The sequence below is a fragment of the Battus philenor genome, unplaced genomic scaffold (assembly GCF_028537555.1).
Source record: "Battus philenor isolate CCGP_79_NKW_IND1 unplaced genomic scaffold, ilBatPhil1.0.hap1 SCAF_11, whole genome shotgun sequence".
Taxonomy (NCBI): domain Eukaryota; kingdom Metazoa; phylum Arthropoda; class Insecta; order Lepidoptera; family Papilionidae; genus Battus; species Battus philenor.
The window spans coordinates 4,595,708-5,060,068 of NW_027181673.1; the positions used below are offsets into that span (position 1 = coordinate 4,595,708).

The following is a 464,361-nucleotide window of genomic DNA, read 5'->3' on the forward strand; positions in this document are numbered from 1 at the left end:
CATCACGTAGTTGTATACGACGTTTTTGGTGATCTTCCACAAGTGCCGCAGCTATTTTCTTCAAGAAAATCCGTGTATATGTCATAGTCTTCCCAGTATTCGCTTTTTATATGACAAATGCGTTGATGCAGATATGTTTATACTCCAGGTAAATGTAAAATAATATTTTGTGCTCGGGTCCTTACTGCGTTCGAAGGTGGTACTTTACACCATTTCACTTTCGGGCCATTTCTCTGAGTATGTCGAGATAAAAAATTATTATCTTCCGTTGATACAGGGATGTCTTGGATATGTTCAGACTCCTCAATTTCGCTTTCTGAATTATGAGCACTATCAATGACAGCATCGTTTAAAGTTTCGTCTTGCGAATCTGAACCAGCGATATCTTTCTCTTCATCAAGCACTTCATCCAGCCATTGCAATACTTGTTTGTCGTTAGGCATTTAAATTCAAAAAAAAGAAAAAGCATAGAAAAAAGCTCAAAAATACATAAAGAAATCATACCGTATCAAAATACACACATACAAATATAAATAGTAAACAATATACTAATATGAACACAAAAAAAATCACAAAAGTAAAAACTTACCTTCGCCAAAAAATGGAACGTAACTGGGCGCATGGGGTCAGCTCTCTAAAGGACAGCGATGTGTGTGCAAGAGTTAATGTTCTAGATGCGACTAATTTGCGTACCCCGAGGGGAGTGTGGAAGCTAGAAAGAGCGTTAGTACGCTCTGAAGACCGTAAGCCAATATTTTTTGAATTTCAAGTGGCCTTGACCCCATGCGCCTAATTAAGGGTTAACTGAAAAAAATTATTATGTTTTAAGATTATACAATAACATGTATTGTTTGCGCAAAATCGCTTTTACACAAAACCTTATAATATGTGACGGAGGTAAATGAGGAACATCAGACTAAAGAAGGCGAGGAACATCCTCCTAGTCATTTCTTTCCCGTATCCATAATTCTACTCGAGGGTAGGTTGTCGAATTGAACACAATTTTTCGCGGGTCACTTGCGTCCGAAAATCGCTTATAATGCTGATGAATGACAGTTAAAAGATTGCGGAGATAACAGAGCCAATCACGTCTCTTCTTAAGCGGCTCCAATAGATTTGGTTCTATTAGATAGTGCGCGTACGTGTGCGTGCGTGTGCGTGCGCGTGTGCGTGCGCGTGTGTGTGCGCGTGTGCGTGCGCGTGTACGCGTGTGCGCGTGTGAGCGTGTGCGCGTGTGCGCATGTGTTTTAATATTACAGCGAATAAATCTTGTGTAAAGAAAGATCGTGACCAACGATTTTTCAATTAATTTTTTTTTTTTCCAACACGAAGACTGGCATCACAAGACTTAACCCGACGTCTAAATCTCCGGCAGCAGATAAACTCTCCGGTACCCTTTTGTATTGTAATCTTTATTCTTTAGTAATTTCATTTTAAATTGATTAATAAATTTTAATTTATAAATGAATTCATTATTGTAATCGTGTACTTATTTATGATATTACGTACTTATGTTTTTAATTTCAGTATTAGCCTAAAACTTGTAGTTGTACGGTTTCGTAAGTCACCGCCGCAACAGAGCTCCGTGCCAAAGCGCAAAGTTTCCAATTTCATGTGGTTACGATTAATCTGGCGGTATTCACTCCGGTGAGCTCAACCGCGGAAAACCGTATACAAATGGAAGAATATTTCTTAGCCAAAAAGTAGTTGGGTTACGCAAGCTCGTTTTGTATTATTAACTTAAGTTATTAACTTTATGATGATATTAACTGGTGACTTGTAGTACGAGAAGTTCTTGGGAATATTCTTTTTTTTATTGGAATATATTGACAAAAATTTGTCAACTCAGGCAATATAGAGTGCTTCTGTCGCTGAAGTGATCATAAATGTAACGTTAGAAATGTTCAGTATTAATCGAACGTAATATTAATTTTACATTTATTACACTGAACAACAACCCAAAAATATCTTGTTTGATGATTACATTTTCTAAAGCAGTTTTTCATGCTGATTACAAATCTGAAAACCGTTTTTCTCTATCACGTCAGGTTTTTTAAGATATTAACATAAACATACATTTTTTAATCCCTTATTGTTAAGTTTGAATACTGTATTATTACACAATGGAAACATGTATGCATCGGTACCGGTTGGTTATTTTACTCATCTAAAAGAGACGTACGAAACCATGTCGCTACTTCTTAAAAAAATTTGCTATCGCGATTACAATGGTCAATGCCAAATATCTCAACAACGGTGGGTGATAGAGACTAACGGTTTCTATATTTGTAATCAAACGGTCTTACTTGTCTTAAAACAAGTGTTGGTTTCCAAGATATTTTCCGAAAGTTTTTTTTGTTGATCAGTGTTATCAACTAATAAAATGAACATTTAAAATCAAAAAAAAATCAAAAAAATGTATAACATTTGTTGATAATAAAATTAATATTGCTATCTATAAGTCCTGACTGATGCACAAAGTATGAACTGTCAAACGCGTGATCTTCATAGCCAACTGTCAAATGCACGAAATTTCGGTCTTTATATTTTCGGAAATTTTTTTTCATTAAAGACCTTTTAATAAGTATTAAGAATATTTAAAAAAAAGGAATGAATTTTGTAAAGTCTTTATCGGGTTAAAACAGGCTCAAGAAATTTAATTTTTTATAATAAGATTTATGATTTAGCTATTTAATAATCAATTTGTGAAGATTTTCAAAAGTAACAGTTAAGATTACATCGTAGATGAACTTCACGAGAGATATGAATACATTTAAACCATCATTGATATCGCTGTCTATTTTTGATCACTTAAAGTGATCCCCTGTATACGTACTTATTCAATTTTCAACATTAAATATCTTGAAACTTTTTTTAAGAGAGTTTTATTACGTATATATTATTGCATTTTGTTCTTAACTTTAAACAAATATTTACTATCAATTAGCATTTTCTTTTTTTATACCATTTGCTTTTCTTTTGACTGTTACTTTATAATCAGCTCTTAGCACTAAAGATTTTTTATAAGTAAATAAAATAGTTTTTCTTAAGATATTTTATTTCACGTCGGCGAAATCTCTCCCTGTAGAAAATGCAACTCTTCTATCTAAGACTCATTAAAATTCCCTATCGCGAACATTACTTCTTTTATTGCAACTTTCCTTAGAAAAATATATGAACTTTTAGAAGGAGGACTTATTTTTTGAAATATAATATGTATTGACTATTTTACCAGAGTTTACCTTTGAAATAATATATATTTTTTTAATTATTATGGTATGCGTTTAATATGTGCTTTATTTGTCACGGTATGTGGAGGACAGAACTTCAAGATGCAAGTGATGGGACTTCAACAATAATAATTGTGAAGTCCAATGCCACCGTATAAGTCGTGACCATATATTTAGTAAAGCACCTCAAACTAATTTTCATTTACGTTAATTCCAATTACATAGACACATTTCTTCAAATTTCTCTTTAAAAGTGATCATTGGAGACAAATAGATTAAATATCCACCACCACAACCAACCCGATCTAAGCCTATGTTGATCATGGTATTTACGTTCTCTCTAAAAGAAAGCGATATCTCAGCATAATGAACACTACAAAACTAATACAATGCAAATCAGTACAGTATCAGAGTGGTGATTAAACATAGATAATTATATTCATATCTCTTATTTTCATCCAAAGGTTGTTTGGTAGAGATCGCCTCGAGTAATAAGATCACCCTTATATAAATATTTTGTTCTTTTTAATTATGATGTATGGTGTACAATAAAGTACAAATAAATATATAAAATTTAAATAATAATGGCATTATTCAAAACTATTGCCAGAGTGGATTTTGTGTACATACATATAAGTATATACCATTACCCGACGAATAGATAGATGTATTATCTTTTGTTCTCTTGCTCACAATCGAAAATGCTCTGAAATATTTCAATTCAAAATCAAGTCATTCTCCGAAATATTACTCATTGAAATGTTGACTATTGATCCCTTTAAAATCGCAGTGAGCCAATATTGTTCGTTTGCTTCACCACGCCAATCAAATTCATCCAAATTAAAAAGTCAAACTCACAGTGACCACTTAAAAGCACACTTAGGAAGGCAACAGTTACAATGCATCGAACCGTGTCACCATAAAGTTTATGTATAAATAAATTTTAGTAAAATGTTATATAAATAATCAAGATTACATAAATAAATATTTATATCTATGCACATATACATAAGTCAGTGATGTGGCAATAGAGATTTAATATAGTATATAAAAAGAAAAAGAGCCAAATTGGTAAATGTCATTTCAGCTATTGAGAGAAGTGGTTTCGATAAGACAGTTATACATGATGATTGTAAATGGATGCCTTTAAAGGAGAGAATGTTCACTCATTTGTTAAAATATTTGCGCATAAATACATTTTTTATTAAGAAAAAACTAAACTTGATACTTAATTACGTTAATTAACATCGAATGGGACATACATTCAACTCTATAAAACTTTCACTACCTATTTTCAATCCTAGAAAACCATGAAAAGAAATCTAAAGCAATAAAAACCAATATGAAGCTAATATGAATATTATAGAAATTGCATGAGATGGATTGAAGGCTCGCACCGTCTGCGAATGGAGCTTTGTGTCAACCTCCTAAATTAATTAGAGCACTAATTATTGTTTACCTAAATTCTATGAAAACAAAATAAATAAAATGTGATGAATTTAATACTTTATCTGTAAAAAGAGAAACATATTTCTCGTTCCATAATTATTTAATGAAAATACTTTTCAAATGTACAACTTCTATTTAATTTTTCAATTCTGATTACATTGGAATGGATCGAGCTTTGTAAATACACTTTATTGACATGCGTCATAAAACAAATACAATTTGAGCTTTTAGTATCTATTCGACTATTTACTATCTAAATATTAACTTCAAAGCACGTTAAATATTTCGACCCTGTTTTATTGTGACCCTGTGATATAAACAATAAGATGATAAATAATAGGTGTAGTTCAATATATTGAATCTATTAGATTAATAGCAAACGCATATCGTCCTGCTGCCTATGCTCAGCTTTTAGTTTTTCCTAACATATCTGCTGTAAAATAATTACTACGGAAATATCAGTTTCTGTAAACGGAATAAAAAACGTAACTGTAAATATTTAATCGATTATTAAAAAAATAATAAAAAACATTAGTTCAACTAACATAAGTCTTATCTGGAATTGCATTTGGATGACTGCCAATTTTCCTAGAAAATTACGTAAAAATTGAAAAAGAGTTTTTATAAAATGCATTTTTACACACATCGGCGTTGACTTATTCGTCGTTCGGCCTATAGACCACTGCAAGGCGTATGCCTTCTCTAGAGATATCTATAAGGGGATATACTATAATCGCCACGCTTGGCAAGCGGGTTCGCGATCGCAGTGTGGTATTATGGTACGCAGAGCATGCTACTGCCTATTCTCTGGAAACTTATTTATGAGCTGTGGCAATCCTATATAATTAAAGTATGAAGTGTACATTGTTTAAAATTGTATCCCGGAAATCGAACCCGCAAACTATGATTGAAAGTCGACCATTGAGGTACTGTTCAATAATTAATATTTAGATTTGGTCAAATTTACAAATGATTATGTGTACATAATCGTGGGCAGAATTTTACGTTTATAGATAGTATTTGTAAATACACACTCCATTTTATCGATTTTAGAATTCATAAAAAATTATAATTAAGTGAAAATTGTACTTTGGGCCAGGGAGATTCCTATATTGTTTGTATTCCATAGAGGAATAAAAACAAGCGGCATAGCCAAGCTGATTGAAATGTTGAAGTGGCACTGGGCAAAGACCTAGCGTGCAGAACAGATTGCTGCTAGAACTTTAAGGATCTAGAGCGGTAACCAAAGAGCGGCAAGAGTAGCGTATTTTTAAACTCATAAGCTGGAGAGACGCTTTTGTTAAGGTCGTCGGAACAGTTGCAAACCACTTCGAACTGGTCTTATTGAAAACCTCTAAAGGAAGCCTTTGTCTAGCAATAGAGGACCTACGGATGAAATTACGGTGATGATGATAAACGTATTATAAACGATGATGTATTTACATATATTATAAAAAAATAAGGCAGATTTATGAGGTTTAAAATCAAGACGGATAAATGGACACATTTTTATAACTTCTTTGTTACCTTTACAATTTACTTTCGTTTTCTTAAAATCTTATAAACTGTCTTTGTACTTCAAAAAAAAGTTATCTTAACATAAATTTATGTCTACACTTCAATAATGAGTCGTATTAAAACAACAGACGTCCAAAAGTAATAAAATACAGTCCATTAAAATCTGTGCGCCGCACATCTTCAAAGTTTTATTGCTTCCAATTCAGATAATTGCTTGCATTAATGGTATTTCAACCGCGGCTACTCGGTTAATGTTGTATAATATACAGTAATACTTACTTCATGTCTATAAAAGAATACCACGGCAATAATACATGTAACTTATGTCAGATTTGAAAATATTTGGGAAATCTTAAAGTTGTGATAGTTGTGTGTGTTGTGTGAAGTTATGACTTAAAATATTGAATCCGGTGATCACCGTCTCACCGTCAAGTCGGACACTATTTTGACGTATAAAGTGAACAAATAAATAACTTACTAATTACTACCTTGTACTTCAGATTAAGGACGATTTGGCTAGTCTTTAAAAAAAAAGTAAAAAAAACAAATTTAAATAAATTTACAATTACGAAATAATTAATTCAATAATATCATTTAGCATCAGACTAATATTAATCAAATTACACTCACACAGAAGAGATTTATTGATGGTTTACCTAAACATAATTATAATCGTTTAATTCACACCACAATGACAAACATAATTGCAGATACAAAAAAGTTTTATCACTTAAAAACATACAAATAGATTCTTCGCACTATAATGCAATTTTTACAACTTTTTGTGTTATGAACTCAAATGTAATAAAAAATCATACTCAGTTCTGTATCGCTAAGGTATATTGCCTCGGCAACATTGAGCTCGTGAAACTTTTTGTACAATGCGTTCATCGTATATCCTCGTTAGCCAAGATATAATTTTTAAAAATGTTAGAGTGTGTAACTAAATAAACAATTCAGTCTAGGAAAAACACCCTGTTAAAAACATAACCCGTATATGTCATATACATTTCTACTTTCATTTTATGCATAAAAACCAGTAGAATATTTGTTTCTATCCGTCTTTATTATGCGAAAATAAAAATGTAAATCCACCATCTGCCGCCCATCCACTGTAACGTATATTTTTCATTTATTTTACCCTTATTTAATCATGCAGCCGTGCCGCGTCTTTAAATTTAAATTTTCAAAGAAAATGTTGTATTAACTGATAGTAGCTAAATATAACTTTCATATTGTTGGTATAAATAACTTTATTCTCATAATAAGTACGCTATATTTCAAGTATATAAAGTAAGATATAAAAGTAGTAGTTTTAACTATTGTATAATGTCTTCGTATTGCAATATACCATACCATGACCGTAACAGAACCGTAACAGGATCGTTATAGGAACATCATAGGGACCCACCAGATCAGGTATAAGAATAAACTTTGTTTAAAAATGTAAAAAAACAATGTCTATAGCGCCCCCGTGAAAGGAACGTGCGTTTCATCATTGACCACTGGCGAAGCATATTAGTTAAGGCAAAATATTCTCCTCGGTATATTGTAGCCGTAACGTACATAGAATGCAACGGTGTTGATGTAAGTCCCATTTCAATACTAATAATACATTTTCGACATGGAATAATAGATGTAGAATTAACTTTATCATCATCTTTTCCGACGTAGAATGTCCGCTGCTGCATCGCATGCATGCACACGCATGCATCTAGTGTCTTTATACGACCTTAACCTTTTTGACCCACTTTATTGTGGGGCTTTAGTTCCCCCGTCTTATTTTTGGGACAGTGATGTATTTTATAATGATTTTTTCACAAACTTTCCTATTTTCACCCTCTCTCTCTCTCATCCTTCACAATTCCTCTCCTTCTTCCTTCTTTCAACTTTCATATTTTCTACAACTCTGTGATAATTCATTTACATTACATTTACACATTTCCATACCTCGTCAAATTTCTTAAAATTTACAATTACCTATGTTTATTTTTCTTTCCTCCATTTTTTATTTTGTTATTTTATACAATACTATTATAATTTTCTCATTTTCTACATAACAATTTTTATCAAACTCTTAAATAACTTAATGTATTACAATGTCTTCTGACACGGTTTTATTACACTTAATTATATCACTTATTACCTTGTCGGTGTAAACCTGGACATATATCTAACGTGTGTCTTATTTGGGACGTGCCTATTATTGTCCTATTATGGTCATGGTATGTTACGCTGCTGAGGGCAGACTTCTCAATGAATGTAACTTCCAATTTTAAACTATAGGTTCACCGTTTTGCCGGTGCAACAGGTAAAGGAAAACATCGTTCAACATTATAATATATACATACAATGGCTAATCCGGTAGACGTACAGTGAGCAAGCTCCCAAACTATATAAAAATATAGACCGACGATATAGTCAAGGCGGAAAGTCTCTAAATACAGACAAATCTCGATTTTTGAGGTAGCCTTACGCCTTGCAGTGTGTCTATCGACTGACATGACGGTGATAGCTTAGAGTCAATGTTTTCTAAAGGAGGCTAGTGTTCCAACAGTACAAACATGAAAGAGAAGAAATATAATAATAAAATATATGAATAAATTACTAGAAATAAAAAAGTCCCTGCCCCACACGAGATAGGGGAACGAGAGGTCCCCAACAGCGAGGACCATAAAAAAAACAGTACAAACATTACAACGCTAGTAAAAAAGGTAAGGTTTCTTTATTAAGATTTAAAATTAATTATCTGTATGGTGTGTTACTTACTTGTGATCTATATTGTTCAGTGTAAAACCGGATCAAAATCTCATATAAAATGATTATTTAAAAAGGTTGAACGTTGAAGTATATTGCTGCGTTACATGTGACGTTTATAGTGTACGCCACAGTATATAATGGTTACGTACGATGACGGCAACAGCTGCTTCATATCGCATAAACATCAAAAATTCTACTTCTGAATTATACTGTGTACACTTTTTATTTCGATCTCGTATTTTAAACTTACCATCCAATATATTATTGGTAATAAGTAACATTGCATATAGTGAATTATAAATTTACTCACACTCAATAAGGCCTGAAGTAAGAGATCACGTTTTGTTGCCGTATGTATATAAATATATAGTCAATAATGAACAAATGTTATAAACAAAAATATACTCACACAAACAACGACATTCGAATTCTTGTTGTAAAATCGCGACAATTTTCCGTTCTTGTAATATCGAAGCAGAAGTGCATTTCAGAGAAGAACAGATTGTATTTCGAAAGAAAAGTCAGTAATGTAAGAGCGACACAAGTAGAAGGTCACTTAAGGAGCGAAGTGTAATAATATCAACAAGTAATTAAAAGATATGTATTCTATTTATTAATATCAACTCATTATTATATTAATAATACACAAAGTTCATTTCTATAGTATTATTTTTGAAAAGATGATCTCAATTTATGTTTCGCATAGAATCATTGGTGTTAAATACACGCCCGCAGTGCGCCATGCCAAACCGCTTAGGAAGTATTTTCATGTGGTTACACTTTATCTAGCTTAAACCACTGTAACGACTCAGTATTGTACATTAAGAAAGGACCTCCGTCGCTTTAAAGGCTTGGAAATTGAACAAAAGATTAAGAAATCTACAAATGGAAACTCGAAGCTTATACGCGCTATTTAAATCTCTTTAACTGTTATAATACTTTCTACGAACTTACGATATTATTTTATAAATTAAATTATTTAAATTTTGAATTTTTTTAAGAAAATCTCATGTTTTTTTTACTAGTCATCTTCATCACCACCATCACATTCATCATCATGTTTGCTGATAGACGACCATTTCAATGCACATCCCTCTCCAAAGCAACTACTAAATCGTCGGTCCACCCTTTTTTAAGGATACCCACGCCGCGTCTAAAAGCTCATGGTCTTAACTCGAGAGCTTTTTGGTCTCAACGACGGTTGGCTGGTCGATGTGCCGCCCACAGCTACTTCAGACGGACCAATTCTTCTAGCTATGTCGGTAAATTTAATTCTTCTGCATTTCTTCTCAATTTTGATTAGATCTCGCAGTGAGGCTCCAAGCGTAACCCTTTATATTATTCTCTGAATGGCCTTGAGCCTTTCATAAGGCCCATCATTAATTAAAGTATAAACTAAACGAAATAATAAACATGTAACTTAATATTGCTGTAATGCTTACAGATTATATTTAATCTAACCATTACTTGTGTTTTTGCCGTAAATATGTATTGTATTGTCGTAAATATTTATTTCATCTGCATTAAAAAAAATCTTGTTTCTCCCAGACTTGACTTGTAAAGAATTCCTCCAGGCATTAAGTCTTTGTAACATATTTTTGTAGACAAGAAAGTTTTGAAATAAATAAGTAAATATGACAGGTGAAGTACAGAATTGTATTTTCTGACCTTTTCTTAGATGTTTGTGTCATTTTTTTTAGTAAAAGGTGTACCTGCTTAAGCCATATTCTAGGGAATAAAAAGTTTCTTTAAAAATTCTAAATTACTGACTTAGTGTTCATATTAACGTTGAACAAAAATTTCATTGCTATGAATTGTATATTATCTAAATATTATAAATCCTTTATCTATTTAATTATCTGCATATAATATACAAGGGAGGCCTTCATCCAGTCGTCAACGTTGATGATGATAATGAAGTATGAAAAATAAGTCAAAAGATGTAGAAATGCTATCTACATAAAATGATTAAGTTCGTGGGGGGTTACTTGATCCGGGCAGCGCAGAACCGGTCATCGTGGTGATCTTTGGGTCTATCGGCTATAAAGAAGATGTGATCAGTCCTTATTAGATGTATTTATAGAGATATTATCCTTTAAATGACTTCTTTTTATATAAAAGGTAGACAGATTATTGTATTAAGCTCGTCGGAAAATGCTATACTCAGGTTGCTACAGGCCTTACTGGAAATCTATGGGGGAGGCTCCATCCAGCAATAAACAATAAAACGTCCTGCAGATTATGACGATGATATATAAAAAATAAGTTATGAGATGAAGAAATATTATCTACATTTAAAAAAAATGTTACAATATACCAGGGAAAAACTGTTCCTACTTTACATATGTTACTAAGCTGTTTTAGGCTTTGTACTACCATAATTTATTCGCCTAAATTCCAATAGATATGATATATTAATGTAACAAACGTTAGAATGATAATCTTATTTATTGATTAAATGTGAAATAAGTAAATACTTTTTGATAGATAAATACTAACAGGAGTAGCGTCAGACGGCATATTTGCAGCTCGCGAACTTTCTACCGCGTGAAATTCTTATTCTTAATTATTAATTTATTAGAATTTCACAAGTTTCTACGTAATTATTTTTTAGTTAAGGCTTCTACAGTATAGTAGGAAAATTTATAGAAAGATGAATGAAATCGGTTATTCTCAACTTACGGCTTGGATAAATGAAATAGGCATACATTTTATACATATATACTTTTCTTAAGCAGCAATACAACAAACACAAAAAATATAAAAATTGCGGGAAACAATGTGTAATTTTTTATAGTTTCAAATGAAGTCACGTGAGATAGTACAAGAAAAGTGGTAGTGGATTAATGGTATTATACGGATAAAAGATATTCCTGCCTTAATATTTTTAAAAATTTTGCGGTTAGCGTACGTTATTTATGCAGATTAAGTCAACTACGTTCTACAAAAACGAAGTCTTTTAACACAAGGACAATAGAACTCTGGCCTATTTTTTGAAATACTTTTGTTTTTACCGATTAAAAACGATTCGTTATGTAAACAATTAACCGATTTTAGAATTAATTAATTTTAAATCTATGTTTTTTCGAAAACGTTTTTACGACTTCTGTGAAAACTTTCATAGTGCTCAAAGAGCATTATTTTAGAGATACTGCTAAAAACTAATTTTAACGCGAGCGTAATTAACTTGGCGACACGAGAACCTGTTTACACTAGATTAGGCGAGATTTCAATCATATTAAATGTAACATAATATTTTAAATACCTGACGCTAGCGGCAGAAAATATAAGTAATGTAACATTTACAATTGCAAATTTATTAACTTTAAAACCATAAAAAATTTTACTATTTTACATAAAATATTTTACACACATTAATAATATTTATTAAGACCAAAACACTTTGCACGACGTGTTGGTTTATCAAATTCTGTACTGATAATTAAATAGAAGTCAAAATTTTCTAATAAAGAATCTTCAAAAAACCAAGTGTCATTTACTTGTCAACATTGTTAGACAAGTAAAAAAATGGCAAAACGTAAAGGTTTCTTCTTGCTAGATTTTTCGATTTTATAGAGTTGTGTTATAAATTTGAAGAATTGACAGGCAAACGAAGCATAAGACGTCCACGTCTTCGAAAGTTTCGTTATTGTAATTAGAAAACGTTAAATGAAGGCCGCTTTCAACCGGTGCTATTGGAAATCTACAGCCAAAACGACGATGATTAACTTTCAGGAGACATCTGCTAGTATCATCTTAAATACAGTCAACTGACATAGCTTTCCTGTATTTGAAGCACAGCAACCGCTGCAGAAAGCCCTTTTACGCGGAACACACTGTCCCAGATAGTAGCGAATATAAAAACTTAAATTTACTGTAGTTTGTTATTTGAAGTGAATTTAATTAATATTCTCGTACATTAATTTTTTTAAGTAATACTAACCAAAATTAAAAAAATATATTACTCCAATGACACTGTTCAGTGTGCTATGATTTAAATAATTGATATAGGTTTTACTGCTTCAGCACATAATAAAAAAATTTTGAAGTAGTTACTTCAACCTTTGGAACAAACTACTATAGATATAATATGCTTAGAAGACATTGATACCGTTATTGAATGTATTGTACACAACAAAGCGAAATGCTACGACAAATATCTACAAGTTGAGAATAGATTCTTGTCTTGCAACTTAACGATAATAGTATCATCAATATATGTCTGTGGTAAAAGAAGAATCCTTAAAAGCCTCATGCTAACTTGCTATATAATGAGATCCTAGAAATTGATTGCTAAGATATATTGCTTCATTTCGATTACCACTTTTTTTGATAATCAGCTGTCTCTTCAAAATTTGTACTATTAAAATTTATTGCCTATCGCATTCTAGTAGAAAGAGTAAATAAATAACGTATTTCAAATTAATTTTGTTTATTACATTCCTATTTAAAATTCAATATCTTGTAAATTTGTATCAATAATAAATAATGATTTACAAAAAATCGGAGATAATGGACCCTGTCGATATCAATGATGCCCTGGATGAAGCCACCTCCCACATCTATGGGAGACGCCAGGAGTGAACGTGAATCATCTAGCAAGCAAAAACGCCATATGAGTAAATGATTATCACGCTGAAAAAAATAGATAATCTTGTTTGTACTTCCCAAGACAAGGTAATAAAAGGATTATATCTCCATTTAATACATAATATATGTGTACATAACGTTTTATGTTTAGAATTTCTAAAAACATCTTCTTTTCTTGGTAAATGTCAACGGTTATTTTAGTTTAATTAACAAAAGAATAGTAGTTTTATACAGTTTTTTTTTCCAACGCGTTTAATTTTTTCTCTCCATTAAAATTTTCTCGTACCGTAACGAATAAAAGTAAGCTGAATCGGTTAAGCCGTTTTACGCTTAGCATATAATTTATTTATATCGATTGTCATCTACTTTCCGCAAGAACGAAGTCGTTTAATACAAAATTCGATACAATTCCCGCTTATTTTTTTAAAATAATATTGGTTTAAACCGATAAAAAATCATTAGTAATTTTAAATCTATGTTTTTTTTTTTTGAAACCTACTTCAGAATTGAGTTTTATACTTATTAAATACAAAGAATAATTAACAAATTATTATACCTAATTTTAAATTTTGCCAAGAAAATTTTTTTTACAAAAATTATTTATCTGTATTTTTATGTCATTAAACACATTTCAATGTTAGCAAAACTTTGGCAGATTCTATAAAACTTTAACATTCAGGTATAATTATAAATACTGCCGAAAGTACGGAGTCACGTAGGCCGAGATTGTCGTTGGATATGATAGTGCCTATTTCTAATTATAATAGTTACGTGCTAGTTGCTGTGAATATGACATTTTGGCGCGGTCCGCCTATTTAGCTGAGTCACGTTTATCTAATTTGTATAACAGGCATCGTATAAGTAGAAATTTTAGTAAAGTCCGTAGAAGTTTAAACAGCTAATTGGTATGAGTTGTTAACATTTATGTCTCTCTTTACACTAATTAGAAAATGGGAAAGGTGATCTGGGAGTATTAGAAACCATTGCAAGTTTGTTTTTTAATTGTTTGTTTGTTATTTCATAAAACGAGGTTATTGTGCCGCAAGGTCCTATACTTCCTGGATTAGCTACGCGCCGCTATTCTAATTATTGCAACACGACTACATTCGCCTTTTTCAGTCTCATAGGGAAATTCTTTTTGAGATTCTCTTCCTTTGTGAGCTGTATAGAGCTGGAGAGCCTATTCACTATCATAGAAATGCAAGTAGAATTAGCTCGGTCGCCACCGGAGAGCCTGGAAGTTTGAGCGGCGTATCACCCTGACGACACCGTCAAAGCTTTGTTAAATCGAAGAAGGAGCCTCCGATGAGAAGTTTCTATGTATAATTTAACACACCTTCCACATCGCTCATTATCAATAACACTCTTTGATTTCATTTACCGAAACCGCTGTACCGCGTCTTAGGTATTCGAGCGGTCTGGCGGGGAGGTAAACCGGCTGTTCCATTTTATTAATAATAATAAAACTTTATTTCATTCCAGAAAAATGACTCAAAACTAGATATTGTCAGTTTTACATAATAGTTTTAATAATTTTATACTAAATTTGTATGGACCCCCTCGGGGCAAAAGCCTCCTCCGAAGCTTTCCATTTTTCTTTATCTTTGGCTACTTGGAGCCAGCGTCATCCAATTCATTACTCTGCCTATAATGTCATCCTTCAACTTAAATAAATCTATTAGGGTTCCAACAAGAAATTCCGACCAGTACTTTTTTTATTTTGTGATCACTTTTATAACACTTAAGATTAGTACAGCAAGTAATTTTCAAGCTTTAATATAGCTTAAATTATTTATACTGTTCTAATGTCTGTTTACGAGCTTTTGTTTAATAAAGTTTTGAAATTTATTCCATTCAGTAAAATAAATAACTTTAGTCGCAATAAAAATTCGCTAGATGCACTAGCAATTTATTTGACAACGATGATTTATCAAACTTTGACAATGAACGAAACTGTACAACCATAAATAAAATTATTTATTTTATCAGAAAGCACAAAAATCCTGCTATAGGTCTAAATGAGAAACGATTTAGATTAGGGAAAAATATTTAAAATTCATCGCACGCATTGTATTTCGACCGGTATTTTAAAAAAAGGTCTATTGAACATCAAATATATTTTTGATTCTCCTTCGTATATAATTTTGAATTCGTATCGCGTGAAATATGCTTCTGTCGTAGATTTGTACCGAGAGATTTTATGTAGTACAAAAGATATTTTACATGTGGTTAATATTGGACAATTGCATGCATAAATAATTTTATGAAGATCGTTAAATGTTACTAAAACGTAGTAAATTTCGTGTTGCAAGTCTTAGTGCTTGAAGCAGATACTATTAACACGAATGTTAAATTTCTTATTACGTAATAAAGACATATTACCGATATATTTGTGTCGTTTTATTAATTACCATTTTATAGGTATACGATGTAAATAATTTACAGCAATTTTTTTATTTTTGATCAAAGAATGAACTCATGGTGTTACCCCACTCTCTCGTGTATTTTCCTGTTAATAATTACGGATATTTTTATGTTTTCATTTATTAAAATTTTTCTATTATTTCTTCTTTTCAACCGATAGATGCCCATTGCAAGGCGTAGACCTCTTGGGGTCTCGCACTTCCCGCTCTCTGTATTCCGAACGGTGTTCTTGTTGTTAGCCTTGAGGGGCTCTTACAACTTCGTCGATCTCAGGGCTCGCGGGTCGCGGGACCCGCGAGCTAATAGAAAATTTTCCTGCCTACTGCTTCATACTTTACGCCGCCTCCCGGCGCTTCTGCGCGCTGCGAGAAATTTGCTGTGTTGCTGCTGCTTCTTTTCTCCTTCGATGGTGGTGTTGGAGTCCGCGTCGGCGTCGGTGTTCTTCTTGGATGATGATGTTGTTCTTCTTGCAACTACCTCCTGGTAGTTGCTATTCGGTGCGCCCTCTGGTTTAGGCGTGTCTTGTCACCTTGTGCGTGACTTTCTTGATGGGGGTCGCACTTCCTGCATCCAGCGACTGTGCACGACCTTAATGTTGTCGGTTCGCCTAGGTGGGGGGTGTAACAATACTGGCTACCAGCTTAGGGTCGCCACTCAAGGACCTTTCAGCCATCGGTTGCACAAACGATTTGCACCACGCACTGCCGACGAGCAATTCTTCGAATGACGTCACTGATCTTCGTTCTTCATCAGTACTTCGCGCATTCCGTAGTCCAATGCTGGGCTAGTGGTACACGGCGCCGTGAAGCCCGAAGATTCTCCTGGGCGAGACTTTAGTGCGGAGCGGTACGAAGAAGTATGTCCTCGTGTTCATAATTTTAGCCCAATGGGGTATTAGCACAGTCACTAAAATGTTAACGACGGCACTATTTATTATAGCTAAATTGCTACGCGTACTTCAGCAGTTATAAACAATCGGACGAGTTGATAGTAGATTGATTACGGTCAACGTCTCAATTATGTATAACTTTAACAATTTATTTTTCATTAATTTATTACGGCGTTACAATACTATATTTCATAATTTTAGGTAATTAACTAAGCGTACAAGATTGACGTGTCAAGCTTGATATATATTAACAGCCAGAATTGCTAGATACAAACCTTTAAGAAAATAAAACGAAGAATGTAGTGTAATAACAATAAATAGCGCGATAATATAGCGGATAATTCAGACCGAAAACTGATTTTTATATTCCGTTGACTATTCAGACAATGACGGATTACGATATTATTGTCTGTTGTGCGCACTTTTTTGTTGTTATATATATTGTATGGTATATACATACATTATTATAACTCATTTCATCTTTTTGAGTATTTTTGCTTTATTAATTCGTTTAATTATTAAAAGTTTTTATTGAGTAATTTCAACATTATTAGTAAATAAAACATAAGTAGACACATCTTTACCTTTTTTACATTATATAACTCTTTTATGTCATATCAATCGGCACAACTATTAGATTCCAAATTATTTCTAATCAATGCAAAACTTGTCATTTAATTCTGCATTCGTTATAATTTGAATTTTGACTGTCTATTTATTATGATCTTTTATCGTTCACAGATAATGGAATTTTTATCACCAAAGTAGAATATTAATAAACATCAATTAATAAACAAATATCAAGAACGTGTCGTTTTCATTACGTTCAAATAGAGAATCGCAATTCTGTAAGCTCGTCCCGCATACATACATTGAGGGCTTGCTTTTTTGTACTTCTAGACTTTTTCAAATGAGTCGAAACTGTATGTGGTCAACCCCTGTCTCATCAACTACGTCGCAACTACTAATACGACAAAATTGCTTCTCTTTTTAAAAACAGCTTATTCTTGTAGATCTGGGTGACTTTATTTTTAAACAAAAATATCCTAAATTATAAACATTACAACATACATGTAGTCTATTATCGCCAATATTTTAGGTGACTTATGTTGCATTGCTACTTTTTCCTAGTGAATTATTTTAACGTGAGGTCTTCGTTTGATTTACAAATTTGGGAAACGAAGAAGAACAGTAAAGTTTACTACGTCGTTTTTTTATAAATTACCATCTATCTAAACGTATCCAAAACCAGCTCGAGATATAACAAACAAAAACATGCTGGTACATATATACTGAAACTTTTAATGAATATAATAAGGAAAAACTTTATTCTCGACATTTATTGTTATCATTTCAGCTACAGGATGTCCACAGCTGGACACCTTAGGAATGTCCCTAATGACCCAGAACGACCTTAATAATGTCGGCTTCCCACCTGGGTGATGAACGAGATATCCCACGCTTTGCATACCTCTCCGTGGTTTCCACAACTGAACCATGTGACTCTAGCTGTTATCTTTCTACGCGCTATGTGGCTTAATGATTGTCAAACTTTTCTCCTCATTTTATATGCTTAATACGTATTTAATTTTAGTAATTCGCTATGTAAATTTTTTTTAATATCTTTAGTAAAAGTCCTTTTTAACTACCATACAAACACCATCACCGCAAATAGCTACTTTAAGGCATCAGGTTCCCGACGCTACAGCTACCTGATTTATGTTGAACATTTCAAATCCTTTAGCTAAAATTACCATTATCATTTTAATAAGAAAATAAATAAGATTTCACAATAAATGAATATACGTAAAAGTTTTAATTTATGTGTAATTTCGTTAAGCTGCTATTAATTTCAGTTAAAACATCCCCATAAAATATATTGCTTCGATATTATGGGATTAAATATGTTCAGACGCGGAATTAATTGATTAAGGTCATTATACTTCTTGAAGAAATATTTTTTCATTATAAATTGTTTCGTATTAGTGTGAGTAATGATATATATATTTTTTTATTTTAAATATTTCCCGCTTAATACTTCTTCGTAATACATTTATATGAATGTAATGACACTATCCTATACTTGTTTATTCAAAACCTGCAATACAAAAATCAACTATTATTAATCCATGGTCTTTTAGTCGTAGAATGTCCCTTGCTGAACAACACATATGCATGAAGCATCTAATGCATAAAATTTGTATATGCTTGATTAACACAACAAACATTGTTAAACATCAACTTTACTGTGTGAAAATTTGGGGAGCGAAATTATGTCCGCCATTACGCTAAGGAGTGTAAATAAATAAATAAGAATTTTATTATAATCTTTAAAATTAAATATTAATTTTTCTTACATAAAGTAATATCAATTATTGGTACATTTTGTACACGGGATTATTTTGTCAATCTGTGCCGGGATTGAAATGTAGTATTTTAGATTTATCTAAAGGATACCCGATCTGTACGATACTCTGGAGAATTGATTTAAAGTTGGTTCAGTGCCGGCAATCGGTATTGGCAGTTACTTCAGAACTGAACTATAGGTACAAAAGAAAATAAAGTGAAATAAAGAAATAGATACGTACAATCGTATCGAGAAATTCTGTAAAAGTGACGTGCTGAACCAATTGCTAAGGTCTAGTTTTAATATGTGATATGTAGTGAAATTACAGAACTTAAGTCGTAATCATCATCACCATTTCATCAGTAAGACGCCCACAGCTAGACATAGGCACTAACATTTCCAATAGTATCGGTTGCAATTGAATTCACTGTCTTCCGACGACGTCATGGGTTAATATTCTACGCTACTCTTACCTTGGTCTAAACTCCAGAACCGTAAAGCGTCAGCGGCCATTCGTTCTACAAGCTATATGGTCTACTTTCTGTCGTTTAAACTCGCTGGCCTATTTAGGTATCTTTCATTCATTTATTAATCTCCTCATTCTGATTCAACCTCGTAGAGAAATCCCCAGCTCTTAGCCTTCATTCATTCTTCTTCAGTCTTCTTCCATTGCACGTTGAGTAACTGTGAACTTTTCAGACCCAGAGTGAGTGATTGCGTTTCAGCAAAGTAAATTAGTACTGAACACTCACGAAATGGCATTAGTAACTTGAAAATCTTTCAGGGCTCATAGTAATAGATGCTAGAACATGAAGAATTACAATTTTTATGTTGCATTGTACTGTTATTAATGATAAATCGTTATCATTATTTGAGTGCAATGCTCAGTAAGAAACTCGACTACATCTGCGCTCAGCTGCGAGCCTTAATGCATTCTCTACTGCGTCTTCGCCCAGGTAGTCAATGTAACCAACTATATAACTACAGCGCATATTATATTGCCCATTTAGACCGGCTTCTTAGCAAATGATTCTAAGCATATGTCGCTCCAAAAGAAATTCATTCAATTTTGTTTTAAATATAAATGTTCCAAATTTAAATTTCTCTCTACATTTATTTAATAGCATCATTTAACTACCAGGTGTCATAGAAAAAAATCATTTACGTGTCATTACTTTCAACGCACAACCATTTACTTGACTGTTCTTTGAAAATATTTACATATTAATAAAAGTACATAAAACACTCGTGATATATTTTATACTTTCCGTAGTCCTTTTTAATTTATTTTTACTCTTTGATTGTTTACTCCTGTACATATTTTAATTTATTTTTTTCCTTCTTCCACTAATGTGTGTATTCGGGTACATTGATGATTACACAAACTATTTTTGAACTGTATGCGGTTGCACGACTATATTGCAGATCATAGCTTAGCTGTAATATATAATGCGTCTTGTTGTTTTCAGCCCATTGACTCCTGATGCAGCGCATAGGCTTACCCCAAAGTCGCCACGATGACTTATCTTGCGTTGCTCGCTTTCACAGACTTTCTGCGACTTTAAGTAAGTCGTTTGTCCTCCTAGTTGGAGGCCTATGCTACGTCTACCGACACTGATCTCATACGTATGAATGTTCAACTTATTTTTTTTTTCTAAATTTACTCTACTACGCTCTTAAAGTATTTTAAAATTTAACTGCCTTACTGCTAAATAGTTTGCATGTTTGTCTCACTTACGTCTATCATCACCTTCATGTCAACCGACAGACTCCAATTGCAAGTAATAGGCCTCCTCAAAGGTTGCTATGATTACCGGTCTTTGCATCTTCCCGCATTTTGCGAATTCCCAAGACCTTGGCTTGAGTTTATTATCGGTGCAGCTAGTGTGTACATACCGTCTATATTCAATTATATTTCTAAATATTTTCACAGTCTGCTTTACACAGTACAAACCTTTATTATATGGTGACAGGTATATACGGAGCTGTCCTTAAAATAATACTTATATAAATACTCAGTAAAGTAGTCGAAGTAGTAGCCGACAAGTAACAAGTAACTTAATCTTGTTAAGTATATAAACTTGTACCTTATCAGTGTCTAAATAATATTATAAAAGTTTATTTCTGCAAGTAGAGTTGAACAAAATTTCAAGAGTTTTCTTTGCCTTGCTTTGATTGTTTACAGATAAAGTGTGGCTCAAAGTGAATCGGCGGCGACGCTCGAACGCCTCGAAATCAAATTCCACTATGTGAATCTAGAAAAAATACAAGTAAAGGAATTCTTTTCTTCGATACACGTGTTTCAATTTAAATGCCTGGAACATCTTGATAATAATTATAATATGTTACATTATTAATATCTTGAAAATATTACATAAAACAATACGTTGTACAAAATTACGTCGGTTTAAATATTTAATTTAAAACAATATAAAGTACATTTATGCATATTATCTTACGGAACGCCCACTGAAAGGCATATACCTCCCCCAAAAGATAATCGTAATGACCAGTCTTGCGCAACTTTTACTATGTCCTCGGTCTATCTAGTACCCATACCACTTCTGCGGGTTCATGGTCGCAATTTAAAGAACCTTTCAGCTTCAATGGTCATCAGTTGCACGAGCGATGTGGCCGCTCACTTCCTCTATAGATGAGCAATTCTTCGTTCGACGTCGGTGACCTTGACTCTTCTGCGGAACTTCTCATTTCTGATTAAACCTCACAGTTAAATTCTCTCTCTACTGGTCTCCTGGTAACCTTGTGTTTTTTTATTGGGCCAATCGCAAGCAACTACGTCTCGGATCCGTACGACACACTGGTCAAATACTTTTGTATTTAGGCATTATCGAAGTATAATAAACTTTAATTTATTTCATGTTAATTTGGAGATATAACACGGGTGTGTATTGTAACATCGTACACAGTTGACTACAAAAGATTTACTAATTGTATGAAGCCTAGAGATAGCTAAAAGGATTCGGTATGCTTTAATATTAACATTAACCCTTAATTAGGCGCATTAAGAAAATCACTCAATTAGGCGCATGGGGTCTTAAGTGACCCCAAAAAAACATTGGGAAAGGAGTATCAAAAAGGAATAAAACTTAATGGATTTCTATGGTAATTAATAAATATCTTTAATATACTTAACTTTAAGAAACAAATACTTACTATGACATTAAAAATATTTAAAAAAAACCAAAACCGTAAACCTCTCTTTAAACTAATTTTTTGGGCATAGGGCTCTTAAGAAATAAAGTTTATTCAGTCTCATCAGCGGAATCTTCTGTTCTGCATCCGACGCAGTAAATCCTTGAGTGTTGCTGACAAATAAATTTACGACACTTAAAACATTTTGTTGGCACTTTTTTGTCGTCCTTTCTAGGACATGATGAACAGCGCCCGCGCTTAACTGTCGATTGATAAACCGCCTTGTTCACATTATAAACTTCATGGAGCCGTTTTTTTGTTGTCGCTGGTACAGCACGTAGTTGTATGCGACGTTTTTGGTGATCTTCCACAAGTGCCGCAGCTATTTTCTTCAAGAAAATCCGTCTTGTATATGTCAAAGTCTTCTCAGTATTCGCTTTGTGTATGACAAATGGGTTGATGCCAGATATGTTTATACTCCAGGTAAATGTAAAATAATATTTTGTGCTCGGGTCCTTACTGCGTTCGATGGTGGTACTTTACACCATTTCACTTTCGGGCCAGCCATTGCAATACTTGTTTGTCGTTAGGCATTTCAATTCAAAAAAAAAGAAAAAGCATAGAAAAAAACTCAAAAATACATAAAGAAATCATACCGTATCAAAATACACACATACAAAGGTAAACAGTAAACAATATACTAATATAAACACAAAAAAAATCACAAAAGTAAAAACTTACCTTTGCCAAAAATGGAACGTAACTGGGCGCATGGGGTCAGCTCTCTAAAGGACAGCGATGTGTGGGCAAGAGTTAATGTTCTGGATGCGACTAATTCGCGTACCCCGGGGGGAGTGAGGAAGCTAGAAAGAGCGTTAGTACGCTCTGAAGACTGTAAGCCATATTTTTTTGAATTTCAAGTGGCCCTGACCCCATGCGCCTAATTAAGGGTTAAGAGAGTAGAAAAATAATAAAAAAAAATTTAATGAGCAAAGTAATACGTAAACAGTATAAAATTAAAATGGCTAACATTAATTTCAAATATTTTAGACGCTGTGTTATTTTTGATAACATTCTCTTAACAATGTAGACCTTTTAAATATTTTAAGATATTTAACAAATACCACTCCAACGTCTTTTTTTTATTTTTCAATAAAAATCCCTAGCCTATGTTACGTTTAACATATTTTTTTATGATTTTCTTCAAAGAAACCGTTTACTAATGGAGTAACTAATTTAATATTCTCAGATACAAAGACAAAATAAAACAAACATAAAACATTGTTACTCGAACAAAATAAGGTAAATTAAATAAAGCGACTTGATAGAATATTAATTAATTTATTTCGTTCAAAGAAAAAGACAAGTAGCTCATGAATATTAAATAGACAATACCGATATTAATTTCATTAACATCCTTGTTTAATTTTATATGACTTCAAACAAAGGCGTTTTGTTTTTTAGCTTTTTGACTGACATGTTCTTAGATATAACGAAGTATTTTTGTACTGTTGATATTACAGCTATAAGCTATATATCAATCTATTGTTTTATTTTTTCTCTGAGGCACAATCTAGATCGATCGATGATCTTTGATAAAAAAGAATTTAATCACCAAGTACCAATGTGCAATTGAAGCCCAGCGGTATCGGACAGAGACTCGTAGGTCGCGGATTCGATTCCTAGAAAACACGTTTATATACTTACACTTGCTAACACTTTGTGCATTAATTATATGGTACTGCCACTGCTTACAAACAAATTTTCAGAGTATAGGCAACACCAACCTCTGTGAAACTTAATACCACACTGCTATCGCCATCCCACCTGCCAAGCGTGGCGATTATGGCGATTATGGTATAGTAACCTTTAGGAGAGGCCTACACCTTACAGCGGATGTCACCAAATTGAAACAACGAAGCACTTAGTGTATTACCAGGAACCAAGCGTGAAACTCGGAACCAAATCAGTTTTTTTTACAATGAATGCTCTAAAGTTTCTTTTATTTAATTGCTTATAAACAAGTTTCCAGAGGATGGGTAGCAGCGTCCTCTGCGTAACATAATACCACACTGTGATTGCCAATTCGCCTGCCACGCATGCCGATTATAATACTATAATCGGCACGCGTAGCAGGCGAATTGGCATTTAAATATACATCTGCCATAAATATCGTAAAGGGAGGCTTATGCCTTGCAGTGGGCGTCTATGAGCTGAAAATACTTATAATTTTCTTACTAATACTAAATGAACATTTTTTTAATTTGATCTTAAACTTTTAATTTTTTCTTTTACTTACTAGCATTTTAAGAATTCTATTTTATAGTTATCTTATCAGTTCAGTATTATTTAATGTATATATCGCAAATAGAAAAACTGGCTGAAAGCGAATAGAAAAAGTGTACGGGTTCCGTCGTGTGACAGATTAATCTTCTTAAACACCCTGTATAAGCCGTTTAACGCGGCACCGTTGCTACAATTACGTTATTGTTTTTTATTATACCCGCGTCTCCTATAATCTTTTTTAATTGTTACATTATGTTACATTCCGTATTTAAACCTCTTTTTTATTTATTTAATTACGTAAACACATCTAAACTTTTTGTTAAAAAAATAAGAATGCGCAATTATTTAAAAATTCTTTCTGTATTTACATAAATTGTGAAAGTTTATATGTTTTTTATGTTATTATTTAAATAAAACAGATGCAATATAAATTCATACCTTCCACAATGGAGTATGTTGCAAAACTAAAAAATATTACCTATATTGCGAATTTTCAAGCTTGTAACACTATTAACCACCTATCACCAATAATTCGAGAATCGTTTCGTGTAAAGATATTGATTGTTATATTTGTTCCACCAACAGAAAATGAATTATGAGAAGGGAGCAGTAGCAAAACCTCGATGCGGCCTTGCAAAAGTATACCATGCGATCAATTTATGTAGTAGGAAAGGGAGTCAATAACAGGTTCTGATAAGGAGAACCGAGACGGCTTGTTTTTATTAGTATCTGCTTATCATTCTCTCATTTGCATGTTGGTAATAAATTACTTGTTATCTAAACGAGAAGCCAAGCAACGAGATGCAATGTTTTAACATTTCTTCACAAATTTTTTTTAGAAAATAGAATATTTTTTTTAATATTATCATACAACCAGTAAATGTAGGTCCATAAATTTATGAAAACTGAAGTATAGAGTATTTTTCAGTATATAACTTAGAACACTTATATATAACTAATTGTAGATATCAACGCAAGATAAAAATAAAAGGTACTACGTTATCTACATATATCAAAGATTTAATTTATGTACTTACTCATCACGTTTTCAGTGGAATCATAAGGCTTAGTGACTTGCAATTTTCTACGACTATTGTTTTTACCAGGTAAAAGTGAGTTAAGAACGAATTTAACTTGAACTTTTAATGTACTCTCTACTGGTGCATTTCATGATGTAATCATGTCCTGAAGATACTAAAGCTATATTAAATCTCTTTAAGTATGTTTCGTTGTATTCGTTATATTTTTTTATAACTTAAGGCAAGTTATATATATGGTCATTCGTTGAATATCTACTCTGAAAGCCACAACTTTCGGTTGATTTGATTGGCGGAGGACAACTTGATATAAACAAACACATAAATAGAATGTTAAATACATTGTTACTATTGTTTTAATAAAAAAAGAACTGATGTATGTGACCGAGTAATGAAAACGACACACGTGAATTGCATCGCTATAAAATTCTCGTATAAAATTTCCATGCGATTTTAAATTATCTTTACCCTACTTTCAAAGCATGGTACTTATGCTCTCATTTGTCTAACACGTTGTAAAGCTATATATATTCCTCCGTAAACGTACAATAAAGAAGGTACAAGGTAATTAATCTTAGTACACAATTGGCGCTGTCAGTGAAAGGAAATCAGGAAGTAGCCATAATTTCACTGTTAGTCAGCGCTTTGCGGAAACAACTAAGAACGGAGCACCACTTAGCACTTTAAACTGTAAACGATTTGTGTTTCGAGTCACGCGATGAAATATTATTTCGTTCTCTATTCATTGACCAAACTTTGTTAATAACTAATGACCTGTAATGATACTAACAGCCATTACTAATGCAATCAATTTAAGTGTAGTTTGTACCTAGTTATTAAACGCTTATAATTAATATATTTCTTTTTAACGACATACCTACAAACTAGGTGTAAAGGGTAGAAAAGGGATAAATATACAGCTTACTTATCAGAAAAAGCTTTCAGACTTTTATACCTCTTTCAGATCTCTTTATATAATCATTCTGAAATATTTTACATTATTTTTTTTTCTATGAGAATGCACCAGTTTAATTACATCTTGTAGTATGTACGAGTAGATATAGATATAGATAATAAAAAAATAATTTATTTTATTATTTAGTGATCCGAATTCATAAAAAAGCTTTTTATTATATTACCATAATATTATTTGTCATATTTGAAAACATTTATTTTTAGATAGAGTGCACTGTATAATAATTGACCGCAAATATGCTTACTTTATTATTAAAGCTTTAACAATTGAAACTAAGCATTCTGTATAATAGAGCAATGGTAGTCAAGTGATAAATGATTTTTATTAACAAATGTATATCATGAGTTCAATGCAGAGAAGAAAACATATACAAAACTTACATGTAGTGAAATCCAGTATATTATCGTGGTATCAACCATTCAAAACTAACATTGCATAAGATAAAGCGATGGATAGACGTTAAAACTTAAAGATCGAGTTGTTAAAGTTCGCGGACTTATATTATCTTCGAAGCCATACTACGGACAGCTAATATTCGTCTGCGATTTTTGCGATATTGCGATGTTGCGTTCTATAACATTTATTATTTATTGTTGTGAATACTTGTTCTCTTTTATGTCATTGTTTTAAATTCTGTAGGCAGAGATTTGAACTCTCTAGCAAAATTTAGGGACGTTTTCTTGATAAAATATTACTAGTGGGCGCCCACGTCCTTTCGAATCATTTTTTGAAGAGGTACTTAATGTTCTCAGTAATTGAGTGTCGCTTTGTTTAACCTTAAGTCATTGTAATAATATTTCAGCCGTAAAACATCCTCTGTTGGAAATGGGCCGGCAAAAAGATTTCTGACAGGATCGGTTCGATGCAGGAAATTTGTTATTCCATTCTGTAGATAAAGATCTAGAATCTAGAGTACCCAGCGGCTATCTGTTCTGCGAGCCAGGTGGCTTGCCAATTCAACTTTCCAATTGGGTTATATTGGTCACCTTCCTTTGTCCTCCTACTCCTGATTCAATCTCGTAGGAGAATTGTAGGTATCGACGTTTCCATCGCGCTGAGCAACTGTGACTTTGAGTATACATTAATAAATATTTAATGCTACACAGGCTTGCCTCTCATTTATCGCCTCACGCACCTTACGGAAGTGACACGGCCTCTGGAATTGCAGGCGTGTTGCTTTTAAACATTCATTGCTGGAAACGTTGAATACATCGCACTTTGAATAACAAGTAATGAATGCGCGAAAGCCTCGGTATAAATTTGGAAAGTAATTTTGAATATTGATGGTCAAAATTAGTTTATGTTAAGTTAACTTTTCTATGATATATATTAATGTTTACATAACAGAATATTTAAATGTTATAATTTAAGTACGTAATTTACGAAGCCTAAATTAGCCGATTGTCTCTTTCCAAAGGTCGATGTGCAATATTTATCGCCGGGTATAAAAGTCGTGAATAATTTAATAAGCTATCAAAGAAAACTAACGATATATCTTTAATAATTTTTATATTATTAATTAGCTTCTGTTAAAAATTAGCAAAACTATTATTAAGTTGTTTTCATACTTTATTATTATTGTATTATTAACATTAGAATAATAATACAAAAATGCGATTGAAAGTTTGATCACTTTCTTCGATTTCTTTCAAACAAACTCTGTAGTGTGCTGATTTCATTGGAAAAACTTTTATTATAAAATAAGTTATTCATATTTTACTGGAGGCATAGAACTATTAATATAAATATAACTATATATGTTAATTATATAATACAATATCAATTTACCAGACAGAACTTTAATTCCCAATAAATTTTAAGTATGTACATATATATATGTACATAATAAATAAAATTGGAATGTCTGTAGTAATATTAAAATAACCGCTTCTTACTACGTTATATACGGTATTGATAACAAAATCAAATTTTTTGAAATTTTTGTCTGTCTGTCTGTTTCGACTAGTCTCTGAAATGAATGACGATTTTCAGGTAATATTATTTTAGAAAATAGAAAAAAATATAATTTTCCTTTTAAATTCCACGCGGATGAAGTCGCGTACAGCTAGTACTATAAATTATTAACTAATTAAAATCAAATTGACAACTTATTTATTCTGAAATAATATCCAATTGTAATGCTTAACTATAGATACATAAGAATTATATGTAAGTTTGTCAGAGAAAAACTTAATTATAGAATCGATTTAAAACTAATATTAATTCATTGCTTCAGCTTTTAAAAAAATTGAGTTTTAAATCTAAAATGTGTAAATTTAAAGGTTTTACTACTTGCTTTATTTGCAATTTGATATCTCTTAAAATTTTATCTCTAAAGTGTTTTAGAATAAATTACGTTGCGCTTGTGTCACGTCATGATAAAGCACGTTGGGCTCTTATACAGATTTATGCTTAAACTAACTCGACGTCTGAAAGTAATTTCTTAAAATTTTATTAAAATTTATTGAAAAGTAGTTTGAAACTATATTGGTTCAGTAGAATCTTTCAAATTAACTGTAGTAATGGTAGTTTGTTTTGACGATCTTAAATTCTCACAGCTTCATCATTTAACAATTTATGTTCATTACTTAATATCTATCCAGATTTCGTACATAGACGCGCACTACTTAACCATAGTCCTCCTCTGAAGATATTTACGGGAGATATACCATAATCGCCACGCTTGGTAGACGGGTCGCCGATTGCAGTGTGGTAGTATATAACGCAGAATATGCTGTTGCCTATCCTCTGGAAAATTATTTGCGAGCATTGGCAAATCTATACAATGAATGCACGTAGCGTGAATTATATAAAACTGTATTCTGGGAATCGAACCCCGATTCGTAAAGAATGGCCATATAGCGCCCGAAACAAATGACCCGCTAAGCCTAAGGTTCTGAGGAGACCACAAATCGAAAAGCGCAACGAAGGAAATTAACACTTAAGGTGGACGAATAACCAAGTTTAGGTCGTCGAAAGGCGCTGGATGGAGGCCGCTTCCAACCGGTTTTTTGGAATTAAATCGAGGCCTATGTCAAGCAGTAGACATCTTACGCCTGATATGATGATAATAATAATGGAGCCAAAAAAAATGTTGTTACTTGATGTTTGCGTTGTTGCTTCCTATAATAAAAGTAAACAGAACGGATGTACCGTGTTCTTATATACACGGGTCTGTACATGTGTGACGTCAGAAACTAAACCCGTACGTCAGTGCCACACAAAGTTTTCCGATTGAAAATTTGATCTCGTAAATTACATGGCCGTAACCTTCCCGACATATCCGGCCGAGCGTGAACCGTGTGAAGGACGGCGCGGATCCCTCACGACGAACTGTGTTTTATACGTAGCTTTTTGGACTGCGCGTAATATATTTTCATGTTGTCAGTTTGTTTATCAATAATATATTGTATATATAACTACAACGAGGCTTTTTTTGAGAGCATGCTTATTGTCATTGTATTTACAGTGTGAAATTATTCCTATATACCCTTGCCACTGCGTTTCGAAAAAAAACCTCGGTAAATTATTTTTAATTCTAAACTCTTATAAATAAATTATTACAAATGGCCATATTTTTTTCTTCTTTTTTGTCTTCCTAATGACGAAAATTCGTTTCCGCCTAACATTATGGCTCCTTACTGTCGTAAAGTCACAGTATCATGATATTTTAGACGGTTACTGATCACCGAGTGGGTGATAAATGACTATAAATATTGTAATAAATTATCGATCTAAATTCCGTTCTAACCTAATTTTTTTTCAAATGCATACTTTCCACTAAGAATCAATAACAGTGATCACTTGTGTATATCACAAGAAGAATGCAAAGCAATGCGAATTGATATAAACTAGAATCGTATTGAACTACCCTGCATTCTTTATTTTCCAGCTAAAACGGTTTCAAACGCACCCTGCATTTGAAACCGGTTTTTTTGTGGTCACTTTAACAATGTCTTTAATACAGTAGAAGAGCAATTCATTCGCAATCTTTATTATCATTTAAAAACTATTACATTACAAGATTTTTTAAATGAAATCCTTAAATATTTGATGTAATGTTTAGAGACTGATAAATAATCCAGAAATATTCAAACGGGTTTTTTGTGATCACTTTAACGACTTCTTTAATACCATAGGAGATCAAATCATTCGCAAGTTTTATTATAATTTCAAAAACTTTAATACAATATTAGGTTATTGAAATTCTTTAACTTTTGACATTATATTTAGAGACATTACACTGGCGTGTATTACAATACCGTAGACCTTTGTTTCCCAGTGTGGGGCCCACGCCCCACAGATGGGCAATTTGATTGTTATTGGGGCAATTCGAAAATCGACTCGACACTTGTAACCCCATCGTCTTAATATTGAAATGATGTAAGTTACTAATTATAAAGGCTTCACGAAAAACGTTGGGAAACGCTGCCGTAAACAGTAGACATAAAATGTTTACTAATTTTAAGACACCTAGAAAAAGGTATAAAAATTTATAGCAGCGAAAATATCTTAAGAACAATCCACTAAATAAGATAAAACACTTAAAGAAAATAGAACCTACCCCATATGTACTCTACACTACGAACGTCTATTTTCGGACGCATTTCGTACAGATATACGTAACCGTTGAAACAGCCTTTACGTGATGAATTTAAGCCGATAATTTTCGGTCTCGTGTTGTGGTGAAGCTCCAGTCTTTAGTTGCCTATTTCACATAGATTTACGTAATGGATAGCTCATGCATATTAAGCAAAATTGGAACCATTCCAAAATTGGAATTACTATCAAATTCAGAATTAATATGTCCTATAAAAACACATTGTTAAAAACTTACATAAAAATATCTTACTCAAAAGATATAACAAATCGTGATTGATTTTAAAAAATAATAATTTATTACTAAACATAATACGTGTTGAAATTTGTCATTATATATAAATTATTATTTTCAGCACATGTGTCTCTTTAAAAATACCTTGATATTATTCCGATGGAGATTTAACAGACACAGAGAAGCACATACATAAGATTAAAGTGAAATTTAGATAACATTTTGTATATAATATTTTTCCATAACAATCATCATCTATATCTTTTCATTTCAACAATTGTTTGTGAAAGTTAACTGGTTATCTTCAGAAGATGTTGCCAAAATAACTTAATCCACATCATAATTATCATGCCTCTGAAAGGCGTCGACCTCCCCCAAAGGCTGCCAACTACAGCCGATCTTCCACTGCCTATTTTTTGCGACTTTCCGCGACCTTAACTTACTTCTGACTAGCTGATCTAGACCTTGAGTTGATCTTCTTGATGTCCACTGTTGGACAGGGGCCTTTTCTACCGATTTTCAAAAAGACCGTTTGGAAACAGCGTGTATAAAGTCTGCTGACAACTTCAAAAATGTCGTCTGTTTAACTTGTGACTGGACGTCTTACGCAGTGTTAATAACATTAATTTGTACTTTTTGTAACATTAAATTTTATTTATTGATACATATAAATTTCGAAAAAAAAATGTTTATATTTTATAGTCAAAGCAACACACAAACAGTACAATTTACAATAATTAAAAATATATTAAAAAAGCATAAATTCTTTTACAATTCTAAATAGAATCAAAATTAGTATTAAAACCATTTTTCACGTAATTAACATTAAAACTTCAAAGCAAATTAGTAAGCGTGTACTTAATCTGGCGGTACGTGAGTCTTTTGACAATTTTGTACAGGTGGATACAAAAATGTGTATCAGCCAATTCAACGGGACGTTTCTTTGTTGCACGCGCATAGCATTACGACATTTTAAAATAAGACCAAATAATGCAACGGTTATTTAGTCTCTGCAATGACTTTTATTCTTTGTTTAGTCATACGAAAGTAGATTAAAAAGCAAATGTAATTTTTGGGTATTTTAAAATGTATATACGGCAAAATTTAATTTATGTTAAATATATGTTACTCTGATTGTTTTGTATACTTAACCTTTTTTTGGATGTTATATCTAGGCGTCTAGATTATCGTATCATAGAGGCGTCCAGTTAAATCTAGCCTTGAAATGTCTAGTTCAAGGCAGACACGGCCTTTAGTGATAAAGATAACGATTAAGGTATAATTTGTTAAAACTACTTGTTTTATGCAGTAATAGCCCAGCAGTTGGGAACTGAAACTTACGATCGTAGTCGCAGGTTCGATTACCGGAATTCAATCTTAAATAGTTGACATTTTGTGCATTAATTATACAAGATTTCTACAAGATGGACAGCAGCGTTCTCTGCGTACCATAATATTACACTGCAATCGCCAACCCACCTACTAAACGTGGCGATTATTATACATCTCCTATTGATAACTTTGGGAAACCTTGTGGGCGTCTATGTTCTGAAATAAAGACGATGACGTCTATATCAAATATACAATAAATTTTAAAAAAATATTGGCACTCTATTTAAATTTTGAGCTGATCAAAAAAGCTTAATAATCAACTTTTTTATAACTCAATTTTTGTATATGAAATTTTACTTTTATTTCTTCTTTAGATAGTTAGCCGAGTAAGAAACGAACTTCCTTAAGAGATGCGTTTAATTAACGTAATTTATTACTACGTAATTAAACTGGTAGTTGCACGAAATTAATTGATTTTGAATTACTAAATTCAAAAATTCTTTATTACCATTCTTTTTATTATAAGAAAAGAACTTGCTGGTATAAACTAATTAATCGGAATAATATATTTCAGTCAAAGGTTTGCAAATAATATAAATACTGTTACAAAGAAATACATTACTTTTTTATTATACGTAATATTTATTAATATTACAGTGTATTAGTTTAACACATTAATATAAAACCATTACAACATATAAAGCTTGTTCGAAGTGGTTTCCCTTGGCTGCAATACAGTCATTCAAACGTTGAGGCCTGTTATCAATAGCAGTACGCATTTCTTCATTGCCCGTCGTATGGTTTAGACCAACCCTTACTCTCTAAAATTGACCGTTAATCATATTCCTGTGAATAAAGGTCAAGACTAGATGACGGTCAGTCTTCAACTCTATAAAGTCAGAAACGTTCATTTTCGACCAAGATTTAGTGATTCGATCTTTATCACCCGTCGCCGAATCTTGCTGAGAGGACCATGCTTGATTATTGAACTTGGTATTTTAAACGCGCTTAGCTACCTTCTGAAGAATGATATCTTGATACACTTGTGCCGATGTTTTGACACCTTTTTCACAACAATATGGCACAGTAACTCTTCCATAGCTCACCTGCCACCAAACCATTAATTAAGTCTAATAATGACCATGTTGTAATGAGTGGACTAAGCAGCTTCTTTTTGGTTAGGAGCTTTCAACATAAATACGGTTATTTTGTTTTTAACATATTACTCAATTGAATCAATTTTCTCATCCGTAATTTTTTTTTTTTGTTGTTGTGAAATTTTACCATCCTTTTCTTCTTTAAATTATCAGTTGAGAAATGAACCGTGGGTCTCTTGTAGGCTGCAAATCCTACTCATGTTTTAAAATACGCGCACTTAATTCAAAATCAAATGAAACTTGACAAAAATACTCATTTGATCCCCATATTAATATCTGCCTCTATTTGACTTTAAATACATTAGCTGTAGCCGAAACAGGTTAGCACTTAATTCCAGCTCCGCAGTTTGAATCGCCGTCTAAATCCACTTCCGTGAGTATTTACTGCTACAAGTGTGCTACGTATTGATTAAATTGCTATGTCAATAGCTACGTAGTGTTAATAGAGATACGTAATCAAGGATATCAAACTGTATTAATTTGAATTAAAACTGAAATATAGAGAATAATTATGAATTTTGGATAAAATAACATTTATTGGCTTCACACTTCATTTCAAAAAGCTTCTTCTCAATCGCAACTCCGTTACTGAAAGGTGTGTTCGTCCTTAAAATGCTTTGACGGATTCGATGATTTTTCTTCATCCTACCCTCCGTCTACGTCAGGGCTGTGTTGATAGAGTCCAGTCATTGACTTTACTTGACTTGATCAGATTAGCGTGCAGGTGACGGTGTTTGCTATCGAAACTTTCGATGTCAAAACATATGGGGGCAACAGACTAAATAACATAGAATGTGTTGTAGCGCTATAGAATCCATTAAAACAACGAAAACTCTAGCTATTACGTTTGTCCAAAGTAGCTCAAATGGGAAAACAACCCAGTGATGGGACGCCAGCTACATAGCACAGCTCGCGAATCCAACACCGTAAGGGATATATCCTTGATATTGGACACTTTATTGGGCATCTCTCTTACTCCCCAGGCTGATTTTGGGATAGGGTATTTACATCTTCTTTTTTTTAATAATTCTTTTAACATACTTTTTCATTTCTTTACTCTTCCTTTATATGACACATGTGATCTAACTTTCCTCTTCTTTCATTATATAATTATCCAGCATTCTTCTATATACTAATCTCCTTTCATGCATCGAACCTCTTTCTGCTCCTTTTTCTTCAAATATCGCAGGTTTAGGTAACTATCACATTTTTACACTTTTAGCTATATTTTTAAGCCACACTATTTTGTATTATTATTTCTTATATAGTATTTTATAAGTTGAATACATGTTATCACATTTTATCAGATACAATTTTCAATTTATTTATATTACTGCTACTTTACACTTATATCACCTTATTTTGTTTGTGATTCATATTTTTGATTTTTGGTTTTGACTACTTCGTATTTGTATAATTACTCACCTGAAATCACCGTTTTTATGTATCGGTTTTGTTTCTTTTATTTGTTTCCTTAACAGTTGCCCTGCAGCTGTTGAGACATGCCGACCTGTCTTGATCATCTTTAGTTAATGAGGCGATGCTGTCTTGTCTAATCTTTTTACCCAACCTGCGAGTCAAACCGTAGTCCCCCGAATGCGGATGCGCTAGCTATCAGGTACACCACGGTCTGGTCAACAGCAGGGTCACATGTACACGACGGGCTCTCTCTGAGTTTAAACATATGCTGGTACTAAGTGAATCCCCCGTGACCCGTGAATTCCTACACCACTTTTCATCGGAGGACTCTATGGAGATGCTTGTTCAGAACCGAATGAGTGACTCAAAATCAAGAAATCGTCTAATTTTGCGATGATTTTAGATACAACTGCCTCTGTAGTGCCCCGCACAGGAAATAATGATAAAGAAACTGTAAGATGGTGCGTGCTACGATCTCCATGAGTAAAGCTACTCTAGAATATATGATAATTTATAAAACAATTATTTATATATTTAACGGATAATACAAATAATTATCAGGACGGATAGGAAACTCTTGACAAATGAATCGAACACAGACACCACTCATACACAAGGCATACTTGTTAATATTCCGTCGAGTCACTTGAGCAATTATATTAAGCTAAAGAAAAGGCCCGACGGACTTCTTAATCAATTATTCAAATAATATCTAATTGGTTCGGAATTCGTGATCTGTTTAATAACATTCTTTTACGAATCGAAGCAATTTACGTGAAAAAAATCAACTTGAAAGTCGGTAATAAATTTAAATATCTGTTATAAATTATCTTCATTCACTACCGTGCAACATAACTTTACATGAATATTTCACATGATCCTAAAAAAATTAATAATTTCAGATTACAATTTCCATTATCCTTACCGTTCTGGTTATGGTTGTAAAAGGTTGAAAGGGGTGAATGTAATGTAATATTTATCTCATTAACTTTCAATTAATGTATGGTACATCCTATCCAAAAATTCAACAGTTTTTTAGATACTCAGTTTTTTAGAAATAATTATGGAGTCTAATGATAATATAATAAATAAACATTTCAAAATTTGAAATACTATTCATTAAAATAATTTTTGTTTGCAATTTATCCATGCAGAATTTATATTGCCAGATATTATTGACCCAATTCCAATACAAAAAAAAGTAATATTGTATAAGTATAAGAGGTGTAATTTTTAAAGCTTTTTGCTGTCAAATAAGTCACAATTTTAAAGCTTATCATAATATACCTATAATCAATTTATCTGTATATAATATATAAAGTTAATAAATAAAATTATATAAAAATTTCCAATGTTTTTTGTTAGCTAAATAGAAGCTGCAATATTAATTATTGTTTGTGCCAGTGCTAGACGCTTCCTGAGATTTATTGGAACCACTGGACGTTGGAGGTACAAAAATTCAAGCCAAAGTTCAAGTACTCAAAAATGACATTTGGATTTTTGATTCGCACCGTCGTCCTTCCACAAGCGATGACTGAGACTTCCGAGCAATGTTTACTAAAACTGACCGCTATATTTCTTACTAGATAACACCAAAAAAACTCAAGAAAAAGTGCAACCTTAACCGCAGTACCACACATCATAAAAGCACAGCGAAGTGGAAGCCCTGGAAAAAAGGGTATAAACGCCGCGGCCTCTAGCCATTACCGATAAACTCCCCCCTCCCGACTCGCAGCGAGCATTCGTAAGGTGCGGTACAGCAGTTTCAGTAGCACTATAGTAAGAAGAAAACATGATAAAGGTAGCTAATATTTCTTTATATGGTATGTAATCTTCCTTTAGGTATAATCTACACATATACATTATTAAAAAAAAACCTTATGAAATGTAATATCGGAAACATAATGTTCCAATTATGTTTTCATTGTTACATCCGGTATAGTAGATATTACCGTTTTCATCACCCGACAAGAACATAAACCGTTCTTATTAATCCATTTCGTAAATCTCTAAAATGTTTCATATGAAATCTCATGCATAATAAATTGTACGCGGATCTATCTGTATACGCTTGTTGATCCGGAAGCAAACTCGATTGTTCACTTCGATGCGAGTTTTGTTCCATTACATTTTGGATAGCGTTTCTGATTTTTATTTTAACGGAATATATGTTTGAATAAAAATGATCGAATATGCAATCAGCAATGGTGTTTTTCTAACTTGTTTTACCAGACTAGTAGGGTGTTTACCTGATAAGTGATGCATATGGTTAACAAAAAAAAAATTCTGTTATACCTAAGGTTTTGTAAAGTAATTTTCTGTGCATAATTGTATTAAAGAATAAAGTCTAGGAAAATAATTTACTTAACTACCCTTTTAAGTACAACAAAACAATGGCATGTAAAATATCGATGTTACTCCAAATATTTAAGATCTTTGAGGAAGTAAGGTTACCTAGAAATGTTGTTGGTGATGTCCTGAAGAGATTATGCCTACACTATGTCTTATTCCCATATATTTACATCGTATCATATTAATAATAACAAAACAACGTAATGTAGTATTTAGGGTTTTCGGTGATGGTAATTGAAATATTATATAATAAAAATATTATTTGTTTATTCTATGGTTTATTGGCTACCCTTGTAGTAATTTACTGATAATATAAATAAATAAATAATACGTATTTCACACTAATCATTTCAATATTATAATCAACTAAAAATAATTCCATTATTCAATATTTTATATCATACACTATATTTTCTTTGGAACGTTATATGGACCTTATTGACTCACTCAACGCGACAGTATATGGTTATGCTTGGAAATCAGGGATGATGAATCCTCAGAGTACTTATCTCTGAGGCTTGGCAAGTAGAAATGACAATAGGCAAGCCAAAAAGCGCATAGAATAGATGGCCGCTGGGGCCTAAACATTCTGGAGTGGAGACCAATGACCTTCAAACGCAGCGATTGGTTAACCCCTGTAGATTTTCAAAAGCATCGGTAGGAAAAGGTCTACGTCCAGCGTCTTTCGTCGGATTTCACAATGTCATATATTCAGTAAGAAGAGGACCAATATTTAGCCACCTTCGCACACGCAGTGGTAGTCGTGCAACAAAGTGCACCGCCCGCCAGCCCGCTAATAAATGCGTATGCGGCAAGCAATGAGAATCAACTCGGACTCCGTATTTGGCACTAGTCGGTGTAACATAACTCCTGAAGATGCGCCGTGGAGGGTAAAACACGTGTTGAGTGAATTAACGGTGGCAGTTGTGTAATTCGCACTTTGTTGCACGACTACCACAGCATGTGCGGAGGTGGCTAAATATTGGTCCTTTTCTTACTTAGGATGGATTTCCGCAAAGTACCGCCTGATTCCATTAAATAGTCATATATTCGCTTTGTAGGTAGACGTCTTATGTTGCGCTTGCCGATCCGTGTCAACCTTTTTACCATTTATCCGTAATAATATTTTATCATTATCTTTTTAACTGACATGACATTTTTGCATAACTCCTGAACAATTAAAATTATAATCTATATTCTATGAAACTGAACGGCATTGCTTAGTTTGTTTTTATTATTAGCATAAACAATATACCTGTTTTAGTATTTTGTCATTTAAATAAACCATTACTCCTTTTCAATATAATTTTTACTAATGCTATATTACAATGAGAAAAGTTTTAATCTTTGTGAAGTTTAATCGAAAATCCTACAAACGCTAACTTTAATGCAGAGCTAATATTAACTTTTCAAATAAAAGTTCATTTTCGTGTAATTTAAAGAAACACCGCCTTGTACTGTATCGGTTTGAGGAAATCTTACCTAAAATTAATATTTTATAAGAGTATGCAGACAATATTATAAATATATTAAAGTGAATCCCTTTTACCCTTGAACACACCATAACTTGAAAATAATGTTAAAGACTTAATTCATCTTACTTAGAAAGTTTCCCAATACTCTGTAAAAGGTACTTATGTATATTATTATTAATTTTAAGGATTTGTTTTTGTTGTAACTATCATAAAAAAACAACAACGAAACAAATAAAACAAAACCTAAAAAAGTACAAAACTCACTGAGGTGTTGTTAATTCTTCTGGGTAGGTAGTGCGATACGAAGTATAGGTAACTTTATTTTAAGTTGTTTATTATGAATGATTGCAATGATGTCATGTAATAAAGTTATTTTTACGTGTCTTTGAACCCCTGTGCACCGTACTGTAAAAACGCGCATACGTACAACGCACTTTGGCGGTTTCGTTTGGAATATAACGCAACTAATAAATATATTCCATATATAATCCCGTTTTCCTAACAATAAACTAATTAAAAATTTTTTCATATTACTATTTTGTTTATTTTCATGTTATTAACATCCTATGCGAAGATTGGACAGGTGCCTTTTGAACTTTGGCTAGCAATATGTTTAATTAATAGGCATTTGAGCAGAGGTATCAAGTATAAAAATAGGTACATTTTACCCAGATTCTTAGCGATATTTAAAAATAACATCTAAGACATTGTTTTACATATCTTATTTCACAACTTCTCGTGGCTTATGACAATGTTTCGACCTATTCTACGATCAGACCGACGCTCTTTCCGTTTCGTCACTAAAATATTTTATATAATTCTAAGTTAAAGGTTGAACACATCTATCCGATGAATAAATCACGTTTTGCAAGAAAACATCCGTCTGTAGTATTTCCAAGAAGCTGTCTTTACGGTTGAGATAGACTAAAATGGAATGACGCGCTTTATTGTTGTCTGGAGATCATGCACAGAACAAGAAAACAAGGGAAAGAAAGCCTTTGGCTATTTGTTATGTGAAAGACAACTTTAGTAAATATTTAAAAATTATTTTTACGTGTAAACATGTTGACTGTAAACACTATGAACTTTGAATAATTCAAACTTTAATATAGCAAATACCAAATTATACTTTTGATCAATCATAAAAAGGAAGACAAAATTAAACAATTTTTTTTAACATTTATCAATGTTTTTTCAGCTGGTGCGATCCAGATAAGGATACACATATAAGGCATATAATTTCTATCAGAAATTATGGTTATTTTCACATATACAGTATCAGTTATAAAAGTATCACTCAGCTAATTAATATTATGTTATTCTCGTCTTTTTTTCATTTAAAATAAAATTTAAAAATTCCTTATGATTCTATTAACGAAATCAATAGACGACATTTCGTAAATAAAAGCACACGTAAGAAATAACATATGTGTATCGAATTATTAACTTTCTGCTCCTGAAGTCGACTCCGAGCGTTCGTAACACATAAATCAACTAACATATTTACTTCAACTCAGATATGCGTAAAGGAAATTAATGCGGCATGTAGATAAATCAAGTGGTAATGCCATGCTAATGCATGCGATGATTGTACGGATAACACAATGGCTCCCATGCATATTACGTCATAATTTATACTACAAACAACCTTGTCATGTATTCATTTTATTTTAAGTTGGTGACATTTGAACACTAAACTATGATATTTTCAGCCAAGTTAGGCTACGGAAATCTTTTTTTAAATTGTTCGAATTAAAACAACGATGTTTTTTTTTTCATTTATATATTAGCTCTTTCGCAATGTGTAATGGCGAACATAATGCCTCATAGGTAATCCAGATGTCATATAAAGTTTTTTTCTCAGCCGTATATTTCTAGTCGAGTATATACGAACTTATAAAATAAATTTTTACTCGTATATTAATAATGTATGAAACGTTCTAGACTTGGAATTGGTATATTATACAAACTCTGATATGCTTTGTAAACAATTATCTTATTCCATAGTATTACAATTAGTTTATGTCTAAATCAATAGGTTATTTATTTATTAGAACTATTAACATGGAAAATGTCCATTGTTGGACATAAAGCTTTCCGATAGACTTCTAAGAGAGAACTTCTAGAACTAGAACTAGAACTTCTAGAACCAGTTGGTCGTCTGTCTACCTTGAGCTGGACGTCCTTTACTGCGAATACTGGTCCGTAATTTCCCCCCAGAACCTTATGGCCCCTCAGCATCTCTCTTTTGAGTAAAATACGAGTACATATTAGTTCACACGAAATATAATTGTTACATTTTAAAATAATCTCCAATTATTTAATTATTTTTATATTTATTTACCATTTTTAGAAATTGTGTAATAGCAGACTTAATAATGTATTCTATACCAGTGAACCCAGTAACAGATGGACAAATAAATACTAATCAAGATCTTAAGTTAGGTTGGAATTAAGCTAAATTAATTACAATAAAAATTAATATACGTTAACGAATACTTAAATTTTAAAATCGCAATAAAAAACAAAATAGTTACGTATTTGGTTTCTTATACAAATTCTCAAGAGATCTAACTGTCTCAAAGATTTATCTGCTGATGTCTTATAAAAAAGGTCGTTTATACATTTAGTAAGGTCACATTTAGTTGTTTATATTTAATAAAGAGCTATAAGCTGTTTAGTACTTTTATAGATATCAAAAATAGCAATTTCAGTTTTCTTCAAGAATAGGATAAGTTTTGACAATAATAGCTAACGTCGCTAAACTTTATACATTTTGGAAGAATTACAAAAACTTGCTCAATTTCGCGGTTAACGCTCTGCAGAGACTAATTTGACCAATTACGTACGTACCTACGATCTCTTTGTTATAACGACCAAGTGTTATGCTCGCAGTGTAGGCGTTAATGTTTGCTTTGTACAACAGTGTGGAGAGTGAATAATTAATACTTAAAACGAAACCAAAAAAATATTGCACAGAATACGCCCCAGTTTTTGTTCATTCTGTTCATATATAAAATTCTCGACTTATTTTGATTAATCAAATCGAAAATCGAAAATCATCAAATTATCAAAGTTATTTATGTAACCAAATTGGAAAAAGGTTTAAAAGGGTAGGCGAGAAAATTCAATTGCTGAAAATATTACACACCCTTTCCAAAAATAAAGTTTCAGAAATAATGAATTAAGTAATGATAATAGAGTATGAATAAGCGTTTCCAAAATTGGTAATTCTACATATTAAAATAATTTATTGTTAACTATCTGTCCCTGAAACTTTGAAATGACAGAAGTTACTGACCTGTGGCATTTCAATAGAAAAATAAATTAATGTGACATACTTCATAGTGATTAGTTTGTAGAGCATAGTGGGAAATGAGTGCAAAACCACTAAAAAAAATCTAAGGAAGGAGCAATATATATTCCCTAATAAAGCTTTTCGTCCATAAGCAATCTCTTTAATTACCAATTTTATATTTATTTATTTACGACATTCATCTAAACTAAATCTTTTCTTAATTTTCAATTATTTTACACGATGTTTAAAAAAACGCTTTCACAAAGTTCAATCATAAAAAGTGGTTGACAAGAGTTAAGTCTAGTAGACTGATAGTAATGGTTGTATGGAAGAAATTGATTTTTGCGATAAGACAGTCTTTTGTGCTTCATGTCTCACCTATACACGTAACTTCTTTTTATATTCTGTTGATATTTTATACGGATTAATTGAATTAATAATTTTTTTACAAAAAAATTATTGTTTCAAAAAAAATTCTTTCTTCATCATGTTCTTAAGTTTCTTCATTCTACACTTTATCACGTTGGCCTCTGTCTCCCTAAACTTCATTCTTAATTAACAGATGTCCAATGTACTTGATTCTTGTCTATTTATCTCATATTTCTCAACTATTAATTTTTCTTGTGTTCGCCGCTTGACTTTCAATCTTACCTGTCATAATGAATTTCTAAATCGTGCTGTAAATATCATGCTACTTAATATATAAAATACAAAATCTTCGATTATAACGACCAAGTTTCGACTAATTCTAACACCCAACAATGAACGTACGTCGGAAAATTACTGAAGTAAATTAAATTTGTGTGCTAATCTTGTTAAAAAGATATTAATTCTTAAAATGTGAATTAAACCATTTTACAAATACATAAACGTTTTATAATAAGCTAAAAAAAAGGAAATTGTTACGTAAAAGATTCTTAACATGACTTTCATTTAAGAAAAGGTACACAAAATAAAGGTTATCAAAGACTATAACATGAACGAAGCCGATAATCGTCTCAAGTTATTTAATCCAATGAAACGAGATTCTTAACTGATATCGGCAAAGCTATCATACGGATTCAGCCATCTATAAAGCTGCTACGTGGAAATGAAAGACATCGTTTTTATTTTGGCAGGGGAAAATAATAGTACGTTTATTTCTTATTCCAAATATTTTTGTACTATAAAAAATTTAATCCTATATTCCTGCAGTTTTGTATGTGCAAGTTGATTTGCCCACTTTCGAAGACCTTGAGCGGGCTTTCGAAAAATCTTGTACAGTATTGCATTAACAGTCCTTATATCACACTTTATTTATTTTTATTTGATTGGTAAACAACAAAAAACTTAACACGAGACGAATTATACATGGTGATTGATTATAGATGTAATTTAAAGGGGTGAATAATTCATCTAAAAGCTTTAGAGCTTTGACGCTTATTTCTAATCATCCTGTATATAGTGATCACTCTGATACACGTAATATTATTATAATTTCTGGCATTACAACCAAGAGAGATTATTATCCGACTTTTTAAATTTAAAAAAGGCTTTTTCTTGTTCACGGTTTTTCCTTATTTTTGAAATTGATATTTACATAGACCACATTACTTAACAGCAAATGAGCTATAAACTCACCATGTTAAAGATTTTATACATATTATTATTTAATCTATTTATTTAGCAATAAATCAAACACACTTTCCACAATTTAAAAACTCGCGTAAATAAAAAAAATGCAGCACTGAACGATATATATGCGAAACCGTTAAAGGAACAAATAAAGTACTATGTAACTGCCGCTATAACACACTGACGACACAATTATATGTCAGAGCTTTAACTTATATATTGATCATACAAAGGATTTAAAAAATATATTAGTATAATATTAAAAAAATTTGTAAAAATCTTTATTATTTTTAGTTATTTATCTACCGATAGCAACATCTTTCAAAATGAAGCCTACGAAAGGTGAACTAATGCCTGTTCGTATATAGAACCGGAGCGATACCGCAACTCCGGAACATGTATAAACTTTTAATTTTATACTTAAAGTTTATTTTTCAACAATTGCAATCCGTAATATCTTAAACTTGCGCATCTATATAGGAGATATTACATGCGTCTAGAATGTTACTTAAATTTTTATTATACAATTATATCTAACACATGACACAATAATATACAGTTATATGTAATATCTAAAGCTATACGTCTAAAGATTTAACAAACCATCTCACAATGATACTGTAACGTCCTCCCACAAACTTTGACAGACAACATTGTTATGGCCGTTACAAGACGCTTTCTGCAGGCCGATTCCTACTGGACTTATTAGAAATCTGAGAGGGAAGTCTATGTATAGTGACGCATGGCTTAAATAATGTTGATGATATGGCAAATTCTTTAATTTGAAAAAAGAACAGAAATCAATTTAATTTTTTTTTAAGTAACAAGCAAAGATACTCCGCTCCTTTTCAAAATTTACTTTCGTTTTTATATTTCCAAATGAATATATAACAAATAAAAAGAATGTTCGTTGTTTTCGTAAAACTAATAAAAGTTCTTTCACATTTCGCGAACTTTTTATTTAGACTTTCGAAATACAGTGAGAGAACCGCAGAAAGAGTGAAGCTTTTTAATTCACGCTCAGCATCAAACGTCCATTTTTTTTTTCGTTTCTCGGAAACTAAAACAATTTGTACGTTTTGTGAACAAGTGGAATTAACTAGAGGGATACGGAACAGTTATTTAACAATGTTATTGTAGTGGATTGTGGAGACAAATTGACTTACACTTTAAAACTTTCCTTTCAAATTCAACCATTAAATTAGACTCGAGCTCGATAAATCACACTAATCAAATATGACGGAAGCTTTAATATTATCATCAACTTTGGTCATCATTATTTCAGCTGTAGAACGTACACAGGCCTTCCCCATGCATTTTAATTGTGTCTTTTAAAGACGTTAACAAAGTCGTCTGTCCAATTTGTGTGTGGACGCCCCACGCTGTGCTTGTAGGTCCGTCATCTCCACTTCAGAATCTTAAGGCTCCAGAGGCCATTTCTTCTGCGGACTATCTAGCTTGCCCCCTGTTACTTCCATATTTGCTAATCCATTGAGTCATGTCGTTTACTTTCGTTCGTCTTATTACCGATTCGAACCCGTAGATAATTTAAATATTAAATCAAAAATTGATGACTAAGAACTCTCTTTTTTTAAAAATTCTTAAAAATTTAATTATTTAATTTAATATCACAAAGACTGATGGATATCGCAGATTGTCAGTAAAATTTTTGACTAGTAAATTGAGTTATTTATAGTACTAGTGACCAACATAACTTGAACCCCAGTCTCGGAAGATAATATAATACTAAAAATGACCAACTCGGTTTGATTATATCACAGTGGCGCTCGTGACATTAGTTTGTTAAACAAATTCAATTTATATCAAACCAATATCACTTGGCCTTTAACATTATTTTCAGACGTAATTATATTTTAATAATTCCGTGGCTTATTATTAATAAATATTTTCATTCATCCATCCATCCGTATTAAGATTACTTTTGTAACAATGTAGTAAAAATCGTGTAAGCATTCATTACATTTGAAATAAATAATTAAACACGATTCCATTAAAAACATAGTGTATATACACATAATGTAGAGATGTACGAAAAGAACTGAAACCTTCTGACTCGCAAAACATTTAAAAATAATTAAAAGATATCTCTTTACTAGCAGCCAGGGTACAAAATTTCATTAAATAAATTTTAAAAAAAACTTTACCGTGACGGAGAATTAAGTTTAAATCCCTGGTTTCCGCGAGTACTTTTTTAAGCTTCCCGGAAAGCTCATTTTTAAACATAGAACTAGAGTGTTAATATTGTAAAAGTCGGTAAGTTTCGTTGAACTAATAATTAAAACTTTGTTGTTCAAAGTACATATTTTTTAATTAGTCATAGTTATAAAATCTCAACTTCCGTGTAAATATTCGCTATGAAGTTGATTTTTTTATAATTAAACAAGTTTTAGTAGTAACATCTCTTATATATTTAGGAGCGATTTTATTACTCGGAACTTGTCCAGAGTTTTACTAATAGTTCCGCTTTAACTTTAAGTAATGTACAAACTGGGGCGGTATTAGAGAGTTTAGTATTTACTTACTAAAAAAAAACAAAATTAAATTTTATTAATACGCGCTCATTTCAGCGAACCTTTACTGGAAGAAGTATTGGAAGAATCATATATTTTTAAAGCAGATTATCAAAAGTATTGTTCGAATTTAGAACAGAAATAATAGTAAAATTGACACTAAAAGAGTAACCATCTAATTTATATTTTATTGTCCGGTTTGTGTTTCTTAATAGAATCAACATTCTAAACGTTTTATGAAAACATATTTATATTTACGTTAAATATTTTTCTTGCCTTTTTGAAAGTGTTAAGCAAAGCCTAATTGAAAGAATGACTACTTGTTTCGTGATATCATTGTAAGGTCCAGTATTGCAATTTCTTCATTATTAATTAACAATGACAATAATGACATTTTCTCCGGCTCAGCGTATAGAATATTAGTAAGTTAACAACAATTTTTATGTAACGGCTGCGCAGCGGTAGAGGTCTGAGATTTGCGATCGTATGCCGCAGGTTCGATTCGCTGGGATACAATATATAATACACTCTTTGTGCATTATTTCTATATGATGGGCATTAGCATCCACTGCGTACCATAATACGCCAAGGTCGCCAACTAGCCCGCAAAGCATTTAGATTATGGTATATCCCCATAGATATCTTTGAGTTAGGCCTATGCCTTGCAGTAGATATTTATGCTGAAACGACTACGACGAGTTTTAGAACCCTTTAAATATATCTTAATTTTCAAATTACTTTCACAATTGTACCAAAGGGAAGTATTATACAAAGAATATATATATATATATATATATGTGTGTGTAGAGTACTGATGGTTCGCTGTGTATATATAGTTTATTATTCCTATAATAACAAAAAATATAAAATTATACTTGAGCCTAGAAATTAAAAGTAATTTGTCTGATTACAATGTCACAGAATTGTACAAATCATCCACATGACTTATTGACATTTACGTCAAAATATGCGATACTGTGATAACAAGAAGAGGTAGAGTTAGTAAAAAAAATCGAGAAAACGATTTGAAAAAAAGGCATAACACGAATAGTCTGTATTTAGATATAGACTGCATATAGAACAGAATAGAGACAGGTAACATAGAAAAACAAAACTAACATTTTTACTGCGATAAAACTTACAGTAGTTTGCATCTGTTCTTCAACTGAGATGACACGAAATCAATAAAAAAATAATTTATGTAGGCGTAAAATTTTAAAAAGATACAAGACCAAAAACTTTTGCACAAAGCCTGCAAGGACAAGCAATAAATAATAATTACTTTTAATATGAAGTAAACAGAATTCTGAACGCCTTTTCATTACATTATTTATTATTTGTAAAACTAAAGAAGCATCGAGATCCTTAATTTTATATATTAATCAAGTCCCATAAATTCTAGCACGAATACTGTTCACATCAGCGAATAGAAACCAATTTCTATCCTAAATAAAACAAACCCTTTGAAGCTACACAATAAAGAGAATATTTCCTTTGTTAAAAATAAATTGCAAAGCACTCCTGTCGCCGACTTGCGATCGTTTTATCCCAATTTCGCGGAGCTAGTCTGGACAATCTACTCTCCTAGATAAATGCAACGTTTAAAACGAAGCTTTCGGATATTTTGTGACACTCGCTTTGATAGACTTCAATCACACACGCATCTATTTAATTATTCATTTATACATATTTACCCACATAGACTCGTTTAAAGTGTTCACATGTGTACGTGATAAGCGATTTGATACAAACTTTTTTTATTAATTCTAATTTGTATCGCTAGTGTTTTTTTTTTACAATATTTTTTTATCGCTTTTTCTAAACGCAGACAGTTGGGAGAGGGTTGCCACAATTTGATACAGATCTTTCTTCTCCCGGTTGCGAGGTACGACAGCGTTTTATAATTTTTTACAATTTTTCTTACACAATTTTCTCTTATGGGTAAATACAGCTTAAATTTATACATATTAACAATACAATATGGAAGTTTTACTCAATTATATGTTAGTTGGTACATTATTTTATTTCAAGTCGTTTCGCAAGCACTACAGACCGTTAAATGCCTTGAGATTTAGGACAATGTGCCGGTCCAACTCATCAGAAGATACTGCAGTAGATTTTTTCTTGAGAAGGTCCGGTAAGTTGAACGGAGGTATATATAATATACATAAGGTCACGTGGTTACGTCTTTTGGATTCAAATCGGGAGCAGTGTCTGAGTAAGTGATCAAAAGTCTGTACTGTGGAGTCGTCACATGAGCAAGTCTTATAATCGATTATTTTAAAACGGTGCAGGTACTGCTTGCAGTTCCCGTGCCCGCTTAATAATTGTGTGAGATGAAAAGATGTCTTGATGAGTTTTCGCAGTTTGTTTATGTCAGTGAGTTTCGAAAGAAGTCCTATAGTATGTCGACCCTGAGCCGAGCTTTCGTATCTAGCCTGCCAAATGCGGTTGTGTTCAGCGAGGATTGCGCTCTTCACGATACTCATTGGGGAGTAAACATAAGCCGGCGTAGAGTGCATTGCGGCAGCGCTCTTTGCTGCCAAGTTGGCTGCCTCTTTACCGACGACGCCTGTGTGACTTTTGACCCAGGTAAAGAGTAATTAAGTGAATTTGTATGACGATGGGGTGGGTGTTGCTTCTGTTCTGTAGTGCGGCGATGGCCGATTGTGAGTCCGTGTGAATAATTCTGTATGTGTTCGGGTTTTTTGAACTGGCCCACGAGCAAACTTTCAATATGGCGAGGAGCTCGACTTGAAAGACCAAGCAAAACGAGTAACTAGAATAAGTTTAAACTCCCCTATTAGACATCTTTCAACTAAAAGTTACGATGATTTCAAACTCGTAAAGTTGAAATTTAAACACTAGTATCACGCAAATATAGCAACCTTTTAGTGTTATCACTGTTTGTCCCCAGTACATGTCTCGCTCCGTATGATTTTTTTTTGTAACGGATAGTCAATGTTGCCTTATTCGGGTTTACAAATAACGCGCGTTTGAGATAACAGCACGTCGATAGCGCTTATTATAAACCTCATTTTTGATAGCTCGAGAGCTTCCTCAAAAGCCTGGGCCCGGGGTGCTATTTACTACTTAATTACCGAATTTCGCCAACTTTTCTTTTTCGTTTTCTTGAAATATAAGTAAGAAAAAGTATTATAAAGGGTGGATGGTAATAAATGTAAAAACTTTAAAAGTATGAATATATAACTCATTTGCTGTCTATTAAAATTTGTATATCTTTGTATTAAAATTAATTATTGTTCACTATTTGCAGATTTAACACTGCTCGCATTTATTGAGTTTTCGCATTACAATTGCAAAAAAATTGATGTAACACATTTAGGTGATTATAAACGGGTGTTTACAGCACAGCTTTAAAACTTCTTACCACCTATAACTATAACTAATTACAAAAAATACGTAAACCAAGAATTGAATCCATGATTTACAATCACAGGCAATCCTTAATTTTAAAATAACATGGTAATTAGTTACCGAGAGGAATATTTTCGTAAAAAATTGCTTCATAAAAACGATGAGCTAATCGCTATATTATTTTACTAAGAAAACTTCGCTCATTGTAATAAAAGAAATCAATAATCTTAGAATTAAAGATAGACTTAGATCGATGCGAGGTAAAAGAACTTAAAAGAGCTTAGATAATGTTAATATTATATTAAAAAAAATTACAATAGGAGTAAATAAAACGACGATGAAAGTTAATTTTAAAAATATAAAATTGACCATAAAGATTTATCAATGGCCAAGAAACACATATATACGTCAGGTATCAAGCATACTTTAATAATAACTTACCAAGTACATTCTGTGTGATGACTAACTTAGACACATATAGTGTATTAGCATAATTGACGTTCCTCAAAAGACTCGGTACGCTTAGACCGAAATGGAGCGCAACGATGCATGCCTTCATCATGAATATTTCAAATGCTTATGATAGTGAGTGAATGAAAGACCCAGTAAGCATGTCCTCCGTGTTAATGTTTTGCGGACGATATATTACTCCAATATTTTTCATGGTTTATTTTGACATATTGGCTTTGTAATACAATATCATGTAATATTACATCATTTTAATTAAATTTGCAACTTCATTATTACGGGAATTATTAAAGAGATAGAATCGGGACAGATGATTCAGAGAAAAACAAAAGTAACTGAGATAATTATCGGAATAAGTAAGTAGAAATGGCAGAGAAAGGCCACATAGAGGCAGAATAGCACTTGGCTCTTAAAGATCTAGAATGAAGACCAGGAATTAGGAAATGCAACGTAAGACGACTGCCAAAAATGTAGATTCATGACCTTCTTAAGATCGTCGTTAAGAAACTAGTCTTATTAAAAATCTATGAAAACGCCTATGTCTAGTAGTCATATGATGATATTTATTTCGGGTAATTTTGTATTAACCAAGATTTAAAATTAAAGAAAATATAAACTGTGATAAATATACATATTTAATATAAATACCTTGAGCTGTAATAAAATAATATCCTGTGATTCATTGTAAATAGACCTAGATTGTGATAATTGAGGAAAGAAAAAAAAGCAAATGCAAAAATTTATAATGAATGAGAATATTATATTATGCTATAAATGTTAAAGGAATGGTCGAAGTTCAAAAGATAATGCAATAAAACGAAAACTGAAAAAATCATGGCACCAAATATGATTCCTGTCCGCAATAAGATAAGGATGGAACGAGAGAATTCAATAACGGTGGCCACAAAAACACACCTGTGGGGATCGGCTCAGGCGCAGCTCGGCGGGCGCTGCGCGCGCACGCATCCCCAGTCGGCCAAACGTTCTAGCGTTAAATGCACGTCGCTTGCGTCACGTCTCTAATACTTTCTCGATTGCCATTTCTGTGTATTTAATTGTTTGGCTCGACTAATAAAACTTAAATATCATTTGTGGAGATCTTTAGTTTCATTCCGAGTATGAAAAACATGTAAGGAAACTATCTTCATAAACCCTTACCTAACCAAATATTAGTTGATCCTTTTAATGCTTCTTTTGAAGTTCGTTCCAGAAATGAGCTGATGTTCGCTCTTGGCAGGAATAGAAAGATATTGCTCTCTTAACTCGCGCTTCTGAGAATTAAATAAAACAATTTGCAAAATAATTTTTTAAAATTACCTTTTTTATAAATAAATGATGTTTTCGTAAACCAGAGAGATCGTAATTTAAATTAATTAATTAGTTAGAATAAATCAAAATTATTTTACTTTTTCGTACGATTAATATTTAAAGAATTACGGAAAAGCTTTTTATTTTAATTTTTATATATTTATTAACTGCTGGCTACATTTTCAATGGACTTATTTAAAATGAACCATATGAAAGCCGAGCTAATGCAACATGCTCGGATATAGAACCCGCGCGACATCGCAGCTCGGAACATGCATAACCTTTCAATGTTATATTCAAAGTTTATTTTTCAACACTTGCAATCCGTAAACTTCTTAAACCCAGGCATCTATATACAAGATCTCACACCCGTCTAAGTTTGTTCAGAATGTTACGTAAAGTTTTATTTAAAAATTACCTCTAACATACGATACAGCGACAATTCATATATATCTAAATAAATTAACTGAAATATTATTCCGAGAATATAGAAACAGTTCACGAGACTTATTGGCGGAAATAATGTCATGTCATATATTACTTAATTTCATGTCAAGATTTTTGTTTAAAACTAAAAATAACTTCAGCCGCAGCATTGGACGTAAAACAAGTACTTGGCTTATGAAATATTTCTTTCAGTATTTTGTTCTTTATTTTTATTCTTCCATCTTTCATATTATAATAATATGAAAGATGGAAGAAGCACATTCTGTTCATTCGTCACCACATTTCACACAGTAGTACGTTTTTGTTATTTTAATTTTAATTTTGATTTTCTTCATTTTAATTTTTATTATTAACTTTGGTTTTCTGAGCAATTAAAATTTATTTTCTTATAATAGTACTATATCACAGCTATTGATCACTTTTATTATCAACTAACGGACTTAAGGTTTTGTTCACTTTCATGAGGTCATAAAGATACCACCTCGCAATATTATAAGAATCTATGGCGGCATTTCTGCATCCCCTATCAGAGACGGAATGCTGAAACTCTACCTTCCTTCCCAGCTTGATCTCTATATAAGTACGTATAGCACTGAATAAGGGACAGTAGGTAATTACGTACTTCACTCACAAGGTTGAAAAGACTAACTTGTGAAAGTCGCCGGAAAAGGCTGGATACGGGCTACTTCCTATTGTAAATCTATAGGGAGGCCCTGGTCCAAAAGTAGACGTTCTATGGCTAAAAATCACTAACTGGTGATGTTGATAAAGAAATATTGTACAATATTCACCTGGGCAATCTAAATTAAAAGCCTGCACCTTCTTAAATAAAGAAGTATTAAAGATAAATATTAAAAAAACAGATATTAAAATAGCATAAAACTTCATTAAAAGACAAAAAATTAAATAACGAAAAAATTACTTGAGAACTAAAAATTGTGAAGAGTATTCTATTCAATCATCGTTAACGATGAACTCTGTGAAGTTACGAAGCCGTAATCTAGGATCTAATATTTCCACTAGTAGAACAAAAACCTACTTATAGACCTAAAAAGGTAGCACTGAATCTTCGCCAAGTAAGCAAATCCCAAATTTATTCATGTTTTTTTGTGGTCATGTTAAAAGACGGACACTTTTACAAATTACAGCGCAAGAAGCCTACGTCAGATTACCTTATAGAGCAATTTCGGTTGTAAATAGCGCATGACAACAAACAAAGAGAACTGTCATACAAATGGACGTTCATAAACATGTTGTAAAATAGGTGCTGAATAAAAAAATACTATTTAAAACTAACACTGTACTCCACAACCACAAATAAAATAAACGAAGGCATGAAGAATTATAACAAAAGCGAGACATTCACTATAGATCATTTCTTCAGAATATGGTCATAATTCTGAACTGCGTGATATTTTTAAATTTGGAATATCCAATGTAATAGCCCAAGCCGTGCTGTTGAGCGTAGCAGCAGTAAAAAGGTTAAAGCTTCAGTCTTCAACGCTCTCCCACCTTACTACCGGTAATGCTGTAAATGGCAACACAACCTCATCAATAATGAAGAACCAAACCCGTGCTGTACACGATGAATATATATTCACTATCTAATATATTCACTTCTCCATTTGAATAACCCTTATTCAATAAGAAACAAACCGAGTACGGTGCCAGGGGCCTGCGACTAACATAGCTGGTTTGTGCAGGCCTGTTTGGAATAAACCAACCAGACTGCTCACTCTACCTATCTAAATTTCCATTGTGATGATAACCAAAACCAAAATCTGTGATAACTTGGGAATATAGGTGAAGGATATAAGATGATGTCCAAAATAATGCAAAGAATTAAAATAGTAACACATACCGTGAAGGAAGGTAAATGACGAATAAAAGAAAAAATGAAGAATGAAAGAAGAAATAAAATAAAACAAAAAAATTAAACTCATGGAGGAAGACCCTTTCCGACATGTAGGGGTGATTGAGATTAAATTTAAACAAATTAAAAATAATATATTCTACCGGTGCTAGTTTAGAGACCGTTCAAAAAATTAACTGATACGTTTTCTTGACAGATTTAAATCTTCTAGAAGATTCTAAAGAGGTTTTACTATTAACCTCTCTCTCCTGCCACCACCGCATATTACTTTACTACAAACTAAAAATCCAATTGTAAGTAGAAAAAAGTTATTACAAGACGTAGAGTTATGCCCGGATAATAAAGAAAAATGTTATTTAATATCCGTTATGAATACATTCTCTGTTTAATACTTCGATTATGAAATCTGTTGCTCATTATATTATATTTTTTACCCGGAGTTCATATTGCTGGGAAACTTGTTTTGAATAAAATGCAAAATTCATTTCACAGAAAAATTGATGTAACAATCTAGAAAGATAGAAATGATTAAAAGTTTTAAAACTCGGGATTTATTGGAATCTGTTTTTGTGAAAGACAGTGGACATATCTGTCGCTGATAACACGGTTAGGGATCCGTTTTTAATATCTGAACACGCCTTAAATTTAGAATTTGTTTTTAGTTTCCTGAAGATTTATAATATAACGACTAAAAACCTTTTTACTTCTCTGTGTAACTTACAAAATCACTTCCGAAAATATTATTTAGACATATTTTTGAGTCATTACATATTTATGTCATCAACATTTCAGGCGTAGGAGGTCCAGTGTTGGACATAAGCCTTTCCCATAAATTTCCAAAAGGACCGGTTGGGTTGTCTTGCGACGACCATAAAAAGGTCGTCCTGGCCACCTTGTCTTGACTGTAACGTTATATTTATCTATCCTAGAAAAACATATACAGGGCGTTTAATTAGTTAGTTAATATTCTAATAGTAATGATAATTCTTTTGGTAAAAAATACAATGGACAGTCTTATCACACGAGTCAATTTATTTCAGATAACCATAGTATGGAAACAGTAGAAGCATTGATAACTGGTAGGCGTACGTTTAGACAAAACATACATATATACAAACATATATAGGTTTACCTTATTGCTAAAACGTCTTGTCACTTTCTGAAGTATTGAAAATATTTATAATTAGATCTATGCAAAGTTTTGTGTTTATAACCTAAAATTTTTATAAAATTGAAACGATAAAGACACAGGTATAGTTGTAGTCTGATGGTAAGAGATACGGTTTACTTACAACCGAATGATACTCTAGATCGAGGTCGGCTTCGTTTCGAATAATAATATTATTTATTAGTCAAAAATAATAGAGATACAAGAAATACATGTTAAATAGTGTTCCATTGAAATAGATTAGGTTTTCAGAATAGCATTTTTTTTAAATGGCCAACATTTTTAGGAGCCTCTTCTCGTCCCTGTTATGTTGTTCGGACAGGGACTTTACGTTTTCGAGTATAATAATTCTCTCTCTTTATTTCTTTATTCACAGTTTTCCTTTTTTTATTCTTCGTTCATTTTCTTTACTTTTATCCGCCTTATAATTTTCCACTCCTTTGGTATTCTTATCATCATTTCACCCGTATTCCTCTATTCTATTCCCAGAATATTACAACAGTCTTCATCTTAGTATTATGATCACAATTTTATCATCACGTTTACATATTTCCTATATTTTGGTTTTTACCTTTTAATTTTTAAATAATTTAAAAATTTGTTATTAAATTTAAATCCAGTTCTTATTACATTACTATGATCTTACACCCCTTAACCAATTTTTGTTGATTTCAATAAACTCCTTTGCAGTTGCTCGGCAATATTTCAGAAATGGTAGACGACACTCATCTCGCCTAAGAGGAAGGCGATATTTTCGACCTCTATTTTTCTCCCAATCTTCAGCTACTAGAACGTGTTCTTTTCTGAATCTTCCGTATAAGGACTCGACCTGTATTATAAGTCTCGTGAGAACATAAAAATAGAGAATTGATAAATTTTATGTAATACATGAATCAACTAAGTTGGTGAAATTTTCGATTGATTCATCGTCATTTTAGATGAAGGACGTCAACTGACAACTGCACGGGCCTCCCTTAAAGATTTCCAATACGAGCGGCTAAAATCAGCCTGCATACCGATGAATTTAACAAGGTCATCTACATCTACCTTGCAATGAACGTTTTAGATTGCACTTGGCAGATACATAACATAAATAACAAAAATTACATGTAACTTTATGATCATAGTTGAGTTGTTACATGTATGTGTGATGAGTAGATGAAATATGTATAAATTTTGAAAGTAAAATATTAATATCCGAATAATTATACACCAATACCTCACTTTGCGTTTTTTTTTCGAAGTTGCAGCGCTGCTTGAAATAGTACTATTTTTCACTGTGCGTCGTTAAATTTTCGAGGTTGCGTTGTTTTGAGTTCGTCTTTAATTTTTTTTTTGAAATTTTCTTTCTTTTCTAAAAGATGGCAACACTTTTGTTTCTAATTGCGCCATGTCATCAAAACTCGGGGATTCCCTTTCTAACCAAAAATCAACGTAATTTTCATATAGTTTTATTCTAACTTTGTTTTGCTAATTTTAAAGTTCAGTTTCAATTACGTAGTGTGTTGTGCTTCTTTTTAAAAGAGAATAATAAATTTATAAAAATTTTTACGTGTTATTTATGGTTACAAAAAAGATAAATATTATTCTAATTTATTTATTGGCAGAGTTATATTATATTTTTAAAATTTTACTTTGTTCAATTTTCTTTTTAAGAAGTAGTATTTTCGTGACCCCGGAACCTATCTTAATCTTAATTCAATGAACGAATCTTAATTCACTTTGCGGCGTTTCAATTTGCGTCTTGTTTTTTTGGAACGTAACCACGACCCAAAGTGAGGTATTGATGTATAGCTCAACTGTTTTGTTGTAATATAATGAAATAACGCTGGATGATTATCATGTAACAATGCATGGTGATAATAATCTTATTGAACCGAGGACCAGCCCTCTTGATGTTCACTCCCGGGGGCCCTTTCATCTGGTCACACCATAAAGTTCACAAGCGTTCTCCCTAATATCTTACTGAATTTACAATCTGAACCTATCCGTTTTCCTACCACAAATCTTGTGGTTAATACAAAAAAATGGCGAATTATTAAAGAGTCGCCAGTAGCATAGATTATAAAAATATATTCCAAATGCAATTACTAATACGCTAATATTCTATATAAGTTATAACGTGTGAAATATTTATAGAAATAAATAAACTCGACATATTTGAACATGAAACCTATTAATAACTTCGGGCAAGCTGCGGCTGGAACAATCTCAAACAATTGTAGCGTGAATCTGATGCACGGAGTAACGCTAAGTTTCCCGCATTTCTAACGAGGTTAATTGAAATTGTTTCGCTAACGTCTATGTACAGCGACTGTTTTGGTAAGAAATATTTTAGTATACATTCGATATTAATATTTATATAACAGATTACGTATCTAATCTCTCGTAACATATTACATATGCTAAAAATATATGTTTCTGAATTGTCTAACAAGATCGCACAGTAAATATAAGAGAGCTAACAAACGAGACCTGAGGTTTTGTGAAACAATAGATTTAGTTTGAGATTGATGACGGATTGCTGAGTGCCAATCCCTTTTTTTTGTATTTGTTTTTAATATTTATTTTGTTCACTTAACTTCGTTTCACAGAACACACTTTATAATACGTCGAAAACTCTCTTAGACAAAATTTTGATAGAGAAAAATTATGAGAATTCAATTTATATTCGCATGCATATTTAATTAGTCTGGCTACAAATACTTTTATATTTAAAAATAAATATAACGTTACTTTTAAATTCAGAATCTGTAATTTTTATATGATTGCTTATTGTGTTCTCTACTTCTGCCAGAGCTGCTACTACCCTTTATGAACCTTGGCTTCCTCCACGATCCACCTCCATCTTACTCTACTCTTCGCCGTTCTTCACGAAGATGTTTTACCGATACTTCTGAGATCCTCGTCTACATATTCTAGTCACCACTTTTTGGATCTTTTTTGTTGCGAGGTCCAATTAGAGATAGTATTAACAGCCCTGGTGTTGGTCATTTTTTCCAAGTGGCCTGTCCATGTGAGCCTTTGTGACTTGCAAAACCTGATAATCATTTTGGAATGAATCAAATCGTTCAGCTCGTTCCCCCTATTACACGCTATGCTCTTCTCATGCCAGTCCAAAAATTGTTTTAAATATTTTACCCCCGAGCATTGCTAGTTTCATTACGTCTTTCTGTATCTTCATCCAGGTTTCTCATACAAAGGTCGCAAATAGATAACCGTTTTGTAAATGGCTTAGACTTGGCAGCTTTAATAGCATCTTGCTCACCGTAGAGTTTCATGCGTAGAAATATCTATTTCCAGCGGTTATGTGAGCTTTGATCTCCTCATCGACGATGTTCCGGGAGTTTAAATTTGATCTTAGGTAACGAAATTCATTCACACTCTCGATTTCCTTGGCTCCTATGACGATATTTTGTACTACTATAAGCAGACGGCTACTTGCTAGATGATTGGTTTTAGTAGCATTTATCAAGCAATCCAAGCTTGGCCGACTCGGATTCTAGCGATATTCAGTGATTAATCAGGCTTTGCTTGGATCGGCTAGTTATTGTCTTGCTTGAAAAGTCTTTCACCAAGACTCAATCGGGTTATAAAACACGATCCAACCAAACTTAGAAACGAACTTTCCTTAATCAGAGCTTAAGAGTAGCTGACTCCACTGGATTATCATTTATGGTCAATTTTAGAGAGTAAAGTTTGCTCTAAACGCTATGATAATTTGGAGTAACTAAAACAATCCAAACGATTGGAAGAAATAATGCGTGCTGCTATTAATAACTGGAGTCGATGTTTAAAGGTCTTTAATGCAATAAATGGAGACCACTTAGTACCATAAATATTTTTTTAGTGGCTTTAAATTAACATAGTAATATATGTTACGTACAATCAAAATATTTTGTTTTAATTTGTAACATATATTATGACAAAATTGAGTATAATCTTACCTATGTTTATAAAAATACACGTAAACAGCGATGTTCATAAGGTTAACATAAGAAAAAATAAAAACTTGTTATAACTTTCCTTACGTTCCACAAAATTAACAACTGTTTTCTGGGCAAATGTATATGGTTTTACAAAATACTCTTGTAAGTCATTTATCAAATTAAAAACTTTATTATAACAAAAATTTGGGAATTATAATTGATTTATCTAATAATAACATAAATTCTGATTATAAATGGAATACTTTTAAATACAACTTTGTTGCGTTTATATTTATTTACAACAAAACATATTAGAGCGCCGCGCAAAACGTTGCTACAGCCGTGATAAAAGCAGCGACTTATCTAAATGGAAAACAGATGACAATGTCGCTGTGCAGGATTTCATACGGAATTGCATTTGTGCAACACAAAGAGCGCAATCCGCGTCTGGGCTTCTGCGTAAATAACTGTGCGAATCTATTGTCGTTGTTGTACATATTTTATTAAAGTAAACATTTTTTCTGTTGCTGCACAAGACGAATAAGTTAAATTTCCTGTGTCACTCGTATCTGTTTTCTAGTAAGATTAATTATTTATTTCTTTTTCGGAGTGTTCAATACGGAATTTCCAAAATATATTTATTCGACCGGAACCCCTGTACCGTATATTAGCAATATCCATCTACCTAAAGCACCTATCTAAACCTGCCTAATGAACTAAGTTATAAATTGGAATTAAAATGCGTTGTCGCCATAATGTAAGAGTCAAGGGTAGTTAAAAGATTGATTGAATATTTACGTTTTACCTAAGCAACGGATTGAGAGTAACTAAACTCGTGGGCACCTTCGAATACTTCGTCACGGGTTGTAACATAGATTTTTCACTGGAAATACCTCCGAGCTCTTAAGTAACTTGAACGGACGCTCCACTGGACTGATCAAGGGGTCACGGTAGAGAATTTTGGCCTAGGCTGTTACTCATTACGCGTTTACCTTTGCAATTTAAGAGTGCCTCAGAGGGTAAAAACTTGACCTGTATGGTAGCAGTAGTCTGGCTATCATTACAACTACTTCGGAAAGCTTATTTCGTTAACATAATTAGTGGCAGAGGAAATCCATCATCGTTATAAGTGACTTACGATTAAAGAAATACGGCGGTAACTTGTATAAATTAACAACCTGCGTGGATAGCGTGGTCTTATCTGGCTGCGATTTATATTAATTTTATTCTGGATTATTGTCTTTACATCATTCAGTTGCAGGCTTTCTATTGATCCTATTAAAAATTTATAGTGCAGGCTTATGTCTAGCAGTAGACATCTTATAACACGAAGTCAAGAACATATAAAAATCTCAAGACGTCGTGAAGCTTAAACAGACGTGGGGCTGTAAGAAGAACTTTATTTTCGAAAATAGGGATGATAAGTAAAACTTAAGTAGCAACCAAATTTTCACAACTAAGCTGCTCCTCGTTTATTGTAACACCAATATAAACTCAACAAAGTCGTAATTTTCCCACAAACTATTAAAGCCAGCTTGACCTAAACTAATAATAACATCATTTAAATATTCATATTATAATTACACTTTGGGTGCATTGGACGTCTGAGAGACGTCATTCAAATGTTTTTTTTAGGAGCGAAATCGTTATTTGACGTTTATCTTTTTTTATTAATTCTAATTTGTATCGCTAGTGTTTTTTTGCAATATTTTTTTTTCGGTTTTACTAAACGCAGACAGTTGGGAGAGGGTTGCCGCTATTTGATACGGATCTTTCTTCTCCCAGGTGCGAGGCACGACAGCGTTTTATAATTTACTACAATTTTTCTTACACAATTTTCTCTTATGGGTAAATACAGCTAAAATTTAAACATATTAACAATACAATTTGGAAGTTTTACTCAATGATATATTAGTTGGTACATTATTTTATTTCAAGTCGCTGCTCAAACACTACAGATTGTCGTTATTTGACGTTAGGCACAAATCTGTCCATTACGCTGTATCTCGTATCATTCATAATAAAAGAGTCAATTACAGTATTTCGGTGAACATTATTTGAGATACACCGACCCATTATGTCAAAAACACCACACAGATAATCAAGAACTGGCCATTAAAAATAAATCCATTATAAAGTTTTCTTTATAATTTCTTAGCCAAAGAATTTTTCGGTAATTTAATTAATTTATTTTAATTTAATGTATTGATGTTAGAAATAAAAATATTAACTATTAATCTTTAATAAATTAGATGTTCTTTTTTAATATAAAATGTTCCGTTTAATATAATTTTTTTCCATATGCTGTGTTAATTTTTTATATTCATTTGTTAAATAATTGTTATTAATAGTTTATAAAATAAATATTATTTGTGCTTCTTATGTTTTGTTTAATTATTGTACAATACGACTCCCTACACATATCACTTTCTAAATCACGATCATTTTAACTTCAGACAGCTTTGTAATTGATGCTAATAAAGGTATAAAACAGAAATACATTTGTATTTAGTTTTGTGGGCAACCCCACACATGTCATATAAATTTATGAGTAATAGAAATGACATAGAACGTAGTGCGACAACGACATAATAAGCATCGGTCGAATTAATTGCGTTCTGCGAATATTAATATTATTAACTAGAGCACTCCACAATCTCCGCAGTTTTAAATAGAACTAGAACTATTTTTATTTTAATTATAATTATAATTATAATTACTGTTAATAATTTAAATAATAATGTGGATCACAATTGTGGGAAGCTTCCTGAAATAAAAACAATTTATTTATTAATCCCTAAGCTTCTTATCCGCAGAAATTGTAAATGACTATATGGTAAACATTGATCTTTCATTATAAAAAACATAATTGGGCATTTAATGTACCTTGGATAAATCACAACAATTTTAAATGAACACAACTATGTTTTAGAGGCTATCAAAGTTTAGGTCTTCAGCCTTTTACCATCTCCAATCCGCAGAAACTGTAGATACCAGTAAAGTGAACAATGACCTTTCATCATGAAAACTTAGCATCGTATGCCATACTCTCCTGTGTCTAAGAGGCGAATAATGAATTAGGCTTTCAACGCTCTACCAGTTCTAAACGGTAATTATCAAAAAAGTAAAGAGTGGCCTAGAGATATGTAATAAATATGGGTATTCGATGCTGTTACCTTATAGAAATCCCGACAGTTTAATTTCTCTCAACTATGTTTTAAAACCTAATAAAAGTTTAGTCGTTCTTCAGAAACTTTAAATGCCAATAAGATAAATAGTGACCACTAACCATAAAAAATCTGCTTATTTGGTGCTGTCTAAATCAGAAATCACGGCAATTTAATCTTCTCTTAGCTGTGTTTTAAAGGCTAATAAATAATTAAGTGCTTAACGCTCTACCATCTCTAAATTTTAAGTCTCAATAGAGTAAACAATTAGTCATAAAAAATTACTACGTATTTGAAGCTATCCCTTTCATTCAAGTGAAGATTTTTTTTTAAAAAAAAAAGCTCTCCGACGAGTTCTCGCGTGCACTTGACAAAAGTAACGTGATATGCAGTGCAAGCGCTTCATCTTGCCAACTTGGAACGGTTCCAGTAACAAGTTACTTTGGTTTGCATTCATTTTATGGTCCATATTTAAGTAATGTGGTGCTTTTAGTATACCGTTGAATTCCCGCTGGTCAATTTTGTTTGTTCTATTTCTTGTATTTAAGCAATAATTTGTAAAATCTTTTGAAGACTTTATTAAAAGTTTGTAATAAATCTAGTTAAAATATAAGGTAAAGTCTATTTATTCAATACTAATCAGGTAAATATAAAAGACGGAGAAATAGTTTCATTATTGGTATTTTAAAAAGTGAGATGTTGCCAACATCACAAACATAATTTTGATGACAATCTTTATTTAATTTGATTAACACTGTAATCGTTTCTTCAGAAATCAACGAAATAGCTGTTTAATGTACCGTGGAAAACTTGTTATATTTATCCAACCAACAAGAAACTTCATGTATTCCTCCACATTCAAAAATAAAATTTTCAAAAATACGCTGTTTTACTAACCAGTTTAATTATATAGTATTAGCGATATTATGACTAAAACACTCATTACTTTCTTCATTGCGAAGTAGCTAAGAAATATTATTTGATCCGATATTCATTTTCCATTTTGTGTTTTTATAGAACATTTATGAATAGTGTTTTATATTAGTTTTAAAATAAATACATCATGTTGATGTAAAAATATTAGTTCGATGTAGTCGATAACTAACAGAGCAGCTTCGTAACTTTCAGTTTGTGTAAAAATATCTCCCAGTTTTTTGACGGTTCGTCGGATGACGCTATAAAATTTATATTGAAATGGCACGCCGATGGAGATTCGTGATTCGAAATTTAATTTATTGCGGCTTGCTGCGAATGTCGATATATAAAAACAGACGATAAACAAAATGTAGAATAAAAATAAAAGTTATATGGAACTTCTCATCACTGTGCCCTATTAACTTTCATTCAATCACTTTTTTTATGACTATTAAAAAACCGTTTAAATGTTTAAAATATCAACGATGTTTGATATTTTTTTTATATAATCCACAAAGTGCGTTCACAGCTGATGCTTAATCATTATTATGTTGAAACAAAAGTAACGTACAACCAGTAACATACAACCAATTAAGATCAGGGTTCTAAAAAAATAACGTTTTCCATTTAATTTAAATTAATGAAATCAAACCTGTGTTTGATCAGAGGATGAATAAGACTAGGCTGGGCATCATTCTCAAAGCTCGGCTACGTCTTTATGATGAATGAATGTAATACCCGACCTGGAAGCGCAACATGACTGAAACATAAACAAGCAGTACAGAAGCCAGAACAAAGTCACAGATAACAACCAATAAAAGCTTTTACTAGAATGGAGACCATGGGACCAAAAAAGACAACAAAAAAGGTTACAATTGCTATGGAGAAATGACATCATGCGGGTGGCAAACAACACCTGGACGTTACTTGACCAGGGAAAATGTGTGAGAGAAAAGATGGAGAATAGTTAAAATACGCTGAAAAAGAATAAAAAATTACAGTATTCCGTGCTTTAACAAACGATTTCGTGAACTGTTAAGATTATCCAATAGTTTTAATCTATAACACTGACAAATATTATATTTGTTTTGATATATACTTTAATACTTTTGATTCTCGCTTCTTTCCAGTTACTGTCTAACTTGACATATAATTATACTGTCCATTAATATCGTCATCATTTTTATCTGTTCAGCTGTAGGATGTCCACAGCTGGGCATCCCTCCCATCCTCCTCCCTCCACCTCCAGTTTCCTTAACCGTCCATACAGTCTCCATATTCGAAATGTTGCCCATTGCCCAAAATAAATGAAGCTCACCAATATTTAATACAATAAGATATATTTATAATATTTTTAAAATGTTACCACTAAATATGTACTTTGAATTAAAATATAATAACAATTTTTCAGTCTGTTAACGAAATTTTGTAATGGATTTTATCTTTGCATTATATCATGAATTATAATGAAAACAGAACAAAGTAAATGATGACAGTTGATATAAAATCTTTTTACTAAGAAATTCAATCTATACCGACTTGATTACCGCGAGATAAAGCACGTAAAATAACTTAAAGGCTGCCGTTAGTGTCAGCTTTAACTGTCTGGATTTACAGCTACTCCGAAACAAATCAAAACATAAGCCGAGCAAGCATTGCCTATCTCTAATACTTATCTACGAAAATGATTTTAGTATCGCTTGCAGTAGTACCTCACTTTTTTATTATATAAAATTATATTGTCTACATATATATGTCTGTAAATATTGATTGAAAATCGAAATGAAATCTTACTATTCATATATATATACGTATGTGTGTATAAATATATATTTATATATATATATATATATAAATAATTTGCCTAAAGGTTCTAGCGGCTGTCTGGTCTATATTATAGCTAGTCTAGCTGTCTCGACAAATTTCGTACTGTCAAGTGATCGGATTATAATAGAAAAAAAAATAAAACTTATTGCACACTTAATTAGTTGATTTGATGTTTTATTATTATATTATAACAAGAATAGGTTTTCTTTTTCGTACACTGTAGGACTTCAGTATAAATAGTAACTTTTTATTTTTTTTAAAGAATTTGGGACGCTCTGGGTGGATTTCGTTGTATTGCAGATGCCATTTTCTTCCTACTATTATAGTCTTAATTTATGGTATTCGTAGATTTTAAAGCGAATATAGAAAAAAACTTACGTACATAATAAAAAAAGGAAAATACACTCATGTATATGTGAGTGTAACAAGTGTGAAGGTGAGGGTATTGCGTGTAAATAAAATGAACGATTTTATAATGTTTATTTATGCATTTTTATAACTTAATTTTGTATATATCTTTATATCACATACACATCCCACTATGTCATACGTATGACAGCTAGTAACAGGAGTCTTAATTTGATATGTTTTGTATTATAAAAGTAGAATGTTGTTTTTATTTTTTTTTTCCAAAATTTTATTTATTTATTCTTTCTAGATAAACTTTCATCGACCTTAATGAAAGAACGAAATAAAATGCTACAGAATTGATCGAGAGGGTCCTCGAGTTTTGCGCTTATAAACATATTTTGTCGATTCAATTTTATTTGTAGTTATCTTTTATTAGTCAAACGGAGTGCATGTACACAATATTTGCAGCGTTTTCACACACAATTCAAAACAAACAAAAGCTCTTTAGAAACTAACCGTGCCAAATATTATTGAGATGTCTGCAAAGATAACATTTTGCACGAGAGAGCTTTTAAAGCGTATTGCATTAGCTTTAAGAGTCTCCGAGTGGCATTTGCAAAGACTTGAATTTAAATTAAATTGCTTGCCTAAGCAATTATGTAAAGTAGTTAACTAGTCTTTGAAATAATGAAACGTTAACGACAATTTAAACATTCAGGCCTACGATGAAAATATTATAAGCGAAATCTCTTTAAAAACACGAATTACTGTGGGTAAAATATTTGTACTTTTTACTTGTCTAGACGTGGAATTAAATGTGCTTAAAATAAGTAAATAAATTTAAACAAATAAAGAAAGGAGAGTTTAAATCGACGCATTTATATGTAATTGTATTATAGTTCGCATAATTCATTAAAGGTTACGTTGATGAAATTGTTATTTAATTTTAATAACAAATAAATTAGATATTTCTTTGACGCTCGTATCTTTATGTTATAGCTTTCCCTTACCGTTCATTACGTTAAGACTAAAGTTTCTTGTGAATGAGGTGGTACTAGCCCATGCCGGATTCAGAACAGGAACAGGTCTGTTTACGGATTATTGAATTTACAATATTCTGGTTTTTATTCTATATATTTTAAAAACATTTGTAAGTATTGATGATGATTCAATTATTCTTAGGATTCTAAGTTTTTATTAAGAGTTAATACGAGTATAAAACTAATTTTAGCTTTTAATAATCAAATTAAAGTTTTTTTTTTCAGAAAACCTTTTATTAAAAATAGTTCCTAATTTTTTGTCATAAATATTACCAGTGCTGCGTTAGAAGCTTTCTTGCAAGGAAAGCATACCGAATAGGTTTTGTAATTTTCAGAATTAATAACCTCGTTTGTAATCCATTTAATAATCTAAGTTGAAGGATCTAAATTATCAAAAGTATCGTTTGGTACAAGCTTATATCAAATTAAACTCTTCTTGCATTCATGTTTGATATACAAAAGTGAAATGTTATCAAACCAGTGGGACTTGTTGACAAACAATTCTCAGACATTCTTCTAACGTCTAGATAGCTACTGTATAGCTTAACTTATTTTAAAATAAAATTTACGCTTTCTATAACTAGATATGGAATGAAAATTTAACGATTATGTATTAATAGGAAATTTTTAAACAGTATTATCTGTTAGTTTAGTTTAGTTTAGAAATAATACTAAAGCATTAAAAAGTTAAGAAAAGTGCGGCGTAAGACTTTAACTCATGACTCTCTGAGTTATTCGGATGCAAGAGGCTTCAAACCGGTATCATTGAAAATCAATAGGAGAAGCCTTTGTTCAGCAGTAGACCTCCTACAGCTGATTACTTGTAAGTCAAGAACATGTCTCGGTCTCAAAATGGCGGCCTACAGCTGAAATGATATAATAAATAAATAATGAACTAATGAAATGATGAAATAAATATTCGACGAAGCTTGTTGTACCAATTTCAAATACTTACAGTTTTTGTAAATTTTAAAATTTTTGATTAAGTTATTAGAACCTTGATAAAATAGTACAAGTGAGAATTATAAGTCTGTTACACAATCTGTCTTTATCTTATTTAATGAGCCATTAATGATGTGACGGTTTAAGTTGCGATTCATATCGTAGACGTGCGACCGAGGTCACGTAGAGTTCTGTGAGGTCTATAACGTCGCTGTAACGGGGCTCCAATAGCCTTATAAAACGTTATATCTCCTTATAAAATATGTTGTACTCGTATGACATTCTAAAACTGTGTTACATCAAGTACGTAAGAGTCGATATTGTTACTTTTGTTAATATGGTTATATGTATTAATTGTCTGTTTATTTTGTTTTTTAAATAGAAAACGCATATTCTTCAAGGCAACAAAAATTACAATATATTTATTTAATATGTTTATCTTCGTCTTTTCAGCCAAAAGACGCGCAATGCAAGGCTTAGGTCTCGTCCAGATCGACACGATAACCTTGATCTGCTCGCATATATCGACCTAGTGGGGGGTGTAATTACGTCATGTCTCCCTGCTCGATAACTGCTCGGTCACTCGAGAGCCTTTCGGGGTCAACGGCCGTCAGTTGTATGACTGATGTGCCAAGCTCACTGCCGCATCAGACGAGCAACTCTTCGAGCTACGTCTGTTACTTCAGTTCCTCTGCGGATCTCTTCGTTTCTTATTCGATCTAGCAGCGAAACTCCGAGCATAGCCCTCTCCATTGTTTCCTCGGTGAACTCGAGTTTTCTTATGAAGCCCATAGTAATAATCGGAGGGATCAAATATAATACATTATGTCATATATTAAAATAAATACACATATATTCCTAAACGTACACCTTGCGAAAGCCGCTTCGTACCGATTCTATTGGAATTAGTGGACATTTTGACTGGTAATTATGATGATCTAATAAAACTGCTGAACAAATAATGTGTAACGTTCCAAAAAAAATCTAATTTAATATAATTGTAATTGTATTAAACGTGTGTATATGAAGTTTATTATAATTCAAAAAGAAATAATGATAGATGAATATTTCATTTTTAATAACAGTATATATACAAACAACACCAAACAGCTTACAAATATTGCTCAAAGTGGTCACTACATATAAAATGATTTATATATTGTCTCGTATCGTATTTTAAATGCAATTGATGTGGTTGTGGTAGAGAGGCGTTAATAGCTAGCCGCGTATCTGCACTCGATTTCTCGTCCGACTTGGCCCCGTGTGCCGAGATCGTTACCAAACTTTTACTGTATCACTGTGTTGTTTTTGCATATTGTTTAAAAACGGCATTACAATACAGCAAGAATACCTTAGATTATCGTTTGTGCAGATTTATATTTGTTAAAATCAAATGTAGGAGTACTATACTGTTTGTATAAATTGCACTGTGGTTATTCTTAATTACCGTATTAAAAAAGAAATAATATGATAACTTAAATACTTTTTTTAATTCATGCGATTTTAATTTCGTCTGCAATATGGCGCTTATCGCCCTTTTTGCTTTTTGCTTTCGCACAGAAATGGTATGTAAATAATAAACTCTGTACACACTCTCTTCGCCTTTTTTCAACGCCAAAAATCTTCTTTATATGGTATCATGAATAATTAAAAACGACCCTATCGAAAATATCAAAGCCAAACTCCTTCAATACGACGCCAAGTTGAACAAGTTATAAAAGCCGTATTTAAAGAGCTGGAATTGAAGGTCCTTCAGTTGCCGCCTTATTCTTCCGACATCGATTACACGAATTACCGCCACATCTTCCACTCGATCTTGAATCAGACGAGAAACGTTACGTTCGATCGAGAAAAACCTTAGGAATTGGTTCAACAACTTTTTCTATACAAGACCAAGTTTTTCAAATATAATCAAATTAAATGAACACTAGATCGAAATTCAAAATAACTAAAAATAATGGGCAAATATTCGCACTAAAAATAAATACGTTATTAAAAAAAACTCAAAAACGAATACTGTTAAAATATAAAATTAATATATAATTCTTCATTTACTGCAAATATATATGTTACATACATATGTATGTATGTTTAAGTATATATGTAAATGTATTAATGTACGTTCGTTTGTAAATACGTATGTTTTGTACACGTCAACTTCCCATCATTAGTACTTCTATTTTTTCCATACTATGATTGTTTGTAAGAGATTGCCTTATGTGATAAAACCGCCCTTTGTACTTTTTGGTATATTATTGTGGAACTATTTAAATGTATTCTTCTAATTATATAATTGAAAAATAAACTTTTATAAAAGAATTAGGATCCATTTGAAACATTGGTGAAAAACAGGATTAGCGAATACTTGATTGATATATTTATTAATATAATAATTGCTTCTGTTTAAATAAGTTCGCTACGAAGTTATACCCCAATTGAATAATATCTCGAAGTTATGGGGACACTGTCATTACGGAAATGTAAGGTTGTTAGCCTTGTAATTACCCTATTGTTAGAACACTTCCGTAAGGAGAGGAAGCACGTAAACTGTAATTTATCAAAAGGGCCTAGTTGAAATTGACGTATGTCACATTAATATTTAGTTCCAGGATATTCAAGTTTTTGGTTGAAATTACAGGTCATATATAAGCTCTTCCTCGCATAGTTGTCTCGGATTTGATCCGGCCAACCAATTTTTGTTATTTTACCTTGGAAAGAATTACCATTATTACATACGTCGGTATCATTTTGACCAAAGTTTTTAATAGATTCCGCAAATAGAAAAGTAGCATAAATGATTCCTTAACTTATATTCAAATTTAAAATCTTACGTCATTTTCAGGCCCTATGCTTCTCAAGTTTACAATAAAATATCACAAACCAAATTGTTTTTTTTTGTATAAGAGTTTAAAGAGGTACGTAAAAAATATATTTTAATCAAAGTAGAAAGAGTCCAAGGTTCCCAGCTTAAAGTGATTTATTTTAAACCTTTCGAATTCCCCACAGCGGAATTATATTATTTTTTTATGTTCTACATATATTTTTATTGTTCTATATATATATTCCAATAATATTATTGTTTTATTGGATATCATTTTAAATCCGTGTAAATGTATTTTCTTTGATTCCGAACGCTAGAAGGTGTGAAAAGAAGTGTATCCCATTAGTTCCGACAGCTAGCTTTATGCGCAGATTCTCGTGTTATCTTGGTCCACTTTTATACAATAAAGTCAATCAAAATTTTATTATAAATCCACTTAATAAAAACGATTGCTAAAGAAAAGTAATGGTTTGCCTAAAAATAAATCCTATGACCACCTAAAGAATTTACTGACAACTATTAACTGAACAGGAACTTGTAACTTACATGCTTACGTATCATACAGATAACTCAAATAAATATAATGTTCCGTGTAAATCATAGGTACTTTCTGGTTGAAAAAACAGACTAGACCTAGTTTAGTTATTAATAAACTGGTTACAATGTGTTACAAAATACAAGGGCATACTATGATTACATCGGGTTTTCTTTACTTCATTTTTATTTGTTTATTTGTGATTTATTATTAATTTATTTATTTATGTGTTTATTTATGTATCGATAACTACTCAAACTTTAGGAATTAATATTAAGACTAGAGTTTTAGAGGGCAACTTTTATACAATGTTTATTTTTATTTCAATTTTACCACCACCCTTTGTATAAAAGTTGTATTTGCCTAAATAAATAAACCCATAAATAATATAAATAAATAAATAATCATTAATAAACACGGACATCCGCCCTCGACTTTAGTAATCATAATTAGTTGTTCCAAATTCTGGACGTCATTCTCGGCTATATGGCCCATATATTCCATTTTTCGGAGTGGAAAAATGTTATAAAAGCCAAGTTTTGATTCTGAGAATGCGCAAAAAAGTTTCACTGGTGCAGACTGCATTCTACAACATCTTGTTCGAGCTTTTCAAGGTCCAAGCTTCTGACCCGAAGCTAAATAAAGAGAAGGACAAGGGTCAGTTTTAATATGGTATTTCTTTTCACTGTCTTTTAATATTTTGTAGAGTTACGAAATTGTGTTTTTAGCCATATCTATAAACCACGTTATTTAATTCTTTTGCCAGGTAAATATTCAAAAGTTCACTAGAATTGTGATGATTGCGTTACCTTAGATTTTGATATACAAATTCCTGCATAGTCTCGTTAACTTAGTAATATGGTTAGCTACAACGCTCTCAAAACAGGGTCACACTTAATTGTCTTCTATACAATCAAAATATACAAGTATTAGTTTATTAATCATTCCTGTGAAGATCAAACATGCAAATTCACAATTAGTCACGGAATGGTTGACTTTTGTATATCTATTTAAACATGGATGTTTAATTACTTCATACATGATTTTAAATGCCTATGTTATCGTTGTCGCTTTGGCGATATATAATTATCTTGTTTGACATATTTTTTAAGTTAAATAAATCCATAGTATTTAGATACTTACGTTATATTTTTAAAAATGTCTAATGATGACCCAAAATAATTTCGCTGCGAAGTCGAATCATAAATGAGAAGATACGCAGAAGAATGGAAGTCACGGATATAACTCGAAAAGTTGATAGTCTAAAGTGGCAGTTTCTACCGTGGCGACTACGTGCCGGTATACTAAGTGGACTAATGACATAGTTTACGTAGCGTAGCGTACGGTAGCGGGCACAACACAGGTCATCTTGGCTATCCCGGAGGGACGCCTTTACCTTGAAGTGGACGTCTATCAACTGAAAATAAGAAAAAGATAACAATATTTATTTTACGTTTATAAACATTGTTTGCCGCATACGCATTTGTCAGCGGGTTGGCGGGCGGTGCATTTTATTGCACGACTACCGCTGCATGTGCGGAGGTGGCTGAATATTGGTCCTTTTCTTGCTTAGGATGGACTTCGGCGAGGTAACGCCTGATTGTTTGCCAGATAACAATATCACATGAAAATATTGTAATTTTTGTTGATATACTTTCTAATTAAATTTCCGTCTACTTTGCAACGCCTAACAACAAACATTGAACTGATAGTATATATAGCACAGAAATATTTTTGAAAATATTAAAGATAAAATAAAGACGTATTAACATTTTAACAAAAGTAACAATCTCGACCCTTCGTACTTGACATAACACAGTTTTAGAATGTCATACGACTACAACGTATTTTATGAGAGGACATAATGTTTTAAAACGCTGTTGGAGCCCCGTTACAGCGACGTTATAGACCTCACAGAACTCGTGACGTGACCTCGGTCGCACGTCTACGATATGAATCGCAACTTAAACCGTCACATCATTAACGGCTCATTAAACAAGATAAAGACAGATTGTGTAATCGACTTATAAATCTCACTTTAACTGTTTTATCATAGTTGAGTTAATTTTATTAAAAATAATTTTAAAATTTGTATTTTTAATGGGTACGACGCTCTTCTGCGATTATTTATTTCATTATTAGTTGAGTAATTAATTACTTCATGAGTTCATAGGTCGGTCGCTGTTTTAGAGACATGCTCTTGACTTACGGATGATCAGCTGTAGGATATTCACTGCTAGACAATTGCCTCCCATATAGATTTCCGGATAAAATCGGTTTGAAGCATCCTGTATCTAGAGTGTTCGGACGACTTTATCAAAATTATCTGTATACCGCATGAAGTACAGTCTTATGCTGCTTCTTGCCGGTTCGTGGTCTCCATTACAGAACCGTAAGGCTTTAGCATCAATTATAAACTACCAAAACATAATAACATATACAGATATACATATGTTATCATAAATACATAATCGTTCGATTTTCTTTGCATATTTATTTATAGGTGGTTATAGAAAGCGTAAATTTTATTTTAAAATAAGTTCAGCTATACTGTAGCTCTTTAGTTGTTAGAAGAATGTTCGAGAATTGTTGGTCAACAAGTCCAACTAGTTAGCTAGCATTTCACTTTCGTACGTGGAAGATAAATGCATCAAGAGCCTAATTTAATGTAAGCTAGTACCAAACGATACTTCTGATAATTTAGATATTTCCTTCAAGTTAGATTATTAAATAGGTTACAACCGAGGTTTTTAATTCCGAAAGTTACAAAACTTTTCCGGTATCCTTTCCTTGCAAGAAAGCTTCATTAGCAGCACTAGCAATATTTATGATAAAAACAAGGAACCATTTTTAATTAAATGTTCTCTAAAAATCATTACCGATACTTTCAAATGTTCTTGAAACGAAAAGAATTAAAACAGAAATATCAGAAATTCATCAGTCCGCAAACGGTTATCTTTTCAGCCTGGACTAGCACAACCTCACAGAAATCTTGGGTCTTACCGTAAAGTATGGTAAATACTTTACGGGAAGATCTAAAGGGAAGGTATCAAATACAAAATGCAAGCGACACACAAATAACTAATTTATATGTTACATTAAATAATAGTCTCATCCGCGCAACTTTTTATAGGAACATATATAGGATGAGGTGAAACATTCGGGTCTAGACCAAAAATTCAGCGCCCGCAGAGCCAAAGAAATCGCTCGAAGAAGAGTGGGAAGGTGTCCTCCTAGATCTGATGAGGAACCGTCTTAGATTTGTTATTAAGGCCTGGGGGTGTAACACTAATAATTGATGTAATAATTTTTTAGTTACATTTTGTTTTTATTGAATTTAATTATCCTTTTTTTCAATAATTCAATTTTTGTCACTTTGTGATTTATTTCCGATTAATTTCAAAAATGGTGCATACATTTTTGAGACTATGGTACGCTTACAAAATTTTCATGTATATATATATATATATATATATATATATATATATACCTGTATCTTTAAATCCTTTCAAATATATTATAAAATATATAATATCAATTTTGTAAAGATGAGTCAATTCAGATGCACGAGAGTTTATAATATTACATTTAAAACCGTCAAGTTATGCTCTCCTTTTTATATTTGTGAAAATTTATTTATCTATTTAATACATTTATTTACACGGTTAGACAAGTAAAAAGTAAAAATATTTTACCCATACGAATTCGTTTTTTAAATAAGATTTCCTTATATTTCTTCATATAACTAAATATCTAAATTGTAGTTAACGTTTCATTATTTAAAAGATTAGTTAAATACTTTACATTATTGTTTAGGTAATCAATGTAATTTAAATTGAAATTTTTGCAAATGCCACTCGGAGAATACGTTGCAAATAACGAAGCACCGATGTCACCAGGAACAGTCTGAGAGCGTTGTTATGTTGTTAATTAAACTTAAGAATTTTATACAAAACTGTAATATTAGTATAGCTAACGTCACTTAACTTCTCTTATATTCTGCTTTTATACGTGCTCCTGGTATTATTTTCTCATATCGTCTTAATTATTCTTATGTATGTACTACTTTTCCCACATGTGTATATATATATATATATGTGTGTGTGTGTGTGTGTGTATGTACACGTATACACACGTATATATATACATATATATAGCTATGTATATGTGTTTATAGTAATGTATGTACTTATATGAAGGTTTACTTATAGATATTTGTATTGGTATGTTTGTATATATGAATGTATTTGTATGTACGTATACCCTAAACTGCCCTCTACTTCATGTCTCTCATCTTCATCCAAAGGTTGTCTGGTAGAGATCGCCTCGAGCGATAAGACTGCCTCTTGTACCATACGAATTGTTTCTTTTTTTCTATTTATTGTGTATGTTCACAGAATTTGTGCAAATATTTATGATGTCTTCATTACTGTTTGTTTCCTGTAACCCAATAAAATAATATAAATTGAATGTTAAAAGAGAACGAAAATAATAAATTCACGTTAACTCATATTATAAAATTAATAATATTTTAAATAAAACAAATCTGATTAAAAACAGTCGGCAGCATTATGTACAGATTAAATCGGAAAACATAAATAATTGTAAATCTATTTAAACTTTAGCATTCACCGAACATTACAATAAAGCAGCTAAGTGTAAATTAATAACGATAAAAAAGCTTGGAATAATTTTCTACATAATCAGCAATACTTTCGAACCAAATAATAATTCATTTGAGTTCAGACAGCTATATACATTTATAACACAAAAAATCTTAAAGAATAATAACACGAATAAATAAACAAATTACTGTGAACTATATACCCTTATCTTAGTACAGGTTCTCTTGCAAGTTTCTTCCACTGGACACGATTTTGCACATGATATTTCAAGATAATATATTTCAGGTTATACTAGGCTTTCATTAACTAAGTTGCAGGAGCGTCTGTTCATCATGTGGTCGCCACGATGTCATCGGCAGTGAGAGATTGACTCATGCCACAAGAGCGTCTATCGCAGCATTATTCTCGCCGGTATCTTAAAGTCTGTTTGAAATATATTATTATCGAACAAATATTGACAATACAAACACAAACTTCTTCCTTATACCATGTTAGAAATTAAATCTGCATTGTAATTGCCTAGAATGGTTTCAGTAATCTGACGTATGCAGTACAAAACAATATGCGCTTTTGAACTATAGTGCAGCAATGATAAGAGTTTTTAAATGGACGCTTAGAGTTCCGTGTAAAGAACGACAGATTTTATTGCATTCTTTTGCAACTGCCTTTGAGTTTGACGAGCATCTGCTAAAACAACGCTGTTGTAAAATTTGTCTGTAATATTCCATTCCAGAATTCCTTCCGCTATTTATTTTTAGTTAATGCGTGGTTGGATCGGTTCTACATTGTAGGGAGCATGTATTTATATAAAAAGTAAACTTTTAAAATAATTATTCTTCCCTAAGCTCTCCTTCACGGACCAAGCCATTTTGTTTCACAACTTAACTAACATATAAATCACGTACTTAATCACGTGTCGCAACGAAACCAACAAGTTCTTATAACACTCAACTGATTGCTTTGCTGAGATAATACAAATTCTTGTGTAATTTATGTTAGCTTCGCATAGTTTCAGTTAACTATGATGTATACGCATATATATTTAAAAAAAAACTCATAATTTTATCCTACGTTTACACATAAAAGACACAACTTTTGGCCTGAATACTCATTTTAAACGATAAAAAACACGCAAGTCTCTCATCAATTAAAAATATATCAATACATGAATATGCACAAACACACACGTAAATGCGCGCTCACACGGTCACTAATTATGATAAAAATAGCACACTTAGTTTAATTTCTTTTGTACATGTAGATTTATACAGAATCAAAAGTAACCTTGATTACAAAAGAGCGGAGTCTGGTAATACTGGCAAGTGAAGGATGGTTCCAGCGACTACTTTGTAAACAATAACATTATAATAAAAAATGTTTGATTATTAGTATGCATTCCCTTAATTCCTTAAAATTATGTCGTATATATAAAATAAGAAGTAAGATAAGTTTATTAAGTCGAACTAAACGGTTTGACAGCTCGTTTTTTGGTGAGAGTCGCCAAGTTTTGAAACGGCCTGCCTGGGTCAATTTTTCCTGATAAGTTTATCTCTGGAGTCTTCAAGAGTTGAGTGAACAGGTTTTTTTTTTGAATGGGCGTGTACCATCTTCGTCTTCATCTACACTTTCCATCAGATGAGATGAAAGACAAATGCCTATTCCATTAAAACTGTATTATAAAAGTTTATTTTTAAGATGTCGATTTAAATTCGATAAAATCTTTTAAAACTTGAATAAAATTAAACAGTAAATTTAATTGTTTTACAAAGACATAAATTTACGATCGCTTTATTCTACTGCGATTTTCATAATGGATAAATCATGCAACTTCACTGCCAAATTGGAATAGTTCCAATTCTTTATAAGTCCACTCAGTCGTTTGTCAACTTAACCTTAGAGAATTACTTCTCGTCCAATTTTCTATCAATTTTATATCTTAAAAACTCCGCTGTCTGCTGAACCAAAAGTGTTCTTCATAATTGGTTACTTTATCTTTTTGTTTCATTTTTAGTTGTTTTTTTTTTCCATTTTATTTGCTTTATTTATTACGTTATTAGACTTACTACGTTAACATATACCTTAACTTTATACATTACTAGCTAATCCCGCAAACGCTGTTTTGCAAAAAAAAATTAAAGTTTCTAATTAACAAATAAAAAATAAGGGTTAATCGTAGAGGGGTGAAAATTTAGGGTTGTATGTATTTTGGTATGCTGTATCATAATAAAATAAAAACCAAAAAATTTGTGCAAAAAATAAAAATAAAAAAAATGAACACCGTGACACGAGAATTTTATATATTAGATAATACACCCAATGATTGATTATCTTTGAAGATGTAGATTGGTGTAAAAGCTTTAAAAGTTTTACACCTATTTACAATCGTGCAATATCATGTGAAAAGTGATAACCCTGAAATTAACTGTTCTAATTAATATTTTAAATTAAAATGAGATTGGCCAATAACTTCTAGCAGTACAAATTCAGTAGAGACAAATAATAAACAATATTTAATATTTCTATGTTCAATTCCAATTTTTAAAACGCTTTTCATTACTTACTATATACTTACTTACTTACTATATAATTCCAATTTTAAACTGCTTTTTCTTACTATTTTTTCATTACTCTACATATTTATTCTAATTTTCTCTCTTTTATCGATATTTTTAATTTCAATAGGTAGTAATTACAATTTTGAAACAACTTTTCCTTACTATATTTTCATTTTTATATGTAGCCTGCTCACTGACATAACGATGATAGTAATATTGGCGAATCTAAGGAAGTGAAGTGTTTGGTGAAGATAGCTTAGTATATTATTACCTATCCAAGATATTATATAAAAATTATGCTTCACAAAAAAACCTAAAAGAGAATTCGCGCAAATACGTTTACTAAATTATAAAAATTAATCAAGGAACGAACTTGATATTTTTCGTGTCACAAAACGACGAAATGAGCAAAACATTTTCTTGACGGAAGTGGATTGAGATTTTTGTACAAAATTATACGTACAATCGTCCTTACACTTCTTAATATTGGATATAAAATAATCTTAGTAATATTAACGATGTGTTAATATTAAAACTAGTTGCGTAATAGACATAGCCACGATATCCACAGGACCAAAACAGTTACAAGAATACTGCAAAGACCAGACAGAGGCTTGTAACTAATCTTTTCTAATAAAGACAAAAAAAATTTCGACTCCTGGGATACAATCTTATATAATACACACTTTGTACGTTAATTATAAAAGATCGACCGTATTCACAAACAAGTTTCCAGGGAATAGGTACTAGCGTGATCTGCGTACAATAATACCACACTGCGATCGCCAAAACGCCTGCCAAGGGTGGCGATTATGGTATATCCCCACATTGATATCTCTGGAGGAGGCCTTTGCTTTGCAGTGGGAGTCTTTGAGCTGAAACTACGAAAGAAAATGTTTAGATGTAATAATGTATATCGAAAAAATATTAATAGAATTTTTCTCGTTCGAAAGACGCTCTATACAGGTCGCTTTAAAACTTACTTATTAGAAATCTGAAGAAAAGGCTGAAATTTTGACGATGATGACGCGATTTTATAATGCGATCACACAGATATACATTTATAATGACAAGAAATCTATTTAACAATTAAAACTTGACTTTTAGCTATTTTAGAATTTTTATAAAACAAAAATCTGTTATATATACACGTTAACACAAAGTTTATTATTTTCTTTTAAAAGTAATCAATGAGATTAATAGATAAAATGTGAATTTCATTTTAATTTCTCCAGTATGATTCGTACTGACTTAAAACTATCTTTTATTGTTCATCTTATAATGTCATCGTATAGACGAGAAGTCCTATCAAATATATTAGACACTATGTTCTAAATCATTGTGTTACACATACATATGGCGTAATAACAATGCTGTAAATAAATTTCACATTAACTTTAAACATTTAACGTCGCTAGAACATTGTTGGTAATGCAATTTCACAAGAACTGCAAAGCGCCGCAGAGCCCGTCTTACTTTCATAAAGGAAAATCAGTTTATTTAAGACCGCCGTCACGGCGTGGGTATAATTAGCAAAGTGAAACATATGACTTGTTCGTATTACTTTCCGAGTGTAAAAGAAAACAACATTATATTTATTTACGCAAACTAACCCCACAAACGCGTTAAGAAACATAACACGAGCATTGTAGATTATTTACCAAATTAATAATAATGAATGATGAATGACGAATGATGGCTGATGGATGATGAATGATGAATGGTGGATGATGAATAATGGATGATGAATGATGAATGATGTATGTTGGATGATGGATGGTGGATGATGAATGATGGATGTTGGATGATGGATGGTGGATGATGGATGATGAATGATGGACGTTGGATGATTGATGGTGGATGGTGGATGGTGGATGATGGGTGATGGATGATGGATGATGGGTGATGGGTAATTGATGATGGATGGGTGAATGGGGTTCCTGAAGAAAAAGTTGTCCCGGTCTGTCCATGTTACTTTCCCATGAATCAAGCGCTTCTACCGGTTTCTATTTTTGTCGATATCTTGCATTCGTTGGTCGCGCTGGCATACATGAGATCTACGACTGATATATACCTTCCAAGCCAATAAAGCTAAGGATTACACATTGTCTCTTCGAGTAAGCTTATATTTTAATAGTGGGGACTTTACAATGCTATCTTATAAGTCATTAAGCTGTATAATGGTTCGAGCGTGATGAATGGTTATAATAATAATACTATTAAAATTAGTCCACACATAAAGGACAGACCTTTTAAGTGGACGTCAAAGGAAATTTACGACAAAGGCCTGTGTTTAGTTGTGCATATCCTACGGCTAAAGATGATTAAATTCAGTCTTTAATATACAAAACAATCTATTTTTTTAAAAAAATTACGAATCGTTTCGTACATTACTAATGTAATCGAACGAGAGATTATTTTTCAAATCTGCTTACATATCCATTAATAATAATCGAAATAACGCAACACGTTATGTCATTAAAGAGATTAATTATAATGATCATTTTCAACTGTTTAATTAAAACCGATTAAATAAATAATTATAGCTAGTGGGTGTCTTTTTATAAATGCAGGTAAATGGGCTCAGATAATTTCTGCCAAATATATAATTCTGTTCCGGTTCTAAGAGTGTATTTTAGTTAATGACTTGTAAACCCAATATACGAGTATGTTCTATTTCAAGTCTTAAAGTGACAATGGCAAAGTTATATATCACTGTGACTACATTATTGAATCGCGTACTTATTTACAATTGAGTATTGTAGGATCACGACATAAACACATATTTTGTAAACACCCGACTATTAAAGTAATTATTGAGAATGGACAATTATTATCAAATTTTGTTGAAATCCCTGAGCGTATAGATCTGTCGAAGACTTTACGCTATAGTGTACCAGAATCACATATTCCACAAGGAAGTCGAATGTAAGAAGATTCTCAAAAACAGTTATGTACTTTAAGTTAGTTTTTATAAAAATATGGTGTTACTTAGGCTAATATTAAGATACATATATTGAATAGTTTTTAATATTTTACAATTAATAAACGTTTTAATAAATACAAAAATCGTTCTATCTCTTTTGCTCGGAGACTTGAAGGTACTACTAGAGATCACTGAAGCATTCTCTTAATTTTTGAAGAAATACGTTGATCTATTTAACATAGATTTAGATAGAGCTGTGCTCGGGATTTCTTTCTGGAATGAGAAGTTTCGTAACCCAGCGGAGAGGTAAATAGGTAGGCCGCATAGCTCTCAAAATAGATTTCTGCTAGAGCCTTAAGGCTCTGGAGTAGATACCACGGACCGGTAAGCGCAGCGTTCGAGGTTCACCCACAAAGAGAGACGACTTAGTTAAGGTCATTGTAGGATTCAAACCCCTCCTAACCGGTCTTTCTGGAGAGCTATGATGGAGGCCTATATCTGACAGTGGATGACCTACGGTTGTAATTATAATGATGATAATGAACACTAATAGTACAGAAAACAGACGCGGCGTAAGGTGGCCTTCCACTAGATGGACCGACGATGTAGTAACGCAAACAAGAAATCGCTGGATGTGGGTAGCGCAAAGCCGATCATCTTATAGTGGAAGTCTAAAGGAACGTAAATGTCTAAAGGAACCTTTTTTCTCAGATCATCAATTAAAAATAATTAGCATTCCCTAAGCCACGCTGGGATCTTACAAATTTAGAATATGAACGCATATATCCGGGATATGGGGTTGATGTACGTCGGTGCTCTCGTATTAAATGCGGCAAGTGCGTTAATGTTCCCCTAAAATGAAGAGGTGGGTATTATATTGAATTAATTAACTTCACGAACGAAGTGAGGAGTTAACGCCGAGCGCGACCTACGTTTTATGTACGACAGCGGGAAAGCCTTACGTAACCCCTGCTATTAACAAATTCATTTTTTTAACGTGACATTTTTTTTCTTACGAAGGCCGTAATGACTAAGGTATTACTTAAAGCGTGTCCATATTAAAATGCCTGTGGTACTACATAATTATGTTACTATCGTTAACATTATTTCATCTTATTATAGGCCAGGAACATAGGATTTAAGCGGCCTGCATCCAATGTCCTCATATGACCTTAAAGATAGAAGTCGCTGCGCTTGCCGGTCTTAACTCCAGAAATTTAAGGCCCTAGAGGTCATAACATGGCCAGCTCGCTGACACTTTCACATTCGCCAAGCAATGACGGTAAGTGCTATAGCATTTTTTTAATTATATATAGCGCTATATATCACTAGTTATCTTTTAGATGTTATAACGAAAACTATCTCCTATCAAGTGGCCCTGTGTGAAAACATTAAACCCTTCATGGTTACGCCAAATTAAACGTAACAACATGAAATTAGAAAGTTCGCGCTTTGGCACGGTATACGATGGCGGCATAGTTAGCAACAGCTTAGTTAACCGTAGTGCGGTGTTGTTTAACTTAAACTGAAATAGCGTTTATCAGTGGCTTTAGTTACACAAACATTACAAAACACTGTCACAGTTTGAAGAAAACTTCGATAATGGTTAAAGTGAAAAAAAATGTGTATCAAATTATAAAATTAATTTTTATGAAGATATGTTTTACAAGCAATTTTATGCTCATTTATATTTATAAAATATTCAGGGCATGCAAAAAAATAGCCGCTGGAACCTTAAAGTTCAAGAGTGGAGGCCATGAGCCGGCAAGCGCAATTTAGGACATTCACCCAAAATGTCGACAGACAACCTTGTTAAGGTCATCCAAAGACCCTGGATGCATATGTTCTTTGGATGAAATAATGCATGGAAAGGATAATTAAAACCTACAAGCAGCTAGCAGTTAAATATTGTTAAGCTGGCAATTATTACATGTAAATACATTAAAAATAAATTGACAAAAAATATATATAACAATATAACAAAAATTACATACATAAATAGTTATTTTAGAACTTTTTAAAAATATTTGTTGTATTGGAGTTAGTTCCTGGTTCTTCTTTCCAACTACTCGTATAATAACTTGCGAAGCAGAGTAGAGTCAAAAATATCCTGTTAAAAGATTCCAATGTTGAACGAAGGAGTTTTATCTTAATTTTATTTCAATAATAAACTTTAGTTTACACTGTTTATACTTTGTGTGTGTTTACTTATTATGCTTATTTTGTATTTTTTTTTCCAGTTCATCTCTGCTATTACGTAGATTCATCGTCCACAGACGAATCACTAGATGATCCCTGATAATCAGTATCGTGATGTGTTTTAACGTCTTCGTCATTTCAGCCCATAGACGCCCTAGCAGAAGACGCTTAAGTCCTTTCTCTGAAAACTTGTTTTACAAGCAGTGGCAATTCTATTTATTTATTGGAATAAGTGTGAATTACATAACATTATATTCCAGGAATCGAACCCACGACGTGCAATTGCAAGTCTCAGTTCTCTTCCACTGGGCTAGCACTGCTCATGTTTCATCACAACTTTATGTTAAGTTTGTATTGAGTATTGTAATGTTTATATTGAGATTGTGAAAAATGGACTGTTTTCTTTATTTATTTCTGATTTTAATTAAAATAAATTATTTGGAAATTATTTCGTGTATATTCTCCGTAGATATATGTTCCATATAACGACCCGTGAATTTATAATGGCATTTACGAGTTTCGCGAACGAAATTATTTTAATAAAAACATGTACATCGAAAGATTTGGAATTAAATAACTTAAAATTGAATTGAAATTAAGATTAAGAATTGAAATTAGACTATTCAAAATCAATGAAACGAATATAAATACATAGAGAGATTTTGTAATCGATGGCAAATTTTATCAAGAGATATCTCATTATTCCCATTAATTAAAAATAATTATAATAAACAGTATTAAAACAAATGTAGAGATTGTGATAAATTTAGCGAAGGTTATTCAACTCGATTTTGATTTACGGATGTTGAGTTCATAAATTAATCGTTCGTGTCATCGTCACTACCGGAAGCTGCGAAATATGTCACAGTTGTGAATTTATTACCTGCCAGTTATTTTTAAAGCCAGATATTTGTTAAATAATGATTTTTATTATATACCCGGAAGGATTACTAAAATAAATGTGTAAGCTCTTCTCTACGTCAGCCTTCCTGACAATATTACCGTCTGTTATCAATATAAATTTATAATAAGCATACGACAGCTGATCGACAAGCGCAGCGACGTTCAGGGCGAGGCAGACGGCAGACCTTAGTTCGCTGTAATACGTTTAATACAGACTGCTACTCTAAACAGTTTTATTAAAAATCGATTGAGAAGACCTAAGCCCAGTATTGCACTTTCTACGGATGAAAATATGATGATGAATTACTGATCAGAAACTCTGACGATACCGCTCCCAAGCCTTAATTCAAAAGTAAAGGGCTACATGTAGTATTAAACCTAATACCATGACCACCCAATGAATGTAAAGAAAAACCCAGAGAACGTGACACTAAATTCCTTTAAGTAATTCTATCAGAAAAAATTACCTTGCTTTGTCTCAACTTGATTATTACCACAACTAAGCAATATTGCGCTCAATTTGCATCGAAGTAGACTTTACTCTGGCATTCTCTTCTCCTGAAGGAATACCAGCAAACCTTCGATGTCGTCGGTGATCTTGGGAAGAGACACTGCTGTACATAGGAGTAGTACAAAGCATCAGTTTTGAAAAAAACATGACTACATACAGATGTACGCCTTCTTTATTATTTTCCGAATGAAATCTCTTTCACTAGAAACAACTCCACCAGGAGTACTTATCAGAACATTCTAAAATTACTTAAAGGTATTATTGTGTCAAAATCTTTTACATTTGAACTAAAGATTGTAGTGTTACCTAACGTTGACTTTTAACGAATACAGAAGATCTCAGACTCTCAACTCAGACGATTATCTAAATTATTCAGTGTATATTGTAATAAGTCTCTGACAAAATACACAAGTCATACTATAACGCAGTTAAACTTGAGGCAATGCTTGTGCTATACTGGCCAAATTAGACTGACAATTAAGTACACTGCTGGCTTTCTTTACATCACTAACAACACCCATATCTGCCTCCTAAACAAAAGAATTTTCACATCTAAAAAGGGTTTAAATTAACACGCGTTCCACAAGATACTGGACAGTTCAATCCGCAAGAAAATAAAACTTTACATGAAGTAACTCTCTTTTGTTAGATACCTTTTAGATAGTACGTCTCCAGTGTGTACTCGTATATTTACTGATAAATTAATGTTCACTATTATGAAACAAATCAAATTTATCGTCTTCTGTCTAAAGGTGATGAGCAAATGGTGATAATAGAACATTAAACAACTATTATCAAAACTCATTGTTGTTAATATACTTCTACAGCACATCTAGGGACTGCTGATATTAGTTATTCAGAAAAATTCAAAGCAAATCATACTTTTAACAAAAATCTATCCATCTATTATTACTTGTTTAACAATTCATTTGTTTTTTTATATTTTCTTGCTTTCTGTATCGCACTTATTTTACGTTTATAATATCGTAGCTATTTTAAAACTTTGATCTTTTTTAAATTTATTTGTTTATTGTTTTTATATAACCTTTTTGCAGAAATCCATAAAGGTCTGCTGATACTCCTCACGCGTATCAGTAAGGCTATGTTCTTCTCCTCTGTTCGCTATGGTAACCGAGATATGTATTCAGCTCTTTCCTCGCCAAGTACAGAACAGCCAATGATTAGATGCGCCATGGTTTGGTCCATACCCGGAACACAAATGCACAAGGAACTCGCCCTGAGTTTGAACCTATGCAGGCACTCGGAGAATCCTCCATGCCCTGTAAACATTTGGGTCGTATTTCATCTTATTGATCATATTTCTTATATTTGCGACTCTCATTTATTGAAATTAATATCACAATTGCAAATTAAAGGATGCCTAAAATTACTAAACACTCTCTGAATATTATTAATATTTGCAAATATTGAAGAGAACTTTAAGTTACACATTCAAACAACTTTACGTTGTAACACCTGTTTGTAATTATTTTGAAAGGCGTCTCTCAAAACTTCTTAATTAATTGAGATAATTACGGACCTATTGTGAGCATATACTCTGTCTTGTCAACTCTGAGCGAGCTAATTATTTCATTAAACGAATAAATAACCATTGCTTTACACCCTGAACTGAAATATTCAAATTAAATGTCATTTTTGTTAATGAAGAAGTAAACATCTGTAACGATTAATAATACGCTGTCCCATTTTTCATGTGATGGTATCTCTTTAATTTACAAAATCTGTTTCAGAACTGTCTTCTTTCTCTGTCGCACCTATATAAAATAAGAGATTACTACCCATGCACTGACTCATAACGATATCTCCGGAACCATAAAACCTGGCCACTTGAAATGTGATTGGAATGTTTCTCTCGAAGAACTCAGCTAGGAATTCGTGAAGCAGGAGAAGGACAACTAGTGTGTATGTGTATTTGTTTGTGTTATAAACCCACGAATAATTTCACCGGGTGTGGTATTATTAAACACTACCTCTTTTATTTTCTTTTTTTTCTGTATTCTGTATATGAAGTTCAAGCGTAGTTCAGACCTAAAAACGCTGTTTTTTCCACTTTACAAGATAAGAAGATTTTTCAAAGTGACCAAAATATTCTAAGAAATTTTAAGCAAACAGATGGGATAAGGTCTCTAATACTGTTTATTAAATGTCCGACATCTCTAAGGACATAGTTTCAAAGTTTATTCATTTAACTAAACGAACTATAATGTAATAATGTCATTTTGTATTTATAGCGTTACCAAGGTGGCGTCATCGTCTGAAATAATAACGATAAGGAACTGACTAGAACTGGTCTGCAACCACCAACGTTTTCCAGCTATCTTGACTAGGTCGTCTATCCACCATGTGGTTAGACTTCCTATGCTACACTTGCTGGTCTTTGGTTACCTCTCCAGAGCGTCAAGGCACCAGCAACTGTCTGTTCTACATGTTATGCGAACTTTTGCCACTTCAACCAGCCAATCCGCTAGGCTATATCCATTACATTGGTTCATCTACGGATCTTCTTATTACTATTATTACCCACTACTTAAGCATACTTTGCTTAAATAATTTATTGCGAAGAATTCAACATCCATAACTGTTATATAATAACAGCAATATCAGTATATTTCTACGGCCAGCAGATAACAGTACAACAGGCTATTTTTAAAATTCCATTTGTATCTCTCGCACGAATAAAACCGAATAATATTTTGATTTACGTCACACGTATCCGCGCTTTGATATGTTCAGCCGATAGGAAAACGATTGGAGAAATAATATTTTCGTCGGTACACGCTTTGTTTTCTTCTTTAAAATTTTTATACCTACTATTAAGGTTAAACCTTTCGATTTGAAATCTTTAAGGTAATTTAAAAAAATGTTTATCTAAATAAATTAATAAAACTTGACTGTACAAATCTACGTAACTAAATATTGGTCGTTAGAGTTTTAAGGTTCTGGAGTAGATATGACAGAGCGACAACCGCAGCGTAGAACTTCCACTAACAAGGTAGACAGATGACCTTGTTTTAACAATTGGTTAACGCCGTATATAGAACGCATCTCCGATCTTATTAGAAATTAACGGTGAAAGCCTATATACAGCTGAAACGGTGATGATGATAAATGAACAAGCTCCATAAATGATTGTCGGTAATCGTATTGTCTACAAACATACGTCACCTACACTACTAACTCCATTTTCATGTCAAAATCAAAGTACTTACTTGCTGTAGACCTGTTTACTACTGTTGTCGACTAGCCAAAAAAAGTAGTAAATCTCAAAGAAGTTCAAAATATTAAAGAATAAAGTGATCAATATCGTATCGGTATCGTTGCAACACCAATGAACACATTCCGTCGCTATTTTTTTTAAATAGTATTTAAGTTCTTAATTCAAAAACTGTTCAATCAATTCTGGCCAGTATTTGAAAATTAAATTATTGTATATAATGATATTATTTTGATCATGAGACCATAACGTCACCACCTGGTGAAAATAATCGTTAGTTTACGAGTGTCTAGAACCAGGTGTATAAAAGGTCTGAGATATTCACCAATCGGTACTGAACCTGCGAGTAGATTCCTTCTAGTGTTTTCTATGAAGTCTAAACCTAATAATAATCAAACTAAAGCAATAAGAATTTTCTAGAACAGTGAATTGTTTATGGCATTCTAAATTTAATTTTCGTTAGTATTCAAACAGATCGCACATTGCTCCATCGGGAAGAATTAGGCATAATTATATATCGTAACGTCCATGTACTGATAAATTAACATGCTTTCCATTACACCTTTGAATATTTATATTCAATAAAATACGTTTTGTAATAGCGCATCGTTTAAGATAAAATTAATGGTAGAATATATAAAACGAAACAAAGAAGTGAGAGTACACAAAGATGCTTTGAAAGGAGCCATTCAGAGAGACCGAAAAATTTGGTCCTATCTATTTCAGGGCTGGTCGTCCCGAGTAAATTGTTACAATTTTTCTTTAACACATCTGGAATGTTCTACCGTGGTCTAAATGAAATAAATAATGTGAGTAATTTTTTTTTATCTATATTAACAAGTATATAATTCTTAAACCGTAGTTTGTATACAGATTTTAAATTACGGCTCACGTGTTGGAATGAAACTAATGATTATTTTTTTGAACAGCACTTATAACGAAGGCATTTTCAACGATTGTTCTGGGTTTGTGAAGATATATAATATCATCATCATTGTCATCATTACAGCTGTTAGATATCCTATGCTGAATGTATGCTTCCCCTCAAGATTTCATTGAGGATCGTTTGAAAGCATCCAGCAACCATGGTCTTCCGTCGACTTCAACAATATCGTCCTCGTTTTAGGCCAACACTGCAAAGATATCTACGGGGCGATATATCATAATCGTCACGCTTGGTACGCAAAGGACGCCGTTGCCCTTCCTCTGGAAATTTGTTTCTGAGCAGCGGAAATTCTTTATAATTAAAGTATGTGAACTATACATAAGATTGTGTTCCAAGTCTCGAACCCGCGGCCTCCAATCGCAAGTCTCAATCCTCTACCGTTGGGCTATCACTGCCCACCACTGCTTTAACAATGTAATAGATAAAAAATATAAATAAAAAATTTTAATTTTTAAATAATAATGATATTACACAAATATGTCAGTAAACAGATATATAATATAATAAATATTCCATTGTATTGATAACACGCGCCTATATTAGAAACACAGAATTATCTGGTTAACTTTCTTTACGTACATATAGAGTATTTTGTAACCTATTATTTCATTCAATAGTTATTAGCTAATTTTGGAGACGTTTAAAAATAATGTAGTGTGTCTTGCAAATGAAAATGTATTAAATGGGATTAAAATATAAAAAATAATTTTAAATAAAACAAATTATGAAAAAAGTTTGTCAATGATAATGCAAAGTGAATTTTTTTTTTTAATTACACTCTTTAGGAAAAAATATGTATTAATCTATGTTATACGATAATAAATAATTTCTCTTGGTCACGCCATAACCCGAGAATGATGTTTCCGATTCCATTTAATATTTTTCTAAATCCTTTACTAGTTTTTAGAAGGTTCGTAAAGGGAAAATAATTTATAGAATTGCACAAAACATTGAAAATATTAGAAAATATAATAACTATTGTAAATTTGCGCATTACCTTTACACTTCGTATATTTGAAAGTTCATACGTTTTATATCAATATTTAGATTATTTACAAAATTGATTTATTTGTTTAACATATAACCGAAAATTTTTATTGCTCAACAAGGAATTTATTCCTTTAAATTATTTGTAATATTGGATTATGACAGACATTTGCCAGTACAAAGTTAGTCGAGACAGCTGCAAGACATAGGCATTACTCAATGATGTCTGATAGAGGGATAAACCGTAATCGCCACGCTTAGCAGGCGGGCTGGCGATCACAGTATGTTACGCAGAGGACGCTGCTACTCATCTTTTTTTTTAAATCTTGTTCGTGAACAGTGACCATTCTAGTGTGATAATTATATAAGATTGTGTATATCGGGAATCGAACTTATGATCAAAAGTCTCAGTGATCTATCACAAGGCGACAACTACTGAGAAAGCTAGTATATAATGAAATATGAATTGTATTTGCAAGAACATAAGACAAGACAAGGACGCTGAACAAAAAATCCTCTTTTTAAAATAATGTCAACATTTTTATTTCGAATTGGACCCAACGTCGCGAGATTTATTTTACTACCGGTATTTGCTTGCGTCTTATCTTGTGTACAATGTTATATGTATTACATTTTTGACGTTTGTACTGTAGTCAGTTAACTTTTATGTTTAGTATATCTTATTGTATGCAACAACAACTCGACGGGTAGTTGAGAACGCATTTATTTTATCACCTGGCAACATTCTTATCGAATTAAAAACGTACTTAGTTTGAAAAATTTAAGAAAATAAAATTAAAAGAATTCCTGTCCTACGTGAATATATACTTCTTTATAAAAGTTTACATAATCGGTTAATTAGGAGTTTAAATACTAATTCCAAACCGAAACCCATATTTTGTTTTTACCTATCAGTAAGTAAGATTTCCTCTAATCCAGTTAGTGGAATACAATAATCTTTCAATAGTCGTTTCGTGGACTAATACATTGTTTCGTGGACTGATAACTCGTTTTGTGGACTAATAAGTCGTTAAATGACATTTTTAAAGTTTTCGAGTGTGTGTGATATATGTGATGCACGATCTGTTTAAGTAAACTGGTTATGTACGGGTAGGCAACAGATATTTTCTAACGGATTGACAAGTCGAAGTGACAATGGGCAAGTGGGGGAAGGTCTGAAATAGAGAAGACGCTAGCGCAGCGAAAGATGTCCATCCAAAATTTTTTGCATTTGATGTACTGATGGCTGTGCTTTTAACTGTTGACTTTGTACACCTTCATCGAAATGAGTTCGCAGAAAAGAAATGTCCGCGAAATGAAATAAAAAAAGCTGTTCGTAATTTCATAGTTCACCGAAGACATTCGCACGGCAGTAGACTATCTCCGTGTAGTAATGTATGTGTGTTTGATGTAATCAAGTCGACCAGATAACCCTGGAAGCAAGTTACTACACAAGTAGCCGGTCCTATTGGAATTCTACAGGGAATCCTTATATCCAGCTGTGGACATCCTTCATTGAAGTTATAAATATGAATTGAATTGAATTGATAATATTCAATAACCTTTTTCAACTCTTCTATCTCACTAATTTGATTATTATTCAAATAATGAGTTAGTAAAACCAAAAGAAAGGCTACGTAAATGAAGAAAAAAATTATTTATGGGGTGCCTTCAAAGTTAATAGTTCTTTGCAAAACTTTAACGGGAATCCGTCTCCTTCAATTATAACACTTTCAACTGAATTAATTCAAATCACCTCACAGACCTTAGAAAGTTATGTAACGGACTTTAGAACAAAACTTAATTTGAAAGCAAATTAATAAGAAGTTACTAAATCTCCTTTCATGAAAACCAGATTAGATTTGAGGCCTCTCTTTAAAGGAATATTTTACCTGTAACACCTGATAACATATTTACGCAATAAAACTATAACTTTTTTTATTAATTTTTAAGTAATAAATAACTCGTATTTAGAAGTGATTTCTTTATTGGTATAATGTATTAATAATAAGCAACTATTACTCATATATATAAATTTACTATTTCATACACAGCAAGGTATTGTAATAACACATTGCTACTATTAATTTTGATTGTCAGATTTTTATGAATTTTTGGCAGCAAAAACAAATGCTACATTAAATTTTTGATTTTGTGTTTTGTATGCGAGATGAAAAGTATTATTTAACTAATTTTCTTATATTTTTCCACTACATAAGAACCTTTCTAGTGATATAAAAGAAAAGTCACCCGAATGCCTTGGAATTTAATTTTATTTTATTAATTTTATTTTGACATGAATTAGTTAATCACATTTTTATAAATTTCATATAACCTTGAACAAATTTAAAAGTCAAATTTAAAAGCTTTGCTTGTCATAGCCTTAAATCAAAAATTAATAATCAAATAAATAGTACTAAAACATGTTAAATATCTTATTTAACGTTCCGAACTTAATCCAAAAGCATCATTAACAAAAAATATGGTTAACGACGATTTAAAACCGTGGTCTTTATATTGCTAACGATATGGCATAATTGATTATTGTTTAGAAACAAAATAAATTTATAAGCAGTTACCCAGGGGAACAATTTCAGGTGGCGCAATACTAATAAATTAACAACTTTGTGATAAACTTTCGCTTAAACTCCGTTGATTCTGTAAATTTTTAATTACTACTATTAAAAAATTCTATTTTTTAAAACCTAAACCCTAGGTGTATATTTATCGTTGGTTTATAAAACAATACAAAATTAATTACTTTTTAGTAAGAAGCTATTTTAAACGACTTAAATAGGATTTGAATAGAGTTTATGAAAATGAATCTAAAAAAAAGTGAGCAAGTTTAATTGAATCAATTAACTTAGAAATCTGTAATAACTATATATTTGCAAAATATCTATCGGATACACATAGATAAATATGTCTGATAGACTGAAACTCATTTATATTAGCAGAACCATATAACCATCATCATCTCATTATCGAATGTCCAAAAGACTGGTAGGAAGCAATCTACACCCATCGTCTTCGGTCGATCTATATAAGGTCGTCTGTCAAACTTGTGACATCCTCCACTGCAGTTGGCCGGTCTTGAAACGGCGGTGCACTGCAAAACTTTAAGACTCCAGCGGACATCTCTTTGCCGCGCAATGTGATCACTACTACTTCTTATTTCAAATTATTGCTATGTCGGATGCTTTCGTTCGTTTACGAATCATGCTACGATTTTCATGGCTTGTTGAGCGAATGTGAGTTCACCAACAAGGCCGCAAAGAGTGGTTATAGCTTATACCTTCATCTTAAAGCAAAGATGGTATTTATACATAAACAAAAATTGAAAATTAAATATAAAATTACAAAAAGTATTTTTTTAACAATCTAACTTTTACAATAACAATCGTGATAATATTAAGATATAGAAATGAATAGACGACCTCTAGAGCCCTACTTTCTCTACTTCCTCCCTATATCCGCTTATATTCCTTCCTGGAAATATCGTGTATTATATTAGAAATAGTTTCTAACTCATTGTTATGAACATACAGATATAAGCAATAACAGGTATAGATGTAAGAACTTTAAAGAGGTGAATATATAGCCCATTTGACAGTAAAAAGCTTTAGAGGTTTTATACCTATTTCCAATCATTCTGTATAAAATAAACACTCAGAAATATGTTACATTAATTTTATTTTTTTTTCTATTGCAATGCGACTTGCCAATAACTTCGCAGTATGTAGTCTTCAAGAACTTTTACTAAATAGTAATTAGTGAGTAGCCAGCGCACACCGCGTCTATTGGCTTATGATCTCCCCTCCAAAACATTTCGGCTTCGACGGTTATTCATTGCCCGAACGATGTGCAACGCCTACTGCAATTTTAGACAAACATTTCTTCGAGCTACATCCGTGATCTTTGTTCTTCTGCGGATATTCGATATCAATGCGAAACCGTCAGCATTTTTATAACTCCCATCTTAAAGGCTCCATAGGTCATCACCGACTATTGACACTTGGCAAAATCTTTGACGAAATCTTCATGCATTGCGGTATTTATTTATATTTAAAATTTTATTTAATTTTACAAATATATTTATTTAGCGACAAGATATATTGTTACTAGTAATTAAAGTGTGTTTTTTCTTCATAGATAATGTAAAATTTTAAAGTAAAAAAAATATTACGATCAAACATATATAAATGTAGTCCAAAATGCAAATTTAAATAGGCAAGAGTTAGAATAATACCACAAAAGGAATAAAATAAAATAAATGTAAGATATGAAATCATAATATATGTTATAAAATATCATAGTTAACTATATGTTAATAAATATTGACATTATAAACACGACAATCCTTTTATTCTTATTTGTTGCGAAAAGTTTTACGAAAGGACTAACATGTTATTCGCAATAGGGAATTCTTCCTTCATGTACTTGAATTTTATGCCATGTTAAAAACATGCGGCAGTAATGTAAATAAGCATAGTATATACTTCGAATATATGAGTAAATAAAGATCTCAAAATTATTACGTAAAATATGAAGAAATAATTTTTCTCTAACTTTTACATTTTTAAAAAGAAAGACTCGAATATAAACCGTATTGTCAACAGTGGAATATGTTTAGGGTAAGATATGTGATGCGTGAATTAATTTGCTAGTTACGGAACCAGCTAATTGGGTCGTTATTCGAGTTATAACTTCCATTCCATCTTTAGAATTTAACATGAAGCTAGCAAGTTTGAATTTTTTTTAATTAGTACAAAAATTACTTAATTTAATTTCAGATCTCAGCGGACAGAACTAAAAAGGGTCATGATTCAACCTACAATTTGTTTGCATTTAACTTGACAGATGAGCTTTTACAGCGGACAAGGGTTTTAATTGCAATTTCCAAGTGGACAGTTTGAAAAGAATATATAATTATAAGCATCTGTTTTTGTAATAAATAACTTCATCATCAACACAGCTATAAGATACGGCTTCACGGCTGGACATAGACCTCCCACTTGATTTCCAACAAGACCTGCTGGAATCTGCCTGCATCATGCAGGGCCTTCAGACAACCTTTAAAAGGTCGCCTGTCCACCTTATAAATGAACTGTTGATGTCGTGACTGCGTTTGTTGAACCGTGGTATTCACTCCAGAACCTTTTGTGTTGTGCTATACAGCTTTTTCAATATCACTTTCACTTTTCATTTCAAATCTCCATTCATGATTTATATTATTTATGTATATACCTACATCTAAATATATTACAGGCCAGACATTTATATTCGAGATAACTAACCTAGCTGTCCTTTACTATCCAATGCGTAAATCTAAATTTAATCCAGGTTACCAAATAATTAGAATATGTTATTAAGATAACAACAACATGATATATAGGTAAATCTAATAATTAACGCAAACAATTTGTCAACGTAATCACAACGAACACGTAAATCTCTTGACAGATTAATATATAATACGTCATTGCCTTACAGAGGGCGTCAGCCGCTTAAGGACCACGGTAAGACAGGCCTCTCTCAAAAATCGCCACAATGGCAAGACCATCGCCACATCTATGGCTATGATGCCGGTCTACATAGTGGAGATATACTGTTTTAAAACTTAATAGCTATCCTATACTTCTTATTTCTAATTTAATCTTAATGTTTTTTGTAATAAGATAAAAATTAAATCGCTTGTGCAACCGTTAACTATTGAGGCCGAAAGATTCTCGAGTGGTGAACACTAGCATGTAAACTCGGTGTGAGCAGGCGCGAAGAGTCGCTGGATGCGGACAGTGCTTGCACAATTGCCAGCTGAAAATAAAAAGAAAAAGAATCATTAGAACTGAAAAAATTATTGCTTGTATCTATAATAAAATATTTTATTTCTACAATTATTATTATTATTACTTTTGTTACTATTATAATCTTTATATTTCTATAAATACATGTACAAAAAAATTACTAGAAATTAAATTAAGAATAATATTTGTACTTTTATGAAGATGATCAATCTAGTAATAAATATCATTTGCTACACAAATAATGCGGTAAATTATACAAGCTAATTTCAATATATAAAGTAACAAATGTTGACAATTTAATGTTATGAATGTATATAAATCTTAAAACTAATCATTACAAAATAATTTAATCTTATACGGTATAATGACATTTGAACCATAAATAGAATGTGTACAACAGTCTAAAATAACCACATTAGAGCTGCGAAGCATAGCAAAATTCGCGCTTCACAAAACGAGCGGTTAGCAATATATACACATTAATTAAACCACATTTAATAAAGTAACGGACTCGGAACGCTAAATGTTACTTTGGTAATGGTCTACAAAAATATGTACGAATTCGTTAATCGTTTACAATAAACCCACGACTATTATATTCTTAACAAAATGAAATAGATTCTACTTATTGATGCATTAAAATGAAAAAAAAAATTTATACAAGATGTTGTTGTATACAAGAGTTAGTTACAAAAAAATTGAGATAAGTTGGAATCTAATAAATAATGTAAACTAAATATTTGGTGGGCAGCGCAAAATCAGTCACTTTTGGAGGAGGCCTATACCTTGTAGTATCAGTCAGTCGGCTTATATGATGATGATTATGAATGTTTGTTGGTAGAAATCAAGGAAATAGTTATGATGCATGTACTAGCCAATTGATCTAGCGAGCAGCCGTTAATGACCACTTCAATTGATCTTTCTCCCAAAAAGTCACCAGTACAGGCACAAAACCCAGCAGGATCTCCATAAGAAGGAAATTTGTCCATAATAAGGCTTTTGAACCGAACCCTGTAAATATAAAAATCTGAATGCTTCTGTGCTCATATCGCATACTAAATTGCGTTCGGCACAACACAATCAGATATCACACACCACGCCGCCATCACACGCCCGCTAGCCGCAAACAGCGTGGGCAACCCGAAGTAGGGTCGGTATCCTGCCGATGATTGCCGAGTTTTCCACGCTGCCTTCACAAGCCACACAAACATTACACAAAACACTTACACGTGTAGAGCTGACACCTTCGTGCAAGGTTCATCGCGCACTTGGACTACGACTACCCAGTAACATTAATACAAGATCACGGACTCTTCCGGCCCGTGAACTCAGCTCCGTGGAAGCTGTGGAAGCCCCGGAGCTAATAATGAACAAATAATAAATGAAACTGCTAAGTATTCGCCGTTTCTCTCTATGGGCACCGTAATAAAAATATTACCTATGAATAATCAATTTTCAAGTCAATAAATTTAAAAAATATATTAGTGATCGTAAAATTTAGTAATGCTTTCTAATATGTAAAAAGTATCAATATTAAATCAATAGTATTTAAATTAATAACATTGATACTTGGAAGAACAGTCAATGTAGAATTGACCACGTTAAAATATTGATTTTTAATATAGCTGCCACAAACAGTCTATGGCTGCATTTGCGACGGTCGACGTCGCAAATACAAGCCACACAGGAAATAGATTTTTTTTCATAACGCATTAGGGAACTTATAAAAAAGATGAAGGAAATCTGTTACGTCGTTCTTAATTTAAAACATAAATGAGGGAAATAGAGATTTGTTTATATATTGTACACACATATAATAAAAATAATAACATATTAAAGTTTCTAAAAATCAAATATGATATACAAAACACGATTGGTACTAAAACAACATATAAAAAAAACAATTTGCACGATATATAATTGTAACGAAAATGTTTCTAATTGCCACATCATAAGAAACGACGACGTAAGAATTCATTTTTGTTTAATCTCATTATGAAAAATATTTCTTTATATTTTTCCCTTAGAATGTTCGTAGAGCGCCTCGGGAATATTGTCCTACGTTATCTGCTTATATTTGTAACGTCTGACGTTTTTTTAAATCATTATTTACTTAATTGTGATGAATCACCTTTAGGAGAGAATACCATAACTAGTAAAATAATTATAAAGTTCCAAAAATTTTAAAACGATTTCAAAATATAAAAGAGCATCTGTGAGTAAAAGTTACAACACTTCATTTAACTTTATGTTCTTTTATAAAATATATGGAGTCTCACTGCGTCTCTTTCACCTGGTGGGGAACTACCCATGCCGCGTTTGCCACGTTGTCGCCACTGGAGAAACTTTCGGCCCCAACGGCCATCAATTGCACGAGCAATGTACCCAGCCCGAAACTAAATTTAATTATATCTCTAATAATATCATAATAACAAGATGACAAATGCAACCATTAATAACTAATGAGACAAGGCTATATTTACATATTTTTTCCCAAGCGAACACTAAAGTTTTTGCTTACTAAGATTATCTTAGCGTTATTTTTTCTTGATGAAACTGTTATATGTATGTTTATGATACTTTGTTATTTATTACATAACGTATTTTTTTTAATTTATATATTTTTATTTTGTTATTAGTGCGCATTCACGATGTCGTAAGATGAATAAATGATGAATAAAATTCTTAATAGAACTAAGACTGCTGTTAAGCTTTATTACACGTAAGTGGATATTATTAAGGTAAATCTAATGTGTTTTTTGCATTAATAATCTTTTAAGTACATGTAGATAATTCGCATGCTATAAAAGATATAGTGATAAAACAGCGATTAATATCCTACAAGAGACGACGTTAAAGTATAACAAATTACATAAAATGTCTTGTCTTATAATAAAGGATTGATTTCCGCCACGAAGCAACATTGCATTCATTTTGCGTTGCATCGGCTAAAGTCTAACCAACCAAATTCCTCAGAGAAATGTAAGCAATTCTTTGTTTCCGCTGATCTCGGAGTCTCTCTAGGTGAATCGGAGAGGTTGACCCTGAATGATTCTACACCAGCAGGCCCCGTAGTTCGTTTGCAGCAATCTCCTCCACTCTCAGATATGTCCAGTACAGAAAACTGCAGTCTAATATCTTCTAACAGTAGAAAAACTGCATGATCAAAAAATTAATAATATTTTAATTTTAAGTAATCCGAGTTTTGAAAACGCTATTCTTACTCAGTTATCATGTTATTAGTTATTTATAAAACAATTGTTTTTTTTTTAAAGAGTGTAATGCTACATTAGCTTGACAGTAAATACGTTCACGTTTTTATTTATTTATGCACTTTTTATACATTTTGTATGTATGTGTATTGTATAACGGCGAACTTAATGCCGAAGGCATCTAGGGCGGTGCAGAGATAAATTAATAACAGTCCATGAAACCAGTTAATATCATAAAACACGAAAAATAAAATAAAAAAGTAAAATCAAATTGAAAAGGAAAATAATCACATAAAAATATTTTACAATAATGTCTACCACATTATATAGTTATATATAAATATACCATAATAACAACTTTTAAAAGCTTTTATTCCAATAAACAATATACATTTATAGAAATATCACCGATGGCATTCTCTTAGCAAAAATAAACGTTTTATTTATAAGCATGACTAGGACACAAAAGTGATATCATATATATAATTTCCATTTAATCTTAATGCTGCAGTAGACATTACGGTAGAAATAACAAGGTATACACGTTGCTCTTTAAAAAAGAAACTTCAGTTACTTACCTCTACATTTTAAAAGGATGACACTTGTGTTCGTGGTGCATTGTGAAAGCTCTACATGACACGCACGTCTCGAGATTGTACTGAAGAACGGAACGGTTCAAACTGGAATTACAAAGTTCGTTGACCTTTACATTACGAAACAATCTGTAAATTTGCTTATAGCAAGGCGTCTAACATTTTTACCGTACACTTTATTATAATAAAATAATTGAATAAAATATTTCTTAGTCTGAAATTATATGATTTATGTTTTAATGGTTCTATATGCTGACTCACCTGTTGTGATTTAATTTTTACAGATTATAAGACTTATGAAGTAACTTGAAATAACAAACACGTATAACCATTATCAGACAACGAACTTTTCATGGTTGTTTCAATTATTAATAGGGATATATAACATAATTGTCATGCTTGACAGGTAGGTTGTCAGTGTGATATTATGATACACAGAGGACGCTGCTGCCTATCCTCCATAAACTTACTTGTGAGCAGTGGCAATCCAATGTAATAATGCACAAAGTGTGAATTACGTTAGATTGTTTCCCTAAAAATCGAACCCGCGACCTATGATCGCATCTCTACCGCTGTACTACCACTGCTCACCTTTTTGTAATAAGCTAGTTCAAAAATGGTTTTGTCATTTCAAGATAGTACCTTGCACTCATTTAAGGTTGACTTTATTTGAGTAAGCATGTAACATGATCAGTGTTCGCCACGACTGTTATTTCAGTAGATGCTTGTATATCTCGATAGTTGATAAAAGATCCTATCTTTTTCTTATCGATTTTTTTATTATTAGCTTTCGTCAATTATGTTCCAATTTGATCAAAAATTTCATATACAACACAAGCAAAATTGATTGAATTATAGTTAATTTGAAAATAAATATAGAAATACTTACTACTAGATTTTACAATGCGTTACATATCCATGTTATAATACAAAAAAAATATTTTCTGATTCAATATAATACGTGTTCCTTATAATATAGTGTCGTTAGGGGAACTCAATCAGTGTAATGTGTCAATTAAGTAAAAACTTTTCAATGACTCTTCAGAAAAATAGAAACTACATAAACGTATTCCTAAATAATTTTTCCACTATTTAATTAGGCAATTATCATCACCACTGTTACGGACCACGACCACAACCCACACCAGTGGAGATAGCGATAGCAAGTGTGTGTACGAGGAACCACATCATCGATCGATTCACCAAAATGACCAGATGTCCATCTCTTCCACCAGCAGACTAGTCGCGCGTGGGCCCAGATAGCAGTAGATATAAGAGTGCGCCCTTGAAGGTTCACACTTTTCTCCAAAAACAGAGTAGGTAACAATTAGTCAATACAAAACGCCAGGTGACGCATCTAAAGTTGATTTTTCTTTAATTAAATACCTCGAGGATTTCCAATCCGCGAGCCCTGAGTCTGAAGAAGCTTTAAAAGCCAGAACGGCTAAGAGCATCCAGCACCAATTGAATATAGCCGTCACTTCACATTCACATCGGGACCCCGTCAGACGCGACACACCACTTTCTCATCATACGCGTATTCACGATACCGGCGGCCGCTTCCGCCTTGTTCGTGTTCAAACGAAGGCAGTCAGGAGATGCCCGTGTCGCTCCCGACCTGCAAGAAGTCCTTATTTCGCAAACCTACACTACATTTTTGTCACAACACTATATACCTACGTTAGTACAATATCTCTTTGTGCAAGCGTCTTCATAGTAACTGGGATGTCATCCACCAGACGGACCTCTGTTTCCGTGAGCTCAATTTCCAAGAAGCCGCACAAAGCCAAATGGCTAACACCGAACTATTACACACGTCACAAAGTATATGGTACCTTGTAAAATAGTACAGTTAACTTTTGTATAAATTGTTTTTAATTGTATGTAAACCAGTATTTTTAATCAGTGTTAATAAAGCTGTGAGTTTCTTTGCTGTGGCGTCATGCTCTTTTGGAAGCCAACCCCATGTGTCACACTAGAGTCCACTGAATGTCTCTGTGGAATACGGTCGGAGTGGTATCAATAATTATTTCAGTCATAGGACGACCACAGTTAAACATAGACCTCAGAATTTAATATTGGAATAGTTGAAAGCTGCCTGCATCCAGCGTCTTCAGACGACATAAAAAATTGTTTTATTGCAAAAACTCTATAGAGTATTTTTAATTAAAACCTTCTTTTTATTACAAGCTTCATTTTCATATAGGATTTCTCACTTTCGTTATTATATTAAGAAATGCATTTTGATAATTTTCTGAAATATAACAGTGTAATATAAAACAGCGGTAAGCTTAAAAAAACGAATAAATATAATTTTACTAGTTGTATCCTGCGTGCTTTGCTACGCCGTCAACTAAAATAAATTTGTAGGAAAATATTACATAATATAATATTATAAAAATATTCAATTCATTTCGAATTATTTTATTAAATAAAAAATTAACTTAAAAACTTTCGTGAGCTTATATAAAACAACTTTGCTGAAGATCATTATATGATCAAATGTATAGTTTACGAATCTATAAGAGACATACAGACAAACAGTCATTTTTATGATACTTAATAAGACCAAAAGTTATCGAAATAGCACTTTTGAATGTGAAATCAATGTTAACTAAATAGTTATTACAGATTATATATACAGAAGAAATACACGTATATTTAAAAAAAAAAGAAGTTTTAAATTGTAACACTATAAATCTGCTCTTTAGAAAAAAAATTAACAGTAAATCTAGTTGCAACCTCGCCTACGAGATATCTCCTACATCATTAGCTAATTACCCACGACCTAATTAACGTATATTGTTGTTCCGCCTACGCCTATATATGTTATAATGATTTAGACTCAAGTGGGTTTGTAAATTATGGTAAATTTCGTTATAATAATAGCTCAAGTAATAAATATCCTTTATATGTATATAGATTGAACGGTAATAGATGTAAATACTTTATGTTTGTGTATATATCTCATTTGCTGTCAATTTATATTATATATGGTACAACCAAACCAAAAATCGATAATTTCAGAAATATAAAATAACACTGCATATATGGCAGAGAATGCATATTTTATTTTTCTATTATTTATTAGTAAAAATTGGTGATGCTGTACTCGGTTGATACAACCATTTTATTGTAGGTACATTATACAGAATGATCGGGTATATTCTATCTAAAAATAAATGGTTTCAGAAATAATAAAAACCGTAAAGATAATATAATACGAAAAATCGTTTTCGGATTACTAAAAATGAAAAATAATTATTGTTTAATATCTATACCTGCAGACTTATTACCACCAGAAATTATTGACTGGTCGTATTCCGATAGATAAAATAAATCAATGTAACATATTTCAGAGTGATCACTTTATATAAGGTGGTTGTATAAATATATATATATATATATATATATATATATATATATGTGTGTGTGTGTGTGTGTGTGTGTGTGTGTATATAGAGAGAGAGATAGAGAGAGAGAGTATATATACGGCTACATACGAGTACAACGTACCTATTTCTTTGGAATGAACATAAAATACTGTCCTGTTTCCCATGAACTAGCGTACAAATTCTACCACAAAATCTAATATATAATAAATTGTAGGCGATTTTTAAATGAATGCGGTAGTTGATCCGAAAGTTAACTCGATTCTACGCATCGCTGCAACGTTTGTTCCATTACTTTCAGATACATTTTAACGGATTTTGTATTTAATAAAAAAAAGATGCGGGTGCCACTGTGTCTATCGTATTTGTTATTTGATTTAATTCAAAAAAGGATCTGAATTTTATATTATTAATACAGGTCACTTCACATAAATAAAAGAATCAAATATGAATAAAATAGGCGGTAGTCAGTGAGAACTTTGATAGCCTAGCGGAAGAGGACCGAGACCTAGAATCAAGGTCTATAAATACAGGCAACATTAGACCGGTAATTATGGCGACCTTTACGGGAGGCCTATACCTTGCAATGGGCCTCTATTGACAATAATAAAATGTCACAAAAAAACAACAATCATTTCCTATGAAATCACGTACATCTTTTTAATTTAACATATATTACTTTTATTAACTCTTAAGTAGACATATGTAAAAGTGATTTTTACTTTTGAAATAATTTTGTAATACTGAATTATTTAACAAATATTTGTTTATTGTGGGTTTTAATATATTTATTAAAATGATTTAGCGCCGAAAATATTTTTTTAATTTACCAAATTTATTAATTAAGGCTATCGTTGACATGACGGTGAGATTCTTTTACCAAAGGCTGTCGTGATTACTAGCATTTAAATCTGATGTATTTTTAAATTTATCGACATTTCTTATTCACTTTATTTAGAAATAACTCAAGTTTTTTTTTTCCTTTAAATTAGCTACTAAGATTACTGCATATCCAGAGAGACAATATAAATAAAATAAAACTATCTGCCAGTAAATATTAATATAGTACCTGCCATCTAATTTGGCATTAAAAAAAAAAGAACAGAAACCAATATTTTCGATTTAGTTTTGGATATGCAAAATTTAATTTTTGTCAATTGCTATTTTAAAACTATCTAGCTTCGCAAATCCGAAATCTGCCGATTGCCATAAGTCTTATTTCCGAAGTGCCGAATACAGGATACTGTACATAAGCATTACCGTGTTCCTGTTTAAGAACGAAGTGCTGCCTAATAATTTGTCTTATAATATCACGTAGAATATAATCCCTTTACAGGCGATACCTGTTTGTTTTCAATGGCTCCCGTTTTTGGAACAGTGCCTTTACGTAATCGGGTATATTTTTTTCATTTATTTCTTTATTACAGTTACAGTTTTCCTCTTTCTTTCTTCACAGTATCTTTCCTTCTTTTTCTCTCCTTTAATCCGTCATAAAATCTTCCACTCCCTTGGTATTTTTGTTATCCTTTTACCCATAACCTGTCTACTCCATTTCCAAAACATTACATTTTTATCCTAATATTATAATCACAATTTTGTTCTTGACATTTACTTATTTCCTATTTGGTTTTTACTTTATTATTTTTCTTCTTATTTGACTAGTTAATGGTTTTCCCTAAATTCTGTTCTATTATAACATTACTATGATCTTACACCCATTTACTAATTTTTCTTTCTTTCAATTACCTCCTTTACAATTCCTCTACAATTCTTTATAAAAGGTGGGTGACACTCACGTCATCAAAGAGGAAGCCAAATATTTCGCCGTATAATTATGTACAATGTGTACAATTTGCTCCGCTGTCAGTAAACCTCGAGATGGCTTACGATGAAGAAAGGGAAGAAGCCGAAAACAGTTGACCTGTTGGTTTTTGTCAGAACGGAATAACAAAAATTAAAAAATTGTTAAACGAAAAGAGAAGAGACAAACAAAATAAAAACAGATTGAAAAAATAATAAAGAGTACATAATAATAGAATTATGAACACAGACGAAATGTTGAGCAATAACTTACAGCTTGACGCTATTATTTGATATTAATGGACTTTATAATATTTGCTCAACACTTACCCCGTTGGGGCGCGAGATGATATAAAGATTGTGGCGTGAATTTATAACGTAAATTCGAATTCACCCCAGTGCGTGAAACGTCACATAGCTTGTGAAGGCAACCGATGCAAAGAGTATGCGTCGGTACGTGAAATCTTACATAGCTAGTGAAGGCGATCGAGGCCAGGGTCCTTCTCCCGGGCAATGGATCTAAACTCTTGCTGCTAGAGCGCGGGCACATTAGAATGTCCGTTGTAAAAACAAAGGGCCGCTGAGCCGATAACACGCTTCCAGAATCTTACGCCACTTGAGATGTACCGTACCCTTTCAAATGTTCAAATATTTTTTACTGTATAACAAATTATGCAACATTTCTTCCATTTTTTTGTTAAAATTTTAATTTAGACATAAAGAACGCTAACATACAACGTTTCAAAATATGTTTGGTATATGCCCGCCTATCGTTCGTGAATACATTTCCTTAGTCTCATACGGGAGGAAACATTTCTACACAGGACTATTCTCTACTCCTCGGCAACGTATAGCAAGCTTATCACATTACATTACGTGAAGAAATTAAACATCCATGAGGGACAAGTGACTGTGGGAAAGTTTTGTTAGCCGAAGCACGTAACTGTAACAGTTGTAATTAAAGAACGAGGGGGAAACGTCAATACAAGAAAGCAATTAAGACGATTCCGGAAAACTTTGCTGCATACAAACACAAACAGTTGCTTCGCTGGTTTTGTACGGTTAACTTTTATGACAAAAGTGTCCATATCGCCACATTGATTTAAATATGGCGCATCTTTTACTATCATGTGAACTTACTCTGTAGTCATTTTATAACTTAAATGAAACAATGTTTAAAACAACATTTACTTTTTTTTCGTTCATCTTCTTTCTTCATCTTTTCCGTCGTTATCTTTTAAGGTTTGTGACTACCTAAGTCCTATGACGTCTCTTACAGAGTATAGATGTAAATGTATGAGCTTTGATGGGCCGATTGTAAGTCTCATTTGTTAACAAAAAATCTTTATACTAATTTACAATCAGCCTGTATAAAGCGATCATTCTAAAATAGGTAGGTTTATTTTTCTATTGAAATGCGACAGGCCAATAACAGACAGTACAAAGGGTGCAAGGACATATAGTAAACAATAATTAATTTTAATACCTGGTAATCTAGTAATCTTTTGTACACGTAAACTACCCATTATTAGTACTTTTACATTTTCCATATAGGGTTGTCTGTAAGAGATTGCCTTGTGTGATAAGACCGCCCATTGCACTTTTTTGTATATTATTGTAAAACTCATTAAATGTATCTTAACGTGTATAATAAAGAATATTAAATAAAATAAAAAAAATCTAAATTTTGTAAACGTTTTTCATACTATATTATAAACATTCGTATATATTATGTTTATTTTATTTATTCGCATATATATTTAATTTTTTTGGATACGGTGCACCATACATTAAATGATAGAAAATAAATTGTACGCTCACCCCTTAAAAATTTAAATGACTTCATTCAAACACCTGTTTAAACCTGTTGGAGACCGTATTTTCAACCAATGATTGTTCTAACCCACGACAACTGGGCTACCACGTGTACCTATTCGCGCCACCACGTTCATCTTTCGTATTAAATACAAAAATAAACAAAAAATTACTTCTTGCGCGTCACCGATAATAACATAAATGAGGTATATTTAAGTGTTTTAAAAAAATTTACAATAAATAACAAAAATCGATGAATTGATAAAATCATAATAAATTTTAGTACTTTTCATCGTACGATTTGTGACTAGAATTATTCATAAAACAATGAGCCATATCGATCGGAGTGGTAGTGACGTGAATTGTTCAATCTATAATACATTACAGCTATCAAATAAATCCTCTAAAATTAATGCGATAATTGGATCGCACCAATTGAACCACGAGAATAATTTTACCGTCATCAATGCTTTATCCATAGTTTAGTACTTTAAATGTCCTTATCAATAATGTAATATATCTGGACTTCCCGTGACTCCTAAAGTCTTATGACTATATCCTTTTTATAAGTTGTTTCCGCGTGCCTACTGTACTTCTAGACGTAAACAAATTTCTCATCGTTTCAGACGACCGCTGCAAGGCATCCGGATATCCTTTTACGGGAAGATACCATAAATACCACGCAGCGATCGCAGTATACCACACTGCTATATTATTCAGAGAACGCTGCTACCCATCCTCTAGAAATTTGTTTGTGAGCAGTGGTATTCGTTTATAATTATATCACAAAATGTTAATTATATATAAGATTGTATCACTTGAATCGAAACCGCGACCTTATGATCGCAAATCTCCTCAACACCTGACAAAGAGATGTCCGGTACAGCGAAAACTTTGTGTTGATCTTTTTTATCTCTTCTGATTTTCTCAGTTACATCGAATCCTTCACTACCAGGGTGAATCAAAAAGTTCTTAGAAGTGCATATATATGAAATCTTTTTGAATCAAGTTCGATATTCATAGTAAAGAGTGTCTATCACACTATATTTATGCAGACTGTCACTTGTCAGTTCGTTCGCATGTAATAAATTTTTTTGTGCAACGAGTTGCTAAAAAGTCAAAATTATGGATAAAAGTGAGTTACGTGCGGTAATAAAATATCTCAGTTTGAAAAAAATGTCTACGAAGGAAATTTTTTTGGACATTCAGCAGACATTAGGGGGTGATGCTGTACCCTATTCTACGGTTGCGTACTGGGTGGCTGAATTTAAAAGAGGTAGATCAAGCTGTAAAGATGACCCGCGTTCTGGGCGGCCTTCAACCTCCGTTACAGAAGAAAATGTCAAAAAGGTTGAGAATCTGGTTTTGGAAGACAGAAGAATGACTATAAAACATATAGCTGAGATCCTAAAGATATCTTTTGGTAGCGTTTAATCCATTTTAATTAATTCACTGGGGTTCAAAAAAGTGTCTGCAAGATGGGTGCCACGAATGTTAACCGACGAAAACAAAAAGCGACGTTTGGAAATTTCCAAGCGTAATCTCGAAATGTTCCAGCGTGATTCGGATAATTTTTGCCGTCGTCTTGTCACCATGGATGAAACGTGGGTCCACTATTTTGATCCTGAAACTTAAAGACAAAGCATGTCTTGGAAACGACCATCCTCTCCATCCATTAAGAAATTTCGAGTTGCTCCTACCGCTGGCAAAGTTATGGCCTCTGTGTTCTGGGATAGTTAAGGAATCCTTTTTATTGATTACATGCCAAAAGGCCAGACGATTACTGGACCCTATTATGCAAATTTAATCCCGAAAGTGCGTGAAGCGATTAAAGAAAAACGTCGTGGAAAACTGTCGTTGGGCGTGTTGTTCCTTCAAGATAACGCTCCTGCTCATCGATCGGAAGTTGCGCTCAACGCAATCCGCTGTGCTGGCTTCAATCTCCTTGACCACCCACCATATTCTCCGGACTTAGCCCCAAGTGATTTTCACTTATTTCCAAAATTAAAAGAGGAAATTCGTGGAACAAAATTTCACGATAATGACGCGGTTATAGCTGCCGTAGAGGACATTTTCGAGAGTCAAGAAAATAATTTTTTTTCACAAGGAATAAGGAAGTTAGAAACGCGTTATTCTAAATGCATTGCATTGGAGTGAGATTATGTAGAAAAATAAAATAATATTATATAAATCTTTGCATTTTTTAATATTGATTCCAAGAATTTTTTGATTCACCCTCGTAAACAGGATCGTGTTCTATTTTTGAAAAGTTTGTTGCGCGTTATAATACGCCATCTGATCCGGTCTCTGACAGCGTGTTGCTTTAGCTGCTATAATTTGTCGCAAACCTAGTTGCAACGGCCTCGGTAGGCGTTCATCTACTTTTTCGGATATCAAAAGTTTTTTTTTTAAATTATCAATGTCTTTTCCGGCCATGTTACCGAATAATACGAAATTTCACTTTTTAGTTTAATCTGTTCTTTATTTCGATATATTTTTTATTAAAGTAATTAATAAAAAAATATTAAAAAAAAAAATATTTGAATAAGATTATATGTACATAAAATATATGACGGAATAGAAGACAAGAAAGTTTTTAAAAAGCACATTGTCTGAGCTGCCGATACTACTCCGACTTTCTGACTTAGAGCAACAACTGTATCTACGCCACTAATGCATTTTTATTTATATTCAAATAGTTTAAAAAATATTCGCATAACATCACAATTCATTTTTTAAGTTCAATCGAATTTACAATGCGGTCACGCCATACATATACATATATACATTCGTAATTAACTATCCCTTTCTATCTCGTATGTTAGAATGTAAATTAATATTTGTGCATATATTGATTTTATCATACTCGTATTAAATAAGTTTTTCTTTCCCTGAGAGCACATTTTAGATACGACAGTTAGGTTTGCAATTAAAACACATTGTTTACACTGATTCTACCTCCCTTAAAATATTGCCCCAAAGTTTATCTTTTTTATTGTTATTATATAAAGCTATTAATTCCGAATATGAATAGAAAGTTTAAATTAATCGCTCAGAATTAATTAAATTAATAAACAAATGTCAAAAAGAGAACCAAACTCTGAAAAACAAACAAAGTTTGCCTGTGCCGTGCCGACGCTGTTTTGAAAGATAAAATGGACAATGGCATAAATTATGAGACTCAAAATAAGATATTACATATTTTATTGAAGTAATATTTAACATTATGATAAATACAAGAGAAATATAAGAAATTTTGTCGAGAAATAAAATTTAATTTCAGATTTCAATTCATCTAATCGTTGTTATACCTAAGCAGAAAACATTACCGACTTTAAAGTCCATGGTTTAAAGGTAGTTCACACGAAATCATACAATAAATAAAGCGCGATAAAACCCGTAAGTGTACTTATGTGTGATTCTTGTAACTAGACCCCTAAGGCTCTGGAGTAGAGACAACGGCATAGCAAACTTAGCGTTGTACGTTTACATAGAGAATGAACAAACGACCTTGGTCGTCGAAAGTCGCTGGATATATATATATATATATATATTGTTGTGTGTGTGTGTGTGTGTGTATATGTATATATATATATATAGCATTTATCGTCATTATTATCATCATTTCATATAGGGACCTCCACCACAGGACAGAGTCCTCTTACATGTATTTGTAATAAGATCGGAAGTGACCGGCCTCAATAAGGTTGTTTGTGGCCACAGTTGCCATCTGTTCTGGTTTTAACGTAGAGGGCAGTTAGTTTTTGAACCTTATGAAATACTGAAAAGTCTTTTCACGGTACACATTGTTAGCTCTCTTTATTTATATATATATATATATATATAAAATGTGTTACATAGTCATTCTAGTAAGTCATTTTTAATTGTTACGTTAGCTATAATGGTAATTATGTAGAAATATACTATTAAATTTTCATTTATTTTTCTATATCTTTAAAAATGGTAATGCCTGGAAACAAGTTCACCAACTAACTATTGTAAGGGAAATCTTTCTAGCAAAAGAAGCTAATTATTACGCCCGTGTCCCGTATAAATCAAAGCCTTTTGAAATATACAGCTGAAAGAAAATTACAGTTCCCTCTCTTTGATTAAAGACCAAAAAGTATTTATGGTTTTCAGTTCTCATTTACAAAATGTATACTCAGTTATCATTCTCTGAAAATATGTTAACAAAATAAAAATGCAATTCATGTTCATTATATCCATGTCGATATGTTTTACGTGTGAAAGCTTTCATGAGTTTAATGTATAGTTTATTTGCTGTCAATTAACGAATGAAATAACCTATCCAAAAATCAATAGTTACAGAAATAATAAAAATAGTAATTTATTTATTTATTTAACAGTTTATTGTACACAATAAAAACACTAAAGTAACAATACAAATATAACTGACACAACAGGCACTACTTATTTCTAACCAGAAATTTCTTCCAGTAGGCCTACGGAAGGAGATTCATAAAAAGTAAGGCAGACACAACGTGCACAATAATTAAATTGAAATATTTACAATAGATACGACTTTTGACCATAATTATATACTTAACATGAACATAAATGTATACTTACATATTATAAACTTACATAAATAAGCATAATAAATAATATATATACATAATATAAGCATAAATACATATATAACATATATAACTAAAAATATTATATATACTAGACAACTAGCGATAAATAGTGCTCTTTGACTCGCTTTTTAAATACAGGTAATGATGGACAATCACGTACTTCGTAGGGGAGAGCGTTCCATAATCTTGCAGCATGGACAGTGAAGGAATAGGAAAAGAAATCAGAGTGATGGGCGGGGATGGCCAGTGTCGTCCTTACGTAATGATATACAGTGAGATAAAGCGTTTTTGAAATTCGAGCTGCTTCATATTAAAATTGATTATTGTCTACGAACTGTTCTTGCAGACTTCGTAATACCAGAAGTTATTAGGCAATCGCATTTTAATAGAAAAAAATATATTATTTTAACATATTTCAGAGTGATCACATTATAACCACCGAAAAGCTTTCAACCAACCCTCCTCTTTGTATATATACTAATATTATTAAACTTTTAATGGCATCCTCACACCGAAAGAAAGTTATTTGTGCACAAAATATGTGCAACCTTTGATACCTACCCAGTCTGCCTCCAGCATACTCTAGCTAAAGTTCTAAGTTTAACAAGTCCAAAATAAAAGCCGAAAATCATGATAGAGACCAACATCAATCGAATATCGCTAAAAGACCTGTCATCAGTGAAATTGAGCTTAAAAATCGTGTGCTTTCGGACGTACACTTTTGTATTTCATTCGAGCAAACTTTCAGATCGACAAGAAAGAAACCATTTGTGAATTGACTGGGGATAAAAATAAAAATACAAACAAAAATGTTCTTATTTTATAATATTTATTTTATTATTTGAGTCTAATGACGAATAATTTATTTATTTATTCAATAAATTATTTTTATTATAAACCCATATATTTAAAACTTGAGTGTGATTGAAAAATGGAAGAGTATTGATCATAGCAACTTCAATTTTATCTCTCCAAAGTGCGTTATTTTATCGCAGAGTTTCTTTTGTGTTCAATTTTTAGTCTATTGACTAAGCAAGGCTACTATCAACTACAAATGCAATATATATTTAAATTTCTATTCTCTGCGACGCCATAGTCTTTTTGAGTGTAACATCGAGCACTTTTTATCTGACGCGATCACTTACTTCCGCATTTCCATGAAGTTTTTGAACAGGAGGATATAAAAGTCCAGGAAGAAGAAAAGCGTGCTATATTTTTAAAAAAACTACATCAGTCACTTACGTATAAAAATTTAAACCTACTGATCGTTATAAAGTTATAGAAATCGTCAAATTAATAAAAATAGTTTTATTTAACAAACAAATAAATAAAATGAAGAAGACTCGTACTCTCTTAAAGATAAAAGAATATAAGCATACGTAGAATGTTCATGAAGTCAAAATAAGGGTTAAAATCATAAATAGGGGACGAAGGAAGAGTCAATACCATTTAACAAATAAATATTAATGTAAGATTTATATAGAATGGTTCAGACAGCTATTAGAGACATTACCATTAAAATGTTTAATAAAAATCCTCTTTATATCCAAATCTAAATATAATCTATGGCCATATATAACCATAGATAACCTTTAGGCCTCATAGAATTAAGAAATATATTAAGATTAATCTCTTGCGGCGCAAATATCCAAACATCATGACAAAAAAATCACGAAAACTTTAGTTTTTTGTAAAAAAAAGGCTTAAAATTTTTTAACCAAAAATTTTCATGAACCAGTCAAATGAAGTTGTGAAAATCGGGGATACGAACTTTCTCTAGATGCGAATTTATTTTTTGTTATATTTGTTGAAAACTTTCGTAGAGAATAAAACGATTGAATGAAAAATCTCTGTGAGTCGGTTGAAAACTTTTGATATGCGAATTTTCCACTATTATTTTTTTATTTATGTATTGCATAAGTTTTTGATGTTTTAATGCAATGATTATTTTAGAGCAGATAAACTGTTGGCTGTTTCTTAGACTTCTAAGTAGTAAATCAAACGTGTATTTATCACCGTGTCAATGCATGTATATATAAATATATACACTATACTATGTTATATTATATTATATTATATTATATTATATTATATTATATTATATTATATTATATTATATTATATTATATTATATTATATTATATTATATTATATTATATTATATTATATTGTATTATATTATATTATATTATATTATATTATATTATATTATATTATATTATATTATATTATATTATATTATATTATATTATATTATATTATATTATATTATATTATATTATATTATATTATATTATATTATATTATATTATATTATATTATATACAACGTCTCCATACAAATCCTTGTAATAATGCGTATAAATATAACAGTTTTAGCACAGCTTAATTGATTATTATAGAACTGTTAAAAAATTATTAATAGTAATTTTTATTTAAAATTAACGTTATTTAAAACTGGATTGTAACGTAATATTAAATACGCTACACAAATAAATTCATTCGCCGTCATGCCACATGTAAACCCGTCTAATTAGAATAAAAATTTGTACTCAAATATTCGCTAACGACCAATTAGGTATGAGCAGCAACGTCGCGCGATATTAAAAATCATCTGCTATCGCTTTCAAGCTTCCTTTACGATTATTATAATGTGTGACAGGAATATGTCTTATGATTGATATTCATCGCATTCAATGTGATACATGATCACGTTTTACAAAATTTGTATAATTAATTTATTTGGTTATGAATATAACATATTATTAACGAATATTACAACAAAATAAAGAAACAACAAAAAGTAATGTAACAAAATATCATAAATAATACCTAAAAAAAATATTTAGGGAAAGGAGGCAGTCTTATTGCTCGATGCGATCTTTACCAGACGACCTTTGGATGGAAATGAAAGACATGAAAAAAAAATACAAACTTTACTTATTCATATATATATATATATATATATATATATATATATATATATATATATATATATATATATATATTTATATATGTATATATATATATATATATATATTTATATATGTATATATATATATATATATATATATATACATATATTGTTTAATAGTTATAAGTAACATATGAAATACCATGACCCGTGTGATACCCGGATCCACCTTGAAGGGTAGCACCACTTCTCCACTTCGATCTCTCTGGGATGTAAAAAACGACTAATAGGAATAGTCCTGTTAGTGAAACATTGAAACATTGGTTCTCGGTCGTGTTAGTTTCGTACCGGGATAAAAAAGGGTAATAGTTGATAAGTGATATACTAAACTCTTCCCTCAAGCGACTATCAAGTCAATCGACAACTTCTTCGATAGCACAGCTGCCCAGAAATTCATCACTTAACAATATCCCTAGAAAACCATCCCTATGTACGTGCCACGATTCTTTACAATAGGAATTACGACCCGACGAAGAAGATAGAGTATAAACTGAAGGAAGTAATCATCATCGCCTTTTCATCCGTAGAACGTTCTTTTCAATATTTTTTATTAACAAACCCATCTTTCATTCTCTTCGGTTTCTACTATTTCTTTTCTTCTTTCGGACTTCACGTATTCGCTCATTCTATGACATTCTTATACATAGTTACCATGCATCATCTTCCATTCTTCACCATATTTCATACAATACTACATTTCCATTTTAATTTTATGTGTAATTTTTACATTTTATTTACACATTATTGTTAATAGTATAGTATAGGTAATAACGGTTCGAAACGGGTAGTATTTAACTTCTGCCGATGACCTCGTTAAAATCGTCTATTTACCTTCTCTCCATGGTCTTTTACCTTCGATCTTGTCTGAAATGATAAACTTCTCGTGGTTTCAAAATGCTAAAGAATTCTTTGCAGGCAAATAAATAATCTTATATACTCATAAGTGCAATTAATAATTAAGTAAATTACAATTTATGGTTAATAAATCTCATACCAAAATTTTATTTCGATTTCCAATATCAAGTTTCAATAGTTGAATTTATCTTGTTCATGTAGGTACATACATCAATTAGACTAACAGCAGTGGTTGTAATTAACAGATGAAGAGGCTGCGGTTGTCCTACGTGCGAATTAGCTACTTCTACGTAAATTAGCTAATTTGATTATGCGGAGTTATTGACGCTCACCGTGCACCGCAATTGGTCGACTGAATTCGAATGAATTGCTTTCCAACAGCAGATTAAACTAATTACTGAAACTTGATGTTAGTAAATAACATTAAATAGGATATAATCCATTAGAATTATTAATAAACTTTACATTACATCTTAGTTATACAAGAAATTAAATAAGTTTTATAAACTCTACAAATATAACAGCTAATGGTTCGTTTTCATAATTTTTCTATTTTCAACTCAACGAAACAATCTCCATACTTTCCTAGAAAATTAATTAATTAATGATGCTAAAAATAAAATCACAAATGTATTATAAAACTGGTTCTACTTATACACTGAAAATTCTTCGAAAAGCACGAAGTAACTATAATACTAGTCTTTTATTTTTTTAGTTACTATTATCCTTATTAATTATTACTTCTACCAACTGGTGGTCGTTATTCGACAACCTTTCGACCCCAACAGTCGTTAGCTGTCCGAGCGATGTGCACCGCTCGCGGTCACTTCAGATGAGTAATTCTACGATCTACGGTCGCAACTTTAATTCTTTTCTGAACATCCCATTTCTGAGTTTATTTCGCAGCGAAGCTCCATTGCTCTCTGGGTGACCTAAGCCTTCTTATAAGGCATATTGTAAGTAAACAAGTCCCTAATCTATATGTCATCTCTGGCAACACCACATTAGTCAAAGACCTTTTTTTTTCGGACACTGCGATATTTTAGACGAGATGTTTGTGAGCTTCCCGAATGCTGTTTTATTAGACAATTACATTGCTTGCGTAGTACGATAATATTACTATAATTATTTGAGTTTCAGATTCAGGAACAATAATTTTGAATACTCTATAAAATAAAACGGTAGTCTCAGGTGTCAATTTGCAATATGATTCTCAGTACAAAGTCAATTAAAAAAACTAGTCAACGAAAAACATTACACTGTATATATAATTCCAATACTAATGAAATTAATTAAATGGAATTAAGTAAATTTACTACATTACTTATCAATTTTATAGTAATAATATGCAAACAAAAGTTCAAAGTCGAATAAAAACTACTACCAATTAACAACTAACTGTATGCCTTTTTGCGTTATTAAGAATAAAAAGAATAATAACCCGTATTCTTATGATAAAAAAAACATAAAACATGAAAGATCATCTTTCTTGCAGAACTTTTAAACGACAAAGTCAAATAAAATCAAATTTACAAATCAACAATTTAATGTAATGCATATTATGGTATTTGAGTTAATAAATAACGAGGTACGCGGTTGTTCGGCACATGATCACATCAACAAATTAGATTCAATTAGATCAGTTATAATTACTCCCAACGTTGCTGAGGTTAGGTAATTGTTTCATTATTACAGAATCAAATTGCGTACCTGATTCAGTCAGATGATATAATGTGTACGTTATATCTACGTCTCAGTACGATTAATTGTCCGATAAGGATTCATTCAATTAAATACCAAAACCTCAGAGTTCTGTGAACCGTTTATAATGAATAACAGATGTTTTTTAAAACCGCATTTATCGCATCATTAATGACACTAGTATAAACGCCTTTAAAGACAGAAATTACCGTATTGACATTGTGAGCATTTTTTACCATTAATGACATCTTGTTTATTGACTATTTAGAAGATTCGCTTACAATTGAGTCACTATCAAGCTCTTAATGATTTGTTATGACCTGTCAATTAATTGATTCTTTTATTGCTTTATTAAATAATAAAAGAACTAATATATAGCTACTTCCGCTATGTAGCAGTAGTCGTGCAATAAAGTGCACCGTCCGCCAGCCTGCTGATAAATGAGCATGCGGCAAACAATGCGAATTACAAAACTACCGCCACTAAATCACTCAACACGTATTTCACCCCTCCACGGGGCATCCTCAGGAGCAATTTTACACCGATTAGTGCCAAACACAGAGTGTGCTCAGTCCGTCACCGCTTTCGCCGTCACCGCACCTCCTTCCCCACTACCACTTAAAGTCACGTGACTTTGACTTTATGTGGTAAGTGGTAACGTTTAACTTTAAGTGGTGGTGGTGATATTAGTCCTTTTCTTACTTAGGATGGACTTCCGCAAAATAACGCCTGAATCCATTAGCTTTATTAAATAACTTATCCAAATAACATAGCAATATTACAACCGTACTCTTCATATCATCATAATGGCAGACGCCTACTGCAAAGCATAGACATCGCACCAACATCGCCTCAAGTAGCGATCTGGCGCAGCTCGTATACAGCGACTTCCAGCAACTTTGACTACATGGTCATTCCTCTTAGTGGAAGGCATATCCACGCAGTCTTTACCTGCATTTGATTATCAATCGAGAACCTTCAGCACCATCAACAATACAATAATACAATAATAATACAAAATTACAATTGACATTGAGAACGCATTCGGCGATTTTTTCGAAAAAGATTTATAAGTTAACTAGCTGATCCAGCAAACGTTGTTTTGCAAAAAAATATTTTTAATTTTCAATTTAAAAATAAGGGTTGATCGTAGAGGGGTGAAAATTTAGGGTTGTATGTATTTTTATATGTTGTATCATAAAAAACAAAAAATTTAGTCTAAAAAATAAAAAAAAAATTTTTAGGGTGAACAACCCTTATCACTTAGGGGTATGAAAAATAGATAGTAGCCGACTCTCAGACCTACTAAATACGCATATAAAATTTGGCAAAAATCGGTCAAGCCGTTTCAGAGGAGTTCAAGTTCGAACACCGTGACACGAGAATTTTATATATTAGATAGAAGGATGTCGACTGCTACGAGCAAAGAGAAATGAAGTACTTAGCGATAGGTACTTAATATAAACAACTGTATTTCTTTAGCAACAAGGTAGTTAATTAAGTATAAACTGTTCATTATATTTAAAATAAAATAATCTTAAACGTAAGGTATATTTCAAATTTTAGTTTAAAATTATAGGTTGTTGTTATCTTCTCAATTAATTAGGTAGGCAAATCATTAACAAGTTAATTAAAAATCATTAACAAGGTAATTACATGATTACCTGTCCTTTCACGGACGTATTGTGACTTACCCATTGTCAACCCTGACCACCTCTCAGAGGAAAGGTTTACACCACTATTCAACTTGCCAGTTAAGTGCCAATAAACATTACGGATTTTTGGTTCAAGAATATGGGGATGTCTTAGAATGTTTTATATAGGTATATTGTTGTATTACGCATGCTTCATCTGAATTAACACAAGGTGTTTATAAAGCACAACATGTTATTGTCATATAAAGTTTTGATAATGCACACTGTATGAAACACAAGAAGTGAATATAACACTTTATTTAATTATCACACAAAATGCTAATAAAGCACACTTTATACAATTATATTTTAAACTTTTACATACTCGTATAGTTCATGTAAAGTGTGCATTATTTTAATAAGTATGCATAAACTTCACACATAGTTTTCATTATATTAAAATCTCACACTTTACGTAAATTATCACAAATATTATTAAAATCGCCCACTTTACAATATGAATTATCGCATGAATTATTAATACCGAAAATAAAGTTATAAAATGTGCATTTATAATGGGGAGAAACACTCTCAAGTAACATACTTAAAGAATAAACTAAGCTATATAGCAGCTACTAGTTCTACATAGAAGGCTAAAATGTAATATGGCTTAATAAACAGCTCTATAAGATGGACGCAGTTTTAAATATCGGAAAGATACACAACCGACATTGGGAGTAGAATTATTGAATAGGTCAGACATATTTAATAAATTACATATTACGTGTATTTACTAGTCACTAATTAATAGGCAATGTGATTGAGGTCTATTCGAAACGTCACAAAATGTCACTTTAATGAACGCTAGCATATGATGCGGGATACGGAAATGTTATATGATTTATTTTAATTAGGATTATTCGTTCACGCAAAACCAATTTTAGAGTTGAAAATTGATCAGAACTTTTGATCATTTATTTATGTATTTTATTATATTTCTTATTTAACAAAGGAGCGATTTCTCTGACACACAATGGATTTTTGTAATATCCTTTCACTCTAAAATTACGTTGATTTAAAGTAATCTTATATATTATTTTATAAGTGTAAATGAGGTAGGCAAGATATCATGTTACAGAATTTTATTTATACTTTATTGACAAGCTATCATCAATTGAACACGCTTGTATTATTTACTATGATTTCAGTCTGTAGACGCGCATTGCAAGGCATAAGATCCACCCAAAGATATATATGGGGATATTTTTCGTAATCGCCACGCTTTTCAGGCGTGTTTGCGATCGCAGTGTAGCATTATGTTACCCTGAAAACGTTGCTACTCATCCTCTGGAAACTAGTTTGTGAGCAGTAGTAAATCCATACAATTAATGAACAAAGTGTGAATTATGTATAAGATTGTATCAAAAGAATCAAACCCGCGACCTATGATCGCAGGTCTTATTCCTCAACCGCTGAGCTACCACTGCATAAATTATTAATTATATTACCAGGGAATTTTAAATACAAATTCCGACCAATCACACTTTCAATTCGAAAATATATATTTATTTAGTATTAAGATTTATCTCGGTAAATTATAATTTAACTAGCAAAGTGGGTTAATATACCCTGTAATTCTTAAATAACCTAGGCTAAAACTCCACTGTCTCCATTGATCACAAGTAAGGTAATGCCTTTTCATACTGCGGTAGTTTAATGAGGTGGTCTAGTGCCTCATCGGGTAGAACTGTGTGCCAACACCTGTTACTTTTTAGTCCGTGGATCGCTGTTTCCACGGGCTCAATTTCGATGAAGCTGTACAAAGCCTAGTCCGACTAGCAGCATAACATCAATTACAACAAATAGACCTTTTACTATAAATAGGCGAGTCGAATTAGCGCGACATCTGGGCTAGTATATACAACCTACAGATCACCCAGAATCTGTCGCTAAAGCCTCGGTTGAAAGAGGGCGAGGTATAACGTCGTCCGAGGTCCAGGTCGGTAGATGAGGATTTCTTTCACCTTTAATTTAAAACCGACAAGGTATCTTAGATATTCCTTTTTTTGTTTTAAATCTATAATTAAAGGTATATTATTCATTAAATCATATTATATAAATCCAGAGATTTTAGTTGACCGAAATGTGTGAAACATGGTTTGTTGTCTCTTTTGATATTGTTGAAATAATAATTCATCGATCATTTTTAAATTTAATTTTAAAAGTGCTACTGTATGTGTTTCTGACCGGCTCTTCCCAGCATATAAAAAATAATTGACGATTCAAGAGCGAATGTAAATTTTAATTTAAGTATCGACACGTAAATAAAAATCGTTTTAAATCATTTATGTTTTTGTCGAGATAATATCGAAAATTTTGCGAAAGTTTTAATCAAAATAAATTACACGCGTTATTGGTATAAACGAGTTAAGGTGCGTCGGTCGATTAAAAATTTCATCGTTTAAATAATGTTTAAGCCTGGTTGCGTACCCTTCGAACAAAGTAAATCGCATGAGATCCTTCTAAACAAAGCGAATGTCACGTAAAACATTATTGACATTGCATTATATTAAAAAGAGACTTGTTTTTGGAATATTCATTATCATCACAGCCATTTGAAACGTAAGATATCCACTGTTTGACTTAATTTTCTTTCACAGATTTCCCACGAGACCAGTTGGAAGCATTATCACATCTTCACCTTGTACTTGGACATCTTACCCCGCGGCCACCTGTTCTGTGCGCTTAGTAGGATTCCCACTGCAACTTCAACTTGCCAATCCGCTCACCTATGTCTGTTACTTTCGTTCGTCTTTCATTCACTTCATTTTTGATTTGATCTTGCAGAGAAATCGGAGCATATCATGTTAATGTCTTCTTGAGCGGTCAATCATCACTGGTTACATATATTGGTCAAATTTCATCATCTCCTGTAATAACACAGTTATTTATTGCCGATGTAGTAACAGAAAATTCAATTAAAGATGCAAATCCATCAATTTGAATTAGAGCAATGGTCTAATAGTGGTTACAATCCGTAGCTTACGACCGCAGGACGCAAGTTCGATAATAAAATTATTGCTCTCTAACAGAGAAGAAAAACATAAGGAAACCGTCTTGTTGATATATTTATTTTGTAATTCTCTAAGATATACAATATTTTCAGTTCGATTAGGTAAAAGAAAGTTTTTTAATTAATGTAAAAGTAATCAAAGCTAAATACTTTTATAACAATGATTTGAATACAGCATATGTTTACATTTAACATAAAAAATTGTTGTATTATCTGCGAAAACATTTCTCTACATTTAATGAATATATTGCATAACCAAAACCAAAAAAATGTTTATGTAAATTGACCAAGAGAAGTAAAAGAGAGTCGATATTACAATTCTCCAACATAAGATAACACGGGAACAATTTCAGTTCAAACAAAGTGTAAACAGTATAATCCAACTGGAAGTATTGATACAATTTAAAATCCATTTCTTAGAGAAAGTAGCTGAGTCGGATTTCCTTTCCCGGATATTTCTGTGAAGTGGCACTTTTTAACTCAGCTCCGCTAGAATAAATGACCTAGATTAGTTTCTTTGTTTGTTCAGAGTATTTGTAACCTTTATGTGTGCTTCTGTAGTAATATCATAGTCAATTAAAACGTGTATTTATACACTTAACTTATTTATTACATTAGCTAGAATAATTAGTTCTCTCTTTATTCGTTTATTTTAATTATTTTAGTATGGAATATGTTATTTTGTAATCGTAATACCGTTATCACTAATGTTATTGTATGATTACTACACAATTCCAATTCCACCACAGTTTCACAATATTTTTATGTTCGTCTAAAAAAAAAGTATCTTATATATCACCAATATGCATTGATACGTTCATCTTCAAAAATTAATTTTTACATAATTTGTGTCTGCCACACAATAATTAATTTTCAAAACTTACACAATTTTACAATGCAGTGTCGCAGACATTTAAAAAGTAATGAATATCAATGTTATTGAAATATTTACTTGTACAGTTCACCTACATACCTTGTGTCAAAAAAGGTTAGGCTTAAAAACCTTCTTAAAGAAAACGAAGGATACATAGTTTTAGCTATATTTTTTATGGCTATGTGTATACAGTAATTTTAGAGCTTGAAACCCTCAGTACCTTAAGACATATAAAATAATACTTCTTACTACAATGGATCAAGGTACACAGGTATAGGTATGTATACACTTTAATAATTTTTACTAATATCAAAACCTATTTAGACAAACAAATAGATAAGATCTTTTTCTTTGTAAATACTATATTAATCATATATATTTTTGTCAAATACTCTAAGGATTTTCGTTTATTCTTCCCTTTGTTAATTACCAAGATAACTGAGCAATGCGTTCTTACGCCTCTCGCGAAACAATAGCGCAAGGCAATCGATAGCCAGCGCCATCTATCGGCTTCTACCAAAAATGACAAGCGAGGTATTAAAATAATGCTAGTAATTTATTGTTCTTAACAGTCTTGTCACTTTTCGGCCACGCAATTTAAAAATGTAATACAATGACGTTCTGAACGTTAATAAATAAAATAATCGGATTAATTCTTCAACCGACCAAATATGACGTAACGATAAATATATATGTATATACACGGAATTAAAGCAGTCAAAGAATAAAGAACGACGACAGATAACGATTTTTCTTGAAAGCAAAACAAAATTATTGTTAAAAAAATTTATTATGACATTCTAAAAGCTAAATTATTGTAACTTTTTCGTTATAATTGTATGAACACATCTAATAGGCTAATTTTTTGGACTTGCTAAGTTAGCTGACGTAATTATTTCGAATTTACTCACATATAATATTACATAGAGTCGTTAACGACAAAGAGGAGTGCAATTCTAATTGCAAAATGCTAGTTCCAAATATGTTATCATTATACTATTTATTTGTTAAATAATATAATGATAATATTTGAAACCATTGATTTTTGACAGTGTGCATCATACATTAAATAACATCAAATGAGCTATACTTTCACTACCAAGAAAATAACAAACAAAGCACTGCACTATACCGGCAGTACGTTTCACGTGCTCTTTGTGTAAGTCCGTATCTGAAAATAAATCCTCGTTATATGTTATCATTCACACCCTTTACACCATTAATAAATCACCCTCTTTAAAATTAATAGGCATATTTTGTACATAGTAAATAGAGTTTGTCTATGTACCGTTTATACATCAAAAATTATACAGTATCATAGCCGGTGCAGTACTTTAGATCCACTGGTAGAGAATGCCTAGAAGTTCTGGAGAGTAAAATTATTATAATACAGACATTACAATAATTTTCATTATAACAATATAATTAAACATAATTTACTAACAAAGTGCTCCGACCATTTTGAGGTTTAACTTCTAGAAATAAAATTAACAGTGTTTAATAATATTTGTAAAAATTTTAATATAGCAAAGCAGATTTTGTAAATTAACAACGTTTAATAAACTGCATAATGAATGTGAAATGTTTTGTTGATATACGTAATGATTTAATCTTGATTTTACATTTGACGTATATAAATTGTGCTTTTTGATAGTTACAGAATCATTTTATATTTTTGCATCCATTACTCTTAATTTAAAATGCAGGTAATAATAAATTAGCGGTGAGAGATCTGTCAGATCATGAATGTTTTGTACATTTCGATATGGGCTTGCAATCTGTGAAAATTTTATCTCTATAGTTATTAATCCCAACCTTTATTTTTGTATTAATGTAATAAAGCATACGTTAATCCGATAAGTACGTAATAAATTTGTTTATAGGTATTTTTTAAACAACTTTCTTAGATATGACATAATAAATACTAATTTAAATTTAAACATTATCATCATCATTTCCGCCATAGCATACCTACTACTAGACATAGGTATCTAATAGAACCGGAAATAACCAGATTGTATACAGCCTTCTGACGACCTTAATAGGGTCGCCTGTCCTTATCGTGATAGATGTCCATCGCTGGACTTAACTGTAACTGATCTCTAGTTACACGGACGTGGCCACACTTGAACTATAAGCTCATCCAACGGCCATCTATTCTGCAAGCTTCATGGTCAAATTAAAAAAAAATCGTAAAAACAACTGTCCATCTATAAGAAAATGCATATCATTTCGTAAAATTAAAAACAAAAAACATGAATATTCTCTATAAGCGCTTTCGTGTAGTTCACTTCGAATAGTTCGAGTCGTTTTCTAAGTCCTAACATAATAGACTTAAGGTCGTGCGTCGCCAATCATATCAATCTCTGGTAATATTTCTCTCCAGACTTTTTTGTTTTCTGAAAGTTTTATCAAGCCGTATCGCACGATTGTGTTAACTTTTTACCTTCTTCATTACCGACAAATTTAAGTCTCGCCAGATTTTTTTTAATTGTTCCGTGCAATGTGGTCGAACTACTCGAGAATTCCATGGGATCAAACCGAAATAATGAGGTTTCATATATAAAACGATAGACGCCCACTGCAAGGTAAAAGCTTCCTCCAAAGACACCACGATGACCCATTTTCCGTTGTCCGCATCTAGCAATATTTACTGATCTTAACTATATCATCCCTCCACCAAGCAACCAATTTTCTTCTAAGGATGTCGTACGAGGCGACGGACGGACCAGTTTCCACAGAATGGACAGCAGCCTCCTCTGCGTACCATACCACCACACTGAGATTACCAACCCGCCTGCAAAGCTTGGCGATTATGACATATCTTTCATATATGATATGATTTAAAAACTTGTTTAGATAAAAAATTCTCATACATACATTAATATTTCTAAATATTCACAACACTAATGCACCATACATGCAACTATCGTTTAATATTTCAAATTTAATATACATACATTTAATTTGCAAATACTCCATAATATATGCAGAAGTCTAAAAACAGTTGTGTCTAAAATGAAACGTTTTTAAGACACTTAGAAACGTGGAGCATTCAACGCGCAGTTCTAATTAGCAAACTGTTCCCGAGTCTGTTTACGTTAACCGCTTTGACTAGAAGCACTAAGTGTTAATTAAATTTAGCTTACATTGACACGTAAGCTGGATCACTTAGCAACGCAAATAGAACTGCTAACCTGTCTTTCTCTCGCTGTTAATAAAACATTAATTATTCCCAGTTGCGAACTATTTTTATTAAGTAATTTTCTAGTTCAAACTTAAAGACGAGAAGGATATCGATATGATAGATAGTATAACAGTCTTGCAGTAGTAGCTCAGTGGATGACTGAGACTTGCTGATAGGTCGCAGGTTCGTTTGCCGGGGTACAATCTTTTATAATTCATACTTTGTGCATTAATTATTTAGAATTGCTCTCAAACAAGTTCCAAGAATTTGGGACAGCAGCATACTCTGCGTACCCAAATACCACATTGTCATCGCCAACCCACCTGCCATGCATGACGACCATACTATATCCTCCACAGTGTAGAAATAAAAACGATAAATAAAATTTTGATATCATTATCTCTGTTATAAATAGAATCGGGTTATAAAAGTAAATCGAAATGTCTGTCAAAGTTAGTGACATTGTTGATTATAAAAATAAAATAGTCCTGTTGGCCTGATAATTATTATGATCATTTCCAATAATCAGATTACCAATAACATCGGGAGGAAACTGCATCTAGCATTTACGTCGCACGATCTTAAAAAAAAATAGCATCTTTCGAACTCAGGGGTCACCCTCGTTTGTCTGACCAAGTCGAGTTAATAGCGATACTTTCTATTGCCGCTGCCATAAAAAAAGAGGACAGGATAGCATAGAAACTGCTGACCATCCATTCCGTCAAAACACTTCAAAATTGATTGGAGATGGACACGATTTGCAATAATGAAGAAACGATTAAAAACAATTGAACATTTTATATTAGAATCATTAATTACCCCTCTGATTTTTAAATCTAAAGGATGTCGAAATCAAAATGTTAATATAAGACCATTGTACAAGTTATAACAGCATAAAACAATATTGGTTCATTATCACAATGTGAGGTGATAGATACGTAGATCGATCTTGTGCTAAATATTTTCTGTTTATATGTATCTGTTATATAACTGACTATATCGTCAATCCATCTAGTAAAAGAATGATCAGCAGTTTATATTTGTTTAAGGCCAACCTTAAACTTTAATGTCCTGAGTCTCCAATTATTGTTTCGCAAAAATGAAGATATCAATGTATCACTAACACAATTACCGACGATATAGGTAAGGTAAGGAAGTTGCTACGAGCAGCGCACGACCGGTCACCGTAGCTATCTTTGAGAGAGGTTATGCAATGGGCGTTTATCAGCTGATATAATTATTGTAATAGATAAAAAAGGCACCAAGTATTTCGTGAAACCTACCTAGACTTTAGAAGGAGATCAACAAGATATTACTATACAAGAAGACAATTATACCAAGTTCTAAACTATATGACTACTCACGGCTGTTCAAGATCGGAATAGGCTACTCAAATTCATTTATTTATTAAAAGGATATGCACGACTAGATATAAGCAAAGAGCAATAACAAAAAGTTTTTTTCTACAAAAAATATGTGATAAATTTAAGATGCACCCCTGACTAAATATACACGTAATGGCACAAAAAATACAACAAACCATTTTATAAAGTTAAGGAATTAAAACCTAATTCAATTTGTTTTTAAAGGCACCAGGATTGTGGTTAAAAATATTAATTTATATTCCATCGTCTTTAATAGTTACTTTAGTAATTAATCATCTCGAATTGGGCGGCAGTTATTAAACGCGAGCGGCCTATGGGCGGCTTCTTTTGCGAACATTTTGTTTCATCTCGAATTACACTGTTTACGTACTTAAGGTTAAGAAGCGGCCAGCCAGTGCAAAGGCGGAAGTTATTAAACGCGAGCGGCCCATGGGCGGCTTCTTTTGCGAACATTTTGTTTCATCTCGAATTACACTATTTACGTACTTAAGGTTTAGAAGCGGCCAGCCAGTGCAAAGGCGGAAGTTATTAAACGCGAGCGGCCCATGGGCGGCTTCTTTTGCGAACATTTTGTTTCATTTCGAATTACACTGTTTACGTACTTAAGGTTAAGAAGCGGCCAGCCAGTGCAAAGGCGGAAGTTATTAAACGCGAGCGGCCCATGGGCGGCTTCTTTTGCGAACATTTTGTTTCATCTCGAATTACACTATTTACGTACTTAAGGTTTAGAAGCGGCCAGCCAGTGCAAAGGCGGAAGTTATTAAACGCGAGCGGCCCATGGGCGGCTTCTTTTGCGAACATTTTGTTTCATCTCGAATTACACTATTTACGTACTTAAGGTTTAGAAGCGGCCAGCCAGTGCAAAGGCGGAAGTTATTAAACGCGAGCGGCCAATGAGCGGCTTCTTTTGCGAACATTTTGTTTCATCTTGAATTACACTATTTACGTACTTAAGGTTAAGAAGCGGCCAGCCAGTGCAAAGGCGGAAGTTATTAAACGCGAGCGGCCCATGGGCGGCTTCTTTTGCGAACATTTTGTTTCATCTCGAATTACACTATTTACGTACTTAAGGTTTAGAAGCGGCCAGCCAGTGCAGGGGCGGCAGTTATTAAACGCGAGCGGCCCATGGGCGGCTTCTTTTGCGAACATTTTGTTTCATCTCGAATTACACTATTTACATACTTAAGGTTTAGAAGCGGCCAGCCAGTGCAGGGGCGGCAGTTATTAAACGCGAGCGGCCCATGGGCGGTTTTTTTTGCGAACATTTTGTTTCATGTCGAATAAACCTAATTCACGAATTTATAGTTTAGGAGCGGCCAGACAGCGCAGTGGCGGCAGTTATTAAACGCGAGCTACCTTTGGGCGGTTTCTTTTGCGAACATTTTGTTTTATGTCGAATAAATCTAATTCACGTATTTAAAGTTTAGGAGCGGCCAAACAGCGCGGGGGCGGCAGTTATAAATGCGAGCGGCCCATGGGCGGCTTCTTTTGCGAACATTTTGTTTCATGTAGAATAAGCCTAATTCACTAATTTATAGTTTAAGAGCGGCCAGACAGCGCAGTGGCGGCAGTTATTAAACGCGAGCACCCTTTGGGCGGTTTCTTTTGCGAACATTTTGTTTCATGTCGAATATAACTGATTCAGATATTTAAAAGTTTAGAAGCGGCCAGCCAGTGCAGGGGCGGCAGTTATAAATGCGAGCGGCCCATGGGCGGCTTCTTTTGCGAACATTTTGTTTCATGTAGAATAAGCCTAATTCACTAATTTATAGTTTAAGAGCGGCCAGACAGCGCAGTGGCGGCAGTTATTAAACGCGAGCACCCTTTGGGCGGTTTCTTTTGCGAACACTTTGTTTCATCTCGAATTACACTATTTACGTACTTAAGGTTTAGAAGCGGCCAGCCAGTGCAGGGGCGGCAGTTATTAAACGCGAGCGGCCCATGGGCGGTTTCTTTTGCGAACATTTTGTTTCATGTAGAATAAGCCTAATTCACTAATTTATAGTTTAAGAGCGGCCAGACAGCGCAGTGGCGGCAGTTATTAAACGCGAGCACCCTTTGGGCGGTTTCTTTTGCGAACATTTTGTTTCATGTCGAATATAACTGATTCAGATATTTAAAAGTTTAGAAGCGGCCAGCCAGTGCAGGGGTGGCAGTTATAAATGCGAGCGGCCCATGGGCGGCTTCTTTTGCGAACATTTTGTTTCATCTCGAATTACACTATTTACGTACTTAAGGTTTAGAAGCGGCCAGCCAGTGCAGGGGCGGCAGTTATTAAACGCGAGCGGCCCATGGGCGGTTTCTTTTGCGAACATTTTGTTTCATGTAGAATAAGCCTAATTCACGTATATATAGTTTAGGAGCGGCCAGACAGTGCAGTGGCGGCAGTTAATAAATGCGAGCTACCTTTGGGCGGTTTCTTTTGCGAACATTTTGTTTTATGTCGAATAAATCTAATTCACGTATTTAAAGTTTAGGAGCGGCCAAACAGCGCGGGGGCGGCAGTTATTAAACGCGAGCACCTTACGGGCGGTTTCTTTTGCGAACATTTTGTTTCATGTCGAATAAACCTAACTCACGTATTTAAAGTTTAGGAGCGGCCAGCCAGTGCAGTGGCGGCAGTTACTAAACGCGAGCGGCCCATGGGCGGCTTCTTTTGCGAACATTTTGTTTCATCTCGAATTACACTATTTACGTACTTAAGGTTAAGAAGCGGCCAGCCCGCGCAGTGGCGGCAGTTATTGAACGCGAGCGGCCTATTGGCGCTTTTTTTAACATTTTATTTCTACTGGAAAAATACCTTATTTCGCGAGTTGAACGTTTAGAAGCGGCCAGCCAGTGCAGGGGCGGCAGGCAGTGGGTATATAGGTAGGTAGGGAGGGTTTTTTTTTCGTAGAGGTTTAAAAATACGTTTACGTATCATAGGGCCTTATGGTGGTGCCCCGTATGTCGGACTCGATCTAGACGTCAATGCCGACTATTTACAATCCTCTTTTTTCCGTATCCCTTGTCCTGACGGCATAGCCGCTAGGCAATACTTCGCGGGGGGGGGGGGGAATTAGCCTCAGCTTTCTCTGATAAAGTGATTATTCAGGCCAGCTTCCTCCGCTCCTGCTCTATTTTTCGCATGTCCTTTAGCACGGTCGTAGAGTACGCGCTCTAAGCCGAAGGTGAGAAGAGCATTGTAGCTATCAGAGTTTCAGGATAGATTTCGCATCCTACACCTTCTTCCCAAGATCTACTGGCTTTCGTTAAATCGGGGGCAGACTAAAAAGACGTGCTCTGCTTTTTTAATTATTCCAACACAATTAGGACAGTCAGGGGAATCTTCGTATTTGAACCTATGGAGGTACGCTCGGTAACTGCCGTGGCCGGATATCATCCGAGTGAGGTAGTAGTTCAACTCTTCATGATCCCGGTTCACCCACGTCTCTAGGTTTGGTATTAGCTTACGCGTCCATTTTCCTTTCGTCGACTTATCCCAGGAAGATTGCTACTGTTGCAAGCTTTTCAGTTTTCCCTGGATTCGAAGTTCAGCTGATGTTAGGTCTGATTTGCATTTTTTGCTTCGGTACAGATTCGACCTTTCGTCTGCAAGAAGCGCAACAGGAACCATACCCGCTATCACGCATGCCGCATCTTCTGATACTGTACGAAAGGCGCTAGCTACCCGTAGAGTGCTGACTCTATAAACAGAGGCGATTTTTCGTCGGGACTCCTGTTTGCTCAGTGCGTCGGACCATATGGGCACGCACAAGCTTTCTTCTGGTTTGCTTGGGACCTCCCACATTAGGCATGAGTCGGCAAAGTTTAGCTGTCACCAGATTCGCTTTCGTTGCTGCTGTCTCAGTCTGATCTTTGAAGATTAGCCTATGGTCGATCATTACTTCAAGGTACCGTATAGCTGGTTGAGTTGCAATTTCACAGCTGCCGACATTGAGTGTGATGGTCTCCGCAACTCTCCTGTCGGTAATAAGCACTGCTTTCGTCTTCTGCTCAGCCAGTTCTAGTCCGACTGACTTCATCCACTGGGTGATTATTTGGAAGGATCTTTCAAATGCCCACTTCACTTTCTCCACGTATTTCGCTACTATCACGACTGCTAGATCATCAGCGAATGCGACGAGTTTAGTTTCGCTGGGTAGGTGCTTCTTTAGGAGTCCATCGTACATAATGTTCCACAAAAGTGGCCCTAGTACTGACCCCTGTGGGACGCCTCCAGTGACTTTGTATTCCTCCGTCCGGTTTGCGTAGTGTATATGAGGACCCTATCAGAGAAGTAACTAGCGACCATTTCGCGTAGGTATAGAGGTACATGAGCTAAGTGCATCAATGAGCTATGTGCTTTCATGATAACCTCCCATTTAGCAGAGTTAAAGGCGTTTTAATGTCCAAGCCTCTCTTCCATCTTTTTCCAGACACTGCTAGTTTTGCTATATTGACTACTTGCTTTATAGCATCTAGCGTAGACCAGCTTTTCTGAACCCATACTGTGTTTTGACTAGGAGGATTTCAACTGCTGCTTCGATCCTGCTGTGGATAGTACGTTCTAGTATTTTCCCCGCAGTATCCAGCATACAGAGGGGCCGGTATGACGATGGCTCATCTGGTGGCTTCTTACCTTTAGGGAGAAATACCAGTCTCTGTCGTTTCCACGCGGTAGGAAAGGTGCCTTCCAATAAGCAGCTATTGTAGATTTCCAAGAAGACTCCAGGTGTTGCTACAATAGCTTGCTTAAGAGCTACGTTGGGGATCCCATCCGGTTCCGGAGCTTAGTTGTTTCCAACCGTCATTCGGATCCACAATCCTTAGTTGAAAGGAAGATTTTGGTTGCGTGGGGAACAGAGCACTTACAATTCTTCCTAGTAGAATAGGACAAGTGGGCGTTGTATTTTCATGTCTCAGTTGTTTAACCACATATTCGGCTTACGTGATACCTCCCAGTATATAACACAGTGGTCGCTAGCGGTATAAGTATCCAAGATCTCCCTACTGCTATATCCTCTTGCTAGTGTACTGCTGACGAAAATGAGATCCACAATTGAGCTCGCCTCACCTTTTGTGAATGTGGGTTTATCGCCTGTATTAAGTAAGGGGACGTCCAACAGTGACATCGCTTCCAAAAGCTGGCAACCTCTAGTATTAGTAGCTTTACTACCCCAGTCCACTGCCCAAGCGTTAAAATCTCCAGGTATAGCTACCGGGGAGCACATTCGGGCATCCTCTACTAATTTAGCCAGGAACTTGGCAAACTCTTCGTGTGTTAGGCTAGGTGGTGCATAGCAACTGTAGAAATGTATTCCATTAAATTTGGCTCTTACAAATCCAGAACTATTATTTTGATTACCCTGGAGAGGTTTAGTGCCACATAAGTCTTGGGCAACCGCACAATGATTAAGATTAATTTGTAGTACCTTGATCATTTCTTAGGCTGTCTTAACATCTGAAGTGTTTTTTAAATACAGGGCAATAACCACACGCTGCAATGTGAGCACAGTCTTCAGTATTATCATTATCAACACAGAGGATACATCGGGCTTCCTTACCGCACTCTTTGGCTTTGTGGCCTTTTTCTCCACATTTGACGCAGCTCTTCGATCTGCCATTTTTGTTGCTGCATTTGTTTGCAACATGACCATAGTGCCTGCATCTGAAGCTTTTGATAGGCCTTTGAGTAGCTCTTATTCTACAATTGACCCAACCTATCTTAATGTTTTGCCGCTCTGTTAAGGTTCTGGCCAATTTCTGCTGCTCAGCTTCTATTCTACTAGAAGCCGTAAGTGTTCCTTCGTATGCTTTGCGAAGGGACTTGACACAGTCTTCAGAAATACGGCTTCCTCCACCAATTATTTTCTATTGGGCTTCTTCGATTTCAGGCACCGTCGTGGTTGCGTCAAGGTCCTTAATCTTTAATTCTTGTTCAGGCATACCGCCGTAGCATCTTTTCCAAGAACTGTAGAAACGGTGTCAAAAAGTTAAAACGCGTAAAACCTAAAAAAGATAAGGAACTAATAAAACGCAGGAGCTTACCTCCTGCGTTTTATTAGTTCTTTAGTAGGTAGGTAGGTAGGTAGGTAGGTAGTAGTTTAGTACTTTAGTAATGTTATTACAACTCTTACACATTGTTATAATAATATTATAAGATGTTTTATTTTTGCAATACTCTAATAAGGTATCCAACTAAACCATATATTAACATCAAAAATTTTATAGCACAATTTTAATAACATGTTTTTGGGTATGTCTTCGTCTAAAATATGATTTGGAATTCTTTAATATTAAAAATTAAATATACACTACTCAAAACATCAGTTAAGGTGTGTAAAAAAATTAACTTAATCAATGTTATATTTAATTTTGTTTAAATTTGAAAGCCAAAATCTTTTTATTTATTGTTTGTTAGATGGGACGAAATTTGTTCGATATGCTAGTATCTTATTTAATTTATAAGCCAACAATTCAATGAAATAAAATCTCTGCTAGCAATTAGTTCCACCGTTTCTTCTATTTACAACATTAGCCACAACAGGCGCCGGTCTAGTATTTCTTGTGATGCCGTCTCTGTCCCTCATCATATTATGACATAATTTGACCGGCGGCATTTCTCCTCAGTCGGATTTTCCTTTAAAGCAATAAGCCGCCTTTGTAGGTTCACAGCTTTACGTAATCGTATTAGTAACATTGTTCTAAAAGATTACTAGCTATAAATTATTATTACATATAACAAATCTTTCAATACATTACTTATATTTATTTATAACCTATAAAAGTATTTTTTAAATACGAAATATGTGTTAATAGGTTCAGAAATTACTTAAAACTTGTAATTTTTCTTTTTTTATCAGATACAACTAAAAACCCTTTCCGTTGAATGGACGATGCTTGTCATTTTAGTATATATTTTTCATTTGGGATGATTAAAACTTTACAATAATACTACAAGCCTATTTTAATCAACCTATAGAAAGTAGTCAGACTGTACAAGAAATTTTGTTTTTCAATATCTTTTGGCAGTACAAAGTCTACAGGAACACATAGTAAACAATAATTAATTTTAATATGTTGTAAACCGTATTTTTAAAATGCTATTTGTTAATTTATTAGGTTATTCATTATTACTGAAACTTTTGATATTTGGATATACATCTGGAAGACTTTATACAATCAAATGTTAATAGCCTGTCGTATTCTAATAAAAAAAAAAAACAAATTTTAGAGTGATCACTGATTGTAAATAGTTTCAAAAGATTTAATGCGTTTTGCTGACTATAAAATATATATTCAGCCCTTTAAAGCTTTTACACCGATAACCAGTCATTCTGTATAATCATTACATTGATGTATATACAGTTTGTGAGTCGTAGAGAATATTTTTTAAGACAAAAAAGTTGAGCTTCTAAAGTCCGCATCTTCGCTTCTTGGTCGAAAGAGTTAGAGCTCACATAAAACTGTCAGACGGTACGAACTTTATCCTGCGTCATGTCAGAATAAAGAATGTAAGCATCGTATTTTATGCTTGAACGATTTTCGAACTCGACAATTGAACACAATTTAAATGCATATAGCATTTGGTCAGTGACTTGCATTACAATGCACTATATCTTATATAAACTCAAATTCAAAACATCTTTATTCAAGTAGGCCTTTACATGCATTCTTGAGTAATATAGTCGTAAACTACCAAGAAATGCTGATCTGCTGAGAAGAACCGGCAAGAAACTCAACAGTTGCTCTTTTTGAAATAAATATATAAATTTCTGATGTATACTTTATAATATCAACCATGTATACAAGTCAATAGATCAAGTTCCACACATTTCAATCAACTAAAAACTTATGAATGCTATAATAAGATTTATTTAATAGTATACTTTTAATTTTAAATTTAAAGCTAAAAAGAAAGGTCTATATATCTTGTGTAACATTTCATATATGCGCTCGGACACTATACACTCGGACCTAGGACGCATTTATAACATTTTTTTATTTAATTTTAAAATAAGTATTTATTGTAACTGGTTCCACTGAAATTTAAATTTATTGTGAGTGTATTTGTGTAATCAAAGCGTGAAAAAGTAAAAAAAAAGATGTACATAAATTAGCACTAGAAATAATGATAAGTTTTTCGTACTTTTCCCTAAGCTTCATAAAACTAATATCTCGTTTATGGGCAACTGTGTACGGTATTATAACACTATACCGTGTAATATCTCAGAATTATCATGTTACAAATATATGAAGTTAATTAGATAAAATAAATATTATTATAAAGATTGGGAATAAAATAACCGCCCGTCTCAGTTTTATAACAGGCTTTTTTTAGTTCTAGGAGAGTTAAGTTTAAAGAAGGCAATATTAGAGAGATCCATCTGATGATGCTGTTTGGCCATTCTTCTCACGATGTACGCGAGCAGTCGGAATTGTTTCAGCCATTAGACGCCCATTGCCAGTCACAAGCCTTTCCCAAAGATATCTATAGGCGAATATATTATAATCACCGCACGTGACTGACGGATTGGCTATCACAATGAGGTATTACGGCACGCAGAGAACGCTACTACCCGTCTTCTGGAAACTTGTTTGTGAGCAGTGGCAGTCTTATGTAATTTATGCACAAAGTGTTGACTATATAACATTGTATCCCGGGAATCGATTCCGCGATCTACGATCGTAAATCGTATCCTCTACCGCTGATCTATAAACGCGCAATTAAAATAATAAATAGTAATAAAGTTTGTTTTCATACAACAGTGGTGTTAGATCATAATCGTTGCAGATAATTTACAGCTAAATTTCGTGAAATTATACGATCGCGTAATTTAGTTTGCATTCAATTGTTTCGGTGGCTGCGCGACACCGTTATCAACACATCTGTAGGAATTATTGTGTTTAAATTTCAATTGCGTTACAGCTATGTTTCTAAGGTAATTTCGATTCGAAGTATTCTGCCGCACGTATGTCCTGGCGCTGTGATGGCACACGGGCTAATTCTGTTCGTTACTTTTTGATAACGGGTGACAAGCTGCAGCCTTCCTTTGGTTCCACAATACTATATCCCTTGTATAATTTCTCCACGAGATATAAAAACAAAATGCTATTTTAAGACTCACAGATGTTCCTGTAGAAGTTGCTGTAACGATCGTAGCGTACCTTGCCACACTCGATCGTTAGTACGGCTCGGCCTCCGTGCTGTATATGTTATCATTTTTTTTAATCCCACGCATCATACATGCTTATCGCGATGCGTATAAATATAACGATTTTATAATATACACAAACTTGAACAGTTTTGCTATAAACGCAATGGAACCGTTGCAGCAGTCAGTGATACGATGAGATACGGGACTGCCTTAAACAACCGTTACTCGACATCTGTTATCCTAAAGGACTTCTTCCTGCAATATAATTTTCCGATTCAAAATGGCATCGTAGACTAACTGAAATTTTTAATTAAAAAAGGCAAGAACACCTTCTAACTATATGTTCAGGAAGATTATTTAGCTGTAGCAAACGTCTTTATTCACATCCTGTTATCGTTTTTAGCAAAAAGTTGAAAATGATTATTGAACCACCCAGTTGTATGCGTATTTTTGCAGCTCGTATACAAACTGATATACGCGATTGAATCTATCTAGACTAGTGCTTACCAACGCGGGCCCAGACCCCAAAGGAACAATTTTAAAATGGACTCGGCAAGAGTTTAACCTTTACAAGCTTTAACAAAAAAATTATGTTATATGCGATAGCAAAAGAATTTAAGGAAGGCTTGAATGAGGCATAGTACAAAAAAAAAGGTTGAGAAACACTAATCTAGTCGGCCTTTTGTAAATGATGCCCACAAGAAACCACGCACCCCATGTCTCTATGTCTACCCTGTTGATAGAGGTAAAAAAGGTGCAAGTATTGTTTAAAATGCACTTTAATTAAGCTTTTATTGAATAGCGAATTTGAAAACTGGATATTATAGGTTGAATAATTTAAACAGCTCAGACAACAAAGAAGCAGTTTTTCCCTCATTCCGTAATATTTTCAACTAGAATCACTTACACGACAAGTAAACTAGCACATATACAGCAAAAATAGCGCGAAAAATATACACATGATTTTAAAACAAGGAAAATTCAAACTTTTCACCTAAGCTTGTCGATATGATTCTTTTAAGACGCTTTTCTTTAAATATTTTGATCACTGGCTACTTTCGGTATAATCGTGTTTTTTCTAGGATAATGTATAAGTTTGTTGTTAGCTTTTGGCGCGTTTGAAACTCTAGGTGTTCAATCTGATTTTAGTTTCTACCAAACTGGGCTCTTCGACTATTCTTTTTACGACTTTTTGAAATAGTCAAGTTCGTTATAATGTTAATAGATGTCTTTGTAAAAATTCTAGAAGTTTCAAAAGTCGACATCTAATGTACTGACTTATAGAAAATCTAAGAGACTATCTTTATGAAAGGAAAGATTGAGGATTAAGGAAAGATAGAAATTTGTACTAAAGTAGTTACCTGCACTGCTTATGATCCTAAATACTCTCGAGTGGTGTAGAGGACGTCCAAAGTCGTCTATACCCATTTCAGAACCTTAAGGCCCCAGCGGCCATCTTTACTGTCACTTTGACTTGCCAATTCGCTGGGTTACGTCGACTACAAACCTCCTCGATCTAGATTCGATCTTGTAGTGTTAAACCTTAATCGATCTTACATTTTAATTAAAGCTACTCGGATTTTACAATGAAAAACTTTTAAATATTTTATAAATAAAACCTTATAACAAATAGAAAATGTTAATTTAAAACCGAATTTGGTCAATGTTTTATTAATTTATATTTATTTAATCTATTTTGAAAAATAACAGAGGCACTTTGTGAGGAAACTGTTTATCTTTGCTTGGACTTGAAACCGGGTTTCTTACTTTACGGATTAAAATTAGGACGCTCCATATCGTCCGTGAAAGCTTTACCATTTCAGTCCCTTTAAAGCTGTCGCAAGCCCGAGGGTAAGCTTAGTTTGATAATTTATTTTGCAAACAACAATATTACACCACTGTTATTTATACTGACAATCTTAATAATCATATATCATTTATTATACACGATTCATTTACGAAAATTGTAAATGGCAAATTTGAAATAATTTTTACACTTACAACTTGTAATTGCGGAAAAATCCAGTCTTGTTTAAATATCTACGTAATAAAGTATTAACCATTCATTTAAGCTTAAGTAAAAAGAACTGTAACATAAGTAACAATAATAATAAAAATAAGGCCAAAAATTCAAAATTGTGGTACTAAAAGAATGCGGCGAAGGAATAAAGGCAGTGTGTGGGGGGATTGTGAATTGAAGAAAAGAGTGTAAAAGAAAATGAAAAGAATGAAAGGAGATATAATAAAAAAGCTTGTGATGGATGACAGAAGGGAACGATAATAAAAATGTACTATCATTTATTTGAAAGTAAAGAAAACGAATTAATTTTTTTTAATAAATAATCATAGTTTTTAATTTAATGTAAGCATCAAACCTTTAACAACTTAGATTATATTATGTAATTACTAATGTATATTTATGTGTTTAAATAAATTAAAAGAAATTGTATTTTTTTAATTTTGTCACCTAGATATCACTGAAGTCATTCACTAGTTGCCGAATATATAAATAACATAGGCATTTTAAATTTTTTGTTATAAAACCGCACGACACAAAGATTTGGACAGACTGCCACAGGTTTAACAAAGATGTCATTTTGTGCTCGTAAATCTTACTATAGCATGAGAATATCTAATCTCACGTCGTGATTTATAGATACAGCAAAAGAGAATATTTTTCGCATTCTGGTTAGAACTTGTATTATTTGAGTTTATAAAATAATGATTAGAATCGCAACGACATTGACAACCCGTATCACGTATCAAACATCAAATAATGGTGCTATACAATAGTATAGCACAAGTATATTTTAATTATAAAATACTTAAACTTTACAGAAAAAAAATAACAAAAACGTTCTATTCCCGAATAACTTAAAAAATATTTTGAAAAATTAAAAAAAAAATTGGCGAATGATTATTATTTTTATGTGTACATATTTGCTATTGTTATAGTTAAAATCGTCTATAAGCATAATTAAGTTAATGTTTAATAAACGACTAGCTTCATTTCAACCATAAAACGTCCATAGCTGGACATAGGTCTATCAAACATCTCCAACATGACCAGTTGGAAGCTGCTTATATCCAACGATGTCAAGAAGATGCTGATTACGAAGCTATATTTAACCACTTTAATTTCGACTAAATTAAAAAAACACGAATTTAAAAGAAATATTTTTGATGATTTTAATAAAAGCCAAACGTGTCGATGCAATTTTGTTCGCTTGCGTCAAAACGAGGCAAACAGATGCCGGCGCTGCGTCATAACGCGTCCTCGTAGGGATTCAACCGTGGCTTGCTAGCTCATCGTGTCCTTATTCTGTTTATCACAACAATATTATATGGTCACCCTACATGTTACAATTTTATAAAAAAATCGTAAATTCGTATGCTTCAACCACGAATAAATATAAAAGATTAAACGGAAGTTTCACAGTAACTTAATACAAATATCGAAAAAATAACTCTTATTACATTAAACATACTGTTTTTAGTTACATATTTATACTCCAAAATTTAAATATTTACATAAATAGTTACCTCTATACGAATAATTCAAGATATAAACATAAACTCGTAACGCCTCATATTTTAACAGCAATGAATTTGACAGTGCATCTTACACCTACTTTTTTATATTTTGAATCTATAATTAAGTAATAAAATAATGTTATTAGAGCATACAAGAATTTTTATCCGATGCTAATGTATACACTAAAATTAGTTAAATTTTATTTAAAATGAACAACTTTTTAGTTTGTCGCGGACTTTTCTCAACAGATCAGCATTCCGAGCGGGTGGTAACTTACTCTCGACTTGACTATACTTACTCTACTCGCGTATTTATGGGGTTAAAAATAATTGACCATTCAAATGTGTACGTATATGTCTGCTGGCATAAAGATATTTTTAAAATAGATACATAATATATGTTATGTTTGTAAATAAAAATTTTGTAACTTTTTTTAAAAGATATTTCATAATTGCCAATAAGCTATCGAGGAGTAAATCTAACGTAAAGTCAACGTTATACCTAGTAGCGTAAGTAGAGACAGAGTTATTCTTCACAAAATGTGATTGAAACAATGTTTGAATAATCTCGTTTGACTATATATTGGAAAAGGCTTTGAATATATAGCTCGTTTGTGAATAAGAAGCTTTAAAGCTTTTCATCTATTCACAGTAACTCTTTATAAAGTAATCACCCTATTTTTCTTTTGGAATACGCACAAAAAATTAGGGCGGACAGACTTTCCTATTATATAATCATAACATTTTTATCATTTCTGAAACCATTGATTTTTAATCAACGTGTAACATACATTAAAAAAACAACGTAAAATGCGCGTAGTACCGTTTGGTTGCGGAAACCAATCCGCAGACACAAAGTGAGACTAAACATTAATTGACATCAAATAAGTTATTCAATCACCTTTTCAAACCTTTTATATCTACGACTAGTCTTCCTATATATACTATCTTGTAAGCTACGTACATTAAATTTATATGTAGGTACAATCTGATCTACAGCCTCGATCAGTACGAGCGAGTTAGTTAATAGTCGTAACATGACCGACTTACGTAAGTAACACGTAGTGTACTGACTCTGAAATCCGAGTAAAATCTAAGTACGAATGTTGAAAACAAACGTATCAGTGACTTCGATACTGGAACCATTCCAATTTGGCAGTGGGTTTGCATGATTTATCCATTACAGAAGTTCTGGTGCTGAACATAGTGGATAATTCTCACTGTCTTTAAGTTACACAGCTTGCTTTAACTCATTTGGATGTTTATTTTATTTTTATTTATTCATTTTATTGATAACCCCATGCAATTGTATTAATTATTTATTGCATTAATTAATAAAATGTAAAATATATACAAGATTCGAACCCGCGACCTACAATCGCAAGTCTCAATGCTCGTTTCTGGGCTGCAAGGAATAAAATGTTCAACTAATTGTATAGTTTAACAATTTTCACCTCAGGACTAATTAATCGTAGCGTTAATTTCGCGGTTTGTTTATCGAAGTAACAGCGTATGTGTGTAAACACATACCCGTATAAACATTATCTATGCGACTTTATTTGTTTTCGCAATAATAAATAAAACCATTGCGCCCTACAAAGCATTACCTATGGACATATCATAAATACGCTACGGCGCCCTAGAGCAAATGTAAGGGATAACTAAAAATTTCAAATCTAAATTGCTTTTTTGTGATGGTTCAGTCATATTAAGATTAACCTCTTAAATTGCTATCACAGTGATTAAAAACCACGTCGATTCATCGTCGGTCTCAGAGTAAGGGTATGTCACTCGCAAATTTGAAAATCCTTTAATAGTAGAATACCATTCTCCGATTCTATGAAGCCGAACTAACTTAACCAATAAACAAATTATTATGAAATAATTATAACACACTTTGATAACAACCCATTATTAAACAATGAACACAAGGTATATTACATAAGATTTAGATTTAAGAAATGGGATGCATCAGGGGTTAATTTGCAAAATCGAATGAAACATCGTTGTAATAAGTCAAAATTATTCGTATATTACATACTTAAATTTTGGATCTTACACATGGCAATGACATTTTACCAATAATTTTAAAATACAAAATCTTTTGGTTACTATTGATATTTTACTCAAGTAATTTCACTACACCATGAAATCTGAACTCTACACGATCATGAAATCTGAACCTGATATTGAAATCTGAAATTCATTAGCAACCCCTAGGCGCTTAATGAATCATGAGAGTACAGTACTCGAGATTTCTCAACGATTTCGAATAAGAAATGAGGAGAACCGAAGATGAACGAAAGTAGCCGATATAGCGTATTCGCAAGTGGAAATGGTAGTAGGTAGGCTATATTGCGCGCGGAACAGATAGCTGTCTCACAGATCTAAAGCGGAGACCACGGAATGTTATAGGACGTTCAAATAGGCCAGATGCCACTACAACCTGTCCTATTGGAAATTTAAAGAGGTGGTCTAAATGTAAACGTTCTATGACTGAAATGATAATGGTGGTGATTTTGAATCCAGGACATAAAAATTTGTAAATTACCTATTTTTACAAAGATGAACACGAAGTCAGAAAATCTCGTGAAACGAGTTACCACAAAAATGTAATGGTACTTTTTTCCGTGAATAATATTCATGAATAAAGAAACATAAGCACACCTTCTTCAATGAAGGCACTTATTGACTGTCAGCTTAACGTTATTGTTCCAATTATTTCGAATCGTCGTCAGTGGAACAATACTTGTAGACCTATTTAGAAACTGGATCTTTTAAGTACAAAGCTCGCTCGTGCCATTATTTGCTTTCTATTATACATTTACCGTTTATTATAGCTATATGTCTCAGGCGTGATAAACATATTTATTAATTTATTCAACTTTGGAAATTTTAACAAAACTCTTATTTATCTTCATCATTTTTTTATACTTTTGGTTTTTAACTCTATTCTGATTTGCAATGTTTTGTGGAGTGGAAGTAGAAAGAAACTCCACAGCAACACGTCTTTTCAAAAAAATTAACAATACCGATTTATGTATTTAATATTTACACTTTCTTACTTCTCTAAATATATACTGTCTGTCATATAAAGTCTAAATAAAAACAAAACAATCAGGCGGTATCATTGACAAAGATTGAAGAATTTATTTTTAATGTGTGTTTAGAATTTAATAACTAATAGTTTGATAACGTTTCACGTAATGTTATTAAAAGTCATAATTCAGTGCATTTAAAATTACTTTTAAAATTTTGGTAAAGTCAGTTTTTCACGGTGCCTTGTAAGTACACTTTAAAATAAAAACAAACGTTTAAAATATTATCATATACATGTGCTTACTTGAACAACTTTGTCAAGTATACTTTTTAATAACTTGAGTCTTTTATTAGTTTATTTTTAAAATTGTGTCTTATATGTATACGACTTTATATGTAATAAAATAGTAATTACGGCGAATTGGGTTATATACATTAATGTAAACTTCAGAACAACTTTTTTTTTGTAACGTTTATTTAATTGATTTAAACAAAGTTAATAAAATTAAAAAATGAATACAATGTATTTGTAAATAATTTGTTATTTTTTGTGCTGCTTACATAAATCGACCAAAGTAAATGTGTCTCAGCGGCTCCAGTAAATGGAATGTTAGAACCAACATTTCAAAAGCAAGTAAATATTTTTCCAACGTTTTCGTCGTTTGTTAAATTTTACCCTCGACCTTTATTTGTTCGGGTGTCACGAAATCATAACAGATTAAACATTTGTATGTTTTTATTATTCTTTGATAAACACGTCTAGCCGCAGTTGACAGAAATAATTTTAACGTGAACCTGTATTTCTGTTGGTTGTAAATTACTCTTTCGAAAGCTCACCTAAACCTAACTCTAACTCTAGAGTCTAGAGGTTTATAATTTTACAATTTAATAAAATAACATTGTTATTAATTCTAATATATATTACTTATTAACCTGTAATAGGTATATGTATGTTTCTACAAGTACGTTCTCAGGGAGGATAACGAAATTAGCTACAACTTTTCCCCAAAAATGGAGATGATAACCTTGATAGCCTCTTTACAGCATATTAGCCATATGAGCCTTTCCCTTTTCTCTCATTTTTTCGCTGATTTGTGCAAAGTGAATTGTTTCCCGCAATCTTTATAATAGCATCCCTCTATCGTATATATGTCCCTCTCCACACACTTATCTAGTCCTAAATTCTCTTTTGTACCAGTCGCTTTCAGTAATCTTGTTTTCTGGCAATCTGGCTGGCCGATTCACATTTGAGTCTGGCTACTATGAGGCCGACATCTTAAGTTTTGGGTTTAAAGAATTTATTTTCATAAAACTTATACATAGTTACTTAAAATAAAACATTAAGTATACCACATAAAATTATTTTAACCGTTTAAATAATTTTTAGTTAATATATTTTCCTATTTAAATATTTAAATAATCATTAATATAGTAATTTCCAGAGCTCCTTAGAGTGACGCTTACCAGCTTCCTTTCTATTGCCTTTTTAGTCACCCTCTTTTTATTCGTGAACTCTTTGATTGTATCCAAAGTTTCTGCTCCTTATAATATAAAGGAAAAAAACAATGAATCAAATATTTGTGCCATCTCGTGGGCTGACATTCATGTGAGGAAACTAATAAAATTTACGCACTACTAAAAATTTAATTATCACTGCCTTATCATTAAGAGCTTTACCGTTCTTGTTAAAATACTTATATAAGTAAATTTTCATACAGAGGAATTTGCTAACATAAAACTATAGGTTCACCGTAAGTTTGTATATCTTTAGTGTTATTTTTATATCAACGTGTCCGCTTTTTCAAAAACATTAAAAAAAACATTAAAACAGAAACAGGCTTTGATTGAGTTGACCAAACAATGCTTTTAATGGAATTAATTGAATATCTAAATACAGAGCAAAATATTGTTAAAATTCGTTAACCGACCCAAACGATTGATATCAAACATTTGTTTACACAATCGATTGCATTTATTCCTATTAATTTTTTAATTAGTCCATAAATATTTTAGGTTATTTCAGTACAATTTATACGAATTACTTATATGTGCGCACGTTTGTGTACAATTGAAAATCCGAAGTGAAACTGTTATCTCGACTACCTTAATTCACTTATCTTCGTTTCAACCCTAGACGCCTGCAAGGTAAAGGCCTCCTCTGAAGATGTTTATGGGGAGGAGGGGGATATACTATAATTACCACGTGAGTCGGGTTGGCGATCGCAGTGTGATATAATGGTACCCAGAGGACACTGCTGTCCGAAATCTGATAATCGTCTACATGGTGACTTTAAGAACTTCATTCTTAACAACTGAGGTATCTTCAAGGGACAAAAACAATTTCAACCAGTTCGTACACCAAAATTTGCGTATAGTCAAACAACGAGAAATAATGGTAATACATGTTAATCTATTTCAAGAAATATCATTTAGTTTTGATTTTTTTATTTTCTTTTGGAGAAAGTCTCTTTAGCGGTCGTTATTGTATTAGGAAAACTATCTTTTATTACCATTATTTTTTAGTATATCTATGCGTTTTCTTGTATGCAGTTCCTAATCATCGTACAAAAAATAGCTGTGAGTACATATTATGTCCGTTATAAAGTTCATCCGTCCTGTACGTCACGTCACACTCCTAGTCGCGCATCACTCATACACGAACAAAGCCTGCTAATAAGCCTTCCTCTTTACGACTATAATTACCTATCCCCATTGTCTGGATTAGCCCTGCATTGTTAAGTTAGAGATAATTTATGAGCTCTAACTGTGCGGTTGTTAGGGAAAACACGTGTACTCATGTTTTACAAAAGGCTAGTTTTTTATAGAAAGTTGTTTAAGAATAGTAAAATATTTTATTTATGTTAGATCGTTTTTGTTGCTGGAGCAGAAACTAAAGATATGAAGAGCTGACGGTGAACCCCTGTAGACAGAGCCTTGTCAATGTTTCATTAGCTGAGCATTTCATATTATTATCAAGTCAATTATTGTCAAGGTCACGGGAAATCGATGAATGCGGGCAGCACAAGTCCAGGCATCGTGGCGATTTTTAGCGCAGACCTATCCTTTACAGTGAGCATCTATCGGTAGACATGATGATATTATTTTGCATTGGGTTCATTTATAGTGATCATTTATTTACTTTACGAAACGTTAAAATTAAAAATGGCAACCTCAAAACTAAATGATTTCTGTTTAGAGAGTTTTCAATTTGATTATGTTTCTCAATATTTTTAATCCTCTTCTTATTCTTAAAGAAGCAAAAGAGGATATGAAGAGGATCAAATAAAGCAGCATCTCCTCCCTAATGTCGCCCGTTATTTCTAGAATTCTCCAAAAATGTAGTATAATATACAATAGAAAAGACTAAGACTTAGAAGTATGTTAAAGGTCGAGCGAAAGAGTCGAGAGAGGTGAGAAAAAGAAGATCCTAGTTAGTCATGGGGAAACACAATATAGATTTAATAAACAAAATAAGATTATTTAATCCAAAAATTGGTGACGCACTAAAGACGATTTGAACGTTAAGAAAGACAATAGAAAATTGTAATATTTTAATTGACTGAAGGATGAAAGGATAAAGTGATATAAAAGAATAACATGAAAAAAATATTTTGCCCAAATTTCAATGTCTCTGTTCCACACATTGCGGTAGGAAACGAGAGTTGCTCAATAAGGAAGGCTTGTGATAATATTTACAAAGAGGGCTGTTGTTACTAATTGGTTTTGTGTATCCCCCTATGTGATGGCATAATGAAATGTTACAACATAAGTTCGATTTTTACAGCACATTTGCAATATAATAGTTTGATCAATTCTTCTCAAATTCGACTAACAGCTTAACAGCGTTTTAAGTAATTCAAAGGCTAAGTCGATTCAAACTCTTTCTTTGCCGTCCTTGCGTCGTTATCCAGGATTGGTTATTAGGGGTAAAGCTCTAAAGGAGTGAATACATAGCTAGCATAGCATTTGAATTAATGTATAGTATACCCTATTAAAAATAATAACGTTATGGTAAACATAATATATTTGGGCTGACAAGTAGAGAATGCTACAGCATTGCATATTGTTAAAAAGCGTTTCAAAATTTCATATAATAAAATTTATTATTGTTTACTATCTTTCCCTGGAGACTACACTACCAGAAGTAATTTGCTTATTTTACCCATATATATGTTTACATACATACACATGTATTTATATATATATATATATATACATATATATATATACATATATATATATATATATATATATATATATATATATATATATATATATATATATATATATGTGTGTGTGTATCCAGTATGTACCGTATTGTTGTTTATCTACATAATTTATTAACTCTCCTCCTCAATAATTACTTTTTTACAATTTATCAATGTAAGCGTCTATTCAAGATAATCGATTTTTTGATTCAACAATTAAACGATTTTATTATGCAGTCCCGTGGACATATATTTAATTTATTAAAATACTTGCGTGAACACCAAATATAATTCTGTTATAATAAAAAAATCATTTATGGTTATTTTTATCTATCTAATAGATTCAGGCGTTACTTTGCGGAAGTCCATCCTAAGTAAGAAAAGGACTAATATATAGCTGCTTCCGCTATGCAGTAGTCGTGCAACCACTAGATTACCACTAGATTAGAATAATTAAGCAAGTTCTAAAAAGATTATTAAAAAATATGCTCGCAACAGTAATCATTTCAATTCGTCGTTCTTATTATTTCCATTTCGCTACGTTTTTTCAACGTGGGGTGAGTCATGACAACATTACATTTCTGCTCTTGTCAAAACTAGAACTCATAGCAAATTGGTCGTTAGCGAGCGATGGAGAGCGAGCTTTGTTCCAATTACTCGCAATCATAAACAGACCCGCAAATAAAAATATTTCTGCGGGTTTACTGAATATTGTCAATCACGTTCGACGACAACATTTAGCCGGCTTGCTTTCCAATTAATAATTTTATTCGAATGATTTTAGTTTTCTCCGTTAAAAATATTTTAACTGACAAGCAAACCCATCACTTTTTTTAAAAAAATCCTTTATGAAATATTAAAACTTAATAACGAATTCTATTTTATTATTTAGGCACTTCTTATAAAATGTATGTTCAACGACAAATTGTATGCAGGCTTAGATGCCTGTTAATCCAGTTGATTATTTGGTCGAGTTAAACATAAATTAATGAAGATAGGCGAAATAAGTAAATATCATAAAATAAGAAACACTTGCGATAAATCTTTTAACGACTGCTATTTACTATAATGTTACATAATTTAGACCCCCACAGAGATATTAGGTGGACCGGAAAGTAATGTCGTATTTATCGACATATTTTACAAAAAAAAACCGATTGATTTTTATTACTCTACCATTGAAAATTTCCATACTAGATAGCAATAGATTGTTGATAACAAAGTTGAATATATTGTTGATTACAAATAAATACTTGTTAAATGTAGACGAGTGAATTTAACTTAACAAAACGACATTACTTTCCGTTCCCCCTAATATTTGAAAAGGTTATATTCTTTCACGTAATGTAACTTCAACTAATACCCAAAAACTAGCACATAACGCTTGGTTATCCTAAAAGCTAACTTTAATAACGTGATCAAAAACTGAGTGGACCCGTATCAAATTTAATTAAATTTTGACAATACAATGTAAGTTACTAAATATTCCAACCGAAGCAAAATTTAACCAATCACTGACTCGGAATTAATCAAACCATTCAAACGACCTTTTTTTATCCGGGCCTAAATATTTTTTTTAATGAAACCTTCAAACTCTTTTATGATAGAACTTTCAAGTATCGTCTTTTGAAAATTATTGTTAAAAGGTGCTTTTACTTATTTTAAATATGATTATGAAGATTTATGAGCAAATAAAAAATTTAATAACTTCGCCCGTATCAACGAAAACATAAAATTTTATTCTAACTTTTTAGTGGAAGCATAAATTAGATCGGAGAGCTTTGGTCCCAAATACGGCATTTATCATAAAGAGTAGTGCTCGGAAGCGCCAAAAATTGAGGTCGCCCGGCCGTGTGGAGTCAGCTCAACTTCGTGTGATAAACTTCATCGCTAAAGTAGGCAGATTCCTATTTACCAGCGAATATTATGAAACATTTCTTATCACTTTATTGTTATACATATCCTTTATAAATTTAAAAAGAAATCAAATTAATTTCAAGCAAGTATAGATTTATGTAAATATATTTATTTTTACTTCGAATGTTTCTATACTACACACCTGGTTTCAAGTCATAACATATATTTTGCGTTAAGACTTAAGGACGAATTTGCAAAAATAAATTGCAACCTACGTATAGTACCTAATAAGCAGAAGTTAAATAAAAAGAAATGTAAATAAAACAAAATGTTTAAAAAAATTATAATAAAAGATAAAGAAATAAAAAAAATTGAGAAACAAGGCGAGGGCTGAAAGGATCGAATGAAAGGGAAAGGTAGAAGAAATGTAGAAAGAAAGGAAAAGTACGAAAGAACATAAGATGAATGAAAGAAGAGCGCGGAAATAAAAGTGTTATATGACAAACTTAGTAAAAGAAAATAAAAGTCACTATACCAAAAATAAGATAGGGGAACGAGAGGCCCAGCAGAAGCCTTTTTTGTAACTTAACTTACTTAACTTCCTTTAAGTCCTATAAGTTTGCCATTGATATGTTTATAATAGATATTTTATATCATATAATATAAAATTATTTTGTAACATTATATAAAATAATTTATTATTTATTCGACCGGCGCTACCCTTTTACCGCAACGTTTGTTAATTTTTAAAATCATCGTATTTAAAAACATAATTCTGCCAGACCACGTGTAAAAACCGGGGAGGTTTCTTTTTCTATCCTCTATCAAATTTTATAACACTTCTGTATAATGTAAAAGTAAATGAAAATAAAAACCGGTAAAAGACATATACAGCTGTACGGCTAAATGTTCAAAAGCAAGCTGCAAGCTACATGTAAATGACCAAATGCAATGCACTTTTAAATTGCATTCAATAGTCGACGCTGTGAATCGTTCAAGCACAAAATACGACGCGCACGTGTCACGTCAGGATAAAGCTTGTCTCCTGTCTCAGCTCATGCTAACTTTTCCAACGAGAAAGCAACGATGCCGAGTTTAAAAATATATACTATGTTGGAAATTTTAATGACAATATTTTCATTTTAATGCTCAAAATATTCACGAATATTAAATGGATAGGAATAACATTATAGATTTACCATTTAAACTATTTTATCATTCAAATCAAAGTAATACAAATCATCCTGATTTATGTAATTCACATACAGGCTAATTACTTATAGGTGTAAAAACTTTAAAGTGATAAATGTAAAGCTTATTTGTTAGCAAACAGCTTTTTCAGCTTATTTCCAATCACCTGTATAAAGTAATCACTCTGATTTAGGTCACATTAACTCATATTTATTATTGAAATGCGATAGGCCAATAACTTCTAGTAGTATATCTGCAAGAAGAGATGGTCAACATAGATTAATTTTCATATGTGGTAATTTAAAATTTTGTAAACGCTTCTTCTTACCCTATTATCATTACGTTATCTGTTAGTTCTGAAGCTATTGATTGATTGACAGCAAGTTAGCTATACATTCACCTTATTATAGCTTTTATACCTATTATCTGTTACCCTATATATATACTATATATAACAGTAAAATCACACAATATATATGCTGCGGCAAAACGTTCAAGAATCTTTAGGTAAATTCGTACGCACGCAGCTCACTGCCCATTAATCTTAACTGTTTTTGTACAACTTCTTTTAAGACGGGAACATTCAAAAGCAATTAATCAATCTCTTTAGGGTAAGTGTATAGATAATCTAGCAAATACTTTAAATTTTTAAAATAAATTGTCGTTAGCTACCGTATTATCTTTTATAACACAATTTATTCTGTATCTAGTCAAAGACAACAAGATCAATAAACTTCGTTCAATTAAAAAATAAAAAAAATAAACTTCATTCATATTTTACATAAGTTATAATACTTAACTAAATTGTGATACGGTACCCCGAAGCAAAGTTTAATGCTTTGGTGCGTTTCCGACAAGCAATTCTTGGAGAGTCGGTTCAGGGAAGCTATTAGTAAATGGCGATTCTCCGAGAGTAGATTCTAAGACTAGATTAATGAAGAGCGATTCTTTGAGAATCGATTCGGGGAACCTATTGGAAAGCTTCTAGGATTCTATGGGTAAGGAACGATTCTCCGAGAATTAAACTTGGCAATCTATTGGTGAGAAGCCATTCTTCGTGAGTCTAAATTAGTACCCTCCTGAGTGTGGAGCTATTCCACACAAGTTTTACTTGTAACTAAAATCACTTTCATTCAAATTTCTTTATATCGCTCTCGTGTTACTATCAGCTATAGACTTTGAGAACGTTAAATGTATATACCATTCTTCATAATACGTATTCTATACGTAAATTTTTAAGATCTGCACTTTATCTATTAAATACGCATGACCTGCTGCATTTAGAACTGTCTTATAAAAATAGAATAGAAACATTACAATAACAATAGAGATGCAATTAGCGGACTTATTACTGTCCGCGATTTCGTATGTGCAATCATTCACATAGAAGAGTGTCGGCTGATACAAAAAAGAATTTATTTTTATGTAATTTAATTTATTTTTATTTACACAATTACAAGTAATTTTCAGAGTTGTCATATATAAGTAATAACCTACAACGTATGTTTAATTATGTTGTAAGTTGTAGTTTTTTCTTATACTCTCTGATTAGGACATTTCAAATTACAGTCAATGACATTGATTATGCTATCTTTATGTTTTCATATTTGTACCCATTATGTCGTCTTACCTTGTTCATAGAAACACAAATATTCTGTCTTACTAGTCTAACAATTAGCATAACTTCACGTACTAAATATCTTAATGCCGTTATTTATTACCATACTACGTAAACCGTAAAAGAAAGACTCTATTTAATATGTGGGTGCTTTCATTTCTCTTTCCTTTTTCATATTTAAAATGTAATCGATAAAGCATTACATTATTATTTTTTCTATTTTACACATTCTTTATTGATGATTTACACATGCGCACATTACAGGATAGAGATTAATTACTCGTATAAAATATATTGCAGCGGTTCGAAATTTCACCGGTCTCGTTTGGAACCAAATCAGCTTGTGTATCTCAGGGTTTGCTAACCTCTGATCATTCTACATGGAAGCATTGCTGGAGTATCTACTGTCATTATTTCCTATCTTTAATACTTCCGAAGTTTTATAAATGGTACTTAACTAAGCTGTCGGGCGAATTTCAGTCAAAATACTAAACAGGTATTATCGATGAGTGATAGCACAAGCCGAGATTCCCTCGTGAAAGTCCCTAAATTTAGTTTCGAGGAGCAACCCGAGCTGAGGCCCGAAATAGGATATAGAGCCTCATTACCTTAAAAGTTGTTTTAGACTAAGCGCCCTATGCTCGCTACCTCCTAAATAGGAGCAGTTTAAACCAAGTACAAAAAACAACGATAAAAATTAAAACAAACTGAAACACAGCACTACGGATTCATACTCGCAATTAAGCTTTATTCATTAACTCGCCATAGTTAAGCTTTCAAGTCATTTAACATAAGTGACTTGAATAAAAAATTAAAAAATGTCTGACTTGTGCACAAAGTACTCGTGTGCGCTTTATTCAATCAACGTTATTGAAATTTATCTCCGTATACGTCCGATACTTATAAAGTAATTTTATAATGGAGGACTATTTTGGAAAATTTATAATGATATCAATGACACTTGTTCAGTTTCATTTAAATTTTAAAATACAATAGTTATTTCGGGACTTTTTATAGCCTACCCATGAAAGTTCCGCGAATTATAAACGTGAGTTATAAAAGTGTAAAAATATTTATTTTTCTAATGAAATAATCTCTTTACAACACATTCTGATGTTTTTATTTAGTATAGCAATATTTGTGTCAGGAAATATTCTCCTTTGTCCGTATCTTATTAATTATAACTTAGTGGTCGGCACAGTAATAATAAAAAAATACAAGTAGTATAAATAGCTAATTTGTAAAACTCATATGAGACGATAGGTGTATATTTTGTGGGTGAGGATTTAAGCTTTCTTATCCTAGCCATATCTAATTTTATGTGAATTCTATGTTATCCGGTGGTCAATGGTAATGCATAAATATTTTGTATTATGACTTGATTAATTTTATTACAGGAAAGCCTACATTTATTTGAAATATTGCATTATGAATTTTAATTATAAGATCCACTGCATGTTGGATACAGCATAGAAACGTAGTCTTGTATTTCGGTCCTGTTTGGCAAGCTTATATTCACATAATGAGCCATGGAAAGGGCTGTACTATTACTCTACGAAACTGTATGTAAGTTGCCACCAGCCGATTCTATTAGAAATTTAGGAGAAGGGCTAATCAAGCAGTAGTCATCTTACAGCTGAAATGATGGTGATAGAGAAAGAATGATCAAACCATCAGATATTTTGTTGTCGACTGTGATCATGACTATTGGTTCAACATAAAATATTACACCGCGGAATGTGTTTAAAATAATATTTTACTAAATTCAATAAATAATGTCATTAATAATTTTGGATACCGAAATAATAGATTTATTTTATTCCATTTAATATTATTTAGTAAAAAATCACGATTCTTAAATGTTCAAGTATACGTATGTATACGATACGCCCGTATCGTGTGACGATCTTGTTTTACCTGATTCAGCTTCGTGTTCGAATTTACGACGTTCAGTGCAAGATGAAATATTGCAAATTGCAACAATCTTATATATTCTGAACAAACTTTGCCTAACAAGGAATTTGTAACGTAGTTCCATAACATAAATAAGTGCTTAGTAAACTGAAATTTAGGTGACATTCTAAATATGTTACTTTAATAATAATTAACACTCAGGATAAATAGAATAATTGAAAAAATCTCAGAAATTTCGCTAGAGACAATCGAACGCGACGAGTTACTCAAGCTACGTCCTTGATATAACTTTATAAATAAATATTAAGTAATAAAAGGACTTACATATAACTACTTCCACTATGTAGCAGTAGTCGTGCAATACAGTGCACCGCCCGCTAGCCCACTGATAAATGCGCATTCGGCAAACAATGTGAATTACACAACTACCCCTTTTAAATCACTCAACACGTGTTTCATCCCTCCACGGGGCATCCTCAGGAGTAATGTTACACCGATTAGTAAATAAATATTACCTCACTTAGCAGTCCCCTGGCCACTACGCGTGGTCCGCACTGCCGTTTGTGGAATTAATTTCATAAAATGTACTCTATGTAACTTTTAATATACTAAAAATATTCCGGACAAGTTTTATACCTGTAAAAGCAGTTTGAAAATATAAATTTTTAATGAAACCTTTCTTGAAAGTGGATTTTCTTAAAATTAATTCTTAACTGACCTCTACTCACTAAAAGCAATATTCCAACAAAATTTCAAGTCGGTAAACCTAATTCCAGAGATTGAAATCTCATATTTAATGTATGTATTACACGATTATAAAAAAACTCCTAATAACACAATCTTATGTTTAGGATATAATAAAGGCAAAAGGAAGCTCAACTTGTGCTGGCTACTACGGTAGTTTAGAGCAGCCGTTCTCAACCTCTTACAAGGTTTTCAATCTTTCCAAGATTCTTTTTTAAAAATTCACCATTTAGTAATGGCCTTTTTTTAGTTTCGTAAGGGGGGATCTTCCGGACGTTCAAGATACTCCGCCTGTTGGGAAGGACGGGGGTACGTGAGATTCCTACCCACGAAAACCCCCCCGGTGATAGCTCTCTGCGCTATACGGAGGACCGCGGTATCTCCCGGTCACGAATCGCCACGCGGTCTTTCCTCGCGCGGTGCTATTTTAGATAGCTCGTCCTGAGGTATGAGTGTATGGTTCACGCTACCCCCGAAACCATTGTGATGCTATGACGATGGTTCGAGACCACGTTGAACCAACGTCCGCCTCAAAATCGCCAAAGCTAGTGGGAGTTTAGGGCCCCTACCCGAAAGTCCCACGACTCCGAAGACCCCGTTTATGGTTTACCACGTCTTTGGTTCACCGATGATGATGATAGCGGCGGTGCTGTCACCGAAGGTAGCACGAGCAAAGAGTGATCAGGAGCAAAAGGTTGGTTTTTTAAATTACAAGTAACGGCCTCTTCGCTTCTGTTGTCACATATCACAGTGGGGCGGTACATGAATAGAGTACCTCAGCCTCTTCCTGGACAATCTCTTGCGCATCGCAACCACCGCCGGGCAGCGATGATGAGTGAGGTTCTTCGCGATCTGGTGATCAATATCAAAAGTGTAATAAAGATAAAAAAAATACCTCAGGTAGATTCGTCACGACACTGGAAGGTATTTGGACCGAGCATTACCTTAAAGAGAACCACGGTGCTATTTGCATTAACCTTTAGCTTCCATGTGGGTAGGTTAGATTTCATATTTCAAATTACGGTGTGTCCACGTTTGTTGTCACATGTCGAGGTGCGACGGTACATGAATGAATTACCTCGGCCTCTTCCGGGACAATCTCTTGGGCAACACACCAACCGCCGGTGCAGCGACGGCGAGCCGGGAAGAGTACTCGAAGCAATCAGACGGCTGGACGCGAAGTGACGGCGAACTGCTTGCACTTTGGTGGGGCGGTAAATTAGGCCTCCGTTGGCTGCCAGAAGGACCGGACCACGTCCGACTCCGTCGACCTCGCTGTGTGAGCCGCACGCACCGTCGGCACGACAGCTGCCGCGATCTCGTCAGTCTTGACGCTCATGGAAGAAGCCTGCGGATGGTCCTGCAGCGACGCAGCCTCCGGTGATAGCATCGCCGCCATCAGCGTCGGCGACCACAGCTCAGAACACGAAGACTGAAGTAGCTAGTAAAACCAGGATGTTGGCGCGAACTGCGCTATCGTTATCGAGGCACTTCGCCAAAGACGAGCCGTCTACGCAGCGCCGATCTTGTAGATCAGCGAGCAGGAGAGCGGCCAAAAAGCCGACGACTTCGCAGCGATGATGAGTGAGGTTCTTCGCGATCGGGTAATCAAAATCAAAAGTACTATAAAGGTAAAAAAAAATACCTCTAGCAGATCCGCTACGATTCTGGTAGGTATTTGGACAGAGCATTATCTTAAAGAGAGCCGCGGAACTATTTACATTATACTTTTGCTTCCATGTGGGTAAGATGGATTTTCTTATTTCAAGTTACGGTGTCTCCGCGTTTGTTGTCACATGTCGAGGTAATTCATTCATGTACCGCCGCACATGAATGAATTACCTCGGCCTCTTTCGAGACAATCTCTTGGGCAACACACTAACCGCCGGTGCAGCGGCGGCGAGCCGGGAAGAGTACTCGAAGCAATCAGACGGCTGGACGCGAAGTGACGGTGAATTGCTTGCACTTCGGTGAGGCGGCCAATTAGGCCTCCGTTGGCTGCCAGAAGGACCGCACCACGTCCGATTCCGTCGACCTCGACGTCTGTGCCGCTCTCACCGCCGGTGCCGCAGCCGCCGCGATCTCGTCAGTTTAATTCATCGTCATTAATCATCAGTTTAATTTTCGCTGATATCTTGTGAGAAGTTAGTACATATCCTTTTAGTAATAAGCTACCACCGTCTCGGAATGCTGATCAGTTGAGAATATCTAAACGGAGATTAAGCAGTTAGTTATTTAAATTAAATTTGACTGGTTTTCATGTGTACATTAGAATATTGATTTACAACATAAAACAAAATCAGGAATACTCTAGCCTAGTATGCCAAAGATGTGCAAAACATATTACACAACTCACTATATATTTAATACCTAAAACATGTGTCATGTCCTATGTTTTGACATCTTAATTTATAAGTCGAATGATAATACGTTTATAATATAATAGCTATAAAAATCCTGCAAGATCAAACAGAAAATATTAAACTCTTTCTATAAAAAAAGATCTCTGTAATTATAGATAAAAGTTTTAAAATTTTCAAGCGACGTTTTCAATTCTGAAATAATTTTCATTTAGACGTCAAAATGTGATCATAGATGTTTTTTTAATTATGACGCCGAAACCTTTTAGACTATTCTCGTACGGATTCGGAAACTGCTTTTACGAATATCATGGATTAAAACTTAAATCTACTGGATGGTTTTTTGTTGGCTCCGCTGAAATTTCAGTCTGAAGGCTTACATGTGGAGATTATAGCTGAGCACCAGTTAGTACTTCGAATTTTAATCAAGGAAATAGCACATATTAATGAAAGCTTTCACATTCATTTATTTATATCTAAATGTGTATAGTATATAGTCGATTGATTCTCGGAACGCCTCACACTGCACGGAACGAAAATGTTACCTTACCTCAATTGTGTTACTACTCTCTGTACTCTAAAAGTAAATAGATAAAATAATTAAATAGATGAATATAAGTAGTTTAAATTACATACAAGGTTATTGTTTACTTCTGAAATATGGTACATTTTTTTCTATCGTAATGTGTCAAAACTTATAACTTCTGACAATACAAAGCTTGCAGAAACAAATAGTAAACAATAATTAATATTAATATATATGAATCAGTAAATTATTGATAGTAAAAATATATACATTAACACCAAAGTTTTTATACGATCAACCTTTACACTTTTTGTCGATGCGCGATATTGTGTAAAAGAGTACAGTTGTGTAATATTTCGACTAATGAAACGAAAGAATGGTATAACATTTTAAACTTTAAAAGTACTGGAAATTTTGTGATAAGAAATTCTTTAAATCCAATAATGCTGTCTTAAGCCGTTGACATTTTTTGCTATCCGAAATTTCCTTCACTAATTTGTCGGAAACTGTGTACAGTACTACCCATGTACTGTGTCTTAATTATCATGTAATATATTTAAGATTTTCCATGTTCCTTTTAAAGGAGTTTTGTGAACGCAACGTATGTTTTTACGCTGATTATAAAATTATTATCTTTTTTGTCAGAGCCGATATGTCTATAAATATGTATGTATATTATGTGTGTGTTTATTTTGTAAGAAATCATGATGTTTTATAGTTGATATGTCTTATTTTTCTGTTTTCTTTCACATTGTCATGTGTGTTTGACGACATAAAACTGTCCTAGAGTTAAGTTCGCCTAAGTTTCCTTGTATATACATTATGTATAGTACAGAAAAGTTGTCTTTTACTTATAGCCTTGTTGGTAAACTCACAGTTCTCTATGAAATCTATGTAGGAAAGAGGAGATCCGTCGATGGACGAAAATAATCGCCATGATTAAGCAGCTTGAATTGATAGTGGGTAGGTCAAAACTCGCAGAACAGAGTAGAGACTACAGGCCGGTAAGCACAGCGTAAGTAAGCGTAAGTACTTACATCCACAAGGTGGATATAAATCTTTGTTAAGGTCGTCGAAAAGCGCTACTCTTTCAACTGGTTTTATTATAAATCTATGCGGGATGCCCATATCCTGTCATGAACGTGCTACAGCTAAAATAATTAATGTTCTTGTTTGTACAATAAAAAATGAAGAAATATTTTAAAAACACAAATAGAATAATAGAGAACGAATTTTAATCATTTGATTATAAATAGTAAACGCATTTACAAGTTTCTTCAAAAGGAGCGAAAATAAAATTTACTCTCACTTTGTGCACAGTTCGTATTTAATTTACTTTATTAATAAATGACTTTTCAGAACAAAAAGCGCGACGTAGAAACAATTAATTTGGCTTTTATTTAATTCAGCGCTGGAAGTTCAAAGCGAATTCGCCAGACTATACTTAATCCCTGAGTACGTGACATTTTTTATATTATCTCACAGTGGGATGCAATCGCAAAAACATGTCCCATCTAGTTCTTTATGAGGACATTATCTCTTTGTTACGTGCCCATAATGTTTGAATGTTTAAAACAAAAATTCTCCTTTTTTTCATAACCATACTCCGCGTCGCACACATACACTTACTCGTTACTTAAATCATTAAAGATATTTACTTTGACTTTAACCGTTTATAACGATAGTTTCAGTTCATAATTGAAACTTACTATCAATTGACGACACAAACAGGGCCTATTTACATCATCGTTATCGTTTTAGCTACAGGATGTCCACAGCCAGCCACAGGCCTCCTCCAAATATTTCATGTCCTTAAAAGGGTCGAGTATCTAGGAGATCCATGTCCAGCAGAAAACTTCTAACTGGTCAAATGATGAGATAAAATAATAAAAAGATCTTGAAGGAAAAAAATTGCATGAGAAATTCACTTTGGCGTCCTTTGAATATACGGAATCTAAATGCGACTCCTAGTTGACTTTTTATAGACACATGGTTCTTTTAAAAAAGAAAACATTGCTAAGTATTGCTAATTTTTACAAAAAATTAATTTAAAAAAAAAATGGTGTTTGCTTATGATATTAAGTCCCTTTTTACTGCATGCATTTGGATAAATCTGTGGTACATATATCGAAAACATATTTTCAAAATTTTTGTCCGTCTGTCTGTTCTAGACAATCTCTGAAAGGACTGAAGAGATTTTAATGTAACTTATATTAGCAGGTAGCTGATGTAACAAGGAGGAACTAGACCTAATTTTATTTTAGATAAATTCTTCAACGAAAAAAAAAATTAACAATAAAAATTACTTTTTGTTAAATTCCTCGCGAACGTAGTCGCGCGCACAGCTAGTCAAAAATAAATTATTAAACGAATTGTAAAATCATAAATAGCTATGAAGTAAAATTATTTAATGATCTTTGGAATAATTAGTACATTTTGATCAATTACAACGAGACTGTGTATTTATTAACATTCAAAGTTGAAATTAATTCCTTTGACTTAATTAAAGCTATATAACAAATATTTAAGCAGTGCGGAAATATTTTAACGAATGGAGTTAATGAAATAAGTTAAGGAGGATTTGTTAGTAAGCCAAAATATTATTACCACAGATTATAAACTGCTTTCTGTAAATTTACAGAGAAATAAAATTGGAGACTTTCCCTACAACACCAATCAAACGTACTATACACGCTATACTATATGTTCTTATATTTACCAAAATCTCTCTAAATAGTTAAAAATATTTCTTTCAAAATATTTCCGCGAAGTCCTAGTTCATTTCTTAGATCGTCTGCCAACCTTCAGGTAACTTTATTTGCCCCTTTTCGTGGTAATAAACTGGTATATATCAATAATGTATACAAATAAATATAATTGGAGTGCCTGTTTGTAATATTAAAATTATAAGTTACATATAGGGTACCTATAACAACATTTCATTATTTTTTATGTTAGTCCGTCTGTTTATTTGAGTTAATCACTGAAATGGCTGAAGCGATTTTAACTACACTTATACTGGCAGGTAGCTGATATAATAGACTAACATAGGCTTTTTTTAATTTTTGGAAAATTCTTATAATGTAGTAATATAATGTCACCCTCAAAAATCAGTGCGAGCCACACGAAGCGGGCAGGTGACAGCTAGTTACTTCAATGTACAGGTTGTTTCTTTATACGAGTAAAAGTTTTAAAGAGGTGAATGTGGAAAGGAGGTGAATGTACTCATTTTTCAATAAAAATTCCTTAAAGTTTTCCACTACTTTTCCAATTACCTTATAAAAAGTGGTGTTTTTGAAATGTTACATTATTTTTTATTTTTAATATTTTTTCCATTGAAATGCGATAGACGAGTAACTTCTGTAGGTAATTCTAATTTTAAAAACCCCAATTTTTACTATATTATAATCACGATTTTTATTATTTCTGGAACAATTTATTTTTGAGTAAAGTTGTACCGTTTATTTCAGAACACCTCGTATTACTATTCCCTACGGCCACAATATTTTGTTTAAAATAATCATTGCGTGTTTGAATTCAAATTTGAATGAGGATTTGAATTCGGACTCCTTCATTAATACTACCGTCGTCTTTACATTTGGGCTAATTTTTAAGGAACAAATACATGCACTGGTATCAGTTCGAACCAACCGCTAAACGCGTAAATAGTGAAATAGTAAAACTCGTAAAACTTTAAAACTTTTACACCGATGGCCTCTCAACCTGTAAAGCATTTAAATAAAACAGATAAAAGCGGCGGAAATGTTAGTAATAAAATATATTCATTTGTTTCTATTGTAACACGGTACCTACAGGTCCTTCGATAAATTTCGTTGTAACTAAATAATGCAGTGTTGATTCTTAAGAATCAAATGAGTTTAAAAATAGTATCTATCAGAGCTATAAAAGAGCTGCATCTTTGTCGAAATCAATAATATCGCTGTGGTTATTAGAACGAAATTATTATATTCAGCATAACAATGTCCTAAGATATGCAAATCTGGAGGTCAGTTTAGACGTATAATAACAAATCTCTATCTTCATGGTGACTCATTATTTATACTCGCAACACTTATAAATATTCGATTATACTCGAAAGTTACTTTTCAATTATTTTCTGTAAACGTGACCGCGTTCAGTTCAATCATGTAGCTCTTTTAATTCAGTTATTATCTCTATACAACAGGCTAAAAGTGCTATTTTTTAATTCCAATATTTTGTTGTTGATACCATACTATTATAATTGGGGCCTCTCTCATTGTCTGGTGTTTTTTATTAATTTTTTTGGGAACATTCCTAGATACGCAGATAGTTATTGAACTAAATTATTTTCAAAACTAAGTTACAGCATCTATGCTAGGCTCTTATATCTCTATATGTACATATATACATTGTTATTCATTGTTAATCAGTTTGTGTATATTTATCTTGATTATACCTATATATAGTTCTGTTCCTAGGTCATCTGTCTATTTATTCTACTGAAAGACAATTGACTACGACATGTATTCTATTTTAGAGGTTAAAAATTAACGATTTTTTCTAAGATAAAAATCCGAAAGATTTAGTATGTCGAAACGATCACGTGACCAACACTACGACTGTGTAATCCTAGTTAAAAACTATCAAAGACACTGCAAACTCTTACAGAATATATTAAATGTTTATTTTTCTCTTTATTTCCTTTTCATCTTATTTACAAATTTACATTGAATATAATTATTTTAATTACACATGAAAGATAATTAAATTTGAAACGAGTACTCAAACAAATCTTAGATAAAAAATGTAATAAGTGTTATGCAATAATTTTTTAATTTACATCCAAACTAAAATAATTTCCAGACGCATATCCGAGAAGTTAATTAAGGAAATCATCAAACAGTATATATTTTTAATAACGGAATTTAATTCCCTGTGTAATTAACGCGCGTGTAGGGCCAAATCAACGATTTCGAGATTTTCAATTACGGAAATCAAATATATGTTTGCACATTGACGAGTGGGTATCTTGAAAAATCAAGTATCATATTAAGGATTTCTAAAAAGTGACCACAAATATCTGTATCGAAACCTTCGAAGTTTTAAGTTGAAGGAAGCAATTATAGTGAAGTTCAATCTTATTCAAGTTTTTATTAAATTGGACTCTTCTAACATTTTTGTTTTGAAATTTTTCACATGGATAATAGATGAAGAAATGAATAAAACAAAATTAAATAAGGTGTATAAGAGACAGTTATTTAGTCTAACAAATATGGAGTAAGATGCAAGGATACTATTGTTTTTTTAAAACTATGCCGTCATATTTGGAGACATCTCGTTCTGCCTGTTTTGTATGAGGCAGTAACATTACAACATCGGGTTAAATAAAAATTCAGAATTTATAAGTTTTATTTATCTTTCGCCTTTCATTCTTTACAATTTCTTTAATTTATCACATATTGATCTTTTTTCGCACATCACCTTATTCAACTCTTCTACCGTCTTTGTTGAATTTGTTTTACAGTATCTTTTTTTATTTTCTTAATGAAGAATTTTTAGTACACAAATTTTTATTTGTAATTTTTTTCGTTTATTTATTAAATAACATCGATTGTTGCTACTATTGTAGAAACTAGAAGATGTAGGGTAAAGATTATTATGCGCCCGTAAAGAAAGACAGCCACGTACCTGGCTACATAGCTACATTCGATCGACAGTTCAACTCATACGAACAACCCTTTTCATAACGGCCACGCACATTATAGTTTTTGTGTAATGTATAAAGTTGCATCAATGTAAACACGTAATATATACACTATTATAATATATACACGGAATATCTCAAATAGTCAACTGTATAATTAGATCAAATGAGGTAGACAACAGATGGTAATTATATAGCCATTTTTTTTCCAAAGAAATAAGTCAAGGTGTTGATTTTTATTTTTTAGATTTATCATTAATTGAACCATTGATCAATGGTCATAGCTTAAACACTGGACTTATAAATTTTTCCAGTTTGCTTTCACATATAAATCTATAAAAATCCAACTAGTAAACATCATATATAGTAACATTTGGTACAATAACGTAAACAATAATAATGTGTTGTAACACCTGTAACAATTCTATTGTCGAAGTAATGTATGCATAAGTCTCATTAAAGCTAATTAACGTTTTGTGTATATTATCAAATATTCTCATTGCGTCATTCCCCTCAGGGAGGAGAATCATGAGTAATGTGACGCTTTAGATCCTGATTGTTGACTACCAGTATGGTGTCATATACAGTGCGTTTTGTCGGAACACAGCAAACTATACTCCACCCCCGCCTTGCTGCGTACCATACCTTAGGCTTAGTACAGTTTCTGTAGCACTATCATCTGTTACTACATATGCCACTGATCATCATCATTTAGCCTTAGGATGTGCTGGACAAAGGCCACTGACATAGATTTGGAATATATACGGTTGGAAGCGTTATCAAGGTTGTGTACATTATGCTTACCCGTCCGGTTAATAATTTCTAGATAAAAAAAATATAACATTATGATGAACATTTTTTAACAGAACTGAAGTTTGAGTAGCTGTAGGGTTAAAAAAAAACAGATAACCTATTTTTATTTTTTAGCCTTTGTTATAAACTTCTAGAATCCACGCAAAAAAATCGATGAAAATTTAATTAAACTAGCAATAGTATAACTTTCTTATAACAATTTTTAAAATTGGTGTGCATAATAATATATCTAATTAATAATGTATATTTGTAATTAGGGCATTGCGACAAAATACGAAAACTTTTTTTCTGAAATAATTATTATAAGTGCTAAGGTCCAGTTGCGAATATCTTCTGTATTTTCATATTAATATGTTTTGCGGAAAACCATCTGAAATAACTCGTTATTATAAATTCTAATTAAGAAACTCAATCTGAAGAGTTAACTGGAGTCTATTTTTAATGGAAGCGACATGTGGAATTGTTTCATAAAGCTGAAATTTTACAGCTAAGCCACTGCAAAATATGAATTCGCTGCTGTTTGCTCATTCCCATTCGCAGCCGTCACTTATTGTTCTCGCTGTAAACGGGCGGAGCTGACTCAGAATTAATAACCGTTTCAAGCCTTCTATTTTCGCTACTAACGTGTTCGTAGACTTTCCGCAAACTTTTTACGTTAATACATTGATGCTGACAAATTGAACGGCTGAAATAAAATACTCAACGAATAGAATTTTACGCTAAATAACATCTGATATAAATTTACAAAATAAAATAAAGTGATTGATTACAGATATAAAAACTTTATTGCGATGTGTGAAAGCTCATCTGTTCTTAATTAATGTTTGATACACCTTATCAAAAATTGTATGGATTCAGAATTAATAAATAAGATAATAATAATATAGTAAGAAAAAGCCTTTTTTAAAGTTTGGAATACTACATATTAAAATTAATTATTGTTTACTACCTGTCCCTGGATACTTGGTACTGTCAGAAGTTATTGGCCTATCACAATCTAATAGAGTTAGATTAGCTGGGTTAGTATAGTAGTAAGGAATAATTTTATAGTGAACGCTCCGCACAGTATGATTGGAAGTAGGTAAGAAGCCTTAAAACTTTTTGTTGACAAAAGAGCGATACATTCACTTCTTTAAAACTCTTACATTTGTAGAACATGTGCATTTCATTGCAAAACTAGATTTCAAAACCAATTTATTATATCCATTATTAAAAAAATCAAAAGCTTTATTATATGTAGCATACGTCGTTTAAGTTAAATTATTTGTATGAACTGTCCCATAAATCAAAGTCAATTCGAAATCGGGTTATTGGTACCCTTTGTCCTTTCAACCCATAGGCGCCCACTGCATGGCATAGGCCACCCCCAAAGATATTTTTGGGCAGATATACCATTATCGCCACGCTTGGCAGGCGGGTTGGCGATCGCAGTGTGGTATTTTGGTATGCAGAGGACGATGCCGTCTATCATCTGGAAACTTGTTTATTATCAGTGGTAATCGTATATACAAATGCACAAAGTGTGAATCATAAGACCGTATTACATCGTAACTGCGATCGAACCACCCAAGATCGCACGTCACAATTCTCTACAGCTTGACTACCATTACGTTTGTCATATATAGAGATACAAAAAGAACGCAATGAAGTCAGTTAGATGTTTTTATTTATTATTGTATTATATTTCTAATATGTATTAAACCTTATTTATTATAAGTATATGTTATATACGTATGTATGTATGTATGTCTACGTATGTTTATGTATATCTATGTTCGTTTGTTTGTAAATACGTATTTATTTGTACACGTAAACTACCCATTATTAGTACTTTTACCTTTTCCATACTATGGTTGTTTGTGAGAGATTGCCTTTTGTGATAAGACTGCCAATTGTACTTTTTTGTATATTATTGTAAAACTTATTAAATGTATCTTAACGTGGACAATAAATAAATATTATTTATTGTCCACGTTAATATAAATAAATTTTATATAGACAATGTTTTTTGAATACGCTTAATTATTTCACCGATCCCAAACATGAATCGAGAGTAAAATAAAAAATATTTCAACCAAAAAGGTTTAATTTTAGAGAGATGTAGGACGATTAAAATAAGATTACGCTTGCACAGCGTTAACGTAAAGGCGCTTGCAGCTGTTGCTAATGCGGGACTATAACACAATATGTCGTGACGTATAAACGTCATGTGTTTGATAATCATGCGGTCGACCCCTCCACTCTGCTCCTTCATATACGAGCACGTTATATTTAGGATGCGCTTCTACATCAGTGAATTTATTGAACAAAATGTTCATTACTGAAGTAATTTAACTTTTATTCGCGAACTATTTATGTTATCGCTTATGTTAAGAGAAAATTTAGTAATAGAACATGCATCGGTGACAATAATGAGAGAATTTAAGCATTGGTTACATATTCAGTTTTTTTTTTTAATGCCCAGTTTTTAGGGGGGCAGGACAGGGACAACATTTTCATGACTGTTTTTTACATAGCACATTTTATTTTCTTGCTCTTCTTTTATACTTCTGAATATCTTCCACTAGTTCTTCTTTTATCTATCACGTCCTTTTTTATTTATTTCCATACCCTTCATACCTTGCCTCACATCCTTGACCATTCCTCTTGGACATTGCCATTTTACAATTTTTATTTTATTTTTCTATGCATTAACAATTTGGTACCATTCATATTTTGATGCACTTTTCTTTTTTGATATTTTTTTTTCTAATTATATGTATCATATACCATTTGCTTAAATTGGGGTTAAATACTACAACTTCGAGTTTTCGACAAGTCTGATAGTTTCAGCTGAGTAACATATTATTGTATCGATCGTTGTATAGATTATATAGGACTCAAACATACCTAGGATTGGTATCATGTTTTACATTTGTCACGAAAAAAACATTAAAAGAGAAAACTATCGATTTTTACTGCTTATTTTTCTATATCAGTAAACATAGTAAATTAAATATTCATCACAAAAGCAATTACTACCTACTTACATTAAGGAATGTTTGAATAAAAAAAACTAATTTTAAAGTATCAAATAGGACAGAATCCACTATACAAGTCCGAGATTAGTCTCATTTTGACAATTAAAAGATATATAACGTTAATTTTTTTTTAAATAAACCTTAATGATGATAATGTATTTTATCTCAAGAACTCTATAAATTAACAAAAATATCTATAAGACATGAAATTGTTTATACCAAATACGATTATTAATGAAAAAAGGTTCGAAATTTAAAAATGTAAAAACGTATCAGAGGATTATCCAATTTAATTTTGTCGAAACTGGTATTACTGTTTACTCCAAGGTCTTACGTCGCATAAAGATACGAACAAGTTAAGAAAGCACACAACATTTGTAACCGTCTGTGAGATTTATTGAAGGCAATATTTTAGAGAAAAACAAATTTTCAAAGAAACTTTCTGTACTGTTAAATTATTTCAACAAAAATAATGGAAGCCCTAATAAGCTATCACGTGACATAATTAATACATATATACCGAAAAATGTTTTTTAAAAAACATTAAACATTGTTTATTTTGTCTTATTTAATACAATTATAGCGATCTGATATCATATTTTATTTAATTCAAGTGATCAAACATTCTGCACTTATCTAATTAAGTTTTTCAAAGTTTACTAACGTACCTACGTTTAGTAAAGACATACATACATATCCTTTATTTATTTATTTACACAAATTTGTAAATGTCATGATAGAAAAGTATGGGAAAACATGAAAAACATCTGGTATCTAGCCAGATAATATTATATTATATTCTTTATGGCGAATAAAGGTCACATCGGATTTTTCGAAATTCCACCCGCAAGTATATCTATTTGATGGAAGCCAACTATTGCAAATCGTTTTGTTCTGTGGATATTTAGTAACATTATGTTAATCTTTTTAATTATTTTGTAATTTCAAACTTTTGACACGTAAAATGATATAATTTTACAAATGGCAATCGTTCACTGTTGTCTATGGCAGTGTTTCCCATCGTGAAATCTAAGTCGATAATGCACTAGACAAAATTTTAAATCTTTTTCTTCAATATGAAAATTATGTATGGTATGGAGGTGGAAGTAAGAATTTTAAAAAGACTACGAGGAGTACGACACAAAAAAGGTTGAATAATACTGGTCTATGGTGAAGATGAGTTTTAAGGTTAGTTTCAAAATATACAATTGTGTTACTAACAGCGCTTCGCATTCTTATAAAAATATATAGATATCAATGACTATTCTGTTTCAGTTAGGGAGACAAATACGGTGCTGGGATTGATTATGTATTTCAAAACGTATTGATAAGATTTCTTAAATATGTATTACTGTAAATGTACTTTTTTTTATTAAGTTTACTTATAATTCGGTACCTTTTATGTATTTCAAATGTATTTGTACTCTCGTTTGCGTTGACACAAATTACACAAAAAATGCACACAAATAAAACATAAATTGATCAAGGTGACTAAAATATACAGAAACTGAACCCGCTATGCTCAACGCAATGGCCGCTAGTTAAAACCTTTTAATCTCCGCACCTAATGCAAGCTAGAATAATTCTCGAGTACATAATAAACAAACTTTACGAAACTTTATAAGAGACTAGCTCCGGCTCTATTGTTGAACGGAAATCTGCTTTATTAAATATAAGTTAAGATCAAGTGATAGGCGACTTAACTTTAAACTTATAAAGGAACTTATTTTATTTTCGCTTCTCTGCACAAATCTCTATTCAAAGACAAAGAAAAACGACAAAATTATGAAGTAAATTCTGGAAAAGACAAAATCGTTCAATTTGTTCATATCTTATGAATTATTTGGGGCACAATAAATTCATTATCATCATCATTATTTCAGTCATAAAACCTCTATAACTGGACATTGACTTACTTAGATACTTCACATAGGACCGATTTGAAGCGGCGTACATATCGCGTCTTCCGAATATCTTAACAAGATCGTCTCTCTACCTTATGGCCGGTACCGGTCTATGGTCTTTAGAAACATAGAGCCATAGCGGCTATCTGTTCTAGGCGCTAGGTGGCACGCTTACTGTCACAATAATAACCAATTTTTTGAAATGCGTTGGGATCTTTCGTTCGACTACGAATCTCGTTATTTTACAATAATAATGTATGTTGTTATAATAAAGTTATATTACTGTAAAAAGACAAAATGCACGTATTAGCTTAACAACGATAAACGATAGAATAAAAATGCATCAATTATTTCAGTTAATCGATGATAAAATAGTGGAAATGAAATCGAAGTTAAAATATGTATGCGAAACGTGGAAGGTCACTAAGTATATCTTGCGTCTGCTCCAAGTCTCCGTTAACAACTGTCTTCGACGTATTCTCAATATATACTGGCCTGAAAAAAGAAAGTCACCAACGTAGATATGCTACGCTACGCTACGGTGAGATGCCGACCAGTTCAAATACCGCAAGTGGAACTGGATAAGCCTCTCACTCCGAAGGAACCCTGATCGTATACCGAGGCAAACCCTGGAATGAAATCCTCAAGGAAAGCGAAGTCGTGGCCGCCCAAAGCAAACCTAGCGGCGGACAATCACTGCAGACCCAAAGTAAAGGCAGTTGAAATGACGTAGAGCGAAGTAAACCGCGAGGCTCAAGACCGTTCAGGATAGCGACGTACTGTGAACGCCCTCTACACCATCTTAAGAACATAGGAATAAATGATGTAGGTAAAATAAAAGTAGCGCTAAAATAAGGCACTTAATCTTTCCGAGCTGGTTAGAGATCATTATTGTCATTCTCATATACTACATTAGTTATAATTCTTAACGGCCAGCACCGCTTTACGACGAGTCTTTGACTTAAGACTTTGTTGAATGATATTTGTTTTTATAATAATATAATAATAAAGAGATGACTTTAAAGAGGATGACTCAACAATTCCACACCTGCCATTGTAAAATATTTGGTTGTTCATTTTTCCGATAAAGGAGAGAGCTTTGTTATGTGGACGACGTTCTCGAACTTTCTTCAAAAGAACGGGCAAACAAATGATAATACACAGCTGTGATTTTTGTTCTTTTTCATATACAATTCTAGATAAATAGCCCATTCGATAAAAGAACAATATAATCATCGCTTCTTTCTTAATTTTGTAGATTATTTTTATAATTTTAACATACTCTTGATTTCAGGATCATAATAATATATCAAAGTCATGGTAATCAAATCTCAGCATTTTTATTTGCAAAATATAGGGAAACTATCACATAATAATTGAGTATAATATTATAAATTCGACTTATAGTAATGCAGCATATTGCAAGAACTGACCCTAGTAGGGAATTTCCTATTGTCAACCTTAACTATGCCGCACAACTTTGATGTTAGATGCAGTAGTCTGTTAAAAAACGTCTTTCATAGAGATCATTATTAACATTAATATTAAATTCTTTGTAAATAGTAGCACCAGATAGACCTTCTTCACAAAAAGCTAACCGTGAGATAAATAAAAGGTAATGTTACTGACTGACCGCAAATAAAATCGTAAAGATCATACAAATAAACTTTTCCTTTGATAAAACTTTAATATTGGCGCCCATTTTTGACAATAAGGGCATAATAATATTATGTACGTGGGTAGATAAGCAGAGAGTTCTTTTTACGAAACTGATTTTTGTATTTTTTTTTAAACTGACCAGTTCTCAAAACTTGTACTGCTTTGACACTTATCAATATCGGATTCTACAAATTCAAAGGCCATTTTGTCTAAATTATAATAACAATAATTAATCCCCTAAATCATAGAGGCTCTGTATCAATTTCGACGGTTTCAAATAATGTAACATATAAAGCTGAATTCTCGTTGATTCCCTCCATTCGATTCAGCTCATGGGGCAACTTCATTACAAGTTATGTTAGTGAAAAGGTAATAAATTCGAAATTCAAATTGGATTTCTATCTTTGATACCGCCAAAATAGCCAGTGTATATAAACTTTAAATAACTATTACAAAAGCAATCCTCTGTTCAATGATCCTTATTTAAATTATTTGTATGAACTGTCCCATAAATCAAAGTCATTTCAAAATCGGGTTATAGGTACTCTTTGTCCTTTCAACCCGTAGACGCTCACTGCAAGGCATAGGCCTCCTTAAAAGATATCTATAGAGAGATATATTATAATTGCCACGTTTAGCAGGCAGTTTGGCGATCGCAGTGTGGTATTATCGTACGAAGAAGACGCTGCTGCCCATCCTTTTGAAACTTATTTGTGAGTAGTGGCAATTCTATATAAATAATGCACAAATTGTGAATTATATAAGATTATATACCAGAAATCGAACCCGCTGCTAACGATCGCAAGTCTCAGTCCTCTACCGCTGAGCTACCACTACTTAATATCTCTTTTTCTAAGTAAGTTCTTTAAAAAGTGTATGTCACGTAATTTTAAAACTATTGCCGATAATTATAGCCGTTGAATATGGTAATTAGTTTTATATACAATACGATATTCTTTCTAATAATATGAGTATAAGCTATTACTGATTTACTTTTATGTAAAGGACTGACAAATTTACATACTACGTCAGGCACTTTTGGAAAGTAAAAAGCATTTTTTCTCAAACCTTTGTCCTCAACGTTCCACGTCCAAGTTTATCCGACCGTTTGACAATACTGCATAGATTTTCAAATAAAAAATTAAAACGACGTCGATTAATGGGACATTTCCAACTATGACAGCCTAAACCAAGTAATATTTTTTAATTGCTTGGTAACTGAAATGGTTGTTGGATTGATATCCGTGCAGATGACATATACAAGAGATAAAAAAAAGATGAAAGAAGGGAAAATTTTGACAAGATACCCCGTCCCTTAGCAAAAAAATACCAGCAAATGTGTGATTCTTACTCACTAAAATCTCGATGATTTATGCGATTTAAGTTAATACTATACGGTAACTACCATAGCATAGCCAGGAAGAAGCTCAACCTTTCTCGGCGCCCTCTACGTCACTTCGACGTGGGACAACGTCATATTGCTATCCTCTTCAGCTTTGCTCACCAGAATGCAAGACTTAAATATTTAAGAAATATCTATTACCACAAAAATATTTAATAGGGTTTTATTTTCGTTTATTCATTACTGGCGTACTACGTCTACTACTAGACATAGGCCATCCCTATAGGTTTCTTATGGGATCCGTTGAAAGCAACTAACCTCTTCCGACAACCTTAACAAAGTCACCTGTCCATATTTCGTATGGTTATGCTACTCTATGTTTGCTGGTCCGCTGTTACTCCAGAACTTTAAGGCCCCAGGTGACATCCAATCTATGTAGCCTGTACCATATGATGTCCACTGCTAGTCATAGTCTACCGTAGATTACAAATTGGATTGATTATAAGCTACCTGTATCCAGCGTCTGCTGAGATCCAAGATCTATAGGTGGATATCCCACGATATGTTTCAGGACCGTGGTCTCTCAAGAACCTTAAGGCTGTAGTGAACATTAGCGCGCTATATAGCCCGCTCACTGCCAATTCGTAATTTATTAAACGATATTACACGAAAACGAACAGAACGAAACTAGAAAAGCAATTGTTTGTGTTTGTATGCAGCGGAGTTTTCCGGAATAGTCTTAATTGCTTTGTTGTATTGACGTTTCCCCCTCGTTCTTTAATTACACAACACGGTTAAGTTACGTGCTTTGGTACACAAATTTTGAACGACATTACTCGTCCGAAATATTTTAAATGTTTTAAACTACTACTCGGTTTAAATACAGTTAAATGTACTTCTTAGAAAGCTTTGTGAGGATGGTATAGGACGAACAACGAAATACAAGAGTACACCACATACGTACGGTGTACGTCAATTATAAAACCGTACCCAAAGCCGCACATGCATGCTCACAGCCGAGCGACTACTTAAGTCGTCGACAGTAATATTAACGCGCACGGCCAAGCGTCGACTTTAATCGTCAACCAAGAAATACCTATCTCTCCAATTACATTATTATTACAATTGCATTAGGTGAACGACATACGTACGAGGATGTGTTCGGTGTATCAAAAAATAATATTTATTGTATTCCTCAAATACTTGCGATATAAATAAAATAAACCGATTACTTTTAGTTCAATTTTCAAATTTTTGATTTTTAAAAATAGAACTTAACATATTGAATTACCAAAATTAAAACAAGTGTTGCTTTATTTACATTTAATTATATCTCTCATCGCAACAAGATGGGCTCGGCGTAGTTGCGCAAAGTAGCGCGCGTCAGGTGCATCTCGGCTGTGCGCACCTGCGGCCGTCGAATATAATCAACGTTCATACAGAAGTGGTTAAATACAACAACAGTAGCCAAAGATATCGAGCATTTTAAACATCAGTATATCAAATGTCTCGTTTCTGGATTAATTGACGATGCAAATGTGGTTGAAAAATTGAAATGAAACCACGTGCTTTAATTAGACAGGCAGAAGCATTGATCTTCTGCACTATTAAAACCTATGTCTACATAAAACACGCAACTTCTATGTAGCTGCTGTGCCGGTTGAAAAAAAGAAAAGTATTTATTTAAATGGGTAGTTGGCAGTAAAAAGGCAGACAAAGAAAAATACATATGTATTTAATTATCTAAGGGTAGTGGGCAGAAGGCCTGGTCTAATTTTGCACCGCAGTTCGGTACTCCCCTGATGGTGGTGGTAGGCAGCTGCACGATCTCCCAGGACTGGTCAGGCGGCAGCAAGTCGAGAGCAGGGAGCGCCGGTAGGTTGCAGTATGTGTCGGTTCCGGTGCACGGTGATATAATTTCAACGGTGTAAAACTTGCAGTGTAAAACTTGCAGTATAAAAGTCGTAGTATAAAACTCGCAGTATAAAAGTCGCAGTGTAAACTTTGCAATCTAAAACTCGCAGCATAAAACTTGCAGTCTAAAGGTCGCAGTATAAAATTCGAAGCATTAAACTCGCAATGTAAAACTCGAAGCGTAAAACTTGCACCTGTGAATAAATGTCACAGTTATGATATACATATATAAGTATATGTACAAATTGCTCCGCTGACAGTAAACCCAGAGATGGCTTGCGATGATGGAAGGGCAGAAACCGAAAGCAGTTGATGTGATTGTTTACTGTCAGAACGGAGTTACAAAATGTAAAGCATGTAAAACAAAAATTGAAGAGATAAATAAATAAACAATTGGAAAGTAATAATGAATACATAATGATGGAACTATGGACACAGACAAAATGTTGAGCTCTAACTTATAGATAAACGCTACTTAATAATGTCTTTATAATATTTGTTCAACACTTACCCCTTGGGGTGCGAGACGATGTAAAGGTTGTGGCGTGAACTAAATGATGCCCGGAGAATGAATAGGACCAAGACGTGAATTTATAACGTAAATTCTAACTGGCCCCGGCGCGTGAGAAGACACGTAGCTGGTGAACGCAACCGACACAAAGAGTGTGCGTCGGTGCGTGAGACGACACCTAGCTAGTGAACGCGACCGAGGCCAGGATCCTTCTGCCTGGCAAATGTGAACTGCTGTCGCTGGTGCGCGGGCGCATAGGAATTTTTGTTATAAAAACAAAGATCCGTTAAACCAATAGCACGCTCCCACGACCCCACGCCACTTGAGATACAAGGTTACCCGCTAAGGGTTGAACAATTTTTTGCTGTATTGCGATTTATGAGACGTTTCTCGTGATTATATTTTTTTGGTTAAAATTTTAACTAAGATTTATGGGACGTTAACTTGCAACGTTACATTACCCCGCGCGTCACCGAAGGATTTTATTTCATTTAAAGGAAATAAAATCCGAACTTATTGATAACAATTTCATTTTTATCCTTTTAAACTCATTCTTTCATACTTCTCGCAAACAAACTAGCAATAGTAATCATTATAAGGATTACTAACGCGACCAAACAATTATGAAGGTTATAGATTCATTCTAATAACCCAAACGAAATATTACGCGGTTAATGGTAATGCTTTAGTTTATGTTATGTCGCATTATGTTTGTTATTTATTCAAACCTATTATTTTTAAATCCTTTATGTGCCATGTTCCAACATTTTTATCGGCCATGTCTTCTAATACATACACTAAGAGAGAATTATTTTTAATTGTACATTTTATATAAAGAATCAAGAATAACGTTAGTCTTAACTAGCACGTCTTCTACGCTATCGGAATCGTCCGAAATTTGATTGACTCTATTAGTATAAAACATCCCCAGAAGGAAAAAGAGGACCCAGTGTAGCGATTTCTTTACGTAAGTTGTTAACAATAGCGCCATGTTTAATCTATTTTTATAAATTGGTAATGAGAGAAAGAAGAAAAAATTAAATGCACCACAATAAGGAAGGTGTTGACCAAGTATTCTACTCAATGTACTCCGTTCTGTTACAAATTCACTAACGAACGTTATGGTTGCTAGTATAAGAATTAAAAATAAAATAGCACACAAAAAAATATGAAAATGATGCGTATAACTGCAACTAATGTGTACGGTCCTAGGAAAAAATAGCAGAAGCAAAAAAAGTTACAACATAAGAACAAAATGTATGTTAAACTAAACAAAAACTTTTTTAAGTGAAGGATGTACACTTCAGTTGCTGGCAGTAAAAAAGGCAAAAATAACGTTTTACAAAATTAATTAAATAAAAAAACAATCACATAACTACACTACAATGCAAAATCAGACCTTTTAATACCACGTTAAGGGCGCCAGTGTGCCGGTTGTAGGAGAAGAAAAATATATTTATTTATAAATGGGTAGTGATTGATGGCGACAAAAAAAGCACACAAAGAAAAATATGTATGTGTTTAATTATCTAAGGGTAGAGGGCAGAAGGCCTGGTCTAATTTTGCACCGCAGTTCGGTACTCCCCTGATGGTGGTGGTAGGCAGCTGCACGATCTCCCAGGACTGGTCAGGCGGCAGCAAGTCGAGAGCAGGGAGCGCCGGTAGGTTGCAGTATGTGTCGGTTCCGGTGCACGGTGATATAATTTCAACGGTGTAAAACTTGCAGTGTAAAACTTGCAGTATAAAAGTCGTAGTATAAAACTCGCAGTATAAAAGTCGCAGTGTAAACTTTGCAATCTAAAACTCGCAGCATAAAACTTGCAGTCTAAAGGTCGCAGTATAAAATTCGAAGCATTAAACTCGCAATGTAAAACTCGAAGCGTAAAACTTGCACCTGTGAATAAATGTCACAGTTATGATATACATATATAAGTATATGTACAAATTGCTCCGCTGACAGTAAACCCAGAGATGGCTTGCGATGATGGAAGGGCAGAAACCGAAAGCAGTTGATGTGATTGTTTACTGTCAGAACGGAGTTACAAAATGTAAAGCATGTAAAACAAAAATTGAAGAGATAAATAAATAAACAATTGGAAAGTAATAATGAATACATAATGATGGAACTATGGACACAGACAAAATGTTGAGCTCTAACTTATAGATAAACGCTACTTAATAATGTCTTTATAATATTTGTTCAACACTTACCCCTTGGGGTGCGAGACGATGTAAAGGTTGTGGCGTGAACTAAATGATGCCCGGAGAATGAATAGGACCAAGACGTGAATTTATAACGTAAATTCTAACTGGCCCCGGCGCGTGAGAAGACACGTAGCTGGTGAACGCAACCGACACAAAGAGTGTGCGTCGGTGCGTGAGACGACACCTAGCTAGTGAACGCGACCGAGGCCAGGATCCTTCTGCCTGGCAAATGTGAACTGCTGTCGCTGGTGCGCGGGCGCATAGGAATTTTTGTTATAAAAACAAAGATCCGTTAAACCAATAGCACGCTCCCACGACCCCACGCCACTTGAGATACAAGGTTACCCGCTAAGGGTTGAACAATTTTTTGCTGTATTGCGATTTATGAGACGTTTCTCGTGATTATATTTTTTTGGTTAAAATTTTAACTAAGATTTATGGGACGTTAACTTGCAACGTTACACTGCACATGATAAGATAACAGAAAAAAAATAATGTTGAATTTAGCAGTTTCGCAAATTTTTGTATATATTATCTTATTCAAAAATATATATCTTTTTAATATCACATGACGTTTCTGCCCAAAAATTGGAATTTTTTTCGCGTCTACAATTGAATTTTACTTTAATAATAAAAAATATAAAGAACTAGATCCAATTCGTCGGCAGCCTCGTACCATTGTTATTTTTTAACGACATCTACCGGAGTACAATTTTCACTCAAAGTCTTTTTACTTCGTTTTCAAATACGACTGCGTCTACAATTCGATTTCCACTGGTTACCTACACCTTTCGCTGTTCTTTATATTCTATAGACAGAGACACTAAAATGTAAATCTTATTTGTAAAAGGCGATACTATGGATACGTTTAACGTAAATGTTTACAAAACGGTAAACATCTTCGATAAAAGCGTAATTTGGATGATAGAAATAAAATAAGCAACTTTTAATTAAATTTTATGTTTTAAACAAAATAAAAACATAAAGTTTGCATAAAATTTTATCAGAATATTGAATAATGAAAAATTAGTTTATAAATTTATAATTTATACGATACCATCAATCCTATTAACTTTTTATAAACTGTTCGAGAACGAATCAGGTATGTGAAGATTCATAGACGAACGAAACCATGCATTTGGAAAATTTTAATATAATAAAAATGAGCAGGCGATATAATGCGCAGAACTGATCGTCGTTAAAATAACTTACAGTTTTGGAGTGGAGATCATGGGCTGACAAGCGCAGCACAGGATATCTACCTACAAGATGCATAGGCGACCTTATTCAGTTCATTTGAAAACACTACATGCAAGTCCCTTAGTGTTAATCCAATAGTGTTAATTTCCATGATCGTAGCAGCTAGATATTAGCCGAAGCGAATTTATGCATACCGGAAGAACATCTTTAAATAAATTCTATTCAAAAATTCCAAAAATTTAAAAGCGAGGACACAAAATTAACTGAAGAATTCTACACATACAAAACAACGCCACACAATGTGCATACGTATGTGTGAAATTGAATTCATCTTAGTTAAGAAGAAGCGCGCTTTCGCGGGTGAGACAGAAAGCGGAACGCTGAGATTCATGACATGAGTCTTTATTTAAATTACACTCATTTTATGTGTACGTTAAGAATACGTATATAGGCATTTGTTTTCGCTAGATAAATTCGTAGTCAAATTGTTGTATTATAGCTTCGTAAATCTTTTTAATATATACATTAATTATCTCATAAACACATCAGTCGTCCGCTACGGCGACTATAATGCGGTACACGTGTCGTAGGCAGATCCTCAATAGATGGACCGACGTTATCGTGACGATCTTTGAGGGAAGCCTATACCTTGTAGTAGGCTTCTATCAGCTGACAAAGATTTTGGCATCCTATATCTGCAATTGTCTAAAAGTATAGTGTAACAATAGTACACAAAAGAATCTTCTTTAATTTCTTTGCTAAGAGTGCGGTTGTAGTCAACGGAAATGTGTTTAGCAAATTAGTTATAACGACAGAAACGTACATGTACGTATGACCTCATCGTAAAATCGCTTAATATTTGTAATTTTATTATCGTAGGATGGCACACATATTGTTAACACCTAATTATTATAAAGTAATAACTGGAGATGGGCGAATATTTGTTAGTCTTGAAGGGTAGATAATTGTCGGTAAAAACAACGACGCAATGGGATCTCACGAGACGTTGTTACGCTATTGGTAGGGTAAAAGGTCCTCCAAAACACTGTTCTATTTAAAGTTATAATAATTGCCAAAGTTATGTTAGTGATTTCGGAGAAACAGACATGAAAAGAATGAACTTAATCATCTTATTTATAATAAAACATAGATCTCAAAACTTTATTACACTTCAAAGTATAAACACTGAAACTTCATTATAAATTACGCGTAATAATGCAAAGTCATCTAGAGTTTACTAGTTTTTAATCCAATTGAATAAAGCTTTCGCAGTCATCACCTTAAAATTGCATGACATCGGAATTCAGCTTAATAATTTTAGGTTGTACGTACCTCTGTAAATAAATATACAGTTTAATTGGTTATAGATGTGAAAGCTTTAAAAAGGGTGAATGTATAGCTTATTTGCTGTCAATTAATGTTTGGTACACCCTATACAAAAATCGATGGACTCAGAAAAAATAAATCACGTAATCAATATAGTAAGAAAAATGATTTCACGATTCGGATTACTACAAGTTAATATTAATTATTGTTTACTATCTGACTTTATACTGCCAGAAGTTATGAACCTTTCTCGTTTTAATAGAAAAAATAAATTAATGTATTATATATTTGAGAGTGACGACTCTTTATACAAAGATTGCAGATAAGTTTAAAAGTTTTAAAGCTTTTTGCTGACAAATGACGTATTCAAACCTTTAAAGCTTTTACATGTCAATCATCCTATGTAAAGTAAGTTAAAAAAAATCGACATGGCATTCGACAAAGAAATCCGAACCTATAAGTTAGCAACGGTTGAGTAATCTACCTTTTAATTATTGTCATTGTGTCTTGAGATGATGTCCGAAATTATGCGACAACGTAAACTGACAACTTATTCAGCGTAGGCTTATTTTTAATATAACTCTTTGATAGACTCTTAAAAAATAAATAAAATAATGAATGAAATGTTTTCCGAAGTTATTATCACTTTGTTTATTGAATAAATATGAAATTGATTTTGATCTAAAAAAATATTTTATTGAATAAAAAATCTTTGTTGCTGAAAATGGGCGTACTAATAATAGAATTATATAAATATCGGCAAAAGGTCGTTAAATCCTTTCAGCTTGCCTTTCGGCAAAGGCATCCTAGAAGGCTTTCCATTCCGTTATGTTTTTTGATCTGCGCTTTCATATTTAATCTCTCATCTCTTAATCTGTCTGCCTCTATTTTGCTATCCCGTGGTTATCATCACTTGATGAATATTGTTATCTATTTATTTTGGACATTTTTAGTCAAATTTCCATTTGCACCATTGTTGTGTTCCATAACCATTAATTTTTGTTCCGTATGTGACTAACGCAGCTGTCAAACGATAATTTAAATAAAAAAAATCTGCTGCGAAGAATTAGGTAAGTTATAAAAAAATATGAAGGAAATTGGTAGTCATCCTCAAGTTATTACCAGATCAAGAGAAATAGGGATAAATTTTTAAATATTTACATATAAAGAAAATTAACTTCGCAAAATTTAAAATCAAGATGTTTTCGCATGTTTTTAAAAGCCATATATCTTATGGTACGTGACTCGCGACTTATGTCGGGAATATTAGAACTCGGAGCTGCATACAAATTTTACTCATCAAGAGTTACAAACTGCTCCACGCCTCAAGCTGGCGTTGATAAAGGTCAGGCAGGAGGTTGAAGATGCTTTCTGTCACTGTTAACGTATTACATTAATTATATCTGTTTAATCTCGCTTTTTAAGCTATCAAGATGATAAATATATTATATATATCATACACGCATGCATCCTATATGCATATGATTAATAATAGGTGTAAAAGCTTTAAGGCTTTATATGTATCTCAAATTTGCTGATATTTAAAGTAAGGTGTCATCATCATAATCATATTAGCCTAAAGACGCCCACTACAAAGCACAGGCCTCCCTCAAAGATCGCTCTCGCACTGGACTCATCCAATGACTCCTGCGACCTATGCCGTTGGTCCTCCTGGTGGGGAGTCCAGCCAGGTCGCGTTTTCTCGTGGTTGCCACTCAAAAACTTTTCGGACCCAACGGCCATTGTACGATACACTCTATCGAAAATCAATGATTTTAGAAATAATGAATAACATAATAAAAATATAATACGAAAAATTGTTTTCACAGTTCATATTCTCCTTTTTTTTTTTCTATACAACCGATGGAAGCCCACTTTAAAACATCGGACCTAAAGTTCAGATTAATTCATATCAATTATTATTTGCTATCTGCTATTGCTGTCGTTGAAGTTATTGGTATGTTGCATTCCATTACAGTTTTAGTTGTCACTTTATAAAGAATGATAGGAAATAGGAGTAAAGGTTTAAGCTTTTTGCTATAAAATGAGCTATAATACATCCACTACTTTAAAGCTTTTAAGCCTATAAAGAAACATCCTGTATACGATTAAATTCATAGGGTCTAGTATACACATATATGTACATGTATTATAAAGGTTCACGATATTTTAAACCTTCTATAAGATTTAAATTTAATTTTTTTTTCATTCAAAAGCTTTTGGTTCATTGAAATGTGAGGAACTTGGACTTATGTCTCTTTGTAGATTATTTATGGTGTAAATATAATACATTATCCATCAAAAAGAGTAACTGTTGAATTTAAGTCCGATTCATTTTAGATCAGCATTCCGAGCTGGTAGAAACTTACGTGATAACTACACTAACCTTCTTACAATTTTAAAAACAAGTGACGATTTAAAACTAAAGATGTTTTCAATAATATTTATTGGGAAACATTTTATGACAAGTTATGGTCACAAAACCTAAATTCAACATCATTTACTTGTTAAATGATGTTTTTGGAAATGTATAAAATGAAAAAGTAAAAAAATGCATTCGCTAAAAGAGCTATTCGATCTGTTTTCCGTTGCCTGTGTCAATTTGGCTGACAGACGCATGGACTGTCGCCCATAATTCTTTCAATATTATATCCGTATACGTCAAATTACATTCAGCGTCATATCGTACTGTATTTCAATAATTTATTCATATTTTTAAGTTTCTCTAAAAATATCATTGAAAACAATTTAATACACAGATTAAAATAGCTTTGTACATTATACAATTATTTTTTAATCCTTGCTTTACAGGTAACTTAAACAGAAAGTTATTTAAAGGACGAACGAATGAAGATTATTTGCCGAGATAATGCCGCAATAATAATATCAGTGGTAATTCTAATAATGCAATTTAATTATATACCTTTGTAAAATAAAAATGATAGTTTTATAAGTTGTTGTATTTTCAATAGCTACGACAAATGGTGTTTTCTTCCACCAGTATATATCTTTAGCCAACGCTTTCTGAAACGTTTGTAATATTAGCCATGGAAAAGCGTAATGTGACACCTCAAAACGAGATTCCATTTTCACGGAGTGCCCGACACATCGATCTAAGAGCTCGGACGCCTTTAAAAAGGAAAATTATCGAAAAACTAAAACAAATGAAGATTTTAGAGTGCGTAATATATATGTATTAACACGCATGCATTAACATTTTCCAACAAATCTCTTTCAGTAAATTTAGTAAAGGCTCTGTGTAAATTTGGGTGTGGTCTGTCGTTATCATAATGAAAAACAACGCGCTTTCGCTTGATCTATTCCGGTTGTTTTTACTGTATTTCTTGCTTCAGTCATTAGCAGTTAGGAAAGATTCGAATGCTAGGCGGTAAAAGCTCACAATAAATAACGCCTTTCAAATACCACCACCCGAGATATTAATAATTAAACTACATAACTACGTGTGAAACATGTGAATAGTTTTTAATTTTGCAAAATTTGTACATTTTCAAAATATTTCCTCGATTCCTTCCCTCAATTTGACGGATAAAAACATTAGAAAAATTGTAAAAAAGGAATATTTACTTTTTAAATTGTCATTCATTTGATACTCGATCAAAACCAGCCAGATACAACTAAAGCAACAGTCTTTTAAATTAAATAAAAAAGATTTATTTTATACCTAAATACTCTTTCTAAACAACATTGATTTTTATTTTATCTTTTGTTAAACTTTCTTTTATCTTTTATATTAAGATGATTGTCAAGTAAGCATTGATATAATTTTTGAAGAATATGTATATAACAAGATTGTATATTTAACATAATTTTGGGTTGTTTTTTTTTTTGTAAAAACTATTAAATGGTTTCATTTTAATGTAATACTATTATGATTTAATCTGTAGTAAGATTTCGGATAGTTATAAATAAATAAAAAAATACCTAAATAACTCCTTATTTTTCCAGAGTAATGTACTATATATTTTATATTTAATAAACTTAATTAAATATAAATTTATTAAACAATTTCGAACTAGAACAGCTATGCGTGTTAAAACGAATCGACTTAACATTATCAAGTTATTCGATAGCATTATACAGCACGATTATAGCGTCCACTTGTGTTGCACGATGTCTGTACTTTGTCCCGGAACATTATTAACGAAATGGAGTGCAATTTGCATGAGAGCCGTGCCCCGACTAGATTACTGATTACCGTAACCTCCAATGGCCTTTGACCGATTTAGTGACTACCGTAACCAGAGTTTAGGGTACCGCAACTTATTTAAATTATTACATACGTAAATACTTTATAATTTATACTAGGATGTCAAAATTGTCAGGCACCTCAATGTGAGGCTTATAGTCGCCTAACCTGCGGGTATTTGTACTCTCAACACTCTTTTTTTGGGTAATAATATTATCGATACGTATTTGCGTAAAAATTTCTTTTAAGCTACTGATAACGAACATGTAAGAAATAAGCGCAACGTAAGTAAATTTCATTCCAGTTCAAGTTAAAAATTATATAACTTATCGAAAACTGCGCCAATAATTATCCGATCAGTGGCATTATAACCATATTAGCCGATAGACGCCCACTGCAAGGCAAAAGCCTCATCAAAGGTTAGTCAGCATGACCGGTTTTGGTTTGCCTATGTCCTGCGAATTTCAGCGACTATGACTATGTAGTCAGTCCAGTGACTATGAAACGATTTTAAATTTGTTAAAATTTATTGCAGCGGACTGTTGATATTTTGTTCTCAAGGAAACAATATGCATAACTGTTGCTATAATCTCACTCACTTAATATAACTTGTGTATAAAACTTATACCCTTTTTGCATACCTTTCCGAGCCACAATTAAATATGTATTTAGTAATTTTGAAAAATTGCACGTGTATATACTAAGCAATTTAGTAAAGGTGAGCGACACTTCAAGTATTACATGTAGAGCTTAAACGAAATGTTAATCTTGTTGCGAAGAGACATAACTGTATTTACAAAACTCATACCGAAAGCAAGTGCTTAACGTAATGGGTAACAGATGACAATGTCATTGTGCCCGAACTCATGTGAAACCGTGTTTGTGCCACACAAAGAGCGTCTAGACTGCAACGAGTTCTGTGCTTTGATTCTTTCCCATCGGGTAAGTTGCGAAAGGAAAAAAACTTCAGACGTTTTAAGAGTTTGGTATAAAGCGTTTTTCGTTAGTCCTCTTAGAATTCAGGGTTGAGAAAACTTATAAATGAACAACGAAATTCAATACGAAAATAAGAAGACTTGAAAACTGGATTTTTCGAACTCTTAGTGAATCACTTTATTTGATATTAAAAAGTTTATTATAAATTTTAAATGTTGTTATAACAATTTTTGGTATATATATATCTATATATATATCCTAATTTCCTAAGGTCATACCTTAATTAGAGAACGACAACTGATTTCATTGATCTTTTTTAATCAATTTTCTAATACTCTGTTTTGTAGAACGATATCTAACTAGAAGAAATATATTTGAAAATCGGCAGAAATTAAAAAAGTAATGACAATTGGGCACTGGGCTACAGTTGTAGAAGACTGAGACTTGTGATGGAAGGTCGCGAGTTCGATTCTTACGATACAATTTTATATAATTCACACTTTGTGTATTAATTATATAAGATTACGATTGCTCACTAACAAGTTTCATCATACATGCATGCATGATGGGCAGCAGTGTCCTCTGCGTACCGTTATACCACACTGTTATCGCCAACCCGCCTACCAAACGTTATGATTAAGGTATGTTTCGCCTTAAATATATTAGGGAGAGGCCTATGTATTGCAATGGGCTTCTATAAGCTTAAACGACGTATGAATATTGAAAAAACGCATTTGACAGTTCAAGGACACTATAAGGTTACAATTGTATGTTATAGCTTAAACTAGACGTCTGTCTGAATAACTAGCACTAAAATAAAACAAGTGTAGAGTTGAACAAAAGAATACTTTTCGCTTTAAAGACGAAATAAAAGTATCGAAGATTTTAAAGTCGAATCGTATCTATTCCAATAACCAGTGAATTCAAGCACATTCTACTTGCAGAAAGTCTTGTTACTACCACTATCGGTAAATGGTTTTCTCTCAGTTATACAATTTGCATATCAAACGCTCCGAGTGAATTTTGACGCAATGTAATTATCGTCGGCAACATTATCGAAGCGCCAGCTGCAAGCGATTTTAATTTAATATTAAGCTTTTACGATACTGCCCTTAACGGTGGATGTTTCCAGAATACGAGCTTTACCTCTTACCCGGAAACACGATGTTTCGCTTAACTCCATTCAATTCTCGATTAATCCATCATGATATTTTTGGTGAAAAATCTCTTTGAAGAAATAACGTAAAAAAACAGACGGACAGTTTAGTATTTCATGACACAAGACCACGTTTTTTTTTATTAAACCGATGAGTATTTCATATTTTAATAAAGATATATTTTGGAATTGTCACTTAGTTAATAATGACAGTATTGTATTAGGTTAATGGTACCTGTAGAGATAATATTTGTTTTGATAAATAGTTGAAACAAAATTATCAAATAAGATAGAACAGCGGTTACCGAGCGATAAAGGACTGAGACTTGCCATTACAGGCAGCGGATTCGATTCCGGAGATACAATCTTATTTAACTTATACTTTGTGCATTAATTACATAGAATTGCCACTGCTCACAAGCAAGTTTCCAGAGAATGGGCAATAGTGTCCTCTGCACACCATAATACCACACTGTGATCGCTAACCCGTCTGCCAAACGTGGCGATTATGGTATATCCCCCCAAAAGCATTTTGGCGGAGGCCTATGCCTCACAGTGGACATCTACGGGCTGAAACGACGTATCAAATGTCAATAATTTTATCTAATTTTAAATGAAACGAATCATTAAAATTCAATAAATTGTTGAATTAATATAAATTTTTAATATCAGTCTGGTTTTGATAAATCTACACCAAATGCCTGTTTTCTAAGATCTGTTTGTGTTAATAAAGTTTATATATGGATATATTTAGGATATGTGCCCTCAAGGATAGAGGATTTAGTCGTCGAAAGACACAGGGATCAGGTCGCATATTGGACATCTGCAGGGAAGCAACATGCAGCAGTTGACATCCTGCGACTGAAATTATGTTATTCTCGGTTATTTCTTGAATTCTCAAAACAAGCTCATTCCGTACCATTCCATCTGCTGCTTTTCTAAAGTGTCAGTAGTAATAAAGATTCCAGTTATAGACTTGATCAGACCAGACATATCTACCACGTGTTTTTTTTTTCCTCGTCTGCTTTCAGTAGGGAATGTGACTAAAATAAGTAATTAACAGAAATTACATAAATAACAAATGTACTGGATAAATAAAAGAAAAAAAATAATTGTTTGTAAATCATACAGCTTGTTACATTCAAGGTAATGTCGGTTAAAAACCCTGCTGATTTATGCAAAATGTATTCAGGACAATTACCCTGAGTGCTCGTTCCAATAACAAAAACGTTTATTGTTCAAAAATACTTTTCTTGTCTCGGTCTGTTTAACTTGGTAAAAGAAATTTATTTCGTTAATTGAATGAAATATAAAAGGCTAAAGTAAGGGTTGTGGGTTATGATTAAATGTATGAAACGAATACAGAATTCTCCATTTATATTATCATGGCGTAAATCATGTGTAGAAAATAATAATTTTATGTTTAATCATTTTATAGTTTAGTCATTTGATTTTACTTGCTTAAAATAATTGATTTGCCTTTTGACTTTCTCATATTTTAACTATCTTGTACATAAAGTTTTCTGTGTCTCCTTAGATATAAAATACAAGTTGTTTGGAACATGTTTCTTTACAGTTTATCGATCCGAAGTATGAAATAATGTCATACGTCTATACAATGATCGTGGCTTTTAGCGTTTTATTCAATAATACATTTTTATTTGTTAAACGTCTTGATTTTACTTAAAAAAATTGCAAAATATATTTTTTTCATATCACAAGTACATGTACAAATTTCATTTAAAAAAAATTATATAACAGGAACCCATTACGATAGAAACTCTTTATCTAACTTTATCGAATTGAGTTTCACTATAATGATTTCCGCCAAACATCGAGGTACATGGTGACGCATAGCACGAGCAGCGGGGACGCTAGAGTGCACGGCTGAGAAGAAGAATATTTTTTTGTTTCATTTCAAAGCTACAGGGTTTTCAAAGGCTTCTTAAACTAAAGAGACTATCCACGATAAACAATGATGCTTGTCTTAAGTCGTCTAAGTTATTATTTATTATCCTTCACTAATGCCATTAATAGAGCATTTGTAGAGCCATTCATTCCTAAGGTACATTGCTTTAAAAATCATTTAAAACGTTTTTGTGACAAAAGTTTTTTTTTTCATTTTTAATTTTTATAATTTTGCGGTATATCATTTCATATTTCCAAAATTACCAGTCTCGCGTTACCCGCCATTCACCGACTTCCTGTGTCCTTGACGACGATTGATGACACTCTGGAACCTTTCGATCCTATCGGCTGTCGGTTGCATGTACAATGTTACCTGCAGTAAGTAATAGTAAAAGTAGCAATGTAAGCTGCAGATAAGCAATCCTTCGAGCTACGTCGGTAACCTTGGTTCTTATGCGATTCTTCTCATCATCAACATGTTTATCATGGCGATATGACTAGATGGCGATTATCAACTCACATAATGAATAAAACCTAAAAATCGTTAATTTTGTTTCCATTTTTTGTGTCCTTAGATGTAAGAAACGCATATTTTTAAAATACGTATTCTCAATGTTAAATTGTAATTGTTCCTTGTGCTATCTTTTTTGGGAAACTTAAATATAAAATAAACGTTTTAAATTATTTACACGATCCCATTCTCTATGATCATTAAAATTCATATATTTATTCCAAATGATTAAATACATAGGAGTTTAAACAAACATTTCCGTGGTTACGTAATATCGGATGCAGTCACAATTTGTAAAATTTTCCCACAGTTTGTTATTTTGTACGAGTATAGACTAAACGAACTATAATATTATTGGAATACATGTAACGATAAAATTATTCGCTGAAATAACATTGCCGGAATCAGAACCAACATCATTTGTGATTTCGGCCTTTGAGATTCCACTTTTGCATATTTTACAAAGCCAGAGTTATTCATTATTAATGTTTAAGCAATTAAATCGTACGAATACTCCATAGTTAAATATATCATGTTATTACTGCTACCTGGTTCAGGTTGTCTATTCTGATCATACTAATTCTCATCAAATGTTACTTGATATTTTCTGTAGGTATCACATTACACACATTAGTTTGTAAATTTAAAGACCCGTGTAAAGACTGATACGTGGATGGGTTATGTGATACAAAGTCTATTTTTGACCGGAAATCTCCATGGAACATCCCTTGTCTTACTGATCGGATCAATATATATAAAGGAAAGATAACATTTATTATGATATATTCAATAATGAAGAAAATCGTAATGTAGACTTACATGACTGGCTGGAACCTTCAGTCATGAGGAAATGACTAAGAAAATGATGATATTTTTTTAGATAATTGCAACTAATGACCCCACACGTTCTTTGCCGAACTTAAAGTAAGGAGTAATCATATCATTAACTTTATGGTTAAGGATCATAACTTATTGTATAAAAACATACTGTCAATCATATTGTCGAAATTTTGAGCGCACATGATGGACAACTTTCGCGGAAAAGACATTTCTTTCTGAATATAAATTCTGACGAGCGCACTTCTAAATTGATCATTTATATATATTACATTGAATACTAGTTTAAATTGTCAATACGGGTTGATTCTTTATAAATTCAAACGTTTAAAGTGGTCATCGTAGAGCCCCCTGTTTTCCAAAAATCAATGTTTTCAGAAGTAAACAACGTAATCACTTAAGAGAAAACTTTTTTAAAAGTCAGATTCTTGTAAATTGTACTGAATTTTGTTTTCTCTATATTCCTTCCAAAAATTACCTGCCATTAGTTATTGACGTGTCGCGTGTGTGAAATTAAGCTATACATTCACCGCTTATAAGTTTCAAATATATGAAATTAATTTATACATAAAAACAAATGAGTTTACAGTTTAATAGTGTAACTTTTATTCTAAATCTATACTGTCAGTATTCTAAAAATAAAAAGTCAGTAGTTATGAAAAATTGAGAGATGAGGCTTTTATTTTTTATGTCATTTATTTACATATAAGCTGGAACTGACTCATAGACTCGGGATGAGCACAGTTTAAACGTAAGTTTTTAATTCAGCCTAAGTAATATTTAGATTAACTTCACGAAAAATCTTATTAAAATGCTACATAATAGAATTCTTCTATGGCATATCCGTCTTCATTTACAATTTTACAGTAATATTGCCATATTTTTATTGTATAACAAGGCATTCACAAACATGAAATAGTAATAATTAAAACGACAATGAAAAATAGTAATTTTCATTGTCGTTTTAACCCATAGACACCCACTGCAAGGCGAATGCCTCCCGCAGGTTCAAGTGGCAATAGGCAGACCACATAGTGTGTATAACAGATGTCCAATTGGGTCCGTAGTTGGTACTATAGACCGGCATGCTTGTCCAAGGTGGACAGAGGAGAATTTATTAAGATGCGACTGGGTGCAGGTCGTATCCTACTGGTTCTAAAATAAATCTACGGGGAGGCCAATGTTCAACAGTTAACATTCTACGGCTAGAAAAGATGATATAAAAGTTCCATTGTTGTCATAAATGACACAATAATATCTAGAATATCTTCATAAAACTATGTCTTCGTGTTAAACTTAATATAATATAAAAACAATAAAAAACAAGCATTACAAAAAGTAACAACTTTCTCACAACAAAAACTTTTTTCGCCAAAAGTTTTGGTCAACAAGTTACCAAAGTTAATTTCCAATGAGGCCTGTACTTTTACGTTTGGTTTGACATTTGTTCAACACAATTCTGAGTTTTCTCGCTAACTTACTAAAAAGGAAAACTTTCCGATTTAACGCTTTTCCTTGACGATGTGGCAATGATGTCGTATAGTGTGAGCAAAAATGGTAGTTACCGCTTGAAGTATGTGAGTGGTCAAACAAGAAGGTGTGCGATAGACAAGACGTACACGAGATTGGGAACGGATAAATCTACGGAATTTTATAAATCTGTCTACTTGTGTGATTAGTGTTTTTGTTCATTATGTTACATTTTTCTATTTTAGGGTCAAACAAAAAGTAAAATCCCAATAAATAAAATAAAACATTATTTTTACTTACATCAAAAAAATATATCCGTGTCTTCTTTTCCCATAATGTCATGGTCCAATATTGTTTTTTTTTCGGACTGGTCTTTCATTGCGAACATATTGTAGTGCCTTCAGATAACTTTTTAACAGCATTAATACAATATATTATATTATTGTAACTGCCACTTTTTATGCTTACGTCTTCGTCTTTCTGGACCAAAGACATCCACTACAAAGCATAGTCCTCCCCCAAAGACATCTATGGGGGGATATTCCATAAACGCCACTCTTGACAGGCGGGTTAGCGATCGCAGTGTGGTATTATGGTACACAGATACAGTTTCTCTTCATCCGGAAACTTGTTTGTGAATCGAACCCGCGACCTTACCATCGCAAGTCTCAGTCCTCTACCACTAGGCTACCACTGCTTATGCTGCGTACAACCCAATAACTGCTAACCTGTGTTCCGACCAACGCCACACTTTAAGCGAAGAGGGAAGAATTGTCTTTTTAACGAACAACACTTCTTTTAGTTTTAGTAACCTTTCGTGTTATTGTTTCTGCAGGTATAAATATAGCAAGTAGTTTTGTACTTCGCATGAAACAACCTTGCGGTTTACTCCAAGCACCGTAGTCGCATTACATTTTTAAAAAACAATAATTTTTTTATTGAAAAACTTCTTATTTCGTACATTATAACACTCCTAATAACATTATTGTAATTCTATGATAACGCAATAGTAGACGATATATTTTTGATTAAACGCTTTCTGGTTTTAATTGACATTATATATTTAATAACTTATAACGAATGATTTAATTTACTCTGTGTTGCATGAAAATTAAATCGTTTTTTTTTTTCACTACATCTTCGGTCAAACACATTTTTTAAGCTTCTTCTCCACGGAAATTTTCCTCGTACCTGAATATACAAAAATGACTCTAGTATTAATTGTTATTTATAATTCCAAGATATTTAAATCTACTATATCGTTATCAATTGTTCTAGTTATAAACTGTACTAAAGCTATTATCTACCTTTGTCTAAATTAATAAGTTATTCATTGTGCTGTATTCAATGTGCTACCTAAACAATAGAAGGCAGTTGAGTAGTCCTACCCAGCGGTAGTGGACTGAGACTTACGATCATAGGTTGCAAGTTCGATTCCCGTGATACAATCTTTTATGATTCACACTTTGTGCATTAATTATTTAGGATGGTCCTGGCTCTCAAACAAATTTCCATAACATGGGCGGCAGCATTCTCTGCCTACTATAATACCACACCGCGATCGTCAATACGTCTGCCAAGCGTGGCGGTTATTATATGTCACATAAATACATCTTTTAGGGAGACCTATGTCTTGCAGTGAATATCGAAGGGCTAAAAAAAACCAAATTATTAAGCTCAAGTTAAAACTTGATACAACATATGCAATTAATATTTATTTATATAAATAAATGACAGCATTTGCGGTGAGCTTGAGTTCATAAAAAAATTAAACTGGTTACTTAATGTTAGAGCGTCTAAAGAGCTCTTCTCTAGTTTATAGCCTAGTACGTAAGCGAGTACTGTTGCAATAACAATATATTTTAGTGCGACACTAAAACGGTACCGCTATAGACAGTATAGCCAGTATAGCCGATGATTTTCTGTCTAAAATATTAACGATCCGTGTTTCAAAATTTACTACGTCTTAATAAAAATACAATATTTCTATTATATACTATAAAGAAAGATATTCGTGTATAAGAAATCGTTTAACTGAAAAACCATTTTATCCTACCTAAATTTAAATATACTTTCACTTGCTATCAATTAATGTTTAGTAAGAAACGGACCAATATTTAGCCACTTCCGCACATGCAGTGGTAGACGTGCAATAAAGTGCACCACTAAATATTGGACCTTTTCTTACTTAGGATGGGCTTCCGCGAGGTAACGCCTGATTCCATTAAATAATGTTTAGCACACCTTATTCAAAAATCTATGATTTTAAAAATAATAAAGAACGTAAGAATTAAAAGCGTTTTAAAATTCGAATTACTTATGCAGAAATTTTTGGCCAGATGAATTCCAATATAACAAATAAATTAATGTAACTTATTTCAGAGTGATCGCAAACTTTGCTAGCAAATGATGTATATGTACATTAATCCTTGTAAGGCTTTCACACCTATAACGCTTATCTTCTAACATAATATTAATTAATATTTTTTATCTGTGTACAATGAATAAATTAAATCGCATTTAGCTACAAATGAAACTATTATTGAACACAACCTATGGAAAACAATAAATATCGTAATTCACTTATATATGAGTGGTTTTAATACGTTCATCGTTAAAAAGGAACATCGTTGACGAATATATTTTACTAACGTACTCAGAATATTTTAAAAAACATTTTTTTAATAACCTTTATACTAACGGCTACCGAATTCAAATCCTCGTTCTTAACTTGAATTCGGACGCCCTAGAATGATTTTAAAGAAAATATAGTTGCCAGCATTACAAAACGTTCTTAAGTGAATGCTACACCTTTTATTGTTATTGTATAGGCTACACCTTTGACTGCTATTGTATATTGTGTAGATGTTTTAATTATACTAGTAGATTGTCAAGCGTCCTTATTAGCATAGTTTCTGAATATGCTAATTGATTTACGCGTATCACATGACTTACTGGGTGAGATTAGTAAACAACTTCATGAAAGCTTTTATGTCAACGTAACACAATGCCAGAAATAATATTTATTAATTTATTTACATTAGTATATACGTGGAATCTTTTATAGTGATAACTTGTGTTCGTTATAATAAAAATAAACCTGATAGTGCTTTAACAAATGAATGTGCAACTAATAATTGTATTGCTACAACCTGAAGATGGCAATATGAAGTAGGAATAGAGAAGTAGTTGCACGAAACGTACTCTTAAAAATGGACATTGTTATGGTGTCGATAAAATAAATAAATATGACTCTGAGTTTGGCACTAATTGGTGTAAAATAACTCCTGAAGATGCCCCGTGGAGGAGTGAAACACGTGTTGAGTAGTTTAACGGTGGCAGTTGTGTAATTCGCATTATTTGCCGCATACGCATTTAGCAGCGGGCTGGCGGGCGGTGCACTTTGTTGCACGACTACCACTACATGTGCGGAAGTGGCTAAATATTGGTCCTTTTCTTTCTTAGGATGGACTTCCGCAAGGTAACGCCTGATTCAATTAAATAAATAGATGTATTTTTTTACTTAAACATATAACATGCAGAAACGTGAGCAATAAATATATTAAAAGTAAATTTAAAAACAAGGGCACGGATGCTAATGTCTTTGGAACATAGATCTTAGTGTTGAAAAAAGTATTAGATTGTCTCATTAATCCGGTATTCAGCGTGTATCAGTTTAGCCGAACAGGCTTACCCTGAGACACTAGAACTCCGAAAAAATTCCATAACAACTTAATTTTAAATAACGAGAATCCAGTTGAATTTCATTTTAAATGGTATTCTTCATCTTAGAGTTACAATATTTCTTATCGAGCCCTAATCAATAAAATAAAAGAAGAATTATAATAAGAAGAATCCACAAAAAACTAGAGTTTTTAAGTGTCACTTTCACAATTTCGACAATACGTCTGTATATCAATTCAGATCCAAACTTTTATAATTTTAAAAATCTTAACTATATAATAAGAGAATAGTTCTCAATTAAAATCTAGTTTTATGATAAGACCGACCTTTGCCATTCATTTTTTGCGTATTACATGTGAATCGTCAATCATTTTATCTCCCGTTTTAAAATAAAGAATAAATAATAATAAAGAATAATAAAGAATTATTTAGAGAATGTTATTAGTAAATAAACAAAATTTTCTGACATTTATTCAATAGTTTAAATTAAATTAAAAAAAGTTTGGTAGACACTGATGTAACATCTCCGGCATTTGATTTTGCACATTGGAAGAAGAAGATATACGGCTAGGTTCTGTTTTTGTAAAATGCTATTTTTGACAATCGCAATTGGTACTCGTAATTGTCGGAGCGCTGTAAGATAGAGGTATCGCTCTACAAAACCGAACTTAGCCGTTCTTTGTCATAAATCTTACTCATTTATACGAAGGGCCAAATCAAATGCCGAATACTATACAACTATATCATCGTTACTCACACCCATAGATTTCCAATAACACCAATTGGAGGCAGCCTGCGTCCAGTTTTTTGCGACAACTTCGACAAGTTCTTATTTCCTCTTTGTGGGTCGATATTCTTAACTCTAGAATCTTAAAACCCATGGTTATGACTACATTTTCAACCGAGAACCTTCCTTGTGTCCTTAAGAAAAAATTAAAAAAATTCCGCTTTGTTTAAATCATTTCCGACATTCAAAAGGCATTTAACAGCACAATTTGCGATTTGTTTTTATTTATATAAATATTATATAGTAACTTGTGTTAATATTGTATATGCTGTGATTAAATAATAATAATAAGAATTTAAACGCCAACGACAAGACGAAATTTACAGTGTTAACTCTCAAAGAAACAATTGTAGGTATTCCAGCAATCCTCAACTAATTGGCCAATCTGGAAGCTAAGAGTTATCTCACAGCGCCGTAGTTACAATACTTCGTGCTCTTTATTTAATTACGGAAACTGCAAAATTTTGTGCAGAAACCTTTCTATTTTCAATGTAAAATACATTTAAAACTATAAATCGTTTAAATTAATTAAACTTAACATTTACTTTCAAAGGTAATCATGGCTTGTTCATGTATTTCGTGTACGTGTAAATACATAATAATCAATTGTGATGAACATGTAGATGGATTTATGCCTATTGACAGCGATCATCAGTTTATTTCTTGAATAGGTTTCTAAAGCATTGTTTCATTTAAAATTTGGTTAGATAGGAAAAGAAGTATAGAACAATAGGTCCATCCATTCGTCCAAGCATCCAATGTCTTCTGGACTTAACAAATTTGTCTGTTCACCTTATGGATCTGTGGCGTTCATTAGAACGCACCCAAATTTATTATCTATGAACGCATCTGTTTTTGCATGCGCCTTCTTACACTCGGTACATCTTGCCCTCTCTCTGACGCGCCGCGCTACCGAGCGGACGTGTCGCTTCAACCGCTGTTCAACAAAGGAAATACTTGTAACTCAGATTGAGATTTATTGTTCTGTGATATTATAAGTTTAACTATCCTGCAAATGTTTTTCTTTACATCGAATTATCTATTACAGGACGAGGGGCCCGTACTAACGACCACCGCTCAGATCCACTCCACAACCTTAAGGCCCCAGCGGCTTTCAGTTCTGCGTATTAAGACTTGTCCACTGCCTCTTCAACTTTCAATCCGGGTGGCCGTGGATGCCTCTCTTTCGTCTACGGATTTCCTTATTCTTATATAAATAATAAATATTCCTACTCTTATTTTCATAGAAATATACGTACCGTGCATTGGTTAACCGTAAGAGTGGAGCCAAGAAAACCATTATTCGAAACAACAAGCGCTCTCCTAATGGAAGTTAGTTCACCGGCTAATTACCCTGAATACTCTTAGCATAAATCAAGAGCGTTTAAAAACATTAAGGGAAAAGTACGGCCCAAAATTATAACGTACCAAAATGAAAACGTACATTTTTTTTTTATTCCATTGTTACATCGTATTTAATTGGCTTAATAGCTTTCGAGTTATTAGCGAACAAGTTATTAACGTGATTTCCGAGTGTATTGTTATGTTACAATTTATTCCAATTTGTATTACAAAGACGGAGTTTAATATGGAGTTGATATCCCACTCGCCTAACTTTTGACATAAAATTTTAATATTTTTAAGTAAATCATTATTCAGTGTGCCTGGAAATAGGTGAAAAAGCTTCAAAATGGTGAATTTATAGCTCTTTTGCTTTCAATTAGTGTGCGGTCCAACAATCATTAGTTTCAGAAATAATAAATAACGTTATGAAAATATAGATAAAAAGCGTTTACAAAATGGGATACAAACATATTAAAATTAATTATTCTTTACCATCTGTCCCATCAGACTATGTACTGCTAGAAGTTATTTTAAATAAAAAGCTATACCTTTCAAAGTGATCACATTATACAGAGAGATCGTAAATAGGTGTGAAAGTCAAATGACAACCTACAATTGCTTATTAGCAGGTATAGGTTCTAAAAACGTTTCCTTTGATTAATTTACTTATTAGTATTACCTATAGAAGCTATCTCCATAGTTTCTTAGAAACTAATTTCTTTTTCATGAAAAAAAATTTGGGAACGATTTTTTTCAGCCTAACACCTGGTATTTGGAAATATAAACAATTTTATTTTCTTAGATGCAGTAAATAGAATAACAGAATGCTCATCTTATGAAAAATGATTGGCCAAATCCCTGGCAAACAACGCGTCCCGTTTGCGTAAGAATATCTCCAGTTTAAGCGCTTATCAAAGCATAATACGGAAACGTTTGAACAATACCGCTTGACATAAGAGGTAACATTCACTACAGTTCTAATCAATATATCCTCATGTAGACTCCAATGTAATATATTACGTATTTACTTACGTTAGACTTGCAATGGGCCCACGAAATATGGGCTTTAGTCAACTACATGTTATTTTCGTATTTTTAGTTCTAGATTGTTCTTCTTAGCCACGTGTTCACGGCAGAGCTGTCTGTTGTAGAGATTATTTGCATGGTTTTTTTGTAAAGCACCGTTTCCAATTAGATACGGCATTGCAGTTTAAACACAGTCTTGAAACGGAAGTGTTGCGGCCCAAATATGTTCTATAGATAAAATAATATTATAAAGCGCCTCACAGCTGGTATGGTACCGCGTAATAATTAAGTTGAAAACAATTGAAAAGAAAAGAGTAAATTAAAATAAAACTTTTCGACTTAACCTATAAATTGTGAATGTGATGCGTGTCACGTTGACAGTTCTTGACCGAGAGAAGAGCAAGCTCAAGTGCATATTGTGTACATCTACTGTGGCTTGACATTACCCGGCTCCGCGTGCGAAATGATGCGAATCCAAAATACAATTGTAGGCTTCACTTACAACAATAATATGTACGTATTCGTATGTCTCTTAACACCGATCTTTATGAAGTTTGTTACGATTAATTCTGTCAAATTTATTTAAAAGAATGAAAATGGGTCGCCATATGCGTTCCTGAGCTTAAAACTGGAGAACAACTTGACAATTAAGTTATTTTTCTTTCCTATTTTTATACTTTATTAAGGCACAAGTAGTGATTCTCTTGGAGAAAAAATGACTCGAATACAGTAGAAACAACACTTTCTTTTTCATAATCAATTCAAACAATAATTTGAATAAAAAAGGACATGTGAAAATATATGTAAACAAAAAAATATTGTACCATAAATCATAACTATAAAAAATATAATTAATTTATTTGTTTATATGAGGTGTATTTCAAAAAAGTTCAATTTGAAGGATAATAAAATCAGATGGAATTCCCACCATTAATGACATCCTTCAACTTTAAGCCATAGTTCTAAATGCGCCTTGATCTGAAAAGTACTATCAATTAATTCTGACGGATTTTTAATCACATTATTACTAGTCTGAAAGGGTACAAGAAAAAACTTATTTTTGTGAGTAATCCTTGTTAAATATTTAAACATTTATTTATGAAATAGTTTAGTTACTCTCTGTAGTTTAGTTACTCTGAAATATGTTTTATTTATTTGTATTTTGTTATTTTTGTCTAGGACAGGCAAGTAATACCAATATATTTGTTAAAACAAACCTTACTGATATACTTATTAAACAAATCTTTATCACACTAAATAAACATCTTAATACGTTGTCCTTTGTTCATTCTGGGCACTTCGTGGGACATCCACTGTTGGACTTACGTCTGCCCCATAGATTTCCAATAGGACCGGTAAGAAGTGAGCTATACCGATTGTCTACCGACAACCGTGACAAGGTCGTCTATGCGTTGTGGAATTTGAAAGCTTCGGTCGCCAATCCACGGCAAGACTAAAACTTTAAGGCCATAGCGCCATATAAGGCCACTATTACTTCAACTTATCAATGCACTTGGATATGTTGATTATTTTAGTTCGTCTACGGGGTCCTTAATATCTGTTTAAGTTCACTAAAAAACAAGTTTAAATTTTAAAAGTATAATTGCGTATATTCTTTACATTGTCTTAATGTTTTAAACATCTCAGTCTTATACACATTGTATGAAATATATACCATTCAATTACTTCCAAACATAATTAAAATAGAAAGAAAATATCTTCTTTCACAATTTTTCACTTTGCACATTAAAAAAGCGACGTAATACAGTAGTTTTAAATGCAATACTTTATAATAAAAACGTCCATAAGTATATTAGTTAGTCATAAACAATCAGCTGTATTTCATTGTCGAAGATTTTAATTAAACAGAAATAAAGATCTAGAACAAAAAAAATTATAGAGTGGCATACTGACTAAAAGTTTTATTATATCGTTTTATGTGTATATGAAGAGAATACACAGTTACTGAGACAATACTATAACAACAATATTTCCATACCAGCCATTTATAACTTAAGGTTTAATCTGTATATTCTAATATTACTTTATATAAATACTTTTTTGTGTGTACGATAAGTCATATACTTCTAGAGTGCCACCGAAAAGCGGTTTCGGTGAAACTATAACGTATCAGTAATGATTTAAGACAATACAGGTGGAAGTCGACTTGTCAACCTATTCATGCCTGGTACAGATTTGTATTAATATCGAATTGTCAAAACCATTCGTGCACTTAATTATTGTATCCCCATTTCATTTAAATTACATATTTAATACTAACTTCGTTACAGTCTACAGTTTTATAAGGTACACAGGGGAGTTTCCACGGCGTTCGAAAGCTTTAATATATACAGTGCTACGACAACGAAATCTTAAGCGGCTGACAGACGTTCGAGCTTAAAGATCGCGATGTTAGAAGTTCGCGAACTTAACTCATAGGCGACGCACGGCAGGCTAGCTCATATTTTTCTGCAATGTCGAATACTTAAGGACGTCTTATATAATTTGGAGTGATATCGTATTATGTTATGACAAATATAGGAAGTTTCCACTTTCTGTAAAATGTCAAGTAACTTACTTTAACTTAGGTTTTTATACAATGTCAACTTTGTTAATATTTGTGCTATATATATACCAGGGGCGGTGTTTTCTGCGAGATCACCTCTTTCAAAAGTCGAAACAATAACGCTTTTTATAATAATAAATAAATAAATAAATAAACTTATTTTAAAAAGACTTGACGACATTTTTTAATTCTGTGAATAACACAAATTCGTAAATGCGCCACATGTACATCCGCTGCGAATCCTTAAATAATATAAAGGATAACTCATTGTGCTGCCAAGCGTACAAGCCTAATATAAAACCATTGAACATTGACGAACTTGATATAGTCGAAAAAGATCGACGAGCCAGAAGTATGTGTACTTACTCGAAATTTTATCAGCCGCTTTAGATAAATATTAACTAAACGCTAACGGACAATCACGAATGAGTTTACTGTTATAAAACAGTTGTAATAATAAAAAAACCTCAAAAATTAGACACATTAAAATGTAACCGAAGCAAATTCATGTAATGATTTTACCATGACGTCATTAAAATATTATTAAGGAGGGGATGACGACCACGCTTACATAAATGCATTTTTCAATCACAACCTTAGAATATAATAATCAATTACTCCTAACAGTCTAAGTACATTGCCAAACATTAAAAAGTATTTTAAACCTTTGACTACATTATAAAAATTAATTCGACGTTAGATCAGATCTTTTAAGACACTATTTATGTCCATACTACATCGAATATCGTCACATCTTAAAATAGTTTAAAGTATAAACTTTTTAGATTTAGGTAAGTAACTAAATATAAACAAAATTCAAATGTAAACTCGATATATATTGTAATTAATTATAGTAGCTTTAAAAAGGTGAAAGTATAGCTCATTCGTCAGCAAGAAGCTTTAAGATTTTACACACATTTTCAATCAATATAAAATCTTATAATATAATTTATTGAAATTCGACAGGCCTAACTTCTGGCAGTACAAACTCTGCACGACCAGATAAACTATCATTAGGTTATTTATTTAACCTTTGATTTTCGGATCGATTGTTCCATATATTAATTAACAGGATATGAGCTATACATTCACAGCTTTAAAGCTATCACAATATATAACATCTACAATCTCCCTGGATTATAAATAATCTAAATTGCCAGATGCCATAAATATTAAGATGATCAATAGAGGATACAACGTGACAAAATTAAATAGCATGATAGTATAGAGAAGAATTTGGGGGTAGGTAACTATTTTTTTATTTCGCCGACTAATCAGAAGCCATGACTGCTGTGAATTATTGTATGCTTCTCGTATATTTCTTTCCACAAATTTCTTTCTGTTTTCTTGTTTTTATCTATTTAATTTTTTTTACAATTTCTAATTTAAAACGTGTGATCATAGAAAAAAGAAAGAAATTGTATATAATAATTCACATTACTACCTTAACTTCTCTTAACTTGATTAGATATATCTATTGAATTACAATTTCATCACATAATTAAATGTAAATATCTCCTATTATATCAACTTTGACATTTGAATATTGTTTACATTTGGTAAATTACATAAAACTTATTAAATATAGTATCTAAACTTGTATCAATACATTTTATAAGCTTATCTAAATAATTTACATTATAATCGGAGATCTGATATTCGTATGTTTATTTACTTTTATGTATGTATTAATTATTGTTTTTATTTATAATAAAATTGCTTATTTAACATTATCTGCTGTTTATTTTATCTGCATCAATTTATCCCTGCACTGCCATAAATATAAACAAAAAACTTCTTACGTAATAAGTCCGCCTTTGTACATAATTTAAGAATTGTTAATAAATAAATAAAGTTAGGTTATATTATTATAATAACCATTCTTAGCCAAGACGAATGAGCGAATGAGATAGATAACTATATATGCCTGTGCTAGTGCGAGTGAGAGGAAAAACTACACCTGATTGTATGCAGTTGGAACGATCTCCGTCACAGTTCATATGTGTATTTATTTCGGCTGTAAGTCGTAATTGAAGCCGACTCTATAATTTCCTAGCTTAATAACTTCTGGTAAATATACATCTGAATATCAGTTCACTGCTTAAGAACGACATTTTTTTAAAACACAATACCTTTCGCAATGAGTATCTAAATTTATGCCATATTTTAAAAGCATACATAAATATTTTACACAATAATAAGTACAGCTTAACGAAAATATCTAAAGATATAACCACATCGTTGCCAAACACTTTAGTATCAAACACGTACACTAATTAATAATAATAAATATTTTTTGTACTGTCAAGTCCTTTCAAATTCCAACATGGCAATCACTTTATATCACATGTGATAATGCTACAATTCTGTAGCCGCAAAACATTTATTATGACAATGCATAATCAACTTTCACTGTATTGAAATAAGGTGGAAAGTTACACGTATTGCCGTGCTGGTCCATTTTTCCTTGAATGAGGTAATGTTTCTTCACTACTCCCTGTATTGTTGTTGTGAAGGAAGGACATCTCTACTCCTGCTTCTCCTCCCTGTAATTATAATATTATTAATAACTTCTTATCTAAACGAACAGTCAAAAACTATCAAGTTTTTCGTCACTTTTCTCGCAGCAAATAATGAACACTACTACAAACCAAATGCTCATTACAAGACGTAGAACTTCTTTAAAGATTACCACGATACCAGCGACTTCCACCGACCTTGACTCTTTCGTCAGTCCATAAAAAAATAATCAATAACCAAAAAAAAAAGAAATTTGTAATAAAATAATTATGACTAAAATTTAAAAAAAGCCATACCTGATCTCGCTCTGTCCAGCATTAAAATTAAAATTGTTTATTAAAAAAGATTCATCATTAATACAATTTTAATTATAAAATAAAGTGCCCAATTCTAAGGTTTAAGTTATGTTTAATTGTAACAATACTGTAGAGTATATAGGTATGTGAGGTCTGGTGAGTGCGGCCCTGTGTCGAGCACGGTCCTGCGCTGCGATCGACTCACGCGCAGCTCGGCCGGCTCTGTGCACACTCGCATCCCCAGTCGGCCAAACATCTCAGAACTAAATACACGTCGTTCATGTCACGACTCTAATACTTTTCGATTGCTATTTCTCTGTATTTAATTGTTTGGCTCGACTAATAAAACTTATATATCATTTGTAGAGATCTTTAATTTCATTCAGTGTAACTTGAGTCGTTAGGAAGAGCGGATGTGTCTATTGATATCTCCATGATAGCGTCACAAATAAAATAATTAACAAATACGACAGAACAATTATGAATATTTACAAACACATATATTGAATAAAACGCGAACACATGTATAAGTACAATAAGAATATATTTACCTCGGCGTGCATTGGGTTAGCTGTAATGGTGATGGGTACTTTCGCGGGCATGTAGCCATTACCACTGCCAGTTTCAGGTACTGAAGCCTTTTCTTCTGAAACAGAAGAATAAATTAAGTATACGTTAATTGTAAATGTGCATTTCATAAATTAGTTAATTTTAACGTTTAAGTTTAACTGTTTCAGATGGAACGGAGTCCCATAAGACTTTTTAAACCATCTCTTTGCTTGAACGATGTTCTTATCGTCAAGAAAGTGTTTAATTACAACACAAAACTGTTTTTGATCCATTATTTTGAAAATAACAAAAGTAGAGTAACTCTTGTTAAAACTCATAATTAATAAAAAAAATATCATGAAATTTCAACAGCGATCTTCTGAAAGGTTAATATTAACTGGGTAAAAGTGAATGCAATAAAACTAACGCCATCTATGTGTTAGGCACGGGACTTCTCAGCCTATTTTTTATATACTTAAATTAAGTTTAAAATTATCTCATGTTACTAATTATTTTTTCCTCATGGTAAGTGTAGTATGTGGTAGTATTTTTCCGCACGGCTCATTTGTACATGTGCTTGAAGCAACTTTTTCGAAACTTTACATTATGTGTCAGTATACGGCAGCCATTATCGGAGCCGCGCGCCAAAATGAGTTGAGATATTTATAGTTGTGTGAGATATGTATAGTATAAATTCGAAGCTAATCAAATTAAAAAAGTTTAAAATTCAACTGGATGTAAAATTACTTAGTAGTGTAATTCACATTTTCTTTTGTTACAATAATATTAATTTTCTACTTTTAGAAGAATTTAATCTGCCAAACCATTGAAATAATGTGTAGATAAAAATGGAGTTTACTTACTGTTTGGCCGCTTAGCACGGCGACATAAGAGCAACGTGACAACAAGAATAAGCAAGATGGCGGCCACTCCCAGGGCACCGCCAGCCGTCACGAGGGCCGCAGGCGCATGCTTCTCCGGGGCTCCACTATGTGCCGCTTCTGTAGTGCTGCCCACGGCTGTGGTTGACTTGTGCGTCTTCGCGTCCTACCAAACACAAAATAACAACCTGAAGCTTGTTGAAAATGATGCTTTAGTTGTATACACAGATGGGTTTCTTTCATTTTTTAATAAAGGTACTATGATGACTTTGAAATATACTCGCTATTGAGTACTTACTCGTTATTGGGTACGATTAGTCTATTAGGAAACAAGACGAATACAACGGGACTAACTCAGTCTTTTGTTAGAGGAACGACGAGATCATGAACAAAATAGCAAAATCATTAATGAAAATAAAGGCCTTTACTTATCTATGGAACACATTACAAATAGCTAAGAAACTATGAAAGCTTTTAATCCTAGGATTCGCAAATCAATTATTTAATATTTTAATAATGAATAAAGATGTAAAAGTACATTACATAATAACCAACATACAAACTTAAGTAAATAAAAAAATCCTTGAAAACTCAGGATTTTCAAATGTAAAATCCTTTCGAGAATATTAAAAAATAAACTTTGAGGTACTAGTAACTGATTACAGTGCTACCGAAACCGCTGTACCGCGCCAAAGGAAAACGCGGTGAGGTGGGGGGCCAAGAGAAGAGAGCACGACGGCCTGTCGCGAGCGTTGACAGCTGACTGACGGAACGAAGCAGCCAAAAGTATTCTACCACTCCTGAACCTTAAAACCAAACCATCTGTTCTGCGTGCTATGTATGTTGTTACTTCAACTAACCAATACGCCGGGCCATATCGGTTATTTTAGTTTGTTTACCGTATCTGACCGCTGTGATTAAAAATGATTGAAATCAATTGAAGAAAAAAAATCATTCGTGTTTCACAATCATAACTCTAACCTAATAAAAATAGCATTTGTATGAGAAACGTGAACGTTTAGGTAAACTTACAATCCTTAATTCATTATTTGACATCCTTCTTTTTATTTTTAGAAAAGAAATCCTCTTTCAGTCTTCTTAAGATCATTCATTCAGTCTTCTAATATACTTCACATCTTATATACTCATCCATTTTTAGGTTCCTTTTTTCATTACCTTTCATCCTTCGCCTCACTTCTCAAATATCACAGGTAATGGGTTTCTTATCTTTTTTATCGCAACTTTGTTATAGTTAGTATTACGTGCGTAAACGACTAGTTTAGAAGACGTAAAAATTTGAATTGATAATGTATATTTTACAATAACGTGGTTTAATTGTTAATATTTATATTTTGTGTATAAATGAGTTGTGGAGGACCTTAGATTAAATAAATACTTACAAGTATAGCACTGAAATCAGAAGGTGCTTGAGCATTGTACGCTTGTACTTTGAGTTCGTAGGCCGTGTCTGGCGCCAAGTGATCGAGTGCAAGTGCACGTGCATCTCCACCAGTAGATACCTTCTCGTAGGCACCCGCAGAAGACACGGCTCTGTAGTAAACGTAGAAACCTTCCGCTTCTACACCGCCGGAGCTTGACCACTGCGAAACAGCTAACTCACTTACATCTCCATCTTTATGTAGCTTTTATACAAAAACATTATTTTTCTAACCTGTATTAATTATATAATGTATATCATTATTATTTTTTAAACTTTATTTGTTCCACGTCGTACAATTTTTAATAAGAAGTCATTGGTATGTTAAAAATAATCTTTCGTGGTTAATCACATCAAAGTTTTAAGTACTAAAACTACATGTGAATGTACACTCTCACGTCTTTAATATGTCTTAAATCGCAAAATCAAGACGACTAGTTTTCTGCTGAATTTCATTAAATTTTGAAGGTGGTAAATAAATGTATTGTTTTATTAGCTGTGAGACATGTGACACCGGCCTATAAAATAAATGACAATGATATCCATATCTTTTGTCAAAGTTCTTGCTGAAAAACCTTATATTAAAATGGGTCCGAAGAAAGCTACTCTTTAAGTTACGAAAGAGAAACATTGTTTTATTAAAATAAAGTTTGAAAGACACTACCGTCTGTTCGCAGTTTATTTAAAGTTTCTCTTCGTTCAACGACCATAAAGAAAAAATATAATATTTTATACTTTTATATGTAATTTTTATATCTCTTACGTCTTTTTCCTTTTATCACTACCGTTTCAGAACATTCTGGTTGCATTAAAATTTTTGTAATTTTATTACTATGAGCGGTCTTGGGCTGTTCCATCTCACATCCAGACACTTCCTGCGACTCTTCCTACATCATAGGTCTACCTAGTAGTGGTAACCCACGCCGCGTCAACGTCTCGTGATCGCCACTTGAGAATTTTTCAATCTTATTTAGATCCAATTTTTTTTTTTTTTCTATTACCACCTGGGAAAATTTTAAGAAGCAACGTACCGTCCATTCCAAATGTATGCTATGTGGCGAAGTCGCTGTTGCTTTAGTAAGCACAGGTGCGTTAGGGCTTTGACCCCCACGTTGCAAGTAGAAGCGTGGACTACTACGTCCAAGCTTATTGTCTTGATTTGAATACACGGCTGCTATTCTAAACCTTGAATAAAATTAAACAATTGTTTTGTATCATTCTTTTTAATTATTTAACTACAGAATAAACATTTGAGCAAAAAAACTAAAGCTTTACTGAAGCTTTAAAAAAAACTGAAATAATAAGATACGTCGTAAAGGAAGTGTATGTAAGGGATATTTGGAGAAACAACGTGTACTGTTTTTTCTTAAAGATTAATTAACAAAATCGATAAAAAAGCAGGTTTAGTCAGTAACACACGTTTTTGTCTTTGTGTTTCGCACAATTTGTTTTTTGTTTATTTGTGCACATAAAAATTTCTTTATGTGTATATTAAAAAATATCATCGTCATCACTTCAGCCACAAAACATCCACTGTTGGATATTTAATGGAATCAGGCATTACATTGCGGAAGTCCATTCTAAGTAAGAAAAGGACCAATATTTAGCCACTTCCGCACAGGCAGTGGTAGTCGTACAATAAAGTGCACCGCCCGCCAGCCCGCTGATAAATTCGTATGCGGCAAACAATGCGAATTACACAACTGCCACCGTTAAACCACTCAACACTTGTTTCACCCCTCCACGGGGCATCTTCAGGAGCTACGCCGATTAGTGCCAAACACACACTGTGGTCTCTCCAATGACCGCTCTGAAGGGAATCGTTGAGAAGCGGCGTACATCCCAGGTCTTCAGACGATTTTAATAAGGTCATCTGTGGGTTATGAACTAGTGTCCTACTTTGACCCGTGGGCCTTACTACACCTTGAGGTTCCAGCTGCCATCTATTCTGCTCGCTATGTGACCTGGTGCATTATCAGCTAATTTCGTTCACCTACGCATCACCTCATTGCTTATTCGATCTCGTAAATAATAGATATAAAGGAGAAATAGATCACAAATATGCTTTTGCAGTTTATCTTAAACATTAAATCAAGTAGCGTGTACTCACTTATAGTATCTATCGGGAACTAGGCCGTCGATTTCGAATGCATGTATATAGGAAGGTATGTCGTAGTTGGCCGTATGCCATTGGCCGTTTGTGGAATTAGTGGAGTCGCTCGAATTGCTAACTTCCTTGTACTGGACCTGGTGAGACAATAGTTTGATTTATTAATTAAGTTTTAATACACGCTGTGTAAGTTTTACATGCCTATTACTCATCTTATTACATTTAAAATGAGAAAATATAATAATAAATTTACAATTGAAATACAGTACATAATAATATTTTTAAATATTAAATTTTATACAATGTCATGGTAATATAATGTTAGGTTTTATTAACCTAGTAATTTTAATTTACCGAACTACCGTATCATCCAAAACTTGACAATATACAGGGTGATTGGTTCATCATTTTGGATACATCAAAAATTTACATGAACACAAGTATTCATATATGTACAGAACTATTGATTAATGGTGTGAAAATTTTAAAGGGGTGAATCTATAGTTCACTTATCGATCTAAAAACTTAAAACTTTTTATCCTTAAATATTTCCAATTATCCCGAATAAAATCATCACACATAAATACATTAATTTATTGAAATAATTCAATAAATTAATTACTTCAACAGGTGCTTTTTATTTATGAAACACTTCTGAAACTTTTCAATAAGATATACCATAAGTTAATAGTCAGCAAAAGAGCTATACATCCACCCCTATAAAGGTTTTATACCTATAACCAATAATTTTTATATGCACTGAAGCCATGTAACTTATTATGGTTCCGTATAATCCGACACTCGACAATATATCCAGTAAAAAGGAATCATAATGATACATTTGTACTCCAATAAATAAAATGGGTATTTACTGGTATTGTTATTAATGCTTCTCTAATTAAATTTCATTTATTACTAATTGACCGACGGACGTCAAATTTTTGTTCGAGTGGACTGCGATAGCCCTCCTTAATAGAAACAATAAATCAATTTCACATGTTTAAGTGATCCTGATTAATGCCGACCGATGTTAAATAATAATATAAGTTGTCAGTTTGCACTGTCAAACGCGCGAAGTTCATTGCGAACTGTCAAATGCGTAGTTTCGAGTCATTTTATAAAAGTTTCTGAACAATTTTTTTTCTCTTTAAGAGCTTTTCAAAACTTATAAAAACGATAAATAAATCTGTGAAGTCGTTCTCAAGTTATGACGTGACCAAAGGAAATATGGATTCATTTTCGTTTATATTAATAAGCAATATACATTTTTTAATACAAAAGCGCAGTCCATATTTAGCTAACACTTCAAATATAGGCAAATATGTATTCGAATTTCCTTTTAAAACTAAAAACAGTGCACATATATAGATAGATAGATTAAACAACAAAATATTTTCTATGCAAATATTTCTATTAAATTTGTAATGCATTCCGTTTCTATAATTTATGGAACATGTAAACTAATAATACCCGTATTAACGCAAACATTTGAATATTGTATGATAGTATAATAACCTTAAAGAATTGTATAGGAAGTCCTTCCTTAGCGTTCGACCAAGACACCATGACACTCTCGTCGGACATTCGCGTGACGTTTGGACGCGATGGAGGTATCATTACAGCTGAAACAATTTTCTTCATGTAATCAAGAACCAATGTCTACGGGCAAAAGTAACAAAACAAGGCTTTTGGCGAGTAAAAATCCCAAGACGCAACGCTTGTCTGCCAGTCATCTTAAGATATAAGAAAGTATAGCTCGCGCCATACTTCTAGTATTCTATTAATTTATTATGACATAACACATTACGGATCATTTACAGTGAACACTTGTGTACATAATGAGAATGCCTGAAGAGCCCAATTTGATAGAAAGCTAGAATTAGACATACTGATCCCAGACATGATCGCTTACGATAGGCTTCATAAGAAAGCTCAAAGTCACCTAGAGAGCAATAGAGAGGGCCATGCACAGAGTTACGCGGGGAGGTCGAATCAAAAATGCAAATATTCACAGAAAAACCAAGATCACTGAGTTATCTCGAAGAATTGCTCGTCAGAAGTGGAAATGGGCGGAGCACATCGCTCGTGCAACCATTAGCCGTTGGGACTGAATGGTTTTCGAGTGGCAACCACGAATCGGTGGACACAGCGCAGATAGACCCCTACCAGATAGACTGGTGGAGTTTAGAGCAAACTAAGACGGGTTTTTCTTTTATGATCTCCTTCAAAGTAGATGTCGCAATCATCATCATCATTATATCAACCGATAGAAGTCCACTGCAGAGCATAGGGCTCACCCAAACATCGCCACGACTTCCCATGACCCTGATTATGTCGTCGCTATAGCAAATGTAAATAGCTCCAATTCGTACTAGCAATAACAAAACGTGTAAATGAACATTAGAGTTCTTTTATTGTTGCTATGCATAATATGTTTGTTTGACCGGAAGTACAGTTGCGTTATATATTTTTTTTTTATTGATAATATTTATAATCGCTTAATATTGTCACCGTAGTTACATAACTTTTTGTTATGGTTGTACATTGAAGAATAAAAAGGTAGGAACATTTGTTATGCCTACCAAAGGATTAAACCATTATAAAAGTAATTGTTAAATAGTTAATGCTCTTAACTAAAGAATTTTTATTTTATCCTGCTTGTTTTAATTAGTTAATGCAACTACGGCAAAGCATATTATTAAGACAATTAATGATGCGTCTTGTCTATCTAACAATTTTTATAAAATTAAAACAAATTGTACATTTAGCATCGATTTTGAATTTGGAATAAATATTAAAACGATCTAAACAATGTCTCTCTGTCTGTACTTCTCCGCTATCAATTTCATAGTGGACTCGGTCAGTACAAAAGTATACAGTACGCCGAACAAAAGACTAACAATCTCTCAACTGGATATTAAAAGAAACCAGAATGAAATGACGACTCCTCTAGTGACTTGAGCGAAATCTTCTTAATGAGGACTAGAAGTAAGTGTATTTTAACTGCGATTTTTTTAGACAAAATCATAAAGTCGAATTAATATTAAAATAAATCATAAACACAGAAATACTTTACCTTTATGCTTTCTCGAGTTCTTTTTATTATGTCTTTTTGGTGGTTGAGAAGGAATGTGTATTTTGGGAGCTTCTGCTGAGTAGTCCTGAAATAATAATACTATATCAAAACTGTGTATGTGTGTGTAGTGTAGCCACAGAACCTCACTAAAACTACTGTAGTTACACATATCGTAAATTTAACCCATGGACCTCGAACCACGGCACACTTTGAGCTAAGTGAATTTGTATAACTAAATTAATTGATACGCGACAAACTACGATATACTTCGAAGAACGCCGCCACAACGAAAGACACACTTCGAGGAACGCCGCTGCAACAGGACACCGCTCTTCGCCAGACGTCACCACAACAAACGAAGTGCCATTCGATACGCCGTTTATTAATGAGGGGGTAGGGTAATAGCTATATAATTTTGTCAATACAAGCACTCTGTATAGAACAGCAATTATGTTTACTTAAAAGCAAAATGCTTCTTAGGATTATCTCTGGCTAATCGCATTATTAAAATCTTTGAGCGTACGTAAAACTTTATTTTGAAAATAATTGTTGATACTATAAAAAAATATTGATTAAATATATGAAGTTACTACTACGTATTATTTATTTATATTAAATAAAAGTGAATTAGATAATTTATTTTAGCAAAATTTTTAATAACAAAATTTCAATTTTCTAACCTTAATGTAAAATGGAAAATAACTTATCATATTTGATTTTTTTACATAAATAGATAATCGATACATCCTAGACTCACAAAATACTTTTTGTAAACTAAAAGTGTTACTCTACTTTTGACGTAACCTGTTTTGTGTACCCTATTGATAAACAAAAAAATACTACTCATTATAGATTATACACCATACTCAGAGTAAAAAATTGTATCCGAGAAAACAATTCACTATTTTCTACATTACACTAAGAATATACATTCCAATTTAATTCACTTTATTAACAATGTATTTAGAACTGAAGCGGTTTTACTTTTGATTTAAATACCTGATCAGATATCTGCACAGGGACGACAGTTAGCATAGCAGCGTCGAAAGCACAACCGAGAGAATTGCAGGCAAAGCACTGTACTATACCAGCGTGACGTTTTTCCACGTGCTCTATGTATAAGTCCGTATCTGAAAATAAAATCTCTTTATTAATAAACCAGCCCTTTAAAGAATTTACGCCTTTAATCGATCATCCTGTACTTATTTCTCACCGTTCGTCTTCACGCCCTTTCCATTCCTCATGAGCTCGGCGTTCAGCAGCCACTGAACGGTTGGAGTTGGCTGTCCGTGAGGGATACCGCACGTGACCCGAGCGCTGCCTCCCTCACTCGCGTTCACACTGTCTGCCGCGCCCTCCCAGTGCGGAGGGAGGAGGGCCACCACTTTCCAGGACCGACGGATACCGTTAACTGAACATGAGTAGATACCCTAAAAAGAATTATTTTATTAATAGCTGCATCGAACACGTTTCTTTATCGTAAGCCCTTAGCAAAGTAGTCGTAAATATGAGCGTCATTTTGCCTTCATCGTGACACATACATCATCCTCATTTCAACAACAAAACATCCACTGCTGGATGGATATAGATGTCCACGAAAGATTTACAATAGGACCGACAAGATGTGGCCTATATCGAGCGTCTGAAGACAATCTTGAAAAAGTCGTCTGTTAAACTAAAAACGGCAGAGCTTTTACTTAGTGGTAAGTATCTCTATTTACTTGTAATAAATATTCACAGTTTCGTAATAACGCACTGGTGAAATACGCATCCTCTATTTATAACAAAAGTTCGGTTTTTAAAATGTATTTGAAATACTTACCATACCAACTCTGTGATACTATAAGATATATTTGACCCAATCTTTTACCAGAAATAATGTTCACGCATTCATTTTTAATGCCATGCTTCTGTTCGTTACATCAGTGTCATTATTGTTACCCTACTTAGCCCCGCCAATGACCAATAAAATCGTAGCAAATGAGAAAGTCATGTTCACAAGGACCAGTTGTAAGCCGTACAGAGAGGAATCGTCTTTGGATTAAAATAGAGTATTTAATTGGTTAATATTTTCGTGATGCTAATACTTTATAAATCTCTGATGAACCCTTCCAATAAACACATTAATGGCATTTGTTGATATTTTTTTATTTTTCCATCACATCTCGTAGCTTAACAACGAGCTTACCCTTCTTCGTGTAATAAATTTTTTGAAAAGATTGTTTAGATGGACGTTGTCACTGTGATATGCTGTGATTCATTATCAATACCATGAAGTCAGCCTCTAAAGATCACCACGTTAACCACCAACTTAGCTGCCGGTCTCGCGCTGGCGCGAGATACCTACTGACCAGCTTTTATGAGCCAGTACAGCGCCGGCAACGCGCGAAATAACAAGCTGACAGTGAAGCAATCTGTGTATGTTATCAGACCCACTAGTATGAGCCCTACACACCTCGAATCAACCGGCTCTCAGCTCGAGAACCTTTCAGCCTCAACCAATTGTAATTGTGTCACATGATCTATTGCCTATAGACATTGCTTATTTTCTAATAAATATTTTGGTTTTAGTTTTAAACTCACCTCATCTCGTATCGTGAAAGGCTGAACAAAAAGTGCATCTCTATTAGATAACTTTACTCCATCACGAGACCAGCTAACACGAGGGGGCGGAGTCCCAACGGCGCCGCACCAGAGACGTAGGGCTCCGTCGATTTTCACTGACACTGTTAAAGTGCCTTCAGCGTCTTTTGTGCCCACGTAATCTTCCGTTTCTATAAACCTAAAATTATAGCATAATTTTTTTATTAAAAGTGAATACAGGTTGATTGTTTATTTACAGTTGTTAAAGTGTTAAATATATAGCCCATAAGTTAGCGAAGATCTTTTGTACCCAATTCCAAACATCCTGTATAAATAAAATCATTCCGAATTATGTTACATCGGGTGCTATTTTCTTTTGGAATGCGACCAGTTAATAACTTTTGACACTTCAAAATCTATATGGACAGATAGTAAACAATAATTACTTTTAATATCTTATAATCAGATTTTGATAAGGCTTTTACTACATATATTATGATTACGTTATTAGTTATTTCTGTAATTATTAATTTTTGAGCATCGTATAGCACACATTAATTGACAGTAATAGTCAAGTATACATTTATCAAGAACTAATGTATTACTGACAAATTATTTACTACGATTTCTACTTACAGTAAGTAAAGAAACGAAATATAATACATAAATATTATATTTAATAAATTAGTAAATAAAATTTTAAGAGTAAAAATTTTACTTAAGTAGCAATCATTTTTTTCTCCATTTCCCTTTGTTTCAATGGAACAATTCGTTTTAAGTAACTTCGATTTTGAGGCAAAAAATTAATTTTGTACCATCAAAGAGTAATCGAAAACTTGTGTAGCTTCCAACCCGACGAAGCAGGTCCATTGTAAACTAGTATGGATTTAGTTTAAATTGTTTTAGGATCCAATTACATCAATAAAAAGTTTTGTTCGGGAATGTAATTCCATCGCTTTGTTGTTCATAAATAAATTTAAACTTTATTTTTTTTAACTATAAGCAGTTCGTGTTGTAAAACATTTAATATTGAATCATAATACAATAAACAGATGTATAAAAGCACATCAATAAGTGTAGTATATAACAATACATAAAAATTTTTAACGCTTGTCTGCGTTTGACCACCAACTCGCCTGATGGAAGGCGATGATGAAGGTGAAGATAAAGGCAGCAGACAATAAGAATCTTTTCACTTTAACTATAAAGAGACCTAGGTTTTAATTCCCGGGAAATATGTTTGCCGTCAAATATGCGTTCTATGCTGAAACGCATGGTACTCCACGAAACTCTACAGTGTAAAGATGGTGGGCCGACTCCCTACACGTCTTATGGGGAAACGGGGATGGTAGGATAAGGTCATGAAGTTATCATAAGCTTTTCCCAATTATGAAAGAAACTAAATCATTTAGAAGTATTAAAATTTAAAAATCACTTAAACTTTTTAATATAACTTTTATACTAAAAAATGTACTTTTTAATTATCGTCAAAAAAGCTTTCTCCGTTATTGCACGAAGGTTTTTAATAAAAAATGGTGTTGTTTCCAAGAGAGCACAATGATTATATTTTTTGTAGCGAGAAAATAAATAATGTACTAAATACTGACTTAGGGAAGCCAAACGCCTTCGCGATAGTAAAAATAGTAAGAAGTAAAGAAGTAAGATATTCTTCCCTTTATTTAATTTTCGGAAGTTCCAGAATCTCCAAACATCTTCGACATCCAGAACTACTGTACCTATTTATATATGTATAGATATACATTTACATACATATATATACATAAATATGTATATGTATATATTAATACATATATATACATGTATATATAAGTTTTAAATAGGTCTACCCAAAGATCAATGATTTCAGAAATAATAAATAACATAACGATAATACAAGAAGAAGTAAGAAAAAGTGTTTCCAAGATTCGAATTTCGACATGTAGAAATTATTTTTTTTTTTCAATCTGTCCCTATAGATTCTGTACTGTCAGAAGTAACTGGCATGTCGTATTTCAATAGAAATAAATAAAAATAAATAAAAAAATGTAACACATATCAGAGTGTAAAGTAAGTAATACCGCAAAAAGCTTAAAAGCTTTTTACTGATAAGTTACCCATATATGCACCACTTACTTTTACATATACAACCAATTAAGCTGTACACGCCAATAAAGTGGCGATAGCCAATATTTTGAATTTAACGTCCTACAGCAAAAATTACAAACAAACTGAAGGTATAGGTATAACGTGAAACAGGGGAATCCCCTATGATTACCCATCAGAAAGAATAGACTAACCTCTCTCCTCCATTCCCTTCATGCTGTACTTTCAGATACGTCTTCTCCGGCAGCTCCTCGGTCTGGGTGCTCAGTTCATTCGTGGCTGAACAACCGTACACTCCGCTATCCGCTGTCGACACGTTGTGAAGGATCAAAACACCGTGTGGAGTGTCAAGTTGCTTTTTAATCTGAAAGATAAAACATTATCTTAATTCTTTTCATTTACGTAATTTAAACCAACATATTACTAATTCATTTATTTACATTGTTTATATCAAATTTAAGAAAAGGTTTTTGCAAGTCGAGAGCCTAATGAATTTTTTTTCATGCTTTCGCATATTTATCTATTCATTAATATTACTATCCACTTTGTTTCACTTGCATGAATTCCAGAAGAACCAAATTTGATCTATCGATTGTTATCTACAGCGCTAGAATCATATTGAGTTACATTAAAGTTGCGTCATTAACTTACGTGACTACGAAGGTTTCATGCTAGCCGTGATTTGAAAAGAGCCCATAATAAAACGTGTAGGTTTTTTGTGTTCGCTCCCACAACAATTTTTTTTTCATTTTTCTGCATCTAGTATTTCTTTTCTTGTGTGTATAATAAATAGTATAAAAAGTATATTACTATGTAATCAAAATATTTTCACTTATCAGATTTTACCCACCTCGTATTCTTTAATATAAATATAACGTTATTATACGAACTGAAACCAATCAATTGAATAACCTATTTCTTGACTATAATGAATAATTCAATGATCTGTGTACTGAATATAATCCATTGCGTTTGTAGCATTTGCTTGAGCTAAAGCAACCGACCAAGTCGGCAAACTAAATGCTTTGATAATCATAGCCGAAGCCATCTGTCGGCGACACTTGCACCAGGTCGCCATAGAGCGTCCGTCGAGGCGATCTAAGAACTTATCGGCCTCCCTATCCGGTAAAACAATAGTATGTAGCGGTCCCAGCTGAGGTTACTGTAGAAACCATCTAGCTTAGCTACCAAAATTGAGGTTCATGCTCGGAATGTGTAAATGCCAAGAAGGAAACATTAACTATCTGTCAGAAAAAGAACTATTTACGTTATAGGTTTGCCTGTAATTATTTGTGCAGTATATAGAACACCAATAAAACCCCACACATGTATATATCATATTATTATTGTAAAGCTAAAAAGGTCTGTTTAGTATTGTTACAATTCTAAACAGGGCTTTTTAGCTAAACGATTTATTTGCTATTTTTTTCCAGAGAAGTACATTGTTGAAACGAAATGTTATTTATATTTTAATTTAAAACACACTTAAAAGGTTAATCCAAAATATTCAATTTTAAATTCTTATATATAAACATATATAAAAGGATAATACAATAGTTTTATCCGGCTTATTACGCCGGTCGAACCCTACTGGCTTCCCAATCAAATCTAACGCAATCGATCTTTATAATCCGGATAAAGATTGGCAAAGAATGATTGTAGACTACTTCGATAAGGACTGGGTATTATGTGATGCCATTTCAGAACATCGTAACGAGATTCCGGAATGAGAAATACTATTCGCTATCACATCTTCTCACCTTATATACACTTACAACTGCGAGCTTATAATATCGATACAAATGATTTCACACGAAATATATTGACCGATATTTGTCATATCAGTCGAAATATAATAACGAAGTACAGATACGAACTGTGTAAGTTATTTAATGGAATCAGGCGTCACCTCGCGGAAGTCCATCCTAAGCAAGAAAAGGACCAATATTTAGCCACTTCCGCACATGCAGTGGTAGAGCTGATATATGACTGATATACGAGGGTCAAACTGAAAGTTCTTAGAAAATCAAAAACTAAGCATTCTAGCAAGTTATTAGTTTTATTATAACTTTTCAAAATAGCGTCCATTTACATCAATACATCGCTGCATTCGATGGAACCATTGAGAAAAGCACCTTGCCCACTCGGCCTTAGGGGTCTCTTCGACGGCGTTTTGAAACGCAGCCACTGCTTCTTCGGCGTCCATAAAATGTTTTCCTCGAAGTTTTTCTTTTATTTTCGGGAATAAATAAAAATCGCAGAGTGCGAGGTCGGGGCTATACGGCGGGTGACCCAGTAATTCAACGTCTGAGGTCGCCAAATAGTCGATCGTTTGCCTGGCGGTGTGCGACGAGGCATTGTCGTGATGAAGGAGGATCGTGCTGCAAGGTCGTTTCTCTCGAACTTTTTTCAAGACAAGTGGCAAACAGTTGTTAGTGTACCACTCTGCATTAACCGTTTTCTTATCCTCTAAGACAACTGTCGCGTAATGACCTGTCTTTCCGAAGAACGAGGCCACCATCTTTTTTCCAACACTTCGACCTCTCTTCACTTTAGTTGGCAACTCTTCGGAAGGAAACACCCACTGAGCAGACTGTCTTTTGGTTTCCGGATCATAACAGTAAATCCAGCTTTCGTCACCCGTTAGTATGTCGAACACAGCATTTGAGTCACCTCCGTTAAATTTTTGGATCATTTCTCGGCACCAATCAACACGGCGGAGTTTTTGAGCCTCGGTCAAATTATGCGGTATCCAGCGGGCACAAAGCTTCCTGGCCGCTAAATGTTCATGGAGGATTTTGTGCACTTGACTCATACCTATGCCTAGACTTGTCCGAATCTGCTGATAGGTCACTCTTTTGTCAGTCTCTATCATACGCCGCACAACACTGATATTGTCTTCAGTCGTCGCTGTAGAAGGCCGTCCCTCACGCAAATCATCGGTGAGATTAGTTCGACCACGTTTGAATTCATTAAACCAGTTGTAAACTGTGGCACGACATGGGGCTTCATCGTGAAAAGCCAATCGAAGTCTATCATAACTTTCTTGTTGACTTATATGACATCGAAAGTCATAAAAAATCATTGCACGAAAATTTTCTCGGCTTAAATTCATTCTGACGTGCACAGACAATTTTCAATTTGCCGCCAAATCGTAAAACAAATGACAAATGAATGAAATGTATACTCAATATTATTGGTAAAGAGTTCTATTTTCAAAATTTAAACTTATTTTTTGAATATAATGCTTTTAAGTTGCCAGTTCTAAAAACTTTCAGTTTGGCCCTTGTATGACTCTGTGTTTGGCACTAATCGGTGTAACATAACTCCTGAAGATGCCCCGTGGAGGGGTGAAACACGTGTTGAGTAATTTGGTGGTGGCGGTTGTGTGATTTGCATTGTTTGCCGCGTACGCATTTATCAGCGGGCTGGCGGGCGGTGCATTTCATTGCACGACTACCACTGCATGTGCGGAAGTGGCTAAATATTGGTCCTTTTCTTGCTTGTGTACGTTACGTTGTATCTTTTTATAAACATTACAATTACAATGTAAAATATTAAAAAGGATTCCCACTGGATGCCCAACGTAAGGCATAGCCTAATCTAAATATTTCAATGATAACCGGTGTCGCGGTGCCCACATTTAGCAATATCCCAAGACTTTACGTCGTCTGTCCAACTAGTGGCGGATCTATCCATGAGTGTACCGACTTGTAGTCACCCCTTAGCTTTGAACTTATCGGACTCAACTGCCTACTCCACAATAATCATATATTAGTTAAAAAATCCTGCTAAAATGTTTTTATAATTATAATAATACTTGGCATGAATTGCTTTTAGTTTCATTAAGGGTATCTGTAAAATTGATTGACTGAATAGATTGCAAGCTTTTTTCATGGCAAAACGTTAGCTTTATTTTAAGAGAGATGTCAATGTAGCGAGTAAATTTGATGCAAAGTTTCAATCAAATAAAGCACTTCTGGCATTTTCCTCCCGACGTACACAAGTGATCAATATAATCGAATGAAAGTGGAAAAGAAAAATAAAAACGGAGTAAGTGCGCATGAGGCACGTTGACGGTTAATGAATCATTGGTCATGAGTTCTATTGAGGCCATATTCGCGGTTCATTATATTGCGCCCATAACAGAAATTGTCGGTGACACATAACGAAACAAGTCATGTCAAATGTATGATTTTATTGCACGGAGATATGCAGACAGTTATCTTAATTTCTTTGCTGATCATTTCTAACCTACCATTTGTCTTAGACTCGCATCTTATTCATTGGTTTCATTATATAATATTTTACTATATCAGTATACTTGCAGGGATATTGAGCAATGGTAGCCTAGCAGAAGAGGAATGAGACTTGCAATCATAAATCGACTATCTAGTCAATTAATAATAGGAAAAATAAACTAAAAATAGAATAAGAAAAAAGCAGTATTGTATTAAAAAATCAAACCCAAAAAGAGAAAACTGTGATATAAAAATAGGATAAGGAATAAAATAAAGAATAAAAGAACTGTACCTAGCCACCTAAGAGTAATAAGATGATGGAAGGAGGGCGATGCAAGCAAGAAGGAATGAAAGAACAAAATGATAGATATAGTGAAGGAAAAAAGGTAAGAACAAAAGAAATTGAGAAGAATGAAAGTGAGTGAAGAATAAAGATAAAAATTTTAAAAACTTATTTGTAAACAAAGACCCTGATCCCAACAAATTAGGGGTACGAGCGGCCTCTAATAGCGGGGGCCATAAAAAAAATCATAGGTCGACGATATGATTCCAGGGACACAATCTTTTACATTTCACACTTTGCATTAGTTATATAGAATTGTCACTGCTCACAAATACGTTTCCAGAGGATAGACAGCAGCGTCAGCGCATCATAACACCACACTCCGATCGTCTACTTGTAGAATATCTATAGTCTGAAGTATCTTTCTCTTTTTTTATCATGTACAACCTAAATTGAGCTTTTCGCTAATGTCATCTCCATCCAAGGGTTGTCTAGATATCGTCTCGAGCTATAACATCGCTTTTTGTACCTCCTCTCAATAAATTGTATAACTTTCAAATTAGTAAAATAACATGCATAGTGACAAGTATATATAAATAAATAAAACTAGTTTAAATATAAATATATAAATACCTTTCCATCTTCCTTCCACCAATTTAAAATTGCAGGCGGTTCGGATATAGGCTCCTTACAGTGCAGTACGACAGTATTGTGTAAAGGTACCATGATGACTCTCTTCTCTGCAATATTTCTGCTCAAGTCCATCTTCGCGATGGACAGTCTCGCCGGAGTTGAAACGACACTAATTGCACCATACCAAGCTATACACTGAAATTATAAATTGTAAATGAAGATTCAAATAAATATATAGTTCAATTCACGTAAAGACTATAGGATGATTGTTTATAGATGCAAAAGCTTTAAAGAACTGAATTTATGAGCTTCAAAACTTATACGCCTATTTACAAATACCCTGTATACAGTAATGTTTCGGCACAATTTTACAGTAATTTGGTTTTACTATTGGATTGCAACAAGCCAATAACAGACAGTAAATATTAATTATTTTTAATAAGAGGTTATTCGAACTTTCAACAAACTTTTTCTTACTATATAACCGTTATATTATTTGATATTTCTGAAACTACTGATTTTTGGGTATGGTGTACCATACATTTACTGATGATATACCTCCTTAAAGGTTTTAAACTTAAACCCATGGGGTTTTAGGAGTAAAAGCTTTAAAGAGGTATAGAGTCCATACTCTGTCTGAAAATAACCTAGATATTTAAGAACAAAGTTCCTTCCACTGGCTTCGTCAGAGTCGTTACATAGATATTTCATTGTACTGAGAGATTGATGAGCTCTCACATCAATTGGTTGAATACTACATGACATGACTTTGCGCAAAGGCCTCTAAGAACCACGACTTAGACTGCCATTCAATTCGGTTTTAGCATTTCGATTTAAGAGCGTTCAAAAAGGCTGATTGGTATGTTCAGGTGCTATTGTTAGGCTAATTACATAATATTAATCATCTTGTGCCTTTTGACATCCGAACAACTAATTACAGTATTTAACGCACGCGTGAAAAGTTTAACAAGCAACTGTCTTTAGTACAATAACGTTTTGTATATTCATCGCCATCTTGATTTCAGCTGTCAACAATGGTGAACATAGGTCTCACCAAGTCTTTCAAAAGGACCGAGTGGAAGTAGAGTCCAATATTTTATGTATTAAAGAGGGCAAAACACAACATGAGTTTAATTATATTATGTTACTTTAAATTTGGAAATACAAAATTGTACGACGTTGTATCTTTGTGTTCACCGACCTGAGATATAAGATTATACTATGAAGCGATTCAATTCAGTAGTGTCCTAGTAAAAAAAACTAAACATATAAGCTTTTGCCTAAATAAAATATGCAGAGTAAAGATTAACCATTAACAAAAAGAATATCTGCGTTTCTTCACTCAACGCTCAATATAGCAGACACTGGTGCTTTATTTTATTAGGAAAAAATTAAAAGCGTTTCATTTTGTCTAAGCCTATTTTAATAACCAGCCATTTGAGATTTCTCAATAGAAAATATTTTTATCAATTCTTAAAAATATCCAAACAAAAATAATAGATCGATAAATTCAGGTATTTCTTAATATAATTAACGCACAAGGAACTAGACCCTTGTTGTCAAACATTTGCCGTCAATCAAAACCAAAAAAGGCATGCTCAGGTGCCAAACAAAAAATGCGTATACTACAGGAGGATTGGAAATAGGTTTAAAGCTTTTTTCTGACAAAGGAGCTATACATTCAACTCAATTTAAGACTTTTACTACCTGTTTCCGATCATCCTGTATAAAATGAACACTCTGAAACTCTATTGGAATATGACTGGCCAATAACAGACAGATAATAAACATTAATTGATTTTAGTATGTAGTTATCCGCATATTGAACACGCTTTTTTTACTATATTACTACTAAGTTATTTATTACTTCTGAAAACATTAATTGACAGCAAATGAGCTATACTATCACCACTTAACGCATTTTTAAGTGTTTCTAATCATCCTGTATTAAATTACGACTCTGAAATATTATTTAATGTGGTTGGCCAATATTAGACAGATAGTAAACAGTAATTAATTTTAATTTGCAGTAATCCTAATATTGAAAAAGCTTTTTCTTACTTTGTTATCGTTACATCATTTATTATTTTTGAAACTATTTGTTTTTATAAAGATATACGTTAATTAACAGCAAATAAGTTATATGTTTACAAGTTTAAAACTTTTTTACACTTATTTCCAGTCAACCTTTACATAGCATGACAATGAAAATTTTACATTATTACTTAAATCTAGCAGTGTACGAAATATAAAGATTATTTTTTATGTAATTAATGTTTATTTTTTACGTTTCTTTCTGAACTAAGTTAATAGATTATAATACGAAGTCAGTCGAGACAGCTAGTTGATTAATAAAGACTAAATTCCTAAAAAGAAAATGTAGTGCTCACTTCGAAAGAATCCGAGAGATCCCGAATGCAAGTTTCTACCTGCGCCGTGATTCAACTCGACTGGCCTTGGACTAATCTTAGCGTGTTTAATAAAAAAAAACTACGATTGCGTCACAGGTTTGAGCTTTTTATAATGTGTTAATATTATTTATATGATATACAGGTTGATAGGTTAAAGATGTAAATGTTTTAAACGGGTGAATGTGTAGCTCATTTGCCAGCAAATAATATATACAACCTTCATGATGTATATTTTGAAACTCCATTGGAATTCGACAATCCAATAACTTTTGGCAGTAAACAGTCTGTATGGGTAGACAGTTAACAATAATTTATTTTAACATGTCTTGTCTATATTACGTATTGTTTCTGAAATCATTGATCTTCTGAAGACATTGATTACATCAAATAAGATATACATTAACGCTAAAACTTGAATATCTGTAATTGATCACCCAATGTAAATACTTTTTGTTTAGAAACAGAAAATAATTTATTACAAAGTTTATGAACCGAGAAGTACTCCGGTCAAATGACATTAACACATCTGCTGTCGACGCAGAACATGTTCAATTATTTTAAATTATCGAACGCCCACATTGCAATTAAATCTTTTAGTTCTATATGAAACATTGAACACGAACTGTATAGTCATACAGTTCGTATAAGCAAACCTCTTACATTATCGACAATGTAGTAATAAAATAGGAAATACATTATTAATATTTTTATCATTATAAGCTCCTTAGGCTTTAACTTATTTCTTTTCTACGTAAATGACGTAATGATAATAAAATTAATTATCTGTTTATCTAAATTACAACTATTTATTTCTTTCTCATACAAGACATATGACGTTGAAACACAAAGGACAGTTGACCTTGATATGGTCGATAGAATATGCTCGACCTAAGCAGCTTCCATTGAAGATTTACAGGTGATACCTACAACTAAAATGACAAAGATGACGATTTTGTTTACCAATAACGTAATATTGTCAACAGGCAACTACCGTCGTCAGATTAATCTTTTATATTTTCGTTCTATATCATTTTTAGTCACATTAGTTATAAAGTATTACAGTTACCTGATACAAAGCGTTTGGTGTATCTTCTTTAACTTCCACAACTAGCCTTGTGAAGAGGCGATCTCTGTCACTCACGCCGTCTACTTCTCGCCAGCTCTCCTCAACACTGTCCACCGGCTTCCACCTCCACGTCAGTCTTTCGCCAGGAACCTCAACAGCACATTCAAAGGTGACTTCATCACCGACTGGAGCAGTAACCGATTCAGGATACTTCGTGAAGCCCATGCCAATCTCTGTGAAAAACATTGTTTTTTTAATGATCAATAATTTTAAAAAAATTACGTTTAAATACAATTTGTCCGGTCATCGATGTCAGAATCTTTAATGGCTTCTTGTAAACATACATAAGAAAATATATATCTTAATACTTGACTTTATGGAGGTAGTAATTCTTTGTATGGACAATATATACTATATGCACTTTTACGATTGAATCACTTATTAAGAAAGCCTTTCTAAATCTAAAAAAAAATTTGAAGAAAATTTTTGTGCCAACAGTTTGTACAGACTTCGTAGGACCTTAAAAATGATCGGTAGCCTTCAAGTAATTTTAATGTCAATTAAAAATGTAATAAAAAATAAATGTTCCTGTTACGTTTCTTCCGCTTTTTCTTCTCCGTTATAGGGCATTTATCATTCTAAACAGGTAGTAAATTTATCTAGACGTCAATAATATATAAAAACATTGTATTTTATATAGTACAAACATATTGTATACATATTTTCTTCTATATTGGTATGTATACAGAGTGATTGATTATAGGTGTGAAAGCTTTAAAATATATAACTAATCTGTCTGCAAAAACCTATAAACCTTCTACACCTATTTTAAATCATCCTGTATAAAGTAATTACTCTGAAATATGTGACGTGAATTTATTTTTGCGGCTGCCCGATAACTTCTGGGAGTACTTAGTATATACGTGGACAGATAGCAGATAATAATTAATTTTAATTTTCAATTATCCTCTTTTTTATTAAGTTACCATATAATTACTGACACTGATTTTATGGTAATGGTATAAACTAATTGATAGCAATTGAACTAAACATTCATATTTTTAAAACACTTACAAGTATTGCTTATAACCCTATATATCACGTATATGTTATGTATTATAGGTTACGCAGCAGCTATGTTTTGAATAGTCTAACACCACAGAGAGTGGAAAACACGTTTAACTTTAATCCTGAGCGGAATAAGACCAATCAAGATTCTTTTGTAGAAAATAAGCGCAAAAGACTGCTGAAATCAATATCCAAAAGTGTATATGCGAAGATAATTTCTATCTGCATTCTATTTTGAAATACAAATCGACTGAATGTAATATATTTTAGAGTATCTAAAGTCAATCGATTTATTAATAATCAGTATTTCAATTCACAATATAAAATTCGGGTAAACAGTTTTAAACAACACCGTCGATAAATTTATTAAATAAATATAAATTATTATTAAAACAATAAATTGTGTAAAATATTCAGGGAAATATAATCATTCTCAGTATTTAAGAAAAACAATAAACAATGAAAATTTTTTCACATCAATACATTTTAATTTTTAATTTTACTAATGTTTATTACAACGTTCACTTATAGCATCATTTTTCGACGCACGACTGGCTAAAATAAATATAATGAACAAATGCACTTAATTAATAAAGTAATAAGTTAAAAGCAACTTAAAGTTCGAGGGTAAAGAGCTATAAAGCTTTAACTTTATGATAATGTCGTTATAAAATATCTATAGAATCATAATTAAATGCGACATTTTTAATTAAATGTATTAAAACATTCAATGTTTTTTATCAGACAAATAAATATTAATTCACAATAAGTTGCACATTACAATCCATAGACTTATTTTTATGGGGGCATGTGGAGGAAATTAAATAAGATTTTGAAATGAAAATTACATTTTTATTTAAATGCGCGTGATCTGTGCGAAAGTGCTTTCTATCACAACTGGATACACCTACACAAGAATGTAAATAGCAAATAACCACGACTATTTATGTTATTTATTTATTCAATGATGTAACATTATTTTTTATTTATTGTTAACTAGACCTAGACCTATTTTTATTTTAATTATAATAATAATTTCAGATACTAATATAAATAATAATATGGATCACAACTGTTCCACAAATATGGAAAGGGAAAAGCCCTTGTTTTTTACTCTGTAGAGGATCCGCCTAAGCAACCCAATACGTCGTTTTACTCGATCAACATCGAATGTAAAAACCACAACCAAGTTTCTAATCGGACATTAAAAAATAGTTCGAACAATCATCTAAAATCCTAACTAATATAAGCAGGCGATAGAAAAGTCAGCAGAAAAAGTCAAAGTTCATATATTTACAATATTAAGAATTATAAAATAAATCTTTAATTGATTATCGTAAGCTTTCCTCAGAACACATACCAGACTGGTTTTTTCTTTAGGAGCTTGAATAAGCGATAAATCATCGATACAATAATAAACGCTTTTTGTTTGCATACAGAAAGGTTATTTGCAACATTAATGCCGCCGCGAATAAATCGAAAACAATTCCCGATGCCCTTGAAACATTGTTACAGCACATTCTCATCTCGAATGACGCATCCGAAATCAAAATTTTAATCGTAAATCACAAATTCGTTTCACCGATTATCAACTTAATCCCTGTACGCTGTGGTCCGTTTTCATTTGGTACAAGGGAGACGCATGTTGTATAACTGATATATGAAAAATTTATTGTTTTTTTTTCTCATAAGGCATTGGAAACACGATCAGGAATTTAAACTAACAACTTCATCATGCAGCCAATTCGATTCTTTAAATCATTTTGTTTTAATCTGTGAATGAAATGAATGTTCAATCGTATGTCTTTCCTGCGATGATTTATTTTTTTAATTATCCACTATTATATTTTAAGTATTTATGTGATTAACTTAATTATATATATATATATATACATATGAATGTATATCTATAGATATACAAGTCCGGAGCTACATTATTCTGATATTTATATTAAGAAAGTATAGCTTCGGACGGCACCGATAAATTGCTAATAATTGAATGCCTCTGCGCAATTGATTGTCGCGGGTAATCGTGCAAATGGACACCGAGCACTTGAGTAGGGAACTGATAGCTAAAGAAGAATCAAAGAAGTGCCCACTTATAAACATATGAACCGCTATAATACTTTAGAGTTTCCCAATCCTGAGAAACAATATGTAGCGACCCTATCAGAGGATCTCCCGGGAGTCGTCAAATTTCGCTACTGCTTCAAACCCTCGGAATCGGCAAGTGCGACTTGACCAGCAGTCAAAGTCATAACTCTATAGGCACATAACTCGAAAACAGCTCGACTATTTCGACAAACTTTTATTTGCATAAATTCAGACAAGTATAGTTGTTTTATAAAGAAAAAATGAAAAAAAAAACGCCGAAAATCAATAAAAACGAAATTTATATTGCCATAAAAATGTTTCATTATGTTTCATTTCTCCTTCTGTGTATATCATAATGCATTTCAATGAAAATATTGATTATTTTTAACATGTGCGTTGGAAATAATAAAAATATTGTTGTTAGTAATCGTTGATTTATTAGAGATACTTATTATAAAAATTTGAATTGTCATAAATTATACTTTATCCGCCATCGTCCTTTCTGCCTTAAACGCCCACTGCAAGGCATAAGTCTTCTCCACAGATATCTAAGGGGAGTGTACCATAATCGCCACTCTTGGGAGACAGGTTGGCGATCGCAATGTTGTATTATGTTCCGCAAAGGAAACTACTGCCCGTCCTCTTGGAGCTTGATTTTGAGCATCGGCTATCCTACATATATAATGTCAAAGTGTAAATTATATAAAACTGTATGTATCGCGGGAATCGAATTCGCGATCTACGATCGTAAGTCTCAATCCTCTACCGCTAAATCGCCACTGCTCTTTATTAAACCACATTTATTTGGATTAGTTACGTCATATAATATATTATTTATATTTAATAGTTTAAAATTTGGATAGTACAACTATAATTTGCTTTTATAGGAAGTTGTGCAATATCTGCTTTAACTAACACAATTACGTAAATATATAAAAATCAACTACACTCTATTAAAAATTATGAGTTATATTTATTTTATGTGGCATCAATTTAACGTGAGAAATTCAAGCAAAACAGAGATATAAAAAAGAAGTTGAGATATTATCTATGACTATTAATTTTCATATAATAGCTACAATATTTTAAAAAACACGACTAATTAAATCCAATAATGAAAAAGCCACGAAAATAAGTATAATAAATGACTATCTCTCCGTCTGACTTCATCCTGCCAGAATCTATTGACTTAACGCATTACTACTACCTTTATTTATTACTATTATATTTTATTTTATACATTGATTAAAAATAGTTATAAATGCTTTAAAGTGTTTTTGCTGTCAAACGAATTAATGTATTATAATGTTCGATTGTCAGTCTTTTCTAATCATTCTATTGTAAATATGTTCGACTCTTTTGACACTTTCTAATCGGAATATTAAATGATAGATTGATAACCCAAGCCGAGGAACTCTCGAGCAAGCCCTTACAACTTATAACTCTATGAGGCGTCCGTCTAACAAAGACTGACCTGACTGACATAAATCTAGACCAAGAGCCATCAGTGTGTGTCAAATCAAATGATTTATCAATAAGAATAACAAATACATATTAATTCACACCTACTACTTGACTCTTATTAACTACTGTACTTACTAGACTCCGTTTATAAACCTGAAAGCTTTTTAAAGACATTAAATTGCAAAATGACTAGGTATTTTCAATACAACTGCATAAAATACCGTCAGCGTCTATTGAATAGAAAGCTTAAATATATAAACGTCTCTATGATTCTCTAAGAGATAAAAACTGTTTACTTCAAAAGGTCCGGGCAAGTCACATTCCGTAATTGGCTCTTGATTCCGAAATGTTCCCGGCAATCAGATAAGGAACATTCAAAGCATGAATAGAACCCGAGCATCCACACAAAACGAGAGCGCGGAATAACAACTATAATAAATAAGCACTTAATAAGTTTTTGGATTTATTCTAATGGAGAAAAGGAGAACAAAGAGCTCTTGTCTACGAAGTTTTGTTCAAATATACATAGACTGCGGATCTACATCTCTTTTCGGAAAAGTATTCTAACAGATTAAAAACATTTAATTCATTAAGTAAGAAAAGGACCAATATTTAGCCACTTTCGTACATGAAGTGGTAGTCGTGCAACAAAGTGCACCGCCCGCCAGCCTGCTGATAAATGCGTATGCGGCAAACAATGCGAATTGCACAACTGCCACCGTTAAATCACTCAACACGTGTTTCACCCCTCCACGGGGCATCTTCACAGGTTATGTTACACCGATTAATGCTAAACACAGAATCTCTTTTCTTACTTAGGATGGACTTCCGCAAGGTAACGCCTGATTCCGTTAAATATTTAAGTCATTCCTTCTATATATACTATTCCTATCGTTCTCAGCTAAAATGGCTGCCTTTCCGACAGCGCCGTTCCATGCGTACACTTAGTACACTTTACTCTTTACTCTTTTTTATAACTTCTCTTTTCTTCTTATCATCTCAAATCAAGTTCGTAACTAGTACACAAAAACACTTGGCATCTTCGCAGGAATGCCCGCATACTTCCTCTCTCTATATTATATTGTTTAACCTGCTTACATCCTTTTACCTTAAATCTAGATTTCTTTTTTTATGTGACCCACACGATACGTTGCTTGAAATAGACCATACCTATTAATTATACTATATTTACGGAGAAAGCTTTTACATACTGTTGTCGCCGTCAAGTTATAGAATGAATTACCAGAAACAATAAGATGCGCTGAATCGCTGTGATTTTTAATTTCTTAAAAAGATGTTAAAAGAACACTTCCTTGGCCTCTGAAATAGGATATCGTGCAGCATTTGTTATTTATACGTATTTATGTAGTATCTTTTCTACGTAATATAAATACACTTGAATGATTATATATGTACATATATTTATATAGATATGATTCTGTAAAAGTATGTGTGTATGTATTTCTATGTATGTTAATGTGTTAAATATATTTAGTTTTTTAAATTCATGCTGTTATTTAAGCAGTAATTTTTTTATTCATTTCAATATATTTTAATACTGTATATAAAGTTAAATAATTAATATAACTTATTTATATATTATATACATGTATACGGTAATATATATTATAAATGTATATTTATGTATATATATATATATATATATTTATATATATATATACATATATATATATATATATATATTATAATACATAAAACGCTTAAAATAGGAAAGAGTATCAATATGTTTAGTGTACTATAGTCTGTAATGTGTTATTATGTATTGCGCTTCTCTTCATGTCTCTCATCTCCATCCAAAGGTTGTCTGGTGGAGATCGCCGCGAGCGATAAGGCCGCTTTTTGTAGCCGTATATATATATAATAAATAAAAACACTACACTCGTCGTGCAATCTTCCACTTAAATATCTCAACCTTTGTACTGACTTTACTCAATCCACTACTGGCACTTTTAAAAATATTAGAGAAATTAAAAATTATGTTATTAAAAATAATAACGTGCTACAAAGGTTTAAAATGAAATTTGTTGACATGCCTCTTCAACGACATTGAGGTATAACATGTATACTTCTTTTCAAAGAAGTAACATAATTGAGTTGTGTGAGTGACTTCTCTTTATTGTTATAGTCGCGCAAAAAAAGGCTTTTTTTTGCTCCAAATGAAATATTTGGACGTAGTTGCATTCAATATTTGAAAATTTAATAATAACAGATTAATTGCACCCAATATACACAAAAGACACTACTAAGAAAGTAAACATTCCTTAGTTGTACCGAACAGAAGTGTAGTGTTCGATATTTGAGTAAGTGTATATGTTGTGCGTGTCTGTTCATGTGCAAGCGGACCTATTCAACAGGAGACTATGGGCTAGCCGCAACGCGGTGGACTTCCATATGCCCCTTAGTGTTGCGAATAAATATAAATACAATATATGAAATATTTTAATGTTATTTATAATTATCAAGCATGAATTTCTAAATATTGGTGTGGTATGAAAATAATTTAATTTATACTTTACTGTACGAACAAAACATAGATTCAAACAAAAATAAACCTCATATAAGTGAGCTAGATCCTGTTTACTTTCTTCCTGCAAATCCATTTATTAATGTAAAAGAAAACAGAGGAATAGTATAAATTTAATACAAATGGTTCACGTACGTAAATATGCTGTTGTTTTTGTACTTAGTCAAGTAAGGAAAGGAGTCTGGTTAGTGAAAGTGAACGCCAATGCATTGCAATGTAGTCTCCATAAACCTGCTAGGCATGTCGTTAGCTTCGAGCACCATATACATTTCCCTATAACATAATGGGACCGACACCCGTGCAGTGAATCCATGAAATGTTAACAAGTTACGTAACACATATTTATATGTATCAATTTTTAAGTGGTAAGAAGAAGCATATATACATGAAGTCATATTTAGCTGGAACTTAGCTAGAGGGCTTCCACGAAAACTCTGGACGTGAGACTATTTGTTTCGCCGGTTAAGAAGCACATACATTGTGGCTTCATATACATTGCAGCCATAAGTTACCTAAAATAACTTAGGCATACAATGTAGCTATGCCTACCAACTAACAATAGTCAGTATAAAATTGGTAGCTTCCTAAGTTATCACTCTGAAACATGGTAATTTTTTTTCTATTGCAATGCGATAGGCCAATAACTTCAGCGCAGTACAAAGTATAAATAGACATATAGTAGAAATAATTAATATTCAAAAGTAGTAATCCGAGTTTTAAATTAATGCTTATTTTATTATTTTTGTAACCAATAATTTTTTTTGAGTTAAACATTTATCACTTCGAAGCTTTTACACCAGTAACTAATCACTTTGTATACGTGTCTGTCTATCGTCAGCAGTGTTAAAATTTTAACAACAAAGAAACACAAAATGAAAGCGTCGAAATTATTAAAAAGTTACCATGAGGCTTAATATCAAGTAGATAAAATAACAATGAACAGTAATGAAGAAGCAGAACATCAAAATCCGATCTAACCCGATTATACCCATAAACGGATCCCGGCGCGTCGAGAACTCGATTTATCCGATGATCAGAAGTTGACGTACCAAGATGTAGGTACCAATCGGAATTCGAGTCTATCGCCTCGTATCTGGTATAACTTGTAATGAACCCGCCCAACGACCCGAGCCGAATGGCCGGGCACGGTTTGAATCAAGCGTTAGACGTTTCGACGTAATTCATTACTCGTAATTGCTGCCGGCCGAGTAAAGCCGGAGCGTTATAATTCTGTTCAATGGATTATTGGATCTGCAGTGGAATTGTACGTTAAATAACCGTGGGAGTATTTGATCAAATTGCTGGCTAATTGCCTCGGCGCCACATTCAATTTGTATATTTGATATTGTCGAGTGCATGAACGTGATTATCACAGTTAGTTACCTGCACAGTGCAGAAAATAGATTTTAAAACTATTTAACACTACAATTTAAAATATTAAACTTTAAACAACTATAGAGATGTATATAAAGTATACAGGATGATGTGTTACATGTGTGAAAGTTTTTAAAGAGTAGCAGAATAGCTCATTTGCTGTTAATCAAAGTATGGTACATCCTTTACAAAAATCAATGGCTATAAAAATAATATATAGCGTATTGATAGTAAAAGTTAAAATTTAAAGAATTATATAAATATATATAAGATATACAGAATATTTGGTTACGAGTGTAATAGTTTTAAAGTTGTGAATGAATGGCTCATGTGCTGTTAATTAACATATAGCACACCTTATCCAAAAAACTATATATAATAAACGTAATGATAATATAGTACCATATAATTTTTAAAAAGTCGCCAAAGGCTAAAAAAGATTTTGTTCAAAGTAATCATTTAAGGCAAAGTGATTTCAAATAAGTGCAATAGCTTTGAAACTTTTTACTGAGAAGTGAGCCATACATTTTACACATGTAAACAATCACTCTGTATAGGAATATTAAATAAAAATTTATATTAATATTTAAACGGACGAAAATCGCCAAGTGTGTTATTAAGCGCATAACTCAAGAACGACCCAAACGTTTTTTATTTTCATATTTTCGTTAAACAACTTTTTAAAAGTTTTTATCATGAGAATAAAAAAACAATTGCGCGGAAAATAGAAAAAACAACGCTTTTCTTTTTCACACAAACTACAGATTAAATTGTAACACCTGTCCTTAGCTGTCAAACATTTTACAATCAATTCAAACAATAAAACTTGTTAGGTTTTGCAGTTGACAAAATAGATAACTTATTTTTGTAAGCAATTGTTATTTATTACCACGACTTTAAATTAAATTTAAAGTAAAAATTGAGTAAATAATGCAATGTTGAACCTAGATATACATTTCGCGGATTGCAATTGTAGAGCATGATAGAGATAACGATGGTAATGGTGACTCTTTTCAGTCTTCGAAAGTAGGTTCGACTGAATATAAAGAGGTCGCCCAGCTTCTCGATAAACGTATAAGGTTAAAGCCCTCGTGAATCTATGCGTGCGAGGAGCCTCGGAAAGGGAACGATTGACTGAGACTGCGATTTCCACTATCTTTTTTCTTGTCAAGAGCTTAGGACTTAGAAAATATATTTATATGTATTAGGGTGACCGGAAAGTAATGTCGTTTTCTTGTACGATGTATTCACCTACGTTATCAACAACCTTTTGCCATCTAATATACAAATTTTCAATGCCGGAGCGGTAAATATCAATCGATTTTTCTCTAAAATATGTCGACAGAAACGACATTACTTTCCAGTCCCTCTAACATAAATCTCTATGCATCTATTACAAATATACATATATATAATCTTTAACTCTTCCGTTTCAAACCATCTATATATTTTGATTTACTAGCAGTAAAACTAGCTTGATAGTAATTTCCGAGTTCGAATAAAATCGGAATGTATAGATACCTGAAATAAACAAAAAGTTACATACGCTTTACCGATATTGAAGAATTCGTTTATTGCTTTTTCTGTAAATTTCTTTCATAGCTATAGAGCAATATTTAATATCTGCCGAAATACATGCAAGCAAATAAATATCTACAGAATACTACTTGAGTAACGAAATACTTGATGAAAACTCATTAGAATGAATGTATCGCTCTTTGAAATATTTTTACCAACACACGAGTGTAAATACTGTGTGGTCTTTGTAGCATGATTTTAAATATCTTGAAGAATAACGTACATGGTATTAACTAAATTTTATGGGTCACATAAAAAAATTAAAAACGTTCAGTTTGTTTCATGATTAAATCAAAACATCAGACATTGTTAAGTTTTAAAAATAGCCTGAATAGTTTCTGGTAGACTTCCCTGTAGATCAAGCCTTCCGAGCCGGTACTTATATAATTAAAATATTTGATAATACAAAAATGCTTTCCTTAATAACGATATTTTAAATTTAAATGCTTTAATAAAAAAATTATAACTAATTAAACTATGTTTTCTATTTCATACACTGAGACTTCTAACTCTTGGTTCGACTCACTCTCTGCTCGGCTAATGCAATAGAACAATTTTTATAGAACTAGAGAAAACAGAAACAATCTGCTGCTTCTACACTAGAACCCATATCATCATTATATTTTGATGAATTTAAATCACTGCGAGTTTAATAATGATGTGTTTATATCTACATGATATTGCTTTATGGTAAAGAAAACCTTAAGTTTGATTTAATGCCTTTCTTACTTTTCATTAATCTTTGACTATTGGAGACTTTTAACTAGACAGCAAGGCTAAAAACTTTTGCAGTTTGTGATTCAAGGAGACAGTACAGCCTAGATAAATTAGTAAGACTCCGTCAAGGGCCTTCACTTAAATCGTTACACTAGACATTATTTGGCTGAAATACGCAGTAATTACATTTAGCTTTATCATCGTAATATAGGTAACATATATAAAATAAATATATAGAGACTAGGAATTAAAATATTAAATTAATATTATTTTATTGTGATTACAATAAGTATAATTTCTTTAAATTTGACAATAGTCAAATTCACAGATAAACATAATATAACGTAGTCTAAATAAAACTAAAGTTTGTTATATTTTTCACATCTATGTCGATACAGTGGCATTTCGACGTAACGTCTGCTCGAAAACTAGCTGAGTAGTTGCTCAACTAATATGTTCACACAAACACACCGCGCGCCGGCAGTATAATCATCGACGACGGCTAACTAGGAAATTACTTTTGTACACACAATTAACTTTTTTATCATTAGGGTCCCGCATTACAGTTTCTATCTAAAATTTCTTTAATAACAATTCTTATGTAGATAAACAATTTTTTGAAAACAGAATACATTTTTTTTAATACTTATATCTAACGATGGATAAATGTATATATTTTAGTACCGATAATATTGACGACGAAGATAATTTTAGGACTATAATTATTTCAAATCAATAAAAATAAATACAACCTGTATTTATTTTTATTGTACAGTAAAAGGATGCAGACTAAATAAACTGAAAAACTTCGTGTTTGATTAATCGTAATAATCTTATATAATTCACACTTTGTGCAATAATTATATAGAATTTCTTTTGCACATATACAAGTTTACAGAAGATGGGCAGCAGCGTGCTCTACATAATATAATTTTACACTGTGATCGCCAACCAGCCTTCGAATAGTGGCGATTATAGTATATCCCCCATAGATAACTTTGAGATGGCCTGTGGCTTGCTGAACGTCTGTAGGCTAAATGACCTGAGCATGTGAACTTCGGGGGCCTCATTGAGTGATTTGGCATTCAAAATTCATACTTAATTTTTTTTAAATAGAATGCAACATAGTCTACGTTGTCGACCGGAAAATGTTGAAACACATAGGCAGAAATAAACATAACTGCAGAATAATGTATGTTTCAACACATTCCGCAGTTAGGTTTAAGTCGATAAAGACAAGTAAAAATTATTTAGATAGTTATTATACAAAATTCTTTTGTATTGAAAAAATTCGACATCGTTAACGAGCAAGTGTGACCGCTTACTATAAATGCATGTGTAAATGCAACGGCAATGAGACTCAGAAAATATTTTGTTTATTCATCTATTACAAACTTTTTCCACCTCCATAATCTCCCTTTCAAAACATCCTTTAGTTAATTATCAATTAGTACTAAAAAGCGTCCAATCACGTAAGGTGTACAAACTAGAAAAAGATGTATGATCTGCTTTTCATTCGTGCACTTTTATCCGAGTGGTCGTGGTCATGTCCCGGTAGGTTGTTGTGCCCTTGCTGCTCCTCCTATGCGTCGCCATCTAGCTCGGTGTTTGGCGAAGACAGAGTAACCATTTATGGAATTTTCGTGACAGCTTGAGATAAATATCAAACATCAATTCAATTTAATTAAGTATTACAGGTTTCAAGGTAGCTTTCCACTTGTTTGTTACAATAGACATTACAGAAGCAAATTATTCATTACGTAAAACAGTTAAAAATTATTCAATGAAAACAGTTAACGACTCAAAAACAATGACTTTCGCATTATCATTAAAATAGCATTGTTCGCAATAAAACGATAAAAGGCTTGTTTAAAAACCAAAAATTCACGTAATAAAGAGAACGTTGAACGTAATATTTGTAACCGTGTTTTTAACCCCGGAACCTTATCCGAGTTCATCTGTGAGCTCACGCTACCGTATTAGACCATTTTTTTATTTACCAACAATAAAGCCCCTCGTCAATGTGTGAGTAGCTACCTGTCGTATCCGACGGGAGAACCCGTCACGCCGGCTACAACTTGAAAATAGAGTACAACAAACAACACATCACGGATTTCTAATTCACACGTAATACATCACAGCTTACACAGGAAAGCTTAACGAAACTACCAATACGCGTCCCGCGTTGTATAATGAATTCCGTGAAAATCTCGTTTGACATAGTGTTAAGTAATACCGGTAAGGTTTGTGACCAAGAAACGAAGGCGGACTGTTTCAATTTGTTGTGGTATTAAAATGTAGAAAATAACAAGTTGGTAAGAAAAAGCCTTAGTATATCAACGTAAAATTAATTAAATCTTAATTAAAAGATTAATTAAATACTTTGTATTATTGTTGCGCGATTAAATGTAATACCTAATAATTTATTTTTACAAAACATACTTTGACTTTTATTTTCCTACCAGTAATCTTGTAGACATCATTTAAAACAATTTCGATAGTAAAATATATTAAATAATTTAAAACAGCAAACAAAGTCGATCGGGTACCTCAGGTTTCTTTGTGTTTTACTGTACTAACATGGCCTCTAAAAACTTTATCAATATCTTTCAGCCTTACATGTTGAATTTACTCGACGATACGTAAATATAGACATATATACAGATAATATTTTACATTAATTGACTATACAAACGAAAAAAATCTCTCTAATTAATTCAAAAGGACCCCTATTTGAAGTTAACAAATTAAACTCAATTTTTTGTTAGACAAAACAAAACATACCATTGTTTCTCGGATTTTGTAGAAACTTTCTAACTCTCTTTTTTACATATGATAGGTAGAGTGTAAAGGTTTCAGGGGAATGAATTTATAATTAATTTACTGTCAATTAATGGTACACCCTACCCGGGATCAATGGTTGGAAATAATTAATAACGTAAAAAATATAAGGTATTTTAAATTCGGATTAATGTATGAAAAATTTAAATTTAGTTTACTATCTATTCCCTGCACACTTTGTACTGAGAGATACTGGCTTGTCGCATTCCAATAGAAAAAATAAATTAATGTTACGAAAGTTTACTTTATACGGGTTTTATATAGGTGTGAAAGCTTTAATGTTTTTACAGACAAATGAGGTATACATTCACCTTTTTAAAGTTTTTAAACATTTTTTACAACTTTCGTATCAAAAATTCTTTCGATCAAATACACATTTTTCTTTTGTGACTCAATTCATTATATTTCGTTACTACTAATAATATATAAAATTAAATTAAACGAGAATAAGATGTCAATGCGTCATCAGTAGAACATAAATTACAAAACTGACGCATTTCGATAAGCTGTTGCTATGATATCACTAATTAGAACATTACGAAACAAGCAAAATAATTTAAGCGTTTCATTGATATAAATGTGAACATCGTATCTGTGTCGGAAAGGGCAAAGGTATTGTATTCTGTTATTAACACATTCCATGCCACGTGGGGCGTATACGACCCCCGTTGTACTTTCCGTTCAGGCCATTTGCAGTTTTTATTAAAAACAAAGGATTCATAAAAAAATTATAGTATGGTCGAATATAGATAACTTCACATCACGTATGCGCGTACGCAATGCGTATTCCATTTGCAGTATTAAAAAAATATAAAGCATATTAAACAACTTTTTTAATTTTTAAAGTGTGTGTCGTATACACCCCACGCGGCCTGAATGGAAAATCTTCAAAAATTGCCGTGGCACGAAACGTATTAATGCCGGGTGCTGGGTCTGTGACAGTACAGTTCTTAATGACGACCCTGTAGCAGATTTAAGAAGACCTCCTAACTATGCGTTAGCCTTCAGTTAAACCAACCGGACTTCTCTCCATACATATCTAAATTTTAATACGAGTAGATCCTGCCAAAGATACTTTGTAATACCGTCCCAAAAATAATGTAATATATGCCCTTGACAAGCCTAAATCGCTCACCAGGATATGAATTCACTGTTACACCTTTCATTTCTACCTCTACCGGTTATTTTGTTAACTAGGATAACACATGTACCTGATGTTAAAATATTTAGATATATTTATCTCTCAAAGAACAGTAACTTTTTCGGTATATACATATTTTAATGTTCTTGTAAAAAGGAATAAGTCCGAACTAAAAGATGTCACCGCTATAAATTCTTGAGCGCTTTAAAACCCTATTGTTAAACACACTTGTTCGTTCCAAATCAATCTCTTTTGAAAATAGACACACAAAGTGGCAGATGTGATTTTTCTGTATAAAATAGTGTACGACAATATTGACAGCCCTGAAAGTGAATAAGATGATAGGGATATAAAAATTAAAGTATGTTTTGTTAAAACAAATTATTATGTATTAAATTTAGTCGCGCAACAATAATACAAAGTACTTAATTAATCTTTTAATTAAGATTTGATTAGTTTTACGTTAATATACAAAGGATTTTTCTTACCAACTTGTTATTTTCTACATTTTAATACCACAACAAATTGAAACAGTCCGCCTCCGTTAAGAATAGAAGAAATTTGATGGATGAGGGAAGAGAATGCTGATAAAATAAATTATGGATAAAATATTTTGAAAGAAAAAGTCCACGTCTTGGAATAAATTAGTAGGTAGGTGAGACGCCTCAAATGGGGCCTTAAAAAATATTGACAACCCTGATTTTTATTGAAACTTAATTTCACTGTACGTCGTTCCAGTACCTGTCTCAATAACAGGGTGACTTGATTTGCCCGCACCGCTTTATAATGACATAGTTAAAGAAATAGATATTTTTTAATATTAAAATAGCTCAAATTAAGAAACTAGGTATAATTATTTTAATGTTTGATTGTGTAGTGTAACAAGAACTGTAGTTACAGCATTGTCTAGAGTGTAATTTAGTCTTGATTTTATGCCTTAGTGTTTACTTTTAGAAAGTCGTATACCTGGTTTATTTTTTCACGTATACTTTATTTATAGTATAGACTAGTCCAGGGGTAAGCAACTTTTTCAATCAACGTGCCAATTTAAATTTTAAATTATTATGGCCGCACATAAATTAACACTTATTAATACTTTACTAAACCCTATTTATAATTAACATTAGAATCAATAAAATATACAATTTAATCTAAAATATAGGTATACAAATTTTAAGATAAAGTTCAAACAATAAAAGAACAGAAAAACGGTTCACTTGAAATTTATAAAGAAAAATCTACGTAACAAACAGCTTTCTAATCGTGCATTATTCAGTTTTGAACGGTGGTTATTTCCCATAAATTTCATGATAAAAAATCATTTCCAATTTTTCGCAAACGTGTGCACTTTCGAATAGAGACAAGATTTGTTAGCTTATCAAAGCGAATATTTTTTAGAGCTCACCTAAGATTTTTAAAAATTTTCGATGTTTTGTGAGAAAATCGACAAAGTTAGATCAAATTTAGAAATGTTTGGCGGTGCATGTTTAAGGTACCGCAAGCGACCCGCGGACCACGTGTTTCACATCCCTAGACTAATTATATAAGCCAAAAAAAATATTGTTTTTTTAAATAGCTCTTTTTAAAAATAAATAGCATTTAAACGGATACTTACTGGCCGCAGCCGGTATCACAATACCCAGTATGATTTGTAGCAATAACATCAACGCCATTATATCTGAAAATAAAATAAAAAAAAACATTAGAGGAAATGATGAGAATATTGCAACCACGTTTCGATATTATAGAAAAATACAACCTTATTAATTAGGCTATTTTCATTGATTACATATTTGTTGCAAATAATTCACACCACTTGTAGGTATACATCAAAATTTAAAAAAAATTTGGGATAATTATAAGATGGCGGCCGTTAATTTTTTTTTGGCCTTACTTTATCTATATCCCTTTTATTATTATATCATTATCTAACTTTTGAACAAACTTCACTGAGACAACTGGACCTCCGTTGCCATCAATCAATCCAGCTATTTCCCTCGAGCTTGACTATGCTGTCGGTCCACCTAGTGCTAGCTTATTCTCGCTGCCTCTACCGACTCATGGTCTCTCCTCGAGAACCTTCAGACCCGAAGGTAAAAAATGCAAAAAAAATACTCGTATAGCAACCTCATTCAATCCACAAGACAGGAAGGGCTAAGTGCATTGATTAATTCAACATAATTATTTATTGGCAATATATAAATGATTATTAAATCAATAATCATGTTGTTTAAAAAAACTTTCAAAAATTCAGACTTAATTAATACACGAGTCGTGTATTAAGGTGTGCTGTACGAAACATGAGCTTAAAACAACAAAATCCAGACTTCGCCTCTAATCAAAAGGATAAGATACGAAGAATTTAATATTAACCTTTTCAAAGCAACCCTTTACTCTCACATTCTGTATAACAGGGATAAAGCCCTATTATGTAGGGATCAACTATTTATAAGAAATGTAACCTCTTATGTTAAGATTTATCTGTCTGATGAAACAACAGAAATATCGCAATTTAGTGAGAAATATGAACACTAAAGACTGGGCAACTTGTATATATATAATTTTTTTCGGCTTAACCAGGGTAATTGGTTATAGGTATAAAAGCTTCAAAGGGGAAGTTCCTTTGTCGTCAAGAAGCTTTAAGCTGTTAGTTTTACACCTATTTCTAATCACTCTGTCTATAATAATCAATCTCATATATATCACATTATTTTTTTATTGGAACGTGACATACCAATAACTTCTGGCAGTAAAAATTCTATACAGATATAGTAAAAATAATTAATTTTAATATGTAGCGATCCGAATTTACAAAGCTTTTCTCACTATATTATTATTACTTTATTTATTATTTCTGATACCATTGGTGTTTAGTTAAAACGTACCAATATATTGAATATGATTTTCATTAATAACATATGAATATATAACAACATATGAACTGTATTCACTCTGAAGCTTTTGCAACTTTATGTGACATATCAATAAATACAGGCGAGGCGTAAGCCTCCCTCAAAGATATCAATGGGAGGTATACCATAATCGCCACGCTTGGCAGGGGAGATGGCGATCGCAGTGTATGACCCTGCATATCATATTACCACACTGGCGCTACTGGCCTTTCTTTGAAAATTTGGTTTATGAGCAGTGGCAGTCCTATATTATTAACAAGTAGTGTTTAATTATTTAAAATTTTATCCCGGGAATTGAACCCGCGAACTACGATCGCTAGTCTCAGCCAGCAGCTGAACTACCACCACTGTTCTTAATATATAAATACAGTGTTCAATCAGAAATATATTTCATTTATTAATATATTTTTCGTAGTAATATAGGCCAATAACTTTTGAAAGGCTGTCACAGCTAGTTATTTATATATTAACGGTTTATCGCTTTCCGGTGATTAAACTTAGATTCATTTTTAAACGTGCCGAAAGAGAAGTGTTAAAGAGTTAAAAATACAAAAAGGAATAAGAGAGAATAACCGTCCGCTAACGGTTCCAGTTGACTAATATTTGTTAAGTGAAGTGCGTCAGGTTAAATCGAGAGACGCACTTCCGGGCTTCGACCGTCGCGCCGCCCTCCGCGTTGTTTCGACGCGCAATGCATTCGACAACTATATTTTGGTATTTAAAAAATATTTTTTTAACTTCCGGAAAATCATTCAAAAATAGAACAAATAAACGTTTTAAACGTTATCTACTATATAGTAATGTGAAGTGTTAAACCAAATTTATAATGTTCAGTAATGTCAACATTTAAAACAGGGTTCAGGATATATCCAAAATGTATTAAAATTATTCGCGGCTCGCGGCATTTAGTTACGGTAGGGCAATAATGAATTAATTAATAGGTAAATATTTGAATCTTTAATATTTCATAAGGTTTATTTTGAAATTAACAATATAAACTGTTCAACTCATCTTGGCACGATGCGTTGTTTGCGTTAAGTTCGTAAAGACACAGTTTCTATGTGTACGTGACATAATGGACATTTGAAATATTTCTGTTTTATATTATTATTAAAAGTATTTTTTTAATAGAAAGGCTTAGTAAAATAGGTGTAATATCATAGAATAATAATAATATAAATGCGATGAAAACATGTGTTGCACGAAGACTGCCGAATCACTGTCACACAATGAAAGTTGCATATTTAAACACACGCACACTCAGAGCCGCGCGCGAAGATGAGTTGAGATACAACGGTAAAAAATCAACCGTAAATCATTTATTTCACTCAACGCTTACTAAAAAAACGTTATAGCTACGCTTTTTTTTTCAATTGTATTAAATACGACGTATTTGAGTTATTGTACTTTGTGAGACAGCTTTCAGAATAAGATGTTATCTTAAAGACGCGACCAATTTTTTTCCCCGACAGTTATTGTTAAGGTACGAATGGAGACGTGTAACAACAAAACTGGAAACAGGTAGGAGTTTAAGCGGCGGATTAATAATTTAGCCTTCATAAAAACTTCTCGCCTTTTTTTTCAGGACAAAAAAACGTTAAAGGTCCTTCGTAACGTCAGCGTTATCTTATACATTTATACACCTACGTATATGTAACGTTCTTTTCAAAATAGATATTTATAATTATGATCCGCGCGCTTATTAATCATGAATAGTTAATTCCCAATGTCTAATAAATAAAATAGTTGTTATTAAATATAGTCAAAGAACATGTTATATTTTGCGGTAACATAACAATTCATCTCTGAATATACAGAATGATGTATGTATGATGGTAATAAGTGTTATAAGATTAAAAGTGTGAATCTATGGCTTCTTTTCAGTCAATTAATATATTTATTTATATAATAATTTAATCACTATTTATACATTTTATGTATAACAGGGAAATTAATGCCGATCGCTTTCTCTACTAGTTAACCGTATGGGCGGTGCAGAGATAAATTAATAAAAGTAGGTGAATCAATGTTCTCAAAAATAATATAAAACGTAATGATATATTGAGAAAAAACGTTTACAAAATTGGTATTCAAAACATTCAAAACCGATCAAAAAAATGTTGAAAATCTTTAACCCCTACCTTGGCAGATTTTTTTAATATTACATTAATATTCATACCACTTGACTTTTAAGACCCAAGGATGCCAACAGAAAAAACTGAACAAGCGTTCGAAAATTAAGAAATTACCTAAACATTCACATACAAATGATTACTTTGTGTTCAAAATTGATGCCACTATTTTTTTAATTCTGATGTATCTCTACAGATACATTATCAAAAAAAAGGTTAAAGTTATATACAAAGCCAAGCGTATAACTAATTACCCTGTATAGCTACGTTAATGTACATATGGCAATGGCCGATTGAAGCAGGACGCAGATGCCGCCAAGCCTAAGACCTCTTTTAATATAGAGAAACTCCGGAGCTTCCGGGGCCTGGGTTCGGGCCGCTACATAGTACTGTTTCACCGGATTGAAAGACCTGCGAGCTCTCATCGTTTTGGCGCGTGGAATGGGAGAGCAATGGGAGCCAAGGTGTTAAAGAACATGACCTACAACCGTGTGCCACGAATTTAAATATCAGTGTTACTGGTTTTATATATTGCGGTGCATGATAACTATGATATTTTTTCCTTTACTAAGTACAATTTTTTAAATGGTATACTAGCGTTGGAAAATGACTACTTTCTTATTTAATTAAAATATTTACCAGTTTGGTTTTAATTTGTGCTATCAGAGTCACAATGTATGTACATAACACAAAGCACACACACCCACACTAACTAGAGTTCGATTATAGCTATTTGATGCATCGTCATAACACCTTTGGCAGCTATGAAATGCTGAAAAACAGAGCTGCTCGAATCTACTATTCAACCAGCACAGCTGCGTTCTTCTTGTTTTTATTATAACCTAAATATAATAGAATTTATTATCATTAGTGTAATAAGGATATTATTTTATTATTATCGTTATAAGTAGAAACGCTGGTTGAGAAATAAAATTCCAATGAGAATATGTGTAAGGAGACAAATTAGTGTTTTTAGTGATATTAGGAGTTTAAAGCATGTACGTGTGGGTATATCCCCCAATAGATATCTTTAAAAGAGGCACGACGACGACGAATGTATGTACGTTCAAATTTATACTTACAATCGTAGTTTGGAATTCGTTTCGACGGCAAACTTAGATGAATTACATAACACTTATTCTACTCGCAAAAGGTAAAGGAAACCATGGTTTGCAAACCGGTATTTTCTAGTACTGCTGCGACCTCTAGGTTGGTTATGCACTGTACCTTCATAGTGAGACTTGGATCCTAACAGCACATGTAATGATGCATTAATTTTATATAAATAAGTAGTTATTATATTATATATGACAATACATCAAAGTAAGGTAGCGATGATAAACTTAAAGGGAAGACCAGTAAGACCGCGGCCTGCACCCACCATTTCCTGTCGACGTTGACAAGGTTATCTGTTAAGCTTGCAGCATATACAACAGCCCTTAAAGAAAAGATATAAACTACTGAATTAGGAACTATGAATTTCAAAACCTAAATTTATTTTTTAATAATCATAGGTTGTTCAAATGTTCCTTGCGGTAAATCTGCAATAAGCTCTCTAAGCTTCCATATATTACGAGCTATTACGTTATTGTTATAAAAACTTTTATCTATAAAGCATTAATTGTCTTTAATCTAACAAAATTTTAGTTTAAAATACATTAATTTCAATGCGTATAAATACAGTAATCATGTATGTTGTCATGTTACAGTTTAAGTGCCTTCTTTTTGTTTTATTAAAAGTTTAGTTAGGAAAAAATATAACTTCATTATCCCTAAACCATAAATGTATATAACCGCTGCGAACCTAGGATTACGTAAACAAAAATAAATAAAAAAAGTCTGATAAGGTAACTAATCGGTGAAAACACATAGGATTTAGCAAAAATAAATATTAAACTAGTGAAATAATATTTAATCAAAAAGTAAGTAGTGAAATTAAAACATGTTACGTTTTAATATTAAAACGAGGCAAACTCAAGTATGGCACGTGCTAAAACGTTTGAATATTTTAAGTACACGTTGAATGTTAAGAGCTAAAATTCCTTCATACAAAAACTTATTAATAGCTTGTTTAGCTTGTTGAGTACTGAGAAAATTTCACTAAACGGAATAAACAAATTCTTAAGAAATTTATAATTATAACATCAATATTATTATACATTTGTTAGTTGAAAAGCTTTACAGGGTTGAATGTATATCTCATTTGATATCAATCAATAAAAAACAGTTCATGACGTAATGATAATATAGAAAAAAAGCATTAACAATATGCAGATTACTATATATTTAAAATTAATTATTGTTTACTATATGTCCCTGCAGAGTTTGTACTGGCCGAAGTTATTGGCATGTCGCATTCAAATAAAAAAAATAAGTTAATGTAACGTATTTCAGAGTGATCACTTTATACACAGTGACTGAAAATTGATGACAAGCTTTTTGCTGTCAAATAAGTTATGCATTAAACTCATTAAATCTTTTACACCTGTAACCAATCACCTGTATATATGAAACATAGCATCTATTATAGAAAATTCTTAATGTCATTATAAACTATGACTTTTTTATACGCTTTTAGTTGGTAAATATCATAAAATTATTTTAAATAACATTATTATATCAACAAAATTATGGTTATAAATAATGTTATTGTAGAAGTAGCTGCACAAATAGACTTTTTATATTATACGTGGTGACCTATTTAGTGTTTTGGTTGACGTCAAACGTTCGTCAGCAAGTAACAGGTGTTTAAATTCACCGTGTATTATATATGAAAAGAATATAGTTACTTTTATCATCTTCCGAGAATTTGTTCTATTTTATCTGTATATAAGAAACTTACTATCTTTACGGAACTATAAAAAATCCCGAAAATGTTAAGTCGTTTCCGAGATTTTCGCTTAGCAACACATTTGGCAATACGTTTTTCATAAAAATTATTTAAATAAAACGGATAACATATTTAGTTAGGAAGAACGTCGCTTCTTTTGAGAAGGTACTTCTATGTATTTTCCTTGTTATAGAAGACAAAAACAATTTTAAACTTTTATAGTTGCTTTAAAATTTGTTACACTGCTTGCGAAAACTCTTTATAACAACAAACCGTTTACCGCAATGAAACTTTGATAAGAAATATTAATTAAACAAGCTGGATATTCTGGGGAAGGATCGCTAGTATTTTACACCAGGGCAGCTCTTACGTCTATGTACTACAAGTATGGTCAAGTGAAGAATATTCTGTGCCATCTTTTAGGATGGATTGGTAAAGTATCAGCTTTGGACTGCATACAGAGACGAGTCAAAAGGCCGATTGGTAAAGATACTTTGGTGAACACTAAGTTTCAAAGCATAGAATATCAGCGAAAAGTTGAGAGTTTATCTGTATTCTACAGATTGCATTTTGAAGACTGTGCAGCGGAGTTACACCAAATAATTCCTCCATCTCCTTTCTACCATCGGTCGCCAAGAAGTATGGATTCATGATATACGTACACTAAACTTTTTGCTAATTTTATATTGAGAACAGGCAAGGAACAACCTACCGGCGTCATTGTTTCCAGACAATTATAACTTAGGAGACTTTTAGACAATATTGAAAAGGTTTCTTCTAGGCAAGCATGTACCATCATAGATCTCATCATCGCTTAAGATCAGGTAAGACAAGAAGTCAAATGCTTCGCCAATAAAAGTTAAAAAAAATCTGTTAAATAAAAAAATATAATTAACAGTCAATAAATCTCAAATAACGTAATACAACAGAGCAGGAATTAAAAAAAAACTGTTAAATAAATCCAGACGTCTGTCGAGTGAGGTCATATATAACATTTAATATTCAATAAACATCACGTCAATAAAACAAGCAATAACTATTCCCTGCGCGATCCGGCCGCTCATCGACATATTTCACACTAACATACTGACATTTCCTTGCTAATCTTCAACGGCTTTAGGCCCGCTTAATTTAATACATCCTTTATTTTGAATCGGGGACGCCTGTCATCTTTATAAGGATAGTGGACGTTGTACGCGAGCAACGGAGGCAAGCTGACGTCACTCTACTACGTCCATAATGAAAAATATGTTTTAAACCGGGGCTAAAGAAAAATGTAATACGAACTATAACTTTTTGAAACACACTATTACATTTTAAATTCAGAATCCTTTATGCCAATAAGCATGTACATGTTACTCTTTTCAGTCAAAAGCTTTTAACTTTTTTTCCGTAGAGAAGAGCCGCCCAGAAACTCAACCATTTAAATATAAAACCGTATTTAATTACTTTTCACATTACACACTCAGTCACAATGATGTTGCACTAAAAATAAAGATGAGCTCGAGCAGTGGTAGGTCAGCGGTAGCCTGAGATTTGGGATCGTAGGTCGCGGGTTCGGTTCTCGGTATAGTCTTATATAATTCACATTTTGTGCATTAATTATATAGGATTGCTACTGCTCATAAGCAAGTTTTCAGATCATAAACAGCAGCGTCCTCCGCGTACCATAATATCACAAAACAATCGCCAACCCGCCTGCCATAGGCCTAAGGGGTTGCCATTGGTTGTTATTCCTTGCAGTGAGCGTATCTGAACTGAAATGAAAATAAAGATAAGCCTTTTACAAGCCAATATATTTTTCAAGGCTTCATAAAAGTTGTAACTCATTTGTGGGCAACTACACAAGTTATTGCACACATTGTGTAGTTAATTTAAATTCAAATATTATGTATTCAACATACGATAAGTTATATATATCATCTCTCGTTGACGTCTAGTTAAGACTATCACCGCTTTAAAGATACTCAACGTGTCTACTTATTTTTTACATTTAATAAACAATTAAATATACTGAAGTCGCACACACACCGTTCGAAAAAATTTGCGATCTTCTACAAAATCATTTACAATGTATTAACCCTTAGCATACAAGTGTTCTTTAAAATTTTTCCAACATAACTTTGGAATCTTACTGAACAATCATGTAATAAATTCTGAATCATCTTTTAATAAAGTTCACTAAACAAAAACTCGTAAATAAATCTTATAACCGTATAAATGATTTGGAAGTGACAACAAAGCATCGTAATAAATTGTACTAGCGTGTATTTAGTATATTTATTAAAAAAGAAAACTTAAAAAAATTATTTGTAATAGGTTCTTATTAGATCCGAGAGCGTTTGGAACCTTGGTAGCTTTATTGTAAGTTGAAAGATACCATTACCAGGCAGCTCAATTTGATTTAACTTTCTATTAAATTGGGTTCAAACAATCCCAATTTTGTAAGTCATGGGAAGAATGCCAGAAGGGTGTGTTCAGTGTAAATTATTTTAAGTGGATAATAATATAATCGACTAAATAAATACGTTTCAAAACATAAAACATCGGACGTGTAATTGTCTGTGCGTTTCATTTTCTCGCACGCTGTTACGTCCACATTTACGTTAAGGTTTATCCTAACTACGTTTCCATTATGATTCTATTTTTGTAGGATGAAGATAATACTAGGTTAGTTTTCCGTTGGTAATGGCTACTTGATACAAAACCTGTATTCCAGGAAGACTTCGAAGACCACCGTTGGCCTCTTGTTAAGTCATCTGTCTTTATGCATTAGGTATATGTTATTTTAAGATACGTAACTGCTCAATATTTCATAGATTCACCCTTCCAGTAACGAGTCAAGTCTCGTATCTTCAAACATAAATATAAGTTATATACCACAAGAAATAAATAACCTAATTAATTATGATATTGTACCCAAGAATAATTTATAATTTTTTATATATAAAATAATGTCAAAGAAAAAATACCTAAGCGTTGGCAATGGAAAAAAGGAGTTCAAAAGATTAGAAACATCGTACTTTTATGCAAATCGTGGAACGCAGCGCAAGGATTAGTTTTAAGTGGAAAGCGATTTTTTTGCGACTTGCTAATAGGAACGCGACCTTTTTGACGATCGCCCTCGACTTTTGAGTCACCAGTTATTTGAGCTTTCAGTCTCTTTATTACTAATGTTTACTATAGTATAGATTTAATTAACTTTGACGTAAAAAACTTTACGTAAGCATATATTTATTTAAATTTGCCTATTTAATTAAAGCAAAATCGTAGAAAATAGTTGGCGGAAGATGCATGACATCAGAGCCGCGAGTCGTTCCAGCCGAACTTGCAACGATGTAACTAATACTTAGCGAGACTTGTTTTGGGCGGGCTCTGGAAGCGTGTCGGGGAAAGTTGTTGGTGTTATGGCGTGCTTCGAGGATATGCACAAGGATTGTATTATATTAAAATATAAATTCAAGTTGGTTTAAACGATAGAATGTATAGCTCATTTACCAGCAAAGAGCTTAAAAGCTTTTACATCTATTTCCAATCCCTATTTATATAACGATCACTCTGAAATATGTTACTTTAATTTATTTTTTCTCTTGAACTAAAACAAGCTAATAACTTCGGGTAGAACAAAGCTAGCAGGAACAGGTAATAAATAATTATAAATTTTAACATGTAGTAGTCCTAATATTCGAAAAACTCTTTTCCGTAATATACTATGGTTACGTTTATATGAAACCATTAATTTTTGGATAGGGTGTATATTAAATAACAGAGTTAAATAACAAGTGACGTCTATATTTGGCCTTTTGACGCTTTTACACGTAACCAATCACATCGTATAAAGTAATGTTATACAGAAAAAACTTACAGATGTAACGGTTTTGTCCGTATTTTTAATTTTGGATTTCTTTTGTAGTTATGCTTCAGATATAAAATAAATTAAATAAAATAAATATATTTTTTATTACTCTATAGTTTTCATAATTATTGATAAATATTAAAGATGATGTTATAATTACACAATTATAAAAAAAAACTGCCTTAATCGCCAGTACCTTCTGATTGTTTATATTTAAACAAAGCTTTTATATTTGAAAATTCCCAGTCGACCGAAAGGATATTTGACGCAATCTCAGTAAACTGCAACCGAAACTAAAATTAAAATATTAAAAATGTTAGAATAATAGTGCGTTAGGGAGATGGTCAAATTGAATTTTCGGCGAATAGGTATATGTTTGTCTCTGTATTGACTATTGGGGTAAAACTTTTAAGTATAATTATCATAGGTTAGGCAGCAATGTCATTTGCTTACCACAATACTACACTGCGATCGCCAACCCGCCTGCCAAGCGTAGTATATTCCCCTATAGATATCAGAACATATATTGGCTAAAACAATAAAATCCTCATCAAAATCAGTTCACCTGCAAAACGCCCACTTCTGTGCATAGGCCTTCCCCATAAATTTTCATAAGATAGGTTGGACTTGGAATGTATCCAGTGTTTTCCAACGACCTTAAAAAAATCGTATGTATACTTTGTGAATGGACTACACTGCCGCATACCGACCCAGGATTTCCACCAGTCGTATGTTCCATACGCTATGTGGCCAACCACTTCATCTTGACAATACGCTGGGCTATGTCGGTTATTTTTGTTGGTCTTTGAAACATTCTTAATTCGATTTCGTAGTAAAATCCCGTGCATAACCCTTTCTATGCCTCGTTAAGCGACTGTGAATTTGCCGTAGAAACGGAACAGCGGGTTTAGCAAAATTTTGAAATTTCTAAGTTTCGAAAAATTTATTAATTAATTGTCAGTTAATGTTATAGCTAGTAAGTGTTTAACGCCAACGACATCTTATAACCGCGTGAATCAAGTGGCTATAGTCCGCTCGCTTCAAGTACATCAGAGCGTTATAAAAGAGGTTTATTAACTGTTTGATATTTTTACGATCTTCAGCATAACAATTGCGAGCCCGCATAATAATAAAAAGTTTCATAAACTCCGTTTACTTTTCAAACGAGCTTTTAAATTCAGCTGGCGCCGCGCCAGTGTGTGGACTGCTTTATAAACTAATTATACAACCATATGGGTGCTATATTTCTCATTATAACTAAAAACTTAGGTGATTTTTATTTTTTAAAGGCAAACGAAACTCGCTCTGTCGAGCCACGTGTATTTTAATTAGTTTTAAAACTACGAAACTCGTAGACGGACGCGGGAGTTAAGATACGATGGTGAACATGATATAACTTAACTAAAACTTTCAACATCACTTCTAGATTTTTTTTTTTAGTTTAGATCCACACTGTTGCGATATTGACATGTTAGATTCGGCAGGCTCGGAGAGGCAGATAGTGGAAGATGTTTAGCCTATTCCTCGTTTACGTAACTACGCTCGAAGGCTTCATTCTTTTTTGTTTGGAACCTCGGCTTGGACATATATACATGAAATATTACCCAATTAAAAACTCATAGACCATTTAATAAAACTCTATCGCATTTTACAAACAAGCAAGGTATACTTTACCTCACTAACAAAACTTAACTTGAAATTTTTAAGTAAATCTTTCATATTACATGTACCTACAGTAAGATAAGTAGTGGTCATTTTCTCTTGTTTTTATAAGGGGGAAAATTTCTTTGTTTTCAGCTAGATATCCGGTCCTTAGAAAAGTTAATGGGAATCCTACACTCTATAGCCTTTTCTGAGGTCCTCTTATACCCTGGCATGCTACATTCGAAACCTCATTCGGAACGCGCAACGAAGGTATTAGTTTTCTTCTTTCAAAACAGATAGACGGCTCATCCCGGAGTATAATCAGTCATTTTTGAAAAAGATGTTGAAATTTACAAAATATTCACAAAGATATTGGTTAAAAACAATTAAATGTATTATTATTACTTGTATTTTGCTAGAGCATCATATGTAAAAGCGCCCAGATATTAGTATGGAATTTATTAAAAATACCGTTTTACATACATAATATGTCTATATACATCTATGTATACACATATTCTATAACAGGTAAAAAGTGGAACGAAGGATTGTAGAAAAATAGAAAACTGTACTAAAAATTATGTAATGGTTGAAATAAATAAATCGAGGACAAAACTCAAATTGTTCACAAAATTGTTATCCACAGGGTGATAGGTGTGAAAACTTTAAACATTGACTTTTTTAAAAGCAAAAAACTTTACAGTTTTTGAACCTATTTCCAATCAACCTATAAATTGATCCCTCTGAAACTCTATTGATAAGCGACAAGCTATTATCTTCTGGCAACAAAAAGTCTGCAGGGATAAATAGTAAATTAAAATTACTTTAATATATTATATATTAATCCGAAATTTGATAACGCTGTTTCATAGTTTATTTATTTAATTCTGAAATCAAATACATATATATAGGTTGCACCAAACCTTAATTGACAGCAAATAAGTTCTCCGCTTTGAAGGTTTTACTCTTATAAACAATCTATAAATCTCTAGACAAAGTCGTGAATGAAAAGATTTAATAATAGTGTATAGCAATAATATTAGTATATTTAATACCAGGTACCGTACCAATTCCCGTACCAATTCCCGTACCTAAAAAATAGTATTACGTTTCATCCAGACGGTACTGTGTAGAAAGTTCAAACGAAATTGCGTACCGTTTTCAGTTAGATTGATTAATATAACGTCAAAGCTCTTTAAGAACAGACGGCGTATTTTTAAGCTTACGAATGAAAATATTTCTACCATTTCTTTTTTTTTTCACTTTCCCACCGGGCAAGCGTGAGATATTAAAGATATAGTGTCATTAATTAAATTGAACATTCCCAGCGCCTTACCGACCTGAATACTCTAACGGAGAACGACCACACATGAAGCAAGATACAGTTCTTTTCAACTTGTCTTATCGTATTTTCTGGCAACAGCGTTCTAATTTCTAAAATATTTGGATTCTTAAAAATGTTTTGAGTTGATTTTTATTTTCGTTTTCCACAGAACACTGATTCCTAGAAACCTGTAAGCTTTCACCTCAATAAAGAGGCTATTTCAGGTCAGTGTGGAAAATACGAAAAAGTTTGTTTTATATTATTGCATCATATGTCTAAAATACGTTTAAATATTTAATAGTTTGTAAAAATAAATATAATTAATATTTTATACCGTTTCGCGGTTAATTTACTCTGTGAATAATTAACCACGAATTTATATATATTTAAATAAAAGCCGCCGTCATTTCATTATTAAATATAAAAAATTAAATTAAATTTTGTATTACTTACTACTTATACATTCTGATATAAGTAACTTAATTATTTTAGTATATTGGAGAGAAATAAAAACGCGTGTTGTGTAGAATTTTGTATTTCAAAACTCAGGGTGATTTTATATTAACAATTATACAGATTACATGCTGGCGAATGAAAATACTATAAACGTAAATAGTAATTCGACATACAAGTACGTTTTTAAATTGTGCAGTAATCGCATGATGTATACAGGATGATTATTGACAAATGTAAAATCTCATTTGATGTCAATTAATGTAAGTACCTATAAAAAATCAATGGTTTCAGAAACAATTAACAACGTTATAATAATATAGTAAGAAAAAATGTTTTCAAAATTTGATTACTAAATATTAAAATTATTTTTATATTACAATCTGTCCCTCGCAACTTCTGGAAGAAGTATTAGCCTGACGCAATTCTGTAGAAAAAATTAATTAATATGACTTATTTCAGGGATTTTTACTAGCAAATTACCTACCCGTTTAAATCTTTTAAAAAACAACAAAAACCGTTCAACAAAGGTTTAAACTTTAACTAAAACTTCCATAAAATTTGTTTTGAACATCATCTACATGTTTAAACTTTAAGATACGCTCAAATAATATTAAATATTATAAATTCGAATTCGGAATTAAAGTTCACATACAGGTTATCAATATCCCAGGTTCGGAATGTCACGCATCGACGCATCCGAATATAATTAGCTGATTTACATAAATTTGCATCCAAAGCACAGCAAGAACGCAGCTGTGCTCGATGACCATTAAACAGCGACACCCCATTACTGCACTTAGCAAACCGCTGTTCCATTAAAAAACTAAGTATCGATTTTGGCGCGACACATAAAAGCGACTGTTAAAATATGCGACCAATACAAACACGCGTTGCCCGCTCCGGAATCAATTTACGCATACATTTAACTCGCCAGCCAAGGCTTCCGATGTGGAAAATTCACTAAAACTGTCAAATGAAGCCTCGTTACGCTTTTCAATTTATTTCGTCGCCCGCATTGAGGCAGCGTCTGAATAGAAAATTCTATTGGGTTCAGCTTACATAATAAACTAGAAAAAATAAGAATTCATAGCGTTTAAATTATATTATTAAGTATTAAAGAAAAACAGAGCGATCACTTTATAAAGGATGATTGATTATAGGCATAAAACCTATAAAGAAATGAATGTAATTCTAATCATCACTTATAAAGTGATCACTCTAAAATATGTCACATTTTTTTCCCTTGAAATGCGACAGACTAATAACTTCTAGCAAAACAAAGTCTGCGGCAACAGACAGTAAACAATAATAAATTTTAATATGTATTAATCCGAATTTAGAATTTTGATTTTTTTTTATATGAAATAAGCTATACATTCACCCCTTAAAAGCTTTTACACCCATAACCAATCATCCTGTACTTTTATATTAATATTAGTTTATACAACTAAAAGAAATCGTAAGGGCACAACGGTCTATTTTATTATTAAACATTTAGTACGATTTTATTTCATCTTAACGTAAACTTGAGAAGAGTCTATATTTTTTCAACGCAATAATGTAGATAAAAACTAAAAATTCTGATTATTTTCAATTTATTCAAGAATAAATTAACATATTACCTAAACGTTTACGCTAAAAACAGTTTATTTATTCAATCAAATATTGTAGAAAACATAATGAATTCAAAAACGAATTATAAGACGGATAACTAAAAAAAATAAAACATGGCGGGGTTAGCGTAGGCTAAATAATGTTTAACATTATTTGACATAAGATTATTTAAGCACTATATCTTATAGTATTAAACAAGAAAAAGTAGCAAATATTGTTATTGTGCATTTTATAAATAATATGTTTTAACAATTTGCGATTAATGTATACACATTGAATTTTAAGATTACATTACCGATGAAATATCTTTATGTTAATATTAAGTCGAAAGCTTAGAGCGTTCACGTGAGAACGCTCCGTATTACTGGCCACTACGACAATAATACTTTGTAGAAATAATTTATTCTTGAGCGTTCGAATTCAAATTCGAACGCCGATTTGAATTCGGGCGCCATTAGTGAGATAGTCGCTGCCATGGTGTTTGGATCGATATTGTAAGTAGTACAAGATTGTAAATAGTTTTTATATGTAAATACAACAGCTGGATTACTTCTTGCATTCCTTTTCCTAGCCTTCGAAGAAAGCGTACATACGCTTACGGGTGGTCACTGCCACCCGCATAACGCGTATATCTTTTTCAAGTAACTCCAGACTTCATACACAAAAAATTTAAAAAAAATCTTTTAAGACTATTCATTCCTTGGCATAATACAACCAGCTCTTAATTCGTATGATGTTTTTTAATGATTTTGAATTAAGGCGGTTAATCAATAACAATTAAAAAAAGTTGTTGTTATTTTAATTGTTGTTATTTTAGCGGTAGGCGACGGAGAATGCAATCGCACGTCCAGGGTTCGATTCCCAGGATGTTGTCTTGTATGTAATTTACACTATGTACATTAATTATATGGAATTGTCACTACTGGCAAAAAAAAGTTACCAGAGGATGGGTAGCGTCTTCTGCTTACCATAAAACCACACTGCGTCGTCAACCCGCACACCAAGCGTGGTGATTATGGTATATACCCCATATCTTTGAGGGAAGCCTACGCCTTGGATAGAAATGACGATGATAAATAATTTTTATATTAAATATAGATAAACTTATCTGCAATTATAAAAAAAAAATACTATTGGGGAATACCACAACTTCTGTTTTGGCCAAATCCGTAATAAATGTACGAGCATGTTATCAAGTAGCAATGAATAGTTGCTATATTGATTTTTACACGTAGTTTCATGTTTTATACTTTAGTATTGAATTTTTACTTTACACCAATGTTAATTCTTTTCTAATAAAATATAATTGTTATCCTTTTCTAAATACTTATATAAAATGGTTTTGATTATTACTTCAATTGCATAATATATTTGGAGAAATATTTAAACTTTCCTCATCTTATACAATTTATGCATTTCCTTTACACAGTTTTTTGTACGCGTGTCTAAGCAAAATATACAAAAAGTTAGGTGTATTTCTATCGAATTGCGACAAGCAACAATAACAATAAATTCGGGCAGTACAAAGTCAGCAAAGACAGATACGTACGTAGTAATCAGAAATTCATAAACATTTATTATTTTTGAAAACATCGAATGTTAAACAGGGTGTACCATGCATTAATTGACAGCAAATAAAGTACGAGGGCCAAACTGAAAGTTTTTAGAACTGGCAACTTAAAAGCATTATATTAAAAAAATAAGTTTAAATTTTGAAAATAGAACTCTTTACCAATAATATTGAGTATACATTTCATTCATTTGTCATTTGTTTTACGATTTGGCGGCAAATTGAAAATTGTCTGTGCACGTCAGAATGAATTTAAGCCGAGAAAATTTTCGTGCAATGATTTTTTATGACTTTCGATGTCATATAAGTCAACAAGAAAGTTATGATAGACTTCGATTGGCTTTTCACGATGAAGCCCCATCTCGTGCCACAGTTTACAACTGGTTTAATGAATTCAAACGTGGTCGAACTAATCTCACCGATGATTTGCGTGAGGGACGGCCTACTACAGTGACGACTGAAGACAATATCAGTGTTGTGCGGCGTATGATAGAGACTGACAAAAGAGTGACCTATCAGCAGATTCGGACAAGTCTAGGCATAGGTATGAGTCAAGTGCACAAAATCCTCCATGAACATTTAGCGGTCAGGAAGCTTTGTGCCCGCTGGATACCGCAAAATTTGACCGAGGCTCAAAAACTCCGCCGTGTTGATTGGTGCCGAGAAATGATCCAAAAATTTAACGGAGGTGACTCAAATGCTGTGTTCGACATACTAACGGGTGACGAAAGCTGGATTTACTGTTATGATCCGGAAACCAAAAGACATAGAACAGTCTGCTCAGTGGGTGTTTCCTTCCGAAGAGTTGCCAACTAAAGTGAAGAGAGGTTGAAGTGTTGGAAAAAAGATGGTGGCCTCGTTCTTCGCAAAGACAGGTCATTACGCGACAGTTGTCTTAGAGGATCAGAAAACGGTTAATGCAGAGTGGTACACTAACAACTGTTTGCCACTTGTCTTGGAAAAAGTTCGAGAGAAACGACCTCGCAGCAGGATCCTCCTTCATCACGACAATGCCTCGTCGCACACCGCCAGGCAAACAATCGACTATTTGGCGACCTCAGACGTGGAATTACTGGGTCACCCGCCGTATAGCCCCGACCTCGCACCCTGCGATTTTTATTTATTCCCGAAAATAAAAGAAAAACTTCGAGGAAAACATTTTATGGACGCCGAAGAAGCAGTGGCTGCGTTTCAAAACGCCGTCGAAGAGACCCCTAAGGCCGAGTGGGCAAGGTGCTTTTCTCAATGGTTCCATCGAATGCAGCGATGTATTGATGTAAATGGACGCTATTTTGAAAAGTTATAATAAAACTAATAACTTGCTAGAATGCTTAGTTTTTGATTTTCTAAGAACTTTCAGTTTGACCCTCGTATACATTTACTCCTTTGAAGCTGTTATAGCACTAACCAATCAACCTGTATATTAAAACCGTTCTGTTAAGAATGTAAACATAAATTCATGTTACATTTACATATGTTATAAGGTACACGTATCACTAACAAAGTTAGTATTGTTTTGTAACGTGAACTATATTCCACGTGCTCACGCTAAAACGCTCTCTCTCGCTCTCGCATTTACTTGCTGCACCAAACAAATAATTGTCATTGGCAGTAAACACTGATCAATGGCGCACTGTGATGGGTAACATGAGCTGCTTACCCGGAACTGAATGTGTGGTCTTAGCAAGGGGTATGTTAGTCGGCGATACCCCACTTACGTATCTAATTTCAAAACATACGAATCGGTTTATCGATTATTCGCACAGGGTTACCTTTTTAAATCTACAGCGTTGTAAGTTAAATATTTTTAGTAAATAATTTTGACAGAAGTTAAAAGATACGTTTATATAATTCAATGCAATATTCATTCATGTGTACTTGACCTCAGCTTGACCTGACCCAAAATATTTTATCTGACACGTGGTTTGAACATAAGTTACATTCATTGTACTAAACAAAGCCAAATGAAACGATCAAACCACTTTTGAAAATTATTTATTAAATTATGTGTACATAATAATGTATATTTTTTAATCATTCTTCTTCGTTTGACCACCAACACGCCTGATGGTATGCGATGATTTGACCGAAGATGCATCACACACCTTCAATAGCTTCTAATTCACTCTGACTCTAAAGAAACCTTGGTTACAATTCTCGGCAAATATAGAAGCCGACAGATCATTCTATACACGGGCTGTGACGACCAGAAAGGTTAGGTCAAAACGCTTGGTATACTTCCAAAGAAACTCTATAGTATATGAGTGGAAGTGGTAGTTCCTAGTGGAACCAAAGACATAATTAAAATCGAGGGAAGTCACTAGATGCAGGCAGCGTAAGACGGCGATCGTCATGGCGATCTTCGGAAGAGACCTATGCCTTGCAGAGGACGTCCATCGATTGAAAAGAAGAAGAAGAAGGTTGGTAGTGGACCGACTTCCTCCTCATCCTATAGAGAAAGAGAGATAGTGGAATAAGGTCATGATTTTACGCAGAGTATTCTCTAAAATGAATCCTATAAAAACTGACAGTCACACTAATCATCAGCGGTATGCGGCTGCAAATTATCTTAAATACTAACTCATTATCACCTTTAAGTCGAACAGTGCGCCGTTCTACCGAATATAGAGCTTCGAGCCGATATTTAGCGAAGCCAACCCAAAGGTAGCCATAACCCAGTATTTCACACATGTCCGGACCTGTGCTTGATATAGAGTAACAAACTGACGTATAAATGTACTAATTTTATTATATTTTGATACGTGTAGTTTGTTTCTTTAACATGTATACTCTATACTGCCCTTTCCTTCATGTCTATCATCTCCATCCAAAGGTTGTCTGTTAGAGATCGCCTCGAGCGATTAGACCGCCTTTTATACCGCCTCTGCATAAATTGTTTAATTATTAGTTATCATATAAATATTTTTTGCTACATTTCCTTTTGTATGTATTTTTATTGATACTTTGATGAATAATAAATTTTAAGTTAAATAATAGAATACGTAATTTTTTTTTAAAAAAATCTTGAAACCAATTTACAGTATCAACCAACACGCTGTATAGGTGAATAATATTAAATTATGACACTACCTATTTATCATCACCACCATTTCTCTGTCTTCCTTTCTTAGAAATATGAAAGAGGGCTTGGATGGAATTACATTACCGTAAATAAGTGTAAGCAAAATGTTCAAAACAGCTTTCTAAAAATGACACTATTCAAATTCTTTTCAAAACACACACAAAGACATTAATGTTTAAATAAATATTAGCAAAGGTTTAAATTTTTTGATGTTTAGTACTTTTAATACATCATTTATTTCGCTCTTTAAGGAGAAAGACGCTATCCGATGTAACAGTTTATAACAATTTCCAATGACATACTATTAATAAATATGCCATTATTTTAAATAATAAATAAATAAATCAAAAGTATATTATCTAATGTAATTACACGTCTTAGCTGTACTTTAATTCGATTTTATCACTGTTCATTTTATTTTATTTTGTCTAAATATAATTAAGCACGATAATTATTAAAAAATAATTTATTTTTCATTATGTTCAGTTAATAATTTAAGTAAAGGTGAGCACTAACAAACGACTATTTCATATGGTGCAATATTATAAATTAATGTATTTTTTATGAATTGATTGTAAAATGAAATTAAATTATTAACTAATGGAACAAATAGATTTATCAAACCTTTATGAGCAATAGCCATTTTTGAATACAAATAAAACATAGACACTGAAAATTTAGTCAAAATTATAATTAACTAAGCCATCAACGTATTTTAGATATTCTTTTGTTGCACGTAAAATAATAAACGACTTCGCACACGGCGCCGCTCTGGAAAGCACGAATTTCTATTTCTGGCGTGAGGTATGAATTATGTCGTCAAACAAAAACTGAAATACTAGGAATGCATGTGGGTAGGGTACGGGCAGCGCCGTGCAACTTCTCAGACCCGCATCGTGGTGTAACGTATCCTGTTCAAACCAGCTCACGCCTTGAAATTATTTGGCCGAGAGAGATTTAACAAATACCATATTATTTCTTACGAATAAAACTGAACATACTGTTGATTTATTATTAAATAAATAACCTATTGGTATTCGTAAGGTTAAAAGTCGAGCCGAAGTCCAATAAGAAGCATATAAATGAAACGAATTACAGGATGTTCACTTTATTTATTAATTTAATATCTTAATTAGCAACTATTACTTATAAAAATAAGTTTACTTTTTCCTACACTGCAAGGTTTAGTCATAATACGATTAAGCGAAAGCTATCCCATCACGTCCTTTTTTGTTTTCGATGTCCACAGCTGTTTCGGTATCCTTAAAACTAAATCGGTTTTTAAATATTTGACAACTGGTCACAAACAGAAGTGTTATTTTGACTATTTATTCCTAGCGTTTTTTTTTTTTGTTTCCATATGAACCTTCCTTGTGTTTTACAAAACAAATTGTTGCGTGGTTCTGGTTTCGGGCTTAACGGCGCAATTACCTTTCATTTTTATTTAAATATAAATAGAAGAACTTGAAAATGTAATTCAAAATAAATGGTTAAATTAAGAAATTAAAATAAAGTATACTATTAAATCCACTACTACTCTATGGAATGAATGCTTGTTCCCAATGCTAAACAATAAGATGGACTAAGATTAAACCTTACACGCTTCGCTTATTTCGGTCCGAATTCTCACATAACACAAAAGATTTAATCGAGCCAACAAAGATGAATGATAAAATTAGGGATCCACAATGTATTTAGTCGAGGAAAATACATTTGCATACACAGTACGGTTTGGTGCCCTACGATCCGCTCCGTCACGGGGCTCCGGGTCCGTACAAACAAGATAGCTAATGCGATTTTGTGAAGTCTAATACATGGAACGCTACAAAGGAGACTAGTCTCATAAAGGAAAAGGCTGCGACAAAGCAGCATCTATTTTGCCACCAATGCCTTGAATATATTCACAACGATGTTCTAAATTTTTTTTAACGCCCTTTTTATTTTATTACAGCGTTTTCTTAACTCCTGCTGCTCGACACTGACGTGCAAACATTACTGTTTACTAATTTGGACGCTGTGGCTACTGGAATTACTTAGACGCGCCTGTCTCTTTAGTTATGTATGTCGTTAGGTGACGAATGTGTCCATTTTTGTACTATTAATAAATAACCAAAAGACCAGTGAAATATGAGATCTTACTAATGAAATAACCACTTCAACCACAACATTTTCTCTTTCAAAAGGCTGCCAGTGCGTATCAATAATTTAGTATCACATTTTACTCTAGCTATGATTGTGAAAATGCAACTTAACTTTATTTGCGTTAAGCAAAACAGAGAGTTTTGAATAATTTAATCAGTAAACAAATTATGATACTCCTTGTATTCTGGGTTACATCAAGTGGTCAATGTGAACATGGCTTTCTAAATGACTATGATTTAATTAGTTAAGGATCGTGGCTTAGTGGAATTAAAACGTTTTAAAAGTTCGTCAAATGACAAGACATATTAACATTTTACTAAAAACAAAAGACAGTTTAAATTCCGCAGCGATATATGTACCTAAAAGTACAATTTTACAAACTAATACACATATTCTCCAGCATTTACATTTAAATAGCGATTAAATAAAAGTTGTTAGTTCTTCCCAACGTAATTAACGAAGCATGAAATTTACACAGATGCTTTAAAGCAAACCACAATAAATTCTGGCTGAAAATAACTGTTAAAAAAATATAACTGTGTTCTATTTTTAAACTGAACTCTTTTCAAAACTAATGCATCATTAAAGCCGGATGTGTTTCCGCATTATAACACAATGAATATAGAGGATGTTGCGGTGACAATTTTGGACCACCGTGATACCTTCTTGTTCAATTTAGGGCCCTACAAATGAAAAGCACTCGGCGACCCATTCATGAAACCCACGTGCCGTTCGACTTTACCCCTCAAGGACCTCCCTGTAGATATTTCCACACATTTTATATGAAAGCATTTTGCTTGTGATAAAGGCAATAGAGGTGAAAATTGTGATATACAGTTTCTAACCGACGATTTTTTTTTACGTAGCCCGTGCTAAGTGCTCTTCACGTGTGCACGGGAAATTTCCAAGTCTGCAATACTTAGGAGATAAAACAAAACTAAATGTTTAAAGTTTCCTTTCATAGTTTGACGCAGATAGGTTTTTCAGACAAGAAACGTCGTTAGTAAATTCTCCATAGATACACTCAACGATTAAATAAGGCATTAATTTGTTAATAACATTTTTAAACATTCAACTCTGTTACCAAAACAAATATAAAAAGCTCGTAGGAATATTATTCGTTCAGTTAAGGTTTATAATTTATGAGAAGAAAATTAAAACTGAGATATTCAAAACCAATAAACCCATCTGTTTTATTTGATATGTGCCTATTTATTAAAACAAGGTAAAACAACTTAAAAAAAAAACATTGAGTAATATTTTTTTAATAATGCTGTAGTAAAACACTATGAGTATTACGAGGAATTTAATTACATAACAAAATTACACTCCAGTGTCTGCGTAATAAACAGGTCTCTTAAAGAGAGAACTTATTCAGAGATACTTATTCAACATATTATTGGTACGCCCTATACAATGTATTTATAAAATATACATTTTTATACACAAAGTCCGAGCCAATTCAGAAAAAAAATTACTCTGAACATTTTGTAGTATTGAGTCGATTTAGTTGCACGCGAGTGTAGAATCCATACCTTTCATGTCGGAAATTGAAAAAAAAATGAAAAATCTACAGAGCAATCATACAAGTTAGCAGGATTCAGGGCAAAGAGGAGTAGTCATGAGTTATCCGAATTTTGTAACAAAGGTTTACATTTAAACATTATTTATTGTTTACTACGTACCCCTGTAGAATTTTTACTGTCAGAGGTTGTTGGCCTGTCGGATAGTAATAGAAAAATAAATTAATGAAAGGATTTCAGAGTAATCACTAAAATGTGCAAAGAATTTTAATATACATATACATATATATGTGTGTGTGTGTGTGTGTGTGTGTGTGTGTGTGTGTGTATAGTATAAAACCAGGTTACATTACAATATTAAAGTTACTGTTATAATAATGTAAATATGCCAAAGTGAGATCTGTTGCCCCCACACTAAGCAAAAGCCTGTACTGCCGGGTAGTGACATTCACGGATTAAATTGCACGGTAACATTCAAAATGAGATACACGCAGGAAAAAAAAATTATATTATATAATTTAAAGCGAAACTTTAAACCGTTTACACCATTTCGCAAGCATCTTATATATTTTTATTCTAATATTCAAATTACTTTTATTTAATGATATAACTCCTGTATAGGGATTATATCCACTATCAAGACAAACTTTACAAGCAAACAATTAACGAACACAAAGTACGGTCGAACTTGGTGCCAGTATCCGTCGATGACAAATATTGCGGGAGCCACAAACACAGATCACCGCCAGTAACAATAGCGACAAAGCCATATAACTATCTCGCCAGACAGCAGTTGTTATTCAATATATTCATAGTATCTTCAAAATTATATTGACGATCTATCTCAACTTACATATATTTCATTTTAAAATAAGGTTACGAAATCTAATAATAGATAATAATTGCAAAATGTATTTGTAAGAGAAACACATGGGAACGCCTCAATAAATTAGGCTATTTTTATTTGTCATGCTTTCGATGAACTACGAAGAAGATTCTTATGGAAAAGGAAAAATTTAGAAATTATTATACATATGAACCATAATGTGATTTAAAAGATCTGTGTTAAGATTTCAATTATTGGAACTCAATCAAAAAAGAATGATCGAGTAAATCGTAACATGTATCACATTGCAATGAAAATATAATCACATGTCAAGTTAAAATTTATTACTTACTTAAAATAAGCAGTGCCAGCCCAACGGTAAAGGACTGAGACTTGCGATCGTAGGTCGCAAGTTTTATTACGGTGATACAACCTTATATAATTCACACTTGTTTTAAGTAAATAGGTTCGCCACTGCTCACAAATAAGTTTCAAGAAGATGGGCAGCAGTGACGTTTGCGTACCATAATACCACACTGCGTTTGTCTACCAGCCTGCCAAGCGTAGCGATTATGGTATATACCTAGAGGTACGGAAATTTCGCAAAAAAAAAAATCACCAATTTCGCATTTATATTTTTCAAAATTTAAAAATTTCGCATAAATTTCGCATTTATGAAACAAAAATACTTGTTCAGTAATTTTATTACTAAATATGAAAGTAAAGTATAATAAAATACAAAATTTCAAAGTACAAGTTTTAACATTAAACAATTTTAATTAACTAAATGATATCATTGTGGAAATTTCAACATTTAACTCCTTAAGCGTCGTTCTTCGGTCCGTTACGACGACATTGTATATGCTGAAGAAGCGTTCAGCGTCCACGCTGTTGGTTGGACTCCAAATACTCTGTAATGCTGCTTCAGCAAAGGACGGAAAGTTGCATTTGACAGCTAACAAAATGTCCCTTACATAGGGATTTTTATTTATATTAATAGACCAAAGAATTAACCTATGAATGTGCGCATACCCATCAATTAGCTCATTTTAAGGAAATCCTTGGAAAAAGGGAATTTTCGAAAAACTTACCGTATCTTCCACAGAAGTTTTGTTTTCATATTTAACTCGTTTTGGTCGACCGTTTCGTTCGAAACAAACTTCACTCAAGTTCAATTGACGCGAGTCGCGACTCGGACGATACGATAATAATTTAATAATCCATCATACGAACACTACGAACATTTCGCATTTATTCGCATTTATGTGTAATTTTCGCATTTATTCGCATCTATTTCGTAAATACGAAATTTCCGTACCCCTATATATACTCCATAGATATCTTTAGGACAATGCCTTGCAGTGAGCATCTAAGGCTAAAATAACAACGACGACTTAAAATTAACAAAATATCATTTGTACGATCCGCTGAATAAAATCAATAAATCACGTGGATTTAATTTCACTTGACATCTTAATGTTTCGAATTATATTGTTCTAACGCTGTCAAAACTTATTATGCAGATTATATCATTCGGCTCGCGGTATCTGCGTAAACAAAGATATGCATCCTAACAATCACATTGCAATCAAACCCTAAAACAAATAATTGTTCACACAAACATTTGTTCAGCAGGAATTAACACATCTCCCGAACGTACGAAACGAGAACATGTTTGCCTGTACAATTAAATATCTTACACTGTGATTAAATATGCATTCATCGAACTAGATTTGATATTAAAACACTATAGATCTAACTCTCTATAACCAACTTTTTATGAAAATAAATAGTTTGGACATTTGCAATGTTCCCTTTTCCTCCTTTCAATAAAATGTTTTACAAAATCTTGGTGATGTAATGGGAAAGAAAATAATCACATAAAAACACCTTATGTAAATATACTAATTGCTACTACTTATTATAATTATAAATAAATATACCTTTACATAATAATAAACAATTAAATCCAACTATCGTGATGATTTCTTGTTTTACCAATAAGTTCATAAATAATCACCATTTACACTCTGTATAATATTTATGTGGGATACATCACTGACGTAATTTTTTTTTTTCATTTCATCAGTTTTAGCGCCCGTAGATGCGTAACTAGGTAATCGCTGGAGGTCATTATTAACATTATGTTGAGTATGTAATCTACCACTGTCACTTTAGTTATTTTGTTACTTCATACCGATAACATAATGATTTTTTATAGGTGTAAATGCAGCAAAAAGCTATTAAACTTTTACATCTATTTCCAATCAACGTATTAATGTATGAGGTTACTCTGAAATAATTTACAATAATTTATTTTTCTATTGAAAGGAGGTTATTGATCTGTTGCAGTCCAATAACCTCAGGCTGTACGGGGATCAGATAGTAAACAATAAGTAATTTTAATATGCAATCATTTTTTCGTTATCTCTATTTTAAATAAAAAATCTATGGCTACAGAAATAATAAATAACGTAAAAATAATGTAGAAAGAAGTCTTTTTCGAAATTATTGTTTATTGTCTGTCCCTGCAGACGGTACACCAGAAGTTATTTGCTTATCGCAATCCAGTAGAAATAAAATATTGTTATCGCATATTTCATAGTCATCACGTTGTACAAAGTATTTTGCTAACAAATGAACTTATCATTCACCCTATTAAAAGCAAAACTAATTTAAATAAAATTTAGTTCACATAGATTCTCAAACATGGAGAGCTCCGAGGAAAATTAATTGTGAAAAGCATGTCCAAAGAATGTACTCATTATTACTACGTTTTTACTTAATTTAAAAAATCCTTTAGTGCTGCATATCTATTATTCCCTTTACTTTTATAGCCGTAGGCGAATGTCCTTCTAATATTTGAGTTCAAGATAAAATACAAATGAAACTCACTCGATTTTTACCACACCTACGTAAACTGAATAAAAAATGGAAATAATCTAAAAATATAGACTTTGGAACAATTAATTTTGTAGATAAATATATTGTTGTATATTTATATGCATGTATATACATTTATTAAAGACATTGTTAAAGATATTTTTTTTAAATATTAATGTTTTTATCTTTAATTGAATAGGGAGAGCAATGGAGAGGGCTATGCTAGAAGCTTCGCTTCTAAATCGAAACAGAATTAAGCGGAGAAGTAGCTAGAAGAAATGCTCGACCGGTGACCGTGGGCGAGCTAAATCACTCGTGGAACCGACAGCCTTTGGGTTTGAAAGATTGGGACAGACGCGCCGCAATTAGGTCCCCATTAGGTAGATCGATGACAAAATCGAGGTCACAGGAAATTGCTGGATGCGATCAGCGTAAGACGGAATATTGTGGCGTTCTTTGAAAGGGGTTTATGGCTTGCAGTAGGCATTTATCGGTTGACGTGTTGACGATGATTTTTTCATTTTATTTACTAATATTAATAATGGAATTTTAGATACATCATATGGAACATACCGTCTAAGCGCGGGAATATGGAACGAAATCAAATAATCGGGTCCTGTAATGATAATGTAACGTATGTGACATTTTACGTATTTTTATCCCGTGATCTTTAGTACAATCTCGGGGTAATTTAATAACAATGTGAAGATACTTAGTTTAACGGTACGTGGAATTTATGTCTATCGCGGACGATAAACGGGCCACTCGAAACTTGCGTCGCTCCGAGATCACTCCGATGGAGTCAGATTAAAATCACGGTTCCTCTCTTCTCGGAATCATCGAGATTTAAGTATTGTATATAAACAACAATATCCAAGAACCAGTTTTAATACATTTTTTAGAATATAAATTTAATACTAGACAATTTATATAATAAAATTTGTGTAAAAATATATACTTAAATAAATAATATTAAAAGCACTTGAAACGTGCTATATTAAATAGGCAAACGCCATGGTTCTCCCCTTCCTATCTCAAATCAAGGTTTTAATTTCTTCATGTTAGACATGAAAAATCTTTGAGATCATCAGAGAATCTGGGATTAAAAATGCCGGTGCATTCATCTTCGTTCGAGATCTTTTACCACACAGGCCGTTCGATTACGGAATGATATACCGTTGAATATAAGACGTGGTAATTCACTACCTATATTTAAAAAATGGTTACGAGCTATTTACTAGACCTAAGATTATCTATCTTTTATTTCATTTCTTTTTCTTCTCTGTTTCTTCATTCTTTCTGAAGCAACTGCCATCTTAATCATTTTGATGTTTTTATTTATTATTGTATTATGTTTATAATATGTATTATACCTTGTTATACATATGTATGTATGTTTTGTACACGTTATTTATACTTCTGTCTTTTCCATACTATGATTGTCTTTAAGAAATTGCCTTGTGTGATAGGACGCTCATCGTACTTTTCAGTTTATTATTATGAAACTATATAAATGTGTCTTAGCATGTTCAAGAAAGAATATTAAATAAATAAATAATTAACGCATATTTACTAATAAAACGTTATGTGCAATTATACTTTGTAAATTATTACTTATTAATAAAAATGTAAGCTTAAAGGCATCGGAATATGCTAAATGCAAGCCAGTTACCACCGTTCTTATCAAAAATATACAAAACTACAAAGGAGGCCTATGTTTTGCAGCGTACAACCTAAAATAAAACGTTGAAATGTCGATGAAAAAAATTTTAGTGCAATTATAATTCGGACAAGTTCTGACTCGCGATATTTTTGACAAATTAACGGGTGCTTGAAGCCTTAATCACTGTTGGTGATATAGAATATTGATACATCGGTAATAAATGCCGCGGTAATATGTACTTTAGTAATGTAAATACATACTTATATCGTGCGTACGAGGCATCATATAACGCCAAGAAAATTATTGTAAAATGTAGCTGGGACACTATTTTGATTCTCTTAAAACTAAAACCAAAAGATCGCTTTATATAGCTTAATTTATACGACCAATTATAATTTATTGACTAAAAGCTATTTCCATAACAAGTACGAATCTAAAATTCATTTAGAATTTATTAGACATAAAGTATTACAATTATTAATGTGTTCATTGTCATCATCATATATCAGCTGCAGGATGTCTCCTAGACATAAGCCTCACCATAGATTTCTAGTAAGACCAAACCATGAAATTAAATATTACAAAACAATTATTATCGATAATACAAAATATGAGTGAATGAAAATGTTACACAGGATGATTGGTTATAGGTGTAAGAGCTTTAAAGCGGTGCATGTAAAGGTCATTTGTTGTCAATTAATGTATAGTACAGCCAAATGCATGGTATATCCAAAAAACAATGGTTTACAAAATTATAAATAACATAATACGTAAACAGCGTTTTAATTATTCGGATTACTACATATTCAAAGCAGTTACGGAATACTATCTGTCTCTGCAGACTTCAAACTGCCAGAAGTTATTGACCTAACGTTTTCATGTTGAAATATTTGATATTAAACTTAATATTTATTATAGATGTAGAAGCTTTAAAGGCGTATTTACCCATTATAATCAAGCATTCAGTATATGTTTGAAATTCTTGATGTGTCAAATCACAAAACAATTTCGAAGAAGTCGCGGGCACATCTTGTTAATTTAAAAGTATTAATTGGGTCGGGCCTGTTCACTACATCGCGGCGACCCTCGGGATCTATTGTAATTTGATTGCCTCTTATCCCCGGAATCAGATCCGTCGCTCCCAAAAGACTAATCCGTCTACAAACCCACGAGACTCACTAACAAATTATGTAGAGTTGTGTTCTCAGATTCATTTTTAAAGTACCTTTTCATATCATTCCACTTCAATTACGACCATTAAAATGTTTCTTATTACTTCTGCCCGAATATTTATTTTAAAAAAACCTTGGGAAGCACGCAAAATCATCGTCACCGTTCCTGTTGAACTGCCACTGCTGAGAGGCCACGCCTACAACGGCCTGTTCATAAAGTCAGTGGTTTCCATATCAGAACTTTTTGGTCGAAACGACTGTCTGTTCTGCATACTCTGTGATTTGCCTACTGCCACCTTAAGTTGCCACTCAGGTAGGCTGTTTCGAATACTATCGCTCATCTACGGATATCCTCAATCTTGATTCGTAGAGAAATCCCGAACATAGCTCTCCATTGATCATATATACATATGACGTCAGAAGAATCATTACATTTTCATATTATATACCTTTAAAGTCTTCAAGTAATATAGTTTTTCGAGAGAAATTAATAATTTTTACCTACATCATTTCTCTTAATCTGTTCTGAAAAAAACCAAAGGTTAGGAAGCAAACGAGACGTCCAAAAATGGAGAAATTTACGAGCAATTCTTATTCCTTTGTGCGAGGAAAATGTCGGCTCAAGCTGACAATAGCAGTTTCTTAAATTACTCTTTCCTTGTCATTTCTATCTTGATATATTAAGTAAACCGAAAGTGACTTTTAAAAGCACATCAAAGTTTAATTTAGTAAAGTTAACGCGTCATTTGTAACTGTTTCCTGTTATTTTTTGTTGTGTACATACATTATCGCTTTACTTGTCTTGTTTGACAACTTTTACATAACGTTTCTTTTTAAAATATTCGAAAGATGTAAACAAAATATTACAAAACTATGTGAATAGAGTGAAGTATGTAAAACGCCACATTATCATCTCATTTTTTTCTAATATTTCGAGAAATAAGAAAAAAAAGCATATCAAAAGATAGTTTCAATTATGATAGGTTTAATTTAGGAATCTCAATACCTTTGGTCTCGATCAATGTGTGTTTCTAGTGATGATTTACGGATGAAACGTGGTCTCTAACTTCAGACTTCGTTGGCAAGCTTACAGTCGCTCAAGGAGCCCTGGAGGACTATGAGATTTCACTACGAGATCGAATCAGGAATAGAAGTAGATCCATAGGCGAACGAAAGTGTCAGACAAGACCCAGCGGATTAACGTTTTGGCAGTGAGTAGGCTATGTAGCGCGCTCTGGACACTTATAGTTCAGGAGTAGATACCACGAACCGGTCAGTCAACCCATAAGTCGGACAGACAACCTTGTTACTGTCATCGGAAGATTGTAAGCCCTTTCAAATAGATTCTACTAAATATCCGTAAAAGAGGCCCATATCTACCAGTGGACTTTCTACGGATGAAATTTTGATAATGATGATAAAAAGCATGATGGTGACAAAGCATCTACATCCAATTCGCTGTCCTATAATACCGGATGACACTAATTAAACTCGATGTTTTATTTTTCACTGTTTATATATAACACTTTTTAAGGTCATATAAAAAAATTCCATTTAATTTCTCTTTAAAATTATTATGAAAACATTTCACTTTATTAATTAATTAAATATTATCGGCCAGCTGTTTGTAAGATTTCTCTGCGAGATCCGATAATTTCGGTGCGGTTCAAAGTTGACGAATTGATTATTCATTAAATGACCACTTAGGCCGATAAGCGAACGCCTACTTTTGCCCAAAAGTTGCTTCCATTAATCAAGGACATTAATATATTCACGAAGTTATTTTTTATATTTTTATTATTTTATACAAAATCACTTTAATCGAACACAAAATATTACAAAAAAACCAAGAACAAAGAATCCTATCACTTTAAATGAATTCAACTACCGCACAACAATTTGTTAATATAATTATGGCTTAAATCAACTATACAAAAATGTAAAATAAATAAACATATCATAATTTGCAATGAAATTATAATTTATAATAATAATTGAAAATCAAATCAACGAAAAATAGTATATTTGATATAAGCCTCCACCATATTACGATTTGTTTTAACAAAACAAAAAAAAACTTTGTAGAAATTACATCGAACAATTAAGAATGTAATATAAAATCGATTTTAAATTTATAAAGTCAAAACAATAAAAGTATGATGATGTAAATTTAAGTTAGTTTTTCATAACCTTTATCCCACAAATAAATTAGTTTTATAAACGTGTTCAATAAAAGAGAACATTGTGTTCATTTATGTTCCACGAAACGAAATGCTTCCAATGTCGTGTGTAGGGACAAGTTGGAATTTTTCAACTTCCTTAGCCACGGTTTACCAACTGCGCTTTTACCGCTCTATGGCGTTAAGGTAGATTTATATTGGTTATTTACCGTTGTTACTCTCGCCATTGTCGGAGATATATTGTGAAATATGGCGGAAAGTACGATGTTCGAACAGTCGGAACCGATTATGGCTCGTTTGATTTGTTCAGTTTTTTAAACTGCCGTTATAAATGTAGTATGATTTGTGTTAACTACGCTTTTTTTATAATTATTATTGCCCATGTGGACAGTACTGTATAATAACATATCCCACAAGGTTTACAAAATATCTTGTTAAATTCGTCGGATGCAGGTTGTTTTCAGCCAGTACTAATGGAAATGTACGCGGGAGGCAAAAGAACGTCCTATGGTTGAAATGATGATGATAGATACGTATATATGTTACAAGCCGTGAGTTATCTCATGTCAATGAACCCTGGTCTCACACTGCTGGCAACATCGCCAAGCTGACAGCCGCTCAACAAGACATGGAGAGCGTTATGCTCGGGATTTCTCAGGTATTCTCAGTTATGAGGAGATCCGTAGAGGAAAAAACATAATAAGAAAGTCCAGCTGGTTGGTAAGTTGCAGTGGACAGGCCACATAACGCATAGAATTCTTAGCCCGTATAGTATTAAGATTCTGGAATGTAAAATATGGACTGGCCAGGGCAGTGTTAGATGTCCAACCACAAGAGGATACAAATGACTATGATAAGGTCCATGGAAGAGACTGGTTGCAGACCGCTTCCAACCAGTCCTTATTGGAATCTTTGAGAATGGTCTATGGTAGGGGACATGCTTCGAAATAAACTAGGTTATTTACCAGAAGATTTTATTTATACCTATTTCCAAACATTATTTATAGAGTAACTTCTCCTATATTATATTAATTTTTTTTCTATTAAAATTCGACAAGTCAAGTACTTTTTGCAGTACAAAGTGTGCAGCGTCAGATGGTAAACTATAATTAATTTTTACACGTAGTAAAAATAAATTATAATGACGATATTTATTACTTCTGAAACCATTGGTGTTAGGGTAGGGTTTACCTTACATTAATTGACAGAAAATGGTATATACATTCACCATTTCAAAACTTTTACATCTATAATCTACATATATTTACGGAAAGTGCATAAGAAGTTTACTCGCAAGTTTCTCATGGCCTAATACATAATTAAACATAGCAGCTGGATGTATTGCTAATGGTTCCCCATACTTCGAGCAGGCTATGCTTATAAAATCACGTACACATCTCCTTATCTTAGTGTCGTATGGATCATAAATAGCCATTGTTTACAAACATGCGTAAATTGAACAAGACAGTCAACTCCGCGGAATAATTCATTTGATATCTCAGCGAAATCTAGTTGTTTACATTTGTACTAATTAAACTTAATATTGTTTAACGCTAATAAAATTATTTATCACTCTTTACTCTGTATATTTGCGTGTGCATTGAAAGCTTTATTAAATCACTTTTGAATCGAAACTTAATTATTACACAGCGTTATTCGATTTTTTCGCAAACACCGTATAACACCTAATAATGCGTAATTTTTTGGAGTCCATAAAAAATTAAACTTCTCACTTCTCAGCATTATATCGTTGACATTACCAGGATTCCTGATCCAACGCATTGTAGAAGGAGAGACAGGGCACAGTGGACGTAGCTGGCAGGTTTAAAAACGCCTCGAATCACCTAGATTCCTCTCCTCACTTAACCAAATTAAATGGTTTCACCAATTCTGCTTTCAAAGCGCATGTAAGTAACAATAAGAATGAGCATGGGCCACCACCACAGATTTTCAACAGGATCGATTGGAAGGTCAATTTATTCCTAGTTATTTTCGACAAAGTCAGGATACTTTGTTCATCTTATTCGTGTGCTTTAGGTAAACAAATTGGTTTCCCAGTGAACAGTAAATTATTAGTAATACACATTTCTGTTTTAAACAACAATATTTATTGTTGAAACATAAACTTCCTCTCAGAGAGTTGATACAGATCGTGATCCACTACGCGGTCTTATTACAGATTAGTATGTGACACATATCTTTCGAAGTTTTGATCATATGATGCGCCGGTGAACTCGGGAGAGTATCCCGCATGAGATTAAAAGTCGAGAAGTAAGATGTAGAACACTTCGTACTAAGGCGAGTCTTTCCTTGAGAATTGATGGCCTTCACAATGCAATAGGAATGTACACTATACGTATTGCCATAACGCAACATATTAAAATACAAACACCATGAAACACAAACAGATTTACTAATTTTTAAGCCTAGAGAAACACATAAACGTGTTATATAAGTATCGTCTAAATTGTTTACTCTTTCATTTTATTTAATAATAAATTTATCGTTAAAGCAAAAAGTATTTAAAATAATTAGTATTGAAGTAATTAATGTTTTTCGTACGGTTAAAAATGCGGTACGATACGATCTCTTCAAATTCATTGCCTATTGGATTCCATTTCTTATACCGACTCGAGTATTTCTATTAATTGCTTTTCAATGCCATTGTATATTTTTTATTAGTCTGTTCACATCACAAGCGGCAATGGACAGAAGGCATTCAAAGAAAAACCGTTGCGACTTGCGTTCCAAGCTAACTGGTTAGACGGGAATCGCGTAATCATTTGAAATGCTATAATTGAGCAGTCAACGATGCATTCCCAAAAATCACAATCAACTCTGTTCACTTTTACATGTCTATTCTCTTTCTTATTTGATCATATATATAAATAAATTTATTATTATTAAGCATTTAATCCATCATTGTTTCGAGACTAGAAGGGAATTTTTACAAACACCTTTTCTCTACGCCTTATTCAAGTAATAATTCAAACTTTTTCGAGTAAAAATTGTCTTTATTTTAGCCCATTGACGCCTACTGTATGACACAGGCCTTTCCCTAAGATATCTATTGAAGGATATACCATAACCGCCACACTTGGTAAGTGGGTTGGATCGAAGTGGATAATGGTACACAGAGGACGCTACTGCCCATCCTCTGTAAACTTGTTTGTTAGTAGCAATCCTATATAATTAATGTACAAAGTGTGAATTATATAAGGTTGTATCCCGGCAATCGAACCTGCAATCTACGGTCAAAATATTTCTTGCCGATCCGTAATACCTTTTAAAACTTAAAAGTGTCTATATAAAAATCAAAAGTAATAAACCGATACTTTTTATAACCAGTGTCTGAAAGCTAAAGCCGTCCATTATTTCGAGGTTTCTTTGACGTACGCCGATAATCGTCAAGTTTTATAAACCTTTTTACTGACTATTCATTAGAAAACCTTACAAGGCTGGCCCTGCTCCATAAAAAGGCACCACCGGCATTTTTTAATCCTTTTAGAAATTGTAATGAAAAGTATTATTAATTTTATAATTACTTCATTGGGTAAATACAGGGTAATTGGTTATAGGTGCACATTTAAAGGTATATGTTTAATTTTGCTGGATTTTCTGTCAATTAAACTATTGTACATCCTATTTATGAAACAATTGTTACAAAAATAATAAATAAAGTAATAATAATATAAAATTATTACATATCGTTACAGACTTTATATTGCTAGAACTTATTGGCCTTGAGATTGATCGCTTTATACACGGTGATTAGAAATAAATGTAAAAGTTTTTTTGATGACAAATAAGCTTCATTTTCAGACATTCACCTGTTCAAAGCTCTTACACCTATGTAAGACCACCTCCTGTATGTTACGAAAACTACGGTAGGTATTACGAATTTATTACAGAATAATCATAATCTTAACAAAAATTTAACGGAGCTTTACATGAAGATCATTTTCTTTGTTACTATATAACAAATTAATTCCAACGGATCCGAATACCATCCTTCACCAACTTTAAATAAATAATTTTAAATTAAAATATTCTCTTTGACTTGAGAGATAGAATTTCTGGTATAAATTAAATCTAGCCGTGGACTCGTTATGTTTATTCGCGTTGACTTTTGATTCGAATAACTCCCGATCCTTTTGAGATATTATCATAAAACGTTGATCAAGTTTATTTAAAATTAACAATTTATAAACAAGGTAGAGCTTACTAGTGGCTATCGAAATGTATTCATTTTATTTATTTATTTTATTCCTTAGGCATTTCAACTGAATAAACACAAACATTAAAGACAGATGTGCAAAACATTTAAATGAGGTTCATAAAAACAATTATCCTAATTGAATTTCGATTTCAAAACAAAATATTCAAATAAAATAAGACAATACATTGAGACAGTCATAATGGCAGAATATACAGTGAATAAACAAAAGAACTAATTATCCAGGATTTTTTGTATCACGTATTCCAGTCATAAATATATATATAATAAGATTATATTTAACTAATATTACAATAAAACTACATGATTTATCAATTATTTGATACACAGGTGCGCATGTTCCTAAATATCAATTGATAACTTATTGTGGAAACCATTACCAAAAATGCATTTTGCGATTTGATAAAAAGACATAACTCGGCCAGTGGTCGCCCAACGGTAGGGGTCTGAGACTTAGGTCGCGCGGTTGATTCCCGGAATACGATCATAAATAATACACTTTTTGTGCGTAAATTAAATAGAATTGCCACTGCTCACAAGGAAGTTTTTAGAAGATGGGCAGCAACGTCCCCTGCGTACCATAATACCACACTACGATTGCCATACCGCCTGCCGATCGTGGCGAATATGGTATATCCCCCATAAATATCTTTGGAGGTGGACTTTGCCTTGCAGTGGGCGGGGCTATGAGCTGAAACGACGATGACGACGATAATTTGTCTACTGCTGGACGTAGGCTTCCCTCAGAGATATTTAGAAGTAGGTTAGAAGGGGTTTTCGTCTAGCTTTTTCCGACGATCTTAACAAGATCTTAGGTCCACCTTGAAAGTTGACGTCCTTCACCACGCTTGCCGTTCCGTATACTCCTCTCCAAAAAAATTAAAGCTCACCGGTCATCTGTTCTGCAAGCTCACTAAATCCGTCATGACTAAATAGACATTAATAAGAAAACATATACATAGTTTATATTGCAATTTTCTATTATATTTATAATAATAATATTTCCAACAATATCCACATATAAATAAGTGGTAAGAAAAGCTGGCTAGAAACTCAACTATTGCTCTTTTTAAATGAAATTTAACAATTTTTGATGAATACATTATAATATCAATCCCTTAAATAAGTCAAGAAATCATGTTCCACACATTTCGATCAAATAAAAACTCTTAAATAGTATAAGATTTATTTAATGATATATTTTTAATCTTAAATTAAAAACTAATAAAGGGGAGGTCTATGATATATTGTGAAACATTATAATATATAAAAAAATATTAACAGATTTTGTAAAACATAAATACGGTTTGTGCAACATCAAATAGTGCTAATTAACTAAAAGCTTTATAACGAAATGTGTCCTGATACAAAATAAATCTTGCTTATTCGATATTACAAAATTTGAAGCTATTTATAATAGCATATGCTATAAGCTACATTTTAGCAATTATTTCGGTACATTCATCCGTGGCAGTATATATGTATCGGTTGAACAATTACAAACAATCACAAACATGACTTACACAGAACTAATAGACGCTCCAATAGCGGAAAAGTGACTTCGAATAATTTCCGAAACCGAGGACCAGACGATACAACAGTCGATGAATAGAATTATTGATTACGCTATACTTGCCAGAGTTATGTACAGTATGATTTATAATATATGTTAAAACTTTAAAGGGAATGGTTAAGAAAATAATAAAAACGATAATGCGTTAAAAGTTTTCAATATTCATATTACTACATAGTGTAATTAATCACTGTTTACCTATCTGTCTCTGCTGGCTGTACCGCCATAAGTTATTGGCCTGTAGCATTCCAATAGAAAGAGATACATATATTTTAGTTGAACACTTTATACAGGATGATTTAAAACATCTGTTATGTAAAAAGCTTTATAACATTCTGCTGACAATTGAGCTAATCATTGACCCACTTAAAAGTATTTACCCTATAAGCAATCATCTTGTATATAACGCTCTTTACAAATCTAGTAAAAGGGACAAATGATTATAGTAGACTTTTAATGAATATATATAATCTGTTGATGCGTTCACACTCTTTTTAAGGGCTATACAAGTAACAATATTTTTTCAATATATCATTATTATTTCAGTTATAATATGCCCACCATTGAACATAGCCTTCACCATAAATTTTCAATAGTATTTTAATATATGTATTAATTAATTATCAACCAAGTAGTGGTAACTCAGCGGTAGATGCCTGAGACTCACAAACAAGTTTCCAGAGGATAGACAGCAGCGTCCTCTATGTACTATATACCACACTGCGATTGCCAACCCGCCTGCCATTCGTTGCGATTATGGTGTCACCCCGACGACGAATCCTTATTACAACAACGTTGTTAAAACAACGCCTGTTGAAAATTTCGGGCATTTGCAATGTAAACGCATTCATAAGTCGTATTGATATAACTAGTAAAGTTATTTTTTACATTTTCTCAAATTAACGCTATTAAATGAATATTTAGGTCTAATTTAGGTATAATATATGGTCAGAAAATTTGCGATACTTACAAAAGATCCGATTAAGTAGTAAAATGTTGAATAAAACCACTTAATCTTTAGTAGTAGGATACATGTTATTTGGAATTCAAATATTTAATGGAAATTTACATTTAACACAGAAGATTTATTTAAGTCTGACAACCGCTTATGCTCTGGTTATCCCTAACACCTGTATAATCTTAAATATGTAAGTTGGTAGTGTTTTACAAAATTGTCTTAATAACACAGCGTTAATAATATTATCACGACTTCTAGATAGAATAGCAAGTCAACACAATGAACGATGTTTGTGTATTTTTGAATTCCATGAAATTGCACTGCGAATGGCGAAGCTTGTAACAAACAATCAATTGTAGATCTAGTCCTGAGATTGAAATCTGACCGTATCTAACGAATATTAAACGTCAAAAATGTAATAAATAAGCACAGTATTATATTTTAGAGGTGAATATTTATACACTGCGCAATATTTACCACATTTAAATGCAGTTTAATTTAGTAATCATAAATCAAGATAATTATACTTATTATTGTAGACATTTTAATGCCCATTGCATTCACTTCATTGTTCATAATCAATAAATTATTAAACAACCACTCAGAAGAATTAAATCGAAATCAAATGTTTTTTTTATTAGCAATTAAATGTTTATTTTATAGTTTCAAAATAACTGTCATTATAATATTGTATATAATAAATTATTACATTGAAACGTATAATGTGCTCAATGGGTTTTAATATATTAACTAAAGCTTAATGGTCCAAAAATAACACAACAGACCTCCGATACATTATTTTAAATAGTCCATTTTTGCACGATCCTGGTAATTTATATTTATGTTACGCTATTTTAAATAAACGCACAAAAATAAATTACTGCAAATAATGTAATTGTTACAAATGTTCGTACGTTATTTCTAAAGTCAAGGAGAAAACATTTCATCTTATAAATAAATGATCGGTCATTTCAAAGTGACCATTGTAAGTCAAATTCTTTTCAATATATAAACTTTTATCTGAAATATTAGATAATTAATAATTGAAGAGAATAAACTAACTTAACTTTGACTAAAAGACGACTGCATAATTTTATCAATGCCAAATGCAATACAGTTATTTAAAGTAGTTAATGTTTTGGTGTGCGACAAGCAAATTAGTATTTATTTGTTCCTCATAAATAAAACATTACGTGATATAATTCAGGAACGTTTCTTGTATCAAAACGATGTTATATGAAGATCTCTATATAAGTATTAACCCGTTTTTCTAACATGTCTTCATTCTTGAATAACACACAAGGTGCGCAGGAGTCAAATACAAAGGTATACTGCATTCTTAAAAGAGGGACGAGAGGGATAGCTTGCATTAAAACTAACTTACCGTTTATTATTATTCGTTATGTACTCAGAAGTTCCAATTCAACTCATAGTTATTGTCAAATTTATGCAACAATTTTTTCACCCACAAGTAAATGTATTTATTTAACTAAAACTGCGGAAATAAAACTCGCATCATAAAAACTGTACACAACTATCTCACCAATACACAACAACCAAACTGGATTCATTTGGCTCGTCGGCTTGCCGGTCAGGCGCGGAATGCTATTGTTCCGTCTCTTTCTAACGCACGAGAAAACTTTCCGCGTCTCGCTCGGGTGGAGAAAGGCGCCAATGGACGGCGCGAGCGCCGACTGTTTCCTTCGGGATGGGACAAAACAAAAGCCCTGTTAAAAAAAGTCACTGGTAATAGGACGTTAGCCCGACCCAGGTGCCTATGATATTTGACTTTAGAAGCGTTACAAATGAGCATGTCATTTTTAAAACAAATATGCACCCGAGTTGGCGTTCCTGAAGATACGGACATGGTGACAGGACTTGTAAAAGAGGTAAAGCTTAAGCGAATCAATGTACAAGTGGGATCAGTAGTGAGCGATGGGCCGGTGATAGAGGCACCCTGGCGTTATGCTGTCTGGGCGTCACATATACTAGGCGACTCGGGCCGTTCGCTCCAATCCGAACCGAAATGTTCGCCAGACACGGGTGAAGAGCATTAGATAAAACCTAGGCTCGACACCCAAGATTATCTCAGACGGGGCGCTTATGCCGTCTCTCCTCACCCTCGAATATAAAACTATACAGAGGCACTTGCTCGGCAATGTAGCATGGCACGCACTTAGATTAAGATGATGCTTTTAGAGTATAAACATAGTAAAAGCTAAGTTTGTAAAGACAAAATATACATTAAGAACTGCAGAGAGACAGTGTGCCATCTATTCGAGCAATAGATGGCATGCACACATATTTTGAATAATAATATACGTTGAATTGTAAATTGAATTAGTAAATATGATTAGAAGATTAGTAAGTATTAAAAATACCAAATATAAAATAAATATGTAATAGATAGACAAGTCAGAGCAGATAATTAGCAATGTATTAATAGTGATTTATAATAAGCAATGTATTAACAGTAAGCGATAATAAACAATGTACTAATAATAATCTGAAGAAATTTGAAGTGAAACTGAAATAAAGATTCTAGCCCGCGTTTGTTGTATAGATAAACGTAAATAATGTCCTTATTTACACGGACATTAATTGTAAAATACTGTAATTGTATTATAAACGCCAATATAAAAAAAAATTTTAGCTATACATATGTTGGCTTAATAAAAAAACATACGATAATCGAACAGTAATAGTAAAAAAAATTAAAAAAATAACCCCGTATTATTTGGATGTTATTTATGTTTAATTTAATTTAAAAAAATCATAAAATTCCTGTTATATGATTTAAAGCTAGACTAATTAACTCGTGATCGTTATATCCTGTACAGCAGTTTTTTTTAAATTGTACAGGAAATACTTATTTTTGTAATATCTTAAAATTAAGTCGTATAATTGCAGTGGGCTTGGATCTAAAATGATACGTTTGTAAATGAAACTTAAAATTTTAAGCAAAAGAATCATTGTTTGTAAGTCTAAATCTCTCTCACATTATTGAAATGACTGAATTAACATTTTAAAGACAAAATTATAGATTGCTTGAACACCTAAACTAAAATTTCGTAACTAAATTAAGACGTGTTTTTTAATTCAGAAAAATAATTCAAAAACATATATTCTGCGAACACGGGTGTAGCTGTGTGAAAAGCGGAGACGCTCCAATACTCGCATAGAATGGATCTAGCTGTGCTCTCGGCGTCTCTCACGTGGAAAGGACAGCGCGCATTCAGTGTGTCGAGAAAATTTTTCCTAGGTTCATTTATTATACAGATTTGTCAACACTTCAACAAAGATCAACAGGACATAAATAGAAATAAAAACAAAATAAGGGCAAAGGGCGGTCTTATTTCAAACGGCAATTACGTCCGAAAAACTATTGAAAGGATTTGGTGAATAAAAAAAAAATTGTGCACCCGGTAATGTTATGGAGTAACAAGAACATTATCAACAACAGAATCTATATAAAAGATTGATATATAGCGGATTTCCGCCTATGTTCTCACTCATCTCTATAGAAACATTGGGCTTAGATACTTGAAATTTGTCGATAACATTCCTTCCGCGAAGTAGAGCTCAGCTAAGAATCGATTCTACAAAATCATATTCGCAGGGAGGTCGATTAATAAATTCACTCAAAAGAAAATTTTCCAACTAAAAATGCTAAATAATAAACTTTAACTATAAATTTTATAAAATTACTCGTACAGTACAGTCGTAGAGCCACGCGAAGCGGGCATGGGGCAGCGTATCATTTCAGAAATACATCTAGAACATGTAATTTGGCAGTAACCATTCATCGGTTTACCCTATGGACGCCTACTAAAAGGCATATGCCTTCCCAAAAAGACATACACATATATATACATATATATAATCATGTTTTATTTATGAGAGACAAGTGAATAGTATTTTGCATTTCGCTCACAAAATACTGACTACTTTAAAAGGCTGTATTACATTTATATTTATTAAAATATGCAGTCGTCTTTTAAATAAAGATAAGCTTATTTTCTTTCTCAATTTATATCTATTATTATAAATAATATTTTAGATGTTTGAAAAGATCTGAATTACGGTGGTGATTTTGGAAATAACTAATCATTTATTTATTACATGAAATCAGAAGTCGTATAGTCAATAATAATGCTAATCACTATTTCTTTTATGGAAATTGTGCAAACCAACAAAACTAAGCACTATTTACAATATTTAAAAGTTTAGTTTATAATACCGTTAAGAATTTGTACTCAACGGATTAAAGTCTTTTAAAAGCAATACGTCAAGATGGAATGTTTGGAGGCGGTGTGAGAGTAAAGGTTAATAACTATCCACAACATGTTCCGATCCAATAAATTCCGAGCCAAAGCCCTCGGAATTACTAGAACAGCTCTCGCACACAGCTTATGGTATCTATAAACAAAAGTAATGGAACTCTTCTGAACGAAATGGTTTCGAACATTAAATTGCATCGTAATTTATACCGCAACGTTTACTTTGTGTTGCACTGTTTTTGACACAATTATTTCTTGTACATTTCCGCTTTTATATCTGTAATACAAAATAAAAAATAAAATTCCGAAGCTGAACACAAAACATTATTTCTTTCGTAAATTGCCAAAACTGTTTTTTGTGTGAATTTAAAAATGATTTATTACAATTTATTTACAAATTGTTGTTGTCAAAAACCATTATTATTCAGCTTCAAGTGCCATTTTGTATTTTTCTTATCCAGCTATTTTAGCACTATGACCCTTTCTTAATTTATCTGTGGAAAGAGCGACTATTACACCTTCATTCTTTTTAAAACAGTCACTATCTAACAGTCAAATGTAACTGGTTCAATACCACCTCAATCTACTTCATAGGCTGTCATATTTATATCTATATATGTCGATTCGAAGATTCTCGAATGAAGTTTTTCGAAATTAACGAGACTGTAAAGTTCTTTTCTTTGTAACTATTATAAGTGGAATCAGTTTTTAACTAATTTAACATTCTCGAAACGAAAAAGAAATTTGAAAGATTGAAATCGTTGGGCACTACTTTAAAAATTGGGTAATATTGGCTGTGATGTAATTGCGTACATAAGGTTTAGGCTCAACACTTTCCTTGTCCCTCAAGTCAGGCTGTCAATGTCAATAAGGAAACAGTGTAGGTCGATACGGACGCAAAAAATACACCACTTTTATCCCGTCTAAATTCACTCGTATTGTCATTGAGACAAATGTCTCAGGTCATTCAATATTCGACGGAATTTGACTAAATGTACAAAGCAAATCGTACACGTATACTTACTGCACACCCATTTTCTACTGAACCTCGTTTTTAATCATCATCATCTTTATCATTTCAGCTATAAAACGTTTACTGCTGGATATAGTCCGCCTTTATAGAATTCTAGGAAGCGGCCTATATACGTCTCCATTTGTTTAAATCTTTTTTGGAAACCAAACATTTCTGCATACTTTATACTTTGTTCAAAGAATATGCTATTAATTCTGCAAACTAACTAAAATATAAAATTATTAGTATCTTTTTTCGATCTTACACTACTACCCAACTAGCGTTTGCAGATTCGGTGGGTTCAAAGATTGCAGGGGACCAGGGTCCTAAGGAACTTTTATTTTAGATATCAAAACTCTAGGGCCCCGGGGAGTATCGGTTTCGCCGCTACTTACTATTATTTCACCGAAATGGAAGGCCACTACGCTCTCAGATCGCTTCAGCGAACGATTGGTATCTAATTTATTTTGTATACAGAAATCATAAACGTTATTATCACTGTCGAAGCATTGAATATTAGTAAAACCATATCGGACCTTTTTAATAAATGATCGATCAGGGCCCATAGCCGTCAGTTATCTTTGCCACATTAAAACGATTAAAAAAAAAAACTTAGAAGTTTGTCATTCCAAAAAGTTTTGTTCTCTTTTAACTATTTTCTACTTTAAATGTTTTCCGTTACCGAAATTAAACTTGAGCGTCTTTTAAAATAAGAACAAAAAATTGATCCGTTGTACGGAAATCATCAATTTTCATTTTGTCAGCTCAATGGAATTCCACTTTGTATTATGATGGATGGCACAATTAGGCTAAGCTTAGAGGATGAATTTAATTAATCGAGCCTCCGAATTTTCACGAAAATATAAATTTTATTTTTGTTTATGTTCATTAATTTAATTTGATTTCAGTACAGTTGTCTTTAAACATATTGCTTTTTTCGAAAATAATTAAAACAATTATAATTAGTTTGTTATTAAAATGCATTAGACCTTCTTAAATTATTTACTTTTAATCGTTTATAATATCGCCATAAAGAAAGTAAAGTATCTTATCTATAACTAATTTAACGTAGAGTAGGTTTATTTTATTAGGTTTATTATTCAATAATTAACGCTTAGATATAAGCTATCATAATTCTGACCAGTACGCCCACATTATGCAAACATATATATATTTATACTAAAACAAAACTAATGTATATGGTTTAGCTGTTGGCGTGAGTATTTAAAATAAATAAATCACATTCATTTTTGAAATATGTTAAATTGTTTGTTATTTCTTAGGAAATATTTGAAAAGTAGTAAAAATACTTTGAAAAGAAATAGTAGAATAATTTTCATTTTGAGAAAGAGTTCTTAGAAGGCGTTCTTAGAAGTAAACTGTATATAGCTAAATAGATTTACAAAAAATAAAATTTTATACACATGTAAAATAACATTAATTTACGAAATTTTAAACCATATCTAAATGTTTACATCAGTCACAAAAACGTATGTTTTAAAAGTAAAATTGTAACTGACATTTGGTCAACATGGTCTCATAGCCGTTGCCTTTAAAAAAATAATAATGAATGAAGAAATCCAGTACGACTTCTATTTCTGTTAACAGGGCAAAAAGAACAGACGTTATTTTTTGCTACCACCCGTGTGACCTGTTCTACGAGTCATATATCCGCATAGTGTAGATGAAGCACAACTTTTTACATCAAAATCCCATGTGGTAGTAATTTCATTGAACCCTTGACTCCATAATCAGTAATACAAGTGTTTGTCTGTGTAGTTTTTGTGAAAGAAAAGTTATTTTTTCAATATCAATAGAATGTCATTTGAATTTGGAGTATTGTAGATTGAATAAAAGAATGAAGACCGCCATTTTAAGCGGAACTTTAGCGCGTTCCGGTTTTTGTCTCGCTCCGTCGGTTGATTGTTAGCTCCCTTGTATTATGGCAATCTTAAACTAATTAAGAATCAACAGGAAATATCTCAAAGAGTCTTTTGTAAAATCAATTGTGCTTTTCATCTCAGCTCCGAATTCGGCATTCTATTGATGTTGGGATTTTAATCCAAACTACACAAGCAATTTGTATAGAGCAATTTAAATTTTATAAGGAATGGTCACAAATCCTTTTAGTTGATCAATTTATAAAAAATACCAAATCATTTTCTTAGAAACATTGGAAAAAGTCAAAAAAACGTCACAATTTATTTTGGAATTCCATTCATATTTTGAAGAATTACCAATAATAAAATACTAACACTTTATATCACTCAAAAGAATATTTGATTTACATTGTAAAAATATAAATAGTCTTTTTACATAGCTTTTATATGTGATTTATATACAACTCAGCACCTTAAAATCTTTTTTTTAATTATGTTACTATCTCTTTATATTTATTTTTTATTATGCTTAGTAGTAGTAGTTAGTATAAATATACTTCAGGATTTTTTGCTGTCCGTAGTTATAGCAGCGTATAGAATAGTCACCTTCTCTCTCCTCCATTGATTGCCGTAAGAGATGACAAAGGAAACAATATTTAGACGATGGACTGCAGTATCGCCCAACCCGCAAGACAAGCGTGGCGAGAATTGGCACAGTCTCCTATTGATAAATAACATAATGACTAGGCCCCGAGTCTCCGGCAGTTCCGCTATGCCTCGTGAGCGTAGCAGCCATGGTGACGGCGGAGCGGAGGGTGCTAAGGATTCTAAGTAGATGCCAAATTGCCTAACCCGTCGATGACTGGCTCTCGTAATAAAAACCCGATCAAGCCCTTGTGATAAGATTAGGCTGGCAGTTCCTCGGTGATACGATAACCCTAAAATACAGGAATCTACTCTACCAACGAGAAGGCGACCAACTTTCCCAAGGTGGTTTCGAATTTCTAGTCCCAAGTCTCTCATTAACAATATTATTACCATCGATAATATTTCGAGCCGGGTCGTTTACATAATACTCAGAATATCCAAACGATATTTGCTTAAGGTCATTTTTCGAATTTCTACGAAGTAGAATCTTTTTATAAGGACGTTAGTCGCGCTATACATACTTCCAAGACTAACTTCACTGTTGTTATGGTTGAATTTAGCACCAAGTTAGGCAAGAAAAGCGTTGAAGAGTTGAGAATGAAGGAATTTGAATTTTGGACAATGGAACTCCAGTGAAGAGAAGCTGGTCTACGTCCTAGAGAAAGGAATCTTCACGATGAACCCTTTCTTCCTGAAGCCGCCGAACCGGAAATGAACCTGGTAAAGTCCTGATAGTTCCATAAAAGATGAGAAAAACATCACCATCTTCAACACGTAACGTATCCGGAAGCTCTCTGAAAACTATTAGAAAGTATTTAAATCTTCACTCCGGCCTATTCGTGCAGATACGCTATAGTTCTAAAAGATGGAATGTAAAATGTGACTATGTTTTTAACATCTGATTACACAGCAGTGATACGGCGACGCTTAAAGTGAAGCCTTCCTTGTAGTTCATGCAACAGCCACAGAACGTACCAGCCAAAGTACGTAACAAGGTAACTTTAATGAAAGAAACGAGAAATAAATGTACGATCATTCATTCATTCCGTTTAGTTCGAATGAGAATAGATTACACTGCTTACGATAGTAGTCTTAGTGTAGTATTCTTATACAGTGTAATATGTAAGGCGGCACAACTTCACACACCTTCTCTTAGATGTTTACAATTTGCGACCACTGAGATCTGAATTATTTTTCAATAACAAAAATTTAATCTTTTAATTAACTATCCTACAGTAAAGTTTTTTTTCGTAAAAACATAGCAATTTTAAAAAAAAATATATAATATTATTGTATGTTTATGTAATTATTTTTTACACACTGGATCGCCGTTGTGTTTAATCTCATTTTCAAAAAGGGAATAAATAGAACCGTGAATGAGACGCTCTTTGTATGCATCGACCATTACATTAGTTTAAGTGTCCACTCATTACCAACTAATTTTCTTTATAACATTTACCTGTTTGCTGATAAAACTTTATGATATATATTTCTATATCACAAAGTATTATCAGCACTACATAGTTTTTTTCTCTTTTATCTTAAATAAAATTAAATTTTTACGGGTACAACCAAGTTCAATATACCGCGAGGTGATATATAATTTTATTTATATGTATATATTATTATTATCATCGAATATGTCTAATTCTCTTAGCAGAATGCATTTTAAAAGCAGTGGCGTACCTAGAACTTTTGCCGCCCGGGGCGATCTCCAGTTTGCCGCCCTTTCTATTATAAGTCAATCAAATAGTGGTTTTTATAAATTAATAAATAAATAAATTGTGTTAATTACACATAAATAAATTATTACGTTATTTAATCAATATTAATTAATACACAGAGTAAATTTTTTTAGACATATTTGTATGCACTCGTAAATATATTTATATGATATCTACTCTTCTAGCTTTCATACTAGAAAAATTGTGTATAATGCTCTCAAAATTTATATTATTTGTAATTTCTTGTTATTTTGTCAATATCGCAAGATTTTGTAGTCTTAATTGATTCATTGTAGAACGAAGATAATTTTTTATCAACTTCAATTTTGAGAAGCTTCTTTCGCAACTAGCGACACTGATTGAAATTTTAAAAAAAAATCTTATCTAAATTACAATGTTGGGAACAGAATTTTCCAACCTATACTGCTGAATAAATTTTAGCAGATCAAGAGGGCCCTTCTCCCCGTTTTTCTAATGTTTTGCCTCTTTTTTTAGTGTAGGTACAGCCATAAAAACCTGGATCCTTTTTCTTTTAATATGGAACTGTTCTTTATCAATGTCAATCAAGTCATTTATTTGACGTTCAAATTCTTCATTTAGTAGGTTACACGGTATTATACACGAATATTTTCTTACAAAGCCGTGCAACTGATCGAAGCGTTCTTTAATTCCTTTATAATTCTGTCCATAGATGAAAACATTTCTCTTCGTACTTCTTCTAAGGATATTATATTTTTTCATATTTTTTTATATTATATCATATTTTTTCTCCTTCTAACTCGACGCTTAGTCGATATCTCTAACTCTTCACAAATTATTTTGGCTGCTATAACAGCGTTTTGTACTAGCGTATCTCTCTGTTCCATGAAATGTGTTTGCAAAGAATTTAGTTTTATATGGCATTGGTGGACATTTAACCCTTTTACTTGCAGGTATTTTTGAGCGTCGTTAATTTCTAAAAGGACGGGTTCCCATAAATGAAGGTAACATAGAAAAGAAAAAGATTACATAGAATTGAATAATATTCCAGCATCTGATCTCGTTTAACTTTTTTCTTCTTCTAATAATCATAATAATCATTTATTATTCAAGAAAGAAAAAATTTAAAATAAATAAGTTGCTTTTTACAATTATAAGTAAATATAAAAAATGCCGCCCCAAGATAAGTGCTGCCCGGTGCGGACCGCACCCACCGACCCCCCCCCCCCCCCTAGGTACGCCACTGTTTAAAAGTAAGGCGCCGAAACAAATATTAAATTGTGTACCTAATATATTAAATTCTTATTATGTTAATTGTAATAATACCAAAGAGAATTAACAAAATTATTAACATTGATAGTTGTTATAATACATAATAAATTTATATTGTAATTATTTGTATTAATTTGCTATAACGCCATCTAGTGTCATAATATGCATTACTTTTTAAAAACTATTTCTTCATACGAGAGCCAGTCAGATTTGTAGTACACAACATTCACATCTTTAACTACTACAGCTCCTGTAATAGCTAAAAGTTTTAATTAATTTTTGCAACATACCTTTTTACATATTTTTTAGTTCAGCAAATTTGGTTTTAGCCCATACTAGTTCTACGTTAACCACTCGTATTATTTTGTATACAATACATTTATTTAATTAATAAGTGCTGGTCAATATTGTCGAAAGGATTTGTTATTAAATTATAGCTTGAGCTAATTTTGTTACTAGGCGATGAAACTACACTTATTTATCCACAATACATGTAGTCTCCCATTTTGCTAAGAAAGTAAACGGTATCATTGACCAATGAGATGAGTTCTAATTTTTTTAGTATTTACTGCCCAGCGAACATAATGTGTATTCTAACTCCAAAAAAAATAAACGAGTTTTTAGTGGGCGTTCTTTTGAGATGAGAGCGTCTTCAGAACCCTCTCAGCTCTAAGTTGAAAGATGCTTTTATAGGAAAACCTAATCTGCTTCTAGTTTCTGTACACATCTGTTCATTGTATATGACACTATATTGGTAATAATATGAAAAAAGAAATATATCGAGATACTTTAAAAACATTCTGTAGTGTGATCAAAATATCAAGTACAATAAAACAATAATTGAATGTTCTTTCAATAATTTATTTTCATTTGCGACTGGGTAGTGAACAAGTCTCTATGACGTTGCATAATTTATTAACACTGCCAGAACTGTTTTCTGATACCGACATCTTCAAAGAACAGTTTGCTGCCTCCATTCTTCAACTAAGGTGTTCTAATGAAACTATAAAAAAAGTTCAGCAAAAACGCTAAGCATTACTTGCTCGTTCATACGTTGATATTTTCTTCATTTCTTAAAAAAAAAAAAAACAAGTAAAAAGCAGAGAGAGACAAGCAAGTCTTAAAAATAATCTCTTCACTGAAAATACGTAGTTTTATGAAAAATTCCTAAATGCACAAAATAAGTCACAATGACGCACAATCTACAAGATTTATTAATTACGGTGCTAAAGAAAATAATTTTGTAACACTCGTTTTTATTATTACAAAATTATTTTGTTCCTATAAATAATAAACAAACTTCATCCAACGAAAATGTGATTATAGCAATACTGTAAAATAAGAACAACTATATCACGAACTTAAAGTAATAAATCCGCATGAAACACATTTTAAATAAATTCAGTATTGCCCGTAACAGAAAGACAGTCCGAAACACTCACAAATTTACAGTCACTCTATCACATTTATGTTTATATTAATAAATAAGACACGTCCTCGCGCTGTATAATCCATTGGGGTCCATTGCGAAAATCGAAGAATATTTTGCGTACCACATTAAACAAAACAAAAAACATTTAAAATCAATTTCATTTGTAACAAGATATATCGTAGACGATAGTGCAAAAGTAAGGAATAAACGGAGTTTGTTAATGATTTTGTACTACACTTAAATTAAAATAACAGTATATTATAAATAACCATATATATCTAATAAACCAAGAAGATTTCTAATGACACCAGCTAAGGAAAGACTATGAAAGAGATAATGTAAGCAACATTCACTAACGTCTAAGTTATATCAAAAACAATTCCAGTAGGAAGTAAAGAACACAGAATGAATGCTTTTGAGATTATAGCCATGCTTCTCTGAACTTGTTCGCTTTCCATACATTACATTTTATACACCTGCAGACAAAAATATGCATTGTGATGACATACACTTTAGCTTACAAGTTTGATCTATATCTATATAACGCAGTGTAATATCAAGTTAATAATTAGCTACAGGATATTCAGCCTCTAATAAACATAACATACTTTTGTGCGAGACTTTTGTGGTATATACGAAAAGTGAACAAATCCCATACATTTTCAGAGTAAAAAATAAATTATACTAATAAATTATAACACCTCATTATAATTCGGAATGTTCTGGATTGTCGTCAGATATTTGCGGTGTTTCATCGCCTCCAGTATCTTTCGGCTCGTCCGAGACTTCTGGTTTCTCTTCTTGTTCTTCCGTTTTTTCAGTTCCATCTTCTACTTGTTCTTGCTCCCCTTCTTTTTCGGATTCTATGACTGTTTCAGTTTTATTGTCCGCGTCTTTCTTAAGTGGTTTCTTTGGCCGCCAAATCTTCATTTTGTTAACTAGGTATTTCACTTCTCGATCTAAATTAGACATTTTCTCTCTTATGCTATCAACAGTCAGTTTTATGTCTTCATTCTTTTTCAATTTCTTCTGTTCCTCAATTGAGTTAGTAAGCCAAGACATTGTTTCGTCAATTTTCTTCTCTAATACACCAATTTCAACATCTGTGAATACATCGCGCTCTGCATTCGTTTCCTTAGTTAAGTTCTTTGCCATTTTAAGAAATTCTTGAGAACTATTGAGCATGTTGCGGATCGCAGCAACAGCATCTGGCCTCTCTCTATGCTCCCAGTGTTTGTAGAAAATGGGATTTGTTTTGTCTTTCAACAATGTAAGTTTTGCCTCATATACCTCTGTTTCGGCTTCATAACCTTCATCGTAAAGCCATTCCGAAATTTCACTGCATAGTTTTTTGATTTCTTCTATTTGTTCAGCTGTTCCACATTCAGCAAATTCATCCATATCTATTTTTAACTGTGCATCGACAACAAAGGCTTCTAGATTGTTCAATGCAGTCTCTCTTTCTACTCTTTTCTTATCAATTACGTTTAATTCTTTGATTTTATTCTTGGATTCCTTAAACTGTTCCGGTGTTAAAGGTTGTAAACTTAGAATCTGCTCTTCATTTTGTATTGGCTCTTTCAGCACTATTATCTTCGGTTTAGGTTTACTTTCCGTTTCTGTAGCATTCTGCTTGTCTGTGGTTGTTTCATTAGCTTTAGTTTCATTCTTTTCTGCCTCCTTTGTTTTATCCTCTACTTTATCTTCAACTTTCTCGTTTGCTTCCGTATCAGAACTAAACAATTTACTTATAGTACTACCAATCTTGGAAAGAGTGCTGTCTTTGTCTTCGTCATCTTCCGAGACCGTTTTTTCGGCTACAAATTCGACGTTGACTAGATTTAGAATACCAGAGTCGTCCATATTGAAATGCGCTTTAATACCCTTGTGTTCAACATTTTCTCCAGTGTGTTTAGCAAGAGCCTCGCTGACACCAGATAAAATTACCTGACTCAGGTTCAAATTTCCGATATAATTCAATTCAGTAGAAGGAATGTGATCTAGTTCAGCATAATTGACATTGAATGTGAAATCATCTGTGTGTTTATTAAATGTGATTACTTTCTTTTGAGGGTAGGGATTCATGGGTCCGAAAAGAGTCCTCTTTATCTGAAACAAAATAATATTATTGTTATGTTACCCAGGTATATAGACTGATTGGAAATAGGTAGTAAAAGGTGTCTATAAATGCCTTTAAAGCTTTTACTTCTTTTTCCTATCAATCTGTATAAAGTGATCTCTCTGAAATATGTTACTTTAATTGATTCTTTAATTGATTTAAATATGTAGCAATTTGTATTTTGAAAACATGTTTTCTTTCATTGATTTTTGGATAGGGTGTACCATAGATTAATTGACAGCAATTATGCTACCCATTCACCCGTTTGAAGCTTTTACGGGTATTTCCAACCAACCTGTATCCTCCAAGAAAATTTAATCAATCTAACAAGTAGAGAAACTTTATGGTATCGTATATTATAAAAAAATATATAAAATTACATATATAATCACTAAAAGTAAAATGTAATACTTTTACACACCAATTTATCATTGCCATCAACACTTCTGGTGAAAATTACTTGAATAGGCAATAGTACTGCATCACGAACATTTAAAGGAGCCACTTTGTATCCTGTGGCGAGTGACGCCGCCCTGAAAAAGAAGACACAAACATTATTTATTGTATAAGGAACAATACTAATTTTTTTTTTTGAAATATGCTATGATTTGATATGTAAACATTTTAAAACACAAATAAACTGTTATTTTATGATGTAATCTGGTGAAAATGTAGGTTCGAATTGAACAGTTCTAGAAGAGTAATTTGTTAGAAACTAGCTTTCTTTTAATGCATATAATTCATTTAGACTTCCTTTATTTTTATGTGTGTATATATATATATAAATATGTGTGTGTGCATATGTGTACATATATGTATATATGTAGTAAAACCTTCAAAAATGTAATCTTTATAAAACTTTTACACCTGTTCCTAATCACTCTATATATAGTGATTAGTATTAAATGATATATCAATTTTTTTTCAAAACTTATAGGCAGTACAAAGTCTGCAGAGACAAATATTAAACAACAAATAATTTATTAATATTATATAAATTATTAATATGCCATTTTGGACATCATAGACATCATTTCTGGAACCAAAGATTTTTCATAGGGTGTATGTATACATCAGTTGCTTATAAACTATACATTCACCCCTTTATATCTTTTACGCCTTTAACCGATCACTCTGTAACATTTCATACCTGTACACAGCACCCATGGTAGCAGCCTCATCTGCATTGATTGACCGGGCTGGTTCATGTCCAACAGCCTTGCGAAGTGCCTCGTGGACTGCCGGCGCGCGGGCTGCGCCTCCAGCTAGGATTAGCTTTGCACCACCACCGGAACCTGATGCAGCAGCCACAGCACGTTGGACTACACCTGCCACTCTACTCCACAAATCTGTACAAAGCTCTTCAAACTCTGCTCTGGTTACCTGTCAATATAAATTCCCTGTAACATCTTTCTTAATTCATCAAGCAAAGCATTCATCTATTACCATATGTTTTACCTATTATGAAGTACTACTTAAAATTTTAAAACATAAGCTGACAATCACAAAACATTTGTTCTTGTCTCTAGAAATATTAAATTCTGTCTAATTATTCTCAAGATTTGTTCAATGCTTATGTTAGCTGCCTTATAAACCTTGTGCGACAAATTTGCAATAAAGTTCTGGATACACCCACCACATTTATCCCCACTTATATTGAAATATCTACATTTGGATTAAGTACTGTAAAGGACTCCATGGTTAATTCATTCACATAAGCCATAGACAGTTATAACCATGTCATAATAAATGACACATTTCAAACATTTGAGATCATAAAAAAATCTTACAAAATTGATAGTTGACAATTATTGTATTTAATAGTTTGTAACAAAAATACTTTCAAAAAACTATATGGGTATTCTTCCTTAAAGATATACCATTATGTAAAATAAATTACATATGAAAAACCCAAAATTCAGATACAGTAAAGCACCGTAATTGCGTAATAGCGATAATCAAATTATTGTTGTTTCCAGATCTAATTCAAAAATTTCACAAATTATTAGGTTAGTTTTCAAAAATGTATTACAAAAACATGTATTTATAAATGACATTTCACAGAGATTAGATTAGAGACTATGTCGGCTGTAGTCCACCATGTGTACCCATTATGAAAAATGGATTTCATTTACCTTATACAGCCTTAAGTCATACTGATTTATGCTCTGTTTTTTTTAACCATTTGTGTCACGATTTGGACTATACGTTTTTTACACGGTAAATGCTTAGGGGAGTGCATAAAAACATTTGTGCAAAAAATAGTTATGACAAAGTAAATTTCGCAACTCAAAAAAACCGTGTAAATTGCAATAACCCAGATTAATTTAAAAAAATCATGCAAAAAAGGTAATAATGAAATCATTATTACGTAAGTATTTATAAAACGAGAATAATTTATAAAAATACAAATTAAAATTAAGAATAAAAACCAATTTTGTAACTATTAATCATTACTTGATAACAATAATGTGCATTTATTACAGACTAGGCCTTGCTGGCTTTTTGCTACAAAGAATAAGTTTTTGCAAGCGCTATCAAAATTAGAATTTTAAAAAATTATGTTGATGAATCTCAACATAATTTTTTAAAGGACAAAAAATTTATGTAAAAAAAGTTATTCATTCTTATCCATGGACTGCGTTATTTCAAAATCATAAAGGAAATGTGTATGATTTATATAAAAAAACAATATACAAATATCTATTTTCATTCAAATTCTATTGTACCTTTCATTAATACAAAATCATAACTTACCAAAACTTTAAAATCCTTGTCATCCATAAGATTCTCAATTTGGGCATAGTGCTCCGTATTAGCTGATAGAACAATTTTCAATCTTTCTGCCTCTCGCAGCAGCTTCGCCATAGCTCTGGGTGAAGCTCTCACATCACCACCGCCATTTGCTTTCCAAGCTTTGATTAAGTGTTCACGTAGACGTAATGTCATCTCAAAACCACCCAAAGTTCTGTATTAAAAAGAGAAAAAGTGAATTTTATAATTTAATGTTTTATTGTTTATATTGTCAAAAACTCTATTAGTGTAACAATCGACTGTCATAATATTAATGGAATATTGATTGTTTTAAAATACACTGGAAACTGGCTAGATAGAAGTTGCTGCAACTTGGCCTAAAAAATATGGTACTATTCAGTTTTATTAGGTTTACTATATCAAATACTGTATACAATACAACTGCAAAGATAACTTTACAACACTCCTTTTTCTTCTCTGTTTTCTTACTTTTTTTTGGTTTTTAACATAACCTAAATTATATAACCAATTAAATTAATATACTTAACAGTTGCTTAACTTAAGTTATAGTATAAGAAGGACCTGATAATTAAATACGACAGTGTATAGTAAAAATATTTTTTTTGATTTGGTATCTATCTGGACGGCTTTTTGGAATATCCTGCTACTTCTTGCTGGTAGGTAAGAAATTATTTATTATATCTAAAGAAAATACTTTGCATAGTTATAGTACACAGTATGTCTTTGCTAGATGCGAATGTGGAAAGACCACATCTCCAATAAAACGAAAATTGAACTGATCAACAACCTGATCACAAGAAATTGAGGCTCTTGAGCATTTGCATACAAAGAATCTTTAAGTTCTTCAGACAATCGAAAACCCTAAAAACTAGCGCAAAGTATATAAAGTATATAGGGAAATAGATCCAAGAAGGAATACACAACATACTTTAACATAGAAAATGAATATCAAAGATTATTTTGTATTTTAAAGTTTATTACATTATGATTGTCTGTAAGAAATTGCCTTGTGTGATAAGACAGCCCATTGTACCTTTTTGTTTATTATTATGAAACTATTTAAATGTATCCTAGTGTGTACAATAAAGAATATTAAATAAATAAAAAAAATAAAGTGCTTTTATTATATTTTTACAAACCTGTCAAATCCAACACCAATAACTTGCAACTGTGGTACTGTTTCAACATAGCCTCTTTCCTTTATTTTAACATTTTTGTATTCTACCAATGCAGCTTTAGTAGATACCGCGCCCATGTCAAAGAACAGAGTGTACCAAGCAGTTTCATTAATTTCCTGTAAATAATAATTATTTTATAGACATCTTGATACATGACTATAAAAAATGTATAAATTAAGTGAATACATCTTTCTAGTGAACTAGAACACCTACAGCAATGTTAAATATAAAAGTTATAAATTTGTATAGAAATAAATAAAGTAAACAAATCTTTAATGTTAGGATACAAAATTATCTTAACTAAAGGAAATATTTTTAATGAATTAAACATTTATGATAAGGGAAAATATAATTTATACTTTTGCCAAACAGAGGCGTCCTCTATCACTCATTCTATTGTTAAACTTTATTTTATTTCATATTATTCAATATCAATTCCGATAGCAGAACTATAAACCTGAGTGGTTTCTTGTATTCTTACTATCAATATATTGTAACCATTATTTATAGAAAGTAGGACTTCAACAAATTCAAAAACCATGGGAATTATTAATATAAGATATAAAAATTAAATTATGATTAAAAATTATAATAGAAATGGAAAAAAACTTATGATGTAAGCAATTAAAGAAAATAAACATGAATTATGACTACTTCAATGAAAACTGGGCTTTCAGTTGCAAAAACCTGTACATCATGTACATGTTTGTGTGAATATAATTACTATTTTATTTTGTTACTTTTCATCTTCTTTTAACATCAAATAAAAAAACTAGGTAAAGATCCTTGTAACTCTAATGCTAACTTGTTTTAAGGATATTTAAATAAATATAAATTACAAACCTTCCGTCTAAATATTCCATAGTTAATACCAATAGCTGTATAGTCATTAATAAGTTGTAGCACATTGAGTCCTGCAAGGGCTGCAGCATCCTTTAAAGCTCTCCTCTCTACTTGATTGAAATAACCCGGCACTGTGATCACACATTCACTGATAGGTTGACCTGTAATTTTTCAAATGCAGTTACTAGACCAACTACATACAAATATAAATAAATAAAAATTATTATCTAAATGTGTCACTAGGATCTAATTAATTAATACTAATTATTCACCTATTTTTTGTATATTTTTGTTAGGGCACAAGGTGTTAATGAAAAAAAATGGCAAGAGTGCAAAAAACATAAACCACAGAATAAATAAAAACACTTGTTTTTAGCTGCCAAACATTTTCAGTAAATCAAAACCATATAATCATACCAGGATGTAATCAAACAAAAAACATTGTGTACCATAATGTATTACTATAAAAATATATTCACCTACATATGAAAGCAGAAAACATATTTTAATATGAATTCTTCATTTACTATAACATTAGCTCCATAAATAATGTAATCAATTTGAAATGCTGTATATTTATTAATATGTTTCTTTTGCATTGGACCGCAAAACTTATTATGGTCATTGTGGAGTCTTTAGAAAGCTATAGTCATAAATAAATGTATGGTCAAACAAATTTGAATATTTTATGTGAAAATAAGGATTGCTTTACAAGGTTGTGTTGCATATATAAGCTGGTGTAAAATTTAATGGGGTGAATGTATAGCTCATTTGTCAGAAACAACTTTAAAAACGCTATTTCCAATAACCTGTATAAAGTGATCACTCAGAAATATGTTACATTAATACATTTTTTCTATTGGCATGCAACAGGCTAGCAAATTTTGGCAGTACAGTTTGCAAGGACAGACAGAAAATAATTATTAATTTTTATATGCAGTAATCTGAATTTTGAAAATGCTTTTTATTCATGACATTATCTACTAAATCTTAAACAGGATGTGCTATATATCAATTGACTATAAAGATTTATACCTATAATCAGTCACACTGTATTAATGCTAAAAACATCAATATTGCTCCTCCTTATTAATTTCTTTTCAGATATTACTATATTTTTAGATTATAGGACAATTGACAAACTACACCTCAAATACATGATTAAAAAATATATTTTAAAGATATTTTTCAATCATGATTATTCATCTGTTAACATTACACATGATAACAATATTTAATTTATCTTTGTACCATATATTTATCCCATTAATTTGCCATAATAATGTATGTCTTCTTTAATTTTAGTGTATTTATTTAATATTAAAATGTCCATCTTTCTACTTATAAGGATACATCTTTTGATCCAAACAATATAATACTTAAATATTTATTACATTTTAATAGTATGAATTATTATGTTGATACATTTTATTAATTCTATACAATTATATACATTTTTAGACTGGTCCAACAGATTGTAAAAACTTTCACATTAAAGTTACATTACAAGCATTAAAAAATATTACCAGTAACTGATGTAGCAATTGCTGATGTAATCACTTGGAGAATAAATGAAACATACTGTATCCATAAGCATTACTAAAATGAAGATAGCTTAAATAGGTAAGAAACAACCCTACCACCATAATAAAAAGTACATACCATGGCTGATCTCCGCAAACTCTTTTGCCTTAGCTAAGAGTTGTGCAACAAGTTCCTCAGGAGTGAATTTTGTATTTTCATCATGCACAAAAACAGGGGTGCCACGTTCTGATGCAATCAAGTCATAATATGGAAAACGTTCCCTAAAATGAGGAAGATAATTGATATATTTCTTTTAATACAAAATGAAGTCACTTTCTGTTTAAAAAAAATAAACAAGTATGTGGGGCGATAACCCAAAAAGCGCTTGATATTTATTTTAAATACTCACTTGTAAGCTTTCACCAGAGGATGATCGAATGGTTTTCCTAATAAATCTAATAAGAATTTATAAGTGTTCTTCGGAAATCTGACGCCCACAGTAACTGCGTCTTCTCCGAATGTTCGCACTCCGTCCCGAAATGCTACTACAGCCGGCGTTTTGCGTTTTGATTCTTTATTTAATACGATCTCCATAGGCACACCAGGTGACACGATGCCGATTTTCATCCATTCCGACCCTAAGTCTATGGATATTACAGCTGCCGCGTCGGCGTTTTGACTAAGAAGTAATGGTAACAACACCGCACACAAAATAGTGTACATTTTCTGTGAAATAAAACATATATTATAACTTCAATATTTTATCAACACGTAGTACCGATTCCGGAAAATGTCTGTCAAATTTCGTTTTAAGACGCAAAATGAAATGCACTTACGATATTTAAATTCATCTTCTGTTAAGAAATGACATAAATCTGGCTAGTAGAATCAAATTCTTGTCTTACAATGCTAAAGTAGTTAGAATATCTAATACATTATTGTTTAGCAAAGTGGGCCAGCTAGTTAAGTCCACGTCAAGTTTAACGTGTTTTCTTCTTTCTGGATAGCAGCATTATTGCCACTTAACAAAAGTTGATTTTATATATTTGCTAAATAAAAGTAAAAATATAAGTTTTAAGAAATATTATTAATATTTAATTTTATTAACAACTAACAATAAGTTTTCGGTAACAATCCATGTAATCTTATTTAATGTAACTAATTTACATTGCGCTTGTTTTACTCTAAATATTACATTTTTAATTGTTATTAATAAACATTATCCTGTTTAGTCATGTTTATAAATAAAAATATAATACATTCCAGATATTAAATTTGTACGATTCACAGAATTTTCAGTTATTAGAGGTGATTAGTTTGTTTATGCTTTAAATTGATTATTTTTCCTTTACACTGACGCCAAAATATTAACTGTAATTTGTAAGTAATATATTGAAAATAAATGTGAAGTACTCGAAAATTTAAATAGAATTTAGTTTATATTTTGGTGTTTTAAATATACAATTATTATTTTGTCGTTTAAACGTATTACCTTACATTAATTTACACATAAATTTTCGAATTATAGTACTGTTTTCTACTAATTTTTCATTTTACCTTAGAACACTGTACTTTAATCATTGATCCAGTGATTTAAAGCAAAATGTGCATATTTCGTAACATTATCAATAAATAAAATCTTATTAGGCACTTAATAAATATTTTAAGTTCTAGCGGCTTATTATAAATAAGAGACTACTCCGAAATAGAATAAAATATTCACAAAGTAATTTGTCTGACTATTGCATAATTATTAGACTATAAAACGTGGATTTAGTGCACCCATGAAAAACTACCGTAAGAAAACTTGGAAACTGTCATGGTTACACATAGACAAGGAAATTTGTATCAAATCGTATTTTGTATCATATGTTTATTTATGTAGGTTACTCTTTAGTTCATGGTCTGATTGGGTGTTGAGGTGTTTGTTGAGTGTTGATTTCAAGAACGGTGGCCGCGGAATGCTGTTTGTTGTTATTAATTTCTAATTTGTGCTCAACACCAACGTGACATCTTTAAGGTGAGCTTAGTATCCTTTAACACCGTTGTTTTACATTTTTTCGTCCATTTCATGTGATGTTTGGTTTTATATTTCATAAATAAAAAGAATTCTGATAGGATAACGTTTTCCACGCATATATGCGTATTATATTATTTTGTTGTTCGAATAACAACAGAATAATCTTAAGTAACGTCTGACCTATCGTACAACGTGTAACGTTGGGTATCGTTTACACGCGGATCTAAAAATGTTACGAGTCGCCTGAAGTATGCAAAGACGTAGACGTTAGCGCTCCATCTAAATATGGAACGGATGCTTGACTGTCGTGTTAGTGTGATGTCCTCCATGTCGGTCGTCCGCTGTCCCTGCAGTTATGTAATGGCCCTTGGGACTCCGCGTCAGCACGTGCATCGAATTGCACGTCGTATTTTCCACGTATGAGGCACGGCGCACTTGGCCGCGCACGCGGTCGCTCTCTGAACCACAGTTTCCTAGCAACACGTTGTTGACGCTACTGCCGACCTAATGAATACAAAAACACATGGTAATTATTGTTACATCACATCACCTGACACGCGTAGGTATTTTCGAGGGTTTCGTATTTTCACGACATATTAAATAAACTACAACAATTGATTGATTTTGAGGGACTATTTGTGATATGTGAGTGGTTATTTATTACTATTTAACTTATTTCTGACCTTTTTTTTGTATAACTCTTTCATGTATAAGTTTATCAAAGTTATGTCCACTTATCCTAAACTCTTGTTTAACATCAAAGATGACTATTCCCAGTCTTCACCAGGTGATCACAGTAAGCAGGATAAAAATAGCAAGACCTTAGAGCCGGCCTACTTATCACTTCACACTTCCTATAAGAATTCTAAAAATAAATGGCTCCCAGAAAAACAATGTGGTAGTTACACATTTCTTGTTTAACTAATTAACATGAGTAGAAATCATTAATTTATGTTATGAATAATTGTTCCATATTAAATTATTTAAAGATATGCTTAAATCCTTCTCTAATTTAAAATTTGTGTGAGTTATATCATCTTCACACATATATCTATATCTTAAATAATATCAATAATATCAAGGCCACATAATCTTTTATATGATAACAAAATATCTTAATTTATCTAGTAATTCATGCCATAGTCTACATTTTTGTTCTGTCCTTCATTAAGTTATTTAATAAATAAAAAGCAATAATACATTCAATAAATAAAAATTCAAATGACATGTTTATAATGTTAACTTTGGGATATCAACTTCTTTCATTAATTATTCTCTTTCAGTATCAACTGTTAATAATATGTTAGTGGCAGAATCAAATTTTGTGTTTTAAATATTTCTGTTTTATGTGCTGATCAACTATTTGTATTAATCAAGTTTTTGAAAATATTGTAGAGCTTGTTATTCATATAAATTGTATTACCCAGTACAATGACATATTAGTGTCTAAAACAATGGTTATATTTATACACATCCATCATAGATTGCCTTGAAACTATTTTTAATGTTTTTATCAAAATTTTGTTCACAAATTTAAGAAGAGTAATAGAGTAACTTGATTGACAAATTATGTACATATAACACAGGTTGAAATAGTATTAGTAGTAACTTTTTTGTGACAATGCCAATTGTTGTTTGCTTGTTAGAATTTATAGCTATATATGGAGTCATAGTGTTTGCTAGTCCTATAAACTGTATCTAATCACAATGCCTCTGAAACGTCAGGTGGGTGTAACATGATTTCTTTCACTAGATTGGGAGCTGACCAATCTCATATCACTTCAATAGACACCTTAAATAATACAGCATAAAATTGCGTAATATATTGCGTTTTAATAATATCAGACATTTTAAAATAAATACAAGAATGTTTAGGTTTTACAATGCTGTTAGTGATAAGATAATATGAGGTATATTTTGATTGTTTCATTATGGTTTACGCTTATATGAATGATAATTAGATATACCAGGTTTTATAACATCTGCAGCTTCTATGTTATAGATGAAAATTATTAAGATTAAGAACCATATTAAGAATATTTAAATTTACTATTGAAAAAAAAATCAATTTTTAACAAAAGCTGTAGTTTTATTGGCCACCATAATAGTAATTGTATACAAAATCTCTCCTGAAAGATGTTAATAATGTATAATTTTTCTAGGATTTTCTAATAAATTTTTATTTCTTGCACATTCAATTTTTAAATCAGTTATTGAAGCCCACACGTCACTATACGATTATCGAACTATTATTTATGATATTTTTTTGCTAATCTGTTATTCAATATCTTCAAAAGATGGCGGTCGATTGACGGTAAAGTGCGTTGCGATGGTGAATGAGCGGTTTTCAGTCCGTCTCCGCCCTGAGTACTTCCTGTACACGTCTTATACTCTACGTTGCAATAGATTGAATATTTTTCTATTAATATTTACGTTAACTTATTTTTATTCACCCGTCATTTTCTTGTTTAATTTATTTAATCTAGCTGTAAGTAGGAAAAAAAAATTAAAAATCGAAATCAGTTCGAATATTACGTCAGTTAAATGGTTTCAGTTTTGTCTAGGCAACTTTTTGGTAGACGCAAACTTGCGATACTATTAAAGTAAAGTTATTTTAAACAGTTTAATTAGAAACGAACGATTCTTTTATAACCATTCTTGGTGTAAATTAAATTCATTATATCTGTAAAAACATACGGGATTCAAAAACAGTGGCCAAATAAGCACCGCGATAATACGAGCCACTTTTCGAAATTTTACATTTTTCGCTTTTTTTTACAAAAGTACAAAATGTGTATTGAAATTAAACATTACGGTAATTTAAAAGAAATATTGAAAAATAAACGAACGATATCAATTACAAAAAATAATTACACAAAAATAAAAGAAAGACTCGGTTACATTTATCGCGGGCTACAAATAATTCTCTCAGAGCCGCATGTGGCTCGTGAAATTAAGTATAAAACAAGGTATATTGTAGACGTTACAAAATTAATAGAATACATGGATGATGAAATTAATAAAATATATGGATGAATATGAATCCAAGTCTTCAACAAATTGGTTGATAAACCCGAATTTAATACATATATGTATAAAAATATTAATGTACAGGCGGACAAAGTATGTTATAATTATATGTAGTAAATGTATTTCATAATTATATTTTTTTCTTCGTTGACAGATATAGCTTTTTATTCATATTTATAAATTGTCTAGATAGATTTTACCACAGTGGCTTACATTTAACGAAACAGTAGGGCATAAACTATGAGATGTTCAGCGGTACAGGACTGATATTTGCTTTTTCTTATTTTCGATTCCCGGGATACAATCTCTCATATAATCCACATTGTGCATTAATTACATAGGATTGCCACTGCTCACAAATAAGTTTCCAGAGGATGGGTAGCAGTGTCATTTGCCTACCATAATACCGCAATGTGTTTGCCTATCTGCCTGCAAAGCATGGCGATATAGTATATCCCCCCGTAGATATTTTTGGAGGAAGTCCTATGTTTTCGGACGGCATAAACCTAACTTCACCCTAACTGATCAAAAATAGTTGTTAATGATCTTGAGTCCTAGAAGTGATCACCTATGATGTTGTGATGTGTAGGATATTGAAGCTTATTAACTTTGTTTTTTCAGAAATATTTTTTAACATTACATACTACTCAAATAAAACTAAAGACTTTATAAGACGCTAGATGCAGGCCGTTGCCAACCGGTTCTTTAAAAAATTCCTGTGGGAGGCCTTCGTCCACCTGTGGACGTCCCTATGATTGAAGTCAATTTATAATTAATCAGGTGATGACATAAATATGACTTTTCCAAGAAACATTCAAAATAGTGTCTTAAGGCATAGCTTATCCGAACTCTGTTATAAAATTTAGAAGTTCAAAAAATTGACCGAAATGCAAACGATTTATGGATGAAGTAGAATAATATTTAAAAATAGATCTGATTGAAAATTTAAAAGAATCTCGAATGTTCTGCAACGAATAAAATGTGAAAGTGGATATACAAATACGTATCTCGGTGCATATAGTTACACGCTGGCTGTCATCGATTCCGGAAACAGAACGCTTCGTTTTACGTCACCGGCGCCCTTTCTAGCCTGTAACGTCACCAGTTCATTTGCCTGATTTCATAAAAAAAATATATAGTTTAACACAAAATATGTAACCGAAAAATAAATACAAAATTGTAATTTATTTTTTGGTTGTACAGAGTGATTTGATTAGTTATAAATGTAAAAGGTTTTAATATGGTGAATATACAGCTTGTTTGTTAGCAAAAAATTTTTCAAAATTTTTAATCAACCTGTATAAAGTGAATCACTCTAAAAGACGTTACATTATTTTTTTTCTTGCAATGCGATTGGCCAGTAACTTGTGGCAGTAGTGTGATGGGACAGATATTAAAAAAATAATTTGCATACGTAATAATCCGAATTTTGCTATTACCTTACTTTTGCTATTTATTATTTCTGATTAAGTTGATATTTAGATTGGATGTATGATATTTAATTGACAGCAAATGAACTATGCATTTACCCCTTAAAAATTACAACTTTTTGCAATCACTCTGTATAGGTCATCGTCTCTACAATAACGAGGAAGGCTTACATCTAGGGGCCAAGGTGGGAGAGCAATATGTTGATGTCGTATAATTTAATTAGTATACGTATAGTTATATTAACGTACTTACATGTAATCTCATGTTATAAAATCCTTACAATTTGTTCTTCTTATTATAAAGTTCAAAGGGAAGATGTTATATTCTATCGATTTATGGAATATCTGTAAACTCTTATAAGAAGGTTTATAAATTCGCAGAAAATACAAGCAACATGTTCCGACGTTACCATAGCCTCAATCGATCGTGTATTATACAAGGAAAGTCCTTTCAAAGATATATTCAAAATCCTATATATCTATATATATAAAAATTAATCCCTATTTACCTTGGTAACGCCAGTACTTGAGAACGGCTTTATCGATTTTATTCATCTTTTTATAAGCTTCCTAATACTCACTAAAAGATTCTTATGAGAATTTCTTTCAGAGAATTGCACAGAATGTTGAAAAATTTCTGAAAACATAAATATATTTTCTATTAAAACTTCGCGTGATTGTTAGTTCACGCGATACAAATTTATGTATTCATATACAACAGCTGCATCGCTCAGTGAGTTAGTCATAAAATGTATTTATCTATTTCGCAGTTAATCAATAACTTCTTTTGTTGTACAGGGTGATTGATTACAGATGTAAAAGCTTTTAAACAGGGAAATATACCTTTTAAAGTTCTACACCTTGGCCAATAACTTTTGGGTAAACAAAGTCTACAGTGACTGATAGTAAACAATAATTGACTTTAATACGTAGTAATCCGAATTTTAAAAACTCCTTTTCTTACTATAAGATGGAACGGAAAGTAATTTCGTTTCTGTCAACATTTGATTGTCATTTGGTAGCTCATTATGTACTTGGAAGACGTATACTAGACGGCAAAAGTTATTTGATAACGAGGGCGAATATATTGTTAAATAGAAATAAAAACTTGTTAATAATGTAGTCCTGTGAATTTACCTTAAGAAAGCTACATTACTTTCCGGTCCCCCTAATACATTATCATTACGTTTTTGAATAGGGCGTACCATGTAATTATTGACAGCAAATGAGCTGTACTTTTACTTCTTTCATTATAATATATACATTACACGGATTTTTCGCACCAAATTTTAGCAAGCTTAACATTTTTTAATCGAACATAAATAATTCCAACGGCGGGGTTCCTATAAAATTTTTAATACAATTCTTTTATAGCATTCCCAACAATCCTTCGACCTTTTTGAGACCAAATGGGTAGCGATTACCATACGGTTATAAAATTATATTTTCTACACGTTCTACACGTTGGTTGTCATCAACGAGATAACTCGTAGATTGCGTTCCTTTATAGAACACCAACTACGACTTACATCGTCCTGTGTTTACTTGCCATTTTTGTTCAGGTACGATTATACTCGAAATATATCAGTGTAAATATTGTTAGACTGTTTTTGGGAAAAGAACAAAAATTCAATACTGGCACGCACGAACAGAAATTATATTAAAAACCGACCACAAAATGTTATTATAAAAATTAATAGATTAAGATAATTCGTAAGACCTTTTTAAAGAAAAAAAAACATTGTGCTTTTTCACGATAACTATACGCTAGAATAAGAGTTTTTAATTATATAATGTTAATAACACGTTCCGTGCGACGTCAATTTTTGAAGATTTTCCATTCAGGCCGTGTGGGTCGTATAAGACCCACCTATAATAATAAAAAAAAATCGTTAAAGGCGTATGCTTTACACTTTTTCAATACTCCATATTTAGCGGGAAAAAGTTAACAATTTTAATATGCATTACGTACACGCATACGTGATGTGAAGTTATCTATATTCGATCCTATTCATTTTTTTAAAATCCTGTTTTTCAATGAGAACTGCAAATGAACGGAAAGTGCTACGAAGGTCGTATACGTACCACATGACATGGAAAGTGTTAAATCCAATTTTCATTTTAGACCAGATTTTCAAAAACTTCCGTGGCAATCAACGTGTTAAAATATATCACTTACTATATCAAAGGCGTCGTTTAATTTCATTAGTTAAATAACTAATTGAGTTTAACATCCATGTATGAATAAACACGCTCGTAATCATTGTTGTAATTATAAATAATATAATTTAATTCTGATACAAGCAGTTAATTATAAATTTTGATTAATATTGACGTGACACATCGATCGATAGGCGGAGTATACAGTTTTAGGTTGCCTCTACAGTGAGAGGCATATTCTATTGACTTCGGCCACTTACGTAATGTTATACGATTTAACCAAAATTAATTGACAAAAAACTCTTGACTCTTTAGTTATAAGGCAGGTCACGTTATTTTGATTAAAAAAATATACGAGATATGTACTAAGAACTTCAAACTGTAAACAAAGTAATTTACAGTCGCATACACTAGTATAATTATAATTATTTCTTGTAAATGATGTACTCGTGTAATAAAATATAGCTCGTTTTGTGATGAGAGTATAAGTAAGTTCAGCATCCCACGCGGCTCGCGCTCCGACGAGATGCGACGCTGTTTAATGTGACGTAGCAATGTATGCAACGGCACGTGCACGTTGCGAATTAGTCATGCCACTGAAGGAACTAATTTCAATCCAGCGACAACAGGCGTAGTCTTCGACAATATTAAATGAAAACTTTCAAATATACTTGTAGTCGTTTACGCTAACACAATGCTTTATCCGCATGAGTTAATATAGCACTCTCTTTTACTTTTGTAAACATTTCAAAAGGACAGATGGTTTTAGTGGACGTGTACAATTCTGATTAAATTAAAAAAGTTTACATGTGAATAATTTTTAGAAGAATGTTATAATTTAACAAGATTTAAAGAATTTTCATTGTTGCTTGGGTATCCATCCTTCATGTCACAGATTGAACAAGAATCATTCCAAGAACGCACGAATTTACTACAGAAATCAGCCGTAAAATATTCTAAGATAATATAGTAAAAATAATCAACATAAAAACTAAAAACAAATAACGCGTCTAGACTTTACGACAAATGCATGTAAACGCATCCTTAATAGGTTAAAAAGATACTCGAATAAAATATAATCTAATTTCATTCTGTGAGCAATTATTTATTTAATTATTAAAGTCAATTGCTTTATACGCTTTTCCCTTTGTTTATATTAAATTAATTGCGTCTTATTTATTCGCATATTATTCATTCTCGTCGCCATCAAATATTCTGGTTTTCGTTTCAAAGTTATTCCATACATTTTTATCTAAATAACATTTGTTTTTGTGGGAAAGCTACTTCGCTTATTTATCTTCAGTTCCGTTCCTGTGGTCTCTAACCGCAAATTTCATAATAATTAAATATTATGTAATTTGTTTCTAATCAGAGACCATCAATATTATAAGCGTAACACACAAACAAGATTGTTTATGTAATAGTCCAATAGATGATGTAGCTGATGCTGTGAAGAAATCTATGCTAAGCTCAACGCTGTCACTTCAAGCACTGTAAAGCTGCAAACTTCAACAGATAGACAGTACTTGTGAATTTCAGTCTGTTATATTATAATGATAAGTATATTGTTATATTAATCTTATTATAACTGGTCGAAAAGTGTGAAATTTGGTTTATAGACTCATTGTTTAATTTTATTTAAAAAGCAACTGTTGAGTTTCCATGTGGGCTGTTCTTAACTGATCAGCATTCTGAGCCGGCGGTAGCTTACTCGGGGGCAGCTTAACCTGCAGCAGTGCAGGTTGTGCAATGCACACGGGCGCCGCCGTCTCGAGGGGCGCCGCGGCGCTCCTTGAGACAACTAAGAGCATCGTCTTGGACCATCATAGTACAACAATGATATGACAGAAGCGGCAAGCCAGCACGGTCGCGGCAGCTATCGATATCAAACGCGAGCGCCCTATGGACATTTTGTTTCAACTCTAAATAAACCTTACTTCACGTATTTAAAGTTTAAAAGCGACAGCAAAGTTAATATCTAGCTGGGGGGAGGGGTAGGGGTGCCAGGGTTTCATGGTACACAGGTGCTACACGAGCTAGAGCCGCCCCTGAACTTACTAATATTATTAAGTGTTTAAAGATATTTTTAATTTAAATAAATTTGAATCAAAAGAAATTTAGCAAAAACGTTAAATAAAATGGTATCTTTTTAGAAATAATGATTGCGAAGAGCATATACAATCTATCATCACATGCACATCGCACTACACTGTTATCAATGTTCAATAAAAATAACCTAAATATGAGTACAGTATTAAACACTTGCGCCCAATTATGCCTCCTTGACTTCTTTATTCGATATTTAAACGTTTCTTGAGGCCACTTATTTCTTTTTAAAATAATTATTTGTCGTCATTATTATAAAAGTCGATAGTCGTCTTCTACTGCAAAGATCGTCACATTCGTCTTGCTCTGTGTCAGTCCACTTAATGGTGGGTCTGCCTACGCCGAATCTTTCGGCTCCTGGTCGCCACTTAAAATCGTCACGGTTTTTTTTTTATTTTATAATAATAACACGTAATTTATTACTATCTTTTTAAAATGTGTCTGAACTTTGTCGTTAGGCATTATTGACTTACTGTAACGTTTTTCGTCTTTTCCTATAATGTGACCTTTCTCCAATTTAGACCAGATCCTAATTTATTTATGTCTACACTGGTGAACTGTCCTAATAATTTCGCTGACCACCCCTCAGATATCATTCCATTACAGCTCTACTGCATTTACCTTTAGTGTCTCGCATCATATGCTCTGTCTATCTCAATTTGCAGATCTATTTTTGTCAATATGCCATTAAGGTTTATTTTACCTGAAACTCTATTTTCCGATGTTCTTTAACATTTAACACAACGTTCACTTAAGACTTGGTCAGTGTCTATGTTTCACACCCATAGACGCCCACTGCAAGGCAAGCCTCCCCCACAGAGCATCTCTTAGGGGAAATATACCATAATTGCTACACTTAGCAGGATTGGCGATTGCAGTATGGCATTATGGTACGCAGACGACGCTGCTGTCCATCTTTTGGAAATATGTTTGTGAGCAGTAACAATTCTATATATAATATCTATGTATATTAATGCGCAAAGTGTACCTGGGCTAGCACCCATCAGGCACGGACATATAGACAACTCGTAAGTTTTTTTTTCTTATTTAATGCCATACTTAATTCTTTAGATTTCATAATCTCTACAACGATTCTTTTTGTTTTATATTTGCAACCCGTGTAAGATTTGGTATTTATTGTAGATTTTTTTTTCAACGGCCAAATGTCTCCACTATTTTTTTTATTATATACCTATTCATAAACATTTAAATATATACAATTTCAAGATTCAAATAAATTTAACTTAAACTATAAAGGGTTTTGTATAATAAAAATAGCTTATTAGTGGCACTAAACAAAGGATTTGTTTTAATTCGCTGTCCCTGCTTACACATGCGTAGAATATATTATTTTAGAAAATACAAGAACAACATACACACTTTGTACATTCACGTAAATCAGTCGAAAGTGGCACACACTCTAATGACACTGATACGACGCATGTCGCACACGTATTTATATTTGTAACAATTGCGTAATATTAAAACGCCCGATAAATCTGTTGCATGTAGTACAACGAAAAGTAATCTTATGGCATTATGTAAATAGGTACTTCGACAACACGACAGACATAAGACCGAAGTGAATTTGACCGACTAACAGAAGTACGACTTATATAAAAAAATTACCTTAACGTCACATATGAGTTATTATACATGAGTAAATAATTACGAGTTCAAATATTTTTCTACGGTCATCGGCAAAGGCTATTTAGTTTTACTGAATTGAAATACGCCAACCTAGTAAAAGCGTATTTGGTAAGTAGACACATTAAACGTATATTAGTAGCGTTAATGTTGAAAAATCATCGAATCACATATGAAGAGGATTAGCAAAAGAAAAAAGATCACCGATGTAGTGCGAAATGGTAGTGGGCGGGGCACATCGCTCGTGCAACCTATGCATTGCAACCACGAGCCAGAAGACAGGGCGTAAGTGGGCCCCCACTAGGTAGACTAGGTAGATCCATGATATATTTACCGTAGTCGCTTGATGTAGACAGTGCAAGACCTGTCATCGTGGCGATCTTTATTGGAGCTCTATGGTCTTGCCGTGGGCGTCTATCGCCTGATATGATGATGTTAAAAATATAATATTTAAGGAGATTTTCATTATTCTCAGATGTTTCTGTCGACCAGATGTTTGTCAATGAAATGTTGTACAGTGTGATTAGTTATAGGTGTAAGTTTTATAAAGGTTAATATATTACTCATTTGTCTGCAAAAGGCTTATAAGCCTTTCCAATTACACAGTATAAACATATCTACCTGAAACTCTTGAAACGTGAACTGCAGATATCATCTGGCAGTAGAAAGTCTATAGTGATAGTAAACAATAATTCATTTTAATATGTAATAATCATAATTTTACAACGCTTATTCTTAATATATTTTTGTACATTAAATTATTATTGTATGTGGTATATATATTATTACACTACACATTACATTATTTATTATTTCTAATAACATTGATTTTTTTATTGTTCACGATACGTCAATTGACAGCAAATGAGATATACACTCTAAAAGATACATTTACATCTATACCTAACGACCTGTATATCGTATCAATCGAACAAGATGCTATTTTGGAATATATTCAAATCTATACACCATTGTAGTCGGTTTGTTTAAAAACGAAACCCTATCCAATGGTGTTTCTGGTCACGTGATTGGCAATTGTTATTTTCACACAGACGGAGCAGCCGGCGGCGGCTAGCAATTGATATTTCGTTACACTGCAGATGAGCTACAAGGTCGCCTGTTGCTAGCGAAATTATTGACCTAACGTATTACCTAAACTGTGTCTAACGCAATATACCGTGTTCTGTGCTATCTCTACGTTGCGTTGGGATAATATTTATGAAACTAATTTGTTTATTGAGTAGATTCTTGACAAAACTAATTAAAACTAAATGTTCTTTTAGTGTTATGTAATTTACGAGAAGTTCTACAGATATTCAAGGAAACAGCTCTTCACATTTCTGGTGAACTTTTTATCACATGATTGCAAAATTTCCATCACCTACTGTATTTCCCAGATTCAAGTAAAAAAATTCTTTATTTAACATGTAATGAATTTACATCCCTTGTTGACGCCGAGTTGTGCCTACCACCTGTCTTTATGAAATACCTGAAATACCTGGGAAGAATAAGCGAAAGACACTTGGTGGCAATATATATATATATATGTGTGTGTGTGTGTGTGTGTGTACATATATATATATAAATATATATTAAATAATTTAATAAACATTAAAATAGCGAAGCGACCACATATTACCCAAGTTGTTCTGTCTTCTATAGAAAAATTTACAGAGTAGTAACCCTGAGCACACGTTCTTTGACGAAGCCTTAATCCAACTGAGTACTTCTTGAAATCCTTTCGTATCGCAAAAGAAATCGTTACAAGTTTCTTCCGTCACTTCTACCAGAGCTTTTCGATGTGGTGAAAATGGTAGCCAGTTAATAGCAAACGCTTAAGTGGAGGACCGGCCTTCTCGGATGCTCTTTAGGTAGAATGCTAATCGCGTAAATCGCCTAAGCAAAGGTCCCCTCTCAAGTAGCAGATCACTCCACAGAGCGTCAACGAGGGTGTACTAGTAGTTTAGCCGTTTCCCAATCTAATAATAGTACTGATCTGATCTTCTCGTCGGATACAATCTTACACAATTCACAGTGTGTGCATTAATTATATAGGATTGCCACTGCTCACAAATAAGTTTCCAGAGGATGTGTAGTGGCGTCCTTTGCGTATCTTAATACCTGCCATCTCTAACCCGCCAAACGTTGCGATTATGATATATACCCACTAACTTTAGGGAAGACCTGTGCCTTGCCGTGGACATCTGTGGGCTGAAACGACAACAACAAAATAATTATTGCTTTGTTTGTTGCAACAGAGAATAATTATGAGTACCAGATGATAGTTTACATAATGACATTGTGTTCATAAAGTTCGAATATTGGGGATATACTCTAAAGAATTTATGCCTTTTTTCATCTTTCTCTTGCTACCAGTAGCTATACGAAAAATAATTAGAATGATATCCCAGTCTAAAGCGAAAGAGAAAAATGAAAATAACAGGAAAATTTTAGATAACCGAATCTAGATATATATTACACGTTTGCTCAAATCTCGCCTACGCCGACAAGGCCGTGTTGATTATTTGATTGTGTGCTTTTGCGCCTCGCGATAATGTATTGAAGATAAAACACATTTTCATCTCAGACGCTCCAACAGCATCGAACACTCCTTACGTAAATATTTGAACGCCTACTTCGCATCATGTTAATTTTTTTTTTTACAGAAAATGTGTTATCATAACAGTACGTATGAACGTCAACTGTCATCTTTATAGTATTTACTCCAGTATACTATGATTACGTCGGTAGAATCAGAAAAATAATGAAGGATTTTTTATGAAAAAAAAAGTAAATAAAAAAGGCAATTGCACAAGGGTTGTAAGATTTGTATCGATTTTATATTTCGTAAATCTAGATAGCACTGCACTCAGAAACGCACGATGCAATGTACGATACTTATTCCATCTCGACCACTCTGATTGCCTTGTAATTTATTTTCTATATTCAAATGCTAGTAAATTTAAGAAATAGTAGTAGACAGCCATCAATTTAATCTAAGTATAAACAACGTAATTAAAATAAACTTGCTGTACTATTAGACTCCATAAAGTGTCACAATCATTCATAGGTCAACGTATAAGATTTTATAAAAAACTACCAAGCGACGCGGCAATTTTACTTCTCAGTTAATTTATTAAGCACAGGCTCTGCCAAGATGCATATTACTCTATTTCAGAGTATGTTAACGACAAAGCTGAATGAATTTTTTAATTTTGAGGTTTTTTTAAAATGATCATTAGAAATTACAATACCCACTAAGTTTATTGTTAGTTTTCTCAGTAGTTGGCGTGTTATGTTATCACAAATAACTTATTATTTATTATCGCTTACCTGTCTGAACCATCAACTCGCCTCATGTAAAATGACAATGGGTCGAAGATGACCATAAAAAGACCTGTGCTTCCGAGAAAAGTTATAAACATTTAACATATAATATACGTGTAGTAGCACATTTTTTTATTCTAAATCTGAATTTGTTATTTTGTATCTTAACTGTATTAATATTAGTATTGTAAATAATCGGATTGAAATACAATTTTATAATTTGATCTACGTCTTAAAGCTGTGGGGAGGCCGAAGTAATGATGTTTTATAATAAATCATTAATTATTAATAAATAGGGTTCTAATTCGTGTGAAGTGTTTGCTTATCGAGAAACAAGCCCGCATTTTACTACGTAAAATATAATTTTTGATACTTCTAATTTATCTTCGCGGCACATCAAGCAAGTAAACATGTACGTAATCACCTAGCCTTAATACGATCTCGTCGGCGTGTACCAAGAGACGACAAGTGAAAAACTAATAAAAAAAAAAATGTTTTTTGAAACTTGACGACACCAAAGTTGTTTGTTTTCCGACATGGAGCGGCGGCGCGCATATTCAAATGTTCCAAAGCTATTGTTTTAAAATTTTGCTGTTTAGAGCCTTTGAATATACGCCCTTGGAGAAAAGTGAAAAATTTTCGTCGACGTGTTTCCAAATTTCTCTTATTGTATATAAAAATGGTGTCGGTTTATTTATTTTTTTATAAACTCTTTTTTATAATTTCTTTTAAAAACTCTTGGCGAGTGATACTGTTGTGTTTGTGTCCACTAATTAAATGGTGTCTAATTTAAAAGGCGCAAATAAGAGTAACAAAAGTATTGGCAAGTTGAAGTGAGTAGGCGGGCTATATAGCGCGCAGAACAAATTCCTGCTAGGGTCTTAAGGTTTTGGAGTAGAAACCACCGATCGGCAAGCGTAGTTCAACTAGCCAGAAGGAGAAAAGACTTGGAGAAAGACTTTGTTAAGGTCGTCTGATGATGCTGAATGTAGACCGCTTCCAACTGGACCGGAATTGTAAATAATGAAAATCACAGAAATATGAAGGATGGGAGGCGATGCATAAATGAAAGAAGGAAAAAAGAGAGATATTGTGAAGTATAAGAGAGAGAGACCGCGTGAAAATATAACTGTAAAATGAAAAAAATATTGTAAAATATATCCCTGTCTCAAAAATAAGATAGGAGAATAGGCCCACAATAACGGTGTCTATAAAAATAATGAAAAAAAAATTGTCCTATTGAAAATCTGTGAGAGAAGCTATGTCCGCCAGTATACGTTCTACGGCAGATAGGATGTTAAAGATAGAATAATCACGAAGCTTTCAACTATTGTTACGTGTACATGTTCCGTGGACATTAACATCGATCTTTACGGTTAAATTTTTTTATTTAAATAATGCGGTTTTTACCAATAAAATTTTTCAAGTAATTATAAGAATAACTATAATTTGTCCACCTTACTTATTTGTATTATTTTTTATATCTGTATTTTATCTTATAAGCAATTTTTAAATTATAAGAGTATTTCCGGAGATACAGCACTTTATAATTATTTCACTGCCTTAATTATGCTCAACAAAACTTGTCCGCACTTTCACTCTACACATTTCATAATTGTTACGACAAACACTGTGACGTATTATTTTCTATATGTAAAGTATATATATAAATATATATAAATATATAAATATATATATATATATACATTGAAACATAGTGCAGCTCTTTGACAATTGAAAAGGTAATAAGTAAACGGATACATGCTTATAAAATGATTTTTCAATATCTTAGAAAAAGACAATTTGAAATATATAATTCTAAACATTTTTGGTTTGCGCCAAAAAAAAGTCCTCTAGGAGCTTCACTTGTATATAAACCTGTGATTTCAAATTATTAGTACCGTATACAGGATGATTGGTTATAGGTTAAAAACTTTTAAAAAGATCAATGTATGCGCTGGGACACGTCACACGGTCTTAGCAGTAAAACGTCTGCAGCGACAGATAGTAAACATTAATTAATGTTGATATGTAGTCATCCGAAATTTGAAGTGCTTTTTCTTACTATGTTATCATTAAAGCAATTATCATTTAAGAAATGATCGATATTTTTAAGCCATACATTAATTAATAGCAATTGAGGTATCACCTGTATAACCTTATTCAATTCTCCGAGAGGCTTTCGCGTGATTAAAATAATCCGTGTACCGGATAAATCGATGAAAAATTTTATTACACTGACATACTTTATACAAACGCTTTCTGTAATCGAACAAAAAGCAATACATCAAGTGTTGCACAACCTTTAGTTCCGGCTTCAGGTTAACAACCCGAGGTGAAGCGTTGATGGCAACAGGTTGAAATGCAAGTGCCGTCAAACATAACAAATTTTTTGTCACATTTGTAATCAACTAATATTGCTGACCCTTTTAAGAATTTGCTAGATTTAAAGTGAGAGACTACTGAAAGCGTCTTAACCTCTATGTTACTAAGCTGCTAGACCTACTGATAATATACTGGATTGAAAGCTTGATAAGCTCGATGCCTTGGGCGGGACGCCCATGGAATGACTGAGCGCAATGATCTCTCGCATTCCCGTCTTATACTTATTGGTGTGTCCATACGGATGGAACAAGGTAATTGGTGACATGCGTAAAAGCTTCAAAAGAGTAAATGTATGGCTCGTTTGAAGGCTATATGAAATCAACAGTTTCAAAAATGTATATATAACGTAATTATAATATAGTAAGAAAAAACGTTTTTAAAATTCGGATTACTACGTCCTGAAATTATTATTTACTCTGTACCTGCAGACTTTGTACTGCCGGAAGTTATTGACCTGTCGCATTTAAATAGAACAAATAAATAAACGTAATATATTTCAGTGTAATTATTTTATATAGGGATGATTGGAAATAGGTGTGAAAGCTTTTTGCTGATTAAATTCTTCGAAAATGTGTTGGAATTTTGTTTATTTCAACAAAAATGTTTGTAATTTAAAAAATACTCACACAACTCGAGGTTTTTTTTGTATTAAACTGATTGAAGGATTATATATATCTTGTTGATCATACATCACAGTTTTCTGTTAAATTACATTTGGATATTTTAATCAAAAAGAATAATGACTAGCGATAGTTTACACAAAGCTACTGGTGTACTAATTCATCACAATATTTTTGAAACCATGAGACTTCGAGAATAGTAAATTAATAGAACGATTCCTTTCTTCGATTAGAGGATTAGTTCGGAACGAACGCAAGGAGGTTTAGAGGACGGTTTTTAAATTCACAAACCTAATTGTCATGAAATATAAAAAAATACTTAGGATTATGAATATAACCCTTACTAGATAATGCAGCATTGAAGTAAATTAGATAAAAGGATAATAATTATATAACTAAGAATGGGTAAAAAAATATGGAATCAAAAAAAGTCTATAATATTCTTTTAGCTTTTATATTACTATAAGCTACAAACCAAGCAATTGTACAAAGAAATCGAAATATCAAATTAAAAAAGAAAACATAGAATGAACTTGTTGTTTACATGAATTCCGCTTCAATATATTCAAATGACTAATGCTTAAGTCAGCGTTATAAATGTAAAGGAAGACGTATAAACATCGCTACGAATCATTTAATTTTTATAACGTACTTGGCGAACTTACTGCGTACTTTCATTTAAATGAGAGTACAGTTCGTAACGTATTAATGACATACATCTAGTTACTAAAGAAAGGCAGAAGTTGACAGAAGTCATAAAAAAACTTGTGGCGTCATCAAGTTCTTATTTTGTGCATTGTTCAAAATGTTTATTTAAATAATTTGTATCTTTCAATTTAAATAACATTTTCTTGTCATTGATCTATATTTGATTGTTGGCATTTATATCTTGACCGGTAACAGGAAGAAAACTTATCCGCAAAGAAAGCTTAGCAGAAACTTCTTTGCAGTATCTAAGATAATACGCCTCCCTTGCAGTGTCGACTGGGGCGGTTGTATTATTTATTTCAGCGAATTAAGAGACCGGTAAGTTTTTGGATCGCATAGATGGACGCTAAATGGATTGCCCTCTTTAGCAAGACCGACGACATAGTCCAATTCGCGGGAAGTTGCTTGATGTGGTCAGCACAAGACATCGTGGTAATCTATGAGAGGAGAGGCGTCATGATAAACAATCCCAAAGAACTAAGCTTCAGAGTGCCGAACCTTTGTAGGGACTGGGAAAGTGACGGAAGAAATTCCTGTAACGATATTTAGCCATCGTATCGTGTGTTAGTGTATAATTTGACGTAATAAGTCTGCGCAACACTCTGTGTTAGTTTTTCCTTCTTCCTTCCCTGTTATATCCTTCATTAGTGAAGATCGTGACCATTCTTGGAAAGTTTGTCGCGTATTATGTTACGCCATCTCTGTCAATATTAGGCGGTGTGTATTGCTTCGGCTAATGTGATATCGGGCGTAGCTCTGACCAACGCATGGAGCTACGACCTACTCTGTCATGATCTACTCTCACTCCCACTACTTTTCCAACTATCACAAACAGAATCCACCCATCGGATTGGTGATGGATTTCTTAGTCTCTTCCTCCCTACTTTTCTTGCGATAACCAGCTTATCGAGCCTCTCTGATTGCCACGTCCATAGGCTGAAATTGCCCAGATTCAGCTTGTAGCAGATGGTGCAAAGTTTTTACAAGTATCATCCCTTTTTTGGCTGTGTGACTGAAAACTCAAAAATCCGCGTCGTGACTATATTGAAAACGCTAGTGGAAACTCCGAGTTCCATCAGTATCGATGCTCTGGTTCTACAGGCAATCTACTAAATCTGCAGTATCGCCTTCAGCAACATCCCAAACGCGTCGATATGTAATCGGTCCGCTTTTTTTTGTATCAAGTGTAGTTCGGACCAACGTTTAGGGCTGCAGCTCTATGGTTTCCATAACTTTCTATCAAATAGAAGTTTTTCCAACTTTTGTTTAATTTTTTTCTTTTATTTAACAATTTTTGAGGAAGCCTGTCTCGCAGTGGGCATCTGTCGGCTGATATGATGGTGATGAAAGATGGATGACACATGAAAAAATTAAGATTAGACTGTTTGTGGTCAATGTAGTGTTGTTAAAAGTAATGTCTTATATTGTCGTCAGATGGCGCCAATGCGCGGCGAGCGTGGCGGCTCCCCTGCCCGGGGTGCGCGCGCGTCCCTGCCGCTGCCGCGCAAGCTGATCCGGCAGATCGCTCGCCACGTGGCCTCCAGTGGCCGCTCGCTGCGTCGACTCGAGGTCTCCGGAAAGGTCATCGACAACTTCGATGACATTGAGGATGCTTCCGACGAATCCGATTTGGAGACACCGCAGCCTGCGTAAGTATACCATCTAATCTAATTCTGGTATTGCACTGAATGAGTACCTACCAGCTTTTGATCTTAAAAGAATTCTTAGGCTAGGCGTCCTCTGCATTCTTCAGCCTCGAACCGCTGATTCTGTAATTGAAATTTGGACAACAGAGGGGGTCCAGTTCAAAAAAGAAAACACATAATGTTAGAACATTTCCTTATGCTGTATTTACCTAATATTTTTGCTGTCGAGGCTTCAAGTGCTGTACTGTCTGTGATACAAGGGTGTATTAGTGCTAAGTTTCACGAAGGTTTAATGACCTTGATTGATGACATCGTTTGTTAATGAACGTGTTGAAGTTTGCATATCCAGATATATCATATGGGCTGTTCAAAAATCCTAAAAAAGGGTAAAATTGCAGTCAATGGCAGTAGAAAGAACAACATCTAGAACTTACACTGAGAAAAAACAAAATTAGGTGTATTCAATTTATTCCCCTTTTAATGGTAATCATTTTGCACACGCGTAATGGACTCTCGATTTGTCGTTTATTTATGGGACATTCTGTATAAACTGTAAATAAAAATCAATAACAATTGCAATGGATCGAAGAATACTTGTTTGTCATTTATCAATTCCTTGATTGTTCGAAGGACAAATCGTTTAAGATCCAACTATGAGTACTCGTTATAATTATGAAAAAGAAATAGTTACAATGTCTACTCAATACAAACATTTTGAAGTATACAGCATTAAAATGACAATAACAATTTGAATAATATAAATATATTTATTTATGTGTAAACAGTTTGTCAAATGCTTTGCTACGTTTAAATGCGACCTCGTTCGTGTATAATCACTTGGTATGTGTCGCCGTGATATTTCAAGATTAAAATTGTCACGCATTATCGATCTATATGATTAAAACATCAAAAACTATCTCTTCCGTTTGAAATATCCACTTATAAATATAACAAACTGGTTGACCTGGGGAACTTCGTTTCTCCTAACAATAGATATCGGATTTTCAAATTTACACAAAAATTATTAGTAAAATTTATATCACGGCTAACTATGCTATATTTTTTTTTATAAATTGATGAATATCGTATTTTAATACTAAAAATTAAGAGTTATTAATGGTATAAATAAAACGATTTTGTTTATTCATATGTATATATCTATGTATGTATGTATATATATATATATGTGTATGTATATATATACATATATACATAACAAACTTTAAATCAATTGGATATCTTAAAGGAGGAAGGAATACGGTAAGAGACATTACTCCACCGTCTTTTCATTTCTGAAAGTCGTGTCCGTTTAAACGCTTTCGAATTTGGACGGAATCGAAGTCAATCCCTTTCCATACTATCTTAGTCTTTTTTGAAGTGGTAATGGAGAGTCTAGTTATTGATTTGACTTGAACAGACTAGCGGGCAGATGATCCATGTGGCAATCTGTAATATTATTAGGTGACAGCGTGAGGCTCGAATTACGAGCACTTGACAAACTTCACTTCGGACCGGTAACGTGCCTACTTTTGCTTCGTATCGCTGATGAGACTATAAGACGACCAACTCCGGCCTTCATCGAGACCGCCCCTTATATAGCATTTGCTAATAATTTCTAGACGGATCGACACTGGGTGGAGAGGCGAAGTAAAGAAACGATAAAGTATCCTGAAGGACGGGCCTCTATTGTAGTCCGTAGTGTATTTCATCACACCTCCTGCCAACAATGAAAGATGCTATAAAGCGAGGGGCGCACAATAGAGCACACATAACTTTATTGCCTTAATTAGCCCGGTTGCATTTATTTGATTTCGCGGCGTCAGCCCCGACTGACTCGTTCGTGGCATTCGTTCAGTTTGTTTTCCGCATTTAAAATTTTTGTTTAGACTCGCAAAGAGTGTTCAAACAGTGCTAGTGTACCTCAAATGGCAGGACATATACCCAAGTTAGATCTTATGGTCGCTAATATTCCTTAGATAGAACCTCGAGTGTTTTCTTGATCTATTGCCTACGTCATTAGTCGGCAATCTTCTCTTTCAAAATATCTATATAATACCATACATAATTTGATAATACATAACTATATTCTACTTATTTTAAATATAAATTTGGCGCTGTTTAGATATTTTTTGGATTAAATACACTCTTGAGCATACCTTTGCAAATGCAAAATTTACCTTGCAAAATGAGTCTTGGACTAAAAGATCCTACTATAACGAATAGGTTCCTACCTTTTTTTATACTACTTGCTGGCTTTTTTACAATAAATTCCCACGCTTTTCATATTTAATGAAGTAATTATAATAAAATAAAAATTAAAAATAAATGTAACGAAAACGTACTTGAAGTTTTTGTTTCATTTTTGTTTAAATTACTTAAAAAATTGGATATGAAAATTATTTATACCCATTTACAGCTTGCTTGTTAGGCTATCAACCTGTTTTTGGCGGAGAGAAAAATGATTTTTCGAAAAGATTTTGTTAGCAATATTCCTCTGAAGGCATCGACGCAGGTCACAGGACGTATTACATAAAGATTGAAGTGTTTATTTTTTCATAACATTTTTGTATGTAAGCTTGTTCTTTTTAAGATATTGACTCCCTGTGGAGATTAAGTTATGCAAAAAAAAATTGTGGGCGAGACGCAGTTTAAAAAACAAAGCAGCATTTTTCTTGCAACTTGTAGTCAACTCACAAGAGAAACAAAATCATTTCTTTAAACAATGACGCTTTGTTGGGTTCTGGAAAAATAATCATTGATCAGAAGTACTATAAGTATAGGTGTCCTATAAGGGAATTTCCCAACGTTAATAACACGTGATGACGTCAATAGCAATTAATAAAATACAACTGCGTCTTACTACGTGACGTCAGTACTGACAGAAACAGTTTATATTATCTATGGTTCGTATATCTCGGTAATGCCAAACTGGCAAAGCTTCTAGAAAATTACCATAAAATTCACACAAAATACTCTAGACAGCGATTAAAAATTATCTATTCGAATGCAACCACCGGTAAACTGTTTACTACGATAATTACTCAGCTAACAAGACATGCCATTTTATGTCTCAAGGTTAAGAACAAGAAATGCATGGCGCAATTATTTCTTTTTAAAGATCTTATTACTACAGCCAGGGTTGGTGAGGTTAGAACGTTTTAATTATTATTGGGTGAATGACTCTGTGAGCGGAATAATCCATTAAACATATTTACAGGCACAACCCACTGCGTACTTACACACACATACATAGAATATGTTATATAAAGTAATAATAATGGGTTACTTTTGATTAAAGGTTCTATAGTATGGTAAGTAATTACTTGTCTAATGAAAAATCTTAATTTAATCATATGATGCCCAGAAATATTACAAAGTTCAGTCTTAGTTCTTTATTGTTATTGTTATTGTTGATCATTGGTGTCGGCTCGCCCTTTGACAAAGGTCTTCCCTACAATTTTCAGCAGGTTTTTTATGTCTTACCTTCTCGGCTTGGTTTCTTCGTTACTCCCTGTACTTCTTTCACCATCAATAACAGAGCGTGTAACCAATTAATTTTCATTGAAACACGAAATTTTGGTCCTAAAACATAATGTGTAGCGCTCTATGTTTTGCTTTATAGTTTGTTAAAATTTAAATAATTGCATAATTTACATAATTGTATCGGAAATGGAACACGCAGACTACGTTTATAATTTACACTTTGTGCCAAAGTTACCTTTGGTTGTTTTAATTGTTACGAATCATTACTACGTATTTAGAGGTAGTAGCAGCGGTGATTCACATAAATACATTTTATAAGAAAACTAAGAATAATATGGATTTTTTTTAAATTAAAGAGCAGTGTAATGCAAACACATAGTGATAATAATAAAAATGTCTGGAAATAATATTTAGAGATATATAAATTAGAAATCGGGGCGGAAAAGTTCTAGAGTGGGCGAGCGACAAGCCGGAGGAGGTGGCGTGAGTGGGACTTACGACATAACGAAGGTCGCGGGAAATTCCGGGATGCAGGCAGCTAGTCTTGTACTAGTCATAGTAGCGATTTTGGGGGGAGGCCCTGCAATGGGTTGTCTATCGTCAGAAAAGTAGAAAGAAAATTCGCAATAAAATATTAGCTATTATAGTTGATAGATAAATCATTTGATATTAAATGTGCTTTTAGCCGGTCATGTCGTTTAATGTAACAAACAAATCTTTAGTATATACTCTGCCTTAATAATTGTAAATCATTTTAATTTTTTAATTGATATTGAGTATTACAACAAAACATTTAAAAAATTTTTAAAAGGGGAAACTGAGTTTTAATAATTAATAATGTGTACATATTGTGTAAGATTTACTATTAGATATCTATAACAGAGGCTTATTAATTCAGTAGTGGACGTATTGTGGATGAAATGATGATAATATTGTATGAGTCTGATATTAATTGTTATTACATTGTTATTTAATTTAATTTAATTACTTGTCTTTGCTGACCGTGCATTATGATACTCCACTTTTACATACGCATAACACGTGTCTATCGCGTGATACAACTATCGTAGTCTCTTACATTGTTCATTATAAATATATTCATTATAATGTAATTTAGGAACTTGTTATCCCGTCAGACTACATACTGTCAAAAGTTATTGGCAAGTCAAATTTCAGACTGATTTGTTGTAAAGTTTCATATTTCACACGCTGCAGCACATTTCAACGTGCAATGTTTTGTTTTTATTTACGCCAAATTTTTGACAACTATTTACGATGTAATTTGGACAAACAGTGTCGTTTTTCATATTAAAAGTTTCTGCAATAATCCAATTTTTCCACCGAAATTCGTGTCGTTCACAAGATTTGCACCTTGCATGACACTTTTTAGTTATATTAATTAATTGATAGGTACAGATTATATAATTATGTTAATCTATTTAATATCTTTTACATTAAAAACCTTAATTTTTTAATTTATTATTTTTGGTAGAACATGTATCAATAACTTGAACTGATTTACAAGTGACTTTTTCGTGGATATTAAGGTACACAAGAAATGTTAAATAAGGGGTAAAAAATTTAATAATAAGTGTAAAAATTTCTGTCTGTTTATCGATGAAATCACACGTTTATTTCTGTATTTTACAAAGGTGTTCATTTAATAACAGTTAAAATATTTTTTTCTTGATGGCTTTTAAAGGCTAAATGTCATAAGCATTCACATAAAAAACTAGCAAATGTATTAATTTTGTGGTTGTAATTCGGAATATAATGCCGATTCGTTTTAAGTTTTATTTCAACTCTGATAAAAAATTTAACGCGCGACCTTTATCAAAAGATCGTAATTAAAAAGCACGTGATAATTTTTATTAATAATCAGTAATTAAATATTTTTAATTAATAATCGGTAATTTAATAATTTCTTCACATAAACTAATTTTGATGAACGTGGACTCTTGTTTTTTTTCTAAGTAACCAATTAAATTCACTTGCTGTAAAAGATTGTTGTAAGAAATATCAGTTTGCGTTTCACCTTTTTTTTCTTGTCTTGATTTACAATAACGAGTGAACATAAAATGCATTTCGACTTATGTTTCACCTTCAACAAAAATAGACAGGGAAAAAGATTAATAATTCGCTTGATTAACCGTAAAACTAGTTAAACTGATACAAACCTAATGGCGTCTATACATAAATTATTAGAGAAAACTTTATGCTAAATTATTTGTGAAATATCCGATTGTAAATAAATCAATATAATGCAGGTTTCTCTTGCGTGTGTTGTTATTAATGAATCTGAAATAATTAGGATTTATGTAAAGTAAAAACAGGAACAAAGAGAAGATAACTGACTGACCTTATAAATAAAAAAAATTCCTGCCAACAATATTAACTCATTTTATAGAACTTTTTCCTAACACTTTGTTATTAAAATAATACATTTTTACAGGTTCTTACTGTTAATGACGGTTTCCTCTTATTGTTTTGAAGTTTTCTTTCATAACATGATAATTATAATTTATATTTCATACACTACGTTTGCCTTAAGGCCGTAGCAGCAATTAGCTTTACGAGCGATGTGTTCCGCCCATTGCCACTTGCCAATCCGTTTGGGCGATGTCAGTTTTCTCTACGGATCTTCTCATTCCTAAGGGATAGATGGACAGACGATTTTATTAAGATAGTCTGAAGGATGCTCGATGTACATGGTATTCAACAGGACTTACTGGGAAGCGTGGACGTCCTACGGCTAAAATGATGATAATGGTGATGATTTTTACTTAACACTTAATAACATTCTTTTTTAATTTTTATTTTAAAGGCATGGCCTAGAGTAATTACAGAGAAAAGGCATTTGACCTTTCATCACTAGAAATTTAGCAGAATTTCGATTTTCAAAAGCTTAATATTGTATATTATCTCGTACTTCTGAATAAAGTACTGTTATATCATGTCAGCCGATAGGGGCCTGCTGGAAGGCACAAGCCTCCTTCAAAGATGGCCACGATACAAAAAGTAAAGATAACTATTGATTGTTTTAGATCCATTTTTAATGGAATCAGTCGTTATTTTGCGGAAGTCCATCCGAAGTAAGAAAAGGACCATATTTAGCCACTTCCGCACATGCAGTGGTAGTCGTGCAACAAAGTGCATAGACTTTGTGATTGGCACTAATCGGTGTAACAAATTCCTGAAGATGCCTCGTGGAGGAGTGAAACACGTGTTGAGTGGTTTAACGGTGGCAGTTGTGTAATTCGCATTGTTTGCCGCATGCGCAGTTATCAGCGGGCTGGCGGGCGGTGCACTTTGTTCGACTACTACTGCATGTGCGGAAGTGGCTAAATATTGGTCCTTTTCTTACTTAGATCCATTTTCCATATTATCATCATTATGTCGGCTCATAAACGCTCACATCAAGCCATAGGTCCCCTACATTAGAGCGCCATGATGATCGGTTTTGCGCTGCCCGCATTCAGCGTCTTTCAACGACCTTGACTATATCGTCCCACCAACTAGGGGCCTGCCTCCGCTGAGTCTATCGGTTCGTGGTTGCCACTCGAGAACCTGTCGCCTCTTAAGTAATTTCCATTAAATACAATCATAAACAAGACCCTAACGTAAATTCGTACAATCGCTTATACTTACAACAATTTATATCTCGAACGCGATTTTTTTGTTTTTCATAATCCGCCGCTATTATCTAAGAGCGACGTGTCTGTTTGACTGCGCAGTCATCGATCATCGCGCTGTGTAGGCGCCGATATCAGTTTTTATCAAGTTATTAGGTGACCGGGTAAGACGGGAACCTTGATAACTTGCTGCCAGTGATGGAATTTGCTTCTGTTGCTATATCGCACTACGCACTCAAGGACATTCAAAAAATATATTAATATTTATATCACAGTTTGCACCAAAACTTTATAAATACTTAATAAATAAAAATATATATTTAAACGTCACTGTTGATGTTATTACTACAATAATTCGAGTCTTGCATACAATTTTTTTGACCTAAGACTCGACTTCACCGAATTCGGGTAATATGTACGTTTTTATAATAAAATCCCAGATGATGGAAATATTTGTGTGCTAAGAATTATTACGCTGTAAATAAAGAAGATACTGCACCTTAGGAATGATGTCTTCACCGCGCTATATCAATGTTAATTATATATGTAATTTCAAATCCTTTTAAAATATATAGTTGTGAGTTGCTTCTATTCTTCTTAGGTCTGAGGCGTTTATTACCCAATGATGGAATGTGTTTGATATAATAGACGTTATGCTGGATTAGGCTCTGTACAGTTCCATCAATATTCAGCTCGAAACAGGTGGTACAACGATGACGTTTGCACCAAGAGGAACTATACCCGTGTAGGTGTATAGTGTTGTGACTGCAATGCAACAGGTGGAAGAGTCGTCGTAACCTCACTAAGAGATATAATCCATGTGTAAAATTACATTTGAATTTACAAAGTAATTATTAAGGCTGAAAAAATACAAGCTATGGAAACTTTATATTTAAATACAAAAGCTCAGTTATCTTATGTTTGAAATAAAAACATTATTGTTAATTGCGCTATTATGTGTGTAATTGTTGACATTTGTGCTAATTTGTCGTGTTATGATTTATATAATATAAAAACTGTATTATTATTGTAATAATTAATTAGTATCACATATTATATAATAGCATTAATTGAAGACATGTCAATATTAATTTCTACAATAAAACAAGATGGTAGTTTTTAGGACAGAAATGATTGCGACACTAATTTTTTTGAAAAGAATAATTATCATTATAATTTTGCAGTAGAACGCCCACTGCTGAACGCAAGCCTCACCTCAGAGATTCCCAATAGGTTGGAAGTGTTCAATCTCTTGTGTTTTCGGACGAAAATAAATAGGTCATCCGTCTATTTAGTCCGTTGTACGCTGCGCTTGCCGGTCCGATGTGTCCACGCAATAAACTTCTATTTCGTATTAATTAAATTTTTATGTTTTATTCATTATAACTAATCTAATATACACCTATCCCTCGATTTACACGGTACTTGTTTTACACGTTTTCGCTTTTACATGGTTTTTACAAAAAAATTGAAGCAATTGTTAATAACCCATTTTATTACCATCTCTCATAATGTAAATATTTCTGCTTCAAACATCGAATCGGTACAAATAACTTCAAGTGATGAAAGTGAATTCGAACCTTCGTTTCCGAAAAAAAGAATGGGAGTTATTTCTGACAGTGATAAAGGACAATAAAACACCTTTGGTTTTATTTTTTGTTCTTCTGTTTAATGTATTGTAATTAAATAAAAAAACAGTGTTTCCGTAATACATTAAATATTTTAACTTGTCAATACATTTTATTTTTATTTCTGTGTACACCTAAAAATATTGAAAAAAAAATCACAACTGTTAAATAGCAAAATTATGCATTTTTTGCAAGCTTTTCGATTTACACGGTTTTGACTTGAAAATTTATAATTTTCGATTTATACGTTTTTCTCAGGAATCTACAGAGTAAATCGGGGGATAGGTGTATACGTATTTATAGTTTTATAAAATAGTAGTCAATTGAACTATTCAAATTACTGGAACTGTGTTAAAATTTAGCAGGGTAGCGTGCGCCGGCAACGCGGGCAATCTGCCGCCGGCTGACCACGACGACGACCTCACAAGCCTGAGTTGGCTACAGGACCGTAATTTACTCAGAGGTTAGTTTTAAATACTATTTTAGCAAGTCATGATGACATCACAATGTAAGATCGCAACTCACGCTGTGATCTGTTCAAGCGGCAAACAAATACTTTATGCCTCAATCCGGTAAAATTGTAGTGTAATTGTAACGGTCCGAGACAAGCTTCGAGCTTCTCTACCTTTAAAGATGTACTAGGCTAAATTCTCTTAGCGTCCTGCTCATTTATAATCCGCGAAATCTCTAAACTTCAATAGAGCAGCAGTGTAAGCTAGTTAAAAAAATCTGACATTTAAATAATACGTGAGCTTGCGCAAAGAGCACTTAGCCTAGACCTCGTCTTATGTAATGTTCTGTAGGTAAGGCTCAAAGGCTCCCTTGGGATTCTCAACTCCGGCCGCTACAAATTATATTATTACCGGATCGGGATTCTATACGCCGTACACAGTCTGTGTGGGAAATCTTCAAAATATCATTTGTTTACCACACTAGAAAGAGACGATACGTATAAAACGTTCACTTGATTGAAAGAGAGGAATAGTACTGTTGTCATATATCCTTTCTAATAATATATCGTCGTTTTCAATTCGATTAAAAGCTATGAACTTGCGGAGTGAATTTTTTTTTTGATCTACAAATGCTTTATATCAGGGGTAGCCAAACTGCGGCTTTTTGCTTTGGATGATTATTTTTGGCTCCAATTGATTGTCGAATTATTACAATATTTAAATTTATATTAGTGGTGTGAATAATAATAATTATTATTCCACCATAAAATTAGCAACATCCGTGTTTTAAATGCGTATTGAATTGCGGTTCGCAAGATATTTCAAATTTCGAAAAATGGCTCGAACTATCAAAGAGCTTGGTTACCCCTGCCATATACCGGTTGTTAGTAACATCTTAATCAGTTTTGAGAAGACAGAACACTAAAGACGATTAGATTTCACTTTAACAACTAATCACGAAAGCCGTCTCAGGAGCTTCGACTTGGGAAGATACGTTATTAAATTCACCAGACCCGACGCACAGCAGAAAAATGTACAGTGGACACAGAAACTATCAATATATACTGCCACGACATCACGTTTCATCACCATGAGACTAACCCAGAGACTTCACTAACCACGGCGCCACTTAACCAAAACAAGCAGAAACATACAAGGTAGTGTTTACATCGACCACAGGTTGGGAAACTTATCTTACAAAAGAACAAAATATAAGATATACATTATCCGAATCTTTCAACTGTCGGTAGGAACTGTGGTAGTAAACTTATTCCTTTTAATTTCACTTTACACGTTGTGATAATTAAAATTTTATAAATTAGATTTATGTTTTCAAGGGCCCTTCATATGTGCTCCCTTTGTGTTAAAGGCATTCCACAGACTTCGGTTACGAAATAACTTTCCTATAAAATTTAAAATAAAAAAATGTCATTGAATCAAAAACAACTAAGTATAATCTCAATTTACTTTTAAGTGCCTTAAATTTTAAGATATTAATAAGTGCAATTTTTCCGTTTCAGGAATAAACCTCACTAAAAATGATATAGAAGATACAAAAACTATCACAAGTCAAGTCGTTATAAAGGTATTTATCTATTTATACATATTAATGAACCATTTGTGCTTTTGAAATTTTATCTCCATTTCATTTTGTATAGACACATCAATTCGTCTAAGAATATATGTTTTTTATTTACATTATATGCTTTCAAAGCCTTTCAAATCGTATCGAATGACATATTGCATATTTTAATAATGAATTCAATTAAAATCGAATGTCAAATTGGTGCGTACGGCTTCTCTGAATACATTTAAATATATAGCGACAGTCGGAAGTCAGAGATAGCGAGAGGTGACGGCTAGAGCATCGAAATAGTTAATATAATTTTATATATTGATATATGTTCAGTTAATGTTCACTCGTATAGTATTTCCCAAGTGTCTACGAGCCCACAGTCGCTCTAGGAGCCATGATTAGACCTAAAAACGAGATTCCTCTACGAGATCCAATGAGGAGATACATAAATGAACGTAAGTAAATGATTGGCAAGTTTAAATGGCAGTAGAATGGCTATATAATATTGTGCAGATCTGATAACCACTGGTGTTACAAGGTGTGTACAAGGTTCTGGAGTTGAGACAACGTAAGTCTTTCTCCCTCAACGTGGATAGATGGTCTCGTCAAAGTAATCCAAAAAAACACTGGTTCAATCGGGTCGTATTGGAAATCTATAGTGGAGGCCCATCTCCAACAGTGGACGCCTTATGGTTGAAATAATGGTGAATTGTCCACTTCATACGGTTCGCCCACTAAAACTTGGGAGAAAAATGAATATCATATATATTGTTTTCATATCAGCAACGACAACTTTTACATATCTGATTACTGAAATATTCAGAAACAACATTAGAATTTAATTTTGTAATCTTTAAAACTGATTGCCTGCCTTACCGTTAAGATTAAATATCTATAATACATTACGTATGAACATATTTATAGGTGTAATGAGTACGCTTTATTATTTTAGAAAGAAATTCAAAATTATTAAGTCACAAATATCAACAGTTATAAATATAAGTTTTTGGTATTTTGTTGACATAAATTTTTATATATCATAGTATGGCGGACAGTCCCATTATGTCGGACTGTCCTGTCCGCGGCGGCAACATGCGCTACGTTAAAGGAAACTCTTTACTAGAATAAAAAAATGAATAAAAATTAAGCGTGTGGATTAACAAAAAGTCCATAAAGAGAATTGTTGTAATAGTAATAGAAAGAAAAACACAGATAAAAACAGACGAGACAAAATTCATTTACCTTTTTGAATGTCAATAATTTAAGAATACGTGACCTAGATTCTTTTTTCCTTTAGCTGCTCGAAATTACAGTACTTGGCTTTTAACCCAATTTTGGGTTTACATTGATTTGTGGGACACTATATAGTTTACCAAGTTATTATTTAATTATTATAATTTTTGTCATAAGTAAGTGGGTATTTAGAATGACCGAAAGGTTCTCGTGTGACGACCACTAGTCGTGTGTACGTGGCGTGGGTAAGCCTCCCGCTAGATGAACCAACGACATAGTCATAGTCGCCAAAATCGCTGGACGCGGGCTAAACAAAATCAATCCTCGTGACGCTCATATGGGGAGGACCTATGGCTTGACGAGGCCATCAGCTGACATGATGATATAGAAAATAGATCTGAAACAACCAATAATTATCTTTACTTCTTATATTTTACAAATAATTTTTAAAAATATATCTCGTTGTTTCACATTAGTAAATCTTTTTTTGTATGATCGTCAGTCTTTAAAGCATATTAAACAAACATAACTAACATAATTCATTAAGAACAAAATGATGTTATATAAAATACCATGAAGGTCTGTTTATTCAAGTGTGTAATAGTTCAATATCGTTGGCAACTTTAAACATTCAAAATGACGACATTTTGATAGTTATTACTTGAATATTACCTTCAACGCATATAAAATGTATTTCGGAGGAAATGCGATGGTATCGCAACAAGAAAAGAATCCGATAATGTCTGTCAAAGTTAACGTTTATCTATTTATTCAAAAATCACACTAACAGTAAATAAGTATGCTTAATTTAACTTCTCCAGTGCTGAGTAATTAGCCTACTCGATAATTATAAGTGCGAAACAGCATTCGTTGGAGGATTGTAAGGATTAAAATAAAAATGAATAAAGAATGTTATACTATAAAAAAAGGTCATAATTTTTGGTACGGGCATAATCAACATTATTTTAGTCGTACGATGTCCAGTGTTGGGGATTGGCTGCAACTATAGATTTTTAATAGGACCGGTTGGATGCGGCCTGCATGCTGTCTTCCGACGAACGTAACATGGTCTTCTTTCCAATTTGTGTGTGGACGTCTTAAGATACAGTTGCCATTCCGTGGTCTCTTCTTAAAACCTCGAGGCACAGTGGCCATCTGATCTAGACTCCACATTCCTCATTCGATCTCGTATAGAAATCCACAATACAACGATTGCTATGGCTTGTAAATTACCCTTGCTGTTCTGCCAACTAAAGCCAGCAAGAAACTTAATAGTTTCTCTTTTGTTTTGAAGTAGCATTAAAATATCAATCATAAAAATGAGTCAACAAAACAAGTTTCAGTTTAATCTTGAATGTTATAATAAGATTTATTTAATAAGATACTTTTATTTTAAGTTTAAAACTATGAAAAGGACGGTCCTGAGTAATACGTGAAACGTTTTTATATATGCACACACACGTGAAGGATTTTATTTTTAAGTTTTGTAGACAAAATGTAGGTGTTTATACGTTTAGGTATGTTATTATGTGCCGCGTAATTACTAGTTATATATATAGTTATACATTGATGTCAGATCTTCGCCAAATATTTGTTATACCCATGTGTATAAGGAAATATAAGAATTTAAGTACTGTGTCAATCGAATGTGTTTCGATAATAAAAAAATGTTTTATTTGATTGATTTGTCAGCAAACTGAAGCAGCGAAAACCCCGCCGCCAGTGATTCGTATCCCATCGCCGCCGCGTACGCCATGTAAAGCGCCGCCGTCGCCACCGGCTGTGCCAACGCACACAAAGCCGCCCTACTCCTTCTCTTGTCTGATCTTCATGGCGATAGAAGCAGCCCCTGCCCGAGCTCTGCCCGTCAAAGAAATATACGCCTGGATCATTCGTCATTTCCCGTACTTCAAACACGCGCCGCAGGGCTGGAAGAACAGCGTAAGGCATAACCTTTCGCTGAATAAATGCTTCCATAAGGTGAGTGACTAATTAAAAAACCAAAGAGAAATAAAGTATCATTGATTTTTTAAAATTCAACGAAAATATAAATTTACGAAAAATAATATGTTTATTTAGATCAGAGAAATCATTATATTAATTGTTTTATTACGACAATCGTACAATATTAATAAAAGATAGTATAATATAGAAGAAACACTTTAAGTAGAGACTTTTTGCTTTTATAATATCTACTTTTTTTAATTTTAGGTCGCCGCAGCGCCAGGACTTGGAAAGGGATCACTGTGGACAGTTGACCCTCAACATCGTTCAACATTGCTACAGGTTAGCGGAATTATACTGTTGTTACACTATACTCATCGAGAATTGGTAACCCAACAGTAAAGGACTTACATTTGTGATCTTAAGAGGCTGATTCGACTCTCGGGATAGCTCTCGTTTTAAGATTCCCTATAATGTTCTTTATTTATATTGTGATTCGTTATAAATTTGAAACGGGTGATATAAAGCTGATTTGATGTCATTTAATATATGGTCTTACCCTATCCACAAATCGACGGTTTCAGAAATAACGTCATGATAATATAGTAATAAAAAGCGTTTTCAAAATTCAAATTACTTGTTATTAAAACTTCATATTGTTTATTAACTCGGACTAACCCTGCACTATCAGAAATTATTGGCTCCTGGTATTCCTATAAAAATATGGTTAGAAATAAGTATAAAAGCTTTAAACTTAGCTACACATTAACCTCTTCAAAACTTTTACACCTATAACAACAACAATTATCCTGTGTGTATACAGATTACAAAGACTTAGATTGTAATAGAGCATTTGATGTAATTGACGTTCTGGTCGCGGCAGACGTTCGGCCGGCAGGCAGTGCCTCCTGCGGAGGAGCCAGAGCCGGCGAGCGTCAAAAACGCACCCGACCCGCAGCTGTTCCCGTACTTGGCGCGACGCCTGGCGGCTGATGCGCGCAGCGAGCCCGGCGCCGACGAGTACCTGGCCGCCGCCACTGTGCTCGCAATGAAGTACGGGCCCGCAGTGCTTGACCAGGTACGTACCAGCCCGCCACTTCCATTACGACTGGTTGAATACTGCCTATATCCAGTGTCTGATAAGAACTTTAACAAGGCTCTCTGATCATGTCAGCCAATAGATGCCCACGGCAAGACGAAGGTCTCCCCCGAAGATCGACACAATGGCCGACTATGCGCTGCCTGCTGTCCACGATATATCCTCTCAAAACATTCATCACAGTAGGACGTCCATAGTTGGATATAAACTTCCCTCATAGACTTCCAACACGACCGGTTGGAAGTGGCTTCATCCAGTCTTTCTATGACATGGTTTCCTGTCCACCTTGTAAGACGACTTTACCTCCGCTGCTCAACCTCAAGGCCCCAGCGGCAAAAGGTTCTCGAATGGCGAGCCGGTAGACGCGACGTGGGTAAGAGCCTCCACTAGATGAATAACTACACAATTAAAGTCGCGTTAAGTTGCTCGACGCAAGCAGCGCAAGACCAATGATCTTAGCGATGTTTAAGGGAAGTTTACTTGCAATGGGCGGGCGTCTATCAGCTGTAAAGAAGATGATAATAGATGTAAAAATAGTACTAAGACATGTCAGCTAAGTAATTATGATATTATACATCTGTTTTGGGAAACCTACATACATGACCTATACTTTCTTGATGAAAACAAATAGTTGTAAGTTGTTGTTCCATCAGTTGCCGCCTGCAGCGCACCTAGTGATATCTCGCTGCGCCCGCGACGAGCACTCGTACAGTGGCGGCTGCGAGGAGCGCCGCACAGCGGAGGCGCTGCTCAATCTGGCCGGCGTGCGCTCTGAGCCCGCGCCGAGCTAGCGCCCCGGCCATCCATCCACCGCGACATCTACTGAGGGCTCACCTTTCCAACAGTAGAGAGAAGGCCACCAGTTACAGAGTACGCAACCAGTGAACGACGTTCGATACACTTATTTATATATTCAAACTTTTAGTCAGTTCGTTCGCTTTAAGAATGCAGTAAAATCATCTCTATCCATGGACCTGGCCACACCATGTAATCAATCAAGTCATTGGACTCAACTGTAAACATTACTATATTACCACAGGCAACCCTTGTATAATATGATAACTACTTTTCATAAAACTGCTCAAAGCCTTGCCACGCCACCAATGAAATCGTCAGACAATTGCGGAAGTATGACTACAACTGGGCACTGAACTTAACTTTCCAATTAAGAATGAATTATTTGGCTTTATATCTTTGATAAAGCTTCGCTAACCTAATTTACAAAGCCACGCAACGTAATCAATCAACGTAATTGTGGAACATATCTCATGCGTTCAAAAATATGTTACTCACTGGTCACTGTAAACCTAACTTTCTTATTAAGATTAAAATACGTCAATTTCTATCTATGCATGTATTCTTCGAATAAAACGAAAGAAGCATTGTAGTATACGGTACAATGCAATACTTGTCAAACATAAAAATCACACTTGCACATGCATGAATTCGATTATATATTTTGTTGCCAGAGAGTAGTAACTATATGTTATTTAGCTATTACTGTGAAAAATTGGAATGTGGTATCTTTCGAGGTGTTACATTTGGTACCTGACCATATATAAATATGTTTTACAAAAGTTACATATTACACGAGGGTTGCTTGTACTCCATGATTGTACAAAACATTTATCATTTCACATTTACCATCCTATATGGTTTAGCCATCGGACGTCGTTTGCTTTACTTATCTAAAGCAATTTACCTATTAATCAAATTTAATTTGCGATATAGGCATATATATCAACTATATATTATTTGCAACTGTTAGATGGAAACTATACTATGTAGCAACCTTTACCTAAATAACTTATCTAATAATAGTAGGCATGGAACTTTGTTATCTCTACGTACTGCTCAATGTTTGTTTAGGAGAATTAATGTTTAGTTACCTTGTGAAATAATACGACGGTTTTCTTGAAGGAAATTTGGTAAAAGCTTAGGCATGGCCCCAGCTGATCGTAAAATATCTCGTTCATAGAACGACATTCAATGTTCGTAACTTCAAACATTAAACAGTATAGAGTTTGAATTGTGAATAGATAAATCAAGTTTACCATACTCTAGTCCACTAAAGACAATCATTTTCGTTTATAATTTCGGTAGCGTGTACACAGATGTCTTTTATGATATTAATAATAAATTATTCAATTATTAAAGAACTTATAACAATCCTATGTATAGATAGAAGCGACTCATTAGGTAATCAACTCTTTCCATTCGTTTTATTTACGACTACATCACAAGGACGTTGACTGTTTATTAAAACAGTTCACACCTTCGTCAATAATCAGAGATTGAATATTCGGGTGCATTTTTACTTAGCTGTTAGACGTCCATTGCTGCTGATGGGCCTCTCCCACAGAGTTCCAAGGTTTTACGATGACCTTACGTAGAGATTTAAGTCGTACACTGCGTTTCCCTGTCAGTGGTCTCTCCACTCCAGAACCTTGAGGCCCCAGCGGCCATCTATTCTATGCATTATCTGGTTTGACCATTCCCACTTCAAATTGCCATACCATTGGGCTTTGTCTATCTAATAGTATTGTTTTGTTTCCATAAATCACATAATTCCTGAGAAATCTAGAATATAGCTTCCTCTTTACTTAAAATTATTAATAAAAATTATGGAGACAACTTATACGAGTTACTACTTAAATTAATAATAAGAATTATTTTTTAACACAATAGTGATCTCCATAATAAGCAAACACTTTAAATGTAGGTGATAATGCATCTGAATAAACACTCCGATAATAATTTATCCTCAAATCAGTCGATAGTACATAAACATAGTAACTTCATAGTGAATATGATAGATGTGATAATATTTAGTATGAATTACAATATAAAAGGAATGGGAAATAGTTGAATAGATTCTCCTGCATTTAGGATCCCCCGATTAATATTAGACGTTCATAGTACTGTTAAGAATATCTTGTAGTAAGTATAAACAATGGTGTTACTGTATTTCCGTCGTTCTCGCTGTGTTACTGAATCGTTTCAATGCCAAGTATTGCCATTAGCGTACCCTCATTCCGGTTTCGTTTACAGGAAATAGTAACGGCGGGAATGTTATACACTGTAGACTTAAGCTATGAATAGTTATATAAATTATTTCGCTTTGTATAACCTAATATATAATTATGGGAAATGGTGGAAATTATATAGATAATATTCTAAACTGAGCAATATAGGTGTAAACATTTCTATTGTATGTGTGATCTGTGCGCTGATATATAAATATATATATACATTGTATACAGGGCGATGAAAATATATCTATCCAATTCATTGTGTTTAAAAAGTGATAAAATCTTATATATAAAATGTAGTTATATATTTAATCTTTATGAATACATTAGCTATAAGCGAAAAATATTTTGTGTTCAAAGACCATGTGATCAAAACGCAATCACCACTGCTTATAATCTTAAGTATTTATAATCTGTGTTCTATTGCTTTCATAATCTTTAATTAAGAGAATAATATTGGTAAACCTTAATTATTCACGGAACTATTAACATCCGTGATAAATTACTTGATTCTTTGAATACACAGTGCTTTGTGATTTTTTTTTTGGTATAAATTATTTATGTTGCATATCATAAGGCATAAGAAAATGTGCCCTTTAAATAACAGCCTTTACGAGTACACCAATTAGATTATCATATAAATTAGAGTAGAGAATATTTATTTCCAAATTCGATTTTTTTTTAAATTTTGTTGTCTAAATTTACCATTTAAATGCAATTGTGCATGAATTGTATAAAAGTTATATTATACTGCTAGGTATATGTACCAGACTGATAAGTGTGACTGAATACAGATGAAGCAATATTATTTGTTAGAGTAAATTATTTGATGATAGCGACTCCACAATTTTTGTTTTCGATATATTTCAAAAAGTATGAACATATTCTTTCGTCTAAGCCATAATCCTCCATTTGTGAGAGGTAACTCTGATAACTAGACAGAAATGTTTTGTGCCAAATGTAAAATAGCATGTACCGTTAAAGCGAATCCAAAAAATAGATACCAATAATTTTAAATGATACATAATATATTTAATGTAACTCGTAGACATATTAGAAATTAAGTGATATTATGGCAATTTAATTATATTGCTAAACATTTAAATACATCTTTGCTGTATTTAGGAGCGTCTTCCATCTTAATCGTATGAATTGTTTTCTCTTAGATAGCTTCGGGTTCGGGAAAAAGATCATGAACATGGTGCAACTAATAGTGAAATAAGTATTTTCCGGACCAGTTACCCGACATTGTTTCTCAGACGTGTAATTTTTTTTTATCAAATACAATTTTTTATTTAAAAATAATTTATTTTTAACAGGCAATCTTAGCGCATGGACTTTTTCCTCGGACCACGATCTCACTAGCCTTTCTTTCGGTGTTAATAAATATATGTAGATAAAATTTTACAGCAATAATTAGTGACTAATTGTAGTACTTCGCTGGTAGATGCTACGCGTATAATTGTGTGATACATTGCGATTTTATTTTCTAAGTGAATGAGTTTATTTGAATTTTATAATTTTAAACAGCTTTTCGAATACATTGCGTCATGAACTTGTATGCGGTGTCGGGTCTATCATACTCGTTTATCTTTACAAAAGAAACTTTTCTAATAAAGTTATATCGAAATGATATTAAAATTGTTGCGGCTCATACTTTACTATGGCAAAAATTATTTTAAAATAATTAATTTATTTTCTAGGTTAGTAAACATGTTTTGGTAGTGTTCTGCTCGGTTTGTGAAACGATCTTTGAGCGGATTTTCCCAAATTAATTTCGATCGGTTATTCGATCTCTTTTTAAGTTACAAAATCCGTTCATTTGAACGAGTTTTAACACGATTGAGGCTCTAATGTTGTTTTACATGTAGCCAGAAATTAGATATTACTTTGTATATTTATCTAAACATATTTATGGCTGAAATGTTATGGAGTTATAAATAAATGAATTAAATAAAGGAAAAAAAACTGACTACAAACATCTCAATCTCTAATTCATTCGCAAAATAGTTAACAAAACCAATGTCCATAGCTAACCCAATAACTATAGATAAATATACATAAGAATATCAAATCTCTGAAAATAACACCCATTGAGCGTTAAAACCACTGCTTGAATTAGCAGTGTGTGATCCAGGCTGTATTTTAAGTAAATTAATTAATTATTATTGTTACTGTTGGTAAACTCGCCGGCTTAAACACAACTCTTTTTTATTAATATTATTGCAATTGTTGAAAATTTTGCCAAATTTTTATTTGTCCTAAAATCTTTTGTCTTTGTACATATCCATTAAATAAATTATGTACCGAGGTGTATCATGTGTTTTAATTTAATAACATCCCTTAAGGTACAGGAACGAAAATGTAATTAAATAAATGATATTTGCATAATGACTTCGTCGCGTGGTTGGTTATGTTTACATGTAAGGAGAGTGTACTAAAACAAAATCGGTGGTAAAATTCGTTTTATTAAAATAATCTGTCAGTTACCCAAATTTAATAGGCACAATTGTTAAAAGAAATTGAATGTTAATTTTATATCAGTAACCTGGTATCGAACGGTGCTCAACAAGCTTATTGCCAAGGGACTGTTCATCTCTTTTGTGGTGATCATCTACGAGTACGCCAACTTTGCCGACATCGCTAACAATTTGGTGATAACGACAGTTTTGGGAGAATCCGAACGCCTTGGCGGTTTAAGCGACAAATTCTTTTTTATGTCGTATCGTCGATACTTACCAACAATACTTGCAATACTCGCCTACCCTCAAAAATCAATCAATTTTACAATTCGTTTACGTTAATTTCTAATATTTATTCATGAAATAAACCGCCGATGTAGTACTGTAGAAAACTCGAAACTTCGGCATCATATAAATGAACTGCCTCCATAATGTCCTGCCATAATAATGAACAACCCTCTAAAAATGTTGTTCTATTTCATGGCCACTTTTTGTGTAAATGTATGTAGTCATTAAATGACATTCCTTTCAAAAGGTAAATTAATCGAACTGATACAAAGCCCAGTGAATTGGCAAGTTGTTGTGGCAGTGTGGACCTGCTTGGTCACATGTGACATTGGGGCCTTTAAATTCTGAAGTGGAGACCTTGGACCAGATAGCGGAACGTTGGGCGTCAGTCCACAAAGTTGACAAACTACCTTATAAAGGTTGTTGGTAGGCGGTGGATATAGGCTGCTTCCAACTGGTCATATCGAAAATCTATTGGGGAGGCTTACATCCTACAGAGATTACGATGAAGACAAATTATCGGATTTTAAGTAACTTTGCGGGATAAATAAAAACACAAAAATGAAACAAGATATTCATGTAATTTAATTTTCAATCGTCACATAAAGGTTGTCATAAAATAAACTTACAAAATTACGCAGCGTTTAAAACCTGTGAGGTGTTAACGCCAATGTTCAACGTATTGAGGTCTACAAAAAACACGCTAAAGTAAGCCTTGTTACAATGTCATAAATAACAAAGTGCCTTAATCATACATCCTAAAGAGTTATTATAAACAAAAAATATAACTAAAACTAAGTGCATATAACAAGTTCCTAAGAGAAATATATTTGTCGCGCTTCGGATGGCGATTGCTCCATGGGACAGTAGGGGCATTTCAATCTGAAACAATAATGTATACCTTATTTTAACGTCCACCACATACTTAAAAAATATATTTGCTCTTAGGCTCCAAATGAAATTATCAACTTAGCCAAAACATTTATATAAAAAAAAGCATTAAAAGAACGTAATCTGATAAATAAACCTTGATTTTTCATTCTCTTATGGTTATATAGATGTTAATAACAGTTGGTAAAACAGGGATTTGCAATGGATTTCCGCGAAAATTATTTGAATTAAAACCGCAATTCAGTGTTTCGCTTTTTTATCTGACTAACTCTTCTGCCCGAGTGACATTTATTTATTTCACAGGTGGCAGAGCGCTTAGAATTCTTAACCTAAAACATTTTTTAACAAAGCGAAGCTCTAGGGTTTCTCGAGGACCCTTGGCTCGGGCTGCTACATATTATAATATCACAGTATTAGGTGGCCGCCGAGCTCTTAGATCGCTGGCGTCTTGTCGATAATACTCGTCTAGCATTACGACTCGTGCGTCCGAAAGAGCCGCATCTCAGTATGATCAGTTGCTATTACCTGGCCAACATTATTTTCTATTTATAGAAGCATTACTACTGGGAAAATAATCAGCTGAAGAAACTCAAATAATGCTTCTATTTAAAATGGTCGGAGGTTAGCGAATCCTGTGATACATAGGTCGACCTCAATACCGACGAGGCCTTGTAACGAAAGGAAAGTATAAAAAGAAACAGTCAGAGTTTATCATGACCTCTTAAATCCATGCGCGTTTGAAACCCTTGCTGTAGCTGTAAGTTGAACAATGACATTATAGATGAACATTTCAAAATCTAGTTAAGTTCTAGTTTCTATCAAATTCAGTTCAATGAATTCTTCTATCATTCTTCTCAAGTGGATAATAACAAGAATATGCGAGTCGTAATCCACTAAGGATTTCAAACTTTCTTTATGTTTTCTTTAAAATTTGTTACATAAGTTACGGCTATCAGTTACCATGCCTGTGATATGATATGGTGTGACGTGGTAGTACATAATTAGGTTGGTTAAGGGAAAATTCTTTAGAACACTTGATTTTTGTTGATCGTCTGCTAATCGGTAATAATTTTCATATCAAAATCAACGTTGTATTCTGGCGTCCCGATAACAGAAATCTAGTTAAAAAATAATTAACAAGTGTTTTTTTTTGCGTCCACCCGTATCTTGTGAGTGACAAGGTCTTTTAATTCTATAAATATTTTTTTACATATTTTATTTTCTTTCTCTCCTTACATTCTTCACAGTCTCATTCGTTCTTTATCTATTTTTCATCACAATATCGTACATTCTCCTGACTTACTTGTCTCCTTACTTCCTTCACTTCCGCTCCTAAAATTTTGAAGTAGGTTTCTTCTTTATATCAGAATTAAGTAGTTTTTTTTATTATTGATATTGGTTATTTTTTTTGACTTTTACAATTTTTTTTTTATAAATTCTAGGTCCCTAGGATGTGATTCACATTTCAAAATTCAATTTTTGGCGATCTTTCCCGACCCGATTTATTTTATACCTCTTTTATAACCCCACTGCTGAACTTTAGGAACTGGGGGCGACTCTTTTCATCGCCCACCCAGGAGGCGATGTTCCTGATAAACAGGTGTTTTGTAGTAAATTAAAGTTGATTGTCATTTAATATATCGGGTATAATACGGAAGTATTCCAAACACTCACTTGGCGCCCAGGGCGAGCTTGTTGAGCGCGTCGCGGGAGATGACGTGGCCGCACAGCAGACGCATGGGCGGGTTCTGGTCGGAGGCCTGCTGGCGCAGGATGGGGCACGCGAACACCGAGTGGTAGCCGCTGCCCTCCGCTCCGAGCTCAACCTGCAACATCGCCTGCTCACGCTATATCTCTTTGTCATCCACCTAAACGACCACCAGCTTGGCGCCTTCCGAACGAATAACATAGTAGCTTAAAAAAAAACTATCAACAGATGAAACTGATACCTTTCTTTTATATACAAAGAAATTTTGTTATACGTCGACGAAATTTTTTTACTTTCTCCTATGGCGTATATTCAAAGACCCTAATCATCAAAATTTTAATACAATAGCTTAGAACATTTGAATATGTGCAACACCACTCCTAATCGAAAAACAAACGAGCTAGATTTAGGCAAGTTTCAGAAAAAAAACTGTCTTTTTACTAGGCCCTTGTTCTGGGCCATGCGACCTGCTTCCGCTTAGATCTCCGCTAATATATTACATAAACCATTCTCTGCAAGTTCGATAACAGCAAATATTATACATGATAACTAATCACGTAAAAAGTTTTACACCAGCACACTCCCTCAAAGGTCCTAATTCATTTATCAATACATCTATAAAATTTTATTAAAATTACGTAAAACGTAATCCTATTACAATTAATGTTTCATTTTAATATCTGCAATCGGTATGTGAAGGTTAATACATTTTATTATTATTTTTTCTACATTATATTTTGATTTAATATTTTATTACGTAATTATTTTATTGCCCACTTAAAGTTAGATGGTGGTGTTACATTGAAAAACGCACGATTTGGTTTTAGATTTAGATTTCTCCAGGCCACATAGTTTTAAATACTCTAAAACAATCTATAGGCACGAACCGTGGCTAGCGCTGGCTTGTCACTCAATAAATTCAAAACAATTTACAACATAATTAAATAAATTATATATCAGAATTTTAGATCATCAAAATCGGCAGATGCATACATGCGCCTTTGGTCCACGTCCATGACAAGTGATGTCAAAAAGACAATAAGTAAGCTCACCTCAAGTGGCAGCTCGTCATCGCCCCAAGCGGCTGCGACGTGCTGGTGCGACATCTTGGCTCTGATGTCGTGCAGTGCGGGGAGTACCCGAGCGCCTGCCACCACGGCGCCGGCCAGCGGTGACAGTGGCGCCAAACGCAGCAACGCACACGCCTCACGCAGGAATAGCTCCGCGGCTTCCGCTCCTGGTACATCATCATATATAGACCTCATAAAACACGAATACAAATCGTTTAGAAGCATCCGAAGAGAAAATCTGACAATAATCATAAATAATTGATCACAAACACAAATACCTACATAAAAAAGAATAAAAATAAACACTAATAATTTAAAAATTATATTTTAGCGGGTATTGATTCCATGAAATAAATATCCTTAGTGATACGAAACACAGTTGTGCGAAATAACCCGCATGGCTATGGGGCATTCTTATTTATTTATTTATTTATTTAACAGTTTATTGTACACAATAAAAACACTAAAGTAACAATACAAATATAACTGACACAACAGGCACTACTTATTTCTAACCAGAAATTTCTTCCAGTAGGCCTACGGAAGGAGATTCATAAAAAGTAAGGCAGACACAACGTGCACAATAATTAAATTGAAACATTTACAATAGATACGACTTTTGACCATAATTATATACTTAACATGAACATAAATGTATACTTACATATTATAAACTTACATAAATAAGCATAATAAATAATATATATACATAATATAAGCATAAATACATATATAACATATATAACTAAAAATATTATATATACTAGACAACTAGCGATAAATAGTGCTCTTTGACTCGCTTTTTAAATACAGGTAATGATGGACAATCACGTACTTCGTAGGGGAGAGCGTTCCATAATCTTGCAGCATGGACAGTGAAGGAATAGGAAAAGAAATCAGAGTGATGGGTGGGGATGGCCAGTGACGTCCTTACGTTCGTACGACAAGGTTTGTCCTGGGCCCGGGAGAAGTGGAAGAGGTTACGGAGATAAGAAGGAGCAGAGGGATTGTATAGGATGTTATAGAGAGTAGAAAGAACATGAGCGTTCCTGCGGTGACGAATTGGAAGCCACTTGAGTTGCGATCGGAACTGGGAAATATGATCGTACTTACGTAAACCGAAAATAAATCTAATACATACATTTTGGAGACGCTCTAGTTTGTTTAGAAGCTTCTCAGTGGCATCCAGGTAGCACGCGTCAGCGTAGTCAAGAATGGGGAAAAGGAGAGTCTGTACGAGGGAGATCTTGGTTTTCAGAGGTAAAAAGTTCTGGAGGCATTTGAGCGAGTGAAGTGAAAAATGTAATTTTTTGCTGACCTCATTGACGTGCGGGAGCCAAGACAAATTGGAATCGATGATTACCCCTAGATTCTTTGCAGATTTGCTAAAAGGTATAATAACGCCATCGTAAAGCAATGGACGGATAGCAGTGACAGCGCCAAGACGCTTATACATATATGCGCTCCCAATAAGCAAAGCCTGTGACTTTTTCGGGTTTACTACTAGTCCGAATGACTTAGCCCAAGTAGAGATCCGCTCCAGATCGGCATTGATAAGAGCAATAGCATCATCAAGATCAGAGATTTTGAAATGCCGATAGATCTGCAAGTCGTCTGCATAAATATGGAAGTTAGACAAAATTACAGTGGTGACTGTGTTTATAAAAACGGAAAACAGGAGTGGTGACAGTACACCACCCTGCGGCACACCCGCACCGAGATCGCACCAGTCTGAGGAGACATCATCAGAGTGGATCCGCTGAGAACGACCACGAAGGTAAGACTCAAACCACGCCAAAGCAAGAGGAGAGACGTTAAGAGAGCGAAGAATAGCGAGAAGGACATCAAAGTCTACAGAATTGAAAGCGCTGCTAAAGTCGAGTAGTGTTAATATCGTCAGAGACTTGTCCTCCATTGCAAGACGTATATCATCTGTGACCTTTAGCAGCGCTGTCACAGTACTGTGACCTGACCGGAAACCTGACTGGAAGGGAGAAAGTAGACTATTTGATGTAAGATAAGAAGACAGCTGATTGTGGACAATGTGTTCGAGGACTTTGGAAAGGTAAGGCAATAAAGATATGGGACGAAAATTGGAAAAGGACGTAGGATTGGAGACTTTTGGAAGAGGAATAATATTTGCACGCTTCCAGGCTGATGGAAAACAACTATTTACTAAGGAGTAATTAAAGATGTGACAGAGAATGGGTAAGAGTTGTGGAAGTAGGAGAGAGATCATGCGGGAGGATATATCATCATTGCCCACGGCTGTAGAAGTGATAGCGAGAATATGCTTCTTAACGTCCTCCTCCGCAACAGTAGTTAATTGAAAAGAAGAGCAAAGAGGGCGTGGCTGGTCATTGAGATGCCCCAATGTGCGAGCTTTAACACTGGCATCTAAGGTCACAGGCACCGAGGAAAAGTGGACATTTAGTGCATTCAAATCCACAGAGCCACTAAAGGAATTTGAAGTCTTACCGATGCCTAGTGACCTCAGAAATGACCAAGTTTTTGCTGGGCTAGAGCCAACGATGGAATTATGTATATGGCGTCTTCTCGCATCCCTACACAGACGACTGCAGAAGTTTCTCCAATACTTGTAGCGACCGAGGTTTATGTCTGAAGAACATTTATTGTAGCGACGCTTGGCGCTGTCCCGTTTTAACATCGCATCACTAATATCCTGCGTGATCCAAGGCGCAGGTGCATGTCTTAATCTAATTTTCTTGATTGGGGCATGAGCATCATAGAGCTGGAAAATGAGCCTCTGAAATTCTTGAACCTTCACGTCAATGCGGTCGGCATCAATAACAACACTCCAATCAATATGGACTGCATCACGTCTCAAAGCCTCGAGATTGATACCACTGAAATTACGCAAGAGTCGAAAGTTGGGTTTAGGTTTGGGAGTACGAGTTTTAAAAGAAAGGTAGACAAGATCATGGTACGAAAAGGGGGCAGGAAACTGGCCATGGATAGCAATTTTATCTAGGGAGGAAGTGATCATAAGATCTAGAAGGGAAGGAGTACAGTGGGGGGAATGATGGGTAGCGGAAAGCGGAAGTATATCCAAATTGACAGAGGACAAGAGAGACTGCAGTTTTTGAGTCCGTGCATCATTTTTAAGTAGACACGTATTAAAGTCGCCTAGCAAAAGAACGTGTTCATAATTAGGGCAGACATTACACAACAGGTTCTCGAGCGAGTTGAAATAATCAATATGCAGAGAAGGAGAATAGAACACAGCAAGTAAAATTTTCTTGTAGTTGAGAATTATCTCAATAAAAAGATGTTCAGCAGAAAAGGTGTACTTGCTTGGGGATACATCGATAACTGTGTGTGTAATGTCCTCCCGAAGATAAATAGCGACACCGCCGCCTCCCTTGCCCGTCCGATCGTTGCGTATAAGAGTGAAACCAGGAAGTAAGAATTGGGAAGAGAGGAGAGAGGGTTTCAAGAAAGATTCTGAGATAAGAACTGCATCCACGGGACTATTGCTAAAGGAAGCCACAAGATCAGGGTAGTGAGCGGGGATGCCCTGGGCATTAATGTGAACGACGTTGAAATTATTTGGAAATTTGGAAAATATAGTCTTATATTAATGTAATGACTAAAATAGTCTTTATTTATTAAAATAAACCTCCATATTTAAAAGTATTTCAACAATATTTATAAGATCATAAAGTAAAAGAATGTGTGCATAACAACAAATGTTACTATTTATGTCCCCTGTTAGGGTCCCCCATTTTTTAAATTTAAGTGACCTGCAATTCTAGATTGTATTACACTAATTCTGAATTAACATTAATCATAAATGAGCGCAAAAATACACAAGCAAAAATTGTTTACAACAATAATTTGTATGCCTTTCAACATTCTCTGGACACAACAAAAAAAAACTAAAACTAAATAAAAGTTCTGAGATTAGATTCTAATGTGATCATAACTTAATTTTCAGTCAGTCGAGTTTCATAAATACGAGACTTCTTTCTAAAAAAGTTATACAAGAATATATATGTCTTATTCTATTGTATAATTTATCTAAGAGTCGATTTGGCGGCTCTGTGGATCAGAGCTTTAGTAAGCAGCGATTATTCCGGAGCCTAACTCAGGACTGACGTTACGGCCATCCAATGTCCGTCACATTTTTCAGTTCTTTGGAAGGGACGTCGGATGTTTACATTGTTTTGCAGACAGCTTATTAGGCAAAGTAAAGTCTAGGAAATAGATACAACTTCTAGCCTGGTTTGCATATTATTCTGTAATAAGCCGTCTGCTGTTTTTATAACTAGTCTTCTTAAATATTGTTAATTAACTGTAAATTGTTAAATGTAAACAAGATTAAAATATCAAATTTAAAAGGCATTCTTAATGTTCTATTTTGTTATTAAATGGCAGTTTTCCTTATTAAGTTCAGACTTAGTATCGGAGGTGAAAACTTAAGGAATAACTTGTAAAATATAATTTAAAAAATTAACAAGATAACTGAACGAAATTCGTGGAAACAAAACTGAATGCGCTACAAACAATGGCCATGGCGCCTGACTATTCGGCGAAATATAAAAATACTTGCAAACCTTAATACCCTATTACACCATTGTGCCATTTGATATTGTCATATATAATATAACATTCTCCTTGATTTTCCTTAAGTTTTATCTATAAAACAACATAGAAAAATGAAATTTAGTTTAATACAAAAACAATATATTTGTGTAAACTAAATTTCATAATGTAAGATTTTAACCTTTGTAAGTTATGACGATTTTCTATGTAATAGAACACTAACAGTCTCTTAAAAATCTGATTTATCCACAATTAATTTAATATAATGAAAGGAAAGAAATATTTTAAATATTCATATTAATAGTCCACATAGGATCATTTAAAGTGAGCAATTGTGTAATCCCCTATAATGGTATATTTGAACTCATTGCTACGAGAGTTCCAAATAACCCAAACCAACAACAAACCCTGTTCTGTGAAAAGCCCACAACAATTCAGACGAAATTTATGTGGTTACTCCTCCTACAACAATATCCTAAATAGAAATAAAAATTAGACTATAACTATTAAAATCAATAGTGTCGGTAAGATCAAAGGAATGTAAAAATATTCCAGAGAGGTGGACGCGGTCTCGGCCCAGCTCTTCACGGGGCACGGGGGGTTCTCTGAGTACCTTCATAGGTTTAAGCTCAAGGAGGACCCCTCGTGCTTCTGTGAACCGGGCGTGGACCAGACCGTGATCCACCTTGTGGCCCGGTGTCCCGCATTCGGGGGACTCCGGTTCGGCTTCGAGTGCCGGTCTGGAATTCAAGTCAGGGAGGAGACAATACCCTCCCTGATCAGTGGCGAAAATAAAAAGACATTTTTATCCCTATGTCGAGAAATCGCAAAAAAAGCCATCGACAGAAACAAAACAAACATTGTATAAAAAATATAAAACAAAATAAAAAGCTAGAAGAACAAAAATGTAAAATAATAGTATAAGATAAATGTTAAACAATGTTAAATGAAATTAAAATCATAAATGTAAAAAGGAGAAAAAAGGGAAGAATGTCAGAAGAATAGAGCGAATGAGAAAGAAAGACGAAATGTAACATGAAAGATAGACAAGACTGAAAGATTATGTGAAGAACGATAGAAGAGAAAGACAATAAAAATTCTGTGAAAAAATTATATTAAAAGATTAAGTCCCTGTCCCACTCAAGATAGGGGAACGAGAGGCCCCCAATAGCGGGGGTCATTTAAAAAAAAAAAAAAAAAAAAAAAAAAAAAAAAATATTCCAGAATAGATAAAGTACTAAGGATGAATAATCGTAAATTAGTTGTAGAATATAATAAAAAGTAAGATACAAAAGTCAAAACATAAAACTAGGAAACATAAATGTGATAAAAAAACATGTGATGCTTTGAGAGTGGGAAGAAAGATGAAAGACGATGGTTGAATAACAATAACGCTTATGGAGTAAAATTTTTTATGATGGATGATAGAAAGAAAAAGCATGAAAGATACTGTGAAGGAAGAAAGAAGGCAAATGTTAATAATAAAATATATCTGAAAATCTCAATACCCTAATTGTTATATCCCAGTCCCACACCAAATAGAGGGAACGAAAAAAAATGAAAGAAAGAAAGATACGGTACTGAAACAATTCATACCTAAGCTCTAATAAGGCATCTTTCAAGTTAATGTTATGAGGGTTCCAAACGCGTCCCTTATTTGAAAAAAATGAATGATGAAGAAATAAAGCTATGAGATATATTAAAGGTTGACAGTGAGGACGTGTACCTAGCGCGCGGGGGTCCAGGAGTCTATTGTAATGCGGCGGCGGTGGACCGGCACCAGGAGTGAGCCAAGCCAAAGCGCACACCGCGGCCGCCAGCTGGCGCTCATGTCGCGCCGCGTGCGCCGGGAACTGCTCACGAGCGTACTCTATTGCAGCGCCCACGCCCTGCTCGCGAGCCACCTGTAACACAATTATTATTATTACGGATTACTGAACATCCAAACTAATAAGCCGTTTTACATGAGCAAATAACGCTTATTGCCTAAAGAAGCATAACATCCTAAAGCTGCATTAACGGATGTAGCTCTGTGTGAAAATTTCGCTGGAACTCAACCCTATTCTGACATACACTCCACAAAATATCTGCTAATAGTTACCAGACTAATCGTGAAAAAGCAGAAGTAAAAAATGTCTCCCGCCAGCAAGCTCAGTCCATCAACAAACCAAGGAAAGGTTTATGATCGGAACTTAGTACAGAGTGGGTAATCCTGTACTACTCGGTTCACGTAAGTGCCTTCCCGAGGTCACCAGTGACATACGGCTGTTGAGATTTGTAGAGGTATTGGAACGGCAAGATTAAAGCTAACTTTATATTTATTCTTTTAATATGACAACTTTATCGTACATTTGACTAATACTACATGCCGCATATAGTAAAACTTATACATTAAAATAATACAAAGTCATTAATAGCAAAAACCAAGTAAGTGGTACCTATTTAAACTTAATTTATTAGCAATTTATAACTAATAACATTTATAATTTATAACACCTACTTTTAACCTAATAAGTTAGATATGAAATGTAAAAATTATATTTATACTTTACACAAGGTTATGTTTGGTTTAGAGTTTCTTTCGATACATTATTCACAATTTATACAAATTGCACGAAATATAATGTTTTATTTAAAATACCCAGTGCTCTACCCTGTCTAAGACATATTAGCGAGAATAATATGAAGTCACCTTAAGGGTATGCACAGTATGTAGTGCGAAAGGCAGTGGTGAATGCTGCAGTTGGTGAGCTCGTCGCTGCACCCACTGCAGAGCGGGCGCAGGGTCGCCCTCAGCAAGCGCAGCCGCACACCGCTGCAGCAACGCGAACGCACAAGTACGCTCTACAGACTCCACCTTTGCTTCAGACACGAACACATCTCCAACATCCTCCAGACCCTGGGAAATTTTAATGACATGAATAATATTTCTGCTGAACAATTTATAATTCATTGTAGTTTAACAGTAGTATAGCCATACGAAAAATTTTGCTTTGTAATGTTTGACATAACTCATCACATGTTAAATAATCAACTTAATATATTTAATCTCATATATTCAACTAAAACCTATCTTTTTATTAGTTCATTTTACTGACGATAAACAATTACAGCAAATTTTATAACTATTAATGAGAGATGTGCATGCATTCCTATTTAAATTATGTACAACAAAAAAGGTATCCTAATTAAATCTTTATGCAAAAAAAAAAAACATAGTAAACCCTTAATATTAAATGAAAGCAAATATACAATACAGAAACACCCAAGTGTTTTTTTTATATCTATAAATTAAAATTTTTATGTAATCACAAAATGTGTTGGGTACACACAATATTAAAAATCGTATATTTTCGACAAAGAAATATGTAATGAAAATTTAATTAAAAACACGTTTCTTTCCAATGTAAATAACACAAAAATTGCCTGTCCCTACCTATTTTAAATTGAATATTGTTAATAATGAAAAATTCAAATCAATAGAGTGATTATTCTTAAAAAATTAACTGGACTTTTAGATTGCCAGGGCAAAAAGTTGTTCAGTTTCATAGAAAACTTTAAACATGGTAATATAAATATTAATATAAAAACAATAATAATTTAGTCAATATATGTTTGAATGAAATTAAAAAATAATAAGGGAATGCAACATTTTTATATATTAGAATATAACCATAAAACATGTTAATGTAAACTAATAACATCCCAAATTAATTATTTAATACAGTTTTTAATATTATCTTACCTGTCTATATAAATGCTGAGCGATAGCTTGCTCCATAATGGGCCTATTGGTATCTGAACAAAAGGACTCTGCTTTTGGCGCCACAGAGGCATAATCAGCAACAAAATGGCGGTCAATAGACTTGCCAACTCGAGAAACTGTTGCATGCAGTTCACGATGATCTGAACAAAAATATAATTGTTAGTTATATATCAAAATTATAGGAGATCACATAACCAGATATTGTCGAAAAAGTTACTTTAGCTAAGATATTGGTTGCGACTTCTATAAATAACTATGACAATATCAATTCTTTAATACTATTTTGGAATAATATAATAAAATAAAGCAAATAACTTCTCAACATTCTGTTGATTAAGTGTGGTACTTGGTCTATTACACTGAAGGCCATATATTGTGCTTAGAACTAACACGTCACATATCAAGTCTAGGAAGGGCTCCGTACAATGCCACCTAACCACATGTTAAATGATCCTGCTAAAGGTTCTTTGGAAACTCAGTCTAGATATGATTTGATGTTCGCTCTTGACCAGTGGGGAAACTATTCTAGTAAGTTATACAGATTTACTTACCACCATACAGACAAGCTTAAGAATAACTCCTTTAACATCTGTACAGCTTAAAAACTACCTTAAAAATGGTAAATTGATTTTAATGAAGCTAACAAAGTCATAACCAGATTGACTTTTCAAATAATTAAAAAACTCATATAACTTACCTGTAGACATTTGAAAAACTGTCTGCTTCACATTAGCTGCAAGGTCACTCAACACCATTGCCTGGGTTTGTGTCAAAGGACTGTCAGGGGGTTCTGGAGAAAATCAAAAAGAATGTTTTTTTTACATAATTCATACATTTTTTATTACATGCTCAAAACAACTTTCCACTTCATTTATGATTTTATATTCATTACTATATGGTAAAATTGTTTTACTCTTAACACTTTGGTCAATAATATAAGTATACCATTGTCCATATAATTATTAATTCAAAAACTTTTTATATATATTTTTGTACAGAGGCAAACTTAATGTTGAAGTCATTCTCTGACAGTTAACCATTCAGATGGTGCAGAAATAAATTAATAGTAGTAGATGAAACTAGTTAATATCATAAATCATGAAAAATAAAATGAAAATGTATTATCAAATTGAAAAGGAAGAGACTCACTTAAAATCAACTCATATGGTCATACTAATGGCTATTACATAATATAATTTTATAAGGTTATATCATAATGAATGTATATATTATACATTATTTATTAAAATATAATAAATAATAAAATTGATGCATGCGTGAACAAATTTAGTATTTATTTTAGCTATATGCAGAATACTCCAAGTAAGATGCACAAAGATCTTGACTTTTTTCATAGTATGGTGGTATCAATGAGAAAAAAACATTAAATGAAATAGATTTCTAGAACCACATTGTAGATTACATTTAAATAATTTAAATTTTTTCAGTACTACTAATGATAATAAGTAGTATTCACATAGTGATAATTGTAAAAATAAGACTTGTTGTTATACATTAGTACCCCAATTCACCTAAATAGTAGTACTAAGCGGCTCAAGCCAAGGCTTCCCTGGAAGAGCTTTGCTACTTTAACCTTTCAACTGTTTTTGGACAATCTGCTTGCAACACCCAGGTGCCTATAAGTTAGATCAGCCCGAAACAAAGTAGGATATATTATATCCAATTACAATAAAAATATAGTTTAAAATTGCTTCCTCTGGAAATACTACTCACCACAGGATCATAAACAATAAACATTCATTAATTAATAAATTTCTTTTAAAAAATATTATCTTTATATGATTTTTGTGAATCTTAATAAATGAAAAAAAAAATAGCTAGTGCAACTGACCCAAAGCTCTCCTTAACAGTAAAATAGAGGCACTATAACCTTTAAAATCAATAACCAGACTGTAACAGATACAGAGATACAATATTGCCAACTACACAGCTTTTCACTATGATGAAAATTATAAATATCTTTTACTCTGTAACTTTAATAGAACAATAAAGCATTAAAATATTGAATAACACCAAATATTAATGAAATATTAACTCTCACATGTCATTTTCCATTGACCATGCCAAACAGTGAAGGAACAAAGGCAGCAAATTACCACCAAAAAAATACAATTTTTTATGTGCCAGTCAACCTTTTAATATTCATTCATTGACAAATACATTAATTTATTTTTTAATATTTTGGAATCCTTTCGATAATGAAGACAAATTGTATTATGTACCTAATAAAGTCAATACACATACAATATATCTTCCTCACACAAAACAATTCAATAAAAAAATGGAGGGCTAAGTCCTCTGTATGTTCACCAGTTACATAAACAAAATGTATTTATTTCACCAGATATTATTTATTTTAAATTTAGACAAGTAAAAATCACATCTGAATAATCATTACTAATAATGACATCTCTGTATAATTTACATTTTTACCAAAACCATCAGTTTATTCTTACCAGCCACCTTGAGAAAATAGGAGGCTGAGGTTGCATTTACAACAATGTTATAGTATATTTATGAAAGTTAGAGTAAATAAAGCTATTCCCATATTATTTTAAACATTTTTATCTCACATGAAAAATAAAACAAGAAAAAACTTATAAAAGGGATAGTGACATCAGTTGTCATTGCACATATTGAATAGATTATATTTAATAATAATCAAGCTATTCGTATCAGGGTAACATGACAATGGCCGACAAATTCCCACATCTTCCAAAATTATAGATCCATTAATTTTTACATAAATCAAATAGTTTTCAAATAATTGTTTTGTTTATGTTTTTCACGATGACCTGTCGTAGTCCAATTGTGATTTATGTTTGTAATCGTTAACCATTCAATAATACAAAACACAACTATTGCATTTTTCATCTCGCGCTATGTAAACAAATAGGTCATTATGAAACAAAGAGGCTGATAAAATACTTACGTTTAGATATCTCCTTTTTCAAATCTTCAACTTGGCTGATAATATCTTCTAACACTTTATTCGTATGCTCATTTAAAGCATTGAATTTTGATGTTGCTTTGTCCAAATCTTGCTCAACACCCATACACGAATCCATGTTGTCTTTTATTTTGATTCAGAATTTTCACACCAGACAAGTTGAAGAAAGCGCTAACAAAACCTCTAGTCATATAATAAATTCTTTGATCCATTAAACAATCCCCATTGATTTTATTTGAATATTTTAATTTGGCAAAAACAGGCGTCTTTCTTTCGCTATTGAGTATTAATTTGTCAAACTCAAAATGACAACTCAGACAGGTAACTAAAATTTGACCAAAGCAAACATGTAATAAATAATAATAAAAGTTTAGACATAATCCGATATTTAAGTATTTATACATTTTAAAAAGTTTTATTTAAAATACTTTACATATAAATATATTTCATATAATAGCACAAAGTTTGTCCTTTTTTACAACATTTAAAATTAAATTTTTATTTGTAGTAAAACTTTTTTAAATTTTATTTCATAATATTTTGAATGTTATGAAATTTAATTTATTTAAAGGAATTCATTGATTCTTTTTAAATTTTGTCCCATAAGCAAAGTTCAATAAGGAGAAACAAATTGTGAACCATAGAGTACATTTATACAACTATGAATTTCATTATAATTACACGCTAAAAGTAATCTGTGGTTTTGCGGTCTGATCGGTTCTTGTTGCACAATTTCTTCATTTTAGTGTTAGGTTATATCTGGGATCAATTAGCAAAAGAATAATTTCTCTTTGTAATTTCGAACGAAAATGGCTCAAAGTAAGATAAATGATATGGCCGGAAAATTCGCAAAGGGGGGGCCGCCTGGACTTGGAATAGGGCTGAAAGTAATGGCCGTGGTCGGCGCTGCAGCGTACGGTGTATCTCAATCGGTATTTACTGTTGAAGGTGGACATCGAGCCATTATGTTTAACAGAATTGGGGGAGTACAACAACACGTGATGACTGAAGGTATGCACTTTCGCATACCATGGTTCCAGTATCCTATTATTTATGATATAAGGTCTCGTCCACGAAAAATTTCTTCTCCCACTGGATCCAAAGACTTACAAATGGTGAACATTTCACTTCGAGTGTTATCGCGACCTGATGATCGTCATTTACCTATAATGTATAGACAGCTGGGTACTGACTATGATGAAAAGGTGTTACCTTCTATCTGCAACGAGGTTTTGAAATCGGTTGTCGCTAAGTTTAATGCTTCTCAACTGATCACCCAACGTCAACAAGTTTCTTTGCTAATTAGACGAGAACTGGTGGAGCGTGCTGCTGATTTTAATATTATTTTGGATGATGTTTCTCTTACGGAATTAAGCTTTGGGAAGGAATATACCGCTGCTGTAGAAGCTAAACAAGTTGCCCAACAGGAAGCTCAGCGTGCTGCTTTCGTAGTAGAAAGAGCCAAGCAGGAGCGACAACAGAAAATCGTGCAGGCTGAGGGTGAAGCTGAGGCAGCTGAAATGTTAGGAAAAGCCATGGGTATGAACCCTGGATATCTCAAACTTCGTAAAATTCGAGCAGCTCAAAGTATTTCCAGAATGATAGCTCAATCTCAGAACAGAGTGTTCCTCCCTGGCAACAGCCTCATGATTAACCTACAAGATCCTACCTTTGATGACTTGTCAGAAAAGTTGACAAAAAAGAAGTAACATGAGGCTGCGGAAGAGGGTTCTGCGTATCTGAAGCCAGTGGCCACTCTTTCCGATAATGAATCTGCAGTTTTAATAAGTGGTGCGGCTTCGGTTGCGATATAAATGAACATTTGCATTTGAAATTTCTAAACTGTGTAAACATTATTGCTACTTAGATGGTCTATATTGCATTTTGTGTTATTTAGTTGTAGGTGTTTAGTCTGTATGGGAATCAAGAGATTGCAATAAAAATTACTAAAGTCAATGGTTTTATTTTTGAACCCTGGTTCTCCAGTATGTAATCCAGTTCTCCTTAGTATGCTGTTTAGTGTATAAGAGTAATAACTAATAGTTTATTAAATACAGTATCCTGTATAACATACAGTACCTTAGAAATATTGGTCTTTTTTATCTATTTTGTGTACTTATGAATATATGCATGTATATAGAGAAGGTAAACTAATTGTTTACAAAACATTAATATTTAAAATGATTAAAAATAAATGCTATGTTCTATGCTTATATTAAAGATATAAAATGGCACAAGTAACAATGGCCAGACTAGAATTACTTTTTATTACTGACAATTACTTGACCAAATATTGTGTAATGATTATAGCTCATTATATTATTCATATATGATATTATTCAGCCAGACCTTTTTAAAAATTTAGGTAGCTCTGGTGGACAATCTGCAGCCATTGAACATGAAATAAGTTTTTCCACTGACTTTCTTAAAATAATATCTGTCTAAATTGACATTTTCTTTCTTCTGTTCTTTTAAAAGCAGATAATAAGGCAAATTGAGAAGATACAAAGTATCTCCATTAATCAATGGCTAAAAGAAAAGACAACTATAAAATTATGCTGCACAAAATAGTTTGTCAGCTGATGACAATGCTATATAAAAAGTACAACTTTATACAATAGCCTATTTATCATATTTAAGTTAATTATGATAGGAGACAGTATTAAGTTAAATGAGCCAGCCACAGCTGCCTTAAATCAAGATATTGCTTTTTATTACAACTATTGATTAAGAATAAATCATGGTCCTGAAAAAAGTTCATGACAGTAGTGTTCGATCACTAAGATTTTTTGGTAATAAAAATAAATTGGAAATTACAAACTAATTGAATAAATCATTTTGACTCTATTTTCATGGATCAATTTACTTCCCATGGCATGCAGAGGATTATTCATGGGACTTTTCTATCAAATGGAATCAAGAATGGAGACATCCATCGATGAATGAAATTAACCAACATAGCCCCGCATATTGGCAATTTGAAGTAACAGTGGGTAGGTTGCATAGAAGCACACTTAACCTCTAAGGCCTTAAGGTTTCGACGTAGGATGTCCAGGTAGATAAACAACCTTGTAAAGGTCGGTGGAAAATGCAAGATACAAGCCACATCCAAGCGGTCTAAAAAGAATGACATAGGTTATTCCCCTATCCAGTAGTAGTAGTGCAAGGCCTATATCTGTCCATCAATTTGAAAATTGTAACAGACAAATAACTATTTTTTCAAGTCCTCAAGTCAAGGTTGTCTTGTCTCAAATGATCCGAATGGCATTGACCTAACTTTGGAATAAACTCAAAGCTTTGCTGAACAAGCAGATTCTTGGTTGTTTTTTTTGTTTAATAATAATTTACAGCATTTATGTAAAACAGTATGCATTTTATATATATACAATATACTTTAAGTTAATGCACAACAATCCTCTTTGAACTTAAACCATCTACTCAGAAAAATAGTTTATTAAAACCAGGAGATACACATTAGGATATTTAAATTATTGTTAATTTACTACCTGTTAAGTTCTACACTGCAAGAATTCTGGGTATTGATAACTAAGATTACTTCTAAAGACTAGTTAAGGTTTATTTACAGTCTTGCAGATTCAAATTGTTTCAGAATTTGATTAACCAGGCTGAACTCTAAAATGTATAACCAACATGTGGACACTAAAGTGCCTTAACGACTAAGCTTTAATAATTCCAGTAACTATATACTAATATTAGTCCTATTTTCATAATTATAACAGTGTGTAGTTATAATACATAAGAGAACAAAAATATTTTTTTAAACATTTCAATAGGAAAAAAAGGGTTCTATTACCCTTATTATAGTTGCTACATCTATTTATAAACTTAAGTGATGGAGAAAATCACTTATACTGGTTTTAGTAGATAAGTACGTTTTTGTTTTACATAACTCAACATAAAAATTGAAGGAAAACTCTCTTAAATTAAATATGCATGAGAACTAATCTGGATCATTGTTTTGTTAAAAAGTATATTGTAATGCGCTAGGCATATAAACTAAACTGCAATGTATTTTGTACATATGTATGTACATTTGTGTGTTTTTATACAAAACAATTTCCAATAGGATTTCATTTTGGACATTTAATATGCTTGGACATCACCTCTAGTAGAAATAAAAATATAGTGTTAAAAAAGGAGCTTTGGAATTCAATATTTATTTGTACTTTAAAAAAAATGCAAGGATATGACATAATAATTTAATAATTTCTACAGTCAAACAAATTACATCGTTAGGTAGTTTATTTTTTTAGGGCAGAGGGTTGCGGTAATCTAAATTTGGCCATTTCAATCTCAGCTTCAAAGTAACTCATATTGTCGTAGCAAAAATATTCAGGCACTTTATAAGGTCCGCTTTTGTTTGGATCTACACCTGGACCAACAGGTTGGGCTGCAGGATGAATTACAGCCGAACTAAGTCCTGGGACATCGACATTAATATCTGTTGCAGGGGGTACAGACGATGGCGAGTGATGTTGACTTGGCCCTTCATTGTAATATCTAATAACTCCGCGCAAATTATTTCTTAACGCAAAGCGTGTGAACATGCTTAATAACTTTCAAAACGGACTGTTGTTACACAACTCCAGCAAATAATTTATACTGACGTTTTCTTCAATGACAGTGTCATTTTATGTTTTAACTGATAATGAAGTAATCGAATTGTAAATAAAATATTTTAATGGTCAGGTTATTACCAAAGTTCAATTCTAAAAATTCTATGAACATGTTTCTTGTTCTTATCTTCGCGATTAATATTTTAAAATAGAATACATAAATAATACTCACTAATTTTTTAAATCATGAAAGCAAGTAAAACATAAAAAAAAATTAACGGAATAACGAATATAAAATATGAGACATTTTAATAAAATTTTAAATTTAACTTACATTATATATTATGCATGTCGTTTCTATAGACATAGACGAACTGTGATTCTCCACAATCTATGGTTCTTTTTCACGACTGTTTTGGATAGTTTACCTACCTTGCTTAATTCGCCGATTTTTCGGTCTAACATTAAAATATGACTTTAATTTAGTGTCCAAGTTCGCTAATAACATACGATGATGTGTGGCAATAACAGTTAAGAATAATATTAAAGGCAGAACACAGTAAAAAAGCACATCAGCCATTTACATGAAAGGTAAGTACAAAAAATTGATACTTTGATATTTTTTGTTTTCTTTATAGATCAAGTTTACCGTTGTTTCTATATCAAAATGAACTAGCGTTTGTTTATACTGCATATAATTTCTTATTAGCTTATGTTACTAATTTTAAGTGGAATTATGCGTGTATGTTTGCATATAATACAAAATGTATGTATACGTACTATTGCCGCTATTTTCATATACTTGTACGTAGTTGTAGTGATTTTGTATTACGCGACCAAATTCAGTAGGATTTGCGGAACAGACGTTTCTATTCACGCATATGACATTTACAACTTAAACATAAGGAAGATTCAAACTTGATTGTTTTTTATATAAATCAACGAAATCTCGTTAAAACTAATAGTCTAAATCGACGTTCTAATTCGAAAAAAAAAATCGTTAAGTTTGCTTGTTGATATTTATGCTTTGTGAAACTTGTGATGTGTATTAATGCGTACAATGAAAAATTATGAAGTATGTCTTTTTATTCTATGGTTTATTTTCATTTTTGAGTTAATGGAGTTATCGATGTTCACTGCAAATTAATATGAACAGTTCTTGTTAGTTTTTAACTAAGCTGTGTTTGAAGTTTATGGATTAATCGTCAACAGTTGACATTAGTTGCTTAAATCGTTAAATGTAAATACGACGTAATCGCAAAATGGCCGACGCGGTGCCTGTCTGCGATGTTTTATGCGAGGCAATGGAATATTTGTCAAAGCTTGGAGCGAACTTAAAGGTTCGGTCAGAAAATTTAAAAGAAAAGAAAATAAGAAGAGATAGGTTAAAAAATGCACACGCTGTTCAGAAAGCCGCCAATAAAGTTCTATTAATTTGTGATTTATCCAAAAAGTCATTGGAAAATGTAGAAACCGGTGTAAAAAATCTTTTGTCAAAAATTCTCACAACTCAAGGTCCTAGTTATTCTGGCGGGAAAACTCGATCAACTGATTCGAATGATTCTTACGAGTATTTTGAATTCGAATCAAAACAATTGAAAATACGAAAAAAAGTTTCACTCAAACATTACATGTCGGCTAAAGTGGTTGCCTCCGCCATGCCCCTTTCTATGCTAGACAATTATCCTGTTTATTACACTTGTAAATTATATCAGAGAAGAAAGAAACTAGTTGAAGACAAACTAATAAGCTTATATGATGGTTGTAAAAATTCTAATGTTAACATAACGTTAGACGAGGTTAATAAAGTTTTTTCAAAAAGAATTGTTAATAGTTGTGTTATGTCTGACAGTCCTCTATCAAATTGTGATGTTATTGAGATTGGCACTAATGAATCTGAAAAATGTGATATCATTAATATGGCACCTGATAATCCAAACAATTTATGTCCGAAAAGCGATTCCAATAATTTAAGCTCAAATATGTCCAAAGAGGTAGAGAAAAATGAAGGAAATAATGAAAATATCTCCACAATAGCAAATAATGTTAATTTCATAGACAATGATACATTAGTTAGTGAAGAAAGTAATGTAAATGCAAACCTGGAGACTAATTATAAAGAAAGTGAAATTTCTGATAGCAGCAAAGATCAAGGGCATGATTATGGTGAAAATGTAAGTTCTGATAACAACAAGGATCAAAGGTGTGATTACCAAGAAAGTAAAATTATGGACAGCAACAAAGAACAAAAGCGTGACTGCAAAGAAAGTGAAAATGCTGATAGTAAAAAACATAAGTGTGATTGCAAAAAAAGTGAAATTTCTGATAGCAACAAAGAACGAAGATGTGATTGCAAAGAAAGTGAAACTTCTAATGGTAACAAAGAACAACAGTGTGATAACAAAGCGAGTAAAATTTCTGATAGCAACAACGAACATCAATGTGATAACAAAGAAAGTGAAATTTCTGATGGCAGCAAAGAACTAAGAAGTGATAACAAGGAAAAAGATATTTCTGATAGCAACAAAGAAGAAAAAGATGCAAATAATCAACAACCTGTAGAAAATGAAAATATGCCAAGTGCACATCTCAATAGCTTAAATTTAGATCCAGAAAGTGATGGAAAACACAGTCATGAAAGTGTAAAAGAATCTGGCATTCAAAATAACTCTAATATTTTAGAGCATGATAAAGATGCAGAAAAGACAGAAGAAGTAAATTCCGTAGGAAAAACACCTTTTCTGAAATGTGTTAATATAAATAAGTTACTTGAAGTGCCAAAAAAAGAAAATGCTTCTGCAACCAAAAATATTAAGAAGAGTTACATCGTTTTAAAGCTAAAATCTCAGAAAGTTACGGACAAAGCCAATAGAAAAGTGGATAGAATAGATAAAAACAAATATAAAATGAAAAATTTGTCCCAAAGAAAATCAGATGTTATAAGTGATGAATCATCTGATGATGATAAATATTGGAAACATAAAAGAAAAGAAGTTAAACTATTTAAACCAAAACAGTTTACTATAAACATTAACAGGCTACCTAGTTATTCTACTGCTTTTATGAAAGTGCATAATTTAAATACAATAACACATGGGGGCTTAATGGTTTACAAATTAGAAAGTTGTTCAGAAAGTCAAAGTAATGGTCAAAATTTAGAAGCCATTCCTCCTGAAAAGTTTTGTTTACCAGATTCAGACAAAAATGTGCATAACAGTTTGAATCAATGTGCCAACACATGTTCTTTAGCCTCAGATGTCGCATTGTCAAGAGATAGCCCATTGAATACTTCAGATAAATCTTTAAATGATGGCATAGAGAAGGATTTGCTTGACATTGCAAAAAATATTAAAGATTCCTTACTTAATGATAGTGATGAAAATCCAGACAAAATAATAAACCAAGTTGATAATGAGCCTGTAAAAAGAAGTCAAGATGTTTTGGACAAATTAGAGGAACTTAAAGAGGTTCAAAATAAACCTATAGAAAATACTTTATCTCCATCTCAATGCAAAACAAACACATCCACTGTTTATCACCTTGACAAAGATATTGAAAAGGTAAAATCTTCACTTTTGGAATTTTCTTCTGATGATGACCTATTACATCCAGAAACAGTGAATAATGATAAAAATACTTTACCTGAAAATAATGAAGACCCAGAGGCAGTGAAATCATTATTATTAAACGAATGTTCTAATGAATCTTTATCTTTTAATAAAAGTAAAGAAAGCAATGAAAACGATACCATTCAAGATATTGAAGATCCTGAAAAAATTAAAACTTTATTACTGAATGATTATTCAGACAGCTCTCCCACTAACTTGCAAAAAAGAAAAGAAGAAACTGAAACAGGATCACCATCAAAGTCCAAGAGAAAACTTATCATGGAAAGTATGCATGCTAAGAAAATGCTTTTGACATATTCGTCCAGTTCAGACACTGATGATGAACAGCTGAGAAATGCTTTGAAGGAAATTAAAGATGCATTGATTAAAGGAATCAGTTCAGATGAAGACGATAAAAATAACTCACAAATTAGAAACAATTTAACGTCTGATTCTGAAAATGATGTTGAACCACCATCACAAAAACTGTTAAATAGAAAAAAGAGACTGAGGTCTTCAACTTCTCGTGATGAAGATGAAAAAATAGGTTTTAGAAGAAAGAAAAAAGGAAAAGTTGTGGCAAAGGAAAGTGAAAATGAAGGAAACTCTAATTCCAGTTTAAAGAAGGTTAGGTTTTTGTAATTGTGTGTAGTTTTAAAAAGAATGTGTTTTTAAGATCATCAACATCATCTTCATATCAGCAGATCAACATCCTCTGCAAGGCATAGGCCTACTCCAAAGATTGCTACAAAGTCTGATTTTGCGCCGCTTGCATCCAGTGACTTTATGAGACCTTAACTAAGTGATTGGTTCACCTAGTGGAGGGCCTACATATGCCGCTATTTATTTCTATGTTAACCATTGAGGGAGTAATATTTGAAATTATAAAATTTTTGTGATAGAATATTGAATAAGTTTGTTGCTGGTTGGTATGTGGACATCCAAAAGCATTCCCACATAACTTTTGACTGAATCTTTATACTAAATTACTATAATAGCAGTAATATCATAAATATTCTTAAATTGAGATTAAATTGAAATATAAATAATTGCAGATGGGCGGCTCTAGAGCTAAACAGGGCAGTAGCAGCAGTCATAGTTCAGATGCTCAAGATGCAAATGACAAAGACATTGATGGGTAAATATTCTTTTTTAATGGGGGATATGCTTAGAAAATCACTTTTGGAAAAAAAAAACCTGAAATTTTGTGAAATGAGTAACTTTGTCATTTCATCAAAAGCCTTTTTACCTGCCCACTCACATTAGCCAATCAAAATTTCTTATTTTATCTGTGATTGTTTCACCTTCATTATTATATAAACACTTGATATTTGGAATGAATAATAAAACATTGTAATACTTTATTATTGGCCTAATAACTCATTACACAAATTGAAATAATTTTTCGAAACAATTGTTTGATTCTTCATTCTCTAATGCATTTACTAAGTTAATAATTCAAATATTATTGGTAAATATACAGGTTTAATTTTCAATGCATCATTAAATGGATTGCTAGTGATTAAAATCGCTTATCTAAAAATAAAAAAATTAGCAGATTATTGTACTCACTAATGTTACTGCATTATTTTAAAATTGGATTGCTATATTCAATAATTGTGTTCAATGCATGATTTCAAAGTAAAAGCGATTTATATTTTAGCGCCTATAGATGATGAATGGATCCTAAAAACAACATTATTCTTATCCAAATTCTTTTTTTTTCACACAATCTATATTAAATTCTCCATAGTCACTCGAAAATTCACCCTGTATATTTAGGGAATGGTAACATATGTGTTATCACAATTTGTTACAAGATTAATGATTTAATACAAGATTTACCTTATAGTTCTTTAATAATACATTTTTACTACAATTTGTTTACGCTGAATATATTAAATGGTAATAAAAATAAAATGTAAATATTGTGTTAAATTACTTGTAGCAAATATATAATGATTTAGTTGAATAGGTTCTTATACATATTCTAATAGACTTTAATATATGCTAATATAAACTTGTCATGGTAATAGGAAAAAAGTTCTAGTCTTATATAAATATGTTGTGTTATTCTTAAACATTTATTGTGGTATTGGAACTGAATAAGAAAAAAATCATATCACGTTATAATTTCAGAGGATTTAGTTTTGATTTTAAGGTTACATACTATTTGTTAGCTCATAATAAACATTACACTATATGTTAAAATAAAGAGACGTTTAGTTAATTTCTGAATGAACTTTTTAATAAGCCATTGTATATATGAAAAGTAAATGTCATTATTAATAAGATTTAGATTAATGTAAGGGTTTGTTTGTGATGTTGCATTTGCTGATTATTACTAGTTATATTCAGTAAGATGTGGTAATTGACTTGCCATTTATAATGTTATAAAGATTTAAATAAAGCTTGGTATGAATAAGCTGTCTTTGTTTTATTATTCAAGTTCACAGGTTATGGAAATATTATTAATTCTGTTCATTGTGGTGTATTGTGATTGGGCAGTTAGGGTAATAAAATGTGTTTAACATGGACTATATTTAAAGCTATGAATGGTGGTCTTTGATTCTGTGTTGTCGTCAGTATGGTGACCAAAAGAACTAGTTTCGATTCTTCGATGCTTTTCTTACCAATAATGACGTTTGTGATCATTTATAGATCAACATTGACGATAGTTTTAAAAAAAATATCTTTGTCTGAAAATTGCACAAGCATTAAAAAAAATGCTAATTATATGTGCTACCGAAACTGCTGTACCGCGCTTTAGGTACGCGGTGAAATGTGACAAGGAAGGGAATATAGGTTGCTTTGTTCCGTCAGCTTGCCATCAATGCTCGCGGCGGTGGTAGTTGTGCACTTTACCTCGGTCGCTACCTTGGCCCGCTTACCTAAGGCGCGGTACAGCGATTTCGGTAACACTATTGTAATCATTTTCTTGTTTCTGTGACAAAAAATTCATTAGAAAAGGTATTATTATAGAATTTGTGCCTACATATTTACAAATATATTGTTTCGTTTCCAGACTAACAAATCTGAACACGCTGTCAAAGTCGCGTCGTCGACGTGTTTCTTCCAGCGAGCAGAGTGCATCTACCATCGAAACGAAGGGAACTCAATCGGACGGGATGCCGAAAGCGCCACGCTTCAAAGCAGAAAGCCTACTTAAGGCGGAGTCCAGCTCCGACGCACCTTCTCTCGCCGGTAGCGACGAGGCCGAGGAGGTTGAGGGTGTGTAAAGCATATAGATAGTAGTTACAAAGTTGTGTTTGTGGTAGTTTGTAGTCCGTCCTGAGGCCAGGTGGATCGATGTAGCCTAGAAGCATCGTGAGCACAGCCCAGCACTAGGGACTGTTGGAAGAATCAAAATTTCTAATAGAACAAGAGTCCATCACACTGTGCAGACAGTGATTCTCGACGGGATGTTAGTGTATATGAATCCTTCACCAATCCTTTCCTCGCTTCGAAGACAGAGTTAAAAAAACACGGTTGTCTGTGATGAAGATACAATACAGTACAGGCCCTTTCATGGTGAAAAATTCTTTCATTACAAGCCTTTTTAGGGCGATGTTTCAGAACGAAATCTTAGAGCGCGGGTACCACCTGCAAAAAAGTAGTGTTGCAAAAGCAAGATGAGAAAGAGCAGACATGCTCATCTGCAGCTCGAAACCTAAACATCCAAGGTGTTTGCACCATGCCACCGATCTACTCCCAAAACGTTGCTTCGGTTACAGTGATATGGTTCGTCGCATGGCTCCTCAATTGGTGGGAAGGTCCAGCTATACCATAATTCATTAAGATATGGTTGTATGCGAAGGTGCTCTTGTAGTTTTAACAACAGGCATCAAGAGAATAACCTTTTAATAAACCTTACAGGTTTTTCCTGAAAAAAAAATGGTTATTGCTGCCCATGTACTGGTATATTAATAAATTAAGTTTTCTGTTTAGTAATTAATTTTTCTTTAATTATAACCTTTTTTAACGATTTACAAAAGGGCATTGTTTAATATTTAAAATTGCTTTAAAACTGGAATAACAACGTAAAATTAATTTTGTATCTGTAAATTAAAAAAATTGATTTAGATGAAAAAGTATATTTTTTTAAATGTCTGGGGACTCCTAGTTACCGTCTATTAAAGTTTAATGTACATTTTATTCTAGTTTTCAGACTATAAATTGTGATTTATCACGAGATTACTATGTTTACTTCAAATAAAATAGATTCTCATGTGTTATATGAAATTTATGTAAAGAACATTTTACATGTAATGTTTTTCTGGTATCTTTCAGAGCTACCAACGGTTTCAATGTCGGCTCTGAACGGTGACGGAATCTCGCATCTCGCTAAAGACGACCTGCTGGGAGATAGCGACTCGTCGAGTTCACACAACGAGAAGTCACAAGAAGAGTTAGAGTTTAATGATGTAGGTATTGCTTCATCATTAGCTAATAGACGTCCACCTGTAAGGTACAGGACTCCTAGAATGATTGTCACGATGACCGGTCTTGCGCTGCCTGTATCCAGCAACTTCTCGCAAGCTATGTCGTCGCTCCATATAGGAGGGGCCGTCTGTATTGCTTGAAAATCAATAAATATAGAAGCACGTCATTAACAAATCGATGTTCGAATTGCCGTTTGCCAGTTTGATTTAAGAATCGATTTTTTTGGTATTTAAAATAAATCGGCAATACAGAAGAAAAATTATCGATTAATATGTAAGCCACCATTATTTCACTACCCTCGTTTTGACCTGACGTCATGTATATTAACATATATTTTTTAATAAAAAACGAATGTGATTTATTAGTAAAAATCGATTTTGATTATTGGTAAAATCGATTACAAGGATTAAATAATCAATTTTACTACACATATCTAAATCTATTTCCTTACTGCAAATAACAATTAAAATACATACGTTATTCTATTACTATTGACGTTTTGTATAGTTTTAATTCTATAATTCAACCAATAGAGACTACAGTGGCAATCCAATAAAAATAAAACTAATTTCAGAGTTATCACTCAATTTGTGTATGTGTACATATATATATATATGTATATGTGTGTGTAACTGTTACATCATAACACGCCTTTGTTTGGTTTTTATTTGACGTCAAATTTTTGATAGTAAAAGAAATATTTTATTTGGTACTTTGTAGTTAGCAACACATTAGCAGTCATTTTTATGTAGATAACAATTAAACATTAAAAGTTCTTAAATGTTCAGCATTAAATTAACAGTATCTTTACAGGAAGACAAGAAACCGAATACCGATAATGAGGAAGAAGAAGCGAAGTAAGTAGAATATATGATATTGCAGTATCTTTTTAGCGGATATTAGACGCCCACTGCAAGGCATAAGCTTTCCCCAAAGGTCACCGCGCGCTTCCCGTGTCCAGCCACTTCCTGCTACCTTAATTATGTCGTGGGTCCACTCTGGGGAAGGTCACGCCGCGTCTATGTGGCTCGCGGTTGCCACTCGAGAACATTTTGAACCCAACGACCATTGATTGCAGGAGCGATAAGCCCCGCCCACTGCCACTTCAGGCGAGCAATTCTTCGAACAACTTTATTCTGTGAACATCCTCATTTCTGATTCGATCTCGCAGCAAAACTGCGAGCATAACTATCTCCATTGTCCTCTGGTACCCCGGCTTCTTATAAGGCTTAAGGGATGCGTTAATCAACACAATGACGATACTTAATTGAATATTAATATAAATATAACTTTAGAAACTAACACTCTTAAAAAATGTTTAAAGTTAAAACCGAAAATCTAAGACAGTTTTAAAACTAAAAAAACTTGATTTATATTTTAAATACGTCATTCATTATTATGGGAATTCGTATTATATTAAGTTCGGCTTTTGTATATTTTCCTTTAGTTATAATCTTTTCTCTTTATAGTAATATGTCTTTAGGAAAGATTTTTGAATCAATATATATTTTTTATCTTATTTATGACGGTGAATGTCTTTCTCTCATTTTTCCGCAGCCACAAAACACAAAAAGTTTAAACGTTATCAAGTATTACGTTAGAACGTAAAATGTTTCTATACTATCAATAATTGTTATGCATTATATTTATATTGCTATTACTACGTGATATCGGCCCATATTACAGATGTCGGTTTACTGTGCAATATTCCTGCCCATGTACATTTCTGTTTACTTCGATTGTAAACACGACGTCACTCAGAAAACCCGAGCGCTGGTTTCAAGTGGCTACCGCAGCCATACTATGTTTAACTTAAAAATAATTGACCTATTTTTAAACAGTCACATATCACAAGCGGGGTCGTTTCAATCTTTAATTGCTAATTCCTTAAAGCAAATGTTCTTATCTTTTCAATGCGGCGTCATTTAAATATAGTTTAACGAAATACCGACCGATGCAGCTGTCAAGCGCGCGAAGTTCATACCCAACTGTCAGACGTGCGAAGTTCATAGCGGACTGTCAAAGTCAGCAGTTCAGCAGTCATTGTTTCATAAAAAAATTTCAAGTTTTTAAGCAATTTGTGTTTTCTGTAAAAACCTACTACTTTGTAGCTTATAAAATAATTTTAACGAAATCAGTGAAGACGTTCACAAGTTTTGTTGATTTATAAGATTTATAAGAAGATGAATATAGAGACAATTTTTAGCAAAAAAAGCTTTAAACAATTATGTTAATCAAAACGTTCTAATTTTTTAAACACATAATGACACTTTCTATTACAACTTTGAAATTACATAAACGCGGTAGTTAATGTCATGTGCCTAATAAGTAACATTCCAACGGCGACATATCAATCAAAAAAGTCGAGCATTGTCTGTCACGTTTTCGAGTCCTTGCTTGTAATACAAACAACGGATTAAGTTAAATCTAATCTCTAAGCTCTAGCGGCTCCATTAATGTATATCTAAACTAGTAATATATTTGTTGAGTGCCACCTGCTTTTCTAAGGCAATTCCGCTCAAGCGACGCGCGCCACTTTGCAGCGGCGGCATTTTAGGGCCTGTGCTCCCTATCGTGATAGAAAGTACTTTACGTTTGAAACGTGATTGCTATAGGCCAGGGGTGGCCAAATAACAAATTTTTTGCCAGCCGCGATTGAATACGCATTTAAAACACGCAAAACTTTTTTTTTTAAACAAAATTACAAAATGTGTGTATTGAAGTTAGATATAATGGCACACGTATATGACGGCACTCCTAATAATACTTAACATGCAAGTTAATTAATTATGATAATTATTTTGATTTTGCTAATATTATGGTGCAATAAGAACAATAATAATTCACACCGGTTATTTGTTTTGTGGTCCCAGGATCTGACATATGTAATATAAATTTAAAAACTGAAATGATGCGACAATCATTCTGAGCCAAAAATAATCGTTCAAGAAGCCGCATGTTGCGCGCGAGCCGCAGTTTAGCCACCACTACTATAGGCATTTATTCAACAAGCCACGCGTCGTCAAGTGTTTGGTTTTCTTTACCTAGGCTGTTAGATAAGATTTTATCGAAGTTGATTCCTGACTGCTAATACCTTTGAAGAAGTATGCAAATATTCTCAATTATGTTATGATAAAAATGATTTCATTTTTATCGACATTACTTTCCAGTCCCCCTAATATTAGGGAGACCGGAAAGTAATGTAGACTCGGAGAGTAATTGACCTATTTTACAGAAAAACCGATTATCACTCCGGCATTGAAAATTAGTACATTAGGTGGCAAAAGGTTTTTGCTAACAAAGGTGAATTATTGTTGATTAGAAATAAAAACTTGTTAAAATGTTGTCGTGTTCGGTTCCTGTCCCCCTAATAGAAGATGGTAGACCAATGGCCAAAACAAATAACTAAGAGATTTGTTATATTTTGTAATAGCTGAGGAGGGGAACCGTTTTTTTATTTGGCTTCATTGAAATGCTTTCATCCTGAAATAAATCAGAATTGAATAAGTTTTAAATAAATATTATGTAATTCTATAAAACAATGTACACTTTATTGTTGTATATCGTTTTTCCCGCTATAAGCCAGCGGTCGCCGGCGTCGTTTAAACGGGAAATCATGTATAAGCCAATGTCTTAATGTGTACTTTTATTTAGCGTGAAGTCTAAGCGGCGTAAAGGTCACGCGATCTCGTCGGACTCGGAGGCGGGGTCGTCCCGGCGGCGCGACCGCGGCCCCAAGCTCAGCGACTTTGAGGACTCTGACGACGAGGGTTCGGAGCCTGCTGGCAACAAGAAACGCAAGAAGAAGCCTGCAGATAGTGATGACAACTCTTCCGTTGATAGCGGGTCAGTTAATTTAGCATGCATTTGAAAACAGCAGCTTATGGTATAAAATCTAAAGAGGTCTATAAAGGTTATTTGAAAAGTGGTCACGACACTCAGATATGAGAAGTTCAATAAATAGTCTTCCGCTATATGTTCTTTACACAAAATTTTCACCACACAACCTCAATTGATGTATAAAATATTTATAAAAATTCAAAGACTAGCTGTCCCTCACCCGCCTCGCGTGGCCTGCACTATATTTTGAGGGTGTATGTATAAAAAATCCATTCTTGGTCATTTTTAAATTGTTATAAAAATATTCCTGACAAGTTTTATATAAAAATTATTGTTTCCTTCCTTGAGGGTGGAATTTCGTCGAAAGAAATATTACTACCAAATTTCTAGACTAAGCCTTTATAGTTCCCTACATATAGAGATCAGTATTCAGGTAAAAATCTCTTATAAAACATATGAATATTTGGGTAGAAAGGTCAAACCTATGATTTACTAATATACACAATTGAGAGGTAGTACGAATTGGTTAGAATAAATTTAAAATTCACCTTTTTCTATATACAATTAATTAAAGTTTAAAAAAATAAATTTCTGCAGGTAAATTTACAGGCTTATTTATTCTCGAATAAATTATATAGACTTTGAAAGAATTTGTAATATTTAAAATAATGATAATAAACCAAAACAATCTAATCTTGTTAACCAGTAAGAAGAAACGACGCCGTATCAAAGACATAGACGACAGCGAAGGCTCCGACTCCGATACGGAAAATGAGGGTCGAAACAAACATGGCAGAAAGAACATTCGAAAGGTGAGTCGAACACGAATTATAAAGCTTTAGTGTTGGATTGGTTCATGTCGATAAATTATTTATTATTATTGTAAGACAATGTATTTTCCACCATATGTTAAAATTACTGAACCCACTGATGTGCCTAAATCATTAAGTAAGGAGAATCTTTAATACCCTTTGAAATTATTAGCTGGGGTCCTACATACAAAAAAAAATTTCTGTCTCTTAAAGGTTGCATTGCATCATTGTTTCGTGATGAAATTAGTGTTATTATCCCTATGGCTTTTACAGCTTCATCGGACATGAATTCTTGGAACATAAGAGTCTGTGTACTATTATCAGGTGTTTCAAAATATGTTACTAATTAATCTCTTATTATTAATATATTTTAATTATATTAATAATATTCGAAAATAACTGTGATGGCTATTGCGTTTCGAAGCAGTTTTAAGTTCGCAGCATTACAAAGCTAATTGCTAATTATTGCCGCCTCGCATAGCCTTCAAAAAATAACTATATAGACCGAAGGTCCAGAAAATATTTCTTAAAAAATATGGTGACATGAAACAAAACGCGTGCTAACCAACCCATCGCCCTTCATATAAGCAGGGGATGGTCTGTTTTCAACACCTATAATATATTTGATTATTACTATGTACTTTAGTTATTTGATCAATATGACATGAACATGTGCACTTAACTTAGTGGATAGGTGCACCACTACGGTCCCATAGAGTAGGTCTCCTTTAAAATATATACAAAAACAAAACATAAAACACATACATGGATACCATTACATTTGGAATAACTAAGAAATTTTTATATAAAAGTGTCATTGTATGTATAATTTCATAAGTTATATCACTATAATTATTTTTTACAATGGATATGTTAGTATTACTCGCTTTTATTATTATTTGTAAAATATAGTAACTGTATTTACATATTACAAAATTGTTGAGGGTAAATGAATGAAAAGTAACATGTTTGTTATTACCATAGAATTAGTTACTGTTACACTGTGTACCGTATTTTCTTTTTATTCTTCTATAGATTGTTTGTTATTATATTATACTGTGAGTGTGCTAAGAGGATGGGCAGCAGCGTTCTTCGCGCCATCACAGTGCGATCGCCAAGCGTGGCGATCATGGTATATCCTTCTATAGATACCTTTGTGAAATGCCTATACCTTGCTATGGGCTAAATATGTGATTATTGTAGACTTGGTGTTGTGCAATCCATATTGTTATTTCGTACTCTTCAATATATTTTCTATTATGTATACTCTTTTATTTATTTTTACTGTTTTATTCCAAAATCATCTGTTCTTTTAGGTGATGGGTAAAAACCAACTGGAAGAAGCAACGAAGAAGGCAGCTCGTGAAGAAAAAGAGAGGATTGCTCGAATTGCAGAACGCCAGAAATTGGTTGGTATTTGAAATTTTAATCTTTTGTTTTACCTAATATGATTATATACGTCTAATTTTTATGTCTACCTAATAATACGTAATTTTTTAGTACAATAATTTGGAATTTGATGAGTCTGGCAAACCCGACGAGGTGATATTGGAAAAAGTTGTTCTCGATTTCGACCCGGAAACGAAAGAGCCATGGATTGAAGTCGACAGAGGACTCGTCAAGAAATTAAAACCGCATCAGGTTAAATTTTAATTATCTATTTGTTTCACTAATCCGTCTAAGGTATATTCAGCATTGAATTATTTAGCCTTAATTGCACTGATATTCTTAGACTTTTAAAGATATAAAACTTTTTATATTTTTAGTTCCTCTTACAATAGAGTTAATATAAAGGTGATTGGTTATAGATGTAGTCTTCAAGAGAAAACAGTTTTTAAAATTAGGGTTACTACATATTAAAAATAATTATTATTTATTATCTTACTGCCGGATGTGATTAGGCCTGTCGCTTTTCTTTAGCAAAAATAAATTATAATAACTTATTAGGAGTGATCACTTTATACAGATGATTCTTAGTTAATAGAATAGCTTTAAAATTTTCACTGGGAAATAAGCTATACATTTACCTCCTTAAAGCTTTATTAGCTTATTTACAGCCATAAACAATCACCTGTACTAATTTTGAAAGTACTGAAGTTACAATGTTTATATACCGCACTGTGAACTGTACAATGAAGTGTCTTACACGATATGTATAAAGGTACAAGAAATGGTCTGTTAACGAATTACTTTTTGAATGTAAATACTGTTATATTTCAGGCCAATGGTATAAAGTTCATGTGGGATGCTTGTTTTGAAAGTGTGAAAAGAATAAAGAAAGACAAGGGCTCCGGCTGCATTCTGGCTCATTGCATGGGTCTTGGAAAAACACTTCAGGTATGATAAATTGATATGTTTGCTTTATATTCCATGGTTAATACATCGAAATTGTTGTACTTATGCAATCTTATCTAGAATTTATAGATAGGTCATATTATATGTTCTCTCTATTAGGCTTCGTAACGTGTCTAACTCATTTGTAGGTTAATGTGTATGATTTTATAACAAACTTCCAAACGATGCGGTAAATTTTAAAATTAAGCCCAAAGCCTTCCAAAAATATTTAAGAGTAGTATGTTCAAGATAAGGATGTTGGAAATTTTTATGTAAAATTTTGTTTCGGTAAAACAATAAAAAATAGAAAACAAAAAAAAAATGTCTCTGAGTTTGTTGCTAGTTCTTCTCAGTAGATGGCGCGTTACTAACGTAAACTTAAAGCTATACGATTATAAATGATTTTAATGATCTGCTTTAATAAAGCTATTTTGAATTTGACTTATCTTTTCATTTTTTATAACACATGTATTAAAAGTGTACAATTAAGTTATAACCATTAAAATCGGATGCGTCTGCTTATTATGTGTTAAACCTCCGCAATGGTTACTACAACAAAAGGTAAGAAAAGTTAGAAAAAAAACAATCTAGAGCAAAATACTATTATTTAAATGAAGTCTTTAAAAATTTTATTTGCCTTTTTTACCTTATTTATTAATACTATAAACTTGTATACATAACAAATTCTTTTTTACACGGTATATATGTTCCTTTTAAATAAGCGTGAAAGAAAAAAACAACTGACATATTTATAGAACAAAAACAATTTATTATTGTTATAAAAAATAAAACTACCGTTAAAATTCAATCCATAAAGAAGAGACATATCATACAAATTGAAATTAAGAATATAAACCAATTATGTAACTATTTATCGGTGTTCTATTAACAGCTGTAGTTAGTTTTTTTTGTAATTAAATAATTTTTTTGATATACCGCTACACTATTAAGATTGAATTGACATTTTGATACAGTACAATTAAAAAAAAAAGATCTGTGTACGATTGTTGTATGTATGTCTTGTACATTCTCAGGTGGTGTCTCTAACGCACACTCTGCTGACACATAGTGACCTGACGGGCGTGAACCGCGTGCTGGTGGTCTGTCCATTGTCGACAGTGCTCAATTGGGTCAACGAGTTCCGTATATGGCTGAAACACACCGAGAAGGAATACGATGTTGATGTTTACGAACTTTCTAGGTATATACCAAAACATAATTACCTATGCATCTTTATCACTGCAATATATTTATGTGCCTGGCAAACATTTCGTCAGTGCCTGATAATCGTATATGTTTTAAATGTCTATATATTTATACTATCACACCAGGAATCTATAATTATTATTAAAAATCTAATATTTTTATTCTGCTGGGACAAGTCTTTGTTTTGACTTAAGTTATCGCTTACAGAGTCCAAAATAAATAATTGATTAGAATGACGACTTCATTGTTGACTTAATTTCTTTCTTTCTAGGTATTTCTATTATATTCTATAAAATTTAAGTACATTACTACTTAAATTTTCATTATGATGCCATATGGTACATATTATTTTTCTTAGTTTTCATAATAACACAAACTTTTAGTTTATATTGACGTTTAATGTTTGACAATTAGAAAAAAGTGTGCGATTTTAATCCAGATTGCTATCATATCTAATGAATATATAAGAAAAATTGGTCAAGCCATTCTCTTTCATGGGCTTCGGAACAAATTTCGCGATTTATTTTTATTATATATTATTTTTTCAGGTATAAACAGAACTCGGAACGTGCGTTCCAATTGCAACAGTGGTTCGAAAGTGGCGGAGTTTGTGTGCTAGGATATGAAATGTTTCGCAATCTCTCGGCAGATAACCCCAAGAAATTCAAAAAGAAGATGCTTAAAAGTTTCCAAGAGAGTCTTGTTGATCCAGGTAACATTTTTGATACCAGAACATTTTTTTAACCATTGCAACTTCTAAATGTACAGGTTTGTTGATTTGATTATATTTTTATACATAAAACAGGTCCAGACCTGGTAGTGTGCGATGAGGGGCACCTCCTTAAGAACGAGAAGACGAGTCTCTCGCAGTCTATGAATAGGGTTAAGACGCGACGCCGAATCGTACTGACGGGCACGCCGTTGCAAAACAACCTCAAAGAATGTAAGTCATTTCATAAACTTATATAGGTATAGTACTTATATAAGTTTTTTGTGCACTTATGTTATAGTATGTGGTCACCACCCTCAAATCAAAAAGATAAATGCATATTTACTGATGTTTTATCAACGAAAAAAGCTCTAGGGATAATTGATCTAAGGGACATAAGTTTTCAAAGGCTTGACATGCTGTACAATGGGTTTGATTTCACAACCAAACGATAGTGTTGTGCTCATTGTGCGTCAGGGTTGACTTAATTTAGACAACTCAACTTCTTGAGAAATCCCAGCAGATCTTTGATGTCACCAGTGATCTCTAGAAGCCTACTCCAGTGGACCGAGGTGTTTGGCCTTGTAAGACGCTACTCTGGTAAACTGGAGTAGTCTTGGCTTGAGCCTAAACATGTCAATGAGCCTTTGGACCGAGGTACTACAAAGAGGTTCAGATTAGACCCTTTAATTCATGGCCATCTCATATATATAAAACGATAAATTCGTAAAGGCAAATATTTCTATATTAAAATGTACACATTAAGGTGGATGTTATACATAGCAGATATCTGAGTAAATGGGATCATTTTTCAATTAGGCTTTTAAATATACATATAACCCACTCTATTTATTTATTAAACAAGACTATCCAATTGTTGGTCTGAAAGAAATCTCTATAAGATTCTACTTCCTGTGTTTATGTATAATGTAAATAATGTTGTTCAGTTCTATTCTCAAATGTTTTGATAATAATCATATAGGTAAAAATTTTAATAATTTATGCAGATTACTGCATGGTGCAATTTGTGAAACCGAATCTACTTGGAAAATACAACGAGTATCTAAATCGATTTGTGAACCCAATCACCAACGGGCAGTACACGGACTCCACGGAACACGATATACGCGTCATGAAGCGACGCTCGCACGTTCTGCATAAAATGCTCGATGGTGCTGTGCAGGTGATTTAAATTATACATTTATTTATAGAATGCAAAAGCAAAAAAACAATATGTTAATGATTTAATCACTTTTTTAATACCAACAAATATTTACACCGGCTTTAATTACAATTTGTTGTTTTTCACTTGAAGTTGTTTTCACGGCTCTAATTTAATTATTAATCAATTTTCAAACACTTGATTAAAAATACTCCATGTCTTAAATATTTGTTTTAATAAGTTGTAGGTTGTAGACCCCAAACAACCTGTACTTTTATTGCCACACATTAAAATTCACCGAATTAAGTTTTGATTTCTATTAACACTATAATATTAAACAATTTAATTTCTTTATATTGCTGTCTTATTTGGTTTTATTTGGGAAAGTTTACAAGGAGACTACAATATATATTTTATATTAATTATGATTTTGTGTTATTAAAATAAAAATACTAGGATATACTTCAAAAATTGTTATGGAAGGGTTTTTGTAAAAATTCATTATCATTTCAGAGGAGGGACTATGGGGTGCTGGCACCTTTCTTACCTCCTAAGCACGAATATGTTCTGTTCATAACACTAACAGAGGTGCAAATCAAATTGTATCAACATTATTTGGATAATTATTCAAGAAGGTAATTACATTTTTCTATACAAAACTTCAATATGATAATTTGAAAACAGAGATTTTATATGCCATAAAAATCTAATTTCTTTTCAGACCTCTACCAGGCAAATCGTCAGGATTTTTGTTCCCAGACTTCCAGTCATTACAAAGGATATGGACTCATCCGTTAGTACTGAAGTATAATTCTGAGCGATATGAGATTATGCAGCAGAAAAAAGTAAGCAATATATCACATTGACTGTCTAAGTATAAAACACATTGTTACATGATATCATAAGTAGTAAAGTGAAAAATTCTACTGTTTGTTAAATATATTTGGTTTAAAAGACCTTTGAAACTTTTCCTTTGTCCATTTTATGAAGTAACATAAAATCTTTCGGGCATCACAAAGAGATTTCCTAGTCATGGTGAAATCCTGGCACAGGTGTTATGTGGTTGCCTAAAAATACACTTGAATTTATTTATTTAGCCTATAATACACAACGAGTTCCATATTAATTTTAATATAGCGCTACTTGCACATGCGTAGGCCTCCCCCAATTGCTTCTATCTGCTCATATCTCGAGCTATGTGTATCCACAATGTTCATGTAATTCTTTTAAGATTATCAGACCATTGCTGCTTTTTTTCTTTACTATGTTGCCTGTGAGTGTATACACAGTGGTGAATTGTTTCCACTTATAATTAACATCTCTCAATGTGACCGGCCCATAGTATCTATTTTAGCGTTATACTTTTTTTACATAGCGGCCTCCAATTTTGTGAGTTTTCTCAAGCACAATCTTTTCTTGTCTAATTTTGAATATCCACCCATCATGCTTCTTTCCTTGGACTGTTGACAAGTTTGTAGTTAAGCATTCATTTGTTAATGTCTGTGTTTTGCAATCATTTATGACATTAAGGAGGGTGCATAGATTAAAGATTTTACTTTTTGCTGCTATGGGATATTAATTGTTCTCAAGGAGTTCCTTTAGTGACCAGAATCTGTGCATGCTATATTAATGCATACCTCATTAGTAATTCTTCTTTCCGTTTCTAGATTTGTATGGTTTTAATGATATTAATTGTCCTTGGTATATAGTAGGTCATGAGTTTGGTTTTTGCTTTGTTTATTGCAAAACCTACTATTTAGCTTTTATTAGCGATATCTTGTAGTATATTTTGTAGTAAGTCGGCTTTGTGGGATAGTAGCTGATCATTAGCTTAAGGAAGATTATTGAGACATGAGCCATTTATGTTTAAGCCCATATGATCTCATGCTAAGTTTGGTGTGAGGACTCCCTGAGAAGCTGAGAAGAGTCTAGAAGACAGAGGGTCACACTTTCGTTACAAAGACAAGGACTTTTTTGTGAATAAATATAGAAATGTATATTTGTAACTGCGGTATCTTTAGAATATATAATGGTATCTTTAGAAGACAAGATATTATACACGAGAAAACGCTCCGGCTACTAACACCACAATAATTTTTAGAGTTATATTATTGCTGGCCTATTAAAAATCAAGTTATATACCCGCTACATCCGTTCTGTCCTTTATTTCTTATATTTCTATCAATATTTTTAAAACTAATAATTTTTGGTTTTTGCAGAGAGAAAGAGAAGAGGAAGACTCTGAGGGATCATTAGTTGACTTCATTGATGATGACTCTACACCAGATGTAAGAATTACATATTACTATATTATAATTTCCCATCTCGCATACAGTGAGTCTTACAAAAAGGTTTAAGGTCACCCAAAAAGCAAAGAAGAGAGCTATGCTCAGAGTTTCGCTGTGAAATCAAATGAAAAATGTGATCTGCAGATAACACAGAGGTACCGACGTGGCACGAACAATTGCACATCTGAAGTGGCAGTGGGCAGAGCACATCGCTCATGCAATCAATGGCCGTTAGGGCTGAAAGATTTTCGAGTGGCGACCGCGACGACTAACAACATATTTAATGTCACAGAAAGTCGCTGGATGCAGGCAGTGTAAGATCGACCTAAGCTATACACCACCAACCCTTGACGTCTTATCATTTCTCATTATTCTGCTGGTCTTATTGGAAATCTCTGTGGTGGCCTATGCCCGACAGTGAACGTGTTGCAGCTGAAATCATTTTCAGTTTTTAGTTTATTTTAAATAAAATAGTAATACATAATTACACAATAAATTATTTGTGTAGGAAAGTTCATCGGAAGAATCTTCAGATGATTATTCTGATGTGAGTGACGACAGTCGCAAAAAAGGCAAGAAGAGGAAAACAGCTAAGAAGAGCAAAGTGAAAGACAGTAAAGTCACGACACGTCGGGGCACTAGGGCTAACCCAGGTAAGATTTGTGGAGGAGAAATATTGCTGGAGGAAGCAATAGAAAGGTAGAGTGAGAGAACAGTAGAGCTCACATAGAAGTTTTGGATAAAGAAACTTATGAATTTAAATTCATGGTTTAATAATTTACATAGCAATGGGCAGGCTACAAGATCAGGTGGCCACTGAGGGCTTAAGGTATTGAAGTGTAGACCACAAGCACAGTGTAGGATGTCTATTAAAAAGATGGACAAACGACATTCTTACGGTTTTTGAATGACTAGATACTAGCCGCTTCCAATCAGTTCTATTGGGAATCTATAGGAATGTCCAGCAGTGGATGTCCTATAGCTGAAATGATAATGCTAAAAAAGATTTGATTTGTCTTGCGACTTGAGCTGCCAAATAACATACAAGTGGAATAATGACATTGTTTTCTTGTTAAATATTTTGTCAAACCTATTATACACCTTATTATTAATTCAGATCTCTATACTTACAGTACCAATGTCATGTTTTGTCAGTGCGTCAATCATTTAAGTCATGGGGGTGAATTGTGAGCCGTGTACAGGGTTATGTATATGGGGCATATAGGGTTCATAGGAAACGTTTCCCACCAGCCACATATTGCAACTTTCAAACAGAAGGGTTATAGAAGTGAGCTGCATGGCACTGCTGGCCAACTGTATGGGAAAGTTATATCGCAAAAACTAGATGGTCTTTACTAATTGTTATTACATGTATAAATAACAACATTTTGTTTGTTTGAGAATGTTAGGCTCTAGTAAGAAAAATTAATTTTCTAAATTTGGCTTGGCCCAAATAGTTCAAGCTCCACTGGCCAGTTGATTGTAAAACATACTATATATTAATAGCTATTTCAATTATCAGTGGAACAACTAGACGAAGATGTAAAGCCTTTGGAGGTTTTGGAGACAAAGTATGAGAACCCGACTGAATGGTGGATCAAGCTGGTGACGGACGACGAGCTGGAAGACATGCGCAATTCGCACAAGCTGGTGCTGTTGTTTGACATACTACGCCAGTGTGAGACCATTGGAGACAAGTTGTAAGTATTGTTATTGAATCTAATTGTCCAAGCCGATATTTATAATTTTATGTTCTTTAATATGTAAAGATCTTTGATGAATGTATGCTGCCAGTGATGACATAAGGATCAGAGATGATCGCTTACGATGTGCCTCATAAAAAGGCTCAAGGTCACCCAGAGAGGGCTATGCTCGTACTTTCACTACGAGATGGAATCAGAAATTAGAAAATCCACAAAAGAACCAGTCATGGACGTAGCTTAAAGAATTGCTTATCTGCAGTGACAGTGGGCAAGTCACATTGCTCGTGCAATTAATGGCCGTTAGCGCCTAAAGGTTCTTGAGTGGAGGTCAAATCGCTGGATACTAGAGGCCTATACGATTTTTCCAATGAAGGCGTGAAAATAACATTGTTTTTATGAAGCTATATATATTACAAAATTAGCAAATATTGTTGTAATGGCATAAACAATGTCACAAGAGTATAAAATACAAAGGCTACATAAAATAAATTAAATACATCTAAAACATAGTAAAATAATAGGTTCTTCTTCTCTTGTGCTGTCCACTAAGTAAAAAAAACTATATTACATTCAGAAACAATTAGATAATTTTTCTGGGATTTTTGTTTAATAATATTGTTTTGTAATTAGTTTAATTTAAATTGAATACTAATGTTTCTGAATAATATTAAAAGCACCACAGAGAGTTGTGCTACCATTGCTTGCAGTAACCTATCCATAGTAGAATTTTAATTAAAAAAATTATGGTAAAACGTTTTTTTCATGAAAGCCTTTTTGTCCACAGACTGGTGTTCTCACAGTCTTTGTATTCATTGGACCTCATTGAGCATTTCTTAGGAAAAGTTGATGAAGCGTCACAGGAAGGCCGTATAGATGAAAAACTCGGCGGGCATGTTGGTAAGTGAAAATTAACATCTCATTTGTTTATTCTATTAATTATAAAATACTCTATATTGCATACTATGATCGGAGATCAGATATTTGGATGTATATTTAATTGAAACTTTTGTGACGGTGTACCATTATTGGAAAATAATTAAAAATGAAAGGGTAACAGTAGAAGAAATATGTATATATATATTTAATTAAAATGGATAGTGGGCAGAAGGCCAGGTTTTATTTTGCATCACAGCTCGGTACTCCTCTGATGATGGTGGTAGCCAGCCCCACTATCTCCCAGCATGGTCAGGCGGCAGCAAGTTGAGAGCAGGGAGCACTGGTAGTTCACAGGATGTGTTGGTTCCGGTGAAAGGTGATATAAATCCAACCTCAATGATTGTAGGTAATTTTTAGTATAAAACTCGCACCTGTGAATTAATGTCACAGTTATGATATACATATATAAATATATGTACAATTTGCTCCGCTGACAGTAAACCCCGAGATGGCTTGCGACGAAGGAAGGAAAGAAGCTGTAAGCAGTTGATGTGATTGTTTACTGTCAGAACGGAGTTACAAAATGTAAAGCATGTAAAACAAAAATAGGAGATAAAAACAAATTGAAAAGTAATAATGAATACATAATGATGGAACTATGGACACAGACAAAATGTTGAGCTCTAACTTATAGCTTAACGCTACTTAATATTAATGTCTTTATAATATTTGTTCAACACTTACCACTTAGGGGTGCGAGGTGATGTAAAGGTTGTGGCGTGAATTAAATGATGCCCAGAGAATGAATAGGACCAAGACGTGAATTTATAACGTAATTTCTAATTGGCCCCAGCGCGTGGGAAGACACGTAGCTGGTGAACGCAACCGACACAAAGAGTGGGCGTCGGTGCGTGAGACGACACCTAGCTAGTGAACGCGACCGAGGCCAAGATCCTTCTCCCGGGCAATGATGTAAACTGCTGTGGCTGGTGCGCGGGCGCATTGGAATTTTAGTTATAAAAACAAAAATCCGCTGAACCAATAGCACGCTCCCACGACCACGACCCCACGCCACTTGAGATGTACCGTTCCCCGCCAAGGGTGGAAATATTTTTTGCGGTATTGCGATTTATGACATGTTTCTCGTGTCTATATTTTTTTGGTTAAAATTTTAACTAAGATTTATGGGACGTTAACTTGCAACGTTAAAACGGAAGTCTTGACAGATGAAAATGTGAGACGCAAGATTATATCTGCATGTGTGAGCGCGACGAGACTATATCTGTCGCCATCATATTTTCTTAAACTTGCAAATAAATGCAACTTTGTACAGACGCTGAATGAAGGTCGCTTCTAACTGGTCCTATTGGGAATCTGTAGGGAGCTCTATATCCAAAAACATTAACAGGGGATGAAGATGGTTTAATTACAAAAAAAGATTTTTTTTTATAACTTAATGTCCTAATGTGGCTTTTTCACTGTTTTGATTATAATTAACAATCTGTTTACTTCTTTTTAAGAATACAAAATTATTTATAAATAAATAGTTTTAAATGCTAATTAAAAGTTGTAACTATTTAAGTAATTTGTTATTTACATTTATTTCAATTTAACTGACATCAATCTTTAAATCCACTAAGAACTTTTAAGTATTATTCATAGATAATAAACATAGTAAAGATTTTACATAATATACTAATTTTTGTTTTTGTGGATCAATTAAGGATTTAATGCAATGTAATAAATGTTTACAGGTTCATGGTCACCAGGTTTAGATTACTTCAGGCTGGACGGGTCTACATCTTGTGAGAACAGATCCATTTGGTGTAAGAACTTCAACAGGGAAGACAATCCAAGAGCTAGGTAACAACTTTGAATATTTCTTACTTTTCTTTTACTTGAAGAGCTGGATGTTAATAGAAGTATTGAGGAAACATTATTATGAATCCTGAAGACGAGTAGTGTATTTTATAAATTTAGGCACTGCAGAATTATTAAATTATATAAATTAATATTAATATAAAAGGCTATGCTCGGAGTTTCGCTACGCAATCGAATCACAAATGAGGCAATTCGCAGAAAAACGGTGGTCATCGACGTAAGCCGAAGAATTGCTTGTCCGAAGTGGCAGTGGGTAGGTCATTGAAGCCATAAGGTTCTCGCGGGGCAACCACGAGCCTAAAGCGGAGCTAGCAGCGGGCAGAGCAAGACAGATCATTCGTGGCTATCTTTTGCCTATGCCTTTTAATGAGCGTCTATCTGCTGAAAATAAAAAGATAAACTTATTGCTTGTCTATTTTAAATAAAAATATATTTTAAATATAATATGCATGGGATATTCAAATGGAACATGGAAATCCTTTTAATAAGCCCTTTAGAGAGAGACGGACAGCCATGATTGTGTGCGTCTGTGAGTGTGATGACATAATACATCTTTGCTTGTATGCACATGAGACTTTTTTAATTTTAATTTTGTAAGCCAGGGCTGTAAACAAAATCTACCTATAGATAAATATGTTATTACTAATAAAACCGGGTATTTTATTTAGAATAAAATGTGTTACGTATGTTTGCAGGCTATTCCTGATATCAACTCGGGCCGGTGGACTTGGTATCAATCTGGTGGCCGCTAATCGCGTTGTAATATTCGACGTGTCGTGGAATCCTTCACACGACGTTCAGAGTATCTTCCGCGTCTACCGTTTTGGACAGAAGAAACCTTGCTATATCTACAGGTTTCTTGCTATGGTAAGTTTTTTAATAGAATTATTCATTCAAGGTAAGTATAAATAATGTAATGAAGTTTAAAATGATTGTTTCAAGTTAAAGACTATATAGTGACAATCGCTTAAATATCAAGCACAAAAGAGACTACCGGAAATAAAGGACGAATTCTACTAAAGAGCCAGTCGGCGCTGACGGCTCGATATCAAGAAGATACAGATGGAGTCACTTAGGCAATAAAGTTATGTGGGCTCTCTTGTGTGTTCCTTGCTTTATTGCATCTTTCACTGTAGCTGTAGTGAAATAAAATAAAGTATGGACTGCAAGAGATTCGACCATCAAATGGCTTTTTGTTTCTTAGCATTGCCTTCTCATTCCACGTCGAAGCGTCTAGTAATTACCTGTATTTAAGTGTGGGTCTCGAGGAAGGCCGGGATTTATTCCTCTGACCTCTTGGGGCGTGTGGTCCTAGTGTTTTGGGTGAAATCTAATCTAGCTAAGCTGATTTAAATTGACATTCATGCTCAAGATAAACAAGACTTCTCGGGACGACAACGAAGCGCTAGTCGGCAAATTACTGTGAATTTGAAATTTAAATACTGAAAGCTACTATGGCGTTTCCGTAAATGTATATGTCCGAAGTATATTTATAAATGTTATGTACCCTAACCTTAGGGGAACACAAAAAAAGGTCGTTTTTTTTAAAGTTTTCGTAAATCTTGTTAAGTAGTTTTTATTAACGTGTAAGTACCCTCTTAAGAAATAACATACTTTAAAAATTTAAAACTTTACAAGTGCGGTAACAGGTTTAATGTGTCTTTATAAACTTGCTAAAATTAAGTGTCCTAATTGTTTCTGATAAGAACTTTGTTGGTTGGGTGTGAGGTGACTGTTGTTCATTTAACTGTTTGCTTTCAATAATGCATATTGTTCTGATACAAAATGAGTGATTTACCAGCAAATTCAGTGGCTAGGGCAGTAACCATGATCGATGGGGGGCGTAGCTGCGGTTCAGTTGGTCGCGCATTGGGTGTATCGCCATTGGTGGTTCATCGTGTTGTACGACGCTATAGGACGACTGGATCTTACGTGCGGAGGCAAAGGCAAGGCAGAAATCGGTCAATCAGTGACGTAGATGACCGTTTTATCGTCTTGCAGACTTTAAGGAATTGTCGAGGAACCGCTGTTCAGACCCGAAATCGATTGCAAGAAGTCCGTAACGTAAATGTAAGTTAAAGTACTGTAAGGAGACGACTAACTGCAGCTAGGCTAAGATCTTATGTGCCAGCAAAAGCTTAAAAACTAGAGACAGCTCATCGTGTAGCAAGATTAGCGTTCGCTCGCGAGCATCAAAACTGGACAACTGAGTGGAGCCACATTTTATACACTGATGAGAGCCGTTTCTGTGTTATTTTGTAGACGGACGCGAAAGAATGTGGATATCGAGGAGAACGCTATAACTTAACCAAGTTGACTGAACCTGGGTCATATGGTGGTGGAGGGTCAGTAATGGTATGGGATGGCATATGTTTGGAAGTTCGCACAGAGTTAGTGATAATTGAAAATGGATTACTTATGTAACAGACATTTTAGAACTCCATGTTATGACTTTTGCTCCATTTATTCGCGATGATTTCATTTTTATGCGACATTACGCGCGGCCTCATACTGCTCACATAGTGAATCAAAATGTCAAAAAATATTTTTTTTTGTGTTCCCCTTTGTGCCAGTGTGTATTATGTTCTCATAATACAAAAAATATATATTTTGCAATTAATTACATAAGTTTTATCAAACTATCAGGGAACAATGGAAGAGAAGATTTACGAGCGTCAAGTAACGAAGCAGGCGATATCGAAGCGTGTGATAGACGAGCAGCAGATTGACCGGCACTACGCGGAGAACGACCTGGCCGAGCTGTACAAGTTCTCGCCGCGGCCGCCTGCGCCACGTCCGCTACCACCGCTGCCACGCGACCGCCTCTTCGCTGAGATGCTGCGTGAACACGACGCACAGGTACACTAAACTGAACTGCTTCCATTTGACGCTTACTGTATGACACTAAATCAAAATTAATTTAAATTTATGAGTAGTCCACCAGCTAGGAATGTTTTTCTATGAATCATTATCTCGATGAGGAATGCATTTTGCAAAAACTTATGTATAGGAACATATGAAGTTATACTTACTAGATCACTCCAACATCTACAAATATCGAAATGTTTCATGTTTGGGGCATATCAGATCCAAGATTTTCAGGTCGTCATTTCTTGCCTCTTGTACGACAGTCTGGTGTTCAGTATTTATTTTCTATACAAAGAATATGGGCATGACACATGGGTTTCGGAACAGACCATTTTCATTTGAATGGGAGGCATATATATCAGATTGTGCCTTTTAGATGTTCGACAAATTCCTATTACATTGTTATGGATTGCAGTGTGCAGGTTCCTTTAAACATTTGAACTTATATATATATATATATATATATATATTAATACTCTTCAGACAGATACAGAATTAATTCTGAAACTGATATAAAGTGTAACCTTGTACTGGAGTTAAAATAAAGTATCTTATTCACTAAGCACTACCTTATCATGTAGATACGAACTCGCCCAGTATTAAATGTAATGAGTCTTCTAAATTTTAACATTCGTAAATTAGGCATTGTAGACATCTATTGTACGAAGTATCGATTTTACTCTCAAGATATAAAACCTTTTCATATGGTAAGAAAAGGACCAATATTTAGCCACTTCCGCACATGCAGTGGTAGTCGTGCAACAAAATGCACCGCCGCCGCAAAGAGTTATGTTACACCGATTAGTGTTAGACTCTTTGGCACTCTGAAGATGCCCCGTGGAAGGGTGAAACACGTGTTGAGTAATTTGGCGGTGGCGGTTGTGTGATTCGCATTGTTTGCCGCATACGCATTTGTAAGCGGGCTGGCGGGCGGACTTCGGACCTCGGATTCGGACCATTACAAGTTATTTTAATTACCACATTGCTTTACAATTAAAACATACCAGACTTCTTTGGCATCAATAAATATGTTATTTAATATTTAAAGATCTATAAATACCACGAGCACGATTCGCTGCTTGAGAACAAGGAGGAGGAGACGTTAAGCGAGGAGGAGCGCAAGGCAGCGTGGGAGGACTTCGAGAACGAGAAGAACCGCCCACCGCCTGCACCCTTCCCCGCAGCCTGGCAAATGCCCAATGGAATGGGTGAGTTACTTCTTATTAAATTAATACCTATATAACTACTTACCTATATAACTTTACCAGTTTAAAATATTGTACATTTTCTGCATAGTTATTTGGTAAGATGTGCAAAAATAAGCTAATAGTTTATATAAAGACAAAAATACATATAAAGTATCTTTCATAGTATAATCTTTCGTGAAATGTTCCTAATAATAATAGATGTATAACAACGCTATTGTAATTGTGTTGATTATCAATACTCATTTTAATTTCTTTCTTTAAAACTCTGATATCTTTTGTACTACCACTGCAGCTCAACTAACATTGAAAGTATAGCTTTAGATTTTATTTATCTTGCCAATGGTTTATTTATGATGTATTAATTACAACAGTGATACTCATACTATTTGTAAAAAAACTCGAGGAAGTCTCAGAACATGCAACTTATCTTACCTACAATAAAATGCAAATATATTAGATAATAGTGCTAATTATAACACTTACCGGGATATGATATGAGTATTTTGAATTTACTTACACATATCCCTACAATTGGACTTTAAACTGTGTACAATAACCAGTATATAATTATGTTTGTGAAGTACCCGGTCTATTGGCGCAACAACAGCAACAGCTGGCTTTTGCTGCGCTCGGTGCCATGCTGCGGAAAGATATGCCCAACATCACCGACAGTCAGATCCGAGAAATGCTGCCGCTCATTTACAGCTCAAATCCAGGGGTGAGAATTAGTATATATAAGCCATAATTTAAGATTGTATAATTGGATGTATATTTATATATATCTTAGTTACATTAATTAATTATTGAGGATCATGTAAAAAGAATGACTATCATGTTATAGTGACAAAATAAACACTGACTGTCTCTAGTGTTTATTTTAAAAATTAACCATTTATAGTACTTTTAAAATTAGAATTAAGTCATGTTCTAAATAACTACTATAAAATTTTAAAATAATTATTACAAATATACTATTTATTTGTTCAGATGTTCGGTGGATATGATTATGGCGTAAGTTACCATTAGTGTTTGTAATATTTGTTGTTTCATTTTGTTTGCACACGCCACCGTATCTGCTAACTTATAATATGCATGTCCGTGTTGTTATGTAATATAATATAAATATCAAAATGAAAGGTCAAGCTATTCTTTTATTGTATATTTTTTTTGGTCATGACATTCAAGGCACTATATCAGTTATTTTGCAATATTTTTGTAACAATTAAGTTTCTGTCATGCAAAGGTTAGATAGAAGAGATATTTATAAGAAGTTGCATGTTGGCTTATGGAAAGAAAGAACAAGAAAGTACTTTTATATCGGGATACGAATTAGCGTGCGAATCGACAATCTGTACCTGCTTGTACACAGATATACACTCCGAAACTAATTCCGTTAATTTATTTATTACTGACTTATTAAAATTATCTCTACTACATTTTCTTGGCTTAAAATAACTTTAGGGAAAATATTAATCTGATTACCCAATCTCTAGTTATATATATGTTAAACATTTTTATAGAAAGTTGCTAAACCAAATGTTTTCTTATTATAGCTGTTGCAAAAGATGAGCGAAATATACAAGTATGCCCAACCAGGCATGATGAATGCAGGGATGATGAATCCTTTAATGAATCCCGGTGAGTATTTACTAGGCTTGTAATCAATTTTACTTATTTATGGTTTATGATAAATGGTCACGCTTTATGAAATAAGATTATACAGTTTATGCAGTGATGGTACAAAAGGAGGCCTCCTTATTGCTTAAGACAGTCTCTACCAGAACTCTTCTCTAAGTTTGAGCTAGTGGTCATATTAACTATTTAACATTAATATGTGGGTATTTATTTCGTATTACAACTTTATATACATAAAATTATTGATATGATTTTTAGGACTAAATTGTTATTTACAAAAAGTTGCTGAAACCGAAATCGGGGTGGTAAGACAGCAAGTGGCCAATCACTGAAAATAATATAAAAAATCTATGTTACACTTGTAATCGTGTTTTAAAGTTAGATATGGTAACAATTATTAGTATGTTGGACTGTTTTTTTTTTTTTCAAAATTCGGCCATCACAATATTTTTATATTTTTGTTTGAGGTTTACAGAAAGGTTACTTATGGTACCATGACTGAAATAGAAAACACATCATGGAAATAGAAAACACATCATGGAAAGAGAAAATTCAACTGTGATGTAGTATTAAAAAGAATGTCAGAGGGTGTTAATACTTTATTTATTTTTTTGGATAACAATAATTCTTAAAATACGGGATATAGATTCTATAACAACATCTTTTTGGAGTTCCTACTTGTCATATCAGTTGATATTTGGCTTTATTTTGATTAATAGGTTGTGTTATGACAATTTTTTTTGTTAAAAATTGTAATATTAAATTTACTTATAAACTAATAGATATATCTATATGTATGTACTAATTACAACTATGTTGTTATAAATTTATCGTTTCCTTACTTAAGGTGGTGGCGGTGCGGGAAGTTTAGGAGGTACAAGCGGCCTGCAGTACGAGCCGCCTTGGCAGCGGCAACAACAGCAACAACAACAGATGCGGCTGCAGCAGATGTTGCAGCAACAACATCAAAACGTAATAACATGTTAACTTTGATTAACTTAGGCTAATTCATATTTAGTTTCTGTAACGCCAATCAATGTGCTTAAACTTCAAGATTTCACGACAGAAAAACTTGGTAGTAAATAGTACAAAAAGAGACAAATAATTTTTGACAAAAATGTGTAGTCAGGATAATAGTGATAAGAGGTGACTTTTTTCATGAACATGCCTAGTTAGCAAATAATTTTAACATAATGTTTGATGATTTGTTACTTTAATGGACTTTTTAGAAATTGGATGATTATGTATGTTATAATTTTATCGTTTTATGTTTCTATGACATATTATTTATTTACACTCTTTACATTAATATCTGGAATGTACCTGAAACAAACCTAGTATTGTAGACTTAGTGCTTTATAATAATATTTAAACAGGTATACTGTTTTATCTTCTCAGTATTTCTAATGTTATCAATAAAATTTCAAGATAATCCCATTGGGACTCTACATACCCACAGTTTAAGAATTGCTGCTAGATATAATACTAATTGAAAGTAGTCGTGATCACAAGGGTATGACCATACCCTGATTCTTGCATCGCAAAGCAACTTGAATCGTTGTGGACAATTTTCTCAATAGGGAAGTCTATTTTTCTTGAATGTTTAGATGGGGGCAAAGTACTACGCAGGCGGGTTGGGTAGCCGAGACCCTGTAGCGATGGCGCTTCAGCAGCAACGCGCGCGGGAGATCATGCTGGGTGAGCGTGGCCGGCCGCGTGGACGCCCGCCCCTCCAGCGCGCGCCCACCACCTCCGACGTCGTCAACCTTGCCGACTCTGATTAGGTAATAACCCTTCCACCACTGACTAAAGTTATATTTAGGTAATATTTTTTTCTCTTCATTTTGCTAACAAATGTAATATTCATACAATTACCTACAAAGTGCACACTGTGACATAGTTTTACATTTATGCCCCAATGAGGGTAACATTACATAGTGGTTAACTATCATTGATTTTTTCACCTTTCCAGATGCACCTTAGTATTTGTGTGAACTGATGTGTACAGTGAATGTGACCGGTGCTATGCAGCGTGTGAAGCGACGCTTCCCAGATTTAATTGCGTCTGGAGTAAAGCAGACTCGACATAACCCCATTGCGAGTTTCGGAGTGAAATACAAGTGTGTTATATAACTTATCGCCTTCAGGCTTACGCTCTAACTCCACATATCATGAATCTCTAGCATTTGAGGTAGTTACATTGCATTACGACCGAGTAGCTATTATAGAACCTCTGTTCTAACGAGTATCAAACCAACAAAAACATTTTTAGCATTTGTTACATTGCAATTCTGTTAATATCCAAGTAATAAATTAATTTTGTACCACATTACTGAAAGTAGTTCAAATATAGTGACCACATATCAAATCAAGTTGTATTTCAACTCCAAGTTAAGCTCTGTTACAGCGAAAGCCTAAGGGCGTATCCATGAATATTCGAACGAATTTTTAATCTTCTAACTACAAACAAAGATATAAACTGCACCAAAAGTTCGAAATTATAGCACTTTGAATCTCAAATGTAGAATTCTTTCAAAATTAACATCATAGACCATGCTGTCTATTGCATTATTTCACTGTCTCGTATAGACCTGGCGAGAAGTCTAGGTGTCATTTTGACTCTTAACTATATCTTTCAGTACAGGAACTTAGTATTAAGCTGTGTTGTACGTCGGTAGTTAGTTAACATGAATGTTTGACATCATCTGTAATCACTGTCACAATAGACTGCTGCATTACGACATTTGCACAGACTAAACACGAAATGTTGTATAATTTGTTTATTGATCATTGGAAGCGCCCACAGAGAAAATATTTCATTCAACAAATTTCATGTGTAATAATAGTTATTATAAGCTTGTGTTGATCCATAACACAAAATAATCGCGCTGATTATTTTTTTACGAAATCATTTATTTTTTGTTTCTCATCTGTTGTCAGAATTTTTTCAAAAAAGCAAATTTATATACAAAAAACTTATGTTTGTCTGTAGTATCCAATCTTTTGTTAAATCCAACGTAATTCTTATGACCTGTAATTATTGGTCTTAGTCTAATGTAATGAATTAATGATAGTACTCAAAAATATAATAGGATATCTATCAAAAGTGCAGAAACAACCTAAGATAACAACAAACCATGACAATTGTAACTTATGTTTTAGTTACTTTGTTAATGTTGCCAGTTTGCGTTCTACACAATTAAATTGTTGCAATATTGTTTAATAAAAGTTTTTCTATTAACAGTAAATAAATTTAGCAGAATTGTGAATTAAAATAAAAATATATTTTGGAATATTATTTATATGAAGTATAATAAAAATTGAAGAATTAACACATTCCATTATATATTTTCGAGCTGCAATCTGTTAATTCTTATTTCATTATGCAATATTAAATTCTTGCTCAGTTACATTATTAAACTTTATTGCAATCAAGCAAAATTTTTTGATGCACAAATTTGGTTATTAGATATAGTGAAAGGCACTGATTTTGGGCGCTGGATAAAATGCTGGTAATGATTTTTTACATATTGAAAAAAAAACGGCATTAATTATCTTAATGCGCATATCAAATAAAATAATAGAGTGGAGAAAGAATCTCATCATTGTTATACATTGATTAACCAATTTACAGTAAAGTCCAAAACATATTTCCATTAAAATGTCTACAGTCACTCATAATCGGTGCCGACATATATTGTTTTAGAACCTATAACACAGATATTATATTAAAAATGCTAGCATATTTTGTATTAATTTTAATGATTGTGATTGCAATAGGCAATATTAGTTATTTCAATAATTTACAGTTTAGGATTGTGTAACCCAAAAAAGAACTTGCATTTATGAAGCATACATCAGCTTAACTATTTGTTCAAGTCCATTTTTGCTTTTTTTAAATTGCAGTTTACTGTATACTGTTTACATTAAGTCGGGACTAGAGTTATTGTTTAATGAAATTGATTGTCCGTTAATATTATTTTTTTTATATGTAACTTTACTTTGAGCAGTAACTTTAGTCTACACTAAAGGTTAATGAAATATATATCATCTATTTTGGGTTATACATGATATATGGATGTGTACTTTATTTATTTAGCCCGACATACAAAACGGGCGGTTTAGTTGTGATATTGCCTAATCTTAAATTTTTGTATACGTTTATTTTATGGAGTCACCATTGTGACTTTAATGATAGATTCTGCAATTATTATAGTTATATTTTAGAATAACTGTACCTACCAGTGTGACAGAGTAGATGCATCTCGATTGAATGTTGCTTATGAATTTACAAAGCATTCAGAATGTTTTTTTATACAATATTCAGTTTATATAATACAATTTCTAATAACTTTATTTTTTTTATTTATAGTTACACAAATTATTACTGAGCAGTATTTTGTTTAGATTTAAGGTTACTTTATATACATATGGAAATTATCAATTATCTAAGGAAAGCAAATGTTGCTGATTGATACCTGTGAGAATGCTTCACAAGAGAGGACTGCTATAATTGTTTCATTATTTATGTAATATATAATTGTAACTGTAGAAAACTTCCTATTATTTTGTAGTACAATTGAAGTATAATAAATGATAATTCGGAAAGGTTGTGGTATTGGTAATTTCAGAAACCTTTGTCCCAATCAAATAAACATTGCAACATTTACACATGAGTACTAAATTTATAAATTCATCACTAAATGGCTAAGGGTTGATCCTATTTGCAATTGATTTCAAGGTTAATTTATTTTTGATACAAGATTAAATATTATTAGAAGTTTTTTTTAAAACATATAATATAATATAATATAAAACACAAACTACAAAAATATTTTTAGTTGATCAGTTTATTTGCAATAAAAAGACTGCATTAATACAATGAGACCTTGTTTATTTTATGTACTTCCTTCTTACCTTATAAAAATTAGTTGTGAAACTATTTAGAAAACCTTTTTCTTTGAAGAATGCGAATGACATTTTCCCATGGCATTTACAGAAGAGGAGGCAGAAAGCTGCCTTCTGACTATATACAGAATCGCAAAATAAATAGCTATCAAAACTGTATTGTGTAGAAATTCAAAAATTAATGCCATGGATCATAATATAGACACAAAAACAATTTTTAATATATGCAAAAAAACCATTAACTCTGACCAAAATTTTCGAATTTCTGGATTTTGTAAAAAAAGTTGAAACTTGTACAACTATTAAAAAAAACCCAAATGTAAAAACATCTTTAGATTTGTTTACAATTGTTGAGGCCATACCTTGCTTTGTGGTTGTAAGTATGCTATATTAAATTTGTTCCTTAAACATGCTTTGTCATGGTTTATAAATTCATAGAAAAACTGTTTTATGTAATATATATTTTAAGTGTTAATAAAAACTATTAGAGGACTGGAAAGTAATGTTGCTTTCTTAAGTTAAATTCACCAGTCTACATTTTTAACAAGTTTTTTATTTCTAATTAACAATATAATCACCTTCATTATCAACAACTTTTTCCCATCTAGTATACAAACTTCCATTTTGGAACAGTAAAAATTAATCATTTTCTGTAAAATATAGATATAAAAAATGTTACTTTTCGGTCCCCCTAATATAGGAATTACACTAGTTAATGGATTAAAAATATTCATGAAAAATGTAATCCCAAAGCAATCTGATCACCTTCATAATAAACTTTTATTACAAACTATTGTCAGAACAGGATGCAGTTAGATTTCTGATTACTACAAATTTTAAATTGACTTTTGTCATATTTCCAGAGTTTAACCTAATTCTAGTTCCTGTTATATTGAGCACTTCTTTCAACAAATACAAATATACTCATTATAATAAATGGTTATGTTGCAAGTCTGTTGTGTCAACTATATTTATTAAAAGAATCAACTTTTATGTAGACTATTGTATATTTATGAAAATTAAGCTTTATCTATTAAAGTTACATATTTACACAATTTACTTTATTTTTTTTAAATTTACATATTGAATATTATTTTAAAAGTAATAACATGAAATAACCACTTTGTGGTAAATTAATTAAATAACTTACTTCATAAACTAAAAATAAAAAAGTATATACACTGCTAAATATTTATATTTGGAATACCGGTATTAACACCTATGGTCACTTCCATATACCTTAATATCCGTTGGGCTAACAATAAAGCTTCATTTTGGTTAAATACGTTTGCATTTAACATATCTAATTTGTTTTCCATGGCGAATGTTATAACGTCACTAGCATTAACAGCCATCGCGTTAACAGGTTGTCCACCGGCGTTCACTAACACCACACGTCGACTTCTTAGGTCTGGATGAACTTGACTCAAAACATTCTCAGTCCACTCAATGCAAAATAAGCTCTTCGTGTCCATGGCTAACACAATAAAATCAATAGCAACCTTTCCTGTTAAATGTGTTTGTGTGGCGATATCGTCCAAATCGAATGAACGAAGAGTTATAAGTTTCCATTTAAACGACCCATTATTATGCATTTCCACAAGTGCGTCGGAAATTTTTTCAACCACGTCCGCGTTAGTAGAAATAACGACAACTGTTAACACATTTCTGATACTATTTGGCCCCGCCCACGAAACTTTAGCATTGTTATCAGTCATTATATGTACTAAAAGCTTAATGTTTGTTCAATGTTTTTACTTTTAAGGATAACTTGTATTACGTTATTTGTATATATTTATGTTAACCGCAACTGTCACCTATAGACAAGTTTTTGGTTGTCATTTGTGAAGATTTTAAAGAAAATAGTTTTTTTATTAGCTTATGTTTTTTATTATTGTTTGTTATATTTTTTTATTATTGAAAAGTAAGCATTACGTTTCTGTCATTACTAAGGAATGACCGAATTATTTAACTACTTACAGCATCTTACATAATTTTTTGCATAATTTATGTTGTAATTGCATTCAGTATTACTTTGTTTTATAGATAAAAATTAACGTAGGTAGTTCTTATGAAATAATATTTTCAACAATTTAAATAAGAAATAGTAATAATTATAAGTTAACATAAAGTTCCTTTAAGCTTGGGATTGTTATCTGTGGACTGGTTAATAACCTGTCATACTATTATTTATTTTTATAACCTTTGTTTTCTTTAAATATGCATTGGAGGGAAATGAAAATACTGTTTACCAGAATCTATTTTTTATAAATGTTTCTTATATTGTTAGTGTAATATGCGTCGCCGAGGCGAAAGGTTTCCAGATAATGGATTTGAAGCGTGGGGAGGTTATATGCAAGCAAAAATTGCAAAGCTTGAAGATCAATTTTCCGCTAAAGGTGAAAATCAAGTGTCCAACATATTTAATGGTGTGGCAATTTACGTAAATGGTTTTACAAAACCTTCTGCTAATGAACTTAAAGAACTCATGTCCCAACATGGAGGAGTGTACCATACTTATCAAAGAAGTAATGACTACATAATAGCTTCCAATTTACCAGACACAAAGGTTAAAAATATGTCACTCGTCAAAGTAGTTAGACCAGAATGGATAACAGATAGTATTGCAGCCAATCGTTTATTAGATTACAGGCATTATCTGTTATACAAAAATTCCAGAACACAACCGCAACTAAATCAATTTCTTAACAATAATTTAAAAAATGAGCTTATAGCTTCTGATACTTTACTAAATGGCGGTGAAGATGTTGCAGTGAAGGAACAGAATATTTCGAATCTCATTGGTAATAATCCATTAATTCATGGTAAACAGCCATCTAAAACATTGGCTTTACCTAGTGTTATTGGTTTAGATACTGTAAGTAAGTCCCCTATAACAACATCTGAGGTTAAGAAAAGTGACTCTGTAGCCAAAACGGCAGTCGATCCCAATTTTATTACTGAATTTTACAACAATTCAAGACTTCATCATATATCACAGCTAGGTGCTTATTTCAAGCAACATGTAAATGACTTAAGAGATAACAATGACTTTTTTTTCCCGGAGCGTTCTTCTCTTAAAAGTAAAATTCAAGCTCTCCATACTAATGTTCCATGGTCTAAAACAAATTTTGACAGTGGAAAAATAATTATGCACATTGATATGGATTGTTTCTTTGTATCAGTTGGTTTGCGTAAAAGGCCTGATTTACATGGTAAACCTGTTGCTGTTACTCACTCCAAAGGTGCGCAGGGTCAGAAAAGAGCTGGAGTTGACAGAGCTACTGAATTTAACCTTTATAAGCAAAGGCTTGTTAAGAAATTTGAAAAAACTACAGATAAACCTGAAGAAAAAATAGTATATGAAAGTAAAGTTGGTAACATGGATGAAGATGATGAATATGCCTCAATGAGTGAAATTGCTTCATGTTCATATGAAGCAAGAGCTAAAGGAATTAAAAATGGCATGTTTATGGGAGCTGCTCTAAAGTTGTGCCCAGATTTAAAAACTATACCTTACGATTTTGAAGGTTATAAGGAAGTTGCATATACTTTATACAATACAGTAGCACAGTACACACTTGATATAGAAGCAGTTTCCTGTGATGAAATGTATGTTGATTGCACTGAACTGATTAATCAGTTAAATGTCAGTGTACAGGACTTTGCAACTGAACTAAGACAAGAAATCAAAAGCAAAACTGGATGTCCCTGTTCTACAGGATTTGGTGGCAATCGTTTGCAAGCAAGGTTAGCTACAAAAAAAGCTAAACCTGATGGACAATTTTTCTTAACCTCTGATCTAGTTGAAGATTTCATGGTCAACATAAATTTGAGAGAGCTTCCTGGTGTTGGAAGGCAAACTGCTTTGAAATTAGAGTCTTTGGGTCACCAAACCTGTGGTTCTTTGCAAACTCTAACTTTAGGTTTATTGCAGCGCCATTTAGGTAACAAAACAGGTTTACAACTTTTTAATCAATGTCGTGGAAGAGATTCAAATCCATTAACTTTCCATACTGTGAGAAAATCAGTATCAGCTGAAGTAAATTATGGAATAAGATTTGAAAACAATGACCAATGTTTTCAGTTCTTGAAGCAATTATCAGCAGAAGTTCATTCAAGAATGCAACAATTCAAAGTAGTAGGTAAATGTGTAACATTAAAAATGATGATCAGAGCTGAAGAGGCCCCAGTAGAGACAGCAAAATTTATGGGTCATGGTTTCTGTAATGTAATAAACAAGTCAACTTCATTGCCAAATTTCACAAATGATGTTGAGATAATAACAAAGGAAGTTATTTCACTGTGCAAAAAACAAAAAATTGATCCAAAAGAAATGCGGGGTATAGGCATTCAAGTATCAAAATTAGAATCTACAAATAGTAAGCCTTGCACCAACAGTATTAGCAAATTTTTAAATAAAAACACAGCCGAATCTTACAATCCTATAATTAAATGTGAAGATAAGGACTTACCTCACAAAAAAGAGATCAGATTTCAACAAGAGAAAAAATTCCCAATAACACCAAAAAAAGAAAATGTTGCTATGTCACCAACAAAGAAATCTCCCAAACTTGGAATAACAAGATCATCACTTAGCAAAAAGAGAGGTAGACCTCCAAAAAGCAGTAAAAACATCAGTTCCACTTCTAAAAATCTGATAGATAAATTTATTTTTGAGCCAATACAAGTAACTGATAGTAAACAAATAAAAAAAGAACCTGAAGTGTTACAAAGTGACAAAAATACAAAATGTTCTGATTCTACTGAACCAGGCTTAATAAGTCTCCCATGGGAAAAAGTCCGAGAGCTATTAAGAGCATGGTTAGACAGTGGGCAAAGTCCAAAACATTATGATACTAAGATGATATCATCTTATTTAAGTAAATTAGTTTTTAAAAAAAACATAGATAAAGTTTACATTTTAATGAACTTTTTAAGAAGAAGAACTCTTGAATTAAAAATTGATATTTGGATGGATGTCTATGATCATGTGTTAAAAGAAGTACAAAATTCGATGATCACTGTGTATGGAAAGAAATTGTACTTAGATTATTGATTACACTCATAAAGAAGGGATCATATTAAATTAAATAAAACAAACTATTATATTCACTCATTTATTCCAAAATTGTTTCTATTAAAATTATAAACATAGTTAATAATTACACCATTAATTTAAAATTTCGTTTAAATTTATTTGTGTTATTGCTTCAGGAAACACATCTTATTATTTAGATTTACCAGTTGGAGAGGTATAAATTTTAGACTTTAAAGAGAAAATGACAACTATAGGGTAAAAGATGTTATAAGAGACTAATGTTTCTATGTCTATATATTAAAAATAATCTATGATGTTGATAAGAAAATAGAAAGTGCTAATATTCTTGAATGGTCAGGTTATTATTATTTAAAAGGTTATGAAGCTAACATTTGGAATTTGATATAATACTTATGGTACATTCAAAACTTGCAAAATGGCAGTTAGTATCACTTTATTAGTTAAGCACTAACAACATCTAGATTGCTAACGATTTAGTTTTTGCCAAACACACATGCATTCTACATATACGAAATATGTAAAAAAATAATATTGGTTGCCCATGATAAGTAGATCTTGGTTATAGCATTCCATTCCACTATAATTTATTATCACAGTTTTTATAGCAAATAAAACAGACCTGCGTCATTATTGTTAATAAAATAAATCAATTTCATTATAAAATCAATGTAAAACAAAGAATATGTACTTAAAACAAAGCTTTCAGCTTTCAACTTAAAAATACATTGTTTAGTGACAACCTTTCAATATTATCTATTTCTACTAAAGTACTTTGTGTTATTTCAATTAAAAAAAATCAGAAAAGAATCCCATATTAGACTCAATTCTCAACAAATTGTAAATAAATTCATTCAACTAGTAACGTGTCATTAGTTGGTACTTTAACCTTTTACAATCGTCAGTGTTACTTTGACAGCACTTAAATATTGGCATATTGGAACAAGTGAATTGTGATGTCTATTATTGTGTTTTCATACTGGACTATATTGGTTTTTAACTTTGATATCTTGGAGAAAAGTTGTTTATAAATCATCTCATGCAGTTGAGCTGACCGAGATCGAGTGTTTCAGCTTCGAGTCGATAATAATCTCGTCACCAGATCTAATGTTGTACGAATACAGCTGTTTTGTTGGATATTTCATTTCCTCCGGGCCCTGGAAAAACTCCAGAAATAAATTATGGGGTTAGTTCAGTCTGAAATAATTGTTTGAGATATAAAGCAAAGTGTAAGTTGCACAAGTTAAATGTCATCATATAGTAAAGTTAAATGTCATCATATAGTAAAGCCAAATGGGGAATGGAGGTTGTGGGTAGTCTTAAGTTTTGCAAAAATACTACGCATTTAAGCTAACAGGACAAAATATTGCGTAAACTGTATTCACCTGAGTATCTCTTAGTTCTTGGTCGACGTAAAAAAGCCTCATCTTTGAAGCCGGAAATCCCGCAAGTCTTTCCAAACGTGTTTTTAAATCTGACACAGTTCTGAAATAGAAAAAAAAAAAAAAACAATATTTTATTACTGCGCTTGCTAATTAAACACATTTCTATTGATTTTTAGGAGCACAGAATCTTAGGAATAGAGAGGGGTCCTCTAATTTAATTGAAATAAAATGAATGCTTGTTTATGTCAAATTTACATGGCTGTTTATAAACCAGCGGGAATAATATTACGGAAAGTTCCCACAATCGAGCGGCGTCTAAGCTATCGTCCTGGTGCAGTTCAGCCGTAGCCCGAAATCCGTAGTTTGTCAAAACGACGAGTATTTTGATGCCGGTCGAGATTCGCTGGTTAGCTAGCGGCCGATAACATATGAGGGTAAAAAATAAACATATGAAGGTTCAAGTGACAGCTACAAATTATGAGTGAATAACGACAACTATAACAAAATCTACCTGTAGACGTCAACCGTGCGAACTTCGCTAGTATCGCCACACGTGAACGTAATTTGGACGCGCTTCTCCGGCCTCAAGTCCACAGACACTAGTGGATCGAGTTTCCCGTGAACTCCGACCAACTCCCAGTACCTACGAATTACAAATAAAATAAATATGGCCTATTTATTAATTGTAAAAGAAATGTGATTACGACCAAACACTAACCTATTTGGATAAAGTTCTACAATTAACGGAATTACTTACATAATTATGCCTCCTTATGAAAGGTCTTCCTAATTCATAACTTGAAAAATTAAAATTTACAAGAAGCAAATACAATGATTGAAAAAAAGTTTGCAGCGAGTAGTTTAAGCGGTAAAACACCAATTAATACAGAAATAAATTAATTACTACTTGTAAAACGAACCATCCTTATTAATCCTGACATTCGCAAGGGAAAGTTTAATGGTATTATAAACTTTTATCCTCATATTTGCATATTTCTTTTTAAAACCAAATATGAATCTTAATTTAGGTTTGGTTTTAACAAGAAATATGCGGTTTAACTATAAGCCACATCTTTATTCACTACACTCACGTCTTGCAAATGCCGCATGTGACTAAGGAATGAATCTAATGCTTCAAACGAAAAGGTGCTTTCAAAATTGAATAGCAAAGGTCGACAAGAAACAGCCAGAAATGGGTGGACAGGAGTTAGCAGAGGATCGCTTAGGTTAAGATTTAAATGCAGACTGATTATATTTTCTTACAGTTTGATGTTCTTATAGCTTTAATCACCTGTCTGGTCTGTCGGCCTCCGGCTTCTCCATGTAGTAACGTATGAATGCGCGCTCGGCGGAGTCCCTCTCGTCGGGCGGAACTGCGCCCCCGCCGTTGAGAGTACGCACGCGCGGCAGGCGGGCCACCAGCAACAGACGTCGCTCGTGCTCTGTTGACTCAAACCGTTCCCACAGCGGCCACCCCTGGTGTCAAAAGAAATATATTAAAAATAAAAATTAAAGCCTACAAAACATCATCATATCAGCCGATAGACGCCCACTGCAAGGCATAAGCCTCCCACAAAGATTACCAGAATGGCCAGCCTTTCGCTGCCCGCATCATACGACTTCCCGTGACCTTAACTGTGTCGTTAGTCCACCAAGTGGGGCCAACCCACGTTGCATCTACTGGCTCGTCGTCGCCCCTGAAGAACAGCTATTCTTCGAATAATTCTTGCAATGGACGAGCAATTCTTCGAGCTAAGTCGATGATCTTGGTTCTTCTGCGGGTCTCCTCATTTCTGATTCGATCACGCAGCACAGCTTCGAGCATGGCCTATGCTCGAAGCTGAAGAATGCCGTTCATTTCTTTCTGGGTGACTTTGAGCCTTCAAAAGAAATGCGCGGTTGCAACTAAAAATGTGTATGTGTATCTTTACAAAACCACAAATATCTATGATCTGGCAAAGATTTCAGAACGGTAAAAAAATAATCAAACATGTAGAATGGTAATAAATTTATTAGGTTCTTAGAACAAATAAATTTCTACATTGCGAGTACAAATATGCATGCGCGTGTAAATAACAAGGATGGCTAAGTGTATGTTGCTATAATATAGTAAAGAACATTGAAATAATAAGGAACCGCGCCTTCTTACAAAACCATAAAAATATTTAACGAGGTCGTAACTTTCCCAGAGATAGCGTACTTCTTATCGACGATTTATGCACTGCTAAACGTAGTCATCGCTGAAGTTAGTCGTTAATTCTTACAGCAGTTAACTAATTAAATACTTTTTTATTAGCTGTGTTCACCGCTCTTTTTAAAATATTCACAATTTTTTTTGTATCGGTTTCGTAACCATAACGATGGATGCCTCGTCTCGTCATCACATTTATACGTATTCCTTATAAAAGGGGTAAAGCATTCCCCATTTATTGTAAAATGCGACTTAAAAGTACGTTAAGTTCTTAAATGTTGAGAGTGGGGGTGGGGGGGGGGCGTTAATCTTTCCCTCAAATCAAACTCCGGAAGGGCAGCAAGTTGACATGGTCTTGCGTCAGTGCGGCACAGTAAGGGTGTAAGGTGGTCTAGTTTACTCCTGGGATACCTTTTGCACTGAGAGGCGCCGCGCATTTTATAACGTTCGGGTAATTGTGCTTTTCAAGTACAGTACTAGGAACTAATTTGTTTACCCAAAGCATAACCTATCCAATAACAAAACGTCCTTTTCCGGGCGGCTATGATCGAAGATCCTCAGATGAGATTTGTCGACATCTGACTGTACAAGTTGCAAGAGATAATGTGTAGAAGTATTGCTCTATATAAATAGATATTTATATAGGGTAGCCACAAGTAGATTCTGGTGTCACTCCAAAGGCGCAGAGGACGACGAAGAAATGGGTTTTAGTGGTTAAGAATTTCATATAATCTTGTCTTAGAGGTACGTAAATCTGGATGTATTCAAGAGAGTACATACAGATTTGCTTCGAAACAAAAAGGTTTCAGTCAAACTGGACATATATCCGTAATTAGAGCGAACATCAAAACGCTTGATATAATTTTACATTGAACGGGTAAATGGTTTTATCCATTCAGATTGCAAATTCATGTTAAGTTTAAAAATATCACTTTAGAACTATCAAAAGGAACTAAGACCTGGCGAGTTTCAGCCATTAGATGAAGCTTACGTAGAAGATTTAGCGTCGCATTTATTTAAAATTACACTCGTTTGTAAAATCCTTAATGGTCCTTTAATCCGGACCTCATAAAACGTAATGGTTGTCGTTTATCGAGCGAACGATTTCCAGCATATTACCCACGTATTGTTACAGTTACGCGGAAATTTTATACCGGTCTATTAACGTGTTAATATCTTGTAGGCATGTTCATTTGATACGCAAACCCACACCGTGGTATTCTGGTTTTAGCTATTTATAATGCTCAGACGCAATTCACAATGAGTATCGATTACGAATTAAGAGGCATCCCTAAGAAATAACATGTCATTTCAAATCTTTTGTATGTTTGCTTATTCTATTTAATTAAAATAACTGATAAAGCAGTGCTTAGCATTTTCTGGATTTAAAAGCAAATGCATAATAATATAAACTACATAAGTATTAACTATATTTAATATATTATGGAACGTAAAAAATCGCATTTGGTGATAACACCGCTCTTTATACCTCGTTTTTTGGTCCGTGTGGTATGTGATTTCTTTTAATGTTCTGTTGATGTACAACAAGGTGTAAACAGTTAAATACATATTTCTCTTTTTAACTTGAAAACGACTATACTGATTTCATTGATCTTTTTTTTTTCAATTTCCTAATACTTCACGGAAGGTTGTTACGAGAAAAAAATTAATTTCCTTCACAGCTTCGCAATGCCGTTAAATTAGTGGCAAGGACAGTCGATGGATTGTTTTTTTTTTACAATATTTATTTCTCGCTTAAACTAAAGTGAAAAGCTAAAGCCAGAGCCTGCAAGCGGAGAGCCTTAAACTAAAGCCAGAGAATTTATTTAAACTCAGTACACGATATACTCGTATTTGCAACTTAATTCGTCAATGACATATGACAAGAATCTGAAAGCTATTAGATCATTACTTTCGCTGTATTAAGATTTATAGATTCCAGGAGTTTGAGAATGCAGAGTAAAGTAGGCATTAAGTGTATTTAGCTCGAGGGCTCCCATGGGTCCTTTGGCACGGGCCTTCACATTACATGCAGCATCACCAGTTTGTGAGGCCTCCGATCTCTTAGATGGCTGATGCTCAATATAGTGATCTGGCTCAAGGGCCCTTAAGATGGCAACTTGCCTTGGGCTTTTACTAAATATGCGTTCAGCATTCCGTCTCAACAGTGTCGGAGAGAACCGAACGTTGACTTCGTCGGTCGATATTGCCTGGCTGATACATCTACGTAAGAAAAGAACCAATGTTTAGTCACTTTCGCACATGCAGTGGTAGTCGTGCAATGAAATGCACCGCCCGCCAGCCCGCTGATAAATGCGTATGCGGCAAACAATGCGAATCACACAACCGCCACCACCAAATTACTCGGAGTAATTTTCATTTCATTGCACGACTACCACTGCATGTGCGGAAGTGACTAAATATTGGTCCTTTTCTTACTTAGGATGGACTTCCGCAAGGTAACGCCTGACTCCATTAAATATGATACATCTACCACTTCGGATAGGGTTTGTACCGGGAGAAGTGGCCACGACTCCAGAAACGCTTCTAAAGTAATCGGGGGTTGTCTCCCTCTATAAGTTCTTAACCGTCTTCGTCAGCAAAGACAGCTCGTTTTTAATTTGCTGCAAACTGTTATAAGCTGTCTATTTTTCGTCACGTCATCCGAATAATAGTCGAAAGTGAGTCTCGGCCGCATAACGGCGCCATGTTTAAATGTCTCAATATTACACTTCATTAGCTCAGTTACAAGCTGCAAACTGGACACTAATGAATCTTACTAACGAGCAATATGTAAAAATAAACACCTCTTTCAGACTATGGTAAAAAGGCCTATTGCTAATTAACCAACTATAAATGGATCATTAGATAAGGTGCTGATAGGTGTAGTCAAATAATAATTATCGTGGGTAAAGTAGTGAAACAAATATAAACTATTTTAGGTACCCTAGAATTGGAACACTAAAACGCCTTCGGAGTAGTAGCTCTAACTAAAACCTACTCAGCAGTCATTGTGCCCAGTAAGTATTGTTATCTGGCAGAATCCCAGTCATGTAATCTTATGGAAGCTTCGCGCTTTCAGCACTTAACCATCTAAAACCAAGTCAAGCTGTAAATATCAACGGGCAAACTGCATTTGTAAACGAACATAAAAAGCAAAAACATTCCGGATCTCTTTAAAAAACTTAACGTATCATGTTGTGGAATTAAAGATTTATTGATAGCACTTGTTTACTTTTTTGTAACAATTGTATTCGAAATTATAATGTCAAGGTAAAGGATAAGGAAAGGGACATGTTGTGAGTGTACATTCGTAGAAGTAAAAGAATATAGGGCTTATTAAAACCTTGGAAAATAGTGAATTATTTCTTCACTATAATTTTTAAGTAAAAAAAAAATAACAAAATTTATTGTGACTTTAAAAATGAAATTGAAATATATATTCTAAAACTTTTTCAATGAACTTTTTTGATTTTTAAAATTAGGGAGAACTAGTTATATGAGTTACTTTATCAAATTTTTTGAATTATCTTTATCGTGAATGATTTAACGCACACATATAATTGGGTTCATCCTTTAGTTCCCTAACAAAGTATTGATCGTGCACGTACAGCCTTCACATAGCTTGTTTTGCCTAAAAATGGTAGGCGGAAGAGTTCGGCCAGATGCATACCGACTGTGTACGCGGGGAATAAAATTATCGATAAATTATCATACTGTTGGGTATAAGAACGAATTATTTCGGCCATTGCGAATTATTTTTCTTTTCACTGGACGCTTAAAATACAGGCAGTGTTAAATGCATGAGAATAAACTTAAATGATATAAATAGCAAGATTATATGTTTATTGTTTATTATTAATAATAAAGCACGTATTTTCAGTATAAACACAATCCTCCTAAAATAATTGTGAATTGGTACACGACATTATTTATCACAGCGACACCCTCTTAATGTTTTTAGTTTATTAAATCCAGACAGATTGCTAAGATATACTAAACAAAAAAGGTTTCATATCTCTATGCTGGTTCCGTAAAAAAGCGTAGATACATTTGTTTAACTATGAGCTATTCACCCCTTTAATAAGTATTAGCAATCACACTGTATAATGATCTTAATCTACTGTATTTTATTTCTTTGCAGTTGTATATTGTTTTTTTTATATCATGAATGTTGTACACACATCAATAAGCAAATGCATCAGAATTTAAAATCATTTTTAATTCATAATTCAGAACTGTAATTAGTTTAATTTATCTGCTTTTTAAACGGAAGATCTTTCACCATGGGCCACGATGGTTACAGGTTACCCAGAAAGCAATGGAGATTGCTATGCTCGAAGTTTCACCACGAGATCTAATCGAAAATCAAATAATCTGCAGAAGAACCCAGTGGCAGTTGATTGGGCACATCGCTCGTGTCGCCGAGGGCTTTTGGAGCCGAAAGGTTATCGAGTGGTGACCACATGCCATGATATAATTGAAGTTGCAGGATTTTGCCGAGAGAGGTAAACTGTGCTTTAGCGAAATTAAATAGAAATAAAACTGGCAAGACTATTTTTAGCGTACCGTAACATTACTTGAAGATAAAAAAATAATTATTATAAGATCAACACTGGTAATTATATATTATTATTTAAAATAATAACTTTAGACATTTTTATAAACGCAATATCACTTAAGGAAATAATTCACGTTATTACTTTTAACATAAAGCATAATGGACTTAGCAATGACTCAATACATCGCATAATGCGCTGAACATTCTATATTAAACCTTCGAATTATACAAAGTGATTTTCATACGACGCCTGCGTCAGTTGAAGACATGTTCTCACAAAGATTTTATTGCTAACACTTATGACAGCGTCGCGTTAATCTTTCCTTCTATAGAACTTAATTGAAATGTTAATCTGAATCACCTTCGACACGGCTGAGGACATTGAGCTTGTTGAGATTTTCTTTACATATTAGTATGTCTAACATTAAATCATTAAATAAGGATGTTTTTGCTAATTACAGTTGTATTTATCATCACGCCATCAGATGGAAAATCCAAAGGCTTCACACATTTTCAACTTAAAATTCATCTGAATGGCTCATATTAGGTTGATATGTTCCAACATAAATATATTTTATATCGAAAATGAAGAGATGATCAACGTGTGACCTACAGAATTATTTGAAAGTAGCAAGCAAATTATTCCTTAAAGGTTGAATTAGCTTAACCATATGTATTATCATATATCATATACATAGTATTTATAACAAAACCTATTAACCGTAGGAGAAAGGGTTTACTTCGTGCTACTTAAAACCTAGATGTCGATGACATAGAAGACGAAAATCATTATACATGTTGCTGTATAAAATATCCCCGTAATGAAGCCCTTGTAAGTCATTACTGCGCAATTAAAAACAACTCAAACAGTTGATCATCCAGCTACGAGTGTAATTAGAACGTTGTTAAGTTTTCTCATTTCTCGTGTAACGTTCAAACAAAAATAAATCCTAACAGATTCTTCATATACGGTTGAAGCATTTAAAATCATGTATAAAAATTTTGTGGATTATTTTGCAAATATGCAACAAGTGGTGTGGATTTTTGAGTTATAACATGAGTCAGTGGTGGATAGACTTCCGACTAGGTGCAGTATAGTCTACAGGGACAAATAATAAACAATAAATAATTTGCATTCCGAATTTAAAAACCGCTTTTAGTTGCTACAATTTCATTACGATATTTATTATTTATGGAACCATTGATTTTTGAATAAACTGTACCGTACGTTGACCGCAAATTATACCTTCACCACTAAAAATTTTACACCTTTAACTAATCACCATGTCTGTATAAATCATATAGAACAAGCTTTAAGAAAAAAAAAGTGTAGATCAAAGCAGAACATCTTGGAGAAAAACCTTCTTCAATAAAAGTAAAAGTAAAAAACATTATTTAGCGCATTTCTAGAAGATGCAAAACAAAAAAAAACAATATGTTAATAGATGATTGTAAAAGTAGATTCTATTTTTCTTTTGTGTAATTTCCTTTTTTAATAGTATATGCAAATACATTGGTAGTTGGAGTGCATTTTCCGATAATAAGAGAATGAGCAAACAGTAGGGGAAGTTTCTGGGTCAAGCCCCGACCCAGCGCTGTCGCTGTCGTACAAATGACTACCTCATTGGACGGCTTTGTGTTAGGTGCGACGTAATAACACTTAGCTTTATTGATTGACATCTTTATCTCATTATCGTCATTAATTAATAGATTTTAAATAACAGGGTTATCTTTTTTTCCGGTCTAAGAATATCGTAACAGGGTTATTAAGGTGTACGAAACGTACGCTTTGTTTGTTGTTTACAATTTTGAATGATCAGTTTAATTTTCAAGCAGATGTCCTATTTTATTATACATCGTACATTTATAATCTAGTAATTTTTAATGACGAAAGGTTATTATATGGGGAATAAATCCTGGTAAAATTTTAAGAACTACGGAAGTTTATGGAATCCAGTTATTTATTCATGACCAGTGACTGGCATAAGTAGCGAATTACGAAGAATTATTTTAAACGTGATGTTAGTTGATATAGGTGTCTACGAGACTGCGGAATATCTAAACCGTATTTCAAAATGAGCAGTGGCCAACCCAGCGCTAGCCGACTGACTTGCGATCGAAGGTCACGAGTTTGATTCCCGGGAATCTTCTACAATCTTATAGAATTCACACTTTTAATTTTAATATAGAATGCCTCTGCTTACTATACGTTTCCAGTACATGGGCGATAGCGTCCAATGTGTGCCATCATACTACATTACGTACACCAAGCCAACATCTTTTGAGGAAGACTAAGCCTTGCAGTGGAAGTCTGTAGGCTTAAATGACGACCATAATTTCAGAAAGACAAACTTATCACGGATAGCGGACAGCTACTCATGTTAATATAGCTTTAAAGCTGCTTGTAACAATTTGCCGAAAGGTCTTTTACATTGTGTAAAAGTTTAAAAGACTGCCGTTAGTTGTTAATAGAAAAAAGCAAATTAATTATCCAAGGTGCAATACTAATTCAATATCTAAATGTTTTATTAGATAGCACAAATATAGAATAAACTTTTCGTCAGAACCGATTCCATGTAGTATATATGGCTCTCCCAAAAAAGAAATGAAAATAATAATAAAAGAAAACAACCGTTATAGTCTTGTTTATTTTATCATAAATATGAGTAGTCGTTAATAAAACGAGTTTAGGTCGATCGGGCGCCGAGAACAACAGATTTGAACTGCGAAACGTTAGACGCGTGGGCCGCGCCGCGAGCGACCGCTGCTTGTTCAAATCAAACATGATTCATTTGCGAGACCGACCGCATTTGCCAGACGGCAGGTAATTTTCCAATTTGCTTCGCAGTTAATGATATTGAAACGTGCATTTTGTTGCATAAACTGCAACTGCGTCATCAGATACCTCAGGTGTTGGGGTTAAAAGTCATTGATATAACAAAGTTTATATATTTAAACAATATTACATATACACAATTGATATATACAAAATTGATATAACAAAGTTTATTTATTTAAACAAATATATATGCATCTTCGTCTACACAATGTGATTGGTTACAGGCGTAAAAGGTAATGTATACTAATTATAATGTATATTAATGTACGGTACATCCTATACAAAAATCAACGGTTTGAAAAATAATAAATAAAGTAATGCGTAAAAAGCGGTCACAAAATTCTAATTACTTCATATTAACTTTAATTATTGTTTCCTGTCTGACTTTCATGCAGACAATCTACAGTCAGAAGCTATTTGCTTGTTGCATTCCAATAAAAGAAAACAAATGTAACATTATTCAGAGTGATCACAGGTAATTGGAATAGGTGTAATAACTTTGACTAAAAAGCTATACACTCACTTATTTAATGCTATTCCACCATAAATTATCACACTTTATATAATAGATTTTCACCTACATGCTGACTCCTCTCGGAATCACTGAAACCATGGCTTAGAGATGTGAAATTAATAAAAATATTCCTTTTTCAAAATAGAGGCCAGCTAGGAACAGATTCTACGTAATTTCATACTTCCCACTCAACTACCCTTGCGGGAGTAATTTCTCCCGCAAGAGTGGTTTTTTATTAAATTCGCGAAGCGGGCGGAGAACAGCGAATACAGATTGTGATAAATAATGTGTTTTAGTATTACTTTATATTATACAAATATTACCAAACCTCAATGAGGTGTTAGTCAAGTTTTTGAAACTGAAATACATCCTAACATCGTATTCACATAAATCATCTAAATAAGCCATATACAGTTACAGTTCTTTTCAATCCGGAACATCGGAATATTTTACCAAAACAATAATTAGCAGTGGCATTAAGCTAAATGGAAACACACACACCTAGTCACACTACTAAAGCGTATTTTAAATCAGATCTTATAATAATTTAAGTAGAATAATATAAAAATATATTATTTTTAACTAAATATTGCTTGTTGAATCGACTATTAAACCTGGTTGAACTTTAACGTAGATATGGTAACAGCAAATTCACAATTTTTTTTGTGTGATTGTTCAATTATTGGTTTTTAATATATTAGACATAATAAGACAGTATAGAATAATTTCCGTAATACTGGTGTACGTGTTTGCTGCATTTTATAACACGTGTAAAGAAACACTGATGGTTTATAGAAATAGATGAACCCATGAAGCGAAAACGCATGCAACAATTTACTCCGAAACAAAACATAAAAGATACCCAACATTCAAGCGGCTCTGTTTTGGCATTCAAACGCAGAGAGATCGGTCAGATATGAAGGACGTCGAGTGCACTGCAAACCGAAGTGAACGAACTCTATGCACATATTCAATTTATTTTGGTTTGAATCATCGTTCAATACCTTTACTTTGTTAACATGAATTCATATTTTTATCTGCGTATTGTTTCCAAATTAACTCGCTATAGTAAGGTTCCAAAAGGAATATACAATAAAGAGCGAAGTGTATTGTGTTTTAAAGAAACGGCTGTTTTTAATGAAATTAATTTTTATTGATTTTTTCGCATGCGCTTGTAACAAGTAAAATCACCAGGTGCCAGGTATGAAAACATCGTCAGGTTACAGAAATTACTGAGTGTGAGACAGGAATGTCTTGACGAACGTCGGACTCGAGAATCGTAAAAAATTATTAGATTATGTGGAGAAAAACTTGCGAAAGTATATCAAATGTGAATGGATAGGCAAGCTTTTCGACAGCTTAATAGAGATAGCAAGCGGCTTCGAAGTAGTCGTTATTAGATGTATGGAGGAGGCTTATGTAATGAAAGTCTACTACGGCTGAAATGATGAATTACGATTGTAGATGAAGGCAAGAGAACAATAAGATGTACTGGGCTAACTTGAGCATTCATAAGAAGAGGTATAATTCATAAAATTGTTCGTCTCAGAACCAATTTTGCTCAAACTTGATCACAACGTAAATTACAAAAAAATCGGAAATATAATTATTTTGGATAATAATGGAATACTAATGTAACGTTGATAACATACCGTGTACTTTAATATTAAGTTAACCTACGATATAAATTATAAAAAGTAGCAATGGAGCGTATCATATCAACACATGTCCGATATACATGCATGGCTGCGCAAGATTTGTGTCGTTTGAATCAGCTGTCCGGTTCAACACGCAACACCGATCCACCTGGGCTTTTGGTCTACTACATTACCCCTTGCATATTTCATGGCGAGCGGAAACTTAACAGACAGGGTAGTCTGTTAACTTCAGTCCTTTATTTATTATTAACTGGTTACGTTTTCGTTTTTAGAACACCAACGCTGGTACACCCGTACCGTAAGCGAAGGTGGACTTGCCGTACGTCATATCTTACGGATTTTTGATCTTTGCATACGGATGTGTTACTTTTATAAACTAAATAAAAAGAACTGACCGCTTTTCTTGTTATTTTTCGTTACAAAAAAGAGAAATTAAAACGTTCAAAAATTTGGATTACAGCTCTACATTACTTTGCATTATGGTTACGTTCCAAAAAAACACGCCGCAAAGTCAATTAAGATTTTCTATAGCACAAAAATAAAACTATTAAAATTGCATTGATTTTAAGTTAGAAAGGGAATTCCCGAGATATGATGGCATGGAAATTAGAAACAAAAGTGTTGCCATCTTTAAGAAAAAAAACCAATTTCAAAAAAATTCTAACCCAAAAACAACGCAACCTCGAATATCTAATGACGCACAGTAAAAATAAGTACTAATTAAGCAGCGACTCAACTTCGAAAAAACGCAAAACGGAACGATGCAAAACAAGGTATGTATATATGCTTCGTGCCTTGAATCCATTTTAGGGTCAACCTTATAATAATGATATTAAAAACATTTTAAAACGTCCCTTGTCAAGTTAAAATAATTGACGATCGAAAAATGCGTGAAAGATATTTTGATTTTGAATTTACGTTCCAGTATGGCATGACGAAACATTGCGTCCTACTAATATTTCACTTAAATTGTCGTTATAGTATACTGATCGTGTAAGCATTTGACATCAATATTTTCTAATAAAATTACTTATGTGGTATAAATATTCGCATAAATAGAGGATCGTCCTCGTTTATCCTAATTAGAAATTCCTTCGCAACGTGCTTGCAAAGAAGTTATGCCAAAAAGTGTAATAAAAATGTGTGTTACGTAATATAAACCATGTATGAGGATTTAATTATTTAGTAATAGACCTTGCGTTTCAACATCATCCGAAATATTTTTGCATATAAACAGGCTAATGATGACTACAATGTTTATTTAGAAAGCAACAAATTCTCGAAATAAATAGAGTATATAAAACATGAAAGTATAGTTTTAATAATAAAAGCAACATTAAACAAAAAATAATAAATTAAGTGTTAACAAAAGTAAATACTCGTATACTGATATAGCTGAAACTAAATGATCACAATGAAAGTACGTAATTTTTTTTACATTTTTATTGAATTGATTCAAAAAAATATAGATAAAAAATCAGGATCGTTTAAAAGATTCGAAGCTATAGTTATAGGAACTCTAATGCAGCGCTCTAGACCTCTTTAAACGTTTAGCTTGATTATGCGTATCAATACTTCGCCATCAACAACCTTACGTAGTATGTTCTGAATACGGTATTAGGAAATTTTATTTTATTTATGGCCAGAAAACCAGCACTCGATCGGATCAAGCGGTTACAAACTAGTATATTTAAATTCAAATTATAGTTACATTATTAAAATCCCTAAAATATATCCGAAAGTCTGATTGTTTTAAGAATTAATTTGAAGAGTGTGGACGAGGAATTAGAAACTAGAAAGCACAAGTACTTGTGTTATCTTCAATCGACGCATTATCAGTATAAAAGAGGTATGTGCGACTGTAGAAATAAACATCCTCCTTCATTTGCTTATACTGAAAACCGGCTTAAACCGGTATAGTTCTTTCCATAGATACCAATTTACGTCTATGACTTCATTCAAAGAGGGTCGAGTATTACCAATGGCTTCTAATTCCCCGCCGTCTCTCAAGGAGATAAGTCAAGAATTACCTTAATGTTAATTGGAGCTGCAAATTGTACTTTCAAATGTGCATTATATAATTTTAACAAAGAATATTTTTTAACTGGAGATGAAACAATTTCTTAATAAATAACTAATAAGGAAACTCGGATTTTAATATTGCGTATAAAGTTAATGCATGTGACGTCATTGAACTATATAGCTACGCAAACGTCCTTTTGTCTGTTGCGTTAAAATCAAACATCGCTTTCACATTCACAGTGTGACGGCCAAATAGTTTTATGGAAAAACCGCTTCTATATTCCGTTGTTTACGGATCGTATCTCTTTGTAGTGCGAGGTACAATTAAGGCAACTTCAACACGGCGTAGAACATCCAAGGTTAAGCAGACATATCCGCGAGATGTGCATTAAAGCTGCGTTTACATGCACGCAGTCTTTTATAAAAATGTTATAATGAAATACCTAATTACATCGAATACTCAATATTTAATTGGACATGGCAGTTAAGATCATAATAAAGGGTAGTGTTTCTCAAATAACAAGTATCTCTTTATGCTAGATCCTTCGGTCTAAAATTGTTTCTTTACTGTCTTGTACTATTGATTATTTTTGAAGTCGCACGAGGTAATTTAATAATTATTTTTTATTATTTTGTTGAGCAGCCCTGCGGTAGACTGACTTGTGATTGTCGGTCGCGGTTTCGATGACTGGGATACAATCTTATATAATTAACATTTTGCGCATTATATATAGGATTGCCACTGCTCACAAACAAGTGATGGGAAACACTGTGATCGCCAACTCGCCTACCAAGAGTGGCTATTATAGTATTTCCCCAATAGATCTCTTTGGGCCTATAACCTTCCAGTGGGCGTCTGTGGGCTGAAATAAAGAATTTTATTGTTATTTCTTGTTAGTACTAAGTTATATGTTTTATTTCTATATCTGCCTTTTTCTTATCTTGTCTGTGAATTGCAGTGATAGTGTTTGGGAATAAACATTTTATTTGTACAGTTTTTTTTTTAAAAAATGTGAAAACAAAACTATATTATTACAAGCCCCATCTTATTATTCTTATAATGAAACATTGCAATATGTTTTGGTCGGCATGATTTATCAATCTATTTATAAAAAAGTGTTTCAATTACTTACCATTATAAAACCTCTTTATTATGCTAATACTATTCCATTAAACTATTTGTAAGATCTGTAAGCGAATGCGGACTTCATACGTTTGTACACAAAAACGTATCCGTGGACGTATTCCGCATAATTGATGCTAAGTGAGGTAAAAGGAAGGTCAGAAGGTTCTTTTTATTCAATATTCATTACTTCATCATATCTACGGCAAGTTCCTGGACTTTTCAGTGATATTTTCGAAGCAATTACTAATATAAAATGATTTATAAGTTACATCGTCATGAAATTGTATTCGCTATGACTTCTTATTAATAGATATTCCAGACATTCTTCATCTTCTTTTTTTATGTTACCAATTTTATGAAGTCTAGACAAATGTGTTATTTAAAATCTTATGTGGCTAGACCAGACTGCCATATATATTGCCGAAAATATATCGACTACGTAACGTCATAATTATATCTTCACTATTTTTCAAATTTTTCTCTAATGGAGTCTACCAGAGTCTACCAGAACTATCGAATAATATAAGCTTTTATTAGTCTTACCATTTGTTTAAGTATTGACCTTTCATCTTCGTATTGGTTCTGTAAAATACAATTCACTCGGGCCACACTATCATGATGTATTTATTTTCTTATAAAAACCGATTTCTATCGTGACTTGTTTCGCTAAGTGAGCAAAATAATCGATTAAAACCAATGAGCGGTTATTGGAATATTAATATTCGTAAATTATGTTTTTCTAATTTCTACTAGTGTACACAGACACAAATTAAGGCGCCATTGACAGTTGCGGTCGAGAGCAAACTGAACGAGCCTATTCATTTTTTATTACGGTAATTTGAAGGCCTATTTGATGACATAAAAATATGACTAGCAAATTTAGACAAAATCTCTTACGGATAGTACTGTGAAATTCGAATTTTTTTTTGCAAAAACAAAAAACATTGCATGTAATTTGAATTAATAGTATTTTTTTATATTTTCACGCATTACGATAAACATAATCAGACTTGAAGTAAGTCTTCTGGTTCCAGTGTTATGACACTTCAGTCAATGGACTCACATAACTCACTCAAGCTAACCTATGTAGTGACAACTTTGCGATGATTTAAACTAATGACGATGTAATTGAATTAAATTTTCGTTTTCTCAGGTGACCAACGGAGATCATCTTAGCTGGATTAACAATTCAAATGAGAATGCCACAAGAGTTCAATTCGATAGAAACTTGAATTAAAATGAACTCCTCCCTAAAGAGATCCCATTGCAACGGACCTGTCTCATATCAAACATAAGCAATGATAAAAAAAAAAAACTTATAATATATTTTAAAAAAGACGTCCCTCATCTTTAAGGTACTAGGGTTCCAATTGCGTCTTGATAGTAAACTACATCATCATCATTTCAACCCTATAACGTCCACAAATGTATATCGGCCTTATTGATAAATTTCAAATAAAACCATTAACAAGGTCCATCATCTGAGTGGACATTCTATACTATATGCTAGCCAGTCAGTGGTTGCCGATCCAGAGCATAAAGGCCTCTTCGACCATCTATTCTGCGTGTTATGTAGCCTGATTACTGCCATTTCAACTTACTAACACCTTACATATGCAAACACCTAAATTTACCAGAACATTAAAAGATTGTTCTATGAGAAATATATTGCAACATCAGACTTTACGTTGACTCATCGAATAGGGTTTCGCCTTTTTCACTTTAATTACGGAAGCGAAATGACGTTAGTTGTAATTATCTGTTAAGAGATACTTTGATAGTTTTATTAATTTATTTAACAGTATTCTTTATTTTTTTTATAAAACGTTTAGTATTTTTTGACTATCTTTACAAAGTCATCTATCCACCTTGTGGGTAGATGAACATCGCTGCGCTTTTCGTTTCGTCGTCCCTTAAATTTCCTAAAGTTCTTAAATTTTTAAGAGTTTAAACGCCCCAGCTGTTGCCTTATCTGATCTGCCCATTGCTACCTTAACTTGCTAATTCTCTGGACTATGTCGGTTATTTTCATTCCAATGAACGCATAATTACAGTAAACTTTAACGATATATTTATAGTATAATACTTAAAAATTATAACAGTTTTATCAATTTGCAATAAAAGTAATCCTTGGTACGCGAAGGTATGTCGAAATGACGTTGTGTTTCGGGCTGCATTCGTCTACGGTTACGCAAGCGTTGGCGTTAGTAGGGCGCGTCTAAATCTGGGAGACCTTCACCCGCATCACGCCTGGCTCCCGATCTCCCGAGGGTACGGTTACCAACTCGCACATTACTAAATTAATATTGTTCGGCGCCATGTCAGTACATTCAATGACGTTAGTATTCCGAGAACATTACTTGAAAATTAACCATAATTAATTTTATATAAATAATATTTTTATATAATTTGAGAATTCCATTACTTTCACACGCGGTACTATTTTTCCTTTTTATAAGAAATTTAATCAGGTGAAGGTGAGGTCGCGGGAATTAGCTGGATACAGTTGGGGCAAGGCCTGTCATTGTGATGATTTTTAGGAAGTGAAGATCTTTGTATTTGGGATGATGAATCAGACAAACCTATACGATTAAGATGTTTAAAGTAATATATTTAAAAAAAATGCCTATAGTACTATTTACACACAAAAGCTCAGCCAAAGCCATTCGTTACGATTATATGCTTTCAAAAAGAAATCCTCGCAAATTTAGCTTACGTTAATATAACATGAAAATAAAGTTGTCAACCTCAGTGCAGGCAAGGGTCAAACAAAAGTTTTTTCAATAATGTGTCCGAGAAAATTTAATGTGGAATATTGAAATATGGAACTTTAAGGAAAAATTGTAACAGTATGTTGAGAGCATACAGCAAAATAGCTTAATATTTTGTTATAGGTTTTATAATGATGCCTTTATAATTAAGCATACCAATAATTTTAAGGGAAACAGATAATGAATTTACACATTCTTAGTTAGAAAAAGTAGTTTGAACTTCATGTCTTCACCAGCATCTACATTCCATTAACAACGAATGAGAATTTGCGTTTTGTCCTATATAAAATAATCTATTGGTCAATGCAATAGATAAGAATGAGGTGAATAAAATGAAATGTCGCCGGCAGCAATTAGCACGGGCGCCGGGGGAGGCATTTGAAACTGGGCGGGTATTAATGATGTAATAGACATTAGCACAGTTTACGGTTACCCAGCGAATGATAGATGCGGTCCGTTGCCGCATATCAATTAGCGAGACGTGCAACTACAATCATTACGAGTGTTACGCGACTAATACTTCGAAACACAGTTCGCACCTGGTTGCATTTTTTTCACGATATACACAAGTGATCACGTTAATATAATAAGTAGATACTAATAAGAATAAATTATTAATTATTTTCCGTTGAGATTTGTTGACAAAAAATCTATATAATTATCAAGAAGAGGTTTCTACTGAACCAATTTTTACTTTTACGATACGTTAATATCATTATCGTCTTCATGATTATATCTTATACATGGTGATTAGTTATAGCATTTGACAGCACGAAGCTTTGAAGCTTTTACACCTATTCCTATTCATGTTAAATTAATTATTTTTTTCAATTACAGTGCGACAGGGCCATAACTCGACAGATAGTAAGCAATATTTAATTTTAATAAGTCGCAACTTGAATTTAGAAAACGCTTATTCTTACTAATCATCATTACGTTATTCAATATATCTGAAACATTGATTTTTAGATAGCGTGTACCATTCATCAATTGATAGCAAATGAGTTTATACGTTCACTTATTTAAACCTTTTACACTTATAACCATATAACCAATCTGTACTGCATACAATAACCAAAAAAAATGTACTATATTTGCTTCTATCGATTCAACAGGCTGGTGGTAATTAACTACCTCGGGAATTGATGCCTATTTTGCAAGCGGTGAATTAGTTGCTTGTATGTAAAGCCTCATTCCATACTACATCATCATAATAAAAATCTTCCAGTAAATATGCAAGAGGCCCCAACGTCTCGATTTGTCGCTGAATATGGTTTTTCTACCATTAATGATGATCTATTACAAGGAACTGTAAACAATTAGTGTTTAATAGAAGTCACACACATGAGATTAAGATCTAATTCTAAAAAGATGGTCAATATCACATTATTTCAGTAAATCATACGTAACTTTTTATGACTTTAAATTAATACGTAGTAGTCTAGTCAGTAATTAAAGATTTTTTTTTTAATAAAAGAAAAATCGAAAATATGTAGAAAACTATTATTGAATATAGATACAAGATTACGATTAAAGGTCTATGTCCAGTAGTGGACATCCTTCGGCTGAAATAATGATGATGGTTGAAGACGTGAAACATTATTTAAGTTATTAATAGAAAAAGAGTTTTTCCTCCTGGTTGCAATAAAGCGGCGTATATCGGTTAATAGCATCTTTAGCATTGCACTATTTCGGGATCGTATACACGAGTCAATCGGTGCAAGGTTAGGCAACTGTTGTAAAAATCTTGCCAATGTTCATACGCAACGTGAAACATAAATTTGCAAATCGCGTTTTTAGCAATAACTGTATAATATAGAAATAGCATTAGCAATCCGTTTTACGTATTAAATATCGTGACGTAGTATAAATCTCACTATTATTTTATTTTTTAAGCATTGTCAACAAATTTAACAATATCAAAGATAAAATAGATAAGGATTGGCGACCACATGCGCGAAGTTAAAAAAAGTACTTTTAAAAATTATTTCACCTATATAACTTATTTTTTAAAGTTAGTTAATGTTTAAAAGTTATTTCATTCACGTCAGCCACTACAAGGCTTACTTCTCCCCCAAACATCGCAACAATTACCGGACTTGCGGTGTCCGCATCTAGCGACAGTAGGTAATCATTATACTTTAACTATTTAATTATAAATAAATAAATAAATATTTATTTATTGATTATTCAAATGTTATGCATCAACAATATATTCGGAAATTCGCTGAGGGAGGCCTAGGCCTTTTGCAGTGGTCGTCTATCGACTGAAAATAAGAAGACGAAGAAAATGTTTTGAAACATTTTTTTAAACATTTGCTAATAATGCAATACTAATAATAATGCATTTACTAATGGTTATAATCTACGTAGTTCACCACGTAAGGATTTGTCACCAACAATAATTACCTACAAAGCTCCTAGGAAAACCATTATAGTCTCTTTTAGTCGGAATTTTACAAATTTAGTTGTTCAAAGTCAAAAAGCGTTGCGCTTACCTGTACTCTTAAACTTCTTAGTGCAGGGAACAACGCCAACCGGTCCACCTCGTCCCACGCCGCGAGACCAGTGTTGTTTAGGTTAAGGAATCGAAGATGCCTGAAAGTTAAATGACCTAATACTTTCGTTGTCATACCTAATATGTGAGCCTGAATCTCGATTTGATCGCTTTCTAATATTAATACAACTACCGATTTGGGCTATATAACGATTTTAGATACCTACATAGCGCAGTAACTTCTGTATCTGCCGCCAAATAGATTACTATATCTCATTTGAGAGCGCAATAGCTACTGTATTTACTAGATTTATAAAAAGACCATTATACAGGTTACACAATAAAAATACCTAAATACCTTACACAGGTGTGGTAGAAGTAGGTCGTATAATTACCATCAGGTATATGTCTAGAATGTTATTGTAGATAGTAGCGGGACATGGATAATATACTTAGATACTTATGACGCAATTCAATTTCGGCAAGATGGTCACGTATTCTACTATATCCCAAATTATACTTTCACTTATTTACAGTTTATACTTTTTAATTTAATACTTTAAGAAAATACTCACGGAAAGGCATCATGACTCTTTTTGTTTCCGTTGGCGTCTCCGCATTTCTCACACGGATCCGGTTCCAGTGTTGTTATAGGGCACTCGTTAACTAAAAGCGTCTCCAGGTTCGGAAAGGCGTAGCCTAATTTGGAGATCTCCCGCCAGCTACTGACCGGGTTTCCGGAGAAGTGGAGTTTCTTCAACTGTTCATGGACTGGCTCAGTGAAGTCTACGTTAAGACGGGAGCAAGCTTCGCAGCGATCTTTCTCATCAATTTCTTTTCCACTAAGGTCCACATAGGAGTACTCGTTGAGACTCAAATGCAACTCTTCGAGAGCTGGTAGAGCCTTGAGTAAGCCGAGGACGCTCGGCCAACCGACATAGGTGGAGTTTAAAACCAGGTGACTCAAGCTGTCCCATTTTAGTTGAAGCGCCTGCGCAGCTTGAATTTGCGCAGAGAGTCGGTTAAAGCTTAGATTTAGAAAACGGACTCGGGGCGTCTGCTCTAAGATTGCGAAGACCTAAAGCCAATAAAAACTTTTTAATAATAACGATTATAATCTATAATTACCAAATATCTGATAAAAAGAGAAATATTTGATTAGAAGAGATTAGAGTAAAACTAAATATGAAGTGTATCGATAAAATCTAACGTATTCCCCACATGTAAATCAAACATTTAGAATTTAGAACATAAGCTACGGAAGCCTCGTCGGCAAGATGCGATGGTGCAATAGGCTTGGGAACAGATGTTGATTATCGCCATATTGTGTATTGCCGTATACTATGGGAAAATTCCATGATAACATTATTAGGAACTAATGGTTGTGCAGATACTAACAAATTGAAATGATTATATACTTTCTCTAACGCCTTACACAATATATTTCTTATAGCATACGTATAACAATTTCTTAGTGTGGAATTAGTTTTTATATTTACCTCCTGCCATTCCGTGAGCTTGTTGTTAGCCAGATCCAATTCGACTACGTCGGCGCATTTGTCAGCCAACGCGCATGCGTCACCGGCGCAGTCTATGTCACAGTCGTTCAGCACCAGGAGTGTGGGAACACTTAGACGGGGTGAACGCTTCGGGACGAAAATCGCTACCGGCATGTCATCTATTGAAGGGTTCACTTCGCCTTTCGTGCCGTATTTTCGCTCCAAAGCCTCCAAGAGCGACGGCATTTTGAACTACCTAGAAGTAAAATTACTTTTAATTAACGTTCATGATAAAAAATCTTGGTTATTGATGTTTCAAGTAGGATGTATCATATAAGAATTTAACCTACTGATGCAGTTAGTAGAAAGTATCGATTTCTCTTAAATAAACTTGACCAATATCTAATCCAAATGAATTCCAATACGCCTTCATAAATAAACATGTCTGCCATACATACGACGTAGCATTATAATGTTAGACTGCTAAATTATATTGATCTTAATGGTATTAATATTCTTTAGAAATGTAAAGGCACACAAACGAAAGCGGCATAAATATTTCAAAATATATTTAAAGAGTTCAAATACAAATTTAAAAATAAATCCAGTGAGAAAAAAATTTCCGACAAATTTAAAATTAAATCCAGTGAGAAAAAAATTTCCGCCTTTTTAACTTGAGATCAAATTTAAAAAAAAAGAATTGCTATGTATATAATTACATGTATTCATTTAAAATGCATTTAGTGTATATAATAATACAAACACGAAAACATTCTAAATTTTATATCAGTTTTTAATAGGTTAGTTTTAAAATTTGTTATATTAATATTGCTACTATCTTATACTAATTACGATTCTAAGAATACAATATCTGTTGGAATCGCAAAGAGTATTTTTTTAATAAATAATGAAAAATCCAAAAAGCTTATATTAAAGTTGAAAATGTTCAACATTCCAATATATGTTAAAATTATTTCCCCTAGATGGACTTGTTGGAGACGTAGAGTCCTCTTCAAACGCCTGTGTACTCTTAAGGATAAAGGGGGTGACGTCACATGTAAGCCTGTGACAAAAGATATAGGAATGGAAAGCTTGTTCCACACGCAAGTGCGAAGCGGTTCATATTTAAAAATGAAAATAAATAAAAAAAATAAAAAAAAAAAACAAAACTATTAGCGCCACAATTATGCTAATCAGATTAATTGACTGTCATTTGAATCGCTTAGTGATTAAAAGAAGCAACAACATAAAACGTTTGGCATACCGCCAACAATGTTGCACTTTACAGCACAGATGGTAAAAATAGTTGCATTTTTCTTATGTAACTCGGTCCAAGTTTTAAAAAGAACCTTTGTCCGATACTCTTCCACTGTAGTTAACTCTTTTATTTACCTTAACATAGTGGCTGTAGATATATAACTTTACGCAGATTCGTTGAAGGCTTTATTTTTTTCTTGTAATCCCCACGCTTTACCATTATGAAAGTCTTATAAATGTCAAAGAAAAATATCTAAAACATTTCCTTTAAAATTTGGAAGAAATATAATTTTAAGGTTATTTATAGTATGAAAATAAAGAATTAACGAATCAGTGAATTAGGATCGCGTAATTACATATTAATATTTTTTATTCGTTTTGATTTTTTTTATTACACGCCTAAGAACCTAGCTATTGTGACACTAGATTTTTAGTTTATTAGAACAAATTCTAGAATAGATTATATAGCATTATAAATATATATAAATGTATATATATATATATATATATATATATATATATATATATTTATATATATATATATATAACCGATATAGCTGCGCGAGCCTCACTACATTGATTGAACGGTGTACAAAAAGTATTGAATAGATGTACTCGTATTATTTATTGTGAATTTTCTACGTAAAAGTGTATTAATATTATGTAAATTATAAATGTAAAAAATACTTATGAACAATGTCAGTACATCGAAAGTACAATAAACAATAATTTGTTTACGGCTTCATATCAGTTTGAAATGGTTTATAATGAAATAATAGCAAAGCGTGTGTTAAACTCGGTTGCCAACAATTTTACTCCGGCATAAGGTTCGTTTTTCTGACCTAGTAATATGTCGGTTACAGGCGCGCTGCTGTTTCTAAACTAGAAATGTTAAACAAATCTAAACACTAGCCTAGTTACAAAATAAACAATGGAAGGTTTCGTGCAGTAAATCTAAAATCCGATATAAAGGGTTATTTAAATCAAAATTAATAACAAAACGTTACTATATCGCTTAACTAAACCATGGGTCGACCACCTGGGCTTATTTATATTAACCTTAATGAACAAGGTTCTTGTACACAGAAAAAGGAAAATTTGCAAATTGCACCTGTTCCTAGCTAATTCACGTCAATAAAAACCAATAACAACAGCTTTTTCAGAGCAAACAACTTACAATGCGAACATTATGATAATTACTGAAATCTAATTACTTTTAAGTATTTTTTTTTATAAGAAGGATATTAAATCAATAAAGTGATATCATACTGCAACACGTATTGTTTAATAATATTTTTTATTAGACTGCGACGGGCCTATAGCTTAACAGTACGAAATCAATTGTGGTAGCTGGTAATATCACAGAACTTAACAAGTATGATTTTATTTACAAAAAAAAATTTTTATCAAAATAATAAAAGGAATTTTATGAAATTCAATTCATCAAATGGCGTGATACTAGAAAGAGTAAAAATAGGTCCTAACTAACACCATATTTGCTTCGGTCACACTTAGCCGTGATAGTGGTACGATTTTCACAACGGCGCAGTATCTTTAATTTCGTTTCAAATATTCACGTGTTGTCACGTAGTGTATTCCAACTGCTTCGATATTTTACCCAAAACCCACATAGGCGACTTTTCCAAAAATCCAGCAAAACCCCACAATTACTAGAGCTTTATTATGACATTTACAGTGTAATATTTTGCCCATTATAACGTATTATATGTACTTATATATTGTACAATGGTGCTATTACTGACTCACTATGGCTCCCGAAGCAGAGTGGGCACACTAATTCTCATATATATTCTTAATTATTATATTATTGCTCGTCTTAAATCTCATATATGTGAGCGTTGAACAACGAGACAGGCTTATTTTAGTTCAGTGTATTTATTAGTTTCTTTACGACGTTTGAAACTGATATTATTGAAATATGTACAAAATTCCGGGGAAGTGATTTAATCCGTAAAATTCAATTCAAAACTAGTCTTTACTACTAAGCATACACTGCTTTGCTTTTGTACAATCATTTAAAATATTTTCAATAACCTCTCCTTAAAAGAAAATGATTTAATGTTTTTACATAATTACATCACGGAAATAACGAAGAAAATTACAACATTCGAAATAATAAATGGTGATGTAATGTTTCATTTCATAGACGACTGCGTGGTTGTTTTACACTAAGAACTATGACAAGAAGCTAAGATATATGAAAAGCACTGGTTTTGGGTTCGTAGTTTACTATATATTATCTCTTATTTAATATACCGAGAAGCTTTTTACAATCTTATTTTATAATTTTTCATAAATAATAGATGGAAGATTCGATATTAAATTTTGTGTATAACGACACAGCTGACATCCGCTAATCACATGTTCAGAACAATGTCTACTACGTAGTTAAGTTCGTTCAAGTTATAAACATGTTTTTATTAAACGTTACGAAATCGCAATCGCTTTTAACTGTTAAGGATTTTAATGCAATTAACAGTATAATTTATTATTATACTCATTAATTATTTAATGAAATGAAAAAAAGATCCAAGCATGTTTCGTAACTACACAGTCCAGCGCCTCTGTCGGTTATTAATATTCGCTTCATGTCGAAACGCGAGTAAATTAGATCCACAGTTAACTTTGTTCTGATTGTTTGCGGTTAGCAAATTGCCGTTTGTTATGAACAATTGTTAACTGCAATTGGGAAATTGGCAATAAAGCGATTATAATTACTTCATTCTGTTGAATCTTTCGTTGGTGTTACCACGAAGTAGAAGTCGAAACAATTTAATTGAAGACAACATAATTTTTTTTTTATTTCATTGTCTTAGGCATTCGCCACGTCTAAGATAGGTTTGTAATGACACTCAAGGTTGGCAATCGCTTTGAAAGGGTAAAGGGTAAAATTAACTGTTATTACATTAAGAACTACATTAAGAAGCCATTTATTGCAGTATTTATATAAAGCAATTATGAAAATTGTTTTATATAAAAATTAATTTTTAAGCGTCTATAAAGTAAATATAAATACGAATATAAAAATCTTTTACACAAAAATGCTAATTATATTATTGCATTAATCTCCTGACATATATAATATACACCTCCTTGTTATATCTGCACCAAGTTAAAGTAGAAACTGCATATAAGGCAATAATTTTGGCATTGTACAGTATTAAAAAAAATAATAATGCCTGAAATGTAGGATTAATATGATACTGACTCAAGACTCGAAAGGTGATTATTGTGACCTTTTGAGATCCAATGCGTGAAGAAGCAAGTTCATTCTCTAGTATCTTTAGGTTGGGTTAGTTGTTTCGTATCTTAAAATAGTTCGTACTACTTCGGTAATGATTGTGTTTAGTACGATAAGAACACAAAGTAAATGTATTTTCAATTATTTTGATTGATTGTTGATTCATTCTTTGGACACGGTATAAGCTTCTATAAAAAATTACCTGAAACAATTTTATATTTACTCGCGACAATTTTGTATGCTTATGTTAAGGCAATATTTGGAGATAAACCTGTCTGGATGAATATTATGTTGACTTACGTGACAAATAATTTCAAACAATAGAAACTGTTTAATTGGCGTTTAAAAAGTATGTATCGAGTTTCTAGCTAGGTTCTTATCGAAAGAACCAATATTCCGAACCAGGAATTTTTTTTCGAAAGTCCTTAGCAAAGCTTATTCAAAAGAATAAATAGTTATTTCATTGTATCAAAAAGTAAAATGTTTTGATTTGTGCGGCGATCTGTACTTTTTTGGGAGTGTAATAACTTTTTGCAAGCATTTGAAGAATAATAAATGCCAATGTTTAATCTTCGTAACACAGCGTATCACATGACAAAGCCGGGTGTATCAAGAGTTCTTATGCCGCTGTTAAACCGGCGAGAATTCAATTATGCGGTCAACTCGTGCGGAACAATAGGCGGTTATTGGTTCATTAATGATCGAGTCATGTCATTAGAACTGATTGGACCTTCGATTAGAAGGCACCTTTGGTTTTATCCCTCTAGTATTTATTATATTTTGATATCATAATAATTTCGAAGTTTCGGACAATTCCTCATTGGCAAGCTCATTCAACGAGCTATGGAGAGGGCTATGCTCGGGATTTCAATAGGAGATCGAATAAGGAATGAGCAGATCCGGATTGCCATAAAAATACTCGAATATGACTGTATTTATCAACGACTGACAGGTCAAGCCGAGGGCCTTTCTTGGGCCCTCTTCAGCCTAGTATCTCCATGAAGTGTACACCAAAGCAATCTAACAGTTCCGCAGCTTCCAATCCAATTAAATATTAGTTAACAACCAGAGGCGACATTCCCCGGAAGCCTTCGAGCTTCGCTACTTTAAAAAAAGGTTTTAGGCTATGCGTCCTCTGCGCCTTGCCAACAAACCCGCGAAATCTGCAAATGACATTTGGGTAGCAGCGACAGTCTGGTCCAAAAAACCTCAAACTTTTTAATTAAATAATCCAATGTTGTGTACAACGATACATTGTATTTTTGAATCCTATACGTACGGATCGTATGCTACAGATTCTCAGAGAATCATCAGTTCATGATTTAGTCGCGTGACAAAAAGAATCATTTTTTTTCTTTATTTTTCATTTAATCTAAAAACCGTTTTATATCATATGATAATAATGCAACGCGTTATAAATATAATTTTGGAACCCGTTTAACAATGTCAAGACACATCGCATTGGTGTAGGCGGTTTCAAGTTCATGGCCACTGCTTTAAAAACGCAATTCTCGTGCCTTACGACTATATTCATTTATGTATAGCGTTTAACAACATTATATATAAATACATGTATATATTTATATGTGTATATATGTATATGTACATATATTTATTAATTAATTTTTTTTAACCAAACCTAATGAATTAAAAAGCTAACATGAACTTTGTTTTCAATTTATAGTATAATTTAAGAAAACCTGACAAGCGTTTAAGGTTTGCATTTCATTGTTTTAAGTTTTAATCGCTAACACCGCTTCAATAAATATAAATAATAACATACCAGCTGGTTCGCAGGTGAACTCCGAAAATAATCTCTTTTGGTAATTTTATTAGTAACTTATTGTAACCGTCTCCATAATTAACACATTGAAATTATGATGTTCATCTGAATTTTCCGACCGCATGTCATTTCATTACAGTGTAAATATTTTAAAAACCGGTTTGTCTTTAAATGAGGAAAAACAATGTAACACCTACGAGTCGATTTATCGTGTGCAGTTAGGGCACCACTCTGTATTTATTTGTTTACATAAAAAGAAGCAAAATACAAAAACAAACGTAATATTATTTGATCGCATCAGCACGTATACACCGGTATTATGCATTGATATGGAAAATTCTAGTTACTAGAAGTAAGTTGCACCTCGTTAAATGTTACATAAACCGTGGTAAGTCTTGTGCAAATCGACGAGATAGGCATGTCCTCTATCTACCACAAAGCAATTACTAGCCTAATGAGAAATACTCTATATTTGAAGCTCTGCAGTACTTTGTATTACTAAACTTCTAGTACTACATTTTTCCATCCTTTCACCATCATTATTTTTGCCATATGACGTCACCTGCTGAACACAGACCCCCTCCGTTGATTACCAATAGGACCGGTTGGAAGCGACCTTCATCCAGAGTTTTCAAGCAACCATAACAAGGTTCCTCGCTCTTTCATATGCTATTACTACTTTTATCTATTCTGAAACCTTAAGTGATCCATTTGTTCAACGCGTCATGCCATTGCCAATTCAACTTGCCAATCGTCTGGGCTTTCTAGTTTCTTTAGATAGCTAAAGAAACGAAATACGAGAAATAAATGTAAAGTGAAGACACATAAGCGGTTATAAATCGTCATTGTGAAACATCGATGTATCGTTCTAAACATACAAAACTCATGACGTAATGTTTACATTCGTCAACATAGATAAGTAAACAAACGTATTTGTATTGTCTGTTCCATCATTTATGGCGTATTTTATAGCCTTAAAGATTATTATAGTTAGATACGTTACGTGATTAACTAAACTATAATAATGTCTAGTAAAAAGTTATTATTCAACAACAAACTAGACTTAAATATACCAGGCTTAAAAGCCTACAAAAATGATCAAACATGTATATTTAGATGACGACATAACAAGTTTTAAACATAGGCTAACAACGCAAATCTTTGTTAATAACATTTACGTTTCACATCATAAATAAAAGCATTTATGTCTAGTTCATTAAACTTGATTATATTTGTCTAAATTTCGGCTGTAAAGTGTATAGGAAAGGCGAATCTCGGTAAAGATTTCATAAAGAAAAACATTTTAATTTTACACATTTTAATATCGATGTGCAAACAATGATAGTTCAAATATATCTTAACTGTTTGCAGAGAACAAATAATATATGACCATCTCTAGATTAAAAAATATGTACACCAATACCTCACTTTGCTGCGTGGTTACGTTTCAAAAAAACACGACGCAAATTGAAACGCCGCTAAGTGAATTAAGATTTTCTATAGAAAACCATGTAAAGATCGAAGATAGGTTACAGGGTTACGAAAATACAATTATTAAAAAAGCAAATTGAACAAAGTAAACATTTAAAAAACAAAAATGATATAACTCTGCCAATAAATAAATTGGAAAAATATATACCTTTTTTGTGTCCAGAAACAACACGATAAAATGTAAATATATTTATTATTCTCTTTTAAAAAATGCACAACACACTACATTACAAAACACCACGTAATTAAAACTGAACTCCAAAATTAGCAAAACAAAGTGAAAATAAAACTGTATTAAAATTGCATCGATTTTTAGTTAGAAAGGGAATCCCCGACTTTTGATGGCATAGCGCAATTAGAAACAAAAGTGCTGTTATCCTGCAACTACTCGCGACCTTGACTATATCGTCGGTCCACGCAATGTTCCCACATAAGCTTAAAATTCACTAAAATGTTTACAATTGTATATCTGTATTAAATATAACGAAAGAGTAGCTTGACTACTTATTGTAAAACTATCATCTCATTACAATCTGAAGACATGCGAAAAGATTAGACTACTAAAATACAATAAAGTAGATAAAATCCTTCATGTCTACATATTTTAACAATTATAAAACTCTGCTTCAATTCTATAACAAATAGAAACCCGATTATAATAAATTAACTAAACACACGAAACGCATATAAACTAGTTAAGTGTTATTATACTTAATTGTTATACCTGGAAACACTTAAAATAGGTAAAGTAATAGCGATAAGAAGACAATTATAAAGTAAAATAATCGAGTACATATCTACAATGCTTAATGGTACAGGTTTCTTGAAATACATACATAAAGGTGTAAACACCGTCTCGCCGCAAGAGGGCACCGAACTTAAAAAAAACCGTCTAGTCTGGCTTTTAGCCTCTTGTGCACTTATGTCATTGTCCAATACCATTAGCAGTCTGGTATTCTAAACTATTCTAAGCAATGCATACTGCAATACCTTATTGTGGATAAAACGATTCCCAATTCTACAAGTTCAGTAATTTTATTTTTATTTTAACTTTATTTTCTGTCATAACGCAAAAAAAATTGGAATACTTTTGTTTTATGTAATAATGGAATAAAATATTAAATCTTAATTCAAGGTCTTAAAGTATCCAGAGAACATAATGTCGCGTAAGAAACGTATATAAGTTTGTATATAAAACAAACCGTAATAAACTGCGCTGTAGCGTTGCATTGACAAAGCGTGACCGAATCGTCCAAACGTCCTTCGCCTCAAAGCTAATAAAAAAAGAATTGCGAACAATTGCGCACTTAGGGCTAATCCCGATATCGTGTGCCACATAATAATAAAGGCTGATTTTTTGCACAGATAACACAAAAGGATTTGTATATAATTACATACGATCACAAGAAACAACGGAAAATTCTTATGAAGCTATTTTTGTATTAAAACTTCGCAGTTAAATATTGTAAAAACAAGGTCGTCTATTTATTTCGGCGTAGTTTTTTTTTGTTTGATAATCTTCAAAAGCAACAAATCATAATACACGTCGCATGTCCTGATATGGTAATGTTTTGTAAGTCGGCCCGTGCAAGAATTTCTACGTTTAAACCGGCTTTCATTAATTAACAAATGCTTACAAAATTTTCTATTATTATTTTTAAAAAATATAACGGCCATGAATTATGTCGTTTATTAGTTAAATCCAACTAAAATTTCTAAACGTGATTACGTTGTTCTTAATGGTAATTGGTAAGAATGTTTAGTTCAAAATTTTCGAATTTCGAATTGTAGAAGATTCGACACGTTTTGTGTTTTTAAACTTCCTTGTTACTGCCTTCAAGTCTTTATATCTTATCACATATGAACATAACATTACTAGGAAAGATAAAGACGAACATGTTCACTTTAGCGCATACCCTTTGCACTCTTGAAAATATCATAGCCATCATAATTATTACAAAGTTTGTTATCCGTGAATATTTGAATATCGGCAAAAATAAGCATTTTATTTTTAAATATAATTAATCCAACATGTTTCTATTTTTTATTTCTCTCAAATAATAGATTTTTTCTAAGACTAAAATAAATTCAAAGCTTCTATTAACGCGTATGAAAAATGTACCAATAATCTTATATAATGAATTTTGTTTGAAAATATACAAACATGTTCTAAATCGCAATATCTTCTAGCGAACTATGCGCCAATGGCCATAACTGTTTTATAAATTGGCAAATGAGGTAACACTTGACACATCGGTAATAAATGCCGATTTTGCATTATACGGTAATATGTAACACTAACAACACTTGTTATTGAGGTATATATATTCATTTATTCATATTATTAACCCATTTTGAATTATTTATGGTAATCACTTGTGTTCGTCATGAGCAGCAATGAGCCAAATTCGACAGAAACTTAAGATTGAGCTCTCCTAAAACGGAATCCCCCAACTGAAAATACATTTACAATTACGAGGGTTCCAAACGCGCTCTGAAATAATCCTCCAACAAACTCGATTGATTTTTTTAAGATCAAAATCAGCCTTAAAAATCTTCAGTTAAAGAAATTCAATCCAAACTTTATTAACACAATGTATAGGAGTATTGGTTTAATAAACTTTTTAAAACGAGCAATCGTTAAGTCATGGGTTTGACACCCGGAATAAAATCTTATACAATTCACACTTTGTACATTAATTTGATAGGATTGCAACTGCTCATACCATACCATAACAAAACACTGCGATCGCCAACCCGCCTGCCATGTTGATTATGATATAATATAGATATTTTTGGGGGAGGCCTATACCCTGTTGTTTGCTGATCATCTAGATGTATTACAAAAATGTAAAAACATGAGCGCAAAAGATTTACTAATATTAACCACTATTTACGTACATTGCGATTTTTACATTTGTTACCATTCTAATGCACAAGTATAATAGTTATCATATATAGTTTATACATTACTTGGTTGTAAGAAATATCCTTACTGCGATCAATTTGGGGGACACTGATATACGGGGCGACGAATACGAGACAACTAATATAGTTGTAGTTCCTCTCCTATTGACACATATTCGAACTTATTGTTTTTAATCATCATGATTCACGTTGAATCATGATATGCGATAAAATAAACATTGCACTGATAAGCTAATTACGTTTTTTTTTGGAGACTTTCCATTCTGGCTAAACGATATTCGCAGATTCCGCTGGTTATAAAATAGAAAGCAATACAATATATAGCAATTATTTTATGTTTACATTATATTATAGTAAAAAGTAAAGTAAATGATTTACGAAAAGTTTTTATTCATTCTATAAAGCACCTACAAAGTCACCAAAAATTTCTATTTTTTTTTTCTGGACCGGACTTCCACTACTGTCTAGATGGCATTTGCGGATCCCGCGGGTGCGAGATGACAGGGCATATCGCACCTAGCCTAAGACCCTAAGATAGCGAAGGTCGATGGTTCCCAGGCGTTCCTTGTCTCGGAGCGCTATATACCTACAATTTTACCGGATCGCTTCGACTAACTCCGCGGAATGACTAGGTTCCTCCCACAGGGGGACCTCTAATTACATGTTCAGTATAAACATTTGCTTGTCAGTAGCCTAAACCAACAACTATATAATTTGTAATTAAACCAAGCTCTTTAGAGATTATTGACGTAAATGCATAAAAATATATCGAAATTATCTTGTAATAAATAAACGAATTTCATTAAACAAAAACATTAAAAAAATCCTATTAAAGTGTGAAGAATTTCTAAAGTGATAATAGAGCTTGGGAATGAAGTTGTATTACTACAGTAGTAATAATATTGTAAAAATGACCATAAATAAAACCATTCAAATTTGTTATAAGTTCTTTTCAGATCAGGTCGCCTTTGGAACCCCCGTACATTTGAAGAGTTTATTATAGGTCATATTGGGCTCTTCTTTCATTCTTCTCATAACGTACACAAGTATTCTGCAGTTTTGAAGTGGCAGGGCGTAGAGGGCTTTGACTTAGGCCGCTACATACAATTTTACAGGGTTGGGAAGCCGCTTGGGATATCACTTCGGTGGACGCTCCGTGGATTGACTAAGCACAAAGGTTCCCACGGGACCTTGTGCTTGGACTGCCAGTCGTCAAAATATTTCAAGAAATTTTATAAGGAGCTATCACTTAAATTATTCAGTAAAAATTTTTAATAATCACGTGCTTAAATCAGTACAATTATAACTTGGATTACTTATACAGTATGCTGCTACTATTTTGAAATACTAAACCCCTTTTTTGAAGCACCGCATTTGTAAGAAAGGCGAAATATTATAGCATTTAAATTAGAACTTTTTTACCTAACAATTCTTCTATGTCTAAATCCTAAATATATAATATTTATCCATGAATCGTCGATTATTTTAACATTACAGGTAGTAAGCTATCACCGGCTAGGAACACCGATCTGCTGCGAAGAGCAGGGCAGAAACTCAACATCTGCTCTTAGGAAGCAAACGTTAGAATGCCAATTTATTTAAAAACATCGCGCAGGGAATCTCCAGGTTTTAAATAATAAATTGTTTAACTCTATCGTTATAAACCAATGAAAATACCAATTATTTGTTTATTACTGATTATCTAGTACTCTAGTACACTAGTACTGTGCGCTTTACACGTGTTTTAAACCCACTATCTGTTTATCTCGCGAACGGCCTTCGTCGTCTATTCAAATATTTTACACCCATTACCCTTCTGTCAACCTTGTTAAGCATATAGTTTCTCTGAAATAATACAACGTTTAATCAATATAACTACGTTTTGTTAGCTATAACATATTGCGTCTTATTTTTTTCTCATGTGCATTATTTTGTAATACGTCCTATTATAACATCTATTTTATACGCTAATGACGTATATTAAAAGATATTTTTTATTGTAAAATAGTATACAGAAAATGATTTAGCCTAAATAAACAATCTTAACGTTATAAAAGCTTAGTAAAAGATTAAAATCTATAGCTAAAACTTAGCTATTAATGTAAAAAGTTTTGCCACTGTCGCACTGTATAGCCTATTATTCGTTTAAAAACTTTTACCTAAGACAAGATTTATAAACTACGTATTAAAAACTTGTTATTGTTATTAAAGAATCCAACAGATGTTTCTTATCTCTTACGTTTTCTAACGCAGGGAAGTGTTCACGTCGTAATTTATAAAATATTTATGCACAAATATATTTTTAAAATATTAAAAGACACGCCAATATTTTGAACTAAATATACCGAGTGATTGAAAATAGATAAACTTTAAATGGGTTAATGTATAGCTTATTCGCCGTCGATCAATGTATGGTAAGCCCTAGCCAAAAATCAATGTTGTCAGAAATAATAAATAACATAATGATAATACAATAAAAGCGTTCCAAAATTCGGATAAATACATTAAAATTTATCAATCATTGATTACTATCTTTCCCTACAGACTGCACTACCAGAAGTTATTTGCCTGTCACATTCCAATAAAAAATATGAATTAATGTAACATATTTCAAGAGTCATCACTCCACCAATTTCCTCCTATAGTCAAGTAAATAACATATTATATATAATTTCTCAAGGATGTTTCTTTTTTTTTTTGCCATACAATATTTTATAATCTGTCATAAAATTTAGCAAGGACAGTTTACATAAATTTCTAATTTTTTTTATGCTAATGCGCGGGAATCTTGTATTTAGAATCCGATTTTGTAATTTTTTTGTATTTACATATACGTTTTTTTCTTTTATGCTGCGACATATATAATTTTCTATAAATACAGCGTTTTATAATTAAAAAGTAATGTCCGAAAACACGGAAGTAGTTAAACTGGGTCATGGTCAAAATCGAGAGTGAATTTTGTTTATGATTGTACTTGTAAATGTTATCTCGATAGATATTTTTTCAAGGACGGCGATGTAATAAAGTAAAAAACAATGTTCGAAAAAAATATATACATCAATATAAAACACTGTAACAAGTACGCACATGTTTAGTTACGAATTTCGGCGTAAATTGGTTTGTAAAGATTTAAAGATATTAGTTTTAAGATCTCAAATATGCATATGTTTAACATACAAGTTTTATTTTTGATTAAAACACCGTCAATTAAAACAGATCACAGCACACAATTCAGTTATAAATTTTGCGTCATGTAGTAACACAGTTGATTATCAAGTACTAGGAAGTTAGAATAAAACTTATATGCCCCAAACAAAGAAACTGGTTTCTAATGTACGATTAGTTTATAAATTTCTGTATTATTAAATTATTTACAAATAAAACATGCTTACCGAATGCTTGTCAGAACGGCGAAGCGATGAACATAAAATATCAGATATATTAAAAATTAATGTTGTGCTACTATACAAGTAACTATGTATAAAACACAAAAACATTTAATTTAGGTTTTTTTTATCCATTATAGACGAAACCATAAGTAAATTTAAAATTTGGATTCCACTACTATAAACAAAGAATTTTTATAGCATTTGTAATTTGGCAGCCTAATTTCACCAGCTTGCTAAGACACTGTATCACAGAAAATTAATTTTAAACATAATCAGCTGTTCACATTTTCTTTTACAATGCGCCTTCAAAGATTTCCATACAATCTTCTAAACGCACTGAAACAAAGTGACAAGAGAATGTTTACATCAATACATTGCACAGACGCAATACCAGTTTGCACGCACACTCCGATCCCACCATTCATGTACGAGAGCGAAATATTGACTGGAGTAGTAGGGATGAAGGAGGTCAATGACGTTACCACATGATTGCTAAAGTTAGAAAGAGATGGCGGTTAACTCGGTTCTGTAAAAAGGGAGAGGAAAACAACAAACTACTGGTATCCGTCATTAAACAGACGGGTATTTGGCCGACAGACACTAGACCAACTTGTTTGTTTTTATGATGAGTTTTTGAAAATAAAGTTTTCCTTTTGATAATATTATCGAAATTTATTTTAATTATTTGTTAGTATTAGATGAACAAAAGCTACTTTTGGTAAAAAAATTAGTCGTCTTGTTTACCATCACTATAGTCGATCAGAGACAAACCTCTGGCCAAACATCCTCAGATGTTAGGTGCAGAAACGCAGCTCCTACGCTTAAATACTGATGTTTGTGACTGAATAGGATTAATTTTCTTTCGCTTAAAACATATTTAATCTATATTTTGTCTTTAAACAGAACAGATATTACATAAATGAATAAATCAACATCGTACCTTGTACTTATTTTTACAAGATTATTGTTATTTTTTCTGTAATAATCGAAATTCAATATTTTTTTACATTTTAATGTTATTTAGTTTTGATCACACAAAACTGACATTTAAATTATTAAAGAAAAAAATTCCATTAAATTTTAATTTGACCAGTTTCATTTTTATTGACAAATAGGTTTTACATCGGCTTACGCTATGTAATTTTTATATTTATTTGAATTAAAATTAATTAATGAACTTTTGAAGGAGTATTAGTTTTCGTAATAATAATTATTACTAACAAGATGTTAGCCTATTAAAATGATAAACCCATTCTAAAGCTCTTATTAATTAATTGTTTTTTTTTTTAAATAATAAAATCTGGAATTTTTAAAATTCCAAAATGCTGTATTTCAGTTTGTCAACTCAATTTATGACAAAATTTCCCATTAGTAGTAATAGCAATCGTACAATTATTTACTTTTTGTTATTTTAAGATGACTCCATATTTCCAAATTAATTACTCGTTTATGACCAATATTAATAAACCAGGAAATTTTAATTAATATAGGCTGTATGGTTTGGACATATCTCTCCTTTGATAAACAAAGTAGAAGAAAAAAATGTAAATGTAAACGATATGTCAAACATCATTAAGGTTTATTGTAAAACAACTGGTTATGACAACTTTAATGATCTTATTATTTACTGATTTGTGATTTAAAACGATGTTTGAATGCAACATAAACAGAGGTTTTGCTTAGTCATTTTTTTGTAATAAAGATAAGATAAAGCTCTTTGTTATCTATTTTATAAAATAACGTTCCCATGGTGCAGTTGCCAGAACAATTATAAATTTACTACTAGACATGAACTCGTGAGTAACTTCAAAATTTTATATAAACCAGAGAAAACTAGAAAATATGTAATATAATTTAATTTCTTCACATAATTTATTGTTCACATGATTTCGTCTTATACTTGTTGAGCTATACAAGTCTCTAATATCTATAACACATAGATAATTTTGTATGTCATACAAATATTATGTATCACTTAATAAATACTTCGGTTGTGAAATTTACCACTACATATGTGTGAACAATAGTGCCTAACCAATTCATATGTATAATGTATTGTACACATATATGTTGTATGACTTGCTTATTTACACCTTATTATGTAATACAAGAAGATATCAAACAGTTCTTACCTTACAGAATGTGGTTAAAGTTAATAATTCCAAAATATAATATTGGGAAATCATTTTGTGCAATACACAAAATAGGAAATATGCGATTAATAAGTTCTGGCCAAGAACAAAGGTTCTTTTTTAGACAGGTGAGATTTCTTATTTATTATTATATCAAGTTTTAGCTGTGATGTCTGTAACCAGTACATAACTTCTAAGATCCTTAAGTATTTGTGTTTTGGGGTCATTACATGGTCTTTTTTATAATCAAACTTACTCTACCTGAGGCTTATTTTTTTAGTTTTTACCTGATCTATTTATTGCATAATGTATATTCCTTGGATCTTGAGCCATTTTACTGTAGACTATATATCTCTCTTTGATATTACCTTCCCCTTGTGTAATCTAGACAAAGTATGTCATAATTCATGCAAGTGATTGCCAAGAGGCATTGCTCAATCTAGATGCCCTCAAACATGGAGATAATATTATGCTGTCCGTGATATCAATATTATGCAAGATTCATATTTCCAAGGCATCAATGAGTTTCTTTTCTCTTTTATAAGGCTGTTGTTGAATATACTGAAAATGATCCAAGTTAAATCTATTTGCTTTGGTTATGTTACATTCTCCTTGGATAATGATTCCTTTAAAGATCTAGCTATAGCTACGAATTGCCTAATTTTGCTTCTAGCCTCTATCTTTTGAGGCCAATGATTGCAAGCATATGAATGGTTTCAGAAGTCTCTGCTACCAATCTAATTCAATTGGTATGCTCTCCAAGTAGCATTTTATAACACTTTATTGGTCCTAAAATTATACACAATAAAGATGAAGTGAGAAATTGTTTGTAATGTTGCTCTTGTGGTCAACAAAAATTAACATATTTTTCAGCATTTGAAGGTTTTCAATCTAGATATTTTGTTATATATTCAACATTTTTGTTTTGGAAAACCAAGTAATTGTTTAATATCCTTTCAATTATTTTTTCAATATAAATAATATGCACATCCAAATTTGAATCAAAATTACATAACAAAAGGCAGTGTACTATTGTTAGTGTAATTTCATAAAATTCATTCTTGATGAATTTTAACATGTCAAAAAAAATTCTGGCCAAGTTCTATATGTATGAGAAACGTATGTAGTTTGAACCTAGGCTTTTTTTTATTAATGAGTGTATTTTTCTCAACTCCACTCACAGATGGAATTTCGTGAAATCTGTCAGAGAATGGAAGATTCCTTCCAAAATTCAACTCTCTAAGCCTAAGGTTCCAGAGATGTTGCAATAGAAGAAATTTCTTACATATGTTACAGTTAAAACCGTTTTTTGTTTGGAGTGAGTTTTTTCTAATTAGAACTTATATTTACTGAATGCTTTTGTTAAAACTAAAACTAAGAAGTACTCAAAATTGAATATTAGTTAAAGCTACTTGTGTAGATAAAACCAGCATTTTTCTGAAGAGAGTTAGTTAAAACTGTTCTGATCAAGGATTTGGTTTATAGGAGGCCAAGGATTTATGCACTGAGTGTGCAAGAAAAGATGTATGTTTAAAAGGTGTTTGAAAGAATATGGTTACCTTTATAACTCAAAATGCTTGATAGTTCATCTTCCAGTAACAAGTTGTATGTTGACCAATGTTCAGTATAAAAATATTATTTTGCTTGGTATATGATCCAGTGCTAGATCTTTGTAATAAGTTTATCTGAAAACCTATTAGTGTTGATTTTTAGTTTTAGCAAAGGCATTTAGTAAATACAAGTTTATACTAGGGATAAATCTTTCTGAAAAAAAAACTGGTAATAACATATAGAGAGATTGTAAATAGGAAATTGAAATTATTTTACAGTTATTTAATACAACATTGAAATTCTCCCACCTTCCAAAACAACGCCTTGAAAAGCATACTTAATGCTCCATAGCCTATTAGATATTCAGAAGTCCTTGAATAAGAAACTCATTGAAAAGTCTTGTAAGGACTTCAAACAAAAATTGGAAATTCATTAGAACTTTTTGGCAATGAAAATTTGTCATTGATGTACACTGTGATTAATCTATTCTGAACTGAACCTATATTGTAGTCACCATGGGAAGTGGTTTATCTCCAAAAACGATTACAAACTGATCAACAAATTTAATTACAGTTTTCTGGCTGATCATAAAAAGAGAGAATTAATATAACATTATTTTGAAATTTCAGCTATTTGACACAGTTAGCAGTACATACACATATCTATTAGGCGATATACATACAAGAGAAGCAGTACTCATTGATCCTGTTCTGGAGCATGCAGAGAGAGATGCAACATTAATAAATGAGTTGGGATTCAAGTTAGTTTATGCCAGTATGTATATAAGTTAAAATATGATCTGCATTGATACATTTGATATTCACTTTAGATCAAATTGTGTGATTTGATGTGAAACAGAACAATAGCAAAGTGAACATTGCAGGTATTAAAAAATAAACAGATATTTTTTTGTGTGCTACACTTGGATATTATTTTTCATTTTCATTATTATAAGTCCAAAGAATACATCACTTATACACTTTTACACTTGTAAACATATGATTTTTAGGTTTGTGACTGTATTGATTGCAGATGTTAATTTATAACGTTGTATAATTTTAATATAAATATATTAAAAGTATTTGTGCCAGTGATAAGTTTCTTTTGATATATTGGTCTTGATGGGTACCTTTGTTTCATGAAGAAAATAGACCTTTCTGTATTGCAACTGTTCTAGTAATGCAATGCTGTTGCTGAGAACTATAGTTTCAAACCCATGTATCACCATGTCCATGTATAGGCTTCACATATAATGAGAACATATTTTTCACTTACCATAAGTGAATGTGAATGTTTTGCTAGTTTCATTGCTACTTATGGATTAAAATAATTTAACTATGTGGGACTTATTGGCATATCATTGTCACAAATTCAGTTAATTAACACAAAGAAGTTACATTTTTGTTAATTTAGTTATAAAAGTTTTTATATAAAATTTGTCATGAAAATATTTTAGGTAAATTAAACACTGGCACATTTTTCAGACAACTAGCTTTAGATTTTGTTCCTCATTAAGAAAAATAATAATTGTCTTATATTTTCAGTGAACACACATATGCATGCAGATCATGTAACTGGAACTGGTAAACTTAAATCCCTACTGCCCGGTACTAAGAGTGTTATTGGGAAGGCTTCTGGTGCTCAAGCTGATATTCATCTCGTTGATGGTGATCATGTGAAGTTTGGTGAATATAAGATCTTAGCTGCAGCCACACCCGGGCATACAAATGGTTGTTTGACCTATATTTTTGATCAACAGGTGTGATCTTAATATGTAACTAGTAGCTGAAGTAGTTTAACAATTGGTCTCTTCTCTGTAGTTGTTGATATCTGCTCTATACTAATCTGTACTTGTATTAATGTTTGAAATGTGTCATACATATAAAAGTCACTAAAGTAATAATAGTACTCAATGGTCTTGATTAGAAAGATTTTTAATCTTAATTATTGAATTTATAAAATATATTTACTATCTGTTCAAGTAATATATGATGAAAAGAACTTAATATTTGTAATTGGTATTTTTTTCATGTTTATTAATAAATTACAGTACATAAAAGAGGCCACTGGTGATATTGACTATTTTTTTTTCATTGCAAGCAGTAACTTTGGTTTAATACAATTAACATACTGATATTTTAAAGATGACAAAATAATACACAGTATTCTGACAAACAAGTTGTTAATTTATAATAATTTAGTAAATCATCTGTAGTTCTTTTGACAATGTGGTAGAAATTCTATTACTCATGGCTCTCTCACTCTGGTTTTTGTGTGTCAATATTGTGTCTTGCAATATATAATATTTTTCATATGGCAGAAAAATAGTGATGATGCCTTTTAAAAACTATCTTTCTTGACAACATTGACATAATTTTGATAATTACAACTAACTCTCATTATAGTTTCGTAAAAAATTTTAATATTTGACTAATTGCGTAATAATTTCTTATTAGATATCTGCTATAACTTCATCAGTGCTTCTAGTCATTATTTATATTCACCAACATGACTTACAAATAAACTTCAACAATTTATTTTAATCACTAGGTGGTTACAAAGCATATCTTGTATCTACCCCACTATAAATATTTTTAAACAATGAAGTGATTTTACAATGAGGACATGCAGCATTGTTTTTATATACAATTACAATTCAAAAAGAATAAAAAACATTAAATGTAATTTTAGACAATTGAGAATGTTTACAGTATCTCTACATATCATTTGAAATACATAAATGTATTGTTAAACTACAAAAATGACTTAATGTATTTGTTAAATCTATTATATTAATGTTTTTTTGTTTCAGTGCATGGCATTTACCGGCGATACACTTCTCATACGTGGCTGTGGTAGGACTGACTTCCAAGAAGGTTCCTCTGAGAGACTGTACAAATCCGTCCACAGCAGAATTTTTACACTACCAGAGCATTACACTCTTTACCCAGCTCACGATTACAAAGGCCAGACAGCAACCACTGTTGGTGAGGAGAAAAAATACAACCCGAGGTTGACGAAGCCTTTAGAAGAGTTTATTCATATAATGGACACATTAAATTTACCATACCCCAAGATGATTGGTGAGTATATTGATTATGATAATAAAGACATCGCGCGTCATATATCACACTGCTATTAAGTATCTATGTAAATAATGTATCATAGGTAATAAAACATATATACTACTGCCCTCTTAGCTAAAAATCCAATGGTTTTTTATAAGATATAATGAATCACAAATTACCAACTTTTTTGTTTGTTTCTATCAAATTGTACTTCTTCTTTTTAAATAATTGTCACTATACATTTTTTAATTCATTGATACAAACACAAAGCTATATAGCAGGGTTGGCCAAGCAATTTGATAGTGCGAACCATTTTTCGAGATTTAAAATTTTTGCGAGCCGCAGTTGAAAAGGCATTTAAAACACGCAAAAAATGTTTTTTTTTACAAATATTATATTTATTGAAATTTTTTAAACAACGCTACAAAGTATGTGTATTGAATTTAGAAATAATGGCACATGTATATGAGAACAATTCTAATAATACTTAAGATGCCGATAAATTAATTATGATCGGTATTTGAATTTCGCCAATTTTATGCTGGAATAATAATAATTATTCACACCAGTAATTTGTTTCAATTTCCCAGGAGCTGACATATGTTATATAAATTTAAATATTGAAATAATTCGACAATCAATCGGAGCCAAAAGTAACCGTTCAAAGTTATATATTAGTATTAATTTATAATTTATGCGTTTTACGATTTACTTTTTCCACCTTAATCATACCTCTATAAGCTTATGAATTATTTACATTATTTTATTTTCAGCTGTCTTTTTTAGTTTGAAGTTAATGTACCCAAATAAAAGTTTATTTTTATTTTCAGATAAGGCTCTACCTGCAAACAGAGTATGTGGTATTTATTGAACAACATTGTAAGAGATAAAGAAGATTTTTGTTCGTCAAATAACAGTCTTACAAAAGTATCCACAAAATTTGATGTTAATCACTTCATAACTTAAGATTTTATCCATAAATTGTGATAATGTAGATAATATTTTTTGAAAGTAATGAAAAAAAATATTGACTAATGTATAAGAATATTTTTTTATAATTATTTTATTTTGTAGGTAATGTGAATTGTTATAATTGTTTGTATTGTATTGAACATGTTTTTGTTAATAAATTAATCATTTTTAAGTTTTGAGTTTTACTAATAAAAACATACAAATTACTTCCTTCAGTTATCCTTTTGTGGAAAAAAAAGGTTTGTAAAATCTTTCACGAGAGAAGAAAAGAGTGAAAAATTTTTAACAATTGAAAACAAAATTAAGTAAAACAGCATCTGAGGAGATTCCATTTTTAAATAGAAAACAATGCTTTACATTTAAGAAAATAATGCCATGTATAAAATACTAATTAATTGCTAACATAGGCTTAAGGTAACATTTAGTTTTAACATACTAATACTGTATGGACCCACTGAAATAATGTTTATTAATTATTGTATTATTATTAGTAATCCCTGTTGGTCCAACCTTCGTAATGATTTTTAGAGAACTATTAATATACTTTTTAATAATAAAAATAAATTCGATTTTGTTCAGGAATTAAAACCATCAAAATTGTTTTATTTTTATTATATGTGAACTGTGGCTTATTAACGGATACAGTTAATATCAAAATAATTAACTTTAGGTTTGTAAGGTCTGTGATTAACGATTAAATTTCGTTACGTGAATTGTTAGTAATAGAAAGCAAACTTTCGAAAAGCTTCAACGGTTTACCGGTAGATGGCACTGTTTCATATTACTATATCAAATCTATATTTAAATCTTGCAATTATACATATATAGTCCCCCGCTCACGTGGTCCGCACTGCCTTTTGTGGGTATATTTTCATAATATCTATTCATTCTCTCTTGTTTATTTTGCCAAAAAATAATACCTATATTTATACCTAAAACTATATCTAATAAAATATTGTTACGAAATTTCAAAAGTCCCATGAGTCCCATGATGATGAAAGATATATTGTGATGAGTCAGTATGTATATCTTTTATAAGTAGATAAAGAATATTGAGTATGCATGGTGTACATTGGGTAGACCCATGAGTAATCGTAGTAATTACTTCTGCGGCTTATATTTTATTTCATATTGTTAACGATAAAAGATTTAATTTCTACGCGTGAACTATAGATTAAACAATATTAAATATTACAGAAAACAAAAAAAAAGTGTTATTCATATAGTTTTAATTAATAGGTTATGTTATAGACAATATTTCTACGCCGTAATTCAAAGTTACATTGTTGTTTGACGTTTCGCCAATGAGTTTGGAATGTCCTTTGGGAGAGGTATCAGCACATCGCTGTAGGGCGCGGGGAGGCCCGCGCCATTACCCGAGTGTCGTGAAGTTACAAAGGGGAATTATTAATGGCCTTCGCCCGTAGGTGCGGTTGGCGTTTGGGGCCGACCGCGGGATCAAAGCGTATTTGCCTTTATTTGAAGGTCATGGCAGATTGACAAAAATACCGATCAACTTGTTTTCAGTGGCATTTTATCTTTTGCTATTTTTTGGAGACATATGTTTTAGTTTTATTATTTTGTTGGAGCATTTATATATTAGTCATGTGATACAGATGAGTGCAAAAAACGAATGGTATTCACAATCCGCCTTGGCCAGTTTTAAACATATGGTTGACTTCTAAGGTTTTCTTTTTTTTAATAGAGGTGTTAAAACTTTATGTTGTAAATATATAGTTCATTTGTTGTCAATTAATGTATGGTACACCCTACTCAGAATCAGCGGTTTCTGAAATAATAAATAAACTAAAGCGTAAAAAGCGTTTTCAAAATTAGGATTTCTGCATATTAAGATAAATTATTGTTTATTCTCAGTCTTAATATACTCTATACTGCTAATTTATTGGCCTTTCTAATTACAATAGGAAAAATAAATTAATGTTATGTATGAAGTGATAACATAATACAGGATGATTGAAAATGGATGTTAAGATTTTTGTTGACTAATGCAATATAATATATATTCACCCCTCTAGCTTTTGTACCTATTTCGAATCATTCTGTAAAAAACATGAGCTTTGGTCTTATGATCGTGGATTGTGAAATCGATTAACGAGGTTAAATATAGACAAAGTAACTTGGAAAAATCGATTTGGAACTTTCGATTTGTCTAGTCCATACTGTACCTTCAGGAGTAGACTTCTCAATAAGACGGATAGTTAGTTAGATAAAAAAGTTAAAAAAGTATTATGTCACTAAAACTATGTTAACGAAAGTATATAAAGACTTGAGAAAAAAAGAATATACATAGAGATATGAAAACTCTATCCTGCTGTTTAGATGTGACGTCATAACTTATGCAAGCTAGTTTTATGATGTGTGACATTACTCATACTTTGTAAATATTTTATATAAATTTAATAAGTTACTATATTACAACGTGCTACGTAATATTTTGTTTCTCGGATCCGGGGCGGCTGGGTGTAGGCATCTAGACTAAAACTTCTTTTAAAGTAACGGTGCTCCCGGAAGAGCTTCTGCTTGAGTCGCTACATACTACGATTTCATCTGATTGAGAAGCTGTCGAACTCTTAGATCGCTACGGCGGATACTGTAGAATGACTAGGCTTATGAGGTCCTCGACCTGGGCCGTCATTCATCGATAGCACCCGCTTAACATTATGATACAAGAGCTGCCAAAGGGCCGAACCTCGACTTGGTCGTTTGCTATTGCCTGGCAAATAACCCTTCAAAAAGCATTAGCGCTGGGGAAAGATGTGGCGGAAGAAAGCGTCCCTCGATCACATATCCAAAGAGACCAATTGATTATCAAATGACGACGATGACGGTGTGCATTTTACGTGACTTTTCTTATTGTCATCGCATCGTCCGGAATCTCGAGTACGTATCTCAGTCTCAGTACGTTGCGGCGTTTTATGTACTGGGTGTGATTGTATTGCAATCGACACCTACAATCATTGATTATTTGGAGATCGAATCCTGTTCTAGTAACTTGGCAATTATTGGCAGTTCTAGCTCGACAAAGTAGGTCTTCATTGCGTGATCTGAATGAAGTATATCGTTAGATATGTTTCGTAGATAACAAAAAAACAAGTACAGTAAGCTTATAATATTTTAATAATTATAAAAATAAAAAAAAACTTTTCGACAAACATGAAAACAGTGCATACTGTTCATGTGCTTTAATATAGTATTTTTACCTCGTGTTATAGTGTAACGGGAATCTAGTGAATACTTTCAGTATTCTCAGGCACATATTTTACCATAATAGAGCAATATTTTAAAATAATGACACTGTTTTGCTGAAATACTAAGCCGGTTACACACTTAATTAACATTATAGACAAGCGTTATATATAAAGAAAAATAAACAGTTTAAAAAAATACATGTACGTATAAAACAAAGGACAATAATTTCGTAAATGGTTACGGGAAAAATTTAACAGAACACCCACGGGGGCCATTATTTAAACTCCTTTGTTTTGTATGACATTACGTAAAAAGCCGATTTACAGATACAATATAATGTGCTGTTAAATATATAGTCTAGAATGAAAAGAGTTCGTTAATCCTTTTTTGCTGCTTTACGTAATCAAATAATAACTGGTTAAATTTTTGACACCTGTGAATTTTTTTTAATTATATAATGACGTAACTATTTATGTTTTCTGTGATAAGTATTATTGATTTTTCTTGTTTTTCGCAACTTAAGCGTAAGTCTGTCTAAACCTTTGGCATTCTAACATGTGGCCCAGCTTCGCATTCTAACCTAGTCATAGCCCAACGATATCAAAGTAAGTGCAAAATTGTAAATGCCCCTTGGTTCATCACTGGTGAACAACTGCATAATAATATGCAAATATGAACGGTGAAGAAGGAGATAGAAATGCAAACTCACACAACTATTAAATGTATAATTAAAACAAGACAGAGGTCGCTCTCCTTTTCAAGATCTGGTTTAACGTCACACATATCAATGTCCCTCACAGGCGATAGATTGCAGTATAAAAAGCATAAAAAACTGTTTCACCGTCAGACTTTAAAAGCCGAAAAGGTTGATATCGTCTGTCTTTAATCGAATGTATCTGATATTCTAAAGGATTCCTTATAAATCGACCCCCGGCTATTTTATGACGCTCGTTGTAAAAACCCATTCGAAGTCCCCTAATATGAAACATGTTTATGACAAATCACGGCATGTTACGTAAGCGGAATATTTATTTCTTAATACACTAAAGTTGGTAGGATGTCTAATGGCTATATTTTTTTTTCAGTTTGGATCTGTACTGTTGTTTACTTGCCATTGACAGATTTAGCTGACATGAAGGGGCAGAGCGTGCAATATATAACTTCACGTCAGGTATGCTAGTACGTAATGCATATTAAAATTTATAACCTATTCCCGCTCATTACAGCTTTCTAGTATTGAAAAAGTGTAAAGCATACGCCTCTAATGACTTTTTTAATCTTTAAAGTTTGGGTCGTATACGTCCCACGCGGCCTGAATAGAATATTTTCAAAAATTGCCGTGTCACGGGACGTGATATGTATGTAAAATATGTCGATCAACGGATATATTGAGCCACATATATATTAAAAAAAAGGTTTATTCAAATAAGTCAATGTAATTGAAATCAAACTAGTGATATAATTAAAATAAAAACATTTGAAATTGATATCGTTAGCAGGATTTGAAAGCTTTAAACCGTAAAATTTTAGCTTGTTACGTACCATTCAAAATTGTGAAAAAAAATTATTGACAGATTACACAAGAAATAATTACAAGTTAACATTGATTATACGGTACGAAACAACGTATCCTTGGATCTAGAGAGACAGAGCATGCATTATATATAAATAAAATATTGATAAATAATATTTAGATACCAGTAACTAAATTCGGGAAGCCCCGAAATATTTTCGTCCAAAAATACTGCTATGTCTGAAGACGAAAATCTATGAGCAGTCTGTGTTGCCAGTGATAACATACTGATCTGAGATGTGGTGGCTTATAAGGAGGTTCATGGTCTGATCAACAACAAATTTAATTACCGACACATCTTCATCTTATTTAAAAATTTAGTAGGTAATTACTAATTATTTAATTATGTATTTATTAATTATTTATTTATCATTTATTTATTCATCAATACATATAATATTAATGTCATTGCATAATTTGATTAAATGACAAGTGTTGGAAATAAGTATTACACTTAACATGCATTAATCCCTAACACGTATTGTAGTTAAAATGAAAGCACAAACGATGTTATTTATCATAAACCATTTTATAAGGGAACATCAAAAGATTTGTTTTTCCTTTATGCGTCATCCGCGTGAGGGGTGAAAGCACAGGGGACTGCGACGCGTGTTCTGCACGCAAAAATACTTAATTGCAACAAAATCGTGGATTTCATTTTTCATCATTTCATATTGTTTTGGATTATTAGAGTAAAACTTCAACTGAGAACCTGAAAACGTTTTTTCTTTTTTGTCGAGAATTCTTTTTCTTTGGTGCTGAATCTGAATAGCCTGAACCCTCTGAGCTTCCACATTACTATATCACGAAATTACACTTTCTTTGATGTTGCTAGATAATCGCGTACGTGATTGGCATCTAGATTTACTTCCATTTACCTTTATATATACTACGTAAGAAATATACAGAACTCCGACTAAAACTCTACCTGTGAAGCCTGTTGTCAAAATCGTGAGAATGCTTTTACGTATTACCTTAGTTCTTACAGTATTAGCCTTGTGCTTTTACCAAATATTGTAGAGCTGGAGTTCTGTCGTTCAAAAAATACACGCGGCACTAGCTCGCAAAGCCGTTCTAGGTATAGAAAACCTCTAAAGATAGGTCCTCATTGCTAAATGAAATGAAAGACTTTTGTGTTAAATGAATCGCATTACTATTCTATGCGGTATGCTATTACACAATGCTTGTACTATTGTATTGTATTGTTTCTGTAAAGTTTTTGCTAGAATGGTTAACATAGCCCTAAGGCTTTTACAGCTTCATCATCGGTAATGAGTTCACGGAACGAAAGGGTCCGTGAAATATACTAAACTAGAGCATTCGAGTTCCCGAACTTGTATTAGATACTCGGATGGAGGATGCGTCTTATTTTATTGAAGTTAGATGGCTATTTATACACCCCCTGCAATGTACCATGAAGGTTTCACACAGTCGAGAGGCGCAAAAGTTATGGTCCCGTTGCACTTTAGCCGTTACTTGGTGTCCGTCGTCTGTCAAAAAGACGATTACACTCTCTGCTTGAAGGGTCGGTTTGAACTCGCGGAATAATTGGGCGATAACAATATAAAGGTTCAAATGTGGCCGCTGCATCATAAGCCACACCATTTAAAATAACAACTTTTTTATTTATTTGTACATTGTATGCATGTGTGTATGTACATGCACATGCATTTATGTATACAAGCATGTGTTTGTGATTACATATTTTTGTGTTTTTTGTAAGACTTTTATCCTTATCCTGTATATGCTATAGAGATTATTGAGTAACTGGTCTATGTAGGATAATAATGATAAAGGCGGAAACTTATAGTGACCCTTTGATGTATAGGTCGCTTGTTAAAATGTAACTAGTTTTTATGTTTTCTGAAGGAGTAAAAATAAAAATAAAATATTATAACATCTCCGTAGTTTTCTTACGCGACATAATTTTTTTCCTAAATCCCATCACTACAGGACATTTCGTTGGACCATCCACATAACACAGTCCGTCAATTTTGTCTGCTACGAACCAATTTGTATGACGCTATAGACAGTCTGGTTTTAATCTATTCATTTGGTATTAAAAGTTCCATCGTTTTATATATTTTATATACTGTTTTTAAACATTTGACAAGACCAGTTGAAAGCAGTACATCCATTGTCTCCTGACAACCTTAATAAGGTCATCTGTCTACCTTTGGTGGCCGCCGTTTCTGAACCTTAAAGCATCAGCGGCCATATAAATCTAATTTTAAAATATTTTTCTGTTACGAAGCTCAAAGAAGATTCTCGAAAGTTACAACGTTGGGTTATTAAAAGTAAATTAGAATATGAAACAGGAAATATTGTTTAATCCCAACCAAAGGTTGCGTAATCCTTACTTGAAGACCATTAAGTTGAACTTTGAAGTTTCTTTAAGATATTTCGTGCTACGTGACATTTATGCGGGCTCCGTGCACCGTCGATTTTATAGTTTCGTATAATAAGAATATTCGAGAATGTTCTCGAAAAGATACACTTTACAAGTGTAATATTGCTGGATGTTCTATATTATATAGTGACCTTTATTTTGAGCTATGAAGGCTTGTCTACCTGGATTAACGTAGGTAAATTAATTATTAGAATAATGGAATAATGACTGTACATTGTCCAAGTTTGTTTTTCAGTGCTTAGTAAGTACATACGTCTTGAAGTTTGGTGCTAAATCTGAATTAAAAAGTGTTAAAATGTCGACATGGTCTATTTATTTATTGTGTTATAATTTATGATGAATTCAAACTTGAATTTTACCGCTATGTATAAATTGTTGTTAGTCATTGTTACATTTTTTCTTTCAATGACGTTTGAAGTTATTGTTAAATCATATACTCTTAGTTAATTGTACAGGTTGACGTATTCTAGCCAGTTCCACGCATGTTTACTACATAGTTTTTTGATAAATTCTGGGATAATATCTTCGTAGACCCTCCCTCCCTATTGTTTCAGTGAAAGATAAAATTTTTTCGCCTTTTTGACAATTACAAGACGATACATGAGTTAAAAAAACATGAGTTGCCACTCTTTACTCGTTCTGTCTAGTTTTGGTCTACTACTCTGAAACCCTAAGACTTAACTTGCTGCGAACTAATCTTGAGCAATCTGGTTTTATTGAAACCCGGTACACTATTTCTTTCGTGCTCGGATCCGTTTTTTTATATTTAGAGATTTTTCTGTAAACAGCCAATGTTTTCTAGTAGGCGGATGCGAGTGTACTGCATAAGATTAAAAATAAGAATAATCAGTATTGCGATAAATATAAAAAAATGAGGATGTACATTAGAAATAAACATAAGCTTGTTATACCTTTTTCTAGACGATATAAAATTAATAATTTTACTCAGAGTTGTCTCTGTACGGTTTTATAATACACAACCGTAATGCGTCTGAGCTATGATATATTGAAAATTCTTAAAATAAATAGACTTACTGTGTAAAAACAAAGATTGGAAATTACTGAATTAGCATAAGTATATAATTAAAATTGATCACCAAAAAAAAAACTATCTGAGTTAGTCGCGTGCTCTATTTATTTCAGGGCGTGTGTGAAACTCTTGTATCTTTCAGTTGAAGGATGCAATTACAGAGGAGTTTTATAGGAATCTTCTTATTTTTAGCCGATAGACACCTACTACAAGGCATAGGCTTCCCTCAAAGGCACCACGACGATCGGTCTTGCGCTTCCTTAACTATGTAGAATTAGAATCCTACCTTCCTTGAAATTGGGCTCTTCTAGCGTTCTTTTCGTGCTGTACACACATGATTATTATAAATGATTTTTAGTGAATAATAATGTTTTTGAGTAGAGAACCTAAATGTAGAGAGGTTTCTGTCGTAATAGAAATGAAAAACTTTTGCGCTAAGTATCATTGTTCCGCAAGGAACGCTTTCATGGAACGATTTAATTGTTAAAGTTACATGGCTAATTATACATCTGTGGGAACGACATAAGGTTTACTTAGTTTATTTATTCTATTCTCTCTTTGATGGAAGTGTGACGTCGGTTGAGATTCACAGTACAGCAATTGCGTGATAAAATATTGGTTCAAGTGAGCCGCTACAAAATGAATAAATAAATAAGTAACGAATTAATAATTTGACCAGCTGTTTCAATATTGTAGTTATGAACCACATATATTCCTTTATGCATTTACGGACTACAATTAGCTGATTAATCCGCGACCCGACAGTAAATAAAGGCGAGATTGCACGCTCGAGGGTACGCTCCCGTTGCGCGATTTTCATTCGTATTTTAAAAGTAACCTAAAATTTTCATTGTTACGTATTAAAAACCGTAACTTTTGTGTTTACCTCATTGTTGCTGCATTTTGTATTTTCAAAGAATTGTAGTTGCAACAAATAAAAATTGAAAATAATACATATTTAACCTTTTAGTTATATAAATAATTTCGTGATAGTCTGTCTTGCTAGTAATAAATGAATAACTTTCTTGAATTTGTTTCTATAGACCTTTTAGGTCATTATTTTTAATACTCATTCATATATTGTGTATAATATTTTTACTCTATTATTGTCTCCATTTAACTATAGCTCACAATTTAAAATTTAGACTGTTGTTGTCAACGACTCTTGTATAATTTTAATTTGTGAGTTTTGTATATCAGACTGCTTCGTCAGACTTCTCGTACTGTTAAGGTATTGTCATTTCGTAGTCCTATATAGAAAAGGAGTACTTAATTATTTTGATTACCGATCATTTTATTTATTAATTTAATGTCTTAATAATGGGCAACGATTTATAATATTTTTTATTTCGTACATTATAAGCAAGACTTTCATAGTAACGTTATTTTTAATTTTAATTTATATTAAAAGTGTGACAGCTATGGTAAAAGATGAGACATTGTTTTTACTGTATACCTCTTCTTTAACTTTTTTCCCTTATATGAACTTTTAACGTACTTTACCGAACGTAAATCTAAAACTGCCAAATTGGCGGCCAAAATGGTTAAACCGTTTTCAAAATTTGCACTTATGTATAGAAAAATGTATTGCAATTATTATTTACAAATAAAAAAATAGTGATTGATGACTGTAACTTATGTTAGTTTTTTGAATATAATAACAACAATTGCTTGCTGATGGTCAAGGCAACATTATATGGCTAACAGAATATTAAGTACATTAAAAAAATCCGAAAATATGACGGTAGGTATAATTGAGCGAATTGCATTGTTGTGGGCCGTGTGTATTTCGCGCACGTATGCCGCGGGGAACACTTGTCGCAATGTTTACCAGCGGCACATTCTGAATTTATTATTTAATTTCATTTTATGTCCGCCTCCCGAGGTACAGTGCGTGCCGTACATTCAACCAAAAAGAGATAAAGTTTTATTGTAGTTTAAATACAAGCCCAAAGAAGGATTTTACTAACATTCAAAATTAATTATTTATATCGTTTACATGTAATGATTTTTAATAAAAGACAACAGGTACATGCAACTTTATGACTTTTCCAATTGTTTTATTTGATCCCGCTACAACCAAATTATTAATTTATACAGCGTGATTGGTTATAGGTGTTAAAGTTTGTAAGGAGTGAATGTAAATAGCATTTGCGGTCAATACATTCTATTCAAAAACAATGGTCTCAGAAATAATAAATGACGTGTTGATAATGTAGTAAAAACACAATCCGTATTACTACATATAAAATTAATCATTGTTTACTATCTGTCTTCTCCGACTCTGTTCTGCCAAGAGTTATTAGTCTGGCGCATTCTAATAAAAAAAGAAATTAATGTAACATATGTACTTCATAATGATCATTCTATACAGTATGATTGTAAATAACTGTAAAACCTATGAACCTTTACGCATATAATCAATCATCTTTATATAGGAAATGATAAGAAGTTTCTGCCCCATTTTTTGAGCCTATGAAACTTACCAATGAATAATCTTAATATATTTAAAGAGAGTATTTAGTGGTAGCAATTTAACTTGATTATGACGTAAAAGAATTTTCAATATTGCACTCTTTTAGGACTTGGTTTGGCAAAAACTTTCCTTAAAATAGGCACGCACGCCTGGTAGTTCCTTACTGCAACATTTAGGATAATTTTGTAGCAGATACCAACACTTGCAAAATATGTGTGTTTGTCAGTGTGTGTTACGTAGTAAAACATATTTATCAGTCTTTAAAGATAATTCCCTTCGCGATGCCCCAGCACATAACGGTTAAGTTTATCTTTTCGCAAATGCGTCAAGGGGAAGAGTTCCCAGTTGGCTCACTAACTAGTAGCCGGCCCGTGGCGGTCACAAAGCGGAGATGAGATCAATGTTTCAAGCGCAGTAGATGCGCCGTTTGATAGAGAATATTATGTGAAACATTCGCTCAGAGCTTATCATATTACTGTGGTAAAAGATAGCGGACTCGGGCTCTTTAAAATGAATATTTAAAATTTTCAAAGGTTATATTCTGTTTATTGTCGCTTAAAATTTTTGAAGAGTTTAAATAGTTTATACGATACCAAACCAAGTTTTTATAGTAGATATATATACATACACACACACACACACATATATATATATATATATATATAAATAAATAAATATATATATATTTAAATATCTACTAATCGAACATAAATGAACATCTACTTTCTTTAATCAAGTAACAATTATGTTTCATATGTGTTTTTTACAAGTTTTCTAACTCGAAATGTCCAGAAAATGAAAAAATAAAGTTCAGAAAGTATAATAATAATTGAAAATTTGTACAAATGACAGTTCTTTAAGAAACGTTTGATATTTGGCTTAGAGCTTCTCGCTTTTGATAGTTCACGTGCTGCAAATTTATATTGTCATTTTAAAAATACGGAACCGTATTAACCTATCACGAAATAAATAATTCTTTTCACCTTAAATCAATAAATAAGTGATTATATCTTTGAAATATGTTTATTGTATTGATATAAATTTTCTAGAGAAACGCTGGAGTTGTTGGGGCAGTGGTAGTCCAGCGGTAGAAAACTCAGACTTGCGTCGCTGGTCGCGGGGTCAATTCCCAGGATACAACCTTATATAATTCACACATATGTATTAAATATGGATTTGTGCACACAAAAGTTTTCATAGAATGGGTATGGGTAGCATCGTCCTCTGCGTACTATGATACAACACTTCGATTACACTAGTATATGAATAAATAAATAGTTTATTGCAATACTAACTAAAGTTGCTAACGTATCTATTACATTAGAAGTTAAAATTATATAAGGTGTGGTCATCTTCAACAAAATTGTTTTGGATTCTTCTTTGTTTAAATTGTTAAATATCTTTTTTAGTTATTTTATGCATTTGGTATAATATTGAGACCTTGAATCTTTGTTAGGTGAAAAAGGTGTATTTTAATCCGCTAATTTATCACAGTATCAGAATATTATAGATTTAAAGCAAATGTAATATGTATATTATATGCTGGCTGCCATAGATTCTCTGGACCTGAAAGAATAAGAGACGCGAAATCAATGTAGTTACAACAACATACAGTTTAATAATTATAACTTTAAATAGCAGGATCCCGACGCAAAATGAGCCAGTATCGCTGTGTTGCGGAAATTAGTCCGCAGAGACAAGACAAGACAACAGCAAGAACAATTACAAAGGTTGATTACCTTGAAAAGGTTATCTCATTTATAATGAAGTACAATAATATATTTGATGAAGGAATTAAATCTAAGATTAAAAGTACATTATATAAATTTTATCATAGCATTCAAGCGTGTTTGGTTGATCGAAATTCATGGAACTTTGTTTGTTGGCTTATTTACATCGTTGATACTATATTGTACACATCAAAAAGTGTAAACTTCATTTAAAGACTAACTGTTAAGTTTCTGGCTGGCTATTCTCAACAGAAGAGCATTGCGGGCCGGTGGTTGTTTACTACTTACAATGTTTAAATATTTTATAATTTGAAAATATAATATATATGCAACAACTGCATTGTCACTATCTACTTACATTACGTCTAAAAGTCGTCGAACAAAATGACGCCTGTACATTACGATTAAATTGTGCACAAGACTGCGTAAAGAAAATTAGTACAAAAAATGATTCTTTTTCCCCAACTTATCATAAATGTTCATTTTGTAAATTATAAGTTAATAAAACAGATAATAATTTCTAAAATGATTTCACAAATAACTCTTACAGAGTTAAAAAAATAAATGAGATTTATTCACTTAGTTCGATGTCGTAGTTTGAATATTCAATTAATTTGTTCGTTAGCTGTAGTCGAAGCTAGAGACTGTGTACTCGTGTGTGTAAGTTGGCACTTTCTGTCGCGCAACGCCGCCGGCCCCTTGAAACGCGTTCAACGCCTCCCTCCTCTGAGTCACGAGTGCATTTCGCAACTTATTTCTAAACGTCATTTTTAAAATATACCAATAAATAACTACTATGTTGAAGGGCGATATATCAGCATGTTTCATCACAAACTCAAATATTAAATATCATTTGTTTTGTGATTGGTGCATCTGTTATTTTTATTTATACCATTTTGAATATCGCACCTATTACAACATATTACCAGGTCATTAAATGTCAATGAACTAAACGTTTGTGTTAGAGTAAATAGCGCAGTAAATTATTTTTTTCTTATTGTTACATCGCTCCAGCCCATAGACGCCCACTGCAAAGCGTAGGCTTCGTCCTAAGATATTATAGGGGTTAAACCATAATCGCCACGCTTGGCAGACGAGTTGGCGATCGCAATTAGGTATTATGGTACGCAGACGACGCTGCTGCCGATCTTCTGGAAACTTGTTTGTGAGCAGTGGCAATCCTATATAACTAATGCATAATTTGTGAATTATATTACATTGTATCCGGGGAATCAAACTCGTGACCTATGATTGCAAGTTTCAGTTCTCTACTGCTGAGTTCAATTTGCTCAATCCTCATTTTTATGAATTAATATGATTGTCAAAGAAAAAAAAATCCATATGACTTTATAATAATTTAAATTAAATAATTGCTAGTGACATTGCAACGTGTTTGTAACGTCAGGAATAAAAAAACTTGTTAAAATACTTACGTTGAGTAGGAAGGAATTATTTCGTAATTTATATTATTTCTTTGCGGGCCACGATAACTTGACCGGAGTTAGTCGCTCTCTACGAAAAGGGTTGATTATGACTGATCATTATCATCATTTTAACCCTAGGACGTCCACGCTGGACGTAGGGACATCCCATACATTCCCAATAAGACCAATCGAAAACGATCTGCGTCCAGGGTCTTTCGATAAAACACGCTACGCTTATCGGTCAGCTGTCTCTACTCCAGAACCTTTAAAGCACTTAATTTGCGAGTTTTGTGGTCTGTCCACTGCAACTTCAACTTGTCAATTCGCTGAACTGTGTCTCTTACTTACGTTCACTTCGTATTATAGATCTTCACTTATATAAACCATAAATAAGCGCACATTAAATGTAGGTCCTTTAAGAAAGAGGATACGAACGGGAATCCACAAGAAAGTAAAGATTGTTGGATGTCATATACCTTCCTAGTGACTGTTCTTATATAATTTCCCTTCGCCATTCGTAAGCACGGTGATATTATATAATTCACTAGTGTGTCACTTTCAGGTAAACGATTCCATAACTTTCGTAATTTACAGGCCGTTAGCTTTACTAACTTTACACAAACTTATGTATGTAATTAATTTCTGTAGGCTATTTTCGTGGTATATTTTGACGCAATGCCGTCTTGCCGACGGAAATCTATATTTTTTTATTATAAATTTTTATTACTGTTTTATTACTCCCATAGCGAACAAAAATATTATAATTTTAAAGTGAAACTCCCGTTTAAATCGTGATTTGTTTCATATTTTTCTTTGAAGTCATAAAAAATGTAAGGTTGACTATACCCTAAAATAAATCGGTACGTCCTATGTTCGCTTTAAGATGGTTTTAGATTACATTAGAATATGTTAGACGGCGACAGAAGGGATAAGCCGTAACAGACTGAATGCATGCGAGTATTCGATACCTTACATAACTCGGCCCTCTCTGACGCAGCGCGTTTATGTAATATTTCTGTCGTCCCAGTTTCGTCGGCACACAGTGTGGGAGCGTGTTCCGCCCGAGGACAGGGATCGATCGTAGGACTCGTAAGTGCATCAGTTTCCCGTACAAAGCACTTAATAACGCCGGCCCACGAGCGCCTGAATACCGGACCGTCTGGATGGATCGTGACGTCATCTCGCATATGCAAATATCTCGAACATTCTAGATCAGACCGAGTAGAATTCTAACTGCAGATGCTTTAATGGCTTGGCTCGCCATCTACAGTCGGCTCGAGCCGCCGCTACGGTGAATGTCTGTTGAGGTTATTTGTATTCATTTAACGATTTCGGTTAGGGAATTCATCTTTATTAATAAAATGTTATTTTGTTTGGGAATTACTTATGTCAGAGTTTTTGTACTTATTTTCTTATAATATAACGTAGAATTTATTTATATCTAAAAATAACGCTAAAGGCATTTGATTATATTTTTTTAAGTTAGTGTTTGGCTGACCATTTACAATACCTTTTTATCTATTCTCTCATGTCTGCAAGTCCTGTAGGATATTCCCCAGCCTTTTCAAGAGTATGTAAAACGTCCACCAAAGGGGGTGTTCATTATCATCATCGTCAGCCAATAGCCACCCGCTACAAATCACCATTATGACCGGTCTTTCGCCTTCCATATTCAGCAAAACGATTGCTGGGTAGGAATCGTACATAACCTTGTCTTACCCCCAGAGAGCAGGGCATCTTGTGTCTATTCAAAAGTTTTATTCCTGAAACCAAAAAAAGATTCGTTAAACTCACTCAGCATGGCAGTCTCGTGAAGAACATGTAGGTTCCACTTACCTTTATCGTGGCTGTTCAGGCAACTACTATTAAGCTACCTATTATGTTAAGATAGGAATAAATTCGTGGGGGAGACCCAATCTAGCTCGTGCAACCTACGGGCGTAAGAGCGAAAAGATAATTGAATGGCGCCCACATGCCGGCAGACGCAGCATGGGTGGGTCCTCCACTAGACGGACCGACGGCATAGTTAAGATCGCGAGAAGTCCCTGGATGCTAGGTAAAGCAGAGTAAACCAGCCATGCAGTGATCTTTGGAGGAGGTCTATCCCTAGTAGTGGGCATCTATCGGCTAACATGATGCTCTTGATGATCTTATAAAATTGAACCAACTAGCAAATAAAATAGAGTGCAATGTACCGCTTAAACATGACATAATAACGTTTATCAATGAAGACTTTACTTAGAACGCTTATAATAAAACTAGCGTACATAATCGATCGGTGAGATACGAATTGGATTGCCAACACGTAACTCGTTGAAAACGTTAGATAACTTCAGTGGTTGTTTTGTCATTTGACTGCTGCTAGGCTGTCGATCTGTACTAATATAATAATTAGTATTTCAATTTAAAGGGCGGTTAGTATAATTAAGTTACATTGTTTGGTGTTGGTAGGATTTAATTGAAACTACTGTTTTAAGTTAGGATCAGCAGCCACTATGTTCCATTAGACAGCTGTTCACAGTCGCAGTGGTGGCGGGCTGAAGCGGAAGTCGGCAAGCCACGCCCAGAACAGATGGTCGTTTAGGTTTTAAAATGGATTGAAAAAAAACGAAACCGCAAGCGCAGCGTAAATTGTCTTATATCTTGGAGAGACGACCTTGTTTAGATCGACGTCGATCAGAAGACGTTGAATACACGCCGCTTCGAATCGATCCGACGCCTGAAAGAATGATGTCGGCTGAAATTATGATGATAAAGATAATACTTTGTCTACGACTAGTTGATGTACAGTATCCTCTGCGCCTCTGTGTGACTTTATGTGTTATAATGCATAGAGTATATACCACTTAATATCAACACCCCGAAAACAACTACATTTATGCGATTTAATGCATCACGACAACTCAGCAACGATATTTAGAATATGGTGACTTCGTTATTACATTGATAAAAACACATAATATAATGGACTGCTATCTGAATTGATAATATTAAATATAAAAAGTGATCTGTGAATCATATCTCATTTGCTACTAATTAAAATTATTTATTTTTATAATCTGTCCCTGCAGACTTAGTACTGCCAGAAGTAATTGGCCCCATGCATTGCAATAGAAGTAAATAAATTAACTATTGGTAAATTAATAAGTTATTTTATAACGATCACTTTTTCTTCTTTTCGATCTTTACAGTGGTACAGCCAGCAAAAATCTTTAGTACTTTTACGCCTATTTCCAATCATCCTGTATTTTACTTAAGAAACATTTTGTATGGTGATTACTATAGGGTATTCAAAGGATAGTATAAGGTGCACTCTACGCACTACACTACAGAGCTATAAAGGAGACTGAATAGAAGAATAGTGTAGTAAAGAAGAATGATTTGATACTTATAAGAGTAACGAACAATTGATCTACTTCACCGTGTTTAATTAGCGAAAATAAACGTGAACGAATGAAGCTCGACCCATTTTCGGTCAACTTCGACATTCAAGAGAGCCATCGCTTAGTTACTGTAAAGTGGTTTATGCTAAAGGTAAATTTGTAAATGCCGACGGGCGGCATTTATTAAAGATAAAAAAAAGACTATTTCTTGTAGCTATCTATCGTAGCACGTGACGTAGAGGCTAGAATACAAAAAATTTAAATAGTTAATTAATTAATTTAGAACAAATTTAGATTAACTTTCTTTCTACGAAGTCATTTAAATCTGGCATTGTTTTATTTATTACGTTTCATAAAACTGGTGTAATACAAAAAAATTGTTAGTAAACATGCATTCACTTAATTTCACAATTATTGTCATTTACTCGATATGAATACAACTTGTGTATTAGATTTTTAATTTCTTTTGCAGTATTGAAGATAAGTTATTTAGTTATAAACCACAATGAGCTTCTACAGTTTTATTTGGTTTAATTTTTCTCTCACTTAGGCCACCAAGTAAAAAGTACTATTCGTATCGAGGTTTTTAAGTATTCTCTTCTGTACAAGCGAACAGACATTTTCATAAACGTCTTTAGCCAATAAGACACCTTCCGTAAGTTATGGGCATCCTTGAAGATTACCAGGATGATGGGTTTTGTGCTGCATTTAACGAATTATAGCGACCATGACCATATCTTCGGTCTATCTAGAGGGAAGTCTACCAATTACGCGTTTATAGACTATTGTTCGATATTCAAAACTACTAATAAATTTTAAAAAAATGTTTCACTAATACGACTCGAAATGGCAATTACGCATTAACATGTTTATTCACTGTAAAGAAAGTAAACCATTAGAACGATAATAAAATATATTTTTTGGCTTTAATCCACGCTAAGAAGGCTATTCTTATAAATAAGTATGTTATGTAAGAGATGCGCTGAGTAGTTTGTTTGGCAACCGCATTGAATTGATTCCGTTGAAGATATAACATATGGAAATGTGGTTCAACGTATTGCGCTTGCAGATATGGCTTAAATTATTTTTGTAATGATGCAATAAGTTTACTTTAAAACATCAATTCATCATTATTATCGACACTATGTCAGCCGATAGGCGCCACCTGGAACCTCTTCCTAAGATTGTCATGATGATTTGTCTTGAGG

At 32.7% G+C, this 464,361-nt stretch overlaps 10 protein-coding genes across 18 annotated transcripts; 5 read left to right on the top strand and 5 right to left on the bottom strand.

Annotated features, from left to right (window-relative positions):
* Window positions 1–200,420: 200,420 nt before the first annotated feature.
* Window positions 200,421–279,897, bottom strand: boi (brother of ihog). Of its 2 annotated transcripts, none has more exons than XM_068772574.1 (16): window positions 279,743–279,897; window positions 239,397–239,459; window positions 222,960–223,192; window positions 219,483–219,677; window positions 214,520–214,689; window positions 212,223–212,421; window positions 210,853–211,069; window positions 210,639–210,769; window positions 209,640–209,724; window positions 208,079–208,185; window positions 206,564–206,700; window positions 205,485–205,638; window positions 204,416–204,616; window positions 202,998–203,181; window positions 202,137–202,228; window positions 200,421–201,315 (listed from the first exon to the last, which is right to left on the bottom strand). In XM_068772574.1, exons 2-16 carry the CDS (start codon window positions 239,452–239,454, stop codon window positions 201,205–201,207), a joined length of 2,274 nt encoding a protein of 757 aa, XP_068628675.1. In that variant the 5' UTR covers window positions 239,455–239,459; window positions 279,743–279,897; the 3' UTR covers window positions 200,421–201,204. The 2 variants fall into 2 exon arrangements, with proteins under 2 accessions (XP_068628675.1, XP_068628667.1); XM_068772566.1 differs by having other exon boundaries at window positions 202,137–202,231.
* A 10,096-nt stretch (window positions 279,898–289,993) lies between these two features.
* Window positions 289,994–300,013, bottom strand: Grp170 (Grp170 co-chaperone). The gene is made up of 9 exons (XM_068772642.1): window positions 299,861–300,013; window positions 299,434–299,750; window positions 299,163–299,305; window positions 297,501–297,661; window positions 296,619–296,773; window positions 295,462–295,672; window positions 293,855–294,087; window positions 293,126–293,237; window positions 289,994–292,694 (listed from the first exon to the last, which is right to left on the bottom strand). Exons 1-9 carry the CDS (start codon window positions 299,873–299,875, stop codon window positions 291,291–291,293), a joined length of 2,751 nt encoding a protein of 916 aa, XP_068628743.1. The 5' UTR covers window positions 299,876–300,013; the 3' UTR covers window positions 289,994–291,290.
* Window positions 300,014–300,935: 922 nt separating this feature from the next.
* LOC137929803 (forkhead box protein N3-like) lies at window positions 300,936–340,498 on the top strand. Of its 2 annotated transcripts, none has more exons than XM_068772914.1 (8): window positions 300,936–301,044; window positions 319,892–320,106; window positions 329,209–329,309; window positions 330,819–330,883; window positions 333,800–334,087; window positions 334,319–334,393; window positions 334,935–335,129; window positions 335,804–340,498. In XM_068772914.1, exons 2-8 carry the CDS (start codon window positions 319,892–319,894, stop codon window positions 335,939–335,941), a joined length of 1,077 nt encoding a protein of 358 aa, XP_068629015.1. In that variant the 5' UTR covers window positions 300,936–301,044; the 3' UTR covers window positions 335,942–340,498. The 2 variants fall into 2 exon arrangements, with proteins under 2 accessions (XP_068629015.1, XP_068629022.1); XM_068772921.1 differs by having other exon boundaries at window positions 329,212–329,309.
* Window positions 340,499–341,494: 996 nt separating this feature from the next.
* Sou (required for meiotic nuclear division 5 protein souji) lies at window positions 341,495–356,192 on the bottom strand. 2 transcript variants are annotated; one of them, XM_068773669.1, is made up of 8 exons: window positions 355,887–356,192; window positions 353,631–353,723; window positions 352,913–353,073; window positions 351,860–352,066; window positions 350,894–351,071; window positions 344,584–344,768; window positions 343,498–343,649; window positions 341,495–341,814 (listed from the first exon to the last, which is right to left on the bottom strand). In XM_068773669.1, exons 1-8 carry the CDS (start codon window positions 356,020–356,022, stop codon window positions 341,748–341,750), a joined length of 1,179 nt encoding a protein of 392 aa, XP_068629770.1. In that variant the 5' UTR covers window positions 356,023–356,192; the 3' UTR covers window positions 341,495–341,747. The 2 variants fall into 2 exon arrangements, with proteins under 2 accessions (XP_068629770.1, XP_068629762.1); XM_068773661.1 differs by having other exon boundaries at window positions 343,498–343,661.
* A 404-nt stretch (window positions 356,193–356,596) lies between these two features.
* Window positions 356,597–357,860, top strand: Phb2 (prohibitin 2). The gene has a single exon (XM_068772891.1). It carries the CDS (start codon window positions 356,714–356,716, stop codon window positions 357,611–357,613), a length of 900 nt encoding a protein of 299 aa, XP_068628992.1. The 5' UTR covers window positions 356,597–356,713; the 3' UTR covers window positions 357,614–357,860.
* Window positions 357,861–360,901: 3,041 nt separating this feature from the next.
* On the top strand, window positions 360,902–395,656 carry XNP (ATRX chromatin remodeler XNP). 4 transcript variants are annotated; one of them, XM_068775264.1, is made up of 30 exons: window positions 360,902–361,072; window positions 365,145–365,227; window positions 367,115–367,320; window positions 368,380–368,513; window positions 369,346–369,389; window positions 372,187–372,378; window positions 373,079–373,184; window positions 374,501–374,593; window positions 374,685–374,825; window positions 375,405–375,521; window positions 376,553–376,719; window positions 377,273–377,436; window positions 377,530–377,667; window positions 378,441–378,616; window positions 379,109–379,230; window positions 379,317–379,440; window positions 380,815–380,883; window positions 381,392–381,536; window positions 382,406–382,583; window positions 383,371–383,483; window positions 385,217–385,325; window positions 386,039–386,210; window positions 387,990–388,202; window positions 389,260–389,419; window positions 390,001–390,137; window positions 390,407–390,430; window positions 390,973–391,057; window positions 391,902–392,026; window positions 392,662–392,838; window positions 393,027–395,656. In XM_068775264.1, exons 2-29 carry the CDS (start codon window positions 365,145–365,147, stop codon window positions 392,836–392,838), a joined length of 3,714 nt encoding a protein of 1,237 aa, XP_068631365.1. In that variant the 5' UTR covers window positions 360,902–361,072; the 3' UTR covers window positions 393,027–395,656. The 4 variants fall into 4 exon arrangements, with proteins under 4 accessions (XP_068631365.1, XP_068631372.1, XP_068631350.1 ...); XM_068775249.1 differs by lacking the exon at window positions 360,902–361,072 and adding an exon at window positions 361,610–364,716; XM_068775271.1 differs by lacking the exon at window positions 365,145–365,227.
* Window positions 395,657–395,908: 252 nt separating this feature from the next.
* Window positions 395,909–397,738, bottom strand: LOC137930884 (uncharacterized). Its single transcript, XM_068774231.1, has one exon. It carries the CDS (start codon window positions 397,678–397,680, stop codon window positions 397,147–397,149), a length of 534 nt encoding a protein of 177 aa, XP_068630332.1. The 5' UTR covers window positions 397,681–397,738; the 3' UTR covers window positions 395,909–397,146.
* Window positions 397,739–398,189: 451 nt separating this feature from the next.
* On the top strand, window positions 398,190–401,125 carry Rev1 (Rev1 DNA directed polymerase). Its single transcript, XM_068772129.1, has one exon. It carries the CDS (start codon window positions 398,259–398,261, stop codon window positions 401,019–401,021), a length of 2,763 nt encoding a protein of 920 aa, XP_068628230.1. The 5' UTR covers window positions 398,190–398,258; the 3' UTR covers window positions 401,022–401,125.
* On the bottom strand, window positions 401,095–438,603 carry mlt (tubulin folding cofactor E like protein mlt). 3 transcript variants are annotated; one of them, XM_068772131.1, is made up of 8 exons: window positions 434,851–434,902; window positions 424,085–424,340; window positions 423,161–423,663; window positions 422,587–422,686; window positions 403,698–403,882; window positions 402,918–403,049; window positions 402,407–402,506; window positions 401,095–402,187 (listed from the first exon to the last, which is right to left on the bottom strand). In XM_068772131.1, exons 2-8 carry the CDS (start codon window positions 424,328–424,330, stop codon window positions 402,059–402,061), a joined length of 1,395 nt encoding a protein of 464 aa, XP_068628232.1. In that variant the 5' UTR covers window positions 424,331–424,340; window positions 434,851–434,902; the 3' UTR covers window positions 401,095–402,058. The 3 variants fall into 3 exon arrangements, with proteins under 3 accessions (XP_068628232.1, XP_068628231.1, XP_068628233.1); XM_068772130.1 differs by lacking the exon at window positions 434,851–434,902 and adding an exon at window positions 438,198–438,603 and having other exon boundaries at window positions 401,096–402,187; XM_068772132.1 differs by lacking the exon at window positions 434,851–434,902 and adding an exon at window positions 438,198–438,601 and having other exon boundaries at window positions 401,097–402,178.
* A 1,183-nt stretch (window positions 438,604–439,786) lies between these two features.
* Window positions 439,787–446,013, top strand: LOC137930541 (persulfide dioxygenase ETHE1, mitochondrial). The gene is made up of 6 exons (XM_068773832.1): window positions 439,787–439,990; window positions 440,334–440,454; window positions 442,507–442,651; window positions 443,422–443,636; window positions 444,690–444,960; window positions 445,776–446,013. Exons 1-6 carry the CDS (start codon window positions 439,983–439,985, stop codon window positions 445,814–445,816), a joined length of 801 nt encoding a protein of 266 aa, XP_068629933.1. The 5' UTR covers window positions 439,787–439,982; the 3' UTR covers window positions 445,817–446,013.
* The last annotated feature ends 18,348 nt before the right edge of the window (window positions 446,014–464,361 follow it).

Coding starts and splice junctions, on each gene's coding strand:
- LOC137930541 (XM_068773832.1), top strand. Junction 442,652..443,421: donor ATTCAAGTTAGTTTATGCCA/GTATGTATATAA, acceptor TTATATTTTCAG/TGAACACACATATGCATGCA. Junction 443,637..444,689: donor CCTATATTTTTGATCAACAG/GTGTGATCTTAA, acceptor TTTTTGTTTCAG/TGCATGGCATTTACCGGCGA.
- Rev1 (XM_068772129.1), top strand. CDS start 398,259: ATGCGTCGCCGAGGCGAAAGGTTTCCAGATAATGGATTTGAAGCGTGG.
- XNP (XM_068775249.1), top strand. CDS start 361,744: ATGGCCGACGCGGTGCCTGTCTGCGATGTTTTATGCGAGGCAATGGAA. Junction 383,484..385,216: donor AAAACTCGGCGGGCATGTTG/GTAAGTGAAAAT, acceptor AAATGTTTACAG/GTTCATGGTCACCAGGTTTA. Junction 386,211..387,989: donor TCTACAGGTTTCTTGCTATG/GTAAGTTTTTTA, acceptor TCAAACTATCAG/GGAACAATGGAAGAGAAGAT.
- LOC137929803 (XM_068772914.1), top strand. CDS start 319,892: ATGGCGCCAATGCGCGGCGAGCGTGGCGGCTCCCCTGCCCGGGGTGCG. Junction 334,088..334,318: donor TGAATAAATGCTTCCATAAG/GTGAGTGACTAA, acceptor TTTTAATTTTAG/GTCGCCGCAGCGCCAGGACT. Junction 334,394..334,934: donor ATCGTTCAACATTGCTACAG/GTTAGCGGAATT, acceptor TGGTCGCGGCAG/ACGTTCGGCCGGCAGGCAGT.
- Sou (XM_068773661.1), bottom strand. CDS start 356,022: ATGGATTCGTGTATGGGTGTTGAGCAAGATTTGGACAAAGCAACATCA. Junction 352,067..352,912: donor CTCAGCATTTATATAGACAG/GTAAGATAATAT, acceptor AAAATTTCCCAG/GGTCTGGAGGATGTTGGAGA. Junction 341,815..343,497: donor AAGCTCGCCCTGGGCGCCAA/GTGAGTGTTTGG, acceptor TTATTGTTTCAG/ATTGAAATGCCCCTACTGTC.
- mlt (XM_068772131.1), bottom strand. CDS start 424,330: ATGCCGTCGCTCTTGGAGGCTTTGGAGCGAAAATACGGCACGAAAGGC. Junction 423,664..424,084: donor AGCTCACGGAATGGCAGGAG/GTAAATATAAAA, acceptor TATTGGCTTTAG/GTCTTCGCAATCTTAGAGCA. Junction 422,687..423,160: donor AAGAGTCATGATGCCTTTCC/GTGAGTATTTTC, acceptor TTTAACTTTCAG/GCATCTTCGATTCCTTAACC.
- Phb2 (XM_068772891.1), top strand. CDS start 356,714: ATGGCTCAAAGTAAGATAAATGATATGGCCGGAAAATTCGCAAAGGGG.
- Grp170 (XM_068772642.1), bottom strand. Junction 299,306..299,433: donor CCTCTGGTGAAAGCTTACAA/GTGAGTATTTAA, acceptor TCCTCATTTTAG/GGAACGTTTTCCATATTATG. Junction 296,774..297,500: donor ATGGAATATTTAGACGGAAG/GTTTGTAATTTA, acceptor TATTATTTACAG/GAAATTAATGAAACTGCTTG.
- LOC137930884 (XM_068774231.1), bottom strand. CDS start 397,680: ATGACTGATAACAATGCTAAAGTTTCGTGGGCGGGGCCAAATAGTATC.
- boi (XM_068772566.1), bottom strand. CDS start 239,454: ATGGCGTTGATGTTATTGCTACAAATCATACTGGGTATTGTGATACCG. Junction 206,701..208,078: donor TTCCTATACAATTCTTTAAG/GTTATTATACTA, acceptor TTGTCTCACCAG/GTCCAGTACAAGGAAGTTAG. Junction 203,182..204,415: donor CTGATTTCAGTGCTATACTT/GTAAGTATTTAT, acceptor TGTGTTTGGTAG/GACGCGAAGACGCACAAGTC.